The sequence below is a fragment of the Cladophialophora psammophila genome (assembly GCF_000585535.1).
Source record: "Cladophialophora psammophila CBS 110553 chromosome Unknown aczJe-supercont1.4, whole genome shotgun sequence".
NCBI classification, from domain to species: domain Eukaryota; kingdom Fungi; phylum Ascomycota; class Eurotiomycetes; order Chaetothyriales; family Herpotrichiellaceae; genus Cladophialophora; species Cladophialophora psammophila.
Window position 1 is genome coordinate 1,522,791 of NW_006912925.1, and position 495,208 is coordinate 2,017,998.

The 495,208-nt window shown below is 51.4% G+C and overlaps 193 protein-coding genes across 193 annotated transcripts; 99 read left to right on the forward strand and 94 right to left on the reverse strand.

The window, feature by feature from the left end:
* Nucleotides 1-36: 36 nt before the first annotated feature.
* On the forward strand, nt 37-2,075 carry A1O5_03466 (uncharacterized protein; the record flags this gene model as incomplete). The annotated part of the gene is made up of 2 exons (XM_007744077.1): nt 37-289; nt 346-2,075. The coding sequence occupies 2 exons, from the start codon at nt 37-39 to the stop codon at nt 2,073-2,075; spliced, it is 1,983 nt and encodes a 660-aa protein (XP_007742267.1).
* A 47-nt stretch (nt 2,076-2,122) lies between these two features.
* Nucleotides 2,123-3,558, reverse strand: A1O5_03467 (uncharacterized protein; the record flags this gene model as incomplete). The annotated part of the gene is made up of 3 exons (XM_007744078.1): nt 2,123-2,490; nt 2,617-2,943; nt 3,024-3,558. 3 exons carry the CDS (start codon nt 3,556-3,558, stop codon nt 2,123-2,125), a joined length of 1,230 nt encoding a protein of 409 aa, XP_007742268.1.
* Nucleotides 3,559-4,280: 722 nt separating this feature from the next.
* On the reverse strand, nt 4,281-5,474 carry A1O5_03468 (uncharacterized protein; the record flags this gene model as incomplete). Its single annotated transcript, XM_007744079.1, has 1 exon — nt 4,281-5,474. The coding sequence occupies one exon, from the start codon at nt 5,472-5,474 to the stop codon at nt 4,281-4,283; it is 1,194 nt and encodes a 397-aa protein (XP_007742269.1).
* Nucleotides 5,475-5,893: 419 nt separating this feature from the next.
* Nucleotides 5,894-10,144, forward strand: A1O5_03469 (uncharacterized protein; the record flags this gene model as incomplete). The annotated part of the gene is made up of 3 exons (XM_007744080.1): nt 5,894-5,973; nt 6,037-6,307; nt 6,374-10,144. The coding sequence occupies 3 exons, from the start codon at nt 5,894-5,896 to the stop codon at nt 10,142-10,144; spliced, it is 4,122 nt and encodes a 1,373-aa protein (XP_007742270.1).
* A 695-nt stretch (nt 10,145-10,839) lies between these two features.
* A1O5_03470 (uncharacterized protein) lies at nt 10,840-12,030 on the reverse strand (the record flags this gene model as incomplete). Its single annotated transcript, XM_007744081.1, has 2 exons — nt 10,840-11,960; nt 11,997-12,030. 2 exons carry the CDS (start codon nt 12,028-12,030, stop codon nt 10,840-10,842), a joined length of 1,155 nt encoding a protein of 384 aa, XP_007742271.1.
* A 1,103-nt stretch (nt 12,031-13,133) lies between these two features.
* A1O5_03471 (uncharacterized protein) lies at nt 13,134-14,777 on the reverse strand (the record flags this gene model as incomplete). Its single annotated transcript, XM_007744082.1, has 1 exon — nt 13,134-14,777. One exon carries the CDS (start codon nt 14,775-14,777, stop codon nt 13,134-13,136), a length of 1,644 nt encoding a protein of 547 aa, XP_007742272.1.
* A 1,345-nt stretch (nt 14,778-16,122) lies between these two features.
* A1O5_03472 (uncharacterized protein) lies at nt 16,123-17,666 on the forward strand (the record flags this gene model as incomplete). The annotated part of the gene is made up of 2 exons (XM_007744083.1): nt 16,123-16,266; nt 16,320-17,666. The coding sequence occupies 2 exons, from the start codon at nt 16,123-16,125 to the stop codon at nt 17,664-17,666; spliced, it is 1,491 nt and encodes a 496-aa protein (XP_007742273.1).
* Nucleotides 17,667-20,027: 2,361 nt separating this feature from the next.
* Nucleotides 20,028-20,861, forward strand: A1O5_03473 (uncharacterized protein; the record flags this gene model as incomplete). Its single annotated transcript, XM_007744084.1, has 1 exon — nt 20,028-20,861. One exon carries the CDS (start codon nt 20,028-20,030, stop codon nt 20,859-20,861), a length of 834 nt encoding a protein of 277 aa, XP_007742274.1.
* Nucleotides 20,862-22,416: 1,555 nt separating this feature from the next.
* Nucleotides 22,417-23,809, reverse strand: A1O5_03474 (uncharacterized protein; the record flags this gene model as incomplete). The annotated part of the gene is made up of 3 exons (XM_007744085.1): nt 22,417-22,668; nt 22,750-23,651; nt 23,713-23,809. The coding sequence occupies 3 exons, from the start codon at nt 23,807-23,809 to the stop codon at nt 22,417-22,419; spliced, it is 1,251 nt and encodes a 416-aa protein (XP_007742275.1).
* Nucleotides 23,810-24,418: 609 nt separating this feature from the next.
* Nucleotides 24,419-26,203, forward strand: A1O5_03475 (uncharacterized protein; the record flags this gene model as incomplete). Its single annotated transcript, XM_007744086.1, has 2 exons — nt 24,419-24,518; nt 24,576-26,203. The coding sequence occupies 2 exons, from the start codon at nt 24,419-24,421 to the stop codon at nt 26,201-26,203; spliced, it is 1,728 nt and encodes a 575-aa protein (XP_007742276.1).
* Nucleotides 26,204-26,331: 128 nt separating this feature from the next.
* Nucleotides 26,332-27,129, reverse strand: A1O5_03476 (uncharacterized protein; the record flags this gene model as incomplete). Its single annotated transcript, XM_007744087.1, has 1 exon — nt 26,332-27,129. One exon carries the CDS (start codon nt 27,127-27,129, stop codon nt 26,332-26,334), a length of 798 nt encoding a protein of 265 aa, XP_007742277.1.
* Nucleotides 27,130-27,800: 671 nt separating this feature from the next.
* Nucleotides 27,801-28,625, reverse strand: A1O5_03477 (uncharacterized protein; the record flags this gene model as incomplete). The annotated part of the gene is made up of 1 exon (XM_007744088.1): nt 27,801-28,625. The coding sequence occupies one exon, from the start codon at nt 28,623-28,625 to the stop codon at nt 27,801-27,803; it is 825 nt and encodes a 274-aa protein (XP_007742278.1).
* A 586-nt stretch (nt 28,626-29,211) lies between these two features.
* A1O5_03478 (uncharacterized protein) lies at nt 29,212-32,385 on the forward strand (the record flags this gene model as incomplete). Its single annotated transcript, XM_007744089.1, has 1 exon — nt 29,212-32,385. The coding sequence occupies one exon, from the start codon at nt 29,212-29,214 to the stop codon at nt 32,383-32,385; it is 3,174 nt and encodes a 1,057-aa protein (XP_007742279.1).
* Nucleotides 32,386-33,649: 1,264 nt separating this feature from the next.
* On the forward strand, nt 33,650-34,093 carry A1O5_03479 (uncharacterized protein; the record flags this gene model as incomplete). The annotated part of the gene is made up of 1 exon (XM_007744090.1): nt 33,650-34,093. One exon carries the CDS (start codon nt 33,650-33,652, stop codon nt 34,091-34,093), a length of 444 nt encoding a protein of 147 aa, XP_007742280.1.
* A 588-nt stretch (nt 34,094-34,681) lies between these two features.
* Nucleotides 34,682-37,024, reverse strand: A1O5_03480 (uncharacterized protein; the record flags this gene model as incomplete). The annotated part of the gene is made up of 1 exon (XM_007744091.1): nt 34,682-37,024. The coding sequence occupies one exon, from the start codon at nt 37,022-37,024 to the stop codon at nt 34,682-34,684; it is 2,343 nt and encodes a 780-aa protein (XP_007742281.1).
* A 1,310-nt stretch (nt 37,025-38,334) lies between these two features.
* A1O5_03481 (carbonate dehydratase) lies at nt 38,335-39,030 on the reverse strand (the record flags this gene model as incomplete). Its single annotated transcript, XM_007744092.1, has 4 exons — nt 38,335-38,461; nt 38,520-38,628; nt 38,681-38,851; nt 38,901-39,030. The coding sequence occupies 4 exons, from the start codon at nt 39,028-39,030 to the stop codon at nt 38,335-38,337; spliced, it is 537 nt and encodes a 178-aa protein (XP_007742282.1).
* A 1,214-nt stretch (nt 39,031-40,244) lies between these two features.
* Nucleotides 40,245-41,984, forward strand: A1O5_03482 (uncharacterized protein; the record flags this gene model as incomplete). The annotated part of the gene is made up of 1 exon (XM_007744093.1): nt 40,245-41,984. One exon carries the CDS (start codon nt 40,245-40,247, stop codon nt 41,982-41,984), a length of 1,740 nt encoding a protein of 579 aa, XP_007742283.1.
* A 1,090-nt stretch (nt 41,985-43,074) lies between these two features.
* A1O5_03483 (uncharacterized protein) lies at nt 43,075-44,597 on the forward strand (the record flags this gene model as incomplete). Its single annotated transcript, XM_007744094.1, has 2 exons — nt 43,075-43,224; nt 43,272-44,597. 2 exons carry the CDS (start codon nt 43,075-43,077, stop codon nt 44,595-44,597), a joined length of 1,476 nt encoding a protein of 491 aa, XP_007742284.1.
* Nucleotides 44,598-45,906: 1,309 nt separating this feature from the next.
* Nucleotides 45,907-47,100, forward strand: A1O5_03484 (uncharacterized protein; the record flags this gene model as incomplete). Its single annotated transcript, XM_007744095.1, has 3 exons — nt 45,907-45,939; nt 46,011-46,497; nt 46,574-47,100. 3 exons carry the CDS (start codon nt 45,907-45,909, stop codon nt 47,098-47,100), a joined length of 1,047 nt encoding a protein of 348 aa, XP_007742285.1.
* A 704-nt stretch (nt 47,101-47,804) lies between these two features.
* A1O5_03485 (uncharacterized protein) lies at nt 47,805-48,590 on the reverse strand (the record flags this gene model as incomplete). Its single annotated transcript, XM_007744096.1, has 2 exons — nt 47,805-48,448; nt 48,539-48,590. 2 exons carry the CDS (start codon nt 48,588-48,590, stop codon nt 47,805-47,807), a joined length of 696 nt encoding a protein of 231 aa, XP_007742286.1.
* An 88-nt stretch (nt 48,591-48,678) lies between these two features.
* A1O5_03486 (uncharacterized protein) lies at nt 48,679-49,316 on the reverse strand (the record flags this gene model as incomplete). The annotated part of the gene is made up of 3 exons (XM_007744097.1): nt 48,679-48,870; nt 48,944-49,155; nt 49,217-49,316. 3 exons carry the CDS (start codon nt 49,314-49,316, stop codon nt 48,679-48,681), a joined length of 504 nt encoding a protein of 167 aa, XP_007742287.1.
* A 742-nt stretch (nt 49,317-50,058) lies between these two features.
* Nucleotides 50,059-51,054, forward strand: A1O5_03487 (uncharacterized protein; the record flags this gene model as incomplete). Its single annotated transcript, XM_007744098.1, has 4 exons — nt 50,059-50,507; nt 50,602-50,711; nt 50,805-50,866; nt 50,971-51,054. 4 exons carry the CDS (start codon nt 50,059-50,061, stop codon nt 51,052-51,054), a joined length of 705 nt encoding a protein of 234 aa, XP_007742288.1.
* A 731-nt stretch (nt 51,055-51,785) lies between these two features.
* A1O5_03488 (nitrogen fixation protein NifU) lies at nt 51,786-52,586 on the reverse strand (the record flags this gene model as incomplete). The annotated part of the gene is made up of 3 exons (XM_007744099.1): nt 51,786-51,895; nt 51,958-52,245; nt 52,373-52,586. 3 exons carry the CDS (start codon nt 52,584-52,586, stop codon nt 51,786-51,788), a joined length of 612 nt encoding a protein of 203 aa, XP_007742289.1.
* Nucleotides 52,587-52,951: 365 nt separating this feature from the next.
* Nucleotides 52,952-53,614, forward strand: A1O5_03489 (uncharacterized protein; the record flags this gene model as incomplete). Its single annotated transcript, XM_007744100.1, has 2 exons — nt 52,952-53,344; nt 53,402-53,614. The coding sequence occupies 2 exons, from the start codon at nt 52,952-52,954 to the stop codon at nt 53,612-53,614; spliced, it is 606 nt and encodes a 201-aa protein (XP_007742290.1).
* Nucleotides 53,615-53,848: 234 nt separating this feature from the next.
* Nucleotides 53,849-58,053, reverse strand: A1O5_03490 (5-oxoprolinase (ATP-hydrolyzing); the record flags this gene model as incomplete). The annotated part of the gene is made up of 3 exons (XM_007744101.1): nt 53,849-53,980; nt 54,049-57,954; nt 58,006-58,053. The coding sequence occupies 3 exons, from the start codon at nt 58,051-58,053 to the stop codon at nt 53,849-53,851; spliced, it is 4,086 nt and encodes a 1,361-aa protein (XP_007742291.1).
* A 718-nt stretch (nt 58,054-58,771) lies between these two features.
* Nucleotides 58,772-60,118, reverse strand: A1O5_03491 (AUR protein kinase; the record flags this gene model as incomplete). Its single annotated transcript, XM_007744102.1, has 3 exons — nt 58,772-58,924; nt 58,987-59,951; nt 60,001-60,118. 3 exons carry the CDS (start codon nt 60,116-60,118, stop codon nt 58,772-58,774), a joined length of 1,236 nt encoding a protein of 411 aa, XP_007742292.1.
* A 395-nt stretch (nt 60,119-60,513) lies between these two features.
* On the forward strand, nt 60,514-61,344 carry A1O5_03492 (uncharacterized protein; the record flags this gene model as incomplete). Its single annotated transcript, XM_007744103.1, has 1 exon — nt 60,514-61,344. The coding sequence occupies one exon, from the start codon at nt 60,514-60,516 to the stop codon at nt 61,342-61,344; it is 831 nt and encodes a 276-aa protein (XP_007742293.1).
* Nucleotides 61,345-62,629: 1,285 nt separating this feature from the next.
* Nucleotides 62,630-63,828, forward strand: A1O5_03493 (uncharacterized protein; the record flags this gene model as incomplete). Its single annotated transcript, XM_007744104.1, has 2 exons — nt 62,630-62,986; nt 63,130-63,828. 2 exons carry the CDS (start codon nt 62,630-62,632, stop codon nt 63,826-63,828), a joined length of 1,056 nt encoding a protein of 351 aa, XP_007742294.1.
* Nucleotides 63,829-64,909: 1,081 nt separating this feature from the next.
* A1O5_03494 (acetyltransferase) lies at nt 64,910-66,700 on the forward strand (the record flags this gene model as incomplete). Its single annotated transcript, XM_007744105.1, has 2 exons — nt 64,910-65,440; nt 65,495-66,700. The coding sequence occupies 2 exons, from the start codon at nt 64,910-64,912 to the stop codon at nt 66,698-66,700; spliced, it is 1,737 nt and encodes a 578-aa protein (XP_007742295.1).
* A 576-nt stretch (nt 66,701-67,276) lies between these two features.
* Nucleotides 67,277-68,944, forward strand: A1O5_03495 (uncharacterized protein; the record flags this gene model as incomplete). Its single annotated transcript, XM_007744106.1, has 2 exons — nt 67,277-67,891; nt 67,952-68,944. 2 exons carry the CDS (start codon nt 67,277-67,279, stop codon nt 68,942-68,944), a joined length of 1,608 nt encoding a protein of 535 aa, XP_007742296.1.
* A 62-nt stretch (nt 68,945-69,006) lies between these two features.
* On the reverse strand, nt 69,007-70,795 carry A1O5_03496 (uncharacterized protein; the record flags this gene model as incomplete). The annotated part of the gene is made up of 3 exons (XM_007744107.1): nt 69,007-69,119; nt 69,167-69,257; nt 69,308-70,795. The coding sequence occupies 3 exons, from the start codon at nt 70,793-70,795 to the stop codon at nt 69,007-69,009; spliced, it is 1,692 nt and encodes a 563-aa protein (XP_007742297.1).
* Nucleotides 70,796-71,551: 756 nt separating this feature from the next.
* On the forward strand, nt 71,552-73,056 carry A1O5_03497 (uncharacterized protein; the record flags this gene model as incomplete). The annotated part of the gene is made up of 2 exons (XM_007744108.1): nt 71,552-72,136; nt 72,184-73,056. The coding sequence occupies 2 exons, from the start codon at nt 71,552-71,554 to the stop codon at nt 73,054-73,056; spliced, it is 1,458 nt and encodes a 485-aa protein (XP_007742298.1).
* A 569-nt stretch (nt 73,057-73,625) lies between these two features.
* Nucleotides 73,626-75,701, forward strand: A1O5_03498 (uncharacterized protein; the record flags this gene model as incomplete). Its single annotated transcript, XM_007744109.1, has 7 exons — nt 73,626-73,730; nt 73,784-73,854; nt 73,919-74,210; nt 74,288-75,103; nt 75,176-75,280; nt 75,373-75,464; nt 75,560-75,701. The coding sequence occupies 7 exons, from the start codon at nt 73,626-73,628 to the stop codon at nt 75,699-75,701; spliced, it is 1,623 nt and encodes a 540-aa protein (XP_007742299.1).
* A 954-nt stretch (nt 75,702-76,655) lies between these two features.
* On the reverse strand, nt 76,656-79,009 carry A1O5_03499 (uncharacterized protein; the record flags this gene model as incomplete). The annotated part of the gene is made up of 6 exons (XM_007744110.1): nt 76,656-77,427; nt 77,504-77,805; nt 77,857-77,896; nt 77,946-78,045; nt 78,183-78,758; nt 78,811-79,009. 6 exons carry the CDS (start codon nt 79,007-79,009, stop codon nt 76,656-76,658), a joined length of 1,989 nt encoding a protein of 662 aa, XP_007742300.1.
* A 1,827-nt stretch (nt 79,010-80,836) lies between these two features.
* Nucleotides 80,837-83,052, reverse strand: A1O5_03500 (uncharacterized protein; the record flags this gene model as incomplete). Its single annotated transcript, XM_007744111.1, has 4 exons — nt 80,837-81,070; nt 81,177-81,630; nt 81,736-82,158; nt 82,262-83,052. The coding sequence occupies 4 exons, from the start codon at nt 83,050-83,052 to the stop codon at nt 80,837-80,839; spliced, it is 1,902 nt and encodes a 633-aa protein (XP_007742301.1).
* Nucleotides 83,053-84,130: 1,078 nt separating this feature from the next.
* Nucleotides 84,131-85,964, forward strand: A1O5_03501 (T-complex protein 1 subunit eta; the record flags this gene model as incomplete). The annotated part of the gene is made up of 3 exons (XM_007744112.1): nt 84,131-84,179; nt 84,258-84,749; nt 84,826-85,964. The coding sequence occupies 3 exons, from the start codon at nt 84,131-84,133 to the stop codon at nt 85,962-85,964; spliced, it is 1,680 nt and encodes a 559-aa protein (XP_007742302.1).
* Nucleotides 85,965-88,580: 2,616 nt separating this feature from the next.
* A1O5_03502 (metacaspase-1A) lies at nt 88,581-90,016 on the forward strand (the record flags this gene model as incomplete). The annotated part of the gene is made up of 2 exons (XM_007744113.1): nt 88,581-89,931; nt 89,991-90,016. The coding sequence occupies 2 exons, from the start codon at nt 88,581-88,583 to the stop codon at nt 90,014-90,016; spliced, it is 1,377 nt and encodes a 458-aa protein (XP_007742303.1).
* Nucleotides 90,017-90,846: 830 nt separating this feature from the next.
* A1O5_03503 (uncharacterized protein) lies at nt 90,847-94,035 on the forward strand (the record flags this gene model as incomplete). The annotated part of the gene is made up of 1 exon (XM_007744114.1): nt 90,847-94,035. One exon carries the CDS (start codon nt 90,847-90,849, stop codon nt 94,033-94,035), a length of 3,189 nt encoding a protein of 1,062 aa, XP_007742304.1.
* A 3,863-nt stretch (nt 94,036-97,898) lies between these two features.
* On the reverse strand, nt 97,899-99,707 carry A1O5_03504 (uncharacterized protein; the record flags this gene model as incomplete). The annotated part of the gene is made up of 1 exon (XM_007744115.1): nt 97,899-99,707. One exon carries the CDS (start codon nt 99,705-99,707, stop codon nt 97,899-97,901), a length of 1,809 nt encoding a protein of 602 aa, XP_007742305.1.
* A 923-nt stretch (nt 99,708-100,630) lies between these two features.
* A1O5_03505 (uncharacterized protein) lies at nt 100,631-102,600 on the reverse strand (the record flags this gene model as incomplete). Its single annotated transcript, XM_007744116.1, has 3 exons — nt 100,631-102,196; nt 102,241-102,536; nt 102,591-102,600. 3 exons carry the CDS (start codon nt 102,598-102,600, stop codon nt 100,631-100,633), a joined length of 1,872 nt encoding a protein of 623 aa, XP_007742306.1.
* A 225-nt stretch (nt 102,601-102,825) lies between these two features.
* Nucleotides 102,826-103,944, forward strand: A1O5_03506 (uncharacterized protein; the record flags this gene model as incomplete). Its single annotated transcript, XM_007744117.1, has 1 exon — nt 102,826-103,944. One exon carries the CDS (start codon nt 102,826-102,828, stop codon nt 103,942-103,944), a length of 1,119 nt encoding a protein of 372 aa, XP_007742307.1.
* Nucleotides 103,945-104,374: 430 nt separating this feature from the next.
* On the forward strand, nt 104,375-106,085 carry A1O5_03507 (serine hydroxymethyltransferase, cytosolic; the record flags this gene model as incomplete). Its single annotated transcript, XM_007744118.1, has 4 exons — nt 104,375-104,425; nt 104,534-104,584; nt 104,657-105,021; nt 105,122-106,085. 4 exons carry the CDS (start codon nt 104,375-104,377, stop codon nt 106,083-106,085), a joined length of 1,431 nt encoding a protein of 476 aa, XP_007742308.1.
* A 600-nt stretch (nt 106,086-106,685) lies between these two features.
* On the reverse strand, nt 106,686-107,396 carry A1O5_03508 (uncharacterized protein; the record flags this gene model as incomplete). Its single annotated transcript, XM_007744119.1, has 1 exon — nt 106,686-107,396. The coding sequence occupies one exon, from the start codon at nt 107,394-107,396 to the stop codon at nt 106,686-106,688; it is 711 nt and encodes a 236-aa protein (XP_007742309.1).
* A 621-nt stretch (nt 107,397-108,017) lies between these two features.
* A1O5_03509 (uncharacterized protein) lies at nt 108,018-108,664 on the forward strand (the record flags this gene model as incomplete). The annotated part of the gene is made up of 2 exons (XM_007744120.1): nt 108,018-108,170; nt 108,344-108,664. The coding sequence occupies 2 exons, from the start codon at nt 108,018-108,020 to the stop codon at nt 108,662-108,664; spliced, it is 474 nt and encodes a 157-aa protein (XP_007742310.1).
* A 50-nt stretch (nt 108,665-108,714) lies between these two features.
* On the reverse strand, nt 108,715-109,848 carry A1O5_03510 (uncharacterized protein; the record flags this gene model as incomplete). Its single annotated transcript, XM_007744121.1, has 1 exon — nt 108,715-109,848. The coding sequence occupies one exon, from the start codon at nt 109,846-109,848 to the stop codon at nt 108,715-108,717; it is 1,134 nt and encodes a 377-aa protein (XP_007742311.1).
* A 482-nt stretch (nt 109,849-110,330) lies between these two features.
* A1O5_03511 (uncharacterized protein) lies at nt 110,331-110,849 on the reverse strand (the record flags this gene model as incomplete). The annotated part of the gene is made up of 1 exon (XM_007744122.1): nt 110,331-110,849. The coding sequence occupies one exon, from the start codon at nt 110,847-110,849 to the stop codon at nt 110,331-110,333; it is 519 nt and encodes a 172-aa protein (XP_007742312.1).
* Nucleotides 110,850-111,335: 486 nt separating this feature from the next.
* On the forward strand, nt 111,336-112,532 carry A1O5_03512 (uncharacterized protein; the record flags this gene model as incomplete). Its single annotated transcript, XM_007744123.1, has 4 exons — nt 111,336-111,369; nt 111,444-111,491; nt 111,570-111,581; nt 111,628-112,532. 4 exons carry the CDS (start codon nt 111,336-111,338, stop codon nt 112,530-112,532), a joined length of 999 nt encoding a protein of 332 aa, XP_007742313.1.
* Nucleotides 112,533-113,336: 804 nt separating this feature from the next.
* Nucleotides 113,337-115,240, reverse strand: A1O5_03513 (uncharacterized protein; the record flags this gene model as incomplete). Its single annotated transcript, XM_007744124.1, has 2 exons — nt 113,337-114,886; nt 114,919-115,240. 2 exons carry the CDS (start codon nt 115,238-115,240, stop codon nt 113,337-113,339), a joined length of 1,872 nt encoding a protein of 623 aa, XP_007742314.1.
* A 680-nt stretch (nt 115,241-115,920) lies between these two features.
* Nucleotides 115,921-116,748, forward strand: A1O5_03514 (uncharacterized protein; the record flags this gene model as incomplete). Its single annotated transcript, XM_007744125.1, has 1 exon — nt 115,921-116,748. The coding sequence occupies one exon, from the start codon at nt 115,921-115,923 to the stop codon at nt 116,746-116,748; it is 828 nt and encodes a 275-aa protein (XP_007742315.1).
* Nucleotides 116,749-116,880: 132 nt separating this feature from the next.
* A1O5_03515 (uncharacterized protein) lies at nt 116,881-117,822 on the reverse strand (the record flags this gene model as incomplete). Its single annotated transcript, XM_007744126.1, has 1 exon — nt 116,881-117,822. The coding sequence occupies one exon, from the start codon at nt 117,820-117,822 to the stop codon at nt 116,881-116,883; it is 942 nt and encodes a 313-aa protein (XP_007742316.1).
* A 402-nt stretch (nt 117,823-118,224) lies between these two features.
* On the reverse strand, nt 118,225-121,343 carry A1O5_03516 (uncharacterized protein; the record flags this gene model as incomplete). Its single annotated transcript, XM_007744127.1, has 3 exons — nt 118,225-119,900; nt 119,932-121,014; nt 121,067-121,343. 3 exons carry the CDS (start codon nt 121,341-121,343, stop codon nt 118,225-118,227), a joined length of 3,036 nt encoding a protein of 1,011 aa, XP_007742317.1.
* Nucleotides 121,344-122,371: 1,028 nt separating this feature from the next.
* A1O5_03517 (uncharacterized protein) lies at nt 122,372-123,412 on the forward strand (the record flags this gene model as incomplete). The annotated part of the gene is made up of 1 exon (XM_007744128.1): nt 122,372-123,412. One exon carries the CDS (start codon nt 122,372-122,374, stop codon nt 123,410-123,412), a length of 1,041 nt encoding a protein of 346 aa, XP_007742318.1.
* Nucleotides 123,413-123,943: 531 nt separating this feature from the next.
* On the forward strand, nt 123,944-124,300 carry A1O5_03518 (ubiquinol-cytochrome c reductase subunit 8; the record flags this gene model as incomplete). Its single annotated transcript, XM_007744129.1, has 2 exons — nt 123,944-123,981; nt 124,090-124,300. 2 exons carry the CDS (start codon nt 123,944-123,946, stop codon nt 124,298-124,300), a joined length of 249 nt encoding a protein of 82 aa, XP_007742319.1.
* An 899-nt stretch (nt 124,301-125,199) lies between these two features.
* A1O5_03519 (uncharacterized protein) lies at nt 125,200-128,898 on the reverse strand (the record flags this gene model as incomplete). The annotated part of the gene is made up of 1 exon (XM_007744130.1): nt 125,200-128,898. One exon carries the CDS (start codon nt 128,896-128,898, stop codon nt 125,200-125,202), a length of 3,699 nt encoding a protein of 1,232 aa, XP_007742320.1.
* Nucleotides 128,899-130,358: 1,460 nt separating this feature from the next.
* A1O5_03520 (uncharacterized protein) lies at nt 130,359-134,104 on the forward strand (the record flags this gene model as incomplete). Its single annotated transcript, XM_007744131.1, has 2 exons — nt 130,359-133,134; nt 133,185-134,104. The coding sequence occupies 2 exons, from the start codon at nt 130,359-130,361 to the stop codon at nt 134,102-134,104; spliced, it is 3,696 nt and encodes a 1,231-aa protein (XP_007742321.1).
* A 723-nt stretch (nt 134,105-134,827) lies between these two features.
* A1O5_03521 (uncharacterized protein) lies at nt 134,828-138,103 on the forward strand (the record flags this gene model as incomplete). The annotated part of the gene is made up of 1 exon (XM_007744132.1): nt 134,828-138,103. One exon carries the CDS (start codon nt 134,828-134,830, stop codon nt 138,101-138,103), a length of 3,276 nt encoding a protein of 1,091 aa, XP_007742322.1.
* A 364-nt stretch (nt 138,104-138,467) lies between these two features.
* On the reverse strand, nt 138,468-140,174 carry A1O5_03522 (uncharacterized protein; the record flags this gene model as incomplete). Its single annotated transcript, XM_007744133.1, has 1 exon — nt 138,468-140,174. One exon carries the CDS (start codon nt 140,172-140,174, stop codon nt 138,468-138,470), a length of 1,707 nt encoding a protein of 568 aa, XP_007742323.1.
* Nucleotides 140,175-141,193: 1,019 nt separating this feature from the next.
* A1O5_03523 (uncharacterized protein) lies at nt 141,194-142,772 on the forward strand (the record flags this gene model as incomplete). The annotated part of the gene is made up of 2 exons (XM_007744134.1): nt 141,194-141,325; nt 141,372-142,772. The coding sequence occupies 2 exons, from the start codon at nt 141,194-141,196 to the stop codon at nt 142,770-142,772; spliced, it is 1,533 nt and encodes a 510-aa protein (XP_007742324.1).
* A 572-nt stretch (nt 142,773-143,344) lies between these two features.
* On the forward strand, nt 143,345-144,814 carry A1O5_03524 (uncharacterized protein; the record flags this gene model as incomplete). Its single annotated transcript, XM_007744135.1, has 3 exons — nt 143,345-143,450; nt 143,519-143,706; nt 143,774-144,814. The coding sequence occupies 3 exons, from the start codon at nt 143,345-143,347 to the stop codon at nt 144,812-144,814; spliced, it is 1,335 nt and encodes a 444-aa protein (XP_007742325.1).
* Nucleotides 144,815-145,364: 550 nt separating this feature from the next.
* Nucleotides 145,365-146,975, reverse strand: A1O5_03525 (translation initiation factor 3 subunit E; the record flags this gene model as incomplete). The annotated part of the gene is made up of 2 exons (XM_007744136.1): nt 145,365-145,578; nt 145,648-146,975. The coding sequence occupies 2 exons, from the start codon at nt 146,973-146,975 to the stop codon at nt 145,365-145,367; spliced, it is 1,542 nt and encodes a 513-aa protein (XP_007742326.1).
* A 239-nt stretch (nt 146,976-147,214) lies between these two features.
* On the forward strand, nt 147,215-147,900 carry A1O5_03526 (uncharacterized protein; the record flags this gene model as incomplete). The annotated part of the gene is made up of 2 exons (XM_007744137.1): nt 147,215-147,377; nt 147,452-147,900. 2 exons carry the CDS (start codon nt 147,215-147,217, stop codon nt 147,898-147,900), a joined length of 612 nt encoding a protein of 203 aa, XP_007742327.1.
* An 831-nt stretch (nt 147,901-148,731) lies between these two features.
* A1O5_03527 (uncharacterized protein) lies at nt 148,732-151,662 on the reverse strand (the record flags this gene model as incomplete). Its single annotated transcript, XM_007744138.1, has 1 exon — nt 148,732-151,662. The coding sequence occupies one exon, from the start codon at nt 151,660-151,662 to the stop codon at nt 148,732-148,734; it is 2,931 nt and encodes a 976-aa protein (XP_007742328.1).
* Nucleotides 151,663-155,216: 3,554 nt separating this feature from the next.
* A1O5_03528 (26S protease regulatory subunit 6B) lies at nt 155,217-156,639 on the forward strand (the record flags this gene model as incomplete). The annotated part of the gene is made up of 4 exons (XM_007744139.1): nt 155,217-155,374; nt 155,425-155,466; nt 155,522-155,620; nt 155,670-156,639. 4 exons carry the CDS (start codon nt 155,217-155,219, stop codon nt 156,637-156,639), a joined length of 1,269 nt encoding a protein of 422 aa, XP_007742329.1.
* Nucleotides 156,640-158,817: 2,178 nt separating this feature from the next.
* A1O5_03529 (uncharacterized protein) lies at nt 158,818-160,409 on the forward strand (the record flags this gene model as incomplete). Its single annotated transcript, XM_007744140.1, has 3 exons — nt 158,818-158,929; nt 159,106-159,147; nt 159,244-160,409. The coding sequence occupies 3 exons, from the start codon at nt 158,818-158,820 to the stop codon at nt 160,407-160,409; spliced, it is 1,320 nt and encodes a 439-aa protein (XP_007742330.1).
* Nucleotides 160,410-160,462: 53 nt separating this feature from the next.
* Nucleotides 160,463-160,702, forward strand: A1O5_03530 (uncharacterized protein; the record flags this gene model as incomplete). Its single annotated transcript, XM_007744141.1, has 1 exon — nt 160,463-160,702. One exon carries the CDS (start codon nt 160,463-160,465, stop codon nt 160,700-160,702), a length of 240 nt encoding a protein of 79 aa, XP_007742331.1.
* Nucleotides 160,703-161,671: 969 nt separating this feature from the next.
* On the forward strand, nt 161,672-163,759 carry A1O5_03531 (uncharacterized protein; the record flags this gene model as incomplete). Its single annotated transcript, XM_007744142.1, has 1 exon — nt 161,672-163,759. The coding sequence occupies one exon, from the start codon at nt 161,672-161,674 to the stop codon at nt 163,757-163,759; it is 2,088 nt and encodes a 695-aa protein (XP_007742332.1).
* A 336-nt stretch (nt 163,760-164,095) lies between these two features.
* On the forward strand, nt 164,096-165,898 carry A1O5_03532 (glutamate decarboxylase; the record flags this gene model as incomplete). Its single annotated transcript, XM_007744143.1, has 1 exon — nt 164,096-165,898. One exon carries the CDS (start codon nt 164,096-164,098, stop codon nt 165,896-165,898), a length of 1,803 nt encoding a protein of 600 aa, XP_007742333.1.
* Nucleotides 165,899-167,008: 1,110 nt separating this feature from the next.
* A1O5_03533 (vacuolar protein sorting-associated protein 4) lies at nt 167,009-168,393 on the reverse strand (the record flags this gene model as incomplete). Its single annotated transcript, XM_007744144.1, has 2 exons — nt 167,009-167,230; nt 167,305-168,393. The coding sequence occupies 2 exons, from the start codon at nt 168,391-168,393 to the stop codon at nt 167,009-167,011; spliced, it is 1,311 nt and encodes a 436-aa protein (XP_007742334.1).
* Nucleotides 168,394-168,828: 435 nt separating this feature from the next.
* A1O5_03534 (prefoldin beta subunit) lies at nt 168,829-169,260 on the forward strand (the record flags this gene model as incomplete). The annotated part of the gene is made up of 2 exons (XM_007744145.1): nt 168,829-168,889; nt 168,947-169,260. 2 exons carry the CDS (start codon nt 168,829-168,831, stop codon nt 169,258-169,260), a joined length of 375 nt encoding a protein of 124 aa, XP_007742335.1.
* Nucleotides 169,261-171,606: 2,346 nt separating this feature from the next.
* Nucleotides 171,607-174,088, reverse strand: A1O5_03535 (phosphoketolase 1; the record flags this gene model as incomplete). The annotated part of the gene is made up of 2 exons (XM_007744146.1): nt 171,607-173,543; nt 173,596-174,088. 2 exons carry the CDS (start codon nt 174,086-174,088, stop codon nt 171,607-171,609), a joined length of 2,430 nt encoding a protein of 809 aa, XP_007742336.1.
* A 3,139-nt stretch (nt 174,089-177,227) lies between these two features.
* Nucleotides 177,228-178,358, forward strand: A1O5_03536 (uncharacterized protein; the record flags this gene model as incomplete). Its single annotated transcript, XM_007744147.1, has 1 exon — nt 177,228-178,358. The coding sequence occupies one exon, from the start codon at nt 177,228-177,230 to the stop codon at nt 178,356-178,358; it is 1,131 nt and encodes a 376-aa protein (XP_007742337.1).
* A 562-nt stretch (nt 178,359-178,920) lies between these two features.
* A1O5_03537 (uncharacterized protein) lies at nt 178,921-180,686 on the reverse strand (the record flags this gene model as incomplete). The annotated part of the gene is made up of 3 exons (XM_007744148.1): nt 178,921-179,051; nt 179,100-180,417; nt 180,474-180,686. 3 exons carry the CDS (start codon nt 180,684-180,686, stop codon nt 178,921-178,923), a joined length of 1,662 nt encoding a protein of 553 aa, XP_007742338.1.
* Nucleotides 180,687-181,285: 599 nt separating this feature from the next.
* A1O5_03538 (uncharacterized protein) lies at nt 181,286-182,267 on the reverse strand (the record flags this gene model as incomplete). The annotated part of the gene is made up of 2 exons (XM_007744149.1): nt 181,286-182,061; nt 182,114-182,267. 2 exons carry the CDS (start codon nt 182,265-182,267, stop codon nt 181,286-181,288), a joined length of 930 nt encoding a protein of 309 aa, XP_007742339.1.
* Nucleotides 182,268-182,963: 696 nt separating this feature from the next.
* A1O5_03539 (uncharacterized protein) lies at nt 182,964-184,347 on the forward strand (the record flags this gene model as incomplete). The annotated part of the gene is made up of 2 exons (XM_007744150.1): nt 182,964-183,970; nt 184,023-184,347. 2 exons carry the CDS (start codon nt 182,964-182,966, stop codon nt 184,345-184,347), a joined length of 1,332 nt encoding a protein of 443 aa, XP_007742340.1.
* Nucleotides 184,348-187,827: 3,480 nt separating this feature from the next.
* Nucleotides 187,828-189,853, reverse strand: A1O5_03540 (uncharacterized protein; the record flags this gene model as incomplete). Its single annotated transcript, XM_007744151.1, has 7 exons — nt 187,828-188,164; nt 188,215-188,836; nt 188,894-189,075; nt 189,126-189,194; nt 189,258-189,324; nt 189,372-189,618; nt 189,677-189,853. 7 exons carry the CDS (start codon nt 189,851-189,853, stop codon nt 187,828-187,830), a joined length of 1,701 nt encoding a protein of 566 aa, XP_007742341.1.
* Nucleotides 189,854-190,685: 832 nt separating this feature from the next.
* On the forward strand, nt 190,686-194,152 carry A1O5_03541 (uncharacterized protein; the record flags this gene model as incomplete). The annotated part of the gene is made up of 5 exons (XM_007744152.1): nt 190,686-190,895; nt 190,949-191,694; nt 191,768-192,776; nt 192,832-193,512; nt 193,589-194,152. The coding sequence occupies 5 exons, from the start codon at nt 190,686-190,688 to the stop codon at nt 194,150-194,152; spliced, it is 3,210 nt and encodes a 1,069-aa protein (XP_007742342.1).
* Nucleotides 194,153-194,846: 694 nt separating this feature from the next.
* Nucleotides 194,847-197,189, forward strand: A1O5_03542 (uncharacterized protein; the record flags this gene model as incomplete). Its single annotated transcript, XM_007744153.1, has 1 exon — nt 194,847-197,189. One exon carries the CDS (start codon nt 194,847-194,849, stop codon nt 197,187-197,189), a length of 2,343 nt encoding a protein of 780 aa, XP_007742343.1.
* Nucleotides 197,190-197,951: 762 nt separating this feature from the next.
* Nucleotides 197,952-198,938, reverse strand: A1O5_03543 (uncharacterized protein; the record flags this gene model as incomplete). Its single annotated transcript, XM_007744154.1, has 1 exon — nt 197,952-198,938. The coding sequence occupies one exon, from the start codon at nt 198,936-198,938 to the stop codon at nt 197,952-197,954; it is 987 nt and encodes a 328-aa protein (XP_007742344.1).
* Nucleotides 198,939-200,421: 1,483 nt separating this feature from the next.
* On the forward strand, nt 200,422-201,456 carry A1O5_03544 (uncharacterized protein; the record flags this gene model as incomplete). Its single annotated transcript, XM_007744155.1, has 1 exon — nt 200,422-201,456. One exon carries the CDS (start codon nt 200,422-200,424, stop codon nt 201,454-201,456), a length of 1,035 nt encoding a protein of 344 aa, XP_007742345.1.
* A 766-nt stretch (nt 201,457-202,222) lies between these two features.
* On the reverse strand, nt 202,223-204,610 carry A1O5_03545 (uncharacterized protein; the record flags this gene model as incomplete). The annotated part of the gene is made up of 2 exons (XM_007744156.1): nt 202,223-203,371; nt 203,432-204,610. 2 exons carry the CDS (start codon nt 204,608-204,610, stop codon nt 202,223-202,225), a joined length of 2,328 nt encoding a protein of 775 aa, XP_007742346.1.
* A 1,864-nt stretch (nt 204,611-206,474) lies between these two features.
* On the reverse strand, nt 206,475-211,503 carry A1O5_03546 (uncharacterized protein; the record flags this gene model as incomplete). Its single annotated transcript, XM_007744157.1, has 4 exons — nt 206,475-206,959; nt 207,020-207,191; nt 207,267-210,884; nt 211,093-211,503. 4 exons carry the CDS (start codon nt 211,501-211,503, stop codon nt 206,475-206,477), a joined length of 4,686 nt encoding a protein of 1,561 aa, XP_007742347.1.
* A 381-nt stretch (nt 211,504-211,884) lies between these two features.
* Nucleotides 211,885-213,276, forward strand: A1O5_03547 (uncharacterized protein; the record flags this gene model as incomplete). Its single annotated transcript, XM_007744158.1, has 1 exon — nt 211,885-213,276. One exon carries the CDS (start codon nt 211,885-211,887, stop codon nt 213,274-213,276), a length of 1,392 nt encoding a protein of 463 aa, XP_007742348.1.
* A 490-nt stretch (nt 213,277-213,766) lies between these two features.
* A1O5_03548 (uncharacterized protein) lies at nt 213,767-215,038 on the reverse strand (the record flags this gene model as incomplete). Its single annotated transcript, XM_007744159.1, has 2 exons — nt 213,767-214,332; nt 214,402-215,038. The coding sequence occupies 2 exons, from the start codon at nt 215,036-215,038 to the stop codon at nt 213,767-213,769; spliced, it is 1,203 nt and encodes a 400-aa protein (XP_007742349.1).
* Nucleotides 215,039-215,982: 944 nt separating this feature from the next.
* On the forward strand, nt 215,983-217,443 carry A1O5_03549 (uncharacterized protein; the record flags this gene model as incomplete). The annotated part of the gene is made up of 4 exons (XM_007744160.1): nt 215,983-216,117; nt 216,177-216,397; nt 216,450-217,206; nt 217,276-217,443. 4 exons carry the CDS (start codon nt 215,983-215,985, stop codon nt 217,441-217,443), a joined length of 1,281 nt encoding a protein of 426 aa, XP_007742350.1.
* A 1,942-nt stretch (nt 217,444-219,385) lies between these two features.
* A1O5_03550 (uncharacterized protein) lies at nt 219,386-222,783 on the forward strand (the record flags this gene model as incomplete). Its single annotated transcript, XM_007744161.1, has 3 exons — nt 219,386-220,547; nt 220,612-221,364; nt 221,429-222,783. The coding sequence occupies 3 exons, from the start codon at nt 219,386-219,388 to the stop codon at nt 222,781-222,783; spliced, it is 3,270 nt and encodes a 1,089-aa protein (XP_007742351.1).
* Nucleotides 222,784-223,411: 628 nt separating this feature from the next.
* Nucleotides 223,412-224,333, reverse strand: A1O5_03551 (uncharacterized protein; the record flags this gene model as incomplete). Its single annotated transcript, XM_007744162.1, has 2 exons — nt 223,412-223,728; nt 223,859-224,333. The coding sequence occupies 2 exons, from the start codon at nt 224,331-224,333 to the stop codon at nt 223,412-223,414; spliced, it is 792 nt and encodes a 263-aa protein (XP_007742352.1).
* Nucleotides 224,334-225,398: 1,065 nt separating this feature from the next.
* On the reverse strand, nt 225,399-225,850 carry A1O5_03552 (uncharacterized protein; the record flags this gene model as incomplete). Its single annotated transcript, XM_007744163.1, has 2 exons — nt 225,399-225,660; nt 225,729-225,850. 2 exons carry the CDS (start codon nt 225,848-225,850, stop codon nt 225,399-225,401), a joined length of 384 nt encoding a protein of 127 aa, XP_007742353.1.
* An 808-nt stretch (nt 225,851-226,658) lies between these two features.
* A1O5_03553 (uncharacterized protein) lies at nt 226,659-227,198 on the reverse strand (the record flags this gene model as incomplete). The annotated part of the gene is made up of 1 exon (XM_007744164.1): nt 226,659-227,198. The coding sequence occupies one exon, from the start codon at nt 227,196-227,198 to the stop codon at nt 226,659-226,661; it is 540 nt and encodes a 179-aa protein (XP_007742354.1).
* A 1,732-nt stretch (nt 227,199-228,930) lies between these two features.
* A1O5_03554 (uncharacterized protein) lies at nt 228,931-229,858 on the reverse strand (the record flags this gene model as incomplete). Its single annotated transcript, XM_007744165.1, has 3 exons — nt 228,931-228,936; nt 228,997-229,697; nt 229,759-229,858. The coding sequence occupies 3 exons, from the start codon at nt 229,856-229,858 to the stop codon at nt 228,931-228,933; spliced, it is 807 nt and encodes a 268-aa protein (XP_007742355.1).
* A 909-nt stretch (nt 229,859-230,767) lies between these two features.
* Nucleotides 230,768-233,065, reverse strand: A1O5_03555 (uncharacterized protein; the record flags this gene model as incomplete). Its single annotated transcript, XM_007744166.1, has 2 exons — nt 230,768-233,007; nt 233,053-233,065. The coding sequence occupies 2 exons, from the start codon at nt 233,063-233,065 to the stop codon at nt 230,768-230,770; spliced, it is 2,253 nt and encodes a 750-aa protein (XP_007742356.1).
* Nucleotides 233,066-233,453: 388 nt separating this feature from the next.
* On the forward strand, nt 233,454-234,100 carry A1O5_03556 (uncharacterized protein; the record flags this gene model as incomplete). Its single annotated transcript, XM_007744167.1, has 3 exons — nt 233,454-233,625; nt 233,683-233,767; nt 233,818-234,100. The coding sequence occupies 3 exons, from the start codon at nt 233,454-233,456 to the stop codon at nt 234,098-234,100; spliced, it is 540 nt and encodes a 179-aa protein (XP_007742357.1).
* A 904-nt stretch (nt 234,101-235,004) lies between these two features.
* On the forward strand, nt 235,005-236,020 carry A1O5_03557 (uncharacterized protein; the record flags this gene model as incomplete). Its single annotated transcript, XM_007744168.1, has 3 exons — nt 235,005-235,185; nt 235,233-235,404; nt 235,453-236,020. 3 exons carry the CDS (start codon nt 235,005-235,007, stop codon nt 236,018-236,020), a joined length of 921 nt encoding a protein of 306 aa, XP_007742358.1.
* A 1,539-nt stretch (nt 236,021-237,559) lies between these two features.
* Nucleotides 237,560-239,207, forward strand: A1O5_03558 (uncharacterized protein; the record flags this gene model as incomplete). The annotated part of the gene is made up of 2 exons (XM_007744169.1): nt 237,560-237,981; nt 238,040-239,207. The coding sequence occupies 2 exons, from the start codon at nt 237,560-237,562 to the stop codon at nt 239,205-239,207; spliced, it is 1,590 nt and encodes a 529-aa protein (XP_007742359.1).
* A 3,140-nt stretch (nt 239,208-242,347) lies between these two features.
* On the forward strand, nt 242,348-244,036 carry A1O5_03559 (uncharacterized protein; the record flags this gene model as incomplete). The annotated part of the gene is made up of 1 exon (XM_007744170.1): nt 242,348-244,036. The coding sequence occupies one exon, from the start codon at nt 242,348-242,350 to the stop codon at nt 244,034-244,036; it is 1,689 nt and encodes a 562-aa protein (XP_007742360.1).
* Nucleotides 244,037-244,398: 362 nt separating this feature from the next.
* On the reverse strand, nt 244,399-245,870 carry A1O5_03560 (uncharacterized protein; the record flags this gene model as incomplete). The annotated part of the gene is made up of 2 exons (XM_007744171.1): nt 244,399-245,649; nt 245,808-245,870. The coding sequence occupies 2 exons, from the start codon at nt 245,868-245,870 to the stop codon at nt 244,399-244,401; spliced, it is 1,314 nt and encodes a 437-aa protein (XP_007742361.1).
* A 93-nt stretch (nt 245,871-245,963) lies between these two features.
* On the forward strand, nt 245,964-246,447 carry A1O5_03561 (uncharacterized protein; the record flags this gene model as incomplete). The annotated part of the gene is made up of 2 exons (XM_007744172.1): nt 245,964-246,208; nt 246,270-246,447. The coding sequence occupies 2 exons, from the start codon at nt 245,964-245,966 to the stop codon at nt 246,445-246,447; spliced, it is 423 nt and encodes a 140-aa protein (XP_007742362.1).
* Nucleotides 246,448-246,548: 101 nt separating this feature from the next.
* On the reverse strand, nt 246,549-247,577 carry A1O5_03562 (uncharacterized protein; the record flags this gene model as incomplete). The annotated part of the gene is made up of 2 exons (XM_007744173.1): nt 246,549-247,288; nt 247,343-247,577. 2 exons carry the CDS (start codon nt 247,575-247,577, stop codon nt 246,549-246,551), a joined length of 975 nt encoding a protein of 324 aa, XP_007742363.1.
* A 1,494-nt stretch (nt 247,578-249,071) lies between these two features.
* On the reverse strand, nt 249,072-253,946 carry A1O5_03563 (DNA-directed RNA polymerase III subunit RPC1; the record flags this gene model as incomplete). The annotated part of the gene is made up of 3 exons (XM_007744174.1): nt 249,072-253,475; nt 253,515-253,800; nt 253,849-253,946. The coding sequence occupies 3 exons, from the start codon at nt 253,944-253,946 to the stop codon at nt 249,072-249,074; spliced, it is 4,788 nt and encodes a 1,595-aa protein (XP_007742364.1).
* A 441-nt stretch (nt 253,947-254,387) lies between these two features.
* On the reverse strand, nt 254,388-255,314 carry A1O5_03564 (mitotic spindle assembly checkpoint protein MAD2; the record flags this gene model as incomplete). Its single annotated transcript, XM_007744175.1, has 5 exons — nt 254,388-254,676; nt 254,726-254,974; nt 255,024-255,062; nt 255,112-255,213; nt 255,259-255,314. The coding sequence occupies 5 exons, from the start codon at nt 255,312-255,314 to the stop codon at nt 254,388-254,390; spliced, it is 735 nt and encodes a 244-aa protein (XP_007742365.1).
* A 216-nt stretch (nt 255,315-255,530) lies between these two features.
* A1O5_03565 (translation factor GUF1, mitochondrial) lies at nt 255,531-257,551 on the forward strand (the record flags this gene model as incomplete). The annotated part of the gene is made up of 2 exons (XM_007744176.1): nt 255,531-256,237; nt 256,288-257,551. 2 exons carry the CDS (start codon nt 255,531-255,533, stop codon nt 257,549-257,551), a joined length of 1,971 nt encoding a protein of 656 aa, XP_007742366.1.
* Nucleotides 257,552-258,084: 533 nt separating this feature from the next.
* A1O5_03566 (uncharacterized protein) lies at nt 258,085-258,888 on the reverse strand (the record flags this gene model as incomplete). Its single annotated transcript, XM_007744177.1, has 1 exon — nt 258,085-258,888. The coding sequence occupies one exon, from the start codon at nt 258,886-258,888 to the stop codon at nt 258,085-258,087; it is 804 nt and encodes a 267-aa protein (XP_007742367.1).
* Nucleotides 258,889-265,377: 6,489 nt separating this feature from the next.
* On the forward strand, nt 265,378-269,873 carry A1O5_03567 (structural maintenance-chromosome 4; the record flags this gene model as incomplete). The annotated part of the gene is made up of 2 exons (XM_007744178.1): nt 265,378-269,574; nt 269,634-269,873. The coding sequence occupies 2 exons, from the start codon at nt 265,378-265,380 to the stop codon at nt 269,871-269,873; spliced, it is 4,437 nt and encodes a 1,478-aa protein (XP_007742368.1).
* A 712-nt stretch (nt 269,874-270,585) lies between these two features.
* A1O5_03568 (uncharacterized protein) lies at nt 270,586-272,530 on the reverse strand (the record flags this gene model as incomplete). The annotated part of the gene is made up of 4 exons (XM_007744179.1): nt 270,586-271,330; nt 271,381-271,404; nt 271,498-271,960; nt 272,077-272,530. 4 exons carry the CDS (start codon nt 272,528-272,530, stop codon nt 270,586-270,588), a joined length of 1,686 nt encoding a protein of 561 aa, XP_007742369.1.
* Nucleotides 272,531-273,982: 1,452 nt separating this feature from the next.
* A1O5_03569 (uncharacterized protein) lies at nt 273,983-276,808 on the reverse strand (the record flags this gene model as incomplete). Its single annotated transcript, XM_007744180.1, has 4 exons — nt 273,983-274,949; nt 275,011-275,775; nt 275,827-276,063; nt 276,123-276,808. The coding sequence occupies 4 exons, from the start codon at nt 276,806-276,808 to the stop codon at nt 273,983-273,985; spliced, it is 2,655 nt and encodes an 884-aa protein (XP_007742370.1).
* A 1,440-nt stretch (nt 276,809-278,248) lies between these two features.
* Nucleotides 278,249-279,400, forward strand: A1O5_03570 (uncharacterized protein; the record flags this gene model as incomplete). Its single annotated transcript, XM_007744181.1, has 2 exons — nt 278,249-278,746; nt 278,795-279,400. The coding sequence occupies 2 exons, from the start codon at nt 278,249-278,251 to the stop codon at nt 279,398-279,400; spliced, it is 1,104 nt and encodes a 367-aa protein (XP_007742371.1).
* A 1,838-nt stretch (nt 279,401-281,238) lies between these two features.
* Nucleotides 281,239-282,450, forward strand: A1O5_03571 (uncharacterized protein; the record flags this gene model as incomplete). Its single annotated transcript, XM_007744182.1, has 6 exons — nt 281,239-281,242; nt 281,291-281,364; nt 281,429-281,607; nt 281,659-281,853; nt 281,922-281,989; nt 282,059-282,450. 6 exons carry the CDS (start codon nt 281,239-281,241, stop codon nt 282,448-282,450), a joined length of 912 nt encoding a protein of 303 aa, XP_007742372.1.
* A 1,676-nt stretch (nt 282,451-284,126) lies between these two features.
* Nucleotides 284,127-284,942, forward strand: A1O5_03572 (uncharacterized protein; the record flags this gene model as incomplete). The annotated part of the gene is made up of 2 exons (XM_007744183.1): nt 284,127-284,697; nt 284,749-284,942. The coding sequence occupies 2 exons, from the start codon at nt 284,127-284,129 to the stop codon at nt 284,940-284,942; spliced, it is 765 nt and encodes a 254-aa protein (XP_007742373.1).
* Nucleotides 284,943-286,067: 1,125 nt separating this feature from the next.
* A1O5_03573 (cyclohexanone monooxygenase) lies at nt 286,068-288,006 on the forward strand (the record flags this gene model as incomplete). Its single annotated transcript, XM_007744184.1, has 2 exons — nt 286,068-286,444; nt 286,500-288,006. The coding sequence occupies 2 exons, from the start codon at nt 286,068-286,070 to the stop codon at nt 288,004-288,006; spliced, it is 1,884 nt and encodes a 627-aa protein (XP_007742374.1).
* An 899-nt stretch (nt 288,007-288,905) lies between these two features.
* Nucleotides 288,906-290,624, forward strand: A1O5_03574 (uncharacterized protein; the record flags this gene model as incomplete). Its single annotated transcript, XM_007744185.1, has 5 exons — nt 288,906-289,007; nt 289,068-289,381; nt 289,436-289,475; nt 289,529-290,385; nt 290,447-290,624. The coding sequence occupies 5 exons, from the start codon at nt 288,906-288,908 to the stop codon at nt 290,622-290,624; spliced, it is 1,491 nt and encodes a 496-aa protein (XP_007742375.1).
* A 708-nt stretch (nt 290,625-291,332) lies between these two features.
* A1O5_03575 (uncharacterized protein) lies at nt 291,333-293,249 on the reverse strand (the record flags this gene model as incomplete). Its single annotated transcript, XM_007744186.1, has 1 exon — nt 291,333-293,249. The coding sequence occupies one exon, from the start codon at nt 293,247-293,249 to the stop codon at nt 291,333-291,335; it is 1,917 nt and encodes a 638-aa protein (XP_007742376.1).
* Nucleotides 293,250-294,087: 838 nt separating this feature from the next.
* On the reverse strand, nt 294,088-295,501 carry A1O5_03576 (alternative oxidase, mitochondrial; the record flags this gene model as incomplete). Its single annotated transcript, XM_007744187.1, has 4 exons — nt 294,088-294,305; nt 294,421-294,823; nt 294,881-294,986; nt 295,044-295,501. The coding sequence occupies 4 exons, from the start codon at nt 295,499-295,501 to the stop codon at nt 294,088-294,090; spliced, it is 1,185 nt and encodes a 394-aa protein (XP_007742377.1).
* Nucleotides 295,502-296,896: 1,395 nt separating this feature from the next.
* On the reverse strand, nt 296,897-297,925 carry A1O5_03577 (uncharacterized protein; the record flags this gene model as incomplete). Its single annotated transcript, XM_007744188.1, has 1 exon — nt 296,897-297,925. One exon carries the CDS (start codon nt 297,923-297,925, stop codon nt 296,897-296,899), a length of 1,029 nt encoding a protein of 342 aa, XP_007742378.1.
* A 1,440-nt stretch (nt 297,926-299,365) lies between these two features.
* A1O5_03578 (uncharacterized protein) lies at nt 299,366-300,996 on the reverse strand (the record flags this gene model as incomplete). The annotated part of the gene is made up of 3 exons (XM_007744189.1): nt 299,366-300,093; nt 300,142-300,814; nt 300,889-300,996. 3 exons carry the CDS (start codon nt 300,994-300,996, stop codon nt 299,366-299,368), a joined length of 1,509 nt encoding a protein of 502 aa, XP_007742379.1.
* Nucleotides 300,997-302,390: 1,394 nt separating this feature from the next.
* Nucleotides 302,391-305,147, reverse strand: A1O5_03579 (CAMK/CAMKL/AMPK protein kinase; the record flags this gene model as incomplete). Its single annotated transcript, XM_007744190.1, has 1 exon — nt 302,391-305,147. The coding sequence occupies one exon, from the start codon at nt 305,145-305,147 to the stop codon at nt 302,391-302,393; it is 2,757 nt and encodes a 918-aa protein (XP_007742380.1).
* Nucleotides 305,148-306,112: 965 nt separating this feature from the next.
* On the reverse strand, nt 306,113-306,940 carry A1O5_03580 (uncharacterized protein; the record flags this gene model as incomplete). The annotated part of the gene is made up of 2 exons (XM_007744191.1): nt 306,113-306,702; nt 306,751-306,940. The coding sequence occupies 2 exons, from the start codon at nt 306,938-306,940 to the stop codon at nt 306,113-306,115; spliced, it is 780 nt and encodes a 259-aa protein (XP_007742381.1).
* Nucleotides 306,941-307,626: 686 nt separating this feature from the next.
* On the reverse strand, nt 307,627-308,373 carry A1O5_03581 (uncharacterized protein; the record flags this gene model as incomplete). The annotated part of the gene is made up of 1 exon (XM_007744192.1): nt 307,627-308,373. One exon carries the CDS (start codon nt 308,371-308,373, stop codon nt 307,627-307,629), a length of 747 nt encoding a protein of 248 aa, XP_007742382.1.
* A 450-nt stretch (nt 308,374-308,823) lies between these two features.
* On the forward strand, nt 308,824-310,116 carry A1O5_03582 (tryptophanyl-tRNA synthetase; the record flags this gene model as incomplete). The annotated part of the gene is made up of 1 exon (XM_007744193.1): nt 308,824-310,116. The coding sequence occupies one exon, from the start codon at nt 308,824-308,826 to the stop codon at nt 310,114-310,116; it is 1,293 nt and encodes a 430-aa protein (XP_007742383.1).
* Nucleotides 310,117-310,329: 213 nt separating this feature from the next.
* A1O5_03583 (uncharacterized protein) lies at nt 310,330-311,370 on the reverse strand (the record flags this gene model as incomplete). The annotated part of the gene is made up of 1 exon (XM_007744194.1): nt 310,330-311,370. One exon carries the CDS (start codon nt 311,368-311,370, stop codon nt 310,330-310,332), a length of 1,041 nt encoding a protein of 346 aa, XP_007742384.1.
* A 757-nt stretch (nt 311,371-312,127) lies between these two features.
* A1O5_03584 (uncharacterized protein) lies at nt 312,128-312,491 on the reverse strand (the record flags this gene model as incomplete). The annotated part of the gene is made up of 2 exons (XM_007744195.1): nt 312,128-312,283; nt 312,435-312,491. The coding sequence occupies 2 exons, from the start codon at nt 312,489-312,491 to the stop codon at nt 312,128-312,130; spliced, it is 213 nt and encodes a 70-aa protein (XP_007742385.1).
* Nucleotides 312,492-313,271: 780 nt separating this feature from the next.
* On the reverse strand, nt 313,272-314,047 carry A1O5_03585 (uncharacterized protein). Its single transcript, XM_007744196.1, has one exon. The coding sequence runs from the start codon at nt 314,039-314,041 to the stop codon at nt 313,706-313,708; it is 336 nt and encodes a 111-aa protein (XP_007742386.1). The 5' UTR covers nt 314,042-314,047; the 3' UTR covers nt 313,272-313,705.
* Nucleotides 314,048-316,251: 2,204 nt separating this feature from the next.
* A1O5_03586 (uncharacterized protein) lies at nt 316,252-317,157 on the reverse strand (the record flags this gene model as incomplete). The annotated part of the gene is made up of 2 exons (XM_007744197.1): nt 316,252-316,739; nt 316,851-317,157. The coding sequence occupies 2 exons, from the start codon at nt 317,155-317,157 to the stop codon at nt 316,252-316,254; spliced, it is 795 nt and encodes a 264-aa protein (XP_007742387.1).
* Nucleotides 317,158-319,351: 2,194 nt separating this feature from the next.
* On the reverse strand, nt 319,352-320,166 carry A1O5_03587 (uncharacterized protein; the record flags this gene model as incomplete). The annotated part of the gene is made up of 4 exons (XM_007744198.1): nt 319,352-319,465; nt 319,531-319,761; nt 319,830-319,934; nt 319,987-320,166. 4 exons carry the CDS (start codon nt 320,164-320,166, stop codon nt 319,352-319,354), a joined length of 630 nt encoding a protein of 209 aa, XP_007742388.1.
* Nucleotides 320,167-320,869: 703 nt separating this feature from the next.
* On the forward strand, nt 320,870-322,717 carry A1O5_03588 (uncharacterized protein; the record flags this gene model as incomplete). The annotated part of the gene is made up of 5 exons (XM_007744199.1): nt 320,870-321,010; nt 321,095-321,165; nt 321,239-321,379; nt 321,441-321,989; nt 322,048-322,717. The coding sequence occupies 5 exons, from the start codon at nt 320,870-320,872 to the stop codon at nt 322,715-322,717; spliced, it is 1,572 nt and encodes a 523-aa protein (XP_007742389.1).
* A 532-nt stretch (nt 322,718-323,249) lies between these two features.
* A1O5_03589 (uncharacterized protein) lies at nt 323,250-325,748 on the reverse strand (the record flags this gene model as incomplete). Its single annotated transcript, XM_007744200.1, has 1 exon — nt 323,250-325,748. One exon carries the CDS (start codon nt 325,746-325,748, stop codon nt 323,250-323,252), a length of 2,499 nt encoding a protein of 832 aa, XP_007742390.1.
* Nucleotides 325,749-327,706: 1,958 nt separating this feature from the next.
* A1O5_03590 (uncharacterized protein) lies at nt 327,707-328,642 on the reverse strand (the record flags this gene model as incomplete). The annotated part of the gene is made up of 1 exon (XM_007744201.1): nt 327,707-328,642. The coding sequence occupies one exon, from the start codon at nt 328,640-328,642 to the stop codon at nt 327,707-327,709; it is 936 nt and encodes a 311-aa protein (XP_007742391.1).
* Nucleotides 328,643-329,241: 599 nt separating this feature from the next.
* On the forward strand, nt 329,242-330,246 carry A1O5_03591 (uncharacterized protein; the record flags this gene model as incomplete). Its single annotated transcript, XM_007744202.1, has 1 exon — nt 329,242-330,246. One exon carries the CDS (start codon nt 329,242-329,244, stop codon nt 330,244-330,246), a length of 1,005 nt encoding a protein of 334 aa, XP_007742392.1.
* Nucleotides 330,247-330,550: 304 nt separating this feature from the next.
* On the forward strand, nt 330,551-332,581 carry A1O5_03592 (mitochondrial import receptor subunit tom-70; the record flags this gene model as incomplete). Its single annotated transcript, XM_007744203.1, has 4 exons — nt 330,551-330,830; nt 330,885-330,970; nt 331,026-332,274; nt 332,331-332,581. 4 exons carry the CDS (start codon nt 330,551-330,553, stop codon nt 332,579-332,581), a joined length of 1,866 nt encoding a protein of 621 aa, XP_007742393.1.
* Nucleotides 332,582-333,525: 944 nt separating this feature from the next.
* On the forward strand, nt 333,526-335,616 carry A1O5_03593 (uncharacterized protein; the record flags this gene model as incomplete). The annotated part of the gene is made up of 5 exons (XM_007744204.1): nt 333,526-333,553; nt 333,612-333,817; nt 333,866-333,998; nt 334,047-334,098; nt 334,155-335,616. 5 exons carry the CDS (start codon nt 333,526-333,528, stop codon nt 335,614-335,616), a joined length of 1,881 nt encoding a protein of 626 aa, XP_007742394.1.
* A 1,980-nt stretch (nt 335,617-337,596) lies between these two features.
* On the reverse strand, nt 337,597-339,996 carry A1O5_03594 (uncharacterized protein; the record flags this gene model as incomplete). The annotated part of the gene is made up of 1 exon (XM_007744205.1): nt 337,597-339,996. The coding sequence occupies one exon, from the start codon at nt 339,994-339,996 to the stop codon at nt 337,597-337,599; it is 2,400 nt and encodes a 799-aa protein (XP_007742395.1).
* A 2,980-nt stretch (nt 339,997-342,976) lies between these two features.
* Nucleotides 342,977-343,213, reverse strand: A1O5_03595 (uncharacterized protein; the record flags this gene model as incomplete). The annotated part of the gene is made up of 1 exon (XM_007744206.1): nt 342,977-343,213. One exon carries the CDS (start codon nt 343,211-343,213, stop codon nt 342,977-342,979), a length of 237 nt encoding a protein of 78 aa, XP_007742396.1.
* A 513-nt stretch (nt 343,214-343,726) lies between these two features.
* A1O5_03596 (uncharacterized protein) lies at nt 343,727-345,057 on the reverse strand (the record flags this gene model as incomplete). Its single annotated transcript, XM_007744207.1, has 2 exons — nt 343,727-344,497; nt 344,545-345,057. 2 exons carry the CDS (start codon nt 345,055-345,057, stop codon nt 343,727-343,729), a joined length of 1,284 nt encoding a protein of 427 aa, XP_007742397.1.
* Nucleotides 345,058-346,253: 1,196 nt separating this feature from the next.
* Nucleotides 346,254-347,696, forward strand: A1O5_03597 (uncharacterized protein; the record flags this gene model as incomplete). The annotated part of the gene is made up of 2 exons (XM_007744208.1): nt 346,254-346,344; nt 346,396-347,696. The coding sequence occupies 2 exons, from the start codon at nt 346,254-346,256 to the stop codon at nt 347,694-347,696; spliced, it is 1,392 nt and encodes a 463-aa protein (XP_007742398.1).
* A 461-nt stretch (nt 347,697-348,157) lies between these two features.
* On the forward strand, nt 348,158-348,793 carry A1O5_03598 (uncharacterized protein; the record flags this gene model as incomplete). The annotated part of the gene is made up of 1 exon (XM_007744209.1): nt 348,158-348,793. One exon carries the CDS (start codon nt 348,158-348,160, stop codon nt 348,791-348,793), a length of 636 nt encoding a protein of 211 aa, XP_007742399.1.
* Nucleotides 348,794-349,440: 647 nt separating this feature from the next.
* On the forward strand, nt 349,441-350,013 carry A1O5_03599 (uncharacterized protein; the record flags this gene model as incomplete). The annotated part of the gene is made up of 1 exon (XM_007744210.1): nt 349,441-350,013. One exon carries the CDS (start codon nt 349,441-349,443, stop codon nt 350,011-350,013), a length of 573 nt encoding a protein of 190 aa, XP_007742400.1.
* Nucleotides 350,014-350,594: 581 nt separating this feature from the next.
* On the forward strand, nt 350,595-352,061 carry A1O5_03600 (uncharacterized protein; the record flags this gene model as incomplete). The annotated part of the gene is made up of 1 exon (XM_007744211.1): nt 350,595-352,061. The coding sequence occupies one exon, from the start codon at nt 350,595-350,597 to the stop codon at nt 352,059-352,061; it is 1,467 nt and encodes a 488-aa protein (XP_007742401.1).
* Nucleotides 352,062-353,470: 1,409 nt separating this feature from the next.
* Nucleotides 353,471-354,643, reverse strand: A1O5_03601 (uncharacterized protein; the record flags this gene model as incomplete). The annotated part of the gene is made up of 4 exons (XM_007744212.1): nt 353,471-353,536; nt 353,596-354,262; nt 354,379-354,532; nt 354,592-354,643. The coding sequence occupies 4 exons, from the start codon at nt 354,641-354,643 to the stop codon at nt 353,471-353,473; spliced, it is 939 nt and encodes a 312-aa protein (XP_007742402.1).
* Nucleotides 354,644-355,413: 770 nt separating this feature from the next.
* A1O5_03602 (uncharacterized protein) lies at nt 355,414-357,936 on the reverse strand (the record flags this gene model as incomplete). The annotated part of the gene is made up of 4 exons (XM_007744213.1): nt 355,414-356,838; nt 356,904-357,321; nt 357,385-357,525; nt 357,596-357,936. 4 exons carry the CDS (start codon nt 357,934-357,936, stop codon nt 355,414-355,416), a joined length of 2,325 nt encoding a protein of 774 aa, XP_007742403.1.
* Nucleotides 357,937-358,995: 1,059 nt separating this feature from the next.
* Nucleotides 358,996-360,244, reverse strand: A1O5_03603 (uncharacterized protein; the record flags this gene model as incomplete). Its single annotated transcript, XM_007744214.1, has 2 exons — nt 358,996-359,495; nt 359,548-360,244. 2 exons carry the CDS (start codon nt 360,242-360,244, stop codon nt 358,996-358,998), a joined length of 1,197 nt encoding a protein of 398 aa, XP_007742404.1.
* A 295-nt stretch (nt 360,245-360,539) lies between these two features.
* Nucleotides 360,540-361,127, reverse strand: A1O5_03604 (uncharacterized protein; the record flags this gene model as incomplete). Its single annotated transcript, XM_007744215.1, has 1 exon — nt 360,540-361,127. The coding sequence occupies one exon, from the start codon at nt 361,125-361,127 to the stop codon at nt 360,540-360,542; it is 588 nt and encodes a 195-aa protein (XP_007742405.1).
* A 918-nt stretch (nt 361,128-362,045) lies between these two features.
* A1O5_03605 (uncharacterized protein) lies at nt 362,046-364,408 on the forward strand (the record flags this gene model as incomplete). Its single annotated transcript, XM_007744216.1, has 3 exons — nt 362,046-363,878; nt 363,942-364,092; nt 364,161-364,408. 3 exons carry the CDS (start codon nt 362,046-362,048, stop codon nt 364,406-364,408), a joined length of 2,232 nt encoding a protein of 743 aa, XP_007742406.1.
* A 581-nt stretch (nt 364,409-364,989) lies between these two features.
* On the forward strand, nt 364,990-366,274 carry A1O5_03606 (uncharacterized protein; the record flags this gene model as incomplete). The annotated part of the gene is made up of 4 exons (XM_007744217.1): nt 364,990-365,000; nt 365,059-365,371; nt 365,471-365,971; nt 366,053-366,274. 4 exons carry the CDS (start codon nt 364,990-364,992, stop codon nt 366,272-366,274), a joined length of 1,047 nt encoding a protein of 348 aa, XP_007742407.1.
* Nucleotides 366,275-366,338: 64 nt separating this feature from the next.
* Nucleotides 366,339-367,430, reverse strand: A1O5_03607 (uncharacterized protein; the record flags this gene model as incomplete). Its single annotated transcript, XM_007744218.1, has 1 exon — nt 366,339-367,430. The coding sequence occupies one exon, from the start codon at nt 367,428-367,430 to the stop codon at nt 366,339-366,341; it is 1,092 nt and encodes a 363-aa protein (XP_007742408.1).
* Nucleotides 367,431-369,097: 1,667 nt separating this feature from the next.
* Nucleotides 369,098-369,961, reverse strand: A1O5_03608 (uncharacterized protein; the record flags this gene model as incomplete). Its single annotated transcript, XM_007744219.1, has 1 exon — nt 369,098-369,961. The coding sequence occupies one exon, from the start codon at nt 369,959-369,961 to the stop codon at nt 369,098-369,100; it is 864 nt and encodes a 287-aa protein (XP_007742409.1).
* A 1,241-nt stretch (nt 369,962-371,202) lies between these two features.
* Nucleotides 371,203-373,512, reverse strand: A1O5_03609 (uncharacterized protein; the record flags this gene model as incomplete). Its single annotated transcript, XM_007744220.1, has 1 exon — nt 371,203-373,512. One exon carries the CDS (start codon nt 373,510-373,512, stop codon nt 371,203-371,205), a length of 2,310 nt encoding a protein of 769 aa, XP_007742410.1.
* Nucleotides 373,513-374,756: 1,244 nt separating this feature from the next.
* A1O5_03610 (transcription factor) lies at nt 374,757-375,314 on the forward strand (the record flags this gene model as incomplete). The annotated part of the gene is made up of 2 exons (XM_007744221.1): nt 374,757-374,927; nt 374,988-375,314. The coding sequence occupies 2 exons, from the start codon at nt 374,757-374,759 to the stop codon at nt 375,312-375,314; spliced, it is 498 nt and encodes a 165-aa protein (XP_007742411.1).
* Nucleotides 375,315-376,361: 1,047 nt separating this feature from the next.
* Nucleotides 376,362-377,755, reverse strand: A1O5_03611 (isocitrate dehydrogenase [NADP], mitochondrial; the record flags this gene model as incomplete). Its single annotated transcript, XM_007744222.1, has 2 exons — nt 376,362-377,347; nt 377,398-377,755. 2 exons carry the CDS (start codon nt 377,753-377,755, stop codon nt 376,362-376,364), a joined length of 1,344 nt encoding a protein of 447 aa, XP_007742412.1.
* A 679-nt stretch (nt 377,756-378,434) lies between these two features.
* On the forward strand, nt 378,435-378,692 carry A1O5_03612 (uncharacterized protein; the record flags this gene model as incomplete). Its single annotated transcript, XM_007744223.1, has 1 exon — nt 378,435-378,692. One exon carries the CDS (start codon nt 378,435-378,437, stop codon nt 378,690-378,692), a length of 258 nt encoding a protein of 85 aa, XP_007742413.1.
* Nucleotides 378,693-379,708: 1,016 nt separating this feature from the next.
* A1O5_03613 (uncharacterized protein) lies at nt 379,709-380,495 on the reverse strand (the record flags this gene model as incomplete). The annotated part of the gene is made up of 3 exons (XM_007744224.1): nt 379,709-379,995; nt 380,049-380,382; nt 380,439-380,495. 3 exons carry the CDS (start codon nt 380,493-380,495, stop codon nt 379,709-379,711), a joined length of 678 nt encoding a protein of 225 aa, XP_007742414.1.
* A 1,919-nt stretch (nt 380,496-382,414) lies between these two features.
* On the forward strand, nt 382,415-383,842 carry A1O5_03614 (uncharacterized protein; the record flags this gene model as incomplete). Its single annotated transcript, XM_007744225.1, has 1 exon — nt 382,415-383,842. One exon carries the CDS (start codon nt 382,415-382,417, stop codon nt 383,840-383,842), a length of 1,428 nt encoding a protein of 475 aa, XP_007742415.1.
* A 447-nt stretch (nt 383,843-384,289) lies between these two features.
* On the reverse strand, nt 384,290-385,602 carry A1O5_03615 (uncharacterized protein; the record flags this gene model as incomplete). Its single annotated transcript, XM_007744226.1, has 2 exons — nt 384,290-384,837; nt 384,900-385,602. 2 exons carry the CDS (start codon nt 385,600-385,602, stop codon nt 384,290-384,292), a joined length of 1,251 nt encoding a protein of 416 aa, XP_007742416.1.
* A 238-nt stretch (nt 385,603-385,840) lies between these two features.
* On the forward strand, nt 385,841-386,458 carry A1O5_03616 (uncharacterized protein; the record flags this gene model as incomplete). The annotated part of the gene is made up of 1 exon (XM_007744227.1): nt 385,841-386,458. The coding sequence occupies one exon, from the start codon at nt 385,841-385,843 to the stop codon at nt 386,456-386,458; it is 618 nt and encodes a 205-aa protein (XP_007742417.1).
* Nucleotides 386,459-388,903: 2,445 nt separating this feature from the next.
* Nucleotides 388,904-389,461, forward strand: A1O5_03617 (uncharacterized protein; the record flags this gene model as incomplete). Its single annotated transcript, XM_007744228.1, has 1 exon — nt 388,904-389,461. A coding segment is annotated over one exon (558 nt), but the record flags the coding sequence as incomplete, so codon positions are not given.
* A 324-nt stretch (nt 389,462-389,785) lies between these two features.
* Nucleotides 389,786-390,433, reverse strand: A1O5_03618 (uncharacterized protein; the record flags this gene model as incomplete). Its single annotated transcript, XM_007744229.1, has 1 exon — nt 389,786-390,433. One exon carries the CDS (start codon nt 390,431-390,433, stop codon nt 389,786-389,788), a length of 648 nt encoding a protein of 215 aa, XP_007742419.1.
* A 718-nt stretch (nt 390,434-391,151) lies between these two features.
* On the reverse strand, nt 391,152-391,874 carry A1O5_03619 (U1 small nuclear ribonucleoprotein C; the record flags this gene model as incomplete). Its single annotated transcript, XM_007744230.1, has 3 exons — nt 391,152-391,510; nt 391,564-391,692; nt 391,739-391,874. 3 exons carry the CDS (start codon nt 391,872-391,874, stop codon nt 391,152-391,154), a joined length of 624 nt encoding a protein of 207 aa, XP_007742420.1.
* A 402-nt stretch (nt 391,875-392,276) lies between these two features.
* Nucleotides 392,277-393,476, forward strand: A1O5_03620 (actin-like protein; the record flags this gene model as incomplete). The annotated part of the gene is made up of 2 exons (XM_007744231.1): nt 392,277-393,362; nt 393,414-393,476. The coding sequence occupies 2 exons, from the start codon at nt 392,277-392,279 to the stop codon at nt 393,474-393,476; spliced, it is 1,149 nt and encodes a 382-aa protein (XP_007742421.1).
* Nucleotides 393,477-395,097: 1,621 nt separating this feature from the next.
* Nucleotides 395,098-395,697, forward strand: A1O5_03621 (uncharacterized protein; the record flags this gene model as incomplete). Its single annotated transcript, XM_007744232.1, has 1 exon — nt 395,098-395,697. The coding sequence occupies one exon, from the start codon at nt 395,098-395,100 to the stop codon at nt 395,695-395,697; it is 600 nt and encodes a 199-aa protein (XP_007742422.1).
* A 737-nt stretch (nt 395,698-396,434) lies between these two features.
* Nucleotides 396,435-398,207, reverse strand: A1O5_03622 (uncharacterized protein; the record flags this gene model as incomplete). The annotated part of the gene is made up of 3 exons (XM_007744233.1): nt 396,435-397,632; nt 397,683-398,102; nt 398,164-398,207. 3 exons carry the CDS (start codon nt 398,205-398,207, stop codon nt 396,435-396,437), a joined length of 1,662 nt encoding a protein of 553 aa, XP_007742423.1.
* Nucleotides 398,208-399,086: 879 nt separating this feature from the next.
* On the forward strand, nt 399,087-401,183 carry A1O5_03623 (uncharacterized protein; the record flags this gene model as incomplete). The annotated part of the gene is made up of 1 exon (XM_007744234.1): nt 399,087-401,183. One exon carries the CDS (start codon nt 399,087-399,089, stop codon nt 401,181-401,183), a length of 2,097 nt encoding a protein of 698 aa, XP_007742424.1.
* A 2,403-nt stretch (nt 401,184-403,586) lies between these two features.
* A1O5_03624 (uncharacterized protein) lies at nt 403,587-404,717 on the forward strand (the record flags this gene model as incomplete). The annotated part of the gene is made up of 4 exons (XM_007744235.1): nt 403,587-403,709; nt 403,774-404,098; nt 404,155-404,226; nt 404,278-404,717. 4 exons carry the CDS (start codon nt 403,587-403,589, stop codon nt 404,715-404,717), a joined length of 960 nt encoding a protein of 319 aa, XP_007742425.1.
* Nucleotides 404,718-404,953: 236 nt separating this feature from the next.
* On the reverse strand, nt 404,954-405,622 carry A1O5_03625 (uncharacterized protein; the record flags this gene model as incomplete). Its single annotated transcript, XM_007744236.1, has 1 exon — nt 404,954-405,622. The coding sequence occupies one exon, from the start codon at nt 405,620-405,622 to the stop codon at nt 404,954-404,956; it is 669 nt and encodes a 222-aa protein (XP_007742426.1).
* Nucleotides 405,623-406,680: 1,058 nt separating this feature from the next.
* A1O5_03626 (adenosinetriphosphatase) lies at nt 406,681-410,103 on the reverse strand (the record flags this gene model as incomplete). The annotated part of the gene is made up of 2 exons (XM_007744237.1): nt 406,681-406,806; nt 406,858-410,103. The coding sequence occupies 2 exons, from the start codon at nt 410,101-410,103 to the stop codon at nt 406,681-406,683; spliced, it is 3,372 nt and encodes a 1,123-aa protein (XP_007742427.1).
* Nucleotides 410,104-410,823: 720 nt separating this feature from the next.
* A1O5_03627 (uncharacterized protein) lies at nt 410,824-411,600 on the forward strand (the record flags this gene model as incomplete). The annotated part of the gene is made up of 1 exon (XM_007744238.1): nt 410,824-411,600. One exon carries the CDS (start codon nt 410,824-410,826, stop codon nt 411,598-411,600), a length of 777 nt encoding a protein of 258 aa, XP_007742428.1.
* Nucleotides 411,601-411,931: 331 nt separating this feature from the next.
* A1O5_03628 (uncharacterized protein) lies at nt 411,932-412,280 on the reverse strand (the record flags this gene model as incomplete). Its single annotated transcript, XM_007744239.1, has 2 exons — nt 411,932-412,113; nt 412,199-412,280. Coding segments are annotated over 2 exons (264 nt in total), but the record flags the coding sequence as incomplete, so codon positions are not given.
* Nucleotides 412,281-413,744: 1,464 nt separating this feature from the next.
* A1O5_03629 (uncharacterized protein) lies at nt 413,745-415,211 on the forward strand (the record flags this gene model as incomplete). The annotated part of the gene is made up of 1 exon (XM_007744240.1): nt 413,745-415,211. One exon carries the CDS (start codon nt 413,745-413,747, stop codon nt 415,209-415,211), a length of 1,467 nt encoding a protein of 488 aa, XP_007742430.1.
* A 351-nt stretch (nt 415,212-415,562) lies between these two features.
* On the forward strand, nt 415,563-416,714 carry A1O5_03630 (uncharacterized protein; the record flags this gene model as incomplete). Its single annotated transcript, XM_007744241.1, has 3 exons — nt 415,563-415,670; nt 415,726-416,142; nt 416,214-416,714. 3 exons carry the CDS (start codon nt 415,563-415,565, stop codon nt 416,712-416,714), a joined length of 1,026 nt encoding a protein of 341 aa, XP_007742431.1.
* Nucleotides 416,715-417,464: 750 nt separating this feature from the next.
* A1O5_03631 (uncharacterized protein) lies at nt 417,465-418,568 on the forward strand (the record flags this gene model as incomplete). The annotated part of the gene is made up of 1 exon (XM_007744242.1): nt 417,465-418,568. One exon carries the CDS (start codon nt 417,465-417,467, stop codon nt 418,566-418,568), a length of 1,104 nt encoding a protein of 367 aa, XP_007742432.1.
* Nucleotides 418,569-418,984: 416 nt separating this feature from the next.
* Nucleotides 418,985-420,327, reverse strand: A1O5_03632 (uncharacterized protein; the record flags this gene model as incomplete). The annotated part of the gene is made up of 3 exons (XM_007744243.1): nt 418,985-419,473; nt 419,561-419,993; nt 420,044-420,327. The coding sequence occupies 3 exons, from the start codon at nt 420,325-420,327 to the stop codon at nt 418,985-418,987; spliced, it is 1,206 nt and encodes a 401-aa protein (XP_007742433.1).
* Nucleotides 420,328-423,217: 2,890 nt separating this feature from the next.
* Nucleotides 423,218-425,992, forward strand: A1O5_03633 (uncharacterized protein; the record flags this gene model as incomplete). The annotated part of the gene is made up of 8 exons (XM_007744244.1): nt 423,218-423,307; nt 423,366-423,448; nt 423,509-424,522; nt 424,578-424,777; nt 424,829-424,961; nt 425,011-425,241; nt 425,288-425,449; nt 425,500-425,992. 8 exons carry the CDS (start codon nt 423,218-423,220, stop codon nt 425,990-425,992), a joined length of 2,406 nt encoding a protein of 801 aa, XP_007742434.1.
* A 405-nt stretch (nt 425,993-426,397) lies between these two features.
* A1O5_03634 (uncharacterized protein) lies at nt 426,398-426,804 on the forward strand. The gene has a single exon (XM_007744245.1). It carries the CDS (start codon nt 426,534-426,536, stop codon nt 426,771-426,773), a length of 240 nt encoding a protein of 79 aa, XP_007742435.1. The 5' UTR covers nt 426,398-426,533; the 3' UTR covers nt 426,774-426,804.
* A 2,152-nt stretch (nt 426,805-428,956) lies between these two features.
* Nucleotides 428,957-430,171, forward strand: A1O5_03635 (uncharacterized protein; the record flags this gene model as incomplete). Its single annotated transcript, XM_007744246.1, has 5 exons — nt 428,957-429,255; nt 429,379-429,505; nt 429,578-429,663; nt 429,692-429,791; nt 429,854-430,171. The coding sequence occupies 5 exons, from the start codon at nt 428,957-428,959 to the stop codon at nt 430,169-430,171; spliced, it is 930 nt and encodes a 309-aa protein (XP_007742436.1).
* Nucleotides 430,172-431,172: 1,001 nt separating this feature from the next.
* Nucleotides 431,173-431,724, forward strand: A1O5_03636 (uncharacterized protein). Its single transcript, XM_007744247.1, has 2 exons — nt 431,173-431,323; nt 431,364-431,724. Exons 1-2 carry the CDS (start codon nt 431,263-431,265, stop codon nt 431,588-431,590), a joined length of 288 nt encoding a protein of 95 aa, XP_007742437.1. The 5' UTR covers nt 431,173-431,262; the 3' UTR covers nt 431,591-431,724.
* A 632-nt stretch (nt 431,725-432,356) lies between these two features.
* On the reverse strand, nt 432,357-435,131 carry A1O5_03637 (uncharacterized protein; the record flags this gene model as incomplete). Its single annotated transcript, XM_007744248.1, has 2 exons — nt 432,357-434,856; nt 434,905-435,131. The coding sequence occupies 2 exons, from the start codon at nt 435,129-435,131 to the stop codon at nt 432,357-432,359; spliced, it is 2,727 nt and encodes a 908-aa protein (XP_007742438.1).
* Nucleotides 435,132-435,861: 730 nt separating this feature from the next.
* Nucleotides 435,862-437,110, reverse strand: A1O5_03638 (oxidoreductase; the record flags this gene model as incomplete). Its single annotated transcript, XM_007744249.1, has 2 exons — nt 435,862-437,024; nt 437,050-437,110. The coding sequence occupies 2 exons, from the start codon at nt 437,108-437,110 to the stop codon at nt 435,862-435,864; spliced, it is 1,224 nt and encodes a 407-aa protein (XP_007742439.1).
* A 262-nt stretch (nt 437,111-437,372) lies between these two features.
* On the reverse strand, nt 437,373-438,974 carry A1O5_03639 (uncharacterized protein; the record flags this gene model as incomplete). Its single annotated transcript, XM_007744250.1, has 1 exon — nt 437,373-438,974. One exon carries the CDS (start codon nt 438,972-438,974, stop codon nt 437,373-437,375), a length of 1,602 nt encoding a protein of 533 aa, XP_007742440.1.
* A 1,246-nt stretch (nt 438,975-440,220) lies between these two features.
* On the forward strand, nt 440,221-441,679 carry A1O5_03640 (uncharacterized protein; the record flags this gene model as incomplete). Its single annotated transcript, XM_007744251.1, has 5 exons — nt 440,221-440,405; nt 440,459-440,537; nt 440,590-440,619; nt 440,672-441,559; nt 441,608-441,679. The coding sequence occupies 5 exons, from the start codon at nt 440,221-440,223 to the stop codon at nt 441,677-441,679; spliced, it is 1,254 nt and encodes a 417-aa protein (XP_007742441.1).
* A 482-nt stretch (nt 441,680-442,161) lies between these two features.
* Nucleotides 442,162-443,610, forward strand: A1O5_03641 (uncharacterized protein; the record flags this gene model as incomplete). The annotated part of the gene is made up of 1 exon (XM_007744252.1): nt 442,162-443,610. The coding sequence occupies one exon, from the start codon at nt 442,162-442,164 to the stop codon at nt 443,608-443,610; it is 1,449 nt and encodes a 482-aa protein (XP_007742442.1).
* A 616-nt stretch (nt 443,611-444,226) lies between these two features.
* On the forward strand, nt 444,227-444,927 carry A1O5_03642 (hit family protein 1; the record flags this gene model as incomplete). The annotated part of the gene is made up of 3 exons (XM_007744253.1): nt 444,227-444,260; nt 444,359-444,441; nt 444,643-444,927. 3 exons carry the CDS (start codon nt 444,227-444,229, stop codon nt 444,925-444,927), a joined length of 402 nt encoding a protein of 133 aa, XP_007742443.1.
* Nucleotides 444,928-446,008: 1,081 nt separating this feature from the next.
* Nucleotides 446,009-446,341, reverse strand: A1O5_03643 (uncharacterized protein; the record flags this gene model as incomplete). Its single annotated transcript, XM_007744254.1, has 1 exon — nt 446,009-446,341. One exon carries the CDS (start codon nt 446,339-446,341, stop codon nt 446,009-446,011), a length of 333 nt encoding a protein of 110 aa, XP_007742444.1.
* Nucleotides 446,342-449,081: 2,740 nt separating this feature from the next.
* A1O5_03644 (uncharacterized protein) lies at nt 449,082-450,569 on the reverse strand (the record flags this gene model as incomplete). Its single annotated transcript, XM_007744255.1, has 2 exons — nt 449,082-449,756; nt 449,808-450,569. The coding sequence occupies 2 exons, from the start codon at nt 450,567-450,569 to the stop codon at nt 449,082-449,084; spliced, it is 1,437 nt and encodes a 478-aa protein (XP_007742445.1).
* A 1,273-nt stretch (nt 450,570-451,842) lies between these two features.
* On the forward strand, nt 451,843-452,983 carry A1O5_03645 (uncharacterized protein; the record flags this gene model as incomplete). The annotated part of the gene is made up of 2 exons (XM_007744256.1): nt 451,843-452,085; nt 452,165-452,983. 2 exons carry the CDS (start codon nt 451,843-451,845, stop codon nt 452,981-452,983), a joined length of 1,062 nt encoding a protein of 353 aa, XP_007742446.1.
* Nucleotides 452,984-453,462: 479 nt separating this feature from the next.
* Nucleotides 453,463-454,885, reverse strand: A1O5_03646 (uncharacterized protein; the record flags this gene model as incomplete). Its single annotated transcript, XM_007744257.1, has 5 exons — nt 453,463-453,665; nt 453,754-453,906; nt 453,987-454,308; nt 454,532-454,737; nt 454,843-454,885. The coding sequence occupies 5 exons, from the start codon at nt 454,883-454,885 to the stop codon at nt 453,463-453,465; spliced, it is 927 nt and encodes a 308-aa protein (XP_007742447.1).
* Nucleotides 454,886-455,627: 742 nt separating this feature from the next.
* On the reverse strand, nt 455,628-456,532 carry A1O5_03647 (uncharacterized protein; the record flags this gene model as incomplete). The annotated part of the gene is made up of 3 exons (XM_007744258.1): nt 455,628-455,925; nt 455,979-456,259; nt 456,338-456,532. The coding sequence occupies 3 exons, from the start codon at nt 456,530-456,532 to the stop codon at nt 455,628-455,630; spliced, it is 774 nt and encodes a 257-aa protein (XP_007742448.1).
* Nucleotides 456,533-458,619: 2,087 nt separating this feature from the next.
* Nucleotides 458,620-459,178, reverse strand: A1O5_03648 (protein-tyrosine phosphatase; the record flags this gene model as incomplete). Its single annotated transcript, XM_007744259.1, has 2 exons — nt 458,620-459,068; nt 459,124-459,178. The coding sequence occupies 2 exons, from the start codon at nt 459,176-459,178 to the stop codon at nt 458,620-458,622; spliced, it is 504 nt and encodes a 167-aa protein (XP_007742449.1).
* A 1,801-nt stretch (nt 459,179-460,979) lies between these two features.
* Nucleotides 460,980-461,552, forward strand: A1O5_03649 (uncharacterized protein; the record flags this gene model as incomplete). The annotated part of the gene is made up of 2 exons (XM_007744260.1): nt 460,980-461,462; nt 461,517-461,552. 2 exons carry the CDS (start codon nt 460,980-460,982, stop codon nt 461,550-461,552), a joined length of 519 nt encoding a protein of 172 aa, XP_007742450.1.
* Nucleotides 461,553-462,259: 707 nt separating this feature from the next.
* On the forward strand, nt 462,260-463,005 carry A1O5_03650 (uncharacterized protein; the record flags this gene model as incomplete). Its single annotated transcript, XM_007744261.1, has 4 exons — nt 462,260-462,325; nt 462,390-462,677; nt 462,750-462,833; nt 462,982-463,005. The coding sequence occupies 4 exons, from the start codon at nt 462,260-462,262 to the stop codon at nt 463,003-463,005; spliced, it is 462 nt and encodes a 153-aa protein (XP_007742451.1).
* A 1,552-nt stretch (nt 463,006-464,557) lies between these two features.
* On the forward strand, nt 464,558-467,317 carry A1O5_03651 (chitin synthase 2; the record flags this gene model as incomplete). The annotated part of the gene is made up of 2 exons (XM_007744262.1): nt 464,558-467,254; nt 467,303-467,317. The coding sequence occupies 2 exons, from the start codon at nt 464,558-464,560 to the stop codon at nt 467,315-467,317; spliced, it is 2,712 nt and encodes a 903-aa protein (XP_007742452.1).
* A 347-nt stretch (nt 467,318-467,664) lies between these two features.
* On the reverse strand, nt 467,665-468,248 carry A1O5_03652 (uncharacterized protein; the record flags this gene model as incomplete). Its single annotated transcript, XM_007744263.1, has 2 exons — nt 467,665-467,822; nt 467,948-468,248. The coding sequence occupies 2 exons, from the start codon at nt 468,246-468,248 to the stop codon at nt 467,665-467,667; spliced, it is 459 nt and encodes a 152-aa protein (XP_007742453.1).
* Nucleotides 468,249-471,075: 2,827 nt separating this feature from the next.
* On the forward strand, nt 471,076-472,008 carry A1O5_03653 (uncharacterized protein; the record flags this gene model as incomplete). Its single annotated transcript, XM_007744264.1, has 1 exon — nt 471,076-472,008. The coding sequence occupies one exon, from the start codon at nt 471,076-471,078 to the stop codon at nt 472,006-472,008; it is 933 nt and encodes a 310-aa protein (XP_007742454.1).
* Nucleotides 472,009-472,591: 583 nt separating this feature from the next.
* On the reverse strand, nt 472,592-473,275 carry A1O5_03654 (uncharacterized protein; the record flags this gene model as incomplete). Its single annotated transcript, XM_007744265.1, has 1 exon — nt 472,592-473,275. One exon carries the CDS (start codon nt 473,273-473,275, stop codon nt 472,592-472,594), a length of 684 nt encoding a protein of 227 aa, XP_007742455.1.
* Nucleotides 473,276-474,300: 1,025 nt separating this feature from the next.
* On the forward strand, nt 474,301-475,252 carry A1O5_03655 (uncharacterized protein; the record flags this gene model as incomplete). The annotated part of the gene is made up of 2 exons (XM_007744266.1): nt 474,301-474,320; nt 474,376-475,252. The coding sequence occupies 2 exons, from the start codon at nt 474,301-474,303 to the stop codon at nt 475,250-475,252; spliced, it is 897 nt and encodes a 298-aa protein (XP_007742456.1).
* Nucleotides 475,253-475,567: 315 nt separating this feature from the next.
* Nucleotides 475,568-476,599, forward strand: A1O5_03656 (uncharacterized protein; the record flags this gene model as incomplete). Its single annotated transcript, XM_007744267.1, has 1 exon — nt 475,568-476,599. The coding sequence occupies one exon, from the start codon at nt 475,568-475,570 to the stop codon at nt 476,597-476,599; it is 1,032 nt and encodes a 343-aa protein (XP_007742457.1).
* A 4,506-nt stretch (nt 476,600-481,105) lies between these two features.
* A1O5_03657 (uncharacterized protein) lies at nt 481,106-481,297 on the forward strand (the record flags this gene model as incomplete). Its single annotated transcript, XM_007744268.1, has 1 exon — nt 481,106-481,297. A coding segment is annotated over one exon (192 nt), but the record flags the coding sequence as incomplete, so codon positions are not given.
* Nucleotides 481,298-491,932: 10,635 nt separating this feature from the next.
* Nucleotides 491,933-492,306, forward strand: A1O5_03658 (uncharacterized protein; the record flags this gene model as incomplete). Its single annotated transcript, XM_007744269.1, has 2 exons — nt 491,933-492,087; nt 492,138-492,306. The coding sequence occupies 2 exons, from the start codon at nt 491,933-491,935 to the stop codon at nt 492,304-492,306; spliced, it is 324 nt and encodes a 107-aa protein (XP_007742459.1).
* Nucleotides 492,307-495,208: the final 2,902 nt, after the last annotated feature.

Below are 495,208 nucleotides of genomic sequence, written 5' to 3' on the forward strand. Positions count from 1 at the left end.
TGAGATTTCTTTTTTACCAACAAAGACCGTCCCAGTATGCCTACGACAGAAGAAGACATCGCGTGGTTCCGCTCTACTTTTCATCCCATCCCGAAACCTGCTTTGCCAGACGACTGTATCGAATACTCCCTCTACATAATTTCGCCCTCACTCGATCCAAGCCATGACTCTGAGTTGCGACTGCGACTGCGGGAGGTACAGAAATATGCAACAGACCTCCATCGGCATTATTTGAAAGACTATATATGGCAGCGCCAAGGGTTTTCCCTAGAGCTGAATAAAGAGGATGGTGAGGTCTGTATGAATTTGACAGGGGCAGCTGAGAATAGACTAACAAGGAGTTAGGTTTGAGTTTTTTGCGCGGGCAGACCGAATATGGCGACTCCGTGGAAGATGAATGGGCCATAGTCTGGCTCCTACGGGAGCTGACGAACAAGTTCAATGACCTATGGGTCAAAGTCACAGACAGCGATGGCGAGTTCCTCCTCATCGAAGCCTCTGGTACATTACCATCTTGGCTAGAGCCCGATGTCGCCGAGAACCGTGTCTGGATCCACGATGGGCAGTTGAAAATCATCAAGCCTGCGAACGCTTCGAGAAGCTCAAAGCGAACAGAGGAGAAATTGTCTCTCTCGCAAGCCAGGGAAATCATCGTGAATGAGCCAAAGAGGTTGATGCACTCGATAAGCATGGAGGAAGAAGCATTCTTTCGACTGCGAAACTATCCTGCCCAGATTTCAGAGAACATGCATCATGCGTTGATCGCAATACCTCGGAAACTTGCATATCTGCTTCATCACAAGCCAGCCTACATTGCGCCCGCGGTAGAGGCATTCTATCTTAGAGACCCAATCGCACTAAAACCACTACAAAACAAGGAAAACAAGGACAAGCTGGTTTTCGCCCCTGAAGATTTCGTGACAGTCAGCGTCAAATTCCCTCGCGTGGCATATGCGCAAATCAAGTCACAGGAATTCCCGGCACCAGCTGTATTCGTGGACGCGATGCCATCAGGAACAGATCCAAAAGCCTATGTTCGCGCCGAAACGGGGATGAAAGTCACTTGTGGATTTGAAATGCTAGTCTCGGATCCTCAACATCAAGATCGGCCTGCGGTGCGCGAAATGAAGATGCTCCTCGATGACCTAGATTCTGGAGATGAGGTCCTACCGTCTGAAACTGAAATAGCAACATGGGATCAGCGGGAAGATGATGAGAAGTGGCTTGATATCGGTTTTGACGATCTCGAGAATGAGCTCGGTGGCCGCCAAGGACAAACCGGAGGCAAAGGCAAGAAAACTGGCTTCGGCGATAAGGCGGCGCAAGAGAATCTACAGAGAATCGTGAAGCAATTTGAGGAGTTTTTGAACGACGATAAAGCCGGTCCAGACGGCGCGGGATTGTTCGACGAAGACAGTGATAATGATTTCGATGATGACGGGCTTGATGAAGATGATGAAGATGAGGACGACGAAGGCGAGGACAAAGAAGCTAGTTTCGGTGAAGACGAGTTTAGCAAGATGATGCAGGAAATGATGGGCATGCCGCCAGAGGTGATGAAGGAGATCATGACGGGGAAACTTGGCCCGGGTGCCCAGGACCCGGCCAATCGATCTGCGTTGAGACCGCCCGAAGTTCGAGATTTGGACACAATGGACGATGATGAAGAGGCGGAAGGTGACGCCGACATGCAGACATTCATGAAACAGATGGAGGCAGAGCTTCGAGGTCATGGCGCCTTGGACCTCGGATCGTCCTCGTCCGCCGGCAAACAGAAAGCGATCAAAGATTACACGCCAGAGGCTGAGAAGCAGAATGCTGACGAAGACGAGCCCTACGAGTTGTCCTCGGACGACGACATCGACAACGAAATCGACGTCAACTTGGCCAGGAATCTATTGGAGAGTCTCAAGGCCCAGGCTGGCAAGGCCGGGCCAGGTGGCAATCTGATGGGCATGATGGGATTGCGGATGCCCAAGGATGAGCTAGATGAGGACGACGATGATGATCAGGCTGGGCCGAGCGGAATGCGTGGCATGACAGGCGGGATGTCGAGGATTGAAGAGCTGAAGTAGAAGACTTCCCTGTATGCCGAAATATTGGAAAAGTCCTATTAACTCGATTAATATCCATTCCTCCCTTCCACAACCCCGTACGCACCGCCACCCCGTCCAAACATCTCCCGAACATCACCCACAACATCTTCGGGACGTTCCCACGCCGCGAAATGTCCTCCCCTCTCATGATCCCTCTCGAACACGACGTCGCCGACCGTCCGCGTCCACGAGCTCCGCAAGACATGAATATCGCGCAGAAAATGGCTGATCCCGACCTTCACCCCATTGCCCTGATATGCTCTGAGTTGTTCTCGGGTCAGACGGGTTCCCCAGGGGCCCGAGCGGCCCATTTCGTAGTAAATGCGACAGGAGGATGCGGGGCCGGCGGTGCTGAAGTAGTAGATGCTTAGCCAGGTGCAGATTTCGTCGTCGGCTAAGAGTAGCAAGCTTGTCATTAGCCCATCCTATTATGATCATTGAGCCAGACAACGGGAGGTCTCGTGGCGGTCCCGGTGCGGTGTTCAGGGGTCTGTTCGTCATGGGGTGGGGGAATGCTCACTCCAAGGGTACCCATCCGTCCAGTCGTGGAGTTTCTCATAGATCCACGCCAACAGGGCCACAGGGCTGTCGGCCAACGCGTAGCCTATTGTCTGTGGCTTCGTGGATTGAAGGAGGTTATAGCCGAAGCCTTCTCTGTCGAACCATGCGGTGCGCGTGATGCCTTGTTTCTCTCGCCGGGTGAGTCGGTGAAAGATGGAGGAGATAAAAAGAAACGGGTGCGTGAGGAGAGAAGGTCGCGTGCCTACGTCCATATTGAAGTGCGTGGCTTTGCAGTGTTGTGGATAGAGGGCCGAGAGGGCGCGAGCAATATAGTAACCCCAGTCGCCTATGTACCCAACAGTCAGTCTCGTCTGTATTTTTCAACGACCGGGATTGCAGACTTAGGTGCCATATAGTTGAACTTACCGCCTTGAGTAATATATTGATCATATCCAAGCCTCAGCATAAGCTTATGCAACGTCTCTGCATACTGCTCGACCGAGAACCCACGCTTCTCCGTGCCTTCTGAGAATCCAAAATTCGGCAGCGACGGCGCGACGATATGGAATGACACTTGACCCAGAGTGTGGCTGGATAGGAGATCAATGATTTTGGTGACCTCCAGAAAGTTCCCGGGCCAGCCATGGACAAAAAGCAGTGGGATCGCCCCTTTGACCACGCTTTTCTTGTGCAGGAAATGGATCTCCAGAGACTCATAGCCTTCGCACTGGATTGGAGTGATGAAATGAGGCAGCTCGTTGAGCTTTCCTTCAGCTTTTCGCCAGTTGAACTCATGCCACCAGAATTTTGTGAGTCGCTGGATGTCGGATAAAGGGATACCCATGTCCCATCCTGCAGAGCCCAGTTCATTGGGAAATCTGGCGTTGTCAAGCTTGGAATTGAGCTCTTGGATGCAGGAGTCGGAGATGGAGATCTGGTAAGGCTTTATCCAAGAAGACATCTTGTCCAGGTAGTTTTGCTAACTAGACTTGCTGTAGCATCGGGATGATTTGGCTTGCAGCGAATTCGACATTATGGATGTCGCTTTGACGGTTTTATAGACGAATCATCTGGCCATCTCTGAGCCCTGTGATCGTCATGCCAACGGCTTCAATTCATCATATCTTACCTTCTATGTCTTCATCCCATGCAAGAGGCTTGTATTTGGTTCCTGCATACGCACAGGTTAGTCAGAGATGTCGGGAAGGCTGCCGTCTGTAGCATTGCTTCCTGCCTGCGGGCAGACGTTGTAGCCAGTTGTGTTCTCCATGATCCATCACCAGGAGAGCATCCTGAGCACCCAAGTGGAATGGATTGTCGATCACGCTTTGTCAGCTGGAAGTAGCAATAGGTTGACCGCGTATAAAGATCGCCATGGGGGAGTCCCTCGCCAAGTCGGCGTAAAGATAGAGCATTCTACCATGAGTGGGGTATGGCATGAGTGTTCCCCTTCTGCTTGTGCAGATACAGTTTGTCCTGTTTCGCTTCGCTCAACAATATATACACGGCAAACTTGTCCAAAAAGCTGCTGATCTGATAAATCGGGCAATCTAGACTCGTATTACTCGTCATGTCCCAGACGCCGAGCCGCTGCGACGCTGGAGTTGGCATCTATGGGATGGTCATCACCCCTTGTACCTGTCACCACAGCTCTTTCTCGCACTGCGATATTTCATCGCGGCCTTAGCCCCCGCCACAAAATCTCTCGAGTCTCTGAAGAGCCTCGATAAGATAGTAGTCGGCATAAACCACTCCGACATCGAAGATCTGCTCAGGAGGTCTTTGACTCAAGTTTGGCGTGGCATGCATCAATATAGACTCGAATCCTAGGTCGTGAATCTGGAGATGTCCATTTTTCTCAGTGAACGAGGACGGTTTGGACCGTGCATATGCTAGCGTACTGTGTATCAGTTCTTTAGCTCCAAGAAGGTATTTCCTGAGAGCTGGCTGGTCTGGCCTTGCTGTCGAAATTAGATAAAGCATGCCACTAGCAGCAATTGTCGCGGCAGAAGTATCTTTCACAGCAGGCTCCGGCGCATCAAAATCCCAAGGTGGGATCCCATCCTTCGGCAAACGGCTCAAGAAATACTCGGCCATCTCGATCGATTTCTCTTGGAAGAGCGTAATTCCTGTCCATCGATAGGCAGCAGCAAAACCATAGATACCCCATGCTTGGCCACGACTCCATGTACTTTCGTCTGAGATGCCTTGCCAGGTTGTACGCTCTAAGATCTGGTCGGAGTGAGGATCGCAAACAAGTAAATGCCAGACGCTTCCATCCGGTCGGATCTGCTTTTGAGCGACGTTTCGAGCATGATTAATAGCGGCTTCGGCAAACTCTTGTTTCCCCGTTATTTTGGAGACATGGAACAAGAGTTCGAGATTCATCATGTTGTCTATAATGACCAAGAAAGTTTTGTTGGGATCTTGATATGGCCCCATGCGATCCCAGCTCCTGGTGAAGCCTGTTCGGTCGCTAAAACGTCCCAGGAGGTTCTCTGCCGCTGCAATCAACGTAGGTAATGCTGCTTCATTCCCTGTCAGCTCATAATCTGCACCAAATGTGTTGTTGATCAAGAAGCCAACATCGTGACTACTCTTCTGGGCAGACACTGCCAGCGGAATTGTCCAAGTTCGTGCCAAAGTTTCCAGTTCTGTGGATGGAACCAGCTGTGGATGGTCAAGGGACCAAGAATACCACTGCCACAGGAGGCCAGCAAAGAAGCCAGACGTCCATGCCTGCGGGCCTGCTAGACGGTAGGCGCCAGTGGACGGAGGGACAATGTTTGGAAATTGGGTAATTGTCGGAATGCTACCATGGCATGTGCTGTATTTGATCGCCACTCCATATATCTTTACAAATGCATCTTCGTCCATTCTCGATGGCTTGAATTCCGCATATAACAAAAGTGGAAGGACGGCTACTTTTGTTACTGGAGAATTCGGGCGGATCAAACGAACAGCTATAGCATGCAGAATGAACTGCCGTAGCCCAACCAACCCGAAACCAACTTCGTTTTATGATTTCGTCCTTCGTTGCCTGGCGAGATATCTGATGTTCTCTTAGAGAAACCCAATGCCTCTGCCACGGCCTCAGCTTATTTCTCACCGCTGGCCTAGATTAGGGTTGCTCATGAGGTCGAGCTCAAAAGCCCTGCTCTCTACAACATGAGAACGTGGTTTGAGTTGTTGTCGTCCGCCTTTTAAGACAACCGCTAAAGCGCAAGCCATGCTTTCCCACTCAGCCTAATCCTCGTGCTTCCTTTTTTCTTTAGAAAACCCGTGTGCGATCAAAGATGTCCAGCCAGGTGTTACCCGTGATTTCAGAAAGCTTGACTTCCCCAACCGACTTTACGAAGCCGCCAGCACAGCAACTGTAAGTCTGCCGCGAGGTTGCCCTGCAAGTGAACGGAGAAGATCTTTTAACTCCCTTTACAAGATCTCCTATGAATCGAGCAAGGACACGTGTCCAAGCTCTCCCACAATGGAAACAGCTTGATGCCAAAATGAAATCAATGTTTGAAACGACTTCACTAGAGGTTGCACTTGCAGTGGTCACCGACCTCGATGTTTGTCATGCCAACCGAAGCCATTCGAGACGGGCGACAACCGCCTTGAAGCCATTCATTTCATACCTCGGCGAGTACTTTCCGGCAGTCGACGCCCTTGCTCAAATGAATACCACCATCCTGTCGCCAATATGGGGTTCGGTGCGAATGATGTGCATTGTTGAGTGCTCGCCTGCTCCCTTCCCCTACCAAAAACTGACTCCTTAGTTGCTCCGCAAATTCGCCGACTTCTACGACGAAATTGCTGACATGATCAAGCGCATCACTGACGCCTTGCCACGTATGAGGACATATGCGGAGCTACATCCCGAATCCAAGACGCTGCAAGATGCACTCGCTAATGTCTACGCCGCAATGCTGGAATTCTTTATCACTGTTGCATATTACTTGCAAGATTCTAATCCGAAAGTCTCCCAGTCCTCAGCCTTGGGCAAACTGAAGGAGAAGTTTTCTAGGTCTGCTTCTCACACGTCCAAGAGTGTCAATGTCGCGTTCAATGCCGAGCTACGATCCAGTTTGAATCGTATCATCAACAGTATTGTCTACGAGATGTCAAATCTTGAGCTTGAGGCGCGATCGAATCACGAGCTTAAGAGCGCCACCTTTCGCAACTATGCGCTGCACGAATTGGACTTAACTCACCAGGCCAATGTCTCGAGAGACTGGCACAACTTATTTGAATGGCTGAGTGCTGATGACGCGGATTATCGGCTACGCTTAAGCCGTGCTCGCGACCTTCGACATGAAGGCACATGCAGCTGGATTGATGCTAATCCTGCTATTGGATCCTTTCTTGGACGTCAGAAGTCAAGATCGGTCTGGGTCACCGGTAAATTGGGAAGTGGGAAGACAGTAATGATGGCATATCTCGTGGGCAAGATTCAAGCGTCCATACAACAACATAATTACAAAGACAGAATCGCATATTTCTTCTGCGACAATAAAGCTTCTGCAGAATCCAGCTCTACCGCTCTTGCCCTCCACCGCGCATTGATCCAACAGCTGATACACGGGCAAATCCAAAATCAGAGAGTCCTAGATATTGTCATGGGAGCATTCAACCGCCGTTTTGCTCGACTGGCAACATTGGAAGAGCTTGAAGAGCTCCTGAGCGGCCTGATATTGCACTGGACAACCACCTCAGCCTATGTCTATCTATTCGTGGATGCACTCGACGAATCACCTGAATGGCGGGAAATATTACAACAAGTTAATCGTCTTTTCAGCGGGCCCTCCGGCTCAGATTACCTCAAAATATGTGTTGCCAGTCGCCCTCAGATCGAGGTTGCAAAGCTCCTTTTAGGTGTTCAAAAGATTGTCATGTCTTCCGAGAACATCGATGCAGATATTGCAAAGATAGTGCCGACCTGTGTTAAAAAAATCACCGAGCACCACGGCATTTCGAATACAACAACTGAGGTAGCCATCACCAAATCGCTGACTAAAGCTAATAACGGGCTGTTTATCTGGACTCGCATGATGACCGAATTCCTGTTGCAACTACCCAGCCTTTCTGATGTCAGCTCAGCACTCGATAGCAACCCTGATGGATTAACGGAGCTGTACCTCAACATACTTTCCAATATCGCTGGGAAGCTCAAGAAGCAGCGCCGGAAACTTGAGCTGTCTCGGAAAATATTCACCTGGTTATCTTGCAGTTTGAGGCCATTGGGCATTAATGGTATAGAAGAGGCTGTAGCCCTTGACTCCACTGACGCGCAAAGCAACCCACGCCTATTTGAGAAGCTTGTGCCTGAAATATGTGGTCCATTCGTTGAGTTAGCACCTCTCAAGTCCAACGGTGACCCCGACTCTCTATGCGTGCAATTCGTTCATCTGAGTGTCAAGGAGTTTTTTCTCACTCAAGGAACATTTCGTGATAGCACAGCAGAAGTTCCTACCGATTGCGAGGCCTTCTTCGCCGAGGAGAAAGCTGCGCACTGTTGGGCTGCAGAACGCTGTCTCGACTATTTGTTATCTCAGGGCCGCGGTCTGAAGTTGAAGACACGCACAATCGAGGGGTGGAATCCAAATCGCTTTGGATTCTATGAATACAGCACTTTGAAATGGATCTCTCATTTTGTTTCTTCCGGGCAGCTCGGAATCCCTCTGCTGGCCAAGCTGCAGGCCTTCAGGGATTCACCACAAGCTCTGATTTGGCTGAACCACGCAAGAGCTGTGAGATCACAGAATGAGACCACCAGTGGCAATATACTTCTGTTGCAGTCATATTTAAACGGCTGGTCGGAAAACATCGCTGCAAGCATGACCGAAAATGGTGGAAGTTCAAGCCAGCATGGCTGGCTCCGAGAATATCTAGTCAATCTCTTACAAAAGATGGCCGAGAATGCGAATTTGGACCATGGAGAACTGAGCTCGCAATACTCCAATGCCACTCACTTACTTGCTGCAGTGCTTGCGTTGCAAGGTCGAAACAACGAAGCGTCGAAGCTGTTCCACCGGTGCAGGATGATCCTCGAGCAGCTCGAGCCAAGCAATGAGGAAGTTCAACTTCAGTTGTGGGAAGTCACAGCCTCTCTCATACGCATCTACCGAATCCAAGACCAACTACAGGAAGCCCTTGACTTATACAGTGACCTGAAACATCGATCTCCCGCTCCAAAACTTCATAACAAGGAGGAGATTCGAATCTACGAAAATCTGGCGTTGCTGCAGAGGAGCCTCGGAGCCTTGTCAGAGTCCGAGTCAACTTACAAGACGGTCTACAACGCTTGGGCATCACTCTATGGCGGCGAAAGTACTAATACGCTCCGGGCTGTTGACGGACTCGCAGCCGTCCACGACATGCAGGGACGGTTGCACGAAGCCGAGAAATCTTACATCCAAGTGCTTGAAGCATACGGCAAGATACTAGACCCTTCCCACCCAGAATGCCTACGAACTTTGCATAACCTCGGATCGGTCTATGAGTACCAATGTCGATTCGAAGAAGCAGAAACGGTTTACCGAAAAGCGTGGGAGGGAAGATCTAGACTTATAGGTCCAACCAAGCCGCAGACACTCACTACCATGCACAATCTTGCTCTCGTTCTGGAACAGCAGGAGCGCCTGGAAGAAGCAGAAAAAATGTGCAAGGACGTATTGGAACACCGAACCAAAGTATTAAAAAGCCCTCATTCAGATATCGGACGAGCCCAGAACAGTCTCGGTTCTGTCTACATGCGATTTGGCAAATTTGACCTCGCTCGCAACCTATTTGATGGCGCTCTGGACACCAAGCAAAGGTCGCTACCAGGAAGTCATCCGTCAATCATGGTGACGCAGAATGCAATTGCCTGCCTCGAGATCTATCAGGGTCATTATGCAGAAGCTCTTGAACTTCTCAACTTGGTTTATGAAGCCTGGGTGCAAGTCTTTGATGCAAATCACCTGTCCGCCTTGTCGATACAACACAACGCTGGAATTGCTTATGCAGGGCTGGGAGAATGGGCAGCGGCAGCAGGAAAATTTAGGACAGCTTGGACGGGAAGATCCGGGGCTCTGGGCCCGAACAACATCCTTACTCTCCGGTCAAAGTTCAACTTGGCTTATGTAAACGGATGGTACTTGTCACAGCCTGATACAAATGGACTTTGCGACCCTGATCTTCAATCCCAAACAGACAAGCAAGCAGAGCAGCCTTTACTTCTGCTGGAAGAAGCTAATAATCAACACAAGGACGCGACATCGAGCCACCTTATCGAGAGAACTACGTGTTCTACTCGCAACCTTGACAAGGCAATAGTCATGAACAACCTTTTGACACTATACAGGGAAGACGAGAGCGCCGACAACGCATCCAAAAGGTCCCATCTCTCAGAAGAGCTAGACCAGGTCCTCTCCGATATTACCGACCAAGATTGCGTGCATGACATCCTCTCGAAAAAGATTCTAGGGTTCGTTTCCAGCAATATCGAAAGAGATATAAGTGGGACGATTTTCGACAATCGGCCAGAAAGGCTACGTGATATCAGATGATCACGCATGATCGACCTTCGCCAGTGGACCTTCAGTAGAGTCAGCTTTCAAGCCTCTCGATATCGAGCAGACTGGAGACTATTCCACTGTGTTCCCTTCTGAAAGTTCACGAGAGCCCCATTCTTCCTGCTTTCTATGTCAGTCAAGAACACCCATCATGGACGAGTCCTGACTCAATGGTTGAGGAGCAAGCCGTCAGATACACTCACTTTGTCCAGAGTCCAAAACGTGTAAAGGTTGATTGGTGTTCTCGCCAAATCTGCGAGGCAAGATATCCATAACTTCCCTGGAGTGAATGACCTTCCACCAAAGTACTGCAAAGTATATGTCCTGCCAAAATGATAGGCTATCTCGGCTAGCGCGAGACACAACCTGTGCAGGAATATCAAAAACCAGAACTCTACGGAAAGATGTTTGCCTGACGCGGAAGCTGTGAGGGGTTCGAGCGAAAGGCCATACCTTGTCGTTGCAGTTTCTGAGTAAAATGCCCGCAGGCAGAGGTACCACGTCCAGCACGCAACCACAGGCTGAAACAGAGCTTCCAACATAATGAATGTGAGGTACGGATAGCGCCTGCGATTCGGCGGAACCCAAAATCAGCACTGGCACGATTCCGAACAACATCTCAAGAAGCCGTAGGACATCAACACATGTGTGAGCCAGAGTCGGCACAAGCACCCCTGCGTAACTGCAGCTTACCTCCAAATGCCCGGTATACCGAATAAGCACCTGAGGTAACTCCGCCTGGAATTCCTCGTCCATCTTAGCATTTGCTTGCCGAACTTGCGCCAATCTTTGGCGACCGTCGTCTCGATCCTTGCCTCGGAGTCCATTTGAATCCTCACACGCCAGCCGTGGGAATAGAGCCACCGCGTAATGAATGTGTCGTCGCCAGAATCCAAGAGTTGTTTTCCCCTCCAAAGGTCATGAGTGAACTGTCGAATGAATGCTTCGTCCTTGAGAACCGAAGCACGATAGGCGGCGGTGCGGCCAGAGAGGCAGGTTATACTACCGTCGAGGAATTGGGTGCCGGCTATGCTGAAGTTTCGCTGGCACAGGCGCCAGGCCGCCAGCTCCTCGGCGATGGTTCTGGTGACCGAGTTGGGAGCAGAAGTGGCCTGACCATAACTAGGTTCAGGTTCAAATATGCTGTGTTCCTGGGCGTCAACTGTTGGGGGTCGGGCACGCTGTAATGTGCCCACGCCGCCCACACGGGCATCCTCAAAGCACGCCAGCACACGGCTTAAGAAGCCATGATCGTTGACATCGCTGGTCGGCCAAAAGACGTCGTCATCGCAGAGTACCACTATCCTGCCACCAGCTTGGGAAATGCCGTGAGCGAGTTGCTTCCTTTTACTGGCGCGCGTAATACTGAAAATATTAACCCGAGGAATGGCAACGGCCTTGACAACTTCTCCGCTTTGCTTCACGGACTTCCCCGAAACATTTTTTAAAGCATCATCGACAAGATCTCTGACCTGGCTAAGGTAGGCTTGGGTCGTGACAATGATGATTTCTCGTGGGCCATTATCATACCACGTCAACAGGGCATCTTGAAACGTCGACGGATCGGGGTCAATCGTCGGTACAATCACAGATACATCCTGGGAGCTAGTATAAATTGGGTGACCTGACACCGGTACCGGGGTAAGATTCACTGCAGCGAGGTATTTGAATATCGCTTTCACGAAGCGGTATGCCCTAGACTCTATGTCGTTAGCAGCGAGGAAGAATGATCGGGGCCAGACTTTTGCGAGAAGTGGAGGTGAACCGACCTCAGCATCAAAATCAGGTGTAAGCTTCTCATAGTTCCAGCCTGCTACAACTCTGAAGCATTACCGCTCAAACCTACCGGGTAATTTTTCCTCAGCTCCCGCTGTTCCCATGATGTTCACATTGCGAGGTGAGAAATTGGGCACATAACTTATATAGGGTCCCATGCGGCTCGGCGGGGAGTCGGAGCGCAGCGAAACCGGTGTAACCTTGTCCCTCATACACGATTGGCCAGGGGGTTTCGTCGTATTAAAACACAATCTAGGAGCTGCGAGAAGTCAACGGACTGCTACATCACATACTCTGACACAGCTGCTTGTTGGAGGGTGTGTGGGATCACATGCTATGCGGCAGGTCCGCCACGGCGAGGCGCAAATCCCTCTCAGCCTTGTCGAGAACCGAAGATCATTCACACTTTGAACACGGAGGCTCCTCAGGTGTCCGTCGGGGCAGGCCTTGACTCGGAACCCCGGCCTTCATTGTGTGTCGATACACCTGGGAGACGCCAGAATTGTCAAGGGACGATAGACAGCGAGACAAGGACAGATGAATGCTCGAATCAATGCACTGTTGAATACCTATGGTACTCGCGAAACGAAAAACCCAATTGCCATATTCGGTTTGCTCCTAGGGAGTGAGCGAAACCTGAGCTTTAACTAAGCCAGTGGCTGAACATGGCTGAGCGCCCCCTGCGCACTCCCTGAGCAATCACACTGTTGGCCCACCAGCCTAATCTGGCCCCCCCTTAGCGATCGGCTACACCCGCCTCTCCTACAGTAGATATCTACTGTACGCCACCTTGCTCTCAACATTATCCACCGCACAGCCAAGATAGGTAGATCTCCACCATGACAGAACTCTCCTCTCTACAAGAGAGCCTTCCACGACAATTGGCATCTCATAACCTAGAATGTGTAGTCGCGGAAGGCAGTCGAATAATATCGTTTGCACCTGTGGCGACGCATATTCAGGGGACCGGGATTCTAAATTCGAAACAAGCCCCGTTGTCAACGTCGCATTGCTCAGGATTTGGCAATTTTAACAAGTTCATGTTTGTCGTCGTGTTTCGTTTTTCGTTCTTTTATACAGTCAAGGCTACAAAGCATTTCCCTCTGAATAGCACCAAAGCTCGGTGATAATCCAAAGCCCCTTCTATACGGGATAGTAACCCTCCAATAAGCCAAACAATTGAGCAATCATTGGTGCTGGGTCTTCGCTATACTTGGAGTTCTGTCTCATACTCCATCTCAACCCTCCTAACTTCGTACATCATTCTCTCCAGCCTATTCCGGAAATCAACAGACAATTGCCTCCATCGAGGCAAATCGCGCTTGAAACATGTCTTGTAATCGAGGGGCCAATCCATGAATAACCACTCGGGCTGGGTGGCCAGTATTTTCCGTTCCAGTTCCTGTTGTTCCTTTGCCGTGTCATCCTTGTCATCTCCAGACCCGTCCGAGTTGTGATCGGAATATGCACCCAGAACAGCATGGACTGGTTCGCCAAGATACCAGTGTGTCCAATTACTGATACCATGTTGCTTGTTTCCTTTGTCGTACCACAGTGCACCGTTGGCCCACAGGGGCTCGACACCCCAGGCATCCGAGTGAGCCATATGTAATGTGCAAGAGCTGCGCTCCGGGGGAGGGCTTCCCGTGTGGTTAAACGCGTTCTGCGGTTCTTTCAGCGGTCCGGGGTGCTGCTTCTTCCATTCATCGTCGTCATCGAGAAATAATTGAATTCCAGTTTCCTGCGACTGAGACATCCGTGCCGCGTACCAAGGCTCAAAGGAATAAGGTACACCTATTAACTCGGTGGACAGCCAGTACGACTCTTTGTCACCGTGCCAGATCTTGAATGTTGACGCGTCTCGCACTTCCTTGGTGTTCATCCAGCACGTGAATAACACAGCCATATATAGTCCAATTCTAGACTTATCGATACAAACGACGGCGGCATCGACTTCTTCGCTGGAGTAACGTCGATAGAAGAGGGAGCTCTCATTCAAGTAGGCGGAAGGGTATCGACCGGCCGCTTCCAGCTGGCGTCCGAGCCAGTCATGTCGGTCGGTTTCCGAATTGATATTTCTATCGTGGAAGAATAATGCTCCTGTATCCCGTAGGCCCGGGTACTCATCGAACAACTTATCCGGGTTTGAGAAGAAGACAGCGTCGGCGTCCATTAGAATCGTTCGTGGATAGGGACTAGCTAGCAGCGCAAACGGTTTGATTGCGTATCCTTCCAGGTGAACGAGATGCTGATCGAAGATGTTTGCAAGGTCGATAAAAATGATATCATCACCCTGTTTCATCAAGAACTCTCGAGTCTGGGGCTTGAGATCCGCATCTCCAACGTAGGCAATAGCTATTGGTAGCTGGCACCTGTGGACATTCCGAAGAAAGCCGATCAGATGTGCGGCTTCCTTAGCAAATGAATCCATGACGCTCATGACAATCCCCGTGCTTGATTTGGATGACTTCATACTGGCAAATATGTTTGACTTCCATGATTGTGACTTCTTCCAAGGATAGTATTCCAATGTTGATGGGTCCCACCAAGGGAACAGCTCCGAAACGACGTCGCTGATTTCGTGGACATTCAGGGAGGGATGCTGGAGATAGTGCTCCGCCAGGTCGGACAGGGCGGCTATTTTGATACTCATGAGGCCATGATCCTCGATGCTTATATTGTGCGCGAAGGTTTCCCCCAGAGAGTAGTGTTTCGTTAGTGTCGTGCGTTGTACCCGAGCCTGTTCCCTGGTATAATGGTGAAAGAATAGGATGTAGAGGGTCTGAAAGATGAAGGCGGCAAGGAGATATTTAACGGGGTTCCTCGGGAGAACAGCTCCGAGGAAAGCCATGGCAAAGCATTGAGAGATAGAGTTCGCACCGCAGAATGGCTATAATATAGAACTGATATGACCTTTTCATCCAGAGATATAACAGAGAGAAAGGAGGACAGAAGAATGTGAAGAAAGCAAGTATTGTCAGAGGCGTGCAGGGGTTTCCGCTCTCTATTCAAAGAAGACTGCGCACAGGAATTCGTATGAGCGCAGTTTCAAGTGACAGTATCTGCACACTAGTGAAAGTTACTTCGGCATCCTTCTTCATTGGCACCAATAACCTCCTTCCACTGCCACCATACCAGACCCTGCTCACGAGGAGGGGGTGAGTTGTGGCGCAATAGGAGATTGAGCAAAAGTCGAGCTAGGATGGGCCGGCCCTGTATCAGGGGGAGATCTTCGGCCTTTGTATTACAGGGAGGAAGACCCATGTTGTAGATAAGACGGGGTATTGGAAAGAGTGGGAAAGAAGGTCGGGGGGGGGGGGAACAGGGACGGTGAACCCGCCCTCAAGGCCTAAGAAATATGACAACCTTTTTAAGTATGCACTCACGGACAATCCTAGTCTGGCGTCGGAGCACAAGTCATGGTCGAGCAGAGAAGAGGAGGGCCGTGGATGAGTTAAAGGTGAGAGGTGAATTGATTCTTCAAGGTGGGTTTGCCAGGTGAAGGATGTTTAAAAGCGGCGCAGGTCGGCCAGAGAAGGCAAGGTTTGCCCCTAAAACTCGCTTGGCTCAACAGGCGAGCAGGCGCTCACAGGATAATTCGACATCACTCGCTCCTCTTTGGGACGAAGGGTGACGCGAGCCGGCTCGCTGGGTGATCAATCAACCTGGTGTCTCATGGTCTTGGCGGTGAGCACATTGGCGTGGCCCGCGAGGACTTACGCTGATTCCACATAGCTTAGCCGAATTAGTGGAGATTTAGATCGTCATTGAGGCTGTCACCGTGGCTGCGAGTTGAGCGGTGAGTAAAGCGGCGATGGAGGGCACTGGGGACGGTACCCAGTACTGGGTATATATGTAGGTGTCTAACCTACTTGATATGCTCTTAGTGTATGTCCGCTCGGAAGACTTTCCCCAAGGTGGAGGGCCTGCTAAATGAGTGACGCCTGACTGCGGCTCACTAGGCTTCAATTTGCACCAACTCGCAGTTGCCCAACTCTCAACACGATGAGAGCTACCACCACTTTCCTGCATCGCGCAATCTTGCGTCTATGCCCGGTGACTCTGAGCGAGCGGGATTACTTCGCTGGAGGATCAGTCCAGCATTCGAAGACCATTAAGCCCGGTTAGGTGATTCTCAACATACCCCACATGGACCGTCGCCCCTCCGAGACAGGTGGTTATTGAAGTTGGCACACATGTCGGCTCTCAGGGTGAGCATGGGCTCACTGCACCCCCCTCGAAATGTCCAGCAAATTACCAAAGCCGCTCAAGACTACGAATATGACGCCCAAATTCCTCTGCGATACTGGCTCCGGTCTGCTCAAGCCATGCTGAAAGAGGTTGGGGGCTCCTGTAGCACAACTGAGAGGGCAGCGCTGACCTTTTCCCGCAGGCAGAGGTATATGTCCGGGAAGGTGATGAAGAGACAACGTATCTTCTCCTCTTCCGACATGCCCACCTTATCCTTTCTCAGTTGCCGGCCCACCCGCAAGCTAGGGATAAAGCAAATAAACTGCTGTTAAAGGAGGCGGAGAAAGAAGTCAACGAGAATTTCAAGGTCTTGGATTTGCTAAAGCCCCGAATCAACGAGCGATATGAGCGTTACGTCAAGGTGATCAAAGAGAGGGAGGCAAGGCGGAGTGCACAAGCGCAGAATCATTACGCTAGTGACCCTCCAAGTCCGCGGCCGGCCCAGGCTCAAAGAGCCCAGCAACTCCAAGCACACGAAAATAAGGAGCTGGCTGTCAGACTTTTGCAGAAGGAAATCTCTAGGAGAGCTGCGAGTCGACAGGCTGCGCTGCCGTCCGGGAACGAGGCAGATGATTTGTCACGGAGGTTGCAGGAGATTCGAGCCCGAGTAGAAGGGAGGTCCAGTTCCTTCCCTCAGGGCTCAATCACCCGGCCGCCGGCACCCATGGGCAGCAACGTGACATATCAGTATCCGACCATCCCTGCGCATCATATTCAGCCGATGCTGAGTTCTCCAATACCTCATGTATTATCTCCCGACGTCCGGAGAGATATTCCAGTTCCACCTCCAGCTTTACCTCCAAAACCCAGTAGCAGTGTGGCTGCGCTCCCGCCGCGCCCAGAGAAAGTGACGGAGCAACCTGCGGTGAGGTCACAGACACCTGAACCAACGCATATTTTTGCTCCTGCGGCATATCTGGAAAACGGCACGCCATTACGAACTATATTCCTACCACCAACATTGCGGACAACCTTTCTGCGACTCGCGCACAAAAACACGTTAGCCAATCTGGAAACCTGCGGCTTCCTAGGCGGCACGCTCATCGCCAACGCATTCTTCATCAGCAGACTCATTATTCCCTCGCAAACGGCAACCTCGGATACGTGTGAGATGACAAATGAATCACAGCTCTTCGACTATGTGGATTCGGAGGACCTCATGATTCTTGGTTGGATACATACCCATCCGACGCAGACGTGTTTTATGAGTAGCCGAGACCTGCATACCCATGCGGGATACCAGATGATGCTGGCGGAGAGCGTGGCAATAGTGTGTGCTCCTAGCAAGGGAGACACGACCCGCGGTGGCGACTGGGGCGTATATCGGTTGACGGACCCTCCTGGGAAGAAGGCCATCCTCAGCTGTGAGCAGCCCGGAATCTTCCATCCGCACAGTGTCGAAAATATCTACACTGACGCGCTCCGACCGGGACACGTCGTGGAGGCTAAAGGGATGGAGTTTGAGGTGGTGGATCTTCGAGATAAGTGATGACGCCTTGAGGCCTGATTGTGGGAAGCAGGCTCACGACATTGTCCCAGAATAGGTCAATATATTTGCCATGAGCTTTTGGACTCAGACACTGACCAGGGGTCGCGATCAACAACTGCATGAGTATGGTGCTGAGACCGAGTTGCTTATATTTTTCGGCCTGGTCTTGGTCATTCTTGCGCGTTGTATGTATACATATTTACAGAGACGAGTTAATGATTAATGTGGTATGGCAGCGTTAAGTACGCGGTCGACGTGCTTGCGTGCGTGCGAGGGACTCACCAACGGGTCCTAGCTATGTAGTTGTGTCTCGGTACTAAATATTACTTAGTTCGACTCGGTACCTAACTCCATATATATTCCAGAAATATCAACTCGATTTCCAGCCATGGCGTATGGCTTGACAGGGTATCACCGGAGACTACACCCAGCCAAGGCAGATTCTGCCTTGCACATGTCCTTATTTTTTTTTCCCCTTTGCAAAGAGCCGTTGCGCAAGCTTCGAGCAAGGGTACGTATGTGAATGCACTTATCAAGCGAAATCAAGCCCTGGACAAGCCACAAAACGCCCGAGCGCCACTGCTCTGATCATGCCAGCAGTGGCACGCGTACCACCACCTCAGAACACCGTTGGTCCTGGTGCCCATCTGGCTTCCTCCAATCGGATAAACAACAGGACCGCGATACGACGCGGCTTCCAGCTGCAAAGAAGTGTGACGCAGTCGCGGCGTCTCGTCGTGCCCCTACCTACGAGGTACCTAGGCCAAAGCCATCAAAAGCGCCATCCCGAACGCCCCTCAGCGATTTCAAACTGGGGCCTCCGTCAGCCCCAGTTGTGGGTGAGCAAATCACAGCGGACGTTGCTAGCAAGGCCACGCACACCAACGCAGGGGCTTGCGAGAATGTTTCCCTGCTGCCTCGGCAGGAGACTGAAGCCAGTCGAGAAGAGAACAAATACTGTGCGGGTTTCTCTTGAAGGGGCTTGCCGCGTCGAGTAGGGGTAGCAAGAGAGAGCAATACTGCTGGAACAACTCTTCATGATTCCTTGCGTCCGATTAATTGGCCTGGATCAAGATGGAATTAAGCATCAGGACTCCAGTCCACTTGATAGAGAACCGATATGAAGATTCAAAGTTGCTCAATGCTAAGAAAGTCAGATAACGTGGGCGAAAGTGGCTGTCAAGTGGCTCGCAGTGGATTGGACAGGGAGGCCGATGGTACCTGGCTAAGCTGGCTAAGAAGAAGCCGGGGGTGCCACACCCCCGTCTAAAGGGGCTAGTGACGGGTTCGGGGGCGTCACCATGCCTAAACCAAGCCTAAGCCATACCTAAATCGTGGCTAGGCGTTTGACAGCCAATTTCCGAGGGGAGCCATTTTTTGCTGCCGCTGTTTCTTCTCTTCAGCAAGCACTTGTGCCTTTCCAAGCCGGTCCCAATCCACTCCTGCCAATGCCCTTGCATGTTACTGCAGGTCCCTTTTGCCATCTTGCTCAATATTGCCTAGTGAACCAATTGAAACATCAAGTCTGTTCCCCTAGTCATGACCTAGTGCCATTCATTCTCTGGCCCTGGTCCTGCAGTCGTGGTGGTTTCTGTAAGGCACCCGCAATTGCCAGTCGCCGGCCAGTGCTCCGTCGACCTCGTTTCCCTTCCTCCCAAGTCTTGTGACTCTTCCTCTCTCTGTACCTGCACCTGCACCACCGCAGAAACCAAACCACCACATTCCTTTCGACCATCACAACAACCTCACCACATCGCCATCGAGGCAGAGTGCAGCAGCATATTCTACACCCGTCTAGACACCAGCCAAGTCTCGTCTGAGACTCCTTACACTCGCTCAGCTTCAATTACTACTTGGATCGATTCTCAGGGGCCTCTGTGTATCAAGTCTGAAACGCAGCTTGCATTCCCAGCCAACATCCCCTTTGCCTCCTCGAACCGACCAAAATACGGACCTCCCTACAGAATCGTAAACACCTCGATACCGCTCCATCCTTTGATGTATAGTCGGGGACCCTAGGTGCTGAAGGTTAACAAAAGAGCAAGGCAGGAAAAATAGCAGTGCGGGTCACTGCTGTGAAGGAGAACAAAGAAATTTGTGTCAACTGCGCCTTTTCAACTGACTGGCTCCTTCACCTGCTTTTGAATGGTTACACGACGAGTCACCACCTGACCGATATTTGAACAACTTCGACCTCACCGCCGACAACCGCGAATCTCTCGTTCTAGGCGTGCCAGTCGAGTCGAACAGCTACAATATCCTGATTCTTTCGACACAGAGACCGACCTCAAGCCGCGTCTTTGTTCAGATTCGGCCTCACCAACTTTGTCCATCGTGTTGAGGCAGAAGATCGCGTGAATAATGGCGCGATCACTTCTCCATGCCGTTGCTCTGACCTCGGCTCTTGCTCTCTTCACGACACCAGTATCGGCTCAGTCAGGATCCTCAACCGCTACTTCCACGAATGCCCCTAAAGCGATCACAACACTAGGCTGCTACGACCAACCAGACCCCTTGACCTCGCAGGGAGACTACACTTTCCAAACTTCAGGATACTGCCAAGGAGTATGCGTGCAGTTGAACAAACCTGTCATGGCTATAACTGGAGGATCAACTTGTTATTGCGGTGACGAACTACCAGCTTTGGACACTGAAGTAAACCCAGACAGTTGCAACACGCCATGCAATGGCTTCGATCAACAGACTTGTGGTGGCATCGGCTTCTGGCAAGTATATCTTACTGGGTTGAATGGAGACGTTCAAACTGCCCCGAACAGTACGAGCAGTTCGAGCAGCTCCTCTCCTACACAGTCTAACGGCTCGAGCACAACCCAACCTGCAGTCATTACCAAACCTGGCGAGACAGTGGTGGTGACTGCTTCCGCTTCCCCTTCTGAAAAATCATCCGGCGGGACCAGCAAGGTTGGCATTGCTGTCGGGGTTGTCGTTGGAGTGGTCGGCCTCTCTGGCATCATTGGAGGCGTCCTCTTGTTCTTGAGACACAAGAGGAATCGTGAGATTGAAGAAGAACACCGTCGTAACGCGGCAGTGAATTCATTTGTCGGATCCGCAAAATCAGACAAGTCATCAACAGACCAGCGGCTTGATCCCTCAATCTACTCACACCGCCGACAGAGCATTGGCAGCATCGCAGATGAGCGAGACTTCTCCAGGAGGATATTGCAGGTATGTTGACTTGACCCTGACGACGGCGTATCAAATTCACTAACAAACCCCTAGGTGCGAAATCCGGATCGAGAGTCAAAGCAATCTACTATGGCGTAGTGACAAGTGACCATCAACTTTACTCCGCTGCTGATACGAGGCTGTGTGGACTGTACACCACAGCATGGAGACGACAACACACTCCTGGAGACGGCACAGTCTACTATGAGTCCCTTTCCCTTACCTTGAGATTGCTGAAAATCCAACACTATCCACATCACTCGACCACTCGCACACTGATGAATGAACACTACGATCCAGACACAACCCTCTCGACCTCACCCCCGCTTTCCGCATTTCAGCAACACAATTGAAATGATGAACGATCCTTATTCAACAGCACCTTCCAGTCCCTTACTCTCATTTGCTGTTTGTTTTAGATTTTAGACCCAGTTTCAGGTGGTCGATGGCATAGCTTCGGCGTCGGTGGTTTGTTCGAGTGTACCACGGGATTTTCCTTCTCCTGGGGATGGTTGACAAGGCTGGAGGAGGAGGGCGAGATTTAGGACCGAGAAGATGGCTTCTCAAGACTTGCATACCCATGCTTGCATTACTATTGAGGGTGTTGTGAAGCAGTGATTTTAGACACCGTCACGCGAGAAGAAATGGGGTACCAAAGAAAACCCACATACTAATATTGGCACGAGCAAGGACGAAGTACGCACAGAATTCTTGTCTCAAAAAAATCATATCGCGAGGGTAATGTCTGATAGGAAGCAAGCATCGGGGGTAGTGGACGATGAGATATCGCGACTCGGGATGTCTCGTGGGAATGAACGGGGAGGATGGGATGGGTCCAACCAACAAACAAATGGAAGCTGATCGCATCGTGTCACGAAGTCATGGCATGGCCTGGAGCGGGCTGTGTGTAAGTGTAGATAGAGATTTTTCCTGCCTGTTTTGTACCACCACCATCACAACCTGTTCATTTCCTATTACCTACCTAGGAACCCCATCCACCATGAATAACTACAGAGTATAAGATACTGCTGCATCTTTCGCCCTGCCCCCGAGCATATTTCGTCTCAACACGCATCCTTTGTTACAATCTACCCTTGTAGTCCTTGCTCGCGCCTCTGATCTTCTGTCACCGAATATGTAGCAGCAGCAGGCTTGGCATTTATATACCGAGTATGTGTCCAGTTTCTTTCCCTTCTTTCTCGCCCTGTGTTCCAGCAAGGTCTGGTGTGATCTCATCGCTCTCTTCCATCTTTCCATTCTCCCTTGCGGCTACTGGCTGACTGTTCTCTCGCACACGGGTCTCGTGAAGAATCGAGTGCCCTGCTTGAAAAGCTCCGCGTTCTCTCAATCACATATAATAGTTGGTCAGGTGGTCCGACGGGTCATTGGTTCGTTGCGCGTTGTTCCTTCAAAGCTGCTTTCGTTTCCAGCCTATTGTCGTTTTCGACTTACTCGTGGTAACTTGCTGTGTGGTCTCGTTTCGTCATGATACAATCTAATCCCCGCTCTAGTAACTCCTCGCTTCCTTTCCCTTCCTGTCTGGGCTCCCCTCAATTGTCCCGTCTTAACTGACGCCAGCTACACCGCTGGCGGAAGTGTTGCTCACGCCCACGGCCTTCAAGATATCGCCCACACTCCAACCAGGTCCGCCCGGGACGATCTCTCGCCACGTCTCGTCCGGTACATGGTCCTCGGCTGGTAACAGAGACCAATTCGGACTGGGTTTGTCGGGGGAGAGCCACTTGAAGTCGTCAATCTGGTTCCATTGGTTGGGCACAGCAGAGGGATCTTCTTGCGAGGAGGAAATAAGGTCACTCTGTTTCCACTCGGTTAGCATCAAACGCTGAAAGGAAAGGAGGAGGGTTCAAATCGAGGTTTGGATGACCGAGCAACATACGTGGAACTTAGGCAATACAGCGAACCTTATCCCCTTGCAATCCTCGATGATCGGTCGGCTTGTACAGTGCAAATAGACATCAACGTTCTGACACTCGTGCATACGAAATTGGCGGCATTTGATCACAAGTACGCTGCTATTGACGCCTGTGATGTGCGCAGGACCGGAGACTGAACCACAGAGTACAAGGGAGGAGGAAACAGAAGTGATGGTTATACTCGCAAAGGGTGCTGTAGCGGTCGTGGGTACGGATAAATCGACGACACACCCACTGAGCCTTGAGAGTGAGCAAGGTGTTCGCGTGTTTGGTGCTGAAGAAGGCAGGATGATGTGTGTGTTGGATTGATTTGAGATGGAGGTCGAGGTTGCTGTTGTGCATAAGGATGGGCGGTCGGTGTCTTGGAGAGGGTCCGCGGGCGGTGGTTGTGATTTCATTTCTGTGTTGGCCGTTGCGGTCGATTTGACTTCTTTTCTAGGTTCCTCTTTTTCCTCCGAGATTGAATCCTGTTCACCTTGTGCTCGCTCGTTGGCAGGGGTGTTGATGTAGCTGGGGGTATTGGCAAACGAGGCATTGGGGGAAGGGGACAGATAACCTGGGACAGCTCGACGTTTCTCTGCTGCCAACTCTGCCGCATCGCTAAGGGATAGAGCAGAGGGAGATTTTGATTTGAAGGAGAACTTGGGTTTAGGAGCGTGGGATCTGCGCGTTTCTTCCAACTTCTCTTGCAAGGCCTTGATGGCCTCACCGTATGTTCTCTGATCGTAGGGCGGGATGTATGCTGAAGCGTCCTTGACTTCACCGGATAGCCGCGTGATGCCAGCAAGACAATGGTCCATGGCATCAGAGCGTTCGCCGCCTATGAGGGCAGTTTCTGCAAGACGGTCCATTTCATCTTGGAGAGCTGTCGCACAGTTCCTTTCGTCAGCCACGGTCTCTTTGGCAGCGTAGAGGGCGCGGTGTACCGGTTATTTCATGCTGGAAGTAGTTGAAGAAACGTTGTTGATGGGAGAGCTCGGCGAGGGGCTCGGCGACCATATGAACCTGTCGCTGAGGCTCCATGGCGGTAGTTGAAGTCAACACCAGAAAGATTGAGGAAGGGAATCAACAGTGCTGTATGATTGAGTTGAGGATCTGGCGGTCTGCCAAATAGGCTTTAATATAAGCCTGTCGCGTGGGCAAAAGCAAGCAAACGACAAGGCACTGGGCAGACTGGGATCGAGATAGCGTGGTGTTGTACTGGGTACCAGAGTCATGACGAAACTCTTTGAACTCATCGGTGTGGGGGCGTCGTGATTGGGGGGCCGAGGGGCACCTAAGGGGGCAGGAGGGGGCTTGGAGGGGAGCGACTAGGGGCAACTGGGGTACACCCATGGGAGCCAAGTTGCAAGTGCCAGGTGGATGCAGTCACCGAGTCGGGCACCGATTGGGCGCTTCCCCAGGCTACAGGACCCGAGTTTGTTAGGGCTTGCAGGCCCAAAGGTTGCAGCCCTGCCGCCAATAACATTCTTGGGGTCCCCATTTCCGCTTCTGTGAAACCCAATCTCATCCATCTGCGTGTCTTGCCATCTTCGATGCTCGCATAGATGATACTATTTCTGCTCCTCCATTCCATCCTTTTCCTCATTTCTGACCACTGAGGTCCGACTCCCACTCGCTTCTTCCCTGCGTATGATCGTACGCTCATTTGCACGTCACGCCTCAACAGTTGCCAAGAAGACTTTGAGTCGCGGCTCTGGTCGTTATGAGATAACCAGCCAGCGACTGTGTGGTGAGTTGTTGAGCCATTGAGATCTGTGCTCTCTTCATCTTTGCTGATGCCCAGCAGACGATGTCCTCGTCCGACTTCGTACCGGCCTCCCTGCTCCAAACACTTGCGACATCATTGATATAAACCCCGGGCGAGGACTTTGGTCCCAAAGTCTCCATCGTCTCCTCCAACCTCGACGACATGTCCTTGTCGAATCTGACCTGGAAAGATATGCGGAGCATCTCCACCCCTTGTTGAAGAGCCACGGCTCGACATATCGGCACGCAACCATCCTCCAAGATGTATTTGATCCTGAGAAACAACTGTTGACCAATTATGACGCGGAAAAAGCTGGTACTGTGGGAAAGCTCCCTGAATACAATGGATCCTTGTTGATGACGGTCAACCTCTCTGGTGCGAAAATCAGCATCGGCGGATATATGGGATCCCTCAGCAGAAAATTCTTCGACGAGCTCTATCTGTCGCTTGTGTCAGGTCCAGGCGCAGGTTTCTTTCGTTATGGTCTGATCCATGTTTTGGCATGGATTCCTGATCATGAGAAGAACTCTTATATCCCGCGAACCGTTCACGCACGTCACAAGCAGACCGTCATGCTTGAGGCAACTACGGACATTGCCGAGGTCGCTGGTGCGCCAGCGGAGACCAAATCGACAAGGTATAGGAAGTGGACCGACCTCGAATTGGAAGAATTTGCAATCATCGATGCTAGAGCCAAAAAGATTTCAGGATATGAGATGCCAAAATTGAGACTCGACACCCCATCGCCGCGCGAGTTGCTCAGTATCGAGCCGACACCTCGAAATCTGCGAAAGGCACACTTTACCTCAGACGCAGAGTGGGTGCCGAGACTCCTGCAGTTAGACAGCCATATAAAAAAGAAGTATCCCCATTGGTATCGGCGCTATGCTTCAGGGCAATCCATTCGCAAACTTGGCCTCAAAACACCGCTTCAGAAAGAATGGGGAGAGCTGTTACGGCGGGCAAACACCACACACAAGACCCATATGAAAGCAGTCGAACTGGTCAAGCAAGAAAGACAACTGATATCGGAATGGAAGTTTGAGATACGCCAGGCGAAGAATAGCTCCCTGAATCCCGACACTGAACGATCACTTCGAAATCGCGCCGAAGCTATTAAAGACAATCTCAAGGCCTTGAATCGAACAAACAGAATCTTCGCAGAAAAGGCCATCGACGACTGTCGAGCTTGGGACATGTCACCGCCAATTCTGGCCTGGAATCGACGGGAAACTCACCCTTTGATCGTGCACGATGAGGAATTTGATACTCCCAGTCGGCATAATCGGCATATGAGCCTTCTGGATGTGATTCCACGAGCTGATTTGATTTCCAGAATCGACACATACGATAAGATGGTATGCTTCCGCTTCGTTGTAACGAGTCTCTCGCTATATTTCTCCAAGAGCGTGGCTGAAGCGTTGAAGGCGCTGGTCCATGAGGGGTTGAATGACTTCGTCAAGACCATCCCGGGGATTCATGATCCCACCAAGGGAGGATGGTATGATTTGACTACGTTAAGAGTGAGAGTTTTGCCATTGGATATGTTTGTGGAGATCGGGTTGGCATATGAAAGGTGGCCATTTCGCATGACTACCGAAGCTATTCTCATGGCAACTGCAGATCCAATGGCCGGATATAGTGGCCCGGAGGATGATTTGAAATGATCTACCAATTGGTGGCTGTATTAAACATGTTGTATCGTATTTGCGAGGATACTGTCGCTTTGGGCAATGAACAATGGCTCATGGAGGGGGCATTGGCTCCCTTCCATGTCTCCAGGGGAGTGATGTTCTCATCCAAATAGCTGGGCCAACACATCACTTGTGCTCATAACCTTTGCGAACTCGCCCTCGAGGCTGGCAAGATGGACCTTCTGCACCGTCTCGGCATCGAACCCACCTTTGCTAAAACACGCAGTAGCATCGCTTACGATGACGATCTTGCCTTGTTTACCTTCCTTCTGTTGCCCTTGTTCTTTGACAATACCCAGATCCTTGGCCCAGCGCACGCTGGTCGACACGCAGTGGTCCGTCGCGATCCCCACGACGACCAACTGCGCGATGCGGCTGCGTTCCAGGATCGGCTGCAGGGCCGCGTTGCCAAAGGCCGTGTTTGTGGATTTCGAGAGCACGTGCTCAATCTGACCAGAGGACGACGACGACGACGACAATGGTGCCGCGCACGGCATGAACAATATCCCGTCCTTCTGTGTCGTTCCGGACGCGTGCAGTGGGGACAGTGGGTTCGTGGATGAGTGGTATACATGCACGATTTCTATCGGGAAGGGGCCTCTTGATGATTCGTCGGCCTCGTTGCCATGGGTGTCACCATTGGCGGCGGTGTCTTGAGAAGACGCCTTGGGTTCTCGACTTTCGCTGGTGCCTATCCTCGTCTTGTTATACCCTCTGCACGCGGCCAGGAGAGAAGTGATATTTTCCTCAAAATCGGGAGTCGAGCGCTCGGTCCCGAAGTAGCCATTGCTGGTGTTCAGGCCGCGCTGGATGTCAATTAGGAGGAGCGCGGTGCGGGCTCCCGACGCTGGTGAGAGATAGGCTCCAAGGGGGTTTGCGTGTGTCGATGGAAGGAACATTTTCCCCCAGAGCGATGCGAGATATCGATGATGGTAGTGGTAATGGTAGTGAGGATGCGAATGACTCTTTCTTGAAGTCCTTTCAAAAGACCTCCTCCTCACGCGCAAACAGATCCACGGATCCAGATCTTCTTATATACCTCGACGGCAATCCATTCATCTCTTTTAATACTGCGAAGTAGGCGCGAGTTTCGACCGCCTCATTGGCGCAAAACAAAAGGGTTACATACATACCAGATACTAAACTGCGGACTTGCAAATATGGCGTCTGCCTAGAAGAGAAACCCGCGTGCGGCCAATGAGAGGTACAGGGTGTGCATGTACGAGTACGGTTGTAGCAAGGCGCAAAGACATTAGAGAGCCATGTACAGTGTAGTGTAGTGTAGTGTATTGTGGTGTAGTGGTGTTGTTTCAGACAAGCAGAATCAAGGTACATAATACTCCTGGGGTAATCAGGCTACCCGGCTCCGTACTGGGTAGACAGCCAAGCTCGCTGGGAGGCGAAGGAGGGGACGTGCGAAGATGGAAAGATACCCGAGAGAGTATCACATGTGGCACGTGATATACATCCCCTCCCCCCCACCTTCCCCTCGTGACTGACGGAGCACTTGTACACCGTCCTCCGTCCGTCACGGAAATCATCGCTGATATTCCAAGGTTTCAATCACTATTCACAGAGCAGCAAGCAGAGAGAAGAAGCTCTCCTGCCCATCGAAAACGTAGGTTTCAACCTCGTCCCCCAGCTCCAACTCATCCTCAAGGTCCACTTCCACAACATCGTCGGTTTGACCTCGAAAGGTCAAGTAACTCTTCCACCTGCTCGGTCCGAGTGTTGGATCGTCCATTTTACTGCTCGAATACCACTTGAAGCGCAGCTTGCGGTACTGAACTGCACAGATCTGCTCCCCAGCAGCCACAAATCGGTTTTGCAGTCCTTGTTGCGCCTGGTGATGTCCTCCGACTGACGGGTCAATCATGTCGCCTAGCGGTATCACCATGCCTGCTGCGGCCAGTGCTTCTGCTATGGGTAGATTGATGTGGGCTGCTATCTTCTCGTCGAAACTGCCGCCCTCAACCACTTGTGCGTCGAACATGGTGTGGTACCCGACCACTAGATAGACGTCGTCGCCTTGATTGTTTGCTTGTTCGATCCATTTGCGGGTCGCTTCATTCTCAAGAGCCTGGTTGAACCACTTCCCAGAATTGCTGATTTGATGTGTAACAACGCGGTCCGCCGTGATGGACGTCAATGTCTTCTTCTGCTTCGAGCGGGAGATGGAAACAAGACGTGTCAAGGTGCTACTAAATCCCTTTTCCAGCAACTTTGAATCATGACCGATGAAATCAGAGTGTGACTTGACAACCACTTCGATATCCAAGGGCGAAATCGGGTCAAGAAAGTCCGACTGTGGATCAGCAACATTTAAAACAATCCTGCCAAGCTTGATAGCCTCAACAGGGAGAAAAGTTTGTGGGATCAAAACGCTCTGATGCATTGTAGTCGGGTTGAGTGAGAGAGAACTGTTTGTTGGATAGGGATATCTTCGTCTGAGCCTGGAATGTCGATCATTGTATGAGATGAGCAGGATGATAAGAGCCGAGATCCATGTGTGAGTCGTTACGCCCCAGCTCGAAGCTCTAGAACAATGGCGACTCAGCTCCTGCGCCCAGGAACCCCTCAACAAAACCAAGACCGGACTCGAGCAAGGTCTAGATTCAGCATTTGTGCTCGATGCTGGCTATTTGCAGAAGCGGGGGATCTCGCCGAGACGGGAGGGAGGGCAAACGACATGATTATTGGCAACCTGATTCTTGATGATTCAAGCCAAGGATGCTCAAACTCTATCACGAACACGCACAGGGTTCGTCTCACGACTTTGCCGGTGGCTGCCGCCGTCCATACAAGTCTGGGTAAGTCCACGAGCTCGCGTAAGTGGAAACTTCTACCAACTGGCCCGATGTCAAGTAAAGTCCAGACCTGTAGAAGTTCAAGTTCTTTGATCGGCAATCTTCAGTCAGAGACGGCGCCGGAAAACTTCGAGAATTCAAGCGACCTGTACGAAGCTTGCCAGGTACAAGCACATGGATAGTATAGCAGATGAGGCTGTGAGCCTTGCGCTGGCGCTTCCTAATACGTTTGACCGCCAAAAAGTTTTGGCAAGTCTAAGTGTCGAGCTTGCGAATCGATTTGAGCTCACAGGTCAATTGGAAGACCTGAGTGGCTCCATCAAGGCTTCCAAGGAAGCAATTGGTCTAGGGCAGGCAGAAGACTCCCAGCAAGCAATATGGTTCACCAATCTGAGTGTCAACCTGGGAAGGCGGTATGATCGTTTAGGACAACAGGAAGATCTAGAGGAAGCGGTCAGAGCGGCTGAGGAAGCTGTGAGACTCAGCCACACCGAACATCCAAGCAGGCTGTTCTGCCTTTATAATCTCAGCAACAACTATGGAAGACGTTACACTTCTTACGGCCGAATGGAGGATTTGAAAAATGCAATCTGTAGGGCAGAGGAAGCAGTACAGATCGTGGCAGCCGACGATCCAATGTTAGCCTTGGTTATAAATCACCTGGGGCGTGTGCTTCATGTTCGATACGAACGAACAGGGGAGCTGGAAGACCTGCAAATGGCCATCCGACACGCAGAGAAAGCGGTGCAGCTTCTTCCCAGCGATCATGCGCATCTACCTCAGTGCTTATCCGAGTTAAGCGGAAACCTTGGCCTGCGATACCAGCGGACTGGAGCTCTGGAAGATATAGACCAGGCAATATTCAGGGAAGAACAGGCCCTGCAGCTCACACTTGACAAGGATCCGCAGCAAGCACAGCAAGCTCGATATTTAAACGGCCTGGGCAACCTGCTGGAAAGCAGATACGAGCGCACCGGCCAGTTGCAAGACTTGGAAGCCGCGATTAACAAAGCAGAAATGGCGTCAAAGCTGCTACCGAAAGGCCATCCGTTCCGGGCCTTGTATCTCAGCAACTTAAGCAACAAATTCGCCATGCGATATGAGCGAACCGACCGACTGGAAGACCTAGAAGAAGCTATTTCTAATGTCCGAGAAGCGGTGCAACTGCCTCGAATTGATGAGCACGGCCTCGCAACATCACTTAGCAACCTAGGCGTGCAGCTTCGATGGCGGTACGAGCGTATCGGCAATATGGAAGACTTGGAAGATGCGGTAGCGAAAGCACGAGGAGCGGTACACTTGACTCCACCTGGTCATTCTGATCGGGCTCCGATGATGAGCAACCTAGGCTTGGTGCTTCAACGACGGTATATGAGCATCGGGCAGACGTCAGATCTCATAGAAGCAATTGACATCGAGCAAATCGCCGTGCTTCTTACCCCATCCGATCATGCCAGCCTTGCAGGCAGGCTCATCAACCTGAGTACGAAGTTTCAGATGCTGTTTGATCGAACTAAGCAAACAGAATACCTTGACGAGGCTATCAAAAAAGCAGAACGAGGAGTGCAAGCAACACCTTCAGATCATCCAGACCTGGCCATGTACCTGAACATACTAGGCCGCCAGCAATACAAGTCGCCGAACCCATTGCACCATACAAGGGCGCTCGACTCATTCCTCCGGTCCTGGAGTTGTGTCAATGGTATCCCTTCAAACCGGCTCCCCTCTGCAGTAGCCGCAATCAATCTACTTCAGGACCAGCAAGATTGGAGCCGAGCTAGTGAGATAGCGAATGATGCTATCAGGGTTTTGCCCATTGTCAACAATCGGTCTCTGGCTCGAGACGATCAACAGCACGCACTATCTATGTTTGCCGGGCTTGCCGCGACAGCCTGTTCTTTATCTGTGCAAGCAGGGCGAGATGTGAGTGAGGCGCTAGAAATCCTGGAGCTCGGACGTGGCGCGATCTTGGGACTTTTGATCGACGATCGTCGTGATATCTCGCAACTTTTACTGTCATGTCCAGAAGAAGCGAAACTTTATGAAAGTCTGCGGGCAGAGGTCAATGTGCCGGCGGGAGATCCACTCGATGCTGGAGGACAGCAGCAGAAAGCCAAATCTCGACAGGATGCCGTGGTGAATCTGGAGAAGTGTATCCATCGCATTAGGGCTATTCCCGGTCACGAAAGGTTCCTGCTAGGCGCTACTGCACAGGAATTGCAACAGCAGGCCAAAAATGGGCCTGTTGCGATAGTCAACGTCACGCAGCTTCGTGCTGATGCTATACTCGTTTCCAAGTCAGGTATCAACCTGGTACCTTTGCCAGACTTTTCGTTCCAGAGCATTCAAGGATGGATTGACCTGGGTCTTACTAACTTCACTCGAAGTGACTATGGAAAGAAGAACAAACTTTATCGGGCATTCCTGGCGTGGATCTGGAAGGCATGTGTCCAAGTGGTGCTGGAAAAGCTGGCGGACGAGCCACAGACGGGGGTGTCCAAAAGTCATTGTCGTCGCATGTGGTGGATTGGCACAGGCGCCGCCTGCACGATTCCTTTTCATGCCGCTGGAGATCATTCCCCCGGCTCTGCACAAAATACGTTCAGCCATGCGATTTCTTCCTACACGCCAACAATCAAGGCGCTCGATTTTGCCCGAGAACGAATTGCGACAACCCGTGTGGCTGACATGACTGTTGCTACTGCTACTGTCAACAAGAAAGCCCTCGCTATAGTGTTGATGCCGGAAACTCCAGGAGAAGCCGATCTACCGTACGTCACTGGCGAAGCGAGCAACATCCACACATCAGCCGCATCTGCTTTCAGTATACAGGAGCGCAGCTGCCCCGATGCCGACGAGGTGCGGGAGCGGCTGCAAGAGTGTCACATCTTCCATTACGCTGGACACGGCCTATCCAACCCTAAGGACCCCTCGGACGGGTGCTTGGTGTTGCAGAAACGAGCGCAGCCACCCAGCAAGCCGATCCAGGATCGCCTTACGGTTGGACAAATTTCAGATATGTATTTGCCCCATGCCCATCTCGCCTATCTCTCTGCTTGCTCGACAGCGGAGAACAGCGCGACGGGATTGTTGGACGAAGTCATCCACCTGGTAAGCGGCTTTCAAGTGGCCGGATTTGGACATGTGATTGGGTCCATGTGGCCATCGGCGGACGGCGTGTGCGCAGAGGTGGCGCGAGATTTTTACGCGAAGCTTTCCCAGGAAGACAAAATGTTGAGCAGAGATGGAAGTATAGCAGCGGCGTTGCAGGCGGCTGTGATCAAGGCGAAGGAAAGATACAGTGGGCAGCCTTTGCTATGGGCCCAGTATGTTCATTTCGGGGCTTGAGAGCCGGGCTAGACAACAGGCTTTTTTGCAAGACGTCTAATGCGATTTACTATTCAGCGCTACCTTAATATATAATATATATACCATATTACATTACGTCCTAGCACCATTGTTTAGATATAACAGATCCCGCCTGAATCGAGAGAAGAGGAGAATCCCCAGTCAGAACGTATATGCTCAATGGCCTACGCTGAAGCATTTGCAAGCCTGCATAATTCGGTAAGAGAGGATTGGATTAGTCCTTCCAGATTTCGGCGGCCAGGTATATCTCCTCAAGGTTCTCATCATTCACTAAAACTATACCGTAACATAACAAGCCGTCCTTGGCAAGCAGGTCTTTCGTTCGCCAGTAACCTAGATATGTGCCTGGGTCGGTACATATGACACACACATCCTTATGATGGGAAGCGACCGACCCAACCTTGCGGCTCGGCGACAAACAATCTGCCAATAAGGTGGCGAGCTATGTACAGCTCAGTGCCCTGCCCAGGGGTTTGGGGTTGCAAGAACAAGCCAGCAAGCAGCCCGATGCGCAAAGCTCGTCCTCGATGAATGCCACCGCGGCATGTCACGATGGCGACCGTCCATGCATTGCCCAGCCAGCTTCTGAAGACATACACCACAACCAAAGATGGATGGCAGCGTGAAACCTCGTCCGGAAAGGGACCTCGCGGCAGTTAACAAGAAAGCGCAGTTGGCGAATGGGAAAAGAAAGGGGAAATCAGAACATCCTTCTCGGCCTTTAGCCGCGGTGTTGTGGAAACAAACTCAAACACAATGGGGCTCCAAGAAGGAAGTGGGAGATGGGCATTTCATCTTTCTCCCTCGACATACAGTGCATCAAATATCGCCCAAGACTATAAATATAACAAAAGCACGAATGTTCAGGACTAGGCCAATGTCACAGGATTTTGTTCGGGCTCCAGATTCGACAGCTCAGACAACACCGCTGGCTCCCCGCCTGTAGAAAATGGCGGTGCACCACCACGACTCGTGAGTGGCTGACGTGAGGTCTGCCTTGTCCACAATGCCCTGGAAGAGACCAATGGGCAGGCTTGAACTTGGTATATGGGATTTATAGATGAATTGGGTGAACCAAACCACAGGTACGCACTCATGGGCGGGCACGTATATAAACAGGGCGAAACACAGGCACAGGACTCACCTTCAATGGTAGCAAGCCAGCAATCCGTTCTTTCTCTTCTCAGCACTCGTTCCGAAATTGCCAAAAAAGCCCCTCGCTTTGTTGGAAGATCCTGCCATCATGCCAACCTTCAAGAGTCTCCTCCCATCTCTTCTCCTTCTCCCATCGTTGGGTCTCGCGTCTCCCTTCCCGAATCCAGCCGCTACTCCCCAGTCCTCGGACGACACGGATCAAATCACCTGCTTCGAGCCTGGAAGCGGACTCGTCACCACTCAACAGGCCAACGACCTCGTCAACGAGTTCGATCGCCTTATCTGCCAATCAAATCCGAGCGCACCCATATCGCTTAACCCATTAGAGGGTGTCTCGGTGGATGACCCGTCGGGAACAATCATCTTTCAAAACACCTTGAACATGGTGGCAACTCCGCCGAGCTGTGGAGAGGTGGTGAACGATTTTCAGAAGCTGTTGGCTCAGTGCTTCACTGGGCAGGGTAGCTATGGTGGCGTATTGATCGAGACTGCTGGTGGTGGGAGGACCTCGTATGTCATCAAGTCGCCATAAACCCAAAGAAGACGAAATGTTTGAGGAGTGAGCAAGCGCACGCGGAAGGGGACAAGGCTAGATAGATGACGAACAGCCAAGACCACGGTCGGGAGAGATCAGATTCATTTTGAGCCATCCGAGTACTGAGATGAACCATCGTCAGAGCATGGATAATATGACTTCTCAAAATGCCCTGAATGATTTATCTGCAGAATGAAGGTTGCGAAAGGGGTATATCGTCCACTTGCAGTAATATTGAAGGCCAAGAATGTCGGGGGCCATACTCGGCGATTAATGAATCAGGCGACAACAAGACGGTGTCCACGCGTCCGTTCTTAAAACTTGGATGTCGTCTTAATCTTGGCGAGATGCAGATATGCCTCGTGGCTCCATCCAGCAGGAGGAAAATGCATCAGCCTCGTGGAAAATGACATCTGGTGGATGGTGAAGGTGAGATCTAGTGAGCGAAAGGCTTATGGCCAAGTGCCCGCCCGCCCAGCCTATTGCTGTTACTCCATATTCATCAGGAAATGGAGTGATACCTGCCCTATGCGGCCGGAGCTGGCGACAAGGCTGACCCCCTTGAGCCAAACAAGGCTTTGTCTTTCAGAAAATGCACCATCGTCGCGAGGTTTCGACGAGCATTGACTCTTGAATGTCCACAAAGTCCATCCCCTTCGAGTTCAAGAAAGATTTGGCTTGGTAAAAGTCGTTCGTCCCTTGGGGCATCAGTCGTTCATACCAATATTCCTCCGTGCAAACAATAAGCCCTGCGAGGTAACGCGCTGACACCGGGTGGCGCTCGTCTTCCGAACATTCTTTATTGCTGAGGTCGACCATGGGCATGGTTAACGCAGCAAAGGTTTCTGATCGCCTTGTAGGGTGCTCAGCCAGGAATAAAACACAGTTACCATTCCAAAAGCTCATCATATCGGCCCACTTGTCGTGATCCTGGTCCTTGAAAACGACGTATCTCTGCGACGAATTGGGTAATCGAAAACGCAAATGGGTCTTTTCGACGGTAGGGATCGGCACATCTTTTAGCAAGATTGCGTCGATGCCACTGACAAGAAGCCCATCTGGTGTTGGCTGTGCTGGTGGATAATCCTCGGAGGGCGTGAGGAGCCTTGTCCCCGGGTGGAGCAGATCGCCAGGAGCCCACCGAAATCCATCAACCTTCAAACGAGGCCCAAGCATCCATAGGACACTGGCAGGCAATTTTTCCTGGTTCGCCCAGAGTGTCTGCATTTTGACATCATCCTGTGCCTCAAGAACCGCGCTCAAACCGGAACCCAGCAGGATTGAGGCGCATACCGTAACGTCCATCGGTCTCGATGTGGATCGAAATTGGAGGGTAGTCAAAAAGGTCAGAAATGGATATTTTTCATGCTTTACGGTCTGAAGCGACAATTTAGCCTGGTCAATGGAGATCGCGGCGTATAGTCCGAGAAGTTGAGAAACGAGGCCAGCAGCGGCATCCGAAGCCATGACCGTTAATACGTGTTCCCGTGGGGTGTATGGGACTATGGTGTCGGCAAACTGAAATCTCAGATCCTCCGCCAAAGTCGCTTCCTGCATCGTCCAGAGTCGTAACATCCACTTGCAGCAAAAGATAGAAAATAACACTTGGTCTGGTGAAGACGGAAGGTTGTGTGAAAGGAGCTCCTCTGACAAGACAAGTACTTGACTTGCCGCCGAGTAGACCTTGGCCATGCGCAGAATTGCCAGATGCCTCAGAGGTTCCTCCACGGGCACGCACAAGGTGTCTATCCAGAAGTGTGAGCCTTGGTTCGTTGTCAAGGTGGCGACATAGTGTTGGATTGAGCGAAGTTGACACATGGGCAATGAATTCTGCCTTGGATTCCCCCTACCATCAGACCATACGTGAGAGATTGCAACGTATCGCAAGCCTGGTTTGAAGGGAACTATGTTGATCTTCTCGTCCTGGAAACCCACAAGAGGAAACTGTTCGTTCTCGAAGGCCGCCACCAAGTCGGAGTTCGGCATCGCCTGATGCTGACAAGCGCATTCCGGCTGCATGTGGTCACACTCATGCCTTTTACAGTCGCAGTGTTCGGACACATGACGGGTCTGATAGTTACCGACATCGACATTGGAAGCGAGACAAGCAAACCGTGTAGTACAGTTTTCATGGTCAAACCCATCCTTCAAGGAAGGGAGAAGGCTGGCGAAGTATAAGCCTTCAAGCCCGAGCCTTGAGCCCACCCGATGCACGATGCTGGGACACCAGCCATCCTCAGATATCAGTTTTCTCTCCAGCAGCTGACACGGTACCGAAATTTGCGAATTGGCAAGGACATCCTCAGTGTCATCGAGCCAAAGTCTGCGGTACCTGTCGAGCGTTTCGACCAAGGTAGATAGAGCCAGACATACCGAAAGTGGCAAGAATTGCATGGTAGCTTTGTCAGAGTTCCGATCCAGCTTTTGCAATATCCATTTCGCCTCTTGTAAGCAGCGGTCGAACTGGTCTGCCCATTTCGAGTTGTTCTTCAGCTCGTTGCGTCGTGCCATGAATTCTCTGAAGAGTGCTCCCGCAGTGACATACCGATTCGAGGCGCTCAGATTATGTCCCACCGCATTGGTGCCAGACCCTTCAACAGAGCCCTCTTGCCTAGAGACTGGTCTGCTCAATGCCTCCTGCCAAATCCCGAAGAAAATCCATGTTTGAAGGAACGAACCCGCACAAAGGAGAATCACTTCCCGCGTGTTTGACATGTGAACAAATCTGTCATTTTCCTGTGACACCGAGGTATAATAGTTCTCCCAATCTTTGCGAGCGGCAGTGATCTTTCCTCGAAGCAAGGCGTCAACGTTCCAGCCTTGACGCTCGTCGTAGCCTAAGAATCCCTGATTATCGAAGTCCGGGCCGCCGAGGTCAGGGACGAGCCAATGCGACTCGACGCCATCTGGCAGTGGCAGGATGTCCATGCTATTTGTGATATGCGAACGAATGCTGTGTCTAGAAGGAGAGAGAAAATGCTGTTGGTCGAGGACGATGTTTCCAGCCTCACACCAAGAAGAGACTTGGCAGGCCAAGAGAACTGCTGGTGCCCAGAGCAAGCGAGGAGCTGCCTGTAAACCTCTTTGTAGGGAGTATGTCTTGAAGTATCTTCAGCCTTGCAAACCCTCTTCGTCGGGATTTCCTGCGTCGCACGGCACCGGATTGTAGGCACAAAAGAAGTCGGATAATGTTACTCCTAACCTCAAACAGGCTACGCCACCTGATGCATAGCAAGAGCCCCTTGTGCATTAAGGCTTCTGAGAATCCTTTTCACAGAAGACAGCTAAGCCCTTGGAGTAGGCAAAGTCAACTGACAATTCCATACACGATGAAATGGTTGAAAAGTGCTTTTCTGGGCACATCATTTACCTTCTCACAGGGAGCACTGACAGGGCACTGACAGGCTTCGGTTTCGCCTTGATGCTATGCCACGGCAAACTCCTCAGATTGGAGAGATTTCTGTAACACTTGCGATCTGATAGTCATAGCCTTTTCCTTGGCTATCACATCGAGGATCATGGTCGAAGAGAACCACACTGAATCTGCGCTCAGCCCACGAACATTCGAATTGGAAGAAACACCGACCATAACTGCGGCTTCACCTGAAATCTGGCTTGTTTTGGATCCAATATGATAGCATAGAGCTTCTTTTGCAGAAGGAGCGGTGCTTCGTTCGAACATTTTGCTGTGTCTGAAGGAAAATACGAAGCCATGGTATAGGTCTCTGCATGGCTCTGTCGACGTCCGCGCCAAGAAGACCTATTGATCCTATATTGTCAGGATATCGCGTTTGTTTGCAACAATATTGCTATTTAGTATCACCAAATCTTTTCGATCAGAAGGATTTTCGTGCAGTGTGTTGCGAACGAAAATACCTAACCTCTCGTAGCCTCGCACACACTGTCGTAGCGCGCGACTCTCCTCTGGGATGATTTGGCCAGAGCTCAGCGCTGCAATATACGTCTTCATATACCAGGATATTAGTAGAAACCGAATGGAGAGGCCGGAATTGAGCAAGACATGTCCGAAACGGCTTTCGTTAGTGGCGTACGGTATATACACCTCAGCAGACTTAAGTGTTTGAAACCTGAAGGTAACGGGGATAGGACAGGCTTGACTTCGCGCGAATCGGACCATGCGAACGATGTTTGGTCATCAAATTGCTTCATGACCTCTTCTTGCAAACGGCTGATAATGAACACGACAAGTTTGACCTCGGATGCACCATTCACGATCATCATTCCACCTGTCTCAGCTTGCCAGATTCAATTTCGTAAAGCAATCCAACCACCTGCGGTGCATGGCCCCCGTATAGGGGATCGCTCTTGATCAGAGCCACATCTTCCCGGATACTAGCTTCTAAGCTGTACCGCACACGTGTCAGCAGCCGTCCGACACTGCTGCCGGGTAGATTGGACTTACTCCTTGATCTCCCCAAATTCCAAAGTGTCAACAGTCTCGGGAGGAAGCGAAGACATCTGCTTTATTTTTGCCTGAACTTCACTGTCTGGAACATGAGTCGTACCGCAATCTGCCATTGACAGGTGAGCTGGAGAGCAGCGCGAGAGGCCCAGCAGACCCACCAGTGTGATGGACGACTATGATCAGTCCGAGTGGAGTGATGGTGTTCAGCACTTGTACTGATCGCATCGCATCCATCGCTCTTCCACCTGCGTTTCGGATGACGGCCGCCGGTCTCTCAGGCCCCAGAGCCATGAATTGCTCAGGGATGACTCTTGGATCGCTGCAAGATACTTGAGTTCGTCAGGATATCTTTCTTGTTCGTATCTGGAAGCAACATACGGATGACCGTCCCTTTGGAGCCTTTCCGTGCCCACATCTCGCGCATCTTCATCAGGGACAGAGGCTGCGCATAATTTGCGGCGAACTTAGCATTACTTTCGAGAAACTGAGCAAGAGGTCTGCTTTCCATTGTGAAGAAGAATTTGTGGCCAACGCTATGTCTGGAGGTTTGGATCTACCACATGCCACAGCTAGTCGCCCGGGGGGACTAACTCGCTTCATATATCTTCAAGTCCTTCAAGTCTACATTGCTCTGTTCTGATACGTGCGCAATCACAACTTCCTCGACGATGTCTATGACTGAAAACGGAAGCAGTTGTAATCAAGCCGATCCTCGTACCTGGTGACTGGATCCGGCTTTAGTCTTTCCGTTCCTCTTTGTATGATTGGCTACACCAACCAGGGGATGAATTGCAAGTATTAATCAGTTCGTACTCGCAGGCTCAAGCACTGTGAGGGACAAGAAATCGTCAAAGCCTTTCTTTTCGTTGATAGGTAACCAGTCAATGATTTGAAGAGGCAGGCCTCTCAACGTCGCGTACTTCGTACCAGGGATTCGGGGATCGTAGCGACGGCGAACATCGTTATCGAAGAGACTGGAAGCAATGAGCCTCCTTGACAAGTTGCGTAAGCTAGCAAGGACAAGAGCCATAGTAATCATTCCACGCAGGTTGATTGTCAGTTAGAACAAGCAGAGATCGCCGCCACTGAGTAAGCAGTTTTCCGTGCCTACCTTTTAAACACTAAGCCAAGCTTGCTGCTCAATCGTGACGCATCAGAAGTCAGAACTTCCTGCTGTGTTCACGACGATCGACTGTACACCGGCAATCAATCCAAAAACGGTCTTTCTTGACCCAGGCTTCAACCCATGGGTCACTTCGGCAAACTCAGTGGCGTGTCTCGCCATGTCACTTGCCCGCGGGATGCAATGTTTGAATTTGAGGGAAACGGCTTTCAACGGGACGAGGCGTTCGTTCGAGACGTAGCTGAATTTGCGGAAATGAAGAGAGCTGGACTCTGCCGAGTAGAAAAGAAGGTGAAGGAGGAAGTTGTTGCTTTAAAGCCACCTCGCTGCACAGTGGATGCGCACGTGATATGGCTGCAGCTCCAGCTCGCCCGGTGGGACTGAGCTTTGAAGCCCGCCAAGTGACCTCATCAACAACACGTCCCGGAGCCGCCAGATTCGCGCGTCGCACAAATGTGTCCACCATCCACCTATCGTGTACTGGGTAACGCGCCATTTGCCGTCTCTAAGAAGTTTGTCGATTCAAGGTGCGTGAAATCCGGGCGTAACAACAATATAAAGCTGCGCATGCAGCTTATCTCTGCGGAGTCCGTCAAACCATGCCTCGCGCTCCCCTTCGCCGCCGTCAGCTCAACCGAAATGGCCCGATTCCACGAGGGCCGAAAAAGATCAACAGCAGCCCGGCTAAACTGGAACTAGAGAAGAAGTTGGCGCACAAACCGATCGGCTCTAGACCGAACGACAGCGACGACAGCGATAGGCTCGTTGTCAAAGGCAATGGGAGGAGAGGGAGAAATGTCCCGAGGCAGGAGATTTACGCTTCTGGCGCTGTGGCTGCTGGCGACAAACCGGGCAACTATCCCACCAGAGCGCAAAGAAGGAAAAACATGGCAAAGGCGACGAAGGAGATACTTGGGAGTGATCAACAGGAGGCGCGAAAAGAGGAGGGATCGATGCCGGTCAACAAGCAACTGCACCAGCTCAAGCCGAGATCTCCCACCACGAATGGAATCTTCCAAAACGTGCCGGGCACGAAGCAGGTGTTTGCGACATCTGCCATAGCCAGGTCTCCAGCCGTGAAACCTCCTGTCTCTGTTCTACGGTCGACACAGCCAATGCCAGCAAGAGAAAATTCGATTCTCGGCACTCTGAAGCCTAGACGAAGGCAGCCTAGTATTCTGCAAAACCTAGATCAGGATTCGTCCAGTTTTGACCTCGAGGAGGAGGAAGAATTCTTACCAGATGACGAATCCACACCTTTCAATCTCTCCAACCCGTTGAGCAAGAATACAGCACTGGCTACAACGTCACCCACGCTCATGTCTTCACGCAAACGAAAATTTGGCTCCTCCGACCCTCTCAAGCCGGCTGAGATTGAATCCGTTCAAAGACCTGCAAAGTCCCCCTCGAAAAGTATGCATACATCGAAAGCCACCCCTGAGCCTTCTCCACCACTGGTGCCGTTATCTACGCTACGGCAGTCGGGACGACGACACCGCGAAAGTACCCGTGATGAAGACGATATCATGGCTCTCCCAGAGAGCAGTTCCTCGCCAGGACTATCTCCTGTAGAGGCAAAACCTCCGCCATCCATAAAATCGACAAAGCATCCTACGAAGCCACCACCTGTCATGACCACGAAGGAGCTCCAAACTCTCATGATGCCAACCAAAAGGCGAAGGACAGAGCGGGAGCGAAAGCGAACCCGCGAAAACTTCAATATTCCGGCCGATATCGACCTTTCAAACCCCGAAGTCTCCGAGCAAGATGTATCGGATTTCCTTCCTTCAAAGAAGGGGAAGAAAACAACACGGAAAGGACCTTTGATTAAGGCAGGCAGCATGCGTACCAGAGCCAAATCTGAGAAAGCGGAAAAGCAGGGCAATATTGCTGCAGCGTCAAAATCAAGGTCAAAATCAAGTACGAACCACCTCATCACTAGCACCTCGCCCATATTGAGGCCCTCTACTTCGAACCGCGAAACTAAGTCTTCGTCACAGCTTCCTACAAAAAAATCCCAAGCAAAATCCCAGGCAGGACGCCCGAGGCAGTATGGTGGCTCCCTCCACCAAGGCCGAGATACGGCTCATGGGCAAGACAAGGAAAATCATTACCCTCACCAAGACGAAGAACTTGACCATTCTAGCCATGATGGAACTGGGGGCGTGAGCCTGCCAACCGACACGGGAGAAGAATTCATGGAAGTAGGCAGCAAAGTACAGAGCAAGCCAACCCCTGTTGGTAAGGATAAGTGGGCAGAGATAGATGCTTGGGATCTGGATTTTGAGGACGTTGAAGTTATGACTGGGTCAGGAAGTAGCTCACCCATACTTAGGTGATGAGCAAGGCTTTTTCACTTTCGCTTCACCCGAGGTCAGGATAACGCGGTCCAACGATTACGGTACGATAAATGAGCAAATGAGTGGTATTCATCGGTCCCAATCTACGAGAGTCTTCCACAATCCTACGATTACACTCCCCGTCAAGATCTTACAAGTACACAAGTGCCAACCCAAGCCGATTCGGGAGGGGGGAGGACATTGTTGTAGATCATCCGCAGCTGCAACGCCAAAATTTAGCATTTTCGCTGTCCAGCCGCTCGTTTTCTCAAGAAGATGGTCCGTTCATCACGCCAACAGTCCTCTTCCAGGTAACGTTCGCAACAGTTCCCTGGCTTCCATGCCTCGTCAGGATCCAAATGCCGCAGTTCAAGCCGTCCGGGGTGAGTGTGCTCTTATTTTTCTGGATGAAGTTTTTTTTTTTGCTTCAATTCTAGGCCCCTATAATGCTAGGGGCTACATTGATATTGATACGGCCTTTCTTTAACTGGGCGAAGTCTAGTGTTTGACTAAGTAGAAGCACCTCTTTCAATCGACGGTGGGTATTAGGGAACGAACGGAATTTTAGAAAACGTGCACAATGGTCATGGGAGAGTACAGAACTCATTATATGTGCTTGGCCATTGGAAAACTCCCCAACGGTCTCCCCAACGGTGTTTTCATGGTGGTTCCATTTTTAGCTAATTATGTCACTTGGCACTCTGTAGTGGTGGTAGTTACCGATGTATTATTGTGGTGGTGGTTGGAAAAGGCATCAAAATTGGCACTAGTCGACAAGGCTGTGATGCCAAGGCCCCATAAGGCTGAGCTGCAGCCACTGCGTCCCGCACTTCTGGGGAAATCAACCAACCCACCACACGCCTTGCTTCAGCCTGCGCTTTACACACCCCCGTCTATTCAACGGCCTACCAGTGACTTCCAGACAACACCCTAACAGATTTCCACCTGGCGCACCGCACCGCAAAACCACGTCTGTTCTGCCTTTCAAAAAATAGAGTCACAATCTCTCGTTGAATTCGGTTTGCTTCCTCGCCCATGGCAGACCCGTGAGCCAACTTTCGCAGCCCAACTACCGCCTTCGTTGCTAGCCATGGATAGGCTTCTAGCGGAGAGCGCTGCTCTCGTCTCAATTCCGCTCCCTCAAGAAGAAGATCGCTACGACAAAGCTGCAAAGGCGCTGGTGGCCAAATTGAGCAAGCTATCTCCTCTGGAACTCGCACCTGCGAAAGATGATCTTGATGTATGCATATTCCAAGCATGCTTGACACGAAGTTGACCATACGCCAGGCAACTCCGCCCTTCTCTCACACCATTCTCTACACCTACATCCTTGTAGCAGGCATCGAAGCATCTGCAGCCAGCGGAAAAGCGCCCCCGAGGCAACTACCGTCAACCGCTCTACCAGAAGGTGCACTGTGGCCTTACATCACTCAGCTTCTCTTCGAATTCGACCCCATTCAGACACGATATTGCGGCATTCAATTCATGCGAATTGTCGACTGCGTTGCCTTAGGCGCAGAGCAGACCGCTAATTACGTCCCTGCTATCCAACTGCTTCACCATGTCATCCTGAGACTCGACAACACCTCTTCTACCCTTACTTCCACACACCGCGCATTCCTCCGCCTTTGTCTGCTGTCACAAGCATACGCTGAAGCTGTGCATATTCTAGACCAGCCGATCTATCACATTCCTTCCAGACATGACACCCGCACAAATAGATGTCTTTGTTCGGATTCGGATCAAACATGGATCTTTCTGAGCCCAGGTACAGGTCTCAGCCAACCCATTACAAGTCGGACATATCTCGAATACTATCTGATGGGCGGCATGTGCTACATGGCTTTGAGGAGATACAAAGATGCCCTGTTTTTTCTCGAGGTTGTTCTTACGGCACCCACTCTTCAAAATATCGCTAGCGCTATCATGGTTGAGGCCTACAAAAAGTGGCTGTTTGTTGGTCTATTGCTGACCGGCACCACCCCGCCAATACCGAAATCTGTTGGTTCGAATGCAATCAGACATATTCGAGCGCTTGCTAAACCATATGAAAGTGTCGCTGAGGCTTTTAAAGGCTCCAACATCGGACAATTGCGTGCAGAAATTGAGGCAGGCAATCATATTTGGCAAGATGACGGAAACTATGGTCTCGCGATCGAAGTCTATCAGGCTTTCCGGAAATTTGCGGTCCAGAAATTAAGCAGAACATTCGCAGCCCTTTCAATAGCGGAAGTTGCGAAGCGGACTTCGCCAGATCCGTCAGACATTGCTGAGACAAAAGCATATGTTGAGACGTTGATTGTGGGCGGAGACCTAAGTGCGGTCATCACAGACGGAGAAAGCGGCGCTCAGACTCTCCGGTTCTTGCCCACATCGGCATCCACACGGCCAGAAGCACAAGTGGGCGCGGCGCTGGCCTCGCAGACACAGGAGCTACAAACCCTTCTCAAACATGTCCAGGACACTGAACATCGCATGGAAGTCACCAAAGAGTACATTGATTATCTCAAGAAGCTCAAGAAGGCCAGAGATGAAAAGAAGAGCGGCGGAAAGGGTAGTAGCAAGGCAGCCGTTGATGAAGACATTGATGAAGACATGATGGAAGAAATCTAGCATTGGCCCCAGGATACCATATCATTGTTCAGGGTTGTGTTCACGCACACTTCACTGTTCTCCTCCAGTAGATTGTCTTCAGGAACTTCAGGCCAAGTTTGAAAGCGATTGCTGCATTTCAGCAGGCGGGTAAAGATGCACAGCTACTTCTGAGTGGCATCTGGTTCATGAAAGATGAATCCATGCAACACAGCGCCTCCTTTTGGCGATCCTCCATTCCAGTTCGCGATGCGCAGAGTAAGGCTGAGACTGAACGAGGCTGTGCAGCTGGCCTTTGGCTTAAAGCTGAATCTCGTAAACACGAGGGGCTCCTTGGACCAAGCGGCGTCTTCGTTTCTTGTCGTCCTGCCACATTAAAATCTATATTCAAGGGTGTCCTCTGCTAGTGCCTGCTTGATTGGGCATGGTAGAAGCTCTTGGAGTGGCTTCCTCGGTCGCTGGCATCGAGGCCCTGGCTGGCGCCATCCTCGACACAGGCTACAAGTATCTATCTATCTTCGGCACGCTCCTCTCGCAAAGATGTCTCCAAACTCCTCCAGACTGTCGCGGCTCTGAACACAATACTCTCCCGGCTTGTTGCCCATGCCGCTTCGCCCGAGACCTGGTCTTTCCGGAGCTTTCAGCCTTCTGCGCGCTCTCCAATCATGGCGTTCTTAGGCAATGCGAAACGACCCTCAGAGAGGTGGACGGCTTGCTCTCCAGACCCAAACACGAGGCGATACTTGCTTCACGACAACAAGGAACCGGCTGCTGGCTGCTGCGTGCACCCTGTTATCAAAATTGGAGAGACACTGGTGGGAGTCTGTGGCTGAATGCTACAGGCGGTGTCGCAAAGACCATTCTCGCGTAGGTCCAACGCACCTTTACTGCATGCCATTGAGACGAGATTAACTAACCATTCAGTTCGACCATCATAAAACTGGATAGAGGATCCTAGCCACCCGTCTCATTTTCATGACTATGTGATATATCACTATTGCGGCTTTACATATAAGGAAACACTTAACCTTGTCCGACTTTTCGGGTCACTGGTGCGCCAAATTTCTTCCAACGCGCCTCGCACTCTTCCAAGAGTCCAGAACTACTATGATGGTCGCTTGGGTCGAGGACACGACTTGATGAACAACAAATCCATTGGATTATTGGTGATTAGCCGACCTGAGCATGACATATCAACGGCGTTATCAGTTATGCCGACTCTTGCGATCGACATTGATCATGTAACAAACAGCCGATATTGGTATCCACGTCAGTGCGGAATTTCAGAAATTAACCAAGTTCACGGCGCTCGACCAAAGCATCGAAGATCATGTTATCTCAGAGCTTACTAACAGATCGCACGGTATGTTTCGATGGGTGCAGAGTCAGCGTGACGCACCAGGCGCAGTCAGAAATCTGCGGCCACTCAATTAGGCTCTCCAAGACTTGCCCGTCGGACTCGAGAGGACTTATGATAGGATCCTCGAATCAATAGATGACAGAGATGTCCCATACGTGCAACGTACTCTCCACTGGCTACTGGGCTGTGCGCAGCCACTTAGCCTAGCCGAACTCGCCGAAGCCATTGCAATTGATCTAAAAGATGGTGTGTTTGATCCGGATGGTCGCTTGACGATTGCAGTGGACGCCTTTGACGTTTGTCCAAGCTTGATCTACATGGATGTTGGAAAAGTTACTGTTACTCTTGCACATCATTCCATCAAAGAGTATCTGTTCTCCGAACGGCTGGCTTCGAAAGAGCTTAAGCTAGCCAGATTTGCCATGAACTCAACCAGGTGTGCAGATTCGATTGCTGTATCTCTGTTGAGCGACAGTTTCCAAATGGGGGTTCAGATCCACCAGGCTATGTTCAACGGGGCTCTTTCAGTTGATCGCTTTCCGCTCATGGCCTATGTCAATCGTTTTTCGGCTTTTTATATGCTAAAACGCAAAATCTGCAGCGGTTGGATGGTTCACACAGCTGACCGCTGACCAAGGGAATGCCTTCTTCGACAGTTGGTCGCTCATGATCAAGTGTAGGGGCCCGCCTGCCTCTATCCCGGCGCTCTACGAAACAGCCAGCGCCGTCCACACGAGCATGGATACGTTCGTCCGTCTTCAACTTGCCTGGGAAGAGACAGTCGGAATCAGCGATGTCATTGGCTACTATAGTCCCTGGCGCATTTCAACTCCACTTCAGTCAGCCTCGCGCTACGGTTTCCGTCATGCTATGCGCTCTTTGCTAGACAACGGAGCAGCTATTGACGGCCTGCCTAGATTACAATACTTTGGAAACCCTCTGCTAATTTCGGCATCACCCAGCCACAAACACATCTTCCAGGAGCTTGTTGAACGAGGGGCGAGTATTAACGCTCAGTATATAGAGGGACTATACTTTTATGCCGCTTTCGCAAGTCCAACCCTTGTTCACCGCCTTCTCGAGAAACACTGGGAGAATCTCGATCTCGGAGAAGGAAACGTACAGCGGGACATCGCTGACACCGATGTCAATATCGACGAATAATGAAATTTGGAAAAAAAAATATAGGAGGAAAACTGGAGGAATGAGAACAACTCCTGAACAAGTCAATATGCAGATTCTCATAAACCGTCTACGTCGTTCTGGTATAGATGACTATGGTCTGCTGTAATATGAAGGCTCGAATGAATGAGTCGATCCAGGCCCATCAACCGGCCTGAGAGACATACATAGTACTGTCACACTGAACCCATGCACTCGGACTTGACTGGGAAAAGCGATCTAATAGTCCTGAAACAGTCGATGCGAAACCGGTACTGCATTGGTGAGTACGGAGGACATACCACCAACCCACCCACCACGCCTGTCCACCCAGCAGCCGACTATGGGGGTCGGATTCTAATCGTCAATAGCGCTGATAACGGCTGGCTCTCGCTAGGATGTTTTTTCTTTTTTCTTTTTTTTTTTGTCGTCCCTGTCAATTTGTGGGTTCCCCTCGTGATCGTCAGAGCAGTGGCGTGGAGAGCTCTCGTTCAGATGTCGAGGGCCGCTTGCCGTTCGATATCGCGTCCCCGGGAATTTCCCCAGTGGTCGAGGTGTACATCTCACATCCGGCGCAGTATTTCGCTGTGAGAATGCAAGAGTCAGTTCACGCGCTCTCACTCGCTCATTTACTGGGTCACTCGCTGGCTCGCTCAAACCCCTCCCGAGCATCGGGAGAGACAGGCAGGGAGGGGAGCAGGAGAATGTCAATAGGAACCTCCATACATACCTCGAGGATCTTTGTGCGTCAGCCACGCCTCCGTGCCTAGGGTGAAGACCTTCCAGAGCGCCTGCAGGAAGACCAGGTCGGCCACGAGGATCGACACGACGAGCGTGCCCAGGGATTTCCGCTTCGGGACCTGGCACAGGTACTTTGTCGAGATTACCGCGGGAGACGTCCCCAGCGGCCCCGTCTGGTCCTTCAATGCCTTGTAGCTGTCGTTGGCGGGGCCCGGGATCGCGTTCACGATGAAACCCTGCATGTACGTGATGTTCTTGCTAAAGTATTGCAGCGCGGTCGCGTTGGTGAGGATATTAGGGGGCACACCGCTGCTGGTGGTGGTGGCGGTGGTGGTGGTGGTGGCGGTCTGGCCTAGGTCGGTCATGATGGTCGAGTAGAAGCTCTTGGCCAGACTGTCGGCGGCGATCCAGATGTTTGGGGACGTCCCGCTCGACGCCAGGCTGGACACGGTTTCGCCGTCCGCGCGGAAGTACACGTCGACTCCGGATCCGGCCCACGTCTCGGACTCGGCGTCCACAACGGTATTTGATATGTACCGGTAGTTGATGTCGAAGAAGTCGAGGCTGGTGATATCCCGAAGTGGGCGGCTGGCGTCCGGTGGTGAGAAGTCTTGTTAAAGGATTAGATGCGGCGACGTTAGCTAGATCTTGCATTTTGAACACCGCTGCATCCTTTGGGCATTCAGAGTGTCATACTTACGTATAGTGCCTTTTCTAAGGTTGTTGAGGGTATCGCCACGGATTGTCTGCATCTTGGACGAGACGAATGACCAGTACTGTGATCTACACCCACTCTTTAGTCCCAAGCCGAAACTGAAATCGAGGAACAGAAAACGGTTCTTACAACAGTGATTCACCCCACCACAGACTCGCCTTGGTCGTCGCATTTCTGGTTACCATACTGAACAGACCCACCTGCGTGCTGTAGTTGCCGGTCGGAAACTGAGCTGTGTCGGGTACAAAGTCGTAGTCGGTGGAAAGATTGAAGAAGATTATCCCATCATTGCCTTGGATGCTGCAGGTAATGAACGCCTTTCTCCGGTGTCAATGGTTTTTCGATTCTTCAAAATCAAAAAAAGAAAAGAAAAGAAAGAAAAGCAATTACCTGAAGAGACTCGCCCCATGCGTTCCAGCCGTACTGGGTCACAGTGCGGTCTTCTGATTCTATCTCGATCTGTATGTTGTTCACTTGGCAATCCTGGATCGGGTTGTTGAGATAGGTCAGCGCCGGTGAAACGAGCGTGTTGGTCCGATTTGGTGATGTCGTCCATACACCTGTGATGGTGTATGTGAGGCCGGTCTGGTTGGTGAAGAATCCTAAACCCCTGTTAGCCCGCTCATGATCCTATCGTGATACTCTCTCCTTCCGCGCGCATACTGGTGTTGACTTGAATATCCTCTGCCTGGCAGGACGGCTTTATTTGGCTTGTGAAGTAGGAAGGCCAGTGGTGCAACCATTTCCATTCTGCGTCGGACATGGTGGAGTTCGGATCCGTGACATACTCAACGCTGCGACGTGTCAGCCGAGGGACTGGTAATGCTCAAACAGCTTGAGCTTGGTGTATTACCTCTGGTAGTATCCTGTCGATAACAGGTTTAAGAAAGAGAATAGCACCAGCGCACCAGCGCCTCCGACAATCGTCACGGAAGTGAACCACTTAAAAGGGTATGGACGAGAAACATTGTAGCTGAATATCGATGAAGCCATCGAGCTTGGAGGCAACACTCAGAGCTGACACGACTACAACAGACACTCCGCGCTCGTGTAGGAAGTTCTTGGAATATCTGAGATGCGAAGTCGATGGCTGGTACTCGTACTAGGAATCTTCCGCGCCGCCGCAACGAGTGATAAACCCTGAGTGTTCGCCAGGCGTCGGCCTCACTCCAACACAGGCGCAAGCGAGGCCGGAGGCGAAACCTGGGGGCCAGCTTGTGGATCCTTTTGCAGGGTTCATCTGTTATGCTCAATCTGCTCGAGCCTGGTCAATCTGAGGCTGAGATTGCAACAGCGAGCCGCCTCTCAAGCATGTCTTGAACATCTTTGGGGTTAAATGGCGGCTGAATAGAGCGAGGTCGCCAGGGGTGGATTCTGGTGAGGTCGAGGTTGGCTCCAGTAATAGGCTAAATAGGATATAGATATATCAATACTGCCTCGCGTCGTTGCCGATCCTGTCCCTGTCCTTCTGGCGCTCAATTCCTTCCAACAAGCTTATTTTCAACATGCCAACGTACGTCTTGACGGGCGCAAATAGAGGCCTGGGTCTTGAATTCGTCCGTCAACTATCTTCAGATAGTTCCAACACCGTCATTGCCGCTGTACGAAGCCTTCAAGGGGAACTCGATGAACTCAAGCAACTCGCTTCCAAGGCCGCGGGCAAGGTCCATATTCTGGAATGCAACACCGGCGACCTGAAGTCGATCCACGCCTTCGGCGACGCTGTCAAAGAACCCCTGGCGGGGAAGCAAATTGACTGTCTCCTGAACAATGCCGGCATCAATGCCACCTCGGAGCAAACCAGCCTGGATATGACGGCCGACAGTCTGAGGAACCACATCGACATCAACGTCATGGGTCCGGCTGAGACGGTGAAAGTTCTGCTGCCGTATCTAGGCAAGGGCAGTGTGGTGATGAACATGACCAGTGGACTGGGGAGCTGTGGGAAGAAAATGTACGGCCTTGTGTCTCGTTTTTCCTTTCCCCTTGTCCCCAGTCTCTTCTGCACGAGAAGAGAAGAAAATTGTCTAATGGGGCTTGTGCTGCAGACCAAAGTGCACGACGTACTCCATCTCCAAGGCCGCGGTGAACATGTTAACTGTGCATCAAAGCGAACAGTTGAAAGATCGAGGTATCAAGGTTATATGCATGGATCCCGGTAAGTTTCCTCCACAGGCTTGAAGTTCGCCCCTTTCTGTTCCAGAGAGAGGCAAAAAGGGAGGAAAAGCTGATCAGCTACATTCTACGCCAGGTTGGGTCAAGACTCGAATGGGCGGAGAGGGCGCGATCCTAGAACCCGAAGTCAGCATCGGAGTAAGTACTTCTCAACCTCGCCCCATGTCGGGCTCTCTTCTTTTTTTTTTTTTTTTTTTTTTTTCCGGACACAGACAGATTATTGATGTTAATGGCGAACCCAGGGAATGCTAAACGTTTTGCATGAGCTCAAGGACTCGGATACCGGCAAGTTCTACACGTATACAGGTGAAGAAGTGCCATGGTAGAGCGATCAATCAACACAACGAGCGGCTGAGTCCGATAACTTCCTGGGTCAGTATAGACATGCATATATAGAGAGAGAGAGAGTTGCCCATATCTCGTATATCATTAGTATATCCCTCGTGGTCAATACAAATACCTACTTGTCCGCTGAGCGATAGCTTACTCCCTATGAACCCCACATTTGAACTGTCGCCTTAGTATATACGGAGTATATACATACCTAGAAATGCTGAGCGCTACGAATAGTGGTATAAGCACCAGCATCTCGGTAGGCCGAGAGATCAAGATCCAGCTGAAACCTGAGAAAAGGACTAGGCAGCGACAAATTAACAATCGTCATGTTGCCATTCTCACTCATATATCACCTGGGATAACCTGCATGTAGAGCTTGACCTGTAGCATTGGGGCACGTTGCAGAATTCGCCCACACGTACGCCCACACGCTCAGCTAGACCTGTTCACAATCGCAATCTTCTTCCCCTCCAAACATCAAGTAAGCTCTGCAACAGGTCCAGGTACCCAATCCGCTCAAGGGGTGAAGCGACACACCGAGCAGCAAGCTTGCAACTATTCTTGCAGTTGTTTAATTGAATCAACCGTTCAATTTTGCAAATCGACCTATACTCCTGCTGTTTGTGAAGAAAGAAGGGTATCCGCCTATTGACACAATTTTATCCTGCCACTGGCTGCTTGACTCGCAGGATCTGTTCAACTCTCCAATCTCGCATCTTCCTCAAGCCGTCGCACTGGCACCCGTATCGGTTGTTGCAGTGACCCTTTCAATTTCAATCTTGGGCATCGATGCCGATGCGGAACCCAAATCTGTCGCCCTAGCCTTGGGATCTAAAACAATTTGAGTCAGCTATTTCCATCCACAATGTCTCTCTAGAGATGTTGGGCCTAACTTTTCTTGTAATAGTCGCCGATGGCGCTCTTGATAGCATCCTCAGCGAGCATAGAGCAGTGTAACTTGACCGGCGGCAGGCACAGTTCCTTTGCAATCTCCGTGTTGCGGATCTTCCCTGCTTGTTCTAATGTCATGCCGCGCACGAGCTCGGTGAGGTACGATGAGGAGGCAATTGCGGAGCCGCACCCAAAGGTCTTAAATTTCACATCGCTGATCGTTTGGGTGTCGGGATCGACCTTAATTTGCAGTTTCATAACATCGCCGCAAGCGGGGGCGCCAACGAGGCCTGCGTAGTGATGGATATGTCAGCGATTGTGGACAATATAGGCTTTCGACCGAAGCTCGCTCTCTTCCTCCGCGGAAAGGCCGAGCTCGGAGGGCGTGTTTGTGTGAACTTTTCCAAATCTACTTACCTGTTCCAACATCCAATGCAGATTTGTCCATGGAGCCGACATTTCTCGGGTTTGAGTAATGGTCAAGGACCTTCTCGTGGTAGCTTCGTCGCTGCTGCGAGACGGCGGCGGCGGGTCTGAGCAATGACGGGGAGGCGAGACTCGGTCGGACAGCGGAGGTTTGGACCGAGGTGCGCATGGCGCGTGGGACGGAAAGGAGAGCCCGTCGTGACATCGTGACTGTTGGTAGCTGTGTAGGTATGATGTGGTTGGGGGTGCGGTGAAGAGAACTGTAGGGTTAGACTTGGTAGAAAGAGTGTGTAGGTTGTTGAACTGAGTCTGAAATAATTGAGAGGTTGTTGCGTCAAAAAGTAATTGACGAAAGATGTCGACGCTTCGATGGCAAAAGGAGGGGCGGGGTGATGGTCTCTCATTGGCTGTGCTGCACGTGATACACCCGCTAATCCTATTATAGGGATGACGTCGCTTTAGCTCGGTCGTGCTTTCCGAATTACGACTGGCGCAAGGAAATCGAATCGAGTAATCGCGAGCGATAGTGACGACGCGCCTGGATCGGAGATCGCGTTGGCCTTTGACAAGATGGAGGCCACACGGAAGAACAATCCAAACACACCTAAGAAAGACAAGAAAGACCACTTCAAGAATCCCTCCCATCCATACACCTTCGAATACCTTCACAACGCGTACATCACCTCTCTGTCACACGGCAGAAACATGCCCTTCGCCTCCAAGAAGAGAAAGTCCGCAGCCGACGACGATAGTGACGTTGATGTATCCACCACCAAACGTGGAAAAGGCACCGCGGGGAATGCTTTCATACCTTCCTCCAAACCGCAGGTTGACTCAGACGGAAATACGTATTGGGAGATTTCAAAGGCGCGGCGGGTGACCCTTTCTGAGTTCAAGGGGAAGAGATTGGTCAACATCAGAGAATATTACGAGAAGGACAAGGAGTGGCTGCCAGGAAAGAAGGTATGCGTGCCGTGCTTGTGTCACATGTGAGTGAAAGTGCTGATACATCATTCCCAGGGCATCTCAATGAGCATTGAACAGTATTCGGCTCTCATCCAAATTATGCCTCAGATTGAAGCTGTGCTCAAGGGACAAGGCGAAAAAGTGCCCCGACCAAACTACGACGGAAGTGTGCCTCCGACAGACGAGGAAAATATTGAAGGGGAGGGGGAAGATGAGGAGACGAGAAAGAAGCAAAATATTGAAGCGACGAGCGACGAAGATGAATGAGATCACCTGAATTCACGTCTGCGAGGGAATGAATAGCTTCAATGAGAAGAGCGTCGAGTGGTCCTGGACGGACTCCGTTGAGAGTTTCAACCTAAGAGACCACCGAATGGTCATGCTCGCCGACGCTTCTATATGAACAGGGCTTTATGGTATGTATCGATGGGTCTTCGCAAGCGTCTCGCTGACACGACAAGGGATCGAATGACGCTTTCTAGGCTTTGGCAACGGAGGCTCTCAAGAGCTGGACTCCCATTCTGCCAGTCGGGAAGCCAGACTTCCCTTCTTCCAATGCTTCTCATAGTCCTCTCTCATCTGGACTTGAGACTTCTCGCCCGCCTTGCCATACCCACCTCCGCCGGGTGTCATCTATAAAGAGGAATCAGTCAGCACTGCACTCTTGCACGCGGCGTCGAAACAGAACAGATATGACCTACCACAATGATCCTCTCGCCAGGCTGCATCCTGGCAGTGTTCTTCGCTCCGAGGTTGATACACCTTTCCACATACTCATCCTCGTTCCCAGCTTCTCTTCGCTTCCCTTCAAGTTCGCCCCCCAAGCCTTTGACCTCCCCCTTCTTGATCTTTCTAACCCAGATGTTCTTACCACATTGAGCATCACCTCCACCATGCAAACCGTAGGGCCTGTACACTCTCCTCTCACTCAAGATACTGACCTGCACAGGGATGCGGAACTCGATGTCTCGAATGACGCCGTCTCCGCCTTTGTGCTGTCCCACGCCACCACTGCCAGCCCTCAGACTGAACTCCCTGAGAATCACTGGATATCTCCTCTCAAAGACCTCAGCATCTGTGATCCTAGTATTCGTCATGTGTGTGTGCACACCACTTGTGCCCTCCCAATTCTTACCCGCACCACTCCCGCCCGCAATAGTTTCATAATATCCAAACCCTTTCTGCTCCGCGCTCCCGTTCACATTCCCGCCAAAGCCAAAAGTCAAGTTGTTACAATCTCCTTGACTCGCCGCACATGCTTCGAAGCACTTGAACACTACATCCGTGACACGTTGGCTGGTCAAGACGTTACCGCCCACCACGGCGGCCTTCTCACTGGGAGAGAGAAAACAGCCCGGCGGGATGCGTACGTCCACAGGCTTCAAACACCCTTGGTTAAGGGGAATATCCTGATCGATCAGGCATCTCAAGCAGTAAATGATGGCCGAGTAAGTCACCGCTTCAGGTGCGTTGATGTTTCCATATACTTCTGGTCCCGTACCCTCAAAATCGAACAGGGCCTCCCCCTTTTCCGCATCGATCTTTATTTTCAAGCAGATGGGACTGCCGTCATCCATGAAATCCATCGCCTGAAGATGCTGGCCTTCAAACCTCTTGTGCACTTCCTTCAACAACTCTCGCACCGATCGCTCGGCATTGTCCTGGATGTTCTGCATGTAGAACTGCACCACCTCCTCGCCGTAATCCTCGATGAGCGCACTGATCAGGTTGATCCCCTTTTGATTCGCGGCGACCTGCGCCTTGAGGTCGTTGATGTTGTCTGCCAGGCACCGTGTGCCGCTGCACTCGGGGTACCGCGCCGGTTCATCATACAGAAGCTCGGTGATGCGCTTCTCGTCGAATTTGCCCTGCGACACGAGTTTCTCGGACTTGATCGCGGCGCCTTCTTGGTACAGTTCGCGCGAGTGAGGGGGCATGCTGCCGGGCAAGATGCCGCCTATGTCGGCGTGGTGGGCGCGCGAGGCGACGTAGAAGATGATTTTGTCGCCGGAAAAGGCGGGCGTGACGACCGTGATGTCGGGAAGATGCGTGCCCCCGTATTCCGGATGGTTGGAGACGATCACGTCCCCCCTTTTCAGCTGGCCCTTCCAGATCTCCGCCTGTGTGCGCACACAGGTCGACATGCTCCCCAGGTGGACGGGCAGATGAGGGGCGTTGGCAACGAGGCCGCCTTCGGCGTCGAATAGGGCACAGGAGTAATCCAGCCGTTCCTTCACGTTTGTGCTCACAGAGGTCTTTTGCAGCGCTCGCCCCATCTGTTCGGCGATGGCCATGAAACGATGCGCGAAGATCGAGAGCAAGATGGGATCGACTTCCTTGGTGTTGGCCCTTTTCGCCGTCCCTTCTTCGCCAATGTTGATCACCACGTGTGTCTCGATTATCAGTGCCGATGCCTTGGGGTCGATGATGATTGTCTGCGTCCCGTCGGCAATGATGGCGGGGCCAGGGATCCGTGTACCCACTTCCAGATCCTCGAGTCTGTAGATCTTTGTGGGGAGACGGCCGCCTTCAAAGTAGACCTGCGATGTCGTGTAAGCCTTGTCCTCCGCCACGTCTTTTGGCGTGATTTCCTTGAGTTGCTGGTCTGCCGTTTTGGACAGGCCCCGAAAGGATTTCCCAATCCCACGCACGCGCACGTCGTCCACGATGATGTCTCGGTCCGGTAGGGTGAAGCCGAATTCCTGCTCGTGCTGGCGGACAAAGGCGTCACCGAAGGCCCAGTCGTCGCCGTTATAAAGTCCCTTTGCTTCGTCCGGGTTGGGCTTGATTACCATCAATGCCGACTCGGTGCCGCGGTATCGCATGTTGAGATATTCTTCGTACTCGATCGAGTCGTCTCCAAAGCCCTGATCCTTTAAGCGCTTGCGGGAACGTTCTTTGAGTTCGTTCATTTTCGCCTTCAAATCATCGCGGGAGGAGCCGCTTTTCATATCCCAAACGTGAGATTCGGGAACTTGATTTTCGTCCACGACGTCGGCGAGAGCCATCCCATAGGCGGACAGGACGGAAGAGTATCGATGGACGAGGATCTGTCTGATGCCCAAGGATTCGGCAATGGCAACAGCATGTTGGCCTCCTGCGCCGCCGAACGTCGCGAGTCGATGCTGTGAAGTGTCGTGTCCCCTCGCCTCGGTGAGTGATCGGATAGGTCTTGTCATAGTCTCATTGGCAATCTTGATGAAACCATACGCCACCTCGTCCGCTGACATGTTCTTGTTTGTCTTGCTGTTGATGTCCTTTGTGAGCTCTTCAAAGAGTTTCTTGCTGGCCTCTGGATCGAGCCCTTCGTCTTCATGTTTGCCGAAAATCTTGGGAAAGAAGTCCGGGAGCAGTCGACCGAGGAAGAGATTTGCGTCGGTCACGGTGAGTGGGCCGCCTTTTCTGTAGCATGCTGGTCCAGGATGTGCACCAGCAGACTCGGGTCCTACGACGAATAAGCCATTTCTAAAGAATAGCCGGGATCCGCCTCCTGCAGCAACGGTGTTGATGTCGAGCTGAGGAGACTGGATAGTAACTCCTGCCGTGGTGGTCTCGAATACGTGCTCATATCGTCCTGCGCCGTATCGGCTGACATCTGTACTCGTCCCGCCCATATCAAACCCTATGACCGGGGTTTTGGTCTCTGGATCGTAAGAAGTCAATGCATAACCAACAACACCACCGGCGGGTCCGGACAGAATGGCCCGCAAGCCCGAGAACTGATCCACGTCTACAAGACCTCCATCGGACTGCATGAACTCGCACCTTGCGCCTCTATCGCCTTCCTCTTTCTTGACACTCTCCGTGCCCAAACCACCTTCAAAGCCGGCTTGGAAGCCAGAAATGTATTTCCTGATGGCTGGTGTGAGGTAGGCATCTGCACAGGCTGATGTCGCTCGAGGCACCAATTTAATCATCGGCATAAGTTCATGACTTAGACTTACGTGCTGAAAGCCAGTATCGCGCGCAAGCTTGCCGACCAATGCTTCGTGAGCGGGAAACGTGTAGCCATGCATCAAGCATACGGCAATACTTCGGAAGCCTTCATCGTAGAGCTCCTTGAGTTGTTGCTTGATCTTGTCCTCCTCGGGCCTCCTTAGTATTCTGACTGCCTCTCCTGACAGGCCTTGAACGAGGTCGCTGTGTTTGTAGTCCGCATGACTGGTTTCGGTTTTTGTCTTATGCCGTTCAGGATCTTCGGCATAGTCTTCCAACGTCACTCGTTCATCAATCTCAACGACCTTCTGGTAGAGCACATCAGGCCGTCGGATCGCCAGATCAAAGATCTTCGGGCGGGACTGGTTCCCTATCTCCAAACAGTCTTTAAACCCCTTCGTGACGACCATGGCCATTTTCTCTCCTTTCCGCTCCAATAATGCGTTGGTTGCAACAGTCGTGCCCATGCGAATGCTTTCTATCTTGCTTGTGTCAAGTGGCTCCCCTCTGGGAATCTCCCGGCCCGTGAATTTTGACATGAGCCTTCGAATCCCTTCCAGCGGGGCGTCGTCGTAATTTGAGGGGTCTTCGGACAGGAGTTTGATGATAATGTCATCATCCATACGACCTGTTCCCGGGTTCCCAACACAGTCCGTGAACGTGCCTCCTCGCTGTATCCTATTAGATACTTTGCAAACGAATTAGTAAACCATCTAACTCACGTCGATGGCAATGCGAATGCCTCTTTCTGCGCCCCCAGCATCCCCCATCGTGTGTAAGTCTCACAGTGAACACAGAGACCGTTTGAGAAACAGTGAAACAAATGTCCTGTGCTGGATGCCAGAACAAGTTTGAAGAGTCACGTTAGAGAATCAGATGTTTCTTCATAGGAGAAGTCCGTATCAGTTTACATCGGGCACTTGCCCGAGAACTTAGAAGAATCCGGTTTCAATGTTTCATCGAATGCAGAGTCTGGAGAAGGTATACACCTCTATAGTCGAATTTATGCAATCGAGATATCGCAATCCGTGTATCGTACAAGAATGAAAGGCTATGGCATGATTTGCGGTTTCGTCATTGCATTTTGTCACTTCTGCGCTTGGCTCGTTTACATTCCACCATAGCTCATGTACGGTGGATTGTATGAGCGCAAACTGCGGAAACCAAAAAGATCTTCGTTAGGTGAAGCAGGTTGAGCAGGTTATGCAAAAAGAGACAAACCATCTGTTGAAACAGTACAAGGCATGGAAATAACTTTCATCCATCAGCCATTTCCCATGAACATACACCATTCGCCAGCCATGTATCCCAAACAAACACTCTCCAAATCAGAAGACGCATGCCAGTCCCCATTCCCTTTGAATTGCCACATTGATCTTCATAAAAAAAAAGGTCGCTCGTTTCCGTCCCTAGGCCGTCCTCTCTGCGAAAGACTGGTCAATTCGTCCCTGTCATATCCCAAGCATCTCAAAGCTTATCGATAAGGGGTCATGAATCTGAGCTCGAGTCTCTGTCCTTGCTACTTCCGGCCGCTCTCTGGAAGCCCCGGTCGCCACCTTTTGTGACACAGTGCTTCACAACCCAGGGATGACGGAGGACATCATCAAGTGGAATCCGCTTCTCGGGGTCAAGGACCAGAAGCTGTGGTAAGCTCCTGTTAGCAATTCTCCACAGACACTGGGAGATATTTGGGATTAACTCACTCGCATAATTAGGTCCTTTGCCTCGGGACTGACGAAACTGGGAACTGCCATGTCGCATCGTGCAATCCTTCGCTGTGTCATGATCGTGGTGTCCTCAAAGGGCGCTTCACCAACCAGAAACTCGTAAGTCAGAACACCCAAACTCCACAGATCGACTTTTTCATTGTAGAAGTTGTCGGAGCTTCCTGGTTTAAGCATTTCAGGTGGGAGGTAATCCAATGTGCCGCACATTGTTTGTCTTCTGTTGTTCGGGGCGTGAACCGACCACCCGAAGTCAGAAATCTTGATTTCCCCGTGTATGCCGACGAGGATGTTTTCGGGCTTGATGTCTCTGTGCATGACGTGCTTTTTATGCAAATACTTGAGAGCCGCGGCCATCTGGGCAATATATTGCGCGGCTTTCCATTCAGGGAAACGACCTTCCTTGCGAAGATGCTTATACAGCTCACCCTTGCCAGCGAATTCGAGAATCAAGAACACTCGCTTACTGTCGTGGAAATGGCCAAAGAGCCTAAGAATGTTGGGATGTCTTAGGTTGGACTGAATTTCGATTTCTCGTCGGACTTGCTTCTCCACCTTGCCTTGTTGCAGCTCGGATTTGTGAAGGACCTTCAAGGCGCAAACGAACCCCGATGACCTTTCGCGGGCAAGATAAACTCGACCGAATTTTCCCTTCCCCAGCGGCTTTCCAATCTCAAACATACCAAGGTGGAATTGTTTGGGTGCTTGTGGGTGGTCGAAAAAGTATTTTGGAGTGGGTCTACTTCGCAGGGAATCATCGCTCTCGTCAGACTCGCGGGCTGCTTGGAGCGCTACCCGCACGGGCGAAGGTGGGTGGGTGGGCACAGTGGTTGTGGTTGTTATCGTTGCGATTGAGACTGTGTTCTGTTTGGATTCCGTGGTGACTTGGAGGGGATACTTGACAAGATTTGTCCGGGATTGAGTTGAGGACACGGCTGGCAATACTCCTGGACCGCCGCTCTGTTACGGTAGAGTTAGATATGGCCCGCAAACAAGAGAGGTCATTAAGAAAACAAGCTACCTTTGATTTGAGAGTGGTGGCTGGTGGCGCTTCATTTTCGTCGTTGACGCTGAGGTGCTCGAAGCGGGATTCCAGAGTTTTAGTTGCCATTCTGCGGAAATGTTTGCAGTGAGGGACGGGAGAAAGAGAAAGCGTGATCAAACAGAAACAAATGTCGCAGACTCCAAGATGAATACAATCGGGGCGCAGCTGGGTACTGTGGTACTGTAGTCGCAATCGATGGTTTTCGGCGACTCGGTCATCTATGAAGTCGACCGGGTCTTGGCATAAACACAGATCGTCGGCAGGGGCAACCGCCTCACTAAGCCTCGCACCTCCTCCCTTTCGCTTCCCCGCGCTGGCCTGCGCCGAAGAGGTTTCAGCGATTTGCTCACTTCTGATTTCGCCCGACGCCGAACACCAAAACATTGTTCCCATTCAGACATCTACCTCTACAAGGGGTCGTGAGCAAGGCTCCAGGTGACGTCGCAGTTGACGCAGTCGCCATGGCGGTCAACGGCCATCGGCCGCCTGATGGTTTCAACACCACATTCCCCTCGCCCTCTGCCGCTCCTCCGCGGTCGTTCTCGATTGAAGGCTTTCGCATTACTACCCAGAAATTACCCATCCTGAAGGCCGGGCCTATTGAAGAGATGACAAATAAGCTTGGAATAGCTCCACCTGAAATGATCTTTGGCGATAACTTCGTGGAAATTGAACACGCATCTTCCCATTGGGGGATCAAGTTTGACGCCTTCGGAGCGCTTGATCGAGTTGACAAGACCGGGGAGAAGAGGCTGAAGGTCGCCTACTCCCAAGAATGGCAGCAGAGCAGAGAAGACGCGCATGACATCAAAGAAGTCATCAAACCGTTCGACTGGTCCTATACCACTGACTATAAAGGTGATCTCGCACCTGGCAGCCCTGCGTTTCACGCTGCAAGCGACGCCATCCCTTTCGAGCTATTGAAGCGACCAGACCCCATTCTGTTCTTCGATGATGTGATTTTGTACGAGGATGAGCTTGCCGATAATGGCATTGCCATGCTTTCATGCAAGATCCGAGTCATGCCTGCGCGATTACTCCTCCTCTGTCGATTCTTTATGAGACTGGACAACGTGGTGGTCAGGCTACGCGATACCAGGCTGTACATCGACTTCGGCAAGAAGGAGGCAATCAGAGAATACATCGCAAAGGAGGAAGCGTATGAAAGGGTTCGTGATGAATTGGCGAGGAGGAGGGATGACGTGACTGCAGTGCTGCGAGATGCAAATCAAATGGCCGATTTCTTACCCGTTGTCGAAAAGACCCTCGAACAAGTCCAATTGGGAACATGAACCAGCCGCCGAGATAACAGCTCATACGTGAACGGACAAACTGCGGTCTTTGTGCGATCAAAAAGGCACGTTTAGGCTGGCAAGGAAGCCGTGGTTCCTATCCTAAGAAACGCCTGGGCTAGTCGGACGTCGCACAGGACAATGACGAGACGAGATGTTAAGGAGTCAGGCTTTGGTCATTGCTGTTTCCATAGATGGAGACCTCTTTATCAGACTGACATCGCGGCTCGGGACATGTCAATCCGAACAAAGAGGGTAGGTACGAGGTACACTTTACAGAAGCGGAACCACATACACGGGCTTGATCGAGAACAGACGGCATATGCCCCCTCCCCGGCGCTAGACATCAACAGGGCTGCACTGACCGGGAGGTGGCGGGATTACCCAGTACTCGTGCACGGTACGAGTAAGATCAAGATGCGCAAGGATGTCATGAGCCGGTTGGTTTGCCGGGCATGAAGGACATGATTTTTTAGCCTTGAGGCAAGGCTGCATGTAGCGCCAAACTTCAATGAACCTCCTCAGGACTCCGTGTTCAACCCGGGCACCTACCTTTGTCGGTCCTACTCTCAAGATCCGCGCACCACCGACGCGCCTTTTCTCAACTTGCTTCGTCTGCATCCCTGCTTCTGTCCTCGCATGTTCTTCTTCTTGTGGTACGGTCAAATGGCCTTCTATTCCTTGTCATCGAGCAACATGAGAGGCTGTGAAGAAGGGAACGGAATTCGCTGAACGAACTAATCGAGATCATCCTTATCTAGAGTCAGGCCGGTGGAGACCTCCCAGAACGCGCTGGAACGCGTGTTGAAAGGTCACCCACCAACCCAGGGAAGTTGTGTGGGAGTCTGCGCGAACCATCCGAGCGACGTGGATGAGGCTAATTTCCACTGCCCGAAAACGGGAAAACGTCAACCTCCAATCTGGCCAATGATATCGTTTCATGCTCAGCCTTCTGCTAACCCCTACTTGCCCCTATTCCCACTTGCGCATTCTCTCGAGAATCATCCCCGGCCCTGAAGCCAGCGATATTTTAGCATGAAGCCACAGATCCCACAACGGAAAGACGACGCCGGCTCGCTCTCCAGTGTCTAGGCCGCTCGGCAATTCTCGCAAATCCCCCACGGCAGACGAGCTTGACAAGGTTGGGCCCTGAAATTCCATCAGCACCACGAGGCAACTCATTTTCTAGCTCAAATCTCGCCCTATCCCCCCCTGCCTGCCTTTACAACTCTCATTTGAAACTGCACAAACGCTTGTTTGATCTTTGCAGTGCATGAGCACAATAATGGGCCGGCAGGGACTCCTCTATGTTCTGGCTCTGAGTATTTTCCTTTGTTTCTGCAATGCATTGCCTTCAGTGCCCGTTGCAACAGATCCCATCCTCTCAACTCTAACGGTATCGACAGTTGTACCATCTTTGGTGACGGTCTACTCAGTCGTTCCCGCGACCGACGCGGCACCGAATGCTCTGGCGACAATTACCACCACGATCGATGGCCTCCCAACAACAGTAACATCAACTGCAGTGGTAGCTGGTTCGATAACTAGTACGATCGTCTCGACCGTCTCTTTGACTACAAATCAAGTGGTCGTCAGTATCATCGGCTATTCAACAGTTTTCGGTCCAGATCCGATCGCCACGGTAAGCCTTTCGCCATTGTATTCTCGGCAAGCTGCATTGCGCTTTCTGCCCTGGAAGATTTATGAGCCACAAGACAGTCTTCTTGTCATCGACATGCCTATGTCCATTTTCTCGTGTCAGATAACTGACGAGAATGCAATCAGACAACTGCTTCTAGTGTATCTCCTGCAACGGCAGCATCTACGTCAGACACACCTTCATTGACCATTACATCTGCATCGGAAACGTTGCCGACTACTGCCTCTGTCCAAGCAACCAGCGCCTCAACGACCTCGAGTGACACGTCTACAGCGTTAGCATTCACAGCAAACCAACCCAGTTCATCAGCAGCAGTCACCGGAACCAGTGCTCCGTCACAAGCGTCACACTCTTCATCTTCATCCAAAGGACTCACCGCGGGTGCCAAGGCTGGGATCGGCATTGGTGTTGCTATAGGAGTCATCTTGCTAGTAATTCTGTCGTTTTTGCTTGGTCAGCGATATTCACGCCGTCTCAACGGGCTAGCGAAGGCCAATACCGATCTAACCGGCGCCGATGAAAAGGACATATTCCAAGCTGGTCGCCCTTATGAGTCCACCGGGTCCAAGCACCATTCTCTGGGACTGTCTGCTACCAAGGGGCCAGCGTCTTCCATGAACACTACGGCAATAGGTAGTGGTTCGGAATCTGTGAGCGGCAGGTCCTACGACATGCCGCTTTCAGACTCTTCAAACAATCGTGTGAACAACCCGGAACTATCGGCTTTGCCTCCAATCGAAAATGAAGACCAGCCCATGTATGTCGGTGTTCCCTCGCACATGTCGGGTTCGAAACGTTGGAGTATGAAAGAATATATGAAATGATGCATTACCTCATTCGCTGTTTGTTCATCAATCTATATTGTCTATGAAAGCTCCCCGATGTCGCGGCGACCCGACGAGATCTTACTTCGGAGGGCAATCTGCCCCATTAACGACAGAACTTCGAGCTCGGAATGACTGCAACGTCGAACGAGAAGTTCTCGTTCGACAACAAACATGCGTATCCACTCAGATGCCAGCTCTGCGGCAGCGCCACAATGCCGAACGGAAACTGTTGGAGGACGTCTCATTCCGGAAAACCTTGCCACGGATGGCAGCCCAGATACGTTTGAAGCCTCGGACGGAATTTGATATCGATCAACAAGGCAGCGGCGCTGGTGGCCGACGTGAGATATTTCCATCACGTCACACCTCAATCCTGCAGCTGGCACCGCTATTTTCTACATAGTACCGAGACTGGCCAAAATCTCTCCCAAGACATTGCAAATCACTCCGCCAGAAGACATGGTCAGCAACCTTTATCGCTACGCGACAGTCCCGGAGTACTCCGGAGAGACTTCCAGCCTGGTCCCGGGGCACTCGGCCGTTCAAATTCAACCATTTGCACGATTTTTTAATGTCACATACTCCACGGAAACTCATCCCTTTTGCTTGACATTCGGGTAAAGTAGCTATTTTTTAACCTGTACGATATGTACGGAAACGGACCACAGTACGTCAGGGCGAGCGAGGGCCCCACGGGGGAGGCGATGTCGCGAGTTGAAAGCAGACACTCAGAGAAAGCATACAGCGATGGCTGCCAGGCGTTCCATTATGACTAGTGTTTAATATATAATCCGAGTCATCTCCTTTATCTCAGCCTGATCAGAAGCTTGCCTGATGTTTTCTTCGCATCAGCTTGCTGCCAGAAAAGGATTAGCTTGCCAAGGAAATATCACGTGTCGTGAGCTAGCGACAAAATTGGACGATCACGTTCCCCAATATTCAACTTTTTACCTTTTCACTATCCCTCCGAGTACTTACGTATCGAGAGACCACCGCTCCTCAATCGTCGCTGACCCCTAGAATCAGATTTGACAGATCTTTACAACTTAGCTGGCTGATTTGCGGCGGACGGTTGACGATGCCGGCATTATTGGAGGATCCAGAATCCCCGGTAGTCTATCGGGCTTCGGGCCAGAGTCCGTACCCGACCCCAGACAATCCGCAAATACCTTCGTCAATATTCCCCAGACCTGTCACGCTTCGAGACCGTGTCACTGTTGCAACCCTGATACCATTCTTCTCTCCGGATGCCGTGCCAAAGAGACTTCTTGCATACCTTTCGGAGCAGCTCAACAAGGAAATTGAGGGTGGGGACACGTACCCCATGATCAATCCTTTGCAGCTGGAAACTTTTGGGCCCTACTGGTTTGGCAATTTTGGTGCTGTCATGGTTCTCGGTGACATTGGAGGCATTGAGGCCGTGTCCGACATGGATCACGACGGCGTTGACTGGAACAAAAAGTGCCTGGGCAGTTTTTATATCAAGCCCAATTATCCTGGTCGAAGCAGTCATGTCTGCAATGGTGGGTTTCTAGTCACTCCTGCGGCTCGTAACAAGGGCGTCGGGAAATCGATGGGACAATGCTATCTAGATTGGGCACCTCAGCTGGTAGGTTCGGCGGTACGAGCCCAGGTGAGGGCACACAAAGCTGATATTTGCTAGGGGTATACCTATTCGGTATTCAACTTGGTTTACGAGACAAATACTGCTTCTACGAGGATATGGGATTCGCTTGGTTTCAAGAGGATCGGAAGAGTCCCCGGTTGCGGGCATTTAAAATCATCGGAGGAACCTGTCGATGCAATCATCTACGGCAGGGATCTCAGAGCAGAGGGGGAAAATGACCTCTCTGAAGAGCGCTTCGACAAGATAAGGTACTACCTGAGACATCAGCTCTACCCGCAAGGTGCCGATAGATCGGAGAAAAGTCGACTAAGGAGTGCTGCTACTCACTATAAACTAGTCGCGGATGCGGATGGAGGCCCGGAGAGGTTGTTTTTGAAGGACAAAGAGGTCATCTCAGACCCTCAAGCACAGTACGATATCGCCAAAAGGATCCATCTCCAGGCTCATGCGGGCATCAACAAGACCACCGCCATCATAGCAACCCAGTATCATTGGATCCGGATCAAAGAAACTGTGAGCCACGTCATCAAGAATTGTCTTGAATGCAAAGATCTCAATAAGTCGATGATACTGCGCTCGGAGAATCGACCTGGCCGAAGTAGGACGATTGATGAGGTTCCACCAGCTCTATTGCAACCACAGCCAGGGCAGCCTACACCAACATCAGTCATAACGGCGCCACCTGCACAAACACCACAGCCACCAAATTCCGCACAAACAGCAGCCGAGGTGCGAGCCATGCCACAGCGGGATCAGGACATTACGACGAATCACATCTCCGATCATATATCTGATCACGATTTCACGTCAATACAGCAACCCATGGATTTGTCTAACGACCATGATCCGCTAGTTAACGATCCGGATGCTCATCTTCACGCCTACGACGAGATGGCCATCGACCCGCAGATCATGGAACAGATACAAGCTCAACTTGATGCCGACTATAATCCGAACAGCAACGCATATGTCTCGCCAGGAATGCCCGCTTTCACGGATCCTTCGCATTTGCAATCGACCCACGATCCACGCGACTTCAGCCACCCAGCGGCTGAGCATCATTTCATTCGTGACCCCAACCCACCAATACTGGGACACGATCACGTTATGGACGAGGGCGGTGCAGGCACAGGGCTGAATAGTATGCAACCTATGCAACATGTATTGCAAATGGACTATATCGACCCGCAGAACGAGCAGCAATTCAAGCTCGAGGATCAATTCAAGCTTGAGCCACGATAAAGGGCAGCGCTGGCGTTTCGGTTCGATCGGATTCGGGTATCTCTTGATGAGAAATGCATGTGGTCGACATTGACAAGTTTGGGCCGGAGGCTGGTACATTTTCATGGGAACGAGCTAGACGATACAACAACATATGGAAGGAGTACAGTCTTGGAGGATAGGAGGCACGCATTCAGCAAAGACTTGGGGCGAAGGGATCTGCGCCATAGACTAGGGTGACGATAGACAAAAGATCCCGATGCTGGACGACAACTTGCCGTGGCCGGGTCTCTGTCGAACGATGAATTCAGTATAAACATAGCAACCACCCAAAGTGCAGTCCTTTTTCTACGCTCCGAGAAGTTGCTGTGCTGGCCGAGGAGGGGGGGGTCGAGGGGGGTTGGGTCGGGCGTGCTGTACCCAGTATATATATTTGGTCTGACGGTCAGATATGGCCCTTGCGGTTGCTTTCAGCAAGCTTGCGGCTTTTAAAATTCCGTCAGACAAAAATGCTTTAAAAACTTGGACCATCCGATTGTCATCATCGTCTCCGTCGAAATGCTTCGACCTCACTCATCCCAACAACGAGACCCCATCATGGACACTGGGAGGTTGAAGAGGCCGGCAAGACCACCCCCTCGACTAAGGACCAAAACTGGCTGCTATACGTGTAGGGCGAGAAGGAAAAAATGCGACGAAGCGCGCCCAATTTGCGGGGCTTGCAGGAGACTCGAGATTCAATGCACATACGGAGAATTCACAAGTCCTACAACGGCGTCGCGGACTCCTCCTATTCCATCTCCGAGCGCTCGAAGCAGTACGATGGCCGAACACCCGGTGGATGTTTCATCAATAGTTCCGATGCTTCACAGGTCTCTAAGCCAGAAGCCTAGCGGACTGAGGACGGAGCGGGACTGGAACGTGTTCAATTATTGTTCAACGCGGTACATCAGGCTGCTGACTTCGCCTGAAGCTACCTCTGAATTTCGAGATGTCTCCTTTGTTTTCGCAATCGGGTTTGATGAGCCATGGGTGATGCATTCTGCGCTCGCTCCGGCGGCACTTCATGCTTCGTTTGCTGCTTTGATTCCCAAAGAAGACGCGATGCTATACACTCAAAGTGCTCTCCAAGGCTTCCAGCAGGCACTCCAACCAACAACACGTCGATCCTTTCCCAGAGACGCATTTCTTGCAGCTTCACTATTCCTCGGCGTTTTTGAGGGAGGTTGCCACCCGAGTCTCTGCTAGTTGTCCGATACTGACATTAATCAGGACTTCTATTCATCGTCGTGCAGTGCGAGCCTGACGCATTATCGCGCCATAGCCAAGATCCTGGAAGGCCAAGTTGCCGAGATCCCCCGTCTTGATATTGGTCAGCTTTCGATCTTGCATCTAACTCTACTCGACTCTGTCCTATATCATTTCTCTACGAGGCTTATATTCGAGAAAGACATTGGTGCTACCTGCAGAGCATTTCCCTACCAGACCGTCATTAAATATATCGAAGCGCTGGAAGGCGCAAAAAGAGACGGACTTACTGGACCATTGATCTTACCGGTCCTTGGCCGGACACCTCCGGCACTGTTCCTTCAGATTTACCAGATTACATGGTTGAGCAGACAGGTTCCCTTCGCCCACTGTGAGCTCTATGGACTCGCTTTGCAGTGTTCAACCGAGTTAGAGGGTCTTGCGGAAGACCATCCGATGATTGCTTCTGGCATCATCCCATCTCTCCAATCCACTGTTCCTGTCAGCATCAGCAACTCCGAGATCGCCGCAAAGCTCTATTACATAGCGACGCAAATATTTGTCGCCAAAGTTCTCAATCCGGAGGAACTCAGCAGCCAATCTCCACAGATCCGCGCTCAAATTTCTAAGGGAGCTGTGTTGTTGGAAATGTATGATGCATCTTTGCCCTGCGGACAATTTATCTGCTGGCCTCTGCTTGTCCTCGGTTGTGCTGCGTGCCCGACGACCAAGTCTGAAGTGCAACAAAATCATCTGAGCAACACTTGCGAGCTCCGTCGCTCGAGAATGCGATGCCTCATTCAGGCGAAACTTGTGCAAATCTGGAACGTCTCGTATTCAGGCTACGTAAAGCGCACCGCAGGCGCATTGAAGAAGATATGGCAACTCCCCAGCATACTTGCAAAAGTCCCTGTCAACGGATATGCTGGGAATGAAGAAGGTGAATACGATGGACTCATGGCGCTCATCCAAAAAGACGGTTTGGGAGCGGCCTCCTTACTTGCAGAGGATGGCTAGTTTGGTGGTATCCAGCCACTTCTCAAGATGGTCCTACGTGCACTGTGGTTCCATCGGGACTGTCATCTCAGACATCTGTCAATGAGGCGAGCTACTTTGACGCATTCTTCGTCGCGCATACGACTCGTGAATACTTGGATTGAGCACGGGGCTCCATGTTGGGCCACTGGGTCATCTAAACGACTGTCAGCAAATGAACATTGTCGGACTTGCATCTCTTACAATGCGGGCCGGCCTGTCCAGGCTGGATTTGCAGTGGCTCAGGGTCCTGTTGCTGCGAGGCTTTCGAGAATGGTAATATGCAAGCCGGGTACTGGACACGTCAGCGGAGATCTCAAGGCTAAGCCTGTGAAGTCGACTTACGTCAAGCACGTTGAGGAGACATGTGTATGGTGGCCAACCATACGTGTCATGCGGAACAGCTGTGTTTTGAGCGGGAGGGCTAATGACCGCATCTAGCTTCAGTTCGGACCACATCTTTCGCCAGTCCTCAGACAGCTCCTGACGCTTCACAGTCAAAGCTGCATACTTTTGCAGCTTGTCCAACTTCTCAATATTCGGAAGATACTGGTAGTTCCCGAAATTGGCAGGTCGATGACCCGCAGCAACAGAGGGCACCGGAGGCTCACCACTCGCAAGGATATGTCCCCTTGGAGTCTCTGTCTCAAGACTGAATAGCTCACATGCTACCTCCGTGGCATCGGCCACGTGGCCTTGTTCTGCGCTTAGCTGAATCACTTGATGACCTTCAGCTGCGAGCCTGTTGGCAACTTCCGCAAGCGCTCTTTTCACTGGTGGATGAAGTGGATAGAGGGGGTCTTCAGCCAGGACTCCGATTCTGAGCTTGGCATCTTCATCTTGGTCCAGGGGGCGCCAGGGTACGTCAATCGCGGTCGAGTCAAACGTGGCGGGCCCTGAGTCTATGACCGCTTTGGTCAAGACTTCCAGGGCTTCAAAATCATTCGCAAGTGGCCCTGCGCAGGCGAGTATGGGCTTCCATCCTGCCAAACCCGGTGTTGCTTGACCCCCATACGGAACCCGAGAAGATGTTGGTTTGAAGCCATAGGTGCCACAACACAATGCCGGAATGCGAATTGATCCAGCAACATCAGTCCCAACACCAAGCGGGGATCCTCGGAAAGCAAGCAATGCTCCTTCTCCTCCACTAGAGCCACCTGCGCCTAGAGATGTGTTGTGAGGGTTCAAGACTCGGCCAAAGATATTGTTGTCAGAGTCCGCCGTCATGAGTGTCTGAGGAATGTTCGTTTTCACATAGAGCACGGCGCCCAAGCTGAGTAGAATGTCGACAATCGGCGAGTTCTCCTGTGATTTCTTCCCGAGGAACGAGACGAAACCGATGGAAGCTTCGGTGCCGGCTACCTGAAAGGAGTCCTTGATGCTGACAGGAAGGCCATGCAAGGGACCAAGCAGCTTTCCCTCACTCCTAGATTGGTCGACATATTTTGCTCGTTGGAGTGCGGTGTCGAAGAATGTCTCCGTCAGACACGAAGTTAGCTGTTGCGCTATTGCAGCCCTTTTCGAAAATGCCGTTGTAACCTCGACAGAAGTGAACTCTCCCGAAGCAAGGTTGGCCAGCAACTCCGACACTCTGTAGTTTTCCGTGATTGATAGTTCACGCTCGGATAGGATCCCCGACTTCTTGACTATGTCCATGTCGAAGAGCCTGTTTGGATTCTTATCCAGCGGATGAACCAGCATCTTGGAGATATCAGAAGGAAGCTGCCACTCTGCCGGAATGGCTTCACGACACTGCTGTCGCTTTTGAGCGACCTTTGTCTGCCAATCCACCGAGTGGACGTCTTGTTCAATCATGGCGCTGATTGAGCCCATACTGGCGATTGGATCTCAGTCTTTATGACTTTGCACTATTGTCCTGTCAGAGGGTAGCAGTCAACCACAGTGGATTGCTTCAAGATCCATACCTTGCGCTCCGAGTACCTTGCGGATGGAAATCTTGCTGAATGACTCGCATCTGCCCAGCGAAACGAGCGGAAGGCGATGGCTGCATGATCCTCAGCAATATGTATCTGTTCCTCTTTGGCCTCCAAGCAACCGGCAGCGTAGTCCGGTTGTATTTGCGACTGCGTTTTCTGAAGCATTTCTCAACCGAGGACGTATCGGGACGCATTGGGACGTACAAGGACGTACCCACGCTCTTGTCCGCCTTTCAACCCCCAGCAGAGCAGAATCTGGGGACCAATCAAGCATCTTTGCGCCCTCCAATCGTCCAAATTTGCGCCACGCTCGTTGTTTTGACACTCCAGACTTCTTCTGATCAGCCACCACTGTTTCCCAGATAAATAGCTGGGTACATTTTTGAATCAGCTCGCTATTTGTCAGCCAGCCTCTGGGTGATCTTGAAAGTATATTGGCGCGGAAACCGCTGACGCTCTTGGACGGCTCGCCAACGGACGCTACGAGTGGGAGATCTTTTATTCTCCAGGCTAATCTATGACTGAGTGAGATTTCTCGCCAGGACGCTCGACGAGTTCAACAGCTCCGAACGAGCCCGGTCGTGTATTTTATCCCCGTATCTACTCACTTCGTCTGGAGTGTGCCGTCTCAGCTTCCCGCAGAGTCACTGGTATGGCGGGACCAACTGAACCCTCCCTTTTGCAAAAATTGGCCGCAAGGCTAAATCGAGACCCTGGAAGTCCGGTCGAAAAGCCGACCGAGTCCTTTTGGCAGAATCCTCGTCATTCGTTTGCTGATCAACAGTCGGAAACTTTACCCCAGGAATCCGATGTCGTTATTATCGGCTCTGGCATTGCAGGCATCAGCGTGGCACAGCAATTGCTCCGTTTGCAGCCGTCACAGAAAATCACTATGCTTGAGGCCAGGTCAGCAATATCGGGAGCAACGGGCCGAAATGGCGGACATATCAAAGCCGTCCCATGGGCCGACTATCATGCTCTCAAGGAGATACTCGGCAAGGACAGTGCAATGAAGATTACGAAATTCCGACTTGCCCATTTGGATGCATTTGTCCACGAGGCTGCTGCTCTGGGCGAAGCTGGTAAAGTTGGCTTGGTGCGACGTGTGGAGGGAGTGAGCGCTATTTTCGACAAAGAGAGTTGGGAGTCGGCAAAGATCAAGCTAGAAGCGTGGCTTGAGGACTTCCCGGAGCATCGCGAATATTGGAGTGTGCATGAGGGAGAGGAAGAGCTGATGGTACCAAAATCTCCCCACGACCTTTCTTTTAGCTGACATAGTTTGAGAAATTCGGAATCATCAACGCCTATGGTTGCATCAAGGGTCCTGCCGGGGCGGCATGGCCATATCGATTTCTTGGTTGCGTACTGTCAAATCTACTCACCAGCGGGCAGGTTGGCCTCGAAACGCACACTGTTGCAGAAGAAGTGCGTCGGAATCAATCCCAAAGTCACCCTTACGAAGTGCACACAACACGAGGCACGATATCAGCAAAACACGTCATTCATTGCACAAACGCGTACGCAGCGCATCTGCTTCCCTTCCTGAAGGGCAAACTCTGGCCTCTAAGAGGGCAGATGACGGTTCAGTCGGTACACGCAGACTTCCCACGACTTGGTGCCTCGAGATCGTGGAGTACAATGTGGGCAAGAGGCTTTGACTACATCACACAATCTCCTGGCGAAGATGGCTCGCTGTACCTCGGTGGGGGATTCTTCCAAGGTGGACCGGAGAAAGACGAGGACTTGGGAAACCCCGACGATAGCCAGCTGAGTGCGCAATGCCTTGAGCATCTAGAGACAGTCCCGTCCAAAGCATTTGCCCACGGAGCAGGCGCAACGGTCGAGAAGAAATGGACAGGGATTATGGGATTCACAGGAGATGGGTTGCCCCTGGTTGATCGTGTTGGAGAATTCATGTCTGGTCGAGCCGAGTGCGATCCCGAAATCGGTGGTGAATGGATTGCTGCAGGGTGGGATGGTTACGGCATGGTTCATTGCTGGCTTGCTGGGAAGGCACTCGCACATATTGTGATGGGACGCGAACACGAAGTTACCGAGTGGTTCCCAAGGGATGAGTTTGGATGCAGCAGGGAGAGGCTCAACCAGATGAGTCCGGAAGGAGCCCTCAAACGGTTTCTTGGGCTGCTGGAGACATAAGAACGTCAATACGACTCCAGAACAACCTTCGATCCATGCTTCAACCTACAGGTATACACCCGGCGGTCGTTGCAACAGTCTTCTCCTATTATCAACATATAGTGTCGTGTCTCGACAACCGAAAGAGGCAGTCCCAGCCAGCTCGAAATTTCGACACGGGCAACACGGGAGCCTTGGCTTCCCTGCAGCCAGCCCGCACTAAAGACGGCGCAAACGGATATGATTCGACATATCTTGAGGTGCTGTCGGCTTTCAGCGTCAAACCCTTCGGACATCAGCTCTGCTGCGGGATGATCTTCCTTTCTCCGCATATCTCGAGAGGCCACCAGGCGTCACTAGCCTCAACCTTGGCCTGGCCCGAAGCTTGTCGGTAATGATTCGAGGCAGTGGCAACGCTCCAGGACACTGGGATACTGGTCCGTTGATAAGGGTCTTTTCCAACATGGGTGGCTGGCGGCGAGGTCTACTAAAGGATAGCCATCCCCTTCCCAAAGTCCATCGGCATCGTGCGCACCACATTTTTCATGACAATTCATTGACCATTAAGGGCTTTCTGCGACATCGTCAAAATGACTTACGACAGACTCCCGCCGGGAACGCAGAGGATCGAGGACAGGACCGGACAGAAGATTCTACTGGCACCCCAACCAAATGCGGATCCCAATCAGCCATTGGTGAGTCTCTGTTTCCGCCGTTGTGGTCGAATGCTTTCTCACTTCTGCAACAGAACTGGTCGGCATTCCGCAAGTCTCTGCATATGACCATTTTATGCCTTTATGCGTTGATGGTGTTTGCAATGTAAGTTTGCTCGGCCCCGACTTTGCAGCGTCGTGTCGTAGAGACTGATGGCCTTACTCTCCAGCCTCTGCGTCGCCGTGCCGCTCTGGCAAGACTTCAACACCGAGCTTGGTATGAGTTATGCTGTTCTGAATGACGGCTACGCAACAAACATGGCTACGCTATCCGTTGGATGTATTATCTTTGTGCCCATTGCTCTTCGAATCGGTCGAAGGCCAGTCTACATTGTCACGGCACTGGTCATGCTTGCTGCCGCTGTGTGGCAAGCGAGGATGTTTACTGTTGGGGATATGATTGGATCGAATGCTATATCTGGTCTTGCTGGGGCTGTAAATGAGGCCATCTTCCAGGTCACCGTACGTCCGCTTCGACCTCCGAATCCTCTGGAGATGGCCGAAGAGAAACCCGCATTCACTGACATTTCATGCAACAGGTTTCGGATCTCTTCTTCGTGCATCAGCGTGGAACAATGAACGGGATATACCTCATTGTTGTCATCATCGGCAATTATCTAGGGCCAGTTGCCGCTGGTTATGTCGCCGTCTCACAGGATTGGAGATGGGTCTTCTGGTATTGCACCATCTTCATGGCCGTGGTGACTCTGGCCATGATCTTCTTCCTCGAAGAGACCAAATACACTCCGCTGGTGTTGAACGGTCGGGAAGTTGTCGTCTCCACTTCCACGGAGCAGCAGGACAACCTCACCAAAGTGAGCAGCACCAGTAAAGGCAACGCTCGTGGCTCTATCTCCGTTGATTCTACCGACGCCGCCAATAACGAACGTCGCCGCCTGGTTGACATCGACACATCCATCCCCATGAACTCATACTGGAAACGTCACTCCCTGTGGTCACTGGACAAGCAAGCAAGCACTGAACAGCGCAGCCTGGTGATGCACTTCTACCAACCTTTCCAGATCTTGGTCACATTTCCCGCAGTCATGTTCACGGCGCTGCAGTATGGATTTTGTATTGCCATGTTGGCGATCCTGGCCGTGACGCAGGCGACGCTGTATCCTTTCCCGCCGTATAATTTTACTCCGATCGGAGTCGGAAATATGAACTTGCCACCAGCCATCGGAGCTATTCTGGGCTCCCTCTTTGGCGGTCCTCTGAACGACTACTTCATTCTCCAGATTGCGAAGCGACGAGGCGGCATCTACGAGCCCGAAACTCGACTTTGGCTGTTCCTCGTACCGGGCTTTTGCATGCCAATCGGATTGTTTATGTATGGGTTGACCATCTCCAAGGTAGGCACACTCTCGCAAAGCGGGTCTCGATTCGAAAATGATGCGAATGGAAACTGACATTTACGGCTGAAGGGAATGGCCTGGCCCGTCAACGCTGTAGGAGCTGGATTTATCGGAGCTGCGATCGGAGGATGCGGTGATATTTCTCTGACGTACTGTCAGGACTGTTACCAATATGTGAGTCCCGCGAGCACCTACCACCTTCCCCTCGGAGAAACCCTTCTTTTGTCTGGTAAAGAGGTTTCGTGACTTACTCATTCTCTTTGTAGATCCTCGGTGACGCACTCACCTCCGTGGTCTTTGTGCGCAACATCATCTCTACCGCCCTCGTCTTCGCAATCACACCCTGGATGACCAACATGTGAGTACTCCTAGAAAGCCTGAGCCGGTGTGACGGGTGCTTGCCACCACCATATCTTTGCCGGAAACAGTTTTTTGATGCTGACCATTAATCAGGGGCGTGTATAACATGTTCGTTTTGCTGGGCTGTCTTGGTGTCGCTGTGGCTTTAACCTGTGTGCCTTTGATTATCTGGGGCCGCACATGGAGGGCGAAACTGGCTGGACGGTATGAGTATTTCGCTGCGAAGCAATACTGATCTCCGTCATCGGGGTGAAGGTGTCGGACTTCAATGCAGGCTGTAATCAGAAAAGGGGGGGATTACAGTACTTTCGGCAGATTTTGATCAGCCTCGTCGAGAAGAGTGTGGAAAAATTCAAAAGGATTTGTCTTCCGATCTCTCCTGTCAGTCTCCCCATAAGCGGGCCCGGTTCTCAGTTCAGGAGCCATCACACTTTCACCAGAGAAAGTGTGGAAAAGAGAAAATGGACGGATGACGAGATATCCAGCCATGGACGTGATCTAGTGACTGATCACCATTGCTCTCCCTTTGTACCAATTAGGACAAATTGGCATGACCGGCTAACTAGAATCTGCATGGAATTTGTGTTTGCACCCAGGGGACCCAAAAGAGCCGCCTCCTACCACTACTAGGTAGTGGTCTTGCTGGGAGGCTGGGGGATGGGCTTAGGGAGAGCTGGCCGGTTTGGTTTGCTTATTAGCCCTCCACGACAAAGTGGCCGTTTCTGTGTCAAATATAGGTAAGTATTAGGAAGCTGATTGACGGTACGGGATGGACAAATGACAGAGCACCACCAGTATCCCCCGAAGTGCAAGCCCAATAAAAAGGGGCTCAGGTCGCTCAGATTATGTTCAATAATGTGGGCTACTCTGGGATTAGTACTTAGACTTCCGGTCCTAGGATGGATATCATCCTCGCCTCCCCTCCCCTTCTAGACAACAGCCGGAGGCTCTTGTAATCCTCCTGTATGGCTAGTGTGAGTCGACGTTCAGCCGCACAGTCAGATACACATGCACTGCACATGCCACTGGCGCATGCACATCTCTCGACGCGTCTGTAGTTAGGAGAATATTCTCCACAGGCCGAATGATTCATTCATTCTTTCATTTCTTCTCCAGCGAAGGAAGCAAGGAAAGTCGTCGGATCCGCAGCCGTGATCATGATCATGATCATGATCGTCCATCGCGCTTTTTATTCCCCGGGACCGTCCGAGGGTCTCAGCGGCCTGGGCCGGTGGACCTGGATGATCTCGGGACTGCGCACGGTCGGCATCTCGTGGCTCTGCATGCGACTTGGGTCAGCCGGCGGCGGGTAGAACGGCATCGGCATTGGCATTGGCACCGCTCCCTGCGCCGCCGGATAGGCATACGGCTGCTGGTGCTGCTGACCGGGGGCCACCACCACGGGGTAATAGTGCGTCGTCGGCTGGCCGCCAGGCCCGCTCGCGTAGTAGTAGCTCGGATACTCCGGGTACTGCGACGCGGGCGGAGGAGGCGTGCTATATTGCGATGAGTGCTGCTGGTCGCTCGGCGAGCCGACTCTGCTGGTCGAGCTGGGCGAGGCGATGGTCGTCGAGTGCTTCTCATAGATCACGTCTTGGGCTTGCGGCAAGGTCGGAGGGAAAGGCTGCGCTGTGCCTGGGACGGGCGTTGCTCCCGCTGCTTGGTTAGGTTGGCTGTTTTTCTTCGCCTTCTTGTGCCTTCTCACGCAGAGGCACGCGATCACGATCGCGAGCAACAACGCCACAGCGCCTCCAACGGCGCCGCCGACAATCGCTCCAATATTGGTCTTCTTGCTTGGAGAGGGGGGAGACGGTTTGGGGGAGGGAGGTGTCGCCGTCGCTGTGGGGAGGGCCCGCGTCGGTGTCCGTGAGGTGAAGACAGCCTTCTCCCCGAAATAGACCGAGAGTCTATCGTCGTCCCATCCATTCGTCGGAGCCTTCTGAATGGCTCCGCCTTCAGGTCTGCCACGAAACATCGTCAGCTTGGATCGGTGTGTCATCACCGAAGGGTCCATGGCCACGGAAGGGGGAGCCTTACGTGCCACCCGCCACTTGCAGGATCGCTGGAGGGACAAAGTACTCTGTGAGATTCGGTAGATAGGCATACCATTTGGCGTCCGTGCTGTCATATTGGCCCAGGTTCAGGTTATGCTGGCCCTGGCTTGCCGGCACGTCGCAATCCGTGGTATTCGTAAAGTTGCCTCCCATGACTATCATTTGCCCTCTGTCGATCACGTTACAGGTAAGCAGCCCATGTGGCGAGCCAGGGCCTGGGTTATCTGGATACCATTTGATCCATTCGAAAGTAGGCATGGTCAGAATGTAGACATCGTCGAAACCCTGGGGGATCTTTCAGAAACAGGATCCCCAAGCACCGTATATAATGCTTACGGTTGCGTTTTCTCCAAACCCGAATCCGCCATAGAGATAACTGGGACTCAGGTTAGGAACCCTCGTTTGATACCGATGCGATGACTTACATATTATAGGAAGACTGGTCATTCACCCACGTTACACCGCCGCAGAATTTTCGACGCATTTCCGGAATGGTCCCTGTGGCTGTCTGGGTGTACCATTTGGCTGTTTAAGAAGAAATGAGCCTCAGAGCTAGTGTTTCTGTTTTGGCGTGCGGAGTTACTTGCCGTCCGAAATGTCGTAGATAATTATGGTGTCCATGGGCGCCTATAACATCGTCAGCATTGTTGTATCTCCAACACGTTTTGTGCGGCGGTGTAGAAGAGTCTCACATACCGCGACTTCGGTTTCATTGCCATAGGGGAAGCTAACTCCACCGAAATATAGAAGCAAACCTCTGATAGATGCTGGAATGTACACCATGATTCCCTCGGCCCTGCCGATATTATCATAACCACTATAATTGGTAAGGGTATTTTGATCCATGTCGTAGACGATCAGGTTGCTCGTTGCCCATTGCGGTCCTGTCCATAAAGGATTGGTCAGGTTGTTGAGGTAGCCACCGTAGTAGAAGCCCATTCCGATCTCACTGCTGGCCACACCAGCGCCGTAAGACACCCGCTGGATCGGCGACGTAGATCCAAGGGTCGGGGACGACAGATTCCACTGGTTCAAGATCACGTCGTAACCCCAGAGTTGAAATGTGGACGGTGCGGCTTGGAATTCGCCTCCGTACAACCAGAAGACTTTGTTAACCTCGTCTTGCCACAATGTGCCTCCGGCAACATCCGGGATCGAGGAGTTCTTTGTTAGATTCGCATATTCTGGGGGCATGTCTTGGTATGAGTGGTCTAGATCACAATATAGAAGGCCTTCATCTGCACCATCGTCAGCCTAGAACCGTTTGCGATTGTGAGACTTCAGCAGTACTCATTGTGGGTATGGGATTCTGTGAAATGGGATTCGCGTATAGCCAGCCACCATCAATGTAAAGTTTTCGATCAATCACCGCAGTCTGGTGGCCATACCTCCTGCAGAAGTTCCGGAGCGGGTCTGCAGGAGGCTGAGCCACTGTCTGCACCGTCAACAGAGCAAGGAGCAGAGGGAGTGAAGAGGCCAGTATCGCCATTGTGAGAAGTATAGTCTAACACGCAAAACCCAAGGTGCTCATTGACCGCGATATCGTCGTGACTGTGGAGGGCTGTAAAGCAAGAAGTTGAAGCAGGATATGCCGCTCGAGGGGTAAGGGTCTTTGGGTGCTCGAGCACACTCGCTCTCGCGCTGGTTCCAGGGCCAAATCCTTTCCTACCCTGTCCAGACCAATTCTATACGAGATTGGCGCGATATGGCGAGGCTGGCGTTAGTAGATTTTTGGCGGCAACATGCAGCTTCATGCTCGAGGACAGGTGGGGTGACTTCCAGCCATGAACCGGACTTGAACAAGGACAGAGTAAGAGTCCATAGGATGCAAAGCGGTGAAAAGTCGAACACCCCTGGTTACACAAGCCACTGGTCGTGTTTCCCTTGCCCCGGCTCAGCCAGGTCTCTCCTCAGCCTGGTCGCTGTCAAACATTGGATGTCCATGCCCTCTCGTCCTATCTGTGCTCCCGACACGGACAGGGGCCTGTACAACATTGACGCTGCATAGATAGTCACGTATTCCAATAGAACAGAGCTTTCGCTCGAGGGAGACGCTGGGTGGTGGGTGAGAATTGCTGCTGAAGCTTGCCAGGACATCCCTGAGCCAGGCTGTCTGCCTGGTATTGGACCCAACTCAGGGCCGCACTTCAGCCCATCTCTCGGTAGCTTTGATAGTTGGACGCAGTGCATGGAAGGCTTGCTCTCTCCTTGGCCAATGCATGAAGCTAAGGGGGCGCGGAGTCTGTCCCCCTACGTACGCCTGCTGCTAGGAAATACTAAGCGGACGAGGATTGCGAAATTGCGCCGTCATGGCGCGCCTCAAGGTCTTGGCACAAGCCGTGGGGTCACGTGCTACAGGGGTCCAGCCTTACCAACTCCCTGAGTATTCGGTAATCAGAGCGGAAATATTCGTGCAGTAGTAATGGCCCCTGTTGGGTCCTCATCTACTGTATCGAGGAGCCGAAGACGAGAAGCTTGAGATAAGAATTTAAGTCTCTAGGTAATGCTTACGAGAGACGCCCACAAACTGCTCTCACAGAACCCTCGAACGCAGCCCCTGGCACGATATCCTGTGTGACGCCCAGCATTTATTCTAGACAAATACACGATACATTGCTTCCACCCGCCTAGCCTCTGTGGTATTACATTACCGACCACTAGCAAATATTGCTCAAACTGTCATGTCCGCCTGCCTGGAATTCTTAGCCCTCGTATGCAGTTCAGCCTTGGGCCAGTTCGAGTTGGTTGGTGCCTTGAACGAGCGACTGGGGGTGTGGGGGGGGGGGGTTGGTAGTTATCGAAATCCTCAAACCAATCGCGATCCGATCTGCGAAGCTTCGCTTCTTGGGGTTCTCGAAAAAGTCGCCAGTTTCTCGTCTAATATGTCGAATATTCGGGAGTTCTAGTTCCTTTTGAAAGCTTTTTTCGCCTCAACGGCTGGACCCTTGTATCCAAATTCTATGCCGAGTTTAGGGCCTTTTCGTATCCGGGGTTTTCAGCTGAGTGGGAACAAGGCCACTTGATGTTGTGCTCTTTTTCGCTTGACTGTGATCATAAGATGCGGTGACCAGCACTTTTCAGCTAGTACGTCAATTACAGCCCTGTTTTGCTGTGCCAGACCATGCCACTTGTCTTCGAATGCGGCTTGAGCGAAGCGAGCCGCCGGGTTATCAGAGAGGGAACGACCAAGTCCCTCATAGAGGTTCGAAAGGAGACGTTTCGATACAAAAGAAAGGTTCCATTGCATAATTTCCATATTTCATATCCTGCCCACACTCCCACAAAGTCTCATCATAGCCTCATCATATACGTGTGCTCAAGCGTATACCTTTCCTTTGCTGAGCATATCCGCTTCCCTTGCTTCCGTTACAAGTCCGACATGTCCCACCTCGCCGTCTCGAGAAACGTCGGCAATCCTGACCTTGACGTCCCTGAGGAGCCTTGCCCTCTCCAGTCCGCCGAGCGTCGTGCCTCCGTCCGGCAGGTCTATATGCGGGTTGTCCCTCGTCAAACTGCTCACATAGCCAAAGATATCGGGCGCAATGGTGTTCTGATGTTTCCTCAAAACAAAGTTATCAGCAACTATCGTCCTTATACGGGAGGGTGTCAAAAGCCTTCGCATAAGTTGCCCTGATGTGCTATTTTAAATGACGTACCTTGCGCAGCCAGAACGCTGCAATTGCCGCTGCCAGCAGCACAGTTTGAGAGAGGAAGTCAACAGCAATCCAAGCTTTGTTCGTGGCGTACCTGGGGTTGTATTCGCCACCTCTCATATGTGTTATTGTGAAGCGAGGGTCGGTTGTGATGTCCTCTGGATCACTGTCTGGGAAGGTCGGGTCGTCTCCTTGAAGTTGAGAAGCGTAATAATATGTATTTAGGACTTGAGTAGCACCAACGCTGATTTGGAAAGTAATGGCACGGCTGAAATTGCCGAGGATTTCTGTCTTCGTAAGGGTTTCACCATAGTCGCCGGTGCCACTTAAAAAACAGTCATCGACAGCCTGCCAATCTAGTGCTTGTTTGGTGGTCACTTGATTGACAGAGAGAAGGGACTGAAAGAACCGAGCTGCAAAGATATCATCATCAAATGGTGTAGAATTTTGGGACGGGCTGTTATCCGCTTGTAAGCAGGTACTACGACTCGGATTTCGATATATCAAGGCACCCTTCTGGGGCTCATGATTAGGCCAAGAAGGAGAACGGGGTACCACTTACTGCGGCCTGCGCGAATCTCTGATTTTGCGGGCGCTGCAACTGAGACAGTCGCAGTGTACCTTGAGTTCAACATATCTCCGGGCAATGGCGCAAGAGCATTGCACGACCACGGATGAATTGTGGTGCGCAGAAATGGTGAAATTTCGACGACTAGTGTAATTGTTCGTTTCACGGATTACCGAAGAATCGCTCATGTTCATGGCGAGCAAAGTTGACTTGGTCGTGCCATTAGGAAATTGCGCTGCAGGCAGTAGGGTCAAACTGGAGCAATTGGCCTGTAAAAAGGACGTCTCAAAATTGTAGTCGCCAACGAATGTGGAAGACTCATAACTGTCCAGGTTCAACGAATAGTAGCCGGCAAAGGAAGTGTATTCGTTTGCCGAAGGCTTGGAAACGTCCTGCCAGCTCTTGATAGGGTCGTCCCTGAAACGCAGCAAGCAGATTCTGTCAGCCGATGTCGAGCTTCTAGGCGGCAAGGGATAGAGAGGGCTTCATGTCAACTTTATCAAATTGCCATAAGACCTACCGTGCTGAATATGAGCCAAAAGGCACAAGAGCCCCGCCAGTATAGTCGGATGAAGTTGGAGATTGAAATTGAGACAGAGACTCATACAGAGAGGTAACATAGACGCCGTATTGTAGGGTCATAGTATCAAAAAAAGATGAGGGATATTCTGTGTAGCTCACGTTCTGGAATGCTGATGGAGCTGAAGAATTGCGGTATGCAATGGTGAAGTTCGAATAAGGGCCACACGCTTGGTACGTATACTCATCCTTGCTAGCCTGGCTTCCAAGGTAGTAGAAAGACCACAAGATGACCAGGCCAACGCTGATGGAGTCGAACGCGCGTAAAACCAGAATAGAGCGCAAAGTGCTGATCAAGGACATGCTCGCCTGGTACTGCTCAAGTCTCACTACGTACTCTCCGTCCTGCGCCCTCCATAACGCGAATCGTTTCAGGAAAGTTGTAAATATTAAGACGAAGACGATTGTGAAGGCGGTTGCGAGCTGGTTGTTGAAACGAATGAGATAAGTGGTCAACATGCTAACTTCGTCTATAAAGTAGGCAGTGTTGTAGCTATCCTGCTTCTCGGCGTAAAGGCATAGGCCAATCTTGACCATGAGGGCGACGGGGATGAGACACAGGCAGACATCGTACATGTCCAGGGTGATTTCGTTGAACGGGTTGTTGGCTAATGGTTTCGGTTCGGATGGCCAGGCTGGGGGTATCATTCGCTGTCGCTTTGGTTTCGGTAACGACGCCTCGGAATGGTTGAGCTCTCTCATCTGCACAAAGCCAGTTTCTTTCACCGGCATGACGGCGATAGTGCGAGCTCGCTGTCTGCGAGTGTGTAAGAGAGACAAAAAGAGAGAGAGAGTCTGTTGGATAATTGATGATTGGCGAAGACGGAAGCGAAATCCAGCGAAATCCAACGCAACCCTCATGCAAAATTTCGAGAGGCCCGGTAAAAGAACAAGAATTAGATGACAACGGAGCAAGGGCAGCGAAAATACTTAATCTCTGCCCATAAGGCACGACCACTTGCGACCACACATCGCCGGCGATACCGGATAACATGGCGGTGATCGAGGCTGGCTGTATCGAAACATAAGCGCCTGCTTGATGTCCTTTTTTGGATGCTGAAATTGAAGCCACATCGTTATAGCGTGAGATGCATACCCGTGTGGAAAATGGGACTTCGAAGGAGATGCCTCAAGTACGATTGAATGCAGCTCCTGCGGACGCACTTTGCCTTTTAGAGTCCCATGGGGTCTCGCTAGTACTGCCACGCGCAAGCCACAACTTACTCAGTGGACATATTCTTCCCCTTTCTTTCTACCTTGTACCCAGTATCCAAAGCTTGAGTTGCCCTCAGCCATGTCTGTAGTCGTTGAGACAAGCTTTTCCTTCACGAGGGTGCGCTCTGGATTATATCGATATGATCAAGGCTTCGCTTGGAAAGACAATAGACGTTGGCATGACCACGTGTTGTGCCACACCTTTAACTTCCCATTTGAAGAGAGCGACTCCTAGGGAGGTCGCTGCGACTTTTGAAAAGGATCCAGTTTTAGGTTGCCGATAGTTAGAGTTTCTGGATGGTAATAGAGTGATCCATCCACTGGAAGATGCGGGCTCGAAGTGGCGGTTGACATTGTGATTAGAATAAATGAAGCAGCGGGGTGGAGAGGCAGGGCGGGATGCTCAAGAAACTGAGAAACATCCCAGAACATCCAAGAACATCCAGGCTAGCACAAAAACCCCACCGTAGAAACTGCACATCGGGCACTAATGCTGCGTCACTCGTGAATTTCAAAAAGTTCCATACCAGAAAACATCTCGTGCGAGTGGTCGCTACATTTCTACACGTCGTTCAAGACAGCTGAGAAAGAGAATATGGCGGCCTTCGGTGGACAGACACCCACGATTATCGTGCTCAAAGAAGGTCAGCAAGCCCGTGTCGAGATAATGACGCTCTCCCCATTTGCTCCATACATTTACTCACACCACGCATTGTAACCAGGCACCGACACCTCTCAAGGCAAGCCCCAGGTAATCTCCAACATTAATGCCTGCCTAGCCGTGCAGAATACAATCAAAAGCACCCTTGGCCCTTACGGTGGCGACTTGCTCCTCGTCGATTCCAGCGGCAAACAGACAATCACGAACGATGGCGCCACAGTCATGCGCCTGCTCGACATAGTCCACCCAGCCGCAAGGATCTTGACCGACATAGCGCGGAGTCAAGATGCAGAAGTGGGCGATGGGACTACCTCGGTCGTTGTGTTGGCGGGAGAAATATTGAAGGAAGTGAAAGAGCTGGTCGAGCAAGGAGTATCTACGCAGACCATTGTCAAGGGGCTGAGGAGGGCGAGTGCCATGGCGATAAACAAGATCAAAGAGATTGCTGTGAGTGTAGACGATGGCGCAAATAAGAGGGAGACACTCCGAAAACTGGCGGCCACGGCAATGAGCAGTAAACTTATTCATCGCAATGCGGATTTCTTCACGAAGAGTAAGTTTTACCCATATCTCTGGCATTGCAAGGTGGCGATAAATCTGGATTCGCTGACGAAGAGGAAAATATGTAGTGGTCGTCGATGCCGTCCTAAGCCTCGACCAAGACGACCTGAACGAGAAACTCATCGGCATCAAGAAAATCACCGGTGGCGCCTTGGAAGACTCTCTCTTTGTCGACGGCGTTGCATTCAAAAAGACCTTCTCCTACGCGGGCTTCGAACAACAACCAAAATCTTTCAAGAACCCTAAAATCGTATGTCTGAACGTTGAGCTGGAGTTGAAGGCAGAGAAGGACAATGCAGAGGTACGAATCGATCAGGTGTCGGAATACCAGGCGATAGTGGATGCCGAGTGGCAGATCATCTATGACAAGATGGAGGCACTATACAAGACGGGTGCGAAGGTGGTATTGTCGAAGCTACCAATCGGAGATCTGGCGACCCAGTATTTTGCAGATAGGGATATCTTTTGCGCTGGGCGTGTTGCCTCTGACGATCTGGAGCGTGTGTGTCAGGCAACCGGGGCCGTCACACAGAGTACCTGCAGCGACATTTTACCGTCGCATTTGGGAACGTGTGGATTGTTCGAAGAGCGCCAAATTGGTGGTGAGCGGTATAACCTGTTCAGTCACTGTCCGGAGGCCAAAACATGCACGTTGGTTTTGAGAGGTGGAGCCGAGCAATTCATTGCCGAAGTCGAACGGTCGCTGCACGATGCCATCATGATTGTCAAGCGGGCCCTGAAGAACCATACCATCGTGGCCGGGGGCGGCGCCACCGAGATGGAGATTTCAGGGTACTTGCACAGATTTGCGGACAAGAATGTCCCCCACAAGCAGCAGGCTGTGGTAAAGGCTTTCGCAAAGGCTTTGGAGTGCATACCGCGACAGCTGTGCGACAACGCAGGTTTCGATGCCACCGACATCCTCAATCGACTGCGGGTGGAACACCGAAAAGGAAATACCTGGGCAGGGGTCGACTTTGACCACGAAGGAGTCCGGAATAACATGGATGCGTTTGTCTGGGAACCTGCCCTGGTCAAGTTCAATGCCGTTTCAGCAGCTGTGGAGGCAGCATGTCTGATTCTGAGTGTCGACGAGACAATCAAGAACGAGGAGAGTCAAGGTCCGCAGGCGCCGGCGAGAGGATTGCCACCTGGTGCAGCACAACGGGCATTGAGAGGTAGGGGGAGGGGGATGCCGAGAAGGTGAAGAGCTTAAGGTCTAGAGAGAGGTGCGCTTGGACGATGGGAGTCAACAGTTTCATCGTCTTCCCTTTAGCGGGCATTTAACGGTCCATGCGCGCGGGCCTGCAGCGCAAGCACATGAATACCTATGAGGAATGAAAAAGGAGTGAACGCATGATACCACCGAAGATTCGATTCGTCTCGACAATTGGGAACGATATACAGAGTACTGCCACCCACAAACGTTTTCCAGGAGATCCACCACGGGTTGATGGAATTTTTCAGTCAATAAGCTTCCTCCGTTGTTGGCGGTAGCGAATGTTGTACTTATCCAGCACGCTCAAAGTGGGCGCGGAAAAGACTGGAACACGCGGAAGGCTCCGACCGACCAGCACCGAGTATGTAATGCCTTCAGTGAAGGTATCTGTGCGAACGAAATCTCAGATACTTGTGGTGTGACTGATATGTTATGGTAAAGAGTAGGTAGTTGAGGAAGCCTCGCGAAGCATCCGCTGTGCGTCTTCAAGGGCAGAGATTTGGTGAGGGATGTCAGCCTCGTGAATACCTGGAAGTTGAGACCTCGAAACCAACATCCTCGAAATCATGATATGCAGCTCACCTCTCACAAGTCACTAGCCCACCCACCATGGCGCTGGGACCACTCGTGAGGCGCCGGGAAAATTATACTCGGCTTCTGTGCGGCGTACGCCACCTCAACTAAGCGACACATCAGGGGCCTCCTGTACTTTTGTCCATTGATCGTATCAGCAGGGTCTGCCCCTTGGTTCCACCTGGCTAATGGGGCGAAATCAATCTCAAAGACTTCCGTGCCTCGAAGAGCACTGTTGCTTGTCGGGCTGGATCACGAAAGAAAGGCAGCACTGCATCTCACGTGTTGGACTCGGTATACAGTTAGATCTTTTCACCAGCTACAGGCCAAACCTTGTTGACCGTGCATACGGAAGCGGTGGCTAAGCGTTCGTGATCTTCGCGGGGATGCCGATCCCATCGAGGCCATGGGCTCATCTTCTGTGTCGTTAGAGTTGGCAAAGCCCGACCAAGAACCCGCGTAGCATGGCATTGGGTAGAGGTGGAAATGGACACCGCCTCATTGGGTGGTGCTTTGAACCGGATGCATCCAAGTGAGCGGGGGTATGATCGGTGAGGGCTGCAGCTTCCCAATCCAGCCGAGCTGCACCTGTTTCGTGTTTGTTTCCGGGAGTGTAGACAAGAGCCAAGATCTCGATTTGGCGGTAGTTCGTGCTGCAGATGCTAAAGCTCTGTGATTGATGGGAGTTGCATAAAAGCTGACCTCAACCCCCTCAGCCCTGGAGGTGTATAGCCAATGAAGCAAAAGGCTGTGGCTGATCAGTGTTCGTGGCGGGCTGATCTCAAATGCACGAAAGGAGCATTTTAGCAGTAACCGACCATGGCAGTCCTAAAGCGTTTGCTGATGGTGCATGTAGAGATGAGCTGGACTGCGGATAGGCCTCGCGAGGATGAAGATGTACGCCACGTGGACAACTGGTCACCGATGAGCCGGAGATGCTGGCGAAGCCATGATTGACATGACATGTGGAGAGGTCTCTTGATGGACAGACGAGGATGGGGTGAAGGGTGACCTCTCCGTAGTGCAATGACCGAAATGTATCTCAGCTCCATTCGCCCAAGGAAGATTTTGTTCCTAGACGCCGCGTACCGCCAGTCTCCCCACGGACACGTCCATATTGATTTGATGTTATTGCCAGCTGCAAGGGGCCAGGGATAGCTCTCGGCGGGTACAGGCCGTTTCAGGAATCATCATGTTTGTGTGGACAAACGCCTTCTCGATCGGGTGGCTGGTTCTAGATAGAGGCTTGGTGGGAAAGGAGGACGGCAAGGGCTGGACTCGTCGAAAACAAACCCTGGTACCCAGTACCGAGTCAAAGACTGGGCGATGGCCAAATCCCCGCTAACCGAGGCCACAAAGATGGCCAGCGAGCTGGGTCCAAAGAGCCAAAGAGTGAAAGGGACCAAGGGACCAAAAGGGACCTAAGCCGTAACATGCGTCAGCTAGTTGACACATTTCCGGGCGGGTGTGTTTTTGTGGTGGTTGTGAGGTGGTTGTGAGGTGGTTGTGAGGTGGTTGTGATGATGGAGGACAATGAACGGGTTGATGAAGGAGTCAGTACATAGCAGCGCAGGTGCGCAGCTTCATCGAAGCTTGGAGCTCATCAACCACAACTGCCCACCGTTGCCACCACTGCCACCTTCGTCAACCCATCCATCGCCACCATTATCCACCTGATTTGCATCAACAATCAACATCTTGTACTGTACTCCGTTCTCCGTTCTCCGTAATCTCTTGGGCCAACCCTGGTGACCTCCTCGCGTGTTTGACTCGGCTAATACGAACACACGTCAACCCCTCGACTCCACCTTTTCGATAAACTAATAACAAGTCCCTGACCACCGGGGCGCGGCGAGGCGGCCCAATTCGATCTTCAGAACTTCAAATTCGTCTTACAAACCGCCTCCCAAGCACCTTCTCGGTCATCCACTGTATCCTTCCACCTTCAAAGAAGCCTCCCAAGTCACAAACCGACCCTTCCTCGACAACTCGGCATTCTCGTTGTCTCGCCTATCGAGCTCGTTGGCAGCCATGTCTTTCTATCCAGGCTCTGGCGGCTACGGTGCGCAACAACACGGTGGTTATGGTTACCCTCCTCAGTCACACTCACCACAGCCATATCCTGCCCAGGGCTATCCTCAAGGCTATCCTCCTCAGTCACATTCTCCTCAGCCATATCCTGCTCAAGGTTACGGAGCTCCTGGTGGTTACGGTCAACCCCCGCCACAGGTGGCCCCTTACGGCTACAACAATCCTCCTCCACCACAGCAAGGCGGATATGGCGGGTATGGATCTCCTCCTCCTCAGCCAGACGGCTATCCAGGTATGTTTGCTTCATGTCCGAAGGTGAAGCCACATCGCTTACCTTGTGCAGGTCCTCGACCGGGCATGCCTTCTTATGCCAACAACTCTTACTCGCAAGGCAACCACCAAGCCCCTCCTCCACCTCCTACGGCACCGCAACAGTTTGGTCACGGAGCCCCTCCTGGCTATAGCTTCCAGTACTCCAACTGCACCGGAAAACGCAAGGCGCTGCTGATAGGCATCAATTACTTTGGTCAGAGAGGCCAACTCCGAGGATGCATCAACGATGTCAAGAACATGTCCACCTATTTGAATCAGAACTTTGGCTATGCCAGAGAAGACATGGTCATCTTAACTGATGATCAGCAGAACCCAATGTCACAGCCTACCAAAGCCAACATACTCCGAGCCATGCACTGGTTGGTGAAGGACGCTCGGCCCAACGACTCGTTGTTTTTTCACTACAGCGGCCATGGCGGCCAGACACCCGACCTGGACGGAGATGAAGAGGACGGCTATGACGAGGTGATCTATCCCGTGGATTTCCGGACGGCAGGTCATATCGTCGACGACGAAATGCATCGTATCATGGTCAAACCCTTACAGCCCGGTGTCCGACTCACCGCCATTTTTGACTCGTGTCATTCCGGGTCCGCCCTCGATCTTCCATATATCTATTCGACCCAAGGAGTCCTCAAAGAACCCAACCTGGCCAAGGAAGCAGGTCAAGGCCTTTTGTCGATTGTTTCATCATATGCTCGTGGTGATTTGAGCGGGATGGCCTCGTCGGCGATGGGGTTATTCAAGAGGGCTGCCAATGGAAATGCCACGTACGAACGAAACAAGCAGACCAAGACCAGCCCTGCCGACGTGATCATGTGGTCTGGCAGCAAAGACGAACAGACCAGCCAGGATGCCAACATTGGAGGCGAAGCCACGGGAGCCATGAGTTGGGCTTTTGTGACGGCGCTGAAGAAGAATCCGCACCAGAGCTATGTGCAACTGTTAAACAGCATCCGAGACGAACTGGCTACAAAATATACGCAGAAGCCCCAGCTGAGTTGTTCACACCCACTGAGTAAGTCTCCGTTAACCAGCGCTCCGTTGTGCAATTGACTGACACTGGAACCTTTGCAGACACCGACCTACTCTATGTGATGTAAACGGATGATATTGATACCCAGGGGGAGTCATGGGAGCCCTTGTTCATTTTCTCACCTGGTTGGCGGCCAAAGCGCAAAATGGCGCTCTTCTTGTATAGCATGACATGGGTACATTGTTCGGATGAGGCTGCAAAGGTGCTCGGCATGAACCCCACCCGAGTTTTTGTCTGGGGCTGCAAATAATGCAGGGAATGAAAAGTTGTTATAGAACATCTGCCGTCACGACGGGGGCATACCCTGAGCCTTGATCTGATCGTATTCGCAAATCCTCAGAATCATGCGCAATAAATGCAGGGGACATCCTACATAGCCGTTCCAACCCGAATCCCCCAGACCGATCGGCATGAAAGTGACCAAGGGCTGTTGATGCCTGTGACCTGATAGTGAGTGGTGGGCGATAATGGGCATGGGAGCCCCCTAAGTTCGCCTCGATAGAGTCATCCAAGGCACCTCTCGGGCGTCATTGGCGTCCAGGGAGCCTTGGACTCTCCCGCACTTGCATTGGGCTAGCCTGTTTCTAGGCTTGGCCAGGCGTCACTCTGCCTGGGATGCCTTCTAGAACCCTACACGTGAGACCAACAACGCTTCCTCGCCACGATGATGCGGCGATGCGACGCAGGAGCCCTCTGAGACCACTCGTCCCGAACCTCAACATCCATTCATACTGCGTCCACTGTTTTCGCGCTGCCTCCGCTAGTTCTTGGTCTTCTTGGTATATACCCAGCGAGGAGATCTATATCTGCCGTTGTGCGTCCTTCAAGTTGGAATCCTTCTATTTCGCACGGGGCGTCACTCACCATGACACACCGTGATACCGCATCTCCACCGCCATGAAGCCCGATGTCCCTCCCTCCTACGAAAGCGCAGTCAGTCGCGAGGCATGGACGATTATCGCGCCTTGGATCTCCTCCAGCGACCTGTGCTCGGCGTGCCTGGTATCCCAAAAATGGTACGCCATCTTTGTGCCCTTCCTCTGGGGTGACCCTGCCTCCCACTTTGGCATTGAGAATGACGCCGTCTACGTCGCCCTCACCCGCTTCAAGCGAACCCTCCGCAAAGCCAGATTAAGTGTGAGAAGTCTCACTCATACTCTACATCTTCCCCCCGCTCTTAGCGAGATCTATGGCGGTCCAAATCCTGCCTGGTTGCGCGACGTTCTCGAATTCCTTCCCAACCTCCAGAGTCTCATTGTCACGAAGCTGCCGTTCTTTGATCACCATAGCCTCAACGCCCTGAGGAGTACAAGTGCCGGCAGGAGATTATCGACTGAAGAAGCAGAGATATTTCCCACATATGGATTGAAATTACTGCTAGCCTCGAGTGAGCCGAACACCACGTCTTCTGCACTGGCGAATGCGTTACCAAGGTTTCCGAGTCTGGTTTACCTTGACCTGTCCTACACCTCGCCCGCTCGAGATGCTGCGGTCCTGATAGCCCTATCATATCTGCCGGATCTTCAGGTACTGAAGCTGCGGGGTGTTGGTCTTAAAGATGGAGAGGCTGAAGTCCTAGCCAATGCAATTGGGATTCGAGTCCGTTTGCTGGATCTCCGGGACAACCTTTTGACCGACATGGCCGTCCGATCATTGATGCAAGCATGCTTTTTACCACCGGATGCTGTGCAGTCAAGGTATCTCAACGTGGAAGATTGGCCGGTAGGTATGGCCCCTGGCCCCGACTTCTTCAGCCTAGATACTCTTCGAAGTGAAGACCTCGATCACGAGTTGCTTAAGCAACTCACTAGGCCTCTGACCGGCAGACTGGCCTTTGAGGATATTCCTCATCGAGGTCTGACCCATCTCTACATTTCAGGCAATCGGCTATCCGTCGAAGGTCTATCAAGCCTCCTGAAGTCCGAACGCCTCCACATTCTCGACGGAGGTTCGGTCGACACGGTCAAGACTATCGCACGGACTCAATCACTTTCTTCCCCTACAGGCTATATTGATGAAGTCCGGTTCCCGGGCGCTGAGAAGCTCATCCCTGTGCTTGCCAGATCAGCGAGCAAGAATCTGACCTACCTTCGCATTGACCATACATTGGTCACTGCGAAGTTCGATCCCGGCCCGGCGGTCGTCAAACCCAAAGCATCGTCAGTCGAACTTGCGGGATCTGAGCCACTTTCTGCAGAGCTTCCCGCACGAGAGCGGCAAATAGCAGAGGCCCCGGCTCCTGCCCATTATGCGGTGGAGATACCAGTGCCCGATCAAATATTCGAACTGGATGCTACTCCCGCACCCCCGAGAGCGGAACTGATTGGTGATGTGATCTACTTTGCCCTCAGCCCTCCAATTGGAGAGAAACCCGAAGTAGCAAGCCCAGTCGTCGAAAACCACAGTCCGATCAGAGGCGAAGGACCATATGCCCCAGAGGTAGTCAATGGGGGCATTGACGATGCCGAGAAGGAAGATCCGGCCACCGTCACTGACTCGGAGGTTTCTGACGAGACAGGAACGCACAGCACAACGAGATCGATACTCTCTCCAGTGTCTCCCATGACGCCTCACCCCAATAACATGATTTTCCAGCCACTGGTGCCGCCACCTACTCCAAAAACTAAGCCTGCACCGACATCCGCTCCAACGAAATCGGAGACCCCGACCCCATCGCCCGCCCCAGCTCCCGTGCCACAACCGAACGCGTCCCTCTCAACTACTCCAGCTGCATTGCACCATCGCCAATCGCGGATAGAGGCTCTGCTAGCCAAGAGGCCCACGGGACTGTCTATGAAGATGACCGGCCCCGGTTCACCCATCCCAACCATCACGGTACAGAACCTAACTAGTCTCCATCCTGCTGTACTTCCCAACTTGAGAACATTGATCCTCACCGATGTGCCTACCACAGTGCCGAAATCCTCACCAGTGGTCCCTGCACTCAAGGCTTTCATCTCTGCTTGCGCTGATGAAGCTGCACTAGCTCGACTCCTCGCGAGGACGGACTATTCTCTCCCGCCGGGTCGAGCCCGACATATCGCCGAACTAGAACATGCACGATCGCTCTTCGCACTCCGCACAATCATCCTTGAGATGGAAGACCCGAGTAACCCGAATGCCGGCGAGCAGCGTAGGTGGCAGCATTCTCGCCAACGTATCAGCATGAGCAAATCCTCGACAGGGGACCGGGATAGCGAGAATCTCTGGTCTGCCGCAGAGAATGACTTCAGTTTCTTTGGAGAGGCAGGCGAAGAACAGGCAGAATGTGGTATCTACCAACATGATCCAGAGAAGTATTTCCCCACCGCGCACTTTGATGATAAGATCTTGCTGGGCCCTGAAGAGAATACACCAGAAAGTGGCTCGAGCAGTCCACATGGTAGCTTCCACGGGCACGGTACGTTGTCGCCATTTTCGATGAATTATGGCGGCTCCCATGGGACTCTGAGGAGCCCGAGGAACTTACCGTTGGGCCGGAATCGGAGGAGCTCGAATGAGTCTCAGCGAAATGGAACCGTGCGGAATTTCCTGGCTGAGATGCAAGGCGCACCGGTGTCGCCCATGCTCGTGAACACCAGGTTGCGCCCGCAATCAAGAGATTCGATGCTTCCCCCGACTTCCAATCCTGTCCAGCAGCAGGAGGAAGAACCGAAAGTTGATGTCGTCGCGGAAGTCGCTGCGTGGCGAAGAGAGCGAAAGAAGGCCTACGAAGGTGAATTAGCGCGGTACCGATTCAGTCGTGGAGGCGGCGGCCCTGGAAGATCAAATGGTCTAACCAACCAAAGCCATGGACTCTCATCGTCTGCACCGAGAGGGTATGGATATGGCTTCGACCATGGTGCTGGACCAGGCTCCCTCGCATATGCACATGCCCCTACGAATGGAAATGCATCAGCCAAACTAGGGAACCAAACACCCTCGGGTAACTCAACTCATGGTGAGGTTAATGACCTCGACATGAAGTTCATTGAAGGACATTGGAAGGGAGAGATCAAGGTGATCAGAAATGCGACACCCAAGGGCAGAACAGGCGTGGTGGACATGTATGGAAATTATTTTGAGAAGGGATATCTGTATCCATAACGATGACGGCGACGACGGCGACGACGACGACGACGAGAGACAGCAGCGTGGGAACATTCTCGTGCAATCGCTGACGCGTCACCTTGATTTACCACTTTTATTGATGGGCTATGACAATGAACTTTACGAGCGTGGGTGTTTCGGTGTCTACAGAGCGTCTATCTACAACACCATGTCTAATGTACGATATATATTTGTATATCACCAGCTACTATCTGATGCATCAGTCAGGTACCATCCATGCCTAAGGACTGAACAAAAAACTCGACGTCGAGGTTGGTCGCCGCGAATAGACTCGGACATACTGTGTCTATGGTAGGCACCTTCTTCGAAGAAATCGTCACACGGGGAAGACGGAAAACGCCCAGTCGCGTTCGAGTGCAGATTGCCGGTGGTAAGATTGATATACTTGTAAATTTCCAAAGGAGTGGATACGGACAGGCAAGACTCCCTTGCTCGCTCTGGCCGTCTCTCTTTCCATTCCCCTTCCCTCCCTTTCCCATCCTGATGCCGATGCCACGATCATGGTATGGTCTGTTAGACCTCCAACTCCAGCACTTCCGAACCAGGATCACGTCCCGATGTCTTCCAGTCAACCTACTACCTGCTTTTGCTCAGACCCGCCGAGACTCCTCGGTGGTGTTGACGAGACTCCACCCTTCCGCCCTCTACAAGCTAGCCAGTTCGCTGACGAAACAGCCCAGATTGATTCCATCGGGTAACAGGCAACACGCAAACAAACAAACGCACGCCATGCACATTCCCCCCTGGATCAGCAATTCTGAGACGAGATGGAGATCGTGCCGGTAGGGACGGGTGGACCGCAGCCGGCAGGGGAATGGATATCAAGGACGGGGCACGTTTGTTTTAATGCTGTCATGTGAAGTCAGCCAACGACCAAAGCAGACGGATCCCTTGTGCCATTTTGGTGGGGCAAAGAAAGGAGGCACTTTGACGGCTCAATCAAAATAACGCGACGCAGCGGTGCGTTGGGATCCATGGGGAAGAACGCAGCAACGAGACCAGAGACAAGCAAAGGGCACAGGTCAGGGGAATGGTTGTAACGTACGCCACAGCCCTTGCAGGAGCAAGATCCCGAGCAAGCTCCGCCAGAACAGCAGCTGCAGGTTGTGCAGGGTTCCATCTTCCGCTTTTCGCTGTGTGATATGTGCTGGGAGAGGAAAAAGGTTGAGTGATCTGTTCGGTAGATATTCTGAGACGTTTGATTTAACGGCCCAGAGGTCTGGAGGTCGCACGAGTGAATTCAGGGGTTATCCGAAGTCGGGGGACATGAAGACGGAGAGAGAGAGAGGAGAGATTGACCAGCAGGCACAAGATATCGCACATTAATATAGCCCTGATGGGCCCTGCTTCAACAACCCCACCCGAAGCCATGGGCTCGCTTGGTTGGGATATGCACGGTTTCGTTCGGTTGCAAGTTCCATCGGCGGATGGCACAGTCATTGGCAGAGACTGACTTCAGGTTATGCCTTTGGTGCTTAGTTGTGTACTTGGTACAAGTACTGGTAGAGTAGCAAGGCAGCTGCCCACCACTTGAGATCCCATGTCTGGTGACTGCTTCGGCTAGTGAATCAGGTGCTGGCCTCCATGGCGAAGATAGGGCCAATGCAGTGTACCCTTTGAATTCTCGGCGACACCCGTTGCACAGCATCTTCACTTTTCTCATATATGCTCTGACTGGAGTTCATGTCTAGCCCTGCAATAAGAGACTGAGACTACGTATGCCGGATGAGCAGGGTGTTTCGTGCGACATGAGCCGAACCCAGGTGAGAGGACAGCTGACTTCGGTTCAGAACCTGCCCGCCATGGCGCTTGATCTCTCAGTCTGGCACAGGATACTCGTATCAGCAGAACTTCATGAAGGGGATGTGTCCACAGGACTTGGAGGCAGGCACGTTTGGCTCACAGGGAAACAGTAAGCGAACCTATCCAGGACATCAGAATGAAGCTCTCAGCAACCAGCAGAACTGGGCTGTAATGAATGTGCCATCCAAGAATCGGCCAAGACGCAAGCGTTGTTGTGAACTGAAGTCGAACGGCGGAGGCGACCGTCAACGTGAATACTCCATCCGTGAGCGAAGAACATGAATGGTGGCCTCAAAATCAAAACAGGACCAAGCAGGGCATTCCTCGCTTAGTCGAATGCAATGTATTTCATATCCCCCCACGCTCGCCTCGCTTGTGGCAGGTTTTGATATATCATCTTTCGATAACAGAATCACATGGCAAATGTGTGTTGGGTGCCGGGACGCCCCAGTAAGCAAAGAGCTGCATGCCACCACGGGATTGACGGGCGAATTGGAGGAAACACAGTCTGCGTCAGCCCCTAGAGCGCCGTCTTCTTTTTCCTGATTGAGAGAAATGAATGCCTTTCCTTTGAGGAGTCGGAGGCTGTAGCAATGAACCACAATGAGTGGCAAGCGGCCCTGTCTTGAATCTTTGATATCGACCACATCGTTCCCGACGCCAATCATCGGGGGCAAAGGTCCTGGAGAGGGTTGATTTCGATCTGCGTGCTAGGACGGCAGACCTCAAGGGAGATATGCTTTGGCGGTAAGGTCAGATAAGTCCACCCCTCAGCAAATCGTCCGCAACCAAAGACATTGATTCGACAGAGGGACGTAGCGAGACTCCAAGCTTTCTCCGCAAGCACCGCAAGTGCCTGGCAGTAAACAAGTTGTAAAGGACGGAGTACGAAGCTCGTTCCTTACCGCGTTACAACTTACAACTGGCTTGTACATAGCAGCATCGAGCCAACTAATCTCCTTCTGGAAGGCAAGGAAAGGCGTATTAATAGGGCCTGGGGACTGAAGATTTGAACATACAGCAAGACAGTCGACAACAACCATGATGAACGCCTACACAATGATCCGAGATGGTGGCAGAATCAAGCCATGTTCCCCCGAACACAGCTTGAGCTCTGTATTCTGACGCGAGGAAAAGTTGTAATCGGAGATGACCAACATGCGGGCAGTGCCAGAACAGTGCAAGGCATTGTCATGGCCCTCCAGAGAGACTCTGAGATTCATTGACGGCCTACCCAACACCCCTCTACCTGATGACTTTGACGAGAAAAAGACGCGCCGACGATCAATCGACCACCGGGTCCAACCTGGGCGGCGACAAGGCGGACATGGTTTGTAACGAGGAGGGAGAAAAGTATTCATCGATAGTCGGTCCTCGTAGAAATGAGTTCGGCAACAAACTACCCCCCCTTTTTTTTTTAAAGGAAAAAAAAAAAAAAGGTCGCAGGTAGGTTGAATCATAGCTGCCTTTAGCTACCCTCCAACTAGCTAGCTAGGTACATGAACAGCTAGCCAGGTAGATACATAGGGACGTACCTAGGTATATAGGGGTGCGTACCTTCCGAAGGTACATACATACACAGCTCTCCGTAACGTACACGATGTCCGCCCTCGCAAAAATAACACACACACAAGAGGGATCACTCAACTCGATGTATCGTGGTATCATCTTGCTCGAATGAAGACAAGACAACATTGCTCAATGCATATCAAGAAAGAAGAAAGAAGCACACATATCGTCGTCGTCGTGCTGCGCGCAGAACTGAGTCAAAATGCCGCCCCATGTAAATGCCGTTTCCTCAGTACCATGCAAGGGGGCAACAGCTCCCCTGCCATTTCTTTCGCTGTTGTCTCGGCGCAACAACGCCAGAGAACAAATTGCTGGAACTTTTCTCCCAGCTCGACTGTCGTGATGAGTAATCGTGCGTGAGGCCATCACGTATTCATCAAACCTCCATCGTCGGCCCGAATGAATCTGCTGCTCGCTTCCATTGCGCCGGCCTTCTCCCGCGCTGTTGTCAGTCGCCCTCAAACATGTCATACGACGACCTGTCTCTGTGCCGTCTCAGTGACGGCCATGGGCATAGCACATTGCGGATTCAGCTTCTTCAAGGTCATATTAGTATTGGCGAACAATTTGTTCTTGTCCTTTTCTCTCATACTCTTCCTTGCCTTTGATTTTGCCAGATCAACATCGTCCATTGCATCCTCCTTGGCCTTATCTTTCCCCTTGGACACTATTGTCTCTTGGGGTTGTGGCTGTTGCAATGGCCAAGTCTTACTTGAACTCATCTGATACAACTGCGGTGTTGGCGTCGTATCCTGGTCTCTTAGGCTCTCAAGATGAGTTTTGTCAGAGTGGTTCGAGTCTGCGAGATCCAGAGTACTGTCAGGACCATGCTCTCTGTCTCGGACGACATCTGCTTTGCGAAACCGCGGTACCTCTTCACTCGTAGAGTGATAGATCAACGGACTTTCTGCCAGTGGCGGTCCACCAAAGCGCTCGCCGAGGCAGCGCAGGATGGCGACAAAATACTGGTGCAGGAATGTGAAAATGTTTTCGTCGCCTACGATCTCCGCTAGGCTGCGCGGCGTGGCTTGTCCAACACGCCGCGGGTGGCCATCTGGGTCAACCGTGCGAGCGGTCAAGAAGGACGACACGGGAGTGTAATTCCTCGCGGTCGATTTGCCGCTCGCATCAAGTGACTCGGCTTCTTTTTCTTCTTTGCACCGTTGTTGCTGGGCCGCTGCTTCAATCCCCTTCGCCATCCGGGCAAATGACTCCCATAGCATGGGACATGCTTGAAACGCGCGACTAGCATCCTTGCCCGCTAAAGCGAGGAAAGCGTACGCTCGGCGTCGACCCCGGGCTTTTGGATCAGTAAGCCGAAAGACGTATGCGATGGTATAGCCTGTGTTGGAGTCACCAAAGCAGAAAGGGCCGTCGGACATCCCTCGCGGCAGGAGTTCACAGGACAGAGTCCGAATGACGGAAGCACGTAGTTGCGCATAGCTCTCCCGGTCGGCGGGAGATTTGGAGGTGAGGTATGTCAAGGTGTGGTCGTGACACTCGTCAGATCGATGAGACTGTGCATGCGACGTCGTCGCGTGGGAGTCGAAGGATGACGTAACCGACGAGCCGTAGGAGGACGGATTGGAGTCTTCAGAGACGTGAAGCCTGCTGTTCCTTCTCTTCCTTTCTCGAAGACAGACAAATTCTCTTGATCTCAGCACTGGCGCTCCTGTGTTGACGTTATTTTGGTTGTCCGCTCTCTTGCTACCCGGTGCACCGGCAGGAAGCTTCTCTGCGACAGCCTTGGGGACAGAGAAACTGCAGCTGGCACAGGTCTCGTCTTGGTTCCGACCATAACGCCATTGTGAGGACAGCGTCCGTGTCTGGTCGCCTGTCTGGAAGAGGGGGTGCTTCTCAATGGTCGGGCTTTCAGGCTCTGCTTCCGAGTCGATCGCGGTAGATGCGCCGGAAAGGTCGGTAGGCCAGGTGGAATTCGTATCTGTTTTACTCAGAGTCGGCGGCGCGCGGAGATTCTGCGAAGACTCGAGGGAGGAATGGTGGACTTGGGTGGTAAAGGATTCGGTGGAGGAGGAGGCTCTCAGGGGAGGTGAGGGTGGAAGGCATAATGCACACTCCAACGGCAGGACTTGCGTGCAGAGGACGGACTTAGGCCCATGCGCCTCACAGAAATGGGTGAGGGCGAGCTGGAAAGGGAGCGTTAGTCGATGTTGAGCCAGCGCGCAGCGGTGTTTTGGCAACAGCCGGTAGAACTGGCATGTCATGCGCCGGCCCTGAAGAGTGACGAAGCAGGCTGAGAGTATATGCGCGCCCATACTTACTGTAAAGTCCATTGTCTACCTCTCGCCTTCTCTTTCTTTGTCTCTTTTTCTCTCAGCCTAGCCACAAACTCTGCTACAGTCTGTGCAGGCGGAAGTTGCGCATGTTTTGGTTTCGCAGGCGGACACAGCGGGCTGAGGCAGGGCCAGCCATGAGTGCCCGTGTTAAAGGGTAACAGTCGATTTTCTGAAGAGTCGGATCACTTCAGCCCACGGCGCAGGCGAAGTTGGAGTCGCAACGAGGTCCTCGAGGGCTGAAGACGGCGATCTAAAGGAGGGCAAGAGCTCGTGTGCTCGATCGAAGGGAGAAAACCTAGCAACGTACCCGTCAACTGGAACCGCGGGTCCGGAACATGTGGAGATTGGTGTGATTATTTGCGACAAAATCGAGAGGTCGAAGGAGATGGTTTGGGGCCGAGAGGAAGAAGAACAGCGCCACCGTCTCTTTCACAGCAAGCAAGATAGAAGATAGAGCTTGAACAGCTGGAGTTACTGTGGTCTCGTCGACTTTGTCACAAGTGAATAAATGAGGCAGTGATGATGGTCTGGCCTTTTTGGGGTGCTCTCTCCCCCGTAGGAGGGCTTCAGACCGCCACTTGCGATGGATTCTAGGGATTCGGCCGCATCCAATCAGGTCCGGCTCGATGACAGCCAGCGTTTGCGATCGAGGCAACTAGGGGCGATGCGGCCGCGAGTAATAATAATCCTCTCACCTATTTGCCCATACAAGGACTCGTCTGGCCTTCCCACATGCATTTCTGGTGTAGTCTAGTGTAATATTGTTGTGCCGCTATCCATGCGGAAGAGGTACTAATGATGCCATCTTGTATTCGCGCTGCTCCCGCTGCCCCAGTCGCTTGCTGTCGGTCTTTGTCTGCTCGGCTCGACGGGATCTTCGGTTTACGGTGCGAAGCTTCGGCTTATTTTGTTTGGCTGTCGCTCTTCTTGATGTGCATTTCCTTTTGCGCCCAGGCTGTTCTAAATCGCCCATCTGTCGTTGCTTTTGGCACCACAAGCGCCACAGGAGAGTCTTGTTCCTGGATCCCATGCACCTGCAAGTCGGCTGCATTGCTAAGAGTGATCTTCCTGTTGGGAATGTCGATCTTCTGCACGATGGCGAGTCCCAAGCAACAGGAATGCTCTGCCGGAAACGGAAAGGATCTTTCGAGTTCGCCTTGCCCTTGCCAACGTGGCAGATCTTCCTCCGTTCGATATATCCCGCTTCGATCGCCGTCGTGGCTGTTGGCACCGATCGCACTGAGATCACATGCCGCATCTGTGGCTGACTGCGCATTCAGAGCCACCACGGCAACAATGTTTCCCTCTAGCGCATCGTAGGTATCCTCGGGCGCAACATGGCCACCTAGCAGAACGATCACCGATATCTGTGCCCCATCATCACCGTATGTCAGTGCCACAGATTCATGTGTTGTCGCTAAGACAGGAGTGTCGTTCCAGAATGGGTGGTTGATAGGTGTAGGTCTCAGGTGGAAGTATGATTGCATTTGGAGGTCATGCTCTCGTACTGGAGATATCTTATCAAACACCAGAGCTGGGATCTGGTGTATGCGACAGTTTCCCCTCTCTGCTAATGATTTCCAGGGCCCTAGATGCGTTGACATTGGGCCAGAGTCGAGACAAACAATATCTGATGGAGACATCTTCATCCAGAGCTTGCTAGCCGTGGTATTATCGATGCCATTCAGCCACTTTGGACATGTAACAAGGACTGGTGCGCCCTCGAATTCGACACGAAAATTCTTCTCAAGGTCCAGTAATCCAGAGATTCGATCAATGTGCCAATTGACCAAATCTCTTGTTTCTAAGTCACCAAGAAAATGTTTTGCCAATATCCGGCTGGATCTTCCTCGGTAGGGTGGTAGACTGTTGGCAAACGGTGGTCCAAAAACGGGGGTTATTATATGCACCAGGCTGATCATCCCCGGAGGAGCAAATTCTGGCATGTTGGTGTCTAGATCCAACAGTATGACCCCCCTTTGGCGAGCAGAATCTGGCCCAGCGAACTGTCTGGCAAGAAATCGATTGAAGATACACCGAACCAAAGTCGAAAGTCCTGATGAACGTCTGCCGCATATGAGAATTCTTCGTGGCTTACTTATGTCAGCGCGGGAGAATTCTATCAGCAGGGATTTCCAGCAGGTGATGTCCAATTCCCTCAGCTGTCTAGGGGCTTTTGGGTTCTGGTCGAACGAATGGCCCAGGACATAGAAAGACGACGTGGAAGGCTTGACACCAAATGGAACCCACATTCCTCTAAGTCCGACGTACGGCAGTTCTCTAATCCCGTCATTAAGAGAGTCAAGCTGAAGTTCGGCGCTGGAGCTCATCGCTTCAATCGAGGGAAGTGCATGTGTAGCGGGAGCGTAGACACGATAAACAGCCGTCGTGGCGTGGAGAATCGCGCCGTAGACGGAGATGGATCCTTGTTTGACCCATAGGGTGTATGTTCCCAACACAACACATTTCTGAAGAAGTCAGTACAACTTCGTGATGCTCGTTCTCATCATACCTGGCCTCGAGACAGTTTGATCTTGACTGACCTGTCAGTCAGTTGCTCGATTTCTCTACTCGAGCTAAAATGGACGGCAGAAGCTTCGACTAGTGTTGCAAACTGGTTGGGAGTTTGCAGTCCCTCATCTTCAGACGAGCCGTCACTCTCTACAACTTGGTCTTTGGATGTAGATGTAGTTTCGCTCAGATTGGCTTCTGGGACTGGCAGTACAGTCGTAGGACTCGAAGTCGACGCCGTAGACTGCACCTCCCGCACGAGCCGCTGCCTTGCGACTGCGCTGAGACGTCCACCATCTGTTCCCCAATCAGCAGGTTCCGGGATAATGCAGAGAGGTGCTCTTGACGTACTAGCTGGCATAAAATGTGTAGATGAAGAGACAACAGTCACAGAACAAAAAGTCACTTGGTGACTGAACGAAAACTCGCCGTCTATCAAGCTTTTTTGCTAACGTCTTTAGCGCCGGCTGTTTCCGAGAGTCACTTGGGCCTGGAATCCACCTTTTCAATTTTCTCCCACTTTTTTATCTCATTTTATCTAGCTACACTTTGGATATACGGCTCTTCATCTGTACACTCAAGAGTCATGGGCAGGACCGTCGAGGCGGCGCGGAATATTGTACTTAGTGAAGAACGAGTCTACGATTCAAGTGACGAAGACGAAAATGAAGTCCCATCTGGGCAGGAAACCGCAAAGTCGAAATCAAAGTCGAAATCATCCCCATTGAAGGCTCTAAATGGTACGAAGGCTTCCTCGCAGAGGAAGAGTAGGAATATGCCACCTTCAGAAGGATCATCACCCGCAACAGCATCAGGGATCGATACCGACGGGGAAGAGGAAACGGAGGACGAAGAACAAGAGGGAATCGAGAAGTCTAGCGAAGAGGACGGGGAGGATGGCTCGGACACGGACTCAGCGTCAAGTTCTTCGTCTAGCCGAAAGAGACGGTCCCCAGAAACTCCAGAGATTCCATCCAGCAAGAAAGCTAAGACTGCTACAAGGGACAAAGTCAACATCCCTCCAAAGCCCTTCAAACCGCCGAAAGGCTACGAACCGCTCACGTGGTCGGCATCGGACTTTGCATCCGACATGAATCTCTTCGACGATTTGTCCAACAAGCAAATATGGCACATTTCTGTACCCGAGTCAGTCTCCATCGACTCCATCAAAGAGCTCGACATTGAGGCAGTGCTGAGAGGACAACCGATCCTGAGCCGGAATGGCGTCGACTACGACATGCAGGTTCTACCGTCCAGGAACGATGTCATCTTCCTGCCTCGCGGCTCAGACGCAAAGTACAAACAATGCACCAGGAAGATTGAAAGGAGCTTCTACATGCGAGAGGTTTCCAGGCCCCAGTCAGAGGGAAATAAGCCGGCGGTCTTCACGGCGACGCAGACTGGCGCGCCCAAACAGATCCGAAAACAGCCCGAAGGACTCAAGATGCGGTATATGCCTTATGGAGTCTCTCCCACACAGGAGGATAGACCAGAGGATGTGGAGATGCGTGATACATTGCAAGTTCCACCCGACTTCGACGACGAGGCGTCTTCTTCCCCGGCACAGTCTAGAAAAGGGCGACAGAAACAGACCAATGGAGAAACAGGCAACGAAAAGAGTCCGGAGAAGAAGCTGCGGGGTGCAGACACGCCAGCCTCGAGCGAGAAGAAGAAGAAAAAGAAGCGGAGGTTGATGGATGAGTAGGGGCTGTAGAAGGATGAGCAAGATGAGCCGGCTGATAGATTTCCCTTGTGCTGATGAAGGGGATGGATGCATGGATCGATTGCATTTTGTACGTACGGAGGTACTGCGGTATAGCTTGAACCAAAGCGGTATTGTGATCCCTATGCTCCACCGTAATAGTAACCAAGACCCCCTCCTGCCCTCTACTCTTGACCCCTCAAACCCTTGCAGTGTTTTTCCAAAATGCGGAATACACTTCTTGCGGGGACATTTCGCACGCAGAAAAAAAAAAGTCTCCCGGTCCATATCTGTCATTCGGCCCTTCCTTCGTACTCCTGTTCTTCTTCTTTCTCTATCCTCTTGGATCCCTCCTCCTCTCAGACGCACCCTTCTGAACCCCCTCCATTTCCACACAGGCCTTGACCTCTCTCTACATCCCCAACAGACAGCCATGGGTTCCGCAGCTACGGGCAGCTATGCTCTCTCGCAGACTCATCGAGAAGTAAGTTCTACAGAGCCCAAAGAGAGAGAGCTGTCTCATACCACTACCACCACCACCCTACTAGAGAATGACTGCCCTTTTACTGACTGACCCCGCTCAACTATGCAGATGCTCGAGAAGCCACTGGTCGAGTCGGACCCGGAGATCGCAGAGATCATGGTACGTTTCGTCTGCCCACGAAATCCAACACCCCCATCAATGCTAGGTACTCACACGCTGTCGTCTGCGTAGAAAAAGGAAATCAAACGCCAGCGCGAGTCCATCATCCTGATCGCCTCGGAGAACGTCACCTCGCGCGCCGTCTTCGACGCCCTTGGCTCCCCCATGTCCAACAAGTACAGCGAGGGATACCCGGGCGCTCGCTACTACGGCGGCAACCAGTTCATCGACGCCATCGAACTCACGTGCCAAAGCAGGGCCTTGAAGGCGTTCCACCTGGACCCCGAGAAGTGGGGTGTCAACGTGCAGTGCTTGAGCGGCAGTCCCGCGAACCTGCAGGTGTATCAGGCGTTGATGAGACCGCATGATCGATTGATGGGGTTGGACTTGCCGCATGGCGGGCATTTGAGTCATGGATATCAGACGGCGCAGAGAAAGTAAGCAAGAACGAAAAAAAAAAAAAAAAAAAAAAAAAAACCCACACAAAGCCAACAATATACTGCAGTTGAGGAAGCACGGTGTTTAACAAGGACTTAGGATATCCGCCGTCTCAACGTACTTCGAGACTTTCCCCTACCGAGTCAACCTCGAGACCGGCATCATTGACTATGACCGCCTCGAAGAGAACGCCCTGATGTACCGCCCCAAGTGCATCGTCGCAGGAACCTCCGCATACTGTCGCCTGATCGACTACGCCCGCATGAAACAAATCGCAGACAAAGTTGGCGCGTATCTGATCGTGGACATGGCACACATCTCCGGATTGATCGCCGCAGGCGTGATCCCGAGCCCTTTCGAATACGCCGACGTGGTCACCACCACCACCCACAAATCCCTCCGCGGCCCTAGGGGAGCAATGATCTTCTACCGCAAGGGCGTCCGCAGCACAGATCCCAAGACTGGGAAACAAACCCTATACGATCTCGAGGGTCCCATAAACTTCTCCGTCTTCCCTGGTCACCAGGGCGGACCGCACAACCACACAATCACCGCACTGGCAGTTGCCCTGAAGCAAGCGGCGACTCCGGAGTTCCGTGCGTATCAAGAGCAGGTGCTCAAGAACGCCAAAGCGCTGGAAACTGAGTTCAAGCACCTGGGGTACAAGCTTGTCGCAGATGGGACGGATTCACACATGGTCCTTTTGGATCTTCGACCTCAGTCCCTCGATGGCGCGAGGGTCGAAGCCGTGCTGGAGCAGATCAACATCGCGTGCAACAAGAACAGTATCCCCGGAGACAGGTCGGCTCTTACACCTTGTGGTATCCGCATCGGCACGCCCGCCATGACATCGCGTGGCTTTGGGGAAGAAGACTTTAAGAGGGTGGCGAGGTACATCGATACCAGTATCAAGCTGTGCAAGAAGATCCAGTCGGAGCTGCCCAAGGAGGCGAACAAGTTGAAGGACTTCAAGGAGAAAGTAAGCAGCGAGACCGTGGACGAGATCTTGAAGTTGAGGGCCGAGATTGCCGAATGGGCATCGAGTTTCCCCTTGCCGGTGTAAGGAGAGCATTTCCACCCCCCAAAAGAAATTGAATTGTCATGATCGATGGTCATTTGGCGTTTCTGGTGGGATGAATGTAATGTGGTCATGGACTCTCAGATTTCAACGACTTTGGGGTTTTATGGCGGGTGAGAGAGGAGAGAGAAAAACGGCTGGCGCATGTATCTTCAACGATACCTAGGTCCCTCAACGTCCCTTTGGTGGCTGTCATGGTCGTGAAAATCAATCGATCGGCCGCAACGCATGGATCGTCGGCCTTCCACTGATCAATACCCCAATGCGGACGTCCCTTTCGGCGCGAATGGCAGAAAGCGATTCGTCGTTCTTTCATTCGGCTTTCGTTGTTCGGTGCGCATTTCCGGGCTGGACTTTCTCTCCACGCTCTATGCACCTCCTTTTCGCGACTGCGTGGACGTGTTCCTTTCCCTTGGCGAGACTCGCCCACTTACCGTCTTCTCCCCATCTATCCATCCATCTTCCTCCGCGTCGCTGCCTTTTCCAGCGCGTAAGGCTTTTCGTAGGCGGCCAGGCAGATGTGGACGTCTGTGTGTGTGTTTGTAATCGTAGTTACGCTCCCGCGAACTCGAACGAATATTCGCCTCACCCGACTTCCTCTTCCTGTTCCTCCGCTTCTTCTTCTCCTTCTTCTTTTTTCTTATCATCCTTCATCTCCACATCCATATCCCCCTTCCCCTCCCCTTCCTGACTCAAGCCCCCGTCCCCCTGCGCTGCAGCAATCCGCGCCAAGTGGCCCAGCCGCCCCTTCAACCCCCTCACCACGCCCTGCAACGCGCGGATCTCGTCGTCCTGCTCACCCACCGTCCTGTCCACGTCCGGCAGGGCGCTCACGACCTCTCGCGCTCTGGCGAGGCGCTGCTTCAAAGGGTAGATCTGCGCCGGCAGGTCTTTGGGGTCGAGCAGTGCGGCGCCGTTGAAGATTGGTGCTGTGGTCGGAGCTGCGGATATGACTGTGTTTGGGCCTGGGCCGGTGGAGGGCGTTTGGTGCGGCTGTTGTTGCGGGACTTGGCTCGGCTGCGACATAGGCTGTTGTCCTCCTTGCTGTGACGACGGCTGTTGCTGTGATTGTTGAGTGTAGTTGTGGACTCCGTTATGCCCATTCGTCTGAGCTTGTGACTGCTGCTGCTGCTGCTGCTGCTGCTGTTGATGCAGGATATTCAGTCGCGCGATCAGGAGCCAGATGTCAGGGAGGATCGAGAACGTCGAGGGCGACGGGAAGGGCGGAATATCGGGATGGGGATTTGCTGCTGCTGCGGACGTTGCAGGCGACGTGTTCGAGGTGGTGGATGGCATTGTTGCTTTTTCTTAGACCGCGTCTTCTTCGTCTTCGGCTTGGTCTTCGTTGACGTGTTTGTTTCCGTCTCTTCAAGTCATATACCCACACGAGAGCCCGCGCGCGTGTGTGCGCGAGATAAGCGAGTAATTCAAGGGCGAGAAAAAAAGCACAGGCCGCCCCCAGCACAAACACAACACAGGCAATCCTGGCTGCGACGGAAAGTTCAACCACTTACTTTGAATGGAGAAATTTGGGGGAGAGGGGGGAAGTGGAAGGGGAAATCCATCACTCGCTCGGACAATCCTGCGAGACGTGTGCTAGCGCAGCCTTACCGGGTGTTTCATCACACGTAACAATGCGGGGATGAACGACGAGGCTGCACCTGAGGATGTTGGGCACTTCTGCACGTACATGCTTATCATCACCGCCAGTGTGCTATAATATATACGCTTTGCTTTGACACTCGTTGCCCTCCCTACTTGATCATTCTGCATAACCCTCGCTCAGCGGACTGGCCACGTTTTCGAGCGGGTTCTTCTCCTCTGGCACCCTTCTTCTGCTCCGAGCCTATTCCTCCTCCTCGGTAACGGCAGTGATTGAATTTCGTGTACAGTAAACGGGGCACGACGGAACCAATAATGGCCACAAAACAACGCATGGTCAAACTCTCCCTCTTTGCCCGGCGCAAGCATCATCTCTCTGAAGACGAGTTTCAGGAGTACTGGTCGGGCACGCACAAGGCCCTGGCGACAGAGTGGCTGGCCAAGTATGGTATTGTCAGGTACACCCAGGTCAGTGCAGTTCACTCACTCACCCTTCCGGTTTCGTTGGGTTGTCCATCTCCTCCTCTTCCTCCTAGAGAATAGTCCTGCTTGCTTGGTTGTACGAGGACTCTGTACATCAATCGCTTCAGGCTTCTTCCCCTTGTTGCACTTGTAATGTTGTCATAGCTGCTTCGAACTAGTCGACTCATCACCCGCACTTCATGAAACAGTATCACACCCCTTCAAAACTCGTTTCCTCGGCCTTGGCAGGCTTCCCCGTGCTGAAAAATGCAAAGAAACTCGACTTCGACGGTGTCGGCGAGTTTCTCATGCCCGACGTTTCGTGTTTCCAGCGGGCGCGCGAGGACCCGTATTACACCGAGGTCATCGCGCCGGATGAGGATAAGTTGTTTGACTGGGGCTCGGTTGAATGGACTGTCGGTTGGGAGGAGGTATATATTAAGGACGGGAAGGTTGTGGATTTGCCATTTGGGGATAATGCTGAGGAGATGGCGAAATAAATCCTGATTGTTGGGTGAGGGTCATCGCTGGGTCGTACCATTGTCACCAGTCATAGATCGTTGAAGCCAATACAAGTCTTCTCATCTAATCCTTTGTCCGCAATGGCCCAAGCCCATGCTCTCCCCGCTTCGCCCGTGTACAGAGCAACGAACTGGTCGTCCCGTCCAGCCTCCTTCAACCACCCAACACTCTCGAGGCCCTCGGTGGACATGCACGCCAGGAAATGATGAAACCTTGCATCGTCGTCCAATGCCAATGCGTTGCCAGCGATACCGTGACACAGGCAAGGCTGTTTGGTCAACAGTCCCCGTGCCCAAGTGTCCTCTTGCGCAGCGTTGATGGCCGAGTCGATCTTGCTCTGAAGACTCGGGAAATGCGGCCGGAGAGATCTCAAGGCCAGGACGGCGCCGGGCCCTCCGTGGCAGAATTGCACCAATTTGTCGGACCCCGGGGGCAGCGAGGACGGAAAGTTCCCACTGGAAAACTGTGTATCGAGAAGTGAGGAGAGAAGGTGTTCCAAGGTCTGTGCGCACCGAGGCGATGAGAGAACCAGTTGGCAAAGGATGCCGAAACTGCCGTGTGCGGCTCCCAGATATGCCTTGCCATGCCATGTCCAGGGTTGTTTCGAGGCCAGGATCCGCTGGACGGTCTTTCGGATGGTGGCGTCGATCATTTCACTGGCTTTTGAACCCTCCTCGAAGCCGCATCGAGCAAGACGCAAGAAGTATAGATATCCGGATCGTCCGTATAGCCACTCGTCCGATCCTCCAGTGTCATTGATAACGCCTTCGTAGGAACAGAGTCTTTGGACAAGACTGGGATCCTGTTCCATCGCCGCACGGATGGCGAGCTGTGCAAGGACCTCGTTTCCGATTCCGCAATGGCGCGAGTCCACATCCTCACGACGCCCGGATTGGCCCAGGTCCAGATATGCCTGTGCCCAGTCCAGCAGTGACTGGCCTTTGAAGGTGAGATCAGGGTATAATTGAGACAGGCGGAAGAACAAGTAGGCTACGGAGGTAGGGCCATAGTAGAGGCCGTGAAATGTCCACCCGGTTGAGCACGTTTGGACTGGAGGATTGTAGGTGTTGATGCGCGTGAGGGAAGCGAGGAGTTCCTCATGGGCATCGGCGCGGCGAGAAGGTGCTTTGTCGTTGTGAAAATGTCGGCTCGACGAGCTCATCTTTCGTTGCGGATTATCCTGCGGAGCGAAGCGAGACAGTATATGCAGGGGGAACCCTTCCTCTCAAGGTTGTAGATTGTGGCCTTTTTCATGGTGTTGACATCAAAGCCTGGACGAGCACGAAGCCTTGTCATACGATGTTTCCCAAGAGCCTTGCGGGCCTGACATCATCGTCATCGACTCCTCGACTCATCGCCATCCTGACGCCCAACATGTCACATTGTTACTCCTCTCATTCATATCAATCTATCCACTCTAGACGGGTCGAATTCAATAGGTATAGCTCTAGGCATCGAGAATGTTTTAGCTTCCAGCTGCAAAAAGACCAGAGAGACGCCATAACCATTGTCCTTTAGACACTCTGATGACAGCTAGCTATTCTTAGAGACACGGAGAGCTGAACAAAGCAGGACGAGACTGGATCGGTATTTTCACTTTTCCGGACAGAACGATACGAACCGAACCGCCGTGTCCCATCCATCTCATGGCGGCGTTGATGTTTGATTCAAAGGGAGCCTCCTCCATCTCACCCTGATCATGCGATCCTCTCCGGCAATCTTCAGAGGGTCGTCCAGACTCAACACCAGGTACCTCCCATCACTCTCGTCGACAAAGTTCATGATCCTTCTCTGGATATCACCGACCAGATACGGCAAGTTCGAGTATCTCATGTTGTGCATCAAAATCGGCCGGCCTCTGTCATCGCCGCGTTCATCCAGATAGAACGCACCCGTGTATGCGACGTAGTTTCTTCCCACGGTCGCCCAGTCGGCATCTGAACCCTGCTTTGATCCTGATCTTTCTCCAAAGGGTTTCTGTCCCGGCGTCTGAAGTTGTGCCGACATGTAGCCGTCGGGTGTATACATTATGATGCCCTTTGCATCCTGCCCCATTGGATAGACTTTGTTCGATTCATCATGAGGCAGATAGGCGCAGTATTCAATGAGCTCCCACGCGCCAATCAGTTGAGGCCGGATAGAGCCTGGATCGCTGGCTGCCATGATTCACACAGTTGATATATGGTCGATGTTGAAATGGGGAGTCGAACAAGACGAAGCAGGAGGGGAAATATGTACCCAAAATTGACATCAGCTGACGGTAAGCCTTTGATTCCCCTCGAATAGAGACTTTGAAGCCCCCTTTCCCCCACCTGCGAATAAATAGTTTCGCCCACCCGCGGTCGTGTATACAAATACATCCGTTCGGGATAGCCGAGCTCGCCGAGGAAAACCCCGGATCCCCGCGCCAACGTCAGAGGAGTCAAATAGCATCCACAGGGTTACCGAATCAAAGGAATGTCTTCCTTGGCTGCGATATACCTTTCGTCGGTTTGAAATGTTGCAGATGAAAGACGGTTCGCCTCGGTAAGAGAAGGTGAACCTGAGAGGCCGGGCGTGTCTGGGCAAAGAGCCTTTTCGAAGTCTAAATAGAAAGCATTGAACGATACCCCGGTCCCTTGATGTTTGGCCAGAGAGCTGATTGCAGACATGACGGAGCTCAAGATCACCGACAACGACATTGGTAAGATGAAATCGAATGCTCAGCGATACCAATTAGGAACCAGGTCGAGGAAGCTGACTTGTCCTCTGGCATAGGAGACAAGCTGCGAGGCAAGTCGGCGATTGTGACAGGCGGCTCTTCGGGTTAGTCTTTGGTTTGGTATTCAATATCGTTGGCATGATTCAAGATCAAGCATAAATGGCGCTGACGTCGGATATTAGGTATCGGTCAAGGTATGTTGTTGCTGCTGTCGTCTTTGCGAGATCCGTTTCGTCTCAGATACGGTGGGAATGGTGGTGCCAAATAGGGCGCTGAAGCTCACCTCTCGCCTTCAATCCTGGTTGCCTCGGAATAACCATAGCACTGACCCGGCGGGTATCGTAGGTATTGTGCATTACTTGACCAAATGTGGTGTCAGAGTCTTGATTGGCGACTTGCAGCCACCAACGGACCCAATCGATGGTCCGATCTTCCAAAAGACGGACGCTGGGAGCTGGGAGGAGCTGCTCGCCCTGTTCAAAAAGGCCCAGGAAGTATTTGGCCGAATCGATATCGTCGTGCCCAACGCTGGGTTTGGTGACCGCGGCGACTATTACTTCCGCCAGGATGCCAACGGAGATCCCCTCAAGCCCGAGTTCCAGTGTCTCCAAGTCACCCTGATCGGCCAGATGTACACGGTGAAATTGGCGATGCATTTCATGCGCTACCAAAATCCCCAGGGCGGAGTCATTGTGTCGACGGTGTCTCGAAGTGGCTACGACTGCCAAAGCATTCCCGTTTATGCCGCGGCCAAGCACGGTATGATTGGGCTGATGCGTGGGCTGAGAAACCATACACCAACGTGGAATATCCGAGCGAACTCGATCGCTCCCCATGTCACGGACACAGCGGCGGTGAGAAGAGTGGATTGGTTAGTTCCAGAGCTGAAGAGAGTCGGTATCCCGGTGAGCACGGTGGAGGAGACGGCGAGAGCTGCGGCCTTCTTGGCTGCCAACGAAGCGTATAACGGCTGTACCATCAGCATCATGGGGAGTGAGTATCGTGAGTTGGAAAGCGGCGTCGAGAGACATAAGCAAGATGTCATGGGAAACGATCCGAGATTCAACATGAATCCTGAGCAGCAGGAGGTGATGAGTATGTCTTTCCCCTTGCCAGCTTTGCAGTATATACGCTCTGACTGCTGATCAAGACACTATATTCCCGCCGGGTTCAAAGTGGTAAGAGTTTGGCAGGAGATCGGTCGCTATTATGCAGCCGGGCGATCGTCCATGGCTTAGCAATGTTTCAGCCACGAGAACCCGAGAGTCACAATATACATCCTTTTGGTCCCAGGCCTGTGCTTTCCGGCTCTGTTGACGTTGATGAGGAGCTCGTTGTAGAAATTTGCGTTGAGTGCTATAGTGTATCCTCTCAGATAATGCAGATATGGCTTTCGCCTCGAAATCGAGTGTTCGGACCCCAATAATATCTGCCCAGGGCTTTGTCTGTTTTTCTGGTGGGAGGCTCTTTGATGGTCTCAACGTCCTGATCGAACAGATTTAGTATCTTCGTCAGTCCAACTCGCTTGTACCTGATGCCGTGGTCTCCATCAGTGGCCTGCACAAGGAGGCAGTTCAAATGCAGATCATCTTGCGAAACCGGCAAACAAAAGACCTGTGCATCCGGGCCGAATACCGTAGGCTTGCTGGCGGGACTGTCCAAGTATACAATGGAATGGGAGTCGCCAACAGGCACACTTTTTTGCATCAAACGCCAGCTGTAGCGGTTTTGTTGGTATTCCTGTTCGGGGCCCTTGTGTTTACGATCGTAAATACCAGCTTTAACAAAGTATAGGATCCCTGAAAGGCAGGCAGCGACAAGAAATGTCAAAATCGGGCTGTGTCGTTGCCAGGTCAGGCCCCCTCGGGTCAGTGTCGTCAACAAAACCAAAAAACTGATAATGGCGACAGTAAGGGAGATAGTGGTCCGAGTATACCACTGCCACTGCGCTAGTCAGTGATATGTCTTTTCAAAGCCGCTGGAGGACAACTTGCCATGGACTGGCGTATCGAGGTCAATGGGCCCTGGTCCTGCTCCGTATCCGTCAACTCGATCCTCCTCAGCACACCTTTCAGCACCAGATAGCCGTCAGTGAGAATGCCGAACATGTCGTCCTCAGTCCGATAGCTCAGTCTAACTACCTGGACTTCCACCAGAATGCCCTTGTCCGTTGTCTCCGGGAAGGTGACACCTCGCGGAGTTTCAACCGAAGCCCACGAGAAGCTGGGAGCACGATATTGCTCTGGCCGAGTGTTTTCCAGCGGTTGTGCCTCCTTCCCTTCCCCCTCTGCATCGTTGACATACCACAGTAACTGGCTGGCGAGGTAATTCTGCCACATACCAGCGAGATATTGGTCCTCGCTGCCATCCAGCCTCAAGATCCTCGTCATCATTCTTGCGATACCGGACAATGCTATGAGTCGGTCTCTTTCGTCTGTCAATTCCATCTTGGTGTACACCTCGACCATGCGTTTCCAGACTTCGTAGAGGTACAGCTTCTCGTCGCCATCGACCATCCACTTTAATCCTTTGGAACGGAAAGAACCGTGCAAAGAAGCCAGTCTCAGTTCGCGAAGTCGCTTGCCAACCTCCCTATCCATGGCCTTGAGGCGAGCTTGGTCAACGAGCTGGCCCGCCTTCATCTGAAGATGTGGAAGTCCTTCTGGCCGGCATTCTGCTCGGTCCAGCTCGTGACATTCGAATGCAATTTGGTCTTTACACCAATGCAACACCCTTGGCGCGAGAAGCCGTTCTTGGAAAACCCAAGATCGTCTATTGACAGGTGCATTGTCGACATATTCGTCCCAGAAAGACAGATCGGAGATGGTGCACTCAACTACCCTCGCATCCCCAGAGAGGTCCTGCGTTCTTAGACTCACGCTGTCGAACCATTTCCGACGGGGGTCTCTTTGATTGAAGAGGCCCTTTGATCCGTCCATGGCCGCGGTGGCCGAGATGTTGCAATAGCTGAAAGCATACACTTTGTCCATGTGCGAACTCTCAAAAAGCCAGTCCTGCTCGTCTCCTTGGATGATGCACAGGGCGTCGATCCACATCCACCGGACACCAAGCTCGCGTGCAAACTGCATGGCTTGTTGGAAGGTTAGAGGGAGATTCTTCAACAGCATCGAGGTTTGAAAGTCGGATCGGTTGTATTGTCTGAGTTTGGGGATCTCGACCTGGCCCCATCGGTGGCTCAAAGTTACATATCTACCTTCAAAGGGTGGATGGTCGTCCCTTTTCTCGGCATCTTTTTGTGACACCAGTCGCACCATCTCCATATTATCTTCCGGCATGAATCGCAGATCTATCAGCCGTGTCGGATACCACTGCGTACTCGAAGCAGTCTGGCATTTGGCATGGGTCCTTGCGCAGGATTCGATCCATTCTTTGGCCAAGTTGAAGACCTCTGGATCTGACGTAGACGCGCTTCTAGGAGTGGTTTGGAGATGACTGGCCAGACCGCCGTCTTGATCCATGACAACAACGTTACTCAATACTCCAGAGGGGGACGTAGCGATGGTAACATACCATTCTGTCTTAAGACGAAGCTCGCTATCGTCGTTTTGGACTGTTCGAGTTTGATGTCCAGACGATAAACCCCATCATAGCGAGGAAATCGTTGCAACAATGCGCATAGGAGCCAACTCCTCTCGGGACCGGCCGGGCGAGTGAGGCCTACACTTCCCAGTTTCTCGTCGATGACGCGACAGAGATAGCATTCTGCATCGTCGGCCGCAGCCTTGACGTTTTCGGCTGTTTCATGGTGCCAGAAACTCAGGGCCAATTGCGAGCCAGAGTCCCGTCGACCTTTGTGTCCGTAAAGCATATCATGGCACACCTTGCAGACCATTTTGAGAGGTCTGGAGAGATTCGGGAGGGCATCGTCCAGGCAGAAAGGGGCATTCAAAAATCGCCAGAGAGAGGTGTGAGGCTCTTCAACCCGAGAGTCGCCGGAGATGCTTGGGCGGTTTGGAACAGTTGGATTGAAGAACCAAGGGAACCAGGGGAACCTGGCCCCCATGGCCACGGCGCCATCCGTGCGCCCATTGCCCGCTGTTGGTCCACCCTCTAACAAGCCAGTTCGCCTGCAGACGACTCGAGGGGCAAGAGGGACACCACACCAAGGCCCCCAATGCCTAGAAGCCGTTACAACCGTAGCACCAATCGCAAGCATAGCACCAACACATTGGCGGCATTGTCGACGAACACTCCGAGGAGAGAGGGGCAGCCTCTTGCCTCATATTTCCGGTCCTTGCCACCTGATCTATGCTCGTGTCCGCCAGCTGAAAATGTCTCCAAAAGCAATGCCAATCAACGGTGGCACACTCACTCGCCGCCAGAGATTCGGCTCCCTACCCTTTGCTCCGACGTTTCGCTGCCTGCGCAAGGCAGCAGTTGAGCCTGATCAGATTTCGAGGATCTGTGAAAAGGCTGAAGTTGTACATATGATATATTGGTGGATGACGGTGAGCTATTGACCAACGTCTTATTTGGCCCTGCGGCAAGTGAATCAGAGACCTTTTGGCCGCCATGGTCGCATTCATCCTCCCCAAAGTCTCTCCGAGCGTCGAGGTGACGATCCCAGCGAACATCACCCAAGAGCAACTGCTTGCATTTCGTCCTTTCAAAGAGTGGCTTGCGACACTGCAAAAATCCATCAAGGTGCAAAAATCCGAAGCCATGCATGCCTTTTACGACAAGAAGGACCCTTATCAATTACGCTCGATTAATGTCCATTCAGTCGAGTGGTTCGGGCCTCGCATCGGCTTCATCTTGATGGAAACTGTGGTGCAGAATGCCGCCGACCCGCGGCCATTACCCGGCATCGTCTTCTTACGCGGTGGCAGTGTCGCGATCCTTATGATCGTCCGCCCGGAAGGGGACAGCGACGAGAGATTTGTCGTCATGACTCAACAACCGCGGATACCAGCTGGGAGCCTCACTTTCTATGAGATTCCGGCAGGGATGATTGACGAGTCAGGTACATTTGTTGGCGCAGCAGCGAACGAGATCCGCGAGGAGACCGGCTGGAAAGTCCCACAGGGCGAGCTCGTCGACATGACGGAGATGGCTTTGAGGAACTCCACGGGTATTGAAAGCCACCTGCAAAAGGCAATGTATCCCAGCCCTGGAGGGTGTGACGAATTCATCGCCCTGTTTTTGTGGGAGAGGACCATGTCTCGCAAGGAGCTTGCCGAGCTGAGAGGCAGATTAACCGGAAATCCCAAAGAAAGAGAGAAAATCAAGGTGAAACTGGTCGAGTACAAGGAGCTGTGGAGGGAAGGAGCGAGGGATGCAAAGACACTGGGAGCCTGGGCACTGTATGAGGGTTTGACCAGGGACGGGATTTTGACGTGAAGATATTCGCATTTGGTCCTGCAGAAGTAGACGCCGTGCCCAAATTGCGTCCTGGGGATATTGTTGCCCCTGGGGAAAATCTATGATCATATTCAAGAGCATGCCCATGCCCATGCCCATAACCGTGGCCGATCACATATCCTTCCCGGTTGGTACACCAAGCTCCGCCAGAACCTGTGCTGGTCCCGGTTGTTGCCAGCGATCCATTTGTTGTGTGTTCGTGACCCAAACCATACCCATCATGCCTGCGGCATTGGCAGTTGCGCCTCGCGCCGCGGCTACTCGTCGTCGCGGCACGACCATCATCCACCTTTTCGTAAGCATCATGTTGTGAGGGAAGTAGCCCAGGGTGTCGCCAGTGTAGGCTTGCCAGGCCTCAGAGGCTTCGTTGCGCAGCCTCTCGTATATTGGAAGCAAAGAGTCCCATGGGCCGTCCGTTCCAGGCTCGATCCGTCGGATAAAATACCTGAATGGAACGCGATCAGGATCCAGACCCTCCACATCAGGGAAGAGCGTGAAGCCATCCGAGCAAGGGATAACCTGCATGTGTTTGTGCAGTCTGCTGCAACCGGCCTCGTTTCCACAATTGAACATGATAAAATGCTCATGACTTAGATGGTCAAGAACGAGCCTTGCCGCTTCGAGGTCCGTCTCGTCGAGGTTCTCCGTCTGCCGCCTGAACGAATCGAGGGTCAAGATCAAGTATTGCGGCCGAAAGACGGCGAACCTGTTCAGGACCAGAAGATGGGTTCCATGAATCTTGGTCACAATAAGGCCCGGATCGGCGTCGACGAGGTCACTTCCAGGTCCATATTTAGGAAGTTGTTCAAATGCAGCATTGTTGGTCGCGCCAGCCGTCGCCGGTTTCGATGCCAGTGCTGGACATATGCGGAATTCGAACTCCACATCGTCGTAAGTGTCTCTTCCGTCTAGATTGGAGGGGGGGGGAAGGCCATATCTCACATCGAAGCCTTTGTCCCTGGCCCTGACGACGGTCTCGGGACCATAGAGAATTATCTGGCGAGCGACCAGATCGTCGAAAGCTGCAGATACCTGCTCCTCCTCGAACAACATTCTTCTGGGGAGTTGGAACTTCGTCTGAGCATGGAGCTCACAGTGGCGGTCACGATTGCGAGGCTTTGAAAGCTGACTTATACCCACGGGTTGAAAGGCTAAATAGAGACGGGATCTCGTACTGGGCCCGAAACTGCCGAGATCGACATTCTTGGTGTACAATATAAGAAGGTGGAGCCGACGCGCCCCCAGCCCATCTACATGCAACCAGGGGGCAAGGACGACGTCACTAGGCGTGGTTACATATATTACATATATATATATATATAAATATATCGATCGAACAAGATACCGTGATTCATTGGATTGGAAGAGCGTCTGCTAACAAACCTCCCATAGTCATCATGAATCCCTCTATATGATCCCCGCGCCTCTTTTCAGTCGAAGGGATGGATGATCCATTCAAGTTGCTTCCCGTCGCAAGGCTAGCAGTCCGGGAAGGGTGACTTGAGCCTCTTCATACATGGGCTCGAGGGGGAGGCCCTTTCTGACCAGAAACAGACACTGCGACAACAGTTTTTTGGCTGGCTCTTTGATGTGTTGATCAACATGAATGATGTCTTCGACTTCGACTGAGGGCAGGACCAGTGACCGACTTTCAAATGAACGCATGGCACTCCTCATTCTTTGCACATCGTCCGCCGAAAGCTCCACGCTATTGAAAATCTTCTCCCGAACCGGCGCCAGGTCGTCCCTCATGTCCAACAAAGCTGCTGTAGGCATCTGACTTAGGAGTAACGAAGAGTACTTGTGGCCGCCAGAAGAGACCGCAAAAGTTGAAAAGCTCTTTTTGGAATCTCCCGACTGGGCCACTGACGACATGAACTGCCATGAGGGAACCTCGTCGTCCTCGAGAAAGATGAGCGTTTCATGTTCGGCATGTGAAGCATAGTCGAATGTCAAAGTCGCACGGTACGGGGCATCAAACATCTCGTGGCAAAAGGGGCCATAGAGCCAGGGCTTCTCCGTGATTCGATCCCGCGCCATCAGAAGCTGGGCCTTGGCGTCCTCGCCGGTGTCCTTTGTTAGAAATTGGATGACGCTGTCTCTGTCGCTTGCTTCATCAAAGAGATCTGCGAATTTGTACAGCGGCGATCGAAACACCGCTTCTGGAAGATGCTTTGATAATAGGAGAAGGGAGTCGGAAAGGTCTTCAGCCACCTCCTTCGCAATCGAAGACCAATCAACGTAGGCATCGTCCACATCCCAGTGCCCTCCTGCTTCGATATGGTTCCAAAGTTGGACCAGGTGTTCGACGGTTTGGTCCCGATGAAGAGGGTCAACTTCAGCCCGGAGATACTTGCCGTAGTCCAAACTCAATGTAGGTTCGTCGTAATAGAGGATCTGGTGAGTGTTCGCCGGGTCATCAAAATAGTTGTCCATCTGCGCAATATGATCCTCGCTGACCGATTCAAATATGTATAGTTTCGCTCTAGTCTCACGACACCTTTGCAATTTGCGAGGGCCGTCTTTCAGATTTGCTGGTAAGATTAGGAATACATGACGCATATAGACTTCGTCCAACTGGTCGCGCTGGCCTTGGAACAGTATCTCATCCACAAACACCGTAGAGTTGGTGATGGTATTTGGAGGAACAGCCATGCCATCGGCGAACAGAATAGATCGATGTAGGAGGGCTCTCATGTAATTTTCAGGAGGAACACCAAATCGATTCATTTTGGCGTTGACATTGTCCATCGAAGGGCTGAAGGCGACGCATTTTGCACTTCGTTGGGTGGCGCTGGTCTTTACGAGTGTGGATTCCATTGAAGCTTGCCGCTCTTGAAGAATGGCGGTCAGGAGGTCCTCGATCAAATGGCGACTTTCGTAATTTCCGACTAACCAAGCAACGCCGCTTGATATCCGCAGCGCTCTGACAGCTTCTTCCATCTTGCCTCCACATAGCATCGCCAGTCCACTCAGAGCACTCACGACCCATGACTGGGCATGATGCCGAGGAGGCGCTTGAAGCAAAGCAGCTTCTTCAAGTTCAACATGATGCAACTCTAGCTCTTTGAGACCTCTATTCAGCTGGCTGCAGATTTCCTGCTTGGCTCCGAGCGCGACTGAGTCTTCGTCTTTGAGGAGACGGTTTAGTAGTTCCCATACTTCGGAACAGCTCTTGGCTGGCCGGATCTAAACCTTCAATTAGTATGATTTCCTGGGCAATAAGCATGGAATAGCTTGCCTGAGATTCTTCTGTCTGAAGATCCATGTTTTGCAGAATTTCATTCCAGTCCTGCCTCGGCGATATCCCCCCGTTAAGGGCTTGTAGCAGTTTCGGGTAAGCCCTTTCTCCACTCCTCTCCTCGAACAAAGTGATTAAGTCGATCAGGAGCAGTTTGCACCAATCTGGTCCCAAGTCTTCCGCCCATAATCTGATCTTCTTCTCGAAGCGAGGGAACTTGCTTTCGCCTGAATGCCTTTCTCCAAGGAAATATCCATTAAGGAGGCAGAATCCCACAGGCGAATCCTTTCCCAAGTCCATGCTCGAGGTGAGCCCTTCGATCGCCGACTCCCACGGGCTCCGGGGGAATGTGAGCCACACGATTGAGGCTTGCCTCTTGTTTGACAAAAAGCGCAGATAGTCGAGATTGTCATTCATGTCGCTTCCACTGAAGCCTGCAACCATCCACACCGTTCGTTTTAGTAGAATGTCGAGTACATCGGTTGCAAAAGAAGGTAGGCCTTGGGCACGTTGCAATCGAGTGTCAATGCAACTGACTGGATCATAGCACGAGCCATGAATTTTGAACAGGAACGTTACTTTCCCGTTGCCCAGCTGCGGCATCAGCGATCGGATAAAAGCAAAGGCTTTTGCACCATTCACAATCAGAACCAGCTTTTTGGCCGACGACGTCAATGGCAAGCGAGACAGAATTTCCCTGCCGTCCACATGAGGGTCCCCAAGGACTCGGTAAAAGAGAGACGTTTTGCTCTCAATGGCTTTTTCCAAGTAGTTGTCGAAGTTTGTGGTCATAACTGCAGCGACTTCACCTGTTGTCAGAAGCCCAGCAACCCATATGTGGATCTTGTTAAAAGCAAAAGCCCCATTGTCTTGCTTCTCAGCCTCAAATGCATCCAATACTTGCAGATATTGTTGCCCTAGGCGTCTTGAGACGACTTCGGTAACCATGTAATTTGGTACGGTCCTCTTGAGCCGGTCAAAAAACCTTAGAATTCCTTCAGATACTGCTGAGGTATCAGCAGCCAGTCCTTTCTTAGAGCCATGTTCAATGCGAACCTGTATCAGGCTGTATGTCTGTGATAGCAACATTCAGAGCCGACGTCCATAACAGTTCTACAAAGTCATTCCACATGGGCAACTGCGCTGGCTTGAAAGTGGAAACAGCAGCACCCAGGAATAATGTGACTCTGCCTTTGGCCTTCTCGGTGAACCAGTCAATTCGATCAGCCGCTTCAACCAGATTGAGACTTCTGGGATCCTTTCCGGCCTCATGCGGGAACTCGATCAGCCCGGCGGTCGCCGCCCGCTCGAGCAAAGTATGCTTTGCCTCCATAGTTGTTTAACTGCCCATGATGAGGGAAACAAAAGGCAACAGGGGAGTTGCTGAACAGGGTGCAGGTGAGGCTCTTCAACACATGAAACACGCTAGTTAGAAACGACTTTCGGCAGTCACCAGGCCAAGAGGTGTCCCAAGAAACAAGCGGTGATGCAGGCAAATGGCTGCCTAGACCTTTCAGCCTCAGACTGTATGTTGGGTAGCACGATTCTCGATAAAGCGCCGGCACAAGCCCCTAAAACCACCTGAGGACGAAAAGAGCATCTGTTTGCGATGTGGCCGAACAGAACAAAAATGTCTCGAGGCTCGCTTAGAGGCGCCGGCCAACCATAATTAAGAGGAAGGGAAGTGCATCATCGGGCTATCTTTGTTCGCCTACCTGATCTTGATCTGTGCATTTGAACTTCGGCCTGTTGACAACGAATTGAGTGGTTCACACTAGGATTTGGACATGTGCTCGCTTTTAGAAAGAGCATGTTAGGATGTCGTTGGATGTTTCGCCCTCGAGGAAATAACAATTGTGGATTTTGTTTGCTGTTAAGTCGGGGTGGATCGACTTCAGACCTGAAGTAGGAGAGAACTTGGTACAGGAAGGACATGGGATGAGGAGGAGCCCATTGAATTTATATGGACGGGGCACCTTGCAGTGAAAACTGTTGAGGCGGGTGTGGGCCGGAGCAATGTTTATGCTGGCAGAGCAACGGCGAGACGCCCATTAGCCCGCTCACAGGACCACTTGCCCGTCTCTTCGGGGGTTGGCAGGTTATCGTCACTAGCAACACAGGGACTATGTAGGGGGGCTACCTAGGCACTGATTAGGCTCGTGGGCATAAGTCCGTAGGTAGCTAGTATCGTCAACGGGAACAGTACCTCACTAACCCTAGGCTGCCTGCCTACCAGCTATTGCAGGTACCTACCCAGGGAGTACAAACCCATTTGCAATGCACCCAGCTGGTACCTCATCGTCGCCTCCCTTCTCTCTGCCAACGTCTTGGTCTATTCCAACCACCTCCTTGGTCTTTGCAATGCCACCATCCCTCCGTAAGGCCTGCCATGCCTGCACAACCGCAAAACGTCGTTGCGTGCCTCAACTACCACGGTGCTCACGTTGTGCCGAAAGAGGTCTATCTTGCACCTACGACTTGGAACCTGTGACAAATCTCGAGACGAAGGGCTCTCGTCAGCCGCATCCTACGACGCAAAGCGCTTGCCAGCCTGTACCTCCGGTCATCTTCGATTCGGTCGCTTCGGCTCACGAAGCCGCCGTGCGGTCGTACACATCCGAGGGCCACGAAACGCTGCCGGTAATGGCAAACTCGGATACCGTCTTGTTGGTTGTAGAGCGCCACCTAACGTCTATACCCTTGCTCACATTTCAGCAAAGAAGCACTCCGTACATTCACTGTCAGGTGCTGTTGGCTAGCAAGGGGACGTCTGCAGATCTGATCCTTCCAGAGATCGATAGGTCTGGGCCGAAATCTGGCCTTAGTACCGCCTTCCTCCAGACAACGCAACAGCACCTATTGTCGCTGGAGATCGAACAGCTAACGTTCACCGAGTTCCTGTCCGCCTTCCATGAGCTGGCGGCCATTCTGCTCTCATTGATCCTGAAGTTCGACCGATCCTCGCGCAAGGCCCAACTGCCACAGATTGTGCTTGATCTCTGGAAAACATGGACCCGGCATTTGCACATGACACTCCCACGAACTCTCAGCAGCAAACTCTCGGCATGGCATGCTTGGTGTACTGCTGAAAGCGCCCGCAGAACCCTTCTATATATCATTCTTATTGACGGAATGGTGGAAGTGGCCCAGAAGGGATACTGCCACTACCGTCCCCTGGTAGAGTCGCTACCTTTCGATGCAAGGACCGGCCTCTGGGAGGCAGACACTGAAGAAGAATGGCAAGCTGCCGTGGCCGTCCACGGCGGTCTAGAGTCTAAATTGATCTCATGGGCCGAGTTCATTGGAATTGGAGGCCCAGAGCCGCGTAGGGAGTATGACGGAATGCTTCAGCGGATGCTTCTCATAATCCAATTTGGCAGGGCCGCCGCCGACCTCCAGTAACCCACGCGAGATCTCCCACTGTCCAACAACCGAGGAGGCTGTACCGAGTACGTAAGGAACATTAATCGTCAAGTCGTCTCTACCCACGACTAAAAAGCTCCACTCGACCTTGACGCCTAAAGGTACAGTACCTACAGTAGCTCTCCTGAATTAAGCGAGTGGAAACTAATACTATTCACGTTAGATGCTGCTACAGCTCCACAACGTCGTGCGCCATGTAGTAATGGAGTACAGTACATCGTTGGGAAAAGAGGGAAATCGCCGAGTCTGACTCGAGGAGATGCTCATTGCAGAGATTGGACATTGCTTGTTCGCTCTCTGTCCGAGGTGATAGCTCTTTGTCAGACAATGCGCATTTCCAAGCGCCTCCACTTCAGTGCGATGCAATCTATCTCGAGCTGGCAAAAGACACAGCAAGGTCTAGCTACTGCGACAGCATATAAGAGTGGTCAGTTTCCACCATGACAGAATGCAACTCTTCTACAAGCTCACCGACCTTCAGTATAACGATTCCACCACTACAATTGAACCATGGAATACAAACAGGACATTCCCAAGGGCCGGAAGCTGTACGTCCCTCTCAACCGTATCCACCAACCAACCTAACGAACCAACCAGTCGTGCCTCCCCCAAGTGTCTTCAGTCATTCAATACTAATAGCCTTCCTCCGGGTTCAGGAAACCAGTCTACTGCTGGGGCCACAAAGAGCTCCCAGCACAGCGCGGCGTGGTGACGTACCTGGTCTCGCCGAACAGGCAAAACCCGCTAGCCCGAGCCTTGCACAACGCCGTGTTCAACACGTTCCGCCGGACCAAGAACCAGGTCTTGTATTGGGTCCCGCCGTTCGTCGTCGCGTATCTGTTGATGGACTGGGCGAATCGACGGTGAGTGAGTTCACCTCGAGTCTCTTTCTTATCTTATTCCTTGTTCCCTGACACGATCAGGTGTGGTTCTCGAGGGATGTATGTCTATTTGTAAAGGAGTGTGGAGGGGAACCTTCTCGCTGGGAATCTCTCTCCCACTCTCTCTATCTGTCTCTTTCTAGCGACGGGAACAATTAGCCATGTCTGTCCGTACAAGTACTGAGAAGGCCTGTTGACATAGGAACGAATACCTCAATTCCAAAGCTGGCAGGGCTGAAGGCGGCGGGGGCGACTGACGGAGCCTGAGACGACTGTTACCGCCTAGTTAGTCTGCATCAGGAGAGACAGATAGAAGGAGTCAAGCCCACATGTTCAAGGTAGTCCGGCACCCCCCCCCCCCCCCCGCATGTATGCGACGGTCAAGCTAAACCAAGCTCTTGCCAGTCCATCCTGGCCTATCGATCAATTCTGGGGCATGTAGAGCAAGATCCGAGGAAAATTGTTGAAAAGGTGTCGGCTCAGACCCGCGAGGATTGGGCGTCCGTCGGGAGCAAAAGAAAGCACGTAGGTTTTTGATGAGAACTATCAACTGTTAACGAGATTGATTGACTCTCTTCTTGTTTCCTTTCCACCACTGAAAAGGCCTCGAAAAAGGGCCATTACTTTTGTCCCATCTCGTCAAGCCTTGACCTATCAACACGATGAGCAAGATTCGACTCACTTTCTTAGACGTCCCCGAGAGTCATAAGATAGCTCTGAGCTTCTGCTGTTCGTACTTCATGTGTCGGAGCAGGAATTGCTTTTACCCCTTCCACTAGTAAAAATAAAACAGCTCCTCTTTCGATAAAGTTTTTTGGGCTTGTTTTGCGCCACGGACGTCAAGATTTCCAGCAAGTCCATTCACCTTTCCTCCCTCTAGGCCCTTTAAACCATGATATACAATTCATCCCTCGGCAGCCCATCCTCCTTCAAATTCGGATAGTAGGGCACCATCGCATCAGCACTGTGCACATATGCATCGTTATACAGCCGCCAATATGGTGTGCGAACTTTCCTCGCTGGATGGAACAATCCCGCCCACACATAGTTCATCACAATCCCAGTGCCCACCGCCATTCTTATCGCCTCGATGGCCTCGATGATCCTGTCAATCACGTGGGGTGACGTCTCGAACAGGTTGGGATAGAGAAGGTTGAGGAGATGGACCATTGCATCTTCACACCCTAGTCCCATAACACCCAGGGCAACATGTTTAACAACACTGGCGGCAGTCTGCCGATGGACTTGATCCCGGTCAATAAGTGCATCCTCCAATAAGGGTGTAACGGCGTAGACATAGTCCTTGGCCATTTCGCCGATATATTCGAATAGGAAACTCAGGGATTTCAACACGCCGTTCTGCACGTTAAGTTCAGGGACGCGGTATTCATTCATCAATGCAGGTAAGACGGTGAATGGGGCGCACGTTTCCGCGACGATCCCGATGGCCACGGCTGTGCACACTCTGGATTGTCGCTCTTGAACGCGCAAGTTGTTGAGTAAGGTCGCGAGAACATCCTGCGGACCGATTGCTTTCGCGATAAATCCAAACGTGTTGTTCGCGGCTCGGCGAATTCCCTTTTTGTGCGCTTTCAGCATATCCAAAAGTTCAAAGCAGATTCGCATCCACTCTCTCGCATTGACGGATTCAGGTCCTCGATCCGCAATCCGCCCGACGAGATCAATAGTGTTTTCCTGGACTTTTTCGTGGCGGTTGCGCAGGATGGGGGTCAGACGCGGTAAAAGGTCTTTAATGGGCGGTTGCATCTGGTTTATGCCCACCACGGTGACGATGGATCGGAGAGCGCCTAGAATAGATCCCAAGACTTCGGGATACTCTTCACCGAGATACTCGTACAGGACGACCCCCAGCTTACCCATCAGCGCATCTTCACCACATTGCTTCATTACCATTGCAATACGTGAAATAAGGTCTGCGGCTTGTTGGCGAACAGTGGCGGATTTGTTGTTCAGTCGCCAGAGGATTGTGCTGACGATTTGCGGTAGGTACGGTTTACACCGAGTTCCTAGGGCGTTGACGACTGTGCCAAAGCCGTTAAGCATGACAACGTCCTCGATGCTTTGCTCTTGGAAGGCATGGAGGATGCCGTCGACGAGTCGCTCTTCAAGCCGTTCGCCAATATCCGCCGCGCCGAGGGAGGCGATGACTTTTTCGATAGTTTCCACAGTCATTTTGCGGTAGGCTTCGCTTTCATCTTTGAGGTTGTTTACAATTCGCTCGACAATCTCACTCACACCAACTTTCTGACCAAGGTCAACTGTTGTTTCCACGACTTGACGGTAATTTCTCTTATCAAGTGCCATTCGTCGGACCCAGAAACTCTTAAAGAACTCTTGTAGCACGTGTTCCTTGAGGTATCCTGCAGTCACACCGTCGGTGCTCGCGCACTGAGAAACGACCTTCAGCACTACTTTCTTCATTTCTTCATCCGGGGAGGCGAATTCTCGAAGCAGAATTTCCATAATCTGGCTGGTGTAGTAGTTGGCATACTCCTCGTCCATAAGCGGGATAATATAGCCTACGGCTTTCAAGAAGCCGGCAAGGCCTTTACCACGTTGCTTTCGCGCGCCAGTCCAGAGAGGATTGAGGATGTCATCGAAGCTCTCAATACCGTAAGGATTGGCTGCCTCGGCGAGTGCAGCGATAGCCAGAGAAGTGACCGTCCTCACCTTAGCTTGTTCGTCACTGAGGTTATCGGCGATACAATCAACCAAGCCTTTCAAATGAGGCAATACTGCGCAACCCATCAAAATGGGAATTTGTTGCACGATCTTCACCCCTGTGTGCCGAGCCTGCCACGACTTCTTGCTTCGGCAGACAGCACGTAAAAAGGGAAGGAGTGCCGGAATTCCCAATGCTGAAGCTACAACAGCGAACGCCCTTGCCGTGGTGTTACGGACGTATTCGTCCACATGATCAATATCTGGTCGCATTGTACTAATCATATGAGCCAAGCCAGCCGCTTTAGCCAGGTTTGAGATGATTTCCCGTCCTTCGACACGGGCGTAATAGTCCTGGTCGATGAGGAGAGGCTCAATCACGACGAGAATCTTGTGGACATATGGTCTGATCAAATCATCAAGCTTGTAAAGAACACGGTCGATGACCTTGACCAGCAGATGGCGTTCTTGGTCCTCCAGCGACTTTTCCATTAACAAGGGCAAAATCTGGTTGAATAAGGCCCCGGCTCCAAATTGTCGTGCATTGTCAGTCAATTGTCGGAGAGCAGTCTTACGCATTGGCGGGGTACCGTTCTTGACTTTGAGCAATAGGCGCATAATTTTTCTCTCTTTTAATTCCTCGACCGACAGGGCATTTTCATCCGCACCATCGACGAGTTTTCCGAAATAGGTCATGTCCTCAGCCTTGAAAAATTGAAGATCACCCACGCCGGGAATTTCTGTGGGAAGTTGCTTGCCCAATATTCTTGGATTTTCTGGCTCTTGCATCATGAAACCACCTATGCCGGCCGAGGCGCTCGCAGCGGCTGGGGTGGCGACGACTTTTCTGGCGACTGGACGGATTGGAGCATATCCAGGGGGCGGTTCGAGAACGGTGTAACCCTCTGTAGGAAGCATCGTATCGAGTTCCTCGTCTGACCAAGGAGCATTTCGGCCAGTGATATCTGTCCCAAAGCTTACCTGTGACATTTGTGAGGGATGCATTGGAGTGGCAAGTCCGGTATTGCCTAGGGGGGTCGCTGATGGAAGTGCAGGCGCTTGATCCCATCTAGAACGTTTCGTGGGCGCTGCCACTCCGTCTGGAGCTGGGGCCTGATCCCACCTCGAGCGTTTTTTCACTTCAACGCCCTCAGGAGCAGGAGTGGCCTCGCTGGATACATCCCATCTCTTCTTACGCTTGCGACTCGTTGCTTCAACAGTGGATCCTGCGTCCGCATTCTCCTTGTCTGCTTCGTCCTTCAGCGTTGGTTTGTGCTCGACGACGGCGTCACCATTTGCCTGCTTCTCGGCAATGAGTTTCTTGACACGTTCTTCCTCGCGCTCAAGGTCCTGCAATTGCATAACTTCACGATATGTCGCACCTTCGGTAACGCCGGCGTGTTTGTTTGCAGCAAAGGGATCGGCTCGGGTGGGAGTTAGAGGACCCCGATCAAATCTTCGCTTCTGGTAATCAGTTTCACGATCTGCTATTCTGGCAGATTTCTCACGCCCAAGTAAGATGTCCTCTTCCTCCACACCGTTTCCGGTTGCAAATTCGTTCATTTGGTCCTTTGTCGCTGTATACTGTCCGACGAGCCTCCGACTGTCGCCTGCGTCGGGCATGTCGTCATCTTCGCCATCGGTGGGGAGGGAGGTGTGATAGCCGGCAAACTTGTCGACGCCATCCCGATCGTAAAGAATAGTGTCAAAACTCTCAGTCAGAGACGCCTTGGTGGATGAGTCAGTGCGTTGAGTGGATGAATCGAAGGTCTTTGAACCTTTCTTGCCGGCTGCTTGCGCATTGCGCTCTGCCTGCAGGCGCCGCACAGTATCGAAATCAGCTTGGAGTGATGTTAGTTGGGTATTCGGAGGTGATCTCGTTGGGCTCTTACCGTCCGACATATTGCGCACCGTGACGACTTCGACGGAGATTGAGCAAGCAGAGACGAGACGAACAATGAGGAGGAGAGGGAGTAGTTCGTGAAATTAAGTCTCCGCAGTCTGAACTGCAACTGAAAGAGGCGAGGAAACGATAGCGGCGTTTAATTTGTCACGGTCTTTTCCTGCCAAGTCATGTGACCTGGATTCTTGGCACTTCCTCGACCAGCGAGCCAGCCAAGCCCAGCTCGAGCTTCCCAGCTCAACGGATTGAACTTTAAGCTCTTTTGTCTGCCTCTATTATAAGGACCTGGTATGTCCGTTTCAGATGCGGATGCTGGTCAACTGCAGCGCACATGGATTGTTGCATTCCGCCCGTTCCTCTTTTCGGCATATGTTGAACCTCGTATGGGTCCTGCAGAACCCGACGCTTGGCACAGAACAGGCATGAATCGAAGTCTAGTGGCGCAGATAGAGAATAGTGCTTCCTGGGCTCGCTGGATGGGGAGCTTGATATGGGCGATGGGCAATGGGGGTGGCCACGAAAAAGATTTTCTCGCCCAAAGGGGCATTCTCCGGGGCCTAGAAGGGCCAGGCTCCAACAGTCGTGGGCGGCCAGGGTAACCAGGGCTAGTTAAATAATAACTAATGCCTGCAGCAGAAGTAATATCCCTAAGGGCCTAAGCACCGGCTAACTAAAGGGAGTGCATGCTTCCAACCCCACACTGGGCCTCTGGGCCTCATGGAAACTGGATACACCTCCTTTCCCCCTTCCAAGTTCCCACCGAGCCACTCCCTCCCACACCACCACCTTCAATCCCACCACCAGCTGCAAGAGTTTACCACTCCCGCATCGTCAAATCGCCTGGCCTGTAGATTTTCTCCTGATGATCTCCCAATCGCTATAGTCTTGCGCCAGGCAATACCACGCACACATTTGACTTGAACGTCGCATCACATCGTTCCTGCATAAGGCTTTTCAATTCCCTCTCCCCCCAGGCGTCTCAACTCTCTCTATTCGAATGCCTCCGATGTTTCATTGCCTCAGCCGTTCGCTCGTCTCTCTGACCTCCGGGTAACGTCGTATTCAGCATCCTGCTCGGTCGCATCACAATTTGGCATTTCTTTGGACCCGACTTCGTCTTTTGTTGCTATTAGTCGCACTGTCTCGACTCGTTCGAACCCTCTCTGCACCAATGCGACGCTGGCAGGTCAATTAACTGATTGTCCAATCCGCCTCTCCGAAGAGTTTCGCACTCTCTTTATCTTTTCGAAGCCTTCGCGCCAATGCCAGGTTGCCCAGTTCACGTTCTGGCAGGCGCCCGTCGAAGGAAACTGAAGCAACAGACTGATGCGCTCAATCCGCATCCTTGTCTTGGTATAAAACATTGGCTTTGGTGACAGGGACTAGGGCTGACACCAACCATTCAATCCGCGAGGGGGCTCGTCGATTCTTGACGATGAAGTCAAATGATTGGGAAGAGATGGCAAACGTCGCTACGCAGACAAGGTCCAGATCACAATTGATTCAGCAACGAAGATCCAGCCGCCAGGCTTCCTCCCGCGATAGACACGGGAGGATCTTTGAAGAGACAGAACAGACCACTATTCGCGCGGTGACCCCGGAGTATATCACGCCTCGCGCCGACTCTTTCGATGCCAGCCACATCCACTCCCCGGTACTACAGCCAACACGCACACGGCATTCACAAAGGAGGCGGGAAACTTCTGCATCAGCCTCCAACACTGAAGAAGACAGCACCATTGAGAGGAGAAGAAAGAGGGCACAGACAAGAACAAGCACAAACGAAGAAACCCCGGTAGATATTTCACCGGGATCCTTCATTTCCAAAACTCGCAAGCGGCTCGGGTCCATAGCCACAGGGCTACCGATCCTCCCTCCTGATGAGACTCACGGATCGATTGGGTTTCCTTCAGTGGTACAGAGTCCCGAACTCTTGGACCAATACGGTCCGCCCAAAACTCCTCGCCGGCCATTTTCTCCGGATGACTCGTTCGCCGCGAGCGCAAACAGTCTTCGGTCTCCTAAACTACTCGACATTGACTCCGGCAAAATTCTCCATCTCATGAAAACTACCTGTGGTCGAATGCATGGCATCCTTTTCTTTAGGCCCTTGCATACAACGGCGTGGGCCTCCGGCTATTGTGCTATCAACGTTGCGCCTGGCAGTCTGGTATGCCAGACCAAAGGCGAAGTCCACTCATCTAAAATATTAATACCAGATTTGCGAGGTTGTACCGTCAGGACCCACTACGACCATGAGTCTCAGAGCACCTATCTGAGTGTTCTAATTGCTTCCTCAGGAACAGGCTATCAGCTTCGACCTCCAGTGCCTGAGACTTTCGACTCGTGGCTCGCAGCATTGCTTTGTTGGCAACCGTTGAGGCCGAAAGGAATACACAACAAGATGACCAAGCCTCAACCAGTTGGAATCGCCGAGAAAAAGACAGTGTCACAGAGGCGTCTTTCCGACTTCACTAATCCGAAAGCTACAGCTATCGTCAAAGTGGGAAAGATGCTGCTCTGGGACGGACCATTGCCGTCAGGGTCTCAGCTCGAATCTTCGCCGAGCAGCATCGGCCGGTCGATGACAGAAGAAAACTACCTCTGGCGCAGAGTGAGTTGCACTCTCCACGAAAATGGTACTTTTCGCCTCCTCAGCGAGGTCGATAGTCGGGCGGTTTCCGTAACACCGCTCTCGCAGCTTTCTCGCTGTGCAGTTCAGAGACTGGACGAAAGCGTGCTGCGGATGCCGCATTGTATCGCAATATATCCTCAATATCGTGTCCAAACCTCTGTTGCAGGCCTTTTGAGACCGATGGTTCTATGCCTAGAGTCCAACGTGGCACTGGAAGCCTGGTTTGTCTTACTCCGAGCCCTGACAGTACCAGAGCTATACGGCCCAGAACAATTATCTCCTGAAGATGCACAGGCGTTATCGCAACCATCGCAACACGGGAACAATGTCTCTACACAGGGCATGTTTCGCATAGAGCGGTCGCTCTCAATCAAATTAACTGAGGCAAAATTCGCCCAGCGGTCCGCTCCACCAGAAAATTACGAATACAACAAGGTCAAAGGAAAATCGGCAAAAGTTGAGCAAACGAAGGAAGGTGTATACGCGGAAATTATGCTCGGCAAGGACTTACGGGCCCGAACAACGACAAAGCAGACGGTCTCTTCGGCTTTCTGGGCAGAGGAGTTCAATTTGCCAGACATTCCCGCGGCTTTGTCCAAGGTCACCATTGCGGTCAAGCTTGGAAATCCTGCGGAGAAAGAATGGACTATGGTCGCCGATAGCCTCTACGATATTTCGGCAGACGCTGGATACCTTTCGGGGCTTGGCGGCCTAGAGATTTCGTCTCACGACCCGATTTTTGGGAGAGTGGATATTTCAATTGATGAACTAGAGCATAGTGGCACGATTGACAAGTGGTGGCCTTTACTGGACAATAACGATCATTCTGTTGGCACGCTCCTGGCACGATTGTCGCTGGAAGAGACGGTGATACTGATGGAGGACGAGTACGAAGAATTCGCCTCTCTCCTACAAAACTATTCGAATGGCTTGACAACGCAAATTGCTCATCTCCTTGGGCCCGACCTTCGACAACTGTCTGATATCCTTCTAGACATTTTCCAGGCATCGGGCAACGCCACTGACTGGATCAGCAATCTCATAGAGGAAGAAATTGACGGCATCTACAAGGACACTCCCCCAATGCGCATGAGGTTCAGTGGCCGTATCCACTCCAACGACTCCTACGAATCTGCCGAACAGAGAGAAATGCTGGTCCGCGACCTCAGTCGATCGGCTACGATGGAGGCCAATTTACTTTTTCGAGGTAATTCACTTGTAACAAAGGCACTCGATGCCCACATGCGCCGACTCGGCAAAGACTACATGGAGGAAGTCCTAGGCGAAAAATTGCGCAAGATTATCGAAAGAGATCCTGACTGCGAAGTCGATCCGAGCAGAGTTCGGTCCCAGGAGCAACTCGACAAGAACTGGGCGAACTTGGTGTTTCTCACCAGCGAAATCTGGAAATCTATCTATGTCTCCGCGGCGCGGTGTCCAATGGACCTGCGTGTCATTTTCCGCCATGTCCGGTCTTGCGCAGAAGATCGATATGGTTCTTTTATTCGGACAGTCAAGTACACGAGCGTTTCCGGTTTCCTTTTCCTTCGTTTCTTCTGTCCTGCAATCTTGAATCCGAAACTCTTCGGCCTGATTCAGGGTAAGCTTTCGGTGGATCTCCTTCTCGACCCACGCTAACGCATTCTATAGACCACCCTCCAGACCGCACGAAGCGGACCTTTACATTAATCGCAAAATCCCTTAATGTTCTTGCAAACCTGGCACGGTTTGGAACCAAAGAGCCTTGGATGGAGCCCATGAATAAGTTTTTGGCGGCCTCGACGAATCAATTCCGAGCTTTCATTGACGAGATTTGTGCTGTCAGCTCTTCTCAGATAGCTTCGGCTAAGCTTGAGCCTCAATATGCCGCACCAAATCAGATACGAGGTCGACTTCCAGCTCTATCCCGAGAGGGCCTGCCGAGCCTTCCATTCCTTCTGGATCATGCCAAGTTGATGGCACAGCTCATTGACCTATGGGTTACACATGCTCCGGAAAACATCAGCGATGCAACCGAGGATGAGGCTGTACAAGCGTTTCACGCGGTTTGTGTGAGTCTCTCGCGGAAGAGCAAGGAATGCCTCAAGGCCGCAGAGCAAGCTGAACGGCCTGACGAAAGGTCGGAACATACCTGGCAACGGCTCGTCACCGACCAGCAAAAGGCTATGTCGCCCAGCAGCGCCTTCGAAGAGTCCTTAGTCAGGTCACACCGAGACACTGACATCACAGCTCTTCCGCAAACGACAGACACGGTGACAGATGTGGACTATAAGAACGCCGAGCTCTCTCCAATTGTTGGAGAAGGAGACACTACGCCGTCAAGCTCGGCTTCCGCGTGGGAAAAACGTATACCCTACCCACACCGGGCAGCAGAGACCCGGACTATGACAGACTCGACAAATTCGTCGACCGACGCGGTTGACGTGGTTGAAGATGCTCGGAGGCCGCTGTCAAGTAGCCGTGATGGTCCGGCAAAAAGCCGGCTGTTTGAATTGATGAGTTCTTCGTCGCGTCGAAGAGGAAAAGCTGGAGATCGCAACTATGTGGACGACGACGGCCATGAAGTTTGACGACAGAAGCAGCAGATTTTATGACTTTTTGATGTCGTTAGATACCAAACCATGTACGAGAAACAATGATCTTTCCGTAACTCCGGCACAGATTCTACCATTTCGCTGGTTGTTGATGAATATCATCGGTCGCTACCTTGCAAGCCACGGGTCGTCTGAAGAAGCTAGAAAAGAGCAGCGACTCATGTTCCAGACGCTGGTTACGAACTGTCTGTCCCTTTTGTCATCCCTTTGGCCCCATCGGCTAAATAATGTGAAGCCAACTAGCATTCTACAATAGTGCATCCAGATTAGAATCACGGCTGCCAGGCAAACAATACACACCTAACACCTTTGGTATAATTCACTTGACGAGGCTGCATCCCGACACATAGTTTGGTCTCATTAGCCTTCTCTCACTTCCACCTCACACATCCATGTATGTTGCTTTTCATCTTGTGGCATTGGGCTCCAAGACCTTGATAGCAATGTCGAACCCGTCGTTACTTGTCACTCAAGTCTCTTCTCGGTATTTAACAGCTCTCTCTCTCCCTCTCTCTTCCCAGTATTTAACATCTCCCTCTTCTCAGTATTCAGAACCTCTCTAATCCCCCTCTATCCTCAGGCCACCATTTCCCCCTTTAATTACCTTTCTTACACCAACCACTGGTCACCGAATGGTAAATACCCCCATTCGACAGGACAGGAATTGCACCATACTGGGTTGGCTGTGCTTGGGTTATGATGACGAAAAAACACACATTGTTGGCATCACTTTCCCGCACCAGGGTCAAGCGATTTGGTCAGAGCGATACTGCCACACCGAAACAAACAAGACCTTTGTCACCTGAATCCGAGACCGAGGCAGTCACTGATGATGGTACCACTGACGAAGATGATATGCCGGTGGGAGAAATCTCATCAGATGGAGATGACACGAGTTCCCCGCCCACTCCCCGTGCTGAATGGGACCGTCAACGGACAGAAACAGATACCACCCTAGAACGACAATTTCGCGACCTAGCGTCCGCTCTCGAGCACCTGGAGTCCCCACAAGAGTTGAGGCGATCGTATGCGCCACAGTGTTCGAACAAATATTCTCACACTGTCAAGTCAACCGAGGCTCAGATCCTTGACGAATTTATATCGATGGATGATCACTGGATTGATCCAGACACCTTGACAGCCGTCTCGAAAGAACCGTCAGAATTTTGGGAATTCAATTTGCACAACTTTTACGTATATCGGTCCGCTACACACCCTCAGAAGTCGCGAGGAAAATACGAAAGTCTTCATATCGTATATTCTGAACTCGCCGATGGCCATGACGAGGGTCATTGGTTGATCGATGGCCTTTTAGAGCATAATGGCGTTCGAAAACAAGTTGTTGGAGCCGCGATTGTTCAGGTTAGCATCGGAGGCTTCGAGGACATAGGGCAATATTCGGTCAACGATTTCATATGGGTTAAGACAAAAGAAAGCCGAGCCAAACGCTACTGGTACCGTTTACAATCCGCGTCGGAAGAATACTCAACCGTTTGGAATCCCTTTGTCTGGCTCGCAAACTTCACAAAATATTTCGTCGACTACCTCTACACTCGCTCTAATTCAGGTGTTCCTGTACATCTGGCAGACTTCAGAGCCAACTTCTGGCAGTGGCTTGATGATTTACACGGCGAGAGTATTCGTGACTGGCACAATCAGTGTCATCAGCGAAGCGATTTTCGTCATCATGTGTCCGCCTACCGCCGATTCTTATACGACCAGGCTAACGACATCTACGACAAGGACGACGGACCTTCTGTGCTTCAACAGCCAATCTGGGCAGAAATTAGCGACCCTAAAGCGCGTCAATATTCACTTCCGGTGGAGAAGACTACAGTGACGCCCAATGTCGCGGCATCGTTCTCAGAATTTAAGTCGTGGGAGAAATTTGATCTTCTTGAAGTGGTACATCTATCTCCTGAAGTTAAAGAATATCGCAAGAAGAGAGTCATGGAATGGAAGTTCTTGGACAAGTTTATTGTCAATCCTTTGACGACATTCGTCAGTAAAGGGACACAGCGAATATCTAGAGTGGCCTGGATCTTGGAGCAGGCGGCCATAAGAAACCAAACTGTTCACATTGATCGTCACGACACCATTCTTCACAGAGTGGTCATTGTGCGATGGAATGATACATTTCGCTACGCCTGGGTCAGACGTACGCAGAAATGCAATTTCAGTGTCGTCTGGCTAGTGCTACCAGCAGAGACTCTTTGTGGACGAACCGCCGCCTATAAAATCGGCAATGAGTTGTTCTTTACTGACAGTTGCAACTGTGACCCAATCCCCTATCGAGATGTTGTGGAGATAGTTGAAGCGTGCGTCCAGGATACGCCGATCAATAGCTCACAGCTATTTTTGCATCTCCTCTATAGAGAGCATGACGAAGAATTTGTCAACGAACCTTTATCGAATCTCGCTTGTCGATGTACACACTCAAAAACTTCCCGGCCTTCAGCCCCGAAACTGAAGCCTTCAACTCCGAGCCCACGACAGAATTGGCCAAAAATGAGACTTGCGGGCCTCTTCAGCGGATGTGGCCTGTTTGAGGCGGCATTTACGAGTCTTAATTTCGTTGAATTGGTCCTCGCCGTGGAGATCTGGGAGACAGCAGCGCTAAGCCATAAAGCAAACCACCCTGGTTCGATATGCGAAGTCTGCTCGGTAGAGCAGTTACTGAAAGCATTTACGTCGGGGCAAAAATCAATGATTCCAACCGATGCTATTATGGGCGGGTTCCCTTGTCGCGGATACAGCCTCTTAAACAGCCATAGAGGAACAAGGAACGCTGAAAAGAATTGTTCATACCTTGCGAACTTTCTATCATTCGTGGATATCTTTTTACCAGCATTTGTTCTAATAGAAAATGTGCCAACAATGGATCCAAGTGATCCAACTGAACAGAACGCCTGTGCTCAGGCAATCAGCTTTCTCGTGTCACTTGGTTACCAGACACGGAGATCAGTACATATTGACTCGAACTTCGGCGGAGCTTCGAATCGAAAACGACTTTTCATTGTGGCTACGGCGCCTCGAGCTGAGTTACCCAGAGAGTTAGTCCCAACACATGGGCCAGGGCTTAAAGAAAGCCAATGCGTTCGTCGTACCATTGGCGATCTAGAACCCGTTCACAACGATACTATGATCAATGTCGCCAATCCGGCGCACGTCCCTCTCCAGCGACTCACAATAGATTGGAGAGTAGGCGTGAATTATCACGCAATCCTTCAGAGGATCCCAGAGGGCATGTCGCTAAGCAAAGCATATCACGCAGGTCTCTTACTACGGCACGAGCGTCAGTTCTTCAGAACTCTACAGCCCTATCAGCAAAGTCCCCAGTCTAAGTGTTTAAAAAGAATCGACGCGGATCGCCCGTCACGGACTATCGCCACTTTAATAACACCAATGGACGCCAGATTTGGGGGAGAGATCATTCACCCATTCCAGAATCGTTGTGTGACGCTGGAAGAAACCCGCAGATTTCAGGGCATGCCTTCTTGGTTTGTTCTCATTGGGGACATAAAAGATCAATATAAACAATTGGGAAACCTCGTGCCATGGGCATTAGGCACCGCACTGGGCTGCTCATTTAAGGAAGCCTGGCTGGCGACCATGGCGAAACGGAGGGCAACGACAGACTCCAGCCGCTATTCCGCGCAAGGCCCATCGTATTCCACGGCCACGTCGGGCCAATCGAATGTGCCTGTACCATCTAACCCAGAGCTGAAAGCGGGGGTGAGAGCGAACATGCCGCGGGAGATCATCGAGATATCGAGTGACGAAGAGGAGGGCGACTCTGCTTCTCAAGCCGTCGTCAAGAAGAGAACTCAAGAGGAGTCAGGAGTTAAAACGCAGTCAGCGACAAGCCACCGCGCGGGAGCGACATATATAAAACGAAGAGCTCCTGTTGTGTGGTGCTCCGACGACAGCGACAACGACGTTGTGAGCAAACCAATCAAGAAAGTCAAGCTTTGAGAGCAGTTACAAAGCTTTGTCATCGAACTGTTTTAACGGGAGCAGAGCGGATACCCAGCAGAGGAGGGCCACAGAGCATTCCGAAATGAGAGAAGATGGCGATTGGAAATCTCCCCTCTCCATCGTTGAATACCCTATGACTCAATTTCGAGCAAGTGAATATTGTAGCGCGTGGCGAGGTGGAATGGCCTGGTCCGGTGGAAGTTTTTCCTCAGCCGGGAGCAGGAGGAATTCAATGACGAGTTTGCGAAGCTGGTATCGGAACAAGAAAAACTGTCTCGGCATCGACACGGGTGAATGAACAATGGAATGAATGATTCGATGAGAGAGACCTAGAGATGCTAAGCCCGGGAATACTTGTACATTACAGCGTCCTCTCCCTGGCGGCGAGCCTTCCAGCCACGACGTCCAGCCAATCCAATATCCTGGGGAACCAGAGCATTTGTTCCTGTCTCCTCCACCACGCCGCACCACGACTACCCAGTGATTCATTTGCCTTATCCTTTTCCCTTTCCCTTCCCTTCCCCTTTTCAGCCGCCAAATCCAGGGCTCTCTCCTCTTCAATGCGTCCCAGCACTGCATATGTCCCTTCGTCCATTTCTACTCCGCCCCGCTCCATTTCCGCTAGCAATCCGTCCACTTCCCTCAAAGAGCTCCGCGTTAGCCAGACCAGTGACATCAACGAGTTGTAGAACTGTGGACTGGCGCCGAGCACGTAGGACGTCGTGCCCAGAGAGCGGATCCGCGGCAGGAGCAGCAGCGGGTGGGGTGAGGAAGGGTAGAGGTTTATGTACAGCCTGAGGGCGAGGAGAAGTGAGGCCGGGTAGGTGTGCTGGAGGATGGCGAGTTGGGTTGTGGAAAGAGTCGAAGCCGGGGTTGTGTGTTGGGTTATCGAAGGCTTGGATTCTATTGTAGAGTCGTCGGCGTGATTGGTGCAAGGGATGGGAGAAGAAACTCGTAGCTGTCTTTCCGCCGCTTCAATCAACTGGCGAGGATCGTCCGACTTTTCTCGCGTAAATGTGAATTTTCGTAACCCACCATATCTCGGCCGCTGCTCTATATACCGGGACGGCTGGCCGGATTGGGGCTTTAGGTCCCTTGCCATCGAGAAGACCTGAGACTCGCAGACCTCCCACATCGCGATATCACCCCTCTCGTCCTTTGAATATGCTGCTTCTTGGAGGGCTTGGGATATGGAGTGCATGCGCTCACGAACGGCATGCTGGATGGATTCCTCGAGTTGGCCAAAGGGACGAGACGGGATAGCGGTTTCGGCGAGTGACTGCTCGAGGATATCCCTTTGTTCTTGTATCTCTGAAATCACGTCTCGACTCCGGGTCAGAGGGCCTGAAGGATCCTTGACTTCCATTGCTTCCATTCCTATATGTTCAGCAGTGCTTGGTGCCTCTGCCTGAACTGGCACGCCGGGGCTTCCACCACGTTCCGGCGTGGCGTTTAAACCCGGCTGACCTATTGACTCTGGATCCTGTTGTTGGGTGGTTTGGAGTATAAACTGCTCTGTTGGACGAAGTATAGGCCGTGTTGTTTTAGCCCGTTCTGTTGATGTTTGAACATCTGGCGGCTCTATCCCGGCTTCCTGATCTGCGACATCGCTATCGGGCTTTTGGGCAAGCAGAGCGCCATCACGCTCTGACTGATGGCCTCGTATAGAAGAAGTGAATATCTTGAGGATATTCTCAATGTCGGTATCGGCAGCATCGGCATAAGGTGACCGGCGCTTTGAACTAGCTGGCTCGGTCTGCTTGGGGGCAAACCGCAAGATTGTCTCAAAGGCTCTACGCTCGCTTGCGGTTATGGTAGAGCTGATGGTTGTCTCGGCGTTCTTAGCGGCGGATCTAGGCGCTATTGGAGACCAAGAGACACTTCGGGCTTTTGCTTTGAGAAATGACTCCTCCTCCTCTGAGGAAAGGGGAGGTTTGCCATCTTCGATTGGGGCGTCTGAATTCTCTTGAGTTGACACAAATCGTGGACGCGAGAGACGAGCTCTCTTTGGCAAGCGCAGGATAGTGCGGGTGTGGTAGAGGAATGGCAATTCAATGCGGGCTGCCATTTCTGGCTATAGAAGCAAGGGGAGAGAGAGGGAGAGATGGATAAGAACAGCGCGAAAGAGGATGAAAAGCCTTATCACGTGAGCAGAGGCAAATAGGCAAGGCGGCACGCCCCTACCCAGTACTAGCCTGTTGAGGATTAGACTTGCTTGGCAAGTTTGTCCCCCTCGGAGCCTGACAAGTGACAAACAAAGCAGCAAGCAGCCAGGCTGAAACTTCTCTCTCCGCCCTTTCTTAACCGCAGCTGCACGCCGCGCCCCACCACGCAACTAGGTCACTAGGACTGCTTGGACTGCTCTGCCCACGTTCATGATCCCTCATTGATAAAGACCATATCTACGCCTCACTGTCACGCCCGCTCGTCTACCTTCTCCTACCACGATTACCAATTCTTACCTCGTTATTACCATCTCGCCGCCAGACTTCGACCTCCACCCCATCTCACATTCCGCCCTGACGCAACACGTTATCGTCGTCCCTCACCCCCACGCACGTCGGCCGAACACGTGGAGAGAGTGCTTTCGTCCCGAGTCTGCGCGGTCCAGGTGCCCGCATGACTTGTGGCACAACTCGCGATCACACTGCATACCAAGTGCTCTGGGATAGCCTGACCACCTCTGCAGTAAACGGGGATCCTGCCACCCTCCTGCCTGTGCTGTCCACGCTCCGTCCTCTTTGCGGCCTACCACATCATGAGTACCGCCCTTCCTCGATTGACTTCAGACCCTTCGGCAACCTGGAATGATCATGATCAGTACGGTACCATGAATCGAGGGCACTCAAAGAGCACCTCTCAACACCCTGCGTCTATGACGCATGGACCGAGCAGACAGCGGAATGGCTTCGGCGCCAACGGTGAAAAGGCTGTGCCAGTACCTGGATCGGCGGCGTTTGGGAATGGCGCAGACAGAAAGAGCAGTATCTCACAGAGCCAGCCGTTATTTGATATGGCGAGAAGCCCTCCCACTGCTTCAGGCAAAAGTGAATTTGATCGTATCCGAAAGAATGCACATATGCTGACATGTCGCAAGATACCAAACACGTCCCGTGTAAATTCTTTCGTCAAGGGGCCTGCCAGGCAGGAAACGCCTGTCCTTTCATGCACTCTCTCGATCCAATGACCCAGCAGGCGCCCTGCAAATATTTCATGAAGGTAGGATTGTCTTGAGTTGCGACTGAGTCGAGATTGACATGTACAGGGGAACTGCAAGTTTGGCGCCAAATGCGCTCTGGCCCACTATCTGCCCGATGGGCGACGAGTCAATCGAGCAGACCTCGATGCTGGCTTTGCCATGGCAAGTCGAAATTTCAATTTTGCAAATCGTTCGGAGCAAGCACCTTTCCCCAGCCAAGATCCAAGTTTGGGGGATCCCATTCCCAATCAGCCTCCTTACGGCCCAGACTACTTCCAAGGTCAAACGTTCCCATTAATGGACGGCGACGAGGCGGACGCATTTCAAGATCGGTACACCCAATATCAACCGCCTTCCGCCCTCGATTCGGGCCTCAACTCGCCCCCGACCTCTCAATTTGGCTCTCCTCCAAATGATTACCAATTCCCCAAGTCGCCTGTCGAAAATCTCCGAACCGCCCTCAATGCGCCTCTACCACAGTCTTTCGATTCGAACAGCGTTTCCCACATAGCGAAATATGGACCTCTCGGCCAATCTGTCCCAGATAAGTTTGGCATGCGATCTCCAGCCTCTTCGTCGCTGTCGAGACAGCTTGGAAGCCCACCAGAGTCAATTGTCAATGTTCGAAATGCCAATCTCGGGTCCAATTTGAGAAACGTCTCGCCTTTGGGTCTTTCGCCGCAAAATGCAGAAGAGTCAATTGGCCAGCGAATTATGCATTCTCAGAGAGCTGTTAAGACGAGGGGACTGTCGGCAAGTGTTCCACGTTCACACCTGCCTTATGAGTGGGAGGAAGGAATGGGGGTGGAGACAGATCTACTTCCTAATAGCTTGCGCGACGAAGTACTTACTCCACAGGAAAAGATGCGCCGCACGTCGAGGGCAGACCAAGAGCACAGTTCCAAGGATCACGTCCACGCCCTGGCAATTCCAAGTGGGACCTCTAGCAAAGTCGGATCCCCACCGGCAGGGAGCCCTTCGAGATTCAGTGCCTTGTGGGCCGAACAGCGAGAGAAAAAAGCTGCTGAAAGCAACGGACCATCCAGCTTTGGCCACGTTGGTTCACCTCTTCGCGGGTCCTGGATGCCGAACGAATCGACCACACCAAGCGTACAGATATCTGGTATATCTCAAGCGATGGCTCGGATGCAGCTCAATCGAGTTGACTCTGGGGAGTCGAATGGATTGAGGGTTCAGTCGAGTGGTCTGAGACATTCGTCGGCGCCAATTGGACGATTTGACCGTGGGATTTCCAGCCCGGGTCTAAGTTCTAAAAAGATCGATGAAGAGGTCGAAGGAGTCTTCTTCCCCATGGACGGCGACGACAAGACACCAACCTGGTCCGGCCAGTCACCTCGACTTGTACCGCTGCGTGACAGAAGCAATGCCGACTTGACGGGAACCAAAAAGGACATCGCCGGTTTCGATGAGAATGGGTTGAAGTCAATATGGGCCTTTCGTTCATGAACGGCTTCCAACGAATGCGACGCATACCGATACACGTTGTCACAAATAATAACGAAGCACGACCGGCGTCCAAAATGTACAGAATGCTCGATACCACTCCGGCTCCTCATTCACGTGACGAAGGCATGAAACCAAAAAAATTTGCATACACATCGCAAGGCGTTTAACAACCGACGAAAGATGAAACGAGATCCAGGGTTTTGAGTGGGGAAGGGGAGAAACCAAGGCGCCAGAGATACAGATACCTCTACTTGTTTTCCGGTCTTTGCGTATATGGAGCGCCATAGATACAATGTCGCCAAAGTTGAATATGAGACTCATTTCCACCAAGTTTGAATGATGTTAGCGTAGGACGAAGTGTACAAAGTATAGGTAAGGCTTCGGCAGGCTTCGGCGCCGTGCAAGGCTGAGGCTGGAATGTGCCCGATTGGGCCGATAGACCTTCCTCCGGTATACAATTATGAGTCTCCTTCGCGGCCCAGCGTTGAACTTTTCTAACCTACCAAACCATGCTCTCGATATCCTTTGATTGTTCTACCTGAAGACTTTGTTGTTCTTCGTCCATCCGAGGCATGTTGAGTAGTAGCTCGCGGTGGCGGCTATGCTCAACATGCATTGGACCTTTGCTGCGCACGGCAGCTAGAAGACGTCATCACCGAGCTCGCTTCCAGAGTTCAAGTACGTGTCATTCCATATTTCGATGCCGCAAGTCCTCTGAAGGCTACAGTGAATTGACTACTCTCTAGCAACGGCACCCTCTGGAAATGGGCCGGAAATATCGCCTATTCTTCTGCAGCGGGCACGGGCAGTTGCCGCTGAGCACCAGCAGCTGGCGGCTGCGAACGCGGAGAACTACGACGTTGCCGTCGCGAAGAGGATTGGGGAGCTGGGTCCCGTATCTGCGGCGTTGAAGGAGTGGGACGATGCACAGAATGTAAATATCCTCGTCAAAGATGGATGTCGCACGATCTACATGTTGACATGAATGTGTACGCGGACAGTCTCTCGAAGAACTCAACACCCTCCTTCACGACCCCTCGTCCGACGCTGAGCTTCGCTCCCTCGCAGAAACCGATATCCAAGCTACCACTGCGTCTTTGCACTCCCTTGCTTCAAAGCTCAAGAGGTCGCTCATCCCGCCCCACCCTTTCGCTTCCATGCCCTGTCTTATCGAAATCCATCCTGGCGCCGGCGGCTCTGAGGCTTCCCTGTTCGCCCAGAGCCTGTTGAACATGTACACCGACTTCTGCACGCGGAAGAGATGGCCCACCGCGCTAGCGAGTTACACGCCGGACGACTCGACCCACGAAGCGGGCCTAACCGACGCGCTGTTGGAAGTCAACCATCCGGGCTCATATGATGTGCTAAGAACAGAGGCCGGGGTCCATCGAGTGCAACGCGTTCCCGCGACGGAGAAGAAAGGCCGAACACACACCAGCGCGGTCTCGGTGCTCGTCCTGCCCAACCTGCCCGACTCGTCCGCCAACGGTGACGGCTTGGACTACGACGACCCGAACTCGGATTACTACATCTCGCCGACAGAGGTGAAATCGGAGACGATGCGCGCGCGGGGCGCCGGGGGCCAACACGTCAACAAGACCGACTCGGCGGTGCGGCTGACGCACCTGCCCACGGGTACCGTCGTGGCGATGCAAGATTCGCGCTCGCAGCACAAGAACCGCGAAAAGGCGTGGACGCTGCTTCGCGCCAAGCTGGCTCAGATGCGGCGCGAGCAGCGCGAGGCCGAGGTTATCAGCATGCGCCGCGCGGCCATGGGCGGCGTCGCCAGGACCGGAAGAGAGGACAAGATCCGCACGTACAACTTCTCCCAAAACAGGGTCACAGACCACCGTTGTGGCGTCGAGAGTAGCGATCTGGACGGCATCCTCGGCGGGGGACAGAGCTTGGAGACCGTCATGGGCAGTGTCAGGGAGTGGATGAACGAGGAAGAAGTCAAGGGCTTAGTGGCCGAGGAAGAGATGAAGCTGAAGAGCAAGGACCGCAACGGCAATGGTACTGGCAACGGGAACGGGAAGAAATGAGACATGTCTGAGTCGGATTACGGCAGCTCGTTGACGCTTTTCTTTTTCATTTTTGCAACAGCATTGCACAATGCCATGCTACATCAAGCAGAAGAGCTAGCTAGACCTTGGAAGTAGAAGTGACCTCTCCATTCTTGCTCTGCTCACTGGCCGTGCTGTGATTCTCCACTCAAAACAGCTCGTTTCAGTCCTTTAGTTCTGTCTGTCATCATTCAGTACCATGCTCATGGGTATCATGACCTTATGTCCGAAGCTCGTCATTTTTCTAGATCTCTGCATTAGACTCAATGTTCTCAGCCAACGTGTTCTCCGTCCCCAACGCTCTCTTCAGTGTTCTTTGCTGCTTCTCGGTTTGAGATCCTCGAGATCTCTTGATGTTGCGCCATTCGAATCCATCCGCGACTGGTGGGCTCTCAACTGCGGATATCGAACAGACTACTCCGTAGGCATTATTGCTCGTTGGTTGATCTGGAATTTGTTGTCGTTTGATTTGGTTCCACCATTCACGCCGACACTCTCGCATGCATGGTTACTTTCGGTCACTGTCCATTCATTTCGCCACCGCGGCGCTCAACACCTGTGTGCGGAAGAATGCACCCTTTGTCTTCTCAATGACCTGCTGGTACACACTCTGAGGGGGATGGTTCATGACCACTGTTCCTGCCTGGTAGTCGATCTTTGCGTCCACTTTTGTGTCGCGGATGAGGTTGACAATCCATTTCTCACCTTCGCTAGGAGAGAGACCCAGGCGGGTGGAGAGGTCCCTAAGTCGCAGAAGTTAGTATTTAAGGGAATGAAAGAGTGAAGTGCATAGGAGATGCCCTCAGACTTACTTGATATCAATTCTCTGGTGGATTTTGCAATAGCTTTCCGAGATATGATGTCTTGCGCTCTCCATGAATGCATCAGTCGAGCTTCCCAAGAAGAAATCCCCTCTCAGTATGGCCTCAGCTTCAGACAACTTCTTCTGTGCGCCTTCAAAGTCAAAGTCAACGTAGAGAGCCTTGACAAACTCTGTCACTGGGTCTTGATATTCGTAGACTTCCTGTTTCACGACTCGGACAAGATCCTTGACCTGTTTCTGGTAGTTGTGTGAGTTGTTCATGCGGGCGCGATTGGTGATGACTGCTGCTGCGAGGTAACGGAGAATCCAGGGACAAACAGTTTGGACAGACGAGATGTATGGCGGGGAGAAGTACATTTCTGTCAGCTTTTCACGAGCAGGCTCGTAGTTGAAGAAAGGGAAGAGGGCGTAATGAACCAGGGCTTCGCGTGCTGTGAGTTGTGCACGGGGATTGTTGAACAGACGCGTCTCGATATGTTCCTTGACCTTTTCAACCTCTTCAAGCGCATTCTCCCATTCCTCACCCAGAATTTCGCAGACCAACTTGCCCCAGGTGGCCTTGACGACTTTGTCATTGTCAGTGGAAAGGACACGGAAACGGTAAAGCAAGTCAGCGGCTTCGGGGTAGAGACCGCACTGGTATCGGAATCTGCCGAAATCATAGAGGTTGTCGACCATCTGCTGTGTGACGCCGTGTTGCTCTTCAAGGAACTTCAGATTGGCGACCTTGTCACTGCGCAGTTGCGAGGTGACTGATTCATCGTTCAGCAGGTTTGTCAGGTGCGCGGATTCCTCTTCGAATTTTGCCAGCTGACTCAACACTTCCTCTCTCTTCTTCACGTAGTCTGGAGGAATGGTATCCGTTTTGTAGATTTCCTTGTAGAGATTGCCCACGTAGTCAATCATGTTGGTGTTTTTGAGAAGCTGGTAGATGGCCTGTTTGAGGTCATCGTAACGTTCTTGCGAGATGTCTTCGGACCCGAGCTTATGTTCAAGTAAAGGAAAGACGAGGTGTCGGTCCATCCGCAGTATGAGCTTATTCAGAAAGGCATACTCGCCGGTAGGATCGTCGACAGGGTCGCTACCGTTGGTAGCCTTGTCGGAAGCCATGGCGTCGCTGAAATCGAATTCGTTCACAACTACACTGAGTTGTTCTTGGAGAATTCTTAAATTCTCCCTTGTGAGGGAGTCGTTGGACGGGGATGGCGGCGGCGATGGGGTGGGAGGGAGATCGAGAGGGAAGATATATCCAGGCAGGTCCTGGTTGTCTTCGTGCTCTGGATGGCCGCTTGGAAGGTCTTCAATCTTCGACCACATTTTGAATATCGGTCGTGCGCCTGAGAAAAACGAATCGGGTTGCGCTGCGCTATACCAAAAAGCGTTAGGCGAATAATCACAGAAAGCGGCGATACCAGGTGATGCCAAGCCGGGCGCTGGTGTCGAAGTAAATCTTCAGCCTTGCACTTCACGTGCACATTACACCCAATGTCCTTCGGTCAATGTCAATGCTCCCAAGGTGCACGTCGGCCGTCTAATTTGCGCTCTCAATAATGACAATGAAAGCCCCTTCAACTCTACTTCTACGGGCTATGTTGCGCCCACAGCAGCCTCTATGCCAGGTCAGATGGAAGTCAGACTGGATGCCCAGGGAAAAGTACGCGAAAATCACAACTCTGGACAAGCTACACCGAAGACAAAAAGCGGCCATTCGAAAAGAAAGTAAGTTCATCCCTGCAGCCGGGACTTTTCTTGGACTTACCTGCACAATCACTGACATGAATCTCAACCAACAGAACAGGACAGCAAAGATCGCGCTGCGAACATGTACCCTGTATCAACTCCTTCAGCAACACCCTCCCCGATGCAGCAACAACAGCGGCATCAGGAGTCGCCTACTCAACAATCTTCCTTTCTCATGAGCCAGATCCAGGATCATAACTTGACGCCCACGCTCTCCCCGCTCCCGTACATGATCATGCGCACCCCGTCGAAAAACCTCCCAATCTACCATAGCGCCAAAGCCGGCGGCTCCAAGCACATCACGACCATCCGCAAGATCAAGGGTGACCTGCGGGAACTAGCGAATGCCGTGCGCACGGCTTTGGGGTTGGAAGAATACATGACCGACGCGCGAGGACGGAGGAAAGCCAATATTGTGATCAATTGGACGATACGGCAAGTGGTTATTCGGGGCTGGAGGGGCCCAGAGATCAAGCGGTGGGCGGAGATGAGTGGGTTTTGAAGTGCTGTCGAAAGAAAAGAAGAAGAGAGAGAGAGAGAGAGAGGGCTGTACATGGCATACGAGCATCAAGCTACCAAAGTTCCGCCTGCGTCTCTCGAATGCAATGGCGAGCTATCTACATATGTTCAAGAAGAGCGCTTTCACGCCCCGGCACACGCCCCGGCACAGGCTGAGAGTAAGCTGGTCGACTGTATTCAAAAGTTACAAGAACAAAAACAAAAACAAGATGGAGATGGAACCTACCTTCTGGGTGAGCTACCTATGAATTCTTATTCCCACCGCAAAAGGATGCAATGCAAAAGAAGAAAAGAGAAGAGATACCTACCTACCTAACTTACTCCCTTCGTTCCCTTAATCAAGACACGGAAACTCTCAGGAGGGGGGAAATTCGCTGGCACAACATGCATACGGATTATTTAGAACACGTAGCAATGTGATTCATGGCTTATTTTCCTTGCTATCACCACGAATGGACCAGCGAAGTGAATACAAACTACATCTGAAGGGACTGAACCATTCCATCGCATTGAGACACCTACTCAAGTCAAACAATCTCTTTATTGGATCAAGTTGAAGACTAAGTAAACACATTTTGTGGTTTCCCCACTCTTTTAAGAGCGGAAAAAGACATCTCTTATGTACCCAACCGTTCAAGCTTCACGTGGAGGTACAAATAGGCCTCAAGTTCAGCCATTGAAAGTTCCTGTCATAGCAAATCTTGCTCTTGTCCGCCAATCCGAATTTCACCAAGCTGGATGAATGCAATAGGCCGTGCTCCTAATCCCGCGGACGTCAGCTCAACCGCGCACATGCAATTCAATGCCTGTCGTACTAATCCTCTAAACCGGCATAAACACAGAGCTGTCGCAGTATGCCCGGGTCAATGTCTTTTTGGATCATGGCTCCCAGAAGACTTTCTTTGCTCGGCATAATGCCCATGGGTACTACCGCCGAGCCACTTTCGTCGGTCCTGCGGGCTTTCTGCACCAAGGTCTTCAAGACAGAGATAGCACGATTCGCGATCGCCCCGTAGCCATTGGCATCTGGCTCAAAAGCGTTATTTCGATTATTTGGTTGGGGATGTCTGGGAGCAGTCTGGGTCGTCCGATCCGCACCCAACAAACTGACCAATCGGAGAAGATTGCCAGCAAAGCCATCATGCGATTCCAGCCATGAGCGCGCCAACGGGTGGTCTGAACCTGGTGCGAGACCTGCCAAAATTTCTGCGGCCAACATTCCTTGCAGGAGGAAAGGTTTGCGTGCCTCGATGAGTGGCCTGGTATGGTTTGAGTTTGCTGGGATTGAAGAAATGGCGAGCCCAAATGCTCTCGTCAATAGTTCGTACGGAGGATTCGAGTGACTGTCGGCTGTGAAGATGGCTTTGTAGTACGTGCGGTTGGGTTCATCGCGCGCCAGGAGCTTGGCGAGACTATCGACAGCAGAAGGCATGTACTTATGTAAAGCGGGTGAGTACGGGACGAAGGAGACCTTGGTCGTGGAACTTGAGGTAGGCGCTGGAGTAGGTGCAAATGCGAGAAGGAAGTGAAGGACACAGAGTGCTTCTTCTTTCCCCGGGAGCTGAAGCAAGGTCGACAAGTTACTAAAATAAATGACCACGTCTTTCATGAAATCCAGAGTGTTTCTGTTGTGTCGCAAAAACATTTCCGTAGTGCCCAGATATCGAATTACAGTGCTGAGCAGCTTGACAACCTCTGGTTGACCCAGGGGGACAAAGTTGGCTTCGTAAAAAGAGAAGTTGCGCAACAGGGTGGTGATACAAATCAAGCGATCCGCTGCTCTTTCCAGATCGTATGCAACTGTTCCAAACTCGGGAACATCTTGTAAGGACTCGTTCTCGATGCGACAGGCCCGGACAAGATCTTCATATGAGGTGAGGAACATTTCGTCGGAGACTTCGGTTGCGTGTTCGCTGAGGAAGGTGACCTGATCCTGAGCACAATCCAGTAGTGTGTCAACGAGGTCGTCGCATTCACTCAATGCCAATGGCAACGAAGACTCCATCGAAAGCGTGACAAGTGTGTCCAATGCGACCCGTGTCTCGGCGTGCATTCCAGATTTGATTGCCATTGTCAGAGCGTGGATGTCAATTACTCCCAACTCTCGTATAGAGGGTGCGAATGGTTTGGATTCAGCGATGTGTTGTCCGATAATGAACATCTCCTCCACGTTGATCGGTCCGTGAAATCTGCTCGGAGGGAGGACATCCGGCTTGAAAGGATCCTCGATCGGTCTCGACAAGGGTTTGTTCAAGTCAGGTTCAGGTTCTGCCATCTTTCCCCCGCCGGTTTGAGGCCGTTTTTGGGGGGGTTGACCCTGGACCTGGCCCTGCATAGCAGCAATCTGTTGGGGATCGAACTGCCTCGATACGCTAGAACGGTGTTGAGGAGTTGCCGAGAGATCTTGCGGTGTTGGAGCATGGGGAGGCTGCATATATCCATTTGCCGTAGGGGGTTGTGGTTGTTGGGCAACTGGTCCATTGGCCGATGCACTTCTCTGGTGAGTAGAGTCTGGAGGTTGATCTCGCGGGGGTGACATCTGGGTTTGACCCTGTATCGCGGCCTGCGCTGCCATCTTTTGTTTCTGCTGCGACAGCTGCCAAGCAGCCTCATAAGGGGCTAGGTTGTTCATCCAGTACGCCTGGAGTTCTTGAGCTGCCTGCATCTGTTGCGGTGGTGGGAAGCCAAACTGGAGCGCAATCGAGGCCCACTGATTCAGCTTTGATATCCTTTGTGATCCCCCACTTTTCACCACGGCGGCGTACAGCCGTAACAAAGGCAGTTGTCGGCCACATATCACCGGTGTTAGATCAACCTGGCGATGGCGAGCGGCCATGAATTGCTGGAGACCCCGGATAAAATCCTCGGGGTTATTAGGTCTGGCAGGGTGAAACGCTGCTGGAGCTCCTTGCGGCATCTGCGGGTTGGAAGCGTGTTGGCCAGGATTGGTTGGCATCCCGTTCATGCCACGAGCTTGAGCTTGCGCCTGGGCCTGGATCTGACGCGTTTGAGCCTGCAGATGCATCTGGTAGTTTCGCTGCTGGGTTGCAGCCGCGTTTGGATGTTGCGCCGCCATATTGATCTGGGGATTCATGCCCATTTGTGGCATGCCATTGCTCATATTCTGACCGAATTGAGGTTGATTAAATCCCGGCGCAAAAACACCATTGGATATGAAGTTTTGGGGGTTATCATGGGGGGTTCCGACGCGACTCGCGTGGTCTGAAGGAGCCGGGGAAGCATGTGGGGGAGCATGTTGGGGAGAAAACGGGCTAGGTGACGCTGTCGCGATGCGTTGATTGGCTTGGGCCGAGGCGAAATGGTTCAGCTGTTGTATGGTTGGAGATGGTGAGGCGTTAGATGTCGTCTGGAGATGTCCAAAAGGTGTGGGAGCATTTGATATCGCCGGGAGGCCGTTGGCCTGGGGGTTATATCCGGGAAAAGGACCTTGTCCAGGCGTCTGTGATCGCGAACCAGGTAAGCCACCAGGTGCCTGCCGCGGCGACGTGACTAGACTGTCTTCTCTTGCTCTCTTGGAAGGTATCACCGGGTTCGTCTGATAGACGGGGTTGTGGAAGGCAGGTGAGGTGGTTCGGGCGGCGCCATTTAGGAAGGCGGGATTTTGGAACTGAGCAGGGTTTATCGTCTGAGGAGGTTGCAGGAAAGACATGCCAGCATCCATTGGGCCTCCAAAGCCAACATGATTGTTTGGATTCGAGGAGGCGTCGGTCAGCCAAGGGTTCATGGCTCGAATGAGGTTCGGTCATCCATTGGCTATGGCAACTAGAGTCATCAGCAGTGGTCCCCAAATGCGCGCAGCCATCACGAGGGTGGACACATCCGCTTCGGCATCAACCTCACCCATCAGAACCGGATATCTCATGATGGATAGGCGCGCCGACGGTTGCGCATTGAAGCAAGAACGGAGGACGGGCGTCTGGTGGGAGAGAGGAGGTGCCTGGACGCGTCACAGGGGAAAGTAAAGATCAACAACGGGGCGTCAAGGGCGAAGTGATACGAGCCTAGTGAAGGGGGCAATGGCAAGCTCAGAGGACATCGAACAAGGCTACTTACCTGACTGGCAATGTTTGAGCGGAATCGTCACAGGCGTAAAGGTATGCGAACCGATCGGAAAGTCGAGATTGGGACGATTTTCCTGAGGGCTGGGGATGGCCGAAAGGGGTTTAGCCACGGCGGGCGTGTGACAACTGAGGACTGGGAACTGGGAACTGCTGAGAGAAGAAGGTTAGCCACGCTTGTGGGCAGGCCAAAGGAACGGGCAACGAGCATCATCGAGAGGGTCCCACTCGGGTCTATTGGGCCGTGCGACACGATCTCAGTCGCATGTTTGATGGGAGATAACAGGCGCTAGTGATGGATCTGTGGGCGGATGGTTTTGGGGGAGGGAATGAAGGCGAGAGGATGGATGATGTGGTGGGCGAGCCATGTGCTGGTGTTCAATTCCGGCTGCTGCGAACCGCCCGGCAGAGGGAAGAACAAGACAAGCCCACTATGTTTTGCGAGGTGCAAGGGGGGAATCGGCAGAGGGGCAAAAAAAAAGGTTTCTGGGGATCAGAAGAAAGTAGGAGAGGCTTACATACCTTGGATGGTGATTAGATGGGAACGATTTGGATTCTTTTCCCAAGGTTGATGATACGTGGTGGTTCGTAGACGCAGGGAACAGAAAAGAGACAATCAGGCAGGGCGGGGTGGGAAATGATCAGTCAGAGGGATGGATGCGACAAGCGACAGCCAGCATCTACGCTGACAACTGGGCGAGGGCGATGGGAACCTGGAATGGGAACTGGAATTGATGAAACACAAAAAGCGCAGTGCCTCGAACCGGGGGAGAAAGTGGTCAACAGCGCAGGCACAGACAGGCACCGTAAAGGTTGGATTCGGGAATTGGGGCAGGTCGAGAAAAAAAACGGGAGCCTAAAGAAAGGTGCTTGGGAGTTGGAAGCCTGGAAGGGGGGGGGTGAGAGTGTAAGCAGCAGGGCGACAGAGCTGAGAGGGAGGCCAAAAGTGGGCGTCCGGTGCCACTCGGCTCTTCTGGGGGGGGCAATGCGCAAGGGGGGGTGAAGGGGGCCTGCTCGCTAACGAGCCCTCTGCGGCTCTTCATTGGCTTGTGGCCTGCGTTCCCAGGTTTGCTCTCTGTTCTTACCCGCTTCCCTTCACTCTGCTCTCACACTGCCATCCGTCCACCTGGTTTGCCGCCACACAACAAATGCCCCAAAAAGCGTGGGAAAGTCGAGTTCCAGTTCTCGCAGAATTGCAATGAAGCTGTGCTAGGTGCCTCTGATGGTGCCGGCGCTGGGTGTGTCTCCTCGCCCGTCACTCGCTCCTGGGGGTCCCGGATTTCGCAGCACAATACCGAGTAATACGGGTTTCAAAATGCCAAACCCAGATTGGGGCCGCACCAAGGTCGTTTTCGGCTTAGACCATGCTCAAGTGCCTCGAGTGTGCGATCACGAACCTAATGATCCCCCATCATGCTGAGCATCGATGGCTCCGCTTCCCATCTCAGCCACGGTCGGAGCAAGAAACATGTCCAGATGCCCTCGTTGCTAGTCGTCGGTGTGTCTCTGCTGGTCAGTACATACAGAGTGTTGCGTAAAAAGATTCGGGGGGATGGCGGTTGGGAAAAAGGAGATGGCCGTCGACAAGAAAAGAGGCAGGATGCCGAACTGAGTAGGGCGGTCAGTCATATCCCCTCTTCACGCCAACAAAGTCCTTTTCGTAGAAATGTCCCAGGATCGACCTGTTGGTACTTGTCTCTGTTGTTCGGATCGTCTCGCTGAGCCATAAGTTAGAGTGGATAGGAGAGAGGTGTCCCCTGGAGCATCACAGACACAGTGTCACAGAGGACAAGGGCCGGTAGAACAGCGAAAAGGAGGGATCTTCACATTCGGGGTTGGGGAGGACATGAAAGAGAAGAAGGAAAAGGAAACAATGCAAAGGGTAGCAGAATGCCAGGGCTTACATAGTCGGATAGTGCCTCATTTCTGCTCAACCAGGTCAACCAGCTCATTGCTCATTGCTCATGCGCAAGCGGCCAGATATTGTCTGATTGGCAGATCCGCATCTCTAGTTCCTCATTGCGGGCAGGCTGAGTCCTTTTCGACACAGACCTTCGAATCGTGTCACACGCCAAAGACAGTCGCAAGCGAACCTGGCGGGTTCTTTCATATTGCCAGAACCAATGCAATCCAGTTCATTTCACCCCCGGTCTAGCATGGTTAGGCACATACCAGGGTACATAGTATCATGCATGCCCGCTGCTGCGTGGCCCTCTATCTCTTAGCTGCATGGGCCGCTCCCTCTTTTCGGCTATGGACCGACGTCTGCAAGAACCAGCACCGCATGATACACTATTCGTACAGTGCGACTGGCCACCAGACCCGGTACATTGCGGAGAGACACCTTTTAATATCTAGCAATCTAGCAGAGTGGCACAGCTCGAGTCTCCCCCAACCCCCTTGAGTACTGGGTACTATGTCCAATTCAACCCTAGAGATCCTTGGGCAGGGTTATCCAGGGGTGGGAGGGAAAAGGAATTAGATCAAACGGCGCGGCATCTTCCTTTTCGCAGCTATTCCTAAACCGAACGGATCCAAAGAGCCGGGTCCGATGCGCTCGGACAGAAAGCCAACACAAGGATGTCGCTCTGCGCATATCAGTTCTACTGGAGCTGGAAGTTTGAATTTCTGCTGATCCCTCATCTCCTGTAATGGATGTAGGCTGGGTCTGCCGTGACGAAGGCTATAAGAAAAGAAGCCCATCACGGCCAAAAAGGTTCTAGAGGGCAATGAGCGCGAGTAAACGTCTTGCCAGCATGCTATCAGCGCCGGACGGCACGACTGCTTACCAGAACACCTGGCCATTCGATGGGAGGACCGTGGAAAAGCCAGCTGATCGAGAAGGGTGGCTCGTGCAATGCTCAGCAGTCATTCGAGACGTCGAAAAAGGTGGGTGGCTTGGTGGACAAAGTCAGGGCAGGTCAAGGGCAAGTCTCGCCGCGGATATTCGATTTATCCGATTCTCCTGTTCACCCTAGCGCCCGAGCCGCTCTAGTCCAATTTTGGGCTAAGGCAGGCTTTCAAGCGGCGCGTCTTGCGGACGCCTTCAAGTTGGAACTTCGACTTGTCGCCGTTCGACAACGCAGTCCTTGCGACCAACAGTTCCATCTTCCTTTTGTTTCCCACTTTATCAACACTTTCGCCGTATCTAGGTGACACTCCAACTTCCTTCCGCACACCCGTGTTTATCAGAAGTCCGACCCTCCGACAGAGAACCACCATGGGCGACGTACTCGTCGACAATCCTGCAAACGTTGTTCCACCTCACAAGAAGCCACCCATTTCAGATTCGATCCCAGACATCGACTCCTTAGAGGGAGCTGGCACCGACGGCAGCGATGAATACTCGACATTGAAGAGGTTGCAAAGACATCTAGAGTACGGATTCTTGCGGTTGTTTGTCCGCATGCCCCAGCTGACCGGGACAGGTATATCAAGCTGCAAGAAGAATATATCAAGGATGAACAGAGGTGGGTGGAAATGGACAATTGACCTAGTTGACAGTAGGACTGATGCCCGTTCTAGATCACTGAAGCGTGAGCTCGTGCGGGCGCAAGAAGAGATCAAGCGAATACAGAGTGTCCCTTTGGTCATTGGCCAGTTCATGGAAGCTATCGATCAAAAGTAGGGATAGATCCCTTTTATTTTTGTTTACAAGGCTGACAGCACTTAGTACCGGGATCGTCCAATCTTCTACCGGCTCTAACTACGTCGTCCGCATCCTCTCGACACTCGACCGCGAAAAGCTCAAGCCGTCTTCCTCGGTCGCCCTTCACCGCCATTCGAATTCTCTTGTCGACATCCTCCCTCCCGAAGCCGATTCTTCCATCGCCATGCTTGGAGCCGACGAGAAGCCAGATGTGACGTACGCGGATGTCGGGGGTCTTGACATGCAAAAGCAGGAGATCCGGGAAGCCGTCGAATTGCCTCTGACACATTTCGATCTCTACAAACAAATCGGCATCGACCCACCACGAGGTGTTCTGCTCTACGGGCCCCCAGGTACTGGAAAGACGATGTTGGTTAAGGCGGTTGCCAACAGCACGACTGCCAGCTTCATTAGGGTGGTCGGCTCCGAATTTGTTCAGAAATACCTGGGTGAAGGACCTCGCATGGTCCGAGATGTGTTTCGAATGGCGCGTGAGAACTCGCCTGCTATCATTTTCATCGACGAGATTGACGCGATTGCGACCAAGCGATTTGACGCCCAGACGGGGGCGGATCGAGAGGTTCAGCGTATCCTTCTCGAACTGCTCAATCAGATGGACGGCTTTGACCAGACGAGCAATGTCAAGGTCATTATGGCCACGAACCGAGCGGACACACTAGACCCCGCCCTGCTCCGACCGGGCCGTCTGGACCGCAAGATCGAGTTTCCATCGCTTCGAGATCGGCGCGAACGGCGGTTGATTTTCACCACGATCGCCAGCAAGATGTCACTATCACCCGAAGTGGACTTGGACTCGTTGATTGTGAGGAACGATCCCTTGTCCGGCGCCATCATTGCGGCCATCATGCAAGAAGCGGGCTTGCGGGCTGTACGCAAGAATCGGTATAACATCATCCAAGCAGATCTGGAGGATGCATATTCGAGCCAAGTCAAGGGAGCACAGGAGGCGGACAAGTTTGATTTCTACAGGTAGAGCAAGGGACGGGATTGGGGGTCACCGGGGGGGGGGGGGGGGGGGTCGTGTGCTGGGTCTAGAGCAAGACCCGATGGGGTCTTTGGACAAGGCTGTATTGCATTGCATGGTGTCTCGGTTCCAGAGGCCAGAGTCTCGCGGCATCAAGGCCACGACCAAAAGGCGCCTGTAGTAATAGAATTCTATGGTGTGCTAAGTATATGGCCAGAATACTCCCTACCTTGTTGAACTGTGTCACCAATGTCTTCTTTGCGTCACTTCGCCGAGATTTTGCTAGGTTTCCCAGCGGTGGCGGGCACCAGCCGGAAAGGCTCTGTTACATTACGAATACAAGTCCATAGTTGTTTGGGTTTTTTTTTTTTTTTTTTTTTTTTTTGGGCGGATTGTTCTTGTAACCGTATCGCTAGATTCTACGGAGAGAGGCGAATCATGCTCAGCTAATTGATCAGCACCAGCTTGCAGTTTGTCTAAGTTGGATGTCTTTGGTGTCCAGGGGAAGCAGAGCGGCAGTGTTGTTCAACGGAGCAGTAATAGTCAGGAGAATGAAACAGGGACAAAGGTTTTGAATTTTTCCTCGAGTAGCCTTCAAAAAAGTGGTAAGTACGCTACCTAGGCAGTTAGTAGCCTCGCTACCATGCAGGTCTGATTCTCTAAGTAGGTAGAAGAAGTAGTGGAAGCCAGTAGAAAGAGGATAGGATGTACGAAGTACTTGTAACACGTCCTGTACTTGTAGGTATGCCTGCATGAGCAATTGGGGGAGTGTGGCGTGCTTGCAGATGCACTTTGTTTTTTCTGAAGGATGATACCGAGTACCCAAGTACCCAGTAGGGAGGTCTTAGTCTCGATCAGGCTTGCAGGTTGCCGTGGTGGGATGGCGTATCGCGCTAGACTAGATACGGGATGGCGCCGTCCGAGTGCCGGGGCATTTTCATCGACGATTGCGTCAGAATGGCGAGTCAAAGAAAAGCGAAGAGTGAAAAGCGGTACCATTCACCGCCAGTAGGAGCAGGAGTTATCTCACCTTGCTCACTCCACCCAGAGAGAGAAGAATCCTTAACGGGGGGGCGAAAGGGGGGACACGGGGTCACCTTTGTGTCTCTACCAAGTAAACAAAGTACTACTCCGTACCAAGTCCCGAGTACCTACTGGTACAGTACTACTAACAAGTACTGACATTCTGCAGCTGCGTGCTGAGGTCATTGATATCTCTTTTTCGCCCGCTCCTAAACTTCCCCATCCTCCTCTCTCTCCTGTACCAGTTTGAGCCTCTGTACAAAAAGCCACCATCCCCTCTCGGTTGTCAATTAAGCGTTACAGAACTGCTTTGGGAGACCTATTCCAGGCTGCCGTTGGCGTTGTTGTAACATCCGGCGGCATTCCCTCCCCCATCGTCGATCACGGGACTTGACTTGGGCTCTTTTCTTAGGTAGGCCTTTCATCGGCTGTACTGGGTACTGGGTACCACCCAGTCAGTCGCGAGACACACGTCATCACCCTTCCGCCTCTCGCCCCCCTCAGAGTCGGCCCTCGATTGCCTTCGTATCGCCTATCTCGCAACAAACCGTTGTTGTTCAGAGTCTCAACTGGAGTTTAACCCCGTGGAGAGGGCTCGCTTCTCAGCACGGTCTGCGAAGGTGTTCTCCCGTACCACTTGCCCGGTAGGCTGCTGGCCACAATTTCCCTCTTTCCCTGAATCTGTCAAATCTGTCCAGGCCCGGAGCCAATTCCCGCCCCGCTACGATCGAGCATTGGGAATGGGCTGGCGGTGGGTCGATATGAGTGGCGAGCACAAGCGGTGCTCTGAATGCTGATGGGCTCGATGGCGGGCGATCGCCATGCTCTGCCGACTTCCCAGCGCACAGCTGACACGTCTCTGATTCGCAGGCTGTTGGTTCAACCCACCCGCGCGCCCACTTCAAAGTTGCACCCTTTGACTCTATTACCTACGGCCCTCCCTTGAAGTCCTTGGGGAGTCTTTGACCCAGGCCCGCCCGGACGAAGGCTAAACCCTGCCCACCCTGCCATCCCTCTCGCCTGCGCTCCCTCGCCTGGCCTGCCCTACCTCCCACCTCCCACAATATATGAGGCGCCAACGCCTTCCCAGCTCTATCGACGTCACTTCTGCAACGGCTGACGTTGTTTCCTCCTCTACGTATTGCTTCATCCCATCCCGACAATATGGCGAGTGCCGCAGTCGCAACTCAACCATCACAACAACACCTTGGGGCTGGCCCAACTTCTCGTACCTCGTCGCCTATGGACAATAAGAAAGCCACAGCGAAGCAAGAAGGTTAGTCCCTCTCGCCGCCCCCTATTTGTAAAAAATTCTTCCACTCTTTCCCGCCCACCATCGTCACACTGCCATCACCCATCATCAATCGCGCATTGAAAACTGTTTCGTGCATCAACACGGCGCTCCCGGGCGCATACTACGGATCAATGCTAACAACCTTGACGCATCATTAGCATCACAAACTTCCCCGTTGCAGGCTAAATCATCACTTCCAGGTACGCGTCGGCACGCGCCTACCAATCTGCGCAAGACCAAAAAAAAAAAAAAAGAAAAAGAAAAAGAAAAAGAATCATCACTAATGCGACATGTAGAACCACAATCCACCTCGCTGGTCGAAGATCCCAAGCCCGTCGTTCAAGCATCAGAACCCCTTGCGCCGCCGCCGCGACCTGCGCCCACCACTCAAGCAGACACCCCCGACTACTTCTCGTCCTTGCACAACAACGGAAGCAGCATCGGCCAAGAATTCAATCCTTTTGAACAATCATTCGGAGCACCCTCGACAGAGACCCCCGGCAAAAACTTGCTACCTCCTGTCGCGGCTCTCACATCCCCAGCCATCCCAGGCACCAGCTCAACCGGTGGCTACAACTGGCAAAGCTCTCTTCGGTCAGGGCCGCTGAGCCCTGCAATGTTGGCTGGTCCGCAACAAGGTGATTACTTTGACAGTATCGGCCGTGGCTTCCCAACGCCCAACGAGTCGTCCCTCCGGACTGGTCTGACTCCAGGCGGTGGCGGGTCTATGTTTCCCGTCCCCAGCCCCAATTCACAAGCGCTCTTTAATTCGTTGCAAAGTGGCGGCGCAACGCCTGGCACTCTTGATTTCCATCGCACAGCCATCAACGCTGCGGCGAGAAACAAGAACCAATTTGCCAACACTTCCAACCCACAGGAGACTACCACCACCACCACCACCACCACCACCACCACCACCAACAACATGGATTCGGTCCACGACGCCACCGACGCTGCCAATGGCCTGTTCATGCTAGCGAAAGGAGGCCAAGCTAGCAATCAGTTCGCCGTGCCCAACCCGGCGCCTGTTCCGACTGTTGGTCAAGATCAAAAGCGGAATAGCTCTGACGCCGGTGAAAGCCCTGAGAGCCCCCAGGATCCCAAGCCAACCACGCGGAGTGGCCGTGGTAAGAAGGCTGCCAAAGCCGAGCCAGCCAGCAACCGGAGAAAGTCAGAAGCCAGTGCCAAAGGAAGCAATAAACGTGCCAAGGGCAATTCGGGAGCTCCCAACGTGGATCCTGCCCTTGACCCTCGCGGCGACGACGACGACGACGACGATGATGAAGACAGCGATGAAGCCGAAGAGCAAGAAAAGACCACGACAACAACCAACAGCGGTAACAACAAAAAGATGACGGATGAAGAGAAGCGGAGGAATTTCCTTGAACGCAATCGGCAAGTCCCCATCAAGCCCTCGAGTGCTGTCGCACGCGGACTAACCAGTGTAGTGTTGCCGCACTGAAGTGTCGCCAAAGAAAGAAACAGTGGCTCGCTAACCTGCAGGCCAAGGTGGAAATGTACTCTGCCGAAAATGACAGCCTCAACACACAGGTTGCTCAGCTGCACGACGAGATTCGGAACCTCCGCACTCTACTTATGGGCCATAAAGATTGCCCCGTCGGTCACGCCCAAGGTATCGGGCAGTTCTTGAGCGGTATGCAAGACCCCAACGCATTCAACAATCAACATGTCAATCCGTACGGTATGGGCTTGCCGAATGGCGCTCCTCTACAACCTGGCATGCAGAGAACGTGAGCGCAGTGGAACATGGGTGCATTTTAAGGCGCGGAGCAGCAAATTATGTTATTTGCAAGACTAATATTACTCGTCATGAACATTCAACCATATTTATCCCCCGGGGGACTTGACAGAGTGTGAGAAAGAGGCGTCATCGATTTCTGGCGCACGGAAGGTCTGGCCATTATGCAACAGGTCAGGGTTTCGCATGATTTTTGTAGCATCTCCTCAATGATGCGCTCTTTACTTGTTTTTATCTTGTACATAAACATTCGGCAGAACGGGGTAGGGGGTGGGGGGGGGGGGGTTTTGTACAGCACCAGGCAAAAGAATAGCAACGGCGGTCTCTGAAAAATTCTGGTGCGGTCCAAAGAATGCAGTTTCTTGGTCCTTTGGCTCATTGCTCATGCGTTATGCGTCAAGAGACACATGTGGCTACGTGGGGTGAAGGGGGGGACAAATGGACATGATGAACGCGGCCATGGCGCGACGATGTGGCGAGAAAGAGAGAGGAGGGAGAGAGAGAGAGAGAGAGAGAGAGAGAGAGTTGTCAAATGGTTTCCTGTGCAAGTTTCTCTTTTCTTCAGCCAAGTAACGAAACACCACAGCGCACCGGCGGCCGAAGCATTTTGATCAGGTTTCCTAGCGAGCTGGGTCCTGGTGCAGAAGTCGTCGTACCTAAATAAATCCAAAGCGAACCAAATTCCAAAACAAGTGACACGGTCTAACAGGGGTGAGCTACCTGGGCAATTGACCATGAAATCGAAGGTAACCTTCATATATCGCCCCTTTCTTGTAGTATATACAGGATCTTGTAGCTCTGATGAGTGGATCGGCGGAAAAAGGCTTGGCGGCGTAATTTTTTCTTGTCCTACCGAGTCCTCGAAAGCTGTCTTGAACCTGTTAACCTCCATCTCACTGTTCATCTTTTTAGGTGTAGGCCCTCTGCACTTCTGATATCCCACAGCCTAATTGACTCTTTGCAAAATGCCTCGCGAGGGCAAAAAGCGGGGGAGGAGGCAGCAGGAAAAGGCGGGCAAGCGATCCGCTAAACGCCTCAAAATCGGCCATTCCCGCGATGAAGAGATCCCAAGTGAATTTGTGGTGGAGGGCGACGCTGGAGATGACTTCATCGGCTTCGATGTTCAGAGACCGCCTGGAATGCAGGAGCCAACAGAAGACACACAGTTTCATGGGCTCCTAACTCCCGAAGAACAAGAATACTACGCAAACGTCAACGCCAAAATCGTCGCGAATGATTTCGATTCACCAGAAGACCGCGCAATCTTCATCGAGGCAGTGCACAGCGAGACTGAAGGCAAGGAAATGAAGGTTGCATCTAGCCAATCTTGCTCTCGATATCTAGAGAAGATCATTATGTTGTCCACTCCTGAACAGATGCGGCATCTTTTCAGCAAGTTCCTCGGAAATCTCACCTACCTTGTGCGACATCGGTTTGGGAGTCATTGCTGTGAGACGCTGTTTCTACAAGCAGCGAGACACGTGGAAAGGGAGCCCCGGGCAGAGGATACGGCCGGTACTGGATTGCCATCCATGGAGCCTCTCTTCCTACATGCCGCAGAAGAGCTTGAGCCAAATATGGGTTTTCTCCTCACTGACAGATTCGCTTCCCACACCATCCGCGTCTTGCTCCTCATCCTATCGGGCCTGCCATTAGACGATGATTCGATCCAGGCCATGGTCGCCAGCCGAAAGAAGGAAAAGCTCAAAGCACCCATGGAGAAAGGGACCGAGACATCTGAGAGCAAACGGATTGTGCCGAAGACATTCCGCAACGCTCTGGACAAACTTATCAGTAGCGCTATTTCGGCATTGGACACCACCTATTTGAGAGCCTTAGCTACACATCCGACCGGCAATCCTGTCTTGCAGTTACTTCTGCGTGTCGAACTCTCGGCATCCGGCAGGAACCAGGCAGCAGAGGAGGACTCGGTCCTTCGAAAACTGCTCCCAGACCAAGAGCTGGAGGAAGATTCTCAAAGTGCTAAATTCATCATTGGGTTGATCTATGATCCTACTGGCTCTCATTTGGTCGAGATTCTAGTCGAGCAACTTCCCGGCAAAGTATTCAAGAAGCTGTACAAGAATGTCCTGACGCCACGGCTCGGGAGCATGTCTAAAAATGATACAGCAAGCTATGTGGCAATGAGGATTCTTGAACGGTTGGGTAAAGATGACCTAGCCGAAGCGAAAAAGTTGATCTTGGCTGAGCTGCCGGTCCTCATCTCTCGCCGAAGGACTGGCCTGATTAGAGTCCTGATCGAGCGATGTGCTTTGCGAGGCGTCGATCCGCAAGATATTTCGGATGTGATCAAGTCAGAATACAAGAGCGACGGAGGGGAGTTTCTTCCTAATCTTCTCGGATTTAGGTCGACAGAGGTGCAAGAGCAAACTCAGGATAACGATGCGACCAAGGACACAGAAACTTCGACACCCAAGACTGATGTCCACGCCTCACTATTGGCTCAGACAATGCTACAAACTCCAAAGACATGTACCCTTGTCCAGGACAGCATGTTGGCACTGGACACCAAAATGCTGATGGCAATGGCACGAGATCCAGTTTCCTCGCGCGTCGTTCAATGTGCCCTGTCTCCGACAGAATCCAACATGCATTTTAGACGAGAATTCATCCCTCGTTTCTACGGACACATCGGCACCCTATCGCAAGACCTTAGTGGCTCTTATGTGGCAGATGCCCTATGGACAGCCACGGACCGGCTTCATTTCATGAAAGAGCGTCTAGCTGGAGAGCTCGTCAGCAATGAAAGCCAACTTCGAGAGTCGCCCTTTGGCCGAAATGTTTGGAAGAACTGGGCGATGGATCTGTATCATCGACGGCCTGGGGAGTGGCGCGCTCTGGCAAAGGGGCCCGGGCAGAGTCACGCACCAGCTGTGCCTCTGAAGGAAGCATCTGGGCCAGGGAGGAAGAAGACGCCGATTGAGCTTGCAAGAGAGAGGCATTCCCGAAAGTCGAATTCGCACAGCATGAAGGGCAGTCGTGCTTCAGCAACATCCGCCAACGCTGTTGTTCGAACAAATGCCTTGACTTGAGGGACGAGGCAAAACGGATATGAACAGAGCGTACGGAGTATTACTTGCAAGAGGCCGGAATGCTTCTGAGTTACCCCTGTCCTCAGCCTTGTCTCCACCGAGTTGCGTCATCCGGAGAAGCACGCCACCAGCGTTGTTGAGGAGAATTTTACTCTGGTGGCCCAATTACAACTTCTACGCTGACTCTGCCTTGACTATCAGTTCTTCAAATATATATCGGGTAGATTGCTTTGATTGATTAGATGTTCGCGGTTGTTTATTTGCTCCTCTGGACCTTGAGCGATCGTGTGTGGGTGTTTTCTTTTCGGCATATGGATTGGTATAAGTTGGGTGAGCATGTCTGACCATCCGCTCGAAGGCAGCGTCAACGGCTTGACATCAAGCAATGCACTACACAGTAACCGTCTTTCACAGGTGTCCAATGGCATAAAAGGTGGCAGCGTCGACGATGCTTTTATGTCTCGAGCTGATGAGTTACAAAACCTCCTCGCCTCAGTTCTTGGTCGGCTCATCCCCTTTATTCGACAAGCCGAATCGGAGCGCAAAGCACATCAACTTCGTCAGCCCGTATCTACATCTTCCATCCTTGAGCCACATTCTCCTTCAGAGTTGCTCTCCATCCTGACGTCAAACGGGACTCTGTCCCTGCCAGATCGGGGCACTGGCCCACATGGCCTCGTCAATTCGCTATCTTCAATATTGAAGTATAGCGTCAACACCTCTGCCCCCGGTTTTCTTGACAAGCTATACTCCGCCCCTTTACCTCCCGGAATAGCGGCGGATTTGATTCTCAGCGTCCTCAACACAAATGTACATGTTTACCAGGTTTCCCCTGTGCTCTCACTCATCGAGACCCACGTGACGAAAGCCCTTGCGGCGACGTTCGGCTTCTTGGGGCCGAGAGCCGGAGGAATCAATGTTCAAGGGGGGAGTGCGAGCAATATGACCAGCATCGTTATTGCGCGGAACACACTCTTTCCGGATACGAAACAGTCAGGGAATCATGCTGGAGGAAGACAATTGGTGATGTTCACTTCCGAGCATGGACATTACAGTATTGAGAAGGCTGCGCAACAATGTGGCTTTGGGGCGGAAAGTGTCATTCCCGTCCCTGTTCATCCATCATCTGGAGAGATGGATCCCGAGGCATTGGAGTCTCTGATTGTGAGAGAAAAGAGCCGGGGTAAAACGCCATTCTATGTCAATGCCACTGCCGGAACGACGGTGCTGGGATCGTTCGATCCATTCCCTGCTGTTGCACAGATTGCCGGAAAACACGGGTTATGGATGCACATCGACGGCGCTTGGGGCGGAAGCCTTGTCTTTTCTGACAGTCTCCGCCATACAAGATTAAAAGGGTGTGAGCTTGCAGACAGCATTGCCGTCAATCCGCACAAGATGCTAGGTGTACCAGTGACGTGCAGCTTCCTGTTGCTCAAGGATCTCAAAAATGCTCATACGGCGAACACGCTCCGAGCGGGATACCTGTTCCACGACGGCAATGAAGACGAGCTACAGGCTGAACAACAGGAATTGAACGGCCATGACCGACTCGAATCGTCCGACGAAGATTGGGCCGCTCCAGACGATCTCGCCGATCTCACACTCCAGTGTGGACGCCGGGGAGATAGCCTGAAACTCTTTCTCTCCTGGCAATACTACGGAACACTGGGGTACACGTCCAAGGTTGAAACCGCGTATTCGACCGCTTGTTACCTGGCAGACCTCGTGGACCAGAGTCCAGACCTGCTGCTGGTGAGCACGAACCCTCCGCCGTGTCTGCAGGTGTGCTTCTACTTCGCCCCGGGTGGCAAAATGCTCTGTGATAGTCCTACCATCGGCAATGACGATGCCCAGGGTTACGGCAGCAACGGGGAAGACAAGGACATAGACGTAGTCATGGACAGACGAAGCAAGGCCAGCAAGCGCAACTCGGCCGTCACAAGCCGGATAGCGCGGTCGCTGGTCTCTCGGGGCTTCATGGTCGACTATGCCCCTGCGCTGAGCCACGAGGTCGAAATGGGCTCCTTCGTCCGCGCCGTGGTGAATATCTCCACCACCAGGGAGACGGTACGCCGGTTGGTAGAAGAAGTGCGATCTTGCGGCCGCGAGGAAATATCTAGAGCCTGGTCGTCTTGATAGAATTTTTGGCCCGCGTTGCCGAAGAAAGATACACATATACACGTATTCCGCAGAGGTTTTCATTGAGTAGAATCGAGCCCCTGCCACCCTCCCCCTTTCCTCCCCCTTCCTCTCTGTCTAAGTAATCTTGACGCCTTGAACAGCGCGCGGGCTCTGCTAGAGCGGAGACACAATTGCAACAACCTAAGGAGGAAACAAGGAGGAGGAGGAGGAGGAGGAGGAGAAGGAGAAGAAGAAGTGGACATTAGGCAGTTGTGATACCGACTATAAGCCAGAGAGAGAGACTACGAAAAGGTAAGTGATAGATTTATCTATATATGTATATAGTTAGCGAGAGCGGTGTATCCATGTCCTAAGGAAGATAACCAACTACACTAGCTCTGCGGCGCAGAGGGCTTTGACGGAGTGAGGCTCAGCCTGAACATAGGTCGATACGGGCTCACGAAGAGTAGGGTTTTAGTTTTCGTTTGCACGACTTTCGATGCTGGAAGGGCGGCTTGGTAAAGACAGAGGAACCGCAGGTAGGGAGGAAAAGGCGGTGACCTCATTAGAAGGCGGCAAGAGAAGCTATCGGTGCATGTACAGGGAGGGATCTGCTGTGCACCGACTGTGCAAGGCTGCGCGAAGCTGGGAAGCCAGCCGTGCGTGCCTCGTGCCAGGGAAGCAAGCAGAGAGCAGCGAAGGAAGCGAAGCCGAAAACATCTCCACAATACACAGAGCCTTCAGGATCATCACACGACAGTATCCGCACGTCTTTTTAACAGCCCAAATTGTGGTCTCCTTGTCCAAACAGTTCCAGGCATCTCCGATTCCAGGATGGACGAGAGAAGGGTTGCGCCGAAGACACCTTGTGTCTATCCGGTCGTGTCTGCTTTGAAACAAACATTGGCCCTTCAGAACACCAGACGCTGGCTGGATTCGGTACCACTCACTGCTTCGAGGAATTTAGCCAGAACAGCCTCACTGCTGCTAATCAAGCCTTGGAACGCCCTTGCTCGTGCCCGCAAAACCCTTCTTTCCCAAATCGCAAAAAAAAATGACCAAATGGCATTGCTATCGTCGTCGTTGTTCTTCGTTTCCACATAGACTTCTATCTTTTGTCCCGGGTTATGCACCTTCACTTCCAAATTCGGATGTCCAGTCTGCGTTCTTCTTCAAGTCATCTGCAGACACTGTTGGTCTGCTTGCCTTTATGGCGCGGATAAAGTCCTTCACCGTTAACGCCGGTTCGAGCAGTTTTTCCGAGTCAACCTCCACCCACGTCATTTCCTTTGCTCCAGGGTCACCAGGGGAGCAGGGAGTGAGTTTCTCAACGCCGTCCACAATGACCTGATTTCCGCCAAGGGCAATTATTAGCAGCTCGTTCTCGTAGCGGCAGGGCCTCCGGAGGTGGTCGAACTTACCTTCTTGTAATGCGTGGCTGTCTGGATCTTTCTCACAGGCTGCATCAACGCATCTTGCACCGCAATGCTGATATCGCTCCCCGAATACCCTTCGCTCAAATCTGCCAGAGCCTTATAGTCCGCCTGGGTCATCTCGCACTTCGTATCTCCGACAGCGAGCTCAAACATTCGCATTCTTGCGGGTTTGTCAGGTAAAGAGATGTGTACCCTTCGCTGGAAACGTCGGCGAATGGCGGCGTCTAGCTGCCAGGGGATATTTGTTGCGCCCAGGATCAAGACACCACGAGAATCTTTCCCCACTCCGTCCATTTGGACGAGAAGCTCGGTTTTGATACGTCTTGACGCTTCGGATTCGCCTTCCCCTCGAGGTCCGCACAAGGCGTCGACCTCATCAATGAAGATGATGGCCGGCTTGTTTTCTCTTGCCATATTGAAAAGTTGTTTGACCAGTCGTTCTGACTCACCCATCCATTTACTCACCAGGTCGGACGAACTCACACTGAAAAACGTGCTGTTCGCCTCTGTCGCCACAGCCTTCGCGAGGTATGATTTACCCGTCCCCGGAGGACCGTAAAGTAATATTCCTCTCCACGGTTGTCGCTTGCCCTGGAACAGGTGAGGAAATTTGATGGGTAAGATGACTGCCTCCTTCAATGCTTCTTTTGCGCCGTCTAGACCGGCGACGTCCTCCCATTTCACATTTGGTTTGTCCGTCAAGATCGCGCCCATTAATTGCCCACGGAGTTTCTTAGAATCTGCATCTTCTTCGTCTTTGTCTCCTGCTTCGCCTTTGCCCGCACCGTTGACAGCTTTCCCATTAACTCCCATGGCAGCTGGCTTTTTGCGATTACTCGAATCGTTCGCCTGAATGTGGGCTTTCAGTTTCTCTGCTCGGTCCATATATTCTCCTGCCTTTGCCCGGATCATTTCCTTTGACTTTGGATTCTTTTCCCATTTTAGGGCAAGCATGAAGAGTTCGAGGGCGGCATAGTATTGTTGGTAGGCTTGTTCGTAGGAGCCGGTGGTGTCAAGCTCAATGGCTTTCTTTACCGTGTCGATGGCGCGGCCGAGAAAGTCGGTGTTTGACATGCTGGGTAGTGAAGCTTTGAAGCTGGACACCTAGAGAGGACCAGACGGAGGACAAGGGTGATCGTGGAGGTACCCCGACCAGATACAGTGGAAGTAAACAAGCGCCGAGATGCTCTAAATAACCGCCTTCGGGGCCGCAACGGAGAGGAATGAAAACGGTCTGCCCAGCAGGTCCAGCACAGCTATATCGGGAGTCTAGAAATCGGGGGTCGGAAGTAAGTTGCGCGAGACTTGGAATTTTGGGAGATTGTAGTCTTCCAAGTAGCAAAGGTGAAGGAGAGACGGAGACGGAGACTCGAGAGGCTGCACCGGCATTTGCCCCGCGAAAGCGCCCTGCGCGCTAGAACGGTTTCCCACTCTTGCCCATTCCAGGCATGTACAAATCCGTTACAAATCTTCTAGTCACCATCAGATTCTCTTCGCTACCGGCCCGCCATGGAAGACGACCGAAGTAAGTTGCAGGCCTTATCTGAAGCTCTGCAGAAATTCCAAGATGGTCGGTAACAGATATTCTCGGGCACGTTATATCTCTTCTTCTAACATTCGGCCATAGACCTCCAGACCGCGGTAGAAGCACGTCAAAAACTCGAAGCGCAGCAGCAAGAAAACAAGGCGGTCCACAAAGAATTTACGTCGTTAGACGACGATGCCGGGATTTACAAGCTCGTGGGCCCGGTTTTGCTGAAGCAGGACAAGACAGAAGCTGTCAATGCGGTCGACGGCCGGCTCGAATTCATCACAAAGGAAATAACCAGGACTGAAGCCAGGATCAAGGAGCTGCAGGAAGGGAGCGAAAAGAAGAGAGTCGAGCTGCTGCAGCTTCAACAAAAGATACAAATGGCCGCGCAAGGGCAGGGTGCAGGATGAGGAAAACACCGAAGCCATGCCATGGAGCACGCATTCGCCACTGGAACAGTCGTCTAACAAGAATATGACGGATTTGAGCTCGCATTCTATCTACTATCCTTTCATTAGCACCCTTGCACAACCGATTTTCGGCATCACACACTCTGCGGGCGGCCGAATCAATCCATGCTCTTTGTGAGATAGGCACCATGACCGCCGTATGATCATCTTCAATGGGAGTCTGGACATCTCGGGAGCTGGTCCTGATGCTGGGTTGAGACCTTCTGCTGTCGAAGTCTACTCAAGACCATATGCACCAAAACATTCTTCAAAATCCCCTCCCCTGGTCCTTGCCTCTAACTGCCTCATCGGTAATCCTAGGAAGGAGTCATCGTGGGTACTTGGGGATGAAGTGGAGCATCAACTCGAAAGGGCACGAGTAGACCTGCTGGAGATTTTTGACCGCTGTTGCGCTGGTGATTTTGCCGATGGCAACCCCAAGCAGCACCTTTCAAGAGGATTTTTGAAAATTTGGGTGCCGCCCTCGATAACAAGACTGCGCGTGGGCTGGGAGATCGGTCATTCACAAAAGCGCTCGTATGGGTGCTGCAGCAGCTTGCGCACGAGTCGGACCGCTTCACAACCAAGCAGCTCTTGTCTAGCATCGAGGAGGCGCCGGAGTTCAGGGCTATAGGCTAGGAATCTCTCTGCTCTCCTCCCGGTCAAAATCCTCCGCCGTTGAGACTCTCTTCCTCAGCACAAACACGGGAAACTCTCTTCACCACCCAACGACGACAACTTTTACCGACGAGCCGAGCTTAACGCAATACCGGAGTCAAATCACGGCGGTTGCCCTCGCTTGGACGGTATCGGGACGGTGGACGTCTCCTGTATGTCGTCTACAGGTTCGTCTCCAGAGTAGGGCTATGCGCTTGCATTCCTGAGTCGATTCCTTCCTTTGCGTACTTGTGCCTCCGCTGCTTATACGTTGCTTGCTTCGGCCACGGTCTTTGTGAAGGACGGACCGTGGAACCCGACTGTTACCGATATCTACATGTACAATATATGTGGTAGCAGTCCCTTTGGGGGCTAGCCTGTTCAGCCGTTTCCAGCAGCCTCTTCTCTGAAAAGTACGTGCCAGTCTTCACTATTACTTGATCCACTGCAACGGAGCCTTGGCAGAACTATCAGGCAGCCCCTTGCTGAGAGCTGTCTCGAGTGACACGGGCGTTGCTGCCCAGAAAGCCGTGTAGCCATACCCGTTTGCGCCTTGCAGGTTTGGAGGACGGCTTGATGGATGGTCTCACCAAGCCGGCCTGCAAAGATATCTCCTCTTTATCGATATAACTACGTTGACGGCCTTCATATTCCGGTTAAGGCGCACTCACACTCTGTCCTGACCACGAACACCTTTGTCTCCAGTCCTTGTTGACATTGCAGACTTCGCCGCCATGAACGGTGACCACGCTGTTCAGATACCGAAACGCAAACATCAATCCTTGACCAGACAAGTCTTCCTCCGAGCCCGGACGACATGTCGCACGTGCACACACACGCAGACGTAGAGGAGAGGAGCTTAAGTAGATAAGTCTCGCGTATCGCCATGTAGCGCCAGGTAAATGCATTGGTTCAAGAACATAGGCTCGCCGATCCTGCCATCGTCAGGCTGAGCAGGCCTACTGACACGGTCCTCTATAGACAAAAGAGAAAGGGTGTTGTCGTCGGCTGAGAGGAGGACATGTTCCCATTCTGATTCCCCCTCTTGCTTTCCAGCCTTGCCCCCCCCCCCCTCCAAACCCGGAGGGCCTTTCAGCCTCGTCTTGTTCCAGCGTGCAAGGCTGCCTCCACCCCCCTACGTGTACTTCTATCTCCCTTCCCACATTACCCGAGAACTCTTCGCAGAAGCCTTGTTGTGTCTGGGACATTTATGCTTTGATCTATTTGTGTGTCTGTCCGTTCGGCTGCCTGACTTTGATCGATTGATTGTTCATTGGGTCAGGTGCCTATCTCGACCGTTCTCGGGAAATAGCCGTGCGCTGCGGGTGGGCTGGGCTGGCAGGGAGGGCTATATAACTTCACAACAGAGCGGAAAGATGTCTTTCTTGAGCTGGATTAATTAAAACCCTAATTTCTCTTCCTTTAGTTTATCGCGAGTAAGACAAAGAGCTAAGTACCGGAGCAAGTAAACCTCATCACAATAGTCTAAGTCGCCCCGTGCGGCGCCATCACCTTGGTTCAATCATTCGCCTTTTCGCCCAAGATCTCGTCGTTGCCTCGTCGGCCTCCATGTCTATGTCCATGTCGGACTCGTTGGCCTTTCGTTTATCCACCACCTGGGGTTTGGGTCGCACTACCACCTTTGTCGTCTTAAAAGGGCCACACCCACTTCCTGATCTCCTCGGGGTCGATGCCCTCGTTGAAGGCCGCGGTGCGGTATTTGATCTGGGAGCTGAGCAGCTTCTCGCGCGCGCTAGCGCCCTTGTTTCCGAGCTCGGGCATCCTGTCCAGCGCCTCGATCGCCAGGCTGAAGCGGTCGGCGCGGTTGCGGATGGCGAGCTCGAGCGGCGTGTCGATGTTGCCCTTCTCGTTGTAGCCGCGCACGTGCAGGTTGGCCTGGCTCGGTCGCTGGGCCGTCAGGCGGTGGATCAACCAGGGGTAGGAGTGGAAGTTGAAGATGACGGGTCGGTTGGGCGTGAAGATGGCCTCGAATTCTCGCTGCGACATGCCGTGCGGGTGGTCGTGGTCCGGGATCAGTTTGAAGAGGTCCACCACGTTGACGAAGCGGATCTTCAGCTCGGGAATGTATTCGCGCAGCAAGGCTGTCGCGGCCAGCGCTTCCATGGTCGGCACGTCGCCGCAGGATGCCATGACGACGTCAGGCTCTTGGCCTTGATCATTGGACGCCCAGTCCCAGATGCCGGCGCCCTTTGTGCAGTGCTCAATGGCTGCCTCCATGTCCAGGTATTGCAAGTGGTTCTGCTTGTCGGCGACAATGACGTTGACGTAGTTGCTGCTTCGGAAGCAGTGGTCCATGACCGACAGCAGACAGTTTCCGTCCGGTGGCAAGTAGATACGCACGACTTCGGGGGATTTGTTGCACACGACGTCCAAGAAGCCCGGGTCTTGATGGGTGAAGCCATTGTGGTCTTGACGCCAGACTGTTGCCGTCAACAAGATGTTGAGAGACGCAATCTTGGCACGCCATTCGACTTCGAGGCACTTCTCAATCCACTTGCAGTGCTGGTTGACCATTGAATCGATGATATGGATGAAAGGTTCGTAACTGTTGAGCATGCCGTGGCGTCCAGACAGCAGGTAGCCTTCGAGCCAACCTTCAACGGTGTGTTCGCTGAGCATTTCCATGACGCGGCCATCGAAGGCCAGGTTGCCGCCGTCCTCGTCTTCTTCAAAATATTCACCCATCCACACCTTCTTGCCAGCCTCGTAGACGCCGGCAAGTTTGTTCGATTCGGTCTCGTCAGGTCCGAAAAGACGGAAGTTGTGCGGGTTCTTCGCGACGATGTCTCGCAAGAAAATCGCCATGTTCGACATGCTTGGCGCCTCTGTGATGCCACCTTTCTCGACTGCCAGCTTGTAGTCACGGAAGTCGGGCATGAGCAAGGGCTTCTTCAAGAGTCCACCGTTCGCAACAGGGTTGGCGCTCATCCGCCTATTGCCATCTGGAACAAGCTTCTTTAAAGCTGGGATCAGTTTGCCGTCTTCGCCAAAATACTTCTCGGGGTTATAGCTCTTCATCCACTGTTCAAGGAGTTTCAGGTGTTCCGAGCTCGACGCAACATCTGGGAGGGGAATCTGATGGGCTCGCCAGAACCCTTCGAGGTAGTGACCATCCACCGTTCGTGGTGCTGTCCAGCCCTTGGGGCTTCGCAGGACGATCATGGGCCACAGGGGTCGGAACGCCTTTCCTGATTCGCGTGCTTTCTTCTGATGAGCTCGAATCTCCAAGACGCATTTCTCCAAGGTAGCAGACATTGCCTGGTGCATGCTCAGAGGATCGCTTCCTTCAACGAAGTACGGGGTCCATCCGTAACCGATGAACAGCGCTTCCAGCTCCCTGTGGCTGATACGGGCGAGAATGGTGGGATTGTTGATCTTGTAGCCATTGAGATGAAGAACGGGGAGGACGGCGCCATCAGTGATGGGGTTGAGGAATTTGGTGCTGTGCCAGCTGGTGGCCAAAGGACCAGTCTCGGACTCACCATCGCCGACCATGGTCAAGGCGATCAAATCGGGATGGTCGAAAACGGTTCCGAAAGCATGTGAAATGCTGTAGCCGAGCTCACCTGGCCAGAGTGTCAGTGGCACCAGCAGGGATATCGTGGGTCAGTTCCTCACCTCCTTCGTGCAAACTGCCAGGTGTCTCGGGGGTAGCATGACTGCCGATGCCCCCAGGGAAGGAGAATTGCTTGAAGAATTTCCGCATGCCTTCTTCGTCTTCGGATTTGTCCGGGTAAACTTCGCTATAGACCCCCTCCAGATAGGCCTGCGAAATCACGGCGGGGGCTCCATGGCCCGGGCCCGAGATGAAGATGACATCGAGATCATACTTTTTGATCAGGCGGTTCATGTTGACATAGGTGAAGACTTGGCCGGCGTCAGAACCCCAGTGTCCGAGGAGTCTGGCTTTCAGATGTTCGACCTTGAGAGGCTCCTTGAGGAGGGCATTTTTTCTGAGATAAAGCATGCCAAGGCAGAGATAGAGACTGGCTCGCATGTAGTCATCCTGGAGCTTCAACTCCTCACTGCCGAGGGGCTCGCCCTTGACCGTAGAGCGGGCCTTGCCAAAGGGCGAGATGCTCTCGGCGGAGACATCTTGTGTGGACGCCATGGCTGAAGAGAAGAAGAAGAAGAAGAGGTAGAAGAGGGAGAAGCAGGCTGCAATTGATTCAAAGTAGGAAATCTATCAGAGAGGGGGGAGAGGAAGGGGGTGGTAGAAAGTGAGTTTGTGGTGAGAAAAGACTGAGGTTGAAGTGACGCCAGACGGAAGTGAGGACAGGATTATATATACGACGAACGAGTCAATTGATGATGATCCCAATTACTACCTACTTGGTATCAAAACCCAATGCATCATGACAACCACGAACGAGGAACCCGCTCGTAACGGACGGCGGCAGGCACCGTGTCCTCATTCATTGCTAATCTAATCGGCGGCGGTCGAGAAGCATGGCGATGGGGATGAGCGACATCTTTTTACCATACACCCTCCTCCATGCTCCATTCTCGGCTACAGGCTCCAGTTATGCAGCATATCGGTTGCATTCAATGCGAGCAGCTCAACCCCTGCACGTGGCCGAACAAGGTTACAAGTGAGTTGGGCGCCATGAGTGATCCGAAGCATCTGCAGCAGATGCTGGGGGAGCCTGCATCGTGAGCAAAGCTGACTGTTTTTTCCCGACAGCTCCTTGGGTTTAAAGAGGGGTTTGCGAGCGGCGACGAAGGCGGCGATGCATGAAGCTCGGGGGGCAGCTTCTCGCCAGTCCAGCCAATGGAGAAGATGATGGAGCCAACAGCTGGCCAGATCTGCACCCTTTTGCAGGGTTGGGACAAGGGCACCATGCCGCTGACATGATGTGATGGTAATTGGATGGGCCAAGAGAAATAATTCAACATCAGGAGATGCACAACGACGCCCAGCATCGACATGTGAGGATTTTGTTCGATGCGGCGGGTGTCCACCCTCCACCAGGTTTGTCGGGTGGTGTGAGGAAGCCATCATCAGAGCCCGCATCAGGTATAGCGGTATTGAAGTCCGGCTGCGGAATCCCTGAATACGGCTGCAAACGCGTTGCTCTCGGCTGTCCGGACTCTAGTGTCGCGCCCCCCCCTGACCACCGATTGACTTTCATCAGCCTATTTCTCGCGGAGGAGAAGAAGAGAATCGACATCCCGGCGATATCCACGAGAGAACGAGAGAAGGCCACGAGAGAAGGCCACGAGAGAAGGCCACGAGAGAAGGCCATGAGGACGAAGAGCTGGTTATCGGACTTGTTTCCCCTAGGTATGGTGCACCAGAGGAAGAAAACAGAAAGAAAAATCCCGCAGCGCGCGTAGGGTCGAAGAGAGCAGATGCCAATGCCACTCTATCTATCTCAATCCCAAGGTCTCGACTCGCAAGGCTGGATGGATCCAATTCGTGCTCCCATCTGGCACGCTTTATCTCGCTCTGTTATCTCTTCAGTTCCGTCCCGCAAGCCCACCATCATGACCAGCTCATCCAGTCCGAAGACTGTAATCCGCACAGACAAGCTCCCATCCTTCTACTGGATACTCGTTGATGAACTCATCCCAGGTGGTTCCAAGTGTTGGATCTGCTTATCCCAGATCTACCCAATCTCGAGGCCCAGGACAGGCTAACCGTCTTATGCAAGGTTGCCGGGACCTGCGTCAATCGAGTCTTTTAACGAAAGTATCCGTGTCCTGATCCGACACGATGAAGAGCTGCTTTGCATGTGGCGGATACAGCCGTTCGATCTCATCTGATCCATCCTGGTGCCGTACGGGGTATCGAGTCAGGGGTGGCTTTACCGAGGAGATCTGGCACGGACGTGCCTTGAGGAGGGGGTCCCATCTGGAGTGGAAACGACAAATCGTTGTGCTGCAAGAGCCGATGAAAATGACGGCCTTTCTATTGGCCAGGTCGAGACGCTTGGTCTCGTGCGTGATGGCTGATCTTGGCTTACACCCAGCAGGTGAGGATGTGAGTACTTTCCTTGGGAGATGTTTCTTGCAACCGGAAAATCAACTGCAGAAAGGGGGTTTGCCGTCTGTGTCTTGGCCAAGAGGCTGCGAGTGCAAAATGCTGACCCATATCTAACTTGGTTGCCATGTCTTGGGCGATTGGGCCGCCCTAGGCCTGTATCTACAAGTGCGTTTCTTCCACAACTCTTGGATGGAAGGGGCCGTTGATTATCCAATGATCAGTGATTGTGAAGGTGCCTGTGGACGTGGCACTCTTAAAATGCTTGGACCGGTTCCCTTTATCATTTGTCTTCCTTGTGGGTGGGTTGTTGGTGTTCTGAGCTCCAGATCTGGTCACTTCTCTGACGAAGAGTTTGGCCTCAAGGGCCTGGATGGCTTTGATCTCACTGCTGGATGTCTCAGTCGGCAGTGGATGAAGGCCTCAATGACTATGAGAATTGTGAGTTCCTCTCGCGCAAGAAATGTGATGCATTCAGTGCCGCCCGAATGTCTGATGAACCATTGACGGGGTGTTTGTCGTCCGTCACCTGTTCTGCCATCTCTTCCACCACCTCTTCCCGCAACATGCGAGCTCGATCATTGCAGCCAATGCTTACTCAGACCTGAAATCGAAAACGGTTCGGCTGTCTCTAACAAAGCGCGCGAGAGGCTCTTATCCGAATTTGCTCAGCCTCGGATCAAGATGGTGAGGCTATGATGATGTGGGTTAATCGACAGACATCCCTGGTCATTCGAGCGACGAGCTGTCTATCGTGACGTCTCGAGTGTGCGGAAGAGGAAGGGGAGACGATATTCGATGCTGAGGCTGCACGCTGAGCATCTGCTTCTGCTTTGGCCACAGACAGCCTTGGAATGGAAGAGTTGGTTGAAGGTGCATATCTCTCTTGCCTGATCAGGAACTGAGTGTTGGGATGTGTGACTGTGGCTGCGGGGTGATTTGGCTGATTTGGCTGATTTGGCTGATTTGCCCAGCGGAGTTGCGCACCCACCGCGTCGCTATCAAATCAACCGCTCGTTCACTCACTCAATCAACCCCTCAGACTGCGACTCTCTCTCCCTCTCTTGCCTTTCTCGTCTTATCACAAACACCTCGCAGAACCCCTGACAGGTGCCTTGCCGCGTCCACTGTGTCTTACTCGTGACTGTAGGTATATAACATCCATCTTGACCCTCTCTTACCAAGGTAACTCGTTCCATCTATCTTGTCCTCGTGCTCCAGATCCTGCATCTCCTTGCCTTGTCTAACCAACCTCACCGCCGTCACCATGTCTACAACTACTACTACTACTACCTTCACCCAGGTGCTTTCTACCACTCCTTCTTCCGAGCCCCAATACTATGGAAAGCTCCGCTACATCCCACAGGGCCAGACACCCACCCCGTCTCCTCACAACTTCCATCTCCCTGCTATGGCCGAGTTCGGGGACGTCCGACTCCAACCTCTCATAGACATGCGCCCCGTCCCAACCATCTCCGAACTGCCCAATGCAAAGGAAGGCACTGCCCAGCTCGACACCCACGGCTTCGCTGCCATCCGTCACCCTACAACCATGAATGCCGCCCCTTACACCCGCGCGAGCTGGAATGACCCCAACCTGCTCAAGGAGCTCTACGTCCCTGAGACGGAAGAGATGGTCAAACAAGTCACGGGCGCAAAGACCGTCATCACCGAAGCTCTTCTGCTTCGCAGCGCCATATGGTCCGAGGCAGACGCTCTCGCGACACATGCCGGCCACGGGGACCAGAAAGAAGCAGAGCAGCCGCAAGAGAAGTCACAAGAGGAGAAGGAACTCGAACTTGGCTTCCCGCAGTTCATCGGTTTCTCTCCGCGACACGGCGGCGCCAGTCCCGCCCCGAAAGTCCATCTTGACTACGCGCCCAACGGTGCACGGACCCACTTGAGAAAATATCATCCCACAATGACAGCCACTGCGCAGCCTATCATCGACGCCGAGGAGAAGCTGTTAGCCCAGGGTAAGTCGCTGAGAGAAGAGTACGCGTCCTCGGGCCTGGGACCTCGCTGGGCGCTGTACTCCATCTGGCGACCCTTGAAACGCGTGCGCCGCGATCCCCTCGCGCTGGGCGACGCACGCACGTTCCTGCAGAGCGACTACGTCCCCGTCGTGGTGAAGACCCCCAACCTCGGCATCTCCCCAGACTCGAAAGAAACGCACGACACGGAATCATACCTTGCCCGATGGTCGCCGGGCCAGAAATGGTACTTTATCAGCCAACAAGAGCCCGAGGAGGCGTTGGTGATTGGCCTCTTCGACAGCGATCGGGACAAGGAGACCGTCGCCGCAGGTGGCACCTTGCACTCCAGCGTCGACCTGCCGGGCACCGAGGACGAGGAGCCGAGGGAGAGTCTGGAGTTGAGATGCCTGGCCATCTGGTAAGGTCAAGCGCCGTGTTAAGAGGAGGGTGCGGGTTGACACATATAAATATGCTTACATAGACTTGTCAATATTTGGAGCAATGCAATGCGAGTACCAAACTTATGTGGATGTCAGAAGAAGAGTGGCAGAAAGCCACTGTGGCATAGTAGAATATTCACATATACACACGCGCATATATCTGAAATCTGTATGTTGTTCCTACATACATATTTCATGTCCATTGGTGAAACGATGTGCGGAGTAGACTTTGACGGATCTGACGTATTCGGTGCTGTTTTTGAGTACACGGAGCATCTATGTAGTTATCTACCTTAGTGGGTAGTTTATTCAGCCGTATCCCTATCCCAGGCAAGCAGGCAAGCAGGCAGGCAGGCAGTCTGTCTATGCTGCGCTGCTTCGCGCCGCCTCGCGCCGCCTCCTCTTTGTGTCTGTATCCTGCGGGCAACGCATCCCAACGCAAAGCAGTTGTGCGTCCAAAAAGGTTCCCATCGCTACGACGTCACACCACGCCACGACACCGCTTCCAAAGGTCACACGAATTGCTCACTAACCATGCAGGCCCCTACTGTTTGAGAGCCAAGCCGATGGAGTTGAGGTAATGGCACCTCTTCCTGACCGACGTGCTAACCTCCACCATGCTCGATGTCTGTGCCGTATCGAAGAGCATTCTCATCCAGTCACCGGTACCGGCACCTCCACCGATACCATCAACGTCACCGTCACCGTCGCCGGTGGAGGCACTGCCTTCCTCATTGGGGGCTATGAACTCTTGCCATACCGGGGCGCTTTGCATCCTGAAAGGGTTAGGATCGAGTGTCCGAATGAAGCTGATCCAGTAACTCTGCATTAGCGGCACGATCCAAGCATTCGGTCCTCCTTGTCGATAACTCGGGGGGGCTGCGCCGTTCGTGTTTTCGGGGCCCCAGATCGCAGAGAGCTCGACCGTGTGCGGCACACCCAGCCCTTGACGGACCTGAGCAGCGTCGTGCACATTATACCAATAGTTCCAATTTCCTTGGACGCCGTAGCGGGAGTAAGCAGACGAGATGAACAGGTTCGGGCACATGTACCTCATGTCCCCGTACACGTTGGAGACTTGTCTCCACCATGAGCCAGAGTTGGGGAATTGTGGGCCTTTGTTTGGATAGAGTTGATTGATTTGTTGAAGCTGTTCGAAAGTCAAGTTGGGGAATTGATCGTGGAGGAATGTGTTGGATTGAGCAAGGCTGGATGTACTTCGAGGAGTGAAAACCGTTCCTCCGTTGGTGTCGTCGCCGAACAAGACAGGGATGCGGATAAAGTCGCCATTATCAAAGGCTACGTAGGTGTAGTTTTGAATCATCTCATTGTCGAGGACTGGGTTCCACATGTAAAGTGGTGGGTGTCGGGCACCTGGATAAGGCACGTTGTTGTTCTGCGCCTGGAGTTCTGCCGTGCTCTTGGACCGCAGACACGATAGGGTGTCATCCTTCATGGTTGAATCTTGACTTGTGGTGCGAGGCCCACAGCCCAGACGTTTCACAAAGTTGTCATATTGATATTGACTTTCCTGGACGGTTAGGATGGGCGCGAAGCTCACCGATTCGGCAGCAGCAGCGACAAATAATCCGTCGTCTCGACCACCGTATGCGGTTAAATGGTAGGCGACGGATGCGGCGCCCGCGGAATCTCCACCGAGCACAACATGCTTTGGATCTCCGCCGAACTGAGAAATGTACTTCTGCACCCATTCAAGTGCTTTGCGTTGGTCCTTTAGCCCGTTGTTTACGCTGGCAGATGCGGAGTCTTCGATCTCGCGGCTTGCAAGGAACCCGTATGGGCCAACCCGGTAATTAAAGGTCACGACGATGAGCCCATGGCCAGACGCGGTGATCAAGCTGCTGCCGTTGTAATTTGCATTTGAATTGAAGTTGAAGCCACCACCTTGGATGAAGAAATAGACCGGTAGTTTCGATGTGTCGGTTACGTGACTCGGAGCATAGACGTCGAGGAATAGACAGTCTTCGGAGAATCTTGGGTCGTGAGCGTTGCTGCCCGTTCCAATACAGATACCGCCGTGCTGGAGGCTGGTTAGTCATGGCTAAGTACCGAAGGGTTGAGCGGAAAGGAAGTCACCTTGTCAGCTACTTGGATACTACCGACGCCCGGAGGATCTTGGGGAGCAGCAAACCTCAAACTTCGCGTCGGCGGCGCGGCATATCGCATCCCGAGCCATTGAGTGACCCCGTTCGGAAGAGCTGTCCCTTTGTAAGACGCGTAGTCGAGGTGGACTAATGGATTGACGGCTAACACTGTCGCAAGACAGCAAAGCAAAAGAGCTGAGAGCATTGGAAGCTGTAAGTGAAGAGCTCAAAAGGTTGAGAAAGCTCGTCTGGGAGAGCTCGTCTTGGTTGAATAATATATATTTTCATAGAACCGGACCTTCCCAGCACTGGCGAGCGTTCAACTTGGTCGACTTTTCGTCCACAACTCAAACAAAAACTTCACAACTGGCGAAATCCCTTTCACACTCAGCCGAGTCTTCAATAGTGGTACTTTCAGGCGGCGAGATATTTTGTGACGCGAGGTGGCGAGGCGCGCAGCGTGAAAGAAGAGTAGTCCATGGTTTTTGCGCGGCCTTCGGGTATGGCAGCAAAGATGTTGATGATAGACAAAGCTCGCGGACATTGACTGCGGTATGAGGATGTCTTCCGTGTGCTGCAAGGGAAAAGCGATGTTTCGGTACACGCGGCCATTCCCGGTTTTGTCCAAGTTATGCGTCATCACAGGCCTTAATAGTGCGGCAAAAACAAGCTAACAGGCGAGCGCAGCGGGATATTTCCGGTGACCATTGAAAGTCGTAGAGGAGCTCGATGATATCTCCGAGAGAAAGGCCTTGTTTGGACGATAACTCTGTCGATGTGAAGAGGCTGGAAGCTGTATTGATATCACTGTGGCACAGCATCGGCAATTCCCGCCTTCACATTCTCCCAGTTGATCCCTCCAATGCTGTCGCCTTTCAGCCTGCTGAGGGCAGTAGAGTCGCTTGTTGATCTCCCGGTAATGATTCTCCTTACCATGAGCGAGTCCTTCGCGCCGGGCAGCTTGGATGCTGCACCGTCCAGTATGCAGCGCTCGAACCAGGCTTCCTCTTCCACAGTCAATGGCATCCCGACAAGAAGGGTTGCTCGCTCTGAACGAGAAGGGCTAGGGTTGTCCTGATGTACGGAAACAACAAGTTTCTCAAACAGCATTTTGTGTTTCGTTCCGCTTTGTCTTTGTGCAAAATAATATGCTTCCACCAGGCTGTTGGTCATGACCAACCCAAAATATGCTTCAAGAGCTGCCGGGTCTTCCAGTGGTGGAGACATAGCAACGTAGTACGCTGTCGCCAACGAAGGATCGCACTTGGGATGTCGCAACAATGTAAGGAGGATCTCATCGGTGAAGGTGGGTGTCAATGATGGGTCTGTGAGGTGTTCGAGGGCGCGAGAGAATTGACCATGATCGAGTTCCCACAAGCCAGCCACGAGAAGTTGCCATCTCCGGGGGAGGTATGTTCTCCGGGCAAAGTTTGAGTCGGAGTTGGGCAATTGGCGACAGTCTCGGAGCAAGTAGTAGAGAAGTGCGAGTTTTTGCTCATCGGGAGCCGTGGACTGGACGACCTTGGACCACAAATTGCGCAGATCCTGGTTTGACCGTGGTGGATAGTTATTCCTTGCAGCTGCCATTCGGTTAGTAACCCTGACTCATGTTGATATAAAGCTAGGTCTCACGTCGTGTAAGTCCAATCGTCCTCCAGATGCGGTCAAAGAATAGCTGGTCGCCGAACTCCTTGCGGTGTCTGATGATAGTCTCTACCGTTCTGGAGTCATAGGCATAGTCGGTCTTTGGCTGAAAGACTGCGTCAAAATCATGCCAGTTCAGCATCTTGAACGGTGGCAGCCGGGTTGACTGAATGCTTTACTGGGGGAAGTGAGTGATTGGTATCTCACAGGCACATCAATAGCCGAGTTTGGCTTGCTTGGGCAGCTGCGTTTTCCTTCGCGTGGATCGCGCAAGATCGCTGCACGCAAGGCGCAATCTCTCTCCGCACCATCACGTGGCATCACTACTCAGTAGGTTCCGTGTGTATTAGATAAGCGTCTTGGCGTCATTCTCCGACTCCACATCCGGTTCTCAGTTCATCTGGGGGGCTGGCAATTACCGAATCCTTCTTTAACCCTATCTTGCCTTATATCCGCGGCTGTCCTCCTCACCCTCCCGGTTTCTACTCCGTCCTATTCACCAGGTCTCGAACGCAGATCGCAGATGCCCAGACCTTAGAGTCTCTTGGGATGATTGGAGGCGAATCATATCACGACTATTGTCCCACAGCATGCCCGCATCCGGTGGATGGGAGACGAGAGACGAACCCCGCGTTATTGCATAATGTCAGTCTAGTAAGTCGACCTGAATGCTAACCTAGACTGAAATGAGGCCTGACCCGAGGTGAGATCCTGTTCCCTTACCCCGTCGTTTCTGTCCAGGGACGGAGTATATAAGGACGAATGACTCCTGCTTGGTGTCTCGCTCCCCCAAGCGCAAAACAAATCACATTGACTTCATATTTCGTCAAACCTCACAATGGGCTCCGAACGCTACCCTGTTCGGCACAAAGGCATCTACCACAACCTGCCAACTTTTGACCCATCCATCAAAGATCTTACTGCTATCGTCACTGGGGCCAATGGCATCTCCGGTTTTCATACGATGCGGGTGCTGCTCGATAGCCCCGGACGTTGGAGCAAAGTCTACGCCTTATCCCGTCGCCCGCCTCCCAAGGAAATGATGGCTCTGCTTCCAGAGTCTCAGCGGTCCCGCGTACAACATGTGGCCGTCGATTTCCTGGACGATCCACAAAAGATTGGTGACGCAATGACCTCAGCTGGGGTCAAAGCTGACTATGTCTTCTTCTACTCCTACTTGCAGCCCAAACCCCCTCCAGGAACTCCGGTATGGTCCAATGCCGATGAACTGGTGAAAGTGAACAGCGCGTTACTCGACAACTTCCTTCAAGCTCTCGCACTTTCCAAGATCATCCCTAAGCGGTTCGTGCTTCAAACTGGGGCCAAGAACTATGGGATCCATATTGGCCGTGGTCGCACGCCTGCTATCGAATCCGATCCGCAACCGGCTCACCTTGAACCGAACTTCTACTACCCACAAGAGAAATCACTTTTCGAATTTTGCAGAGCAAACAATACCTCATGGAACGTTATCCGTCCAGCTTGGATTCTTGGCGCGGTCAACAATGCCCAGATGAACGCCTTGCACCCTTTCGCCATTTATGCCGCAGTACAGGCTCAGAAGGGTGAGCCCTTATATTTCCCAGGAGACTGGGATACTTGGCAATTCGAGTGTCATCATTCTTCTGCTATGTTAACAGGGTATTTATCCGAGTGGGCAGCATTGGAGGACAAGTGCAAGAATGAAGCGTTCAATTCTCAGGACACAGGGCCGATCAGCTGGGACCGGTTCTACGAGGAGTTGGCTCGTTGGTTCGGCGTTGAGAAGGGTGTGCACCCCCCGGAAGAGGATCTGAGTAAGTTCAATGAGATCAAGGGAAGGGGTGGGAAAGATGCTCCAATGGGGTGAGTGAGCGGAGTCTAACTTGCCTTTTCGAGGCCGCTAATTCAGTCACAGCTACGGTCCTCCGCCGACCTTTCGGAGCCTATTTTCGTTTGTGACCTGGGGCTCAGAACCCGCAAATCAAGAAGCTTGGCAGCAGCTTATGAAGTCTTCCGGAGGGCAGTTGACCGATAACCCGTTCAGGGATCCCCAAGCGAGCTTTGAATTCGGGGACGCTGCTCTGATGAAGTTCGGCAGCTTGTGTATGAACAAGGCTCGCCGGTTGGGTTGGACAGGCTTCGTCGATACAATGGAGGCTCTTCACGAGATGTACTCCGAGATGGGCGATTTGGGGATGGTGCCTAGAATGAAGGTAGATGCAGCGAAACCTCTGGTGTAGGTTGGCCTATCAAGATTCTTCACCAGCCACAGAGGCACTAGCTATATTGCAGTTGAGATACCCTTCACCATCATCACAACTGTTTCCGATCTTCCACTAGCAGCCTCCTCAGGGTGTTGGGTTTGATCATCATCAAAAAGGACGTCTTCGGGAGTAGCATTCACTACTTGACCGATCTACCGAGGGCATCCCTCGGAAAAGCGTATGTAGCTTTACGTCGTCAAATCCACAAGGGAGCAAACAAATAAGAATGTTCTTGCCCAAACAGGGTTGGTTCTGCGTGGTCCAGATTCGGCGTCGGTAATACGTCCCGCCGATATGCCAAGCCACTAGTACTCTACTGGGTACATAGTCCACAATATCTTATCCTTGTCTGACCTCATATGGACTGTAGGTACAGTAGCTCGCTAGCTTAGCCTCTTTATGGTCTTTCACCATTGATCAAAGACCTATTACAGGGCAAACAGTTCCATGTCTCACACCTATATGGCCGTTACGTCGTTGAATGCCTGCGATCGGTGATGTTGAGCGCGATGACACTCCATCTGGCCGGTCCCCGATGTCTCTACTACCAGAACAAATTGTGAGATGTTGCGCTCAATGTGGCTGGCCATCGGAACTGCGGCCAAGAGAAGCCGACTTAGTCCACAATAGGTTATGATGATTCATCCTACCAACGCCTGCAAGGCAGCGCGCTCAGCACGCGCTCAGCACCTTGAAATGCCTGCAATAGAGCCCATCGGCGCCGAGCGCCTCGATTGTGACAATACAATTTGTGCGATCTACCGTGACAATCTGAGCGTGGATCCAAGAGTAGGAGAGGGTAAGATAACTGGGTCACAGCTGCCCATGTATGTGTACATATACATGCTGCGTTCAGACCCATCCCATCTCCCGTCTTCTGTTGCACATAGCCGTCAGTTCGTGCCAGTGCTGCATGAATTGGTCATGCCCGACTTGCTGATGATTTAATTCCATGCCGTCAGCACCATACTGTCGGTACAAGGGGATTGAAAGCGGTAGGGTAAATATAGGACATGCCACTCCTGCTCGAAGTCGGCATGTGATCTCTTCTTCTCCTCTATCTTCTCATCAACAGGCCATCCAATTGCCTGCCTCATATTTCCAACAATACCAGGACCGTCCGCCATAAACCCAGCACACCACTTTCACTTGATGGTTTTCCGCTTCCAAAAACTCCGCTACTCGATAGCCGTACAGAAATTCCGCAAACGGATAGCCGTGTCGTATCCATCAAATGCTGTGGTGAGCTGAAATCTCCACGAAATAAACTCGGAACACCACTGAAAAAAGTTCATCGCGAAGGAGTCGTATACTTCTGCTCTGGCTGTATTCCAAGAAGAGCTCGAAGTGGACGGGTCTGCAGCTAAGCGACTAGACGCGATAATCAGGGACCTGATTAGCCCGTATATCATATCAGATGGTGCCAACTCATGCCTGAATGACGGTCCAAATGTCGAGGTCATCGCTCAGTACATCCAGGGAGAACCTGAGTTCCATCCTCGACGAATCGAGATCTCTTTGTAAGATCCTTCGTATGTTTCAAAAACTCAGCTGTATCGTCTGGATAGACCTGGTCGTCTACGGCTTTGTCTACCACTGCAAAATACACGTAGATTTGGAGTTCAAGCTCTGGTGGGAGGTCCAGGAACCGAAAGCCTGATGGGTCCTCTCACTTCTTCCCCTTCGCTTCACTTTTGCCTGACTGTCTCGCTCTTTTCGCTGGCTTCTTCGCAGAGCTCAGTGGGATGCTAGAGCAGTTCTTTCGCTTCGGCATCATGAAATGGTAATGAAGATACAATGAAGACACGATCAAGCCCTAAGCGGGAGCAAAAATGGAGATGGGATACGTGGAAGACACAGCTGTTCTCGACGCCGCCACAAAGCTCTGATGCACAATTCCAAGTGCTCCAAGTCTGCAGGGGCAAGAAAGACTCTTTGGCAAATGTATCCGAAAAGGCTTTTGAAGAAAGGAAGAAGGGTGAGAACTCAAATAGGACAACTTGGAAGGTTGTTGTTGACGCTGAAGGGTCGAGTTTTGGATTTTCACTTGCTCAAAGGTTCGGATGCGGACTCGTCGCTCCCTCTTCCTACGGATGAGGATAAATAAAGAAAGTGCAATATGAAGGTATAAATACTTGAGAAGAGAGGGCGATCATATGTCTGGCCCGTCAAATAAGGAAAGAGTGAAAGCAATAGAGCTACTCCCAGAAGAAAGGCATGTGTGCAATCCGCACTCCCTGTCACAGAGCTTGCTGATGCAGTTTGAACTGAGCGACGTCTCGGCAGTCAGGTATAACTGGCTTTATGTTTTAAGGCCGCAAGGTAGTAGGCTGATTAAGAAAAGACAAGGATAGCGCGTCGGGGCGTACAGGTAGAGCATTACGGAGTACTCAGAATAGACTTGATGTTTGATGTCTACGTGGATACCACTATATCTGTCCTCGGCTGAAGCCAGAAAAAAATATCTTAACAATAAAAGGACATCCACCAGACTGGCTTCGCTCAACGTTGTCAGTTCAGAAGGGTGTGTTGAATGATCAAAAGGTTGTCCTCCGTTATTCAGTACGGGGACTACGGTAGACTATATAGACAGTACTGGGTGGCTGGGCTGTATCACGTGACTACCCAACCTTTTTAGTTTAACAGGGTGTTGGGTTGTCTGTAGAATCGACAAATAGAGTATCCATATAAACACCAAACTCGGGGGACCTGGAATGTTTCCCTTTTAGACCTTCAACAATCCTGTCTCACATCCTGAACATACACTGCGCGGGGCGTTCTTTGTCACTCCTGAGATGAAGGATGGATAGCTGACCTTTTTGCCAATCGCGATTCGGTTTTCAGCACATTTTGCAAACTCACATATGAATTCTCGACAGTGCTGCATGGACCTGTACATGCGTCATGGTATCCGGCTTTAAGACAAGGGCAACAACCAACCACCGGCATTCCATTCGGAACGAAGCGTGATGCAATTTGCTAAAACTCTGGTTGCATAGAGGGAACCAAGAATGGATGTGTATAGGAGGGCGGAAATCTTCGTTTTGTTGGAGAAAGGAGGGAGCGATATGGAGAATGTTGTTTTGATGCCGAATAGGATAGGTCAAACAATTGGGTTGGCCTTTGATACATCTAAACTGAGAGCTCTAACTTTGTGGATTTGGAGTCGCCTTCTCTGTTTCCCGTAGTTCTGACTCTTGAAAGAGCGGTCTGAAAATTTCATCGAGAGCTCGTTTAGCGAAGACCCGCGCCTGATCACGGGCGTAGAATTGGGCCATTATCCTGGTTAGAGACCACCGCTTCTGTAGTTGCAAGGTACGCCTTGAGATCAGGTGGTTCCATATCAAATAACATCGAACTGGGGAAACGGGTGATAAAAACTAGCCTAATACGGTAATTAGAGACCCACTCGCCCCGCCCCGCTAGTTATTAGACCCTTGGCATAGCTGATATTGCTTATGGGTTGAAGTGGTCAAACTTCACCGTATCAGCCAAATACGCAGTGAGATCCCCATTCTCGTCGAAATCCACCTTCGTCAAACCGTTTCCGATGAAATTGAAAGGGTTGTTGGTGTTGTAAACAAAGTCAAAATCTTCCCCACGCAACTCGCTGAGCATTTCTCTGAAGTGGTTCATACTGCCAGGGTAGATTGCCGTAATACCGGTGCGATATTCGTCAATTTTGCCTTTCTTATACCAAGAATCACAGTCCTCATTCCACGCTGTACGGCGGAGAATTTCCTGCAGGTAGATATTGTATGCCTCGACGCGTTCGTTCTTGACACACACGGATCTACAATCCTGTTAGTGATAGAATGAAGCGGAGCAGAGAATAACACTTACTTGATGTCCTCTGACGAGATCTTGAGAACCCATTTCAGAATGTAACTGGACACGAAGCCCATCGCAGAAAGAACAGGTCCATTTGCGATGGGGAAATTGGGTCCGCAGCCAATACTGAAATAATTCGGCATGTCCGGAGCACAGACACTGATGTAGCCGTCCACATTATCCTTCCATCTTTCTGAGAGAGTGATCCCACCCCGACCTCTCATCGTCCATGGTGGAATGCGGTTGTTGACAAACCCTGTGGCGAGAATGATGATGTCGTACGGGCGAAATGAGCCGTCGCAGTTGCGGATGCCATCCTCGGTGACAGTCTCTATTTTTGAGTCGACGAGTTCTGCGTTTGGAGCCTGCAAAGCCTCTAGATATTTATCTTCAGGGGTAAGTCGGCGGCACCAAGGCTGGTAGGAAGGCTTCAGGCGATTGACCAGCGCTGGGTCCCCGTGAAGGCGGTCGCTCATCCAGCGCTCGAGCTCCGCTCGAAATCCCTGCTTAGCCTCTTTACCAGTTTCATTGAAGACTAGTCGCATGAAAAGGCCGTTGTTGAAGCTTTCAATCATCTTCCTATACTTGAATAGATTTTTGGGGTTCTTGAACGATTCTACCTGCTCCGGAGAGTCTATTTCAAAGATTTAGTTTGCTGAGGGGAGGTTGTTCTACGGAGGATTTGACTTACATGCGAAGTTCCTGCCTTCAGGCGTAAATTGGTGAGCATAGCTCATCGAGATCCAGGTCGGTTTGCGAATGTAGTGTGTGACGGAAGCTGCATCTGGTTGCATTGCGCGAAACACCTGAATACCCGACGAGCCATTGCCGATCACACCAACTTTCTTGCCTTTCCAATCCAATGAATCGTCCCTAAAGCTCATGAGTAATTGTGGCGTAGGATGTTGAACAACTGGGCATACCAATTTCCAGTGTGAACGAGTTTGCCTTTGAAACTGCTGAGTCCCGGAATATTGGGCGTGAGCGGAGTGCTACGGAAAGAAATTATCAGAATCGGTCACAATGATAGCAAGAAAATCCATCGCGGAGCTCACCTCTGCGTTCCAGAAGCGCCGATCAAGATGTCACACTGGTCTTGTGAAATCACGCCCTCCGACTCAACTGTTGAGGGCCAGTCAGCTCTGCTCATCAGGACGCAAGGCACCAACCCGTCAAACTCCATTTCCCGATTACTTCGTCAAAATTAGCTTCAATCACATTTGTGTTGAATTTCATGAATCTTTCCAAATCGAATTTCTTGGTGGTTTCCAGGATGTATTCCTCAATTTCTGGCCCGGTCGCGAGGAAATTCTTCCAGTCATGTTTTGGATTAAAAGGGAGAGTGTAGACATGGATAGGGACATCGCATGTGAGCCCAGGGTAGTGATTTGCGAACCAGGTTCCTCCTGGGTGACTCTGGTCACAGTCAGTCACGGCGGCAACTCTCTGTCGCCCACTCCGGTCTGCAACGTACCTGCCGCTCGTAAATCTGAAAGCTGATAATGTCTTCGAGCTTCAACTCGTGCGCGACTTTATATGCTAGAGTGATTCCAGCGAAACCTGCGCCAATGCAAACAACCCGTAATTTTCGATTTTTGCGAAGATAGTCGGGATTTAATGGCACGCAATATGGTGAATACTGCGAGGTCATGGTTCTGAGTCAGAGCAAACGTGATAGAATGCGATGATAACAAGAAGGAGTATCAAGGGAGCACAGATGACGGAAATTTTCGAAGCTCAATACCGTATTTGAGGGCTTTTTGGACATTAACCTACAATGGGTGCTCGCGGGACTTATGAGCAGTTATGTTGATGACGGCCCCAGCACATGTCCCCACTCTCATGCAATGGCAAACGCGGGCAGAAAAGCGAGCCAGCATCGGCACATACACAAACTTCTGACTTAGAACCTATTCTGTCTGGTGGAGCGGGATGGGCTTGCGCAACTCGTAGGTGAAAGTAGAGAAGCGATGCGGCGGAAGTCGAGCGGAGGAGGATGTTGACAGCCGCCTCGACCAATGCGGCTAGCGCCAGCCTTTGAAAGCGGAGTCAATTCTCACCTTTTCTTGACCTGCTTCCTACTTCTCCTATTCACTACAAGTAGATGCTTGATCAGTGATCACTTCCACCATCCTTGCGTAGCGCACGAACCGGTAAGCCGCAGTGATGATCCGAGTGGAGAAAAGCTTAGTCAATTCTGGAGATGACATCTGTTGGCTTATCATGTCTAGCACAATCCAGAGTCTCGCGGAATCGCTCCCACCTCCTGCCATTATTATAGTTGCTCTCCGCCTTCCACCGATATGCCCGAGATGTGTCGAGGGTCCACCGCTTGAGAAAGTCAGAGCATGCCTCATCGACATATCTCCCGATTTAAATGACCACCGTTTCAAGATCAAGTCTCGGGAACTATTCTTGGCTCTTCCAATTCTCGAGCAGTATACCGTCCAATCACGCCATCTGGCCCTATATGCCAGATAGATATGTCGGCCCCAAAGAAAAACCACGGCGTCTTCTACAGCGTAGACGATTTGCTCGCTGAGCGTGCAAATGAAGACATCAGCGAGCCCATTATCGTTTACCCAAACTCCGCTTCCACAGTAACAGATTTCCTGTTCCTTACTGCAAAGAATGTCCACAACTTCACGAATATTGCCGCCCAGAAACTCTTGGATCAAGGCCTGAGGAAAGTTGTGAGTTCAACAAGCGCAAATGTCGACTGTAATTCTGACAAGAATTTGTGTAGCCTAGCCATGAAGCCGAGATGATCGCCCTTTTGGGCCTATCCGATGTGGAATATATGATCACAATGTTTGCCTTGAGCCGTTTAGGGTATACGGTGTTCCTGCTCTCCCCGAGACTCGCAACCGAGGCCTATATAAGCCTGCTCAAAGAAACCGGGTGCCAAACGATATGTTACGACCCAACATTGGAAGCCACTGTGAGAAACATTCGTGACGTCGAGAGTCTGCGGTCCCTGCGGATCCTGAAAAGGAGTGACTTTCATGACGCGGCCATAAGCATCCCTTCATTCGAAAGATCGGACCTCAGCACTTCTACAAGGCAAAAGATGGCCTTTATCTTGCATTCGTCAGGATCGACGGGTTTACCAAAGCCTATTTACCAAACCCACCAAGCTTGTCTCGAGAATTTTGCAAAAGGTCACGCTCTACTCGCCCTGTTAACAGTACCACTTTATCATACACACGGTCATGCGTGCCTGTACCGAGCGTTCTTCAAACGCACCACCATTTATTTCATGAATGCGAGGCTTCCGCTGACATCTACAAACGTGATTTCTGTGATGGAAGCTGTCAGACCTGCAATTATATTTACTGTCCCGTACGCCCTCGGCCTTCTCGCTGAAACAGAACGTGGCATACGAGCAATGCAATCGTGCGAGATTGTCTCCTCAGCCGGAAGTCAAATCCCAGATGAACTGGGCAACCAACTCATTGATTGTGGTATCCATTTGATATCGCACTGGGGCTCGTATGTTTCGCTGAGACTGTCCTAAGTTAGGCCAGAGTAAGTGTCGTGGTGGCTAAGGCTGACAGATTGCCAGGACCGAAACTGGAGCTCTCATGGACTCTATGCGTCCGAGGGAAGACAAGGACTGGTCATATATGTCGATATTTCCCTCCGCAAGACCATTCGTACTGATGAGACCGCTGGGAGCTCAGAGTTACGAACTAGTAGCACTCGATGGACTTAAGTCGAAGACTGCTTCGAATTCAGACGATCCCCCGAACTCGTTTTCTACCAGAGACATGTTTGAAGCTCATCCTACTAAGCCAAATCGTTGGAAATATACTGGGAGACTGGATGACAGAGTGACCCTTACGAACGGTGAGAAGGTGCTACCTTCTATCACAGAAGGCCGCTTACGTCAACACCCACTCATTCGTGAGGCCGTTGTGTTTGGAATAGGACGAGCTTTACCAGGTGTACTACTCTTTCACAGTACATTTGCGGCTTCAATGTCTGACGAGGAATTTGTGGAAAAATTATGGCCTTTCGTTGACGAAGCCAATTCCAAGGTTGAATCTTTTGCGTGCATCTCAAAAGAAATGATTGTGCCACTCGGTACAGAAGTCGACTACCCACAAACGGACAAAGGAACCATTATTCGGCCTCAAGTGTACAAAGTGTTCGAAAGGATTATTGACGACAAGTACCAATGTCTGGACCACTGTACCGAAGGATCCTTGAGACTCAATCAAAACGACACTGAACGCTTGATTTTGGAGAGCTTCAGGAAAGAAGGTCCAATCGATCTTCCTTCGACTGACACTGATTTCTTCTCTGCTGGTATTGACAGTCTCCAAGCCATCAAGATGGCAGCTTTTCTGAAGGGAAAGTTGTATCTCCCATCTCCAACGGCGTTGACGCCCAACACAATCCTCGAACAGGCAACTGCAGCAAGATTGGCCAGGCATCTTGTCCGGCTCCAGAATGGACAAGAACCCAAGGAGGAAGATGAGATAGAAATTATGAAGAGGATGATCGAGAAATACGCAACATTCTCAAAATTTGTGCCAGTTGAGAAAGGTCAAAATTCGAGATGTTGTGTGGTAAGCATTATATGTATCGGCCTCAAATTTCCAGCTCCGGCTAATCAAACTGCAGCTACTTACGGGGGCAACGGGCTCATTGGGCATTCATATTCTTACCGTGCTTCTTCATAACTCAGGGATAAACAAGGTTTATTGCCTTGTGAGGTCTGCAACGGCTGATGATTCCAAGCAGCGAATTCTCTCTGGTCTTGCGAGCAGAAGGCTGTTATTACCAAGCGAATTTGAGCGACGTATTATTGCCGTACCCAGCGATCTGGCCCGCGAAGACCTTGGCCTCGAGCAGCAGATGCTCAACGAGATACGAAACAACGTGTCCTTGGTTATACACAACGCGTGGGCTGTGAATTTTAACCTTGGTCTGCGCAGCTTCGAGGATCAGCATATCAGAGGCATCCACAACCTGCTCAATTTTGCCTTATCTGTCCGAGCACTGCAGCCTGCGCGATTCGTCTTTCTCTCGTCGGTTTCGGTAGCGTCGAAGTCAGAGAGAACGAATGTTGTGGCAGAAGCTTTGCTAGAAGATCTAAATTCGGCCAGCATGGGCTACGGGAGGTCGAAAATGGTCGGAGAGCACATGGTAAACAAGGCGGCTACGTTTGGCATCGATTGCCGGGTAATCCGAATCGGACAAATCGTCGGTGATAGTCAAAACGGATTCTGGAACGATTCTGAGTCTGTACCTCTCATCATCCGCTCGGCACTGACGCTGGGTTGTCTTCCACGGCTGAAAGAGGTTCGTGACATTCTGGTGTCTCTCCCTCCATTGCCAGGTTTCAACCTTTCCCTGCTGACTCTTCTTTCAATTGCAGAATTGCTCATGGATTCCTGTTGATTTTGTTGCGAGCATCATCGTTGAGTTGTGTTGCAACGAAGCTTCCACTGAAGCAGAAGACCGGGGCCCCAAAAGTCCGGCCTTGTCTTGCCGTTTCTACAATGTTGTGAATCCAGCCTCATTCTCTTGGGCAGGTGACTTGCTTCCATTGCTGCGGGAGACGGGACTGTCCTTTGAGTCTGTCTCCCCGCAAGAATGGCTGGCTCGATTGGCAGCAAGCGAACAGGATCCAACCGTCAACCCCACAATCAAATTGAGGTCTGTCTATGAGAGGAAATACGCAATCGAGCAGAGCGCAAGAGGAGACGAGCGCGACACGGACATAGCAGCTGAACAGGTCTCAAGCTCGACAGATTACGGTGCCGGCGGGTTGGAGGAAGTAGGCAACCAGGTGGCATTCGCCACGGAGAGAGCACGGGAGGAAAGCGAGACGATGAGGAATCTACCTGATCTGCTTGGCGAAGGGTACGTGAACAAGTTTGTTACGCGCTGGTTAGAGCAGTGGCAGGGTCAAGGTGTTGGGTGTTGCGAGACGGTGTAGACTCATTCGACTAGATACTATAGACGAGAACGAGGGTTATATAGCATCTACTTGTACTGTGGTAGGCTCTGCAGCCGCATAAATTGCCGGCTTCCGGTGCCGAGGCATAACAAGTACAATACCGTGCTCGCGCAAGGCTCCCAAAAGTGGGGGCTGCGGGGAGCGATCCGACCATTCCTCTTTTGGCTATTTAGGGATGACACACCACGAGCACTTAGTAACAGCCAGACACCTGGATACACATGTTTCCGTCCTCTAGTCAGATGTGACAGGGAAGAGGGAAGAGCTGCCCATCTCGCTGTCGACGGGGACTTCTCAGTTCTATCTCCTCATGCTCGAACATGCAGATGCATACCATCTAAATATCTCGCCGCATCTTGCATAGCCGCACACCCTTCCAGCCACTGTTCATCCAACTCTCGAAAAGGTCTATATTATGGATTGGACGAGAAGGCCAGGTCTGAACCCAGACAAAAACCCAAGGCGCGTGCCACCGGACCTCCGCAAGCGGGCGGCTGTCAGCTGCGACCGTTGCAAGAAGCGGCGACGAAAATGCGTCCGTCCTCGCTCAGCCTCTACTTGCGAGCTTTGCAAGGAGAACGCAGTTTCGTGCATCACAACGATCCCTCGCAAACGCCCAGCAGCTACACAAACTTCACTAGTGAAAGAAGACCTCTCGCCTCAAACTTTCCTTATGGAGCAATTGATTGGCAGGCTGTTCCCAGGAGTGGCAGTCAAAGACCCCAACGAGCTTTCCAATCTTGCTGACTGTCTCGAGGAAAGCCAGGTTCAGATACGGTTCATGCGTGACAAGTTGTCAGTAACAGCAAATGGTTCCACCGTGCAATGTACGCTTGCGTCTTCGGCTGCTGCGTTGATCCTCCAGGAGCAGCCATCTCGCGGATTGGACAACGAAGGTGAAAGCTTTGTTACAGCATCAACCAAACTTCCTCCCGCTCGAACAACATCTTTAACAAGCAGACGGCCGGCACGCAGCTGTGAGAGAATTCTGCAAAACTCATCAGGCACGCTGTGCTACTTCGGCCCATCCAGTTCAATGGCATTTGTGATGCAGCTTCGCGAAGAGTTGATATCAACGGCGACCCAGAACCCAGAGAACCTACAGCCCAAGCAGCGACGACTCCGTCAGGAGTTTGCAGCAGATGACGGTTGCTGTACCATGGAGGAGCCATCTACGGCAGATAACCTTGAAGCCCGCGCACACGGTCAGAGAGGCTCACTTCAATGTTATCCAGAAGATTCAGACGAGGATTCTATCAGCGCCAACTTCTCTACATCGGCGATATCCGAGCGACCACAAAAATTCGTCGACTTTCTACCACCGCGAGAGGAAGTGGAGCACTTAGTTGAACTATTTTTTGTCCACATCCATCCAAACATGACCTTGTTCCACCGGCCGTTGTTTCAGAACGCTCTTGAAGGTCTTTGGACCCCAGAAGTAGATTCCCAGGATGTCGGATGGTTGACCTGCTGTTGCCTCGTGCTCGTCTTCGGTTGCAAACATTTCGCGCTTACGTCAAGTTTCCAGAACACCCCACGATCAAGGAGCATCCGCCACCTCCAGCAGAAGCTCGTTGATATGGCATTAGGGAATGTAGCGCAGTTGATTCAGAGCGCTACTATTCAGAGTGTGCAGGCACTCGCGCTTCTTTCGCTCTATCTCAATACCACTCGCCACAGAAACGCCTCGTGGATCATGATGGGGTGTAGTATCAGGATGGCAATCAGCTTGGGCATGCATCGGAGCGACAACGTCCTGCAACAGAAAAGCATCCTCTCGACCGCGGTTGAAAGGGAACTGAGAAAGCGGGTCTGGTGGTCCTTGTATATTTTTGAGCAGTACAACAGTGCCCTCTTTGGTCGCCCCAGTGCAATCGACGAACTAGAAACCACCACCGACTTACCTACGGATTCGGTCCTCGACGAAGGCTACCATCGTCCCCCAGGTCTCCTCAAGCATGACATATCCCTCGCACGCATTGTCAATAAGATTCGAAGATCACAGGCAGATCAAAGGCGATGTGCGAGATTTTCTGGAGGTGGGAGTGGCCCGAGCCTGGCCGATGACCAGATGGCGCTTCGGCTCTTGAACGAGTTGGATACATGGTTCGATAAACTGCCTTCGTTCCTGAGATTTGATGCATCGAATCAGAGCCACATATACCCCAGCCACTTCCGACAACTCGTCACTCTACAGCTCCGCTACCAACACGCAAGACTACTATTGACACGTTCTTTCTATCTGAGGTTGATGCAAAACCGATCGTCCTCTGGCCAGCCTGCTGCTGGCCTGGAAACCGACCTGATGGTAAAGTTCGGCGACATTTGCGTTACTTCAGCCCTCGCTTCTTGGAGACTTGCCCGAAACTTGTGGGAAAGGGGCCAGTTCAACGGAGACATCTGGCTCGACGGCGTCTTCTTGTATCAGTGCGGAATGGTTCTGTCCCTGGCGTGTCTGGACACGCGGCAGAGACCGAGTGTTACCCAGGTTGGGGATGATCGGAGAGTCGTCTACCACGCGATCGAAAGTATCCTGAGCATGTTGCATGACATGCCGCTCGACAACCCCATGAGCCGCATGGTCCAGATCGCAGACGACTTTTGCAACATCGTGCGGTCTATGAAATCCGAACATGCCGCATCGGTATGTGACAACCCTACCGTGCAAGATCCGAGCGGCGATCAACAGGAACCCCTGCCGTGGTCGTCTTCCAAGAACGGACAACCCGCTCGCAATTCACCGCCGCAAGCGGGACAGTCGCGGACCAGTTGGGCTGCTGAATCTCCCACGTCCATGGACGCCCTGCCACCGTCATGGGCCAGCGCCCCGCCACCGCTGGCAACTGTTGGCGGTGAAGTCACCCCGGCTGACGACGGAGACCAAGAATTTCTGATCTCTGCTTCTGCGTGGAACGTAGAAGGCACGCAGTTGATAGATTCTATGCTTGATTGGGACCTGTCGCAGGTCTTTGGGTTCGATGGCGGCGGGCCCATGAACAACCCTTTCCTCGTCTAAAGGTCGTGCTGGATTTGGGCCATGTACGTGCAATGTTGCCAGGACCGTATTCCTAAGCAGTGACCATATCGCTCGTGGCTACAGTCCAGAAGAAGCCTGCACAGCCCTAGAAGTCGTCAAACCAGGCTATAGTCTAAAGCGTGGCATGGGATTCATACCTATGGTGGTGAATGCCTGCAAAGACAACGCTGTCTATATACTGTCCGTGGGAATATCAGCCATCGTCAAATATAGGCATCGTCAGTGATACTTACTTATTGTTCGTTCACTTGATCGAAGCGAACGATAATAGTTGATTGCCTACAACAGTAATAGACGGGTCAAGGCCTATACTCGATCGTGACCTCAAGATCTCTTCACGCTTATTAGATGGCTCCACTGAGGGATGATTGGCTAGGACACTCGGACTGTAGTTGACTACTTATAGTTGAATCCAGTCGGGGCTACTGACTCTGGTCCTGATGTCGTGGACTCAGGCTAGGACTAGGAATGGCAGGAATATAATTATGACAACGCTGGCATTGTGGGGAGAGCGAAAGGGTAAGGTTTTCTGAATGTTTGCATTGCCCATCTGGCTAGTTTGTGTCGAAGAACAGAATCTGTCGCTGACTATCATCTCAGTCCGTTAGGATTCCATCTTGGTGGCATCTTCTGTCAGGTAAGCGCATAGAGGAGCCGGGTATCCAACTCTTACCAAACGCGGCACCATTTGTTCTCCCCATGATTCAGTACCTACGGTAGAGCCCGTACGCATTTCATGTCTCACATGGGCATCCCGGCCTCCACCAATCTCTTCTCCGCCTCTTGCACTTCCTTCTGCAACTGCCCCCTGCTCTTGCGGAAGAACAGCCGGGCGGTGTTATTGTTGTTGTAGCTCCGGTCGAAGCGCTCTAAACCCTGAGTCCTCACCACGTACGAATCCTGCATGACATGCTCACTCAAGTACTGTTCCAAACTCCACCACAGCCATCCCGTTGAGAGGTCCATCGTTGCACGAGGAACCGAATGTGCGTTGCGGAAGTCGTCCACTGGCAGGATCGCGCGTATGGGGTTATATACAAACGGGCTGCGGATCACGTCGAATGTCTCGAGGTGTAGCACGCCCGTGAAGCGTCCGTAGAGACGGGACAGTGAGTAGTTCTCGGCCTCGTGATCGAAGGGTAGGACACGAAACGAAGGCAGAAGCACGCCGAAGAGACCGATAGGAACATCCGCGAACATATCTGCCGCGATCCGTGGCGGAAAGACGCGGTATTCCAAGTGGCGGATGTTGATCACCTTGATCGGATCAAGCGTGGCGAGAAACTCGGAGAACAGTTCTGGTGTGCGTCTCCAGTATTCAAGTCTGATAGTCGTAGACCGCAGGAAATAAGGCGCGAATTCGTTGTGGACCTGCCGGCATACGAAGAGGAGAGACTTGCGCGTCTTGGACCAGCCATCGTAGCCTTTGGGGAAGTCTGTGGCGTCGTCGCTTGAATGGTCGGGGATTGCCTCGAGGATGCTGTAGATCTGCGCGCGGATATCCATGCACAAATCGAGGAATGTGAGCCCTTTGGATGAGAGAAAGCAGGTTTTCTTCGCTGTCGTCGACTTCGGCTTCTTGGCTCCCTTTTCCACCTGCATTGCGTTTGTAGCTTTTCCTTTGTTCTTGACTGTGGACTTTGAACCTGTCGCCCGCGATCTAGCCACGGCCAGGCCAATTTCCCTATCGTTCTGATGCACTCTGGCAGACTTTGAAGCGTCCAGCATTGTGGAATGCGAGGAATGGTCTAAGTTCACGGCAAAGGGCTCAGAGACGTGGTGTCTTTTCGCAATTGGATGGGCCAACGCCTTCAAGGGGAAAAGAAGAGAAGGAGAAGGAAATTTGCACGGTGGATGAAGAGACCTTACCGGGCCTCAGGGCCAGAAGTTTCCGGAAAGCCAGGTGATTGTTCTCTCCTTTGCTGCCTCTGCGTCACTAATCTCATGTCGGCGGACCGCAATGGTAGGTCCGGACTTTGTGCATTGAAGACTGGCTTGTTTGAGGAGTAATTTGTGAAGGCTTGAGAGGGGAAAGCAGCTGCACCTATCTCACCTTTTTCCGAGCTGGTTGCCGTGAGATTGTGTAGCACCCTTTTCTTTTAACAGCCGGATCACAAAGACGGGTCATAAATATATATAATGGGCAGGTCAACGCCAAACGTGAATGAATGCGGACACTTCTGCGTGCACTTGGTGCACTACGCTTCGCTGGTTTGACATTGGGACAAGACAGCGCAGAGACTGCTTTAGGTGTCTATGCTTCGAGCCGGCGGGAAGTGGGAATCGACGAGGCTGCGAGCAATAAAAGGCTCTTGATCGTCTCCACATGGAAGAAATACATCGCCGTACATGATATACGGCGGAGCTTAGATGCCGGACTAGCACGAGAGAAGCCCGACGGACGTTGACTGGAGGCCTGAAGCTTGGCAGCAGTGGTCACATGATCGCACATTACAGATCTCCGTCCACGCACTCCTGTCCTGTCCTGTCCTTCTTACCTTGGTAGTCTTTCGTACTGCAACTTCCTCTATTTCATGTCTTTTGAGGCTGCTCACGTAGATACGCCCGTGGAGCTGTGATAGTAGGCTTCACTTGTGTGAGGCGGTTGAAGAACTTGGCGACGACAAGAATGGATTGGGATAAGGGTTTGAACATGGCATCGACAACAACGACCGGCAATCTTGACAGACGACAGACACACAATGTGCCTGTATTCGGCTCTTTGTTCATGTCGCTTCATCAATGAGCTTGTGCTCCCATAGTACAAAGAGCGAGGCGACCAAAGATGGAAAGACAAAGAAGTTGCTGTTTGTTGTCGCAACTATCACCTTCGCGGAACCGAGATGTAAGATATCGTGGTGAGTGGTCTTGAGCTTTAAGATAGAGACAGCTGAACTGAAATGTGCTTAGGGTCTCTCTCTCTCTATATATATTTATCTAGTGGGTGCAGAGAACCTGGAGTCGATACTGCCTTGCCCGTGGCAGCAGGGTGTGACTGCCTGAGAGCCAGAGTGCCGTGGCTTTGTCGTCTCTCGCATTGTTCGCTTCGAGTGGATTCCTTCCAGGCAGTGACCTGCCTCATCACCTTTAAAAGTTGAAACCCTCCTCGTCAACTACAAACCTCAACCAACAACTTCAAGCACAAACTTCAAGCGCTTCCACTCGAAACAAACTCTAGTCTCTGGAAAGCCCCCATTACCATTCTGCAACCATGTCTCAAGAAAGTGGCGACCATGGCACGGCACTTCAACTCAAAAGCCCAGATGAGAAGCAAAAGCTGCATCAGACTGGGCCGGGAGATGTATGTCAAGATTCTGCTTTTCTCAACGCCTTCCCAGAAGTGCGACTGCTCATCTACAAGATTTTCACCGACCCTCAGCATGAGGATCGTCTCAACGCCGATCGCAAAAACCTTCTCCTGATATGTCAAAAGATTACGGCCGAATGGGCTCCGCTGTTTTATCGATCGACGAACGTTCTCGCGAACCCGCCAAAACCTGGAATTGTGCCAAGAAGACGCTGGGGCCTGGGCGAACGCTACAGCCCGCATCAGTTTGATAATCTCTTCTTGAAGAATCTCGCTGAGTACAAGTTGAAAAATATCAGACGCATAGAATTCGAGCCCTGCACTCAATTCGGAGAACGATTGGGACATCCAATTCGGCATATTGGGATGCAAGGGATCTTCACTTGCCCAGATTCGGTGAATTGGAACGAAACGAACGTGCTTCTAAATATCCTGTATGAGTACCGAGATCAGCTCCAATCACTTCAAGAGGTAACCATGCGCAACACCTTCGTCGATCCTGTGAGGTATTGGCGGAAGATTAGTATGTACGAAACTCCTGATGCTCCCAGCCGTCCAATGGCGAGGAGAGTGTGGAGGGCGCTAACTCGCGACGGCAGTTTTGACCAGCTCGCAAAAGAGTGGCAAGAGTGGCAGGTTAGGGAACGCTCTGGAATCTGCAAGGACTGGGACGTGCACAAGGTGGTTGATGCCACAGTACGGGTTGCCGACCAACCGGAGGACAGAGATGCGTTCTTTGATCGGTATGATATTCCTCCTGAGCTGAATGACGGGCGGCATGAAGCAGGATACTGCTACACCATAGTCTCGGTCCGAGTGGTCTTCAAGAAAAGAATCGTCTCTGCCGAGAATGGGACCGCAGCTCCAAAGCCAACGCCAGCAGACCAAATTATTCCGAGAGTCATCGTCAAATTGGAAGAGAAAAGCCCAGAGAATTGAGCCTGGTAGGATCTCCTCAGGGAAGCTGGCCTGGGCTGAACTACGTGCACCTTATCTATCGTGAATCTCAAATGACTTGTCGTACATTAAGTTTACCACTCCCTACGTCTCATCTCGTCTGGGCTCCCACACGTGGAACAAAACACGCGTAGAAAAGCATCAAGCGTCAAGGTCAAGGTCAAGGTCAAGTGTAATTGTTTCTTTATGATTTGGGATTTTTGTCTTTTTTATTTGTACTTGCGTACTCAGACATAAACAACACCTGAGGGTTAACATATGAACGCCGCTAGAATGCCCGCTTGATGCATGCTCCCTAGAAATGCCTCTCAATGCTGTAGGATTCTTTCACAGCTCTAATAGCCATAACCTGAAAGATCAGTATGAGAAAATGGGGCCATGATCCAAGCGCACAAGATGCCAGTGACGGTTGGTGGATGCAGAAAGAAAAATCGGTTTCATGTCTCATCACATAGTGACCCTCTTATGCTTTTTCTTTTCCCCAGAAAAGCTCTCGGATGGGTATGGACTTCCTCATCTCCCATTCTGATTGTGTTCGCGTGTAAGGGACGACCCGTCTCGAGTATATCTAGCCCTTAGCGTACTCATGGGTCCACCAATCTCTGTCCCAGTATCCGCTTTCCAGCTTCATCTCGCTCATCTCGAGCCTTCCCCTTCTGTCCTGACTCGAATTCGGATTAAGATGCTGAGGGTTTTCTGTTGCCTGCCCATTTCCACCCCCTGCTAAGTCTGCCTGGCCCGAGTGTAGTCACTCATACCCAGCTCCTCTTTGCCAGGGACTCGCATTGTTCTGCTGCCGGAAACCTTGCTGTGGAGGATATCCGCCTTGTGCGGAACGAGGAGGCGGGGCCCCGTAGCCACCACTGGCGAGACTGCTCATGCTTCGATCGTATGAAGGTTGGGTGGATGCTGTTGTCGGTCTTCCACCATACCCATAGTCACCACCGGAATTGTAGCCTTGGTTGTACATTTGTCGTTGTTCATATGATTGGGGTGGACCACGTCGTCCGGGCTGGTCGCTGGGATACATGGGTGTGTTAAAGTCTTGTTGAGGATTGGCGGCGTGGTTCTGGGACATGGGTCGCTGTGAGATTTCGGATTGATGCTTTAGCGATTCGCTTGAGAAAGAAGCAGCATCATCGTATCCCTTGTCCTTGGTATACGCGGTCGTTCCATCTCCCCTGGCTGTGGCACCCAACGCGTCCAGCTCAGTGGTGAGCGCGGCTTGAGACTTGATGAAGCTTCCTCGGTCATCGCGCATTGGCTGATACCTGACCTCTGGGTTTTTGGAGGCAATGGCGTAGATGGAGGCAATGAGCACCAAGATCAACAGAACCGCGGCAAAGACGACGTTATAGAAGGCGAAGATGACGCCCATGACGCCCGACACCATTTGCGGCTGCCCGAATGCATCGGAAAAGACGAGGAGGAAAATAGCGTTAAGGAAATTGACCGAGGCGATGGAGATGTTGAAGATATTGGTCTTCTTGTCCATGTAGGGCCGCAGGACGCTGGTGGCGATTAGCGCCACCGCCTCGACAATGACCAAGCCCACGGCTTGAGCAACTGGCGATTTTTGTGCAAAGGCGATGAAGACGGCCTTGATCAGGATATAGCCCAGAAGAGGCACCACGAAGTAGTAAGCAGTGGCGCGATACTGCACATAGAGGAATCCCCACTTGTTGAGGCATTCGGGGTCGGAATAGAGAATGTAAGCCGGGTTCTTGTGCATGGCGACCGATTTCTTTGCCAGTTGGATGACCTTGAAGGATGCCCATCCCAGAGCGACAGCCATGGAGATGAACACGATCAGTGCCAAGACAACTTCCGCGGCCGAGTCTCGTTCGACCAATTCCCATAAGCAGAGGACAGACATCTGTACGAAACCGAGAAGAACCTGGGGAGGTGTACCTGTCAGCAGCTGGATGCCTTAAAAAGGGGAATTTTGGAAGCTCACCAATCGGAACAGAATACCCTTGATGACAATTTTCCAGCCATTTCGGAACTCGAGGAATTTATCAGACTTCATCCAGCCCGCCTTGGCACAACCATCAAGAATGGCCTTGGTGAGGGCAACCAAGACAGCGACTAAGAATAGGATGAAGACGAAGAATATCAGACCGGTCATGAAGATGTTGGTCTGTTCGATTCCTGCCCTAAAACCGACTCTGTCGATCCCACGAACCACCTTGACGTTCGCGACGGTAGTGGTTGAAGATGCAGAGCTTTGGCGTTTGGCCAGGTAGCGTAAGTTTTGGGTCGCGAAAGCTGCCATGAGGTCGAGCGAGCGTTTGATGGCGCGTTTCTGCACTTGGACGGAATAGGTGCTCAGGGTGGAGAGGTAGGTGGTTGGAGTTCCGCCAGTTGCCCGCTGATACCATGTTGCGATTGACTGAAGGAAGCCAACACGAATGATACCCATACTCCATTGGAAGTTCTGAGTCCAAGATTGCACAATAGGAGGCATGGTGACGGAAGTCATGCCAATGACAGCCTGGGCTTGGAAGAAGCCGAAGAGCGAGACAGCGTTCGCAGCAACATGGGCGGCCGTGTTTGGGTGACCGAGTCCGGACGTAAGACCAGCGGCAACTAGACCAAGACCGGCAATAACGGCTGTAGCCCAGCCTACAGCTGGATGGTAGACGCTCTTGGTGTTGGAGAGGTCCGCTTCCATGCACGCAATCACCTCACCCGTGTCGAGAGAGGTGACATAGACACGAACCACGCCGTCCAGGTCTGGTACGCTGTAGGCGATCCCGGGGACTTGTTTGGCAACATCCTGAGGGACGTCGATATTTGTCTGGATGTCGATTTGACCGGTCTGCATGGGACAGAAGCCTGAAAGATCCATGGAACAGGGGTTGAGCGTCTGGTTGAGAATGGTGAATCCATAGGCAATAACCTCCAACTGTGCCGTCACATTTCCCACAATGGACGAGACACCATTAATATTGAGGCTGATACTGTTGTTGGATGGCGTGTATGCGACATTGAACAAGGTTGCAGTGAAATTGGAGCCACTCTTGCACGAATTCAACGAGTTTGACTCGATTATATTTTCTGCAAGGGCGAAAGGTGACAGCGAGATGACGGCGAAGAGGGAGAGAAGGTAGGATAACGAGGTTTGAGGTCGCATTTTTGGATCGAGTCGCAGTTGGCGTCTGCGACGGGACGCGGTTGCTTAGGGTAGGAGAGAAGGGGAATATGCGAGAGATTTTAGGGCGCCAACCAGGGCGAACTCCTCCTCAGCAATCAACGATGAGGACAATGGAGAGGATATTATCGGTTTTCTTTCAATGGCGAGCTCGGTGACAGGCAAAGAAAGACTTTAATTGAGGAGGGTGATCAATGGTGTCATTGGGGATTTTCAAGGGAGGCTGGAAGGTGGACAAAAACCGGGAATTGGAACGAGCGGCAGAGCTAGGGACAGCGATGGTTGGTAGAAGTCGTCGTCGTCGTCGTCGGTGTCGTCGGCGTGACAGTTCAATTCTGGCGACAAAGAAATGTCAAAGAGAATTGAAGGTGCAGCCGGTGTCGAGGTTGAAGGGGATGTCGGGGGTGAATAGCGAGCGTGAATTGTAAAGGAGAGTGAGGTGGTCGTAAATGGTGGTAAGTGGTGACGGAGGCTGGAACAGGAAGAGATGCGAGATTTGACACGAGCCCTTGGAGGCGACGCAACAGAACAGGAGACGCCCTGGTGGTTGGTGCTTTGGGCGAGTCGCGTGGAGCCCAGGGCCTGTAACCGGAGTCGATCGGGTTGGTGGGCTGCGGCACTACGGCACTCCGGTTGTACCTTGTTGTCTTCTCTTTACGGGTAGCAGTGTCTTGGTTTGGGGGAGGACGAAGGATGAATTGGGTACCGCAGGTGAGAGACGATAGGGCAGGACGGCAAGGGGAGGCAGTTTTTGGGGGGGAGGCGCAGGGAAGACAGGGGGCCGGGGGGGCCAGGGGGGCAGAGGAGACAGGGGCCTAGCCGCGAAGAGCACCTGGAGAGAAGACAAAGAGTGCCAAAAGAAGCCTCAGGATGCCAGATCCTTGCCAAGCCAACGCAGATGGCACGGGCGCTAAGCAGAATTAGGAGCTGGAGCTGCCCGTGATCTGCCCCCTGACCAGTCAGTGAATCGCGGGCTTGCGTGTGCGGAGGCGCAGCAGCTCGTGGTCAAAGGGAATGAAATTGCCCAACCACCATCCGAACCCACCCAACACCCAGCACCACACAATGATTGAGTCTTTTGACGAGGCTGATTGGAACTCTGCCTTGCCGGATTATACATAGTATTATTATGATTGTTATTATCATTCCTACTTCTCCGCATGTTCTCTTAAATCATACTCTTGGGTACTTATGACGAGTACCCAGTAGGTCGAGTGATCGGTACTCCTCGTACTAAGTGCCCACCCCTTAGCACGTCCAGCGACGTCATCGTGTCTCGCAGTCGGCTCTCGGCTTGGCCACATTCCGCAATCGGAAACACGCCTATGACCCGTCAACGTGCTTCACCATTGCTGCCGTTACATCTTGCGTTTCATCAACCTATTTTCATGTCTACCAAGTTTTCAATTCTCCATGAAGTCCATCTCCCGAGGACTCGACCTCAGCAACCCCCCCCCGTTCTTTTCTCTGTACGCGTTCTCCCCCACAACCCTTTGTCCTAATCTCGCATCAAAGTCATTGACGTCCTTGGTACCCACTACGGCATAGGGACTGGTTTGGAGTACACATAGAAACCATGGATCACTCTTGGCTCTCCGCATATTTCTGATTGAATCTCGTACTTAGCCCAAACTCCAGCTATCTGGGGGTATGTACAGTATCACTATTGTATGGCTCTCATAGTTCCTGGAGGGCTCAAAGGAGGCCCATCCTGCGCCCAAACCCCGGTAGCATCCAAACCCATCCTTCCCCTTGGACAGCCCAATGATGCTTGTTCAGTATAATCAGTATTCCCAGCTCGAATCATAAATCGTAGCAGCCCAAACCTCCATCATGACATGCCTCGTTAAGTTTGCCATCCAGTTTCTTGTTGTCGTTGGTGTGGTGGTGGTGGTGGTGGTGGTGGTTGCTGAGTTCGAGGGAGCGGAATCTCGTCTTCTTTGCGCGGACTCTCGTAGTATTCTTTGCGTTCCTGAGCCCGTTTGCGCTGCACGAGATCTCCCCTGACTGCGCGCAGGTATTTCGTGGCTTGGTCGATAAGCTCTCGACTTTCGGTGCTTTGCTTGAGCGTCTGCAACATTGTCATCACCTGATTCTCATTGGTGAGATGCGGGCACGTTCGAGAATGCCCCAGATGCGCAATCCCACACAACCCGCAATGCTCAACCCCCGCCAACTTCAGCCGACACCAGCCCATCGGATGATGCTCATTGCATACAGAGCAATGGTGCACAGGCGGCATCTGCTGAAGTGGTCCATAATCAAAACTTGCATCTCCATTGAAATGCGGTGCTGGTCCAAGGGGAACTCGGACTCGTCGGAAGGGCCTCGCTGTCGCGTCCGTCACATATCAGTATCGGCGACTTTGTGGATTAGATTTGATCCTCCTACCTTGGACTTTGGGTCGCGACTTGGGCTGCGAGTCTGCCTCCGTGACTTCTTCCTCGTACTCAGATTTGTCCTCTGGGATCTTGTAGTCAGGGTCCACCGCCTTGATGCCGCGTTTGCCTTGAACCCTGTCGGGCTCGCCCTTCTCGCCGTTGTCGACACCGTAGTCGACGTTCTGGTCAAGTTAGTTCTTGCACATCCCCTTTTCGGCTCGGGATCCGAGACCTGCACAGCATCGGGGCTCTCTCACCTGGCGTTTTCTTTTGCCTCGACCAAAGGCCTGAGCTTTTCTCGCTTCCTCTTCTGCGAACTGTCGTTCTCGTTCTCGCAGTATCTTGTCCCAAATCCCCGGGTTAGGGGTACTGTTACCTGTGCGGTCAGGCAAATCCTCCTCCAATGTAGACTTATCATTGGCCCAGATTCGGGCGAAGCTAAATTGCGACTCGGCCGACTTCAGTTCGTCTATCTTGGTGTCTTCGACTTGGGTCCGATCTAATAGACGATCGATTGATGCCGAGTCGTAGACAATATCATCATCACCAGAGTCATCTTGGAACAAAGCTTCAGCACCGTGCCGCAAAATCGATTCGAGATCCTCGCCCGCATCGTCTTCCTTGTCCATTCGCTCAATGAGCACATGATCTAACGCCATCTTCCTTCGACCAATCTGTATAATCTTCTCTTCAACGCTGTCTCTCGTCATGAGTTGGAACACAAGCACTTTCGCCTTTTGACCAATGCGGTGAGCTCGGGAAAGTGCTTGGATATCCTGGTGCGGATTGAAATCTGGATCAAGAATGATGACAGTGTCGGCAGTGGCGAGATTGATCCCCACTCCACCCGCTCGCGTTGATAGTAGAAAGACGAAGTAAGGCGAGCCTGGTGCATTGAATTCGTCAATTCGCTTTTGTTTCTCAGCAGCAGAGATATTCCCGTCAAGCCGGAGATGTTGGATCCCGAGTCCGTCAAGGAAGTCTTCCAGTACGTCTAGATTGTCCAGAAACTGGGAGAACATGAGAACCCGATGGCCGTGCTCTTGAAGCTTAGGGAGCATGATAGTGAGCAGCTGCAACTTTGACGATGCTTCCACTAAATTCCGGTACAATATCGCACCATCGACGCCCCGTTCCTCAATCTCGCGACTGTAGACAAAAGGGTGGCACAGGCACTTGCGCAGCTGCATCAAAATGTTGTTCAGGTTATGCCTTTCCTTCTGTTGGATATTGCTATCACGAACAAAAATCGACTTCATCAGCTGTGGGTTTTTGGCCAAAATCGACTTGTAGACCTTTTTCTGGACTGTTGACATGCTGACCGGTAAGATGATCTGGGCCATAGGAGGGAGGAATGTCAAAACTTGTGCCTTGGTGCGTCGAAGGAAGAACTTCCGGAGCATCGCGTGCAGCTCGGGAACGTTCTCCTGTGTAAGGTTGGCATACTTTGCTTCAAGATCGGCAGCATTAACGCTCTTGTCGAGGAACTGGAGAAGATTGAACAGTTCTCGGGCATTGTTCTGAAGTGGTGTGCCTGTCAATAACACTCTGAACGGGAAGCGAAATTTAGACAACATCTCGTAGATCTGTGTCCGGTCGCTCTTCAAGCGTTGTCCTTCGTCGACAACGAGGGCTTGCCAGGGGACTTTCATTAGACTCTTCCGAGTCTTCTCTTCAACGATCGACTCGTAGGACGCAACCACGACATGAGCTTTGATATCCTTGATCTCGTTTGATTTCTTCTTCGGCGGGCCATGGGAGTCTTCTTCCTTGTTTTTGGGAAATAATTCGTAGTCGTGCGTGAGCTTCCTGGCCACAGAGGACCCATAATACATGACAACTCTAAGAGAAGGGGCCCACTTCTTTATCTCGCGTCGCCAGTTAGGGCATGTGGAGTTGGGTACCACAACAAGGAAAGGCCAGCATTTGTGATCCTGGACCAACGTAGCAAAGAAAGCCACAAGCTGAATGGTCTTGCCCAACCCCATTTCATCGGCGAGAATAGCATTTTGATTTGTGAACCATTGATAGAGGAGCCAATTCAGACCCTCCAACTGGTAGCGCATCAATTCTCCACCAGTCACAATAGTTGGCTGCTTCTTTTTGATGAGATTGGCCTCAAAGTCCAATGTTCGGACTTGCGTAAGATGACGTTTCAATGTTGTCTGAGGAGGGATCGACATATGCAATTTCATAACGTAGTCCTCATATGCCGCTTTGAAATCATTCCATCGTTCCATGTCGGCGTGTGCGGGAGGCTTTTCCCAGATAGCGTCTTCGTAACCAAGACCCTTGTATTTGACGAGTGCGGAGTCAACCTCTTTGACACGGGCGAGGTCTATCTCCTTAGTGCTGCTGCGTACAACACTCGAGTAGCGCACGTCGAAAACAATGTCAACACGGAAAACTTCTTCCGGAATCGCATCAGCTGTGGTCATTTTTGGCAGCCGATTCTCCGGCTTCTTGGAGAAAGATATGCGCATGGTCCCCGTGGCGACGCCCCATACCCAGGCTCCTGGCATCCACGTGGACCGAAAATAAGATTGTGTTCGCCATTTGATCAGGTACTCCTTTTCGTCATCCGGGATCTCGGTCACCGCTGTGCCTGGGGTGTAAGTGTCGAGATCGGCAGGCCGCCATGCCACGAGACCGTCAATTTGATGTTGATTTTCAACGCAGGTTTTGCAGATCCATGATCGATGATAGTGCTCAAAGCGTTTCTGCGCCAATTTCGTTTCGTCGACCATGCTCTCATCCTCGTCGTCGTCGAGGGAATGGGCTGTCTTGCGCTCAGGAAGGTGATGCATATGCCATGCACGCGCGCATTGTGAGCATCTGAACATCACGTTGCCAACATTGTTGATCAGTCTGGCTTCGACAATAGTAATAGGGTCCCTTCCCCCATTCTCCTCTCTCTGGAGTTGTTCTTGACGAGTTGTCAAACGACCACGAAACGGTTTCGACAATTCCCCTAGTTCGCGGCAGCCCGAACAACGTCCCTGATGCGGTGCCAATTCATCTTTTTCGTGGGCAAGCCCAATGCAACGCCTACACTGCAGAACGAATAGGTCTTCGGCGATTTTGGTGACTAGGTGATCTCTGGTGCCTCGGAACCCAAGACAGACCTTGTGGTAGGAGTTTGTGCATCCCTGGCAGAAGACCAATGGTCCTTTGACATTGTCATCTCCCTTGTAGTAACAAGTGTCACATTCTTGCCGATGTCTTTTTCTAAAGGGATCGTTTTCAGGAATTCGGATGAAGTGCTCCTTCGTGCCGACGACCTTCGGACCTGCCTTCTCTTCCTCATAGCTGGAGATCTCGTCTTCTTGCAGCTCTCGCATGCTGTGTTTCGGTCTTGTTTTTGTTCGCTCAGATCGCCGTGTTATCGTAAGACGCTCGGCATCGGAAGACGAGTCATCTCTCGCCCTAGAGGAGCGCAGCGGACGCCCTCGTGTAGAGAATCTCGTAGACCGCAGCGTAGACGCATGTAATTTCCCTCGTCTCCTTGTGATGCGGTTATCAGACTCATCTTCAGGGTCGCGGAGTTTTTGTTTAAGATATGCAGACTTCTGAAGTTTGCTTAGTCTTGCAGAGCGTCTCCCCTCCCCCGGATCCTCATCTGAGACACTCTCATTATGCGCCTCTGACAAATCCCCTCTTCCATCCTTTCCGGAGGTCTCGCTGTCGCGTTCTTGTCTACGACGTCGCTTGGATCTGGATTCCTTCTCAGACTCCGATAGAGTTATCGTAGTCCAGTCTATCATGCTTGAAATTTTCCGCGAAGTCCGTCTGCTTCTGCTCGACTTGACACTAGCCTCGAACTCCAGCAATGCATCGTAGCCATTGTCGAGGTCCCGGAGTTCACGCGCAGATACCTGAATGGCAGGCATGATTAGTTGCGGGTATGTTTGAAAGGGAGACCAAGTGTAAATCACAGATTAGTGAGGATGAGGGGAGAGGAAAGAGAGCAAGTGAGAAAGTGTATGAGGCAAGGAAAGAAGTCTGAGAGGAGAGTGAGTGAAAACAGGACTGAGCTGATATCGAAAACATATCTAATAGAAAACGAGGACGGGGACGACGTACAATATCTTGCTCGCCACTCTCAAGCCTGACGACATATTTCCTGTCTTTGCGCTCAGACAGAACCTTTTCCACAGAAAAATGCCCCGGCAGATACTCGTACGCTTCCTTCTCTTCGTCTGTTAATCTGGGCACATCGATGTAGAAATGTTTTTGGAACAGGCCGACCAGAAGATTGTCACCGTTCTCGCCCTCTTGATCCGAGGACGAGTCCTCCGTAGGAACATGTTTGCCGTGGTTTTGCTGATTAGCTTTCCCATCGTTGTGGAAAATATCCCCCGCTTCGCTAGATGCATTCGAGAGTGACAGCGCAACTGGTGGTTGATCATCTAGAGCATCTTCGACAGGCTCTGCGGAGCTTGTTGCTTTCTCCGGCGGCTTACCCAACCAGACGCGGACATCTATATCCTCCATCTTTGTTATAGACACATGAACTGCAGGGCACAAGAGACAGTCTGGTGCACGGTAGGCGTGCACTTTGGTCGAGTCCGAAGTGTAGTGGCGATCAACAGGGTGTTCGGCGCGGTTCTAAAGGGAGTGAAGAGAATCAGAGTTTCTTCCATCGTACAAGGCTCAAGGTCACGCAGAAAGAAGGGGAGTGTGGTGAAAAATCGCAGTGACGAAGTTCAAGTTGCGCTCGAAAGTAAGAATCGAAAGTGAGAGTAGAACGCGCTCCGCGTCGCCAACAAACTAATTACGGAGTAATAATTTTATTTCTCCAACTCCAAGTACCTGTCCCTCTGCACGCCTACAAGACCACTGACAGAGGGCGTTCCCATGTCAACTTATTCGTGAATGCTCCAATTTCGCCGTCCTGTCCTCCTCGCCGCTCTTGCGATCAAGCACGTCCGTTGGTCTCAACCAGCACGCTTCATATCTCTGACCGGCGCAATTGAAAAAGGGATCCGAAGAGGCCAGCAAAGTAGAAATCGACTGGAAAACCATTATGAAAACTCTACTGCGAGTCCTCGGCAAGGCCGCGACCAGCCTTCGGACACGTTGAACATAGGCGAAGAGGATGGCAAGACGAAGGTAGTGATCATACCAGGCGAAGAAAGGCGGAGAGGCCAAAAAAGACGCAAAGGTCCGAGGACCGTGCAGCCAGGGCAAGATGCAAAAGGAGCAAAATCCGTGCGCGCTGATACCGGAGTGCCGACGTCAATCCCTTACACCACAGCCGGATCAGAATTTCTCTACGGGACGTTTGCTGTCTTAGCTGCGCTCAAAGCCCAGAGACGGAAACTCCACAACCTCTATCGACTACTTCCTCCAGGCTATGACAAGGACACGAAGAGAGCTAAAGCTCTCCAACCCAAAGAGTCCGCAGAGCAGGTTCAAATCCATAAGCAAATCCACAGTCTAGCTGAAAAGGTCGGGATAGCTGTCACGGCCGTATCAGGACCTCGCTGGCAAGGCGTGTTTGCCAAAGCATCGGATGGACGACCACATAATGGCTGGATTCTGGAGGCTTCTCCGATTCCAAAACTACCTGTCGCGGGCTTGTCATCTGTAACACAATCGTCTGACCCTATCACTGTCTCGGTCGGATGGGCATCTGAAGAGGACCGAGAGATCAATACTGTGTTTGGCACGTCTGGAAGCAGAGCAACAATCCCCTCTGTTCGACCCTCCGGTCGGTATCCTTTCATGCTCCTGCTTGATTGCATCACTGACACTGGCAACTTCGGCGCCATTGTACGTTCGGCTTGGTTTCTCGGGGTCGATGCCATCCTCATCCTTGAGCACGGCACTGCACCTATTTCAACTAACAGTGTCAAGGCTTCTGCCGGGGCGTTCGAATACATGCCCCTTCTCCATATCAAGAATGAAAGAGAGTTCATCAGGGATTCGCGGAAAAATGGATGGAAGTTCTTCGCTGCCGATGCACCGGAGAGTGATGGTGGGATGATGCGGCAAATTATGCGTCAAAAGGGCAAGAAAGCCCTGGATGTTGAGGGTGCATTGTCGAGACATCCCTGCGTCCTAGTTCTTGGGAATGAAGAGACTGGCATTCGGGACTTTATGCGAACCATGATGGATGGTGTGGCCGGGATCCCTAATGCGAGACCTGACGTTGGAGAGATTGACAGCCTTAACGTCAGTGTGGCTGCAGCCTTGCTCACTCAGAAGTTCTTTGACGCGGGTCCTGCTGAGCTGGATAGGCGCGGCCCAAAGCTTTTGTGCTGAGCTCTCCATTGATCAGATATGGGCCCCAGGTGAGCCGTTCCATCTAAGGTTGGATGTAACAGCGACATCTCCAGAGAGGCACAGAATTGCTTTGATCAAGGTTGAGGTACTCGGTACAGAAAACTCGTAACCTAAGCGTGGTATGGACTATTTGCTCCGCCGTAATATAATACGGTGAGGTAAACAGCCAGCCCTATGATGGCCCACGGATGGTTTGTTGCGGACAAGTGTGGATTAAAATGCTTCGATGGCCAATTTTCATTGTTCATTTTTGCTCGATCGGGAATATTCATTACGTTTCTGAACCCAAGGGGCCCCTGCAGTCGAGGGGCCAGCATGGACATCGTTAGACCGATATGTCCATATATATAATCGTTGGTATCATATCCTGCCCTCCCCAAGACTTGTCTTTTCTTCCCTTTGCGCCGCGTCACCCCCTACGCCGTACTACCTTCCCATGTTAATCCTTCTTTGACCGGGATTGCCAGTATCATCTCCCTGCTGTTCCATTTGCTCTGTGGCAAGCAGACTCATCTGCAGCGACCGAGGCTGCCTGGAGTCTGCCGTTTCTTTCTCTTTTCAGTTTTTGGACTGCGTCGGCAATCCTCCTCCTTCTCTTCTCTTCTATCCCTCTCGTTGCCTCCTTGAGAATGGTCTCTAAGCGAGTTTGAGCAGACTGCTGCCCATTTCCCCTGAAGACTCTGCCAATAGCTGCCACGAGTGGTCCACCATTGCCGTGCCTGATTGCTGGTGGGTTCCAGTGCTGGATTTCGGCGTCACTCGCAGCTCGAGCGTGGCCTCTCAATCCCAAAGCTTCCCGCTCTGTCTTTAAGGTCTCTAGGAAGGTCGATTCAAAAGCTGCTGGGTATTGAGCAGAGTTAAAGTCTTGAGTGCCTGCAAAAGTTCTGCTCAAATCCAGTCTGAATTCTGCCGACATCAAGCGCGCATGAAGTCTCTGGCCCAAAGACCATAGCTGTTTGTCACCGCTGTACGCTAACCCATTCAAGACATGCGAGAAGCTGTTATGCATGAATTCGACCAAGGCTCGTCGCTCGCCTACTACCGGTCAGCGCATGCCTCCCGCTGCTAGGGAAGGAATAAAAAAAAAGGGGGGGGGACACTGACGGCTGATGGCATTCCGCAGGGGTTCTATTTCGCAAGCAAATTCGAGTTTTGAATCCCACACCACAGCATCAACATATTCCTCCAGCATCTGGTCTAACTCTCCGCCAAGGACGAATGCAATGATTATAAGATACGCCGCATCATTCATGGAGGGCTGGAAGCCATTCCGCAATATGAAGTCACTAACACTTCGTTTCAGTTCCCGCCAGTCCGCCTGATCGCACTGGTACACCCATATCGTGATACAGATCTGCGTTACATATCTCAGAAAGCCTTGCGGTTCCTGCTGATTGTCGGGGGGATGCATCCTGGTAGCCAAATGGTGGGTGACATAAAAAATGGATGCGGCGCTCATACCGCTACCATTGTTTGGGAGTAGTCGAGCAGGGTCCACTTGGGTGATGTGACGGTAAAGTTTTGGAGAGTCCGTTCTGATATCTTCTAGCCCTCTCATGGTTTCCGCTTGAAGGTCTCGAACAAGTTCGGTGAACTTCTGCACATTCTGTTCATCATTTCCGTCCGAAGCGGTCAAATCCTCTTCGAATGAGGGAGATTCTCCCATGGGCCATCCTTGTCTCCCGAAGGGATACAACTGCCGTTGTTGAGCGTTGTCAGGGTAATGGTTTCGGGGATTCATGGCTATGAGAAAGTTGTCGGAGAGACTAACGGCGCACAGATATCTACAAGTACTTGTGCGTGTTAGAAGATGACGAGATAGAGTGACGAGTGTGTGGGACGCCGGGCGAGATTGTTAATATTGGCCACGAAGGTGCTGCTATGGTGAGGGGAGCCACCAGCCTGCAAGGAAAGATGTTTCGTGATCATGCTATTGGTTCTGACCTGACATTGGACCCGCCTGTGCGATTGGTGGCTTGACATGGACTAGCAGAAAAAAAGGGGGGATGGCCGGAAGCTGCAAGGCGACGAAAATCGAAGGCAGAAGTCTTCACAAGCCTCGCCGTTTGAGAGCCACGTTGGTGTGGACGCTGGCAATTATGGACAAGACTAGTGTCCTTGGAGAGACATTGTTTGAGGCTCTGGGGTGGATCCTCCTGCTCACACGACGACAAGTTCGACCGTTTTCTTGGGGACACACCGAGGCGCAACCTTTTGTGGAGGCGAAGTGCTTGCCTAGTTGCCAAAGGCTGGCATCGCCCCGACCATGCCGCCCAATACGGATCGAAGAGGCAGCCATGGGGACAGCGGTTCGGAGGGGGCAAATGACGGTGGCCGACTACTGCTTAACCACGAAGGGATGGCGGGCGTTGGCATCAGCCCAGAGCCTGGATTCTCCTTGAGAACTGCTTGTGGCCGAACTCATATATGAGTGAGCCGGGTTCCCGGACTCTAGTGCTGTCTGAACAGGCGCCCTCACTTATATCCAACGGCAAGGTCGAACATGGCAACCAAAGAAGTGTTCAACTTCGGCCCAGTGCCAGCTGCCCCTCGATTGAACGTGACGGCAACTTATGATGAGTTGAAATCACATCCAGAGCTCTACTTTCAGGAAAGTCTTCAATCACAACCCTCTCCGAAGAGCTTTGGTTTCTAACTTTACCACAGGGAGGAGATATTGGGTTCATGATAGTAGCAGCTGCCCTCGTCTTTTTCATGATTCCCGGTCTGTGCCTCCACTTCTCAGGTGTCTCGAAGCCGGATTCCACACTCACCTTGGTGCGTCTTCCGCTGATTACCACCGCCGTGGTGGGGTGTGTGGTAAGTTTCGACCCTACCACGTCCTTGCGGAAGCATCACAGCGGCTGATGGTAGGATAGTGGTATATGTGGGGATATGCCCTTGCTTTCTCTCCCGCAGTATACGACCCGGATGCGCTACGCGGCGTGTCATGGTATGGTGGAGATACCAGAGCAAACGCCTATATCGATATCACCGCTCGACCTGTGGGTATACAAGGTCCTGACCCATCAGTCATGACGGGCCCGAAAATCCCAGAAATGGTCTATGTCTTCTACCAAGGCATGTTTGCTTGTTTCACGTGAGTCTCCCGCGAGGAACTTTGAATTCGATAGTTTAATATTTTCCTGCAGGGCAAGTCTTGTCTCTGGTGGAGCGGCGGGCAAAACCCGTGTCGGGCGGTATCTCGTCTTCATTACCTTGTGGACGACTCTTGTTTATTGTCCAGTGGCCAGATGGACATGGCATCCACTAGGCTGGTCCAAACTCAGGGGAGCAATGGACTTCGCTGGTGGTACTGCAGTGCATGTTTGTTCTGGATCGTCGGTTGCCGCTCTCGCTGTCTTTTCACAGCTTGAAGCTGCAGATTGGCGCACAACACTCGTCTTTCGAAAACTGACAGTGAAAATCAAACTGAAGACATGGAAAGTCTGGAGATGGCTGTCCGTGAAAGAGAGCACGACTGACACCGAAGTTGACCCAAGGACAACCTCGCCACAGGCAGAACACGCTGGCAACGGACAGGTTCGAGCTCCGCGGCAACCAAATGTTACGGAGAGGCCAGGATCCAGCTTGAACCGCGAACAATCGAGTTTGCCTTACAGCATTAACCACATGGTATTGGGCACTTCCCTGCTTTGGGTCGGATGGTTCGGCTTCAACGGTGGTTCGGCCCTTGGAGCGAATCTTCGCGCTGTGTCAGCTTGTCTGGCAACGCAGGCTGCTGCATGTGCTGGAGGCACAATCGGCTTACTTATTCAATGGGGTCTGGCCCCTCTTGACAGGATAGCGTCAGACAACCCGGACACCTTGATACATACACCGTCCATTCAGGAGTTCTGTGACGGTGTCATTGCTGGGCTGGTGGCTATTACACCTGCTGCAGGATATGTGAGTGACAATTGGCTCCGGATTCCCTGGTTTGTCTCGGCCGACTGAATTCCGACTAACGAATTACAGGTTCCCGTCAAATATGCTCCTGTTTTCGGCGTTGTGGGCGCCATCATCTGCAAGGTTTTGAGAATAATCATGTACAATCTCTTGCCAGCTGACAAACTGGCTATCTTCGCCGTTCACGCCGGCGGAGGAGCCACGGGAATGTTACTTACTGCATTCTTTGCAAAGTAAGCCATACAAGATCCTAGGGAGTGACTTGTGACTGACACCAGTTGTGGTAGTGATGCAACTACTGGTCTTGATGGGTATTCAAGGCTGGTAGACAAAACAATGGGCGCTCGATTTCGGTAAGTTCGCTCAGCGGGTGCTCAGACGTGCATACTGACCTACTCAAAGAGACCAAGCGCTGGACATAACTTCATGTCTGTCTTATTCATTCACCATGACGTTCACGATCCGGCTAGCCATGAAGCTCGGGGAGCTCTTCTGTGGCGTCAAGACTCCTGCACATACCGACAAGTACGACCATTACCCAGACACTTATGAAGCCCTACCTCAGTTCGAGCGAAGAAATCCGCTGAAACAAGTGTGAAGCTGCCGTCCGCGGTAGCGGATTTCGAGAACAGAGCCGCATCGGCGGTCCCGAGCGCGGGGAACTATGACGCTCGATTCGGGTGCAGCACAGCCTCGATGGAAGGAAACAGGAAGTCAAGCAAAGCGATGAGAGGAATGGTAATAGGGCCCAAACATCCTGAACCGCGAGAGTCAATGTGAGGGAGGGGGTCGAAGCGACAGAGGGGGAGGGGGGACCCCGTCCATGTGCTCGGTTGTATTCTCTCAGCCTCAAAGGAGTAAAAGGGCCATCAAGGGGTCAAGGGTCCAACGGACTAATCTCGTTATGTACTAGTGGCGTAATTGGGACTGTGATACCAGGACTTGCAGGACGGAGTAGATGGACTGAACACCCCTGACACCGCTTTTCTGTCTAACCTCCTCCCGTACTTCGGAATCCAGATCAGATTGGATGAGAATTTGCAGGCGAGACGCCCTACACCGGTTCCATTACTGTCTGGGCAAGCATGACGTCCTCTGACAGGATCGATGAAGGTGCTGGTCCACATCGGATGGCTAGTCCATCCAGCTTTCGAGAATCCCATGGCCAAAGAGCCGCCTCAGGACCAAAGTTCCTGCCAAAAAGCCAGGCCAAATCGGTAGGTGACGACGATGAGAGAGCCTGATTTTTCAGCCAGCCACAAACCGTCCAAGTTGCCCAGCATCAAGGGCTAAACCTGTTTCTGTGAGGAAAGGCAACCTTTCAAGCGACAAGGGGGGCCGTACTGTCGCTGGTCCGCGGCCCAGCCCAAGGTCGTGTTCTGACTTGGCAGAGGCGCAGCGAGGTTCTGGTTGCCTGCTGGCCGATGGTCGATAGGAACAAGGCTGATCGAGGCTTGGAAGAATGACGATCGCCATCCTCGTCCTCCGTGGTCGCGGGCCTTGGTCCAGTGTTCCATTGAATACTATGTCGGAGTATTCAGGGGATAGGAGGACTGCCACTTCTATCATCAATCATCGATCCTCTGCAGGCCCGGGAGAAGCTTCTTGATCGAATTCGTGGACGTCCAGAATGGTAAGACCGCTTGAAAGCCGATAGCACGATATTCTCGAGGCTGAGGCTAACATCAGCTCACCTTAGGAGGCCGCATCAGGATGCAAGTGCCATTGTGGCAAACCAATTCCCTGGAAATGGGCAGCTCGATGCTCCAAGAGCAGACAGTGCCCCGACTATTACTCTGTCCACTGCCACATAGATGACTGCAATCTCAGGGAATGCCGCTTCCACGGCAGTTGCTGGGATGACCATCTCCCCCGAAGCTCGAGGCTCGCAACATCCCATGCCGCAGTTGGGTTGACGGTACACCATTTCTTCGTCAAGGATATCATTCACTCGGAGGATGAACCCGAGAGACTGAGACAGCTACACGAACAAAATGCGGCAACGCGGTGGTTCAACATCCGCCATCGCAATTCTCAACCCGTTCTCTACGTCTACGACAGATTCGGTCCATTGTGTGAACCTATAGCCGACCCAGCTTCCTCGGCCGCTGCTGCATTCCCAACGTTCGTGTCCTTCATCGGGAAGTCGGGCGTCGGCAAGTCCACGCTGGTAAGAGCAATGTTGTTGCTGGGAAACCTAGACGTACAACACATGAAAGATGACGATGTCTCTAACCTCTCAACAAACCAAAATCGTTCGGAGACTTTCAGGGCCGCCATCTCTTCGCAACATGAGATGCCAGTGACCCGATCGGGCCATATTGATCATGCCGCAGACCCTACGACACTTGGTGTCCATCTCTACAAGGACCTCTCGAGCTCACGCACATCGCAATCAGACCCCAATACCTTGACATTGTTCGCAGACTGCGAGGGGTTCTTCGCTGGGGCGGCGCAAACGAATGCTGAACGCTTTGCCACAGATCAACGCAGAATGCCGGCCAACGAAGATGCTACGGAAGCGAACGTGTTGTACAAAGCGCCCGTGACCGCAGCCAGTTACTCTCGTCATGGACAGCAAGGAGCAGAACTGTTCTACGCAAGATTTCTTTACGCCGTCAGCGATGTCGTCGTCTTTGTGACCAACGAGGATCAGAACATCACACTTTTGCTCGTGAGCGCGCTGGAGTGGGCAGCAACGGCAGTTATGCACTCTGTTAATTACCCTTCGCGGAAGACTCTCGTCATCGTTCGCAATGGCGCTCTTGGCCACAGCCAGCAATTTGTCGATAACGAGTCTCTCGAGAGACTATACTTGGAGCGTCAGACCTTTTTGTGGAAAGCGTCACCCATACTTCAGAATTTTGTCAATGATTATAACAGCAAACAGGATGGATTTAGCAAGCATATCTACCGGAATCGAGACCTCTACGACGCATTGTTTGATAGAATCATTTGCTGTTGCATACCTCATATCAATGATATTGAGGAACGCGGAGACGAAACGATGTTCACCCAATACCTGAAACTACGGACCCTGATCGACGATGCCTCACAACGAGCAATCAATATGCGTTCCAAATTGTGGATGAAGTACAATGTTTCTTCCCTCTCTCAAATCCTCTTTTCAGCTTTCGAACACTTTCGGACCAGCGACGAAGCATTCAATTTCAACAAGGCTGCGAGGGTCAGCAAGCCCAACCCCCAATCGTTCTCCGACCATATTGCCAATTTCCTTCGACTTGCATTCAACTCACCGATGTCTGTCCAAATCAGGGCAATGATACCTGATATTGTCGCTCTGAGCTTTGCTGTTTGGTCAATGAGGAATCTCATTCACGGTAAGAAAATCAGAACGTCCATTTTATCTCCTCTCTAGCTTTTCTAAACTCGACGCCTCTATAGTGGTGGATCCAGCAAGCCTATTTGGCCGCGTCATAAACGGTGACAAGGATGAGTTCTCGCTGGCAGAGCACTGTCAGTCTGCCCTCCAAGAGTACGAAGAAAAGTACCAGCAATGTGGGTATAAGTTTTCGGAGAACGACCTTTGCACAAATGGGCCGCCGGCTGCGCATCAGCAACTACATTTGTCGACATCCAAGAAACGGGCGGACGGGGAATTCACCCCCAGGCATAGATTGGACCCAAACCTGGTGAGTCTGATTCGAGATAGATTCTTGGGGCTTTATGAAAGTCTAGTGAGTGATGGTGGGACCCGTCACCGGTCCATGACCAAGCCCGCTCTAAGTAAGATCAGGAGGGTTCGAGAAGCCGTCATGCAGAAATATATTAGGCAGTGGAGTTCGATGACCAGCAATATCACCTGTCTTGCTTGTCTGCAGGCAGTACCCGAAAACGTCCTGCACTGCGGCCACGGATTCTGTGTCCAATGTGTTCGAGAACTGGGCCAGGCGTCAGAGAGCTTCGAGTCGGCTTGGACATTCGAAGTCTGTCCACTTTGCAGCGCACGGACATGTGACAGCTACTCACATCTGATAAGGGAAAGACCACGATGTGCTGGCGCCCGAATTCTGACGCTGGACGGAGGCGGAATTCGAGGCATCATTGAGCTTGCTATCATACAAGAGATGGAGAAGAGGCTGGGCTTGCAGATTCCCTTCCGTGACTACTTTGACCTCATAGTCGGGACAAGCACAGGTAAGTCGTTCCAGGGCCAAATTTCGAGACGTAGACATGCCTTACTGACTTCCTTCCTTCATAGGTGGAGTTATTGCGCTGGCCCTGGCAATGGGAGACAGGGATGCAAACACACAAACAACCTCGATAACGAAGTCGTTCAAGGATTTTGCATCCTCAACTTTCCGCCATCCCCGAGCCGGCAGTCTCCTGACGAAGATTGGGCTTGGCCACTTTGTGACGAGTGTGGTCATGTCTTTCGGTCTGTATCAAGCCTTGTTTGATTCAGTGCCGTTGGAAAATGGGTTGAAAGATTTCTTTGGCTCCCAGACAAGTCTCTTCGGGTCTGCGCGAACCCGGCATCACCAATGTTCGACCCGAGTGGCTGTGGTTGCCACCGTGGATTTTGGAAAACGCGCACAACTTATCACCAGCTACAACCGACCAAATTTGGGATCGAGCAGCGACTTTGAGCGCGAAGACGACGAGACCAAAGGAATGCGAATTTGGGAGGCGGGGCTTGCGACGTCCGCTGCCCCGTTCTACTTGGCCCCGTTCAAGAAGACGGAGACGGGGATTCTGTACCTTGACGGTGCATTGCACATGAACTGTCCAGCCCCTGGAGCTGTGGAGGAGATCAGGAAGCTGTGGCCCGAACACCCCCCTTCGCTCGATGTTCTCGTCTCCATTGGGACCGGTGTTCAGGACTCGGAAGTCAAGATTCCCCGGGCGATCCGAATCGGGGGTTTCGAGGAGATCTGCCGGTCCTTCCACAGCAAACTGGACTCTGAGACCCAGTGGCAAGAGTTCGTCGCCAGTAGTGCGACGGACGCTTTCCGTGACCGGCTGCACCGGCTGAATCCACCGATCGACGAGAACCTGCAGAAAGTCACGTTGTGGCAGTGGGATAAAATGGCCAAGCTGGAAGAGATGGTGCGGCGACAGATGAAAGAAAGCGAATGGAGAAAGCGTATCGATGACGCTGCAAATGACTTGCTGGCCAGTCTCTTCTACTTTGAGCCGCATGCCAACGAGCCCTCCTCGGCGAACAACCTCACGCCTACGGGGACGCAGCACGTCAATGGAGCCCCCGAGATCCACGGGACGATCCGCTCGCGTCTGCGACACGGCAGTGCCGAGCTGAACCGTCTCCTCGACCGAGTCAAAGGTCTCTTCTATACGAAGCTTTCCATGTCCCGGCCGCCGTCGTCGCTTTTGCAGCATGACCCGTGGACCGAGATCGCAGCATTCCACACCGTCAAGGCCCAAGTCATGGTTTCGCGCCAGCCGTTTCGCGTCCCGGTCCGGCTTGGAGAGACGTCCGAGACCAGGTTGTTGGTGCTGGCGGTGCGGTTCAAGGAGGCTTCGGCGCCGCTCCCTATCAGCGGGTTTCCGACCCTGTTGCACGACTTGCATGTGAAGGTTAGATCGTGGGATTGATTGATTCATCGACTGGTTGGGTTGTTGGTCCTTTGAATCGTCGTTATGAGAAAGGGGCTGGCTGGCTGGTTAGCAGCTATTCGATAGAGCTAAGAAATCTGCTTCACTGGTTGAAACGTACAAGTCTTTATCGAAGACGAATCCGCATTGCACGGAGTCCTTGGACCGATACTCCTGCTGCTATTGACGATGGCGTTCCTCGCCTTTTCCCCTGCGCCTATGCGATGGGATGGGGAAACAGTGAGCAGTACTCAGAGTCCTCGGGGAGATCTGTCTTACTTGGGAGCGGGAGACGTGTCGTGTGCCGTGTGTCGTGGCGTGTCGCCGACACGTCCATTTTCAATAAGCATGGCCTCCCTATTTTTTCCCTTGGGGCGTTGGGACAGCTTGGTATGGGAGACCTCTACACACATCACTCATATTTGGGGGGAGGGCTAGTAATATCACAAACAGGTCTTTCTTTCTTTCTTTCTTTCTTTCTTTCTTTGACAAGCACTATTAATATGTTTTGCTCAAACCTGACCCCCCCACCAGCCAGCCTTTGCCGTTTGAGCATGGCATATGTTCGTGTTTCGAAGAGAACAGTTGGCATACAGATTTCGATGCATGGAAGAACATCTCCAAAGACTCAAACCGCCGACCAACTGGGAGGAATTCCGAATGTGCATTCCCCGGCGTGGTACTGCCGACATATCGCTGCAACAATAGTGGTCTCGAAGATTTGGCCATGGTCTTCCGCCTTCTTCCAGTACTCTTTCCAACCATCTTCCCACTTTCCCTCCAGACGCTCCAGCCATTCCGCAAACAGCATGGGAGATTCTTGCCTGTCTTTCAGGAAGGCCAATTCTTGGCCCGACTTAGCCTTGCGAACACATTTCAAATTCTCAGCGAGAGCTTTGATATGCTCGTGGTCTAGGGAGCGAGGCACCCAGGGCTTGTTCCTTTCTGCATGGCACGATGAGCAGAGAATAGTGTTTGTGCAATGGTACATAGCACAGATGAAGTGCGGAATCACGGCTCTGGTTTTTCTTAGATTGCGTCATGGACGAGCCAGTAAACAATGTTCCACACGAACCGCTGCACTGGACGCCATCGCCACCGTCCGGAGCATCTTTGTTCGGATCATTTGGCTTTTTCCTTTGCGAATCGCCTCGACCCTTTGTTGACACCACTCTTCCTTCGCTGTCCAGGCTCCCACCTGCGGCACTTGTAGGTATCGTTTGTTGCGTGGACGAGCTTTCGGTGACGGTGTAAAACTGAAGAGTACAGGCGATCCTCGCCTCATGTTGAAGATCCGGAATCGGAAGAAGTGCCAGCACCTTGGCGAGCATCCGAACGCTCTGAGCGTCGTTGGAAACCAGATCGTCTTCCAAAGCCCTGCAGCATGCCGGGAAGGTTATATCCATTCTATCGCAGAACGCGCTCGCTGACCCAATCTGGCGATACGCAATTGTCAACGGAATGCTCATCTGTGACAGTCCTGGCTGGAACTCGGAATCGCGTGTAAGTCGCTCCGATTCCCCGCGCAAGATTTCCTTTTCGGCACGCATGGTACAGATTCGGAACATATAGAATGAGGATGTCTAACATCTGCTAGCTCGTCGCCGTCATTACGGCGATACCTCTGCCCTCAGCTGGGTCCCGTGCTAGGTTCAGAAGTGTCTCCGCCGTTGCTTTATCGGCAGACTCTGGGGAACTCCACCTAAAAATGGCATGCCACAATCGCAAAGAGTTCGACAGACCACGGTTGGAAGTGTTCTGTAATGACTGGATCGCCTGATGGTACAGTTCGTCCAGGCGATCGCCGCTGTCAGACATTCCTGGCATTCTTGCACCGCGTTGGATGAAACTATGCGTCGACGACTTGCAACCTGTCACCACCTGCTTTTTGCTTCCCTTGCCGAGGAGACTGCTGATTTCCCCCCACTCGGCCCTTTTGGCCAGAGAGTCAACAATATCGTCAAAATAGATGAGGCTGGTATCAGAATCTCAGCCCTAATTTGCAGTTGGTATGCGTTGATGATTTTCTGCCCCCAGGTATTCGTCTTCGTATCCCCTCCCTTCTCTTGAATTCGTTCGCACATGCTGGACTGCCTTCTTACCAGCTTCCAAACACTTCATGTTTAGTTCACGTCTGAAATAGGTCTCGCTGCTGACGTTCGTTGAATCTTTTCCAGCCTTGTTGTTATGGGGCGTATTGGTGGTTTGGAGGTCTGTTTTGGTTACTCACTGTCCCTCATAGTCTGTCCTTGCTCTTTCTTTCGCTAGCTTCAGACGCTTGCTCAACCTCATTAGGGGGTGGCTGTGACGAAGTTGAGGTGCTCCTGCAGCTCTGCGATATCCGAAGGCTTCAAGCGGATTGTTTGTAGATCCACAGACATGCCCAAACAGATGCGTCCGACTCTTAGCCAAAGCTCCAACTCCTCCTTCTCATTCTTTGAATTTCGAGCCTCTGAAATCCCCTGCTCGGCTTTATCTAAAGCATCTTTGTAGCAAACCTCGCATCGCAGGGCCAGAGAGCGACACCTGAACTCTTTTGCAGTTTTGCCCCATTTGCCGAACTCGTCTGAGACCGCAGTGAAGTCCTTTAGTTCAAACCCTTCGCCTTTGTCTCCTCATTTCAAGCAAAGGTTGGCAAAAGCCGAGTCGGGTGGAATTTCAGGTTGATTTTTTTCAATTTCATAAGCATCGAGTATTGCCCTGTACGCGAACCGAAAAGATGCATGCGCCTCGAGCGGGTGCTCGACCTCCTTCCAATTGTCGATCGTCAAGAACGACAGGAAGCTGGTCTCATCCTCGTCCTCAACATGCTCCATTTCTACGTCCATAGCGCCAAATTCTGCAATCTTATCATCATTAAGGGAAAGCATGAGAAGTCTATGAAACAATATGGGAAGAGGTAGAAGTCAGACCTGGAATCTCAATCCTCAACGGACACGGCTTACTGAGATAACCTGCCATCCAATTCACTATTCAAGTCGAGCTCCTTTGCGGGAGTGCTGCCTGCTTCCTTTGCACCACTCTCGACCTTCGACCACGCTGAAGTGAGCTCCAGTAGCAGTTTCATTCTAGCGAGGGTAAAGCTACTTTTTGTATAAGCGAGCCATGTGAAGAGATTCCTCAGCAGCTGCATCTAAAATTTGGACCTCTCGGAGTTGCATTCAGCGAAGAGTGTCTCATGAAAACATTGGGTGTTGTCTGGGAGTGCTTCGAGGCGCACTTCAAGGTGTTGCGACTTTGAGTTCCTCTGGTTATGTAAACGGAGAGCATGATCCGCATAAACAAAATCCAGTAAAGATGAGTTAGAAGAACTTGTGAGAGGTGTACTCAGGCGAATCATATGATTTTTTACCTTTGGCCTTCTCGCATTGATGATCGTGTCTCTCTTCATTCAGATACGTCTTACAAGTCTAGGCCAACTTTCGAAACGAATCTGGACGAATTTGCTCAAGTCATCCATGGAGTCTTTTTGTGCAGGCTTCTCAAGGCCTAAAAATATGGTGCACATCGGCATTTCGAGGCGCTGGGTGAGCTGCGATACGAAAACTGACTCCCTGGGGACCGCAGAAATGACTTGCAGTTGTTGGTTGGTAACGGCTGTTTCGAGGTATTGCAAAAGTTTCCCTAGCTCTTCAGTGTTCAATTCGTCGACTCCGTCGAGAATGAGGACTGATGTAGACTCGCTCAGAAACATTTCTCTGAAAAGAGCACTCCAGCAGCGATCGCATTCTTTTGGTTCTCAGCAACTACACTTGCCGTTGTTGGCCTCTCTTTCCTTGATGTGCTTTGTGAGTCGCTTTCGATGACCTGCGTCCCGCTCGGCACCCTGCATGACATAGCAGGAAATGAAGTCTTGAACGGAGAGGACTTCCCCGCTATCGCAACCGAAGTTGAAGTACGCAACAGTCGATTTTTTCTGCAAACTCATTCCCCGGTTGGTATTCATGCAGTAAGTATCGCAAGACGTAGAACAGCATCATGCTCATTCCTGTGCGCTTGTTGCCCTTGACGAAAAGCAAACCCGTGCTCTGTTTCAAAAACTTCCGAAACTCGTCGTTCTGCTTGATCCAGATGCAGGTTCCTTTGACGTACGATTGTTCCATTTTTAGCAGTCGCTTCGCCACAGGGAACTCTGGGCCCGTCGAAATCGAACGCAGGATATGCTCTAACGTTCTGAATTTGCGACTTCCAAAGTCATCCATGAGCTGGTCCTCTCTGGAATCCACGTCACGGCGCTCACCTCGGTTGTATGCAGTGATCTCTAGTTTCGTGTTGAAAGTGGCTACCTGCATCATTAACACTCTGATGTTGATGAGGCCCACATCCATCGTTTGCTGTAAATGCCTGACGGTTTGTCTGGTCTGAATGACGTTGCCGAGCGTGGACGTAATAATAGAGGACTCGAGATCGCTCATCTGCTGGTCGAACACTTTGTACTTTTCTGTGAAGCTATCATCTTGCAGGATCCCTACTTTGAAGAATGTTGATGTTCGGCTTCTGAACAGCTTTCATCCAAGAGAGCATACCTCCAGGATAGTACCAAACAACCAGCTCAATTTTGAATGAAATGCTGTTTCTGATGGTATTTTGTTCTGCGGTGGTGATAGTCTCTCAAATAAGAATGATACCGTTTCGTAGAACCCGATTACTCTCTCACGCATTTCCGCCATTCTGTTAGTCGCCTGGAAGACGTAGGTTAACACCCAAGTAACTACTAGAGCAGGTAGAAAGACACTATAGGCTAGACCGTCAACGACTGGTATGATAACCTAGGTCAAACTTGAGATTTTACTCGGCACCTTCAGAGTCTTGTCTTCAGTGTAGTTTTTCCTGTCCAGAGCCTTATTGATGAATATTTCCATGCTGGCCGTGTTCCAGGATGTCGCACCGTTATTGGGTATACTCCACCTGCTGGAGATCAAATTGTTTCTCCGTGAGCAGGTACAAGCGTTCAGGAGTCTCAGTGAGTCTCAGTAGACTTCTGGCGATGAAAGAGGGCACGCTTTTTTGGGTCATCTTCCTTTATATCATTGTTGTATCTCTTGGCTGCGGCTTCCTAGATAGCGCCTATGTCCGATGCCTGACTCGTGGTATTACTTGTAGGAGGCATCGAGAGTGAGGCTTTCGATCCTTAGCGGAGGCTACCTACTTGGAGGTAAATTTGTGGAGATCTTTGGCGGCGCAAAGGGACAAGCCGGGTATCAGCGATGCACGCAGGCGAAACTGACACGGTCAGAAGATCTACCTCGTACCGAGAACTGGGTACAAGTAACGTGAATGACGATGGAAGGGTTTTGGCGCGGTCTGGTAGTGTGATATCTACCGAGCTATGTAGCCTCGCTAAGTAAGTGCACAGGTCACTATGTCATGTGACCTCTCTTGGCGTAGTTGTGAGCCAACGAGCCAAGTACCCAGTACAAGTACTTGGTACGCAGAAGGCCAAGGGATCAACGGTTGTAAGAACACTTATCGTATTCGTTCATACAAGGGCCTTCATCAGCCACCATCTCGCGAGCTAGGTACGTATTTCCGAGGTGCATACTAAATACCCATGACACATACATACTTGTAAAGTGGATCTTCTGGATGCGCCGGCTAAGAAGTAGTCTTCTTCGTATGAGATGCAGTACGAGGTATGGTGTCTTTGTTTCTCTGTGGTCCTTTGTCCAAGTATCTCATACACATAAACATATCAGCCTGGTGTCATCTTCGGGGTCCCAAGAACCTTCCCACTTCCAGGCTGCTTTGCAATCTCGAACTATGGACATTCCCCATTCCACTTCCAATGCATACATATCCCGCCCACTCGCTCGTGTGCCCCTCCCACGCCCCAAGGCGCCTGACTAACCAATGCATGTGAGTTGACGATGTTGTTGTTGTCTTCCGTTCCAGCCTTGCACCCGTCGTGCAATGAAAATGCCTGATTGACGCTGAAATCATGTCGAGAATCTATTCACCGAGGACGCCATTTTTGTGAATTGATTGGTTGCTATGCTCCATCCGTTAGTTTTCCCCCTGCCCCCAAAAATCATAATGTCGGTTTTGTTCATTTTGTCGCATTTCGCAAGGAGATAATACACATTCGATCATCCACTTCATTCGTTTCCGTCAAAAATATTCTTCAACTTCGTGTATTGTACACGTTTCTCAGTCCTAGAGAGAAGGTTAGCACAAATGATTCTGAAAGGGGATATTCAGCTGGCGCAAACACACCTCATCCGTAAGACGATCCAGCAATTGAATGCTTAATATCATGACCAGCAATCCTAGTGTGACCACGACGAGCAATCCAAAGCCGAACCAACCAAGCACCATAGCCGAGGTTCCAACCCCCGACTTGACGCTCCCATTTCCCAGATCCTGTGCTACTGTGCTTGCCGCTACGGCCGCGGTGTGTTGCCACATAACGCTGACCAGCACAAAGACCGATGCAATGAAAATTGTGGCCAGCGCGACCTGTGACACTGCTCTCGAGGGAAATGGTCGGACTTCATGCTCAGATCCATCTGGTCCCGTGGACGTATGCCAACCTGGGAAGGTCGCCAGGAGCAAAAATGTGAGGAATGCCAGCACAATTGCAATAATCAGTAGATAGGGAAACACGATGGCGTTCTTGAACGTGCTGGCTACCCATATCAGGTTCAATGGGTCTTGATCGATGGACACCAGGTCAGCCAGTGCGGTTGAATTTTGATTGCACATCCACGCTCCCCCATCGACACGGATGCAGATGCCGAAATATCCTACGCGGACATTCAAGTCGGCATTTCCCACGATGTTCGCTATCGCAGTGGTGACGGAGGGATCGACTTGTACGGTACTGAAAACGGGAGGGTATTTTTGGTAGTATAGTGAGATGAGGTAGATATCGGGGATGAGCGGGGAGGTTGACGAGCAGCCTGCTAGCAAGAGTGCTGCAGAAGAACTATGTCAGCATTCGAATAGGTGGCACACGGGAGATGGTATAACACTCACATAATAAGATAATTGCAATGGCTATGAAGATCATGAGGACATGGTGGTAGCCTATGAAGGGCACGAATCTTCTCCACCCTGTCCTAAAGCGTAGAGCCATTGTGCCGTCTTCCTGGAATCAACCGTGTCCGCGAGGCAAGGTGTATCTCTGTGTGTGTGACCGTCCCTGAGGACGGAGTATGGTGTTGAAGCTCAGCACGAGCACAAGTTTTGGCACGCAGCCAGGTTCAAGTGGTGGCCGAGGGAAGTCTTTGAAGTTAACAAAAGGTCGAGGTGTATGATGGCTCTGAAAAACAGAATGGTTAGCTGCCTGGGTTTTCTTCTGGCAGAGGGAGACAGATGAAGAGGAAGAGGAAGGAAGAGAGGAGAGAGAGGCGTAGCTTGATTTAGTCCTGGAGATATTTTGAGAGTGGATTTGCCATGGCTGTGATTGGATTTCAGTGGTTTGCCATATCTGAAATCCGTGAGGTTGGGTTTCTTTTGTTGAGGTGTGAGTGAATTGTTAGAAATTAATGTGGTGGCAGGGAAAAGCGCAGTTGTAACAAAATGTGGCAGGGCTGGGCCAACCTGGATACTTGGGTGACGAGGCTAGCCTGTGTTTTGGTTTTACCGTTTTTAGTTTAGGCTCCCGCCAACCTTATGCTTATTTACTGCCTGGTAGCCTTATGACGTAGTTTCCACCTATTCATCTTCACCGTCTCTTTGCCCGACCCGAACTCGTGGTTGACTCGGAACGTGGGTTCTTCTTGCTTTCCGTTCATTATTGATACCAGGGGCTCAGTTATCTACGGAGAATTCGGGACGGAGTACATCTATTGCATTCATTAAATCAGTAGCCCCAAGACCCTGCACAGTTATAACCAATAGTCGTCGACATTCTAGCTCGTCGTTTCTGCCCAATGCCTGGTCTCCAACGGCCAATCCAGACCTTCCACATCGCCCTGCAGTGCATCTCTGGAAACAAAGTAAACGCCATACCGAATGCCGCTAAAGCCCATAACAAAATCAATCATGCTGATACAAATGCAAATGAACTGAGGTCAAATTTAGGCTTCTGTGCTGGTGAGCCCGCCTCCGAGTTTTCATCCTCGCTGTTCGGTATTATCGCATCCTCGCTACCACGCTTTTCGTTTCGCCAACCGGCTGTCGAGACGCAGCCGTTCCTCTCTGCCACTGATGTTTCAGTCCGGCTGCTTAAAGTCGGAGATGATGCCCCACGAGAGCTTTGCTGGTTCAGTGACCTCAACGCTGACCGTTGAACCTCTAATGGTTGATGTTTGAAGGTCTTTTGCAGATCCACTTTCCGACAGAATGACTGGACGTCTCTAGATCTAGGCCCCTTTCTAGGTTCGCGCAGCTGGATTTCTGACCGAGAGGAGGATGTCGTCTGCCTCGAGCCCATGGGGACTAGCGACCGCATGATAGAGGTTTGGCTCTCTTGAGGTTGGAAAGCGAACGTTTTCATCAAGGATTCGTTCTGCTTCCGGACATGATATTCGAGTAGATCCTCAAAGGCGCCGGGATCATGGTTCTGGCTGATCTCTCTTACAGCCTCGGCACCGCCTGAGTGAGTTTTGTCTGATGGTGAAGGCTGCTTTGGGGATTTGGCAGCGGGCGACGATTGTGGTATCGAGTCATGTGATTCAGGGCCTTGAGGCAAACGCTGCCTTGCTTGCGTCGAGTTCCTCGTTACCACTCCTTTGTCAGGACTCGCCGCCTGCTGGATCTCAGGCTCAAGCAGCATGTCTCCATCGCAATGGTCCGAGAAGACTTCGAATTTAGACTTTACACTTTTCTTGTTCTTGCAAATCTTCTGGGCTAAAGGACTGGCCTCTTCACCCTTGGCGGTGAAAAATGGACTTTGCTTCAGCTCTCGGATTGGCGAGGGGTCCATTGAGTCTGAACACAGTCGTTGTCGCTTTGTCGACTGGAAAGTCGACATTGTTGACGCTCTAGCCAGGAAGGCCGTGCGGTCTGTCGCACTTGCGAGCGCAGCCAATATTGTGGTAGTTCGCCTCAAAGCAGGAGCAGAAGAGACCAGTCTAGGTTCCCAAGAGGCATTTTGATTGCGTGCCAGCAGTCGTTGTTGCGACGGAGAAGGAGTCAGGCTGTTGGGATCTAATTCAGCGAGTGGTTGTCGTTGAGGCTGGAAAAATGTCTCTATCGGTTTCTTCGGCTTCAGCTCTGGTACGGACGCGTAGCTCTGGCTCCTGCGCTCTCCAAGGGCCGGGCGAACCAGAGACTTGGTGTTAAGCTGAATAGGTCTCTTCGAGAACGGATCTAGATCACCACATGCGACACCAAGAGCTGTGGAAGGTTCCACATAAGGCCCCAGATATGGCATGTCTGAATCCAACATTCCTGGACCAAGGTCGTTCAGGAACACCATTTTTTGTGTGATTGGACAGAAAACACGGTGGTGTAGAAAGGTCAGCTCTGCATGTCGAAATTGCTCCAAGTAGCCATTCGGTACAATCAACTTCCCCTCCAATTGGACAATCCGAAGGATCTTCTCGATGTCGGTATACTTGCGAACAAGGCCGTGGGCTGTCTTCAGACCCAACTTGCCAATATTGGGCAGATAGTCGCAGCCGCTGAGGATAGCCATCCGTCGGAACATCGAGTTGGTCCAGCCAGCAAGAGAGATGTCTTTGCACATGGGGAAGTCTGACCGTTCAATCTCAACCAATTCGCCATATTGGTTGAGCTTCGTTAATAGCCGCTGGGCACCAAAAACAAGCATATCCGAATCTTCGGCCAGAATCCCATTAATGATACCCTTTTGTTCTAAATAAACCAACTGGGCATCAGCTTCGTACGGTGCAACGATATACTGGACATTAAGCTTCTTCAGCTCCTCAATCAATTGTCGAGCCATAAGCGGGGTAACGTCGATGGCTTTCTGGAGTTCTTGTTGGGCTTGAGTGGTTTTCCCGGCCTTATGCAGTTCTAGACCCAATGTCCGGCTCTCTTCTCTTTTCTTCCGCCTGGCAGCATTTGTCCCCGCCTTACTGGGCAGATTGTCTCCGTCAAAGACCAGATAAGGTGTGACCCCGAAGTCGAGCAGCATCCGGACTCGGCTCAGGACGAAATCGATGTGGATAGTAGTCGGTTTGTCGAGGGCAAGGGCGAAAGCGCAGCCCACAACGCCTCGGTGTAGCCATCCATAGGCGTCAACTCCAATGGTCTGTCCAGAGAATTTCTTGAGAGTGCAGTGCTTTTGGATGGACTTGAGCACAGGCAACAGACCTGAAAGCGTCAGTGTTACCTGCAACAGGGAGTCAATTTACATACCTTTAATGCCCATCTTTGCACCACCGCCAATGCTCACCGCTTGTTTACAGTCGATGCCGACACTTTAAGGCGGAGCGAGGGAAGAATAAAGGAGCGGCAATTGTAGGGAGTGAGCGGTGATATAGGTGCGAATGGACTTCCCAGAGCCATCGGATGTATTCTTGACGGTTAACCTCTAAGGGTGTTGGGGGGAGGAGCATTGCATCGCATACCTTGAACTGCGAGGCTAGTAGCCGCCGAACCACGCGCCGCGAGTTGCATTGACGCGTTTGGAGCCTTCTTGGAGCCTTGCAGAACGGCCCGATGTTTTACCGGCCTCCACCAATTTTTTTGGCGTCACAAAAATTCCGTGGGGAAACTCGGACACCATTGTTTTGTTATTCTATCATCGGCCGGTCAACATGGCTCGCTCTCTAAATAAGGTCCAGAAGCAGATATCCAAGAAGCGGGGAGGAAAACTCAATGCTCTACATGAGAATAGTCGGGATGCAAAGAGGCTCCGACGAGCTGGGGCAAGGGAAGAGAAGTTGGGTCGGCTGATGGATGCAGCAGCAAGAGCAAATCAGGTCTATGGTAAGACTCCCCGCGTGATGTTGAAAGGGCCTATAGATTGAATTCTGATTACCGTAGTCGATCGGGTGGCATGGTTCAAGTCTGCTCTAGAAGGATCTTCAGGCCCATTGACAGACGAAGAAATGCAAGTACTTACGCAGAGGTATGTGGGTTGTGTAAAGTTCGAAGCCGAGGCCTCACAGTGATCACCAGCTTTATTGACCGGGAGGATGAAGAACTGGCCGAAGCCAAACAACAGCGTCGACCTGGAAGACCACCGACCAAGGTGGAGGAGAAAATCAGCCAGCGAAAGGAAGTTGAAGATCGTGAATTTCGCGCGGGATTCTGGATTCCTGAACTTCGAAACGGGGAAAGCCGGTCGAAAGTCGAGAGATGGGCCGGAGAGTGGGGTGGATTGAACACGTTGGACTTTGTTCGTGTTATTAAGTCAGGCGATATCAAACCTTCAAGCTTCCCACCTAAAGGCCTTTCATAGGAGGAAGCGCATCCTCCGCACCATCGGCTTGACTCGATCATCAAGGACGATTCTATTCCGCCTTTGCCAGGGGCATCGAGGCCTCCACGGGCGACGCAGCTTCCGCCGACGTAGAGGAGTGTTCGAATCAAACATACCACATCCTTCTCTGGCGGACTTCGAGCATAAACAGTCCTCCGGCCAGGGCCATGATTCACCATGCCTTGATGAATTTCAAGAGCCTCCGATGCGGACAAATTGAAGTCAGACAAAACATCAATGAGTACAGCACCTGTCCACCGCGGCTGCGGAGGCTTTTGGACAGGTGGCCCATCGAGGACTCAGATGTCTTGAGTTCAATGCTTACCTCATACGGGGAGTGCTACCAAGGTGGAAAGGCTCTTTTGGTTCCTTCACCATTAGAGAGCATTGGCTGCCAGCAGGAGGAGGAGGAGGAAGGGGGGAGGGGAGGGCCGGTTTTCCAAATTGAAAAAGCACGGAGGACAAAGCGAAGGGAGATTGATGCTGATCCTACCATGGGAATATCGGCTTCCGCCTGTTTGGACTTCACTCCGGGCATCCTAAGCTGGACATGGCGAGTTCACGCCACAGATCAGTGTACTCAATGCTCCCCGACAAGTGCACAGAGCCGCTATTTTCGATGTTCTGTCATCAGCGGGGGGAGAGTCAGATGGAGGCATCAGGCAGAGTAGCAGGGCCTGCAGGGCTAAAGACCATCCCGGTGCTCCCCTTTTGGCATTGACTCGTGCGAGCCATCCCCACGTGATGTCATGACTCGTGTCCAAAAATTATGCTTTAGAGACTTTCTCGACCTGCTTCATCTCCTGCGTACTTGCATCTTTCGTCTTCGATTCTTCTCTCCCTCTCCATCTTCGAACTCCAGCTGCATCTTTCTATCCTCAACATGCTTTCAATAAGGATGCTTAGCCGGGCATTGCCCAAAAGCTTCCTGCGCCAACCCGCAACCCGCTCCGTGTCGTCCATCACGAGATTCGCAACTCGTCGGCCGCAATGGCAATCGGCGATGAAACCATCTTATCCCGCATTCTCAACCTCGATTGCCCGAAGAGAATCAGCTGGCCAGTGTAAGCTTATTCGACTATGGGCTGAAATTTGCTAACGCAAGTCCTAGCGGATGAGGCCCTGGTCGCAAAACTTAACAATGAACGAATGCTCGAGCTCCAATCACAGAGCGATGACAGACTGGCCGCCATCAATGAATTCCTCGAGAACAGCCCTTTCAAGGTCCAAGACAAACCTGGCTCACATGAGATTCTCCTAACGAGAGATTTTGGCAACGAAAAGTGAGAGTTTATCATCGATGGGTGGCTGCGAAGACTAACAGCAACCAGGATCAAGATCCAATTGAGCGTCTCTGACCTTTCCGAGTACCCAGCCGAAGATGAATTCGATGCCCTGGATGAAGATGGCGCTCTCTCAGACGAACCGGACTTTGAGGTGCGAAAGAGAGGTATCAATCAACCTGGTGCCAAAGGCGGAAAAATCGACGTCATGCCTGAGGACAGCATTGCGCCGGCCGACAGAGCTGAGGGAGGAGAAGAAGCCGACGACGTGGCCAATGTCACGCCTGCATACCCTGCTCATATGACCATTACAATAACCAAACCCGGCAACAAGGCCATCGAGATTCGAGCTGTTGCCCAAGATGGTACCATTGAGATCGAAAACGTCTCCTTCTTCCCCAAAGACTCCCTCCTCGAGGCACAGAATACCAAAGACGCGTCAGAAGCGCGCAGCCTTTACGCAGGTCCGCCCGTGGAGGATCTGGATCCCGAACTCCAGCAGATGCTCCACCAGTATCTGGAAGAGAGGGGGATTGATGAGGAACTGGCCAGCTTCCTGCCAGAGTACCTCGACTACAAGGAACAGAAAGAATACGTCAAGTGGCTTGAAGGTTAGTCGATATACCAGGACAAACTTGCCGCTATGCTAACCTCCTCGGACCAGATCTCGAGAACTTTGTCAAGGAATGATTCTCTCCCACTTGTGTGTCCTTATAGTTTTGGGCAATGCGTCCTGCCCGTTTTACTAGATCCTCCACTTTGCGCAAAATCTGTCATGTCAAAAAGGTGTACACTATGTTACAGGGAGAACTCTGGACCAACAATGAAATAATCAGATACCCAGTCGAAATATTGGACAACAATATCCATTACTTGGAGCAGATTCTCTTTGCAGGATGATTTTAGCTTGTGTGACTTGCCATGGATAGATACGGGCTGACGCGCTCGAGAACGCAGTCTATACCGGCTTTCCCATTGAAGTAGTTGCAAGATGGCTATTGAGAGTCCGAGCACTCGCCACCAAGGGCCTGAAACATCGTTTCCGAAGCGCTTCAAGTTATAGGCTCGTCTGAGCGGCGGGTTTCCTAAGTACGGGCCTCGCAGCCGCGTAATGCAGAGATATCTCGATCTGAATGCGTCCAATTGCCTGGACAAGACCTCGTGCGTCAGCCTCCACCGAATGACTACTGTAGCAACTCCCCTTCCTCCAAATCGTACGACAAGATTGCAATCCAGGCCCTCTATCTCACTCCAACAAGGTCCCTCCTGGTGCGAAGACCGAGGAAAGTCTGTGTGACCGGCAGATGCTCGGCTACTTGGGCACACCCTTCCGTCACCCTCGTATCAATCCAACTCGTATCCTCCTTCCTACCGCGTATTGACCCCTCAATCACGAACGCGGAGTAAAGAGTCTCCTGACCTTCACAACCCCAGACCCAAGGATTCCGAAGTCGCTTAGAAGGGCAAATTCATTGCTAGAGGCCGTCGTCGAGTCGGTCTAACTGATGCTCCCGAATCTGGGTCCCTCCAATGACAGCACAGTTAGAGAGGCCGCGCGCGGTCGTGAGGCGGGGAATAGCTATCAATTCATGCACCAACCCTCGCTGGGCCCTTGCTGATGTCTGTGGGGTGTGTAAACCACTTTGGGAGACCCAAAAGTACTGACTCAGGCCTCCAGACCACCCAGACCACTCAGATCACCTAGATTACCCTGGCACCGACCTGGTGCTCCCTGCGCTTCCCTGCCCTTATCCACGCAAGCAACGATCAACCCCAATTGGCAATGGGTGGTTCTGTCCTCCGTCTCCTTGGTCAACGAACTGGCCCCTCACGCCGTTCCTGTGTACAAGTATACGAGAACATTACACATCTGACACGTCGACGACGCCGTACTTGGCAGGTGAAGAGCATCGAGTACGAGCTGTTACATGACGGCCTAAGCCAAGTTGGAACCCGTTACAAGCGCGGTGACCAGCATCGCCTCCCCTCCCAAGCCATCCGGCGAACTGAACCCATGCGCGCGGTATCACCCATTATCCTTTTAAATTGCTGACATCTCGACGCTTTGATCCTCCTTTGTTATTTCTTCAATAACTCGGGTGCTCCATTGGAACTCAGCTGTGTCGCTCTCGTTCAGACTGGCTTCGGATCGAAAATGAACCACTATCTCACACTGGGCCTCGGCCTGCTCGGAGTATCGATCGTCTATTTCCTAGTAGCTTCTTTCCTTGCAAAGCGCTACCACGCTAGAAAGGCCAAAGAGCTTGGATGTCAACCAGCCTGGGAGCGTCCTTACCGTTGGCCGTTTGGCACTGACTTGGTCTGGGAAATCATTCAGGCCGACAAGAACAATGTTGTTCCCAACTATTTTCTCGACGTCTACAATAACAGGACTGGAAAAAGAGCAACATGGGCACAAAATATGTTGGGAACCATGGGCTATGTGACCTCGGATCCCAAAAACATCCAGGCTCTGCTGGCAACTCAGTTCAATGACTTCGAGATTGGAGAACAGCGTCGTGGGAATTTCTTCCCCATGCTGGGCAATGGCATCTTCACCAGTGATGGCAAGGCATGGTCAGCTTACATTCCTCCATGAGCGTAAATGTTGCAACCCCTGTTGACGCAGTTGTAGGGAACATTCTCGTGCTCTTCTCCGCCCCCAGTTCGCGCGCCAACAAGTCGCCGATTTGCAACTGGAAGAAGTCCATGTTCAGGACATGTTTAGACATCTCACCACAGAAAACGGCTGGACTGGTCAAGTTGATCTGTCCCCACTCTTCTTCCGGTTGACGCTTGACTCTGCCACCGAGTTTCTGTTCGGCCAGAGCGTCGACTCGCAACTCACGGCTTTGCCGGGTTATACTCAAAAGACTCGGAAACCTGGTGAGCTGGACTGGACGTCATTCGCATCCTGCTTTGATGGCGGTACTATGACTCTCGGCGTCCGTGGACGATTGGCCGAGATGTATTGGCTTTACAGCCCCAAGCACTTCTATGAGAACTGCAAGGAGGTTCATAGATTTGCTGACTACTACGTCAATCTTGCTCTGACCACCGACCTCTCGTCGCTGAACGAACACAACCTGGAAAAGGGCCACAAGAAGGAGAAGTACATCTTCTTGAAGGAGCTTGTACAACAGACTCGGGACCCCATCGAGCTCCGAAGCCAACTCCTGAACATCCTCCTCGCCGGTCGTGATACGACTGCGGGTCTACTTGGATTCACGTTTTATTTATTGGTCAGGCATCCCATGGTCTTCAAGAAGCTGCGCGAAACCATATTGGAGGATTTTGGCACTTACGAAGACCCCAAGGCCATCACCTTTGAAACTCTCAAGGGGTGCACCTATTTGCAACACGTCTTGTCCGAAACCCTCCGAGTCTTCTCCACGGTGCCCTTCAACAGTCGCCGCGCCACAAGGGATACAACGCTCCCCCACGGCGGAGGCCCAGACGGCACCTCGCCAATCTATGTCAAAAAGGGGACGGAAGTCAACTATTCGGTCCATGTTATGCATCACAGGGCAGATATCTGGGGACCGGACGTGGAAGAATTCAAGCCCGATAGATGGATCGGGCGACGGCCGGGCTGGGAATTCCTACCATTCAACGGCGGACCTCGTATTTGTCTTGGGCAGCAGTTTGCACTGACGGAAGCTGGCTATGTCATTGTCCGCATGCTGCAGAAATTCGACGGCATCGAGACTTACGAGACTGATCCAATCGTGCGCCATTCATACGGCCTCACCACTGCGCCGTTGCGCCTCCCTGTCCGTCTCCACGAAGCACCCACCAACTGAAGGTACTCCCATGGCGTTATAGAAAATCTGATCGCAGCTGCCTTCCAGGAGGACAGTCGTTGTATTGAGTAGCATGTTGAGCATGTCCGATCGAAGTTCTCATGTCGCACTCTCTTTTTTGACACCCCTCATGAAGCATCTTTCACAACATCAGAAACGAGGACCCTCTTCATCCTCTATTCTTCATTTCAGCCCTCGTCCACATTACGCTGTCATGACATTGGAATCGGGTGCGCTTCTCATCGTCGCCTTTAAAACACGCTGAACTTGACCCCGGCGCACGTCTATTCTCTACCTGTTGGCCCACCCACTAGGAAACAGAGATCTCCATTCCTTCCAATTGCGACCAGTGGAGCTCCAAACAGAGTGAAAGATGTGCTGTCGGCCAGCTCGCTCGAATCCGACCTGGCTTTGCCCTGTCTCATCAACACCACACCTCCCAGTGAACGGGACACCCTACATTGGCTAGGAAGTTGCAGTCACATTTGCAGAAGGTCACAGCATCCAAATTGTGGCCAAACCATCTATTCCACGTATGCCTGCGTTTCCGGCCTCCTGGGACATGTTTCTACCATTTTATAGAAACGAGAAGTGAATGTGGCACCGATGGCTTTGCAGCTAGAGCTTACTGCTGTCTACCCACCAGACTCAAACTTCCAGCTCACGCAGACGAGCGAATTCGCGACAAATATGCAACCGTCTCAAGTAACCAATGCAGTTGAAACCCTTCATCGCCTCAGATCTCCGGGTAGGCATGGTTGACTTTCTGCACTAGCTCTGCGTCATCAGGCTAGGGCAAAAAGGTCTTGATTGCTAAGTATCTTGCCATGATGTCAGCATGCGGTTCCTTCTTATTTGGGCTCTTTCGGATGTTGTACGACCAGTGGAAGGTGGCTCACTGGATTGAGAGAGCCCACAGAACCTTTTGCAAGGCACGGACGCACTGGCGACGCTGGCGGCAAAGGAAAGCCACCACCAGCATCGTACCGCAAAGAAAAAACCGATGCTATGGAGGGCTCGATGCAACAATATGAAAACTATAGGGTCGACTCGAGCGAGGCGACGCCTGAAATGCGTTCGCGGCGCGGACATGACACCGAGCGTGGGAGCACTGGGCCGTGTACCGGCAACAACTCCGCACCACCAGGCTCTGAAAGACTTGCCTCGACTACGGCCCCCGGAGCATCCTCTCTTGATCGAGATTGGGAATTCTGGACTCCGTCCTAAAGAAGATCAGCATGATGGGTGAGTGGCATCGGGCTAGTGATCGTTTATATGTCTTTTTGGAATCTAGCGTGAAAAGGGTGTAGGGGCTGTTGCGGAAGAGAGACTAGATAGATTTCGAATGTAAGCGAAGAAGCTGCTTCCCGAACCACCTGTTCAACCCATGCTCCATACGGCGTGGGTGCTGAATGGAGGTGACGGTGATGACGTCCAAGCAACACCAGACGCCAAATTAAGGCGGATCGTAGATAGAGCGAGAGATATATCGGAACACCAAGCAGGCTAGAAAGCGGCTTGTTTGCATTTATTGAGTTCGGCGTAGATTTTCCATCTCTCTTTCTCACGCGCTCTCGCTGCTTCGTATACCGAACGTTGGTGGCATCCAGTGCTAAGAAATTGCACCGCACCGCATTGCATTGCAATTCAGTATTGTCGATATACACATATATATACTCCAGCACACAACCAACCATGTCCTCTTCCGGCACAACGCACGGAAGCGCTATGGTTTACCCAACGGCACTCTGTGACGGGTATCGTCACGGCCCTCGCTGTCATAGTAGCGGGCGTGTTCTTTGCAGGCTATGCCGACCACGTGGCCGAGTGGTGGGCCAAGCGGTATTTACAAGGCCAAGGCCGCCGACGAGGTCAAGCTGATGGAGAAGAATGTCGGCGGGGAAGGGGTGCAGGGGATTGTCAAAGGTTCATCATATCTATGACTACCACTGGGCTAGTACACGTACTTGTACTTGTACTTGTGCTGGGAAACTGTCTAGTTTTCCCGCACCCTCCGTCGCGAGGGATGGCGACCGGGCTTTCTTTGAACAAGGCAGATAAATGTGCTGATAGATCCGCCAGGGTACGGTACACCCTTGACCCCATGGCTTCCTCGGCCACGGATCGGTTTGGCAACAATCGGATATGGCAAGGATTCAAGACTGGGCGACGTTGTGGAATCTACGGTCCACGAGCGAGGTATGGCAAAGCCGCCATGCTCGCGGAGGAGATGATTGACGTATTTTTTGTCGTCGTACTGCTCAACGAGTCGAGGTGGTTGGCCCACCACTTTCACCTCAGCTGCGTATTTGTCAAGAGCGGACGATGTCTGTAGCGGGTGTGAAGCAAAGAGAATCGTGTTCGCCTATAGAATGTTTGCGCCTCGCTCGATAGCGGCCAGAATGCGAGTCTCCGTATGTGGAAAGCACCAACCCTCGTCTCACCTCGAGTCTGGACTCGCCTCTGCAGTAATGACCGCAATATCTCTTCTGGATTCAAGCACGAAGGCGATGTCAGCCCCTGAGTCTTGATATCCTCCTGGTTTCCGGGGTTTGCGGACACCGTTGATGACCGGCGGGTCGCAGGCTTGATACAAGACCGCAACGCGTGACATCCTCGTTGATTTTGCCGACGGTGCCTTGATGGTTGTGTTGAGAAACGACAGCCTCATGCTAATATGATCGAAGCAAGGTCCTCTCTTCGGAAGTCATGGATTTGACCAGCGCTTCCGAGATCTGATCCCGTCCGCAATGCTCTCGGAATAGCCTAGATGCATCAGCAAATCTTACAGCAGCTCCAACGACGACTTACCGTTGCTATTGCTAGGCATAAATGTTGTGAGATGGTGCAGCTGAAGCGGGTGTTTATGAGGACGGCGTACCCTGCAATTACTCAGTACGAGGTACTTGCTGCTCTATGTGCAGCCTGTGGGCCTGGTGTGACTGGTGGGCTGTTTGGGGTTGCTAGGTACCTCAGGGAAACTTGGGCGGGGCGAGCTTCCAACTACAGCGGTGACAATAGCTCCATCATCAGGCAACTTCCGACTCACCGACCTCTCTCTCTCTCTCTCTCTCTCTCTCTCTCTCACAATGGCATCTTAACCCTTCAGCGATATCGACATACCACCGTACGACCGCCCCATGACCGTCGAGACCTCCTCGAGGGACCGCGTTTGGTCACGGCGAGAAATCGAGGGACTGATTGCAGAGGGAAGAAAGATCATAATCCTCGATGGACGGGTGATCAAGGCTGATGCCTGGCTGCCCTTTCACCCTGGCGGTGACAAGTCCATCTTGCACATGGTCGGAAGAGATGGAACCGATGAGATTCGTGCACTTCACTCCCTCGAGGCGCAGGCGCACATGCTGAAGTTCGGCATTGGGAGGATCGAGGGGAGATGGATCAACTTTTTGCCTCCCATACAGGGTGGGCATTTCAGGCCATACACCCAGGCTCAAGATGAGAACGAGGTGGAGGAAGAAGAGGACGCGGGTTCCCAGACGGATGGCGCTCTCAGCTCTTCCAGCAACAGTACTGCACCTCCGTCCCCCATCTTCGATCCTGTCGATACTCGAGAACGAATGGTTTCGTCGCCGTCGACTTCTTCAGTTTCGGAAGATGAGCAGACGACCGTCGACACTGATCCCATTCAGATGAAGCTTTCAGCCGAAAAGTCGTCGGACATCCTCAAATATCCGTCATTAGACTACAACTCGCAGGATCGGATTGTCGCCAGATACCGGGAACTCGATGCTCAGATGCGAGCGGCCGGTCTTTACGACTGCCCGTACGGTGCCTACGGGATTGAATGCTGCCGCTATATCCTCCTCTTCGCATCGTCTCTCCTCGCCCTCCACTACTCCCACTACGCTCTCTCTGGCGCCCTTCTCGGCATGTTCTGGCACCAATTGGTGTTTACCGCCCATGACGCCGGACATATGGGCATCACGCACAACTTCCACGTCGACACCTGTGTTGGAATCTTCATCGCCGACTTCCTCGGTGGCTTGTCTATTGGCTGGTGGAAACGCAATCATAACGTCCACCACATCGTTACAAATTCGCCTGAACATGATCCAGATATCGAACACATGCCCTTTTTTGCTATCTCCACCCGGTTTTTTTCGTCGTTGCGCTCCAGTTACTATGATCGAATCATGCACTTCGATAGCATCGCAAAATTGGCCATTGCGAAACAGCACTGGTTGTATTACCCACTTCTCCTCTTGGGCCGCTTCAATCTCTACCGTCTCTCTTGGGAATATCTCTTTCTGGGCCAAGCCCCCAAAAAGGGACCTGCGTGGTGGCATCGCTACCTAGAAATACTGGGGCAATTCGTCTTCTGGGCTTGGTACGGGTACGGAATTGTGTATTGCTCCATCCCGACAGCCTGGGACCGCTTCGTATTTGTCATGGTCAGCCATATGGTCACAGCGCCGCTCCATGTTCAAATCACGCTTTCCCACTTCGCCATGTCGACCACCGACATGGGCGTGCACGAATCCTTCCCGCAGAAGATGCTCCGAACCACCATGGATGTCGATTGCGCGCCTTGGCTTGACTTTATCCACGGCGGATTACAGTTTCAGGCCGTCCACCACTTATACCCGAGGATTCCAAGACATAACCTTCGAAAAGCGCAGGTATATGTGCGAGAATTCTGCAAAGAGACAGGGATTCCGTACGCAATTTATGGATTTGCAAAGGGAAACAAGGAGGTTCTCGGTAGGCTGGAGGAGGTGGCGAGACAAGTGAGAGTTTTCGAGGAGTGCAGAAAAGCGTGTGCGAGGGAAGTGGTCGGGGACAAGGAGCACGCCCACTCTTCTTGAGGGACTGTGTGAATGTGGATGTCAACGGAAAGATGGCGCCAATGTTGGAGCTCGAAACCATGGCCGCCTGGACAAGAAATGAATGGTTGATTCCAATCAGACCATTGTTCATACATAGACCACGACGAGATGAGGCAGATGTATATATGGGACGGATTATTTGGAACGGAAATAGAGGCGTCCACATACCATGTTTTCAGATACCGCAAGACTACATATTCCTCGAACAGAAGTCTTCACCAGCCTATTTGAGAGGGTCTTTTGCAAATCCCATTCAGAACACCTATGTGTGTCGCCCTCCCCGGGGGCGAAAGAGGGAGGGGGCATGTGAAATGAATAAACCAGACGAACGAATCTCGCCCTCACTCGATCTCCACGCCGTCTGCGGTGCTCCGGAACCCGAACGCGCCTGTCTCCCATCCTCCTCCTCCTCCTCCTCTCCCGCCCTCGCTCTGGCGCTCCCTCTCCCCCCTCCCGTGTGCACGTACAGGCGCCGCACCGCCGAGGAAGGTAGCTACAAACCTCCCCCTCCGCACGGCCTCGAGCCGTCTGTCCCGATCTCGCAAGCACTCTTCGATGCCCATCTGCGGGGGGAACTGCGAGACGGGCGTCCTCGCGAGCAATAGGGAGAGGGTGGCGTAGGATGTCCACGGGGAGATAACGCGAGTGTCCGAATTCGCGGGCTCCGGGGGGGTGTTGGCGGAGGTTGTTTCATGCTGGGTCCGCGTCGACGGTGATGAAAAAGGGGTGGAGGTAGTGGTGGCGGTGGTGGTGCTCAAGAGTACGGCACATTCGAACCTCTCTTGGAGGGCCTTGAGCTTCGCGATCGTCTCTGCGGCCCTGGACCGTTGTCCTTCGGCCGCCGTTGCAGAAGGTGGTAATTCGAGCCTCGCCATTGCCTGGTCGGCTCGGTCTTGCCAGTAGAACGCAGTCGCTGAGTCGAGCACGATGAGGCCCAGTGGGCGATGCATACTGCGATGGCGCGATCTGTCGAGGAGATAGGTGTGTAGAGAGGAGAGGATGGAGATCAGCTGGCCCGACGACTGCGGACGGAAGACGTGTACATGGTCTAGGGATGAGCGGATGGTTTGTTGGATATTACCAGAGTCTGCAAAGACAGGATTAACAGCAGAAGGAGTTCCTGCTTCTATACAGAGGAGACGAAGTTGAATGCAGTGATGCATGATCTGAGCCAGTCTTGTAGCCGAGAACCGTCCGTCGGCGTCGACGTACACAGCCATCGACTCGTTGCCGCCCAGATCTCTCGGAAGGACCGATATGGCGCAGAGATAGGAGAGCAGAGAGGTCTTGCCGGAGGCCGATTTAGCACTGCTGAGTTCGATCGTTGCCGGTTTGGCTTGATCTGTGAACGCCCGGAGTGGAGGTCGGCAAGGAGATATCTCCTCGTTGTCGCTCTGCTCTCCCTCGCTGGTGCTGTTATTGTTGTCGTCCAGTGCTGGAGATGTTGGTGTGGATGAGGAAGGCCATTGCGGATTTCCTGGTGTTCTTTCAGCTGCTGGGTAGCGAAGTGATTCGAGCAGATTGTCCAGCTGTGGAACTCCCAGGACAGATCTCGGCCGAGGGTCTATCGAACATCTGAGCTCCGCTAGGAACTGTGAGGCAATAGAAGACGATGATTAGGACATTGACGTATGTGATCGCGGTCTTGACTCTTGAATGCGGAAGTATGAACAAGGCTGTGAGTGAAATGGGGCAGGGAAGGTGAAGCGGAGCTTTGCAAAAAGATTCGCTTGATGCTGAAATTATTTACCTGCTCGAGAGTCTCTTCCTTTACCTCTTCGAGGAGGCGAGCTCCATATTGTCCTGCTGACATGACGACGCCGCCATGATAGACACGCGCGTGTGAGATAGTTCGTCGATGATCGAAAGTTATCGAAGGAAAAATCCTTGGGAAGTTCTTCAGAAAATGGCTCCGCCCGAACACCCTTTCCCCGTTTCCGAACTCGACCAGCGCGTCCGCTCGCACAGCGTCAACTACAAAGAAAAATCTCGCAAACTGCCGCAGGACTTCGACCTCAAGCGGGATTGCGAGTTGATGGAATTGGTCCAGTACAGCTGCACCACGGTCAAGCAGCAGTACGAAAGGGCACTGGCGAGCGAAACCGGGTCCACCAGGATGGAGTGTTTCCCCATTGTGAGGCTGTTTAGAAAGTACGTGACTACACGGGAGAAGTGACGATTCTCTGGGGTGCTGACAGCTTGTTTTATGTAGATGCGTTCAGGGTGGAAAGGTGTTCCATGTCGAGACAACAGCGTGGGAAGGTCAACACGCTTGGAAACCACCGGCGAATCCACAGCCGACACTGCAGAGCGAAGCAAAGCCTCCTGAGGGCGAGTCGTCGGAAAATGTGCTCACGACCTATTGGAGCTCGTTGTGGCCCAAAAAGTGATTCCATTTGTTCTGCCTGGGGTATCATATGCAACTTCGTCCCATCCAATCTGGAAGACCGCCCAAACGCCAACGCTGCAAAAGCATCAAGAATGCTGGAAATCACAGTCGCATGACCACGTCGCCTCCGTCCAATCCTGAGCTGCTCCGCTTATCCGAGGTGGACTTGTTGGTCGGTGCCCGCCTCTTCACCATCACTTCTTCCGGCATTCGATACGCCTTCTCGCAATTGACGATCGGTCCTAGCTCAAAACCGCCAGGCTCTTTCGCCAGCAAGTCGCGCAGGGTTTCTTCAAAAACTGCCTCTTCCGATAGATCAACTGCGGTCTTCCACCTCTTGCGCCGGATGATCGTGGAAGGTTTCTGCCTGGAAGATATCCCCTCCACTTCGAGTGGATGAGCAGCATCCAATTTAACAGCCCCAGCCAACTTCCGCAGTGCTTGCTCACCAAGTTTCCCTTCCTGGGTCGCCAATTCTCTCATCTTCCTACTATCAGACTGTCGTTCCGGGTAGACGGGTGTATCCTTGTAGGTATGTGCAGAGGGCAGCTCGGGCAATCCCTTGGTTGAGAAGGAGAATTTCTTCAACTCGCCGTGGCCGTCCAAGCCGGGACCGAGGAATGATGCTGGAAGTTCAACGAGATTGTGGAATTCATCTTCAGGAGGTGGCGTCGGTAGTAAAGGGGGGTTGACGGAGGGTTGAGTCTCATAAGGGCCGAGTTGGTCGTCGGGCCGAGGGACGTCGAGAACATCGATTGCGGCCTCGAAATCGGTGGCGATGGGACAGATTCGCCGGGCTGCGGTCATGGAGCGTCGGACCTTGGACAGGAATTGGAGCATGACTGTCAAAGTAAGTCAGCATGTACGCCGTGCTGCCGTGACGTAGAGTATCCTACATTCGTCCATGGCTGCTGCTAAGGATTCCAATGCCACCGACTCAATTACCGGATTCTTGATGCCTTGCCTCTGTGCCTCCTCTTCACATATCGCCTTTATAGACAGCACGAGTAAATCATCGACCACCTCTTGCGCTAGCAACGCTGGTTCCGAGGTGGGCACGGTCTGATGTTTGTGTCGCATGCCATGGTGGTGATGGTATGGGATCTTCTTCTTTGGCGAGGTGGTGAACATTGGCCAGGAATTTCAGAACAGAATAATTGAATATAGGATCGGGAAAGGGCGTGCTTTTGGTCTGCGATCTCAGTTCTGTATCACCTTTGCCCGCGACAACCCGCGATCAACTCCCTTTCCGGTATGGGGAAAGGCAGCGCAGGGAGTTGACTGCGAGAGGAACTCAAGAGGGAAAGTGAATCGACGAGGCTGAGAATTACATAAGGTGCCAAGGCTGCTTTCAGGCCCAGCGGGCCCTAGAATCTCAATTGGACTGCGGATCTTGAAGGAGCTTCACAAGCTACTTTGTATCAGACCACCACTCTGCTTAGCTACCTTTCTACTCCTCCCCTTTTTATTCGTCTCCCAACTTCATCCTCACCTTGAATTGCCTCTCAGAGTCGGGGCCTACCAACATTTAGAGGAAGAACTGAGCTCGAGCAGAGCCAGACCAGAACAATGGCGATCAAACCGATTACAGGAGTGCGTCTTTCCCCCCGCCCTTCTCCGGCACACATCCTCCTTTAATAGGAAACGAAACATCTGGGATTGCCCTCGAAATTGATGCGGAGCTTCAAAGCTAACAAAGGGTAACTTGTGCAGATGCTTCGACGAGGTCTCGTTTTGGATATCAGCATTGCGCTCGGTATGATCTGCCCTTCGAGCTTTTCCTCCGGTCTTGCAGTATCGGTTTAGTCTTCTTTCACGTTTTCAAGAGATGGATCTCACAAACGATGATCAACTTTTGCTTCCGTCTCTGCCGAACTATCTGAGACCCGTGAATCCTTGGAGAAGCAAGACGAAGCTCCCGGACCAGAAACCACCGCAGAGCATATCGCTGATTGAAACATATATAGGTCTCGGCACAACATTCGGCTACCTCTGGTGGTATGGCTACCACCTACCCCGCGTACGAGCGAGGGACAACCTCTACGCAAGACTCGAGGACCAGAGGGCGAAGGAGGCAGGCTTTAAATAAACGCCTTTACGCGATTCTAAGTCTTCGATGCCGCATCGTGCGCTGTGCTAGGAGAAGACGTGGGAGGCTGCGGATTGTCGACAGAGAGTCACTTCCAAGGAGAGGACTCTACTTTGTCGTAGCTACACCGGTAACCTTAGGAGTGCGCAATGCGTTGAGGCCTCGAGGGTGAGCAATGTGACAAGGCTAGGAGAGGAGAGGGAAAAAGCTTGAGGCGGCTCTGTACATATCAAACGCCGGCATTTGAAAGAACAAAAGACTAAGGTTGTAACAACTGCAGGAGGACGCTTCGTGCACTTCGCGTTATTCTATGTTCTTCTGATTCAGCCGCAAGAGATATCTGTTGCACTTGCAATGTTTCGCCATCTTTTGTTCATGTCCATCGAACTCATGGTGACGAGTCCTATTCCCCTCAAGGTATCTATCTGGCGAAGACCGCAACGTTGCTTTCCAACTGCATATCATCATATCGACAACCATTCATCTTTTTCACCTCAAAAAGGGGATATTGACATCGAATCGTATTCTCACGGTGCTCACTTTCTCTTCTTTTCCTTCCTGACCGCCCTCTCCCAACTCTCCTCAAAAATACACTCTCTCTTCTTCAACGCTCCTCCCATCTTGCCCGCGGCAACGGCACGACTCAGATTCAAATACCTCACCACCTCGACACTGCCGGTGCCCACGCCCATGGTTTTGCCCACAATCACACTCTCGCTGACGCCCTCGATCCGGTCCACCTTGCCCGCGGCACCGGCATCGAAGACATGATCTGCCGTCTTTTCAAAACTGGCCAACTGTAGCACGGAGTCACGCATTTTTGCTAACCCGAAGCGTGTGATGCCCAACACCTCGCCTTTGTATGTCATCACATCCGCCAACAGGTACATGTGACGCGGATCGATTGACAGACCTTTCGTGACTTCCTGGATCTCAGTGATGATTTTAGAGCGAGCGGCTTCGACCCCGAGGACCTGGAGGGTTTCCATTACGGAATTTGTTTCGGTATGGTAGGGGTCGACGCCTTCGGTGTTCATACAGTAGCGGAGGCCGTAGCCTTCGACCATGACTTTATGCATTTGGACAGGCACGGCGTCTTTTTCAGGGGCGGAACTTGGGGGGATGGAAGGTGTCGGCTCTTCGACTTTAACTTTTGAGGAGGATGCTTTTGAGGGAGCCGTGGCTTTTTTGCTCGTGGCCTCATCTTTGACCTCCGCGTCAGTACTTGATTGTGGCTGCTCGGTCTTCATCTCTTGTTCTGCTAGGACTCTCCGCATGGCCTTGATTTCATCTGATCGTGGGTCGTCTTCCGCCATGACCACTGCCCTGGTTGCTTGGGGATGGCCGAGAACATGTACATGCGGCAGTATGCGACGGAGAGTCTGAAGGCGAATGAGCCGCTCACTCTGACCTTCTTCGTCAACCTTTGCCGCTGATCCTCTCTTGGTAGACTTGATCGCAAAGTCTGTAGAGATTCTGAGCTCATCTTTCCTGGAGATCCGGATTCTCAGCTTAGCAGATTTGAGTTGTCGGTGTTTCTGGATAGCAACTATGATGTCCTCCATTGTGAGATCTAGACCGAGCTCTGTAATCGTATCTAATGAAATTTGGAGGTAGATGCAACTTGGTTTATCCAAAGAGTGGCGTATTTCAATCCAGGAAGTGACGTCTGCAAGAAACAGGTTTTCAATTCGGCCTTTGACGATACGGGCAAGGCCTTCAGGTATTGATAGATCTCTTCTACGTTCCAGTCGGCAAGTGATGACTGGCGTACTGATCTCCCTCGAGGCGTTGATGATTTCCTTGATTCGAGGAACACCTGCGGTCAAACTCATGCCAGCAACACCGGCAAAGTGAAAGGTCTTCAGCGTCATTTGGGTTCCCGGTTCTCCTATGGACTGTGCACCGACAGCCCCGACTGCATGCCCAGGTTCGACGCGAGCCCGCTCATATTTCTCCAAGCAGAGATTGACAAAAGCTTGCAATGTCTTTTCAGAGAGCTTAGACGTGAGCTCAAAACGATCTTTCGTGGATGGAGGCGGTTTGGTCAGTGCATGCTCGTCTGTTGAAACGGGCTTTTGGTTGTTCGAAACTTTCAATGCGGTAGGATTGGCGCCTTTTTTCCCTAAACGTCGTTTCGGCGCAGGTTCTTCGTCACCCACCTCATGCGGCCCAGCCGCAGCTTTTCGCTTTCCCTTAGAACCTGTTGCAGAGGGTGGTAAAGCAAACTGTTTCTTCTTCTCCCTCGCTTCGTTGAAAGCCTGGGACTTTACCATGACGAAATCATGTATCGACTGTAAAAATGCTCGATTACTCTCGTGCTGGTCGACTAATCTGTCGTCATCAGTATGATAACGAAGTTCACCACCATTGAGCTCGAGTCTTGTCAGCAGACGTCTCTTTGCCGAGAGAGTTTCTTCCATGACACCAAAAATCTCGGTATCTCTAAGACCATCGTCCTTCATATTGAATGTGGTCGCCTCAACATGAGCATAGGTGCGTTCAAAATCGACTGGTTTCGCACTTGCCTCCATATCGACGGGATCGAGATCATCGTCTCCGAAGCGAAACTGTACGATGTTGGAAGCCGAGTTGCGGACTGTGCGATCATAGTGAGTAGAAAGATCTTCGAGAGACTTCATCAGTCGTCTCGACATGTAACCAGTCTCTGCTGTCTTAACTGCAGTGTCCACAAGGCCAACTCGACCACCCACAGCGTGGAACAAGAACTCGTAAGGTAGTAGGCCACTGAAGAAGCTGTTCGAAACAAAGCCTTTCGAGGGAGGTGATCGTTCATGCTTCAGGAAATGCGGCAAGGTACGGTCCTGAAAACCATCGGCAACACGCTTCCCTTCAATATCTTGTTGTCCTAGCAGAGCCGCCATTTGAGCGACATTGATGTTTGAGCCTTTGGATCCCGAAACTGCCATGACCATCGGAGTGTTGTGTTTGCTGAGCTGAGAGGTCAAAATCCCGGCAATGTTGGTTCGAACCGTACTCAACACTCGGATCTGCTCGGCCTCGAGAGTGCCTGCGTTGTCCAAGCCCGCCTTTCGTTTCAGCTTGCCTGCCTTTGAATCGCGGGCGAAAGAGCTACACTCGTCGAATACTTTGGCTATCATATCGGCCTTTTCCTTGACAAGTTTTTCAGGCGGAGTTACATCACTGATGCCAACAGTGAAACCTTGATTGCCCAGCCACCTAGCGCAGAGTTTTGACAAACGATTCATCCCCTGGGCAGCGGCGTCAGGTCCGAAGTCACGATAGAGGATGTAGAAGATCGAGTTTTTCTTTCCCGATCCAACCGTCGACTTGTCCATCCTGCCACAAAGCACTTCTGAGTTGCGGACACATAAGAAACTGTCATCTTGAAGGTCTCGGTGGAGGCCAGGGTGGTATTGGTTGTGATCTCGGCAAGCGGCATCAAGATTGACCCTCACATGCGACTCCTTGTTTGGTCGCATCAAGACACTGAAAACCTGCTTGCCTGTCCAGAGTGTCTGTGGCTTAATGATTGCAGGTGGAGGCAGGTGGAACTTTGTTTCAGGTTCCAGCATCCCGCAACACATTGTCACAAAGGTTTTTTTGTCGAAGAATTGGTCCAGGCTGCTCAGGAGGAACGACGCGGTGATGAAGTCTTGGATTGCCGAAATAATCGGTTCACCGTTTTTAGGGGTTACGATGTTGTGCTTGACACCCATCAAAAGCATTGCTTCTGTCCGAGCTTCTTCATTCTGAGGGACGTGGAGATTCATTTCATCCCCATCAAAATCGGCATTGTAAGGGTTGCAGACACATTCGTTCAACCGAAAGGTCCGATGGGGTCGAACTTTGACGAAATGGCTGAGGATGCTAAGTTTGTGCAGCGACGGCTGGCGGTTGAATAGGACCACATCTCCGTCTTCGAGATGGCGTTCAACGACATCACCTTCTTTCAAATGACTCGCGGTGAGAAGATTGCCAAACTTCAGAGAATTTTTAAATCCTTCCTTCTTAATCACATGGTTGGCTCCCGGCCAGACATCAGGCCCATTGCGTACTCGTTGTCGTAGTTTTTCAATATTGAGCTCATTGACCACTTCCGGGTAGGTCATGTTCTTTGCCACCAATACAGGGACTGCGACCTCATCAATGCGCAGATTTGGGTCAGGGGAAATGACAGTTCGTGCAGAGAAATCGACACGTTTGCCAGAAAGGTTGCCTCGAAAGCGTCCTTGCTTTCCTTTAAGACGTTGGACGAACCCTCTGATCTGCTTGCCAGAGTCATTTTTGGACAGACCAGGGACGTCACTATTGATGTACATTGCCAGCTGCAGGGACAAATAATCCCAGTGCTCAATTATTTGTACGGTGGGTAACCCCTTTTCAAGGGTTTCGCGTAATGCATCATTCGCAGCAACGATGTCTCCTAGCTTAGCGGTGATATCGTCTTCTGTGCTTGAAGCCTCTTGTCCTACCGATGGCCGGATACACGCAGGAGGAGCAGGGACATATGTCCAAAGGAAAGATTCCGGTCTCGCGGAGAAGAGTCCGAGCAATTCACGATCGGCGCGGCGGATTCGTTGGAACAGCCGGAAAGCTCGAAGAGGGGTCAGGTCGTCCATTGCCTTCTTGAGATGCTTCTCGAGTTCGGAATTTGCAAGTTTTGCACTCTCGAAGGATTTGTCAAATGCTACCTTCTCGGGCGGCGGTACCTTTTTGGCGGAAGTGGAGGCGTTATAAGACCTGAACTTGTCGTGAGTTATCTTGAGGGAATTCGTCGTCGCTTTCCGAACCAAGCCATTGACAGCACCGCACTCAAAGCAAATCTTTGTTTTTTTACATTGGTCCGCAACCCGTCTGACAATAGCAGTCTGTTTCAGACTATCATTCTGTGATCTGCGGATCGCGTTCAGGAATTTTCGGCGGTCGGCTTCGGAGAGGAGAATGCAGGAACAGTCCTGAAAAGGTCAGTACTTAGTGTCGATGTGTTTGAACACAGTGCCTGCCTTGCAAATGCTCTGTAAAATCTGGATGACTTTTCTGAAATATCCGACATGATAGACCGGGAGGACCAGTCGGACATGTCCAAAGTGTCCGTTGCATTCTTGTAGATGTTTTCCGCAAGTCTCGCATGTATTCTGCTTCGACGACACTCCCATGCGCCTATCAAGGGGCCCATATTCAGCGATAGCACGTGTTCCATCCGAGCGTGTCTTGTCAAGATCGAATAAGCGGCGGTCGACGAGTTCAACGGCGGACTGATTGATGATGTCTTGATCAGAACTAGTGACATTAGAATCTTTCTTCAACTCTCGGCACAGTCGATCCTACAAGACGCCAAATTGAAGTTCCTTGATCACTTTGGGGACGTCATTTATCACTTGCTCTTTTCCCAGGATGATATCCTGGACCTGCGTGGCTGCAGCCATCTTGCTTCCACTATCACCGAAGTGAGCGACGTGGGAATAGGGAACACAAAGGAGGATCAGGCATCGGCGCGGTCGTTGTTTCTTGGGTCAATAAGATGAGCCCTGATCGATGGCGACGGAATGTTTATAGTGCGTGCGCAGGATAGGCGCAGTGCATGTGACGGCGTGAATCACTCATTTCTGGAGGAGTAGAGAAACCATGGTGGGCGACCGCAAAAAGTTTCTCCAACTTTCACCCCACTCTACAAGGCTGGGCAGCCTCGCCACTCCGAGTCAATCATGGCCATTATCAGTCATGCTCGACTCATGAGTGGCACCGAGATCAGTATTTGGGTTGTTTATCCTTCAAGCTGCCAGTCCTATTCTGTCATCTATCATTAATCTCATCAGCTCCAAGAGGACCCCGGAACTCCATGCCTCCCCGAGAATACCGTGGTACTTTCACTCTGCTAATCGGTAGCTGACCATAGTGTCCACCTTATGATTGCTGGTGCTGAAACTGCGTAGTTGGACTTTCTCCGCGTTCTTGATCTCTTTGGCGTCGCTGTCTCCCCATTCAATAGGAACATCCGAGTCCGCATCAGCGTAAACCAACACGTTGAATGTGCAATTCCCATCCAACACCGGTAAAAATGTAACAGAGGCTGTGATCTGGCGGAAGATAGCCTGAATCTCTTCCTGTATCTGGGCCTCGGTCTTCTCGGGTTCCGTCTCCTCTGCTGCCACCTCTCTGCTTCCTCGTTAGTCTTGTCTTGCGGCCTTCTCTGTGCGTAGCTTACTCGGGCGCTGCATTTTCCTTGTCCACCGCCTTTTTTGAGGATCGCTGTTTCGAAAACTTGCCCAAGAGTTGGACATCGAACTGCCACCTCTCAACGTGCTCACCGGTCTCTCTGCTGGTGATGACCACCACCAGCTTCGAGATCTTGCCTCCGACCATCCATTTGTTCAGCTGTGACATGATCTTCTTGATGTATGCCTTGACTTGATCGTCCGAAGATACGAGCATGTTGAGTCCATATTTTTTGACCCTGCGATCCTCAGTCAGATGTTTCCCACGGGTCTTTCCATCCGGCTCACGGTGTGAAATCTTCTGCAGGATATACGCCTCTCTGGAATCTATGGTATATCAGTATATGGGCCCCCTATTTTCAACTTCATAACTCACAGTATCGTGTTTATCGAGTATTCAAACTGCTTTCTTTCAGCCTCGGCGCTGGTGAGATCGACCCGGATGCACTTACGAATTCCGCGACTGTCTTCGATGACCCTGCACATTCATTAGCACGTTATTCTCATTTCAGGCAATGCGAACTTCCCTTTGAGAGCGACTTTATGCAATTGCGACTTCTCCTTCTTTTCGACCGCCATCTTGCTCATGTCGAGTGTTCACTGCGGAGCAAGGCACAGTTGACGAAAATTGGGAGGTTTTGTATTGGTGCCGATTGTTGACCGGGCAATAATCGGCAGCAGTCAGGTTCTGCACGTGAGAACGACAAGTTTTTTTCTAGCACAAGCGCAGCATGGAGGGCACGATCCAGCACGCAGTCAGGGTCAATGTCTGTTACCACCTCATTCTTATGACCCATGCGATCATGGCTGCAGATCTTTGCTCGGCGAAGAGCTGCGTTAAGCAACGCTTCTGCCTCAACACGGCATAGACCCCGAATCCGGCCCTTTGCAACCTCTGCTTTCTGCTCCGCGTCAAATAACAGTCCTCCAGGCGACCTCGAGACTCGTATCGCTGCCATCCCGATTGAGCGATATCGTAACTTTTGCATCGTTGCGCATGTTGACCATGGCAAGAGTACACTCAGCGACCGACTTCTAGAGCTGACCGGCACCATCCAACCGGGCTCGAACAAGCAAGTTCTTGACAAGCTGGATGTGGAAAGAGAACGGGGCATCACAGTAAAAGCTCAAACATGTTCCATGATTTACAACTACAAAGGGGAGGATTATCTACTTCATCTCGTGGATACTCCCGGCCACGTTGATTTTCGTGCCGAAGTCTCGCGAAGCTATGCTAGCTGTGGAGGCGCTCTGTTGCTGGTGGATGCCAGTCAAGGCGTCCAAGCCCAGACAGTCGCCAACTTCTATCTTGCTTTCGCACAAGGCTTGTCATTGATCCCGGTCATCAATAAAGTCGACCTCCCTCACGCCGACCCTCCAACGGCTTTGGAACAGATGCATGATGCCTTCGAATTGGACCCTGACTCGGCTGTCCTAGTCTCAGCAAAGACCGGCCTGAACGTGGAAAGCGTCCTTCCAGCTGTAATTGAAAAGATTCCAGCGTAGGTAGCAGGATGCGCCTTTGTCCAAACATCCTTGCTGACTATGACAGGCCCGTCGGGGATCACACGAAACCGCTGCGATTGTTCCTGGTAGACTCCTGGTATTCAAGTTACAAGGGAGTCATTCTACTGGTGCGAATATTCGATGGCGAACTTCGTGCTGGAGACCAGATCTTTTCTTTCGCGACGGGCCTCAAGTATACTGTGGGCGAGGTCGGTATTATGTATCCAGATCAAACACCTCAAAAGGTCCTTCGGGCTGGCCAAGTTGGATATGTCTTTTTCAATCCTTCGATGAGAAAGAGCAGCGAAGCCAAGATTGGAGATACATACACGAAGGTCGGATTCCAAACGCAAGTCAAGCCATTGCCGGGCTTCGAAGAACCCAAACCTATGGTCTTTGTTGCTGCATTTCCCGTGGATCAAAGCGAATTCGAGCACCTCGAAGATAGCATTAACCAGCTCTTGTTGAACGATAGGAGTGTTACTATCCAAAAGGAATCATCACTGGCACTCGGCGCTGGATTTCGTCTGGGATTCCTGGGGACGCTGCATTGCTCCGTCTTTGAAGACCGACTTCGACAAGAACATGGGGCAAGTATTATCATCACCCCACCTACCGTACCATTCAAAGTCCTCTACAAGAACGGCAAGGAAGAGGTCATCACGAATCCTGCCGAGTTCCCAGACGGCGACGAAACACGCAAGAATGTGGCAGAACTTCGCGAACCCTACGTTCTAGCAACTCTGACCTTCCCCGAAGAATATCTGGGAAAAGTTATGGAGCTTTGCGAAGCCAACCGAGGCGAACAAAAGTCCATGGAATACTTCACATCCTCTCAGGTGATTCTGAAATACGAGATGCCCCTGGCCCACCTCGTCGACGACTTCTTCGGGAAATTGAAGTCGGCTACGAAAGGGTATGCCACCCTTGATTACGAAGAAGCCGAATGGCGTGTGAGCAACATCGTGAAGCTCCAACTGCTGGTTAATAAAGAGCCTGTCGATGCCATCTCCCGCGTTATGCACCACTCCCAAGTCCGGCATGTGGGAAAGCAATGGGTGGAGAAATTTAAGGAACATGTCGATCGCCAAATGTTCGAGGTGATCATCCAAGCTGCCGTAGGTCGACAGATCATTGCGCGGGAAACGTTGAAACCGTTCAGGAAGGACGTAACTGCAAAGCTGCACGCGGCGGACAAAACGAGGAGGATGAAGTTGTTGGAAAAGCAGAAGGAAGGGAGGAAGAAGTTGAAAGCTGTCGGCAATGTTGTTATTGAGCATTCAGCTTTTCAAGCATTTCTGGCGAAGTAGGGAGAGGATAATGCTTTTTAAGCCTTGACTGTATATTCATCACAGAACAAAGTCAACCCTCATATTCCAGCTTCTCCCCAGCCGTTATTCGATCTTTCGCTCCGTGGCAGTCCAAGTGTATTGCTGCATCGTCGATGTGGGATTACCTACAGTTCGTGACTTTGAGCAAATCCGTGACGGACATGTTTCATTGTCTCGGGAGATAGCGGAGATTACAGTGTAGGAATGGGCCGCCAGTCGAACAAATATGCAGTGGACATTGAAGCTTGTATGAACCAGCGCGCCCCAACACTGTGACAAATAACAGCAAAGGATACTGAAGACATGTCAAGGCTGAGCAGAGAAAGAGCGAGGGTGGGTGTTGATGGATTCCGTGTTGTTGGGGAAAAACAGTTCGGACAGCAGTGACCTTCAAGATAAAGGTATGTGATAATATTTGGGTCACAGACGTCCGGTAGGCATTAGGATATCAACCAACGCAACGAGGGAGAAGCCCAACTCACCAGCTGTTCTCCAAACCGATATACACCCTTTCAGACATGAGGGACAAAGTCGCTCCAGCGAACACGCTCGTAAATCCCTGCTGGCGCTGAACGCAACGAAATAACTGTCTCGACAATGAGGAACATACGGGCTATCACGTACGCAAGTATCAAGAGATTCAAAGTCCAATCTGACAGCCAAGACTCAGGTTCGTTCCAAAAAGATGGAAAACAGAGAGCGATCACCACAACACCCACGGAAACGCTGGACACTCTCCAGAGTATGCTCCCTACTGTGGTGGGGAGCGAGTAGTTCCATGCAGCGAGGTGCCATCCCCCAACTGATGCAATCAGGCACAACGACAACCACAACAAAAAGCAACTCAGGCCATCGTCGCCGAAGTCAGTTTGAGGTAAATGCAATTCCAGTTTCTGTGATTGCTTTTTACCCTTTGTGACCACGAGCACTCTGTCGATATCTTGATCACTGATCGATGGGCAGCGGATCTTCGTTCGTGTAGAAACTCCACTAGGCTTCTTCCACCAAAAGAACAGGATGACAATCGCGTAGGTGATGAAGCCGAGTGTTGTGACTTCTGGGAGAGCGAACTCCATCCCTTTGATGGCGCGGCCAATGAATTGAAGAGCGAACCATATAAGTTGTGTGGTAGCGATAACTTTTTGAAAGATGTCCATCCTGCTCACACCGTCGATCTCGGAGCATTCAATCTCTGGGAACACTGGCAAGTTCTCGCTTGCTAGCCATCGAATTTCTGCCGGTCTGATGATGATTCGTCCCTCGTTTTGGTATTCCAATACGTATCCGCCCATGCCGCCGAAGAACGAATGCTTCATTGTCCACCATCGAAATCCATGATTCTGCATCTTCTGAGTCTGGGTGCGAGCAGCGTCGTATATCCCAGGTATATATTCTGGGGGCAATAATGGTTATTAAGGCCCACTTAACCTTTCGGGCTATATCCCGCCATGTCGACTTGTAGGAGAAGCGATTGAGAGATGCTGAACGTTCCAGGTGCAAAGGATGATTGTGAAGTGCAACCCCACACAAGTTCCATCGTGCCTCGCACAGGACTGACAGACACGAAGCCGACAGGTAGGTCGTCTCCTGAGGTCACGGCCGTTGATGAACACTGCTCAAGAGACCTAACTTAATAATGTCGCATAAAGAAAAGCAGCCTTGCACGACAAGGAGGCCGACATTTGTAGTTGAGGCTGCACCGGTGGCGGTGCTGATTCTGGGAGGGTCAGTCACGCTCACGGTAGGCTTGGAAGCTTGGCTTAATCTGACGCCGGACATACTCAGTTAAACAGTGACAATGGAGATGAATTCGACGCAAGACGGCAAAATCAATCAGACGTTGGGACGAGATGGAAGAACAAGTGAAGAGAAACTAATAAGACTGATGAGTGATGTCACGCTCTGCTTCGTCGACGTGCTCAAGACGCGCCTTGTTCTTCTGGACTTGATCACTTTTCTTCTTCCACCATCCACCCATGTCTTTCTTGGCGGACGTTACAGGATATAAACTAAAGATACGACTTCTGCGGTGAGTGAATGATTTCGAGGCTGCTAAAGAGTGCAGCTATTTGAATTAGATCTCGACCTTGGAGTGTTTAAGGTGGGCCTTGAACTCCGAGTCCAACTGCCATCAAAGTCGGCTGGGCGATGCCGCCGCTTTTAGACTCGCCCGGCCCTTCGATGCACCATCGCGCTCGAACCACTTCACGGTGGGCATATGCCGCTCCCGTGTCTGATGGAATACTTCAAATCCAAAGGTAACAGGGAGTTCTGGTGTCAACTAATCTTTCATTCGAGGGCGAAAGAGAACTAGGCTAGAAATACGTACAAGACTAGACTTCAGAAACATCTACAGGGAGACAAAACGTTGGCATAAGGAGGCACTTGCTGCTACAGACAGGGTTATAGACAGGGTTCCAGACCTCCTTCGAGTTGGTTTTAGACAGTCAGGCACCACTTCCTGTGGGGACCGAACAGTACATACAAATGAGAAGCACTCTCTGAACTTGGGGAAACAAGCAGATAGAACAATAATACACTCATACATCCACAACTGTGCTCAGTTCAACACAAAAGCTCATTTCTAGCAAAACATACAACGTTGTTGCAGAGGGACGGCTCAGCAAGTGTTCAGCGCAATATCACAAGTACCAGCAGAGGTAGGACTGACAGTTTCCCCGCATTCGATGGTAGCCACGGTCACAGTTATGAACTCCTGACGGTTGACCGCGCTACCGATGGATATCTTGATGGCGCTGAGCTCTTGGGCGATCGAACCCAAAGCCGAGTTCATCTGCTCGAATTGAGTGGCCTGTTGTTGTAGTAGCGAAATCACTGCATCTAACGCGTCTTTCTCTGTAGAACAGACGGAAGTTTCGCTTACTCCAGCCGTAAGCGTGGGTGGGCCGTTAGGGGCCGCGGCTTGTTGAACGAATCCCCCGACTAAGCCGGAAATGGCACCGTTAAGAACGCCCTCTGCACCAATATCAGCACATACTCAGGCGCCGCGCCTTGGGTTTGGGACAGCTTTGGGCAGACCGTGGCTTGACCGTGGCAGTTCCAAGCTCATGCCATCTAACTTAGAATAGGCTAGTGAGGCTCTGCTTGGGAGGCAATGCTGTGCCAAGCCATATTAAGCGCCGCCACCTCTTAGTCGCGTTTCGTTGGTGAAGAGCCGGCCAGGCCCGGCCCAGCGACTAACAAGCGCCTTACAAAGAACAGCAACCTTGGAAGTCGAGGGCGATAACTTCTTCTCTCTGATGAAATAGCAACCTTCACCCTCGCAAATATGCGGCCAGTCATCAAATACTTTCTTTGTGTTATTGCGACGCCTCTTTTGAGCGAATTCCCTCTCCACATTCTCGAATTTGTCGACGAAAAAGATGAGATCTGGTCGCTGCTGATGATTGCCAATCCAGACATAAGACGTTGGAGCACGAGGAAAGCGCCAGAAAGCCCCTCGATCTAGGCTCAGTCCCTCACGACAGCAATGCCAACAACAACCTCACTGATGTCGACACCACACCGCCGCGGAATACGGCTTTTGTTACAATGTTGGCGATTGTTGGGATTGTTATCCTTTACATGCTGTGGCAGGTGATTTCCTTCACCTGTCAGATGCAGCTCAGCAAGCAAGAGTCTCTATTATTCCAGTGCTTCTACTGGGGTTTGACTCTGCCCACCGCTGCTCGTCTCACGTACGGGCTCAGCGCCTGCGCAAGATACTACGTCTACGTTTATCGTCCCCGCTGGCTGCTGCGAGAGACACCGCTCCGAGAGCAAGCATTTCAGGCATACGCCATAGCGCTGGCCGTGACGATGAAGCTTTTGGCTGTTGTTGTTGTAGGATTCCTGGTTAAGATATTGGTGTATGACAACTTGATGAAGCTGGCGGTCACGATCTTCCGTGTCAAGGACCGATACAGTCATGTCTTTTGATAGGGTTCTTTGTCTGGCCCGACCTCAAAGGCGGATGACGTGCCGAGACTAAAGCAGCAGTGGCGGTTGAAGATTTCGCGGCATCCCTTTGACGGCCGCAAATCGCAACCAAAACGCCTCGAGTCCGGCCAATCATCGCCCCATTCCACACGAATGGATCTCTTATCCATTCCTACATCGGCTACACCAAAGCATCTCGCAACCTCGCATGAGCTGCACATAGCCGCCGCAGAAGGAAGCCCACTCCTACATGGGCCATCATATACAATTTCCTATCTTGCCCGGGGTCTCGCTGCAGCCAGCCCTCAAGTATATTTAAGGGCCCTCTGTTGGCCGTCACGTGCCCTTCCACTCATTCAAGCTCTGTCCACTTGGCAGTTGGGCCGTCCACTCATTTACTTTGCATCATGAAGTTTGTCGACTGTCTTTTGCGCGTCGGCGCTGCCGCTCTTTCATTTTCGCTTGCATCAGCACCGACTATTGCTCAGATTAATGGCAACAAATTCGTCTCCCCCTGCCGCAACTAGAACGTCTACAACGTTACAGGCCTAGTAACAGCTATTGGTCCTAGCGGGCTTTGGATTCGTTCTGCCACACCGGACTTGGACATTCGCACCTCTGAGTTGATCTATGTCTATGGCAAGATCTCCAGCAATTTCAGCTTAGCCCCTGGAGGTATTATCGTCCTCGATGCCATCGTCTCCGAATATCGATCAAGTTCGGCATATCTCTATCTAACAGAATTGTCTCGGCCCACCGATGTGAAACTCCTCTCTCTGGGTAATCAAGTCAATTCCGTGATTCTAGGCAAGCAAGACACAAGCCCGCGCAGAGTTATCCTTGAGTATCCAGTTCATAACCTTGTCCTGTTCACTCGTCCTAACCTATACCCCCCACACCCTTATTATAGAGCCTTGTCGAAAGGAGCAGCGCTGACATCTACGACTTATCATTGTTAAGGATAACTTAGATTAGATAGGGAGAATAAGGCGATAGTGGTAATCAGTCGATTAAGTGTACCCTTGGCACTCAGTCTGCAGAGGACTCGAAGCATGAGAGGAGCATGTGTTGGACTGGATATGTCAATATCGGACGTCATCGGGTGCCATTACAACACTGTTGCACTAACTGTGGATATCTATCCAATGTCAGCCTCGCCACAGGCCCACTTGTTTCAGACAGTGCAGAGCCTTCATTCTCTACCCACTGGTGCAACGTCGGCAGTTGCTCTCGTTGCCATTCACCCCTTTTCAGACCCCTTTTCTGTCGATACCGACAGGTATATAGAGATAAATAGATGCTCGACAGTCGGACAGACGGTCAGAGCATGCAGTACACTCATTTGGACAAAAAAAGGGGATGCGACTGGTAGCTGTTTAAGTTCCCTGCAACTGAATTTCTCCTCATGTATCCTCTGTAGGAAAAGCCTGCTCTCTTATCGAAAGAACTCTTCCCATCTCAGCCGCAAAGTGCTCAACAACTCTCAGCCTGGCGCTCAAAAAAAAAAAGTTGACTGCAGACGGAATATGCACATGCAGGTGCGTCGAACGAGTAATATACCGTCATCCAACACCATACTAGGTTTTCTGCGAAGCTGCATAAAGGTCGGACGGTGGTGAAGTTAAAAAGTGGTGTCAACCAACTCCTTTCGCAACTCGAGATCGCCGTCGATGGGCCGCATCGTTTTCCAATGCTTAGCTAGCTTCAGGCGTTGCGGGAAGAGTCATAAATCGCGCTTTACCTGCCTCAGTAAATGCGGCCGAGAGTGGTCCCAGTAACACGAGCAAAGCTAGCTCGCCCGGAGTCCCATCTCAGCCTAATCGCAGGTTTGAGCCGCAATTTAACGACAGAGGCAAGCACTAAATACACCAAACTGCGAAGAGTTAATCTTTTCATCCGAAACCTCGCTCCCTCGTATGCACCATCACCTTACCCTCCGCCCTCTCATTTAATCGACTTATCAGCAGCAAGCCCAGCCAGTCTGACAGGATGATAGAGAGCAGCATGAGCACGACCGATAGCAGGACCATTGGGGTCTTGAGCAGGTTGAACAGCGCATTATAGTTGAACACGATACCGAGGAACGCGATAATGGGGCCGCAGGCGACGAGCCAGACGAGGTAGGTGTGGGGAGATTATGAGTTGAGTGCTAAATAGACAGTGGGTAGGATACAGATGCCTACAATACCATCGAATAAACCAGACCAGTTCCATTTCCAGACTAGTATAGTAGCTAATCCAGCCTAAGCTAAGTTTGGACACACTTGATGGTAGACCGGTCATGAGAAACGGTATACAAACGAGGCGCAACAGGAAGTGAGGCGATGAGCGAGCGTCGAATTAGAGAAGGTATAGATTTAGGGGTGCTTAACTCACTAGTGATCACATCGACTAGTGCAGCCCGTTTTGCATATATTCTTATCGAACTGCAAGGATACACCTCGGAAACTTGAGGTTTATATGCCCCAGCTTTCCAAGGGGTTTGATTTTGTCTCGGAGCGGAAAAGCTTATGCTCCGTGCTTTCAAGATAAGTGTTAGCGGAAATCTCACGTGGCCTGTCTGATATCGTCGCTAGTCGGGTCGAGACTCTCTATACAAAAAGTCAGCCTTGCCCCACAGCCTCGCTACACCTTGGAGATTACCGCGGTTATTGTAACAAGGCAAAGTGGCTGTGCTGTGTTGTGCTGTGCAGTGCTGGTAGAGTGGTAGCAGGGGAGAGAAGTTGTCTAGTCACATGTCAAACCAAAAAAATGGGCTGGCAGGGGGAGTGCGGAACAGTTTACAGTGCTGGCAGAGTGCCATTCTTTACAGTTTTGAGCAGAGTATCATGAATTCCATGGCTTTTTGGTGCCATCTACCTAATTACTAAGTGTTTTATCAGTTCTGTTCACTCCTCAATGCTACTGCCGTGTTAGGCGTTCGTTGCTCTAGCCGCTGCCTCCCTGGGTGGTGTTGGTGGTGGTGTTGTCTTGTCAGCGTCAACCAGAAACGCGGTCTCGATTCCCGACCTGCTGGACAGGCCTCTGTGCGTTGTTGCACGTGCACGCCGAACCCTGAAGTGCTCTGTTACACTACAAGGGGCTGTCTTAATTCTGATTTATAGAAGTCAGTTTGGGCTCTGGGGCCTCGGCTGCCCTTTCGATTGTGCCCCTAAGTCGTTTCAGCTAAGCTCCCTGCCCAGAAACTTCGATATCCTTTCCGTCTGTATCACCTACTGCTTCCTGAGCGATCCCTGAGCGCTCCCGCAGTTCTGCCTAAGCTTTTTAGTCTGGTCTACCCTACTGTTGAAACTTGCCAGATCGATGTTCGTTTGAGACTACACTAAGGGTACATAAGTATAAGATTCAACCGCGCACCCTTTCGCAAGGAAACTTAGGCAGCAGCGTAAGGGCAGAGAATCTGCCAGGTTCCCTGACGCCTGTCTAAAACAGATGCCTAGGCGAGAGGCAGGTTTAGCCGATTACTAGGGGGCCAGATTAGGCCCTCCGTGTGTTGCTCAGGAAGTGCTCAGGGAGTGCTCAGGGAGCGCTCAGTGATGCTCAGCTAAAGGCTCAGTCAAAGCTCAGGTTCAAGCGGCCTCCGCTCACCCTCTAGGATCCAACCGTATTCGGCGAATAAGTTTTTCGTTCGCGAGTAATAGAGCAAGATAGAGGTAGTCAACTTGATTGTTGCGAGTCGCGGTGGACGGAGTAGCCTTGGCACTACCATAAGGCTGAGCCGGGGATGGTGGAAAGTTCTTCCGCTACCCGTGATGCTTGGCACTGGTCTGACCATTTCCTCTTTCGTCAATGTCAACACAGACAAACATTGAGCCTTCTCGACTGACTCGGTAGCTATCCAAGCACTCCAAGAGACTCGGTTCAAGATGTCGGCTGAGACACCAGTCCGACCGACGCGCCGTGCTGCGCGTAAAAACGTTGTTGTAGAGGAGTCCGAAGACGAGCTGAGCCTGATTCAGGAGGATAACGATGATGAAGAGTTCACGCCTGCACCGAAGCGAAGCCCGCGAAAATCCACGAGAAGACAAACAACTGCAAATGTCGCCGCATCGCCTAGAAAATCGGCCCGCTCGCGCAAAGTCAAGACCGGCGAAGGGATCGAACCCTCACAAATATTTGATGCAGAAGAGGCTGTGCCCTGCAGCGGACCTCCCTCCCCATCTAAGACTGCGTCGCCCCGAAAACGAAAGAGTGCAGCTCCTCGAAAGGGCCAGAGGTCTTCAGTTGCCCCTCCCCTTCCTGAACTACCTCCTCCCGACACTGCCACCAGCCCTGCGCCTGACAACTTACCAGGAACGCCATTGAAGGACATTACGAGTCGGGCCTTGAACAAAAATGTCCAGCTGGACGCGGATCAAGAATTGCGCAAGCCACCGAGACCGGCAGATGTGATGCTAGAGAAGCCCATGGACATTGTGATACGGGCACGGGCGCAAGGTGTTCCGAGTGCGGAAGAGCCTACGGGTCCCAATTCTAGGATGGTCATTCGACAATTGGTCATGACAAACTTCAAGAGCTATGCTGGGAGGCAGGTGGTGGGCCCATTTCATGCTTCATTCTCTGCGGTCGTTGGACCCAATGGTTCTGGGAAATCCAATGTCATCGACTCTTTACTTTTTGTGTTCGGTTTCAGGGCGAGCAAGATGAGACAGGGCAAAATCTCAGCGCTGATCCACAACTCGGCGCGCCACCAAGATCTTGACTTCTGCGAGGTTGAAGTCTACTTCCAAGAGATCATTGATCTACCGGGAGGGAAACACAAAGTGGTCCCAGACTCGGAACTCGTAGTCTCAAGGAAAGCATTCAAGAACAACTCCAGCAACTATTATTTGAACGGCAGGACAACCAATTTTACGACAGTGACGACGTTGCTGAAGGATAAGGGAATCGATCTGGACCACAAGCGATTCTTGATCTTACAGGGTGAGGTCGAGTCGATCGCACAGATGAAGCCGAAAGCCGCAAACGAACATGACGACGGGCTATTGGAGTACCTTGAGGACATCATTGGAACCTCAAAGTACAAGACACCCATTGAAGAAGCGGCGGTCGAGCTTGAAAGTTCCAATGAGATTTGCATTGAAAAACAAGGTCGCGTTCAGCATGTCGAAAAAGAAAAGAACAGTCTCGAAGACAAGAAAAACAAGGCTTTGACATTTATCCGGGATGAAAACGAATTGGCCGAAAAGCAGTCAGCCCTGTACCAAATCTACATCGCCGAATGCGAAGACAACACCAAGGTCACAGAAGAGGCTATACAGCAAATTCAGGAGCAGCTCAATGCCGAGCTGGAGAAACATGCTGGCAGTGAAGATGCCATCAAGGATCTTGAAAAGGCTTACCAGAAAGCTGTCAAGCAATATGAGCGTATTGAGAAGCAGGCCCAAGAGCTTAATAAAGAGCTCGCAAAGTACGACAAAGAGAATGTCAAGTTTGATGAAAAGCGCAAATTCATCAGTGGAAAGCAGAAAAAGGCGGAAAAGACCGCCACCTCCAGTCGGCTGGCTGTATCTGAAGCCCAAAGTCTTGTCGAAAAACACACGGATGACGTCCAACGGAAAAGTGCACAAGTTGTTGAGCTTGAGAAAGAGATGGAGCAAGAGGAGCAAAAGCTGGCTGTCATCAGGGAGGATCTGAAGGGAAAGACCCATGGCTTCTCCGATCAGATTGCGGCGAAACAAAAATCGTTAGAGCCGTGGAATAGAAAGATCAACCAGAAGCAATCAGCAATTGCCGTTGCGCAATCCGAGCTCGACATTCTCAAGGAAAAAGCGAATAGTGGCCAAAAAGCAATAGACCAGGCCAACGAAAGGATTGCAAGCATTGAAGCAGAGAAGACCACGAAGCTTGGAGAAATTGAACAACGAAAACACGAAAAAACTCGTCTGGAGAAGGATATTAGGAAGATCCAAGATGCTTTGCAAAAGCTCGCTGCTAGTGAACCCGAGGTCCGATCACAGATATCGTCGGCTCGACAGAAGGCGGATGAGGCTCGTGCGAGCCTCGCAACCAGTCAAAATCAAAGCAACGTCCTCAAGGGTTTGTTGCGCCTCAGGGATTCTGGTCGAATTGATGGGTTCCACGGTCGCCTCGGCAATCTGGGCACGATCGATGAAAAGTTTGACGTTGCCATTTCAACTGCCTGTCCTTCGTTGGAGAATATGGTTGTCGACAATGTCGAAGTCGGCCAGCTGTGTATTGAGTACCTCCGAAAGAACAACCTAGGACGAGCAAACTTCATTCTTCTCGACAAATTAGCCCACCGTGACCTGTCTCCCATACAAACTCCTGAGAATGTGCCTCGACTTTTTGACCTCATCAGGCCTAAGGATGAGCGATTTGGCCCCGCTTTCTACAGCATCATGCAGAATACGCTTGTTGCGCAAGATCTCGAGCAGGCAAATCGCATTGCTTACGGTGCCAAGAGATGGCGAGTAGTCACTCTTGACGGTCAATTGATTGACGTCTCTGGCACTATGAGCGGTGGCGGAACTCGCGTTGCACGAGGTGCGATGTCGTCTAAGCTGTCTTCCGATACAACGAAAGACCAAGTTCAAAAGCTTGAGAATGATCGCGATCAATTGGAGAAGCAATTCGAGGCTTTTCAGACAAGACAAAGAGATCTCGAGGCAAGCCTGAGAGAAAAACAAGAGGAAATCCCTCGGCTGGAAACTGCTATTCAGAAGACCAATCTTGAAGTAGAGACCTGCGCCAGGAATATCGCAGACGCGCAGAGACGTATCCAGGATCTCACGACGGATTTGGCTAGCACCTCAGTAGACGACTCTCAGATGATACGTCTTCAGACGCACATTGAGTTAACGAAAAAAGAACTTGCAAAACTACGCTCCGAGACGGCTAGTGTGGAAGCCGAGATCCAAGCTCTACAGGACCAGATCATGGAAGTTGGTGGTATTCAACTCCGAACTCAGAAGGCTCTGGTCGATGGCCTGAAAGAAAGAATCGACATGTTGAATGATGACATCTCGAATGCTGAAGTAGCAAAGACGAAGAACGAAAAACTCAAGGCCAAGAATGAAAAGACGAGATCGGATGCAGAGAAGGAACTTGAATTATTGTCACAAGACCTTGAGAAACTGGAACAGGATATCGAGAGGCACAAGTCTGCTACCTCGGAGCTGCGAGCTCAGGTGGATCAAGCTGAAGAACAACAGACCACAATGAAATTCGAACTTGGAGGCTTGAAGAAGGATCTCGACGCGAAAACGGCCGAGTTGAACTCGACCAGAGCCGTTGAAATCGAAACGAAAAACAAGCTCGAGGAGAACCAAAAGGTTCTGGCAGACAACCAGAAAAAGAGTCGTTATTGGACAGAGAAGTTGTCCAAACTTACATTACATGACATTGTGGACCTGGAAGTAATACCACAAGGTCAAGACGAGCAACAGCCTCAGCGACCGGTGGATGAAGAAGAAATGCCCGACGCGCCTCCTGAAGCAGATCCTGACGCAATGGACATTGACGAAGAACAGCATGAAGAACAGGCTAAGGCCCCTCGCACGCCGGCACGAAGGCAGCTACAAACATTTACCCGCGATGAGCTTCTTGATAAAAACAAGGATCATCTTGTTGCCTCAATTGCGGCACTCGAAGAAAAGGTTTCCAATGCCTCGAGCATTGATTTGAGCGTCATCGCTGAATATCGCCGTCGGTGTGAAGAGGTGGCATCCCGGACGAGCGACCTCAAGAATGCTGTGAAGATAAGAGACGCCGCGAAAACTCGCCTGACCGATTTACGTAACCTCCGCCTTACGCAGTTCATGACAGGCTTTACGACCATCTCCTCGCATCTGAAGTCTATGTACCAGCTCATCACGCTAGGAGGCAATGCTGAACTCGAGCTTGTGGACAGTCTCGATCCTTTTTCCGAGGGCATTCTATTTTCCGTCATGCCTCCGAAGAAAAGCTGGAAGAACATTGGCAATTTGTCTGGCGGGGAGAAGACACTGAGTTCGCTTGCTCTAGTGTTTGCGCTCCATGTTTATCGGCCCACGCCCTTGTACGTGATGGACGAGATTGATGCGGCTTTGGATTTCAGAAACGTAAGTTGTGTTCCTGATTTGGTAGTTGTTGCTGCTGGAATGCTGACTTCGTCTTGTAGGTATCAATTATTGCCGGTTACATCAAAGAGCGTACCAAGAACGCACAGTTCATTGTCATTTCCTTGCGAAACAACATGTTCGAACTCGCGGAGCGCCTGGTAGGTATCTACAAGGTCAATCACATGACGAAGAGTGTCACAGTGGAAAACAGAGACTACTTGGCTATGGGAGGACGCAGGCCGGAGCAGGCGCCGGAAGACGGTAGAATTACCAGTGGACAACCAGCACAAATTCGATGAACGGCATATAATTCAGTGATGGAGATGAAATCGAAGTGACGAGAAGACGCCTGCGACCGATGACCTTAATGACATGTTTTCTGCTGTGGCTTTTGGATATCAAATGTCTGTATTATGTGGCATCATTGAAGATGGAAGGAATGTGAGCATTGGACTATATCAGTGCAATGGTCGCGAGAGGCAGAGAAAACAAAGTTCCAACTTGACTGGCTTACTTATCCATGTGAGGAGACCAAATCTCTATTCAAAATTTTGGAACCCCCTGTCCGCAGCGCACACGATTCACGCACGAAATATCCTAGCCTGTTCGCGAAGAACATCCATCTCCCGGGTTGGGGGAACAGTTGCATTCAGGAAGTATACATGATAGGTGGAGTGCCTTCCTAGCTGGGCAGTTCCAGGTTATGCGGAAGTATTGCTCGTCTCTGGAGTCACACAACACCACTCAAGTACTCATATTCTTTCAGTGTCGACTGTTTTCGGCGACGAATTGGGCCCAATCACTGGGGAATTGGAAACTGGGTCCATCAGGTTCCTTCCTTGCATGATGTTGCTGGTCGGAGCTTCCTCTATCCCTGCTTTTCGTTGTTTGGATGATGAGTCTCTCAGACTTTTGAGGGCCATTAACCGCAGCCATCTATAACATATGATGACATCTCATCACACGGCTCCCCGGGGGGGGGGGGGGGGGGGGGTGCGCCCTGGCTCGGCATTATTGGGAAACGGCGTCGGACTTTCGCTCGAAGCTCGGTGCATTCATTTCGTTCCATATTCTCGCGGCAGGGGCTTCAAACACAAAGTCCCACCAGAGGAATGTCTTCATCAGCCCTCTGAATCCGTTCCAATCCAGTTGCTGGTGGTCGATCAAATTCCGCAGTTTCTGTAAATACCATCCACGAGCCTTCGTGAAGGTGGCGGCAATTGTGCCCATGAAGACAACCCACATCAACAAATTGCCATACTCGGCGGATTTCCAGCTCGTCTGCAAGCTAGAAGCCTCTAAAACTGTGCGAAGTCGGCGGGCCAGGCGAAGTTTGACGCCGCTGTTGTGTGGTAACGGCAATATTACCATATCAGAGAAGATCAGACCAGCAAGCCGACATGTCTCGTAAAGGGCGGCAAAAGGATCTGTCTCTGAATCTGTCGAAGGGGCAAGGCTACAGAAGCCGTGCTGAGTTTTGTTTCTGGCGTCCACCAGATCGGATAAAGAAGGGTGTCCTTTTGCGTCTCGGTGATACTGGTCTAGGGCGATCGTGATTTGGCAGGCCTCGAGATACAGCTGATGCAGCTCGACATCAACGGTGGCTAGGACCGTTAGGCCGGTCCCCAAGACAGCGGACAAGTCTGTTGCGTGTTTGTCTGGAATATGTTTCCCCATGGCGACGAGGTCCTGGGACCCATGAAGCCAAGGGTACAGCGGCCGACTGCCTCTCAGGGTGGCCACGTAAATGTCAACACTACCTGCTGTTAACCAAGAGCCCATCCATTTGCGATCTCGGATACCTACACTTCGATCATATATCCCAAAGCACTTATTCTCATTAGTATTGAAGATAGAGTCGCATAGCCAATGATGGAAAAGCAACAGACTCCAGAATGGGTATGGGTTTTGAGGGAAACTTACTATGATTGCAACCCCTGCAGTCCACCTTTGCGTTTGATGAGCATATGCACAGCTTGAAGATGGGTGTCATTCAATTTCACCCTCCCGACTGGCTGAGCTTGTGCGAGCGGCGACTTTGGGTGAACCTCGTCTCCAGGCGCCTCGTTGACGTCTCCCGACGACGTGACGAGATTTAAAATCGCCATGATCAGCTCATCTGATGGCTCCGACCTTCCACTGTTGATCAAATGCAGTTCTTCGCGGATGAGCTTGATGGCGATCATTTGGTGCTCAAGCCGCTTCAGAGAAAGATATCTGGCAGCCACTTCATCTTCACAAAGACTCAAGGCAGCTCCAGCTGCACCCATGACTTGGCAGTGAAAAAGAAAAGGATACTGGACAGCCGCCTGTCTCCAAGCCTTCTTTGCCACAGCCAGCTGATCACCCTCAGATTGCACCATCTTCGGCCAGACAACTTCGTAAGCTATGTTAATTAATTCAATCAGTCCTGGAGGGGCTCGTGCCTGGTGGCCTTGAACAGAATGCTAACACAGGCTGGCAGGGCGGTGAACGCTGATCGATGTTCGCAGGCTCACTCACCATTTTCTAAGACAGAAAGCAATCGGCAGGGGAGATTGCTGCCATCGTATGATCCGAAAGGGTCCTGCCTGCCCTGGCTGAGAATTGTTCCCAAGAAAACTGTCGATTGAACGACATCCTCGGGAGAGTAGCAACCAGGAGACCTGTCATGGTTCTCACGAGCCCATACCAATCGGTTGCGGGAAGCAGGACCACCACCTTGTGTTTGGATCCACCGCGATAAAGCCTTGCCATTATTTGCCGTCTTTGAGGACGAATGGTAGCAGCAACCGTACTCGAAACCCTCTTCTCTATCATCAATTTCTTCCTCCCGGAGCTCTTTCTTCCTCTGTCTGGCTCTGTGGTGGGTCACTCGTGCTGCGTGAGAGCGTGCCGCTGCGATTCGCAACTCTTGTGCGCGGCGAGATTCAGTCCCCGGTGCGGGTTTCACGAGCAGGAACTCGATCTCTACCATGTTTGTGGTTCTGATAAAACACAGTGGCCGAAGAGAGGTGGACAAGCTTCGATAGATTTGCTTCTCAACATCCCCCCATCATCCCCCAATCTGACATATTCATATACCGAGGGAAATAAGGTTGAAAGGAGTGTCTGTTGTAGGCCCTTTTTTCCCCTTTCGCGGGGTCACCTGAAGCTGACACCCAAGTGCCAACCAAGGCAATAGTAAAAACGGCGGTTCTCCTATTATGTCATGAGGCGCTGGCCAGATGCGAGATTATTGGGCATGGAGGCAGCAGCCATGAGCTCCAAGCCCTCGGTTCGCCAGGGAGCCGCTTTGCAGCCCATGTTCGATCTGTAGGCTTAGATAAGTGTGCATGTACGGAGTGGTGGGAGTACATAAGCTCGGGAGCAGGGAGAAGCAGATCGGGACGAAGCGTGGCCCCTGTCCCGTCTTCTGACCACCACCACCTTCACCTCTCCACAGGCCGCCGTGCTCTGCGCTGGCTGCATTACCGAACGAATAGAGGCGATCATTTTCGGCAGGCTTTTCATGTTAACTTACAGGTGGACGTATACGCGTATTCGCAAAATTTACTTAAAGGAAGCGAAGACATTTGAAAGGACTCGTCTCGGCAAGAATATCTCTGGGTCTGGAGTTCTTGTACTTCGCATGTAGAGTATTAAATAGAAGTAATTGGGGACTCCGGATGCCGGCACGACGCTGTCTCCCCCCTTCCTGGGAGACTCTTCCTTGATTGCCCCTCCTCTGCTTTGGTGGTCCCCGTGCCCTCCCCTGCCCCAATGCAGGGCCTCGCGGATGACTAAGGGAGTCGGCTTCGGGGCCCACTTAGCCCCCGCAACCCTCTTGCCTAAATGGGGAATTGGTAATATGTAGCCAAGCAATGGTCCAGGGCGGCCCGATGGTCAAGGCGCAGCGCGTGCGATCACAAGAATGTATTGTTTGCGCCTAAAACTGAACGGAGCACTTACACTTGGTCTTGCAAGTAGTGAAGGGGGCAGTGTCTGCCCTCCTCTACGCATATTACCTGTCCCGTTCGCCTGCGGAATATGCATACAGGCGGATTCATGCAGAACGATTGAATGCGTAGGTGCTTACTCCTAAGATCGGAATGTTCCGAGTCCCCTTGAATATGTAGGATTTTGCCCGGTGGTTTTGAATTTCGCGTCGTGCATGGGCCTGTCAAACGTTGCCAGTCTGCAAGATTGTGGTGCATTATCATAGAACATGTATAGATAGGTGTGGAGGCACTGACGCGACTTATTCCACGTGCTCGTAGTGATGACACTTTGCGAGCAACATATACTTCACTTGTTTATTTAGCCTTGCTCAAAGGTCATAGGCTTGCATGCAGCAGTGCAAACTTGGCGCATCGAATACCCCGTTCTTTATGTCTAGCCCACCAGTATTTCCACATGTGCATGTGTGGTTTGTTCTTCGAGACCGCCGTTAGGACTTCGGAGCGATCTCATTCCAACGCCTGATGATCTCCTTCTTCTCGGCGTCCGTAGCCCTGTTCCACTCCTCCTCGCCCTGCGCCGTCCTCGCAGCGTCGATATACCGCGTGAAATCCAGAATGTCGTGCTTACGCAATCCCTTGTGGAGTCCCTTCAGCGTGTATGCCGGTAAGCCAAAGATTGCCGCCATGGACTTCAGCCCGAGTCCGCCAGCCCCCATGCCCAGGCCCTTAGTGAACCCCACGAAACCGTCCTCTCTGGCCCCGTGGAGCGGGAGCAGCAGCACCCCGGTAACAGCGTCGGATAGCTGGGTCTGGAACTCTCGTGCGCCGTGCCCGAGGCCGTGTTTGAATGTGCTCACGCGTGTAGACGGCGGTGGGCGGACCGTTTTGTCGCCGTACAACTTTGGCGCGTTGTGGAAACCCAAAGCAAGAGACATGGTCAGTTTGGCGGGAAACATCAGACAGAGGTCTGCGATGTTTGTCAGGGAAGACACCACGTTGGACGTTATATCGACAGAAATGTCTGCCATGGTCTGCAAAAGTTCTTTTGACTTGCCCTTTTGAAGGACTTGACGACCCCGCCGGTCATGGCGGGAGGGTGCTCGGCGTTTCAGAGAGCCGCAAAGGTCGGCTTCGAGTTGTTTGTTAAGAGTTCGTCTCTGCAACAACTCTGCAACATACGAAGTACGGGAATCGAGTGGTCGGAGGGCCTTGTCGTTCAGGGAAACCAGATTTGGTGGCGCAGAGCAAGTTGGTAGGGGGCAAGAGCTTGCTTGGGACAATGAGTCGCAAGGTCCAATAGGTTCGGGCTTGGGTGACTGGAAAGTCTGCACAATGTTGATTGGCAATTCGACGAATTCTTGGGTCAGTCTGCCAACAGTACTGACTAAGGTGGACACGGTGCCGGAAATCGGACCCCACGGGCCTTGCTCGAGCTCGTATTCCTGAGATCGGTATCTGCAATCAGTCAGCAATGGCTTTCTTCTATCGGAGACAGCAGTATTTGTGGGTGCCTGACAGTTCAAGGTCTTGCTTATGTAATATTCTTTCCTTCACGAGGGTCGCCGCGCAGAGCGCACTGAGTCGGATTTGTGTCTTCTTCACCTTCCAAACTGCTGCACGACGCGTGAGAATCGAGCAACGTAACTTGGACGCTGGCAGTTTGGCCTGGAAAATTTCAGCACCGGTTTCACTCCCGTGTTCAGCTCGGATTCGTTCGCTCAATCTCTGAGCGGTCGCCACAGTGGACGGCAACAAGGCTTGGGTGATAGCCGTGGCCAGCCGCTTCGTCGTTAACGTTTTATACGGAACCGGAGGGGGTCCAGCACCCGCCTGTGCGACGATCTTCCCCCAAAAGAATTGGTCACCAAAGAAAGGCACTATGACTGTTGGTTTCCCAGCCATGAGACTGGCCGCCGTGGTTCCCGCGCCTCCATGATGCACGACGGCGGAGACTTGGTCGAAAAGCCAACTGTGCGGAATGTCAGATATAATATGGACATTCTTTGGTATCTCTCCGCCTCCAAGGCCGGCCCATCCCACCGAAACTAGTGCACGAACACCTGCCTCTGCAACAGCTTCGAATATGATTTGGGTCATCCTCTCGGGGTCTTTCACCACAATTGAGCCAAAGCCGACATAAATCGGTGGAGGACCGGCTGCTAGAAACTCCAACAATCTTCCAGGGACTTTTGGTGGGGACTCCAATGGCGGTAGTTGGAAGTATCCAGCCACGGAAACGTTAGGGCCCCAATCAGGCGGCTTTGGTAGCAACGCCGGAGACCTAAATGCGTAAGAATACCATTTTTCACCCTGAAACGGCTGTTTTACTCACCATGCATAAGTGAAGGGTATGTCATGACTATGGGTTATCCCGGAAGCCCAAATCATGCTGAGTGGTTCCAAATGGAGACATCGCTGCCGGAAGAGGTTTATGACATCTCCCAGACCATGCCAAACAACCCTGTTGACCAGAGTATAAGATAGCAGATTAGCCAATCCCTTGTCCAAACTTGAAGAGCGTATGATTGCAAGTGGATGAGGGAATGCTTGTGTTGGTGTCCATGGCATACTGGGAACTCAACTGTTAGCTCTAGCCCATCTCTCCAAGGAGGAAAATGACAAACATACGTGAACATCAGATGCAATGGGACACCCAGCCTTTCCGCGCAATGCACATGGGCAAAGCTTGGTGGATTCGCAATGATAACGTCTGCAACGAAGGGCCTTGTGTTTGCTGGAGTAGAACTCCATTTCGGGAGGCTCGCATAGTCTTCATTCGTTGGCCGTGGCCCCATTCCGTCGCCTGCCTCTATGCATGATCTCCAGCAACCCTTGAGAACTTCATAGAGACATTTTCGCTGTTTCAAAACCTCGCCGCTGCGCAGGCTCTGATAATGAGGCAGTAGGCCAGGGTTGTTGACCATGAATCTCATTAGGGCCTCGGGATTGCCACCAATGCTAAAGAACTCCAATCCCTGTTCTTCAACGAATGATTTGAAGACTGCATGTGTGGCGATGCGGACGCGATGGCCATGTACTTCGCGAAGCACTTTTCCGAGTGCCACGAACGGCTGGACGTCGCCTCTTGATCCCACGATCTGGATCACGATATTTAGCTGAAGCGGAGGCTGGCAGGAACGCTCAGAAAATTCTCCGCCCACATCTACGGTTTGCTCCAGCTGGCTCTGGACCAGAGGGAACAGACGATCGGAGTTGGCAGTATTAGATCGTCTGATGTCAATATTGATGCAGCCGCTTTCTATCCCGCGGTTAGGTGGTTCCAGGTTGTGGATGCTAGAAAGGAATTTTACCATCTATGTCTGCTCGCGTCGTGAATCTGCTCAGCGGGGAAACAAATGGAGGAGAAATAGCAGACGCGTTCTCGTAGCTAGGATTTGCTCGATCGGCCGTGTCCGCGCAAAAGTTGGTCTGCGACATCTCTCTGTTTCGTCAGGGAAAGATAGCACAATGCTCTGCAAGATGGCTCCATCAAAGGCGCTTGATAAAGCAGGAGCATTTCATGGTGTTCTGGCAACCTTTGGCTTGCAGGCGTGTCGAGAATTTTTGTGCCTTGTTTTTGACCTCCCTCATAACCTCCCTCTGGGAATCCCGGGAGCGTTCACGAGACCTCGCTGTCGTCCAGAAATCATCAGATATGGTCTGGTCTATCGAGTTTGAGAAAAGATGATCCGTCGGGCAATTGTGCGGAATTTGACTCTTGCGATCATCACCTGACAGAGTTTTTACTTTCTGGTCCCCGAAGCTGAGTCTAGCCTGCCGAAGCAATTGGCGGGATGCCCAACATTGGCATTCGGACTCTCACAACGCGCCTTGCTCATTGTCTGTAAACACAGTGCTCAATAGCTTTTAAGGATACAGCAAAGCAGGTCGTGTACGTGAAAAAAACCATGTACCCCCTTTCCTACAAACATTTTTTTGGAAAGGCAGATACCGCAAGGTCCGTTTCGGGTTTAGGCGATCATACCATTTCGGGTATGGAGCAGGGCTTGGCTCGTCGCCGCTTTTACAGCCGCTGCGAGAGCCCCCGCCTCCCCGCCTCCTCGCCTCCTTATTTCGTCCCTCTTTTGCTCGCAGAAAGACAATGGCTCACACGAGGTACCCAGTATTTTTATCAGCTCCAAGTTGGGCATAGAGATAAGGGGCCTACTAAGGCCGGGCCATTCGGGGGGGCATTACATACCCCGTACAAGTCCAGGTACGCTGTCATTCCGGAGAACGCCCGAGTGGGGGCTCCAAATCTCCCTTTTGAGCCCCAAATATATCACTGGGATCATGCTGCGAAACAACGACAGTATGATAATGGCTATGCAAGCCTGAGCGCAATCAAAATACGCTGTTGGCTAACGAAGCCCGTGCCCTTGCATTGATGGTCGGCCATTAGCCGTCTAAGCGATGCTGTTGCGCAGTCCTCCTGGATGTCCATCAATGCCGTCTACAGCATAGCTTTGGACCGGTGGAAATCGTGCAAGCTTCGTTGGTTGTTCTACCGATCTCGCCGAGCAAAAGGTTGATTTCTTCCTTCCCAACCATGTACATTGCCATATCTTGGACCTGGTGAAATCGCTAAACATGATCCAATCTGCTTGCTCGACTGCATGGCACACGCGCCGGATCCACGTGGAAATCTCCAGCTCATCCTTTCATAAAACGGTCTGCCAACAACATTTTAACATGCTTTCATCCCTTCGTCCTCCATTCTTCATTCTTTATTCTCTTCTTGTCTGCGTGTCATCATGTCTATCCTATACCTCCTTACTCTGGCAGCTGTCGTCTGCGCCCAGAATTCGAGCAGCGCTGAAGTGACAACGGATTCGCTCTCAAAAAAGCTCCAGCCCATTAACTACGGTGCATTCACGCAAACTGCTACATACTCGGTGGCCAACCAACTCGGTTTCTTCCAGGCCTATGGTCTCAATGTCACCTATCTTCAAGTCCCGAACTCAACATATGGGTACAACCAGTTGCTCAATGGCGGATACGATATCATGACAGGGACCGTTGACAATGCCGTCAATCTGCGTTTCAATCAACAGCAGCCGCTGACAGTGACGGGTCAGCTTGACGGTGGACCGGAATTGACCATTGCATCTATCCCTTCCGTCACTTCCATTTCTCAACTCAAAGGCAAGGCGTTGATGGTGGACTCTCCCGTGAGCGGATACGCATACATCCTTCGAAAGGTCCTTGCTTTGTACGGGCTTTACCTTGAAAACGGCGACTACACCTTTCAAGTATGTCCCGATCCTGAGATTCCTGACTGATATTGACTTTTCGATCAGGTTGTTGGATCGACGGTGATCCGTTATGCTGATCTTGTCAACGGCACTCTTCCCGATGGTACTCCCGTCTACGCCACAATCTTCACGTATCCCTTTACCAGCGAAGGAAGTGTTCTACCTGCCGCACAACGTCCTAACATCCTCGCATCCATCGTCGACTTCATCCAACCGTTCACTTCGTCAGCATTTACCATTCGCGAGGATGCCCTCAACAACTCTACGCAGCGTGCGCTTGCGAGGAAGTTTATGTCTGCGATGTATGCAGCAAACAAGTACCTAGCCAATCCCTCATACAAGACATGTTCCATCAACGCAATCGCGAAGCAGCTGAACGTATCGACGACGGCAGCCACTTCTGCGTATAAATCAGCCACTGATCCTTTGACGGGCGAAACATCGTCTCCAGGAGGAAACTTCACAGTGAATCGTCAGGGCATACTAAACGTGATTGACGTTCGAAGTCAGTTTGGGGGTTTCTCGACCGTACCTGCCGGCTTCAGCTTTGCCGATGCAATAATTCCAGGATCCGGCCAGCTCATTGACTATTCTCTCCTGGATGAGGCACTCAGCTCTTTGGTCTTCTACACACCGTCCAGCAAATGCTGAAGTAATTGGGATGATTCAGTTTACAGTTGCGAAGGCCGCAACCTTATAGACATAGATAGGACTATCGCATACAGTTTGGTACCTAATATATTTATATAATGCCAATTGACAGTGTTGATTTAATCGACGTTAGCACATAGTGCCTTGACAATAAAACCATACCTATTGGACATGCTTAACTGCACAGTGCGCCCGCAACTGGAATGAGTTGCGAACTCGGAGATGAGACCAAGTTTCGGCGGCCTGGCTAGTGATTTGTCTGCTCGTTAGGAGGTACTCGGTACTAAGTAATGTTGGGCCCCATGTCCTCCGCTTGGTGAAGTTATGCTAAATGTTAGAATAGTAGTGCTATAGTGGCAAAATAGGGCGACTGGAAACTGGGCTGAAGCACGACAAGAAAGGGGGCAATGATATAGGTACCCCTTACCGAGTACAAGGGGTTTAACGCGGTGTGATATGGGACCAAAATGCCAAGCATACGGCGGCTTATACGCCAAATTTAGGTAAGTCCGAGAGCCACTAACGTCTGGAAAGGATCTTCACGGCATAATACCCCTTGTTGATCAATTCCCCCTTTCGCTTCGACCTCGAAGGAAGAATAAGTCGCAGCTAAAGGCAGGGGACAACCCAGGAGAGATGAAACCCTATTCCTCTTCGTTGTTGACCGGCTTGTGTTACGGCCCCAATTGATTTCGCAAGTATGCAGATCTGGTACAAGTCAAACGATATCCACAGACGAAGCGCCATGGGGAACTCTTGGGTGAAGCTGGGTGATCCCCCGGAATCTCTTGCTGCCCAAGCCTCTTCATGGGCTTCCAGAGGTCCACCTTGGGCCATCGAAGCCACTGGCCTGAGAACAGCTACTCACTTGTAGGTATTAACCGTAATGGAGGTCATTTGCCGCGCGGAAGCGCTAGCATGGACCTCCCCTTGCATTTCGGTCGCACTTACAAGTACAACCTCTGGCTCGGATTCCTGCCTCCGGCAAACTTTGCTGAGGTATTAACAACAGGTCCTAAGCCAGTTGCAATACTTACGCTTACCTCCCTCGTGAAAAAGAAGACAATCATCTGTCAGCTCTGATAATATTATATGACTTACCAGCCAGCTGTCCCAGCATAAGTGACCTTTACTCCGTCCTGGAAATCGGTTCAGAGAGAGTCCCCTCGCAGGCCTGGCAGTTAATGTGGCTGTCCGAAACACACCAGCTCATTTAGCTAGCCGGGTAGGTTGGCACCGGGGACGCCTAAAATCCCTGCGACAGACGCCGAATCTGCCCTCCAGCGGGAAATAGACCTTCTCCAGGAAGGATCGTCTCTTTAGAGCCTGCATTGACTAGTACCGCTGGATGATAGCTCACCCCTTTCAGCCTAACTACTGACACTGACCGTTGCAGCGCAGAGAAGCAACCTCTCTGGGCCCTCGGCTCTACTTCAAGGAAGCGCTGGTGGCGAGTCTTTGAGAACAAAGGAGCAACGATGGTCCTCGACTCATATGCCAGCGCGACTCTCATCCTGTATTCTCTTTGAGCCCTTTCACGGCTCCATGCATCGACTTTCATTGAACGGTGCGATCCACAAAGATCGAGATGAAGACAGCAGCTGGGCTGCCCCCCAATCCTCATGGCCAGCAACTGGCAAACGTGAGTATTATCATGTGCACAATCGCTGGCTTCCTTGTCATCTGTCGACTCCTCGTTCGCTTTCTGATTCATCGACGGACTGGTTGGGATGACTATACCCTGGTCGTATCCTTGGTTTGAACTCTCCCACGTCTTCCCTTGAGAACATGACTGAGAGTAACAGGCGCTGGCGATTGGGATGACGGTTTGCTTCAATATGGGTATGTATACCGCAGAAAGACACGCGACAGGCTGACTTTTTGTTTCAGAGGTCTATTACGGCATGGGACTGCACACGAAACAGCTTGATGGACACAGCGACTTGAAGATTCTAGCTTTCGAGGTATGGTTCAGTTTCGCTCGGATAATCTCGTTGGGGCATGTCCGTGCTGACTGCAGTCTCTCAGTGGCTTTGGATCGCTCAACTTCTGTACAAGTTCGCAAACGGCATGACCAAGATAACTATTGTCCTTTTATACCTGAGGATCTTTCCTACCCGAAACTTCAAGATCCTATCCTGGACTGTCATCGGGTACGTGGTGGCATACTGCACCGCAGCAGTGTGCACAAGTATCTGGCAATGCGAGTAAGTGTCAATTTGCCGCAAGAAATCAAGAAGTTCTTACAAATCTGCCAGCCCGGTTTCAAAAGCGTGGAAGAAAACTCTGCCGGGTCACTGCATCGATATCGGAAAGTTGTGGTACGCCAACTCGGTGTTGACAATTGTCGCCGACCTGATTCTCATCGCCATGCCTGTCAATCAAATTGTCAGACTGAAATTGCCAATGTCGCAGAAACTGGGGTTGATCTTTGTCTTCAGTCTCGGCGTATTGTAGGTGTTGTGCTCTGGTCCTGAGGGCTGATGTGAAATTCTGTATTGATATCCTTTGTTTTCCACAGCGTCATGGCATGTACCATCATCCGATGTGTTATGCTCGGTCCGACTACTTCTCAAAAGGACTCGGTTTGTGAGTGCAAAGACCCTTCACAAAGCAGTCAATATCGGATAACCCTCAACTAACGAAGCTCACTCCAAGACTACCAAGCCCAATCCAACAGCTGGACGTTCCTCGAGGTCGATGTGTCCATCATCTGCGCCGCCCTACCCATTCTGAAAAGTCCGCTTCAGCGCCTCCTCCCTCAGATATTCGGAATCAAATCGTCTTCCGCTAAATCTGAAGGCTACTACAAAGGGAACGCCCAAAAACTGAGTGGCAGGGGCTCGGCTATTCCCATGAACAACCGCGCTGGGCGTCCGAAGGGTCCCTACAGCGATGCGGCAAGCGATGAAGAACAGATCCTAGAATCCAGCGGCGGAATCATGAAGACAACCAAGGTCACATTGGAGTACGAAGAGGCGGAAATAAGCAAAGGTCTTGCGAACAGGAAGCCCAACCATGGAACATTCGACTTTGGGCTCGAGAACTAAACATCGCGTGTTGGTTGGATATAATGCAGTCAACGCAGGACACGAACCAGCAGGCCGTGTGACAAGGCTTAGTCTTTGTTTGGCCGCTGCGTGTTCTCAGTTTGGTATGTTCTTCTCGCGCACATGGAGACAGAATTGGAGATGTTTGATTCTGCTGGCCTTGAGTTTAGGTAGATGACTTGCTGTCTGCAAAATTATCGTCTTCTGACCATGCTCCAATTCAACTTGGTCGGAGACGGCTGAGATCAATGGCAACACCCATCCAAAATCGTGACCCTGCTCAAAATCCTGGCTCTGCCAACATTGGTACTTTTGTCGCTTTTAAGATCCATCTCACGGTCACAGTGGTTCGGAAGTTCTGCAACAGCCTCTGTTTGCTGAATCAGCATGGGATGGGGCAACGCAAGGCTGGAGAAACTGCGACTGCCAAATATACTTGAGAGCTCTTTGTTTGATCACTGTATATATTCCAAGAGGAGATCTTATTTGGAGTGCATCATGCTGGAACGAATGTTGATTGATTCATTTCCTATCTCTGAAGGACACAAAGAGCCTTAGGACAATGTGGTGGATCATGGCCACCCAATAGCAGCAACATACCATGTGGATCACGCATCTATGCGTCCTAATTGGGTTAGACGGACAGTCTGCTTCCCAAATCCGGTATCGGATCAAATCAAAGGGGTAGTTCCAAGACCATTGACGCTGGTCTGGGCCTATTTGAACCTGGTTGGTTCGCTCAACTCGAGTCTGCGTACTCAAAAGGTCTCTTGTCTCCTTGACAGACAGCATCGATCTTCAACGACGACAAGTATCCTGTAGCCTATTTGTCTACAATTGGTTCCTTTAGAACGCATTTAAAAAGTTCACAGTCCCTCCTGCAAACTAGATAGTTCCTTCATTGGCATACGGCGTTAAATTTGGACTTCGTAAATCTTGAACCAGGGTTTTCTGAATGACGGCAACTGAACCTAGTCGACCACCACAATCTAAACGGACTCATCCCTCTTCGTCATACATTATATTTAGCGGCTTGACTTCTCAATCGTCTTCGAGGAGCGTAATCCGAGCCAGTCGCTAAGCTGCGCGTCACGGACGCAACACGATCACGCGTAGAGAAGTACTTACCAAAGACAAACAGGGCCACAAGGATACGATACTTGAAAGTGTAAATTCAAAGGATGAATAGACGGCTTTGCCTGCAGAAACTACCTTTCCGCAATCAACAGGTTATGGCAATAGACAGAAGTCAGTGATTGTAAGTCATGGATTGTTTAAGCCGAGCGCTTGGTGATTGGCCTTGCTAGTGCCCAGTACGCCGCTCTCTTTTCATGTTTAGAGCCGGGGCTGTTCAACACTAAGGAAAAAAAATCGCTCTCGCGATCACCACCGCCCGCTTCACATTCGGCAAGATCGCTGTGGGGCAGATCGATCAGTCTCCGCTCTCTACTGGGGTTGCTCTCATCCGACATGAGATTACCTCGGGAACACGAGCGCAAATCTGAGGAAGGAGAACTGGTTTTCATTTCGCATCAACAGCCGAGGTTACCAAAATCGGATTCTGGGACCCTCACTTGCCATAAATGTCAATTAGAGATGTAGCCCGTTGTTAACTCCGACAGCGATTTGTTTTTCCTATTATCATTGATATTGATCGTTAGTATTGAACACTGATCATGAGCTCCCTGGAAGGATACACCATAGCCATCACCGGGGGCGGATCTGGAATCGGCCTTGCTACCACGGTTGAGCTCTGCAGTCGAGGGGCCACGGTTTGGATAGCCGAATTGACCCCGGATGTTCCAACAAAGCTCGAGTCTCTAGTTCATGCAGGAAAGGTAGTGTTTCGTGGAGGCGTCGACGTCGCCAGCCGCGAAGCCTGCGTTAAGTTCTTGGACGAAGTGGTGGAAAAGGCTGGGCGTCTCGATGGGATAATCAATAACGCTGGAATTGGGCCGGCCGAAGGACCTATTGCAACCGATGAAACATTTGAGAAGATTGTGGGTGTGAACCTGCGCGGCACCTGGAATTATGGCACACAAGCGCTGCGAATCATGGAAAAACAGGAACCAAAGGGGCAGTGGGGCACCAGGGGCACTGTCGTCAACGTCGCAAGTATGTCCGGACTTCTCGGTTGGAACAGTCTGGCGGTCTACACGGCAACAAAGCATGCTGTTGTTGGGTTGGTCAAGGCATGGTGCAAAGATTTTGCCCCTCTGGGTATTAGGGTCAATGCTGTGGCACCTTGTAGGGGATCCTGATCCATGTGGCACAGCGCACAAACTAACTCCGCTTTAGCGGTAACTGAGACAGAAGGGGTCAAGATATGGTTTGCCCAGAGGAAAAAGGACTTCAATGAAGACATGAAGCCTCCTCCTGTTGGACGTTTCGCACAGCCTTCAGAAATCGCCAAAGTGATTGCGTTTCTTGTTGGAGAGGACTCCAGCTATATAAATGGACAGACAATTCCCATCAACGGCGGCGCAATATGAAGACATGGAGACCTTCCCAGGCGAGAAGAGTTAAATCCAGCGGTCTCGTGCAAAAGATACAATATATGGCGCCCAACTGAAGAGGTTGCGCGTTCAATGCATAGAGCAAGATGGAAATCAAAAGTATGTGTGATCTTTCTGATACCTTTGTCTGTGAAACAAATTTCTTCAATCAATTGCACCGTGTGAACAGACTAATAATAGGATTATCCTCTATGTACAGTAGTACCACCTAGCGCGACCTTCCTTGTAGGACTAGGGGTAACCCTAGGCTGGAACAAACCCGGCGTGAACTGTTTTTGTGATGTCAATATTCTTGACTTCATGGATTGATTCGTTTGATTCGTCTATATTTGTTTTGTGTGAGCCACAGGCTCTCTTTCATGTACTATTTCCACTGTTCCCATTTAGGTCTCTTCTGAATCATGTTATCGGCTCTCCGTGGCAGTACGGTTCTTCTATTTCGCAAAACCGTCAAAAGGTGATCAACTTAGACTTTTGATTTCCGATAGATGTGTCGACCAATGATCTCTGAGCACCATTCTGCAGTCCCGAAGGAGAGGCTATCTGATTTCTAACGTACTTTATTTCGTCTCAGCTCTTAATGGCGGCCAAAGCTTTCAGTGACTCAGTCCAGAGCTAAGAGGGAGAAAAATACTAACATATTTGGCCCTCACATGAGATCCTCTTCTAAGAGTCGCCTTATTAAGCGTCGTGTCCTCCAGCCGAGAGTTTCTGCCAAACGTCCTGTTATCTCAAATGCCTGGGCAGCTCTGCGAACTCGTCTGGCCATGTGACACTTCGGGTATTAGACACTTGACCTCGGCATTCTTTTCATCCTGGACCCGTTGCATTCGGATATTGGGAGCTCGCCATGAAATGGCAAGTGCCTGGGCGTTGGGGGTTACCTGAATTGCTGCTCATGCAGGTGGATCCGAGGGAATATAACTCCAGAGTTCTCGGTTTCCTAAAATGGCAACCGAGGATATACTATTCCGACGCTATTCATGCGATCAGGGCCCAAGATATTGCGTGTACAGATAAAGTACATGAAGCTTAACTGTACTTCCACATTTACAACGGTTTCTGTCGTGGTCGCATTTCCAAATAACTGCCAGTTACACAATGGCCGTCGCCATCCAACAATCTATCGAACCGCAAAATGTCGCGATCCTTGAGCACCGCACCTTTACAGACCCGGAGAAAGTTGAACTAGATTTCGATGCGCTAAGAAGGAAATACCAACAAGAGCGCGATAAGCGACTCAAAAACGGTGGCATTAATCAGTACACCATTATTCAGCCATCGAGCAAGGCGGCAGAGCAGTTCCTCATCGACCTGTATGTCGAACCGGGCTTTGCGCGTGATACAATCAAACTCGAAACAGATGTAATCATTATCGGCGGAGGGTTCGGCGGCCTCCTTTGCGCTGTGCGGATGTTAGAGCAAGGTATCACAAATTTTCGGATTATCGAAAAGGGAGGTGATTTCGGGGGCACATGGTATAGTTCTTTTTCACTGAACTCCGGTCTAACAAGAGGAACTCATCGTTTTCAGGTACTGGAATCGATATCCCGGAGCCCAGTGCGATATCGAAGCTTATGTGTATATGCCCCTATGTGAGGAGACCAATTACATACCTTCCGAGAAATACACCCATGCATCTGAGCTCCTCGAGCATGCACGCCGAATTGGAACTCATTATGGGTTATATGACAAAACGCTTTTTCAAACCGAGACCCTAAAACTCCAATGGAACGAGACAACAACTCGCTGGGACGTCGAAACAAACCGAATGGATACCATCTCTACCCGTTTCATCATACCGGCAGCAGGGCCTCTTCACCGACCAAAGCTACCAGGAGTGCCAGGGATAGATTCTTTCAAGGGCCACATGTTTCACTCATCTCGCTGGGATTATGACTATACTGGTGGCCACAACCGGGGAGATTTAACGAAACTGGCCGATAAACGAGTCGGGATCATTGGGACTGGTGCAACAGCGGTACAAATCGTACCTCATGTTGGCGCTGCAGCTAAACAGCTTTATGTCTTTCAGCGTACCCCGTCGAGCATTGACGTCCGCAATAACCGCCCGACCGACCCCGTGTGGGCAAAGTCACTGCCAAAAGGGTGGCAGCAAGCACGAATGGATAACTTTGACACCGTCATTGCTGGTGGGTATGTTGAGGAAGACCTAGTCGCTGACGGTTGGACCGACATCCTGAGAAATCTATGGCCTCGCAAAACCGGAGATGACATCGCCACCATGGATCCTGCCAAGCTTGCGGCAAAGATTCAGCTTGCGGACTATAAGAAGATGGAGTCCATACGTGCTCGCGTCGACAGTATTGTGAAGGATAAGGAGACTGCCGAAGCTCTCAAGCCATGGTATAATCAGATGTGCAAGAGGCCATGCTTCCATGATCAGTACCTTCAGACTTTCAACAGGCCAAATGTCAAGCTAGTCGACACGAAGGGAGAAGGAATCGACAGGATTACACCCGAAGGAGTGATGGCGAACGGTGTAAATTACGAAATCGATTGTCTGATCTATGCAACCGGGTTCGAACTAGCCACTGATTGGGCACAGCGAACGGGAATGGAGATATACGGCCGAGACGGGATTACAACGACTGAAAAGTGGAAGAATGGATTTCAAACATTCCATGGCTGGACGAGCCGTGGATTCCCCAATTGCTTCTTCGTCAACAGTGTTCAGGCAGCCGTTTCACCAAACTTCCTCCATGCGACGGCAGAGCAAGCTAAGCATTTCGCCTATGTTATCAGACGGGCCTGTGACAAGAAGGTCCGTTCTCTTGAGCCCACTGCCGAAGCCGAGAACGCCTGGGTTCAGCTCTGCGTTGACTTGGCGGAGCCTCGACGGAAATTTCTTGAGGACTGTACCCCAGGTTACTATAACAACGAAGGCGAATTCGACGACTTGAAATCACAGAGGAACGTCATCTATGGTGGAGGCTCCCCAGCCTTCTTTGAGCTGACTAGGAAGTGGAGGGCCGACGATCGTTTCGAGGGCTTGGAGGTACATTATCTTGAAGAGTAGCAAGAAAGAGACGCAGACAGAAGAATCAGCACGTGCAGAATATTCTTTGATAGATGAGACGGTAGAGACCTGGACTCGTTTGTCTTGTTCTTTCTCTTTTCGACAGCAACATCAATCTCGCAAAGCTCAACTGGTATCGCACAGTGGATCATGCTCCCGTGAACCGTAAGTAGTATAGTTCAAGGGCTCGGATAGTGTGGAAGAATGCCGGCCTTCGAGCTGCATCCATAATAAATTGGGCCTAGGGTGGATGCAAAGTTCCATGCGATACCCGATTTAGACAGGTGGACCTAGGCATTCTATGATTCTTGTATACTAGGTATGATTGGCCAGCAGCTGCTGGCAACTCTCTGACTACACGCTGACCCCCGTATTTGTCTGACACTCTAACAACACTTCTTGTCGATTTCAGATATCAACGAAACTTGAGTCTTTGCACTTGTCAAAGGCCAGCTCGAAGAGCGGGCTATCGCCAAGGAAGTTCGGTGAGGTACCGGCTTGTCTAATTTCTGAACCTGGCCATTGCCGAGGGATTGTAGCGAGCGTGAAGTCTCAACGGCATCGGCAACCTTGATAGAACAACAGACTCAGCCAAGACCGAGGGAGCTCATATCCCCATTGGGATCCGGGGAGCCTCGCCTGTCGGGCCGTGATCATGCTGGCTCGGCTTCTCTTGACCTTCTCTTCAGTTCTCGATGCGTTCCTTCCCCGGCTTCTCCGCTTTCCTGGAGAGGTCTGGGGGCTGGAAAGCGGGTATTGCTGCTTGAAGCTTCTTTCCCGAAACAGGAGAAACGCATAAAGGCACCTCCTTCTCCCATTCGAAAGAGCAAACAGCCTCTTCCTTGCATTGTGAACCTGCACTATAATTCTACTCACATCTGACTCTAGGTGCAGCAGCCATGAATAACTATGGCCTTTTGTGCGTCATCTACCTCACCTTCGGTGCCTTCTTCTATGGATATGACTCTGGGTTGACAACGTCCGTCATTGGGTACCCTCGTGTGCGTTGCCCCCTTCATATGTCTGGTGAAACTTCGACCTCAGCTGACCCATGGGCTTAGTTCATCACGTATTTTGGCTTCGATGCGACACTCATCGGTGTTCTCGGGTCGATTTACTACTCTGGCCTCTTCCTCGGTGGACTGGCCATGCTCTACATTCCCAACAAGATAGGAAGACTCCGGACCATTATTCTTGCAAGCATTATTGCGCTAGCTGGAAATGCCATGCAAGCGGGGGCACAAAGTCTCGCTGTCATGTTAGTCGGTCGTGGCATCGGAGGTTTTGCTGGCGGTCTTGTTTACGCCGTCTGTCCCACATACGCAGCTGAGATTGCTCCTCCTCACGTTCGAGGACGCATTGGTGGCTTATACGCGTATGTACTGTGGCATTGAGAAAAAGGTAAAATGCAAACGACTGATGACTATAGCATTAATATCTCTCTGGCTTATGCGATTACTGAGTGGATGGTCAATATGGATCGATCTCGTTCATACCTGAGCCGGTGCTGACTGACTCCCAGGGTCTTGGATTTTCCTACATCGAAAGCGATGTTGCCTGGCGTCTGTTTTTTGGCCTCCAGGTCGTTCCGCCCATTATCATGCTTATTGGAGCTATCTGGATGCCCGAAAGTCCACGCTGGTTGATCATGAAAGGCCGACACGAGGAAGCTCTAGTGATACTCCGACGCATGCACCAAACTTCGGATGACGATACGTTCTTCATGAGCGAGTTCAACCAAATTCGAGCCCAGCTCCAGCTTGAAGCAGACCAGAAAGACAACTTGTTCACGATCCTCAAGCGCCCGTCCAACCGCAAACGTCTCTATATTGCATTTATCCTGTGCACGGGACAGCAGCTAACTGGCGTCATTCCACTCCAGAACTACCAGGTGATTGTCTATGGTAGCCTAGGAATCTCCGGTAAGCTGCCGCTTGTCCTTGTCGGCATCTGGGGTACAGTTGGTGTCCTCTCCAACATACCCGGTGCTTGGTTTTTCGACAAATGGGGCCGCCGCAGGATGATGTTTATCGCCTTGGGTATCATCATACCGTCATCCATCCTTCTCTGCGCGTTCTGGGCCTCCTTTGAAAATACGAACAACCTTAATAAGACTTACGGAATTTTGGCTGTCGTCGCCATGTTTCTCTTCCTCGTTGGATATGGCGTCATCTTCAACAGTTTTGTCTTTACCTACATCCCGGAAATCCTACCTACCCCCGTTCGAGCAGTCCTGGGAGGCACCATCACTGCCTGGGGTAGTGCATTCGTCATCTGCCTCGTCCAGGTCACGCCGATTGCCATCGAACATATCAGCTGGAAATACTTTATGATCTTTGTGATCTGCACCGCTTTGTACACAGTAATCTTCTACTTCTAGTACGTTGTATTGATACTGACCTTCTGTCTCTGGGATCTGGATATGGCTAACGAGACACAGCTTCCCCGAGACTGCAAACAAAACTCTCGAAGAGGTTGAGGAGTTGTTCGGAGATCCAGTGGCCATCCACATTGAAGACGCCGCAAGACAGGCTGAGCTGGACCAAGTCTCTTATTTGAAGGAGCGGGAGAAGAGCGCTTCTGTTGAAGAGATTGAAAGGGGCTCGTCAACTCCTTGAGACCTCCTAAAGTTGCAGCGCTATCAAGACTTGGAGAGCAAAATTGTCCGATGCTCCCAGAAGCGCTTAACTCGTCCCTCGAATCTAATTCAAAAAGATGAGGGAAGAATTGCTGACCAGATGGAGATGTCGCGTATAGGGGTGACTTATGTTTCGATGGGACATTGACACCCGGCATGGTGATCGGGAAGGAGGGCTTTTATTACCTCGAAAATTTTGGTTTGCAAACTGAGCCTATGTGATCGATTACAGGCAACAACGAGCATCACTATAATCGTTAATAATTTCTAACTTCTCCCTGGCGACAGGTGGAAATGCGGAGGCCCTTTTCCCGGCGAACCAAAGCCAGGTAGATAACGTGGTAGAAACAGGGAACGCATGGCCGTCTAGAAGACTGAACTCCCCCTGCTTCCTCCACTGCAGACTCTACCCTGAATCTTGATGACTTACGATATGATCACAAGGGATCTCAGATCTCAACATTCTCATCATGACCAAGTTTTATCACAGAAGTATTCTCGTCACTTAGCCTCTCGCTATACCCAAATACGATTCATCGATCTTCAACTGCAAATCAATCAGCCGAAGTCTCAGAAAGCTCAAACCTATGAGAAATAATCCCCCGCTGGTTGCTGCTGGGTTGCGAGGTCAACTGCAGGCAGTCTCACCGAAACTCGGCGGCTAGATATTGATGCATGGACAGCATAATCAACCAGATATACTTATGCCTCTTAGATCGCCTTGAGCGCGCCAGCACTTGAGGACGTCTTCGTAGCTGCGAAATCCTTCCCCCCAAGGCGCAGATCTGGCTTCCTTCACTTGTCCACGCGCATCACTGTTCTCTTTGGAGCCTGCACCCTCTCCGTTCAGCCAACTCGGCGTACAGCCAAGCATGACCACGAACCAAGCGGCTCGTTTGACGATCTCAGCGGCCCACTCCTCCTCTGCTTCCTTTGTGACTTCGACGACCGCATGGTCATGCTGGCGCGTTGCTTCGGTCAGAATATATGCAATATGTTGGGCCTGCACATCGACCATGCAGACGATGTTGAAAGCAGAGGCAGCCTGCGATGTGCCGAAGAAAAATAGATTCGGGAAGCCGTGCGAGCTGATCCCGTGAAGTGTGGACACCCCGCAAGAGAGATACTTTTCCTCCAGGGACCTGCCTTCCCGTCCGGCGATGGTGATTTTTGCGGCGGCCGCAGGGCTCCCGCTGTGTGCGGCTGGGGCCTGGTATCCCGTGCCGAAAAGCAAAAGGTCAACATCATATTGCTTTCCGTTAGCAATGAGGCCGCTCCGGTTGAGCCGCTCGATACCTTTGCCATCAGTGTCCACAAGGTGAACGTTACTCTGATTGAAGGAAGCGAGATATTCGTCGTGGAACCCCGGCCTCTTGCACCATGCAGGATACCATGCTTTTAGTTTCTCTGCGGTTTCAGGATTCTTGAAGATCGATCCCACGCGTGCACGAACCCTTTCAGAACTCTCCTGGTCCATGGCATAGACTTCGGCGACATGGTCCTTCACTCTATCTGGCGAGATGATTCCTTTCACGGGACTGCCCAAACTAGCTGCTGCGGAGGGTGTTGCGCACCATCCATCAGCGACCAGGTCCTCTTCAACCAAAACCCCCGCGAGGGCTGCATTGAAGTTCCGCCGCCGTGCTAGTTGCCACCCGGGTTTGCCAGCAATTTTGCTAATCCACACGGCTTCGTCGGTCGCCATTTGATTTCGGACATCTACCCTCGCTGGCGTCCTTTGGAAGACATAGAGCTCTTTTGCCCCATTTGCGAGCTGTGGGATGGCTTGAATTGCGGTTGCTCCGGTGCCGACGATACCCACTCTCTTGTCTTTCAAGCCGGTCAATGCTGGCTCACTGGGTGAACCACCAGTGTAACTGTAGTCCCAGCGCGCAGTGTGGAACCCATGCCCTTGGAACTCGTCCAGTCCTGAAATATCTGGCACCTTAGGATGATTCAAGATGCCTGGAGCGATGATCACAAACTGTGCCTGAATTGTCAGCGTTAAACACACTTGACCTGGGCCTCGATTTTGCGCCATGCTGACGAGCCACCGTTTTTGCGCTGCATTCCATTCCATGCTCTTTATAGTCGTTCGGAAGAGCGCTTTATCCGTGAGGTGGAACTGCGTAGCAACTCTTTTGGCATGCTCAAGCAACTCCGGGCCATAGGAGTATTTGTGTTTTGGTATATAGCCGGTTTCCTCAAGTAGAGGGAGATAGATATAACTTTCAATATCACACATCAATCCAGGATATCGGTTCCAGTACCAGGTTCCGCCAAAGCCGCCAGCGCGATCAGCCAGTCGAATATCGTCGGCGTCGAACCCTGCTTGGATAAGTCGAGCAGCGTAGACTAGCCCGCTGTATCCGCCACCCAGTATAAAGACTTTGCAAGAAGATCCATCGGTCATCACAGGCGCCTGGGCATTGAGTGTTGCATGATCCACCCATGGGTCTTCCTCGAGGTGCTGGAAACGGTCTGAATCAATGAGATTAAGATACTGCGCATTTCCGTCACTGCGAAGACGCTTGTCCCGCTCTGCTGCATACTTGTGCTCCAGGAATTCCGGTACAGACAAAGTTTCCACTGTGATGGACCCCATCCTTGGGAACTTTTTGAATTGTTTTTCTCTGCCTGGCTGTTTCTTTCGATAGAACACACAACATTAAATCAAACCTGAGACAGACGCACCGCGGCATCCCTCGGGCGTCGAGCCGCGGTAGCCTGAAAGCAGCAACGTGCAGAAATGCTTTTTACCTGAGACTCTTGGATGAAATGTGCGTCTATTCTTCGGCTCCCATGCTTACCTCGGGTTAGTGTGCAGTAGAATGGTTTGAAGCGAAGCCCAGCATTTGGGATCACTTGTTTTCTGTCTCCAACTCGAAAGGGAGACGCGATCCAAGAATATACGTGAGGATTATGGAGCGCAGTCAATCTTAATTCACGCCAAAGACCCGCTCTACTTGTAGGAGGGGCGGAATCCGGAGGGCACGCCCTAGGTGGCTGTGCAGTGCCACAAAGCAAGCCACAAGGGGTACTTTCACCGGAAGACCGCTTCTCCAATCATTCTACTGAGCTATCACCGTTACTCACGCAGACTCTAGAGCTGATATTTGAAATTTTACTATCGTTACAAGAGCTCCAATCTGGCCTTGTTCTCGAGATCATGCTATGGCCTTATTCATGTGGCCGTGCCATCTTGGACCCCGGTCGAGAGTCTTCGGTCGAAGCTATCGCTCGTCAAGTATGGGAAGACTTGGAGCGGCGCAACGTATCGCGATTTCATCTCCCTTTTAGTCCCTCGTATAGTGAAGCTGAACTCGTCAACATGACCCTGGTCAGAAAAAGGACGAAAGAGAAAAACAAGAGGCTGAACATAAGATTGATTGAGGACTCTTTTTTTTCTACCAGAGAGACATTTTACATGTATCGTCTACACTCTAACCAATAACCTCGTTTCGTTCATACCCGGCAGGCTTCAGTACCGCCTTGGGTTTGTGGCCTGAACTCTCGGTCTTGTAATCGCTGACAAACGGGTTCGGATCCTCTTTGTAGTTCAAGTTGCTCAGTGTGTGGTTGACACCTCTGTGGACCGCTTCGTCGGCTCTGATGTACATGATGAGATCTTTCATGGTTCTCTTTCCCTCGGGCATGTTCCCTGATTTTTGTTAGTTGTCGTTAGCACCAGGAAGAAGACGAGTGTGGGGAAAAAGAGAAAAGTCCCCTGCATAACACTCGAAGCAGTCCAGACTTTTGTATTGCGGGAGACTTACAATATTGCACCGCCATGTCGGGGATTTTGAAGTCTGGGTCACTCCACTTCTCCAGCATTCCCTGGTCGATCTCGCGGATGCATCTGGTATAAGTGTGCACTGCTTCCTCCTCCAGATAGCCAACAAAACGATGGCAAATCTTTGGCGAAATCAGGTATGAGAAGAATAATGCGTTGAAAAACACGCCTTGGGCACCCAGGATCATGGTCTTCATGAACCAACCTGGCTCGCACATCTTCATGAAAGTTAGGAGGTGCATTCGTTCGTTGTATGACTCCTCCAATAGCGTCTCAATCCAGCCGTTGTCGCGCTTCATCCGTCGGAGAGACCGAAGATGTCGCAGCATACCAGCAACCATGCCAGGAACGCCGGCAATGGATTCGAGAAATACAAAACGTACGAGCTGCCAAAGTTAAAAATCAGCTGAGAGTTAAAACGCATTTCATGGCCTAGGACGCACCCATTGTGCCTCCGTTAATGGCTTGGCTGCCTCAACTGCTGTGGTGGGATTCTTCTTATCGACTTGTTGTTCCGGACGGAGACCGGTCGCGAGATCCATGCAAACTCTATGCGATTATTAGTCCCACGAATCCTGCCTCTCTCAACATTTCGGCGGAACTCACCGACAGAATCTGATGAGTTTCCAGGCAAACCAGTCACCCATGTTCTTTGGTTCTCGATGTGCGGTTTCGACATTCACCATTTCGGCCTCGGTATAGCCATGGTGCACCCAGGCGGGCGGTGTCTGTCGAATAAACTTGGTCTCCTGGGGCGGGAAAAAATCACGGAGCTTCGCTATACGTGTTGTCGAGAATTCTCGTGCTGAAGCCAGCTTGGCCGCATTGTGAGGGACTGGGTTGATGAAACTGAACGGCGCGATAGGATGGGGCTGGGTTTTTGATGAGAATGGGCGTGACGGCGTCCCTGCTGTGGATGAGTAGTTGGCTGACCCAACCCAGAGCGCCGCGTGTTGTCTTGGAATCGCACTCCTGGTATGAGCGAGAGGGAATGCAGCTCGCCCTAGCTGGGCTATAGGTGAAGCCGAGTGGATGTTATGCGATATTGTGGTTGTCGATAGCATTTCTACAGCGATCGAACCTTGATCGGTTTTATGAGTGCTGGAGGTTTCAACATGACGGTGAAATTTAAGCAAATACCGGGTACGTTGATACTTATATCCGGTGCTCAGTATTGGCCACCCCATTTGACAGCCCAGCTAGGCTGAGCTATACTAGATATAGCTACCCTCAGCGATCCATAGCTTCGGCGTCCAGAAGTTAGATCTCCACTTTCGGGGTCTGGACTAAGAGCGCTCGGCCCGGAATGCTGTTACCGTCTGCAAGATCGAATTTCTTCCAAGTAATCATGAGATTATCTATGAGAAGTTAAGAAGTCGCTAGTTCCTCCTACGATCAAGTTGGCGGCCTGAATTCGGCAATGAGCATCTCACGCGCTGAGAAGTGCAGTCTTGCATCCTCTCTCGGATACTGTGAAGGTACCCTGGTCTAGCCAAGAGGTCCAAATCGAGCTGAGGTTGCAAGTCTGGCACATGAAATGTCACATCCAGCCAAGTGTCTCTGCAAGGAGCCAGTTGGGTTGAATGAGCAAATTTCCCTTCGCCAATGCCTCATAATAGATTTTCGTGTGGTGTGACGTTGAAATGCCAAATCGTAAGGTGCATCACTTCCATAAGAACCAAGTGGGTCGGATCTCGCCGCAAGACCGACTACCGGCTTCAGGGCCAGATACTTGTAGATAACATTCCGATAAGGACCGTAAAAACTGACGTCAGCTTGAAAGATAAACCCAGATGGTCGTCGAGATTCGTCTGCCAAGGGTGTTATTAAGCATCTTGGATACGAGAAAGCTGAGTGCGCCGGATGGGTGGTTCCACCACTCATTTTTGTTGATTTCTTCTCTGGTTCCGAAGCCTCCATAAACATACTCCCAGTAGAGTGTAGTAAGCCTGATACTCTTTGTCGCCAGAGTGAAGAAGACAAATGCCTTGATGGATGTCATCGGGTGTCAGTTTCTTTGAGTGGAGTCCGACGCGAAAATACGGAATGCTGGGTATGCCTAATCCACAATAGGACTAGCCCAGCCTCGCCTCTCTGGATTGAGTCTGTCAAGGTTTGTTCCGTCGGCAATACTAAATGGGTCGTATAAATGAGGTATGCTCCATTTTTTAAAACGCTGGGACTAGTCCAGTCGGAGGTCGGAGGAACAATGCCAAGGTCATCGCAATTTGAGGATATGCATCTTCACCTATGGCGGCAGCGCTTGTTCGAGTTGTTTTTCTCCGCCAAGTTGACAAGTCGAAATATGTCAGACAACGGAATATATGCCTTGCTACCACACCATAACACAATCCGCATGTCATGAACTTCTATGGGTTATTGGCGTCGTCTTGTTCAGCTCAAGCCCCTTTCTGTTCCGTAGGGGACTGTCCAAGAACGGTCTCCTTTGTCTGATGAAATCACTTCACCTTCTCCAAGCGTCCCATTGAATGCCTGTGTTCGATCCACTCCTTGACTGTTTTGACCCTCTGGCCCGTGACACAACTTATCGGCGGCTCTTTTCTCTGAACTTGCCTCCCATCTTCCCCCTCAATCCCATGAAGGACCTCCAGCAATGTATCTATATTCGGATGGCAGAAATACGCCATCGAGAACCTCTCTTTACCCTGATCCTCGGGCAACGGAGATCGAGCTACGCGGTGGAGGGTGGATTTCATAAGCCCGCCGGAGAAAAACGTCATCGTCTCACCAATGTTGATGAGCACCGCACCCGGAATGACAGGCGCATCAAGCCATTTCTCATCGTCCTGGATAGGGCCTGTGTATTTCGGTGGTCGTATCTGGAGGCCACCGACAAGGTTTTGGAAGAGGACTGTGATTACACCTTGATCTGTATGGGATCCCAGGCGAATTTTTGCACTTTCGGTGGGTGGAAGCGCAGGGTAGTGGATGAGACGAAGGGTTGTCATCGATGGACTTTCATGCTGATGGATCTGCGGGAGACGGTCGGCGGATAAACCCAAACCAACACCAAGGCATGAGAGTAGCGGGACAGCGATCTTCTTATGCACTTCTCCCATGAACGCCTGAATCTCTGGGTTGAATTTCTTCAAAGAGGGCGGCATGGGTTGCTCATAAGATGCCTGCTTGCGAATCACGAATACCTCCTTTTCGTCCACTGCTGAAACCCGGTCTTTAGCACCATTCTCGTTGAAATATCCTTCAGTACCGGTTTTCGCATCGTAACCGGCATTGACAATGCTGTTCCACGGCGTCGAGCTTTTCTCTCCGCGAGGGGTGGTTTTGAAGAACGTGGAGCTAATGTCGAACATGCGATCGATTGTTGATTGGGGAAGGCCGTGGTTGCTGAGATAAAGAAACCCCCATGTTGAGCAAACCTGCTTGATTTCTCGAGCGAGGGAGGGCAGATCGGTAGAATATCGCGAGAAGTCGATGACTGGGATTGTCTCGAGCGACGAGGATGTCATGGTTGCTTACCTTTTCTCCGAATGTAGAATCCCATGTATATACGAACGACCGCAGGGAGGAATGTAAGGGTGAGGGCAGCAAATGCCGTTTTGTCCTTTTAATCGTCTCCTGGGTTGGAGAAAGGAAGGTCATGATAAGGGCACCTTTCGAATGATGAATATACCCTAAGAGGGTTCTCAAGGGCGCTGATGGGTGATAACAATAATGGCTACCTCCGTAGACCAATGGTAATGACCCGGCGAGTCCGTGTCCGTCAATCGGATGCCTCGATCGCTCGGTGTCTTGCCGAACGATGGCGACCTAGTGAAGCAAAGTTGACGAAAAGTCAGTCGCTGATATCCGAGGCTGGGGACGATGGGCACGGGAATGAGCGTCGGCACAATAATTTCGATGCGATGTTCTGTATGTCTTCAAACTTCAGCTTCGTCTCCGTCTGTACCCTGCTCATGATAAGGACGTCGGTCCCTTGCGAATATCAATTCCATTAATGCAAACTTCGTGCAGCTTGCAGACGACAGAAACTTGATGGTGCGGGAGGGACGTGAGCTCAACACCTCCAGAACCAACGACATGATTAGAGAGCTTCTCTCGCCAGTGGACTTGATAGTACTGAAAGCACTACTTCGTCTCAAGCTGGTTGGCGTCTGAAGGTCCCCTTACATCGTTGATTGAATCGCTCATCTCCTGCGCGGAGAACATCCACCGCGTATGGACCAGACCAGGCGATAACTCAGCTCCCAGATTTGGAGAACAGTTCAGAACGTGGGAATTGGTGCCCGTGCGGGTCAAGTCGCACCACCACGAACGGAAAAGCTCTGTAAACTGCAACTGTTTCGCACCGAACTTGATATTTGCCAAAGCTCTCATCTTCCACCTCGCCTCCCAGCGCCCACCACTTTGAGGTCAAAACAAAAGCCTCAGGCGTGGCAAGCAGATGATTCCTGAATCAACAAGATGCGTCTTGCGTAGACTGCGTTGTTTGGTTTGAGGAGTTGGTTGAGATCCACCGATCGGCGCCCTGCTGGTATGCCTTAATCTGAATGACTTCTTGTAGCATAAAGTAGAGATGAAGTCTTGCTATAAGAGGAGCCAGAATAGCATATATATTTCGAGCCTAGGGCAGTCCTTTCTCGGCCGATTTCGTCCATTCCTGTGGGTAACATGTTGTTCGTTGCTCCTATGATCTGGGCCTGCTGAGATGGTTGCCACGGGGACGGTAGCACTCAACTGAGATATTGCGTACTCAGTTCATCAAGGTCGAGCAGTCAGTCCAGCATCCGACGTATCGCGGACTGCTGAGGAGGGAGCGCTTGAACCGCCCGATAATATCTTGACACAGGAACAATCTGTGTTCAAAGAAGGAAAATTTTCCAGAACCCTTCAGCAGAGCATATTTGATTTTGAGCATTCCCAGCTGTCCATATAATTTTCTAGACATCTCAATCCTCCCGCCTAAGGGACCTCCCCCAGACCTCGTCGGCGTCCTTCTTTCCTTTCGTCTCAGGCACATACCAGCTCACGAACACAAAGGAAACAGCCGCAATGGCTGCAAATACGAAGTACACCACACCCTTTCCCAACTTCTCGTTCACCATTGGGAAGAACTGGGCCACGATAAATGTCGAAATCCAATTTGCTGCTAACGCCCATGATTGAGTTGCTCCCACTGCCTCGGGCCCGACAAGTTCTGAGGCCAAAATAAACGGCACGGGGCCAAGGCCAAAGGCAAAGCTAGCAACAAACAGAAGCACCGCAATTGCGGAAAGAACAGGGATTGCACTGCGGATCCCGATGGCGAGGAGGATAGATGAGGCCCCCATACCGGCGATGGATGTGAGGATACATGGTTTGCGACCCAGCACGTCGGCAAGGGGTGCGAAGCCAGTAGTGGCGGCAATGTTGAGTATGCTCACAAAAATATTGAGTAGGGCTGAGTTGGATGCAAGTAAGTCTGCAAGCAGAGAGACACCATACATGACGATGCTGTTGATTCCGCAGAGTTGCTGGGCCATCATGACCACGACAACTGCAAGGATGGCGCGGTTATTTATTGGGTCTCGGAGCACCGCTAAGATTCCCATGGGTTCTGGTGCTTTGTCTCTTGAAGACGTGTTGCTGTCCGCGTGCGGTTCGCGGTCAGAGTTTGTTAGCAGTGTTCGTTCTTCTTCTGCTCAAGGATTAGACATATCGACTGAACAGGACACGGGTCACGAACCTTGTCTTTCATCAAAATCCTGGACTCTCCAGCCTTCCACCTCCTCCTGAATTTCGGCCTTCTGACCCCTGATGCGCCGAAGATTGCCGTTAGCTTGTCGTGGCTCTCCATGAGCAGCCTGCCACTTGGGACTCTCCACCGAGAACGCCAGTCCAGCAAACTGCAAGACACCAATCATGCCCGCAACTGCCAGGATGATACGCCACATTTGTCCGTGGCTCAAGAAGTAGCCTAGGAGCTGAGTAGTGAAGATACCCATGTTCGTCATGATTTGCGTGAAGGCACCAAAAAAGCCCTTTTCCTTGGGAGGGGCGATTTCGGAGATATAGATGGGCACCACCACCACCGAAACGCCTGCGCCTAGGCCAGAGATGAAGCGTCCCGCCGAGAGAACGCCAATGTTGGGCGCTAGGGCTTCAGCGAGAGGGCCAAGCGCAAGCAAAAAGGTGTTGACGCGCATAGTACGCAGACGGCCATAGCGTGCCGACAATGGCCCGGCCGCGAGAGCACCGATTAGACCACCCAGGGTGAAAATGGACGAGACAAGCCCGAGTTGAGTTGAATTCATGGGAATGCATGATGGCAGTCCGCCCAGTGTTGATGATGGGCTCTTCTTAGATTTGATTGATTTCGCGGCGCAGGTGATGACCTCTTGAGGAGCATTGAGCTCAGCCTTCATAATGGATTTAGCAGGGGTTTAAGCACTGCAGGGCCTGGGATGGGATATCAGAAGACAAGAAGCCATACCAAATGATAACCAAAGAGCAGCGGTCCAAGTGTTGCTACTACGAGGAGGTAGAGAAAATATGGGGTGAGCTCTTGCGACCAAGACCTCAGCTTTGAGGCCAGGCCCATGTTTGTACTGGTTTGTATGCCTCAATCAAAGACCCTCGACCCTGGTCCTGGGAGACAGCCAGTCCTATCCTTGATTGCTGTGTGTTCTCTCAACGGCTCCTGTCGGTCGTGAATATTGAGGATGGACGAGGTGGTAATTGACTCGTCAGCTGGCCAAATGACTTTGCGGAAAATAGAGGTGCCGTTGACTAGCTCCTTGGCAGGCACCTGACTTGCACTAGGTACGCGCGAGCCGCGTTAAGTGGTTCCACGTAACACGCGTTTCTACTTGGGCGGACGTCTCTTCATCTATCATTACCAGACACGCCGAAGCATGGCACTTTTTCCAAGGAGGCCTGCCGAGATATATCCCAGAGCTTGGTCAATGAGTCGCACCAGCAGCCTAGGTTCTTTGGCATGGACGTGGGATTGGCCTTTAATTGAATTCCCCAAGTATCCTGAAGAAGTTGTGCACCGACGCAACACGGAGCAGCGGCACGTTCAATGGCAATATATGTGCTGAGATATTCCCATAATCTCAGCTTCTGTGTGCAGTTCAGCTTTGAGCACTCTTCCCTCCGCACGAGAGATTGTGCAACTTGGTGCTGGTGAAACGGGCCACCCAGCTCTTTGCACATTTGTTCTCGCTCCGCATACTTTTGTTGCAATGGACAACTTTGCGCACTGACACGACACATGCGAGAGACAGCCTTTTGCCCAAAAATTGAACTACGTTAGTCCACGCGTTCTCCCAAGGCGACCGAACCGAGTTCGTGGCCAATGACGAGATCCAATCGAGCGTCTTCAACGGGCGCCACAGACTGAACAAGCAGGGTGTCGTCGCAGTTTGCCTCTGGCTTCCATTTCCAGCGACCTGAGAGTCTACTCATCTCATGATCCTTTTACGGACACGACCGAATAGTGCAGACGTCAAGTGCCTCGAGAGGGGCAAGATAAATATTAAATGTCACCATAACCCTTCGACGGCCTGGGTTGCAAAGATCCCTAGTAAGTGCTCCCAATCACCTTGGTGTCCTAAGTGGTCATGAAAACGGACATTAACTCTCACTTCACGAACTGGGTGGTTATGGCTACGTACTGGCTATCTAGGTTGGGCCATGCATTTTACCCTTTTATTTTCCAGGTAAGTCCCTGTCATTATGCTTCTGAGCTCTTGCCTATCAGTGCGTACGACAACGCCTTAGTCCCGTGCACCTATTCCAGCTGACCAGCAACAACCTGTAGGTCTTGTGGCTTATCCCATGGTCTCTCTGTCAGAGCTCCCTGCTTTCTATGCACTTGCGCCTTTTGCTCCTGCAAATATCGTCCCCATCATGAAGTCGTATACATCCGCCGAGATGCGGGAAAGAAAAGAGACAGAGAAGTTCAAGCAGCGCCACCCCACTAAGAGTCAGTCAGGACCGTTGCGCAGCCTTAGCACTCAGACTTACTAGTTGAGCCACCAAGTCACTGGCCACATCGAGGTAAGGATAAGGGCTGGAGATCTCCTTTTCCACGTTCTTATAGCGCTTGCTGACCGGTTTCCAGTAGCCTTCTGCACCCTCTTCATCGAGCCGATCAGAGCTCGTGTGACTGATGTCTCCAAAACCACTGGTGGGTCTGCTGTTCGTCGGACTGGTGACTGTGCTGCTGCTGGTAGGTGTCTTGTTCTTCTCGCGCTCCTTCTTCGCGTCATGCCAAATGACATTCTGGTATCCATCGCATTTGAAATCCACAACAAACGTCCCTTGCTCTATGGTGTACAGTTGAATGTCAATGAACACCCAAACTCCAATATGCTCGCTTGGGATCTTCTTGTTGAGCGCAGAGAGACTGTCAGGTCTGCTCATGGACACTTGTCCTGGGCCAGTAAAAGCATCCAAGCTATGGCCGGCCGGCTCGCCTCCAGTATTCTGTCTCGTGGTGTGTCCGCTACTTGCTGGTGTCTTTGCATATGATTGGCCTCCGTTGGGAGAGTTCATGCCGAGCACTTGTTTGACATCCTCTGAGGCGTATCCCAGCTGCTCGATATGTTTCTTGAGCTGGTTCTGTGCTTCTGCCGGCAGACTGACCGCCGAACTGTGAGCGGACAGCGATGGTGCTTCACCGGGCATCAGCAATCCCTTCTTTAGGATTCTCGCACGAATATTGTATGGGTCTCTTGGTATGTAGTAGTCGTCGTCGACGAATGAAAACCGCTGTTGCATAATCTCATGACGTTGGCCGGGCTCTAGTTCTGGCGGAGGCGGTGGAATGCCATCCTTCTCGTCCTCGCCGTCTGGCATCGACTCCGGTCGCAGCCACGGATTGACTTCCCACTCAGCACCTTGAGCCATGAGAGCGGCATACAAGCACTTCATGGCCTCCCAGGGTTGGTTTCGACTGCGGATCCCAAATTGCCACCGTCTGGGCTTTGTTTTCGAGGCTGGTGGGCGGTTTTCATCGGTTGGTAGCGTCGTCATACCTTCGGGCCGAGTTTTGAGGTCTCGCAAGGAATTCAAAACTGTCACAGATCGCGAGTGTGGTTTTAACGCTCTTGACGTGGCCTCTTGTTCCTCTTTGGATCGATAAATGGGATTCCCGTGTTCATCCTTAATTTCCTCGGGGATGGGACTTTCGGCTTCATCCTTCTGATCTTGATTTTGTGTCGGATGAAGAATCATGTCCGGGTCTTCGCCGCGAGCCTTGGCCTTTTCACGAATCTGAAGGAGTTCTTCATGGACGTGAGGCAGTGACGTGTTCAGCACCCGAACATTCGAGATCCTAGGCTTCTCCTCTTCTCTCAGCGAAGATGGAGTTTCAGATAACGATCGACTGGCTCGGTGGGCGTCTGTGCGGCTTGGAGTGAGAGGCTTGACATCATTATCCTGGAAGCGGCGTGGCGATCCGGGGAAGTTGGGATAATTCGGTTCGACAGGAGGTGAGGAAGCCATAAATGACTCCAGTTCTGGGTTGTCTGTGCGGTATTGAGGAGTGCTGATCATCAACTGGTTCTCTCTGACTATGAGATACGCATCTTTGATCGCACTTGGCTCGTCTTTGCTCAGAGCATCCTTGACATCCTCCTTTGCGTAACCCATCGTACGCCCAAGCTTGCCAACTACCTGCTCATGAATTTTCTCAACCACATCGAGTGGCTTTCCAGGGGCCAGCTGGCGAGGGTCGATGGCTTTGGTTGGGTCGACACCAGTATCTAGAAACTCCTCAACGGGGTCAACCAAATAAGCAGGGAGATCTTTCATGAACCATTCATCTTGCCGGATTTCGGGAATGGTGATGCGATGAACGGGATGTACTTGCAAACATCGCTTGATCAAGTTTACCGCGCCCGGCGGAGTCTGTGATGGAATGTGAAAGGTGCCGGCCTGAATCTTCTTGAACAGTGCAGGGATGAACTCGTCGTCAAATGGAAGCCTTCCGACAAGAAAGACGTAGAGGATCACGCCGCAACTCCAAACATCGACTTCCGGGCCAGCATAGAGCCTTCCGCCAATAACTTCGGGCGCAGCATAGTTTGGGCTTCCACAGCTCGTCTTCAAGAAATTGCCGTCTGTCATAATGTTGCTGAGGCCAAAGTCGGCGATCTTGACATTCATGTTCTTGTCAAGGAGGAGATTTTCCGGTTTAAGATCTCGATGGACGATTTTGTGGCGATGACAATACTCGACGGCGCAGATGATCTGTTGAAACAACTTCCGTGCCTTGGCTTCTCCAAGCCGACCATGCTTTACGATGTAGTCGAAAAGCTCCATAGGAACATATTCCAGCACCATGTATATGTCTGTCTTGGTGGTGATGACGGTGTAGAGCTTGATAATGTGTGGGTGACGCAGGAGTTGCAAATATTGGATCTCCCGCTCTATCCGGCCTGCCATGTCTCGACTGATCAATTTGCGTCGACTGATAGTCTTCATTGCAACCTCTTGACCGGTGACCTTGTGTCTAGCAAGCTTGACTTTTCCAAACGATCCTTCGCCGATATTACGGACAAAAGCGTACTGATGGAGTCGTTGCGCGGCGCGGGCAGTGCCTGGAGACTCTGCCATCGGGGTCTGACTCAAGCTGGAGCGTGCGGGAGGAGAGACGACACTAGGAAGGGACGGTCTTGAGCGGCTGGAATTAGTCTGTGGGAGGGAAATAGAGAGCTCGTCGTCGTTGATGGCCGACGACATGGTGGAGATGGGGTTTGGCAGGCAGAGATGCACTCTGCCTACCGTGAAGTGTCTGCTATTGGTTTATCAAGTCCGTCGGTTGAGGGTATGAATACACAGATTGATGTCACCAGTAATCGCTGAATTGGTGGTTGAGCATCTCAAGGGACGAATCAGTTCCAAACGCGAGGGTGGAGATCCTGCGTCTTTCGTTGGCGGCAAGATGGTGTGAGGTTTGAGCGGGTTACCCACACTGTACTCACCGAGGGGCGGCGATATCGAGGACGTAAGGAGGAGGCGCGCAGTGACAAGGCCTTTCGTGGCTATTCGAGGATCAGATTCGAAGATTTGGTGAAGTGAGTAAGTGATCGTGTGGGCGTTTGAGGGCGCAGGATGAGGATGAGGATGAGGATTGAGGCGAAAATGGACGAGGGGGCCAGAGGGGGCGCTGCCGGTCCGTGGTGCTATTATGACGGGCAGCCGTCCGCTTAAGTTACCTCAACCGGAAACTCTCCCCTTTGGTGGAGTAAAGCACGCTAAATTGGTGGGAGTTAGTACTAGCACCCCCTACTCGGTAAGTCCTCCATACTAACAAGTAGTATATATGGCAGAAACAGCCTCGTCGCCTCTTGACCTTGATAGTGTGTGGCGAGGAGGAGGACTTTTGTGAAGTTCTCACCGCAGAGTGACATGGACGAGAAACTGTATTCACCGGATTCAAGCACCAGTCCCTAGCCTATTGAAAAAAGTAAAATCCTGTCCTAGCCATGATATGAAACGATATGAAATGGAATAGGAGACAACTCCAGCGCTCGATTGCTTAGACCATCCGCCTTTTCACACACAGTCGGGATCCTCTCATCTCTCGTAAAATTTGGCCCCATGTTCTTGGATTCTACTTGCAATCATCTTCGAACGTTTCATCCACATGCTATGCTGCTGATTCCCGTCCATCGGTATGTTCTCATTCAATTCTGTCCATATCTTCATATGAAAGCCGGCATATCTTTAGGATCGACTAGTTCTTCTCTCTTGATATTGTTTGGTGTCCACAGATCTTCTCCCCCGGAGTAAAAGAACCAGTATTCTGCCGTGTATTCTTCTTCAGCCATGAATTGTGTATTGTCACAAATAGGCGGAGTGCCTCCCGCAACTTCAACTCGGTAGATATCCCAATCCCTCTTGGGGCTGACTGAATGTGTCCACCTGCCATTGCTCCCAGGGTCATCGGGCGGCAGCACAGATTCATACGGGAGGGCCTCGAACGTTGCAATGTCGAAAAGGGTGACGATGGCTGTGTCGTTGACAGTTCCGATGGTTCCCAAGCACTCCAGCGTGGAATTCTTCAGCTGCTCGTAGTCGAAGTCGTGGAGTTTGGCGGGTAGGGCGTGGAAGGCTTCTTCGTTGGGGAGATTCTGAATAAGAGGTGCTGCATCGTAAAGTTGCGTGGATTGAGATTGGAACTTGGCGACTTCCCTGGGACCACCACCGGGGCACAGGTACATGTACAGGCCACGCGCGATTGCAAGATACTGAAGAGGCTTGCCCGAAGGTGGAGGCGATAGTGAATCCGTACCTGGAAATGTCAGTGAATGACGACTCGGTTTCGCTTGATGATAGTTACAAGCTTTGTGAGGGTCGCAGGTGTTGCTGCCCTGGAGAGGGACTGCCCAGCCAGCGGCGGCCGAGGCGTTGATGGGAGGGATATAGTCAAGGTCACTGCGGCGATCAAAGCGACGAGCCGAGCTGGATCCCCTGACAAAGCTCAGTAGAATAATGGTTGTCAACCACAGGATCGGGGTGACCGCGACCATAACGCCACGACTCTTGGAAAGAATGGCAAGAAATGGGAAGTAGCCGTGATGGCCAATATCTGCTATCTTGTTGAATCGATAAAAACGAACGACTATTTGGTGAACGAGTGGCTGAGATGGAGGGAGGAAAGGAAGATGAGTAGGTCGAACAACGGAGGTCTTGAACTGCAGGAGCGACTGTAACGAAGACCTCAACATATTTTCTTTTGCCAAGAGGAGAAGGTCGGAAGAAAAGAGTGAGTGAATGGAATGCTTCACTTCATCTTGCTTCAAGCTTATCAGAAGGCGGGTGCGAAGAGGCTGTGCAAGTGCCAGCAGGGGCAGCAAGTCAGCAGGAAACGAAGACTAGAGCGAAGGTCTGTGAAGCTCACCGAGAATGGCCACAAATGCAGACGCCGTGATGTTTGCTGCGCATTTCAAACTCACCAGCTGCAAAGCTCACGAAGGCAGGAGAAACTGAAGGGATGAGCGGACTGAATTGGATACCTATCAACATTGACCACGATGGTACAGCGCATCCCCGTTGTGTTAACGGTACGTCTTCCATTCCAAACATCAGAAGGCACATCTCCCCAACGCCAGGCTCACAATCATCAAACAATGAGGTTAGTAGTACAAATCGAATCGATGCTTGCAATTGAGGCTGCTCAATGCAGGTCATCAGCAAAGAAACACGGCGCATGTTTTCAATGTCCGTCTGCCCGCGACACTTCCATTCGATCCCTTCTCATTCCCTCGAGGACACCCACGATGCCGCCATTCCTGAGTCTTTCCAACACGACGTTCATCCCTTCCTTTCCGTTTACCAGCGCGGACTGGGTTCGTTTGACTCCAATCAGCTCGATGGTCCGCTGAATGCCAGCGGTCGACCATGCTGCAAACAATCCTTGTTTCGGTGGTTCTTCTTCAGCATTTGCTGTGTGCTCTTGTCTTTTCCGACTCAATAGCTTGCCGTGGCCCAGGTGTGATACGAATGTCACAACCGTCCTGCAGGCGGTTGTCTCCTTGTGTCTCTGTGGCTGGAGCTCATCGCCTGATCGTTTCGAGGGCGCCATTTCGGGCAGCCGTTGCCGCTTATATGTTTGCCGTTCCACGACGCTCAGGATGCCTGTCCACTCCATATTTTTTGACTCTGTTTCCATCCATCCTTCCTTGATGTCAATGGTACTTTTCTCTAGCACGTAGCTCTGGCTGGCGCCGCCTGGGCCGGCAAGGCCACGAGGGAGGAACTTGAGGATGCCTGCGGGGACTTTTGATTTTTTTAGATGTAGTCGCACAGTATGGAGTCGACCCGTTTCTGGATCGATGTAGCGATCGATTACGTCTGAGCTGAGGACATGCCTGGAATAAGGGTTCGGGTAGCGCAGGAAATAGGCCAAGGTGACGGCAGGGAAGGTGTAGTCGTAGTTAAAGGAGTGCTCGTAGAATTTCATCCTGGCATGAAGACATTGAACCAAAGAAACGGCAGATGGTTAAGGCGTATGATGAGGAGGGAAAGGAGATGGCGAGTTTTTGGCTCTCACGCGAGCTCTCAAGCCCAATTGCCACATTCGGCCGAAAAGAAGAGGAGAGAACAGAGAGAATTGCTTGGCTTGTTGGCCAGCGAATTGTGGAGGACGGACATGATATCCGATGGCGGCATGACATTGGACAGCCATTGTCACCGCAGCTTGGGGAATTGAAGACTCAAGCCGCGTTCACAGTCACAAATCCACACAGACACACACACAGCCAACTGCACCAGCCATTGTCTTGAGACCTCATCGTAAACCTGTCTCTCACTGCCTGGCGTTCTCTAAAGACCTAGCCTCCTCCTCCCGCTCCTCACCCTCTGTCTCGGTTTGCTCGTTTCCCACATTCACCTCTCCAACCCCTCACCCGCCATGACAGAACAAAAAATCACCCCCTTCGAAGTCTCCGGCGGCGTCGACGAGTCTGGCCACATAAAGCCCGTCGACTACGACAAATTGATCCGCGACTTCGGCGCCACGCCTATCTCGCCCGAACTGCTCGAGAGATTCGAAAAGGCCACTGGCAGGAAACCCCACAGATTTATGCGCCGTGGGATAGTGATATCGCACCGCGAACTGGAAAAGATCCTGAGCAGATACGAAAAGGGCGAAAGATTCTACCTCTACACGGGAAGAGGGCCAAGTAGCGACAGCATGCATGTCGGACACAGCGTCCCTTTCGAATTCACTCGCTGGCTGCAGGAAGTCTTCGACTGCCCTCTCGTGATCCAATTGACAGACGACGAAAAGTTCATGCACTCCAAAACCATCAGCATGGATGATGCAACTCGGTACGCAAGAGAAAATGCAAAGGACATCATTGCATTGGGCTTCGACCCAAAAAAGACATTTATCTTCTCAGACTTTGAGTACATGGGCGGTGCATTCTACCGCAACGTATCCTTCGCAGCAAAACACATCACGCTCAACCAGATAAAAGGAGCATTTGGATTCAATGACAGCAACAACATTGGTGAATTCCATTTCCCCGCAACCCAGTCTGCACCCTCATTTGCAACAAGTTTCCCGCATATTTTTGGCACAGATGCCAAGGCTGTCCCGAGGATCCTCTGCCTAATCCCTTGCGCAATCGACCAAGATCCCTATTTCCGTGTCTGTCGTGATATAGCAGAGAAGATGAAATACGAGAAACCATGTCTCATCCACTCCCGCTTTCTTCCCGCTTTACAGGGCGAAGGCACAAAGATGTCCGCCAGCGTTGATTCCTCGGCGATATTCCTAACCGACACGGCCAACGCGATCAAGAAGAAGATCAACCGTTTCGCGTTCTCCGGTGGGCAGGATACTGCAGAGAAGCAGCGTGAGCTGGGCGGGAGAACGGAGGTCGACGTGCCGTACAAATACCTCACCTTCTTCCTGGAGGACGACGATGAATTAGCGAAAATCAAGGAGCAATATGAGAAGGGAGAAATGATGACCGGGGAGATCAAGGCGATCTGCATCAAGGAGTTGCAGCGATACGTGGGTGATTTTCAGGAGAGGAGAAAAAAGGTGAGCGAGGAGGTGGTACATGACTTTTTCAGCAGGAAAGGGCTGCTGTTTAGAGGGGCGCCAGCGGATCAGAAGACGGTTGCAGCAGGTGCAGGAACGGATAAAGGCGCAGCGAAGGAGAACGGCCCAAAGAAAGAAATCCCTTTGCGGTGAGATTCAAGGCGCAAAAAGAGGGAACACGATAGACGGTGCGCTTCGGTATGAAGTAGAGCATGACTCGGGATTCGAGATTTGCAAAGGGTGATTACGATCTAGAAATCTGAGCCTGGCATTGATTCTTTTCATGAGGATGTACTCATGCCCGTCGACTAGAAGCAGAGCAGAAGAGAGCATGCCCTTTTGGTCCATTTTCTGAGCATTAAATCATCAAACACTCCCACGTGCACTTTGACCACCGAGCTTCACCACGCCAGGAAAGAAGCCTCTTACGGCATTACTCAACCAGACCATTTCGCTGTCCCGCACCTCGTGGACCAGCACGGCCCCTTCGTCGCACCACCCCGCCGCGAGCGCGTAGAGCCTTGTCACGGACTGCATACCGCCGCACGCGGACCGCGGCGTTAGCCAGCGGCCACCGCCACGCAGGAAATACACCGTTGACAGCGACGCCTCGGTGATCTGGGCGTGGCTGTTGGAAAGGAGCACTTCCCTCGCGGTGGGCGGCGTGGTTGGGAGGAGCGGCGAGGCAGGGGCGCGCGCGCGGGCGTCGTCGTATGGTTTCCGATGCGTCGTTTTGTGCCGTGTGAACAGGGACACGTGTGTGTGTTGGGCGTCGACCGAGACCTCGCATAGCGGTGATACTGCTGCTGCTGATTGTTGTCGTTGTTGTTCTTTTGGTCCAGAGACAATCGGGCGCGTGAAAGGGCATGATGTGTACATGTCAAGAGAGCGAGCCAGGGTCGAAAGGGGCTGATCCGCCCCCATCGCCGTGCATTGCACAGTCACCTCCCCATCACGGGATACCAGGACGCGGACGCGGAGGTCTCGTAGGAACCCCACGCCAGGACCTTGAGAGGAGGAGGGGTCTCCTTGAGATCTCGCAGCAGCGTCCTCGACCAGGAGCTCTAGATTGATAGGACCATCTACCCCTGGCTGTACCAGCGTGTCGTCGCCATCGCTATCACCATTACCTCCTCCCTCGCCTGCGGCTGCCGGGGACGAAAACCTAACCGCGACGTCCGCCCAGCCGAAAGCGTCGGCAGCCTCGCGGAGACGGCGTGCATGCAGCGCGAGGAGTTTCCTGTTGACCTCTCTCCACTGCCGTATCAGTGCGCGGGACGACGCCGGTTCCTCCTCCCACTCGACGTCTCGGGCGTGGAACAGCGTATGCTTCAATGTTGTCACGATGCGAAAGTCTGGATCCGACACCGTCGAGTCGATATCTTCTTCCACTGGATGCGACGACATCTTCGAGTCCATTGGGGGAGAGGAACTCTGTCCCTGCCGCTCGAGGGACTCTTTTTCTTGCTATTATAGCCCTTTTTTTTTCCAAATAGGAGGGTGATGATCTCTTGGAGCTCTAGTTTCTTGTGGTTCCTATCCACAATAAGCCATCAGCACGGGGACCAAAGGAAATTGAATGTTGCATTTCACCACATTCAGAGGGGGTAATAGTCAGACTATCCCGAGAAACTTTCGGGGTCCCAAGAGTAAGTGAAAGTCAGATCCGACAGCCTCGTCGAGCCAAGAAAAAGGCAAAAAACCAGGTGGATCATCGAAGTCTTGTATTACATGCCATATCAAGGACCCAATGTCATTGAACATTAATACCCGATTTCCAAGACTGGTCCCAGCACTTCAAGTGCTAGAAGGAAAATATAGAGCTCCGGGGGCTTAATTGCCAGCGTCAATGTCTGGTTGCGTGATGCGTGGATATTGCAATGATCATGATGATCTTGGGGTTCTGGTGTATGTACGGCGAAACTTGTACGCAAAACGAGTCTAGCCACTTCCTGAGGTCCTTCTTTGGTCTATTTTCAAAATCTCAGCCCATATCCCAATTGATCTCGTGAAACTGTGAACTGTGTGCAGATAGTTGATAGCATTTGTGGATCCTATGCGTCTTCGAAGCTTATTATGTATTGTAGCTTGCCGTAGAACCCATAAGCTATGTAAATCACATGAAGTTCCACAGGGACGCTTAGAAGGTAACAATTCCAGTCTCCTATGTGCTGATGTTTCGCCGCTGAAAGCGAACCAGTAGACCTTTCTGCGTGTTGAAGAAGAACCTGTACATCTTCCACGATTCCTTCGTCGCCAGTTCCAGCTTGAAGTCCCGAAGAAGAGCGGAGATCAACTTGTGTAGTTCGCTCAGGGAGATCTGTTCTTGCAAGGTCAGCAGCGTGCATTTTTACCACTTTTGGAAAGGAATTTGGTTGCGTGATGAGAGTTGCTGCAACAGCGGAGTTCGGGGAGCATTTTCGAACCCACTGCCATACACCTGGGAATCGAAAAAAAAAAAAGTTACTTACGTTCTTTCCCAGACAAGTTTTGGTTCCAGCCCCGAAATGAAACATGCAGCGATCCATGCTCGCAGTGCTGCCTGAGAGCCATTGGGCCGGTCGAAAGCTCGGCGAAGTCTGGGGAACATAAAGGCTGAAGCCGCTAGAAATGACCGAAGATAGCTAGAATGCTCTTCCCCAACCTGGGGCTCGCCTCGTAAATGCAAGGATAGCGGAAAATTCTAGATCAAATGAGTAAGCTGGCACAAGAGCGATGGGTCATTTTCAGCCACATGGTATTGTCGGTCTAGGTTCAGGGCCGAGACGTCAGGTGCGCCAAACCAGGGAAGAATTCCGGGTGTCTTGTTCTTGCACCAACGGACCATGACCCATGGCATGCGTCGAGAGTACGGTTCTCCTTGAGCACGAAAATATCTCAATATAGACAGGCAGCTGTGGGCAAGATCCTTTCACGTGGCGTACTAGCCAATTAGATTGAGCCCCTGGTGTTGCCCTTCTGTCAAAGATGGCGACAGAAAGCTCAATCTTCAGTTGTGATTTTGGGATCACGTCTGTGGCAGTAGGGGAGCCCACCCGGATCACGGCTTTGTACCAGGAAAGTCGTACTGCCTGATGGCCTGCAAGAAGCGATATACCTCCTCACATACAGGTGTACTCTGGAGTCTCCCTTGTTCCAAAAGATCCAAACACAGTTTGAGGGCGTCATAAGATTCCGTGGCAGGAATCAATAATCCTGTGGTGTGAAAAACACAAAGAATGCCCTCTCCTTGCCGTAACACTCTTACATGGGGCCCAAAATCTTGCTCGGGATCGTTCGGTGGTATCCGAGGAGCAGCGCCAGAATCCCATGCTATAAACCCACATGGTCAACGAAACGCGGAATAAAGCCATCGGCCACCGGAGCGGTCGCAGGACAACATACTCTGGACACTGTAAGACCTTGAGGACTTGGCCTACATGCGCCAGCGCCTTGAGCGAGATAGCGATCGAACCCATGGTTGGAATTCTGGTATGAGTGGCTTGGCACCAGCTGGTCCTTCTCGGCCAGCGAGGAGTTGGATGTCACTGAAGCACATGAGCAGCTCCAGCCACACTAAATGATAACTCAACTTACATGCCAGGATCATTTCAGTCTCGCCATCGCCCCCGAGGACCTCTTTTTTTGCAGAATATACCACTTGATAAGCATGGTTTGCAGTTCTTCTTGCCGAAGAGATGCAAAACTGCTAGATTCGAAATATGGTCCGTTGGCATAGGATTGTTCTCCACTGACAAAGTGATTACTTTTGGACGAACTGAGTGATTTGAGTCTGGATAGCACACAGCAAGAGCCTCAACTGTAAGGCGGTGACATGGCAATGCAGCTCCAGAAAATCATGTCGAAGGAACATGCAGTAGAACTCTGCCAGGGATTGTAGGTGTAGTCGCGACTGATTGCCTGGGCCTTCCAGCTGAAGGTAAGTCTGTCCCAATGCCCTCCATTCATCTTCGGTCTCTACGAAGAAGAGCTCATCCGCAGAGGGAATGGAGCTGCGCATATCCGAGAAGTGGATTGTGGGGGATAAACAATGGAAGAGGCCAAGTTCTTGTTCTACAACATACCAGACATAACACATTCTAGAGGCTAAATGTCAGTGACTTTACCGGGTAAAAGGTTCCTACGGTTAGATAGGGGAAGGGGAGAGTTCTCACATACCGAGTCTTCCGCTCTCTGTTTAAGTATTCTGGATTTGTGACAAAGGAATGCTCAAGGACTTACTGACCGTTGAAAGGGTACCCCGAAACGACTCTGCAAGTTCCGCATGTCTTTTATTACCACACCAGGCGCCCAGCACGGTTATCAATAGCGCGGTACTCATGGTCCAAATATCATTGATCTGATTTTCGTCCCTTGTCATTATCTCGTTGATCATGTTGTGTATTAGGAAGGCCAGCTGGATCGCGAACGATCGAGCTTCCTGCGCAAGGATAGTGAGACAACCAAGGGTCATTAGGGTGGAAAAGAACAAGCCGATGTCAGAATAAGCCTCATCTCTTCCCAGGTGGACTCAAAGAAAGTATTTGGATGTACCATTGGATACTGCAAGGTGAGATTCCGATGATATTCTGCAAATATTGCCTGGACGATCTGGAGAGGCGGAAACAGATGTGGAATCATTCTCACAAGATCTTGATTAAGTGCCTTGGACACCATGACATGTATCCGAGAAGAAACAGTGCCGCGGAGTCCCTCAGCGACCACTGGGCCCAAAGTCTGTTTCAAGCCAGATCTGCCCTGTAGTATGTGAATCTAGTCTTTGATCGGGAGCAAGCATCGCGAGCAGCAGAAGCTCGCTTTGACCGGCTTGACATATCCTGGCCTTGAGGTTGTCGAGGAGGAAGAAGCCTCTTCCCCAAGCCGGTGTGTAGAAGTATGCCTCTTCAGAGCATCGCTAGAACACAGAGGATCAATATTGAGTGATACGAAACCAAGGATTAACGAGGTGGTGGAGAATTGACCTTCTGCTAAATGTTTGCGAGCATATATCGCAACGGAATGCTCCTTGGCCAGCCTTTTAGACAATTGCTGTGCGTTTCGGCGATCAACTACCAGAGGCACAGAGTAAGTCGAGTAGATTAACGAAGTGAGGAAAGAAGAATTAAAAAAAAGATTCAATGATGCCAGCTGGCCACTGCCTGGCTGGCTAATAGTTGAGATACACGTGGCCCCCTCTAATCACTCTTATGGCTCTGTCTCGAGGATTGAGGCAACTAGCTTGAGCATTTCTGGTACTATATAGGAAAATGAGTCTATCTCTAGCTTTGTTTCTCTGCAGTATCGACACTACGGAATCCATCCTTAGAGTTCCTTCTAGCCTCGGCGGCTCGGTTATTCGAAAAAGTGGGCAGTGCTTAAATTCGGCTCGGTTATGGTGGGGGATGGCAGCTGTAAACAGACTTCGTAATTAGTTGGCGCAATACCTCGTATATTAAAGTTAAGCGTTATTATCATCGGGGGACTCGGAACAGCCAAAGGCCCCGTCAATCTTGGCTTCACCTACAAACCATAATTCTCAAGACACGGCACGAACAAAGATATGGCCAACAATCCATAGAGAAAGCTGTACGGATCACAAGGAGAACATTACGCCCGCGACTCCCTTTAGCTGGTGGAGACTCTTGTAGAACGACCTGGACTTCGCAGACAGATTTGGAACAACAATACTGGCCACAAGGAGCGGTGGGAGCTGTGAGGAATAAAGGGGAAACCACAACTTAGTGCTAAATGCTACGTCCAGCATTACCCTTCCAACTACAAGGCCCATGTTCTGGATCGAAACCCGTCCGAGAAGCAACAGTTGATGTCTGACTATTTCTCTCTTTACCTTTAGATGAAACCGCGCCTGCCTCACTAAGTTCGTCGAAGAGAATCGGCCCAAGGCAGAGACGAAAGGGCTTCTTCTTTGCTAATTTTGATTGTTGAAATCTCGTGCTTCGTAAATGCACAGACCCACCTCGCCGCTGGGGGTGTGTCAAAAACTGGCTCCAAGGAGTAACGACTCCTGGTTGCACTGCTAGGTTAGGAACACATCTTTAAATGCTCATATACTTGGGCCACTTAAAAGCTTTGGTAAAAGACGACACCGTGGAGAGACCGAGTTCTTTGGGCGCAATCGTTGAGTAGAAATATCCTCGGAGGCGGTTGGTCCCTGGCGACCGAAATAGGGGAGACCCAGGCCAGCAGAGGGCCGAAAACCCATGGATGGAGGTCTTTCAAGTGGCTTTGGGGACTCAAGGATTACAGCTCCATAGCGCCGCCTTTATTGACAAACTTGTCGGACAGATATCATTCGTTTTGGGGATGATTCCTCTCCCACTCGTCATCTTCCTGCACCCGTGTATACAGAATACATCCTCCTTTGATCCGTCCTTTCAGCGGATTGACTCTCCCCTGATCGTCAATGCCATCATTTGCCCAGCCTGCAATCTCTGTAAAGCCACACCGTTGATAGAACCTCTCCTTGTCTGCAGCGCCCATGACACTGGCCGGAATTCCCTCTTCTCGTGCGCGTTCCAGACCCCAGGCCACCAAGTCGCGACCATGGCCACTTTTGCGATACTCTGGTAGTACAGAGATGCATTCGAGTGACCATCGAGTCTGTCTGTGAGGTGGCGAAAGGTAGCAATAAGAGACGAAAGGCCAGAGGCTGCGTTCCATAGTGGTCGGGGTTAGTGGAAATGGGTCGGACGGATCAACCTGAGCAGCCGCACGATTTGGGCTCCAAAGGGACAAGATTCGGTGGAATGCGGAGATGAGGGGTCGGATCAGCTTCCCTATCACTATCGTTAGTACGAGTAGGACATCGACGAGTCAGACTTCAAAGCTCGGTTGGTTACCCTACACCGCACTTGAGCCTTGAGAGAGACAGGTCGGGGGAACTTAACGTAGATCCCAAAAGCCTCCTAGACCCCCAAACCTGTCCCATCCGAAACCGACTCGTTGCCACTCTGCTACTCCCACCACGACTTCGCTTCCAGTTGTAACATCTTTCTCGGAGCTGACCAGGAACACCCTGCTGTAATCCCAGTATCTCTCACGACATCGTCGTCTCCAGTAGTTGAAGTAGTCTTTGGGATGTCGGTCGCGGTAAGGGTGAAGGAGGGGACCAACGACCTCCTCGTCGTGGAACCCAAGCGCGAAGATCTCGGAGATGATTGGCAAGTCGGCGCACCTAGCGAAGCGCAAGACCATCTTTGCACGGATGCAAAACGAAATGCTGATTGGGGGATGCGTGATTACTCTGCGAGGTTCCTCTTTTGATATCTGGAAATCCTTTGGCCCCCTTGCTGCATTTAAAGAGTTACTAGCGTAGCGTGGTGGTTTCGGCTAGAAGGTACAAAGACTGTCCAGAAAGCGGCACTGGAATTCGGACCTTTTGGACCGGCCTGACGTATATCAGCCTTCTGGACGGGAAATCTTCTGATCGCTTACAGCACGGACAGATGCCCTGAGTGGAGAATGTAAAAGAGGTTTGCGCCTTGACTATCGGCCTGCTTCAACAGGATGGTAGGTGCTCGCATTGAGTGTCCAACAAACGCCGTCTTAGCCGGTACTTGGACGAGTATTAGGAAGACAGAAAGTCGCTCCCTGGCAGGAGTCCCTCAGTACAGTCCTGTAGGGACTGGGGGAGGAAGATCTCCTCTTACACAGCCTCCTTATTTTGCCATTCTTACTCACCTTGATTTGCCTGATCTGTCGCTGATGAAAGAAAGTTCGTGGAAAGTAGCGACATAAAGCCCATGTACACACGGCACAGGGGACGAGGACAACGCATGGACGATCGCTCAACAAGGTTGGGAAGCCCTACCCTAAGCTGTAATTGACAAACTCAGTCGATAGTACATAAGGAGGTAGTCGGGGCAGCTGGGGCATCTGCAAACCACGACTGACGATGAATGCTGATCAGCAGGTTTCGGAACGAAGTCTGTTTCATGGCGTTCAAGGCTTGAACAATTGCGTCTCCACTTTTCCTGAGCCTTCCCAGCGTGTGGTTAGTACCGAGGATCATGCCAAACTGGGCAGATTTGGCAGATTTGGCAGATTTGGCCCACTCGAGGAATCAGGAGTTAAGCGGAAGGCCCCGAAGGCCCTGCGAGCCGATCCTCATATCTAATACATAAGAGGAAAGCCTTGATAAGCTTTTGCCAACACATGCTTGTGCACAAAGGATCATTAAACCACCAGTGCCGTGATCCCGCTCCCCTACCCCTCGCAACGTGGTGCAAATTCTGCAGGGTCATGTACTTGTAGTATGTGTGCAATTCAGCATCGTGCATGAAACAACACGAAAGAGCTGGATTCTTGGTAGGTTCGTCAAACACTCACAATCAGACAGGCTCGAAATGTGCTCGTCGCCAGAGCGAAGTGAGCTAAAGCTTACCACAGGCCAGTGGTGCAATACTTATGAAGCCCCTAGTGGCTCAGTGCTGGTTTTTAGGGTTCAGTCCGTCGCGAGGTACAGTAGGATCCCCTATTCCGCATCTACCGAGCTCTGCGCCTCGGCCCGCTGGTGGAAGTTTGCTTGACATCTTGTTGTTCTCTGGAAAGCATGATACTGACCAAGGCACCAAAATAGAGTTCTGCGGTGGAAGCTGGCCGTTTACCTTGTATCAGCCATGTACAAACTTCTATCCTACAGCATTTGGAGTATCCGGAATGCAGTCGCACATCGACGGCAGAGCTGTTTCGCGCTTGGACGATTTTCGCCGCATTCCATAGTGGATGCTCAAGCAACGAAATCAGTCCGGAAGAGTTTGCACACGCAATCTTCCAGAAAAGAGACAATGTTACTCCAGATTTGTGAATCTCCAAGTCCCAAGTCCCGATTTCAAGTTTCAAGTCAGTCCTGGTGGACAGTCCATGCGACTTCTCGGCGCATGATCATTTCTTGACTGCCGGTCAGACTGGCTATCTCGGGATATAGACGAGGCTTCTTCGTTCATATTACTGGGTGCGCTATTTCTGCCAACTGCCGCAGTGTATTCAACAGCATCTGGGCGAAAGAGTGGCGTTCCTCCTGGGCTCTGTTGCTTGTCACCATTTCGGGATCGCAGAGTCCTTAATCGAAAGGATGTCGTTGCAGAATGCGGATTTGTTACACCGTAGGATCTCGTCGTTAGCGGGTCCAGGGTCATGCCAACGGTAGTATAAAAGTTGAGGAGGAAGCTTTTCAAGTTGGGAACGGTGCAAGAGCACAGAGAATAGCAAAGCTCGATTTTCTGAAAAACAATGGGAGCGGCCAGTCGCACTCCGGTAAAAACTCTTCTGATCCCACACATGGACAGCGGCAAAAGCAATGATACTTGGTTTTTACCTAGTAAGCGCCCGAAGACAGAAATAAAGATGTCATGACTTACCCAAGTCTAAAGGCAAAAGCTGTCACGGTTTAAGCTTGTCTCCCGGGTTTCATTTTCAAGCCCCAAAGAAGAGCAAAGACCATCCCAACTATAGCAGCCTCGGTCGCAGCGTCGAGAATCCCGATGGCTTCCCAGCGGGGTACCTGCTCGCCAGAATGTCAGCCAAAGCTTTTCCAGAAGATATCGATGGTCCGAGACTAGAGCTTACAAAACATGCACAGAACTCGCCGTGATATCCCATCAAAGAGAGCAGAGGACAGTTGGCTGCAATGATCAAGATGGATGCCAGACCCCATATAATGCATATTGCTAGGAATGAGTCGCAGATGAGTGAGCGCTTTCTCATGTGGATGGAAAATAATCGCCGGATGAGGCAGGTAACTGATGCTTTGGCCAAAGCCAAAGAAATAATGAATAAGATTTCGCCAGCAAGAACTCCCTAATGATCTTGTCAGATGTGCTGGGTATATAATATATCCAGTCCTGGCATTCAAGACTCCATCTTACCCGTCCGATGGTCGACACCTGCGATTCGATTAAATGCTTATAGGATCTGCCCAGTCCGTTCGATGCTGACGCCCATATGGCAATATATTGAGCCAGAGACGTCACCTATATCCTCTGTCACTCTGCGACACCCAAGTGAAGAACAAGTCTCTCATACAGTCGCTGCCGCAGCAAGCCAATCATCGAGCCCCCAAGTTCTCCGTTTAATATAGCCTCTTAAAGCCTTGGTCAACACAGAGTAGATTCCGCAGAGAATTGACACCGTCCAGACCACACCACCATAATCGTCATCCGTGACTGTCGTGAATCGAGGTCCATCACCCGATATCGAAGTCATATTGGTCGAATTTAGACCTTAAGCCAGCAAAAGAACGAGGAAATCGAACCAGACCATGAGGAGAGAGGCCGAGCGAGGCGGGGTGATGCTCAAGATAATGATCACAGATGGACGCAGGCGATCTACATACATACTTACATAGGTACTTGTATTTTGGAAACGGAGATTACGGGCCGCGCTGAATGGCCGGCTACCTAGCCTTGCCAGGCGGGATAGGGTTTTCAACACAAACATGGGTATGGGTAAAGGTGATATCTGGTATCCCCGCATTAATTGCAGCAGCAACACGGCCTGATGAACCGACCTGCTAATCGAGACTAATGGCCCAGGTGGCTCAGGTCACAGGTGAGGTGTTACTAGGCCTTGGTGGAGTATGGAGTACTTATTCCCGCACATCAGCCTAGTGCACTGTCGGAATCAGCAATCCACACGCGGTGCAAGCCGCGAATCCACCTCTAGTCTAGCAGGCACATGTTAGCTACAGGTAGTGCACATGCTGTGTGGCCTCCCCTGAAGACTCGCTTATAATTGGACGACCTGTAAGCGAAAGGGTCTGGAAGAGAACAAAGATGAACGGCGGGTCGCCGTCTCTCTTCTCTCAAACTGTCAATCTTTTTCCTTATTTTCGCTACTCACTGCTCGCCTGCGGTTCTTTGACGTCCTCCCGCCAAGTATTTGGATCTCTAGAATTCGAAAAATCACCATGGATAAAGCCTTGAAGACCCACGAGACCCAGGTCTATCCAGACGGTGTCCCGGGTGGCCAGGGCTTCGTTGGCGAAAAGGATGGCACGATGGACGATGTCAAGGATATGCAGCGGATGGGTAAAGAACAACAATTCAGGGTAAGCTTCCTGTCTACGGACGTGTATGATAATTGAACGAGGGCTTCTTTTCTGGGAAGCAAACACTGATACCTCGTTCAACAGCGAAACTTTGGGTTCCTCTCGATCATGGGCTTTGCTATGATTTTGATGAGCACATGGGAAAGCCAACTTGGGTAACTTGCAATCCTCTCGAGCCAAGCTGTTGTTGGGCATACGGATTGTACGGCTGGCTAACTCTGTTAAAAGTACCGCTGGATTCGCCCTGGGCAACGGTGGTACCGCAGGTATCGTATACATGTACATTGCGTGTGCTATTGGCATGTCTCTGAACATCGTTTCAATGGCCGAAATGGCCAGTATGGCTCCTACAGCAGGTGGACAATACCAGTAAGGGAACTCCCTGCCTTATCGACATCCAACACGACACTGAAATGATAAACTTATCCAGCTGGGTTTCTGAATTCGCACCACCCCGAGCACAAAAATTCATTTCTTATTTTATCGGATGGGTCTGCGTGCTAGGATGGCAAGCGGGAGCGGCGTCCAGCGTCTTCCTCGCTGCCACTGAAATCCAAGGTCTGATTGTCCTCAACTATGACAGCTATGTCTACAAATATTGGCACGGCACACTTCTGACCATTGCCATCACCTTGGTCTGTGGGTTCTTCAATACCGTCTTAGCAAAGAGGCTTCCTCTGGTGGAGGGTCTCGTCCTGTTCCTGCATATCGCAGGATTTTTCGGCATCCTAGTTCCTCTGTGGGTTCTAGCTCCTCGAACACCATCCAAACAGGTCTGGACTGCCTTCGAAGACGCGAATGGCTGGGGAAACGTTGGCCTCGCTTGCTTGGTGGGCATGAACAGCCCAGTTCTCTCGTTGCTCGGTGCAGATGCTGCGACGCACATGTCTGAAGAATTGAAGAACGCCAGCAAGATTCTTCCGCGAGCCATGGTTTTCACGGCAATTTTCAACGGGACACTGGGTTTTATCATGGTCATGTAAGTTTTGGTCTTCCGTCTTCGCTTCTAGAGTCTCCTGCTAACTCCTGCTCTCCAGTACCTTCTGCTACACTGTTGGAAATGTCGAGCAGGTTCTTTCGACCCCCACCGGATACCCCTTCATCCAGGTCTTTTACAACGCGACTCAGTCCAGAGCGGGTGCAACAACCATGGTGTCAATCATGATTGCGCTCAGCACTTTCGGTGCAATGACCAACATGGCGACCGGCTCTCGACAAATCTTCGCCTTTGCTCGCGATCGCGGTGTCCCATTCAGCAACTGGGTTGCTTACGTCCCCAAGGGGTGGGACATCCCTCTCAACGGCGTCATCTTCACCGTTGTGGTCTCCTGCCTCCTGTCTCTCATCAACATCGGCTCTCAAATCGCATTCAACCAGCTGACCTCGCTCGGCCTTTGCGCGCTGCTGTCCTCCTACATCGTTTCCATCAGCTGCATGGCAATCAAACGCATCCGGAAAGAGCCGCTCCTGCCATCCAAGTTTTCGCTCGGTCGCTACGGCCTGGCGATCAACCTCCTTTCCGTCGGCTTCTTGTTGCTGGCGTTTATCATGATCTTCTTCCCCCCTGGGCCGAATCCGAACCCGCAGACCATGAACTGGGCCATTGTCGTCTATGGAGGCGTTGTATTCTCTTCTCTGACATATTACGTTTTCCGCGGCCGGTTCAGATATGCTGGTCCCGTTGAATACGTCCGAAAGACGATTTAAGCAGAATGCCTTTATCCCTTCACGCGAAAAGAGATCACCCGAATTTATTTCATGAGGAGTTTCGGTCCATCAGCCACGGGCATAAACCGGCGGAACAGGGCCAGCATGGTATGTACATAACTTACCACTAGGCCCTCAGTCAAAGACTATTCTGATACACAACTTCTCTTCTCTCCTTGAAGGTCTAGACAAATGCCCGCTTGAGACATTGCACAGATTCGGAACTCCCGGCCAAATTCCGCTCTTAGCCTTACCCGGCGTCTGCCGTCAAGCGCCCACGTACCGAGTACAGCTATGGAGTGAATACGGCAGACGACTACATAAAGCACTCGGGCCGTCGCGTCGCCTCCCGTCCCGTAGAGATCTACAGATTGGTTCTAAGTCGGAGCATCAAAATGCTTCTGACGCGCTTTTTCTCTTCCCCATCACACATCATGGTCATTTCAACCTCCAAGCCAACGGCCTGATTCCATTGTGCAAGACACCTCTCTGTGTCGATTGTACTACGCTTTGGTGGGATGAGTGGGCCGACCTAGCGCATTAGATTGGTAATGTCTTTCAGCGGCAGAGTGTGCTCATCCTGCATCGCCTTCAAATTCTCCATGCTTTGGATGGTTTCGAAGTGATCGTCCCCCAGTGTGATTTTTGACTGCTCGACCGATTCTGTGAGGAGGTCGATGGCCTGGTCGTGGTATCCCTGCGCAAAGAGCGTGTTTGCCAGGTTCCCCATGAGTCTTAGGGTGTCCGGGTGTGTGTCGCCTAGAATCTGTCTCCTCTTGTTCAGGACGTCCTGCTGTAGAGCGGCCGCCGCGTCCAGTTCTTCCATAGCATAGAGTGAACTTGCCAGGTTCACCACTGCCTTGAGAGTGTCCGGGTGATCGTTCCCCTGAGTCTTCTTTCTCATCTCCAATACCTCCAGCTGTAAGTTCACTGCTTCTTCTACTTCGCCTGTCCCCATCAGGATAGCCGCTAGGTTGTTCATTGCGGTCAGAGTTGCCGGATTCTCGCTACCGAGAATCTGCTTTCTTTTCAACAAAACCTGCCTGTACATAGTTGCGGCCTGATCGAATTCCTTAAGAGCGCGATGTATTCCTGCTAAGTTGCTCATGGTTGTCAGGGTATCGAGATGCTCTTCTCCGAGAACCTGCTTCCTCAGGTCCAACGCCTGCGTTGCTATTGCGACTGCTTCCGGTAGTGCTCCGGCATCAATCAATATACTGGCCAGATTGTTCATCGCCTGTAGGGTGTCAGGGTGACTGTTTCCATGGATCTTCGTCCTTCTTTCTAGCAGCTCTCTCAACAAAGCAGCAGCACCTTTTGGATCCCCGAGAGCCTGAAGACAAAGTGCAAGGTCATTAATGACTTCCAGGGTCCGGGTATCTTCGTTCCCCAGGATCGCCGTCATCTTTTCGAGCACCTCTCTCTCTAATGTTGCCGCTTGAGCTAGGTCTCCTGCTGCCCAGAATGCTTTGGCCAAATATCGCTTAACTGCTAGCGTTTCCATATGATCTGTTCCATAAAGCTGTTCAGACATATCGTAGCATAGTTGTCGCATGGAAATTTCGTCCGATCCTCGGCCAATCTCGCATAAATGGTTGGCGAAGGTATCAACAGCTGAAACTAACATACTCTGGAGTTCTGGATCTGTGAGATCCTCACGCAGCCGGGCGATGTTGTCAAAACTTGCCATCATTTGAGAGCCTAGGTAGTGTTTTTCTGATGTCGATGCTTCAGAAGTTCGCCTAATTTTGTCCATCAGAAACTCCGAGGTAACTTTGATGGCTAAAGCCTTTTCATCCTGAGACAAACGTTCTTGGTTCCATGAGTAGATAAGATTATCCATACAGAAGCGCGACCCTTGGGCCGACCGTCGAAGGAAGGACAGCGACTCAAGCACCGAGAAGGCGTGTTGGATATCCGATCGTTCCTGATCGGATATGGCAACGATCGGTAAATCCCATGCGGATTCCTGGTTGTCCTCTGTTGAGTTCGGATCGCCTTCTACAATGTCATCTTCGGTGGAAGACGAAGAGTCTGCTGGGCCCTCATGGCTGGCTGAATCTAAAGCTTCAGCAAAGGTAGACAAATGGACATGTGTACCATCTTCAAACAGGTGCGAAGAGATGTCCCTCGGGTTCAGAAAACTGAGGAATGTAAGCATTGGGACGGCTAGAGGAGATTTCTCGGCCGCCAGCTCGAGAGAAGTTTCCAAAGTCGCGAGAGAGGCCGCCGGAAATTTTGGTATAAGACCACGGTAGTCCCGGACAACCTTTTTGCGATTGCGTCGAAACTCGGGAAGATATTCCGTAAGGTGAGATTGAATCTGGGGATTCTGAGCGATATATGAGCCGGCGAGAGCGACCAGCAAAGGCGAATACCCAAGGATCTCTACTATAACTCGAGTGTCTTGTAGCTGTTTTTGAGACGCCGCAGACTGATTCAAGCCCGAGTTCCGGAGCAAAAGCTCAATAGCCTCCGCCTTCTCCATGTCTTTCATCAGAATCACAGTAGAACCAAGTTTGGCTACCGCCGAATCCCTGCTGGTAATAAGAATGTCCAGGTTTCGACATTGTGGCATGAGGGCGTTGAGATCAACAGTAGATGAGCGATCTCCATTTCCAAGATTATCTGCACCATCGTAAACCAGAAGGAACTTCTTGTCTGAGCGCTGATCAAACCAGTCACAGGCCGAGTTGACTAGCTCCTCCAAATTGGCGATAACTTGGTTCTTGGGTTTGTCTCCGTCTGAAAGGAGACAATCCAGCCGACGGAAGTGCTCGTCGATAGTATCTCTTCTTCGAGCGTCGAGCCAAAATACCCCGGAATAGCGGTCCCGGGCCTCTTCAAGATAATTTGCCACCAGTTGTGACTTTCCTGTTCCCGGCTGTCCGTGCACAACGGCAATACGTGGTTGCGACGACTTGGACAGTGGCTTTGGTCTGAAAGCGTTTTCGAGTTGTTTGTGTAAAGATGGTCGAGGTACAAAATTCGACACCTGGTCCTCGGGAGCTTCGAAGAAAATGGTTGCCATCATAAACTTCAAGAAAGAATAATGGCGGATTCAAGATAAATGTGACCTTTCGGCGTAGAGTGACTGTAGCATCGTTGAATGCAAACAAATTCTGGAGATGGATTACCGGGACATACCAAATCTAAGAGGCCCAGGCTGCAGTCGACGCAGCTGAACTATATGTACATCCAACATCTCGTTTCTCAGCATCTCTCAGGCTGCCAGCAGGATTCAAGGAGCCATCCCATTAGGTATAGCTAGATGCAATCCGCAGGCGCCGTCTTCTGATAGCATTCGAGAGTCAGTCACAATATCCGGCGTAGGAAGAGACTTTCGGCCCCCAGGATGGCTGAGTCATACTTCGTAATGTGTTATGGCCCCACTGTGTCGGCGCGGCCTGGGGACGCCTGAGAGGAAGCCTGGGAGACAGTGCACCCTCAGGTGGTGAGCAGGAGGGGTGCGCAAGGGTGCGCCAACGGAGTCCATCGCAAAGCATAAGCGAGTCTCAGAGTTGTATAGATGATATTAGATATACACTTATCGCCTCCCCATGAGTCGACAACTCTTGTGCAGGCAGTCACCGTCATTAACCTTTTGAGATGGCCGCCCAAGTGCTGTACATACCTCTCTTGCTCAACCAAGACCTACCTGTGTCGCTCCCTCCTCAAGGAAACCTGGGAGCTTTTAGGCTGTGCGACTGCGTTATATGAGGAGAAAGTGCAAGTCGCCTCGAAGCGGAATAGCCTCTTCTTGGCGCCTTTCACGACTCGACACTCGTATTCCCAGCCCCTTGCCGGCTGGAAAAGATAGCTCACAATACAGCAATCCATACATCCTCTTGTATGGAATATCCCTCTAGGTCCGGTCCATGACCGGCCGCGCCGCACTCTCTGCGCGGCCTAGGACATTCGCAAACTTTACGCCGAGCGTGTCCTCCCCGTGTGCCAGCGGCGATTACTCCACGATTCCTCTGTGTGTGAACTATACACGGCTGGACGATGAGAATGCGTCACAGCTTACGGACGACCAGAAGCTGGAAATGCTGCAGTGCCAGAATGCCATACAGCAACTCAAACTGGGGGTGCAAGGTCGGGGCGTCCCATTGCTCGAACACCTGCTGTTATTGGCCCTAGCATGCGCAGACCTGTGCTTCTCCGCCGTCAACAACACCTGCATCAACGCTTGGTACGCGGCCAACCTCGCTACGGGAGCCACGCTGTACATGCCCGCGGGGTCCGTGCAGATGCCGGCCCTCAGGCCCTCGCGCATGCGGCTCGCGCTGCCCAAGCTTGTCGGCGAAGTCTCCATCTCGATGATTGGGCCCGGGCCGCAGTCCTTCGCGGGCGACCTCACTGTCGTCAGGCAGGTCCACGGCCTCCTTCTCAGCGTCGCGAGTTGGAAACTCGTCCTGGCCCTGCTTCTCACCTGGGTGGGCCTTTTGTGCGCCCTGACCGTGTGAGCAGTCTGCGAGCCGCGCTACATCAACAAGCTCGACGGCTACCAGTGGTTCCAGTTCAGCGCCGTCTGGGCTCCGGAGTTGCTGGATGGCTGCAGCGGGGCCATTGGTGGTGCCCGCCAGGCTCCCGGAGACGAGGATCCAAAGTTCCAGTCTTACGGCCTGCTGCTGGGGATTCCTACCGCCGCTGAGGGGCGTGGGGCTAAGCTGGTTGGGCTGCACGGCTTTGCTGGTGTCAGTCTGTTACGGCATTGAGGGAGGCATTAACAGTTTGTGTGCTGGGGTAAGCTGATCCTCGATTGCCTTGGCTTTCCGAATGCATTTTATCCGAATTGTGTCGTAAGGCTGAGAGCACTCCAGGGGCTCGACATACGCAGGTAGGTTGGTAGGAGATGCCAAAATAAGAAAACGAAAGCAGACAGGGAGGTAGGAGCACCGACGAGATTGAGGCGGGTTCGAAGGATTGCCCGGCGAAAGCCCGGCATTGCTTACAGAGCATGGAGTGTTAGAAAGCCAGTCATGTTCAGACTCCTGCCCTTGCGGGAGTAACTGTTGAGTCTGAGCATGCACTCTCCCTCAAAATCTTCCATGCGACTTCTTCCTGCTGTTTGTTGATCTCTTCACCTGTCCAGGGCCTCCATTGCTCTTTCAGCTGGTGTCCCACAACTTGAATTCCATCGACGGCAAACCAGCCATACTGCTTTGCAAGTTGGAGAGTGCGCGTCAACAAGGGGTGGTAGCACATGTCCAGCATACGTGCCTGAGGTGGTCTCTCCTTCTTGGCGAGAAATTCGGTATACACGGATCTTGCCTGGATTTCTGCCGGAGTTCTGGGTTCAAAGTCAGGAACAGTGCTCACGACCCAGTTTGGGCACGATAAGGTTTGGGCTTGCTGGACGGTTTGAACATGAATAATGTGGGGCCGGTTCGGGCATTCATAATTCTGGACGTCTTCGAAAAGCTCTTGAACCTCGCCGGCATCGCGGTTGATAACGTAGACGTCCTTGCATCCTAGTTCCGTAAGAGCGTACACTGCCGCTCGACTTGCGCCGCCCGCTCCGACAACCATCCCCTTGAGCCCTTGCGCGGGATGCGTGGCCCGTTCTTCCTGTAAGAGAGCCTTTTTGACCCCAATCCAGTCAGTATTTGTCCCGCTCAAAGTGCCATCATCAGTGACAGAAACATGGTTGCAAGCACCAAGCTGAACAACGAGATTGTCAACGTGGTCCAGACAGGGAATGATAGTCTTCTTATAGGGCATCGTGACCACGCCTCCCGCGAAGTCAGGAGCATGGAATGCGTCCATGACCTCCTGGAGGGTCGAGCCTTCCAGAAATGTCATCTTCCAATCGCGTTTAAGACACTGGGCGATGAAGTCGTGAGCAGGAGGTGCTATCGAGCCACCCCCCGGTGCGCCTGCTATGAACAGTCGATTCCTCTGAGTTGAAGCATTTTGCATGGCGATGAGGTCGACTGTCGAATGCGGAGAGGGCCGAAATTGGACAAATGAAGTTGGCCGTGATATACAGTTCCAAAGTCTGTAATGGAAATGTATTCGCAGCTACTAAACAAGGGGTCGAAGGCACTGGTATCCTTTCCTTTCTTCGAAATTCAGGGGCAAAAATAGAGTGAAGAAGGCATGGGTGCCTGCTTCCGTGTTGATTAATGCTGCTAATGAGGCATATCGCGCGACAAGCGAAATCCGCCATATGGCGCCGAAAGTGGTTTGTCAGCCCGATATTTTACCCGTTCAGTATGAGGTATGGAAAAATGCATTTCCGACAAATCCAAGTTGGGTATTGGGGTCGAGCCTCAGATGCGGAGAGATCTTGCAACGTCAACCTATTCATGTGCGAGAAACCTCCGACACGCGAGGGGTTGGGTGATACCTATTTTCACCAATGGCCTTTTGATCTTACCTTGTAAAAAAAAAAAAAAAAAGAAAAAAAGGCGTGGTGTGGCGTCCTGCTGTTTTGTGTTGTAGACTTTTCTGGTCAACGGAAGCGAACAGTTATAAGTACTCGGCGTTTGAGAGTTTTCGGAGCTCAATCCGCACAAATGATCCGACCTGCGATAGCCTCGCTATCCTTGGGTGACCCCAATGTGCACGACATCTCGACACGACTGCGCGCAGCAGCACAAAATGGGTTTCGCGGGATCGAAGTCATAGACACCGATGTCGACGCGGCCGCAGAGAAGCTCCCTGCAGGACTGACGTATGAAAACCGGCTGGAGGCCGCAAAGAACATACGAAGGCTCTGCGATGAGCTTGGCTTGACCGTGATAGTCTTCCAACCATTTCGGCAGTACGAGGGTCTGCTCGATCGCAAACAGCATGAAGCCATGATTGAGAAGCTTCGACTGTGGTTCGACATTGTCAAGATCTTGGGAAGCGACATGATTCAAGTGCCCACGAGTTGGTTGCAGGAGGGGACGACGGGCAACGAAGAAGCCCTCCTGGCTGATTTCAGAGAAATGGCCGACATGGGCCTTGCAGAGCGCCCTGTAGTCCGATTCGCATATGAGGGAGTAGCGTGGGGCAGATATATCGATACATGGGAAGGCACATGGGAAATGGCAAAGAAGGTCGACAGACCTAACTTTGGGCTCTGCCGGGACACTTTCCACATAGCTGGTCGAGTATGGGCTGATCCCACTGCACAGACAGGGCGCACTGACGACGCAGACCACGCTCTAGAGGCGTCTATCGAGCGGTTGATCACCGAGATAGTTGTTGAAAAGGTGTTTTACGTCCAGGCTGGGGACGCAGAGAAGCTCGACCCGCCCCTGGGCGAGTCTCATCCTTTTTACTCTGCCGACCAGCCTGCAAGAATGAGCTGGTCACGAAATGCGCGACTGTTCCCGTATGAAGAAGAGAAGGGTGGCTATCTCCCCATCGAGCCCGTGATAAAAGCCATTGTCGACGAGTTGGGTTACGATGGATGGGTCAGCATGGAGCTGTTCACGCATGAACTGTCGCAGCCGGATGCTCAGTTGCCATCAAGGTACGCTGGTAGAGCTTCAGCATCGTGGAGGAAGATGACCGGAGCGTTAAGGCACTGAACACGGCGGAGAGATGTCAAAGATGTGTACATGCTAGGTACCTCATGCTGTGGTCAATGTGGTCACCTACCCAGCGGAGGTCGACAAACTGCGCCCCATGTGATTGGCTGATGTGCTGCGGTTGGAAAAGTTGCGTCTCCATGCCCATCTTTGTGAACTTTTGCTGTCTTTCAGTGACGACTCTCAATACTTCTCCTCCTTCGACCCTCCACCATCCTTTCCATCTCCGTCCTTCTTCGGCGGCATCGAGGTCTGCCCAATTTAGCTTCATTTTTCTTTTGTATATTAGATTTCTGCCGCCTCAATGTCCGAATCCGCCGCTATCGATGCCGCCCGCGCACCTGCGTCCCTCTGGGATCGCGTGTCGAATTGGGTCTCGGAGAACAAGGCAGTCGCATATACCATTGCTGGCACAGTAGTGGTCATCACAAGTGCCGGAGCCATCTACTATTTCTCCAGTCAGAAAGGGGGTGCTCCTGCTACACCCACAGAAAAGAGAAAAAGCAAGAAGGAGCGTCGGAAAGAGAAGAAAGCTGCCGAGGAAGCACAGAAGGCCGGAATCAGTCTCAAAGACGAGGAGGCCGGTGAGACAGCCTCCTTGTAAAAGCAATGGAGGGCGTGGCTGATCCAAGACACAGGCACAGCACCTCGACCTGCGACCGTCGAGACCGAAGATGAATTGCCCGAGATCAATGAATCCAACATCGAAAGCTTCTCGAAAGAGGTATAGATGACTACAAAACTTTCACTGCGCTAAGCTGATCATGACTGTTGAGTAGGAGAGAGCAACATATGCCGGCAAATTGAAGGCTGCAGGCAACAAAGCATACGGGTCCAAGGACTACAACAAGGCCATCGAACTCTATGGCAAAGCCATCCTCTGCAAACCCGACCCTGTCTACTACTCTAACAGAGCTGCTTGCTATAACGCCCTGAGCGATTGGGACAAAGTGGTGGAAGATTGCACCGCAGCCATCTCGATGGATCCGGAATATGTCAAAGCTCTAAATCGTCGCGCACACGCCTACGAACACCTGGGGATGTTCTCCGAAGCCTTACTGGACTACACGGCCAGTTGTATTATCGACGGATTCAAGAACGAAAATAGTGCCCAGAGCGTGGAGAGGTTACTAAAAAAGGTGGCTGAAAAGAAGGGCAAAGCAATTCTTGCCAGCAAGAAGAACAAATTGCCAGGGGCCACCTTTGTCTCAAATTACCTCCAGAGCTTCCGCCCGAGGCCGCCGCCTGCAGGATTGGAGGAAACTGCCGAGCTCGATGAGAACACCGGCAAAGGCCAGCTTCAGCGAGGCTTGGTCGCCATGCAGAAGAAGACGGCCGAAGGATACGATGAAGCTGCGGCGGCCTTCAAGAAGGCCCTTGAACTCGGGGATCTGGGCGAGCATGAGGCCTTTGCCTACAACATGCGTGCCACCTTCTTGTACCTCGAGGGCGACATTGCAAACGCTCTCGAAGATCTCAACAAAGCCATCGAGCTGCAACCCTCCCTCACCCAACCCTACATCAAGCGGGCCAGCATGCAGTTAGAATTGGGCAACAAGGAGCTTGCTGCCGACGACTTTGAAAAGGCCATGGCACAGAACAAAGACGACCCTGACATCTTCTACCATCGCGCTCAGCTGCACTTCATCCTCGGTGAATATGCCGATGCGGCCAAGGACTACCAAAAGTCCATCGACCTAGACAAGGACTTCATCTACTCGCACATTCAGCTGGGGGTCACGCAGTACAAGCTAGGCTCGGTTGCGTCCTCAATGGCAACCTTCCGCCGTTGTGTCAAGAATTTCGACAAAGTGCCCGATGTCTACAACTACTATGGTGAGCTGCTGCTTGATCAACAGAAGTATCAAGACGCCATTGAGAGGTTCGAGACGGCCATCGATATGGAACGCCAGACGAAACCCACGGGGGCTATCAATGTGCTGCCGCTCATCAACAAGGCATTGGCTCTCTTCCAGTGGAAGCAGGACTTCAAGGCAGCCGAGGAGCTTTGCGAGAAGGCGTTGATCTGTAAGTCGATACAAAGACGGAAAGATGTCTGGTTTGGTTACTAATGTGATTTCTAGTGGATCCTGAATGCGATATCGCTGTTGCCACAATGGCTCAACTCCTCCTCCAACAAGGCAAGGTGACCAAGGCACTGGAATACTTTGAGCGTGCCGCCGAGCTATCGAGAACAGAAGGTGAAATCGTCAACGCACTCTCCTACGCCGAGGCCACGCGCACACAGCTGGAGGTCTCGCAGAAGTATCCTCAATTGGCCGCTCGTCTGCAACAAATGGAAGGCGCAGGCCTCGGTGGACCCCAGTTGAGGTAATAGTCTCCCTTTCATGGCCGGGTTTGCATATGGTCTTGTTCTGGCTTTCTTTTTGCTCCGGGGGATACCTCCCTTCTTGCCTTCTTCTTGTTGGGATCGAATGGATACAGGTCTTTATGCTGATGAGCGATCTTGACGAGAGACTCTTGACCTGTACGTAATACGGATATCTTCTCCTTTCTAAATCCCGGAGGTTAGACACCGAGATTTGCGAATATGGCGTTTGATGAGCATGAGGGAACAAAAGGTGCGTGGGAGTGTATAATAACAAAAGAAATCTCAAATTCAACTGCCCGGGGTTTAAGCCTTCTCTCTCGTGTCTCAGCGTCTGCTGCCCGAACCCTGGAGACGGCAATGAGGCTGAGCCACGTTGCTGGCTGCGAGGCTACCAAGTCAGCTGACACTGGTGGAGGTGCCCACCTGGTGCCTGCGAGGCCTGGTGCCCACCGAGCCCGCGTCTTATCGATTAGCTGGCAGGTGCCCCGTGCCCCTCACTTGCAGCCTGCGAACCTTCCACTGCAGTCGTTGCCCGCAGTTGATGGTCCGCGTCTGACTTGTGAGACCGCGTTCAAGACACCCAAGCCCGGACTGCCTCCTCTCCGCCCGTCGACTTGCTTCATCTCTGACTTCGACCAAACGACTGCCTTGTCCCAGTCTCTTGAAGCCCTGCCTGGCCACCTGTCTCTGACTCTTTCTCTTCTCATCAACTCCCGCCCTCAGCGTACAACCTTCGTCCGAAAACCAGCCTGATCCAACCGACCATCTGCCTCTAGGTCACTGGTTGCCTGCGGCCTGAACCCCGTTTGAACCTCATCTCAACTCCAGAGTCATCCTTTTCGAAGATACTGCACCGGCAAAGATTTGAAAATCACTTGATCTCATATTTTTCTCTCGCCAATCGTCCCAAGAGGAGTCCTAGGGCTATCGAGCTCTCTAACTGAGACATGGCTGACCATGGTGGAAACATGCACTGTACGTTCCACACCCGCTCCTTACGCTACGTGCTCTTCTTTATTAACATGTTTTTCAGTGATGATCACTCTTCGAGATGCCGATTTCCGCGAGCCTATCCCCGAGCGAATCATCACCCTTGAAGCTCCGGACTGGGAGATCAGAATCGGCCGTGGAACTGACAGTCGCGTTGAAGAATTGAGTCCTGCTCTGAACAATGCCTGGTTTAACTCTAGAGTCCTGTCCAGACAACATGCTATTTTGCGCGCACATCCGATAACCAAGGTATTCCTCGCAGCTTTTTGCTTTTGATCTTGACCTAACAGCTGTCAGGAAATCTACATTTCAGACACTGGCTCAACGCACGGCACGTTCATCTCTGGCAAAAGACTGGAGGTGAATCAACCCGAACCTCTTTGGCCCAAGGACACCGTGATATTGGGTTCTGATGTGATTCGAGGAAGCTGTGAGTTCCACAGCGAGTTCGAAGCACCAGCTACTAATGCTGGAGCAGCTCGTTACCGCGCTCTGAGATGCGAGGTCAATTGGACTTGGTCCGACGGAAAGTAAGCGTATTTATTCAGGTGATTGGAGAAATTTAACTGATTTTTTTGTGCTGTAGTTTCGGTCAATCACACGCCAATTCGACGACCACAAGCATGTATCGAAACACCTTCTCGGCCGACTACAGTGATGAGGAACCGTACGAGGAACCATTTGATGAGGTTCCATATGACGAGCCCTCCGCTCAGATCTCGAGCGACCCGGAGGAGGAGGACTACAGGTCTTCCGAGACGAACAATGATTACACTTCGGAGCCTGGGAATGAAGTTGACGTCGTCCAAGATTCCGTCCGTGAACCCAGCATCGAAATAGTCGTCCCGGAAGTGCGAACCTTCGCCGTTCCTGATTCCGATGACGCATCGAACGCTGGAAGTCATGTTTCTGGCGCAGATGTCTCTGATGAGGACAGCCCGACTTCGAGCCCTTTGATTCCAAGCGATGTCCACGAAGATAAGCTCAGATTCAATGACGACTCCTCTCACCTATGTCATGGTACCCGCACACCTCCGGCCAGTCCTGATCACACGAAGCCTTCTCATGTGCTGATCACCCGTTCAGTTCAGCAAGCAGAGTTGCTTCCGGCTATCGACGACGATGGTCCTGAAGAAGATTCGTACGGAGATGATGAGCTCGAAAATGAATACTCAGATTCTCTCGGCTCGCTCCTCATCCCTCCTATCAAGATTGAAAGTCCAGTAAAATACAGTGCTTCCTGCATGAGCACTTTGGGCGCTGCAGATCAAGCAGAACATGTTCGAGCCCCAAGCCCATCTGACGCGGCGATGGTCAAGCCATCGATTGAGCTCGCGCATCCTGTCACCCTGGCTGCGCCGCCATTCCCGACATTCCACCTATCTGGTCAACATTCTGAGACTATGGACAGCAACGTTGAGCAAGGCCGCTCAACCTCCGCTTGGGCTGGTCACAACTCAGTGCTGTATGAACCGGTCGCACACCAGCTTGTACCGGAACAGTCTGCTTCAGTCTACAATCCTTACGCCAGCTATACGTCCTGCACTGATTCATTCACATTCCAACCTCCTACAATGCCAACTTCGGCACCACCCCCTTCACCACTCTCCATTGCCAGTATTGTTGCACAACAGCAAACTCCCAAGAACTCTGAAGGGTCAAAGAAGCGCAAAGCAGATCAGATTTCAGCTGACGAGCCTCTGGATTCAAACCCGGCATCTTCTGGCCTTTACTCATCCGACGTCGGAGACGTCCTTGCCACGACTGCCATAAGCGGTAATGGAAGTGCCTCTGGAAAAACGCTGCTGAGTCCATCACCACCGACTTTAGAAGTTGATGAGAGTGTCTCAACTAAGGACACTGAGATGCATGCAACGAAGAAGGCGAAAAAGATGAAGGTCAAGAGTAAGAAGCAGCGTGTCAGTGTCCGTGGCAGTGGCAGTGGCAGTTTCGCCAAGACAGCTGGAGCAACCATTGCGGGTATGGCGATCGGCGCGGTCGGCATGTTGGTTGGTCTCCTTGCCTTACCAGAAGATTACTTCATCTGAACGATTTAACAACATTATCAACAGAGCCAACGGGATGGCCGTGGGCTATGAGGGGTTGGCTATCGCTGCGGTTACCTCCGGAGGGCATAGTAGTAAGTTCTCATCAAGATTATGCGTGACCTGGGTACGGGTGAGATCGGAGGTGTCAAGTTATCAGAGTTGGTCTTTATGGGCCAAAATATTCTGGCAAGAAGGGCTGAGACGGAGCTGCCGGGAAGCATGATGGACACGAGCTTGTGTGGTAATGGCAGGAGTTCACCAGGCGTATAACGTCGCAATTCTCACGGCAGGGCAAATCGAGAATGGAAGGGTGAGGATTGAGACCGGGAACGATGCACGGAGTTCTTCCAGGTTGATCGAATTAGAAGCTCGTGGACACAGATAGGCATTGATTGTATCACTCGGCTTTGATTTTTCGATTCCCCTGTTTTTCGAAGGCTTTACACGGTATATTCCCAGAGCATTGCCTGGGCTCCGGGCGGAAGCTGACAAACAGGAGACACGTTCAATCCTCAATACAGTTAATGAGAGATCCGATGATGATTTACTTGGTAAGCTGTACCTAGGTAGTCGGTGATATCTATGATTGATTCATTCAAGGGCCGTGCATGGGCCCTGGTGCAGAGAAAGAAAAACCTTTCCAAGCGTATCTGTGCCGGTGAGTCATGCTCTTTCATGTTCATATCCGTGCTCGTGCTCGTGCTCGTATCGCGTGGCTCATACCTCATACCTCATGCTTGTGCTCGTGCTCGTGCTCGTGCTCACACATCCATATCAATGTACAGCCCAGGTTTAATTCCGTCCGATCCAGTGCAGTGCAGTCCATTGCGATCCCTTTGATTCCCCGTTTTTGTTCCCAACAGGTCGGCCGGTCACCAGTTGGGGGATTGATTCTAGTTTTCGTGATCCGTTCGCGTCGTGATCTTTTGTGTTTGTTTTGGTTCCTTTGGTCTCCCGTCCTGTGTCCCATCCTGTGTCCCATCCTGTGTCCCATCCCATCGCGTGGTCCTCAGGTTCCGGGTTCCCAATGCCGCCCTATCCTTATCCCCCGTCCCATTCCTTTGGGGGGGGGGCTCGTTTCTCGATTGCGTTATCCGACATCCAATACCATGTCCAATTCCATTGCCAACTACAATCACAATGTCAGTAGTGCTCCTCCGCCGCAATCTAAACCCAGGCCAGGGGACGGATACATGAACGATTGGAACCAAACGAAACAAAATGCCCTTCCTTTAATACATTTTCGCCCGCTGCCTCTCTTTTTCTTCCGAGAGAAAGGTCAAAATAAACCACGACATATAACCATCGACATGACAGAATGACATCTTTTTGATGAATTGGCCACCATAAGGTTACCTGCCAGCGCGATCTGAACCAAGAATTTGCCACCGGTGGATTATGGGCTCCGTCGGAAAAATGTCGTCTTATCTGCGTCTTTATTCGAGGGGCCCGTGCCGTTAAATTCAAGATTTTCCGCTATGTCCATGGGCCATGGCTTCCGAGAAGGAGTAGCTGCTCGAAGATGATGGCCTTTTGCAGGGTCGATTAGCATCCATCCAACTTTCTGCCTTGATGGTCGTTGACAGCCCCGTTGGTTGCATCTGAGCTGCCTATCATTAGACTTTTCGCTTTTCCATTCAGGGAGGAATATGAGTTATTCGCCTGTCACCTCGTTCGGGCTTCCCCAGCCCAAGAGACATGATGCGCGGCAACGCAAAGCCGGGGTATTGACAATGGTTCATCCCAGTCAGAGCCCGATCTGCAAGACATTCCAGGGAAAGGGACGCTCCATCTCGCCCTCACCGAGTAAGATGGGGACTGAAAGCTGTCAGCTGGCCATTGGTGCTCTGCACCTAAGTTCACATGTCTCAGTGCCTTAACCCCCTCCCTCTCCTCCTCCTCACTCCCCCCCGGGGGCTTCTTTCTTGGGGTGAGGCTGCTGTGAAACCAATGGTCTAGGTGAAAAGGCATTCAGCAATCTCAAAAAGGTGCAGACCCGGCCCTGACGGGGGCTTCGCCATCATCGGTGATCTTCCTCTTCTCGCCCTTTGTCTTGCTTCCTATCTCCTCAATGCCTGTGTCGACCTCGTCGGCTGGTTTGGTCTCAAAGTTCACCACGTCGAAGCCCCGTCCGTACCACTCATCCCAGTCCCAGTCTGCACTGCGATGATTCTCTTGCCCAAAAGCTCGAATCATAGCTTCGCCCTCTTTTTCCGCCTCGGCACCTGTCAGTAGAGGCTTGGCATCCCGTCGTTGTTTGCCTGTCGCTCCCTGTCCCCAGATTGTGTTGTCGGCGAGATTGATAAATGTGCCAATGTGTCTAAATGTGAAGCTGATCCTCTCTCCATCGAATGCCAGTTCGGGGGGTGTCTTCTCTGAAACGGGTCGTTTATCAGCTCGAATGGAATGTAACCATTGCCGGTTGGTCTCCTGGCCGAGGACAAAAAGTGAGTTATGAGGTAGAGGGATTCGCTGGGAAGGTCTCGGGGCATCCGGATCTCGGTTCCCCTCGCTAGATATGATAGCGGACTTCTTCGCCCTTAGCATCATGGTTCTCTGTGCCCCTAGGCTTACATTGACAATTTGTGATCCCCGGACAATATCGAGTGTCTTGTCAGAATGCTCAGAAATGTTGTCCTCGCCGTGGCGATACCACTGAATCAAAGCATGGTTCAGTGGGTGGTCAACAATATTTTCTGCTGCCCTCCGTAGCATGTTGACCACTGCATCGAAAGGCAATAATTCAGGAGATTCGTCCGCTGGATGTCGATAGATCGGAACCTCCATCCCATCCTTAGACACGGATCCCTGGACAGCGACCAAGCGAGGCACTTCGCCGGATCTGTGATACATCTTTTGCCATCTGATATCACTTCTACAGGAGTAAAAGGCTTGTTCAGCTTCTGTTTGATCGAGGATGCCGGTGTAGAGTTTGCAGTCATCCTGTCCTAATTTGTCCCCGGGACCAAGGATGTTTGGTGTCGTCTTTTTCTTCTTTGGACCGGCTGCTTGGTTGTTTCCTTGTTTCGCTTCCAGGGGTGGGTTTTCGGCCGCGAGTTGATCAGTTTCCGACATTTCCTTTTGAGTAGAGGGCTTTCCGGTTGAAAGCGTCTGGTGCAGGGCCGAGGTCGTAGGGGTAGAAGATATGATTGATGATTCGTGTGAAGGTCGCCGCTTTCGGGTCGATTGCTGTGTCTGTTTGGTTTTCAGTTGCTCAGCATGAGTCGAGGTACGACGGGAAGAAGGCTTTTGGGATAACTTAAGGGCGCGCTCTTCGTCCAAGGGATCCAGATCACTGGTTGATCTTTTCCGGGGAGGACTGCGCTCAACTGATGTATGTCTCATGGATCTACGAGATGACTCACTTGGTGTGTTGGAGTCACGCCAGCTTGTGCCGCTCTGGTCCATCTCTTTCGATGGCGTTCCGTCGGCCTTGGCGGGTGAAGCCGTAGGAGCCTCCTCGGCTTCGAGGCCGGAAATCCAGTCATGAATATGCCTTCTCGAGGTATGCGACCTTGTGGTCCGAGCGGGTGGTGGCAGGCTGACCTGGAATCTGGTGGGATAGTCCTCCTCGTGGATAACGTCACCAAGAAGGCCGGCAACATCGTCACGCAGCTCCTGACAGTCGATCCCGTTTGCACCCAAGGTGTCGGCCATTTGACGCATCGCCTCGATATGACAGGTCTCATCGATGTAACCGAGACAATCCTCAACGAGCGTGACTTGGACGCCATGGCAAACGGCGTCCAGGACGGTGGCGTAAACGCCAATGTTAGATAGAGTGCCGCAGATGTAGACTTCTGTGATGAGGTGGGATCGCAGATGCATGAGAAGGGATGTGTCGTCGAACGCTGAGTAGTGGGATTTCAGCATGACCAGGTCTCGTTTTGGATCAATGGCCTCTTTGATGCATTTGGGGTAGTCGGCACCCGACGACCCAGGCTTGCAGCATCTATACTTGGTGGTGGTCAAGAGGGGGGCGAGAAAAGCTTCTCGATCATGGGTGACATCTGGATTCGGCGAGGGCGACAGCGGATCTTCGCGAGGTGAGCGTGTGTGACCCGGGTCGTTGTAGTACTCACTCCTTTCTTCGGTTAAATCCTGCCGCTGAATATGTTGCTTGAGGATAATAGAGTGAGACCCTGTCACAGAAGAGATGGCCGAGCGAGATTGTCTGTACTCAGTGCCAACCCATATGACCTCCCCCTTGGCACGGAACTCGTCCACTAGACATAACAGGTCGGACAAAAAGGGTTCAACGTTGGTGACGGGAAGGTTTCCGTTGGGCTTGACAAAGTCGTTTTGGAAGTCGAGCAAGATCAAGGCTTTCTTCGTTTCAATAGGCGGTCCTGGAGGAACAGACCCAGGTTCGAATAGCATGGTGGGCGCAGTGTCTGATTCATCATGGGACGGGCCAGTATCACGACGACATGGCCGAGGATGCAGGACTCTTCTTTTGAGAGCCGTGCTCCTGCTGGGCTGAGAGCTTCGGTCCTGGGTTTACAAAAGTCCAGTCTCGGCCGTCAAGTGCTGGCGTCAGATTCGGATCGGACCGTGATTATGCTGAATGACGGTGTGAGAGCGTAAGACCTTGTCAGAGAAACTGGATGCAGGGTCGATGGGGGGGTTAAGAGGACGGAAAGTAGTATGGGCGATGGCGGTGGCTTTTGTAGATATGCCACTTGTAGACGATCAAGATCCGTGTCTCTGGAGGCAATGAGGGGCTCCGTGGGCGGCTAGTTGCAAGTCGAATTCAAGCAGAATCTGGGAAGATTGTCGAAAAGAAATGTGATTCTAGATTCTGGCTGGTTGAGCGACTTTCTCTCTTTCTCCTCGTACAGAGGTGCGAGCGTGGGAGAGCTTGATGGGTATGAGAATTCGGACAGTCACTGGGGCCTTGGTGGGATGTTTGATGATGTGGCTTGTGGGGGGGGAATTGGGAGGGGGGGGGATCTTTTTTCCTTGGAAGTGGGAGGTGCGAAAAGCAATCAACTGTGACAGAATGGGTGATAAAGAAGAATGTTTATCAGCGCAGGATGGAGGTGCAAGATATGAGGACACGCAGAGAGTCAAAAGGTTTGCTTTTGTTTGCAACTTGGAATTGGGACTGCCCGTATATCCGAAGTTTTTCTGATCGAGGCGGTTTTGGAAAGGTGGGAATGTAGACGGCTTGGAGGATGATTGCTGGCTAAAGCGGGGACTAAGTTAGGGTGACAGCTTCAAGACCAGGGCTTGTCGGCCGCAGGCCAATTGCAGCAGGCGTCAAGCCTCGATGCACAAGAAGCCGTTATTGGGGGCCGATGAGGTGGTGAGTCGAAGGGGAGGAGAGAGGATAGCAAGGGGATCATCGCTGTCACCGTCACTGTCACGGATATTGTGGGAGGTTGGGCAGTTGGGCAGTTTGAGTCGGGGAAGCAAATTGTAACCGAGCTCTGACTGGTTCAAGCATGGGAAGGTGTAAACGAACAGGCAAGTCAGAGTTCGAGGGAGAGGGAGAGAAACATAAGCGAAGAAGCCGGCTGCACGAGGACGAAAGGCGAGAAGGGGAAAGTGAGGTGGGGACGAATGGAAGGGACCTAAAAGGGAGGATTGAATCGAGTGAGTACATAATGAGAGAGAGGGTGTGTGAGTGAGGGAGGGAGTGAATGAATGAGTGAAATGCAAGAAGAACAGGGGAGCGAGGGGGAAGGAGCAAGGAGCAAGGAGCAAGGAGCAAGGAGCAAGAAGCAAGGACAGGGATGATGGAAGAGGAGGGACGGATGGATTGATGGGTTGATGGGTTGATGGATAGATGGAGAGAATGGAGAAGGACAGAATCACGAGAGAGCAGGATTGCGTACCCAGTACCCAGTAGAATTGCGAGCATTGCGAGCGATGCAGCGGAAGCGCTTCTGAAAAGCCAAGTCGTTTTGGTCGGTTCATGCACAGACGATAATGAGGAGCATTGCATTGAGGCAGCTACAGGTGAACGGCAAGAGAGATGAGAAATGAGATTGGTGGCTAGATGCAGGTGCCAGGCGCATGTTGCAGGCTGCATTGCATGCTGCAGTTGCAGATGGCAGATGGGTGGCAGATGGGTGGCAGATGGGGAAATGGGCAAATGGGCAGATGGGTAGCCAGCCAACAAATCAAATATCATTATTAACTCCGTATTATTTTCATTTTTCATTTTTCATTTTTTTTTTAAATTTTCCCCCGTGTTTGAATTCACCCTGAGTTGACTCTCTCCTCATTAATCATAGGTACTCGGTACCAGGCATAGGACGTCTCCTACCAAGGATTGAGTCCGTCCTAAGTATCCAGTATCTAGGTAGGTATTCTGACACCCTCCAAATCCTCCTCTCCATCAAGCTTACTCTTTGAGACCCGAAGAGCATGGACCTCGTGTGCTGTGCAATGTACTTGGTATGCACCTCGCTAGATCTAGTCCGTCCAGGCACGTAATTCTCTCGTAGAAGTACCCAGTACCCAGTACATTCCCCCGATAGCCCCGCCACCACCCACCATCAGGGGATCACCCTCCAGAATACACTTGCATCAAGCCACCACACACTACTTGGTACTTGTGCTGTATGTCTGCTGCATTAGGCATTCCTGTCCCTTGCCCAAAATGCACAAACCTCGATCTGCTGTCCCCTGCTAATTCCTTAATCAGCCTGCATGTGGCTGAGACCTACCTCAACTCCCCTTCGGTCTCCTTCCCATTTCTGTCTCCTTCTGACTCTCTGTATACTGAGTCGCCTACCCTCTATCACCCTCCGTACACTCTATCCGCGTGGCATCACGGCCCGCCTCATTCATGCAAGCCCCCTTCCCCACCCCCAGTGGGGCTCATATCTCTATCCTGTGCATGTATTCCCCAATTTTCATCCATCATCTTCCCCAACTGATTGACGCAACCCACCTCATCGCCTAATCTTAAGCCCTTGCCAAAAAGGATAGACATCGATCGCAACCAGACGTTGAATTTGTGCTTCGGACTGCTATTCCCCGCGCTCTCGGTCTGTGTGGCGCCCATGCGTAGGCAAATGGGCTCCGCGCGCCGTCGGCAGACCCCCGATGACATCTTTGTTGTTTGATATTTCACAAGTTCAGCATTCCTATGCACCTCCGCCCCCCTACACGCGTGTGTTGCTGTCATGATCTAGGAATATTAAATCCAAGACATCAACCCTGCATCATGTGCCATCATCCTGACCTCAGAAATAGTATCATCATCTTCCATTCCTTCATGAACGGAACCGGCCGACTTCCCTACCCCCACGAGAACACTTTGAACAAGAGAGGCGTGGAGCGAGGTGTCCTCATGTGAGCAGCCACCTTGAGGAGTCGAGCACGGGCCCTTGCAGGGGGAGGTTGATCAGTCGAGGTCGCTGTCCTTGTCGTCGTTGTCGTCTTCATCCATCCCCATGGCCGCATCCATCAACTCCTTGACCTTGGCCTTGATCTCCTCCACCTTGTTCTCTTTGACCAAGCAGGTTCTATCGTCGATTTCCTCCAGGATGTAGGCATGGTTGGACTCGCGGTCGATCTTCCGCACCATGGCCATCTGAGGAGGATCACATTGGAGAAGTGCCCCCTTCTGGGCTTTCGGCATTGTACTTTAGGCGACTGCCTGGAGCGGTAATCACTCGGAGAAAGGCGGTAAGTGACAAGATATCTCGATACAGAAGTGTGGCACGTAAAGGGTGGCTATCACTATGACTGTGATTGACATGGACCTGGGTATCCCACACGTGAATCAACAAAATTTGAAACAAGCGAGACAAGCGAGACATGCCACGATGCGCATCAGAATGCGTATGACTCGGACCTTGCGATGTCGCGTGCTGGTGTGGCCTGTCTGCCAAGCTGCCAAGCAATTATGTCATTTGGTGACACCAACGGATGGTGCTCATGGGTGCTCATGGGTGCTCATGGGTGCTGTTGGGTGCTGTTGGGTGCTGTTGGGTGCTGTTGGGTGCTGACACCCTCTTGCACCCTTGACCTGTCATTTGAAAAGCCCCCAGAGCATGCCGAGCTTGTCAATCCACACGCCGTTCGTTCTGTTAAACACACTTTCACTCCCTGGTCAAGCACTATTTACTCCGATTCCATGTCTTCTGCCATCTCACTGGTTTGGTCCGAATGTTGTCTCCCATGGGTCATATCCCTCGCTTGCAAAGATGCTCTCAATCTGTCTCCGCCGAACCCCAACGTTACCACCATCGAAAATTGGTAACACCACCGCGTCGTTCAGAAGGTCCCCAAAGGGTTGCTTGCTCGAATATGCAGAAACACCAACCAAATTAATTGCGTCCATGACCGACTCAACGGCGCTTTCTGAACCGAAGATCTTGGCCTCGTAGCACAGCTCGGCCCCGTATCGCGTCCGTCCAAAGCAATGCGCGGCTTTCCACACCAGAGCCCGCGTAGCTTCACATCGAGTCTTGATCCTGATCAACAAGTCCGCAACGCTTTGTTTCTGAATCATCGTCTCCTGTGAGCCTCGCTTTTCCGCTTTGGCCCAGATTAAAGCACGGTCGAACGTCTGCCGCATGATGCCCACGCCCATAGCGCCCACCAGAGCTGCTGAAGCTGTGAATGTCATTTCCACCACATCGGCGCCTTTGCCCGGAGGTGCCAGTAAGTTGGATTTGGGAACACGCAATTCCTTGAATCGAAGGTGCGGGCCGTTCACAGCCGAATGTCCAATGGTCTCGGGATGGTATAGCACCTGATAGGCGCTCGGGTCGTTCGCGGCAATGTCTTCTCGGGTCACAATAATAATGGCAGTCTGACCACGGACGTCCTCGGCTGGGGCAGATCCAACCACACGACACAGGACACACTGAATATCTGCCCCTCGATCATCCCACCCGGAGCAGTTTGTTGCCCAGATCTTGGTCTCCATCAGCAAGCCGTTCTGGTCGGATTGAGAACCCTCACCTTTTCACCATTGATGACATATTGTTCTCCTTCCATACGTGCAATGGTCTGGAAACCAGGTGCTCCTTTTTCAGCGAAATTGGCACTTCCCCCAGGCTCAGAGAAGACCAAACTCGCCATCGGGGTGCCGGTACCTGTGAGAAAAGGCTTGAAGAATTTCTCGTGTTGGGCCGGGCTTCCAGCCATGATCAATGGTGTCAAGCCAAGGCCGGTCCCGAGGATGGTCAGAGATGCGCTGGTTTCGACGGCATAGAATTCCTCGACAACCAAAGCTGCTTCGATCAATGGACCTCCCGCACCACCAAGCTCTTTTGGAATTTGAGCCTTGATCAGGCCGGCTTTGACCGCTTCAGCATAAATGGGCTGAGTCGAGCGGAAGCGATCCTCCCATTTTCCCGACGAGGCACCTTGACCCTCATATACCGAGCGTGCCGTTGTAAGGTGAGCTTTCGCCCAACCCCTGACAGCATTTCGGACTGCCAGTTGCTCTGGCGACAGTTGAAAGTCAATCATGGTCTTTCCTGAACGTGATCGAATATCAGAAAGTCAGCTTTCAGTCGAATTTCTCACGCAGCTCGAGACCAACGGCTTTATATCCCCAGGCGTAAAGTCCCATAAGCAGCGCATTGTGCGTTTTCCCAATTGGCATCTGTCCTTCCGCAGTGGCACCAATCCAGTGCTACTAAGGTTTGCTGAATAAAGCCGTGCTTCTTGGACGTCGTTGCGGGATAGGCGGAAAGCTTCCGAACAGTGGGGTTTTGTTCGCGTTGGGCGACGTTAGAGCAAGTAAGATGAATCGATAACTCCGTGGGAAGAGCCAGAATGTTTTGCAGCCGTCGATGATTGCAACGCTTGTGGAGGAACTCGCTTCTCGATGATACAAAAGGAGCCACAAATACGACTAGAGGCCTGTATCCGGTAAGGTCTCTGGCAAGCTGGGTTGGACAACGTCTAGTTCCTCCCTGCATATACACAATTCAATCATGCATGCTCTGACCAATTGCATCCTCATCACACTGACTGCTCACACATTCATACCTGACCTCCACCACGACTCAGTGTTGGCATCGCGGAAAGATGGAAGCTATCGACAAGACGGAGAAGTAGATAAGCACCGTCTGCCTTCACGCGACGACTCTATGAGACCGATCTCCATTGAGCTCGAATAAGAGAACAGGAGCGGTAGCAGCGGCTGCCGGCATGACGGTCCCGTTGAATACACCCTGTGATGTGCGCTCGTGTCTAAACCCTGCAGCAAAAACCTCCACTAATCGCCAAACGGAGGCCCTCATCGTATTGCGCAATAACATGGCTCCAAAACAATCGCAGCCCGGGTAGCGATGCTCGACATCTTTGACGGAGCTGGCTATATCAGAAAGTCAAACCACGGATGGGACGCTGAACCGAGGGCCAAGGCGATGATCCAACTCGGTGACGACTGACCTCTGTGAGGGTGAGGGTGAGGGTGAGGGTGAGTGTGAGCGTGCGCGTGGGCTTGCTCATTTGAAATCATAGATGGAAGTGCAAAACCGTCCATCAACAGCATAGCAGTTTGATTCACGTTGATTTCGATTCCTTTTACAGTTCTCGGTGTCACTCCTTCAGCAGGCCTCACTACCAGGTGTCTGCGATTGATGCCTTCTTGCTATCAACTTCAACTTCAACTAGGTTCCTTCGTTCCTCAACAACCACACTGTATACCGTGCAGAATGCTTCGATCTCTCGCTTCTTTTATAACCACTCTCGTTTCCTTCCTATCACAAAATGCTGCTAGTATTGCACTTGATGTCCATGATACGCGTAAGTCTGAGCCAATCCTCAATCGTCTCAATTCTCACTGACTCTAGCCAGAATCCATTCTCGAGGCGGCGTCCTTGACCGCTCGCAACGTGGTTGACTTGTATAATGGCAACGAGACGGGAGGCATCTTAGGGAAATGGCCATTCCCGCCCTACTACTGGTGGGAAAGTGGCGGCGCATGGGGCGGGTTGATGGAATACTGGCATTACACTGGGGATGAGACCTACGTCGATGTCATGCAAGAAGGGCTGATTGTTCAACTCGGTCCTAACAATGACTTTGTCGTCCCTGCTGAGGCTTTCGACACCGGGAGCGACGACCAAGCCTTCTGGGTCTTTGTGGCCATGTCCGCTGCCGAATACTCCTTCCCTCAACTACCTGCGCCCTATCCATCCTGGCTCCAGATTGTCAACAATGCCTGGGAAGACTACGTTTCTCGCTGGAACTCTTCATTGTGCAACGGAGGTCTAAAATGGCAGTTCAATCCTCAAAATGCAGGCTACCACTACAAGAACAGCATCTCGAACGGCGCATTCTTTCAACTCTCGGCAAGGCTGGCAAGGTTCACTGGCGATCAAACATACATGCGTTGGGCAGACACAATCTGGAATTGGGCATCAGGAATTGGCTTGGTAGACAATATCTACAATGTATTTGACGGAACTGATGAAATGGTCAACTGCACTGGAGTCGATCACCATCAGTGGACTTACAACGTTGGAGTCTTCCTCTACGGTGCTGCTGTGCTGCAGAACTACACTGATGGTTCCTCGCCTTGGATTGAGCGCACAGCTGGCCTGCTCGACTCTACAAACACATTCATCAGTCCTTTCCGGAATGCATCCAATATCCTGTTCGAGGCTGAATGTGAGATCTCCATGACCTGCAATGTCGACCAGCTGTCCATGAAAGCATACCTCATTCGGTGGATGGCTGCGACGTCAAAGATGGCGCCTTTCACAGCAGGTCGAATTGGTGAGGTTCTGCGAGCTTCCGCCCAAGGTGCAGCAGCAGCATGCACGGGGGGTGCTAACAACACCACCTGTGGGAGTAAATGGTATGTTGATGGATGGGATGGGACAACAGGACTCGGTCAACAACTCTCGGCGCTGGAAGTCATGTACGCTCTCTTGGTCAATCAGACCAACCCGCCAGCTACCTACCCAAATGTCTCGATCCTGCCCGCTCCACCTTTGCCGACAATCACCGTCACTGCCACAGAAGGGCTTCCTACGGCCAGTGGCGTCGCCCGCCCGCTTCACGATGGAGCAGCAGCAGTCATACAATCCAAGGCTCAGAATAAGATTCGACCTCTTGTTGCTGCTCTTTTCACCTCACTGACTGTCACGTAGAAAGCTTGCTAGAAGGGAACCTCTTGATGTTCGGGAATACTGTGCTGGTGGGGACAAAGGTACTTTGATAGTTCAACATATCGCGGATAGATATGAGCGTCGAGTCCTCGGGCTGGAAATAATGCCTGCCACAGGGTGAATGGAGCTTGGGGGCGGGAGTTAGTTAAGCCGATGCAGTCTTAGGCATCTTGTTAGGGCTAGTGGCCTATTACCGAGTACATACGTAGGGGTCACGGGCGCCCGACCGTGGTGGCAGCACCACTGACTAAACGAGGAGACGCCCAGAACTCGGAGCGCCAGGAGAGGCAGGCGCCACCCAAGACTGGACCTAAATGTCATTCGTCGAAGTGTAACTTGTAACTGTGCACAGCATCGGTTTCTTTTTCCTTCATCTGCACATGGTACCTAGGCGCCTGTGACAGGTCTATCAAATCTCCCGCCATGACTTTGAAGATAGAAAAATGCGTACAGCAGCCACGAGCAGAGGAGGACCAACTAGTGCCAACGACCCTCGGAGGGACCCTGACAAGCAAGAATCCAAGTTTGATGCCCCCCGAAAGTCCCAAGGTAGATTCCAACAGCAATTCGAGTTCATCGAGGGATTAAACAGCAAAGCTCAACGGAAAAAGACGCGATCATGGGTCACCACGCAACACTATCGGCGAAAGCGATATGACGCAGGAAACGCTGTGCTAGAGTCCGGCCAGGGGCTCGAGGCCGAGGCAACGAAACCCTCAGTCACAGCTCCCAACAATTCCAAGCCCAACAACGAAGGGGAGCGACATACCGAAGATGGAGCTGGCATTGCTGTGCGACATACGTGGATGGAGAGATCCTCATTTCTGCAACGATTGGGAGGCGGGCGGGCGGATCCATTCAATTCCTATCCTGTCCCGGCCACCCGTGATGTACATGCACTCGTGGACCATTGTGGGTTTCCCCGTATCTCTCCTCGATACACTGCTATATGCTTTATATATGCGCTAAGTCAGATCAGACTGCTTTGTGATCCCCTCGCTTGTCCACAGACATTGGGCCAGGGCGGTTCGCAGGCCACGAGCGTGCTGGGACTTGTTCAACCTCTACCGCAACAATGAGATCCCATTTTTAGGCATGCTCCATCACGCGGCGCATCACTTAGCTGGAATGAGAGGAAATATCATATCTTTGCAGACAATCGAATTTAAGCAACGTACACTCGCGGCGGTAAACCAGAGCCTCCAGAGGCTGCAGGGACCTTATGATGACTGGACGATTATTGGCGTCGGCCTCCTTGCAAATGCAGAGGTATTCTCAAACAATCTGCTATGTGGTTGATCGGCTGACAGAACCAGCGAGTCTGGGGCGATAGGGAAATCGCGCGCATGCATTGGGGAGCTCTCAAGCGATTACTTCTGGAACGCGGGGGCTTTCGAGCGCTTCAGAACAATCCGCCAATGCACACCAAGCTGGTCTGGTTGGTATTCTACCATTGGGTACGTGGCAACCCACTGATGAGGACTACAGGAGTTTCATCGCATTGTCATGGCCGACGGCAAATGCCAATCCGGCGTATGTGGACGGCTTCATCGAATCGGCGGCGGCGTTGCCTGTGTCTCCAAGGGCACACCTAGACTCAGCTTTCAGGCGCAGTTGTGAGGAGTTCACCGAATTCTTCAACGCACGACGGAGCCAGGTTTTGAAGAGTCTCCCTTCGACCGCTGCGCAACACAGGCGATTCAAAACATATCGCTATCGGGGAACGATGTTCCGAGAAGGTACAGAATTAGCAAATTCTCTGAAAGCGATCGATACGGGGTACGAAAGTCCAGACAAACGACGAGCGGTGGATAATTGCCGCATTGCTTGTTTGATACACCTCAACCTGGTCATGGCCGAGTATGGAGACTTTTCACCGGCAACCGAGGAGTATCTTCAGGTTCTGCAACGAATCCTCGAAGAAGACGACGATGACAGTATTCTCAGTGCTGAGCACTTGTTGTGGACGCTGCTTACAGCGTTTAGACCTCAGGGCCACTACGAGCGGATATGGAAGATGTCTAGATTGGTGGGCGTGATGAAGAGGGCGAGGGCGCGGTCTTGGAGGACGATCGAGGACGCGCTCCGTGCATTTCTACGTTTGCCGGAGTCAATCGACGATCTTGAATCTGCACTGTCAGCGTGTAATCGAGAAGAATTTTTGGGCGAGGTCATTGCTATCGGGGATGTGGACGCTTGTATATTGGACACCCAGCTTGCTGGGATGGACCAGCGACAGCACGACGTCCCATGCTGTGATGGTTGTCGCATTTGTGCTCTCAAGCCGGCGACGTTCTAATCGAGCGAGACCATTTCGCTCAGTCTATACCTCAGAGTTGTGTGACTCTGGTTAGAAAGTCCAATAAGACCTTGTCAAGGCGGCACACCCAAAATCACTCATAATGTACTTGTACTCCTCCGGAATCCTCGTTTCTCCGCCAATGCTGGTCAGCGCTTGTCAGCGGTGCTGGTCGCTGGTCAGCGAGTCGGCTAATCCTCGCCACCACCACAGTTGAATGCCGCTCCTCTCCGTTCTCTGTATTATTGTCTGAGCAGATGTGAGTACCGCTGTTACTCAGGACAATGCAAAGTACCAGCCAGAATGGCCCGTCCGTAACGTCCATCTCACAATGATCTACTACTCGCCGCATCGCAAAGTGCATCGTCGGTGGAAAGGGCCCACTCGACTCTGCCGCACTACCACCGCTATGTAAGTTTGTGGATCTCTGTGTCCTCTCCCTCTCCCTCTAACCTCCCAAAAGAAGGTAAAGTAATATGCTCTTTTCATGGCAAAGGCTAAGACTGTGTCTCCCTTCCAGACAGATTCTCCTCTTCCTCACCGTCTCCCTTGCAGTGTGCGGCCTGCTTGAAATGAGCGACATGGGCTCCTCTCTCCTTTCCTCCTCTAGCCAGGGCGTGCTGGACATTCACGACGATAATGGCGGCGGCGGAGAGATTGAGCAAGAGGAGAAGCCCGAACAGCCCTCCTCCCAAAAAAGGTACACCTACAAATACACGACATTAGATGGATACTTCCTCCAAGACGATCCCTCAACGGCCGCAGCAGAGTTCGATTTCATGGCCACCAACTTCGGCCTCATTGACCGAGAGTATGATTCGGACGAGACCCTCCCCAACAACGGCCGGGACATGACACCGTGGCAGAGGTTCGAGCACCATATCTCCTGGTTGAACCGCGCTGCGCGGGAAGAGGACGAAGATGAAGACAGAAAGGTAAAACGACACGGATCCATTGCGAGGTATTTGCTCCTGTTCCTTGGCCGTCATGGAAACGGCTACCATAATATCGCCGAGCGCTACTACGGCGGTGTAGCATGGGACTGCCACTATGCGGCGCTAGACGGCGACCCAGATGGGATAATGACGTGGAGCGACGCGCGCCTGTCCAAGGAGGGGCAGAGGCAAGCCAGGGAGGTCAATTCGTTCTGGCAGAGACAGATCGGGGAGCAGAAGATGAGTCTACCGGAGCTGTGGTTGGCGAGTCCACTCGATAGGGCGATGGAGACTGCCGAGATTTCGTTCACCGGGACGCTCCCCAACGGAGCCAAGCTGGAGGCGACCGTAATGGAGAAGCTGAGAGAAGGCACCGGCATCCACACGTGCGACAGACGGAGCGACGTGTCTAATATTCGGCAGCGATTCCCGACATTCGACGTCGATCTAGACCCACACTTAACCGAGATAGATGAGTTCTGGGACCCCGATCGGCGGGAACCAGAAAGCGCATTGACGGAGCGCCTACGGGCGTTTATGGACGGCCTAATGGGCCACGATGAGTTGATTGCTGGGAGAGAAAGAGTCAGCATAACCAGCCATTCGGGCGCAATTGGTGCAGTGTTGAGAGTGTTGGGCCATAGGCAATTCAGCTTGGGGACCGGGGCTGTCATCCCTGTGTTTGTAAAGGTCGACAAGGCCCCTCTCAATGACGACGACGACGATGATGATGACGAAGATAAATCGAGGATCGCTAAGATGTCCATCTCGAGCAAGAGCAAGCGGCATGGCGGATCTGGAGAGGGTGGAAACCACAAAGAGCCCACATTGGACTTGCCTGACCTCGAGGAGGGCGACAACGACGACGACGACGACGACGACGACGACGATGATGACGACGAAGGTGAAGAAGAAAACAACAACACAAAGCAACCCTCAAACGACGAGCCCAACAACCGCTCGAACTGGGAACCCATCCCCTCCTGTCCCGCAGACCTGGATATCCCAACTGTTGGCCACAGCCGCTGGGGCGTCGGGCTGAGAGAGTACCTCGAGGGAGTGGAGAACGGGACGGTCACGATGGAGGAGGTGGCGTTTCGGTTTACGGCATGATGGAGGCGTGATCTGACAGCACAGACATTGCGACTGTTGGATACATATATGCAGAGTCTTTCTTCTATTTATTTATTCAAGGAACCAAGGAAGGAGGGATTGGCCAGGATTGACATTGGAGGAATTTCAATCATCTAATTGTTTGTTTCAGATATACGAATTCATACACATGCCAGCGGCGATGGATGGGGAGGTGTATGTATACGACCCTCTTTGACTATGGCGATCGCGCACAGACTGTCCGCTCACTCACTTGCTTGCTTACTTGATTGATGAATCTATCACAGGGCAGCCAGCCAATGAGAGGGACAGTATGCTGGGCGACGAGGCTGGGGATTCTCTTTCGTAGAAGGGGAGGCAGCATCGACATTTTTTCGCGTATGTCTTTGTTTCTCTCTTCCTCTTCTCTTCCTCCCTCTGCATACCCTTTCTCAACCTGACCTTGCTCCAGCTGAACAACTACAGGCTTCCCCAGGAGATCATCCTTCAGATCGTTTCCTGCTTCGTCTCCGAGGCTGGGCTCTGCTTTTCCAACAGCCCCGACTATGACGCCGATGTTCCCACCATTCGCGCCCTGTTGAAGACGACCCTCAGCATCAAGCGCGAGCTTTTGCGACGCATTTTTGCAAAGCCTCTGCACGTCTACATTGCCTCAGGAAAGAATTGATGCTGTGTTCAGATGAGTGGTCTCAACAAGAGGGATGAGCTCAACCTTTGGGGCTCGAATTTTCATTCGCTCAGCCGACTTGTCCACCTTCCCCAAGTCAAATGGAAGAAAGTCAGCGTATGCCTCGCGCCCAAGGCGTTTTGCAGCTTCCCGAAATACAGCAAGAATCTCGGGTTTTTTCTGTAATAAGTTTTGCTCATCTGAGTTTGTACGCGCTTGTGGACTGTGTTGCTGATCTGGGAAACGATCTTTTTCACCTCAGAGCCTCAAGCCTTCGACTTCGCGCTGTCAACTTCAAAATATATATATGCAAAGCTTTTGGGAGATGTGGCTGGCGGACAAGGATCAGAAAGATATGGGATGGCCGTTTCACAAGTTCTACTCCTAATCGGATTCAGTGGCGGCTGAGACCAGACATACACAGAGAAATGCCACAAGGAGAGATGAATGTGCAATGATCGAGGAGAGCTGAGTGGTGTTGGAAGGACATTTCATGGCCTGGATTGAGCTGAGCTGGGCTGAGCGACTAGGTAACAAGCGCCAACGGACCAAGACGTGAAAGTTAGAAGCTGCTCTCGAGAGCATCGAAGTAGCAAGTGCCATCAGATGAGATCGGACGTAATCATTTTCCATCACAACGTAGACAGCTATCATAGCCCTTGGTTATTTCTTAGATGTCCTTCCTTCATCATGCGACCCAAGCGGCTATCCATCCATTCTCTCTGGCTCCGCGAGCTTCACTTCACAGTATTTCTAAGATCTCGCTGCCGACGTCGGACACGTTGGTCCAGAAGTACTCTGGGGTCGTCTACGTTGGAAGGCGTTAGTTTGAGTAGGTAAGAAAATAGGTACGCAAGCAAGTCTCACCTGGATAACGAGCACTCCATCCTCGATCAGTACCTCGTGATATCCGCTCCCCTTGTTCAGCTTGTCGACGAAACGCAACAAGATCTCGCCCTTGGACACGGCCTCCTGGAATCCTTCCTGCAGCATGTCGTCGCCCTGGAACCCCGCGCGCTCGAGCTGGTATTTGAGCCCGTCAAAATACTCCAGGCTCGCACGCCCAAGCACCTTGTCCCAGTCGCTGCGGATTTTGCCGTCGCCGGCCCGGGCCAGGACCGCTGCATTGGCCTCGAAGTTCCCGTTCAGGCGTATGTTAGGTATCCCGACCAGGGCGGCGATCGCCTTCTGCATGGCCCCGATCTGGGGGTCGTACGACTCGCGCACGGATTGTCTGGCGTTGATGTTGAACGCCGAGCCGCCCCCTGCTGAGGGCGCTGCGGCCGCGGCTTTGATGGCCTCTTGGAAGTCGCGGCTCACGTCGCTCACATTGGAGGCGAGGTAGCCCTCGGCGAACAGCAGCCGAAGCATGCCATCCTTGATCTGCAGACCGCCGTACGAGAACTTGGTGTCGTCCTCTTGCGGGGCCAGTTCGACTTGGTGCTTGGTGCACAGTGAGTTGAGCTCCGTCTTGCCGTCATCGCCGTAGGTCTCGATGAAGGATTCGAGGTTCGAGCAGAACGGCTCCATGTACCTGCCCCACGAAGGCCATGTTTTTCAGCATGGAGATGTGATCGAGAGTTCAACAGAGCGAGGCCATGCAAGGAGAATATATACATGTTGTGAGAGTAAAGGAGAGAGATTGCGTACCATGTTATGACAGTTCCTATACGAGACTTGTAGGATTCGTCGTCTGTGTAGACGTACAATAGGTTGGGATTCGTCGTCACCGTCCACGCCTCTCCCAGGGCCTTTGAGACCCGGGCCTCAATCTCGGGCTTCTTGCTCTCCCACTCGTCCCGCACTATATAGCTGATCAGTCCAAACACATAGGTAGAAAATTGATGGGCATCGCTTCCTCACCATTCTTGCGAACCGCCAAGGACAATTTGTCGACGGGTGCTTTGAGAGGCATGGTTTTATTTCTTCTCTTTTTTTTCTTTTTCGGGACAGGGGAATCCAATTATCTGGGGGAATTGGAAGAGCCCATTTTCCTCAGCAAAGGAAGCGCCACCGCCTCTTTATGCCTTTTGGTTTTTCGCACCCCGCGCGGGCAATCCGGGCTTGCACGTATTAGAGGTGAACAAGATGGATGCCAGGGACATGAATACGAGGAGTCCAAGTATGTAGTGCGGCACTGATGCCCCTGTGGCGTAGGCTGGACTCCGGCGCGCGAGGTTCTCGGCACCAACCACTTGGAGCCGTGCAGCGCTAGCCAAGCATGCCCAGAGAGCGAGGCGAACTTAGGCGACGCTGGAGGGGCACAAGGCAGCACAAGGCAGCACAAGGCTGGTCGTAGGAGAGCTAGGAACAGCGGATATTAGAGCCTGTGAGACTTCAATCTCGTGGGGGCCGAAAGTAGCTCCCCCCTCAAACCGCGCCTCTGTCGCAAAATGGCGGTCTGCCCTGTCCAGGGACGTGGCATTTGTCAGTCCTATCCAACGGTATAGGAGAAAGAATACGCCTTCACAGCAAGAGATGCACATACCACGGGAATCAGAGAAAAGGTCGACAATTGAATTCGACATGGCGACCGCATTTGAAGAAGGGCCGCAAGGCTGAGATTGCTCACCAGCCCCTTTTTTCCCCCGACTCCCGTTTATGCGGAGGAATACCCAGGCGGGGAATCTTGACCTCCTCAATGTCCATTTCAATTCTTCTGGTCCCCATAACAGACTCTACAAATTATTCGAAAGTTGCGTCGTAAGGCAACTCGTTCTTCAAAACTCGGATCCACCAATCGATGAGCGCAAAGTCTCTCTGGTTGTACGTGGCTTTCTTTCTGACAATCACGTACAGTTCTTTTGCTCTTCTCGATTCTTCCAGGAGATGCCCAAGCTGGGCCACGTCGTCAAAGCGGACGGTCTCATTCGTGACCAAGAAGCAAAAGTCCTGCGTTGTTTCGGGCCAACCAGTTGTCGGCTTCTTGATCAAAGCACCGGATGTTAGAAGGTTCGGTATCTCGAGCACCGTTGGCGTCGGTCCTTGATCACTGCCAACTTGAACGGTGTATGTGCACCGGTGTTTCTTGATGTATGGTGCCAAGAGTGCTGGTACAGCCGCTTCTGGACTCTCAGAGATATGTGACATTATTCCCAGAAGATCTTCTCCTGAAAGTCCATCATCACTCTGCGGACAGAATTTTGTCCACTCAAGCTTCATGAACGACCCGTCTTTGTCACTGACGGATCTTAAGCAGAGCTGGCGCCGTGCCAGGGCCAGTCCTGCCGACTTCGTTCCCCCCACAGCTTTTACCCAGTCGATCGCCTGCTTGAACCGCTCACAGTCAGGGCGATCACATCTCTCTGAGGTTGGGTGGATGTGAGGATTAAGCTCTGCAATCTCAGCCAGCGCTCTCAACGCTTCCTGGTCACACAAGATGGCTAGCACGTGCCGGGCAATTCCCCAGTCTTCAGGGTTTAATGCTGATCGAAAGTATATCAAAGCTCGGACGTCGAGTGTGGAGTTGTGGAATTGGTATCCTTGCCGGGACGTGGCTTCCATGGAAGCCGTCACCGCCAAATCATCATCCTGCAGGGAGACCAAGAGCCTCCTTGCAGCTTCCTTGGGCCTTAGATATGGGAAGCAGGAGGCCAAGCAGGCATTGAGGAGAAGGACTTCAGTGGGCATCGCCACTTGCACGAAACTCAGCTGCACTTGATTTGAGTGCCGGATGGTAGCTTTTCCGGTCCAGAAGCTGAGATCTTGCTCATTCGTGACCCATCGCCGCCAGTGATGGGAATCTTGTCCATGTGGCGAAGCGATAGAGTCAATCTGAAGCAATGGGTCGAACTCTAGAGGACCGGGGGAATTATCCTTCGGTAATCCGGCTATGTCACCGTTCGGGAGCTCCCTCATGAGGGACGATCTCGAAGGGAGAGATATTGCCCGCAATGCTGTGAGCTCCGTATCGCCATGCTGCGAGGACATATCAGTGCCACTTGGGCTGAGTCTGGAACTGAGGAGATTATCCCTGCCACCGGCCAAGCAGGTAAGTACACTCATCCGATAAACTTCACATGCCCAGTCACAGAGATGCTCAATTATCAACAGCAGTTGAAGGGCACCTTCGGGGAAGAGAACTGTTCCATGCCAAAGGTCAAAGATTTGCTGTTTCAAAATTGTCAGCCCGGCGTGGCTTACATATTGACGGAAAATGTTTGCCCGCAACTAACCACATCAGATCCATCTGGCACAGCAGCGTAGAGGCGCCACTCTTCCCCCATGATCAAGAATGACCAAACTAGGCACTGATGCGGCATTCTAGTCTCTCGTCGGAGATTCTGCTGCAAGCGCAGACATGTCCGAATGACGAAAGCCGTCTGTCGGAGCATACTTGGGAAACTGGCGGCAGTGTTCTCGGCGGCTTTTGCTTCGATCACTATAAATGGAAAGACGACGTTGGCCTTTTTGAACGGGCAGTACTTGGCCTGCAGAGACGGGAGATGATGCCGCAAAGTACCAGTCGGCCGAAGACCGATCACTCTATCCGGTCTTTGTCCTTTCAACCGCCTCTTCACGGAATCTGTCATGTCCTCGTGGTCAATGTGTTTATCGAGTTCTCTGTAAAACAGCCGAGAATATTGGTCATTCCTGCGGCTCCATGTTAGAAACCGATTATCCTTAGCGGGTTTCAACGATCTGTTCGGAACGCACACTTTTGTTTGTGTCTGCTCCAGGCGAGTACATCCACATAAGACCCTTTTTTGCCGTCTTCTTTGAAGCCTCTCCACATCAGCTGGGTCAGCTGGCTTCGCCTCGAACATGGGTTTCCAAGGGCGCTTCCTGCAAATGCGACTATTATTTCGGTCAGCTAGTTAGAGACATTCAGTTTTGCTGAGAGCACAAGCAGAAGCGGGACTATCACCATATGACTTCCGAATCGAAACATTCAAAAGCCCTGTATTCAACCTCCTTTCTCCATCCTTGTTCGCTGTCTCTGCTTTCCAAGCAATTCCACGCCTTTTCACTCAGCTCCACAGCTTTATATGCTTTGTCGACTGCATATTTGTCCTGGGGGTGGAACATGTCGGTAAATTCTTTGGATCCCATCTTGCCGATGCGACGTATTTCTTCGAAGATCGCGGTATACTCTCCCCATTTTTCTGGTTGGATACGTCCTTCAAATGAGATGCCGTGGTCTTTCATCAGCTCAATGAACTCCTCTGTGGTGAGCTTGGAATTCTCCTCGGGTTGATCCATGGCCATCTGAAATCTGACTGGAGAATGGGTTATGCAAACGTGATGGATGGGCTTTAGGCGCGCGGTTCAGAAGCTGATACCCACGATCTGTGGGCGCCAAGTCCAGGAGGGAACAATGGAAGTCCTGACAGATATCCAAATGCACATACGAGTAGGGCGCAAAATAAGCGGACCTTCTACTCCTACGTTGGTACCTCAGAAGCCCACCGAAGGGGGTGGATATGCTAGAGCGCCGGCCGGGAGGGCCGAAACAGCTAGTGCAAGGCATTTGCAAGGCAAACAATGCGACCCTTTCACCAGCCCAGAGTCACCAGGCTCCCCGGTTGACGGTCAATGGGTCCATCCCGTAAGGTCCAAACGAGGCCCACTTGGGCTGAGCAATAGACTATGACCGAAGGCATCCGCTGGTTGAGCGGCAAACGTGCTGTCACCGTCACTTGCATCCGAAAAGGGAAATACATCCATCGACCTGAGAATGTTGCGAACAGCGAGGGAATGTGGTGGAATGGGTGGGACCAACATAATATTGTAACAAGGCAAAGTGGCTGTGCTGTGATGGGCTGTGCTGGGCTGGTAGAGCGGTGGCAGGGAGGAAAAGTTGTCTAGTCACATGTCAGACCAAAATGGGCTGGCAGAGAGGGGGGGGGGTGCAGAACAGTTTACAGTGCTGGCAGTGTGCCATTCTTTACAGTTGGAGCAGAGTATCATGAATTCTATGGCTTTTGGCGCCGTCTACCTAATTCCTGAGTGTTTTCATCAGTCCTGTCCTGTTCCTCGATGCTGCCGCTGTGCTAGGTGTTCGTAGCCCTAGCCGCTGCCCCTCTGGGTGGTATGGGTGGTGTTTTGTCAGTATCAACCAGAAACGCGTTCTCGATTCCCGATCTGCTGGACAGGCCTCTGTGCGTTGTTGCACGTGCACGCCGAACCCTGAAGTGCTCCGTTACAATATAATGCTATCAGGGTGGAGGAGAAACATGGACATGGTAAATGCAAGGACGAGGACATGTGAACAAGCATAATGGTACGGTGATCAAAAGTGTATCCTCACTACCGATCAAATCCACTCTACCTCGTGCAAACTACTGCTTTCCCCAGCACGTTCGCTGTGATATTCTTGGGCGTTTTGTCCCCCGTCAAGAACCGGTTGAAATTAAATCCTTCCTCAGAAGCACACCGAAGCAGACCTGGAAAGATCGTAATGCCTACCACTGCATCGGGCTCGGTTTCTGCACCACGTCTCTTCTCCATGCTGACTCTGTCACAGGACATCCCAGGCAAATGAAGGACGCATTTGTACAGATCCGTGGTCAAGAGGAGCCTTGCTTTCGCGTACAGCGCCTGTTTGAAGATCTCGATCATCTGCTGCTCGTGTTCACCCCATCCATCTGCGACATCGACATATTGCTCGTCCAGGTCTCTGTGAGCATCCAGCAGAGGCTTGATGGCGTCTAATGTCCGTCGAGAGAGGTGTCGCGCTCGCCTCGGAATCGCGAAGTCGCACACAGAAAGGTCGTCGATGCACTTTTCGAGGGCAGCGTATAGAAAGCTGTCTGCCAGTTTCCTGTCTACAGATTGGATCAGCCGAGGCTTTAGTCCCTTCAAAAGGCATTTACTGACCTTGTGTAGTCAGGATGTCTTGGAGCTTCGAGGAGAAAAGATCATTCTCCTGGAATAGCGCCCCCAGCTCAGCTTCAAACACCCATATGCAGATGGCTGCGGAAACTAGACTTAGGACAACCTCTTGTAAAGTGGCCGTGCAGAGCTCGGCGGTGAGAATCAAACCTCCAGTAGAGGTATCGAGGGTAGTAGCGCCAGGGCCCAGCGCCCTTTTAAAGAGCGCCGCAAGGGCCGAACCACTAACGCCATCCAGCCTCTCAATAGCAAACAAGACTTCTTGTCCTTGTAAGATCTTGAAGAGCTTCGACCGGGCCGATTGGACGTGGTCGATGACTTTTTCTACATTCTGTGCTCGGAAGTTGTCGCTAAAGGGCCTCTGAAACCGGAAAGTAGCCTGGTAGCTATCCAGTTTCTCCCGGAGGAGGTCGTTCTCGCGGCGGAGTGTCAAGTTGGTTTTGCTTGTCTCATCTGTGGTAGATTTGACAAGTTCAACTTGCATGTGCTTGTTGCGCCGTTTGAGGGAATCTCGCCGTTTCCGGGTTTTGCGATACAGCCTCTTCCAATACCGCGTATCATCGGTGGCTTGAATTCTCAACTCGTCCAACTCCAACATCATTTGAGCCTTTTCACTTCTCGCATTATCTAGTTCCAAGCTCAACTGGGTTTTCTGATTTCTCACGTCGTCTAGTTCCGACATCGTCTCCAAGAGATGTCGACGTTCAGCATCGGTAAGGTGCGTTTCACGTGGAGATGGTTGGTTAGACGTAACCAGTCCATGTTGTATCTCCGCAACATTGTCGTGGAGGTGCTGAGAGCATTCTCGAAGACTAATTATCGGTGATGATCGCCCAGCGACTGGGGTAATGGGTTCAACGCTTGGAGTGCCTTCCTGGCTGTGTCCAAATTCGGAGGCGACGCTAGGCCCTCTCGTTGCTAGAGGAAGAGGAGACGCTGACCGTTTAAAGAGCGTACTGAGAGCATACTAAAAGAAGTCAATACATGAGAAGGACAGCCTCGGGGCAAGATGGCTGGTAGCCTACCGTTGATGCTGGCCTCTTCCTTTTTCTCTTTCGTTTGGGAGGTCCATCATGTTGCCGACGTCCTTGAGCTCGCTCGTTCGCCAGATCTCCGACTAGACGGTCTGATGGTCTTTTAGGTGTGCTTTGGGGAGTCGATGGCAATGCCGAAGCACTCCTCAGGCGGCGTAGAGCTCCGTATTTACTTTGTAACTCGACTACTTTCTTCCTCACCCATTCTGCCTTATCTTGTTCAAGACGAGGCAGCCCTTTGAGTCCGAGACCGTAGATTTCTCTCCATCGCGTCGGGTTTTTCCCATTGGGGCACCACTTTGACCAGAACATCTGGAGCTTGCTCTCGATTTCGCCCACGGAAACCGCTTTGCCGAGCTCGTCTCGATAGTAGGAAATAACATCTGATTTGAAGGACTGTTGCGGAAGGCCGTCCAAGACACTGCGCTCCAGGTGGGCTAGTATCTTGAGACCATATTCAGAATATAGAAGGGCGTCAACTTGAGCTCCATTGAGGTCGGAACGCTGCTTGCGACTTCGCTTTGATTCCATGGCTTTGTACGCTCTGGGGACGGCTTCACGCAAGAGATTGAGATGAATAGTGTCCTTGTTACAGCAGGTGCTGCCGTGGCCAAGGTCTCCCTAAGCAATAAGGCGACTATCACAGTGGATCTTCACAAACCCTGGCTCGAAAGCGCCCCCATCGATGCAGGGGAACTTTTGGTGATTGAGTCACGAGGAGCCTGTGACTATGAGGTAGGCTCCACCTCCATACTGTACATCCTTGTTCTTCAGCCTAGTGAAGCTGCGTCCGTCCATATTTAACGTTCGCTGGAATTCTCCGTACTTCGTACCACTAAGATGTGATGGTCCATGATAACGACGGGCCTAGATATCAACCCCGATGCCTCTTTTTTTTCTATTCACAAACAGAAGTACCGAGTACCTACCCAGTACTCGCTAGTACTATATTTGATGCATCCGCTCCCCCCAACACGCTAATAGTGCAGAAGTTCGTCTGACCCACATCGTTGATTGGACCAGAACAACCGATAAGCCTGTGAGGGCGGCTAGGGATGCGCGGTCCGCCCCCAATTGTCTCAAAACCTGCGGGTGGAGAAACAGGCGAGAGGTCAAGATGCCTGCACAAAGCACGGGGAATAGGACCCTTCTTCCCGAAAATCATTCTACCTGTCACCTGCACGAACATACTGCATTTCAGGCGGCTGACACTCTCTTCCGAGTGGTCACACATACGCATCCGAGAATTCGACGGGTCCTCGCGCTAGCTGAGATCCCTCAGCTCATGACGCCACTACCAGGCAACAAGGCGTTCACAGGCTCCAAGGTAGACAGTTCAGGAGAAGAGCCGCAGACGTGGCACAATCGGCCAACAGGTTATGATGAATATATACATTTCGTCCAGCCTTCTCAGGAGCGGGATGCTGCGAGGTCCAGGAGGTCGTCGCCATGGCCGAGAATGCTGAAGAATTTAGAAGGCTCCCTTCGGACGAGCTTTCGGAGGATACCGAAATGCTTGATGTACCCGAATCCTACAGAGGCCTCCCCCAGGATAAAACTCGTCGAAATAGAACTGTCCAACTTGGCCAAGACGCCCTGATGGCAGAGAATCTCTTTGGATCTACTCAAAGCGTAGAGCAAGATTCAGAGGATCTGAGGCTGCCAAAATTCATCATTGCTGTCGACTTTGGGACTACATTCTCTTCCGTCGCGTTCAGCCGCCTTGAACCCGACATTCCAACTCGCCTAGTTGGAATCGAATCCATCGAGTGTATCGACAACTTCCCTGACACGACATCACTTGGCCCATCTGCCGATCTCCTCGCATGCCACCAGACCGTTCCCACAGAGATCATGTGCTATACACAGAAAGACAAGGCAATGTCTGAAGATCAGCCCGAATCAGGGCTCTCAGATAATGCATCACATTGCTCGATGGATGAACACTGGGTCTCTTCTTCATCCGATGACTCTGATCTAGAGGAAGTGCAGTTGGCAGTTCCCCAGGCTGGAGAGCACAAAGTCAGGATGTCAAATTGGGGATGGGGCGTTCACTCCCGACTGATGAAGCCGCATCTCATACATCCAGATCTTGCACACTTGAAAAACTTCAAGCTACTACTGGACGACAGCCCTGCTACAAGAGACCTTCGCAAAAGAAGTGCCCGGGTCATGAGCATGTTGAAGCCTGCTAAAGTAGTAGACGTCATCGCCGAGTACCTTGGACAGTTGCTCGAGCACACGAAATCAAGGCTGACAGCCGTTCATGGCCTTCGCAGGGACAGCCCTGTGGAGTTTGTGTTAAGCGTGCCCAACCCCTGGACGGATACAGCTTGTCGCGTCATGCAAGATGCTTTGATAAAGGCCGCCAAAATTGCCGGCTTTGCACGTCTCGAGCAAGACGTGATCCGGGACTTATTCATTGTTGCTGAATCAGAGGCTGCGGCAGCTTACGCGCTCGAAAACCGCGACTACTTGTCTAAGATGACAACTGGCGAGTCGTTCCTGCTCTTGGACTGTGGTGGCGGCACAGTGGACGCCGTCGTCTACACGTTGACCCAGACTGACCCAATTCGATTGAAAGAAGTGCTCAAACCCGATGGAGTTTGTTGCGGTTCCAGTTTCTTGAATGAAAATTTCAAGATTCTGCTGCAGCAACGGCTTGAACATGCCACATTCACCGGGCAAGACATGCCCCTGGAGAGTATCATCTCCAAATTGGTCCAGGACTTCGAAACTGAGAAGAGGAAGATTAATATACTTGACAAGAAAGCCAACTTTGACTTGCTCTATGTCCACGGCCTCCAAGCAGATCCGGAACAGAGGCTTCGGAAGAATACATTGGATGTGACCTGGAAGGAGATGTACGAAGTTTTCAAAGACTGCATCCGGGGTGTCTCAGATCTAATGGTGAAGCAACTCAACGCAGCCAAAGAAAAAGGGGTCAACATCCAAACCGTCATTGTAATTGGAGGCTTTGGAGAGTCGCCGTCACTGATTAATCATCTCAAAAAGGTTCTGCGGAAGGAGCGAAATTGTCTGGATCAGCCGATTGACCTTGAGCGCTCACGTCACGTCCAGTCGGCTGTTGCGCGCGGTGCTGTGCTGCGCGCCTTGAGAAAAGAAGACGGCCCCGAGAGAATTACCAGGTCAAGCTACGGAATTCTTCGATCAGAGCGCTACAACGAGGATGATCCCAAGCACAGGAAGTTCAGGGTTACCCGCTCTCCAGCGGATGGAGAATTGTACATCATGGACACTATTGAATGGGTTGTCAACAAGGTCTGTTAGACATATTTCGTGGTCAAGATACTTCTGTCATACTTTCTAACATCAGAACTCTAGGACACTCCTGTGCCCACCAGGTATAAGACGTCATTTACGTCGAGGCACATCTTCAAAGTTTCAGAGCCGCAGCTCTTATGCGAAGAAGTTCTCTATGTTTCTTCGAGCAGGCATCCATCTGGATACAAAGTCCGACACAAGATGAACAAAGGTAAGAAATACTGTCAGTCTCAGCCACGATGGTCGGAAACCCAACCCTAATTCAACCGCTGCAACTAGGAGCTCAAGAGACAGGGAGCATCTTGGCCGACCTCACTTTCTTAAAGACGGAGAATCTCATCCAGCCGAAAACCGAGACGAACGACCAGGGCAAATCCTATTCGTATTACGAGATTGTATACGATGTCTGGATCATCATTGAGGGGCGCACTCTGAGATTTGAGGCCCGGTCACCGATCAACAAGGACAGGGTAACTGATTCGAAACAATTCTGCATCGCCGCAGGTTTCGTTCCGGGTACGGCGTAGAAAGTCGTCTCTGGGCGCGTGGTAGTGTTTTGATAATAGAGCTAAGGGAGACGTGTATAAGGATTGAACTAATCTGGGGTTAGATATAGTTTGATTTGTTGATTGTAGAAGAAGTAGCGAAGGGTAGCCTACTACATAGGTGACAGGCAAGTGGAAGGCTGCCACTTTGCCAAGAGATCCCTTACCTAGCCAAATTGGGTTACGCCAACAACATGCAATGGATATCCAATGACAATGGAGGGGCGGAACTCAGAAATGAGATTGAGCGTGGGCAATGGGCAGTATGAGAAATTGAGCAAACGTCCCATCAGCCTGAGCACTTTGACCTCTTGACTGAGTAGCAGACGCTGAGACTTACGAGGCTGAGCCGGTCACGTACCTCGAACTGTGGGCCCGACGGGCACCATAGTTGCCAAGCCTTGGCTGGGAGCCCCTTTTTCCAAACCGAGAGTCTCCGCTGTGCATTTCCGGGGGGTTTCCAAGCTTCTTTCCCCCTCTTCACTCCCAATAAAATGTGGGTGGGCCGTACGTACTTGACTGAGCTGTTGTAGTCACACTTCTTTCTGACCTCTGTAGGCCTCATGTCTCAACTGTAAGTTATCTACGGATATCCACCTTGGTCATAAAAGGAGTCTAACAAGCGTGTGCAGACCCTTGCAGATCCGAAAAGACATTCGCGACGTCTTCGAAAAGGATGACGGCGCTGTGCAGAAATCCTTTGTAAAATTAAAAGAGATCGTCGGGTACCCTGTGTCGTGCACTGCAGAATGGCACATGCTCTGGGCTGAGCTGGAGTCCCTGTGTCCCGACAAAGCGACCTTCGTACCCACGATCGCCAAACTAGTGGAGGCGTGGTGCCACAGTCTCGGCAAGAGACTAGAAGATGATAGCCGATTTGAAGCTTGGACGGAGCTGTTTCTTGAAAAACTCAAACTCGTCAATGTCTTGAAGCTGTCTATTCAGGTAAACGTCCCCTTTAGAACAAAAAACCGAGTAGCGGGAAAGAGAGAGGAAGAAGGAGAGGGAGAGGCGTCCGCTGACATGTAGTATGCATGGTTGTAGGTCGCAGCCGATGGACCCAGAGTCCGGACCGCATGGTCTGGGACAAAATCGACATTCATCATCTTACTACCCAAAACCGCGAAGTTCCAAACCATGCATGCCGCATCGGCTTTCGGGGAGGACTTCGAATCAATATTTGACCCTCCAACGTCCTCTTCCCACAACCAAGAGGTGGTCAAGGGACACCACCAGATCCACGATGATGAAGACTGGGCAGAATTGGAGTCTGTCGCTGAAACAAAAAGTGCTAGTCTCAGCATCAGCACGACAAACCGTGTGGCAGTAGCATATCCGTCAGAGCCGAATCCAGATGTCCTGCCCTCGCTTGAGACGCTGCCGAGGCCCGAGATTCTCTTTCAAACCACGACCCCGTACCTGATGCTAGTATCCTCGAACGGGTTGAACAAGGTCACGATAAACGGCACTCATGAGCCCAGTCTGCGGCTTTTGGCCGAGTATCTTAAACGGTGGATCAGGACTGATCCTCAAGATGTCCGAAAGGTGCGTGTGGGTGATTTTGATCTCAAATACATACTATTCTTGTATATTCTACCTAGTCTTTTCAACTAACGGGCCTCACAGATCCCGTACCTGCGCATCAAGCTGAACGAGTCGAACTTTGGTTTTGGGATGTTTTCAGACTCGTTGACCATCGAACCTTTCGATCATCATCAACGGCATGGGGTGGTAAATGTGGCTTTGATTCTTGCGTTTATCCAAGGTGTCTTGGGGTACCATCGCGTTCTTGAAATGTCTGGTGCTGGTAATTGGGAGTTTAGACGGGATACACCATTCGCAGCGTGACGACGTCTTTCGCTCGAGTTCTCATGGGTAGCTCGTTCTCCTCGAACGTTATTCCGATGTTGGTTCAGGACGTCCGCGTCTGTTGAAGTATGCACTCTGCTTCATATGTACATCCTGCACCACTGACTCCTGCATCCTTTCTGACGGTGATGATGAAACGAAGGTTGATTCTGTTCTCTTGGAACGAGGACTGTAAAATAGACCAAGTCGAATCCGTCTGAAATCCTTGCCAGAGACCTTTCCAAGAACGAGCGACCAGCCTCGAGCACTCTTCCAGAGGATCCCCGGTTATGACATAGTCGTGGTCGACCTTGAAGATTCTGACAATTGCAGTCACGATTTTCTCTGGCAAGTCGATCTGATGGTGCGGGTTATGGCGCAAGGTCTCCGGAGTGGCGACCCATCGCCACCTCTCCAGTGGCCACTCAAGCACCAAAACCTCCCATAAAGGTATCCTCCGTGACATATTTGCCTCGTCGACGCCCTTGCTTCCATCCCATCTGAACCTGAAGCGAGGGAGACCTTCCGCCCTTATGTCTGGATGTCTTTCCATTGCTCCTGCGAGGACCCAGGACTGGCGTGTTATGCAATGCATATCTCTCCTGAATTTCCGCACTCCTCTTTCACCATTCAGAAATTCAGCGTTCCATTCGTCCTGGTTACTGTGGCCGCATGGCGGCTTCAAAAAGTATGGAACAAAAGTCACAACAATCTCTTGGAATCTGCGCAATGGGAGAGCGGCAGCCTTGCCCAAGGATGTCTTGTCGAAAGGCCTCGTCCCATACTGACAGCGACATTCGTTTCCGCTCGTAATGTAAATATGTAATGGTAGATTGAATATACGATGAAAGATCTCGTCTCTCACCGCGCGACTGACCCTCAGAAGCGACCCAATTGTGGCAAAGTCGGATTGGTACTCGGGGTGGTTTGAGACGCAGAGGCCGCCACGTGGAATGAAGCACGAGATAATTTCAACTAAAATTTCATTTGGAAGGTGGTATATGTCCAGCCTGCAGGAGCCCATATTCTTCGCAAGATCACCCATACGACTATCTTGCAGGGACGAATGAGCGTTCTTCTTTATGTCAATGGCAGTTTGAGGAATTGGTTGGACTTTTTGGGCTGCTAGTGCGTATTGGACCAAGTGGCGCTTCATGTCTGCGATCATTACGAGAAGTGAATAAAACCAAAAAAGAAACAGGAAGAACGAACGAGTGGGAGAGCGAAGCGATATGTATTGTCACATGGAAATAGGTCTCGCTCCATTCCCAACATGCTCCTTCCGAACCAAACTCTCGCCAACTTCAGTCCTTTGGAAATCTGGGTAGGATCCGTGGTCATGCCTCTCCTGTTTGGTCATTCCAAAGGTAAGCCCAGTCTGATGTTTGCTACCCGACAGTGTGAGTGTTGTGGGTTTGCTGCTTCCCAAGGGTGCCTTGCAGCCTCGGAGGACCTCGAGGACCTCAAGCCGTCTTCGTCCTCCATTCAGCCTTTTTATGTTGAAGACATATATTCGCGCAAAATTCTGGAGCCCAACATAAAGAGCACCTTTCCATCGGTTCAACCATTTTAGAAATTGTCCCGACGCACAGATACTCAGAATACTCAGGTCCTCCAACTCACCACGCCTCCGACAGTCCCACGCACCAACTCGACCATGGATTTAGTTGCCACTCCTCCCACTACACCAAGCACTTCCCCTTGCGTATCTACATCGCAAGCGGGAAGCATTGCCAGTGCAATACCTTGAAGAGCCCTCACAACATCCTCGCTACCTATCTGGGAAATGCAGCACAGCTTTCTCTTACAATATGGAGCGAAGTTATCGTGACATTGCAACCTAAGCTGCACGAATCAGTTCATGATGCATGCGAGAATTTGCAGAGAACTCTGACAAGGACAGGAATTGACTACTCGACTTTCAACACCCGTACTAAATGCCGGACGTCAATCAGTTGCGTTCGCCGCCAGGCAACTGCCCTCGCGCAAACAATGGAAGATCTCGCAAACCTGCGAGAGGATGATCAGGTCCGCTTGAGATTTAAGTTTCTACCGTTCACAGATAGAACTTCTCTTCCTTCTCAATCGATCAACTTTATGATCCCCAGATTGCTTCAACAGATGTGTCTGCCTCCGACCCTTGGGAAGTTATATTCAGCACCCAGGCACCCCCGAACGAGACGATCATGACTCAAATCCCAGTGCTTACTGGTGCACTTGGCCGCTACATGTTGTTCATCATGTTACGGAAGATGTGGAGATAGAAGGAGGTTTTGATCCCTACTAGGGCGACGAACTGGTCAATTCAAAAGAGCTTGAAATTGCTCTGTTTTCGCTAGCTATTGTGTTGCTCGACAATAGAATGCCACGATCTGGTCTCAAGGGCCCCTCCAGTTCCGCACATACAAACCTCGGACAATGAAGACTGGGGAGAACTGAGTAGGAAGAGCAAGATATAGATCGATATGAGAGCGCCGGGTGAGGGATATTGAGTGCCACAAGCGCCCAGGACACGAGAAAGGGTGTGAGCTTTCGCTTGGATCGGATTTGGAAACTTCTTGACGCGATGGGTGTTGATACAAGTTAACAGACAGGCGACGGCGCAGGTCCTAGGTAGATGAGGAGAAACAGGATTCCCCGCGGACGGACAGACAAACTTGTATTGAGGATCAGAGGGTAGTAACCCAAGATGTTTAAGGTAGATGCTATCTCCAACTAGCTAAAGGGCATTTACACAGTCTAGCATCCCGAGTTCCATCGAGCATGGGCAAAGAGATAGATGATGACCATTCCCCCTTTCTACTTTCCTTTCTCTTTGCCCCTTTACTCGTCCAAGAAATCATTCACTAGCTGCGAAAAGTGCACATTGTACTCGTCCAGAAACCCATGCCCGGAATCCGGGTACAGGTGCAGGCTGGCGTCGCAGTTGGTGAGACGCTTCCACAGCGCGATGCTGTTCTCCGTGGGGACGAGGAGGTCGTTGGAGCCATTGGCCACGAGGGTCGGGACAGTGATGCGGTCGAGCATGTCGAAGGAGCCCTCGTCGCGGAAGTCGCCCGAGAACCAGCGCTGTACGGCCGCGACCTGGCGCTGTGTTCCTTGCTCATGCAGGAGGGGGGCGCGGTCCTTGCGCGCCGAGCTCATGCGCTTGATCCACTCCGCGGCCTTAGTCTGTTTTTTTGCGGACGGTGAGAAGAATGTGTGCATCAGCCCTGTGTTGGCGTCCTCGAGCGTCGTCGCGCCCGCCACTTCCGCGAAGTACTTAGGGTCCCCGCCCACGACGCCCTCGCCCGCCGAGGGCCCCGCGCCGGCCACGATCAGCCGTCGCACCAGCTCCGGAGCTTGCAGGGCAATGCGTTGCGCGGCAAAGCCGCCCATCGAGAAACCCAGGACGTCCAGCTTGGGGATGTGCAGCGCCGCGGCCACATCGATGATGGTCTGCGCCCACGCGACGAAACTCGTCCCGACTTCGCCCTCGCTGCGGCCCACGCCCGTGTTGTCGACCAGTAGGATCGGGCGCTTGGCCGCCAGCCGGTTGATGAAGATTGGGTCCCACCAGTCCATGTTGCCGCGGAAGTGCACGTGGAGGAACAATGGGGTCCCGCTGGTTTGGCCGAATAGGCGGTAGGCATGCTTGATGCCGTTGATGGTGATGTATTTGTCCTCGGCGGTCTCGTAGGTAGCCATGGTGCAAGAGATTTGTTTGCTTGTGGTGGTTTCTCTTTTTTCTCGTCGTCTTCTTCTTCTCAGATCCTCAAGTCGTCTGCACTACTAGCTGAAATAGCTGATTGATGTTGAACTGAGAACCCATCCTGCCAGATGAAGGGAGACCGTCCCTTATGTACTAGGAGCCTACCTTCATTCGGTCTCCCTAATAGTCCGACCTGACGAGCCAACCATGTCAGCAATGCCCTCACATTCGGAATGCTTTACAATCAACTAAACCCAAACATGCGACGTGATTATGAGAGAAAGAGAGAGGAAAGCAGTCTTCGCGGATGGAGGTCCATAGTCCTGACGACCAGCCAGCCAATCGTCGTGCCGTCCTTTAGTCATCACTCAAAAAGCCGCGTGGTCTGATTGGCCCTCCTAAGAAATTTCCTGACTGGGAGTATGATTCTTCTGCGCTAGCGCTCTATTCGGATACTCCACTCTCCGGAAACGACACTCCCAACTTGGTCCTGCATTCAACTTGGACTTCTGTTTGCCCCAGTACCGAGTCCTGCCAGGGGACACTGGCGGAAAAGAGAGATGGAGAAGGGAAAGTCCACTTGTCCCCGTGCCGCCACGTGCTATGTAACCAGGCAACGCACCGATGGCACATCCCATGGAGCGAATCAATCGGCCGCTGCCAACGTTGTCCACAGGAAATCTCTACGGATGCCGGTGTCCTGCATCTTCCGCAACTCACATCACCTGGAACTGAGGTTGCAGAGTTGTACATATGTGTGTGTTGGGGGGGGGGTCCGGATTCGCCCGGTGCCTGTAAACCATGCTGAACCAGCCCAGATCAACAACATCCAACAGGAGTACAGCAACTGTTCTCACTTTCTTCCCTCTCCAGATATTAGTAAATTGACGAAAAGTGTCATACTGCATCTTCTCTTAATTAACCTCGATGGTTGTCCTCGGCCTTTTGGATCCGCAGGCGAATTCATTGTGTCCACAATGGAACGAACTAGGAACGGTTTGGCGTTGGCGGTGGTCCAGGGGTGAAGTGAAAAATTTAATACGAATTGACACACATTCTGCAACTGTATATTATTTCCCGGAAACGCCAAACGCAGACCAGACACCGCGAATTATCCAAACAAAATAATCCCCAAGATTTGCTGCCGGATGATATCCAAAATCGCGACGATCTTCCCCGTCCAAATGCTCGCGCCTTTTCAAAGCAAGATATTGAGTCGAGACCACTGAGCTTATATCTACAAAATAAGGTACCATTTTCCCTTCTGTGAAGCCACGTGGTCAAGAGCGCAGGACTCGCAGCATTTATTCCAGCGTAGCATTATCTTCCGTCCCGTGTGACTCGCGTCGCCGCACGAGTACCAGATTGCATTCCATCGTCCATAAGGGTTACCTTTTGTCAATAGAATAACAATTCTCTCCGGCAGGGTTTCTTCGAGTGTGTGGCTCTCGGAGAAACCCAGAACTGCCGCTGCATCCGGACCGAGTTTGATTTTTGTCTGTTCCGCTTCATCCTTGTGCCTGTGACCGCATTCTGGAGTCAGATAGGTATTCCACAAATTTTCATGCATCTGACTGTAGCGGAAATATTCCTGGAAAGATTGGGAACCTCCACAATTCTGATACTCGGGAACTGTCTGGAATGTAACAACAAGAGTGATCTGGAACTCGTACGCAAGAGATTTATAGAAATCTTTCCGAGAAGTGTAGTTCACGAATGTGCGAGGAGTGTACGTTGGGCCTCTCTCAACAGGGCAGACGCAGGATTTCGCACCCCTGCCAATGCCACTTCCATCTCTTATTCGCAATTTCCGCTCCCCTGTTCTTGAATTTGTGGGCGTACCCTTGCGAATGTGGACGAGCTCAGGCCGAACGACAGCCGGATCACGGTCACCATATGTGTCCAGATGCACAGACCACCCGAAATCGCTCTGAAGAGATAGGCGGCCGGCGTACCGATTGCGACTCACATCTTGGAGTTCGGCAGACTCCAGTACACTCACGATACCGTTGAACGCCTCAGACCGTTCAACTAGCCCTAGCCCATCCTTTCCCTCCCGGATTTCCCGAAAGACAGTTGAGAAGGCGGAGATGTCAGTGCTGAAGGCTATTGGCATATCACCACAGTGATCAAGCTCAAAGACGTGAGCGAAAATCAGGACATATTTTGTGAGAAGTTCGATCAGTCGTATCATTTGTTCTTCTGCAGAGTAGAGCCGGCCGTGCCACGGGACTCTTGCAAAGAAGGAATTGAAAGTTGTAGGTAGCGTGGATTCAGACAGAGGGTGCTCTGACAAAAACTGCGCATATTCCTCACAAAGTTTCGTATTGATTGTGATACCATCGAAGATCAATTTAACAGAGTTCATGATCCTCCACATCTCCAATCGGATTTTTGGCCCAGTATTCTCGGTCGCCTCCTGTCCCTCTTCCCATGAAGGGCACGTCAGTTCTCGGGCCATTCTCTGCGAAGCGACGACTGCGAATCCAGCTACTAAGCCTACCGTCTCCTCGTATATATCGTCATTGTCTCTAGTGATGGTATCAATATTCAGGCTGCGTCGGAGTATTTCCGTGCCGTATCCCGACAAAGGGTGTCTTTCCCTCGAGTAGATGCCATTTGAGTCGTGATCTTCCGGTTTAGACGTGAAAATAATTTGCATGTCTGCGTCATGAAGGCAAATTTCGGGGCCATCGTCATCCGTCTCCAAATTCCAGCACGGGCCTCCACTATCAGAGGCATCAATTCGGCGCCAGTGAATGACAACATGAGGCTCTTTGGCATTGCCGAAGACAACATCCCGACAAGGAAGATCAGTGATCACAACATTGAGGCCCAAGATGTAGTGGGCCCAAATTGTGAGAGGGATAAATCCTGTCTGGAATGAGATTGTGACTATTCTGTCCGCTGGCAGGCTTTTGACGATATAGAAGAAATCCATTGCCCCCAGAAGAGCCGCGGGCGTAAGACGAGTGTAATCCGCACTCCAAAAGTAGTCTGGCATTGAAATTCGAAGCCGTCGCTCGATTTCCGCACAGTATGGCGCCCAGTGGAATTCGCCACATTGCGTACTGCAAGCTGCCAATGTGTTTTCAAGACCTTCGTACCCAGGAGGGTTGGTGGCCCCTGGTATGTTGGCCTCGCATCGCTTGACCATCGCACTGGCGATCATTCTGGCAAGATCTTCTCTCGAACTAAAATAGCATAGGGCGGAGAGAGTGACTATGGTTGCGAAATATTGTACATCCTGAAATGCCCGAGTTACGGTTGGGCCAGGGCCGGTGCGGAGCTCGATTTCTGAGCCCTCGCATAGTGGGGTGATCTTGGTGATGTGAACTTTGGCTTTGAATGCTTTCTCCAGTTCAAGGGAAACTTGACCCCTGCCAAAAATGCTTGCCAGATCAGCCTCAACAACAATATCAGAACCTGAATTGCGAAGGTCGCGTGCCATGTTGAGTAGCGTTGTGAATGCGGAAGCAGCAAGATCCTTTATAGGGAGGACATTTGAAAGCTCAAGTGCAAGTTGGAACCCGGCGTAGGTAGGCATCTTTGACAGTCGGAGTAATGTTCCAAATCCTCGAAATCCTCCTAAGTATCGATACTGTATGAATTGGCAGTGGAGGATGGATAAGGGAATGCGAGCCGACACGACTTTGGTAAGCTTCGTCCAGGAGATCCCCAGGCTCTCCCTCAGAAGTGCCAGAGAATGGTCCAGGTGGTTTGAGAAGAGGTTTTGATGTCGGCTAGCGGGAATGCCGTACTGGGCTTCTTTTATGCCTTCTTCTGGAGAGCGAGGAGGTTCCGATCGCTGGGATATGGAAGGAAGGGAAAAGCATATGCCACAAGCTCGCGGGATCGAACGGCGCGGACCCGAGTCGCGCAATATACTCTAGCCTTTGACGGTCATTGAGTATAACGATTTGAAGAGTGCTGCGATGCCATAAAGTTTCTTGCTGTCAAACTTAAAGAAAGGGGAGAGAAGAGGAGAGAAGCGAACTAAGCCGGCTTGCAGTCAAAGACGCCTCCTGGCCGGCCATTTATTTCTGGCATGGGCGCTTCAGGTCATGCAGGTTTGATACTCACTGAGGCTGTACAGCAACCAGGGCTGGCAGGGGTATGGGGAGCGCATGCATTTAACCGCCCAAGGGGACTGTTTGATTTGGCGTCTCGGTGACTTGCCGTATTGGAAGGAACTGCGTCTGCCACAGATTCGTTCGGCTGAGATCAGGCTGCAGAGACAAGAGGGTCCCCACATGGACCGGCAAGACAGGAGGATCTCAAACAAGTCTCAAACCTCAGCAGCATTCTCTCGTCTCGGCTGTAGCATGGGTGACTAGGGATTTGGGTCGCAACCGTCTCAGGCGATCGCCCTTCCCTGTGCGGCGGTTCGATTGAAATTGCCGATTGCTGGGATTCAACTCAGCCTTGTGGCCAGCTGCCAATCCGCTGAGATGCCTAGCCGCCTAGCGTAGAAAGAGGAAAGTCCGACCGTGGCGCCGTAGTGCCGTGGCGTGGCGTGGGGCGATGACTCGGTTGCCCAGTCTGCTTTGGCGGCTGCGATGGGATGGCAACTTCTAGATCATCAGCTCAACCCTTCATTTTCCATTTTCATCTCATCGCCCAACAAGTCCATATATTGCAACTCTGACCATATAATATAGTCTCACCGTCCATACGGGTTGATTTGAATCCTCTCCTTTGCGTCGTCCGTGGACAGAAGCGATCTCAGCTCACCACACCGCCACTTACCTCCACCTTATTGCATTTCCAACAACTTCCACACTCATCATCATGGCCGATAGCGATTGGGATACCGTTACACGTATTGGCAGCAAAGCCAGGGGTCCTGGCAGTGGAGGTGTCGATCGTGAACGGGTAGTAAAGGGCAATGCGGCGCTCAACGCCGCCAAGCGATCCGGGGCTGTCGTCCTCACGGAAAAGAAATATGGAGGTACCAACAGCGTAAGTGGCAATCTCGATTCTCCGGAAAGCAAATGACCAGCACTGACACAGATTTCATAGAAATCGGGCGCCGAGGGCCAACACTTGACCAAGGTCGACCGCTCGGACGATATCATAAAGCCCAAAACTATCCCACTAGCAGCGTCACGGGCCATTCCCGAATGGCGGAAGCAGAACAAAGGACCAGACGGTAAAGCGATGACGCAGGAAGAGCTTGCCAGAAGAGCTAATGTCAATGCGACGCTGCTCCGGGATATTGAGTCTGGCAGGGCGGCATATGATAAAGTAGCGCTTGAAAAATTGCAAAAATTCATGCGAATCCATTTGACTGGGGGTGATATTGGGAGCCCGATGGGTCCAAAATTCAAGAGGCAGCAACAGTCATGAACTCGGTGAGCCAGGTGTAAAGAGGTGGAATCTTGAGAGAATAGAAAGGGGGGCCCAACAAGAATGAAACCAAGTGTTGACGAGAGCCTCAACGCATGGCTTGCTTGTGGAATAGTAAGGCGTTTCGGTCCAGTGAAGAAGAGAATGTCGTCGTGCTGTTTTTCGAACTGGAACCATGGTCAACGGCCCACACAGTGAGGGTGTTTGCTTGTTGTCGTTCAGTTGGTGTTTGCTCTAAGGGATCTTCCTGCTGAAGGAAGGAGACATGGTTAGTCTTCGGCTTTGTGACTTTTGGTCTGGGAAGTAACAAAATAGACTGGTGGATTCCTGATTGATCTTATTTTTGCCTTTCCCTTCGGGCTTCTTTCCCTTTTTCTTTATCTGATACAGCCAGTGACTGTCGTTTAGTCATGAGAAGAGTGAAGAGTGAAGAGCGGAGCACGTGAATCCCAGAACCAACCCCCTTCCCCCGAGAGAGAGAGAGAGAGAGACACGAATGGGGCGAACTGACCTGACCGCGTCCCATTCCTCACACAGGGACTAGGATGGAATAGACATGTGCCGCCATTCTCTTTCTTCCATTCGTCCATTCGTTGATTCATCACTCCGTATGGATGATTCCATGTACTCCGTCGTACTATCGCCTTTCAAACGCGTCGAATCCGCCTTTTGGCGCAGAGGCAGGACAAGAACGGGAAGAACAGGGAGTGAGCCGAAATGGGAGAGCTGGGACTCGATGGCGGGAAAAGAGAGACAGCCCAAGATGGAATGTGGCAGTAGTCAGATAAATAGATAGATGGTTGGATGCTCAAGTTTGATACTGATGCTGGATCCATTTTTCCTATTTTAAAGAGTCGAACACAAACTGATTGATCTGATTCTAAGCCAACTCCTTGCGGACATTTGTGCATCGATGGCTTTCTTTCTTGCCTTCCCCCGGCTTCATCGTCTATACATTCCTGTATTGATTTTCATCTTTCGTGGCATACCTTCCATCCTGACGTCGCTGGTCCACCATCTTTTGTTCCCAAACACGTTGCTGGGCTCTTATGACTTCACCACATCACTCAGTCCCTCGGTCTCCAAATTCTTCTTGAACCGCTTCTCAATCGCCTCCATGAACTGGCTTGTGGTAACCCACGCCTCCCGGTCTTTTCGCCCACATGCTAACGCAAGATCTTTGGTCATGATCCCGTCATCGTTGACCGTCTGAATAACCGCCTTCTCCAGATTCTCCGCCCAAGTCACTAGTTCGGGCGTGTCATCAAGTTGCCCGCGATGAACCAATCCCCTGGTCCATGCAAAAATACTGGCAATGGGATTGGTGCTGGTCTCTCTCCCCTTCTGATGTTCTCTGTAGTGCCGTGTGACAGTTCCGTGCGCGGCTTCGCTCTCAAACGTCAAACCGTCCGGAGTAATTAGCTGGCTGGTCATTAAACCCAGCGATCCAAAGCCCTGCGCCACAATATCACTCTGTACATCTCCGTCATAGTTCTTCATTGCGATCACAAATCCTCCACTGCTCTTGATCATTTGCGCAACCATGTCATCGATTAGGCGGTGTTCGTACCAGATCTTCTTGGCCTCGAATTCCTTGGCGTACTCTTTCTCGTAGATTTCTTGGAATATGTCCTTGAAGCGTCCATCGTAGGCTTTCAAGATGGTGTTCTTAGTAGACATGTAGAGCGGATAACCCCTATCGAGTGCAAATTTGAAACTGGCGTGTGCGAATCCTCTTATCGAATCGTCGGTATTATATTGTGTCTGGGCGACGCCGCCTGTTTCCGGGAAATCGAACACCTTGATCCTCTCCGGCTCGCCTCCGTTTTTAGGTGTAAATACCATTTCCAATGTGCCTGCTTCGTGAATGACTGTATCTTTAGCACGATACTGGTCGCCAAACGCGTGACGCCCGATGATGATGGGCCTTTCCCAGCCGGGTACGAGCCGGGGAATTCGAGGGATCACGATGGGTTCCCGGAAGACTGTACCACCGAGGATATTTCGGATTGTACCGTTAGGAGAAAGCCACACTACCAAGAGCATTAGTGGTTGAGGGGGTGTTGAGGCGCTTATATCATACTCTTTTTCAAGTGAAATTCCTTGACCCTGGCCTCGTCCGGAGTGATAGTTGCACACTTCACACCCACGGAGTATTTCTTGATGGCCTCCGCAGCATCCACTGTGACTTGATCGTCCGTCTCATCTCTGTAAGGCAAGCCCAAGTCGTAATACTTCAAGTCGATGTCCAGATACGGATAGATGAATTTGTCCTTGATATCTTGCCATATTATCCGAGTCATCTCATCGCCGTCGAGTTCCACGACGGGATTCTTGACCTTGATCTTTGGTCTGCCTGAGGACATGGTGCGGGTCTGGCGTGGCGACAGGCCCAGTCTGCGTGATTCGGCCGCGAGTCTGTTCGATGCCGTGGGCGCCATTCTGCACGAGAGCGAAGAGGAGCGGTGATATAGGGACAGGTTCGAGAGAGTGGATCTTCTTGCAGCGCCGCCCACCAGCGCAGTCCGGAGAGGATTCATGTGGATAGGGGAGAAAAGCTAGATAAAGGAACGGAAAGTGCACGTATATAAGAAGATATGAAGTCCGGGTGAGCACACCGATGTGATCAGATTGACTTGGGAGGCACCGAGGAGGAACTCTTAGCCCATACCTCGCCAACTCAGCGTAGCTTGAACGTTGGGAAGTGCGCAGATAGCTCGGCTTGCTGCTGCGGTTGTGGAAACCCACCTCTAAGGTTCCATCGGATAGAGATCTTGTGATTCAACAGCCGATGACGATATGGACCAACAGCCGAGGATGAACGAAGGTGGAATTGGTGGAATTTGCTGCGATGTGGCTGCAGGACGTGGGGTTATTTTTTGGGGTTCCAGGTGTCAAAGTGCGGAATAATACGAGTAGGATGGGTGGCGAACACGGCTAAGGCTCCGAGATCGCTTCAACCTCCAGAACCACCACGTGACCACAGCCACCAGCTCGCAACCTGCAAAATTCTCCCGCGCCCCATACTCAGTACACATTGAGCACAACAAGTTACTTACCAATCACTTTCCTGCCGCATCTCTTTCTGCCTCGTGTTTCCCCTTCCCTTCGCCCTTCGCCATGGCCGATAAATTGCGCACTCTCCAACAACTCGAATCTCTCCAGGCCAAATACGTAGGCACTGGCCACGCCGACACCACCCGCTATGAATGGAGCCAAAACATTGTCCGCGACTCCCTCGCAAGTTATGTCGGTCATCCTCCTCTGCTCGCGTACATGGCCCTTGGATTGGGAGAGAATAAAGAGATTGTAAGAGGACAGATGATTGAAAAGATGATCAGGGCCAGCGGACCGCCACCACCGAGGGAGGAGGACTGAGGGCTTGGGCGTTTCATATCAGAACTGTTGGGGTGATGGAGCATCTCAGGATATGAATGCAGAAATCCACGCCCCCTCTGACCTATTTCGAAGTCGAAGACGAAGAAGCTACGCCCGCGACACCCATGACGGAGTCACTACTCGTCGGTGCTTTTCTACCTAGATCAATCCCTCGAGCTCCCCGACTAAGATCGACACCGGGACATTGTTTAGGCGGAGATCTAGGCAAGCGAATCCTTTTTTGTGAATACCAAGCATTCGGGTCAGGAACACCAATACCTTCTGGGGAGGAAGGATCATGCATGATCCCAAGACCCGTCAATTGCAAATCACGAAAGAAGAGCCTTTCTGGTCCTGTAATGCGGAGGAGGCAAACAGGAACCTCTCGACAGATCACGGGCTTTGAAACGAATCGGCTATGGATATGGAATTTTTTGATGTCATACCAGGCCTCTTCGAAGTACAGTATGTGCAGTACCGGAAATTCTGTCTGCATATCAATCAAGTTGAACTCGTCATGCCCGTGAAAAAGATCTGCGGTTCATTCTGTCCGTTCTCGCGTCCTTCAATTCCTTGGGCAAATTGGTGAAGCCACTCTGCCACGTCCCCGCGAATGACACAAATTTGCCATGCTCTTCGCCCTGGAGAATGTAATGACCTGTTGAAAAGGACAAAGGAGAATATAAGTGTTGGATGGTTGCTGGGGAGCACGCTCCCTTCGTTTATTTTTGTCGACGATCAGCGTAACCAAAGACGTCGGTGGCCGACCACCGACGATCAACGCCGTTTTCTCCCATTTTGACGCCATTTGCCCATGCACCCCGTCTCCGTCAAGCATTGATTCCAATTTCTTAATTTTTTATTTTTTTTTGGCAAGATAATGCCCATTATTCGCTCCAGTTGCAGTGCTTGTACGCTCTTCCGCTCTGTGGAGGACACTCTAACGAAATTTCGTAGCCATAGCCTTTGGGAAGTCAAAGGCTGAAATATCGAGCATCAGAACATGAATACCATCATTAGAAAATGCCATTGACAATGTTGCTGCCAATTGTAGCTCCGGCTCCAAAGATAGCAGCATTGCCCATCTTCTTGCCGAACTTCTTGCCCTGTTCTTCGAGCTTGCTGTATTTCCGACCTTCTGGACCGCCGCTGGAAGAGCCTGACTGACTGACTTGGAGAGGGAGATTTCCGTACTCAGTCGACTGTGAGTGAACCAAGGGTGGCCGTCGGTCCTCGATGACATTGACGTAACTTCGTGGGAAGATACCTTCTAGATTGGTCCTTTCATTGCGACCTCTCCACCCTGACTTTTAATTAGCATGCAATTGGGCCCGAATGGAGATGAGCGGCACGTACAATCGTTGTTCATGTGCTCCAATACCTGTATCCGATCACCTTGCTGGAGCGCCAGATCGCCAGCATCTGTGGGTGTGTATGCGTAAAGAGCGGAGGCAATCGACAATATCGGCGGCGGAACGTAGGCCGGAGGAGGGAGAGGAGCAGGCGTAGGTACAGGAGCATATCCTTCTTTCAGGTTCATGCTCGAGAATTGATCGACAGGGGTGTTGGCGGTGCCATTGACGGGAGCGTGTAGGGGGGCATGTAGCGGTGTCTGAGCTGGTAGTTGTGCTAGGATCGAGGAGAGCTGTTCAGGCGAGATGATGGAGGTATCGGCAAGGAATTCCAGTTCCTATAGAATGTCAATGTGGTGATCCGAGAACGGTAGAGAGGTTGGTGGTTACACACAGTACGAATGGTACGGAGAGAGCGGTTTGTCAGGGCGATGGAGGCCTCGGTGGCCATGGTATCGCCAGGAAATTAGAGGACTCGGACGCGTATGAGCCGCAAATGCGAGAAGCAAGAATGAAGAAAGCGAAAGAGATAAAACGAGAGTGATGAAACTCAACCTCGGACGAGGTGGGTGGTGGTTGAGCGGTCGAGTCGATGGTCGTTTGACGGAAGAGGGAGGAGGTCAGGTTACAAAGGGCTTGAAGGGCAGGAGGCCGGGAGCCGGTGGTCAGTGGTCACTCGGAAAGATGAGGCGCAGGCGTGCAAGATGACTGGGTAGAAGAGGGAGCCAGAGATCGGGCAGGGAAGAGGGTGCGAGGGTCCAGGCAGGTGGTGTGGTTTGGCGGTTAGCTATGGTTGGACGAAGAGCTTTAGGCGTGAGGGCCTGCCAGGTGGTCGATGCAGGGAAAACAGAGGGCACTCCTTTACCCGCTGGTCCAGCAGGAAAGCTGCTCGCTAGGCGCGAGGCATGACCTGCTCGGTACGGCTAGGTACGAGTACGGAGCACTAGCGACCTGGTTAGGCACCCCTGCCAACCCCCGTTGTTAGAGGGCTTCTGAGGGCTACTGAGCGCCAGGGATGGATGGATGCCTGACTCCTCGGACCAGGAATATCAAGTAATCCGTGCATCCGTTGTCTCACAATGCCGATTGTGCTATGTAGTTGTGTCCGGATATATCGGCATTGCCCCTTGAAGCTAGCGGCAGGATTTTAGCGGCATCGGTCTCTATCTTTAACTGGGCTTTCGCAGGCTTTAACTGGTGCCTGACATCCGAAAAAACTCTTGGCGCTTGTCCATCATCAATCACGTTCGCGACTAATGTCCAGAAACAGAAGCAAGTCAGAGGGGGCCCAGCCCATGCTCGCTCCACCGAAGCCACTCATCTCGTTGCTGACTGTGCGCCTGCTACTTCATCTAAATTCAACGTCTTCCTTCCGCGAAAACAAGGACAAGAACAAGAACAGAAAAGTAAACAAACAGCCTTCGCTTTTTCTCTTTATCTCGGAACAATCACTTCTCTTGGCAATATGAGCTCCGGCAAGCGTGTGAGTATGCACCCGACTTCGTGCGTGAAAAGAAAAAAACATGCAACTTCCCATAGCAAAAATGACTGGTTGTGACATCAATCTTGAAAGAGAAGCCGTTGGCCCCTGCAGCTCACTTCATCGCGCTGGTGCTGGTGCTGCTACTGGTGCTGGTGCTCAAGCTGGTGCTGGTGCTCAAGCTGGTGCTGGTGCTCAAGCTGGTGTCGTCGGTGTGAGTTTGAGTTTGGAGGGTTCATTCATTGTCTTGTCTGCCAGGCAATCAACCGTTGTTTGGTCGTTTTCTAGCTGTCTCCGTGCTGTATGAAACTCTAAAACTATCAACAGCAGACGCGCGCCGCACAAAGCAGACAAACACCAGGCTGGCTGTGCTGGATTCCTCAATTCTCCCGTTTGTTCACACCCAAACAGCGGTTTTCTAATGTGAAGTTATATATTGCATGATATTCAATAGCACCGTCCCAGAATGCCCTCAAATCTTGTCACAAATAGTTCCAGTGCATTGGAGTTTGCTATATCTTCTCTGCACCCAAATTACCGCGTTTGGAATCTGTCACCTCAACCGCGCCAACAGTCACATTTGCGTTGACAGATCCATACCGCGGCCATTGTCCTTCACTCAAAAGGATTGTAAGTAGTGCTGGTCGCTATTGTCACTCCATCACCGTCTCGCGGTTACTCTCTGTGACCGACCATCTATCCTATAAATATCTCCCCCCGTCCTCCTTCCTCGACATTTTCCTCACAAAGCATCAGAACATCGAAGCGCTTCCTTGCTTGAGTTAGTAAATATACTGAAGCCTACCAAACAGACCTCTCGACCTGCGGCGTGAAAGTTCAGCCTCCTTGCTCTAGTCAACTTGTCAATCGAGACATCTCACTGTGTCGAAATGGCTCCACAGCAAGGTCTCAAACCCCAATTCTTCGTCACCCGGCAGAATGGAGCCATGGTTCCTCTCATCGCCATGGATGAACTGCCTGTTCATGTCCAGATCGAGGGTGTTTCTCGAAGCCTTAGTGCTTTCGACACCGCTGGGATGACTGGCGTCGGTGTCCGCGAGGCCCGACATCAATATTACGTCGTCCAAAGTATGAACAATACCATGGCCATCCCTTTCAACGGCATTCGCACGCCTCAAACTCCTATCTCGAATGCGTCGAAGCCAAATTCTGCCTCCTCGACTCCGTTGCTGCGTGCAGCCACGCTTTCCTCCACTGTCATTCCAAACACGCTGAATGTTGGAAACCAGCTCAATCAGCTCAACCAGCTCACCCAGCTCAACGAAGTAGGCAGCACCTCTGGTCTTGCTTCCACGGACTCAACTGGGGAGGATATCAAGCCTGCTACCAGCCCCCTCCCCGGTTCTTCTACAAACGTCGCGCTGCCTCCCACTACGACCACCACTCTGGCATGGCGGAGCAAGGCCGCGCCAATTCTCGCAAATGACGCGCCTCCTGCTGACCCAGACCCAGAGATGCCACCAGTCGGCCAGAAAATCTACTGCTCATACTGGTTGCGCAACGGCGAGTGCAACTTTGCGCAACAAGGCTGCATGTTCAAGCATGTGATGCCGTTGAAGCTTGAGGTTCTTGAGGTCCTTGGCTTCCGCGACCTCCCAGACTGGTACCGCAAGACATACAAGGTGGGCAGCCTGCGCGTCAACGGTGGCCGCAACGGCCTCAGCTACGGCATCCTCGACGGCAACAAGGCCGCGCCGCGTGCCAGGCGCGTCGGTCTGGACGCAGAAGCCACCAGACGGATCATCGCCTCGCACATCAACGCTTTACCTCTCGGTAATGGGCGCGGCGGCCGACACCACCATCATGGGGATAGACAGCCGCGAGCCGGTGGAAACCACTACCACCGTCCTCTTGCGCTTTCCGCCCCGCGGACTCCTGCCGCTATCGTTGCCGCAGACAATGCTACGGACAAGGTCAAGGCCAAGGTCAACGAAAAGGAGCGCCGCGACGAGCTCCTGGCTGCCGCCTTCGCGGCTGACATGGACAGCGAGCTAGGGGACATGATGGACGCGCGGATGGAGAAGATCCGAGAGCAAGAGCAGGCCGGATGGGAGGAGGAGCAGGAGGCCGCGAAAAGGGCAGCCACTGCCGACGCAGGACAGAAGGGTGGTGAGACCGGCGGCGCAGCAAAGAAGAGCGAGACCACGAGCGAGAGGGCTAGCGGAAGCGGCAAGGGAGCCGCCCCGAACAAGCCCGTCGCTGTCGGAGACACGAAGAAGCACGGCGGCCGTGGTGGCGCCAGGTATGCGCGTCGGAAAAAGACGCCACAGGTGCCTGCTGTGCAGAAGACAGCATAGGCCGATGGCAACGGCAACGGCAACGTTCTTCGTCCACGCCCACCCACCCCAACGACGGACGGCGATGACACCAATAGGGAGACAAAGGCATGGTGAAAGAACATCCGTGGACAATGAGAACAGCGGTCTTCGTCTCTTCCTCCAGGGTCGGGCTTTTTGGGCGGGCTGGGAAAAGGGGAAAGTGGGCAACGGTGAATGAAAGGGAGCCTGGGTTTTTGCATTACCATAATCAGGTTCCGGAAATACGTGGCGTATCAGGTTCCCTCGTGGATATTATTGCTTCAGAGATACCCCTTTTTATGCTTTTCCTTCTTCTGTTCTGTCCTTAGTATGGAAATGGATAGCTGGGAGTTGAATGGACGAGTGTCAATAGAGAGAAAAAAGTCGTGTCCTTTTCTGTTCCTTTTCTGTAGTTGTGCCATTGAGATCTATGTTGGCCGTGTGTTTTTACAGAGACCCCTGCGGTCTCAAAGGCGCTGGCCTCCCAAGCGCTCGAACATATTCATGCACCAATTCCTTGCCGTCGAGCGCCGGCCCTTGCTGTGCCGTTTGGCCCTCGCCCAGCAACTTCTGCTCCTGTCTCGCGATCAACAACTCCCTAACCCTCGAGGGCTTCAACTTCCAGTTCTCGGGGAACTCGACTTTCTTTTGCGGTTTGTGGTGCCTCAAGTCCAGCGGTATGTCCTCAAAGGTATCCTTCCCGTTGCGCGCCTCGTCTAGCAATTTCTTCACCTGGTCTCCCAAATATCGCTTGTTTTGCGCGGGCGCCTCGAAAGTTTCGCAGGACATCTTCACCACATCTGTGTCTGGGTTGTAGCGGGGGCCGACCAGCTTGAGGAGTTTTTGACGTTGCTTTTCGGTCAGGTTCGGGAGGTCTTTGGTGCAGAATTGCACAACCACTTTGCGGGCTGCCGGGTGATATTCACCCATATACGTCGTATAGCGGAAGCGGAGGGGTGTGGCTTCCGTAGGCGGTGCAAATGGCTTTGCGAACTCTGAGAACACACATTAGTTCAAACGTGAATGACGAATTTGGGCTGAACCGAGGGACGCTTACGTTGTAACAAGGGCATATCCCATGCAATAACCCGCGTATACTGCCTGACCTCTCTGTGCAGGTCCAACTCATTGTGCGCAACACTCGAAATGGCACTCTCATCCCACTCCTCGTCGCCGTCTTCGACCTGCGTGAATTCATCGTCCTCTTCATCCAATGCCCAGTAGCCCACTTCATTACTCTTCAACGGGACGTCGGGGAAGTCCAAGGGCTCGACTTCCTTGCCAATTTCTCGATCTACATTGTCGACGAGCTTCTCCATAAACGGGTCCTGGGCGTTGGGGTCGGCGTTGAAGTCGATACCAGCTTCTTCAAATTCGGCGGCGTAGTGATTCTGCAGCGCAAGGTAGGACTCTTGGTCCTTGGGCGAGAGCATTTGGAAATCGGCGATTTCGTCAGGGTCCAGGTCGGCGACAGTGATCGGTGTAGAGGGGGTTTTGTAGCCACCTTCAGGTGGTCGGCTGAGATCCAAATCCTCCTCATCGTCTTCTTCTCCGTCTTGGTCAAAGGCAGAGGTCCTTCGGTTACTATCTACTCGACGCGGCAACGTTGTTGAGAGTTGACGAAATTGGAGGCTCGTGCCCGTAGCTCGATGCCGCCGTGAAAAGAGCTGCTGCTGCGCTGCTTGACATTTCCGTTTCACCGGGATCTGTCGACTAACTTGGAACAATGAACGACATAGATGCCGTGCTGTGGTAGCCATTGTTGCCGGGGTCTTTCGATCTTGTGAGCCTGCGCATTGGGGAGCTTCAGATAAATTTCCCCAAGAACTGAATTTGCGTGACCGGGCTCTGTGGTCAGATGTAGATTAGTGGCAGTTCTCTGAGGACCCATGATCCACCGAAGTCTACCGAGTTCAAGGAGTACATCTCGTGGTCCTAAAGTCAAGTCACCTGCAATCTTCCTTCACTGTCGCCATCGTCTCTTTAGGAATTTGGATAATGGCCGATCCGAGACCATCCAGCAATGCCCCCGGGAAGCGATGTTTTGTGACCATTGGCGCCACAGCTCCCTTTAATAGTCTAGTCCGCGCCGTGCTGGAGCCAGCATTCCTCAAACCGCTTCGTGAAGCAGGATATACACAACTACGAATCCAGTTTGGCAATCACGAGGGCGAGACTATATTTCGGGAGCGATGCAAATCCCTGAAGGAAGCCGGTTTTGATAAAGGTATCGACATTACAGGCTTCGGGTTCAGCAGAGAAGGGCTACGAGAGGAGATGCTTGCAGTAAAGGGACGATCCCAAGTGGACGAGGGAATGGTCATCAGCCACGCCGGATCAGGATCAGTCCTTGACGCCCTTCGCATCGGCGTGCCCATCGTGGTGGTCCCAAACACAGATCTGCTGCACAATCATCAAGTCGAGTTGGCCGAGGCTCTGGCAGAGCAAGAGTATGTGATTCATGGCAAGCTTGGCAGTCTTGCAGACTCGATAGCGAGCGTCGAGGAATTGCGGAAGAGGATGAAGAAGTGGCCGCCGCTGAGGTCAGGAGAGGAGAAGTACAGACGTGGGCTGGAGGATGTTATTGCTGAGGAGATGGGCTGGCAGATTGATTGAATTGGGAGTTTGGTGTTGGAGGGTTCTTGATAGCTGCCGTACCTACGGCTTCCCATGATCTTGCTCAGGGCTTATCCCCGATACCTGTCTTGCGTAGGATGAAAAGCGTTGAACAAAGGAACAAAGGTCAGGGGGATGGTATTCGATGTTCTGGAACAGATTTGCAATCAATCTTTCAAGTCGAGATTGGCATTGGGATTTCCTTCTGCCTTTTGCAGGTTGCACTTTTCCCCCCGTCTGCGCACAGCCATTATAGGATACTGCGCAAATATCTGCAGGTACACGGAGTACAGTTAGATCTTCCACGATATCTGAGGATTAAATAGGTGAGGCGCCCTTTTTCTCCCCTTCTACAGCACAGTTTTCTGACTAGATCTTCCTCCAGACCAGCAGTGATCAATGCAAGCTCGTTTCTTGAAGTCAGCTACTGCCTTTTATTTTCTCACCAAGAAGACTCTTCTCAGACTGTGCCAGCTTGCAAGATGGCCAGCTCAACAGTGAGTTATGTTTCCCCCTGGCAGAATTCCGATTCCGAATATTTGTCCGGGATGAATCATGTCATGACTACTCTTTTCCTATTCGCTTTGCTTGCCGGTAGCTTCACACGTACTTCCTTGTAAGGCCTTGATCGCGCCTCCCGGGTCTCGATGAAGGCCATGAAGGCCAGGGTTCGCTGATAGCGGTACTTACATGGTCCTCGCAAAGTCTTGGCTCGGTTCTGCCATTTGCGACTCGTCTCTGTTGGATCGTTGTCTTCAAACCAAGTCGAGTCCTGCTCCAGAATTCGAAATATTTGCAGCATCAAGCTGTCAACGTCGTCGTGAAACCAATCACATACTTCCTCGTCGTCCACGACCCTTGCTTCCACCCATCCCAAGGGTATATCGACGAGTCGGTCACTTGCATCAACGCTTTCCATGCCAATGCAGGCCCATTAACCACAGAACCTTTGTTAATCAGAGCTTTAATGCGCGGCAGAAACCGTTTCAGACTCAGCGGGAAAAGCTCAAGCGACTGCATCGCCTTCTTTTTGTATGCTAAGCGCTTTCGTTAGCTCCACGGGCACCACGAGTGATGTCGTTGCTCTCCTTTCCGGATGCACCTTCAGAATATTCAATAGCTGTGTCTTGATATGCGGGGGGTCGATTCCGCGCAATCACGCTGGTGGCTGGCCTTGCAAGCAGCTTTCGGAAGACTTCCTTCAGGTCCAGGAGCGATATGTGCTGAAGAACAACCACTAGGGCTGAGGCTCGTATTAGCGTCCGGGACGACAATCAAACGCAACAACCACAATCCCCACTGATGTCGCGAGTGCTTTGGTTCCACGTTTGGTGCCGGGCGTTTCGAAGGCTCATGGGAGACGTCACTGTGCTTTCTCTTGTGGTTTGCGGTCGTGTTGAAGATCTAGGTGGTGGATCAACGAGGAGCAAGAAGGGGATGAACGGAGGTCTAAATTTTCGAAAACTTCATGCCGTCGACGCGTCTCGTGGCCAGGCACGTTTTCAAAGACCCTCCAAGCCCCCTTCTCGCATTGCAACTATTCCCCAATTGGTGGCTGACATAATGCTCAAGAGGCTACTCGCCAGCAGTATGGAGTTCCAAAGACTTCGACATTTTGTTCAGACAATCGTTACTTGAAAGATGAGTTGAGAGAACTGTGCGGATCCTGCGAAGAGCATCTTGGGGGCAGGTGCGTCCTTGTAGATAGTCGATTCTGCTCTCTCCCAACGGGTCCTAGATCTGCTCCTTGCGAATTGAAGTGGTGTGAGCTAGTTTGAAAACGCTCCGTGAGCGGAAATACCTGGACAAACGTCCCAGTACTGAGGCCGAGGACCATGAGAGAACATACAGTGCAACGAACCTGCCACAAACGCCATCCGAAACGTCGCCATACAGCCATGAGAGCTCTTTGTTATACGTCAGCAGCCTGGCGAGGAGAACATGTTGGGACGTGCAGAATTTGTTCGTTTGAAAAACTTGCATGTAGCACTATGGTACGTACCGACTGTGGTCGTAGCTAGGTCCCCCTGAATTGCTCGCATTCCCAATTCCCCGAAGAATCATGGAAGCATTGCAGAGGAACACGGCCTTATAGCAAATAGATGTGTTCCGCGTTTTGTCTGGCCTCTTTGTCATTGCCCTCCACCTGTGCGTGAGCTTGAGATCCGGTCGCAATCAAGTTACCGTGACCAAAGCACAGTAGCTTAGGCTGCGAGTGGAAACCGTGGTAATGATCGTTTTCAAGAAGCTGAAAAAGGCTCCCTCGATCCGAGTGCGCGAGAAACCTGACTGGTAATAAGTGTCATGTCACATGTTCCTTATTAATAGCTTAGTGTCCAGTATTTGAATAACAAGATGCCCGCGCCCCTCGCCGCCACCACTATGTATGGGCCCCCATTGAAACATGAGATTATTCAAAGAATCGACGCAGTTATGACGCAAGGTGTTACTATTTTGTCTCTTCCTCCAGAGGTTCTTTTGAGGATCTCATCGTATTGCGACTACGCGGCAGCGCTTGCCCTATCGCTGACCTGCAAGGACCTGCGTGTCTTCAGACCGCATGGCTACGGAATGATTGACTTATTGCAAATCGAGCGATGGCCATGCTACGATCCCGCAGGACAAGCCGAAGACCACGTGAGACAGCCTCTTGCTGGGAGAGACTATTTCGCATGCTCGCTCTGCCTTCACATTCGATCCGCGATGGAGTTTTCGAATGCAATGATGAAGGGGAAGAGAGGGAAACATTCCCAGGCGATATGCGATGATTTTGGAGCCCGTCTCAAGCGGTTCTGCATTGAGTGTGGCATTGAACATGGGAAATACCAATCAGGGACTGTCATGCAGTTTGGAGGCGCTCCTCTGAGTGATCTGGATCGGGAGATTGGTGGGGGGCAAGGGCTGGTTTGTCGCAGATGCCGCTCTTTCAGCAGATTTCCATACTACGGCGAAGTAGGTATGGCGAAGCTGTGTGTCTCATGTTCAAGGCAGTTGAGAAAGCAGCCAAGGGGGACTATACCGTCTGGAACGGAGACGGCCAGTGACTCTCTTGGTTTCGAGACCTAGGTGCGTGAGGTCGGTTTCCCACTGTTGAAAAGCACTTCATTGAGGCGTTAGGCTGTCTAGTTGTGGTGTGGAGGAAGAAAAGGGAAGTAGATATGGTCCGTTAGAAGCCAAGTGGTGGCAGAGATTTTTGAGAATATAACGCGATGACATTCCCGAAAGCACTCAAAAGAATAGGTACTATTCCTAGAGGAGCGACAAATAATCCTTAGCGGGATTCTTTTCTTGCTGTCGTCGCCTTTCAAACTGCCGTCGCTGCCGCCGTCACAGAGTAGAGTGCCGTCCTTTCCCATGCTCCTCGTTAGGTTTCCCATATTCTACGCCCCAGGTTTGACTAGTTCGGGGCCTCGGATTCAGCACTTCGTAAATGTTCCGAGGTGTCTGGACTTGCCCGTTCGTAGTTCGCGACGCCGCCCTTTCTCGATTAGAGAGAAGCATGCCGGCGCTTGGGTCATAACCGCGTATCCCGTAGTAATCGTGCACTCTCTTTTCCTGTGCTTTTCTTTCTGCCTTGTCTTTGTTGTTCTGCCGTGCCCGATCTCTGCTCTCTTGTCTTTTCTCCTCTCGCTTCCTGTATTCTTCCTCTCGTCTTGCCTTCCGTTCCTGCGTCGCTGCTTTTTTGCGAGCTTTGGCTTCTGCTCTCTGTTCATCTCGCTGGCGTGCCTCAAGTTCTTCCAGTGCACGGTCTTGAATCCCTCTAGATTGTGCGAACAAGATTCGATCAAGTATCTTACTCGATCGGGCTCGATGTGCTGCTGCTATTTGGGGAATTGGTGAGGTGGGAGTGAAGCCATCGCCTTCTTGACAAGGATGTAGAATACATTCCGCAAGATTGTGTGGATCCTGACGTGTCTCCTTGGGAGTCGCGCTTCTTGTGAGACTGGGTTGCTCATAGGCCGGTGCATCGGCCATATTGTTCAAACAGAATTTGCCTCCGACCGGTTGAGGAGAGACTGCCGTGATTGAGATATCGACAGGATTGAGTCGAATCGAAAGAAGCGGCGCTCACTATTTCGATGGATTGTCAAGACACAGTGGATGAAGAGTGCTAAGAGCAAGACGATAAAGATAGGGGGGATGAAATACTCCGCAAATTCGATGAGGGTGTCGAAAGCCATAGGTGAGGTGACGAACTAACAAACAGAAGAGTACGCATGAGGGATAGAAAACAGAGAGTCCCCATTCTTCATGTTGGTCAAACCGCACCTTGCCGCCCAGACGTGGCAGTCACGATCGTCAAAGCTGAGTCTATATTTTGCCTCGACTAAGGCTTCAGCGGCGGTCGTTGCAACTGGCTCATATTCCCTTGACAGGTTTGGTTTCTTTAGTGACATGGACTCCTGCTTTGTTCGGCGTCTAGAGTGTAGTATGCATGGTAGCTGATGCGGTCTTCATGGAGAATGCATCTTCAAGTCGCAGACGCATGTCAGAAGCCAAGTCGCATGAGAATCCTGCCCTCTGCTCCAACGTACCAGAAAGCATTTGCCGTCGCGCAGAATACCAAGATCAGTGACACTGGTACTCCACGAGTTGTTGGTGTGAAGCCGACACACGTCCAACCATGGGTGTTCTCTTTGAAAAATTTGCCCGTGAAAGATAGTGTTTGATCTGAGATTTTTGCCAATTGGTTTTAGCGTCTGCTGTCACTTGCACCCGGAGGACCACTCATATTAAACCCAGGCGGAGGAAGGGCCTGTCCTTGACTCATGCCACTACCAGGTCCGGGACCAGGTCCTCCCGGCGGACCTTGCTGACCCTGTTGAGCTGGAGGTGGGAAGCCGCCTGGTGCACCTGGAGGAGGAAATTGGAAGTTGGGAGGAAATCCTCCGGGCGGTGGAGGAAAAGGTAAACCGCCTGGGAGGTTTGGAGGAGGGGCGCCACTGGGCGGGAAAGGTGGAAATGGCATGCCACGACCACCCGGAGGAGGTACTATGCCACCAGGTCCTGGCGGCGCAGCACCGGGTAGTCCGAACGGTGGAGGGGGCATTCCTGCGAGGAATACCAGTGAGACGATGTTGAAACTCAGTCCCGGCCAAACATACCTGGAAATCCAGGGAGAGGCGGAGGAAATCCTGGCGCAGCTTGTTGCAGCATAGGGTTTGCTTGACCTTCGGCGGCATAGGAGGAAGTGATCGAGTCAATGACCGACTGTGCCTTTTCGTGACCAATTTCTGCATCTCGTTAGACACCGTTGAGCCCCTGCCTTTTGGTACATACGCTGATAATATTCGACCACGTTTCTCAGGTGGTTTCGGCCAGCATTGTGAGCCTTGCGCACCGACATGGAATCATGTGTAAGGTAGACATCACAATAGTCGCAAAAGAGTGCTGCGCATGTTAGTGAAATAGCCATCTGTGGAGAGGGAAGGACTTATATTTGGGCATTTTGGTGATTGAGGTGGTTGGAAATTCGGTTGCAAACAGTAGCGAAGACAGAATCGGCGTCGACAGATGGGACCAGGAGTTTGCTGGTGCTGAGGAGCGTGTGTTTGCGTTGTGAAAGTTGATGATATTTCCGTGTTGGAGGAACTAAGAGGAACAAAAACAAGGCGGTGAAAAGCGGCAGAATTTTGTCTCGTCGCGTCCTGCTCGCCTGCGTCTGGAGACTGCACTCGCGTCTTTTTTGTCCAAGTCCCCTGGTCGGTCCCTATCCCCCTACTAATTACCACAACTACCACCATCGACATCATGCGGTGATCAAAGCAGCAATCCTCTCAATATCAATCTTTGCTTGTTTGGAATACTTCTGGTCGATATGGCCGACGGTGGAAGTCTGCACAATGTGCCGCTCGTGCTGGACAACGGTAGCGGCACCATTCGAGCTGGCTTCGCCGGCACCGATCTTCCTGCGGCCTATTTCCCTTCCTACGTTGGCCGACCTAAGCATGTCCGTGCCCTTGCCGGGGCCCTGGAGGGAGATGTCTTCATCGGCCCCAAGGCGCAGGAACTACGGGGCCTCCTGAAAATCAAGTACCCGCTTGAACATGGAATCGTCACTGATTGGGATGACATGGAAAAGATTTGGACTTATGTCTACGAACAAGAATTGAAAACCCTGAGCGAGGAACATCCTGTCCTCCTCACAGAGCCACCCTTGAATCCCAGACAAAATCGAGACACGGCTGCCCAGATCTTGTTTGAACAATTCAATGTCCCGGCCATATACATGTCCATCCAAGCCGTTTTGAGTCTGTATGCAAGCGGTCGAACGACCGGTATTGTTCTGGACAGTGGAGATGGCGTCAGTCATGCAGTACCCGTCTACGAAGGGTTTGCAATCCCGAGCAGCATACGGAGAATTGACGTGGCAGGAAGAGACATCACCGAATACATGCAACTCCTCCTGCGCAAAAATGGCCATGTCTTTCACACCAGCGCCGAAAAGGAAATTGTCAGAATTATGAAAGAGAAAACGGCATACATCGCCCTGGATCCTCGAAAAGAAGAGAAGGACTGGTCACAGGGGATATGGAAGAACGAGAAGAGGGATGTCGAGTACGTGCTCCCAGACGGCCAAAAGATCAAAATTGGAGCAGAACGGTTCCGAGCACCAGAGATTCTGTTTGAACCAGAATTGATTGGGTTGGAATATCAGGGCATCCATCAAATGGTCGTGGATGCCATCAACCGGACGGACATGGACCTCCGAAAAAATCTTTTCGGCAATGTTGTCCTCAGCGGTGGTACGACTTTATGTAAGGGGTTTCCGGACCGACTTCTGTATGAAATGCAGAGGCTGGCGGTCAAGGATATGCGCATCAAGATATATGCACCTCCCGAGCGAAAGTACAGCACGTGGATTGGTGGCAGCATCCTTGCTGGGTTGAGCACATTCAGAAAGGTAAGTGAGGACCACGTTTTTAGTATTGGGGCACCACTAATACCAGGCCAGATGTGGGTCAGCATTGACGACTGGCATGAGAATCCGGACGTTATCCACACCAAGTTCACCTGATTGGGCGTCGTCCAGAGCGACAGTGCTCGTATGATCGTGGCCAGGAGATTGAGGACCTCGGTTTCATCACATCCAGTCCACGAGCGTGTGGCGGTGAGGTCAACAACCCAAAAAACTCTTTTGTGTCAGGCACCACCGGCATCGCACAATGAACGTAGGCTGTCTAGCGCCACAGAGAGGCGAGTGTTGGATCTGCTGATCGATGACACTCTGGAGCACCGCCCTTGGATTACTGCGGGGAAGTCCCGAGAATCCGGGGATGGTCTAGCCACAGATCAACGGGCTCTGGAAGCACTATCCAGATTGAGGCAGGCCACAACACCGGAGGCCGACATATCATACCGTTGTTGATGGCCAGGGCCAGATCGTATCGATCCCTCTTCTCAGGGGTAACTCAACAAACTCAACACGTGTCCGATTGTCAGGACGACAAGTAAGCAGAAGTCGACGAGCAGAAAGAATGAAAAAGAGGCGAGGGTTGTTTCAGGCCCCGGACTCTCGTTTGGTGATGGAGAGGACTGAGGTGACTTGTGGTGACGACTGGAGAAGGACAGCCATCTTGAGCAATCTATTACCCCCAGGAAACGACGGTCCCCGCTCTGGGCAGCAGGCGATTACCCCATAGATTGCTCGGAGGGCAGCGCGTGGCGGAGGATCAGCCCGAATCCAGGCTGGGCATGACAAACGGAATCTCCCAGCTCGACAGCTGACGTCGACGTGTGGCCAATGGCAGCCTCACCGCCGACTCCGCCAGAGGAATTTTCTACGAGAGACTTTTGCCGTCGTCGAGTTTCCGCCCATCACGCAAGTACCTGTTAGTACACTGTACCTCGTGCATTTCCTTGGTAAGGGCGGTACCAAGCCTCATCGAATATCCACCTGCTACCGTGTCACTTCTCTCTATTTTCCATGACGCCAGCTTTAGCTATTTCCCGCTCTTGTGTCGCCATCTTTCCCCATCGTGACCTGCAAATTTGCACCTTCGCGCTTTGCAGTTAACGGCAGGCCTGTCTCAACCTTGGCCGACACTTTCCAGTTAACTGCAAAGTGCGGCAAGGTGTTGGGTTTCTATCGAGTAATCGCCCCAGAATTCACACGCCCATGGCTCTCCCTTGCCAGCCCCTTGAGCCCCCTGCCAGTGCTTGTGCCTTGACTGGAGATCCTCGCGTCAACATCTACCAAGCAGAAAAACTTTTTCACAATGGCCTATTGTTCGTATATAATCACCTGGTCCCCTGGTCCTCCTCGTGACGGGATTCTTGTTTCGCATCCCAAGTTGCTTATTGCTACTGACAAAGCCCATCGTCTTTGACCTGCGGAAATACCTCAGACAAACAACATTTCTAACAAATACTGTCCTTCTGATCACCGTCACCTGACAGCTAAAGTATCCAAACCTATCTACTTCTGGCTGTGGTTCCCAAAACAGCACCCCTGGGCCAATCATAAATACTCCTGATCAACACCACTATTTGCTAGGGAGTTCTCTACATACCAGCTCAAACATCATCGCGATCGAGAACATTCGTCCTTCGCAACAGATAAGAACAAACATAAAGCCAATTGATCGTGCCCCCCCAATCCACAAACCAAACACACAAAACTTCAAAAAACTGAAAATATGTCGCCCTCATCATCAAGATCCTACTCTATTGTTGAACCACATCCCTCCGTCACCACCAACACACACTACATCTCCACGGGGCGAGGCGGGATTGGCAACGCCGTGCGACCCTCCTCATCCAGCGCCTCGGCATGGGGTGGTGGTAGCGGCACCACAGGCGCGTCACGGCTCGGCTCCCTATCGTCGACGACTTCATCCACAGCCAGCTCCAGGAAGACCTTCACGACCGGCCGCGGCGGGGCGGGCAACGTGTTCCCCAGCTCCGAGCGCGCCATCTTCAGCTTCGACGAGGAACTCGAGCAGCAGCTGCGGTGGGAGCGCGACGCGGCGCCCGTGTACCACGTCGGCCGGGGCGGAGCGGGCAACATCGGCCACGTCAGAAACAACAAGAGCAACTACGGCTTCAACGTCGGCGGCGCCACCACTACCGCCGGCGGCAGCGCGATGATGAGGCGGAGACCCAGCGAGGACAGCGCCGCCTCGGCCACGAGCGCGAGCTCCTCGCACGGCAGCGAGTCCGGCGCGGACCAATTCAACCGCAGCGTGAAGAAGGGGTGGAAGAAGATCACGGGCATGGGCATGCATCATCACCAGTAGCCAGCCCAGCCTTCTCTCCTCTCCCCGTGATTCTTCGCGTCGTCGTCGTCATCATCATCATCGCATCACCACGTCATCGCACCACATCACACCACATCACACCACACGACTAGCTGGCGTTTCAAACCAAGAAGGCTCGATCCCCGGCCGGGACCAAACCAAAGATTTTCTTCTGTATTTTTTATTTCCGGGGGAAACATTCGGACGATGATGATGATGATGGCAAAGCCAACGACCGCACCACGAACGATTGATGAGACATATTTACTTTTTTTCTTCCTTGTTTCTTTTATGTATGTGTGAGGGCGCGGCGTTACAGGACTTTCTTCCTTCTTCTCCGTCGTCTTCGTCGTCTTCGTCTTACACATGGCTTTGGCCTTTGGCTTTGGCTTTGGCTTTGCATGGTCATTTGTGAGAGCGTCCAGCGGACATGATTATGCACGGGCACGGGCATGGGCATGGCATGGCATGGCGTGTATGGAAGCATGGGTATGCTAGGGCATGCATGGATGGACGGTGCATGGAAAGGGAGACAAAAAACAATGAATGAAGCTCACGACCATCATCATACTAGTTACTATCAGATATTTCTTATGACCTACCTGCCTGCCTGCTTTTGGTTGGTCAACATGACCCCAAAGTCAAAAGGGTTACACGGCTCGACAAATAACAATAGCAAAATTTAAAAGGCAGTTGTAATTTCATCTTCTCTTGACGTTTTCATAATCATATCTCATTCATTCCACCCTCCTCTCAATACCCTGCCTGCTCACCGTGAGGTACTTGACGCCCTTGTACGGCCGAACGCCATCGCCCAGACCCTTGGATTTCTTCACGTCAACCACTAAGCTATCTACTTTGATCCCGCTAGGTAGCCAGCCTTTGACACTGAATGAGACGGAGATGGATCGCGGCATCAGCGCCTTGGTCGCTTGCGCTCTTTTGGAGTTGCCGTTGGCTGACGATTCAGGTGCCGCCCCTTGATTAGCGACAACGTCTTCCTGGTAATACCCTGCCATAGTGTTCTGCTTCCCGATTTCGGCAGCTTGGCTCTCTTCATCCATATCATTCTGCACATTGAAAGCACCTGCTACTGTGCCGGTCAATGTCGCTGTCCCATTGATCGATGCTCCGTCCTTGGTAGGGACTTTCCACTCGACAACTCTGTCGAATGCATTGAACGTGGCTTCCCCTCTTGAGGCCTTCAGTTCAGTGACGCTCCGGACATCCGAGGGAAATGGTATTGTGACCATTACGGCTTCCAATGTTGGAGCACTCGAACTACCGCTGCTAGCACCACCGAAGGACAAAGAAGAGATGGGACCTGAGCTCGTCCGCGAGGCGCTCGGCTTTGGCGCCGAAGAAACGCCAGGAAAAGTGTTGTTCAAGGTCAGTTTGGCTTCAAATTCGGAGCCGGAACTGCCAAGTCCACCTCGCAGGTCTACTGTGGCTGGCAGGAATATTCTGTCACTCTTGCTCGGAGGCTGATCCGTGTCGAGGGAAGATGGCATTAGGTCAGTCTCGTAGCCTGCAAGCATAAAACGGCCGTCTGGAGGGACGAATGATAGCTCTCCCGGGTGTTCTTTCCATCTCGCTAACCGAACGCAGGGATGAAAGACTGGCAGTTGCATAGTGCGAGTGATTCCGGATGTTTTGGCACTGCTGGTACCTCCGGGCGCGGTCAATACCATAAGCAAATCCGGCACTCCAGAAATCTTGGCTGTGAAGGCAATCGAGCCGTGTGACCGTGCGGATATGGGACAACCTGACGGGGCGAATATGACTGACAGATTCTCAATGATATCGACATAGAGCTCGTTTGAGGTATGTCGGACATTAGATTTCCGCCATGGGATTGCCGGTCCCACGGGAGGGGAAGCAGTGCCGCGCAGGCTGGAGGAGAAGTTGCTCGACGGCCCCAGAGCAGGCGAAGACCTGCAAGAGTTAGAGCTGCACATATCTGCAAAACGGAGGCCAGAGCATACCCGGGCAGTCCTACATGCGTGAACAGCTTTCCCAGCACTGAAGAAACTTCTACCGACTCTCTCAGCGCATTGGGTTCAGTGTTGCATATTATGCCCCCATCACACATTTCACCCAGCAACTGGGCCACAATTTCATAGTTGTCTTCGATCTTTGTGGTTAGGAGGGGGGTCCCGAGAAAGTCCTCAAAGACATCGAGGACGCGGTGGAGGAAATCGAGGATGGCCAGCGACTGTGCATCTTTGCCGGACACTGCGATCAACTGAAAGCCCGAAGGAGAGATTGAATATAGGGTGGTTGGAGGTGCAAGTTCTGAGAGATGGAGGATGGAGGGTCGCGGGCCTGTTCGCGCAGTCAAACTGGTGATGAGAGTCTGCGCAGAGGGTGGGCGGCCCGAGTAAATGTGTTCGAGGACGCAGTTGCTAGCGGATAGTCAGCAATTTGCGGCGCCGCAGAGGTAGAGAGTAGAGGGCAGGCACATACTTGTGATCATCAAAGACGTAGAGCGCGTCAATGGTGACGCTCATATTGGGAAGAGGATGTTCAACTGACAGCCCGGTCGCAGGCGAGCATTTCGTAGATTGTTCCCACCTGCGCCGCCACATCCCTTGCCACTTTAACCATTTCTCTGCTAACCATATACCTAGCACCAGGCACGGGCTTGTCCGACCCGCATCGCCGACCCAGTAGCGGTTGAGTGATTGCCGCTTTTACCTGAGCCTCAACTGAGCCTTTAACAAGTGGAAACTCGTGTGTAGCAGCCCGCGGTGCGCCAAGACAATGTGAAATACGCCAAGACGCTAGTAATGATGGCTATAAAAGCAGCCTCCCCGACCAGATAGATTGAGAATAGTCCAATACACTTTTACACTTCATTTCACAACAAGGTCACACCCCCTGTTCGACCTCTCCTTGAGTTATGTAGAAGCCGATGTCGACCTGTGGCGCCTGGAGATGGGCAATTTCACTTATTGTATTCGTTTCTCAGCCCTCGGGGAGCCTCACCAGTCTTTCATGACAAGACCTCTCTCCTAGCGAATACTTTTGCGATGGATGTCGATTTGCGTGCGGAACGACGAGATATAATAGTGCATATTATATTAATTACGAAAGAGCTATATTCTACTGGGTACGAGGAATCCGCTGTACAAAGGCTATAGAACAATTCGCCGCACTGGGCTGTTGTGGTGCTGTGGCACAGCTCCACGTATAGAAGGACGACTATAAGTTTACTGTCACATCATTAGGCATCAACACCTCAACGCCTCAACACCTCCTGTTGCTTAAACAGAACACATGAGATGGTGATCAATTATTGCAATCACTTCCAACCCTCACGCATCCACTGGATCAGAGGAGTTGTGGCATAGTCAAACACTTCGCCTCTTTATAAGCAGTCGCTCGAAATGACACCTCGAGATCTCGTCTGTGCCAGATGTTGGCGTGATTTCTTCAACACCGAGGCTTTTGAGAAATGCTGCACTTACGATCATTTCGGTAATGTCCACGAGCAGAGAAGCGTCGAAGCAGTCGCTGCCACCAGCGAGATCAGAGATGCTGACTGCACCTGGTGTGCATACATAAGAAGCTTTATTCGCGACTCGTGGATGCCAGAAGACAGGGTTACTACGTATTTGGGCTCGTCCCTGATAGGCTCATGCACGCCCAGGGGCGGAAACGTCTTCTACCTGGACATCTCGTGCCACTCTCCAAGAGGAAAGTGGATCGGGGGCTCCGCGCTATTTCTTCACGCCTGGACGGCAGCAGACGACAACGCCTCAGAGTATGTGACTGCGAGACCCTTGCGGACCGACGTCAACAGCGAGGCAGCGACACTGCAGCTTAAAAAGTGGTCGGAGGAGTGTATAGGGCACGAGTGCTGCAGCACTTCACACCGAGAGTCTAGTCTTCCCGCAAGGGTCATCGAAATCAATCCGCCGGGACGACGACATCCGCGACTCTTGGAATCCAGGAATTTGCGTGGCGTTTACGCAACGCTCTCTTACTGTTGGGGGGAAACGCCTTTTTCGACTCTCACTTGGGCCAATTATGGTAAATTCACCGAAGAGCTGGATGTGCGAACCCTACCTTGCACTATCCGTCACGCCATCTCGACCACTCGTAACTTGTCCATCCCATATTTGTGGATTGACGCCCTCTGCATCATCCAAGATTCTGAAGAGGATAAAATCAGGGAAATTGCAGTCATGAAAGATATCTACGCTTCTTCAGCTTTGACAATAGTTGCCGCATCTGCGAAGAGCGTCGGTGAAGGATTCCTCCATCCCCGGGTCCACTCAGAGCCCTTCCACACGATACCTGTCCGGATTCGACCCAGCGTGTTCGGCACGATGTCCGTCAACGAACTGGATGCTGCAAGCTACGACGAGCGGTTCGAGCCCCTTGCGAAGAGGGCCTGGACGATGCAAGAGCAGCTACTAGCCCAACGCGCGCTCACATTCACTACCCACACCATGATGTGGAGGTGCCATGCCGGCACAAGAAACTTTGGAGACTCCCTATACTTCCCACACGACCTCGATGCGGGTTACAACGACAATGATGACAAGTACAGCCTCAATCTGCACTCTCTGCTTCTGAGTGAAGAAGAAGCGCGCTCTCAGAGAGACAAGGCTTTGAGCTGTTGGCTGCGGATCGTGACGGCGTACTCTCTCCGCGTTGCGAGCCTTGAACGCGACAAGCTGAATGCAATAGCTGGTATCGCCTCGCATCCTTCCTTCTCTCGCGTCCTCGGGCCTGGCTACTTCGCTGGGCTGTGGCAATACGAACTCGCGAGACAACTGACATGGCGCGCTTCACGCCGGCACAGAACACTGCCTGGAAATGACACCTGTATCATTTACAGGCCGGTGAGGTACAGGGCGCCTTCCTGGTCCTGGGCGAGTCTTGAGGGAGGGGTCATTCGATTCAATTTTTCTTTCGATGATGAAGACGCAACTGTTTCGGACGTTATCTGCGACATCATAGATTGTTCGACCGCACCAATATCTCCCGAGCTCAACCCGTTTGGACAAGTATTGTCTGCACGGCTGAGAGTGAAAGCTGCTGTTAGGAGGGCCTGGTTCAATCCTTCAACTCACAATGTCTTCTTGCTTTCAGTATCCACCTCCTCGGAATCCAGAATAGTAGTTCCACACAACGAAGAGCTAATCTCTTTTGACGAGGCTTCGACTAGACATATCGATGAGTTCTTGGCAAGACATCCGGATGTTGACCTCGGTGAGGATCCAGAGGCTACGCACGGCACTGATTATCGCAATATGTGCGGCACATATGACGACACTGAAAACCACGACCCTGTTATCGTCTTATGCGTGGCCATAAACCTAAGCCCAGAAAGGGACGACGGGGTGGAAGGGCTGCTTCTTCTACCGAGCGAAGTAGAGGGCGACGACAATATGTTCCAGAGGATCGGATTCTTCGAGAGGGGGAGAAACGAAGATTTTCCAAAGGAAACACAGACAGAGATCTCGATCATATGATTCAAAAATCGACGATAGCCGAAGTCAAAGGCAGAATTATTGAGCCAGGACGCCAATGGGACCTCGCACTCTAATCACACACATTCACCACATCAGCCTAGAGTTACCCATGGAGTAAAAGCAACGTGTGCGCTTATATGGACAGTGTTCATTTATATCCTGACTTGATAGGAAGTCCCACAACGCCACGACTCGACACCGATATAGATAGCCCTCTCACAATCGCTGATTACAGACAGCCGCTTGGTTCGGAGTTTGCATCTTCCGGGTCAGATAGATATTATAGATGGAGGCTGCCGAAGCACCCAGGGAAACATGCACGGAGCGCAAGGTGATCGGAGGGTGAAGCCAACGGTGATCGGCCTCATCTCAAGGGGAAGATTGGCGACGAAGGTTTCGTTATCCAGGGCCAGCAACATTCCCATGTCCAACGCCTGCTTCCAGCAACACGAATCCTGAATGGGACAGAATGGCATTGCGGGCTTCTCCTGGACTACGAGAGTTCCATATCGAGAGAAAAGTTGGAATCGAGGGCGACATAGAGTTCATTACCGAGTATGTTGTCCTCCACCGGGCTATCCGACCTAGACCCAGCCTTGGCAGTATCTATTCGCTTTCGAGTGGGTACGAGATGGCCTGACGAAGCAATTTTTGACTGACGCAGGTATCCCTCTGGCCCCAAGGTGGAGTTAATTAACGTCATGTGGATTGAATGGAACAAGAGCTCGGCGGAGCTTGTGGCTATTGGCTGCATGCTTAAAGATGCCTGGGCTGTTAAAACGGGAGAAGTGGAATGGGGATATTTCTTATCTTTCTTCAAGGTAAGAAGTAAATTAATATGCAATTACTTATTAATGTCTAGACTCGATGGACTCGTTATACTCGGCGAGATTAACTACGATACTTATTATATTGGCGGTCTGGAACTTATTGGGCGGCATCACGGGAAGCAACAAGTCAACGAACTCTGCACTGCGGTTTCAAGCCGTTAGTTGCTTGCAGTTTAATGGAGGCTTTAGGGGTGTCGGTGCCTGGTCCACCATTTTGCCCTACGACGTATGATTCACCCGCCCACCCTGCCTCACCGCCGGGCATGGTGAGCCTAAGGTTATGGGGCAATTGAGGCAGCAGCGTAGTGACAGAGAATCTAAAAGGCTGCGTCAAAGCTCAGGTTAACGCGGTCTTCACTCACCTTCCAGGATCAAAGCATCAAAGCCGTATGTGGCAATTAGGTTTTTCGTTTCGAGCAATCTTGGTACTCTCTGCTTTCTCCTCTCTACATACCTCGACACCAGCACCTACGTAAATGGCGCAATCCGACCTGTTGATTGAAGTAGTCGATGAATACAGAAGCGAGTGTTCGGCAATTGTCGCATGCCATCTCTTCCAAAGCCCATTTCCCGCAATCCATTCCAATCGGGAAAGCGTTCTATCCGATCCAATGCACTCAGCTAGCCTGGCCTAGGAGCCTGGAGGTCTCAGCGCTCTACCCTTTGTAGAAGTACGAGGATTCCACCCACCCATCCACTCCGTCCTTCTCCACAGAGACGATGTTTCCGGCTTTGAAGGAGGTTAGCCTGTTCCAAATCGAGGGAGGGTTTCATTCTTCTCCGGGCGGAAAGAACATGATACCTCAATTAATCGCGGCACGTCGAACATACGGCACGTTGTCTAAGCGAGCTGAAAAATGCACCCTGACCTGATCGTCTGGACTCGCATGGAACGGGACATTTTTGCCTTGTGGGCGCCGGAATACGGCTAGCTGCAGCCTCTTCAGCCCTGCAGCAATGTCTTCCCGCTTGATTGGCTCTCAGAACACACCGAAAAACCCCTCTGGCTCTGGAGTCAGTGGAGGCCTGATGGACATTTTCCTCGACAAGGGTTCGGTGAACTCAAGTCTCGCCGTGCGAGCGGGCAAAGCCCTGGGCAACAACCAGCGGCCCACGAAGCTGCGCTTAGCTTTCACGTTGGCTACGCGGTGCTGAACCGCCGATCAAAGTTCTTCAGCTCAAAGCAGCCAGCCACATATTATATTACTCTGTACAACTGCCTATGAGGTGAGATGGATTTATACCCTGCTACGTGCGCAACGTGTTTAGCTTCAGTGGATACGATGCACCAGCACTTAGGCCCCCGTATCTTACCTACAAGGCAAGTGGTCTAACCAGTAGCCTGTCTTCCTCTGAGTCTAAGGTGGCCGCCCACGCAAGACAACACGATGCGACTCGCATTCACCAAGTGAATAATAAGAAAGGTAGTATACCGGCTCTCTGCCTTCTTATAAACCAATTCTTTTCCCCGTCCTTCTATTCTCGGCCGACCTAACTATCAACTCGGCCCGCAAATCTCAACAGAGTCAACACGTTCCCGTCGCGACAACCATCGAACAACGCGCAACCCAACATGGGCATCAAGACACTGTTTCCGGCTTCGAGCCAGAAGCCGCGATCACAATACTCCATTGCAAATAAAGTTGGACCTGGCAAGAAGACCGGCTTCGGTCCCTGGAGTGGATCTGATCTTGCTGTAAGTCGTTTTCTACACGTAGTCTTTTGTTCCACGGCAACGGTGGAACTGACGCCCCTTCTAGCTTCTCAAGGACAATTTCTCCATCTCCACCTGGCTCCTCATGGGCGGTGCCATCCAGATCCTTCTCTCTTTCATCTTCCCTCGCTCTTATGTTGCTTTCCCTGTTCTCCTCATCTTGGCATGGAACATTGTCGACGCTTTCCTCATGCAGTTCGGTCTGAAGAGGAATGTCTGGGCCGAGGGTGTCATTGATGGAAAATGGAGCGTGGGATATCCTTCCGAGGGAGAGACAGAGGTGGTCCATGGAAATCCGGGCGACAACGGTCCACGCGCGGTCATGATTCTAGGGGCAAGAAGCAATTCACCAATGGGCATGTTTGCTGACGGTGAGAATCGGCCCTCCCTCACCGGATCGATCAGCTCTAACGCTTTTATCGTCCAGGCTACAAGGAAGTTGCCGATCGCTTCCGGGATATGCTTGTGCAATTAGAGGATACTCGAGAAGAAAGTGGCTGTAAGTGCCTTCTACCGCTTCCTACACATCTTCCCCACTAACTCTCATTAGTCATGGGGATGTCGACCTGGATCAATGGTGGCGAGCGGTCCACGGGCAATGAACTCGCTACCATTTCGTACTGGCGCTCGGTTGAAGACATTCACAATTTTGCTTTGTCACCGATCCATCGCGATGCCTGGAACTGGTGGAATGACACGGTGTCGAAGCACAAGCACATCGGTATCATGCATGAAATCTTTGCTCTGCCCGAACGCCAGGGATGGGAGGGCATTTATATCAACTATCACCCAACTGGCCTGGGCGTGACGACCCGGCCCGTTGAGGCATCCGAAAAGGGAGGTGAGAAGGTGTGGATCAACCCTATCGTGGATGCCAGCCGAGGTGTCTACCGCACAAGTCGAGGACGGATGAGCAGAGGAGACCCTGAGGGCAAGAGCAACGACAAGGTGGCCAAAAATCCCTACTCTCCGGTTGTCTACGTGAACTAGGGATCGAGGGGTGGGTAAGAAAGAGGTCAAGAATGGCGCAATGGCGAACAACGGTATACATTACTACGCAATCGAGCATCCCAGGATATGTCGCCCGAGGACTCCCTTTTTGGTTTGCTCTTCAGGCATAAACAGCTTGTTATTCCTCCAAATTCAACATCATCAAGCTTTCCCCCCTCCCAAAGTTCTTCCATCAAGTACAACAGGAACCTCCATCTCCTGCCTTTCAGTCTCACTCAGCCTCGAGTGTGGGCAACGAGATACTGTGCCGCAATCAGCACAAAGACCGCAGCGCCTCCACCCACGGTCACCTTGGCGAGATCAGACAGCGGATTGCCTTCGAGAGCGCAGAAGATGACGCTGGCCATGTCGATGGTGTCGACGACCAGGCCGAGCCAAACTGCCGAGCGGAGGGCAGACTGGCTCTGAGCCAGGCGCAGACCAGCTAGCGTGGTGGTAGGTCCGTCTGGGCCGTGACCGTGTTCGAGGCCGGCGGTGAGATCGGGCGGCTGGGACACAGAATCCCTAGCTGGTGGTGCTGCGTTTCTGTCCCCTTCGCGGTCCTTCTTGGTAGCAGCGGTGGTGGTACCGGACGAGACCTTGTTGAACAGCAGCGGCATCCTGCTGGGATCATCCGCGCCGGCACCAGCCTCTTCTTCGCCCTTCTTCGCCTTCTTCTTCGCAACCTCCCCGTCGCACTCCCGGACCCGCTTCCACAGGTACGCGCCCAGCACCAGATCGCGGACCCCCGTCATGCGGCCCAGGAGCACCGCTTCCGCGGCCCCCGGCGCCAGCGGGATGCCGAAGAGTACGCCGGCCTGGCGCGGGACGAGCAGGCACGACGCCCCGACCAGCATGCGCAGCGCCGAGAGGGTTCTCAGCGAGATATTATGGGCCGACGACATCTCTCTTGCTTGCTTGATTACCCGTTGTTACGCAACCTCTGAGCAGAGCAGGTCGGCAGGGAGATCTCGGTGCGGTGGTTTGGTCAGTGGCAGGAGGAAACCCACGGATGCTTCTCCCCTTGATCTTCGATAGAGTCCAAGCACGTCTCACACACTGCCGTAGTCAAAGCCCTAACACGAAAATAATGACACAATGCTCTCTCACACGTCAGGTCCGCTCAGGTCAAGTAAAGTCACGTAAGCTCAGCGAAAGGGGGTGGAAGGAAGGGACAACCAAAAAAAAACCCCCCTTCTTTCTGGCATCTGCTACCGGAAGAGATGTCATATATATAAATATATATATATATATACACTGACAGGCAGACACACACATGCACACATAATATACATTCGTCCTGGCCCTTCTGACCCTTTCAGGTCGTTGTGCTCCTTCGTACCTCGTATATCGCGACCATCATAACGTAAGAGTCGCGTCGCACGCACGCATCGATCCTCTTGGCCATGTTGTTATGTATCTCTTCTTTAAGTTTACACATTCAGCCGGAAGGAAGGGGAATAGAGGGACAGAAAGACACTTGCTTTTACCCTGCATTTTCACAAGGCCTCATCTATCTAGCCTTTTCGACCTGTTTTTCATCGTCATTATTCTTCTTCATGTGTCATCCATTGACTAATCCACACGGCCCTCGCCTCCTAGTAGGGGGCGTCCCGTGCTCTCTCCATTGTGGTTGTCCAGCCCTAGAATACTTAAAGACAACATGCCATCCCCACTATGTGCAGTATTGATGCTGAAAAAGCGCTGTGTTCGTGCCGAATTCGTTACACACACAACGCTAGCCGTCCCAATCGCGCCGTTGAATAGTTATGACAAGAACCAGCCCCATGTTTTGATCCCCGGTCGCTCTATCAACACTCCTTCCATGGAAGACATACGTGTAATGCAGTGTTTTCGATCAAGTAGCCGATAACCCCGTAGCATCTTGGTGAAACGTGCCGTCATAACCGCAGAAATAGTAGTAAAGCCCATCCGAGTAATCCAATAATGCTGGCGATCTGTCTTATTTCTTCTTTCCCTTTGATCGATTGGCTGGCGCCGCCGTAGATGAGACACTCTGCGCTCGAGAAGGTGCCGGAGAAGTCGCTTTGCTGCCACGACCAGATTTGACAGCCTTGACTTGTTTATTCTGGAAGAACTGTTAGTCGGAGCTGAGCAACGCTTGCTTACTGGTACACACCACAATGCCATTCTTTGCCTTCTTTTTCACGGGCGCAGCTTCGCTGTCGTTCTCCTCATCTTCGTCGTCATCTCGATCACGACCTCGTCCCTTCCCTGGGCCATGGCCATTTGTGAGCTTCTCCTCGGCTTCTCCAAACTCTCTGGATACGGTGTTGAGCAGGGTGGTGCATCGCCGACCAATCTCAACAGGTGTTCTGCTCAGGAAGAACCAATCAAACCGGAAAAGGGGCGATTCCCGGATCTCATCACGGATTTTCTCGTACAACCCTTCACCGTCAACACCGTATTTGTCAAGCATGACCAGCAGGAAGCGGTCTTCCTCTTCGGTGTAGACCTTCTTGTTGGTCGTGGAAACCGTGTAGTTGATCTTCAGTTGTTGCAACGGCACTCGGTACATCTCCATCTTCTTCCGCAGCATCTTGCGCTGGCGTTCAGTCTTTCGCAGCTTTTCTTCACCTGCCTCGATGTTCTTGATATATTTGTCGAACTCGGCAATTTCCGTGTATCTCTTCCAGAAGACCTTGGCATATTTTTCGATTTCATCGGGCTCCTTGCTGTCGACTTCAGTCGCGATTAATTCGTAATTTGTTCTGCCAAATTTAGCAGAACCATTGATGAATTGTTGGAAATCGCGGCGATTCCAGTTGCCGAATCCATGTTCCTGCATCTCTGCTTTGTGCCGTTTCTCTTCCTCCGTTAGTGGCTCCGCGTTGTCAATCTCATTCTGAGCTAGTCGCTGATCTGCTTCGCGGTCGCTCAAATCTTCTTCCGTACCTTCTGTGAGGGGTACTTTGAAGCCGATTTCTTTGTGATAATACGCTGTCTCCTTTTCCTGCAGTTCTTGGAGACCTGGAGGGAAGAATTGCCAGTCGTGCACAGCGACCTGTTTCGGCGCTCGTGGAATCTTGGGTTTGGTATCGGCAGGTCGACCACCCGTTGACAAAGCCTGCTTGTAGTACTTATCCATCGAGTAGGACTGTTCCTTTCGTTCGCGCTTGCTTGGATTGATCCAGTGCAGGCTAATGTCTTTTCGACGATTCGTGAAGTCTTGGCCGTTCCACTCATAAGCATTCTCGGAGGAGAATTTCTGAAGGTCGTCAATTCCAAGCTTCTCATATTTCGCATTGAGCTCTGCTGTTCGAGCTTCGCCACGTCGCAGAATCTCATCAATGTCGTCGAGTGCTCCTGTTGAACCCTTTGTTTCGAATACTTTCTCCGCGCCATGTTGAATCATGGTCAATAATTCATCCTTGGAGGCGGCCTGCTTGACTTGCTGTTGAGCACGCCCTTGTTGAATGACGAGCTGGTCCAGGCGCAACTTCTGGGCAGCTCTTTCGAGGACCTTCTCTTCGATAGCATTCTCTGTCACGAATCGGAAGACTATGACTTGCTTCGTCTGGCCAATTCGATGTGCTCGGTCCATTGCCTGAAGATCAGCTTGAGGATTCCAATCGCTATCATAGAGGATGACAATGTTGGCTGAGGTCAAATTGATCCCCAGACCGCCTGCTCTGGTAGTGAGAAGGAAGACGAATTTCTCCGAGTCTGGTTTGTTGTACTCATCGATGGCGGCAATTCGGTCCTCATGTGCAGTTCCGCCGTCAATGCGACAGTACTTATGACCTCGGAAAACGCAGTAATCTTCGAGAATGTCTAGCACTCTGCTCATCTGGGAGAATATCAAGACTCGGCTTCCCTCTTCCTTCATTCGGGTCAGAATCTTGTCTAGAATGATCATTTTGCCAGAGTTGTAGACGAGATGTTCATCCGTAGTGTAGGGAGGACCCGGCTCAGCGCCTTCAAACAGATAGGGATGATTGCAGCATTTTCGGAGCTGCATGACAATGTTCAAAAGTCTCGTCTTTGATTCCCGCTTGCCTCCGGCGCCGTTGACGGCGTCGATGTCCTTCTCCAAGATCTTCTTGTACCATTTGACTTGCATCTCGGACATGCCAACGTAGAGATTCACCTCCCTCTTCGGCAACAGACTCTTCTCGACGTCACTCTTTACTCTTCGAAGCAGGAATGGTCTTAGAACGCGATGAAGCTGCTGGACCACTGTGTCTTGGTCTTCATTCTGGCTAGAGAACCAAGAGTCAAAGGCTTCAGAGTCTCCAAATACATCAGGGAGCAAGAAATTGAGGAGAGCCCATAGTTCGTGAAGGTTGTTCTGAAGGGGAGTGCCCGTGATAAGCAGTCTGTTCCGGGAGCTAAACATTCGGATAATCTGTGCAAGTGAGGACTCCTCGTTCTTGATTCGATGGGCTTCGTCGACTATGATGTACTCCCACGCAAATTTCTTCAGATGAGACTTCTCTCGGAGAATCATCTCGTAGCTCGTAATGCAGACATCGAATTTCTCGTCAATCAGCCGTTCATTGATCAAGGCATGACGGTCATCCTTTGCACCTTGCAAAACCAGCACATCGACGTCAGGGGTCCATTTCTTGAACTCTCGATGCCAGTTGTCCAAGGTGGATTTGGGAACCGTGATGAGATGTGGACCTTTGATGCCACAGATATGTCGCAAATACCCGAGAAAGGAAATGGTCTGCAACGTCTTACCGAGACCCATCTCATCAGCAAGGATACCGCTAATACCGTTCTCGTGAAGAGAAATAAGCCAATTGAGACCAGCAACCTGATAGTCGCGCATCTCGCCACCCTTAATGAAGGCCGGTGATTCCCGAAAGACAGTCTGGGAAGCTGTGCCACGCTTCTCGTCTCTGAGGAGTTCAGCATCCTCTTCCTGTTCGGTCTTTCGCTTGTTTGCACCTGCCGCACCGCCTTTGCGGGACACGACCTTGCGGGCCTTTGCCTCCTCTTCAGCATTTTCTTGGTCGATCTGCTGTAGCACTTCTCTGATCTTGGGGTTTGGGCTGGCATCGATAAAGTGGCGGAAGAGGTCGGTCAAACCCAGCAAGTACTTGAATCGTCGTATAGTATCATCTTCCTTCGACTCGTCCAATTGCCCATGCTTCTTTCCTAGGATGCTTTTCCGCAGCTGAAATGCTTCTGAGCGCTTCTTGCGACCATCAACCTGAGGGGTATCTCCAGCCACACTAGAGGCGGTAGTGTTGGGATTTGTATCAGAGTCGGTGTAGTCGGGGGTATCGTCTACTGGGCGATTGAGGTGACCAAAAGAAGGTCTGTGAGGGCGTACATACTCACGACCATCAGTCATTGGAGTATCCGCGACAGAGGAGGTTTCGGAGTCGGGTTGTTGTGACTTTGAGGGAGCCATGGTAGACTTGGTTGAGGGGTGATGGCCGCCACGGCCGCGGCAGAGGAATAGTTTCGTTTCCGTCAATGTAAATAGTTCAGACGCGACTTCTGATGGCTGAAACAGGCAGGATAGCGACGCAGCGCGAGTTAGAGAAAAGGCACGATGGCAACGTCGCGCGCAGGGACAAGTAGAGTTGTCAAGCAGATGAGGTTGAGGAGGGCAAAAAGATATGGAGGAGAGGGTGTGGAGAGAAGAATGAATGCCTCTGCCCTTGCTAACAAACGCGCTGCGATGGTTTTTGATTGGCCACAACACGTCCATGGTTCGGCTTACATGCCGCGTTGAACCATCCACGTGACCTCACCTTCCGATGGAGGCGAGACGGATCAACATATCCGCCGAAACGTGGTCACATGTCGCAGAGACTTACACTCCACTTCACAATTGCTGTCTTCGGCCTGCTTTCATTCCGCCAGCTGCCCAACCGCAACTACACTGTCGCTGCTTGTCCCCCTCGCCTCCTTGTGCAAGCGGACCACGACTGCTTCTGAGCTCTACTACTTCTTTGACATCCATCTTCTATTTTGCCGACAGAATCAATCTTTCTCTCTTCTGACGCCCGGCATCAAAAACAAACCCCTCCCACGACCGCTCTGTAATCAGGACGTTTGCTAGGCGCCCGACGCACCGCTCCTACATCTCCTTATCAAACCCCAAGAGCCTCCTCGAGTCTCCATCATGGACTCGATGAGGTCTCTCAACACCTCGCTACCCTCGACTCGGCCTGCTCCGCCTGAACAACTCCTCCAAGCCTTCCGGACCGCTGCCCTCTCCGTCACAAACCTATACAAGTCAGCAGTCACAGATCAAAATGCCAGCCGTCAAGCTGGATATCAAGATGCTCTGGAGGACCTGCTTAGTTTCCTGGATAAAGAGAATCTCGGTCTACAAGATGGCGAGGGCTGGAGGGTGAGGCAGTGGGCTACGGAAAGATATGAAGGGTCTACCCATCATCACCAAATCGAAAGTGATGATGAAAGAAGTGAATCCGGGCAAAGACTACGAGGTGCCACTCCAGCAGGCGAACAACCGGTCATAACTCCAACAGCCCGGTCTGAACCTGCGAGAGCAGAGTCCGGTACCCAAACCGACGATACCCAAATTCCTCTTCTCCAGGATCAGGCGACGTCGACCCCCATGTTCTACTTCGGTGGAATCTCAGCTCCAACATCACTCGACGACATGCAGACCGATGAGGACGGCAATTCACCCTCGGAAGCTCAGGGCTCTTCATCAACGTCAGGCAACGCGAATCGGGCAAGTCTTGTCAACAACCGAGGAAATCGCACACCCCATAGAAGCGGTAACCAAAGACACGGAACACGATCATCGACGAGAGAATTTACTTTCACAGCCGGCACTAAGCGCAAATTTCAGATACCCGACTTCTTTGACATTTCCAACATTGGACCAAGGGATGGATTCGAAAGCAGCAAGAAGGGACGTATTTCATGATTTTGGGCTACCCAACCAGGGTTACGTGTTCAGCGCCATGACCAAGATCTTTTAGTCTAGTGCGTGGAAAGGTATATTCTTATGAGGACATGACCATCAGCATGGCGAAGTTTAGCGCGGTAGAGTGCATTCATGTATTGGCTCGAGTTGAGCATTTTAGAGAGAACAGATACAGAGTACTCGATGCTTTCAAAGGGGTCCTGAGGTGGTGCCCCTAATACAGATTTGATTCCTTGAGTCATTCGACTTGTTACATATGTTGACCAGCCTCGTCTCCCGTTGAACAAGGATAGAATAACATAGCAATGACCGACCATCACCACAGAATGCCCTAGATGAACATGCGATAGACCCCCAAGCCCATGAGTGTTGCAGACAATGACAAGATGCCCAGTTGGCGTGAGCCGTACTTGTACTTGGATTTGCTGAATTCGATAGCCTTCTGCCGGGCGCGAAGTTGCTGCATGCCCGAAAAGTATGTGTAGCCACCTAGGCCCACGAACGCCGTTGAGCCTGGGGAAAAAAGAAGCAACAGTCAGTCTCTCTGAAGCGGGACTTTGGGTGGAAATCTGTTTATGGGCATATGGTCACTCCATACCGAGAACCCTGCACGAAAGACAATCCTCCTTGTCGAAAGCCCTGGGGTTTTCGAACTCAGGGAACTTGTCCTCTTTTCTTGAAAAACCCATCCTTCTTTTTTCGATTTGCGACTCCGGACTCCCAATTACATTTTCTTCGAATGGATGAATATTCAAGTCAGACTTTGTAGGTCTCTTTGCCTGATGCTTTGATGGGCTTGATGGCTTATATCTCAGAAGGGAAGCGAGAGCTGTTTTCGCCCCCGGAATAGTGGATGCATAAGCTGCAAACACGCCAAGAGAAGCTTGACTATTAATGGCCTGGTGATCTACAGGTACCATCGGTCACATCGGTCCCTTGTAGGTGCTATACAGGAGGGGCACGAGGGGCACCCGACATGCCTTTAATGACCCGCGAGGTACCTGGAGCTCTTTGCTGTCCCTTGCTGCCATTGTCCCTTTTACCTGCGCTATTCCATCCATCTCAATACTCAGTGTTGTACATTGTTGTACATTTAAATGCAAACTTGCAGTCTGCGCCTCTTCCATTTCTAGGACAGTCCTCCCTTCTTTCTTTTCCATTCCTTCGGCAATCACTTTCTCTCTTAGCTCTTAACCATTCGCTCACCTTTTTTGCATTTTGCTCAGTCAACCAGCAACCATCCATGTCGCAGACCACCAGGCACAACATGGCAATATCAACTTGCCGTTTGCTGTGGTGTTTCGCCATCTTTCGATGATCCTACAATCCCCCAACTCCGAGAAAGAACCCGAAGAGTTTCCCTTCGTCTACATTAATCCGCGCGATCTCGAGTCTAGAAGATAGGAATACAATAAAAAATGGGTGGGCACAATTTGACTCCTGACGGATACCTGAGTCCAAGCTTCCCTCGCCTCTATCCTCTGCTTTCGAAGGTTACGTGCGAATGCTTGCTCGTACGTTGAAATTGTCAATGGAGCGCTGGCTTTGGGCTCGTTCTTTACGCAGTCCTTCACTTGTCACCATGCTTCTTGATACCAAATAACATGCCCAGTCAAGCGACCTCTCACTTATGCCCCTTGGAACGAGGTATTGTGCCCTGGAGTTATTCTAAATCCTGTAATAGAACATTCCGAGTGACTCGTGGTCTAAAAATCTATAGGCGTCTTGATGGAAGGAGAATGAGCATCATATTCTGCGCTTCGGAATCACCCTATATGTGTATCACTATGAAAGAATATGTTGATCTGCTACCTTGGAAGCAAACAGGATGATTTCTTTCCTGCTACCAGAGTTCATGCAACTCCTTCTATCCGCCTTGTCACTGCGACTGGCCTGACAAATGCATCGTTGATGTCCTTTAGTCGAACACCGCCACGGGAGACGCTCGCATCGCATTTGTCCGAAACTGTGACGCAACTTGTGCGGTTGCCGGCAAACAATGAATATTGAACACCACCTTGAGTGATGGGAGTGTATATCCGACTCTTGCTCCCTCACCAGCGAAGCGAAATTGCAATTTGTAACCCAAATTAAGAGTAGTCAGACTCTTGATCGCATCGCTTAACTCGGATACGGCTCGAAAAATGGCACGACATCCAGCAAAGACAGACCGTATCGTCATTGTCGGCGCAGGCGTATTCGGACTGAGTACTGCTCTTCATCTAGCAGAGAGAGGCTACAACAATGTCGCCGTCTTTGACGCACAGCCATACGAAATCACAAAGTATGACTACATTTCAGGCTGTGATTCCGCTTCTTCCGATATGAACAAGATTATTCGGTCCGCATATGGCGAACAAACAGAATACCAGGCCCTCTCTTGCGAAGCTATCGAGTGCTGGGAGGCATGGAACAAAGAGATCAGCGACGGTAGCTGCGTCCCTGGTGGCATGAGTAGGGCGGATAAAGTCTTCATCAACAACGGCCATCTCTCATTGACCGACCAGAATGAACTTCCTGATTTTGAGAAAGCAACGATCAGAAACATGCAGCGAGCTGGCTTCACCGATACACAACTCATCACTACCGACAATCGGCATAATGAAATTGCCAATAAGAGAGGCTTTGGAAATGCAATGGATCCGTTCAGACGAAAATCTAAAGGCAAAGGCTGCCTCGGCGTTCTCGACACAACAGGTGGCATTGCCGTTGCTGATAGAGCTTGTCGTTTTGCGCTGCATAAGGCAAAGCAAATCGGCGTTCACTTCGTACTGCATCCTGACTCTGGTCATTTCGAAGCATTCAGCTACGACGAACGAGGACGAGTGAACGGGGTCGTCATGAAGGATGGTCAGAACCACCCTGCGTCGAAAGTCATCATGGCATGCGGCGGGTGGACGCCCTCGTTGATTCCAGAGCTCGACGGTATCTGCGAAACTACGGCTGGGTCTGTGGTGATGTTGAAGATACCTCTCGAATCACCGCTCTTCGAACAGTTCGCCCCAGAGAAGTTTCCATCTTGGTCATACAAAATGCGGGATGGTGCCACGGGTGGCCTCTATGGTTTTCCCCGAGATGGAAGAGGATACATGAAGATTGGGTACAGAGGTACGAAATACACCAATCCAAAGACTCAATCCGACGGCAAAGAGCGCAGTGTGCCCATCACGAGATATACGGACGGCGAGAAAATTGCGCAGATCCCCAAGCAAGCGTTAGAAGTCTTCAAGTCTTTCGTCACCGAGTTTCTGCCAGAGCTGGTGGAAGAAGGGATCGATCTTCAGTTGACTCGATTATGTTGGTACACTGACTCTTTCGACAACCACTATGTGATCGACCACTTACCTGGTCAAGATTCAGTCTTGGTTGCGACTGGCGGGAGCGGCCATGCTTTCAAATATCTTCCCAACATCGGCAAATGGATTGTTGATATTATGGAAAGTGTTGGCATGGGTCGCCAGCTGATTCAGAGCTGGAAATGGAGGAAATCGCAGCCAGGCCAAGAACCTGTTAATATCCTTATGGAGGGCAGTAGCAGCCCGAGAGCACTCAGGAACGTGGAACTGTCTACCGATGACGATTTGAAGCTGTCTGCTCGATCTCAACTTTGACATGAATCTGCGCAGAGAACACGTTCGGCTGAACACGTGGGAGATGGGGGAGCCCATGCTCCTGAGAGACACGGAACATTCTGATTCCTGCGCCAGGGGATGGCCACCACAAAGAGATGAAGCCATCCACATTGTTCCAATTCACGACTCTGGTGTCCCCGGAGAACCCCGAACTAGTTGAGAAAGCCGTTATCGGAGATGGGCTACAACATTGTTACGTTACAGCGAGATAGGTCCAAGATAGGTCGTATTCATAGGGTTTCAACTCAGATCTACAACAACGGAATCAACATCAGGGGCAGAAAGTATCGCGGAGCAGGAACTTAGGAGACCAGCGTCCTCAATCTTGATATGTCCCCAACATCTTCATCAACGAAGCCCCTTGTCGTGGCTTTAGGCGACCCAAAATATGTCGGCGATGAATTTCTGGAAGACTTCAAGCGAGAGTTTGACTTTGAGGTAGTCCAACCCCTTGAGACACGTACCGTATAGCCCGCTTTCTAAAGGCAATCAGATCCTTCCAGCAACAAATCGCCAGGAAACTCAAGATCTCCTCCCAAAATTTATAGCCAGGTCCCGTCCAGTCGATGCCTTCATCATTCGCATGGGAACGATTCCATACGAGCCATTTGATGAAGATCTCCTTGGCAGCTTGTTGCCTCATTGCAAGATCATTACCTCTGCTTCAGCCGGGTTCAACGAGTTTGACGTCGACTGGATGACGCGCAACAATGTCTGGTTCTGCAACACCCGAGACGCTGTCGCCGAAGCAACCGCAGATATGGCCATTTTCTTGACACTGGCGGTACTGAGAGATACTACCAGAGGCGAAAAGAGCGCCAGGATTGGCAATTGGAAGCAGGGCCTTGTCCCAAGTCGAGACCCAACAGGGTTGACTCTTGGAATCGTGGGTATGGGGGCAATCGGGAAGGTGTGTAATACTCAGTACTTCTAGGGTTCCCTTGTGGCCGTCGACTGCTGACAGTGAACTTTCGGCGCTAGTATACGGCAAAGAAAGCCTCCGTCTTCAACCTCAGAATAAAGTACTACAACCGCAATCGACTCCCTCTGGAAGTGGAGCAAGAGTATAAGGCAGAATATTGCTCCACCCTTCACTCACTCCTCGGCGACTCCGACATAGTCTCCATTTCATGTCCGCTCAATGAATCGACCACGAATCTCATCTCTCATGCCGAATTTGCCGCTATGAAACCGGGCGCCTTCTTCGTCAACACTGCTCGTGGTGCTATCGTCGATGAGGAAGCGTTGATCAGAGCTCTGGAATCAGGCAACGTAACGCGCGCCGGCCTTGATGTCTTTTGCAACGAGCCAAATATCAACCCCTATTTCCTGGCTAGCGACAAAGTAGTTGTCCAGCCCCATATGGGAGGTCTTACGGATGTCGCATTCATGAAATCCGAGAGGGAATGTTTTGACAATATCAGGAGTCTGTTCAAGACGGGGAGACCTGTTGCGCCCGTCAATGAAGTGGTGACCAAATAGGGTCAGGGCACGAGCCCAGTTTATCCTCCTGCCTTCTCAAGGCTACTTGTTATATGAGAGCTCTTGCCTACTGTAACAGGTGCGCCATCTAGTTGGGCGGCACGTATAGATCCACGACGTGCGATCTGGGAAGAGTGCTCTCCCCTACAACAGCATCAAGGAATAGAGCACTGTTCCGCGCGGAATCTCTCGTTCTAATTATCCAATTCTAGTTCTCTGAAAAGTAATCTGTTCTTGCCACGGGAAATTGGGTATCGGTGAGCTTTCCCAACCGTTCCCTATTCGCCATTGCCCTTGTGCACACTTGGCATCCAAACATTGGGCGATAAGTCCTGGTGATGTGTTGTTCAAGTGGGGGTAAACGAAGCCTTTGACTCGCTTACTCCTTCTTCCGAGAGGGGTACAGCATCATCTGCCGGTCGGATTCGATGGCCAGCGGACGCCGAATATACAATGACTGACTTGTAGGAAGCAATTTCTCTCAATCAAGTGATATTGGAGTCGTTGGACGACAGCAACAACAGTTTTATACCGTAAATAGCCGCTGCCTTTCTAGACCCTGTGCTCTTGACTCTAGCCTGTCGAAGGAAGACAGATCCAGACATCGTCCAAACCGTCAATATAGACTCGACCCGCGCTGTTCGATACATCAATAAGATCATCTTCGGTCCATTTGAGCAGAGAGGCCAGAGTGAGGTTCTTCCGCTTGCGAATCCCAGCAGCAAGCTCCCCACTACGCCATATCCCATAATGTCGACCGCGACAGTCGAGGTCCCTAGCGAAATGCTCGCCGCTCAACTCGTCGAGTTCAAGGCCCCGCCGGTTGTGCAGAAAACAAAAGCCCCTGCAGCGGGCGATTTGGGTCCGTTCGATCTCCTCCTCCGGACCGCCGTCGCCAGCCTGTGCCATACCGACCTTATGGTCCAGGCGGGCTTCGCGATGCCGCCCAAGCACGGCCTGCCCATGACCCTGTCGCACGAGGGCACCGGTGTTGTGGTCGCAGCGGGCTCCTCGGTCCAGGACTTCAAACCTGGTGACCGGGTCATGTCGGGCATCACGTTCCACTCCTGCGGCCACTGCGAGAACTGCCTAGCACCCGTGGAGAAGGACTGGAAGCAATACTGCTTCGACATCGACGGCGCCGCGGGCGTCATGACCGACGGTGCCTTTGCCGAGTACCACGTGGTCGACTCGCGGATGAGTTGCAAAGTCCCCGACGGCGTGAGTTTCCTGACCGCTGCTCCGCTGGCGTGCGCTGGCGTCACCGTCTACCGGGGATTGCAAGTCAGCGGCGTCGGGAAGGGCGGGTGGGTGGCGATCGTGGGCGCCGGGGGCGGGCTGGGACACTTTGGCGTGCAGTTCGCAAAGGCCGCCGGGTTGAACGTGATTGCGGTGGAGGCGCGAGACGAGGGACTCGAGATCGCGAAGAAGTACGGCGCCGACCACGTCCTGGACGCGCGCGAGGGCAAGGACGCGGTAGTCGCGAGCGTGCGGGCGCTGACGAGCGGACAAGGCGGCGTCGACGCCACAGTCAACGTGAGCGACCATCCGTCGACGGCGGCGCTGTCGGCGGCCATCACGCGCACGCACGGCACCGTCGTGGAGGCCGCGCAGCCGCCCGAGGTGACTGTGCCGTTCATGGACATTGTGCTGCGCGACATCACCATCAAGGGCACCATGCACGGCGGTAAGCAGCTGGCGGATGAGATGCTGCGCACCGTGGCCGAGCACGGCATCGTCGCCGAGACGCAGGTCTTCCAGGGCCTCGAGGACGTGCCCAAGATGTTTGAGCTGCTCGAGGCCGGCAAGATCAAAGGCAAGGCTGTCTGCGTGGTGGACAAGGAGCTGGTGTGATAAAGAAAAAAAAATACTCCTTTTTCTTCTTCTTGGACTCGGCCTAGCCGGTCAAGGAAGGAAATGGAGGTTCTTTTACATAGATGCGCTAGTAAAAATGCCACATGATGTGCCCCTTGACCAAAGCGGGCTTGAGGAGTGCCCCGTCCGGACATCCATGCATACAATAGCACATAATTATTGATCTTCTGTGAGAAATGGCGAACCAGCCCGGAATTTTTGTAAGCCTCTGATTGTATTCAGCCTGTCTTCGCACTCTGCCCTCCGCTTCCTGCCGTATCCTCTTTCACCGCACTCCGTCCAGGTTGCCCGCGTCACCATGGCAACTACGTAGCTAACAGCCCAGAGCAGGCCGACTATATACCGAGTATATAGTATCGTATTATGATGTGGGCACGAGAGCCGTCGGTAGACTCTCACTTGTTGGGGTTCCCATGCACCAGCTGGCCACACGGCCCGTTCATGACGACCCATCTGTTTTCCGTTCTGTTGTTGGTGTTGTAGAAGCCGGCCTTTGCATGGGCACATGTGGCACTGCTGCCGCCCTTCTTTGGCGCGTTTGCCTTGAACAGCACGCAGTTGTTCCCCGCGGTGTCGGCCTCCGTGTCGTAGTAGGCGAAGTCGCAGAAGCCGTCGACGTCCTGGCATATGGTGCAGCACTCGTAGCTCGAGGTCGCGTCGGTCCTCGTCCCGACATTGGACCGCGTGTTGTCAACTACATTGCTGATGTAGCTGCGGTCCTGGATTCGGGGCCCGAGGAGGTTATTGCTTGCACAAGCGAGATATGTTGATCTGGTGGCTGTGTAATTGAGCTGCGTGTTTGTGATGGTGGCTACCGTTGTTTCCGTCCGGAAGGTAATGGTATTTGTCACATTTTCGGTGGTAGAAGCCGTCACCACCACTGTCTAAAACGATGATCAGCCACGAGTTGACCACTTTTGCTTGAGAGAAAACCGATGTGCGGAAGACAAGGGTTTGAGGATGGAACTTACAGAGTTCACTGGCGCATCAGGAACGCCCACAATGCGGGTTACTGTACTGGTCGTCGGCTGCGTCACTGTCCGCGGTGGTCGCACGATGCTTGTCTTTGTCACGGTCACGAATATAGTAGAAGTTGTCCTTGGAACCAACCGAGTGACAATGGAAATGAGAGAGATATAGGAGGTATCAGGCGGAGCGATAGCCTGTCGGGGAAACAGAACGTCTCCTCCGGGGTCCGTGTCGCGGCGCTTGATAGTTCCACTGTAGTTTTCATCCCCAGAAGACTCTTCTACCGGGACAAAACCTGTCGGTGTGGATACGGTGATGACACTTTCCGTAAAAAGTGTGGTGGTTGCATTTGCGGTAACATTGGTATAAGAGGTTGAGGTACTGTTCGTTATGTCATACTGTGTCCTTGTGGAAGTGATAGTGATAGTATCGGTGCTGAAACTTGGATTAGCGTGACCGCTTGCCACCGAAGAGTGGGGACCAACGTTGCCTTATAGGTGCACGTAACATCGACGGTCGTCAGATAGACATAAGGGATGACCACGGTGTATTGTAGAGGACTCGTTGTGGTGTTTCGCAAAGTGGTGGTCAGTGTTGTGGTGTCGAGGAATTTTGTGACGCGGGTTGTGGCCACGCTCGATGGTTGAGAGGTCGCAAACGCCGTGAAAGTCCGCTCTAGAGTAGCAGTGGTAACTCCACTATCCCCTTGGGTCAGGGCGAAAGGGAACACGGTTGCAAGAACCATGAAAGACTGCCGGAGGAGCAGCATGGTTGTGGTGTTTCAGGGTTTCTCTTCGGGACCAAAGTTGATGAGCATGGAGCCTACAGCGCGGGCTGCTGAGCATTGCAATTTATACCTCAGAGGTCTCTCCTCTTCAGAAAGGGATAAAAGCTTTGACAGTAATTTTTGCTGGCATTGACCATAATGTGGCTTGTGTACCTGTTGGAATCGCCATGACGGCAGCCTTTCGTTCTGAATGGTCAGAATGTATAGTGACTTGCCCCGAGCAAGGCTATGGAATGCGGGCAGTGCATGCACAAGACGCGGTGTTTTGAGCCGATTAAAATGCTGTCAGCGGATGTATCGAATACTCACGGCATATGGTGACAATCCAACAAGGGATAGGCACAAGTTCATGCATAACAGTTCCCTGGATCTTGCATGTAGCCCCCTCGCTGTCCTTCCAAACTGAGCATTGTGGCTCGCAAGCTGTTTGAGGGGTAAATGAACAAGGATCAAAGTAAAGTTAGTGATGAGGCAGCTGTGAGTGCGAGTCTTCAGCCAGAGGACGTGTTATCGAAACAAGCAGCAAGCCCCTAGGGATACGGTAGCCAAACTTGAGAGAGGTCAACTCCAATTCACTGTAGCTAAAACAGCTCAGCTGAAACGCGTTAATGGGAGAGAATTCGAACAAAGACCCCTTCCCTAAGCAAACCAATTTTTATAGCATCATATTGCCATGAGTTTGGAGGCAGGAGGCTATACTAGTTTCAACATTGGAATGTTCGTGGGCAGGGAAATATCACGGTGGACGTGGTATTGTGGTTGGGAAGGCCAAAGAAAGCCCGCAGAATTCCCAAAATGTTGGGATTATGAGACGGTGGTAGTAGAATTACCTGTTATGGCTACAGCAGGAAGAGAGATGTTTGCTCATGATGATAGTTCGTGCTGATGATTAAAAGCATCTGGGAAGTTGCTACTAGAAAAGAAGTTGGAGCTCTCAAAATTTCGGGCCCCAAGGCTGGGTTCCGGAGGCTGGGACAACAATTCTCCGGCGAGGAAAGGAGCACCCCAGCCTTGTCAGGAGATCCCAGCCTTGCGCCCCTTGATTTGGAGCACAACTTCGTCTATCTTCCATCTCGGTTGATCCTCCCCTCAACCATATCTTCATTATATTTGCACATCTGACAATGCTGTACATTTAACTCACTAACTAGGAGAATGCAGGTCGTGATCTTCTTGTTTTCGTCTTTTCTTTACAGTTCTACGCTGGCTTTGGGCAGTAGCTCTTGATGTCCGAGAATCAACAAGCTGGCACTTGAATATGGCTTCCGCAACGACTACTAGGGAGATGCTGTCGCATGTGAAACACCGAACAAGGTCAATTATATGGAGAAATATTGTTGAAGCCAGAGTCCGACTGCAATGATACTTTGCAGAGGCGAACAGAGGCGAAAGAACTTGTATCTGGAATTGTACATCCAGGCCACAACTAACAAGTACAATTCTCTCGACTCACTGCCAATTATCTTCTCGGTCATGGAACAAAGTACCAAGTCTTTGAAGTAGTGCTGCAAGTCTTGTCGACTCGAAAAGATCAACTCAGTTCACTCAGTGCTGTGATTAGCCAGCTAGCATAGATAGGCTGTTTGTGAGATGTGCGCTTGAACGTCCTCAATCGTTTGCAGGTCGTTCATGTTGCTAGTCACGAGTCTTTCAATACGATACTCCAAATGCTCCGATTACCGATATGAAACCTTTGGATGTGCGGCATCAAACAAAAGCAATTACTAACGAACTGGACAGGAAGCGGATAGAGCAGTGAGAAGGGCTCAGAAATCTACAGTGGACTTGGCACGAGGTAACGAGGGAGGCAGGGACGCGGCAACGCTTACAGACTTACATAGCAGAGGGGATAAGACCTTCTAAAACTAGCCATTGTTCTAGAATCTCCAGACAAACGATCATCTGTGGGCTATAAGCCATACAAGACCCTCGTCTAGCGCCTGTAGATCTGAAGGCTCATCAGCGAGTCACGAAGCCGTTTCATTCAGCAATGACCCATGACTAGCTCATTTGCAGTCAGGAACAGGTAGATATTGTGATGGTTCAAGCAGTGCCTTGGAGGGCCATGGATGTGTTTATTTGGAATATTCGTCAGCAGACGGTTGGAGTGGCAGCAGCTCCGGCCCAACCGCACAGTCTTTCTCGCAATCCGACTTGCACCGTAGCTTGAGGAACAGATCTTATACGTCCGTGCACCCCAACCCCTCCTCGAAGCTGCTACAATAGACAATGGTCGAGGCGGGTGATTGTTTGTCGGCGCTGTGTATGTTGAATTTGGGAAAAGCCGTAACAAGACGCGGGTCAAGTGTCACGATGTTCGTATTTGTTGTGGCGGGGTTTAGCCGTACACCACCCATACCGAAGAATACATGAGCGGTGAGATAGATACCTAGATTCGAATCCACTGCCTCTACCCACTCTCTTCCATAACCCCGGATTTATTCACAGCAGTGCCTCGTTTGACCCCGCACTAATCGGGCCCCTTACCAGACATTTATCATGGCTGCGCGTGTGTATCTGACTAAGCCATCAAGGGGGAGGCAAGAACAATCTAATACTCATAAACAAGGCCTTCCAAAACCGAGCGGCCTACCATGGGCCATCCGTGGGACCTTTAGGGGCGCGATGGAAACACTCTAAATTCTCCGTGTCCTCGTCAACTTTCAAGCACCCACGATTGCTGGCAAACCAACGTCGGTGTATATGGCTTTTCGTACAATGGAGCCTCCAAGTCCAGCTATCAATGTGCTTTGAACCTCAGAACTCTGAATTGATCATCGCATCCTGGCTAGTGAACTCATCTTAGCTTCCCTTCACGACTGGTCTTAACTACGCTTCATAGCGGTATCAACTCTTTATTTTAATTGAAACGATGTCTACACAGGCAGGCGAACAGCCCAAGTCAACCAGAAGGAAGTACGTGTCGACTGCTTGCATCACATGCCGCGACGGGAAAATCAGAGTATGCAGTGGCTGTCCGCCCTTGGTATCCGAATGCGATTGATGTTCATGATTCACAGTGCGATGGTGTTCATCCGGTTTGTGGCAATTGCGAAAAGAAGAAGAAGCATTGTGTCTATGCGCAAGGGGAAGACAAACGAAGGTATGTCGAGGATGCACATCCGGGTTCGAACTTCAAATATTCACAGTTAACCACTTCAAGGATACCTGTCCGTAAAGCCATCCAAGCCTTTTCAGCTCGGCTGTTGGGGCTAGAGCAATTCATTCGCGCCCATGGGTTACAACCTCCACCACTGAATGCCAACGACGCTGAATTGATAGACCGCCTGATCGAAACTCTACAGCTGCCCGCCACATCGCCAAAGGAACAACCGGCCGCTGAAATATTAGAGCCAGAAGCCTCTGCTGAACGGGAAGAGCTTCTCAGCGATACAATCCCGCTACCTGGATTCAATTCGCAAGAGTCACGGCAAAGGCACTCTCAGCCACAGCCGTATCAGAACAATGTGTCTCTTGGGACCCCTCAGGAGTTCATGGTTGACCTTGACCAGATGAATAGCGACCGCCCGATACAGGCATCTGCACCAGAGGCAGGTGATCTTTTCTCCAACTACACGGATATGGACGATCAATTGGCCACGCTGCAGGATAGCAACATCGGCTTCCCTGAATGGACTACGGATTTCACGGGACTGAATGCCATGCCACTGGGCATGACATACGGCTGGACCGACTTGCAAATTCCTTATCCGGATATGGACGTGTCTGGAGCTGATCAATCTCTGGGACCTTTAACCTCGCCCGAGTCTGTTTCAGGCACTGATCTGGACGTGCGACTAGCCCCGGAAGACGAAGGCTCTGACGGCGTCATCAGCGAGATTTCCGAAAGAATGGGGACCCTTCAAGTAACCGATGATGGCGAGCTTCGATATTTTGGGGCCACCTCAAACCTTCCACTACGTGATGTTACTGGGCTATTTACTCAATCCGCCGAATCAACTATTGCGCGAAACCGTGGTCAAAGATTGTTGGAAGCCGCAGGAATTGGCCAACACATTGATGCCACCTTGGAAGATCATTTAGCCAATCTATACTTCACCTGGCAGGATCCAACATTACACGTTGTGGATCGAGAACTGTATAGACAAGCAAGGAGAATGCAACGCACCAGTCCTGGTCGCAGCTCCTACTTGTCGGAGACGCTGATCAACGCGATGTAAGCAATTCATGTTCCTCTTTCCTTGCAGACGACTATACTAACCTAACCAAAGGTGTGCTTTTGGCGCTATCTATGACACGGGCCGACACGAAAATTGCCCCCTCCCCCTGCCAAAGTACTTTGCGAAGCGCGCCAAAATCTGGTTAGACGTCGAGCTTGACAGTCCCCGAGTTGCAACCGTGCAAGCATTGGTGATTTTGAGTTCTTTCGAGGCGGCATCCACAAATGACGCACGCGGATGGCTCTACAGTGGTAAGCCACTCTTGATCAATCAATGATCATCAGTAACTGATTTTTCCATAGGGATGTCCGTCCGTTTGTCATTTGATCTCGGTCTGCACCTCGACATGACGCAATATGTGGCCAAAGGTCTCATGAGTCCCGCTGAGGCTGAGGCTCGGAAAATGGCATTCTGGGGAAGTTTTGTAGTTGATCAGTATGTCCCCCCTATGTCCTTTCACAGTTCTGTGCTCACGACTCCGCAGCCTCTGGGGCTTCTATCTGGGGAGACCACCTTGTCGTATCAGCAACCACAATCCATCAGTGCAGCGACCCGCCAATCCGAGCCCTGAACTTCAACGATGGGTACCTTACGGCATGCTTGAGAACTTGCCAGAGGCAGCCCTACCAGTGACTGATTCGTCCGACCCTAACGGTTTGCTTCCTCGCCAATGGGTGCTGCTGTGCGAGGTCATGGATGATCTTAGCCATGTTTTGTGAGCATCTTCCCAGTTTCCTATGCGACAATCGCTAACATTCTAGGTATGAACGTTCGGATGTATCAGACAGAGTATTGCAGACATTTGCGGATGAGACTGTTTCCAAATTAGATCGATGGCGGCAAAACCTGCCACCGGCACTCCAGGTCACTCTTGACAAGCATGACAGTAATATGAAGTACCAGCCCCATGTCTTGGTATTGCAGTATGTCACCTATCTCTTAATACGCCTTAGGCTGTGCTAATCAGTTTTAGCATGCAATACCACCAATTCATGATCTATATCCATCGCCCATTTATGTCGAAGCCGGCAGCTTCGACTACGATAAATTCCAACATCCGGCATATACATGCTCGAGCAGTATGCATAGAGTCAGCTGTTGCAATATCCATGCTGCTTGGTCTTTACAAGGCAAACTATCCACTGCGTTTCGTCAACGTCGAGGTGGTAAGCATCGTGTTCTCAGCGGCCATCATCCTGGTGTTGGCTTCGGTCCTCGACTTGGAGGGAACTGACAAATTAAATCTCCAACGACATCTCGATACCTGCTGCAAAGCATTAGCAGAACTGGGGAAGGTTTTCAAGAATGCTTCAAGGACATTGGAGATTCTCCTGGATATTAAGAGGAAGTGGCAGGCCAAGCTTGTCGCCTCGGAGAAGCCGAAGCGCAGGGTTCTCGACGGTCAAGAATCAGTGAGGCCAGGCCCGAAGAGACGGAAGCCACAGATGCAGCCACCTCAGGGCTAGTTTGGGAAAAGCAATCTGTTTTTCCTATTACCGTATTGTCGGTCGTTGCACATCTTCGTCGCAAGCAGTTTTCCACATATGATTTGCCTGATTCGGTCTGGAATCAGTCCAGGTCAACATGTCACGATAAAGATCGCTTCCAAGAGGAAATCTATTCGCTTCTCGCATCGCTTTTACTGTTCCCGGAGGCATAAAATGCCTGGGAAGTGTTATTCCAGTCCCTCCTGACATTGCCAAAAGGAGAGTTCCGCAACGAGTCTTCCTTTCCACCAAGCAGGTGTGCCACTCGCTCAAGAGCTGAGATTGTCTGAGAGAGAAGGAAAATTGGATTCCGTCTGTGGGTGGAATATACCAGACGATAACTATCGCTCCCCATTGTGTGTGGCCAGCACAAGTAGCCAAATATTTGGTGGCCTTGTCCTTGTTTTGATCGGTGAGATAGTCATGCTTTCTCTTCCGGCCCACGAACAAATCGCAGGAACCGCCGCCGGGGCAATCGTATTCCTATTCATGCATATTTTCTTCTACGCCAGCTTCATCGATGCCACAACCTGCATTTACGTGTCCGAGATCTTCCCCACTCGTCTCCGGGCAATCGGCAGCGGCCTGTCCATCAGCGGCCTCTTCCTCGCCAGTCTGGACCCTGATTCTTCATCCAAACTACGTCGTCGGCGTTCAAAGCCATCCACTGGCGATACTAAATTGTATTTACGGTGCTCACATTCACCATTGTCATCCTGCTCTGGCTCTTCTCCCCCGAGACAAAAGGCCTCAGCTTTGAGGAGGTCGCGAAAATCTTCGGCGACCCTGTCGCGGACGGAAGCCACGTCGTGGGAAAAGACGGTAACTTGTACAGAACTACTGCCGCCTCCTCCAACAAACCCGAGGATGACGTCGGGAACGAGCAGTCCGCTCCACCCAAGGTTTAATTACAAGGCTGTGCGGGTCTTCCAGAGCCCAGGCGTGGGATATGTAGGCCCGGTGGCGGTCTTGGTCAGGAAAGCTCAGGGCTGCTATCCAGATGGAGGTATTAGTATATGCACACACATACACACACACACATACACACACACACATATGTATATATATTAGTAGGGCGAGATGTACTTGAATAGTGACTGTCCTTTGCCAATAGTTCCCCGTGGCGAGATTTAGCTCTGTATCACAGCCGAGAAGTACAAGATAAGTCCCGTCCTGCAAACGGGGCTTTTATGATGGAGTAGACTCAGGCATTGCGTATGATGAAACAAAGTCGCTCCCTAAGATGATTATCCTCCACGATAGCCTGTGCGAGATCAATTATGATCTTGTTGTGAATGTGTCCCAAGCGGAAGCAGCACCGTCAACGACCTATAAATCCACCATCAAGCTACAGCGTACTGTTAGAATACAGTCATTCACGGTGAATAACAAGTCTCAGATACTGACCAGCCATATATGCCCGTGGGTGTAATCACTTGCCGAGCTCGCCAGAAACAACGTCGAGCCTTTAAAGTCTTCTCGCGTGCCCCATCGGCCCGCAGGAATCCTGTCATTCAGACTTTGCAGATACGCAGGGTCGCCCGATCTGGTATTAATGTTCATATCTGTCACCACATATCTATGCAAGTGGGTTCGGTAAGCTGGGAGGCAAGGCGATCAAAGTGGCAACGTCCTTTTTGTTGCCCAGCTCACAGGGTTCGATGAAACAGTTTCGGCCCAACGCTTCGATGGCTTTTTGCGCGGTACTGGCTGGCGTCGCGCTTCTCTGCACTCATGCTGGATGTTTTGTCGCCATTCAGCTCTTTGTTTCTCTGCAAGTTGTCGGATAAGATGTGGCAAGGGCTCTACCTCCCGATGGCAAAACGAAAGCTTTAACTGATCCTTTTTAGGCTCAGATGTGAAGTACATATTAATTGCGGGCAATATTGGACTCGTCCAGCGAGACTGACCGTCCGTCAAACATCAGCTTTAAACCGTCGTATGTTCCAAACCATCGCCAGCGATAGGGCGTCAAATCATGAGTAACAGGCGGTAAGGTTGGTCATCGATGGATGATTGATACACCGCGCCTTGCATGTGGCATTCAGCATTCATCAACCTTTTCTGAGATACCGGAACCCATATTCCGCAGTTGTGCCCGTTGAACGTCAGTGAGCACTAAGCTTTGACCAGGTTGACGCTTGTGAACGATTCAGGTTCTTGATTGCTGTGTTCCAGGAGGAAGGCTTCATTTAGCGCCGAGTGAGAAAATAGGGCTCCAAACCGTACGAAACAGCGGGTCATCGCGTAACCAGTCGTCTTTACATTCAATCCGCGTTCTTCTGATAATCTAGAAAAACGGAAACCCTTTTGAAAAAGCCCGCGCTACAAGTTATGGAGGACCTCTTTGATGACAAGTTTCCCATCCGCATCAGTCGACTTTGCCGCAAGCTCGAATGCATTGGGACCGACTCCAGACCTTCAAATCGGTATTGTGACGATGCTTGATGGAACTGCTATTCCCGTTCCAACCTGACCGGCCTGGCGCATGATACTGCTCGCAGGACACGCGTCCGCATATGGTCAAATGCCAACCAGATCAATTTCACGGTGCGTTGCTGTTGCGACGGGTAACGTCTGGACCGGTGAACCCATACTAATGAGCATCGCCTTGCCAACCGCTCGAGTGGCCAACAGGTTGGCACATCAGTTAAAGACGTCCGGGACATCGTTGTTCTTGGAAGAAAGACTTGCATATATGACCGCTTGGACACAGTCCTCGACGCCCGTGCATTCAAATTTACCTGCAAATTTCTGTTCTTCCCGACCCAGTCTGTTGTCCTATTTTGCAGAACTCAGTTGCGGATTCTCTCGCAAAGACCAGTCTGTCCTCGTGAGTCTGTCCTTGGCTTAGAGGCATAGGCGATACTGCAGTGGCAATGCCTTGGCTGAGGCATCTTCTGTCGAGTCGTGAATGTTCGGCTATTCACACAGGGCTCGGACATGGTTCAGCCAAACCCCCCTTATGTCGCGACTGGGGCTTTAGCAGTGGACAACCACCGAGTTGAGCTTTACAGTGGCTTCGACTCGAGTCTCCCGATTGACGAGATAGTCACAAAGCTAAAAGCCATCGACAACGTTGGCGATGTTGGACCCGTCTATTCCACGGCCTACACTGCACATGGAAAGAGCCAGGAGGAGGTGATCAAGGCAAACGCGGCCCTCGTCCCCAACTATAGCTATCCAGTCATTGGAGAAAGTGTGTCCCAAATTTTTCTTCTTCCCTACAGACGGGCGGAAAGGTACGCTTTGTTGTCCTTGTATTATCCACAAACCTCTCCGTTATGCGCCCGCACACTGACCCTGCGTCGCAACATTACGGCCTCGAGTGGATCGAACACATCAAGATTGAGATCCCATTGAAGGAATCTGCTCCGCCCGTCGCCTTGGGGAGACAAGATCTTCTACTACACTCAGGTCGACGAGAACAAGAGGCTGGCAAGGGACAAGAAATGGGGATGGTGTGAACTCCGCCCCGATGCGGTTATATGTGTCTGTCTTGCACGGTGTGCAGAATCACCGCGAGAGTTTTCTCGAGGACCACTAACAAAATGTGCGTACCAGATCGGATTCATGCCACAGAACAACGCCGTGAGCATCGTCCAGGGTCTCGGCCTGTATACATTTCAGCTTTTACAAGTGGCTGCACGGTCCGAGGAGTCCTCCTCCTCCCGTAAGGTTTCCCGGCAATGAAGGCGCCTGGAACTCCAAGCGGACCGACACTTCATCCACGGTGCTCGCGCGCTTCCACATCTACGCCGCGATGCACCCGGAAAAGGTGAATGGGGAGTCGATCGACGTGGCCGACAGGCCCGAGCCGATCCAGTGGAAGTGCTCTAGCCCATCATCTGCGAATACTTCGGCGTCGAGACATTGGACGGGCCCCATCCCGCGGGCAAAGCGCAGTCGATCGGAGCGTTCATGGAGGGCAACACGGACAAGTGGGCGCAGTGGGTTAGGGAGACCAGAGTCAGGCCCGGGACGCTGGAGGGCACCAGCTGGCTGTTTGTCAACTATCTGACGCAGGAGTGGACGTTTGATCACCCCTTCGACCTCTCCGAGACGTACGCGACCGGGTTTGCTGACGTCCTCGACACGCCGACGCAGTGGCTGCTTGGGTTCGACAGGATGAAGGCGGCGAATCTCATTCCAAAGTAGGTCTGGAGGTTGAAAATGTTCCATCGGGTGCAACCTTGCCATGCATGCTATACGCAAACGTAATATTGATTGTATGGAGCTGAGCTCCTCTGGTTGCTAATGCTTTTCCCTTTTGCTTTAGAACGAGGTCTTCAGCTAAAGGAATCTTCCTTCCGCGTTCTTCGGGAATCGACTCGTCTCGATGATGCCGCAGGGCTTTTCAGAACAGAGTTTGGTTCTACCCGCGATTGATGCCTCGCTTTGGATCCGGTCTGGACCTCTGGGACGAATGAATGCTTTTACATAATTATCTCTGAGACAAAAATGCCCCTGGCGCCACGCAACTCGTTAGCCATGGACAGTTTCCAACAAGACGGGACACACGCAACGAAGCTCGAACACAGCCCGGAAATCTGGTTCCGTGACTGCTGCTGTCCTAAGGTCTCCCACGCGGTCTCCTTGTGTTTTGTGACAATATATCAAATAGGATACACGCCAGGGGCTTATAACAACACGACTACGTTTTTGACCAGAGCGCCATCTTACTTGTGAGAAGTGCCAGAATCCACTAGCCTCTCCCCAGAGGCTATCTACACACGGAGCGTACACAATAGTGGTGTCAACTGACAAGGTCGCCCACCATGCGGGACTCATGGTCCTGGTTGAACGTTGCCGTAAGCAGGTTTCCAGACAGACGAAGGCTTTGTGCAGCGAGGACCTGTCTTATGTTTGGGCCCAGATCGTCCTTTTCAACTGTCTCGGTTCCATCTCATATGGCTACTCCGCTTCGATCATCGCAACCACTCTCGGCCAGCCACAGTTCCTCGCATATATGAATCTGCTGCCGACAAATCCACATGCGAACGCCTTGATCGGCGCAGAAAATGGCCTCTTCCGAACGGGAGGTCTTTTCGAGGCCCTGTTCATTGGCCCCTTCGAGGACAAATTCTCTCGACAGGGCAATATCGCCGTTGCCTCCTTCACACTCGCGTTGAATATTGATGGGATGTCTCTGGCAGTCCGGCGTCACCTTTTATTCCAATGTTGGGTGCTCGGGACGACAGGCGCTCGCCTTGACAGCCGGCTGGGTCACTGTGGCCACACCCTGCAACATGATAATTTCGCTTTTCATTAATCGGCTTGGCCGCGTGTGGTTCCTCCATAAGTATTGCCGTCCTTCGCCTCGTGGTTGGCACGTCTTGCACACCAATAGCGATTGGGTTTCTCGAGGTCGTGTGCGTCTTGATCGGTGAATGTGTCACCCTATCGGTCCTCGAGCATCGGACGAGTTTCTCCCTGAGCTGCCCGGCCATCTTCTTCTGCGCCACGTACAATGACACAATGACATACATCTATTCCTCCGAGATCTTTCCGACGCATCTGCGAGCTAAAGGTCTCTCGATCAGACTTGCCGGACTGTGCCTCGCCTCGTTGACCTAGACGCAGGCGGCCTCGAGTGCATTTGCCGCCATCGGTTGGAAATCTATCTGCTGTTTCTGTGTCTCTCTGCCGTTATGGTGGCGATGATAGACTTCTTCTTCCCGGAAACAAAGGGTCTCAGTCTAGAGGAGATGAAGTATCATCCGCCAAAACTGGAGAAGAATGATTCTTTTGAAGGCTCTGTCTGACAGTACTTTCTCCCGGCAACCGCGATAAGGCTGAGGTCCCTGGGTTTTTGTGGGAGTATAATTCGCTTCGGTACTCTGTACATGCCGTCGTCACTTGGTTCAACTCAGATATGGAGGACCGAGTACCAGATACCACAGAAATAACCAGGACCCTCTCCATCTCCCTTCCCTCCGATTGACCGAGAGTCTGCGCCCTCTGTAAGTGTTGTGCCCTCGGGCCTCCACGTATTGGGGCGAAAGACAGGCGCGGGTGGAGGATGCCAAAGGGCCGGTTGGGATACGCCTGAAGAAGCAAGGGTGACAGAAGTCCGAGCGCAAGCACCGCTGGACATGGAAAACAGATGTTGGTTGATGTCGTTCTGTGTACTCTGCCCTCTTGGGTATTTTATTCTATTATCCGACCCGCCGTGGCATGAAGCCAATGTACATTTCAATCCTATTATCCCCCTCGCGCCAATTTTGAGCCGACCGAGCCCTGATTACGGGCTGAGGCCTTATATCCAGCCCGCCCCAGAAATCCAATCCAGACATACACTCACAATGCCTGCCAAAAACCCACCTTCCCACATGTCACATTGCTAATATGCGCCGTATGCTTTCTGGGGCCGTAATGCCGTCCTGGGCATTCTCGATGGTCCGATGTCAATTCTGCTCAACTCAAGAGCAAGCGGATTATCTACTTCGTACGACGGGCCCCCATTGTAACTCGGATTTTCCGGCAGTGGCCTTTCCATGGGCGGGTTTGCCGGTGTTGGTGAATATTCCAGTTGGTATTGATGCCCGGGTGGCGGCCCATATCCACCACGCGGGCTGTAACTGTTCACAGACGGAACTTGGTATTCCGACAGTGGAGGCCGCTGAGGTGGTCCTCCTCCAGGAGAAGAATGGATTGTATATCGTTGGTTTGAGGGACTAGGTCGGTCCGTTGATGAGGCGTTCATCACACCTGGACTTGTTTGAGGATGTGCATATGGTTGAGTCGGGAGAGGTCGGTTCGGCATCTGTTTCTTCAGCCTGTTCCGGCCGCTCGGTGATTCGACTTTAGGTGAAACTGGAGCCATGACAGGAGGGGGTGACGCCTGGTATGGAGAAGACGCTGGGGCGCTTGGCGGGAGTTGATAGGGCGATGTCGCAATCGAATGTGGTCGGGAAGAGACTGGTGACGATCCTGCACGACTATGTGTGCGTGCTTCTTCTCTAGTGCGAATCCTAATGACATGCTCTGGTTTCCGTTGTTTTCTTTCAGGCTCCGGCGCCCAGGTATCCGACGGAAGATGGTCAGATGGATCAATTACCCTGCCATCGTTTCCGATGATTGGGCCTTGATCTCGTAGCTTGTCAACCTCTTTCTGCCGAGCAGCCTCTAGTACATCTTCTGGTAAGTTATACGCACCGTCAGCGGGTGGTGGATTCGTCGCGGGGTTCAAGACATCGTATGAGCCTGGTCCAAATGGGACACTGGGCATCTGGTTGCGATCGTCGGGCGATGGGAATGTAGGGGTGATCGACTTCCGTGGAATAGTGTGATTAGAATTGGGACTGATTGCGCGAGGTCGGACAACGATTGGAGCAGATCTTCGGACGTGCCTCTCGTCGTGCAGTTCAAAGTTGTCGAATGTCTGCGCCCGCTGGAGAGGTTCATTACCTGTAGAATGCCTGAAATTCTCTTGACTGCTCTCTCTATCCCATTGTTGAGCAAGATTGCCATCGCAAATCTGTTCAGGAGTTGGCACGTCGTTTTCAGAGCATATTGGCTGAAACTGATTCACATCATTGTTGTACGATTTCCGCCTATTAGATGGGAACATGGGATATCTATCATGGTCAACTGACATTGGTGGGCTTGGTTCATAAGACTGCGGCGGCGCAGGTTGGCGTTGTATATCTTGCGTAGGTGGAGTTGCTTGGAAGGGATCATAATCACACTCTAACCTCTGAAGAGGACTTCTGTCTTCGACGGTGTTGAATGTCACGGGCGTACGAGGCGAAGGATCTCCAAATGGGTCTCGATAAGCCGGTGAAGGTCCTGGCACCCTTGTCATCTGACCTCGGTGAGCGGGAGGTGGTGGTGGTGGAGGTGACTCCTCTTCGTCAAACTGTAGATTGGAATAGGTCGGTGTTGCTTCAAGCATATCTTGTTGACTTATAGATTGGCGCAGCGGACTGTCCCTGTGGGCAGCATACTTGGTTGGAGATGTGGTGGTTCTGCCGTTCCAGTGTTGATTTTGCATAGCTGGCGGAGGAGTGGCCTGTGGCGTCATTCGGGGAGGAGAGGAATGATATAGGGGGTGGTCTGGCATGTTGTATGGCGAGTGCGGTGCCGATGAGGAATGATGCTCCGGTGGCGGTGGCCCAGGCACAGACAGTGATTGTTGCGGTTCTGGTAGAAGTGCCGGTTGCTGGTACGAATCCATCGCATATAATTCTTGTTCCTCATAGCGTGCGACAGGATCGTGGCAGCTATCTTGGAAGTTGCTAGAGGCTTGTCTTTGATGGTAAGATGAACTAGAACTCTGAGGCGGCTCATAGGAGTCGGGCCCAAATCGAGGGTTGAGATCATATCCAACATCGTCGGGAGTCTCGGGGATGAACTTTTGTTTTGGTGGGCGCGGTGGAGGGTTGCTGTTTGTATACCCGTGGCCTAGAAATGCCTCCGGGGACTCTTCCTGGCCCCATCGCTCAGCCGCCTGAGCGGTCGAGGGCTGTCCGCCAGGACCAGGCGGCAGGGGCCTTCTCTTAATCTCACGAGGACCGAGCTGACGAGAACCAGAGGGTATGCTTGGGGCATCACTGGTTATCGATTGAGATTTGTCTCTTTGCTTTTGCTTCTCTGCCAGAGGCTCTGGCTTTGGTCTTGCATCGTAGTATGTCAATTCAATCCGGATATCTCCTGCATATTTGCCTTTGAAGTTCAATTGGCGCCACTGATCACTCTGTCCACCGCCCGGAATGATGACTTCTTGTAGATCGATCCAGGCTTCGCCGATGAGGTCGGTCTTCTTGTCGTCATTAAAAATGGAGCATTTCAATTTGTAATAGTCGGGGGAGTCGTGGACAGTGAATCGCAGTTCTTGGTCCCTAGTGCCTGTTAGCAAGAAGCTCACTGCCTTCCTGGAATCACCTTACCATCTCGGTGTCTGTCCGCCTCTTTTGTCTGTTTCCGTCTTTTTGGCTTCCTTACCGAGCCTCATAGCACAATAAGGATCTTGCTTGCCCATGGTCTTCCGATTCGGGAGGTTTTTAGCCCTGTCAACAACGGCGACGAGAGTGCCAATCTCGGGTCCGTCGAGAGTCATGTCTGCAAAAATCCCAGCAGCATGGGCAGCATTGAGGGCTCTTGTTCTGGACGTCATGCTGAAAGGATAAAGGGTGGCAATTGCCGGCCTGCGGCGTGTATTCCAAAGTGTTGGAGATGCTGTGAAGGCTGCAACATTCGAGGCGGAGATGGTGGTCCCGATCCGTCAAGGCCGCATGGTGCCGCTACCGGATTGAGGAAGACGATATAGGTTTCAAGGGAGGGAGCTACTCAAATCCCCCCCAAGGTGATTTGTCGAGCGAAGCTTTTGAAATGGTCTGAGTGAAGAACAGGATTGAGTTTGTTGTCGAAGGGGAGCATCGAGACTTGAAAGTGGACAAGGCGCCAGCCACGGAATTTACGTGTTCAGTTATGCAGAAGGCTGGGAATTCGCAAGCCGGAAGCTTGTCGACAGTAAGCGACAGGGTTTCTCATAGCAATACCTCGTAATCGACAGACGAGAAGTCGTCTCCCGTCGGTAATGGGAGAAATGAATTCTTTTGCAAAGGCTGCACCTTGATCAAACGACAGCTTTGTACTCAGGGCTGGCTGTCAATTCGACTTCACTGTCGCACCACAGATGCAGCAGTGGTAGCCAATCATGTGGATTCCCATTGTTTTGGTGGTGACGTCGATCACGGATATGCCAAGCCCCCCTTGGCACTCGGCTGGGCCATGCCATTTTAGGCTAGTCCGATATGTCAAAGAATGTCACTGCAATGGGTCGACGTGGCCTCTGATGCTTCCCGTGCTCCCAGTTGAGATCATTTTGGATTGCTCATCTCATCTCAGAGATCAACTCTCTCAATAGTCTCAATCTTCTCTGGATACCTAAAGCCATGCTGCTGTCTGACTTCGTCCATCACCTCCATAATCAACACGCTCTCGTCCAAGCTTTCATACTTGCCCTCTTTGCGCCCCTCCACAATGGCCCTCCCCGCTTCATCCGCCTCCCAAAACATTCCGTGACCCTCCCCCTCTGCATTCATGATATTTCCAAACCCGTTGAACCACCCGCTTCCTTTGCCTGGACCCGGTTGCGGCCAATCCTTGTCCTCGGTCGTGCCATCCATAAGTATCAGTCTTGTCCGTGTTGGTCGGAATGCTGGTGGCCAGATTTGCATTTCTCCCTTTGTGCCTTGAATCCGGATCGCAGGACCCGACGTGCCTTTTCCATCGGTGTTGCTTGACGTGCGCATACCCGTCGTTGCAACAGCATGCATGTCGCCTCCTTGCTCGGGGTCGCGAGGGAACGTGAGCAAGATGGTGGTAGTCTCGTCGACACCGGTTGGCGGATATTTAACCATGCTCGAAACCACCTTTGGCGGTTTGCGGCTTTCTGGTGCTTGAGTGGTGTACAAAGTCTGAAAAACCCAGGTCAGGCTGTAGATTCCCAGGTCCAAAAGAGCGCCACCCGCTAATTCAGGATTGACCATCCTGTGTTTGGCGTCGGGCCAGACCTTCTCCGGGTCCGCGGCTCGAGAATTGTCGGCGAACACTCTGACTACATGACCCAATTTCCCGGAGGTGATTGCCTCACGTACATGGACGGACAGGGGGAAATAGCGTGTCCAGACTGCCTCCATCAGGAAGAGGTTTTTCTCCCGCGCCGTTTGCACGAGTTTCTTCGCCTGGGCAGCATTGACGGTGAAGGCCTTCTCGCAGAGGACGTTCTTTCCGGCTTCGAGGCAGAGCATTGCATTCTGATAGTGGTGGGAATGAGGAGTGGCAATGTAGACGATATCGATGTCCGGGTCTTGCACAAGGCTGGCGTATGAGCCATACGCCTTAGCGGTGGAGGGGGCCTTAACCTCGTTCAGAAACGCTTGCGCGCGGGAAGCGCTAGAAGAGCTAGCCGCCGCAACGACGGTGTGACGGATATCATGCACGCCGCGAGTTGCGGGATCGAGCAGAAGATCTTTGGTGAATGTTATAGCGATGCCTCCCGTAGCTGAAGCATTGTTAGCTGGCGGCACTTTGCATCAGAATGCAGCACCACTTGCCCAAGATGCCCCATCGTATAGTCTTGGGAGCCATGTTGGCGAATTTTGGAATTGCGCCTCTCGCGACCGGTAGAAGAACGACACAAATGCAAGGGGTTATCACGGAAATCCTTGCTCATGAAAGCCCCGCGTCTCGAATGATGCAATTGATAACCACGGCAATTTTCGGTGGAATTTTGGACCGAGGGTACCCATTGGTCCTCAGACCATGGGGGGAAGTTGTTTACTGTGGTCAAAACTCCCTGAAGTAATGCTGGCTTCGATCAGTTTCTGGGTGTAGGATGGCTGATGAATGCTCAGCCAGTGTGCTGTGAAGTCAAAAGCTCCAACATCCCTCTTGTTATTCCCGCTTGCTGTGCCCGATCCGTCTCTTCGTGGACTCGGTCGCGCAACTTCTTGAGGTGCTTTGCAAGGTCCTCGCTTTCGAACGAGTGCTTCGAATACAGATCCATGATGTTCAGGGCAACTTCCACGCACAAGGAAACAAATGCTGTATTGGAGATGTTCCTCCATATCCAGTGCATGATGGGCTGCAGGTCTGATTCGGCGCGGTCTTCGAGGGCGGCACGCAGCGCAGATCGATAGCGGAGAGCGTTAAGCAGTGTGACTATTGTCAGCCTGTCTGCGCCTTTCAGCGCAATATCCAAAGCCTCGCGATATCTGCCTTTATGCAGTTCTTTTTCCCACAAAGCCAGCTTCTTCTGTTTCGGTCGCACGTTTCCTTCCACAATGATGTCAGCATCTTCGCCGGCGTAGTCACGTCCTCTAAGCCGCTTTTCGAACCCCCTCGGACGCTTTTTTGCCCTCTTCTTATCATATTCTTCGATTGTCCCTGCAATCAACGCTTCCATTTGTTTTTGCCTTTCCCGCTCTTTCACTCTCTGCTCCCCTGAGAGGCGTGTTCTGATGCTGAGCTGGCCGGTAGACATTCCCACTACAACATGCTGGTCTTCTCGGGGATTTCCGGCCGCAATAACAGATAGAGCAAGGATCCCAGCCGGGTATTTGGAACCGGCGACGACGTTCCACCCCGTAGTTTCAAAGACTTTCAGATGGCCGTCGAGCCCACCACTGACTACCCTTGATCCATTAGATGCCAGGCATAATGATGTCACGGTCTTTTGGTGATTCCTGATCACCTGCAACGGCCTTGCCGCCACAATATCCAATACCGCAATCTGGTTCTCAGCCGATGCCAAGATGGTTGCCCCTGATGGCATGCATAAGACATCTTCTACCGCAGCGATATGTTTGAAGGTCATGACCGCAGCATTTGGTGTACGAGGGTCCCAGAGCCTGACAGTCTGATCATAGCTACCGGACACAATCAGATTACTCGACTGGCCCGGGAGAAAAGAGCCGGTTCGCACGTAGTCTTGGTGGCCGCGGAATGTCTCCACGCTGGACTCGCTTGGAAGATCCCAAAGTCTGACGGTTCTGTCGTCTCCGCAGCTCATCAACGCGGTGGTCTCCTTAGGACTCCATCTCACCGTGTGCACTGGTTGTTTCTGCTCTTTCCAGGTCTTTAATATAGCTCTTGAGTTGACATCAAACACCTGGATGGCACCAGTCTCATCGCCTGCCGCAAGGACTCGTCCATCGTATCGCGCTTCGCCGCTGTAGGCAATATCGTCAAATCGTGTAATGGTCTTGAGGAGTTTCCGGCTTCTGTGAGAGTATAGCTGCACGCGGGCCCCGGTCGTGACAACAAAGAAGTCGGGAGGGCTTTGGGCTGGGGAATTTGGCTGCGGCTGGGAAATGTGTGTTACGGCGTGCTTTGTGGGAGAGGCAATGTTCAGAGGAGACTTGAATGACCGCCAGTATGTCTGCTCTGGGGTCAGGGACGAGGGTCGAGCAGGTAGTTTGACCTGAGCAATTGGCTGGACATCAGCAGCCATCGCAGCTCTTGCTGCCTGGACAAAATGTGTGGCGTGGGAGAGGCACAGAGAGGCCGTGTGTCTCGAAAGTCTTTTTTTTTTTTTTTTGTTGGCGCAGGGAATTTTTTTGGACAAGCAGCATGCGCATCGTACTGGATATGTATTATCTAAGCGCGAATCAACGTTTCTTTCGTTTGGCTCGGGCTCCACCTGCTGGACGTCTGCTTGCCTCTAACATAACACAACTGTCCTGCCCTTTCGTTTCCCTTGAACGACACGATTCTCATACGCAACGTCGGGTGGACACTTCTCCTGCCCTGCTACTGATATGAGACTTTACATCGCCCTACGTCGCCCGAATACGGTCCCGTATGGTAGACGCCGATATTTCCCTGTATGTTTGCTACAGCTTATCCAATGTGACTCGACAGACTCTAGGTGAATCGACCATGACAATTCGCGGCTCTGGGCGTCCTGTAGGTGACCGTGCACTTCATCTTGGTACACCATAAAGGCGAACGAACAGCTCAATGCTCGGACACCATATAGCTCCGATCAGATTCAAAGAAAAGGTATAGATTTTGAGAGGTGTAGGAGCATGCATCCGATGCAGCTGGACAACAGACTCGGGAGCCGAGCTACAGAAGTGGTTGTTCTTTCATGGAGGCAGATGAAGACTTGAACTGAACTGTTGGGAGGCACAGAATGAAGCTTGGGCGGATTTTGTGTAGGACAAACCTCAAGAACAAACAACCAAAGATGGCGAGGCAATTCAACCACCAAGTACTCTCATTCTGATCTGTCTATATCTCATATCTAGCACGCAGCTCAGTGCCTCCATGTCGCTCTCTGACACCATCCTTCGACATTCATCTCTTTGACAGCTCGATCGATCCCAGGGCTAGGAGGTTATCCCTACGACACCTGCATACTGGGATATCCCATCAACCAGCGGTTGCAACTGCCCATCACAATGGTGTCGCTGTTGCAGTTGCAGTAAGTCCCTCAAGCACCTTCCTCCAGGTCTGTGAACACGACACGTACCTGCTGTTCTGGTCGCCTTCCAGGACCGGCCTGCGTGGCCTCATCTTCCCATCTATGTCTTCTTTTCCCTGTTTCTCTCCTCTCCCATCTCCCATCGTTTCATCTGCTCATTCAACCCTTCATCCCGTTCATTCACTTCATTCTATTATCCTGTCAATTGGCCTCTGACATCTGGTCGCTCTACTGCAGTGTCGCCGTCTTGCACCTCTTGCTTGTCGCCACCATGGGTTTCTCTAATGTCACTCGTGTTCCCGTCCGCCGCAATGGTGACTACAAGGCCAATGGCACCAAGTCCCTTGTCTGGCTGTACAACAAGTATAACATTACTCCGGTCAGACCAGGCCGGTATCATCGCGACAAGAAGCATCGCCTTATGAAACGTCAGGAAGATGGATCCTCCACTGAAGTGTAAGCCCGACCCTCTCTCCACCTGCTGCAGTTAGCTGATCTAAGGGACAAAGCACCGCCGAAGACCAACAAAATGACGTCTACTATACTTGTCCCGTCGCCATTGGCACTCCTGGCCAGCAACTTGAAGTGGTGCGTCAAGAAATCAACCAATCATGGGAGCTTTGGACTGACACCTGAAAAGACCTTCGATTCTGGCTCTGCTGACTTCTGGGTATCTCTTTCTTCCTCGCCTCCTATGACACTGTTGAACTAAACCGCTCCAGGTCTGGTCCTCCCATCTGCCTGACGAGATCAAGAAGAGAGGAGCCGAGTCAGGCGCAGCTATCTATGATCCCCGCAAGTCATCCACTCAGCAGCCCATGCCTGGGAGCACTTGGCATATCCAATATGGGGATGGCTCTTCGGCTTCGGGAACAGTGGTTACAGATATTGTCAAGGTTGGCGACATCACGATCCAAGGTCAAGCTGTCGAGATTGCCAATCGAATCTCTGCCTCTCTCACTACCCAGACTGCCTCCCAGGGCATTCTGGGCCTGGCATTCGGCAACATCAACACCGTCACCCCTAAACCCGTCAAGACCCCACTGGACAACATGATTGCCCAGGACGATATCCCCAACGACCAAGAGATTTTCACCTGCTACATGGGCTCTTACAAGGACGCCAAGGACCCCGACCACGGCGAATCCTTCTTCACCTTTGGAAACATTGACAGTGACGTGGTCAATGCGACTGGTAGAGAGATCTCCTACACACCCATCAATGACACCAACGGATTTTGGGAGTTCGCGTCGGAATCCGTTGTCATCAACGGCAAGAAAATCGCGTTGCCAGGAAACACGGCCATTGCTGACACGGGCACGACCTTGATGATCATTGATGACGACCTAGTTGAGGAGATATACTCTGGGATCCCAGGCGCAAAATACGATGAAACCGAGCAAGGCTGGTTGATCCCTTCCAATACTCCTCCTGACCAGATCCCTGACGTCGCTTTCGCCGTTGGTGACGTGGAGATCGTGATCGAGAAAGAACACATCGCTTTCGCCCCAGCCGAGAACAACTCCGAAATGGTCTACGGCGGCATCCAGGGCCGTGGTAAACTGCCTGTCAACATCTACGGCGATACCTTTTTGAAATGCGTCTATGCAGTAAGTTGTCTGACCCTGCCATTAGCCCTGATGACTGACACAACCCAGGTCTTCGACGCCGGGAAGAAGCAATTTGGTGTTGTCCAGCGGGTCGACCCCAGCCAGAAGATTGCTTTTTAGGCCTGCCGCTCAGGGTTGCAAAGCTTCGGAGAGGCACAGCACTGGTGGTAGTGGAGGGTATCTGAGGGCAGCATTCCTACACGATATCAATATTCACATTGCCAGAGGGCAAAGGCACGTTCTAGCAGACTGTCGCCTGTATTAATAAGCAATTCAACCTAGTCATTCCCTTTGTCTCTTGCTTCCGCTCAATGTCCGAATTTAAGACTGGAAGCCTTCGGCGTGTAAGGCTTCCCAGAGTCGTTCTTTCGGCATACACAAGCAAGGAACTACGAGTCCTTCCTGTCGGGTCTAACTTGGGGGACAGCGGACACCGGAAGCGAACAAGAGAAGCGGAAAGCTCTGATGGCGGGATGGAGTGACTCTGGACGTTCCTTCCTGCAATTGCCTGACTGGCAGGCCCAAGATGAATGAATTGCAGCGTCGTCGACGTTGTCTGCCAGTCTCTCACGCACTTTCTCCTCACTAGATGAGCATCCACGATGAGAAAACTCGCAGCCTCGCTAGGTCAAACCTTTCTCCTTCTGACCCTCTTAGCTCTCCTTATCCTCCAACAGCTCCAGAAACAGCCTCTGATCGACAAGCTGCAGGACGGACTGCGTCTTGCCACCAATGGACTCAACCAAACACGTACTGCATTCGGTATCTTGAATGAACCGAATCTACTCCCACCCTCGTCGGTCTCATTGATTTCTGTGCTTCCATCTATCACCCCAGCACCGATCCAGTCTGAAACCCAACATCTTCGTCAACTTACTCCTACCCTTTCTCGTGCTGCCGTTGTGGTACAAGCACCCCAGGTGCTGCAGATCGATTGTGAAGGTAGGGTAACAGATCATGATTCATTCACCAAAGCTGGAGAATATGTCCACTCGGTCATGAACGGGAGTGATGGGTATCTGCCGCGGCTGGAGTGCCCTCCATTGAACGCCAGCAGGTACCTCAGTCTGAGCGATCGAACTGCGTCCGGTCAGAAGCCAAGATTCTTCTTTGCGATGAACCTCCATCAGTCAGCGCACATCATTCCACAGCTGCTCGGGGCCACTATCGAGGTCATCCGGTTCCTGGGTCCCGAAGTCTGCGTGGTTTCTGTGGTGGAGGGCAGATCAACAGATGGGACTTTCGAGATCTTGAAGAGCTTGGCAAAGCAGATGGAATATCTTGGAGTGTCTTACTTCCTGTCTTGCAGCGAGCTGCAGCCTGGTGGAGAAGGCATGGAACGTATCTCTACCCTGGCTGAACTCCGAAACAGAGCTCTCTGGCCGTTGACTCAGCATGCACACCTGTATGACCCATCAAGCACGATTATTTTCTTGAACGACATTGCACCATGTGCCGAAGACCTCTTGGAACTAATTCATCAGCGAATGGTGCTGAAAGCGGACATGACTTGCGGGATGGATTGGTATAACTTGGACGACGGCGGCACCTTCTACGACTCATGGATCGGGAGACAGATGAACGGTGAGACTTTCTTTGAGGTACCCCAAAGCACGAGCTGGGACTACTCCAAGAACCTGTTCTGGAACCATGAAACTAGCAAGTCACGATATTCGCTGGGGCGGCCCGTGCAAGTCTTCTCCTGTTGGAACGGTGCTGTGGCTTTCACCGCCGAACCTTTCTTGGAAGGGAAGATCCGGTTCAGGACTGAAGCAGAGGAAGAGTGTCACCTTGGAGAACCGGTTCACCTGGCCAAGGATCTATGGAAACTCGGCCATGGCAAAATCGCTGTCATTCCGAGTGTCAACGTTGGATATTCGGTACACGACTCGGGAAAAGCCAAAGAAGCGCACGGATCGGTGTCATCTGTGGCAGCGAACGAATCTATTGAACTGAGCAAAATTGATTGGCAACGGAAGCCACCAGGTCAGATCAAATGCTTGGGGACCTGGGATCATCCATCGTGGGAGCCTTTCGAGCTCCGTGAATGAGCGTATATCTGAACCAATACTCAAACAATGGTGGACGACAGTGGAGGTTGATATTATTGAGAGAGTTAATTGAGATGGAGGCAGCAGAACTAGGTGGCAAAGGAGTGGTCGCAGGCTATGATGCGTGGGATGCAGTAAACCCCACACAGAAAGAGTTTTAAGCGCAAAAAGGTCCAAAAAAGATGATTTCGAACTCAAGCACACCACTTTCTTTCAGGGAGCAAAAAGCAAAAGCTGCTCCTGCATAAAGCAGGATATAAATGAGTCCAAAGATTGAGAAATGGAGTATTTTGGGCGTAGCCACGGCCATCTCTGGTAAAAGGCAAGAAATGGATTCTGCAATAGCTCGTCCCACTCCAACTGATTAATGCTTGAATTGAAATATATATCCTGTATTTCACTGAGGCATGACATCACGTGCCAGGCCCCTTCATTGCGCTGCTGTCTCCCCCGCATCCAACTGGTGACCAAGCTCCAGCAGCGGGGAGGGCAAATTGCACGAGTACGTAGACGCAGGCAAGTTGTTTTGAGACGTTGCTCTGGAACGGTCTCTCTGTCGGGATTTCATAGATTTATTGGTTTGTTGCTTTGATAGACAGACAGGCAGATGAACAAGATGGCAGCCTGCATCTTTTGTAAGATTGTCAAAGGTCAGTGGTTGTCGTTGTCGTTGTCATCGTCAATGGAGATGGCAAGACCATGCACTTGGTGCTGAGGACTGGTGTGCTAACTGTGCGTTCTCCCACAGGAGAGATTCCTTCCTTCAAGCTCTTCGAGTCCGATAAGGTCCTTGCTTTTCTCGATATCCAGCCTCTGAGTCGGGGACACGCTGTACGCAACGCCCCTTTTCTTCCATCGGTCTTTTGCCCTTTGACGCTTCTTTCCTAGTTTCGTTGCACACATGCACACGCACCTGCACGTACACACGCTCCAGGAATATGCGATACCCATTATACCAATACATGACATGATATGGCTAACTCGCAACCCTGCGCCCTCCTCCCCCGAGGGGCGGGATTTGCATCAAAATAGCTCGTGATCCCCAAGCACCACGGCGTCAAGCTGACCGACATCCCCGACGACTCGCTGGTGGACATCCTGTCGGTGCTGAAGAAGATCGCCGTGGCCACGGGCGCGGAGAACTACAACGTACTCCAAAACAACGGGCGCCTGGCACACCAGGAGGTCGACCACGTACACTTCCACCTCATCCCGAAGCCGAACCCCGCCGAGGGCCTGGGCATCGGGTGGCCGGCGCAGAAGATGGATATGGATGAGCTGAAGAAGTTGTATGAGAGTTTGAAGGCCAAGATGTGAGTGGATGAGAGATTGTGTGGGGAGGGCAGGATGGAAGGTGAACGAGGGATGTGAGACTACATGCTGAGAAGGGGATGTGGAAATCAAAGGAGAAAAAAGAGATGTGGGCTCAATGGCCGTTCGGGCCTACCGAGCACGCTGTACAAAGTGTTTGAATGGTTCACAGCGGTTCAATTCAAAGGATACCGACCGGGCAGGAAGGCAAAGCAGACAGCCATCCAGAGCAGGGCCCCCTCGAGAGACCTCGAAACATACTTCCATTCATTGAAGGTATTGTACCGTCTTGCTGGCCTCTTGAATCCTTTCCCGAGGAGGCACTACATCGACGACAATATCACCACCACCAACAAAGAGATCTGGATTCTCTAGACCAGCCAGCCAGCCAGCCAGCCAACCATTCCACGGCCTTTTCAAGCCGCATCAAAACCATACACTCCTGGAGCGTCGCCAAAGTCCGGACCGCTAACGACAGAACGTTCGTTGTAACCCCATCTCGCACCGCTTGATTGCACCTTCTTCCTGTTCGCTGTCTATTCTATGCTCGCCGGCAAAGGCCAATCGATCTCTAGTTGGTTTTTTTCTTTCTTTTGCTTTTCTTTTTCGAAAGCTACATCAAGTTCCTCCCCCCTGCCTTCTCTCTTTCTATGCGGAGCCTTTTTTGCTTCCGCTTTTCATTTCGCTTTTGCTTGCCTTTTGCATATATTAAGTTTTTGTTCAATTTGCCTCTGCTTTGGCAGCTTTTGGCCCTGAGAAAGGTCCCTCGCTCGGTGATTGGTGGGTTTATTCTGGGTTTATCACAGAGAAAGAAAGAAAGAATAAAAAGGGAGAGAGAAAAGAAGGAGAAAAAGACAAGAGAGGGGATTGGAAAAGTCGTTCTCTCGGGGTCGTGTCGTGTCGTGGTCATTGTCGTTGTCGTTGTTATTGTGTCGTGATGGTCGGAGTCAGAGTCTCCCTGGCAATAGAAGCGGTGCGACAGAAAGGCAGCGCCGAGCGGGTGAGTGGGTTGAGACATTGTAGGCAGGTAGAAAGGCAGTAAGGGGGGTGGTAGCATCGTCGTCCGCCGCCGTGGCCGCGATGGATGCTACTTGGCTTGTCTGGGCGGTTTCAATCTGGTGATCCTCGCTCCCTGGCTTTCCTTTTCCGACCAGTTGGAGGCGGACGGCTTCGTTGCTGCGGGCAACGACGACGACGACGCGACGACCGAGGTCCTGCTGCTCTCGTTTGATTTTGGCTTTGGTTTTGCTGCGGCAGCCGGTGCCCGAACCGGAGCGAGAGGCGGTGAGTCTGCTGTTGCAGTGGGGTTGTTGATGCTGGTCACGAACTCGGACTTGGCCAGTTGTTCCTGGAGCGTGTTGATGAAGAGGAATGTCGAGTCCTGGGGCGAGAGGTCTTGCTGGGGGCTGAAGTGGGCCATGGTGTGGTTGACAGGCTATGCCAGCAGGTCAATCCGGTAGGCAGGTTGATTGGATGAAAGGGGATATATTAGGTTCCCTGTTCTGTTTTCCTGTTTTCGTCCTGCTGGTCTTTGCCAACAAAGAAATGGAGGAAGCATTCGACGTCAGCGGAGGAGGGAGGGGCCGGAAGAGAGGAGAGGTTATGTTCTGGGGTGGTGGGAGGATCCTCTATAGAAGGTAGGTAGGCAGGTGAGTCGATATATCCCGCACGGCATCAGATATGGCAGGAGTGAGAAAGACAAAGAGCATCAAAGCAAAGAGAGAGGGAGAGAGAAAGGGGAGAGAGAAGGCCAAAGTTCAAATCCTATTCGCTTATGCTCTCCCCCATTGCATTGCATTGCCCGGCTGAGGGAAATAAATCAATGAGTGACGGTTCGGGTTGAGGACAATCAATCAATCCCACGCGGTAGATTCAAGGCTGTTGGAAAGGTCCACTAAATTGCTGCACGCCGGCCTATACTCACCTACATACCTCTTGTCAATAAACGCAACCCCAAGGCCGAGCTACCTCTGGAAAGGAAGGCCTGCTGTGTTGGGTAAATGGCTGGACGAAAAGTCAAAGAGTCGAGTCGGGTTGAGAGAAGGCAGGCCCAGTAAGACTATTCCGCCAGACCAAGTGATCAGCATTGCGCATATGCATCTTTTTCCGGCGTGCCATACATACCTTCGATGGGCCTTTGCAACCCTCCCTCGCCCAATCTCACCCCGACAACCGCCCCCGGCGGAACCGCCGATAGGGCAGGAGGAGCTCTTCGGTGACAGCAGCAAGAGGACAAGCAATAGCGGACGGAAATGGGGAAGCCAGGAAGAGAAGAGATCACCAGGCCTCGCTCGACACAACCCTAACACTATGCCAGCTTCCAGTCACCGATCAATGATATCGGGGTTCTGCGTCTGGGACGAAAAGAAGACCCTAGTAGAGAGTTCTTGCAGGAAAAAAAAAGGAGATTAAACAACACGGCCACCGACGTAAGTGTGCATGAAGAAAAACCCTTGAGAACGGCTGCTTGCATATTTTGGCTCGGATAAAGATTCGATAATACCTCCCCAAAGGTGCTCAGGGGGGACGCGGTGGAAGGCCAGACAAATCAGACCCCCAAACTTGCATCGAAAGCTACGCGGCAGGTCTGCTGGTTGGATGCTGCTTATGCGAGTCAGCTGCGAGTGGAGCTTTGACGAGTTGCTTGAGAAAAGGCACCATTGGTTTGGACAGAGGTCTAGACCGGTCCATTCATGGATATCGGCACTGAAAGTTTGCGTGGAGAGGAATGTCATCCGAAATGAACTCACACAGGACACCCAAGGACGCCAGCACAGGTTTGGGATTTGCAGTGCTTGTCGTACCTTCACAAATCCATCCCACACAGCTGGCTGTGTGGTATAGCACGACCTGGTGTGTATGGGAAACTTCCTTCTGTGAAACTTGTGCCGATCGATTCGAGCTGGCCATCGACGCCGTAAGCTCATCGAGATTGGGGCCCGTCGAGGTCGGCGAGCCTTGCCAACAACTCATCGCTTTCTTTCCCTTTATCCAATGCACTTCAACTCGAGACGACTGACCATAATTGCTTGTCGTTTGTGCAATATGCGCACGACTCGAAAACCCGACATCCGCATTCTGCAGCATACGAGTGATCAACCCCCGACCAACTAATGCCATGGCTTTTCCGGGGAAGCAAGGAGGTCTATCGACTTACCTCGCACCGTGTTGAGCCGACTTGGCTGGGGGACATGCATGAAGAATCTGCTATGGGCTTGTGACGCAACCTCGACTTCTGTGTGAAGAAGCTGCCTCGGTATCCCTTCGTATTCGAAATCCCGCTCTTGTCTCAGATCGGGTAAGTTTCGCAGATGCCCAAACGGTGACGGAAGGAAGGAAGCAAGCCCAAGAGGCCCAATCCAAGAGAGCCTTCGATAGGAAGGACAAGAGGGAGAAGCTGAGTGAGTGAGTGGGAACGACAAGAACTCGTGACGCCAATGGAAAAATGGTCCGCGCCTTGCCTCTTGGACGACGGCGCAGGCTGCTGCGCACGCCCACCCAATCAATTAGGTGATCAACTTGACCAGAAGGAAGTCCGGATGGTCTTGGGTGCCAGTTGGTGCCGTTCTTGGACGAGGACGAGGAAAATGGTGAGTCCTGGCCCCCCGGCAACCTGGCGTATTTCCAAACCCTCATACGGTTGTATCCAGTGGGGATGTTGTGGATGCGTGGATGTCTGGGTGTATCTGTGCCTTTGGCATTTCTCCTAAAAGGCCGACTTGTCCAGCCCTGCGCGCTTTCATTCTTCTTTCTCACAGGCTAAACCCCAACCGTTCTGAGGTCCAGTCAATCGTCGTCGTCGTCCTTGTCAGCCGTTGCAGCTCTGCAGCTCCACACAGGCAGGGTACACGACCCAGCCTGTAATTCGTTTGATGCACAGTTGACTTGGTCGAGGCACGATGACAAACAATCACAGTTGAGCTGTGTGACAACCCGTCAGCACACCAACCACAGATTAAATCATTAATATATACTCCGTACGTCTTCTCACACAGTGCTATGTACCCTTGCACATGCTAGGAGCTTACCAATGTCCATCTAGACTCCGGACGTATCATATATCAAGTTGATGTTTGGCACTCCTTCGAAAGCCCAAGGGTCGAAGTATCAGATGTGGGCTGGCGCGTCGCTAAAGCCTTGCGGTCTTCACACCCCAAGATTCAGTCGACATCATCCACGGAAGGTTCAACCTTTGGAACATCCGGCAGGGTCTCGGGCGACGTCGGTTTGAGATCCTCGTTCTGGCCCTCGCCCGGAGGCGGCAGGTAAAAGTTGATCTCGCCGTCTGGCCCGATCATGCCCGTACGGTCGTAGTAGGTTCTGGCCCGGACATATTTGTCCAGTTTCCAATAATTTTCGTTCAACTTCCTTGCCAGAGCGTGTCTCTCTTCTTTGATCTTGTCCATATCTGGCCCCGTTCCTATCGATATCCATTCATATGTCTTCTTCTGATATTCGCGGACATGAGCGTCTCGCTCGGTGAGGAGGGAATCCCGGGGCGCTTCGTCCTTCATATGGTCGTTCTCCCCATGTACTGGCTCTGCATACTTATATTCCCAGTCCTCATCTCCATCCAGCTCCTTGATGATCTGCGATCTAGGAATGAACTTCTCGAGATCTTCCACCCCGGACGTAAAGTGCACTTTGCCTGCCACCACGGGATCGAGCCATCCACGGATGATTTTCCATATTCCTTGGAAGATCCATGGCGCCTTATGGACGAGCACGGCACCGAGAGATTCGGGATAATTGGCTTCGAAGATCTTGATCATAAACTTGACAGGGGTGTAATCCATGTTGGACATGGTGAAATGGGTCATGTCAAAAACTATACACTGAAAAGAAATGTCAGCGGTGCATGGTTCTGGGGTCGGAGCAACACTCACAGCAGTTTCTACTGGCGGCCGCAAAGCAAGTCTAGCGGTCTCAATCACATAAACCGTATATCGCTCTAGGGCACGCTCTGTCTGGTCTCCGCCTCTATGAAGCCGCACCCGCACAAAACACAGGGGTCTGCCTTCTTTATCGGTGCCATGCAGGAAACTCTTCCCTAACCTTAGTTGCGCAAGGAAATCTTCTCCTTCTCTCTTAATGGACGGGTCGCTGGACTTCGAGTCCTCCAGAGCTCCACCTTCTCCCCGGAGCACGACATCATCGTCGACATGTTGTTCTTGACTTCGCCATCGCATCGTAGAAACCAACATGACCAGCGCCTTGTCGACATCCCATTTTCGCGCCCTTAGGAACCGCAGCAGTAGCGTGTCTGGATGATCGGCCTTTACCATGCTCCAAAAAGTGTCGCGCAAGGATTCGGGAGCCTGCGTGACTAATATCTGCTGAAATTCCTTTACCTGGCCATACTTATCATCGGAATCGGCATAACGGCTGGGGTCTTTGGTTGGCGTGGCCGACCCGTTGCTCGACTCCTTATCTTTGTGTCTCTTGAATATGCCCAGTCGCTTTTTGCTCTTCTCTTTCTCCTTGACATCAAGTTCTGATACGGCATCTTGGGCGCGCGGGGGATCTGGTTCAGTCGCCTGTCGGGGGTCTTCCACGCCGAAGACCTTCAAAGTGACGGCCCAGAATTCGCGCAGTTTGGCCTCTTGTTCGGGCGTCAAGTTGCCCAAATGGCCAGGAGGCGCAGGCATATTGAGACGGAAAGGATCGCAGGAATCGGGCGTGGTGGGTTTGAAAACTTGGTGTTCCCCAATGTGATGACCCTGGTCGTGTGCCCCGGGGAATCGGTAATGCACCAAGCACTCGAAAAGAATTGCAACTCCACAGGCGACGCCGAAGAACAGAATATAGGACGAGACCGACGATTCGACAGGCGCGACAACTGGTCGAACAGGGTTTCCGGCAACAAAAGGGTAGGTGGGAAAGGAGCGAGCCCTCGATTGTGGGCGAGAAATCGGATCGAATTTGCGGGAGAATGAGCGCGCCCCTCTCTGAGCTGTGGAGGGGAAGATGAAAGCTGATCGACTCAGGGGCAGCAGGCGCTGACAACAGCTGTGTCGCATCTATGGGCAGGATGCAGAAAAAGTCAAAGGAAAGACACGGATTATGAAAGATGCGAGATTGCCGCTCCTTTGGGAGCCCTGTTGAGCCGAAGTAGCCGTGGATTGAGGATAAACTCAGCACAAAAAAAGACGACTGACTTCAGCAATTGCGACCATCCGCCTCGCCTGGTTCCTGTATCTGATGTTCCCCGTGGCGCAGGAGAGGGGAGGGGGGACGGGAGGCGCAGGATGCCAGGGATCAAGCGAGCAGCTGGCAGGGATTGCGGTGGGAGACTGCATTCCGCAGACAGTACTGGGTACCCAGTACTGGCTCGCTGGATGGACTGCGAGATGCGGTTATGTCATCGGCTGCCTGCGGCCACTACAACTGGACACGCTGCCTGCGCTGCGCTCTTCCTCCTCTTCTCTCCCTTCATTCTATCAACACCCCATCATCGAGCACTATTGCTCACCCATGAAACCTCTAGGAACAAATAATGCAAAGCCAATCATACTACTTTTAGGCCTCAAGCGACGTGCACTCCTCCGTCGTGCTCGCCAAAGCTCGTGTCACCCCGTTCAATTCAGTTTACCACATTTACAACCAAGAGACACTCTTTCCTCTTACCTTGCCTTTGCCATGATGGCGCCTGCAAGTGATACTTGGACTTCTTCACGGTCTCATGTAGCCCTTTTCTGGTGCATCGGTCGGCGGATATTTTCACGTGAAGATTGTTGTTCACCTTTTCATCTGTGACAGAAGATTCACCCTCGTCCTTCACGCTCTCCTTTTGCATGAACAGCTCAAAAATGAAGACTTAAAAGGATTATTCGAACCACTCTCCAGCTTGTTGGTGAGTTGGAAGCTCTGTGCATACCGCGAGCCTTTTCCTTCTTCGTCCGGTTTTGTTTTCATCAAAACATGGCTACATTCATTTCCGTTCGCTCTTGCACAGCTCGCGCAGTTCTCCTTGTTCTTTGGCTTGTCAATTTTCACGCCTGGGCCCGTGAAGATATCGTGCGTCCCCCGAACACTCCAGCTATTGGTGGTCCTGCAGGAGTTACAGACAGTCAAGTGGCTATCTTCTATCGCACGTTCCAAGATGCCATTTATCTGGCTAGGCATACCGCATTGTACTGGCCTTGTGACGCTGCAAACGACGAGGTGAGTTGCTACATTCCCTAAGCTGAGTGGAGGGTGTGCACATTGGCCTTGTGGAAGTTCCACCCTGACAAGTTCATAGATATTCACCCGTTATTTCGAGCCAGGAGACGCCGAATTCGTGAAGAATATGTTCCGTGCAATCGCCAACATCGATCTCACTCTCGACCTGTCCAACCCAGAGACGGTCAGACAGCTCGCGGACCAACCTCTTTCATACAACAAATACTTCACCGGGTTGTCGATCCATTTTCTCGATGACCATCCGGGATTAACTCAGCCAGGAGTCGTTTGGGACGGCACACTCAGTTGCCATCTCAATAGGCCGCTGCTAGGTTTTATGGTCCCTACATTTGGTGGCACTTCTGCATTGATGTCCGTCTGCAAGCGGATGTATGCCATGTTGCCCATGCTTCAGGATGTAGAAACAGCGCCAAATTGGGCAATCGACCCATCAAAGGATAAATCAAATGGGCTCCAGTATTATGATGGATACGGCTGCCAGAACCTTGGAGACACTGACAGTAGCAATTTGCATAGCACTGGCTCTGTCATGTTGCATGAACTAATGCATTTCCCTGGTCTGTTCTCAGACGTCCCACACTACGCCGCCACCATTCCGTCCCAAATTCAATTCTCCAGTACCCCCCACGTCATTTCAGACTTCTTTGGAGATTGGCCTAAAAATGGATATGGTCCTTACAATTCGGCCGAAATAAAGAGGTTCCTCCCGCGAGACCATTCCTATTTCGAATGGAAGCCTACCTACAACGCGGACAACTACGTCAGCTATGCAGTCAGCCAGTACTACTCAAGGGTGTGCGGGAGAAAATTTGGAGAGGCACCGAGTGAGAAAGCTGCCTATCCGAACCGGCATCCACCCTCGAACCCTTTTCCTTGACAAGCCTGGATAGCATGCCATAATCATTCGCAGATGGCGTACTTGTCAAAATGGATGATGGAATTGTCGGAGACAATGGCCACGCGAACTGCCTTGCATCCAAGGCAGAAAGTATTGCCTTCTGGCGGACAATTGGCCCAGGTTATGGTCCCAATGCCTCGGTCAACAGTGAATATTCCTGAGAAGTGGGAGAGCAGTTGTAAAGAATCACCGGCTTCCACCAGGGGAAGATTCTATCATGCTCAGGATATGGATCGAGCATTACAAAACCATGTCGTGTTGGGCAGTTGCCCGACCAGTTCAACTCGTTTGCCTCAAAATCACGTCCTTGGATCGAACATTCCATCCTGTCTCTTCTCTACATGGTGCAACATAGCCTGATTGTTAGGCATACTCAAGTTTTTGTCTACTTGGAGACTGGTCAATGGCTGCATGAATCGTGCAGCTCATGTTGAAAACCCCCATATTATATTCGGCTTTTATCCCAGTCCCAAATGCGGTACCAGCCTCTCTTTCACAAATTGCTCCAGTCCGTGCAGTTGTACTCCCAGATCCAGTACTTTTTGGTCAGGCAGCACCACCCCAGGATAGGTGCCGGTCTTGTTATAGAGTGTGAACATGATATCCCGCTGTGCGTTGCCCGTCGTAGGCAGAACCACGTATTTCGTTGGCAGACCGGTCACTTTTGTTTCGGCGTTGGTGTCAGTCTCTTCGCTTCCTTGAGAGGCCGATGCCCTCATTCAAGCAAATCTCATGATGGGAGAGCTTACCGCGTTGTATAACTTCACAGATCTCGCGAGGGGTATGAACGGCGTCCATGGCACAAAGATGCTCATATCTCAGCTGCTCCTTCCGCTCGTCCCAGTTGTCAAATATCGCCTTCGTTATGCCGGACAGGTCCTTTTCGACCCACACCATATGGACTGAGCATTAGTACCGAGTACATATTAGCCAGGGCCCGTCGCCAAAGTGAAAAGGGGGAAAGAAAAAAATATAGACTCACGCGTCGTATCCTGCTGGATGACGGGCTGGCGAAACTCAATGCCCTTCCCATCGTCCGTCTTCACGACGTGGCCCCGCAGGACCATGTTCTCGTAGAAATTGCCCGTGTAGACGAAGACGGCGGCGTCGAACTTGATCTCGTCGCGGATGAAGCCGTCGACACGGTGCTTGCCCTCGTAGATCTCGCAGCACACTTCGCCCTTGGAGATCTCGACGGACGACGGGAGCGTCGACCAGATGAAGCACGACACGCCGGCTCTCTGTGCTGCCAGTGCGGCGTTGCGGCCCTGCTGTTCTTCACTCGCCGGGTCGTCTTTGATTGTCTACCCAGGCACACCCGACCAGTCAGTATACGAGCAGGGGCATTGGATGGATGGGTTGAGGGTAGTCGTGAACCGAGCAGCCCGCGCGGGTGGAGACACGCATTCTCTCTCCCTCCCTCTCTCTCTCTCTCTCTCACACACACACACACACAGGGATAAAAGCGCCACTTCGCGGGGTTACTGAGGAGAGGGGGGGCGAGGAGAAAGAGTAGAAAGACCGTACCGCATCGTAAAAGTTCGTGACGACGAACGCGCCCCAACAGTCGCTGAAGGCCGCATCCAGCGTCGACGCATCCGTCAGATCTCCCTTCACGACCTCGGCGCCCTGCTGGGCCAGCCATTTCGCGGCATCCGACTCGGGATTCCTCGTGAGCACGCGGACCTTGTACTTGTCGGGGTATTCCAGGAGGAACTTGGCCACGGAGCCGCCTGGAACGGAGAGGATAAACGTCTGTCAGTAAAATGTCCACGAGGTGGTAGTCGCAGAGATGGGTATATCCGATGCAAAATAACATGAAGATGTCTTATAAGTACCCTGGTTGCCCGTGGCGCCAGTGACGAGGATCCTCTTGGCCATCATTTGTCTCTCTTGTTCTTCGTTCTTTCTTCTATCCCCAAATGGCGCTTTTCAGGAGAATATTAAATGGGCAGTTCCAGATCTCACTGGGGATACTTCATAGTTGCTAACCAGTCCCAAGGACCACGCCGCATCGCACCGCACCACACCGTAGGGATATACACACGAAGTATGTATATGCCCTGAACGCGTGGACGGTGCTGACAAATTTGGCAAAGTGAGCGCGGAAAGCGGAAGATGCGCCGAATGTGCAGTTCGTTGCTCACTGTCCAATAACGACGGTTGACCGAACTTGACCGACCGACTGGCCGATGGGAGTGCTCCGATGAGGAGCACGGACACTCGTACGGCGGCGGGGGCGGAGGATTGTAAAATGTTTGGTCATTACTAGAGGGAGACGCTCTGGGTCGATGTATCTCCGTGCGTGAGGATTTTCTAGCTTCCTTTTCTTCATTCTGGGTGAGAGGCTGAATGAAGGCAGCAAAGAATATACCTGTAACGAGAAGACAACAGCAAGGCTGAAGGTGCAAGGGGCGGGCTCGGAGGAGGCGCCGTGTTCGGCACATCTCCGTCCGAACCGGCCGTGTTGGTGTCACGGGTTGTAACAGCGAGTGCCCCAAATGGAGGGGCATCAGCACGGAATAATAATGGCATAAGGGTTGGTTTCCTCCTTTGCAGATGGACGGACTCATTTCCGTGTTCCCTTGCTGTGGACGGCGACTCTGAGTTGGGTCGGTCTAGTTTACAAGGACAGCCAGATCTCTTTAAAGTCGTTCGTCTCCCTCTTCGCCCGCCCCAGCTCCAACAGAGCCGGTGGAATGACCTCGTCCAACTGGACATCCATCAGCCTGGCCAGGAAACAGATCAAGGTGGTGTCCAGCGCTGTTGGAGCCATAGTGCCGAAGATCCAGGCACTTGCCTGGTCCTTTTTGTTATGTGTGCGTCTGATGGTGTCGATGTCGTTGAGAAGAGCACGCGCACTCTCGACCTCCGCCTTGATGACTTCCGGTCGCACTCCGTCGACCTTCTCTGAACGGGTTCTGGCAATATTGTTAGCATTGCCCCGAATTCCCGGCGTTCGACCCGTGCGTACACAGTCAACTTGTACTCCAATGCTTTCTTATGTGTAGTCGACAGGTCAGGCGTGTTCATTTTGGCTAGGATCGCTCCCTCCAGCAGCTCTGCCCTCTGCGGGCGGTTTCTCATCGAAAGTGTGAAGAAGTTTATGGCATGAAGATCGCGGAGTAGTCTGTTGATATCATCTGCATATTCAGGTGGTCTCAGATCTGGGTGCCTTTCACATAACCAGAGGGTGATCTCAAGACTGTCTGCTATCGGCTTTTCGAGGTAACCTTTACTCTCCAGAACTGGAACCTGTTGCGAATTGTTAGTGCTGTCCCTTGCGCAGAGATAGCTCTCAACCAGTATTTCTGCGGAGGAGGTTGCTCTTACCTGTCCTTTAGGATTCACTTCACACAGATATGGCTCGGATAGCTGCGCGCCGTTGAAGATGTCGATCTCTCGAAGCTCTGGAGACAGGGACAAGTAATTCTCGCCTGGCGACCCCGCATTAGCAAGAGTATACCGTACCATAGAACTGCATATGGAACGCTCGTCATAGTAGAGAATGCACGGCTGAGTCTCCATATTGGTTTGGTGTCGGGGCACTTTACACGATACGCCGGAATGGGCTGATGAGCTAGAGATGATTCGTGAATGGGACGTCTGCAGCTTTTATCCAAGCTTGGTGGGGGATCATTTGCCTTAGACTATACCAGTCTTGCAGACGCATTCGATCTTCCTTAATCTTGTTAGCCGTCTCCCGACGCTTAGTAAGCCTTGTTGCCTGGCCTTGCTATACGAGCTGATCCCCGCATATCCATCGGCCGCAGATTTTTGGTGTTCAGGCCGGGATAGGAAGCGCCAGGTGAAATCATACGTCCATCTCTCGGTTCCATTCATTTCTGCAACTCTGGGTCGAGATGTATTCGCCGCTGAGATGAGACCGATGAGCAGTCGTTGGCGGCCTTAGGAACAATAGAGATCTTCGCAAAATATCTCTGGTCCGTGGAATCAAGGGTTGCCTGAAAAGCTCACGCGCTGCGATATCTTTGTCTTCGAGCTACCATTCTTGAGGACGATGATTGCGCAGTTCCAAACTTCGAGGAGGATGTCAGAAACAGGCCTCTTTTCCTCTCTGCCATGTGACGGAACAGAAGCCACAGGGATATACCATTTCTTGAGAAAGCAGCAACTCCCGATATGACGAGTGATCTCACGGCAATGGTGGTGTTTCATGATAGCAGCAGGGCTTACTCAGTGAGGAAGACAAACCCTTTGCCAGATAAGTTGGTGTCGCGCTCCAGCCGCTCATCCTTTCGAGTGATAGCAAACTGACCCAGACCTAGCAAGAAAATCGACTCTAACGGGATGGCCTGCAGTTCTCGAAGATCTGACACGAGCTTATGACCGATGAAGATGGCGGAATGCCCAAACTATCGAGGCATCGGACTGGAATGAATGGTGTCGTACAGTTTTGCCCAGTGCTGGTACACCAGGGAGTAACGGTTATCAGGGGCAAAAGAAACATGTGATGGCGACCAAAGGAAAAGCAACCTCCTGCGGCAGCAGGAAGATCTTCTCCAATTAAACGCAATCTACACCAAGGACGGTGAGCGGATTCCACTAACAGCAATATGAATCTTGTCTTGGGCCGTAATTTGGGGCAGTCGCGACTTGAGGACCCCACCGGAACGCGGTCAAGATGGGTATAGCGATTCGCCTAGCTACGAGTGGAGAAGAATAATCCCAACGAGCTGTCATTTGTCCTTGTTGGCGGCGAAACCATTCAAATAGATCTGGTTGTGGTCGCTGATGGTATGTACGTGCTGAGTTGCAAAGAGGCGGATGATTGAGAGATCTAGACGTTAAATTCCTTGCTAGCAAAAATCTCCTTGCAGGAGCAGACAGTGAACTTCGAGTTCGTGGGTTAGTTGTGTACCGCGTAACCGTTTCTGTCGAGGAGATACAATTTCCAGATAACTCGTCATCGAGCAGGAGGCATATGGTCTTGGTGGGAGACACAGCTCATGCCATGTTACCTTCATGAGTCTTACAAGGACATCCCTCACCTGACCCGCAAGAGTCACTAACATCGGAGACAAGCGCAGCAATGGCCACTCGAAGTTGCGGCAGCACCAGCTGATGATATCAGGCGACTAAAAAGGACGTCAAGGGAGAGCATTTCATCTGCAGCCCAGTCGACGAGTGATCCGCCGGTGCTGAATCGGGTGTATATGTATAGGCCACCTTGGTGGTGAGGACAAACATACGCAAATTCAGGTTTGAGCTGCGACGGGAAGAACTTAATCCGCAAGGACGAACAGGTTTGCAGTAGATAACGGATCGGGAATGTTGGTTGAACCACATTGGCACAGGGGGGGAATCGACGAGGACTTGAAAGTCGGCATGTCGTAACGGTTTGGCCAGCTGAGGCATTTACTAAATGCCGAATTCTCCATCGCTCACATCGACCAGGCTGGTTAAGTAGAACCTCTTCAGAGAAAGCCGTATCTCAAGTCGCGGGAAGACCCGTAGTGTGAGATTCGAGGGTCGATGTCGATTCATTCTTGAGATACTATGGCCTGAAGCACAGTTTCCAGAGGCGAGCAAAGTCGATCTGTTTGCCGAAAAGGACGCGTGGTTGGGTAGTCCTGAGCGCTTGATGATCATGGTCACGTACTGGTGTAGACAACTTGTTCCAGGAAGTTCTTTGAAAACCGAGTGACCTGCTCATAGACTTCTTCGAATCCACTGTCAGCACCGTAATAAGGGTCGATCACTTCTTCACCCTTCCTTCTTCCCCCGAAATCGCCAAATATCATGACTTTGGCCTTTGTTTTCTGTCCTCGGGTTTCAACTCTTCGCTGCAGCCGCTGCAGATCATTGAAATTGTAGGCGTCCATGGCAAAAATGTAATCAAACTCGTGGAAATCCTTTGTGCGCACCTGACGGGCGCCGTGATCATAGTCTATAATCCCATGTCTCCGAAGCGTATCGATCGTTCTATCGTCGGGTGGATTGAGGGTGTGATAGGCGCCAGTGCCGGCGGAGTCGACGTCGCCAACGCGAGGGTGTGATTTCGCGAGCGACCGAAAGACGCCTTCGGCCATTGGCGATCGACCTATGATCTCTAATCAGCTGAGATATGCGGGGACCATCGTGAGGCAGAACTGTACAAATGTTCCCTAGGCAGACAAAGAGGACGGAGATTTTGATCGAAGAATCCGTCATTGTGGAGTATCTGGATGGCGCAGTCAACGCTTTGCGTGAAGGTTGCGTGGCAAGCCGCTCACCGACAACAAGCCGCAGTGAGGACAACGACGCCAATTGAAGTCTGACGGGCCACCAAGAGGACAGCGGTAGGGGCCTGGAGACACACAAAAGCTTGTGGGAAACGACCTGCGTACTGGGTACCGAGTACCTGACTCGCTGAGTACGTAGCGATCGCTGTTAGGCTTTGGTTATGTTGGCTTTAGTGTGTGAAGAGTCTTGGCGCTGGACCACAGCCTTGCACGACAAACGCTCTACGTAGCCTAGGTAGACCGTTTCCTCTCCCTGGGCTGTCAATCAATCAAGTCTGTCCAGAATACGGAGGCTTGATTCAAGACTTGCATGGCTATACACTCCCAGATGCCTTTTATTTCTAAGACCGCGACGAACTTTGGGTGCAATCTGCCTAACCTTGCTTGTTTACCTAGTTGGATATTCCTCGACAACGTCAAAAGCGAAGGATTGCACACACCAGACTTAGAGCTCCCTCACGGATTTCTTCATGATAGAGCGGGGCCGATGTGATGCTCCAGAATTGAGCAATTGCTGTGAGAGAAGGACGTGGTGTGTCGGAATGACCGATAAGAGTTCGTAATAACACCAATGATAGGATCCTCTTTGATTCAGCCTTGTCGAACAGATGGAATTACTGAAGTACGTGATGCCACCGGCTCCGGCGAAGGCCGATTGAAAATTGTGTTGGCATGTTTCGTGAGACACTACGGAGGAGAGCTCCTCCTTCCAACTACCTAGATGGAGGTTACATGCCTCCTGACACCTACCTTGGCGATAGATTGCACAGGGACAGACAGGTATGCCAGATGCTGCGACTTGAAAAGAACCTCGGTGGATAATTTGAGACAAGAAACACATGCGGACCTTGTTGCCATAAGGGCCAAAGGAATTCTTACGTATATTTTCAAGCTCTTTCCAATCGAGTCGTGAGTTGCCATATCGCTGAGTCCTTATCATATCCCTCATCTCACCACTTTACAATACATACATCTCCGATGCCTGCAGCTCTCGCATTGCTCATCAAGCGCAGAATTGTTCAACTTGCCGCATTCGCACTAGAATCCCTTAGCAGATGGTTCGCAATACAAGAAAGAGCCTTGAAGCATCTTACACAAGCCCAGAGAGTGTTCGTTGATGGCCTGGGGAGCATCACGCTTGAGAACGAACTGGACGGCTCGGGGGGATCGGGTATAACCGAAACTTTGCACTGTATGCATTTCTGGTGCTTGCAGACGGATGAGCTGCAAACCTGTTCGGACCCACTGTTCATGGTTCCACAATTGTCCTTGCACTACTTTGAATGAGAATCTAAGGGGTCTTAACAGCGGCTGAATGTTCCATACGCATTTCCATACCACTCCAAAGGCGAGAGGTCTGGGGGACACAAGAACGAAGGGCAAGATGCTGTGTGGCGGGCCCTAAGTAACAGCGTTAGCCATCTTCCAGGTTTATGACCCGCCACTCAGGGACGTTTTACCGTGCTTTCATCATGGAATCCTGCCACAAGACCGATAAAATTATATCCTTTCACCATCTCAGCGATGTATAAGTCATGGCACTTCTCAACCTGCGCCACCTTGCAGCCAGGAAGGTCATGAAGAGATCTCTACTGCCAAGGCGCACAGACAAGGCAACATGTATCAGGTGACCGCCCCAAGAACAACAATTCGGCAATATCGACTAGGCTTCAGGTAACAAATCTAACGACCTATCCCCATAATCACCCGTGTTTGCCTCGCCATCGAGCATGTCCATGGACGGAGGTGGCATTGGCCTGCCCGACAGGGTGTGGGAGAACAAGTACAGTGAACGGAGAACCGAGAGAGTCTACCAGGATGAAGATCCTCGAGAAGGGGGCACTCGAAACATTTTCCCCAACGGCGTCAGGTTAATCGAGTATCTCGAGCGGGATGACATCGCAGGTCTGAGCAATGCGTTCTTGGCCGTGCTGAGGAATTGTCTCGAAGCACCCTCTGAACTCAACGACGCACATTTGCGAGCTTTCCTCACCACAGCAAAGAGCGAGGACTTGAAATCACCGACAAAGCGTCCAGATTCAGCGCCTTGTACCATTATGATTGATGATAGGCGCGATCCCGAGGTGAGGCCATCAACAATGCGACGGTGGGATGGAGGATATACGGAGTATCCTCCCGAGGGTTGTGATATCTGGCCAGAGGAGCAGAGGGATCTTTCCCTTTTGGAATTGGTGGCGCGGCTGAAGGAAAATGTAAGTCGGTATCCTTTAGTTTGTATATCAAATCTGTGTTCATATTTGCCGCAGCGCCATGAGAAACGAGCTGAGAAACGTACAATGTAATGTTGTCCGAGGCCGGTGGATGAGAGGGCGAACTGCTGACCCTTCGCCCCCAACTCACAGCTACATTTCCAATATCACTGCCTCTTGCATGGTCGCAATAGCGGGGACAACTTCGCTCCGTTCCCTTCGTACCATCAGAGGTTTCTTCTCCCATCTTCTCCACTTTAGGACGACCTTCTGCATCTCATTGGTATGGACAGATGCTGTTTTCCCATCCATCCGCTCTCTTCGGTATTTTCCTCTTCCTCTCTCCGATCCCAAAAGGGAGAGAGAGAGAGAGAGAGAGAGTCACGGAGTCCTTGTCCTTTAATCAGCTTCTGTTCACTTACAATGGCCTTGAAAAGGAAGCAACGTTTGCTCTGGAATTCCACTTGCCGTATCTCGCTCTTCGAATTGGGAAAATACCCCCAGATAGTCGAGAACTCGCTGGGTCGCCATTACGAAACAGCCAACAGCTTCCTCTCCCGTTATATTCCCAGACGAAACAAGATGCATCGTATTACGAATCAAAGGTCTCTTTTCTTGCCACAGGAATAGACGAGTGGCTTTGGACGACATACTGCTGTGTTGACAACTTTTACGGCGTCGAAACCTATCGCAGGGATTGTTTGCGCAATAGACTGGATCCTGCCTCAGGCGGTTCTCTCTCGCTCGATCAACCCGTATGGAATCCTCGACATTATTTCCTTGTCGTGCTCTCCCAGAGGATGAGTCAGGTAAACTGGGAATGGGAAGCGCTTGTCACTTATTTCATCGATCGTCTGGAACGATACGTACGTTCAAAGGACCTGTCGATGGTCTTTAGCTGCCCTGGAATGGCTAACGTTCAGTGCACAGGAAAGCTCCTTCAGCATGTTTGACGATGAAAAGCTGACTAGAACAAGAGAGCTTACCGGTGCAGTTTCGTGCTTGAGGGAGTTTAGAGACACCCTTTCAGGCACCATCAGGGCCTGGGATAACTTTGAGTCGAACTACATACGTCTTTTTGAAGCACCCAGACTTCCCAAGCTGCACAGTTTGTTTCAGGGGTATATCGTGGAGACTCGTGTGTCCATTTTTCAACTCAAAGATCTCCACGCCTTGATGTCCCAGAAGCTCGACAAATTCAACAGCATGCGAGATGGGGTAAGTCGAGCCTGAGCTCTTCTACTGTGTCCGATTTGCGTCGTGCGAATCATAGATAACCCGTGCTTCTAGCTCGTCAATGCTTCTGCACTCAAAGAGAGCTCTGAGGCCACCCGCCAGGGGAACAATATCGGCATCCTGACCAGAATGACAGTGGTAAGCACATGAATCAAAAAAATATCATGAGACAACGTTTGGCTGACATTTCAAGCTTTACCTCCCACTCTCTCTCGCCACGGTATGTGTCTCGTGTAAACTTGTATTCTGAAGATCGCTTTTTGACCAGAATCAAGGCCATCTTTAGCGTAGCAATGATGCCGGCTACTAACTGGCTTTGGCTCGGGTACGGATTTGCCCTCTGTTTGACAACGGTGGCGACCATCTACGCGGCTAGGAATCCTAGTCTTCTAGACGTTGCCTTTGCGGTGGGATCCACGAGGGACGGGGTGGTAACTGTTGGGGATCGAAAACTCTCGTTGGATTGAAGAATGTTTCCCTGGCCGCGCAACCTTGGAAATCTCCTAACTTGTGAGACTTTGAAGAAAATCGTACGAGGCACACGGTCAGCATAGACCCCGCAGTATTGGCATTGCGTGGCAGAATCATACCTATGTAGTTATGATCACCGATTCCATAGGCTTTTGACGATAACGCGGCTACTGTAGGATTGAGGCTTTGGACTTGATTGGAAGAGGAGGGAGTCAGCCTTTCGAGGTGCGAGGCTGAGCCCTCCGTGCACTTGGCAGGGCTAGTCTGGGGAAGCATGAAACACTCTCTGCACAGCCACAAGGCGCTAGAATCTGCAGTTCGCCTTGGGAGATTACGCATGCAGTAGTACGGAGTATTAGGCACCAGGAGAACTTTCACCGAGGACAGAGTGCTACGACTGTCGACGAGTAATGTACCGAGTAAAGAACAAGTCCAGCTTGATGATCATTCGGAATCCCCGTTCAATGATTCGAAGCAACACCCTTGCAAATCAATGGCAAATCCCCAAATCTCTCGAGAGAATAAATAGAAACAAGGCACTAAAGGGGCTCACGGCGTGACAGGCGGAGAGGCGAAAACCAAGAAACCAAGAAACGTGGGTGCATCATCTTGCTGCAAGGGTCATGGCGCGTTTCTGCGGCGATGACTTCCAGGCGTGGCTTTAACTGGTTTTTAACTGGGTTCAACTGGCTTTAACTGGCTTTAACTGGCTGGCGTCCAGTCGGTGCCCGTGGCGCCCGCTGGTTAAGTGACAGCAGCCAATGCCCGTCAGTCGCTAGGCGGGTCGGAATAGTGACGGTTTCCACAAGCAGAAAGGCAAGTGAGAGCAAGTGAGAGCAGGTGAGAGCAGGTGAGAGAGAGTTGAGGCGCTGCACGGCATTGCGCCCAGCTGAGAACCCAACGACCGCACTCTTTCCATCTCACATGTACCTCGATATCATCGCCCGGCCGGCTACCTCGATATCCTCTGTCCAAAAAGACTCCATCCCTTCGTTCTGTGCGACTCCTTTGAAGTGCGCCCGGCGTCGACTTCGCACGTCTATACAAGTACATGACCAATCCGCCCCAGTGTCAGATCCAGTAATAGAAGGGTAAACAATAATACTCCGTATACGAGGTACTCCACACTGTCCAGATCGCATGCCACGACTCCTCTTACTGTCCGACCATTCACGATTCTAAATTCTGACACACGAATCGCCTTCGCTTCGTCCTCACATTCCTGTGCCCTGAACACAGACCACTTTCTCTCTCCGCTACGAACCGACCCCGTTTTGGCCCATCATGGCATACAATCCCATCGGTGAATCTCCTCTCTATTTGGTCTCGGAGAGCATACTGAACTTTGTTCCCCAGGCGATCCTCAACGCGACGGCCCTTACTCTCCTGCTATGAACCCTCACTACGACTCTCGCTCCCCTTCTCCTGGCCGGCCGCTACAGCCCTATACTCATCCAGACGAAGCGCACTCGAGGCAACAGCTTCACTTGCAGATGCCCACGGCTTCCAACGACCGCCTGGCCATGCAGCCCACATACTCAATAGAAAACATCCCGCATTCTCACGGACATAACCAGCAGTATGAACAACAGCTGCCAGTCGGACCTGGAGGAGACATAGGCTATGGAAGAAATGACTACATTGTGTCACCGGAGGAACATCATGACGCTTACTACAATCGGGCATATTCACCTCATCCTCAGGGCGATTATGCCCTGGATCCTTATCCCACGCCGGACCAGGCATACCGTCTGGATAACGACAACGTTCCCATTCTTCAGTCCGAAGCCGCCTACGGCCCCGATCCGCACCAAGAGGAAATGAACTATGACGGTTACCATGACGAAGCGCGTCCTACGCCGTCTCCGGCGCCGATAAGGAGGTGGAAGACAGTCAAAGAGGTACAGTTGTTCAATGGCAATTTAGTGCTTGATTGCCCGGTTCCTCCCAAACTGCTCGCTAATGTCCCTCATGCGAAACCGCCGGAGAGAGACGAGTTTACCCACATGAGATACTCAGCGGCGACATGCGATCCCTCAGATTTCTACAACGAGCGATTTACTCTGCGACAGCGACTGTTCGCAAAGCCGAGAGAGACGGAATTGTTCATCGTCGTCACCATGTATAACGAGGACGAGTTTCTGTTTGCCCGAACCATGATTGGTGTCTTCAAGAACATCGAATTCATGTGCAATCGCAACAGCAGCAAAACTTGGGGCAAAGAGGCGTGGAAGAAGATCGTCGTTTGCATCGTCAGCGATGGCCGTGCCAAAATCAACCCCAGGACAAGGGCGGTCCTAGCCGGTCTAGGCGTTTATCAGGATGGCATTGCCAAACAACAAGTCAATGGCAAAGACGTCACCGCTCATATCTACGAATACACCACTCAAGTGGGTCTAGAATTGAAGGGGACTCAGGTGTCGCTAAAGCCGCGATCAGCCACTCCCGTTCAGCTGCTATTTTGTTTGAAGGAGAAGAACCAGAAAAAGATCAACTCACATCGGTGGTTCTTCCAAGCCTTCGGTCGAGTGCTGGAGCCCAATATCTGTGTCCTCATTGATGCGGGAACCAAGCCCGGTAGAGACTCCATCTACCAGCTGTGGAAAGCTTTTGACCTGGAACCCTCTTGTGGTGGTGCTTGCGGTGAAATCAAGGTCATGTTGGACCACGGCAAAAAGCTCTACAACCCTTTGGTCGCCACGCAAAATTTCGAATACAAGATGTCGAATATCTTGGACAAGCCTTTGGAATCAGCATTCGGCTTCATTTCGGTGCTCCCTGGCGCGTTTTCGGCTTATCGTTATATTGCTTTGCAGAACGACAAGAACGGCGAAGGGCCACTCGAGAAGTACTTCAAAGGCGAAACCATGCACGCAGACGCTGGAGTGTTCACCGCGAACATGTATCTCGCCGAAGATCGAATCCTCTGTTTCGAGCTCGTCAGCAAGCGCAATTGTCAATGGATCCTTCAATACGTTAAATCGGCCACAGGCGAGACCGATGTCCCCGATGGCATCGCCGAGTTTATTCTTCAACGGAGACGTTGGCTGAACGGTTCATTCTTTGCCGCAGTCTATGCTGTGGCGCATGTCTACCAGCTCTGGCGCAGCAACCACAGCGCGATACGCAAGTTTATGTTTCTGATCGAGTTCACGTACCAGACGATCAACATGCTTTTCGCCTGGTTCGCAATTGGAAACTTCTTCCTGGTTTTCCGACTTCTGACTGCTTCTCTTGGCTCACCTGGGCCGCTGGGGAACGCTGGTACAGTTTTGGGGGTCATCTTCGAGTTCATCTACCTGGGCACGCTGCTATATTGCTTCATCCTATCCATGGGCAACAGACCTCAAGGTTCCAAGAAGTCTTACCTGGCAATGGTTATTTTTTGGTCGATACTCATGATTTGGCTAACCTTTGCTTCGATCTACTTAACAGTGAGGTCAATCCAGACCGAGGTTGCCCAAAAGGATTTCAGTTTTTCGACCATCTTTAATAACAGCACCTTCTTCGGCCTGATTGTATCCCTTGCAAGCACATACCTTCTCTGGTTCGTGGCGAGCTTTTTGTTCTTCGACCCTTGGCACATGTTCACGTGCTTCATTCAATACATTGTCCTTACTCCGACTTACATCAATGTCCTCAACATCTATGCATTTTGCAACACTCATGACATTACTTGGGGCACCAAAGGAGATGACAAGGCCGAGAAACTTCCAAGTGCGAATGTAAAGCCCGGTGGGATGGTTGATGTGATGATTCCTCAAGATGACGGCGACTTGAACGCCCAATATGACGCAGAACTGAAGCGATTTGCGACAAAAGCAGAGAAAGAGGTGAGGACACAGAGTCCGGCGGACAAACAGGAGGACTATTACAAGTCTTTCCGGAGCAATGTCGTCACGGCTTGGATGATTACGAATTTTATCTTAGTAGCCGCCGTGCTGAATGTTTCGGGGTTTGAGAGAATCGATACCGGCGACACGGCACAACAGAACTCGACCATTTATTTGGCGGTCATCCTGTGGTCGGTGGCGGGTTTGTCCCTTTTCAGGTTCATTGGCGCGTGTTGGTTTTTGATCGTGCGGCTGGTAAGTCGATCGCGTTCGATTGAACGATTTCTTGCTAACTCCAAGCAGTTCCGTGGTGTATGATTTCACGGAGGGTCACAATACATGATGATAGACGAGCGGCATTTTGTATGACGACTTTTGAGCGGTTTCTATATTATACTGTGTACATATACGCTGGGTGACGAGTGCTTCATAATGGCGAGATACCCCAAAGAAATTGGATGAACGCTTGAACACTGGGGAGTTCCTTGCGACTTGGAGGTAGACTTCAGGCAAGAGAACATTGAATAGATGAGGGCCAGTCCTAAATCCACTACAATGGTGGTGTGTTGCGCTCTTTTCCGCCTTTTATGTTCACTTTTCGATCTATAGTTGTCTATACCCCAGCCTATCTCAGTCCAGAATTACTTCTCTACATTAACCCCAGGTCAAGTCTTGGACCATACGCAGAGTCCGATGCCACCACATACCAGTAACATCCCCAGCCAGGTGTCTCTCGAAATGAGTTTGCCCTCAGCGTACCATTCCCCCAACACAGTGAAAAGAAACGCCAAAGAGTTGGTGATCGGTACAGTGAGAGACAATTCTGTGCACACCGGTTAGTTGCTTCAATGTTGAGCAATGCCTCAGCGTTGAAGAGGAAGAATGACAGGTAAGATAGACATCATTTTCCAAGATCGGCAGATTGCACGCTAGGGAGGGTCTACATACCAGCTTGTCCAACCAACAAGAAGAACCAGATACTCCCCGTTAAATTCAGAAGCAATGGAACAGCATAAGTCGGGGTCTTCAAAAGTCCCACGACAGTGAAGAACGCCTTCGCAATCTGTCGCGAGATCCAGGATCGGGTCGGGTCGGTGCTGGAAGGATGGGATGGAGCTGTGTAGTTGACAGCGGCCTTGCGGATGAAGGGTGTCGTGAAGCCCCAGCAGATGCCGACAAGCAGAAATGAGAGAATATAATTGAAGGGAGAAGGACTCGGAGATGCCGCATCAGCGGCAGAGGAGGACATGGTCGAGGAGCCGTAGGACGAGATGATGGGCAGGATGGGTGTAGGGAACGGATGTACCAAGTATAATAGGAGAGGTACCTCGTATCAGACTCGTATGAAGGAGACGCTCAAGTGCCAAGGCCCTAAAAAACCTCTTGGCGTGCACGGGCAGCAGGCATCTTCGATATGCTTGTGGCGCTACGGAAACCAAACATTGAACCAGAAGCTTTCTCTTCACACTCGCGGTGACACGAAGTTCCCGAGTGAAAATTGGACGAGGCTCCAATGGCAGGATCCCAATCTATGATCTGCCGTAGATCCTTGCGGCAAAGTACGAAGTATGTATATCTATTTCTAAAAATGGCGACTACAACCATCCTTGCAAACTCTCAGTCCACAGGGTTCACTACATACAATCATCAGGCATCCAGTGCTGAATCAAAGTGATCGTCCTTGTCATGTCACGCCTTGCCATTCGGCACAGGAGCTGCCAGGCCATGTGCTTCTCGCTTACAAACAGCGATCGTTCCGATCCTCGATGCCAGATGTTCTTTAAAAGATGCGAACCTCCGTTCACACCGGGCCATGATAGATCAAGTCAGAGTGACTGACGGTCTCGAAATTAGAAGGCTATATATCGAATATAAACGAGCTTGTAAACTATGCTTAACTCGCTAGCCTTGATCCACAAGCGCTCAAGGCGCCATGCTCCCAAGGTTCGCACCGGATTCGTCACCTGTAAAGCCAGGAAGGTCCGGTGCGACGAGACAAAGCCAAACTGCGAGAAATGTAGCTCGACGGGACGACGACGTGATGGCTATATCGCCCTGAGACCTCTTCTCTTCGAAATACCCCAAGACAAGGACGAACGCTGGGGTTTCTACTACTTCCGCGACAGGACATCAAAGCAACTTCTCTGATGTGCCAGAATGCTTTCAATCTCTTCGAGAAAGTCACTTTTACTTTTACAGAATAGTTCATGGTCTGTGCGGCAGACTGCAATCCCTCCACGAACGCGCCAGTTGGCCATATAGCGATCAATCTATCATTCATGACGGTCGGATATTGCTGCGGGCATGGTATGATTCATTCAACAGGTTTCACTGCGGGGTGAGAGAGAGCCTTTGTTTTTGCTCCACTCCTTTATCCTCTTGCCACTTCGACATCGGAGCCTACTACCTTCAGATACAATATTGGGCCACCATGATCCGGCTGGAGTCGAAGATATATCGATCCGAATGATGTTCGACAACTATTTGTCTGAGTTCCAAGCTCTGCTCGCGTCGACTCCACAGCTCGTCGACAAGCTTGATATGGAAGACGCTGCTGGTGTGAATACTTGCCTTGGCTTCTGCATAGAATACCTTGCCGTAACCGGCTTCATTGCCGGGATCCCATTGTCCACAGGCACGCAATTGAGTTGATGCGATTTCACCCTAGGACAGAAGGGTTGTGGCAAAACACAGGATTGGCTGACCTTGCGGAATTTGCCATGGCCCGTGAAGAAGCAGGGATCACTGGCTCCAATCCTCCATGTTGTCATGACATACTTGAATACAGGCGGATGCAGCTGCTCGCATGCAATTTCATTTCCTATGATCAGAAAAGCCAAAACTTCCGAATGTAAGCAAACATTGATATTGATGGTCTTTCGTGCTCACGGTAGCAGTGCTTACGGGTCTTGGATCCAGACTTGATCAGGATTAGGGTTATTCGGTCTGGGATCAAGCCGGCAGACCAAAACCTTGAGAGTTTTTGGATCGAACGCCGTTCAAAACAGAGCATCAGCAAGCACAAAAATCCCCTCCCGGACGATGTTTCCGGTCTCTTCCCGCAAACCGTCGAAACCGAGTCGAATCTGTGGCGACTCGCTGGCGGTGGGAAACACGCCGAGTATCTTGAAAGGTCTGCCGCATCTCATATCTGTGGAAATGTAAAAGGCATTCAGGGAGGACACCAGTGACCATCCAACGGCGGTGTTTTGAGAGGCGCGAATGTCCACATACGAAAATTACTTTCCCTATCGAATCCAGTGTCTTACTCAGCGTTTCCAGGTGTAAACAATGAAGGTCTGAAGTGCTCATGTCAGTCCCGGTCATCCGAGGCCTCAGCTTTCGCAGACCAGATTATCGGCAGCACCAGAACCATCGGACATTGTGGATGAGTGCGAGTGCTGGTTGTCGGGTCAATCTATCGTTTCTTTTGAGACCTAGACATTGCTTTTAGACCGCGATAGCAAGACAGATTTCCCGAAACAACTCTGACGACTCCATGGAAACCAAGACAAGTCAGCAGTTAATCTCGGATAGGCTTCAGCCTCTGCGTTTCGAGTCCCCCATGATCCACCGTTGCAGCCGCCAGGATCCCACGTGACGGACTTCCCCACCTAAAAACACGCGAGGCTGGGACATGGCTGGGCCCCTGTATCAGTTTGCCTGCAGCCCAAGGTAATAAACGGTCTTTTTCTACTTGGTACCTGGTATGCGTTGGATGGATGCAGGCCAGTGAATATGTCGCAGATACCCTGTACTCGTCATTGCCCTCCGGGTCTCACGACGACGAAAGCAGTGATTTGTCGAGTGGTGATGCTGGGATGGCCCAGGCTTCGAATCTCCCAGCCTCGTCAAACCCCCAGTCAAAACCATGTGGCTGGGAGTTCAATTTCCAAAATTGTCTCAGAGGACACGACCTACAACGACCACCACGCAAAGCTCTGTATCTGACATCCTGTTCACGAGTGCTCAAGCCCTTTTTCTCTTTCCCACACTAAAGCCCACAGCATCAAGGTGCGTCTCATTGACATAAAGCTCCTCCCTCAACCATCTTGAGACTCTCACATCAACTCATAATGCCAACAATCCTCACTCCGCAAGGATGGGTCAAAGTTGCGCCCCCTCCGCCTCGTAAACGGCCAGTAAACCGCGATCCCACTGCCGCTTTTCGGGGACCGTTGGCATACTTGGCTTGTCAACGGAGCAAATCCCCCAATATCAATGTCGGCGGCGGAGGGAATGTCAAAGGCAGGGCTCAGTTCCCGTATGACCTGAGTGCAAGTCCCGAAAATTTGAGACGACAAGGCGAGGCATATGCAAATGCAAATGCAAGGGCAGCAGACAGGAGTTTCTCCTCCTCCCCGGTCATGCACGGGGCTCTTCACCCGAGCGACGACGAAGACGTGGACGAAGTTCCCGAACCAAAGACCCATGTGCCTCCTCCTCCTCCACCACCACCACCGGCCGAGCCAGCAGAACAGTCAAAGCACAAGTCCAAGTCATCCAAGTCAAGATCAAGATCCTCTCGACACCACCATCACCATGATGACGACAGCCACTCCTCCGTCAGCTCTAGCTCGCGCCCCAGCTCGCACTCAAGCTCCACCTCCAGCAGTTCCAGTTCCAGCTCAAGCTCCTCCAGGTCCAGCAGGTCCAGCGCCGCGTCCAGCGTGTCCAGCGTGTCCAGCGCGCCTTCAATCAAGTCGTACCACAGACCAGCACCTCCGGCGTTCGAAGCCAGGCGTCCTCCGCCGCCCGTGCCGGCCGCACCGAGAGTGCACTACTATCCCATGCCAATGCCCCGGTACGATCACTACGCGGCGCCACCCCCAATGCCGCCGATGTCGCCCATGCCCATGCCGATGTCGATGCACATGCCCCTGTCTCTCCCGATGGCACCACCAAGCAACACAGGTGCGGGTGCGAATTCCAAAGCCGGTGCGAATGGGCATGCGAGGAGCATGTCCTACAACTGGTACAATGCCACCACGCCATTGAACCTAGGTTGATTTCTCAGGAAATGAACGGACGGATGATCTACTCGGTACATCAGACTCAGCCACTTACCTAGCTAGTTGGCTAGCTGTGTGGCTATGCAGCCTAGCTATGTACGGTGTAACTACTTGGGATTTTCGAAAGGCGTCTTTCTTTTACTGATGCTTTGGTCTGGTTTGGTTCTCAGGGATGTTCGGAACGGCTGACGACAGGAAGCTTTCTTGCCATATAAATGGTTGTGTGTATCTACTATTGATTTCATTCATATAACCACTCCGTAATTTGTGTGATTATGGTGTGGTGCGCGGTCTCTAAATCTGATTTCTTCCTTCCCTTCGATCCCGTTCGGTTGGTCTCGTTCCACCGGCCTGCGTAACTAAATGCAAACAGAATGAAACCCACATCATTTCAGGCCCTCCTATATGTGCATGCCGTCATTGCTCATCAATGTCAGAATTGCCCACCCTCAGACCCCGTTCCTCATTCCGTAGTCTCGTGTCATTATCATAATACATCACTCACTCACCCCTGCCGTTGAGATAAAGGGGGGGGGAATCCCCGTCAATCCCCATTTCCGCTCAGGCTGTTCCCGCTCGCTCAATCGTCCTCCTCCACGACCACAATTTTCTCAGCCCTCCTCGTTTGCCTCACTGTTCTGACCTGCCTGACGGGCGGGGGCCGTATAAAGATCTTCTGCGTCTTTGTGACCATGACCCTGGTGCCCGGGTAGTTCCCTCCGCCGACGAAGGTGAGATTCGCTTCGGGTCGATTAGGGTAAGGGTCGATGATGACCACAGGCGGTTTTCGTCGCGGCGAGTGACTAGAGGAGGAGGAAGACGAGTCGCTGGCATAGTACTTGCGGCCACGGTAGTTGCGGAAGCAGCAGAGACACAGGAGGAAGAGTAAGAGGACGCCGAAGAAGACGCCGAGCACAATGCCGCCCACAGCGCCGGGCGATAGGCCATGCTGACTGTGGTCAACGACAATGACGCCTGCAGGCGTGGTGGTTTGAACGGGGATCACACTTGTCGTAGTTGGAGTGACGATGATGGGTGTGGAGGATGGCCATTCACAGTTGCAATCTGTCGTGGTGGTATAACTGGAGATCCAGCCGGTCTGGGTTGTGTAACTTGTCACCCATCCCTCTGGAGTCGATGTGGTCGCCCATGCTTGCTCCGTGGTGCTCGTGTAGCTTAACCACTGACTCTGTGCCGTTGTCGATTCCACGACAGCCGGATACACCGAACCCTGGCCCGGCGCCCTCTGCTCGATTACCGGCATGGAGACGGATGAGGAGAAGGAGGAGGGGCAATCAGATGGTGTTCACGACGCGATGGAAATAGCATCTGAGCGAGGAGACGACATTGGCGTTAGTTGAGCGAAAGGTTGAAAAGGAAACAACCCCCAACCAGACAGTTCCAACTCGGACGTGGGATAGGTACGAACGGAGTAGTTGGCTGGATCGAGCTGACGAAGGCGTGGGTTTTGAGACAGACATGCAGCGTGCATGGCCTGCGTGGTTGGCATGCGATGAGAGTCTTTTCGCACCATGACGACGGCGGCGGCTGTTGTACCAGCCACCTCTGTTTTGGTCTTCGGAGCTGTTCTCGATCAAATGCAGGCGGCTGGAAGCTTTTTGGAAGGAGGGGCAGGACGCAGGATGCCGGATAGAGTTCTTCGGCGGGGGCTGAAGCTGGTGCAGGGCCAGTCGGCTGGCGAGGAGCAGAGCTTCCAGTTAAGGATAGGCGGGCACAGGGGAGGCTCACTACTGTTAGGCCTGGTGGCCTCCAGGGTTCCAGGGTTGGTGGGGTGGTGGGATGGTGGATTGGTGGGTTGGTGGGTTGGTGGGTAGCGGGCTTGGGTCGATGGCGGGGCTCGGGGCATCCCTAGATAGCTATGACGGCTCGACGGGCTCTGACGACCCACTCCATATTACTCCAAACAGGGTAACATCTCGACTCTCCTCAGCCTCACTGTCGCCCATTCCACAACGATCGCCAAAAGAACATTCGCAACCCCAATCATTCCATGCTGCACAGTAAGGCTAGCAAATGATCAAACGACACAGAAATACAACCATCCCCTTTGAGTTGGCCCGGTCGCACACGTCACTCCATGTCGTGTCACCTGGGAGCCTCGATTTATTCGTCCTTTCACGCAGTTTGTCGGGAATGAAAGCTCTCTACCTACCTTACCATGCTTCCTACATACCCTACTGTTGATTTTATGTTGTGGACGACCGGTAAGTCTCCTTGATGCCCTCCTTCTTTCCTCAGCAGTGTCTTGATCTCGGCCGCACCGCAGTCATGGACATCGCTTATGAGAGGTATGTTTGCAAACGACATCCCCCTCGAAAACGACTGATTTCTCATGCTGCATAGCTTCGCCGACTCGGAACCTTTCAAATTCCTCGTTGGCCCAGCCGCAAAACCCTTCTACCTTCATGCCAAACTCGCCACCCGGCTTTCCAGCTTTATGGCCGCTCTGGTCGAAGGTGGTATGGCGGAGGCAAAGAGACGTTATGCAGTGTTTGAGGACATCGATGAGGACACCTTTGTTCGAGTCATCCAATTCGCATACACTGGTGACTACGCTGCCGCCGAGCCGGGTATCGTTTCTCCCGAACTAGACACCCCCGTCGAAGATTCTTCCAATCACCTGGACTATGCAGCACCAGCTCCTGCTGTGGATGAATACCTAGAGGTACCTTCTGAGCCAGCGGTATCCCCTGGAGCAGATGAACCTGAAGAGCCATCCGAATACCCATATAGCTGGGTGCCCCAAAGCAAGCGGTCCAAGAAGAACAAATCAAGGTCCAAGGGTGAGCAGGTATGGGATTCTTTTAAGAGTGAAGCATACATGAAGGAAACAAAGCCGTGGCAGCCGGAAGTCAATGAAGATTCCTGCCAGGACTACACACCGGTCTTCCTGTGTTACGCCAAACTCTATGTCTTCTCTGACAAGTATGGCATTGAGCCGCTCCAGGAACTTGTGCTACAAAAGCTCCGGCTCACTTTGTCAAGGTTCAAACTGCATCCACAGCGGGTCGACGATGTTGTCGAACTGCTGAAGTACACCTATGCAAATACGGTGTCATGCGATGCGCAAATTGACAAACTGCGCAATCTCGTCTCTGACTACCTAGTGTGCCACATAGAGAAGATTGTCAACCACCTGGAGTTCACCAACTTGCTTGGGAAAGAAGGAGACGTGGCAAAGGACCTTCTGCCCAAGCTGGTGGAACGACGGTTAGATTGAATTAGGGGGTGCTGGTTGTCATTGGGGGCATCAGAGGTTCCAGGGTCAAAAGGGCATCTGCGCTGGATTTTCGATATAGGGGACATACTACTTCGGTACGTGGTTGCATAACTCAGATGTATTGCGGCGATTGGGATTCCCCGCGCTGTTCTCCGCCGTGGATATGTCACAGCGGGAAGTCGAGTCTCAATCCGCAGTTTTCCCTTAGACATATGTACTCGGTACATCATTAATAGCATTCGGTGACACTACGTACCTGTTGGCAAAGTCGCAAATCTACGTTACGCCGAACCTTTATCCACCTAGCGATCGAAGATGGCGCCCTCAAGAATCTCCCCAGATCCGCTGCCATCAGAAACACCCCTCCTCGGTCTCACACCCAAACAAGTCGCATCGTTCCAGCGCGATGGCTACCTAATAATCCCCTCATACCTCCCACGCGAAACATGCCAGACACTCCTCTCCAAAACACACCAACTCCTGCGTGAGTTCCCGCTGGAGGACCACCCGATGACGCGGTTCACCACGGGGACGGACTCGACAGGCAAGCCGACGGAGAAGAAGCACGTGGGGGACGAGTACTTCCTGACGTCGGGGGACAAAGTGCGCTTCTTCTTCGAGGAGGACGCGTTCGAGCCGGGGACGGGGGAGTTGACTAAACCCAAGGAAAAGGCCATCAACAAGATCGGCCACAACCTGCACGGGCTGGTTCCCGAGTTTGGAGCAGTGTCGCATATGGGAGAGGTCGGGCGCCGCAACGCCGCCATCGCGCGAGACCTGGGGTATCAGGACCCGCGCCTGCTGCAGAGCATGGTCATCTGCAAGCAGCCCGAGATCGGGGGCGCGGTGCCGCCGCACCAGGACAGCACGTTCCTGTACACGGACCGGCCGTCGGCCGTGGGCTTCTGGATCGCGCTCGAGGACGCGACCGCGGAGAACGGGTGCCTGAGCTTCGCGCCGGGCAGCCACAGACGGGTGCCGATCCGCGACCGCTTCGTGCGGCGCGAGGTCGACGGGTCCGCGGGGACGACGTTTGAAAGCGTGCACGACGAAGCCGGACGGTGGCCGCGGGACTGTGAGCACCCCGATTCACCAAAAGGCGGCCGGCAGGGCGGGGAGGAAGAGGAAGAGGAACAGGAGGAATACGTCCTCGGCGAGGTCGAGGCCGGCAGCCTGGTGCTCATCCACGGCAACATCCTGCACAAGAGCGAGAAGAACACGTCCGCCAAAGGCCGCATCATCTACACGTTCCACCTGATCGAGGGCCGCGAGCACTACGACGACAAAAACTGGCTGCAGATCACCGGCGGGCCCAGGGCGTTTACGAAGCTGGATGGGAAGTCATAGCGTGCGACAACATGAGAGACATGGAGGAACTACCAACCTATATAGCTACCCGTATACCTAGGTACGGGGGCCAAAAATCAAAATCCTTGCCCATCTCGCAGAGAGAGAAACCCGCCAACAACACGCATGTTCAACACTCACCTATTTCCATATATATACATTATATATGCCCCGAACCGAGTTTCGTCCATTGCCATTTTCGTTCAGGAAAGGGAGCCAGGCCGCTTTAATCAGGCACGTGACAGAGCATGGGGAGCGCCCGGCCGAGCACGGGAGAGCGTCGAGGGAGCGACGGCAGAGCACGGGGGGAGCCCCGGGGAGCACGTCCGAGCACTGCGCGAGTTCACAGGGGGTGCTGGCCCGATGCTAGCCAGTTCGGGCTCAGGGTCCCTTTGCCCTCGGCTATAGTTGCTCAGCTGTAGCCCTCATTCATTTAGCCAAGCCTGCTGCCTAACTTACACGTCTTCCTAATCCTGGCGATGAATGAGTTTATAGTATAGTATTTACATACAGCCGTTCCCGAAACCTACCTACAGTGAGTTGCGAAATTGGGAGACCCCTGCGGACACATTACAACTTTCTTTCACTAAAGCCAAGAATATTAGTGCAGGCGCTTTTCCTAAATCTGCATTAGCTAGTTCCACTTTCAATGACGAATCGTCGACAATGGGATCTTATCGTGGTATCACCATTACTGCATAGTCCTTCGTAATGACACAAATAGTGTATCTAATTAATTGCCCCACCGAAGTACGTACGGCGGCGTGTAAAAAGTAACGTATCGCCACGCACAGCCACGTGACCAGCGCCACACCTTGATATCCTTAGCGCTTCAATCACGCCAATGCCTGCAGCTAAATGGCGTAAGATGTCGCACTGCTCGTTCTGCGACAAAATGTATCGAGACGTCTAGGATGCTGTCTCTGCCGCCCTATACTACATCTACCCCCCATCTATTGATATATCATCGGTACAATCGATAATAGTCACCCTGACCTAAATGCCCTTAGCTTTTAGACGATAAATGTCACCGACAGCCTAACCTACTAACTAGCTTTTCTCTACTAGATTTACGCTTCTCAGAAAAGGTTTAAGCTATAAGAGTCGTCGTAGATTTAACGAAACTCATCACTTTCCCCTGCACCTAGCCATCGCACTTCAATATCGAACATCTCCTCGATTACAGCTTACAACAACCGTAGGTACCTTTCCCCACTAGGCACTAGTGGATTTTCCTCGCGACTTCCGGTAAGAGACTGAACTACAATCGAGGTAAATAGTCTAGCGTCAATGAGCGCAAAGCGGGCAGAGCTGAAGATCTATATACATGGACACTGAACAACGAAATCGAAAGAAGGCGGACGCAAGCATAGAGAGCCGCAAGGACGCGATCGCGAAGTAGAGCGAGCGATTGATGCTCTACCTAAGAGCGACCCGGATCTAGCAGCCTACCTAAACGACCTGGCGGTCATATTAGAAAGTAGATATGGACAGACGGGTAATATGGGGGACTTAGCTGAAGCGATCCGCAAAAATGGAGTTGGCAGTCCATGCCATGGCCGAAAACGACTCAAATCGGAATAAGTGTTTAATAAACTTGGGCAACATGCTGTGGCGTCGATTCCATCGAACGGGCAACATGGCGGACCTACGAGAAGTCTTTAGTCTATAGTTTAGGTCTTTCGTCGCCATGGGGTTTTGTATGGGCGGTAGGCGTTAAGTGCGCACTCGTCAATTGGAAAAAGCGGGTGCGGGACATAAACTTTTGGTATAGGACTTCGGAGTACCCAGTACGACTAGTATTGCCCAATAAGCTTCCCTTCCCCTCGCCAATCTCTTAACTAGGTTACGCCAGCCCGGACGAATATACTCTAGCTGACGTAGAGACTCGGCCCAGGCGCGAGAGCGCCACGATAAAGACCCGCTCTAGTTCTCTCATCATCTAACCGCCTTCCCCAGGTTATCTATTCTCGCCCCTCGGCACCCATCTCCGAGAACCATCTTTCTTCTACCTCGTCATCGGACCGCAAAAAAGAAAAGAAAACGGCTGACTTGATATCTTGGAAAGCTTCTAAAATGTCACAACTAAGCACGAAGCGGCGGCCTTACGCTTCTAGAGCTTAGTAAGCTAATTAAAATCGCCTAGACTAATCACTACTAACTTCTTAGTGTGGAATACTAAAAGGCGTAAAACTAAGGCGAGTAATAATCTTCCTATTTGCATGCCCCCTAGTACTAGTAGCTGACTAGAATAGTGTACTAAGGCTCGCCCATATCCTAGCTACACTAGTCGTGAAGTTGATTGTATTCTGGGGACAACGATACACATTAGTCTTCGGCAGCCAAGCGGCCTCGACTGAAGCCGAGACTAAAGTAAGTGCTTAACTACGACATCGTCATAGGAATCTCGCTTAACATTCGGGCCATAGTGGCGCGACTCTACAAGCTGGACGCTTAACATCGATTGTCTAGGCCGATGATTCTTTCGCGAGCGACGCTTAAGCGCTTACTGAGGCTCTGCGAATAGTCAACCGCAAGGTTAACCACCTCTTCAGAATCACCTATGTGAGTATCCGCTACCATTATACCATTGTACTAGAGCTTAAGAGATGCAGACACTTCAGCAGCCGCTACGACCCCCCGAATCTACCTTGATGATTGAAACGGCCTAGTAGCAGAACATTTTAGCTATGGACAATAGCGCTCAACCATGCTCAAATCGTTTCTTCCCCCTAAAAGACCTAGACATCAGCTCTTCTAAGTAGGAGGATAATATACCAGGTTCAATTCACACGGATATATTTAATTCTTCGAATGTCTGGGCGAGTCCCTTCGCTATAGCAATAAGATCGGTGTTATTAGAGCCGCTATGCTTGCCGACTGGTTCCTAAACGAATCCATATTTGCTTAGGGCCACAAAACGTTCGCAGTTACATTACCCGGACCAGCTTAATTACGACGTTATCTTGATCTCTTAGCTGAGTTTGAAGACTTTTTCCCGTTCTTTCGCAATGCTTGCCTTCAATAAAGAATAGCTTCCGCCTTATAGCCGCTCTCGTATAGTGAGCGCCGAACAATAGTGTATATTCCGGCTCAGCACTGCACTACGTTTGCTATACTATGCAATATCATATGGTTTGCTGAAACCATCATAGCGAGTACCAGTACGATGGATCCCGCTACCGGCTATAATTGGTTTTTGTAAGGTAATAGATTGATGGAGGAATTCGAAGACGTGATCGGAGATCTGTAGAAGTGGTTGCTTACTATATGCTCACTGCCGGTAGCTTGATGGAGGTAGAAAAACTCCGCTAAGTAGCACTGTATACTGTCCGAGCCTTATATACAGCCCGAAGTATTAGTCTTAATAATAAAAGCCGCTGGAAACAAGACCCGGAAGACATCATTTTATTAAAATGCCTTTTAGTGATTCCATACTTCTAGGAGAAGCGTGTACACTATAAGTGTGGTATTTCGTACCTCCTGCGTCCGGACGATGTTAATATCGATGATCTTCTTCCCATTCGGGGCGAATCGGGTATCGATAATTCTAAGGTTTAGCTTATCGAGGCTATAATCAGCTACTTCAAGCTCTGGACGTTCATCTAGCCCAATTTCCTTGCGCCGAATGCACTCCTTGCTGGAAAGTGGTTAGAAGTGTAAGTGGCCGATGTAAAAGTAGTCATTAAATACTAGGAGTTGCTAGATAGACTGCTCTGGGATACGGTTCAAGAGTATGTGGTCAGCGGAGTGACGGAATCATGTATGCGTCAAAAATTGCAAGCTTTCCTGGTAAGTAGTAGAGTTGGCTTCCAGAAAGACATAATGTGCGCCCACTAATTAGCCCTTTTCTTAGTGGCACTATTCTTTGCGGCTGCTTATCCGATAGACACACATTTCGGAATCTCATGGAGACTTGGAACGGCAACACTCGTGCTTCAGTATCTGTAAAGATATCGTCGCAGCCATTACAAGCTATATATAGTGCTTCGTGTATATACGGCCGATTGGGTATTTTCTTATATGCTTCCTCGTTGACTGTGTGTTTCATTTAAAGCAGGAGCAGATCAAGCTATTCACCTTTACCGAATAAGTTAATGTATAGGAGCTCTTTAAAGATATTAAACGCTTACTCGAAATACTCGCGCTCTCGGTAGGCTATGCTTAGCGAGCTCTTAACGCCTTGCGCTGCGTTCTGGTTATATTTAGTGACTGGGACTTTGGTGTGGAAATGAACGAAACCTCGAACGTGTTAGAATCTCTGCGAAGCGGCGGCCACGTTGCCTTCATTAGCAGGAATTAGGGTTTTCCAGCCGTCTACTCTGAGATAGGCATTATAGAAACTTTGAACTTCCTAGGTCTGTTGTCGACGAAGGATTTATTGACCACCTTCCACTCCGATACATTGTGATTCATAAAATATCCACGTTGAACCGAACGACCTCTGTATACCCGTGCGTTACGATAATTATTAGATCCGCCATTAGCGGGGCTTTTATCTAATACGTTTCTTGGAGGTGGTGCTTTTATATTAATCTGTCTACGGGCGGCGCGGCTACACTAACTATGATTCTCGCCTTCTACTCTCTTAGTAGAAAGTTAGAAAATGGGCTAGCTTTAGATCGCATTGAGAAAGTTAATCTCGTCGGTGCCGCTTTATTTATTTTATCTATCGTTATGATTCTTCTTACTCTCTAAATAAGAGGGTCTATATATCCGTGACATTCGGCTCTATCTTAGGATTCGGAGGTAACATCGCTAACATCGCTGTCTTTGTTGTATAGTAGTTCTATAAGGGCGATTAAGTATTAATACCTATGAACCTCCTCTTCCGCTAAACGGTCGTCTTCAGTAGCTAACGGCTATCTTCGCCTTAGGCGGTATCTTCGCCGTTATATACTGCCTTCCTAGGTGGTTCCAAGTTATTAAGGACGCTTCTCCCATATACAGCGGAGTGATGAATATACTAACGTTTCTCTCCTAAATAGTCGGAACCTTACTCTCCGGTGGGATGGTGACTAAACTCGGCCACTTAAATATCTTTATCTACATCGATTATACCCTTATGGTCATCGGTATAGGCTTATATATAACTATTCACCCGTTAACCAGTTACGTAGGCTGAAAATCGTATTAGGGTTTACAAGGGCTCGGCTTTGATTTGATAAGCTAGATGCCCATCTTTGCTAATGTTCTCTTACATTCGCTAAAGGTCGATACACCAGATGTTAACACCTAGGCTCTGCTTTTCGCTGGGTCAAGGGAAGTTAGAAAGTTTGTGGCACCTAAACAGCTACCTCAGGTCCTGTACGCTTTTAATAAGGTAATCAATTTAATCTTTTATCTTTCTACTAGTACGTTCGTCGCCGCACTCCTTACGAGCCTAGAGATAGAGTGGATAAATGTGAAAGAAAAAATATAATGGTTGCTCCCGGCGAAGAAGAGCTGTAACTGATCGTTGGATAACGTAAACTTTGCTATTTGCCCAGTAATGAGCTACTCCTAGTATTGCCCCTAGAGAAATATATCTCTATAAGTCTATTGCAATAATTCTCTGCCCACGTCGCTTCGGTACTAAATTCTATCACCTTTCTATTTAAAATCTTTCACGACGTACAATATGACATTGAGAACGTCGAATCACTTAAGGTGCGTTCTAACTTTATCATAGGGAGTTCTCACTTAACATCGAGTCTACCTATTTTGTAGATATATATTCTCTGGAGACAGAGAACTTTTCTCTCTTTAGCTTTTATTACCCTATCAGGCTAAAAAGAAGCCTTAACCATGGTGCCATCAAAGTAAAAAAGGTGAAGACAACGAATAGAGTCTAAGGGTCTGATAGACTTATGAGCGGTTCGTATCTTCTATGTGTGCGATACCCCTGGAGTGTCACTGATCTAGAGGTCTCCAGATGTCTAAGGGATATTAGGACTAATAAAGTAACGATAGACATTGCTAGCAACCCTAGGAATTTGTCTACAAGGTTGTGAGTCTCCTGCACTCGTCTCGTGACTAGAGCTCCGAGGCGATGTGCTAGAAGAATTTGGAGGCTATAAATGAGAACTTCTTTGGTGTATTTCGACTGCTTAGGGCGTGAGACTTCTTCGGTTTGGCTGATACTCTTGTGTCCCGAAGATTCGTTCTTATAGAGTGGAACTCGAGCTTCGGGAACTTCGGCGGTTGGATTAATTTCGTCCGTAGGGTCTGTCTGCTCTATGACAATATCCGCATAACCCGGCGGAATTAAGTCGTACTCTATGAATGATGTATCTCCTATGTCTAAAGTTTCGTTTTCTTTTGTAGCTGCAGAATCATCTGGCGCTAGCGGAAAGCTTTCAACGAAATCCTGCATCTGGAAGTGGCAGACAAGGGTAAGAAGGAAGATTAGGAGAGGATAGATGACGACAATCTACGTAGGGGGATTCCGAGAGTCATTAAGCCAGTCAGGCACGCTCATTACTTATGGTATGCGGACTTAGCTAGATATATTCAACTGCCTTAATTAATGGGTCTGAGGAAATTCGGGAATTCAAAGTAATCATAAAAGTAGCAATTATTGTTGTTGAACCTCGATGATTTCTGTCCTAAATGATAGAAGGTTAGGACAAGGTGGGGGACTGTTGCTATAGCCTAATGTCCCGCTTCTGTAAAGGCCAGAGCTCCTCACCTCAGGCCGTACTGCCTCTTCTTGAAACGTACCCAACTACGCTAGAGCTGTTTAGCTTACCCAGCCCCGGTGATACGCCCAAGTCAGCCTTATCAACCTCTTGAAAGGGAACCGTAAGCGCCCAGGGGCTGTATTTTCCTTGCTACTTCCACCATCCCTGTGTGAAATACGCCAAGACGCTAGTAATTATGGCTATAAAAGCAGCCTCCCCGACCAGATAGATTAAGAATAGTTCAATATACTTTTACACTTCATTTCACAGTTGGTAGCAACGCCTATTCCATTAGTACGTAACCTTACAACTGGTTACGAACTTAAGGGAACGACGGCGAAGCCTCGAGGCGGTTGCCTCGAGGCTACGCTATCTATGATTCTCTAAACGATACTCTATAGAAGCGAAGCACTTCGTTCTATAACTTTAAAAAGTTAAGATTATAAACCCTCACGACCCCTAACTCTATAGTACGAGAACTTAAGTCGAAGAGAAGATAGAAGTATCGTCGTTCTCCGAAACTATTCCTTTTTTCTTCTTGATACGTTATTATCGGCGATTACTACTAATTCGAGAAGAACTTTCGCTTTCGTAAGCTCTCGTGACGTATTAAAAGTATACGAAAAGCTCACTTAGTGATGATAAGGAAGCTAGAAAATTAACTTTAATTATTAAAAAACCGTACACTAGAACGAAGACTAACTAAAAAGAAAAAAGCTTATATCTATCGAATTTAGTTACGAATTACCCGAGGGACCGTCGACTAATTAGAAACGATAACGCTATAGACCGAGGAATAAAATAATTACGTATAGTCACGATAACTAAAATTTTTACGAAAACCTACGAGACGTTACGGTACTCGGCGTTCGAAGGTCGAGGTTTAAGATAAGAAAAGAAAAATATTAAGAAATAAATATCTATATAAAGAATCACTTATCACTAAATATCTCGAATAATTACGAACGATTATAATTACTCGTAATTATAGACGATAATATCTAATCTACTTAATTCGACTAAGCTACTATCTTATAAATCTTAGCTTAGGCCTAAATTAATAATTAATCGTAAATAAATTATTTAGCTATGGTCTTAGAAAACCTCGTAATAATATAGAATAACGCCGATCAACGCGTATACCATGGCGACGAATCTAAACTAAAGAAGCCGAAACCGTACGACGAAGACCGCTCGAACGGTAAGCTTAACGATTACTTACGTAACCTCGTAAACTAGATTAACTTTTATAACGTTCGTAAATAATAAGCCGACGAACGAGAAAAAATTATATAGTTATTCTCTTATCTTACGAAGAAGATACATCGCCTCTTTAAAATCTATCGGCACTTCTTAACTATCTTTAACGTCTATTACGACTAGCTCCGACGAATCTTTAAGAACGTTAATAAATAATTACGCCTAAGGAATAAATAGAATGTAATAATTTAGAATAGTTAAGACGTTTATTAATACGTTACTAAACTCGTCTATATTAGCTTACGAATTATTCCGTCTAAGTTCAACGAGAATATTAAGAAGTAGTTTCGTACGGATCTTAACGTAGAATTACGACTAAAAATGATTAAGAACTTATAATACGACGTACTATTCTTAGAAGTATACGTAGCCTAGGTTAATCGATACTATTAGATCGAGGTCGCGAAACGCATTAAACATAGTAATACGATAAGATTCGAACTTACTCGCTACGCTTACACCGTATTCGGAAACCCTCGTAGAGGCACGCGGTAAGAGTCCTTCTTAAGCACTCGTTCTACGAAAAATATTAAGAAATAGCGAGTATAGTGTAAAGATAACGATATCTACTTTAAGTACGAATCCATAGAGCACTAAGTACGTAACCATATATAACGGAGCGAAAAGAATCGCTCGCCTAGTCGAACTATATATCCGCGTAAACGTACGCTTACGCCGACTTAAGAACGAAGTAGTAGCCGAAGCTTTGTAAGAAACCACGATCGAGATTCTTCGCGATCTCGCTCTAAAAGCCGTAAACTCTCTAAGATCGCGTTTTCGGGAAAAGACGTAGTTCGAAAATAACGGAAGTCATTTTAGAATAAACTCTTTTAAGTCTTCTAGACGAATATAAGAAATTACGATAATACGACCTTATATTCGCCATTAATATAATACGCTCCGAATAGATACCGATATACTTAATATAGAGAATAATTATAGAGCGGAGTATACCGTATAGAGTCCGTATTTTAATCGACTTCGGCGCCGACCGATAATATATCTTAAATATATTCGTTCGTAAAGCCTCGCTTATAGTCGAGAAACGAAATAACGATATAGACTAGATTAAAGTCGCGAACGGAGTATTCACTAAAGTACTCGGAAGTGTCTTAGTTACGCTACGAATAGAATAGTATAAATCTCGAATTATCGTATAAGTCCTCGACCTTTTAGATTTTAAGATTATTCTTAGATACGATTAACTACGACGAACTAATTTCGTAATCGACTAGATAAAGCTAGCTATTACGATATAAGATAAATTAAACGAGTATTATATACTATAATTACTTACGGTTTAACTATATATCTTAACGTAATTAGTCGTAACCGTCGTCGCTATTAAGAAAGTTAAGTAAGAGAAAGCTCTACGAATACTAAACTAATTCTACGTCGTTAGCGTAATATATACTATTTAAGCGAAACCTAACTAATCGTATACGTCTATAAAAGCTAACGTATCTTAATTAATATAGATCGATCCGCGCCTATAGAATCTCCTAAGTAAGTTTAACGAGATCTTCTAAGAGAAGATACCTACGTAACTATCGTCTACAAGGAATTACGAGTATAATATTAATACGGACGATACCGAATTAATTAACGTAAACGCTTACCTACTCTCCTTAATTTATATTAAGAAATAATTACGCTAGATTTAATAAATACTAAGATAAGATCTAATATGAGAATTAACGAGTTCTTAGAGTTTCCCGGTTCTCTTTATAAAAAAACTAAACGGTAAGTAACGAATATACGTAGACTTTAAAGTACTAAACACTATTACGAGGAAAAATAGTACTTCGCTTCCGCGAATTTAAGAATATCTTCTTCTTATCGGAAAAGCTTATATTCTCTCTAAACTCGATCTTATATAAGAATACTATTAGATAAGAGTAATTACGAAGAATCGTAAGAAGACGATCTTTAATACGAGAGAAGATAAGTTCGAATATATTGAAATACTATTTAGATTAACTAATGTCTTCGTAATATTTTAGATCTTAATAAATCATATTTTCCGACGCTTTTTAGATAAATTTCTTATCGTTTACTTAGACGATATTATAATCTTCTTCGATATAATTAAGAAATATTACGAATATCTTCGGCTTATTTTATAGACTCTTAAAGAAAATACTCTCTTCGTACGACCATCGAAATATATTATTACTACTAATAAGCTCGAATTCTATGAATTTATAGTTAAATTCGACTTTCGACGACTTATTATATTAAAGATTTAAGTAATTCTAAACTAACTACGCCCCACGAATATATACGAAGTACGATAATTTCTAGAAATCGTATAGTATTATCGCGAGATATTTCCCGTCTTTACGAGCGCTACTCTATTTCTCTTCGAGTTACTAAAAGAATCGAATAGTGAACTACGAAAGAAGCGATTCTAAAAAATTACGTAAATAGCTAAAGTCGAAGCCTTCTTTACGAGAATTAAAGAACTCACCGTATCTAAATCTATTTTAGCCTAGGTAAACATTATTAAAGACGGCTTCGAGATCGATATAGACGCGAGTAAATGAGCGATCGAGTACCGATTAGTATAATAGAATACGATTTATATCTTACTTTATTCGATCGCTTACGACGAAAAGAAGCTCTCTCCGGCCGAAATTAATTATTCTATATACGAGAAAGAATTACTAACTATTAAATATACGCTATAGATGTAGCGTATATATATTAACAATAGCTTTATAATTACGATTTAAATCGATTACGAGAGTCTTAAATACCTCGCGATAATAAAGAACCCGTTAAAAAGGCTTATAAGATAAATCGACGAATTCGGCGAATATACGCTAAATATTCGTTATCGAAAAGAGAAGAATAACACTATTCCGGACGCTATCTTCCGTCGACTAGATTAGATGAGCGAAGGCTCTCGGAATTAAGCGGTACGAGTCGCAGCGATTAGAATCGCGGATTTAGACGAAGACGAATAGACTAAATATATAGTTTAACTACTTAAATAAGATAGAGAACCTCTAGAAATCTTCTAAGAGCTTATTTACGTCTATAAATACGAGTTTACGACGAATAACGATAACTAGCTAATATATTAGTCGAAATAAAGATCTTCTCTCTATCTTCTCTATATATTTAGAGCTAATTTCGTAAAACGTATTTATATCGAATTCGATTATCTAGACTACCCGGGTTTAATAGAGGTCGTAACTAATCGCGACTAGTAATTATCGATCGAAAGAGATATTCGTAGCTTTATAAAATACTACTTAGTATATTAATACGCACAACGATAATGAACGAACTAAAAACGAGAACTTTTATAGATTCTATTAAGACGTAATCTAGATATATTCGATCGCTAAGCCGTGGACCTTATCGATATTCTTTTATAAACGTCCGTAGATAATCGATAAATCTTCATCGCCATCGAATATTTAACGAAATAATCTATTATCGTAGTCTTACTTAATACGAAGATCGAGATAGTAGCCCTTACACTATATAATTACGTTACGATAGTTTACGGACTAATATAAGAAATTCTCTTAGATAATAAGACGTAATTTATTAATTTTATTCTTAGAGTATACTTACGTCTACTTTAATTAAAACATCGCGTAACTAGCCCTTATTACCCCCGCACTAACGGAAAGATTAAGAACTTTAATAATATTCTTAAAACCGTATTAACGAAGTTACTAACTAATAAATCTACGATTCTCTAAGACTAATATCTATAATAGGCGATCTTCGTAATACGAATCCGCGTATACTCGAATATAAACTAGTCGCCGTATTACCTACTATACGAACGATAACCTCGTCTCCCGGGTAATCATAACGAATTACGACTATAAATAATTATCGAGGCTAACCGAGAGAATAGCTTAGAACGTATTAAACGAATATAGTACGCCCGAATAATCGCGAACGAACGACTAGTTAAGAAGGCGATTAAGATATAAAAGATTCGCGTAAATAGAGTTAAATCTTCGCTATTTATCGTAGACGACTAAGTCCTAGTATAAGCGGAAATCCGTATAAAGTTCGAAACTTAATAGTATAATCTATATAAAGTTATTAAAGCATTAGCTCTAGATACGTACGCGATCGTAGACTTATAAAGTAATATCGTAAAGATACTTATTAACGAATAACGACTTATAGCCGCGAACTACGACGATAACGAAATTAAGACTCTCTAAAATTTCTTAAAGATTTAAGAAGCTCTTCGAAAACGAAAAATCGAACTAACTAAATTATCGCCTAAAGTTATAGAGTTATTCGAGAAGAAGAACTTAAATATACTTAGTTACGACGAACTCTTTATAATAATAAAGAAGAAATAGCGCTAACTAGAACGAAAGTACGTTACTCTATCTTCGAAATAAATAGAATAAGAAATTACGAAAGAATACGCCGAGTTACGCATAGAAATAGCCGAAGCCCTAAAGAGCGATAAATAGTTCTTAGCTTTAGCGAAATCTTTTACGAAACTCGCCTAGAATACGCCTAGCGAAAAGTACGAACGAGTAATCGATATCGAGATCGACTTTATAAGAGACACACCGATAAAGAATATCGCTCTTACGGCTACTAACGAAGCTAACCTAAATAAAGATATAGAAATAATTTTATCTTCTATACCGAAGATCGTTAACTATAATAAGAATATTTCTATAAAGAACCCTCGAGAGAGAAACTCTTAATTAGTTACGGCTAATTACGAATCGTTACGACGAATATTAAGCTAGCACTAAGAATTAAAGACTACTATAGCGGAGAGAGTCCGCGGAAACTCTTACTCTCGGCCGGGTCTAAGAGAGCGCCCGGCTCGACGGTACCTCGGGTAGAAGCTATAGAAATTATAAAATAACTAGTAACGACGAGTAAAAACGTCGCGAAGATATAGACGAAGTATCTTTTCTTTATTATAATCTACGGCCCGCGCGAGCGGCAAAAATAATAGACTTATTATCTCTCTATACTCTCGTTACGACTAATTACGACGCTTTTAGCACTAAGGCGACTAAAATACGAATAGCTCTAAGCGTACTAGTAGATCGTAATAAAATCTATAGAGAGAAGAAATAGAGAGTATTTAAAAATAAAAAATTATTACGACTCGTTACGAATTATAACGACTTATAAACTTTCACGAGTCTTAGTCACCTTATTCTAACTAGTAAAAGATTTCGCCGAACGCCGTGTATAAAGAGTTACGACTCGTTACGAGCTATATATTATTAGCTACCCGTTAAAAAAGAGAAGATAAAAATCGTTAATTATTACTCGAAACTAGTCGTAACTTAACTTAATCTATTACTTACGACGGCTCGTAGACTCGCGACGCTTATTACGACGTAACGTAGTAGCGGAACTCTTATCGCGACTATTTATAATCGTAGTAAAATTCTTCTTATTACGACGTTTACGAGAGAAATTAGATATCTTATAAGTCTTCTTCTTCACCGCCTTAATCTTCTTATTCTTAGTGATTTTCTACGTCTCGGCGTCTAAGATTACTACGGTTAGTTACGAATAGTTACGACTAGAATGAATAAATATTATTTAGTTCTATTAAAGTATAATCTAGAGTCTTACTTTAAAATACGTAATACTTATATACTACGCTAAGTTAGTTATAAATAATTACGAAATAAAATAACTAACCACTATAATAAATTCCGGCGACCGAGCGATAAGTTTAGAAACGACCTAAATATTCCGTATATTTTATATAAACTAAAGTAAGATTAGCGCAAAACATCGTAATAACTCGTAACTACTTATTTTCATCGTTTACTACGCTCTTACGCTAAATAAGATAGGCTTCCTCGATATAAGCGCGTAGCTTTCGATCTAAAACCGATTAGAAATATTACGAGTAATTACGACTTCTCTTATTTATTACTTTTATTCGGCTTCTTAGTTATAAACTCTTAAGAATCGCGGAAGTCGACGCGAAGTTATTAATCTAAAAGAGTTTAGAAAGTTCGTAAGTTATCGTAATCTAAATATTCTTAGATACTTACTTTAAGAAACGTAGTATTACGCGACGCGCCCTAGACGTACGGACGGAGTATAGTAGAAGAAAATTACGACTAATTACGAACTAAATTAAAAAAAGAATAGAGTAATATAAAGAAAGAAGAGTTCGATACGATTACGACTTATCTAGAAGTATTAGAACGACTCTCGCTAAGACTTCTTATCTTCTTTACGATATTTATCGTAAACGGTCGTAACTTTCTTATAATTCACTCGAGAAAAGTTAAAAGTGAAGTAACGACGAGAACTAAGTGAAAAGAAAGTGAGGCTAATAGTGAGTAAAAAGTGAAATGACCCGGCTCGGTCCTCGTCGTAATCGGTCGTAACTTCCGTACGTATTAGGTCGTAACTATACGCACTAGGTCGAGTCTAGTGGGGGAAGAGTGTGAAATACGCTAAGACGCTGGTAATTATGACTATAAAAGCAGCCTCCCCGACTAGATAGATTAAGAATAGTCCAATACACTTTTACACTTCATTTCACACCTATAACTCTATTCTACAGTATCAGTATTACTGCGCGACAAAATCTACGGCTGCCGGCGTCTCAGCGGCTGTCTACAACTCCTACTTTAGCCTAGGCTTACGAGAGAACTCAATGCCCAAAATCCCTCTTGCTCTCTCAACACACACCCACTTGCGGCGACCAATCTCCACTAAATGTCTCTGAGCCTAGTTTAGACCACATCCCCATTAACCACGGACTCTCAGTCGTTGCTATCGCAGACTAAAAGCCTTCGGTAGCTTAGAAGAGGGCCAGGCAAGTGCTTTCGACCCCTAAAGCGCGCCTAGCTGAGTACGCCCGGCTAACCTGGCTCCTTAAGTACACTGTGTCAGTGATAGAGAGTATACATCTCTCCGATGGTAGCTCCTATATCTCACACTTAAATCTCACTAAGTAAAGCTATGCTCATCATAATATATCGTTCGACTCTATGAGCAATCTGTGTAAGTGATGCGGTTTAAACGGGTCCTCTATAAATACTCACCGAGGCTGAGCAGTGTTGCTATAAGTGTCTATCTTGTAGCTATGCTTATTAGGCACCTGGCCTCTTGGGTAACCGTAATGCCAGGGATCTATTCCCTAAATTCACTAGATATAGCTTTAAAAGCCGCCGTACTTCGATGCACCCACAACTTAAGACGTCTTTTTATCGCGACCGCTGGCGACGCGGCTTTAAGTCATCTTTGATGAAGACTCTCATCACAATGTCGAGGTGTATAAAGCTAGCATCGCTTAGAGATCACTAAACAAGCTACCTCGAGATAGACGACATAACTAGAAGAATAGAACTAAAATTCCACCAACTGAATCAAGATTTTAATTTCCTCTAATCTCTAGCCCCGTATAGATTTAGGTGAAGATATGGTATTCTTCATAATTTTTCTAGCTATAGTCACCTATCTGGTTTTCGGCACCGAAGCGTTTAAAGTTTCCTTTTATAAGAACATAAATTATGCTGAGGAATTTGTCCGTGCATGGATTGGAGGAGAGGGACAAGGCTGCCGGCAGAAATACGCGTAAGCACCTATGTAATCGAAGTTATAGATTGGACTCTAATACATTCTAGCGGCCTAGCTAAGGGAGTTGTTATTGAATCTACCGGCCCGGTCGATGATTCTACCACCGTACAATTTTATAGCTCAGAGGACTGCGCCCCAGAAACTAAAATTAGTCGAGCTGATGCCGGTTGCCTCACTATCGACCAAGACGTTATTGGGGCATATAAGTCGTTCTAGGTTGTGGCTAGCACCGTCCTAGGCCTTCCTTCTTCTAAACATCGCTCTTTTAACCAGCGACGATATCCTTTCTCGCATTCGTCTATCACTAGAGCGATCCCACCGACATCACAAATCTACCATGGAATGTAGCTATCATTCGAGGGCACCGATTATAAGCTGTGCTAAATACATGTCAACGTATATATAGGTATTCTACCCGATGAGTGGGACGACTCTATTTATATCATGAACGATATTGATTTAGCGCATTACGAGCTTTCCCGAAACCTCATTAACAGGGAAGTTGACGAGCGTGACTTGGTTGAGGCCTTATGTAATACATTCGCCATATATATTTCGGCCGCGAGAACGGGCGGCCCTATCCTCAAGGGTACCATCACTCCGTATTTCAACGCTGTGAAAACTGTTACGTAGGCCGGAGGAAAGAAGGTCCTTGACCTCTTAAAAAGCCCTTTCTTCACTTAAGTCGCAGTCGATAAGTTACGTCTCATTAACTTTCTTTCGTTCCCCCCAAAAGCTACGAGACCGGCTACTAACTATGAAGCACCCTAGATACCCTTGCTAAGCTAGTTCCCGGAGCTGTCGGAGGCGTCGTTTAAGCTGTTATAAGAGCCCAAGTATCAGGAAATACGAACAATACTGCAGCTTACTCTCGCGAGAACGACTAAATCGACGCTCTCATATTAATCGTGAATTCTTAAATATCGGCTCTGTCAGCGGCGTCGGTAAAGATAACGGCTCAGTAGAATGACGCTAAAGATAAGGTCTTTACTGTCACTATGACCGTTATGGTCTGCGGTGTAACTCTTAAATCGTCCGCCTACTGTGTTATAGGCGGGTTTTGCTCTTCCTAGAGGTGGCATCTAGCGTTATGGCTTTTATGTTTTAATAGTTAGTTTTGGCGTTTTAGATGGGTTGGCGCGTCTCCTAAGTAATAAGGCTAATGTTAGAGGTACTGTTGCTAAACTACATTTTGTCCTATCAATCGTATACTGAAGGGCGCCCTTATTTTGTACACTTACCGCTCGTTATGATGCTAGCTTTGTTTTCATTGATATTGTACGCTAATCGCCTTAACTGTCTAATAGAAACGTTAGATATGTTAGCGAGCCGCTGCTTATTAGAATAAGTAGAATAATATACTAATGTTTCGAAATAATTTCTTCGATTTTAAGTAAGGTAGACTCTATCTAATGCCTGGCCATTAAATCTATAATTTTAATTAGTCTTCTTAGAGAGTCCCCTCTCCTCGTCTTATTAGCTCGCTGACTTCTCTTTAAATCTCTGCTAACCGTCTAGCGCCCGGTTTATATTATAGTCTTTAATAAAGAAAGCTAGGAGAAACGTAATAAACGATAATGTACTTAAGATAAGAAATATCGTCCTCAGCGATCTTATATACGCTAACTGTAACTCCTGCTTTTACTCACTCTCTACCGGATCTCGGATGATCTGCACTAATGCGGCCGCATCCCGTGCTAACTCACCGGCCTGATCCGCAAAATGTCGACTGCCTTGTAAGTTCTTCTTCATTTAATTTTGGAAGACAACGTCGCCAACGGCGACGCCCACGGCCTGGCCGAATATGGGGAAGAAAGAGAAGGTAGAGACGGCGAAGGCTTAATCGGCATCGGAGCTTGTATGCCTAAGCCTACGCCTAAGACGGTGATTAGTGTAATCTAGGTAGGTACGCCGGTGTCGATGTCGAGTTGCACCATAAGGAAGACGCCAAAGGTGGTGAGGGCGAAGCCTAGCAAGATTACCTATCTATACTTGCCTATCTTGGTAACCAGGCAGCCGGTGATGATGGCAAGGGGCGCGACGATAAACGTGTCCGGGAAGAGCGTAACGTCGGCGATAATAGGTCGATAGCCCTAGACGGCTTCGAAGTAGAGAGGTAGGTAGTATTGTAACAGAGCACTTCAGAGTTCGGCGTACACGTGCAACAACGTATAGAGGTCTATCCAGCAGATCGGGAATCGAGAACGCGTTTCTGGTTAATACTGACAACAATATCACCAACACCACCCAGAGGGGCAGCGGCTAGGGCTACGAATGCCTAGCACAGCGGGAGCATCGAGGGACAGAACAGAACTAATAAAAACACTTAGAAATTAGGTAGACGGCGCTAAAAAGCCATAGAATTCATGATACTCTGCTCAAACTCATCGGCAAAATTTCCCGCGCGACCCTGAGAGCCCTGGGCTGCCCTGGGCTGTCAAGGTAAGTCTGCGTCTTACGCAGCCCATGAGACCGCTGGGCTCGCTGGGCTACTCTAAGAGAGCTCATAGGCTACTCTAAGAGAGCTCATAGGCTACTCTAAGAGAGCTCATAGGCTACTCTAAGAGAGCTCATAGGCTACTCTAAGAGGGCCCTAAGCTAATATTGTAATAGAGCACTTCAGGGTTTGGCGTGCACGTACAACAACGCACAGAGGCCTGTCCAGCAGATCGGGAATCGAGAACGCGTTTCTGGTTGATACTGACAAGACAGCACCACCAACACCACCCAGAGAGGTAGCGGCTAGAGCTACAAACACCTAGCACAGCGGGAGCATCGACGGACAGAACAGAACTGATAAAAAACACTTAGAAATTAGATAGACGGCGCTAAAAACCATGGAATTCATAATGCTCTGCTTAATCTTTAATAAATGACTCACTATCAGTACTGTAAACTGTTCTATACTCCCTTCTATCAGCCCATTTAGATTTAATATATTGTAACAGAGCACTTCAGGGTTTGGCGTGCACGTGTAACAACGCACAGAGGCCTATCTAGCAGATCGAGAATCGAGAACGCCTTTCTAGTTGATACTGATAAGACAACACCACTAACACCACCTAGAGGGGTAGCGGCTAGGGCTATAAACACCTAGCACAGCGGGAGCATCGACGGA

Coding starts and splice junctions, on each gene's coding strand:
- A1O5_03634 (XM_007744245.1), top strand. CDS start 426,534: ATGCCACAACCTGCATTTACGTGTCCGAGATCTTCCCCACTCGTCTCC.
- A1O5_03636 (XM_007744247.1), top strand. CDS start 431,263: ATGATAATTTCGCTTTTCATTAATCGGCTTGGCCGCGTGTGGTTCCTC. Junction 431,324..431,363: donor GTTCCTCCATAAGTATTGCC/GTCCTTCGCCTC, acceptor GCACACCAATAG/CGATTGGGTTTCTCGAGGTC.
- A1O5_03585 (XM_007744196.1), bottom strand. CDS start 314,041: ATGTGTTATGTCTGGTATGTTGTAGAACAAGAACTTGGCCTCTTCCAT.